At 36.8% G+C, this 576716-nt stretch overlaps 3 protein-coding genes across 6 annotated transcripts in view; 1 reads left to right on the top strand and 2 right to left on the bottom strand.

Moving 5' to 3' along the window:
* The window catches only part of LOC131663135 (zinc finger protein 236-like), a 283440-nt gene extending 97752 nt beyond the window's left edge, over positions 1-185688 (top strand). For both annotated transcript variants that reach the window (XM_058933275.1, XM_058933284.1), the window contains exons 4-7: positions 89843-89963; positions 181899-182964; positions 183042-183290; positions 183397-185688. In XM_058933275.1, the coding sequence (XP_058789258.1) occupies positions 89843-89963; positions 181899-182964; positions 183042-183290; positions 183397-183879 (1919 nt within the window). In that variant the 3' untranslated portion in view covers positions 183880-185688. The remainder of the gene's footprint in view (positions 1-89842; positions 89964-181898; positions 182965-183041; positions 183291-183396) is intronic.
* Positions 185689-229836: 44148 nt separating this feature from the next.
* On the bottom strand, positions 229837-504267 carry LOC131663355 (nuclear protein AMMECR1). Of its 2 annotated transcripts, XM_058933722.1 has the most exons (5): positions 504021-504111; positions 463708-464575; positions 398973-399083; positions 272517-272722; positions 229837-230607 (listed from the first exon to the last, which is right to left on the bottom strand). In XM_058933722.1, the coding sequence occupies exons 2-5, from the start codon at positions 463713-463715 to the stop codon at positions 230441-230443; spliced, it is 492 nt and encodes a 163-aa protein (XP_058789705.1). In that variant the 5' UTR covers positions 463716-464575; positions 504021-504111; the 3' UTR covers positions 229837-230440. The 2 variants fall into 2 exon arrangements, with proteins under 2 accessions (XP_058789705.1, XP_058789703.1); XM_058933720.1 differs by lacking the exon at positions 463708-464575 and having other exon boundaries at positions 504021-504267.
* LOC131663363 (uncharacterized) lies at positions 248003-250849 on the bottom strand. Of its 2 annotated transcripts, none has more exons than XM_058933741.1 (3): positions 250729-250849; positions 250278-250403; positions 248003-250203 (listed from the first exon to the last, which is right to left on the bottom strand). In XM_058933741.1, the coding sequence occupies exons 2-3, from the start codon at positions 250297-250299 to the stop codon at positions 249677-249679; spliced, it is 549 nt and encodes a 182-aa protein (XP_058789724.1). In that variant the 5' UTR covers positions 250300-250403; positions 250729-250849; the 3' UTR covers positions 248003-249676. The 2 variants fall into 2 exon arrangements, with proteins under 2 accessions (XP_058789724.1, XP_058789715.1); XM_058933732.1 differs by lacking the exon at positions 250729-250849 and adding an exon at positions 250532-250713.
* Positions 504268-576716: the final 72449 nt, after the last annotated feature.

The raw sequence follows: 576716 nt of genomic DNA, 5'->3' as shown, positions 1-576716 counted from the left end.
CCCCGTTCCCTCATGCTCTCCGGTTAGCAAACATGAATATTTCGATTTCGCTGCGTGCATTCTGGTACAATTGCACGTCGAGCGAAACAAAGAAATAAAACGGATTTACACCCCGTTACATGGCGCCCAACGTAAAAGAACCTACAGCGTTTGTGATTGTTTAAAATGCCGGTTCTATTAGACATTGACCTTGCGCTCAGTCAACCAGCGACCCAGGTGGCAATCAAAGTGTTGTTGTGCACACTTTGATTGTATGCCACAAAGAAAATAAAGCACACTTTAATCTAACTCGCGAAGGCCTGCCGCGGCGATAGTTTGTGAACATTCAGTGTAAGCGCGTGCGAGTATGACCGAACGACCCTTTGTGAATTGTCTCGTAATCACCAATAAGTTTTGAAAGTTGTCGAAGAATAACAGCATTGTACCCGTTGGTCCGGGGAAAATACTAACACCGGCAACATTCAAAACAAAATAAACACTACTCAAAGTTTTTCTTTCGTTGCGCCTTTGATGCAATGTAGTTATATCTTTCGAGTATTGCTAACTGTGATTATTGGTGATTGCGCAGAAATAAGCTCGCTATATTAAATTAGAAACTAACCAGCACAGACGCGCTAGCAAACAGTTAGTGCGCCTGATAGGCAGGATTATTGTATTGTGCAATAGGGAGTATAAGAGTTTTTCGGCTAGCGCAATAGTAAATAACCTTTGTTGAACCTTTCGTTGGCTAGTAAAATCTAAATTTTTGTTTACAATACGTTGATTGTAGCACTCGCACTCGCATCGTCCTTCAAGGTAGGGCATAATCCATTAATAAATAATAAAACAAAGTGCGACATAATAAATAAATCAAAATGGAAGACACTCAAAAAGAAGTTGAAAACTGGATATTGTCGTTCCAAGAAGAAGAAGTTAATGAGTATCTCGAACAACTGGAACTAAAGAAAAACGGAAGTAAGCTCTCGCGATCTGGACGATTGCTAAATTGGTTGCTAGGCGACTACTCTGCAGCAGATTTCGTCGAAGTTGGCAACTAACACAGCAACCCAGCAAGAAGGGCAGTCCTACGCTCAGAGCTGATTACGTCCATCTGCGCGCAACATACAGCATCTGAAGAGGAAGGAGAGCACCCGTTATCCCAGTTCATGCAAAGTGCAGAAGTCATATCGCGGGTACAAAAAACAGCGATAAATGTTACTGATGTATTAGACAATGGCGGAAACAGTAATAGTAATAAAAATATTACTATAACGAACCCCGTAGATGAAATCTCGCGGCCTTCGTCAGCACAATCAGTACCGGTATTAACGAATGTGCTGAGTGACGGGAGCGAAAATTTTCATAGCTATGCTAATGATGAGAACGTCGGTAAGGACCTCGGATAGTCCGAACCAAGGTGGTTCGAACGAATGATGACGTCACTTTACCATGCGAGAGCACAGTAGCTAGCGCTATGGTATGCCAAGAGCAAGGCTGTGGATCGGCGAAATCAGTTTCCGCTGGTCCGAGATTAGTTACTATCGGACTAGCCGAGGTAACAACCTCTCAACAGGCAATATTGCAGGAGACCATCAGCGAGGCCTTATCGCAGGCCCCCGTGGGATCGGGATTTGCGGCAGAAATTGAGCACGAGATTCGAGTCGGTGATACGAAATCGATTAAGCAGCGCTACTATCCAGTGTCACACAAGATTGAGCAAAAAATGCATAGATTGGTAAGGGAAATGTTAGCCCAAGGGGTGATCGAGCCGGCAAATAGCGGCTGGTCGAGCTCGGTGGTTATGATACGCAAGAAGGATGGCTCATATAGATTTTGAATAGACTTTCGAAAGGTCAATAAGGTCACCGAGTCAAACGCGTATCCCCTACCATTTCTGCAGGATATATTGAGATGTTTGCGAAACGCACGCTATATTTCCACGCTTGATCTTAGTAGCGTGTATCACCAGATACCACTCAAATCCGAGTCTCGACCCATCACTGCTTTTACCGTGCCTGGATTGGGATACTCAGTTCGTACGAATGCCATTCAGTCTCTGGTACGCCGGCGCCACCTTCCAACGACTAATAGATAGCGTGGTCGGACTTGAGCTTGGCGATTTCGCCTTCGCCTATTTGGACGAAATCATGGTAGTGTCGTCCAAATTCGAAGATCACTTGCCGCACCTTAGAACCGTGTTGGATAGGTTAAGCCGAGCCGGGCTCTCGATTAATCGAAAGAAAAGCGACTTCTGCAAGCCGGAGGCTAAATATCTAGGATTGCTGATTAACCGAGAGGGTATCAAACCCGACCTAGAAAAGGTGCGATCTATCGTGGAGTACCCCCGACCAGGAAAAGTGCGACAGCTGCGTACTTTCCTGGGGGTCGCTTCGTGGTATCGCCGCTTCTTGAGTGACTTCGCCACACACGCTCAACTGTTTACGAAATTAACGGGGGAAAAATACGAATATGTGTGGGGACCAGATCAAGAACAAGCCTTCGCCAAACTTAAAGCACTCATAATATCCGCACCGTGCCTCGGATTACCTGAACCCGACGAACTGTATGTGCTGGAAACAGACGCTAGCGCTACGGGAATCGGCGCCGTTCTGATTCAAAGAGTACGGGACGAAGACCGAATCGTCGAGTACGCTAGCAGAGTTCTTAACCCGGCGGAGCAGAACCACGCGGTCAAGGAGCGCGAATGCTTGGCGGTCGTATGGGCTATACAAAAGTTCCGCCCATATACGAGGTGTGTTCAAAAAATACCCGGAATTTTAAAATTTCGCCGGTCTGGAGAGTCCAATTGAAAAAATTTTTTTTTTATGTGTTGGTATACGAGATGTGTTCAAAAAGTAAGGTAACTTTTCAAATTTCACGGGCAACGTACTTTCGATTATCGATTTTTTTGTTTTGTTATGTTGGTACACTCTTCCCGAACATCTGTACCAAGTTTCAAGTGTATAGCATTTTTTGTTTGGTTGTGAGAGGCGTAAAGGTTATAAGTGTTTTGCGTGCTCGGCGATTTCTTGCTATCGAAAAATATGGATCAAAGGATTAGCATCAAAGTTTGTGTAAAAAATAAAATAAAGTGCTCCGAAACACTTGAAATGTTGACGGTGGCATACGGTGAAACTGTTCTGAGTAAAAAAAATGTTTACAAGTGGTACAAAGTCTTCCAAGATGGCCGGGAAGATGCCAATGACGAGCGTCGCTCCGGACGCCCAAGCACGTCAACGACTGATGAAAACGTTCAAGCAGTGAAGAAAATTGTTCTGGAAAATCGTCGAATCACTATCAGAGAAGTTGCTGAGGATGTTGGTATATCGCTTGGCTCGTGCCATGAAATTTTTTCTAACGTTTTGGGCATGAGACATGTGTCAGCGAAGTTTGTTCCGAAATTGCTAAATTTTGACCAAAAGAACCGTCGCATGAGCATCGCTCAAGAACTGTTGAATGACGTCAACGACGACCCAGATTTACTCAAAAGGGTCATAATTGGTGACGAATCATGAATATATGGTTATGATATCGAAACCAAAGTCCAATCGTCCCAATGGAAGAGCCCAGATGAGCCAAGACCGAAAAAAACACGCCAAGTTTGATCAAATTTCAAAGTTTTGCTCACTGTTTTCTTCGATTACCATGGCGTGGTGTATCAGGAGTTCTTACCATATGGACGTACGGTCAATAAACAGTATTATCTTGAAGTTATGCGCCGTTTGCGAGAAGCAATACGAAGAAAACACCCAGAATTGTGGAAAAACAATTCATGGCTTTTGCATCACGATAATGCCCCTGCTCACTCATCTTTGCTTGTGAGAGATTTTTTGGCCAAAAACAATACCACAATTATGCCTCAGCCACCATATTCACTGGATTTGGCCCCATGTGACTTTTTCTTGTTCCCAAAACTAAAGAGACCTTTGAAAGGACCGGTATTTGCAACGATTGAAGAGATAAAGACTGCATCGCTGGAAGAGCTCAAGGCTATACCGAAAAGTGCATATGAGAAGTGCTTTGAGGATTGGAAAAACCGTTGGCATAAGTGTATTGTATGTGAAGGGGATTACTTTGAAGGGGACAACATAAATATTGATAAATAAATAAATATTTTTTCTTAAAAATACAAAGTCACCTTACTTTTTGAACACACCTCGTACATGCCCCTGAAGTATGATAAAATTTTCAGCTATATCCACTATTTACTTTATCTGCGGTAGTCGCTAAGGTTTAACGTGTTTTTATGAGCTCGGCGATTTTCGTTTTTTAAAAGAAATGGATCAAAGAAATTGTATTAAATTTTGCGTAAAAAATAAAATAAAGTGTAATAAAGTGTGTGAAATGTTACAAAAAGCCTATGGTGAGTCTGCTATGAAAAAATCAAGTGTTTACGAGTGGTATAAGCGTTTCCAAGATGGCCGCAAAGACGTTGAAGATGACGAACGCTCCGGTCGACCCAGCACGTCAACAATCGATGAAAATGTGAAAAAAGTGGAAAAAATGGTTCTGAATGATCGCCGAAGCACAATTAGAGAAGTTGCTGATGAAGATGGCATATCAATTGGCTCATGTCATAACATTTTTTCAAATGTTTTGGGCATGAAACGGGTGGCAGCAAAATTCATTCCAAAACTGCTCAACTTTAACCAAAAAAACAATCGCATGAAGGTCTCTCAGGAGCTGTTAAACGACGTCAACGACGATTCAAGTTTGCTTAAAAGGGTCATAACTGGTGATGAAACATGGGTGTACGGTTATGGTGTCGAAACCAAAGCACACTCGTCCACCTGGAAGCATTCAACGTCACCAAGAGCAAAAAAAGCACGTCAAGTTCGATCAAATGTGAAGGTTTTGCTTACAGTTTTCTTTGACTGCATGGGTGTGGTGCATCATGAGATCTTATCAGAAGGTCGTACGGTTAATAAGGAGTATTACCTTGAAGTTATGCGACGTTTGCGAGAAGCAATACGAAGAAAACGCCCAGAATTATGGAAAAATAATTCATGGCTTTTGCATCACGATAATGCCCCTGCTCACTCATCTTTGCTTGTGAGAGATTTTTTGGCCAAAAACAACACCACAATCATGCCTCAGCCACCATATTCACCAGATATGGCTCCGTGTGACTTTTTCCTGTTCCCAAAGTTGAAGAGACCCATGAAAGGACGACGTTTTTCCTCGATTGAAGAAATAAAGGCCAAATCGCTGAGAGTGCTCAAGGACATACCGAAAAGTGCTTATGAGAAGTGCTTTGAGGATCGGAAAAACCGTTGGCATAAGTCTATTGTATCTGAGGGGGATTACTTTGAAGGGGACAACATAAATATTGGTAAATAAATAAATATTTTTTCTTAAAAACACAAAGTCATCTTACTTTTTGAACACACCTCGTAAATTTGGCCACCCCATCAAAAATCTATTAAACTTTTAAGTTTTGTACCTCTATAAGGAATCAACCGATCTAAAAAATTCAGAGTACGTTTTGAAGCTTGTACCAAGCCCTTCAATATATGATGAAAATATTAAAAAAAATAATGTTTAATTAATTTTTTATAAACAAATGAAAAGAAAAAATTTTCAATTTTTTTCGTCCAGTTTCAAATTGGTATAACTTTGTTAAAAATAATCGGATTAAAAAAAAAACAAAATGTATGTTAAAGCTATGGTACTCCTCTTTAAAATGCGCTATGCAGAATTTCAGTTCATTTATTTTTTAGGGAATTTTTTAATTTTATGTAAAAAAATCACATTTTTTTCAACAGCTTATAACTCAAAAACTATGAGTCAAACTAAAAAAATCATAAGAGCAAAAATTATGCGTTTTTACTCAACGAATACGAATTCAACGTAAAATATTCAAATTAAAAAAAAAAATTTTACCAGGAAAAAAATATTTTTATTTTGAATTATTTATTAAACTTTTAGTGAAATATTATATAATGACTTATACGACTTGTATACGTAGTATTGATTAAAATAAATAATGGATATTTTTGAAATCGGTATACAATCTACTTTATAATGGTATCGTACCTATGATAATAGTAGTTCGTATACAATGAATGCACGCATATATATACCTTGATATTTATTTATTTATTTATTTATTTAAGCCCAGAGTAAATATACATTAATAATATTTAATAATATACAATTACATTACATATACATGTAATCCAGCAGAGGAATTTCTTCCTGTACGCTGGTCTAGCATGTTTAATAAACTAATACTAATACTTAAAACTAATTAGTAATTTGTATAAAGAAATTCGTGATTTGTTGTTCTAATCCCATGTTCTATTTAGCATCTGTGTGGCTGTAGTGAAATATCCTGTTGTTGCATTCTTGGTTCTTCTGTAGATGACACGTTCTAAGCTTGTTAATCTTGCTGGACATGTTAGTCCTATTGCGCAAGTTTCTCTATAGTGTGGAAAAATTTCTTTGTGTTGTCTGTTCAAGACACATTTGCAAGTTGAGGTGAACACTATGTCATCGACAACTACAATGTCTAGGTGTTGTGGTTGATATTCTAGAGGTGATGCTGAGTTCTTGAAAATTTGTGCTCCTTGAATACCTCTGTCAAAATTTAACAGGGCTTTATTGTTGCCTAGATAGTTTATGTCTCCATAGGTCATTATGATACAATTTGATTGTTCTATCAGTTTTCCAGGGGCTGGCATCGGTTTTCTTGACAGTGCTCTATAGTTATTTTCATTTGCCATCTCATCAATGGCATCGAAAACTGTTTCTATGGACATTTTGTTATTACTGTTTATGTTATGTTCTTCGAGTGTGGACTTAGTGAATTTTATTCTGTTGATTTGTGTAGCTGTCGTTGTTTTCATATTATTCAAGAGGCTGTTAGCTAGCTTTGCGATCCTGTTGATTTCTTGTGTTGATCCTTTCAGCATTTTTTCATAGTTATACTGGGTGATTCTTTTGTGTGATCTTTTATGAGATAAATTGCAATTGTTATTTGCACAAATAAATGTTCTAATATCTAGTATTAATTTGTTGTGGTCTACTGCATCCTCATGGACTTCCGATGTCGGATACAGAGTACCATAGAGATCAATTAATTGTTTTATATTTTTGCAGTTTAATCTATTTGCCATATTGGGTTTCCTTTGATCCATTTTTTAAGTTTGTTTTTCCTAGTTGTCGTGTTGCTAATTGTTTTCAAGTCATTTGGTAGTTTATTGTATAACATAATTGCTCTTACATAACTGTTTTTTATGCTGATAGTTAGTGTTCTTTTTGGGTGTTGGATTGAGGCGAATCTTGTTTTTCTTTCTTTTCCAATATATTTGTCCTTAAAAGTATCGTAGTGGAATAATAGAGATTCCTATGAAAAGCATTGATCTAAGTTTAGTGGGTATTCATGTGTCACAAATTGGTTTTTATAGATTATTTTTAGTAGTCTGTTTTGCAAGTTTTGTATTACTTTAATTCGTCCTGTGACGCTCCTCCCCAAGCTATAATTCTATAAGTCATTATGCTGTGAAAGAGTGCGTAGTAGATCATTTTTAATGTACTAGTATTCATTATTTTTGATAGCTTATATAGGACAAATGTTAGATATTTTGTTTTTTGGTATAGGATTTGTAGATGTAAATCCCATTTCATATTACTGTCAAAAGTAACTCCAAGATATTTTGTGTTTTCAACTCGGTGTATTGGATGTCCTAAGATTTCAATTTTCAGATTTTTTGGCGTACTGTCATGATAATTTCCAAATTCCATGTACGTTGTCTTGTCTATATTCAAAGATAGTTTATTAAGAGCAAGCCAAATTCCCACTATTTTTAGATAACTGTTCATATTAGTTTCAGCTTCTTTCCAATTCTTACCTTTTGCTATGATTGCTGTATCGTCTGCAAAAGATAGTATGGATTTTTCTGGTAATATCGTTAGTAGATCATTTATGTATAGTAGGAAAAGTAGCGGACCTAGTATAGTTCCTTGTGGAACGCCCATTTTTACTATTTGTTTATCGCTACTTGCATTATTTACCTTCACATATTGTTTTCTATTTATTAGATAGCTTTTGATAAGGTTATAGGCACTACCCCTAATACCATAGTTGTATAATTTTTGTAACAGTATCTTGTGGTCAACTGTATCGAAGGCTTTGGCAAGATCCAGAAAAGTTATTGCTATAGGTTTACTTGCATCTAATTGTTCATAAATGTTGTTTGAAATATAATTTAGTGCATGTTTTGTGCTTCTGTTTTTTCGAAAGCCAAATTGATTTGTGGAAAGCAAATTACAGTTGTCAATGAAAGATTGAATTCTTCTATGTATTATTATTTCAAAGATTTTAGCTATGTTGGAGATTAGAGAAATAGGTCTGTAGTTATTTGCTAAATGTTTTTCTTTTGATTTGTGGATTGGTATAATATCCGCTTCTTTTAAAGCATCAGGCCAAGTTTCATTAATAATGCACTTATTTATAGCAAGTGCAAGTGGTTCAGATACGTAGTGGATTAATGATTTTAATAATAACGAATTAATTCCATCAACTCCTCCTTTTTTGTTTTTTAGTCTGCCAATTATTTTCTTTACTTCTTGTTCATTTGTAAAATTTAAAAATATTGTTTTCGGGTTTATTTTTGGGAGGTTGAGCGTTGCATTTTGCGGTTGTATTATATTATTGCTAAGTTCCGTTCCTATTTCACAAAAAAATGTATTCATTTTGTTTGCAATTTCTTCTGGATTGGTGATTCTATTATTTTTGTCCGTGATGTAATCAATAGTTTTGTTATTCTGAGTATTTCTCCCTAGTTTGTTGTTGACAACTGACCATAATTTTTTAGGATCATGTTGCACCATTTCTATGATTTTTTTATCGTAATTTTCTTTTGTTATTGTAATTATCTTATCTAAAATTTTGATAAAATTTTTATAGTTATTTTTTTTTGTTGTATCGTGAGGATTATTTTTCCATTTAATATATAGGTTTTCTTTAGTTTTACATGAGTTTATTATGCCTTTGGTGATCCATTTTTTTCTTGGCTTCAAGCTATTAATAGTTTTGTTTGTGACATTTTTCTTTTCTGCCTGTTTAAGGCAATATTGTATTTTCATGATTAAGTTATTGATAGATTGATTTGTATCATTAGTTTCACTATTTTCATTCCAGTTTATAGTTTGAGCTATATGTTGAAGTTTTCGGTAATTAATTTGTTTTTTATTATGTGAGTGATTTATGCTTTTTGTTTGGTTCTGCAACGCCATTATTAGTGGATAATGGTCATTGAACGGGGTGTTGACGTTGAAAGTTTTGTATGCGTTATTTTCCATTTTTATAAAAAAATTATCTATGCATGTTCCACTGTTGTTGTTGTCCAGCTAAGGTCTGGTAATCGTATTAAATCCTGGATGGTGTCCTTTTTCCATTAACATTTGCAAGAATTCTTGATCCCAAGGATCTTGGCTTAAAATGTCGCAGTTGAAATCGCCTATTAGTATTGAATTTTTTTTCTTTATGTGTTGAGTTATGTATGTTTTGATCGATTGTATGAATTGTGGTTTGTGTAGGTCATGTGATCTGTATATAGCTGCTAACAGTATAGTTTTTTCATTTTCTAACTGTATTGTAGTTTGTAAAATTTTTAAATTTTGTATTTGAATTATTTCTGTTGATTCAATTATGTCGTCTCTGATATAGGTCACCACGCCATCAGCCTTATCAATACTACTGTTGTTATAGTACATACTGTATCCTTCAATATTGAAGACTAGGAAATGTTGTAAATTCCATGTATCAGTACATATTATAACACTTGGTTTTTTTTGTAGGTTGTTTATAAATGTTAGAAGTTTGGTGTAATTGGCATTCAAACTTCTGATATTAACGCAGATAATAATTTCCTTTTCTGTTATTATGTTATTATAATATAAAAGTAAAGACTATAAGTTTCGCGGGATTTCTGCGCCGTAATACACTGCTATATATATGCGAAACAGTGTCTTGTGTTTACAAAAATCATCGGTTGATTCCTTATAGAGGTACAAAACATTAAAATTTAACAGATTTTTTATGGGGTGGCCAAATTTATGTGAGCGACAGTGTACTTGTCCACATTTTTAACGAATTTCATTTTAATCTCTACAATAGCTGCAAAGAACAACCAAAGAGAGTGAAAATCGATTTGAACTATACACTACCGTCCATAAAGATTTGCCATCCCCTTGCTGAAATCATCAAAACTTTAGAGTTTTAGGCTCAGTTTCTATAAGAGCTAGAAAATCCTGCGGGGTCTCATTTGAAAGATCTTGCCAACCCTATCATTGATAGAACTTCATACGTAAGTTGTATATTTACATTAGGAGTAGTGCGCAATTTAATTCATAGTAAATTATCACATAGAACTTTAAATATATCGTAAAATAGATTTTAGCGGTGGTTTTTCTATTTTGTGGGAGGTTTGAAAAATAACCTCGAACAGGTCAAATTTATTTTAGCATTCTATCCACGATAATATTTTATCATCAATACTTAGTGGCTTTATTTTTACCTATTTGTTTGTTAAAATCTTAGCTTTATTTCAGGTATAGCTAAGATTGGTATCAATTTTTATATTATCTCATTCTTTTATATTTAATTAGATCTATTATGATGTCAAAATATTCCCATTTTTTATACGCTGCTAGTCGTTGGCGCTTCATACGATTGAACTCAAGATCCTACTAAGGTACTGTATTTCTATGTTTATTTCTATAATAATCTTTCTTTTTTAGGAGTACTTTTTTCAATCGCGTTTTTCATTATTTTTATTAACAGTTCGTACGGTTCCATTTTATCATTTTGATCATTTCTTAAAAATTGGTTCTCCTATTCGTCAAGAATTTTACAAAGATTGGACTAGTTGGATTTTAAAGGTTTATTTTTCGATAACACTATCTGTCAACGTCAAAACTACTCTGATAGGAAAATGATCAAAGCCCCGCGAATCATCTAATACGTCACCACGTATATATTGTGCTATGTCCATTGTTGTAAGTTTCAGACAGGACAAAAATAGAAAAAATACAGTATTCTGCTGTCAGAATAGCACTAGAAGCAAGAAACAGCATCTCAACCAATGTGTTACTTAATGAAGCCAAATTAATCACTATACATCATCGACCTAAAGCACTATGTAAAAATATTTTATTTGAAGTTTTAAGCAATCCACGCTCCATAGCTCATAACACATTCAACAAGTATAGTTACAAAACAATTAAATGCCTAAAGGCATTTATTAAAAGTGTTTTAGGTATCCAATACCTAAATCATTCAAGCGAACTCTCAAGCACCCTGTACACTTCAATTAATGTTTACATTGAAATTAAACGTAAATTATAAAAAGCAATAATGCTAAGTTACTACGTATTTGAAGAAATGTTTAGTAATGATGACCCTATTAAAATATATACAGATGGAAGTAACGTATATAGAAGTACAACTATAGGAAGTACATGTGTATATCCTGAATCAAGTATTAACAATCATAAAAGTATAAACGTTAATACTTTTATATTCACAGCCGAATGCTTGGCAATTAGCGATGCTATGGCGTTTCTCTCAATTGCAAAAATAGCAATATCAATACCTATACAGATTTACTACACTGAGAAAAAAATTTGTTATAATTACTAAAATCTTAATTGATCCAACAAAATTATTTTATCCAATAGTATCTATAAATTAATTTATTTAAATCAATTTTTATATTACATTGATACAATGTGTAATCATAATTGATGGAGTTAAATATTATATAATTTTCGAGAAATATTACGTTGATTAAAAAAAATGCTTTAATAAATTAATTTTATGAATTATTATAACAAATATTTGATTCGTAAATTCAAGGATATTTATTTTTCAATTAACATAATACTTCATTGCTTAAGGGGGTATCCCTCAATAGATCGATGAAAAAAGTCTTTTTTTTTTTTTTTGCATAGATCGAAAGTACATCATTTCAAGAATGTGCTGTTAAAATATTGGACCGAAATTCAGAGCGGTTCAGCCGCTATAGCTATTTTCGTATAGAAACTCTGGCGCGCAGAGCAGGTAGGCAGCTGCGCGCTCGAGCGGCAAGGCGCCCCGCTGGGCGGTGCACTGCAGTTCGCTTCCTACTTATAATATACAATGGATTAGATGTTTCTCGATCTTCCTTTGTATAAACTGTACGTTCGTTTACAGGGTCAGGCTAGGTGTAGCATAGTAGGTACAAAGATTTCTGGGGAAAGGTAGGGATTCGTTTGGGAGACCGTTACTACAGTTTGCTCAGTTTTATTTCGGCTTTTGGGTAGTGAGCATCGTGTTTCTAGTTTTCACAATTTGAAAATGAGTACTAGTTATCCTAAGGGCGAAAAAGAAGAAGGCTATCGTGCCGCAAAGAGACGAAGATCTTTCCGCGGTAATCAATTCTCAACTAAAGAAGGCGAGCAAGTAGGCACCAGTGCAAGTGCAAGAAAATTGGCATCGGCGTCTCTTGAAGATGTTCCGGTAAACGCTAGTCATAGATATCGCTTAATAGAGTTTATGACGCTGTTTCTTACACTTTCACAAACTCTCTGCTGCCAAAAGTGTAAGGGGCATGTGGAGTTTGAAGAACAAATGCGGCAAACAGGCTTTGGATGAAAATTAGTACTCACGTGCAGGTGTGGCACAACGGCTATTGATACAAGCCCGTATATAAATAACGGTTACGAAGTGAATCGACGAATAGTCTTTGTTATGAGACTGCTAGGCATAGGTATGAAGGGGATAAATTTATTTGCTGGGTTGATGGAGTTTGGAATCGGTCTGAGTAAAGGCGGCTACGATCGCATTCTCGAACATATACATGATGCTTCCAGAATTTGTTTTCTCCTGAGCTGCAAAAATGCTGAGTGCATTGGCCACGTGCAAAAACGCATGGGTACAAGATTACGAAATGTGCAAAAAACCCAAAAGTTAGGCGGAAAAGGCAAATTAACGGGTAGTCTTATAAACAAATTGTCTCAGTACTACGGTTTGGCAATCAGGAGAAATGTTAACTTTGTTGAAGATATGAAGAATGCTATTATGGCGACTTATTATCATCTATGCTCGACTGACGAAAATCCGATGCACGAACGTTGCCCCGCCGGTGTAGATAGCTGGTGTGACTGGCAATCAGCACAGATTGTTGGAGCAAATGTTTATGAGCATCCAGCTCCACTACACCCAGATGTACAAAAACATTTACTCCCGATTTATCAAGATTTATCGAAAGATGATTTATTGAAAAGATGCTTAGGTGGCTACACGCAAAATGCAAACGAAAGTTTCATCTCAGTCATTTGGCGATTATCTCCGAAGCATTTACACTGTGGGCCAAAAACTGTTGAAATTGCCGCTCATACAGCTGCTGTACTCTTCAATGACGGATTCTATGGTGTACTAAGAATTATGAAATCGCTGCAGTTCAAGATCGGGCTATCCGCAGCCAACTACGCGAAGAGCGCTGACGATGAGCGCGTGAAGCGTCAAGAAATCCGCAGCCAAGAATCCACAAAAGCAGCTAGGACTGCTAAAAAACTAAAAGCTGCGAAGTCAAATCAACAGTATGATGAAGAAGAAGGTATCCTTTATGGTGCTGGTATTGCTGATTGAGTGAAAACCAATTTTATTCGATGTGAGTATGAAAAAAAATGCCGTTTTCGCCTGCCGCAAACTTTAAACGCGTTTATCTCTGAATCATTTTTTTTCGATTTGTCGATTTGGCGGGCGCTCTTACTCAGCGAATTTTCAACTTAAAAAAAAAAATACCATTTGAACGGAAATTAAATAATCTCGTCGATGTACCTATAAAATTCTGTCAAATATTGTTTGTTAACCGCTTTTTTGCATGAACAATAAAAAAAAAATATATATTTTTTTTTAAAAAAACGCCATTTTGTTAATTAATTTTTCCGAGCAATAAATTTAGGTTCATCGACGAGAAATATGTCTAATGAAACTAAAAAAATGTTTTCTGTATGTTTCAGAGTGATTGGAAAGCCAGGATTTGAACCGCAAAAAAGAAAAAAAAAAGTTTATAACTTTGAACGAGTAATGCACATTTGTTTATTACAATATTTCTCTAAAAAAAATTTTTTCTAATTTGTTAAAATTTCAATAAAACACAGTCTAAATTTCATGAAAAAATATTGAATAGTTTTCTTTTAAAAAATTCCCAAAGTTTTCGTCGATTTTCTGCGATCTATTAAGGGATACCCCCTTAAATAAGACAGTTTGTTGAATTCACGAAATATTTTATATAAAAGATTTATCAGATAGTAAAACCAATGAAATATTTAATTAATTATACTAATTATTCAATAATTTTAGGTAACCTATTCGTTGCAATACCAACATATTTGATTATATTAATCTTCCATGTATCTATCTTAACAGAATCCTTCGTTAAAAATACAAAACCGTTTATATAGATCAATTGTTATAATTTCGTAGCAATCAAACATGTCATAATATTCAAAAATTATTAAATTTAATCAGGCAAGTCATTCATAAAAATGTTGAAATATTTCTTCCATTAAACTTAAATATAACTGACTAAATATAGTATTTCATTGAAGTGACAAATTTAACTGCTTCTTATCATTGCTCTCTTGTCCAATAAATTAAATAATTCATCAAATATATAATTATTCGATTGAATAGGTTTCAGTTTCATTAATATACCGATGTATTTATTTAAATATTACTAATTATATGGCTGATTGGTGAAATCTTTAGTTGATTTAACCAAATCATGCACATAGAACGATTGTTATAATCTCAAATCTATTAAATGATTCATTGAAGTGAAAAAGTTATTTAATTCAATCAGGTATCTAGGTCATACATTTAAAAAATTATCTTTATTCCAATTTATTATTTGTTACTTATTTGTTACTTTGGATGACAACTGCTACTTTAATTGCGGCAACCTGAGTTTTCTGAAAGATAGTAATTTTATTATTGTGTTAATTTCAAATATAAATATCAAAGTGACATTTACTTACCTTATTTTTATTTTACTACAATGCATATTATATTTACAAATAATCTCCCGCTAACCGCAAATGATACACTTTTTCACTTACTTTCTACGCACGCTAATAAGTGATAAACTTTTTGGCTCTTATATACTAACTGACATCGTACTTAGAGACTTGCAGTCAAGTTCTACATATGCCATCTGGTGATCTTTTTTGAAGTATAAAAAATAATATTATTTAATTGAACGAAGGGAACAATTAATTGAATTAATTATCTATTGAGGTAATGTATATTATTTCATATTTGTAATCAATGAAAGTCAATTTACTCTGGTCATATAAGAATACTTAGGCTTGTTAAAGTATGGAACTAAAAAAACGACGAATGGTTGACACTATAACGGGGTTTTGACCCAGCGCGGGTCACTCGTTATATAAATTACGAGGGGAATAAACAGCTCGGTGTGGGCCTCGTAATAGGCTGCGCAAAGCCTAGCCCAGCGGCAACAGGAACGTCGTGGTGCAGCGTCTGTTACCTTGGCCCGCGGAGAGCGTCGTGTAGTCCTATGGGCGCTTTGGAATAATCACGAAATTTAAGTGCGAAAGCCGGACGGAACGGGATTGATTACGATAGGTAAAAGGAAGCGCAAAAGAAGGAAACAGATATACAAATAACATCGAGTTTACTACGGAGAATAATACAAAATTAATACGCAGCGTAAGCGGGAGAGAGAGCGGCGAAAAGCTAGCGAGAGAAACATGTATTCGAGAAGGTACTTACAATAACGTCTCGGCGTTAGCCCTGCAGGCGATATCCTCAGCCTCGCACGTGGCTCGCGATGACGCGCAGTGTACAGCTCGGGTGCAGTCAAGAAGCGGGCGGCCTTAAGGGCTCGCACGCGCGGTCGCAGGATCTAGCCCGCCAAAGGCACTAGGGGCAATCTCGGCACCGATATCTCACACCGAGTGGACACTCGCGTATTCGCAGGCAACCGAATGTCAGAAAAATGTCAGTCACAAGAGTTAGTCGCGAAAAGTCGAGTAACAAAAGGTCGCAAGCACAAATATAGCCGCTCGTCACACGTCCACGTGCTTCGTCGTCGCCGGTACAAGAGAGAGTCCTTATCGCGCGCCTCTCCGAACTCTTCTACTCGCGCGCGTCGCGCCGGCCTCCCGAATTCTCTCTCTCTAGCTCGCCCTCTATTAGCGCTCTCTCTGACTTACCTTTGGCTGCCATACATGTGGGATAATTATAAGACAATTATATATATAAGAATAATTATAATTATGTATGGGGAGAGAGAGACATAACGAGGGTCTGGCCGCTCGTTATAACACGTTGTATATATAATTCAAGAAAATTATTTAATATTTAAAAATAATGTTTCATTATAAGTATGGTTTAATCGAAACTAAAAATAAATTTTTTACAAAATTTTTATTGAGTATCATAAATACAAATAGAGCGTACAATGAAAATTTATTTAAACTTATAGAAACTAATTGATAACTTAAATAATTATGATAAAGATTTAAATTCTTGAGGGAACATACCTCTTACCATCACTCATTAAGTGATCACAAGAAGGTAAAAAGTCTGCTAGCTCACTATGCTTAATGATTCTGTCGAATTTGTCTCGCTGATTTCAAAAGCATTTACATGAATATTGTACGAATTATTTCGTAGTTTTTTATAAACAAATACTACATCTTTTTTATCAGTTACAACTATGTGATAAATTTTCCCTAATTTATTAATTACATTATCGTTATCTATAAAAATAATCGAACCTTGTTTATATAGTGTGCCATTTATACGAACCCACTTAACTATATCGTATTTGACACTTTGAAATAATTTTAATGTAGCACTAATATTTTTAAAATCCGATAAATCTTCTATTCGACTTACTTCTATAGACCCTAATTCTAATCGTATTTGAAAACCTGTGTTAAACAAAAATCTATATGATAGTTGAAGCTGGTGTTTCAAAGCAAGGCTAAATTCAGGATTAACCCGTGACGTAATTGCATTTGCAATGTCTTTAAATATTTTGTGCTTGCCTTCGAACCGTATAACTGAGAATTGAGTAAGAGGTCCAAGTAATTTCATTAGATACGGGTAATGAAGAAGAATATGAAACTTAAATTTTAATAATTCATCAAATAATTTCATGAATAAAATGTTATGTTTTTCTATGCAATTTTCAAGGCGCTCTAATACAATATCGTTCACAACGTGAGTATTAATCAAATTACACATTTTGTGTAGCAATAAATAAAACTTCCGAACTTTGTCAGTTTTACTGATCAAATCTCCAACTAGGATACCAAAATATTCAACTAAAAATATCATTTCACTAGCAGAACAAACAAAAATTTTTTCTTCTAAACGGTTTGCTTGTATTTCTGGTAAAATATTACGATCTTGTAAATAATTTTTATTTAAACACGCTATTCTAGAATTTATTATTTCTAACGTAAAATATTTTTTATTATTGATTAAATAACTTAAAATATGTCCCATATCATATCGACAAACGCCTTCGTAAATGTCATGCATAATATCTGCACAGCTATTATCTGTAACACGAAAGTTTGGAATTGAGTGGAAAACGCATATTTCGTTAATATCGTTTTTATGAGAGAGAGAATCTTTTTCGTAGTTAACACGATCTCGTATAAGACGAGGATGTTCTTTGCATTGCGTTTGTCTTGTCTTTTTATCGGCTGTACAAATTCTACAACAATTATTCGTTATAAATGACTTTGTAAAGCCGAGTATGGAATTGGCACCCAAATTATCATTTGGAAAACTATAAATCGAATTTTCTTGTGATCTTCGAATACAAAACTTTCTTTAACTAAATTACACAATTGTATTATACAATTCCGAAAAATTGGTTCATTTCCCATGCGTTTATGATTTAAATATTTATGTAGTTGTAGTAAAAATATATTTTCTAGCTGACTAGAATATTCGTTAGGAATGCCTAAGATACTGAAATATACTGCTCCGATTTTTCGAAAACCTTTTCGAGAACCTATTGCATTGTTGATTTCAAAATCATCGTTATATATTATGAGTGGAATAACTGTTTCATCTGGAAATGATAATTGCATTTTTTTATCCAACTCACATGTGAACAGAGAATCCAATATATTACTTTTTTTACTGTTCTCTATATTACATAATATAGAAGTAAAAACCCCGGGGAGTTGCAAAAATTTTAGTAATATTGAACGTATAGGTACGATTTGTACATATTCGTATCTTCGAACATTTTTATATTGGCCTTTCGTGGATTTACATTTAAGATTTGATGCTATCGGCACCGATTTTGGCATGTATAACGTTCCTTGATCAACAAAGTACTTCAAAACATTGTGTTCAGATTTAAATAAAGAGATTAAATAAAGGATTTAAATAAAGGATTTAAATAAGATTTAAATAAAGGATTTAAATAAGATTTAAATAAAGGATTTAAATAAGATTTAAATAAAGGATCAAAGAGAGCTCCAGAGGCAATTCTGGTACTATCGCATATTTATTTTCTAGGTATTTTAATGGGCCTTCATATATTTTCGAAAAATCATTAATTATTCCTAATATATTTTTTCTATTAATTGCGGGTTTAGCAAAATATTTGGCTACTAACAAAGTACATTCACGCAAAACCAATTTTGAAAATTGATCAATACTAATAATTGATTTTTCTGAAATGTCAATGGCCGCTAATTCTTTATAGAATACATTTAGTTCATGAAAACCGCCTGAATCAGTTATATATTAAACATCGTCAGTTTCAAAATATATTTGTTGATCAAGAGTCTTTGTAATTATACTATGCATTCGAATTGCATGCTTTTTATATGCTACACGTTACAAAATTGTTGTTTACAGTCTGCTTGTAAACACTGAACTTCACAATTCATTTTAATTCTATGCTTTCTTTTATGTGAGAAATAAATTCGGCTTCAGATTTTGATTTAAAACAAAATGGGCAATCGATCATTTTTAATATCTATAATAAAATTATAATCAATTGAATGTAAGAAAAAGCATTGAATTTTAATAAATTGTAATTACAATAAAACTTAAATCTACTTATTAAAAGAAACATTAACTTTAAACTTTTAAGTAATGTTAAATAAGCAGTTAAATTTAAACACTTTTGACATTTTATTCGTCAGTACTCGATTCGTCATTACTGTCTAGATTTTCAGTTGCTGTGTCCTTCACGACTGCATTATTCTCGTCAAATAAAATATTCCTTTGTAACGTATGGATGACGTGCTCAGTGTGAGAAAATGTTCTATCCCATACCGTTGAAATTCGGAGTAATTTTTGGATTATTAAATATATATGTTCGCTTTCAACAGGATATTTTACATTAAAAACGTGAAAGCTCTTGAAACAAACATTGAAAGCTTCTATTGCCGAATCAAAAACATACATAACTTTATCGATACAAACATAGTAGTGGTCAATCTCTTCAAGAGTTTCAGCTACTATAATGATGTACGGCTGTAAATTTTGTTTGTGGTTAATTACAAAATTTAATCTTTCTTTTCTTATTCTTGCTACATCACCGTCCATCTAAAAACATAAAAATGAATAAACTAATATAAATATATATATTTTTACAATAAATATATATATTTCAATGTTTCACACAAACTCATAAGTCCATTTATAGTCAATTGTAATTTTCAACTATTTTATTTAACCAAAATGAACATAACTCACACGTGCATGTTGAATGATGCTTCCTTTGCAGTCACCTATTGAAATTTTCCATGTCGATTTATTTATTTTCACCACAGCCGTCGGCGGGATCAAATGGGGTAGCAGTAACAACTCAAGAACAATTTTAGAGTCTAAAATGAATATTATATTAGGAATTTCGATTTTCACAATCGTAATTGATTAATGAATAATGCACTACTCACTGTCATTCAAATTGGAAGTTTCAAGTTTCCTTTTTGTTAAAAATGACTGGGATAAAAGAACGATTGAGTTTGTTTTTAAATAAAATATAATGTCATGCAAATATGTACAAAGTGGGTCTCATAGTTAGAGACACGGTCTGCCTCAAGCAACCGCTCTCTTTCGACTGTACTCATAGTTATGTACAGATATATCTCGCCGCATACTTATGCGCTTTTGCGCATGCGCTACTACATACATCTTTTACTCTTGAAATATTAATTCATATATTTTAACACTTTTTAAAGTTTTTGCGGTGACGTCTTTTTGTGAAACTGCTTTGGTACCTGAAATTATTTTGAATATTTTATGCAGAAGTACAGCATCCAAAGTAATTTTCGTCAAGTCCAAGTGACAAAAATCTTGATTTATTAGAGGAAATGCGTTGGTTTGTTTTAATATCGGGTATTTATCAAAAATTTGTGTTACGCTTTGATTTGGCTGTCGCATAATATCGTTCAAACGATAATCAGTAATATTATCCCAGTGAATTTGAGTTATTTCATTAATAGGTGAACATTGGTTGTCGTTTAACCAATTTAAACTACTCTTTACCCTTTCATCTGAAAAATAAATATTTTTGTTAAAATGGCAATTAAAATTACTACAAGAATAATACATAATAAATAAAATAAAAAAATGTATTTTTTCATACCTGTATGTGTAGTTGAATCATATATTTGCTCTTGAGCAGGTCTTTCCTGTTCGTCGTCATCGCTTTCATTGAAATTAAAATCTCTCTGTGAATTTGAATTCCTCCACTTGATAGGTAATTTGTCTTTTGAAGGAATGGATTTATTTTTTAAGCCAGAATCTTTCTTTTTAATAGGAGCCATATAGTAAGTCGATAGTATCTCTGACGGAAAAGTTACATGCTCTTCCTAATTTTTTCCAATATATTATTATCAACGCTAAAAGTAAAAAATATGTACAGAAGATAACGTAGAATATATAACAACATAAGCCTTTAAATATTAATCATTATAACAATATGTACTTTTTAGTTAAACTTCGTAGTTCATTTATGACTATGTCAACTATTTTATTTCGCGCTCTCGAAGTCAATTCCTTTTTCCTTTCATACGAATCAATGATAAGCTGTAGCTGTCCCACCTCAGATTTCTTTAAAATAGATGAGATGTCAGACATTTGATCAACAACAATATTTGTATTGGCACTACTGGAGAGTCTGTCGTTGAATGAGTCCCTCAACGGTCGCATTCGTTTAATTCTAGGAGCTAAATCAACATTCTAGAAAACCATTAATAATTAGCCATGACATTAATAAGACAAATGATATTGAATAAAAAAAAAAAACAATTTAATTTAGAAAAAGAAAAATAATTGATTCAACGAATTATTTAGTATAATAATTACATACCTCTGATTGGGTTTTCCGACATCGATTTTCGTCATTTTCGCAGCCAGTAGGAAATAGCTTTTTGTAGTTCAATTTAAATTTTATTTGATGGCCAATTATAGGAATTAATGCAGGTAAATCTTGAGCGAGATTGTGACGTGTTTTCGAGTAGACACACACGTCGTTAGTGTCCTTTTAGCAAACGAGTGACACTACAACTCGATGTGGTGAATTGCTGCATGTATGAGGCCCCGCTCACTTAACGCTCGCAAGTTAATTATTAAATATATTTTATGTATAGGTATATTTATGGGACATAAATAATAAAAAGAAATCAAATAACTAGAATATATTTATATAGAGGTCCTTCTACTACTATTGCAAATATAGGCACGATTATTTATGTATGTATAATAAAATAATTATATAGGTCGAAACTCTCATTAGTCTCGACTATAATGGTTAAAGACAAAGGTATTAAAGGTAGTAATAGGGCTGTGATTTAAACTATTGAAAAATTATTCGTAACAATAAATATACTACTAAATTTATATATATTTCCGAATTACAGGTAATAATCTATTCGTTAAGGAAATTTCTCTTGAAGCCGATTTATCGTTGATTTAATTATAATTATGTATAGTTGAAGTTAAAGCTTACTCAAGAGTTTTAGCAATTTGGAACCGAGTTCTTTTAAATATAGTCAAAATATTGCAGACGTACTATTTATCCTGTACACATGCATATCATGTTATCTGGGGACGTGCTTAATTTTTAAACACTTCGTCAGCGTAGGCTATCATACTATGTAATCGAAAAGATCATATTACGCTGGTCCGACCGGTATTTATAACAATAAATGAAAAGAGTCGTGAGAGCAAAATACCAAAGCCAAGATAGTTAAGAATTTAACAATCGCATACACATATACATATATATATGTAGTTATACACAAAATGAATACGTGGAATTTGCCAAATGATAATTATTCCAAGTATTATTATTATTATACAGAAATAGGTAAGAAGAAGACAGTTTTATAATAATGAACCTTGAGTTACTTACTTGTTAAATGTTTATTCGTTATTATTATTAATAGACTTGTCCTTGAATTTATATAGTTGTATATATATGTGTATATTGTTAGAATATTTGTCCAAGAAATATAATCTTTTATTTTAACTGGTCCTTATAATAACTATTGTCCTTGCAATAAGTAATTGTACTAGAATTTGTCTGTTCGTACGCTATATACGTATATATATATATAATAATACGTTTATTATTGCTGTTACTTTCGTCACGCGTATAATCACTGATAAAAGGAATATAAATATTCTGATTTTAGGAAATAATGATAATAAAAACTGGTTGACAAGAAAATGAGATGAAAACTGTAAGAAAAGAACCGAATAAAAAATTGTACGTAATTCTGAAGAGGATTTTAACTGTGATACGACTGGACGTGATTAACTCTGGCTCGAGACTGCTTTGTTAGGCGTGGGCGATACAGTAATGCGGTGCGAGAGTGTTACTACGCCGTCACTGCATTACTACGCGGCTGCCGAACCGCCCACGCGGGCTGAATGCGTACGACTAATACGCGCGGCGCAATTATACATAATACCAATACATATAAAAAAATTTTTTTTTTTTTACATTACATTATTACATATATCAGGATTAAGTGAATTTAAAAGTTGTCACTTAACATCCCCCCCCCCCCCCCTTAGAATGATTACCGTCTTCGGGAATTACGAGGTGTGATTAAAAAGTAAGGTGAATTTTTATTTTTCTCAAAAAATATTTATTTATTCATTAATTTTTATTTTATCTCCTTCGAAGTAATCCCCCTCGGATATAATGCACTTGTGCCAACGCTTTTTCCAATCCTCAAAGCATTTCAAAAATCATTTTTTGTGATCTTGTTTAGTTCATCCTTCGATGCCGTCTTTGACCTCCTCAATCGTGGCAAAACGCCGTCCTTTCATGGGCCTCTTCAGTTTTGGGAACAAGAAGAAGTCACAGGGGGCCAGATCTGGGGAATACGGTGCCTGTGGCATCGTTACTGTGTTGGTTTTAGCCAAAAATTCGCGCACAAGCAACGATGTGTGAGCAGGGGCGTTATCATGGTGCAAAAGCCAATTTTTATTTTTCCACAAATTCGGACGTTTCTGGCGGATTGCTTCGCGCAAATTGCGCATAACTTGCAGGTAATATTCCTTATTTACTGTTCTACCCTGTGGCAAGAACTCATGATGCACCACGCCCCTGCAGTCAAAGAAAACTGTAAGCAAAACCTTTACATTTGATCGAACTTGGCGTGCTTTTTTTGGTCTTGGTGATCCAGAATGCCTCCACTGGGACGATTGAGTCTTAGTCTCGACGTCATAACCGTATACCCATGTTTCGTCACCTGTTATAACCCTGTTGAGTAAATCTGGATCATCGTTGTTGACGTTATTCAGTAACTCTTGGGCGATACTCATGCGACGTTTCTTTTGGTCGAAATTGAGCAATTTCGGAACAAACTTCGCTGACACACGTCTCATGTCTAAAACACTCGTCAAAATTGATTGGCACGAACCAAATGAGATGCCAATATCATCAGCAATTTCTCTAATGGTAATTCGACGATTTCCCAACACTATTTTTGTCACTTCTTCAACATTCTCATCAGTTGTTGATGTGCTGGGGCGTCCAGAACGAGGTTCGTCGTCGGTGTCTTCTCGGCCTTCTTGGAAGAGTTTATGACACTTGTAAACATTTTTTTGGCTTAAAGTAGACTCACCGTATGCCACTTTCAGCATTTCAAGTGTTTTGGAACATTTGATTCCATTTTTCACACAAAATTTAATGCAAACTCTTTGATCCATGTTTTTAGACAGCAGCAAATCGTGGAGCACGCAAAACATTTCTAAACTTGATGCCTCTCACAAACAAACCAAACATACTACAAAGCTGAAATTTGGAACGTATGTTCTAGACGAGTGTACCGACATAACCAAATAAAAAAGTCGAAGATCGAACGGACGTAGCCCGCTAAATTTCAAAATTCACCTTACTTTTTGATCACACCTCGTATATGTCCAGTGAGAATGAATAAACATGAATGGTTAAGGATGGTAAGAACGGGTAATATATATGTATTATTAAAATGGTTACTATGCACATTTATTTATTTATTTATTTTTTCTTTCTTTTTTTATTATAAAGATAAGGAAAAAGAGTTACAAGGATTGAAAATCAAAGTTAAAGGTTGGTAGTGTTTATGGGCATTGCTGCCAGCTCGTCCAAAATGTTTTCCAGCATGGTGATGAATACCAGGTTTTGGCCCACAGATTCTTCGGACTGCTCTGGTTCCATCCAGTCCTTATATTGACACTGACGTAGATGGAGGTAAAAGCTTCGTTTTTCGAAGGATTTGTCGCATAGCCAATGTTTCATCCAGTCCTTACCTATTTGCATGTTACATAGGTTTTTATGGACTTCGAAATCCTTCTTCATGACAATGCTTTTGAATCTAATGCCTCTTAGAATCTAATGCCTCTTGGATCTTCAATACTCGAAGCAAGCTGATTGTTCATTATGTCCAAGAAGAATACTAGGACTGAAAAAGAAAATACAGATCCGTCCATCATGTTTCCATACATGAGATAAAGTCCGGTACTAACGGTCCCAGTTGTGTTAGTTCGTAGTTTAGGTTGTTACAGGACTTTGTTTCGGAAGCCCCGATTTTGTCTCTCGATTGGGTAAGGAGATGGGAATTTCGGACTCGGGTAACATATTAGTAAGGTCGTGTTGAGCGACGTTAGTTGTTTCCGGTGTATTGGTGAAGGTAATTATAGTAGCAGGGTTCTGTTTCATGTCCAATTCATTATTTTTCTTAGTATTGTTAGTACACGTTCCCCATTTTTTTGTTTTGCCACATTTATAAGCTAACAAGAGTGTAGCAGCTAGGAATATAATTCCATTCACTCCCAACCCTCCGTAAATTAGATTCGAATGATAAGACGTTACACGTTTATGTTCGCCCACTACTTCCATTTTGTCCATTATTTCGGTTAATGTTCTTTCTTTATTTTTCCAGGCAACCAATTGAGGTGCCCATTTTATTGTTTCTTGTCGTTTAGATGATGTTATTTGGAGGTTATTAGGGGATTCGTTTAGTATAGGATAAAGGAAAGTTACATTGAGGGTAAGGTCCGGTTTGTAGATATATTGCTCTGTAGCATTTCTATCCATTTCGGTCATTAACGTTGCATCAGTTGTGTGTACTATACACCCTGGTGCTAATTTAATAATACCAATGCCCTCCAGACGAACAGGTTCATCTTTATGACCCGGACAACTGATACGTAAGTTTTCGGGTTTTACCGCTGAAAACAACCAAGATCCGTCAGATTCGATGTAATTCCACTGCGTTATTTGTTGGGTCCTAATTACCAAGTCGCAATTATAGATTTCTTTTTGCGACGGTTGTAATAGCATTCGGACTTCAGAATCCTGGTTGAGGTTAATGTCCAGTAGCGGTGCCTTGGTCGGGCAAATGAATGCATGATGTGTACTTATACATTCTTATAGAGTGGCATAATCCAAACGCATATATTGTTTTAGATCATTGTTCAGGGCTAGATATGGGTATCTGTATCTTATGTAGGCTGAATTTCCGGTAGATGCGGATGGTTGAGGAACTAATATGGAATGCAACCTGTAAAGGTTATATGAATTTTTGTCCACTAAGGGCAGATGCAAAACTATGAATGTCCGTCCTGATTTGTGAATTGCATCTACCTTAGAAATTTTTACAATCTCTTCTATTCTTAAATATTCTAAAGGTATCGGAAAATCCAAGTCGTGATATGCGTGTTTGATGTCAGAGGTTATTTGGTGTAATACGTCGGTGGTAAGCAGGTCTGGATGTATCCTACCCTCTCTGACATTATGCAATATGTCCAATAGTCTTCTGGATTCATCAATACAATGATCTAAACGTGCTTCTAGTGCTCTTCCGTAAGAATACAAGAGCATAATGTAGTCCCGTTGTTTCCGGTCGTTCTCCATTTTATTTAGTACATCCGCAACTTGCGATTCTAGGTGTGTTATAATTTCGCTATGTTTGTCCATCATAGTATATAATTTGTCCATGTCAGTCAATATTACATGAATTTTCTTTTCTACTAGATTTGCCATAGTTTTCTGATCTGCAAATAGCCGATCTATATTTTTATTTATCTCATTAGTTTCGTCCTCTGTCACTAGTCCAAATAAGCTATGGCTTAGCATACCAATGCCTCCAAAAGGCGTTAGACGTTTAGTTCTTATATTACGTGGGCTCCTTATTTTGGGCGGAGCAATACTGTCCATTGTTTTAGAAGCATAAATGACGTCCTTGTGCAAACTATTTAAATTTTTCATTTTTAGGTCCAATCCCTGTTCTCTCAAAGTATTGGCACAGGTCGCCATATGTAGATGAATAACACATTTGTCATAAAATGAGTGGAAATCTACCGATTGTCGCGACTGTGTTATTAAATAAGCGATATCGAGAGCTATATAAACTTTCCAATCAGCTCTTTTCATTTTAACCTGACTCAATTGTTCATAATACAGTCCAGGATTATTGTTTAATTTTTCCATTGTATATGTTTCCTGTCCTTTTGTCCATAAGAAAGGTAGAAATAGCAACGACAGTAGATAGAATTGAATACACATATTGGTTAACGTGAAGGAAAAGAAAAAAAAATAGTAGGATAGTCCTGAAAATAGATGTAATCACATGTAAAGAACAAAAATACAGATTCGTCGTAGAAGGAGAAAAGTAAAAATAAATAAATAAATAGGAACAAAAAGAAGAGAAGAAAAGAATTTCAACATGTATAATAGTGCAACTAATAGTGATTAATAAATAAATAATAAAAATTAAAACAAAATATATATATACTATAGTTTTAACTTAAGCTTGTCTACATGCTTTCTAATTCTTTTACCATTTGGCAACTCCAAAATAACATTTTTGTGTCTTAGTATTTTAATAATTTTAAGGGGGTTCTTATAGTAACTATCTGCCTTGCCTACGCGGGGCTCATTTAAGACCCAGGCATAATCGCCTTTCTTACCCTTAAACATGTTTACTTTACTGTCGTATCGTTTTTTAGATCGTACTTTCGCAGTTATTTGGTTCGTACCGGCAGCTAATTTTAGTTCCGATAATCTATTAATGAGGTCTATTAAATACTGATTATAAGTACGCAGTTTTTCTTCCCGTGGTATCATCATTGGAAATCGGGCTACTCGTCCGTATACAAGTTCATGAGGCGTATAGCCCGTTGCAGCATGAACGCTGGTGTTATAAGTAAAAACCGCAAATGGAACCAACCTGTCCCAATCATCGAAGTTTTCCGAATAAGTCCTCATAAAGTCCATAAGAGGGGCATGGCTACGTTCCAATGACCCCTTCGTTTGAGGCCTATATGCGGACGTAGTGAGGTGATTTACCTTAAAGAGGTGTAACAAAGATTCAACTATATCCGACAAGAAGCTCGTGCCTCGATCTGAAAGAATAGCCCTGGGGGCTCCAAATTGACAAATCTGATGTCTAGCGAGTGCGTTGGCTATAGTAGTCGCCTTTAAATCCTTTATGGGTACGATGATTACATATTTCGTTAGGTGGTATTGCATTGTTAATAAATGACAATTACCACGAGGTGTCGTCCTCATCTTGCCTACCGTGTCTATTGAGACTTTGTCAAAGCTTCTATAGGAGTGTCGGTGACAATCATCGGTTCATGGGTTTTGTCTGTCTATTTTCTTTTCTAGACATTTCGGACATTTCCTAACATAGTCCAATACATCACTTCTCATGCCCTGCCAGTAATATCGGGCCCTTATCTTCTGATAAGTTTGGTTTACTCCCTTATGTCCTCCTATTAAGCTATCATGCAACGTTTTAACGATATTTGTTCTCTCTTCTTTGGGAGGCAAAGTCGTTTTGCCGTAACATACGGTAACTGTTATCGGACTACCTTCAAAGGCTCCGATTAATAGTTCCATTAACAGATCTGGTCCCAAATCATCTGTGTAATCACCTTTCCTAGACATGCGGAAGCTATTAGCCTTATCACGAATTAAGAGCTTCTTTAAATTGGCCAATCCGACCTTTATAGTTTCTACGCTTGTTGAGTTATAATATTTGTCTTTTACCACTATGGAATATATCTTATGTTTTTTATAATTTGTCGTTAAAATTTGTCCAATCTTAGGTTTTTTATTTTTCATATTACGTAGGTCAATAGCACCTATCTCGCTTAATAATCTGGCTATTGCCGTAGTATTATCACAATCCCGTGAAATCAAATGTACTATATTGTCTCTCTGGTAAGTCAAGCATTGTTGAGAGTTTCTCACATTATTTTGTAAAGTGAAATACCCAGGACCCAAAAGGGTTTCGCTACCTTCTGTACTTGAGGAACTAGGATTTTTATGATCGCTAGGTCTTTTATACTGATTTATGGGTCCCTTTGCACGAGACAGGATGAAGAAGAAATCATCATCTATTGGAGCCTTTGAAAAGTTCAATTCGACCGGGGACCGTGTAGTCTCGCTATTTATACTTTCTTTTTCTTCCGGTATTTCTTCGAGTCCCTTAAATTTAATACCCGTTTGTCCCTTATTTAATGGGGTACTTCGGCTTTTATATTCGCCAATTTTCACATTAGGCGTCACCGATAACTCTCGTCTCTGCAAAGGGATTAACTCATCCCTTTCGTTAGATTTTTCATGTTCACTGTCATGAACAGAGCCGTTGTCCGACGTTATTGTATCGCTCTGTGGTTCAGAATTTCTTTGTTCTATTTCGGATTCCACAGCATGTTGGGACAATTCCACTAATTCTTCTTTCCATTTCTTCGTCTGAGTTTTCGTCACTGTATGGGTCCATTTCTACTAACACATTCTGTAATTTAGGATCTACTTCGTCCCTATCAGAGAAGGGGCTGATTTCGTACGGTTCCAAATATCTATTGTCCCAATAAAACGTCACATCTTCGGCACTCCGGTGTCGTCTCAAACTCTTCTCGAACCTAGCACACGATTCTGCAAGTTCATTTTGAGTTAGGTTGGTCACGATTTCCTTTTCGGTAGAATCGTGTTTGTTCTCAAAGACGTCATCGTAATTGGTACTATCAGTGTTATCACTCGTTTGAGGACCAGTCACTTCAATATCCAATGATCCATCACTTTCGTCACTTGTGTAGCCGATTCAGCGTTTTCAGTTAATGTTTTGTCCTTTATATCTTGAACTGAATCTTCTAACCTTTCGGTTTCGGTTTTCTCCTGTTCCTTTAATCCAGTACGAGTAAAATCCGGAATCGGCGGCTCACTTTCAGAACTCCTTTGTTTACGTGTGTTAACGTCCGTTTCCTCTATACCCGTTGACGATATCATAGATCTCCGAGAAAATGTTGGGCTTTTAGCAGTGATCCTATCGGTTTCTTCACTAGATTCGTCCGTTAGAGCCTCATAAGATCCTGCAGTGGCAACCTGACTCGGGATTTCTTTTATTTTGGACGTCTTTGGAGGCGTATCTTTCCGCACTAGCGGCCACCGTGAAATGTCAGTCCTAGTTCCGCTTTCTCGGTTAGTCGAGATATTACTCGAATTTTGACTTTGCGGTACCTGCGGTCTAGTTCCCGTATCTTGTGTCGTAGGATCCTTTTTATTCGTAGGCAATCTAGTCCTTGCTTTTGGCCTTTGACCGGATGTACTAGGCTGTGGGTCGGCGGCAGTTGTCAATGGAGCAGGGTTCTTACTCCTCGTTCTCCCAGCTATCACACTATGTTCTAACTCCGGCCTTCGTTTGTTGGTTTTAGAGCCTGAAGGTCTACCTATCGGTCTAGGTTCGCCAGCAATCGTGTTTGCTCGCTTGCGCATTCTTTTCTTTTCTTCCTCTGACTTTTCTTTAGCGGGTTCTTGTTCTTTTTATTTATCTTTCCATTTCTTGAACATCATTACCTGTATATTAGGTATATTGTCATTGAGGTCCTGTTCACACTTTTCTTTTTCTTTTAAATACACATTCAGGTCCACTGGATTGCGGGAAAGTGAATCGGCATTGCAGTTCAATTTACCGGATTTAAATTTGAAGGTGTACTGAAAATCGGTGAACTTGAACATCCACCTCATCAATCTTTGTCCTGGGTCCTTGCGATTGTGCATATAATTCAATGGCTCGTGATCGGCTATTAGGGTGAATTTCTTGCACATCAGGTATGGGTGGAATTGATTCATGGCGTATAGACACGAAATGCATTCCTTTTCTGTCGTCGTATAATTTCTTTCTGATTTGTTTAATAATTTCGATAAATATGCCACCGGGCGCTCCACACCATCTACTTCCTGCGATAGGATAGCTCCTACAGCATAGTCCGAAGCATCGGTAGTCAAAGTGAAAGGTTTCTCGAAATCGGGGAACGTCAATATGGGAGCTTTACATAAGAGTTCTTTTAATGTATTGAAGGCTTCTTCTTGTTCGGATCCCCATACGTATTCTCTGTCCTTTTTAGTTAGATCACTCAGCGGTTTTGCTATTTTCGAATAATCTTTAATAAAACGTCGATAGTAGCCTGATAGTCCCAAAAAGGATCGGATACTTTTTACACCGGTTGGACGTGGGAAGTCCATGACTGCAGAGACCAATTTTGGGTCCGGTTCTACGCCTCGTTTGCTAATTATATGTCCTAAGAATTTGACTTCTCTACGCAAGAATTCTACCTTGTCCGGTTGTAGGATCAATCCTGCATTAGACAATCTTTCGAATAGTTTTCTGACCTTTCCCTCGTGGTCGTTCAGGTCCTTTGCATAAACTATTATATCATCAAGGTAAACTAACATTTCAACGTTTAACAGTCCTCTTAGTAAATGGTCCATCATTCGTTGAAACATAGCCGGGGCGTTCACCAAACCCTCGGGCATGCGTATATACTGAAAATGTCCACGTAAAGTGGAAAATGCAGTTTTAGTTCTGTCATCGGCCTTCAAAGGAATTTGTTGAAAGCCATTTGCAAGATCGAAAGTTGAGAAATAGGTACAGCCCCCTAGCTGGTCTAAGATATCTGCGATGTTAGGGAGAGGGTAAGCGTCTCCAATAGTTCTACTGTTCAATTCACGGAAGTCTATCATAATTCGCCAACGCGGTTTGCCATCGCTTCCGGCTTTCTTCGGTACAATCCATAAGGGCGAATTATAAGGAGAATTTGACTCCTCTATAATTCCATCCTTAAGTCGTTTCGTAATTTGTTCTTCTATAAACTACTTATAAGCCGGCGGGTGTCGATATTGTTTAGTGTTAATGGGCACATTGTTTTCCAGGTAAATTTCATGTTCAATAATACTAGTACATGGTAGCGGCTCAGCTGGCAGTAAAAATACATTTGGGTATTGTTTTACCAAACGCTTAATACTTCTGTATTCGTTTGGTGCCAAATGTCCTGTTCTCAATAATTTAAGTAGCCTCTTATATTTTTGTTTGAGCTGTATTTCAGCATTCTGTGGACTAGTGCATTCGCTTTCACTTTCCGAAGGCGAACTAGCCTCGGGGTTCATATGCTCGAACGGCAGTATGACCCTCGGGTCTACTTCTATCGTTACGTTCTTATCAAAATGAGTATTAACAGTCATAATTTTACAAGTTCCATTTTGATTTGTTACTACTCCTTGTCCCATGTATACTCGATCGTCTCCTACGTTGATTCGGGGGAGATAGCCTTCCACTAGATTTGTCCGTACCAAGTTTATTTGAATAACTTGGCGCGACCTTGCAGGTATCTTATATTTCACCTTGCTATTGTTGATGTTAGTATCATTCACATTACTTTCAGAAGAATCGGTCTCCCCTTCATAAGGAGGTATTTTACCTTCTTTCAGCATTTCTTGGTACTTGATGGGGTACATAGCGATAAGATCGTTCCGTAGATTGTTTATTGGAACATTCTCTGGCAGGAACGGCACTGGGTTCATCACATCGCTGTTTAACATTAAGGCATCGCTGTGATAAGATATCACAGCCCTGGTAGTTTTCAGAAATGCTCTTCCCAACATTCCATCTTCTTGAATTAGAAAATTATCCCAAACAATATGAAATTTAGTACTTCGTCCATTTATGCTTAACAGAACAGTCCCCAACGTCGGTACTGTATGAACTGTAATGCCACTAAGCGAAGTAGTTTCCCTCGGATTAAAATTCGTTGTCCACCTTAAAGTCTTAAACTTAATTATATTCACTGAAGCGCCATTGTTTACCATAAATACTGTCCATTTTTTATTATTTTCAGGTATACAAAACCTTACTCTCGTCGGCTCATGGACCTCACAATCTCCATTGCCAGATCCCCGATTCGCGGCAATGCAGACGCCTGGTCCTGCATACTGGTAGCCAGGGGTTTCTGTAACACTGTCATTACTGGTGGCGGTGGGATTCCCTCTTTCTGACTCGGCTGGTCTGCCAGTCGTGTCAGAACTGCCTTGGCTTCCTCGATCATTGCTTGTGTTGGTTTCGCAAGGCTCGTCACCTTGATGTCGGGACGAGCCGTTTGCGAGTTTAAAGGCTCAGCATTCGTCGGTTGGTTATATGGCGGATTAGGTCTTAATTCTCGCAGATATTTTCCAACTTGTTTCAACTAGCCGTTTTGTCCTTGAGGCGATCCAATTCTTGGTTGATCATAACTAATCATGCCATACCGTCTTCCTGTAGGATACAGATATGTGTCTGTATCCGGATTGTATAATCTTCCGTTATTTTGTTCATAAGAGCGGCCTTGCGAGCCTTGAAATCTCGGAATCCAATTCCCAGTCCTAGGCTTATATTGTCTCTGACCTTGAAATCTATTATTCTGAGGATTATTTCCAGAGTAACCTCCGTTATTGGAGTACTGATTATTATTGTTTTGGTAATTATTACCGTTCTCCGAATTTTGTTGAAATTACCTCTGTTGGTACTAGCTCTTTTGGATATAGAGTTGCTGAAATTCAGCAGGCAATTCTTCGAATTCAATGAGCAATTGTTCTTCTGATTCCAATCCTTGCTCTTGCACGTAAGCAACGTCCAAATTTTTTTTGAAACCAGTCCAGTTTGTTAGCTTCAAATTTAGGTTTCATATTATTTCGTGCCTCAATTCTCAAGGCTTCTTTATAAGTTTCGCTCAAAGAAGTAGGGCATTTGACATCCACTAAATCCCCTATTTCTTTAGGTAAACCATTTACGAATATCTTTACTACAGGTGACTTCAATGGTGTTAACATAATCTCATTAAATTGTGTTCCCAGTTCGTCCTTCAATGCATGTTCTGCGCAATTCAACCTTATATTTATTCGGTCGTAAAAATCCCCGAGAGTGTCGCCCTGTTTCATTCTTAACGCGTGTAATCTTGCATCATAATAAGCGAAATCCTTACACGGTGCAAATCTTTCCTTTAAAGCTTTCGTTAATTCTTCTGCAGTATTAACGGTTTTGTCATACAAACAGTCCCTAGCCGGCCCCCTTAATTTCGCTATGACGGCCTTTACTTAGTTTGATCTTTGGGCGGCAGGTACTGTGGCAGATCCATTTTTTATGTCTTGAATAAAATCTTTTAACGGAAGATTCCTTCCATCGAACTCAGGGATTCCTAACAAGGAATTTTGTAAAGCAAAACTCGCTGATGCCGATTGCAGCATAACGAGAGTTGCTTGTTGCTGCTCTTGCGCCTGCTGTTGCGCCGCTGCTACTGCAGCAGGGTCTGTCATTTTGTTCTCAAATAATGTGAGTACTATCAGTCTTACCCCTGATTTCTACACTAATCGTATAATATTATCGTTCTATTTTAACGTATTCTAAACGTTATCATAGGGATCGCTTACAGGTTTAAGGTAGATATATATAGTTAAATATATATATGGATATATATATATGATTCAGGATATATATACTTAATTAACTAAAACTTATGTTCTGAATGTAATAGTATTATTATATTAAATTAATTATTATTATATTATATTATTTATATATATTAAATTTAAACAAGAATAATTGGTCGCAAATTTACGTTCCAACAAGATAACGACCCAAAGCATATTTCAAAGTTATGTAAAAGTTATCTTGCTCAATTGGAGAAGAAAAAAAAATTAGTTGTGATGGAATGGCCACCGTACTCTCCTGATCTTAACCCTATCGAACTGTTGTGGAATGATCTAGATAGAGCTGTAAGGAAGGTAGGACTTACTTCCCAGAAGGATCTTTGGAATATCTTAGAAAATGAGTGTAAAAAAATAAGTGCAGAAACTTTAGAGAAACTTGTAGCACGAATGCCTCGAATTTGTAAAGTAGTTATAGCAAACAAAGCTGGACATTTCGATGAAAAAATCGTTTAAATAATTAGTATTGTTTCGTTTTTGTTTACAATTGAAATTGATATTCAGATTGTGATAATATATTAATTACAAGCGTTATTAGTATTATAAAAAATGAAATTATTATTGTTATGTTATTATTGAAACGTTGTAATAAATAAAGTTTGTAGAAAAATTGTAACCAAATTATGTTAATCTATTCTGAGTAAGTAATAAATTATGGTTCAATAAATGTATCTTGTTATCATTGTTTGTAAGCCCATTCAGTTATAAATATTAGTTACTTACTAATTTTATTAAATATATGTAACTTCAGTTTTTTTTCTAAAAACTTTCAATTCTAAAAAACGTGAAAAAAAAATTTTTTTTTTTTTCTATTCTGAGTGGAGCATTTGATAGCTCTTGCAAAATACTACATTTTTTCTTCTGAGAGTTTTTTCTTTAGAGTTGAAAATAAAAAAAATACAGCCCATTTTTTGAAAATCTTTGTTTTTGTATAAAACACCATATAGCTCATAAAAAATAAAGGTAAAAAAATTTTCCGGATATGGATTTTGTAGCTTTTTGAAAGCTCTATCGAATGGCTTATACAGTTTTTCCATCGTAGAATCCGTTATATAATTAAATCGGGGTCAAAGTTGATGTGTAAAAATTAAAAAAAAACAATTTGTTTATGACGTCACAAGTTGTACAAAAAACAAATAAAATCAATTAAGTTTTACAACATTTGAAAGGTCTTGGCAAGACCTTTCAAATGAGATCGCGCAGGATTTTCTAGCTCTTATTGAAACTGAGCCATAAAACTCTAAAGTTTTAATGATTTCAGCAAGGGGATGGCAAATCTTTATGGACGGTAGTGTATTTTTATATTTCACATAAAAAATATGAAAGATTTTTGGTTAGAATTATCGGTATTAATAAGTCGAACATTTTTACTTACCTTCAAATACACCGATGTAATTGTCTAATCCCCAGGACTGCAACAAATCACTCACTTTTAATTGTTCCATATTGTAATAATTATTTGTCCACTATAACTGACACTGTAAAAATCTGACGCATAACCACCGTTGTCTAATGCTTGATGCAACTGATAAACAATGAACACAAGAGCTAAACTCGCTAAAAAAGCGATGCGTAGGGTGGGGGAAAAATAAGAGAGTAACTACAATATCAGTATTACTTAAATATAAACTTAATAAATGGTAAAAGCAATCGTTTCCGCGGTCTACCAGAGCGCTTCTTGTCTTCAACACTGCCGCTACTTTTAAATTTATTTACATTGTAGTCTACGGTTCGACGAGGAATATTGAGAATACTAGCAATCTGACGATTGCTTTTACCATTTATGTGAAATCCAATAACTTGATAACGTTTACTAAAATCTCTCGGTGCCATACTTCAATAATATGTTACTATGGTAAACAATTTTTTAGAAGATTAGTACAACATTAAAAAAAAATTTTTTTAACTAATCATTAGTTATGTCAGTTTTGGTAGATTAGATTAATTTTTCTACTTAGATTTTTCGTTGATCGAGATTTGCATACAATTAAAATTTGTCTACAATTAATAGAATAGCTTCGAGTATAAATGATCTGTTTTATTATTCCAAAGTGAAATATTGAAAAAATTAGACTACTCGATATTACGACTGAAAAAAAAAATGTTTTCATATGATTATGAAATTTCGTTCACGTATTCTACTTACAAAATAGAGCATTTTCTTCCAAGAAAATTTTTTTCTACAATTCGAATTTTCCGAGATACAGAGCAATGAATATAGATGCTGTTTTTGAATGAAATGCTCATATAATCGCTGAATTTAGACGAAAATCATTTTTGAATGAGTGTTTTGGATAGTGCAGAAAAAGAGCTAAAAAATGCTATGTTTAGAATTTTTCTACGATTTTTTTTCTCGAAATGGCAAGCGGTTAAAGAAAAAGCAAAAATTTCGTAATTTAGTTTTGATATTCGTCGTCCTATCTATAAGGGAAATATCTAAACATGATTTTAATATACACCAATGAAAAGTGCTCGAAAAACCCTTTCAAATGAGCGCCCGTAGAGCTCTGTAGGTGTATTTCCAGTCGAGATATGGAGTTTCAAAGTTATAGTCGTTTTGTTCTCAGGTGGGCAAAGATTATTGGGCGGGAGTGTACGTCATTCATTCTATTGAATAACTCATAGTTGTTACAAATTCTTTGATCTTATGAAGTAATTTTTGAAAATTAATTAAATATTTCATAGACTCTATAAAACATTTAGTTGTCCAGGCAATGTATAAACAATTAAATTCATTTTATTGATCATATAATCTTGTTTTATAAAAGTGCATAAACTTTCATTAATTCAATAAATTATTTAATTCCCAATTCTTTTAATTAAATATTTACTATTCTCAATAACATTTTTACTCAATCAAAAAAGCGACTCTGTGATTTTAACTAAATAATGAAGTATAAAACCAATATTGTTGAATCAATTAAATCGTAAGTGATTCAATTAAACTTTTTCCTCAGTGTAATAAGGAAAGGTACCCAATCCGAAATCACCGATTCTGATGATTTTGATACATATTGTAGAACATAAAAAAATAAGAGACACGTATTTTTTTTATTGTCTAATTTTCACTTTTAAGGCGTAAAAACCTCCCCTAAAGTTAACCCACTAAAAGCGTTTTTTTTAATATCTCGGCTTAAAATTAATATTTTTCAGTGAAACAAATTGGAGATTATTTCTTAGAAAAGGAGCAAGTATTTCGTGGTAATTTGAAAAGCAAGGGTAGCATCCCCTATTTTTTAGGGGTTGAAAACATATATTTTTTGGCATCTTTTTATAATAAAAAAGATTAAACGGAATAAAAAAAATTGGAAAAAATATTTAAACATCCATAATAACAAAATATAGTTAACGTCTTTCGGTGTTTTGATAAATATTACCCCTAGGGGGGGTTAACCATCCCTAACAAAGAATAACTGTAAATATGTAATTCAATACATAATATTTCGTAGAAAGTTTGTATATAGAGGTTTTCGAGATCGCTGATTACAAATCTGTTACCAGCTTTTGAAAATTTAAAATGGCGGAACCAATATGGCGAACGAAAATGTCGAAAAAAAATTTTAACTTTCATAAAAACTTGTTTACAAATGTGTGATCTTTGTAGTCTGTACATGTGAACTAAAGAGCCTTAAACCCTAAATCCCTAAACAACAAATAGGCTTGATGCCTGTGCTTTTTAACCCTTTTACCAAACCACCTCAAATTCCTAAAGTTGTAAACAAGAAAATTCTGTGTGTGAAGCAGTTTTATAATTTCCGTAGAAATTGTTGTCAGAATGTTATTGAAATTCCTTTATTGTAAATTTAACTTATAATGTATTTTTGTTTATAATATTAGAGTATAATAATAATCTACAATCTTTTATCTTTTGCCATGGTACATTTTTTGCATTGAGCATAAAATATATTATTTTACAGAGTTTTTACAATAATGGTAGTCCTCATAAAAGTGTTTAAAGCGCAATGCTTTTTTGCACCAACCACATCGTACAATTGCGATGTTTGTGCACCCTTCTATTTCACAATGTGTTGCACATGACTTTCCAAAACTGAAATCTATAGGATTATCAAATTTATCTGGTTTTTCATCGACGTAACCGCTTTTATACCAGGAATATTTAAACAAATCTATATATCTCGGTGAAGACAGTTGGTTGTGAACCACTGATTGAAGTTTAATTATATTATTTCTCACGTGTAAATTCATATCATGATCCATTAACATTACATTATCAGAAAATGTTCGGACAAAGTTTTTCCAAATACGGAATCCATAGACATCAAGTGGTTGTATTTTTCCTGTGGTTCCAGTTGGAATTTTTTTTATGTTAATAATTTTATTTTGTGGCATCGTTTCTTTTATAACTTTGTCACAATGACCACTCCAAGAATCATGTAATAATATTAAGTGATGGCCTACATGGGGATAAAATATTTTTTCCAACCAGATTTTGAAATGATCTGCAATTAAACGACTTACTAATTAACTGATCAACGATATTACAATGTAAAAATTGTTATTAGTTCCCTTACTTGTTGTTAATTTTCCAGATTTCGATGCTTCCACGTACACGTTTTCTGGTCTAAATATGTTTTGTTCTACAATAGCGCCAAACTTGCCACTTGGTTCCTCTAAAACTAGAAATAGCGGTGACAACAGTTGTCCAGTAGCTGATATAAGTGGTTGTATAGTATAACTATGCGTTGTTGCTGAAATTGACTGTACCAGACATTGCACTTGCTTTTCTCCTTCTACTGCTAATGTTCTTCCAGAATGCATTTCTAGCTGAAATCTGCTCTGATCTAAATTATACAAATTTTCGAGTCCAATCCTTGATATACACGATTTAACCTCATCGATAAATGCTTCAGCTTTAGCCGTAAGTTCTGCACTACTTTCTAGCGTTTTTCTTGTTATGAAATTATTTCTTTTCCTAGAAACTATTCTGTGTGCTTGCTTAAATTTGAGTAACCAATGTTTAAAAGCTTTGTATCTAATATCATCAAAACCAATTTCTTTTTTAGCTTGTGAGCCATCGAATTATATTTTCATCATGGATAATTGAACCACTGTCGAGAGCTGCTTTAAAATTATCCAGGGTAGACTGACAAATTTGTACTACTTTTTCTCTATACGTGCCACCTTTATTAATTGAATGATCCCAATGACGTAGCTTACTAATAGATGATACTTTTTTGAATCTGTTTTGCACTGTTTTTGCTTCGTTTAGCCACCTCTCCAAAAATATACAACTCTTTTTGTATTCAAAATCTAGTTCTTCATTATCTGCTGTACATTGATTTGTTGGTACTATATCCGGATCAGGAAAAATGATGTTGCACTTCATCTTCAATTATTTCCGCATTATGGTCTTTATACTCTTCTTGAAAATCCAAAGAGTCATCTGTAACGTTTAAGTCTTTCTGGCGTTATCAAATAAATAGTTCAGACTCTTTCTACCATATTTGTAATCACGTTTCCGAGAGTAGCAAGAAGTTGACACGCATATATATTCTACAAGAAATGAGATATCAAAATTCATCGAATAGCAAACACAAAGTTTTCTATTTCGATGAATCGTTTTAAAATACGATTGAGTATGATTACATCTATTGGGGAGAAGCCCGACAGCGCCGCAACCAATACTCAATTCGATTTCTTAGCAGTTAATGAATTTAGAGAGGAGATATTCTAACGCTACTTTTTCTCATAAGAGAGAGAGTCTTATGAGTTGAGTGCTGAGATATCGTAAGGAAAAAAATTAGCAGGATAACCACTGAATAATTAAATTAGTCTCAGGAAATAGCTGAGTCTTTATTTCGATTCAATGTTCGCGCTGCTAAGCAAGGTAGAATAGTGAATCCTCTTGCCACAGTGACGAGCGAATTTATACTTGCAAAATTGGCTCCTTTCTACGCTTGGTAGCCCCTACAACGCTATTTTTTAAATGAGCATAAATTTTGCACAGGTTTTGTCGCAAAATGGCTCGATCGAAATTGAAATTTAATGATTTAAAAAATCAAGTATGAAATAACAAATTTTTTCACATAAATCGTTTCTCAAGGAAAAATCGCCTTTTAAAGTTATAAGTGATATAATTTAGATATTTAAATAACACAAAATTTACACTAAGTTTACAGAAAATTTTTACATCAAAAAATCGCTTGTAATTAGTGGAACATTATCTAAATTAAAGACGATTAATGTAGCTATCCAATTTTGAATAATAATTAAAAAACGAATTTGTAAATTTCTTTTTTAGCCATTTAAAAATCGGCAAATTAGTAACTATCATTATCATTAATTTTACAGATATATACAATTTTATCGCTATCTAACAATGCAATTTTAATTGTTTAAATAAATTATAAATTTTTTATTTATTGATAACTCAGTGAAAAATTAGTTACCAAAACGTCAAATTCTTGCTTTTCTGTTTCAATACGTTACGAACGCAATCGCATATTCGAATTAACAATATAATTATTTATTGCAAAATAACTAACAGTATTAACTTTTAAATTAAATTAAACTAATAGATACATATTTAAAAACTATAACAACATGAAATTCAAGATCAGCGCATCAAAATTGACTAATAAAATGCTTTTGTTCATTTGAAAAATTTTGCAATTGTCGATTTTGCATTGTAAACAATAAATTCCCCACGGTCGTGACGTCACGCTCCTTATATGGTCTTGTTTTCGCTGAATTACCCTAACACATTTACATATACGAGGTGTGATCAAAAAGTAAGGTAAATTTTTATTTTTCTCAAAAAATATTTATTTATTCATCAATTTTTATTTTATCTCCTTCAAAGTAATCCCCCTCGGATATAATGCACTTGTGCCAACGCTTTTTCCAATCCTCAAAGCATTTCAAAAAATCATTTTTTGTGATCTTGCTTAGTTCATCCTTCGATGCCGTCTTTATCTCCTCAATCGTGGCAAAACGCCGTCCTTTCATGGGCCTCTTCAGTTTTGGGAACAAGAAGAAGTCCCAGGGGGCCAGATCTGGGGAATACGGTGCCTGTGGCATCGTTACTGTGTTGGTTTTAGCCAAAAATTCGCGCACAAGCAACGATGTGTGAGCAGGGGCGTTATCATGGTGCAAAAGCCAATTTTTATTTTTCCACAAATTCGGACGTTTCTGGCGGATTGCTTCGCGCAAATTGCGCATAACTTGCAGGTAATATTCCTTATTTACTGTTCTACCCTGTGGCAAGAACTCATGATGCACTACGCCCCTGCAGTCAAAGAAAACTGTAAGCAAAACCTTTACATTTGATCGAACTTGGCGTGCTTTTTTTGGTCTTGGTGATCCAGAATGCCTCCACTGGGACGATTGAGTCTTAGTCTCGACGTCATAACCGTATACCCATGTTTCGTCACCTGTTATAACCCTGTTGAGTAAATCTGGATCATCGTTGTTGACGTCATTCAGTAGCTCTTGGGCGATGCTCATGCGACGTTTCTTTTGGTCGAAATTGAGCAATTTCGGAACAAACTTCGCTGACACACGTCTCATGTCTAAAACACTCGTCAAAATTGATTGGCACGAACCAAATGAGATGCCAATATCATCAGCAATTTCTCTAATGGTAATTCGACGATATCCCAACACTATTTTCTCCACTTCTTCAACATTCTCATCAGTTGTTGATGTGCTGGGGCGTCCAGAACGAGGTTCGTCGTCGGTGTCTTCTCGGCCTTCTTGGAAGAGTTTATACCACTTGTAAACATTTTTTTGGCTTAAAGTAGACTCACCGTATGCCACTTTCAGCATTTCAAGTGTTTTGGAACATTTGATTCCATTTTTCACACAAAATTTAATGCAAACTCTTTGATCCATGTTTTTAGACAGCAGCAAATCGTGGAGCACGCAAAACACTTCTAACCTTGATGCCTCTCACAAACAAACCAAACATACTACAAAGCTGAAATTTGGAACGTATATTCTAGACGAGTGTACCGACATAACCAAATAAAAAAGTCGAAGATCGAACGGACGTAGCCCGCTAAATTTCAAAATTCACCTTACTTTTTGATCACACCTCGTATGTTAGAAGAGCGCCTTCGCTCAATTACCGCTTTTCTTTAGTTTTCTCGTGCACGACGGGTAGCTATTTTGCAGAGGGAAAAAGGGACAAATTAGACTGGACCGTTACACATCAGTAATCATTTCTATATCGTTGAAATCATGTGTTGCATCTATTAAAATTTCTTTTATTTTTTCGGCCAACTCTGTTTCGTGACACTATCTGGTATGTTTAACGCTTGAAAGTATGCTAATAATAAGTTTAGAATGTTTAACGGATTAATTTTCATTTTTCAATTTGAAATAAAAACAAGCGGTAAAATTTATACAAGCTGTGTTTTTGCATGTAAGGCACGACTGCTACATTTCTACCAGAATAAAACGAATGAATGTAAATTGAATCAAATCATTAATTTATGCATTGGAAAAGAATTCTCGTTCCACTTTGTGATGTTCGGGAAACTCTATTTTTGTTTACTTTATAGGCGCCGAAAATGGTAGTATTTATTCACATGTTATAAAAAAACTCTTTGAGTTTGTTAAAAAATCTTTTTGTTGTTGAAAATATCTTTTTGCCCTGCCTCCACCGAAAGTATGCTGTTATATGCATGTAAATCGGGCAGAAAATAGCACTTTGCCGCTCAATTACATGTATGTAATAACACACTTACGGTGCAGATTAGACAAAAAATGTGGTGTGCATAATGGGTGGAAAGAAGACGATCATAATAAGTGATTGCCACTCTTACTTCGCTAGGGTGACAACTTTCACACTCATCTGTAATCGCCTTCTTTCCCCCCTCAATGCGTAACATACTAATGATGGTTTATGACTAGTTGCAAGGCGAAAAATCACGCGATTTTCGTGGATCTTTTTGAGAAATTAAAACTGTCTTTTTACTTACAGCAAATTGTTGGTTCCAAAGTAGATTTATTGAAAAACTTTCATGAATTTTAGTATTGAAAAATATTGAAATTAAGAGAATTATAGCCATGTTAAGGAAACCTGTCTTTTTTAGAGTTGTTTTTCGGTGACCAAGATATCTTGAAAATTGTAAAAGCTATTGTCTTAAAATTTTGCTTCCTCTTAGAAGAAGCTTTGTAATAGTGACATTTTCAACTTCATAAAAAAACTTCGTTTGATGTTCAAAAAACGTGTTTTTAGAAAATATCCTTATGGATGTGTGTATGTGTGTATGTACGTATACCATTTTTGAACTGTCCATCGGATATCGATAAAATTTAGTATCTACTTTTGTTTTTCTATCCCGAATGCGTGAAAAGAATCCATTTTGATTTTATCAACACGTTTTTGATTTATAGTAAATTTTTGATTTTTGAAAAACGTTTTTTCCATTCTTCAGATGAAAAAAATTAAGATATATTTATATCGTACAAATTGTTTTTGAAAAAATACAAAATACTTATGTTTTCACAAAAAGATAATTTACTTACAATTAGCTATAACCATAACTTTGTTATTCACAAAAATGGTTTTTTTTAAAACGTTATATCTTTTAAACTAAATCCGACTAGGCCCAAACATTTTCTAAAAATACGTGATTCGACCTCCAAACACCTTCAAACTTACTTCCATGAAGTTTTAACTGAAAATTTTACTATTATAAAGCTTTCTCTGGGAGGAATTAAAATGGAAAATTGAGTCTTCGAAAAACCATGTTACTTCATAAAACGGCCGCCATTTTCTTTGAAATAATTTATCGAAAAACCCTTTTTAACCAACAATTTTCTGTAATAAAATACAGTTTTTAACTTCTTTTTAAAAAATCACCGAAAATCGCGTGTTTTTTCGCTTTGAAAACAGACATGGCACCTTCAGCGAACTTATATTACTTCAAAATTTATTTCACAATTTAAATAATTATTTTTTAATTGGTTAAACTTTTTGTTCTGGTGAAAATATAAGAACAATTTGTAGGAGGCGTGCCCAAAATGAATGATAAGTAACTATTACGATAGCATTCTTACACACGAAATCGCTAAACAAGAGACTGTACTGGTCTAAACATTTTTATTTCTGAAGTAATTTTGAAAAAAAAAATTATAAATTTTTTTTCGTTACAATAAATTTCCGAAATAAAACGAAACAAAACAGTATCTTTTCTAGACGAGCCCCTTGAGCGGTATCGAGTTTAATTTGAAGAAGTAAAAATACAAAAGTTTATTTATTCATTTTATATGAAACGTAATAATTACTGAAAAGATGTTCAAAAAGTGAATAAAATACTCACGTATTTTATAATGATCACTTTTAAACTAATTATTTTTTACTTTTAAAATTTAATGTATGATAACATTCATTGAACTAATGAATGTACTCGTATATACAATTCCCTTTCAATAACAACGTGTTCTTTAATTACAAATGAAATTCGAGTATCAATATTCTTTTATGTATTTTTACCAATAACAAAAATTATCATAGTAAAATAATAATAATAATAATAATAATAATAATAATAATAATAATAAAGCCGGACTGGTCCAGTGAGTGGTAACACCTCACTGGGCAACTGCTAGCTTCCAACGTCCACGACAACAAATGACGCAAAAGATAATGGTATTCTGCCGATGTTCCCAACCATTAATCACTTACACACACCTACCCTCACACATTACACAAATACTTACATACACACGCCTCTTGGCAAACCGGGATGAATGAATGCTCGGCGACCCTATAAACGAGGCTTACCGAAAGAGCTAATGCCGGGGACCCCTATAAACGGAGCCGCCCGAAAGCGAATGAAGGGGATTCCTATAATCGGGCTCTCCCCGTGAACGAAGTCCGGTTTTGCCACTATGGGCACTCATAATCACGCACACTCTACGGGGGGAACACTGAACACACAGGGAAGAGGAGGGGGGACCTCAGGGGCCGTGCGTTGTTCTAGCGCGATTCGTGGAGTTGCGACCACGAGGGACCTTCAGCACAACGGGACAAAACCAAAAATATGAATATGCACAAAAAAACCATTGATATACCTCAAGTGGTAACTCCTTCTCAGGAGGAATCCACCCTGGGTTTCGATCGTAATTTTTAGGTAAAATTTTTAGGGGGATTTTAGGTGAAAGCCCCGGTGGCCACGGGCACCAGCACGGATTTTGAGGGCTGCACTTTGTGCACGGGAATGAGGAGAACGACACGAAAAGACGACTCGAACCTACTGAACTTACCGAGACGACAGAGGACGGACAGTGTGTCAAGCGCCGCACAGTGTTCCAAATCAGAAACGAATCTCCAAAATGAAATAAATCGCGAACCAATACCCCTAGCGAAATGAACCCAACGGCATTGTAAAGCTGAAATGATGTAGAATAAAGGAAAAATGGTCGCGTATGAATCACTTAAACTTTTGGCCTTCAAAATGAAGGTCAAAGTTCAAATTTTCTCAAGAAAAAAGAGTTTTTCGAGTTTTAAATATAGTTCAGTAATTTTTTTTTAAAAAGTAAATAGGCCATTTTGTAGCTTTTTCAATAACAAATAATAACCTGTCATTTAAAATTTTTTTTTGTTTATTTTTGAACAAAAAAAATTAGGTCAAAGTATCAACATTTTCAACGAGTCTATAATCTCAGCACACAAGACAGAAAATATCTATAACAAGCATATTATATAGATTATTTCTATGTAATTTTTCCCGCTGAACACCACTCCGTAATCAGAAGTGGCCTACCACGTTCCGTTTCCTATTCGTTAATAATAAGATTATCCTATTACTGGTTATATATTTGTTGACTTATTTGATTTTATAATTAAAGATGATTGCTTATTGCTTAAATTTTTTATTTTATTTCATTAGAAACTTTCAAGCAACAGAATCGGAAAATTCAAAGTGTACTATACGATAACTTTGGAGTTAAAGTCGATTTATGCTTACAAGGGCACGGAACGAGCAATACGGGCAATCTGGCGAGAAGATGCTTCAGTGATCCTATATTGTTTACTGATAGTTTAGAGTTGAATCATACTTTAGTTAAAAATATAGCACAAATTTTAATTTGCTTCAGGTCAAACAACCGATTAGATTTGGATAAACTCGAAAATTTCTGTTTTGAGACATATAAACTACATTATACATTATATTCGTGGAGTAGGATGAACGTTTTCACGCATAAATTATTAAGACATGGATGCGAAATTTCTCGGAAATTTTCTTTGCCTATAGCATATTACTCCGAAGATTCGTGTGAAGCATGGTACAAATTAAACAGGAGGAATATGATACATAGGACTCGCCAAGACAGTCGACAACATAGACTTTTGGATGTATTTAATCAAGCCATGTACTTATCAGATCCAAAAATATCACTCTTACATCTTGGAGAACGTTTACAGTCACGAAAGCAAACTCAATGTTTTCTAGAAAAAATTGAAAGTTTTTTTATAAGATATTTTTTTCTACGATTGTGATATTAATAAATTATTAACTTATATTATTTAAATCTATGAAATGATTTATAATTTGTAGTACTGTAACAATTCAAGATAAAGATAATATCGAGGATGGAAGCTTAAAAGATCCTTTGAATTGCACAATTGACGATGATTTCAATTTTGAAGATTCTTATAGTGATTACGATTAACGAGATAGTTATATATTCAAAATCTATGAGTCTCATGCTAGAGGTGAAATAGGTGGAACAAAAAAAAACAGATTATTTTATTTAAAAAAAATAGTTCAGTAATAAAAATTTAAGAAGTATTTAATTGATTAAGTATATTTATATATTTTGATTCGCTGAATCTGAACCTGAAGTAGAATCGCTTCGTAATGCTCCGTTCATTTTTTAATCGCGAATTAGCCGTATTTTAAGGAGTATTTCTCATTAAAAATGATAACGGAACGTGGTAGGCCACTTCTGACTACGGAGTGGTGTTCAGCGGGAAAAATTACATAGAAATAATCTATATAATATGCTTGTTATAGATATTTTCTGTCTTGTGTGCTGAGATTATAGACTCGTTGAAAATGTTGATACTTTGACCTAATTTTTTTTGTTCAAAAATAAACAAAAAAAAATTTTAAATCACAGGTTATTATTTGTTATTGTAAAAGCTATAAAATGGCCTATTTACTTTTTAACAAAAAATTACTGAACCATATTTAAAACTCGAAAAACTCTTTTTTCTTGAGAAAATTTGAACTTTGACCTTCATTTTGAAGGTCAAAACTTTAAGTGATTCATACGCAACCATTTTTCCTTTATTCTACATCATTTCAGCTTTAAAATGCCGTTGGGTTCATTTCGCTAGGGGTATTGGTTCGCGATTTATTTCATTTTGGAAATTTGTTTCTGATTTGGAACACTGCGCGGCGGCAGCCGGGTGAGCTACGACTCTGCCGCTGACAGCCAAGTATCGACGCCAGGACAAACACCCACAATAACAAACGACACATGAGACGTGAAGGAACTGCTGTGGCTCATACAGCAGACGGCGACGAAAATGGCCAAGGCAGCAAACATACAAAATAACATGAACATGACAGTGAAGACGGGAATCAAGACAATTCTCGAGACTGTGGACATCGCGCTGCACAAGCGATCGGACACAGTTTCGGGAAGACGTTCCCAAGACAACAACAATACAGACATGACAGCGGCGAATAACGAAGAAACGCCACGGACGAAACGAAAACGTTCGCCGGTCGGAACCACGCCGGAGCCCTCACAAAAGAGGCCACCGACGACGGAACCGACCAAGGACTGGCAGACAGTAACACGAAAACGATCAGACAAGACAAAAAATGAAACGGACGTAAAGAATCGGTATGACAGAGGCGGACCGACCTACCGGAAAAGGGGTCTGGCTGTCCTGATCAGGCCGGGCACGGACACGACGTACTCCGATATAGTACGGAAAATACGGACTACGATCGACTCGAAGGAGAGCCACGTGTAGATGACAACCCTGAGGAAAACGAAGAACAGCTTATGTCTTCTGAAGCTACAGGTAGACGCAGACAAGCCGGACGGACGTGAGATGTTTGGACGACAGATCCAAGATATGATCAGGGAAGCGGGCAGTGTCAGGGCCATGACCTCCAAGGTCCAATTGGAGATCATGGATCTGGACTGTGTTGCGACTCCGAAAGACGTGACGGACGCGCTCAGACGAGAAACGGGACAAGACATGGACTTCCGAGTCGACATTTTCGGTCCAACCCGCGCTGAGCAGTATATGGCGGTCTGCGAATTAGAATCGCGGGAAGCCGATGCATTGCTTCGGCGTGGTCGGATCGGAATTGGCTGGGTACATTGCCGCGTTCGGAAACGACTGACGGTGACAAAATGTTACAGATGCCTGGGCTTCGGCCATGTGAAAGCTGAATGCACAGGTAAGGACAGGACGAAATGCTGCCGCAAGTGTGGCACATCCGGACACTACGCGACGGAATGCCAAAACAAGCCGGTTTGCCCACTGCGCTCCGAGGCCGGGCACAGGGACGTCGCTCACCTCGCCGGAGGCGGCAGGTGTGCCGTGTTCCGGGCCGAGCTGGAGGAGTGAAAGGGACGGGCCAGAGGACGGACATAATAATTCAGTGAAACCTGAATCGAAGTAAGACTGCAGACATGCTCCTACCTTAGATAGCCGACGAATATGACGCCGACATCCTGATTCTGTGTGAACCATACAGGAGAAGGACGACCCAGACATACATTACAAACGAGACAGAGACCACTGCTATCTGGGTACGAGGTGGCACCAAATCTAGAGTCTCCAATCGCGGTGTAGGGGACAACTACGTCTGGGTCACAGTTGACGCTGTCACTTATATTAGCGTCTACCTGACACCCAACTGCACCGCGATGGAGTTCGAAAGAAAGGCGGCACTCCTAGAAGACGGGATCAGGGACCTTCCCGGGGATGTCATCGTTGCGGGGGATTTTAACGCGAGGGCGACCGAGTGGGGAATGATCGAAACGAATTGACGCGGACGACTACTGCTGGAAATGGCCGCAAGGCTCGATCTAGCAGTGGTAAATACGGGACATACGCCGACGTATAGACGGCTAGGTGTCGGAGACTCTATCCCCGACGTCACGATGACATCAGACAGAATCCTGCCACGGCTGAGGGGATGGCGGGTGATCGAAGACTACACAGCCAGCGAACACCAGTACATCATCTTTGAAGTGGTGGGACGGACGGAAACGAGACGAACGAGAACCCATCATCCCCCGCGGTGGAATCTACGTAAACTCGACGGACGAAAATTTTTGGAAGAGCTAATGGCAGCACCGGCTCCAAGGGAGAGAATTCCCCCGAACTGACGGGTCGGAAAAGAGCGGTAAGACTGACAAACGAGACGGCCAAATCAATAGACAGCTTATGCAGAAGCACAATGCCGAAACGTCGACAGATACAACAAAGACAACCACAATATTGGTAGACGAATGAAATAGCCGAGTTACGCAGGATATGCCTGACAAATCGGCGACGAGTGACAAGGGCAGTGGGCGAACCCGAAAGGGAAAACCTCCAAGCCATATACAAAACAGCACGGAAGATGCTGATGAAAGCAATACGGAATAACAAGACGCGATGCTGGAGGAAACTCTGCGAGGAGGTAAACGAGGATCCCTGGAGAACCGGCTACAAGATCGTGACCGGAAAACTAGGGGCCTGAGTCTTACCGGAACTTAAAGATGCATAAACAGCAGGACGGATTGTTGACGGATTGTTTCCGACGCACCCGATTAGGACAAACGTGATGGATGACGTGGACGCAAAAATGCCCCCGCCTTTACCGCTGAGGAGCTCATCAGAGCAACGAATGCGATGAAGACGGGTAAGGCACTGGGACCGGACGGAGTACCATCCGAGATCCTCCGGCTTTTGGCTCGTCTACGGTCGGAGATTCTCCTCAACCTGTACAACACGTGTTTGACGACAGGAACGTTCAGCCACCGGTGCAAAGTGGCAAGGCTCGTTCTTATCCCAAAAGGTAGAAGCGACCCTGGCACGCTTTTGGCTTACCGACCGTCGAGTTTACTTGACACGACTGGTAAACTCTTTGAACAACTACTTAGACCGAGACTGATCGATGTGATACAGACCGGAGGGGGTTTATCAGATTTACAGTTCGGTTTCAGGAGGGGTTGATCGACGATTGGAGCTATCCAAAAGGAAGTCGACTCTTTCCTGGAACTAGACAGATACTGCCACGCAGCGCGACCTATAGTGTTGCTGGCGACGCTCGACATTAGGAATGCTTTCAATTTGACCAGATGAAAGGATATCTTGGAGGCGCTGAAAAGCAACTTCGAGATCCAGCCATACCTGCTTCGGGTTGTGGAGGATTACTTAAAAAACAGATGGATAACGTACGACACGATCGATGGACAAGTAACGAGACAGGTCACCGCTGGGGTTGCACAGGAATCGATACTGGGACCTGACTTCTGGAATGGCTTATACGATAGCTTGCTTCAGCTTGGGATGCCGCTCGGAGTGACCCTCGTCGCCTACGCTGATAACGTGGCGGCGGTGATTACGGAGAGGTCTTCCGAGGTGGCGCAGCTGACGTTGAACCAGACCATGAGACGAGTCGGACGATGGATGACAGACCACGGACTACAACTCGCAACGGAAAAAACGGAACTGATGTTTCACACGAGAAGACCCATACAGACGAGACTGCACATGAAGGTGGGGACATGCGAGATGATGACCAAGAGGGAAGTCAAGTACCTTGGGGTAACCCTTGATACGAAGATGACCTTCTGGCCTCATATACAGAAAACAATCCCGAAAGCGGCAGAGAGGATAGCATCCTTGAGTCGCCTGATGGCAAATACGACGGGATCGAGATCGGGAAAATGACGACTGTTAATGGCGACAGCTCACTCAATCCTTCTATACGGCGCGGAAATATGGCAGACTCCCTGAAAAAAAGAACCACTGTAAGTCGATGATGATGGTACAGAGACAGGGCGCACTACGAATCGTTTTCTCCTACCGAACAGTTTTGGTGGTGACTGGCGTAATACCCGTGGATCTTCTGGCCTTTGAACGCAAAAGAATCTACGGGAGCAGCTCGGACATAGGACGAAAGAACGCGGCAATCGCTGAGCGTGACAGGGCAATTGTTATTTGGCAAGGCCGATGGACAGAGGAACGAGGTGGTAACTGGACAAGACGATTGATACGAGACTTGAGGCTGTGGCTCGGAAGGAAATTTGGTGATGTAAATTTCTACGCCACCCAGCTCTTGACGGGCCACGGGTACTTCCGTTTTACAATGGGAACAGACTACGAATACCTGACTGTAAGTACTGTGGACACGAACGAGACGACGCGGAACACACGTTTTTCGCGTGTGACCACGGGACAAGACTCAGGCAGGAACTGGAAGAAACGGTCGGCAGCATCACCCCCGATAACATCGTGGCTCTGATGCTGCGTGAACCCGAATGGTGGCGCTTAGTCGCTACCTATACGGAAACTATACTGAGACGTAAGAACGCGGACGGCTGTCTGACATATGACTGAGGAGACGAAGTGACGCGACGTAACGAAATACGGAGGAACGACGCGAACGGACGAACACAGACAGAACCTCCAGTCATAAGTAATATAAACATAGTTCCTGGCTAGCGGAAGGACACCAAGGAGATGGCGGTTTAGTGGGTAGGCTTATTTTCTTATTTTTTCCCACTCAACCCCTTAGTCAGAAAGACTAAGGGGAATCCGCAAAAAAGATTCCGCAACTCCTTGTAAATAAAAATAATAATAATAAGAATAAGCATAATTGCAATAGCAATAATAACAGTAATACTGATAATAGCAATAATAATGAAAAATAATAATAATAATGAGAATAATAATGTTTTTTTTTTTTTTTTTGAGGAGAGTCTGAATCCATTTACGGACAACTAACGAAAGCCCGCCAAGTATGGGACTCGGTAGCTTAGGCCACCAATACCCACCAAACATATCTCTCCTTGTTCGCACCATAACCTGCTCGGAACTATTTATCACATCACTTCAGACTGGGCAGCTGTCATTGCGTGTCCAAGCATACATTCATCCCTTTAATACTCATTCATTCCCGAGTAGGCTCTTAAATGTTTTCTCAATCATTCAATTTTCCAAGTATCCAATTCTGTCTCCAGTCTCAATCTTTGCTCGGCCCAACGGTCGCACACGAAGAACGTGTGCTCCGCGTCGTCCCAAGACCTCCTACAGTACACATAGTCTGAGGAAGTTACCTTACCCATTCTGTGTAGGTACTTTCGGAAGTATCCGTGTCCGGTCAGAAACTGGGTGAGATAGAAATCCACCTCCCCGTGTTTTCTGTCTTGCCACGGACCAACGTCTGGTATTAGTCTGTGGGTCCGTCGTCCTTGAACGTCTGTCGTCCATCTTGTCTGCCATTGTCCGCTACGGTCGCACTTCGGTCGTAAATACGTTTCCTCTCGCCTGCCAAGAGGACGATCGGGATAACGCCAGCGATCGCGAATATCGCGTTTTCCAAGACTTTCGGTATGCGCACGCGATTCTTAGCGCTCCCGTTCTTTGTACGCTCGTCATAGTCTTTGAGCGTCTTCCCACCCGTAACGAGTCAGCCCATACCTCTGTTCCGTAAAGCATGATGGAGTGGGTTACGCCCATCAACAGTCTTCGTATACTCGGTCTCGGTCCTTTCGTGTTTGCCATCAGCCTACTCAAGGCCTTGGTCCTTTCGCTGGCTCTGGCGGTCGCCTCTCGTATGTGGGGCCAAAAGTTCAGTTTCGTATCTAGAGTCACCCCCAGGTATTTTACCTCATTTTTGGTCTCCAGTCGTTCCGTACCTATGGTCATCGGTATTATCGTGTCTATTTTCTGTCTCGTCAGTATCAGTAAGCCTGTCTTAAAAAGAGCCAGGCTCAGTCCGTGGTCCGTCATCCACCCATGCAAACGCCTTATTACCGGGCTCAGATAGCTTGAGCTGAGCCAGATGTATGTCGCGGGCTGTTATTACGACTGCTATGTCGTCAGCGTAGGCGACCAGACGCGTGCCCGGGGACATGTCGAGCTTTATTAGTCCGTCGTACAGTACGTTCCAGAGGTCGGGACCCAATATAGATCCTTGTGCCACCCCCGCTGTAATTTTCCGATACTTACGTCCTTCCGTCGTTTCATACGTCAGTCTTCGGTCCTTTAAGTAATCCTTCAAGACTCTGAGAAGGTAAGCGGGCATCTGAAAGCCGTCTAGTGCTCTCAAAATATCCACCCACCTAGCAGAGTTAAAGGCGTTCTTTACGTCTAATGTTACTAGGAGTGTTATAGGTCTGGCTCCGTAGCAAATTTCGTACATTCTGTCAACTACCTGTCACACGTCTGCGATTGCTCCTATCGTTGAGCGTCCTTTCTGGAAGCCGTGTTGTTGGTCCGATAGGTCGCCAGCGGCTTGCACCGCCGCGTTCAGTCTTGGTCTCAGTAGCAGTTCGTATAATTTGCCCGTCGTGTTGAGGAGGCTCAAGGGCCTATACGAATTCGGTTTATCGGGGTCTCCCTTGCCTTTGCCAATGAGTACCAACCTCGCATTCTTCCAGAGTTTACTGAAAACACCCGCTGTCAGGCACCCACAGTACAACTACAAGAGTATGTTGGGCCGTCGAGTCACTACATACCGTAGCAGTTCACCCGGTATACCGTCTGGTCCAGGAGCCTTGTTCATCTTCAGCAAGGTTGTCGCTCGTATGAGCTCTTCCCTTGTGAAGCAAGGACATTCCATTTCTTCGTTCGTGTTCGTGTCATCAATTCTGTCAGGATGCGTTGGAAGAAGACCCTTAACTATCTTTTCCATTGTCCTAGCGTCTTTTGTCTCCGGTGGAGCTCGGACGCCTAGTTTCCGGGTCACAATTTTGTAACCCATCCTCCACGGGTCCGAGTCCACCTCGTCTGTCAGTCGTGTCCAGCATTGTCGTTTGTCGTCCGTTATAGCTTGTCTCAGCCTTTTTCTGGCAAGTTTGTATGCCTCTGAGGCTTCTTCGTCATGTCTGTTTCTTTGTCTTTGTGCCTGTCTACGTCGCCGGTGACATTCGCGTCTGATGTCTGCGATTTCTTGTGTCCACCAATACATCTGTCGCCGGTCGCGTCCGTATCGTTTTTTCGGCATCGTAGCGTCGCATAGGTGACGGAGGTATTTTTCCGCCTCCTCAGCTAACTTCTCCGCCGAGTCACGGTCCATACCACTTCGAGTGGTTTTCGAGTTGGTTAAAAGGCTCTGCATTTTGCAGTAGTCCGTCGAGTTCTTTTCTGTCCAGGTGTTTCGTGTTCCATCGTAGAGGGGGTAACACTTACCTCTACGTCTAGTCGTTTCTTCGTCCGTCACTTCAAAGATGTATTGGTGATCACTGGCTGTATATTCCTCGATCACTTTCCATCCTCTTATTCGCATCAGTAGTCTGTCTGTGGCCAAGGTCACGTCTGGTATAGATTGATCCCACCCCGGTCGTCTAAATGCCGCCGTCTTTCCCTCGTTTACCACTACTAGTTCCAGCCTCACGGCCATCTCTAGTAGTACCCGTCTGCGTCTGTTTGTCGTAGGCATACCCCACTTAATCACCCGCGCGTTAAAATCGCCCGCCACGATCGTATTTCCGGATATATTCCTCACTGCGTCTTCGATATCTGTGAGTCTGTTGGCATACTCCAACGCGGAATAGTTCGGTTACAGGGATACACTGACGATAACGACAGTGCCCATCCTCACCCAAACATAGTCCACTCCGGACCCGCTTGCCGAGACTCGCATCGCTTCGTTTCCGCGTACCCACACCGCCGTCGTGTTCGATTTACTAGCGAACCACGATGGCTCAAGTCTGTTTCTGTATTGTTCGCTTATAACAAGCACGTCTGCGTTCATCTCCATCGTAATTTGAGAAAGGACCATGTGTGTTACGCTACTCCTGTTCACATTGCATTGTAGTATCGTCAGGGTCATTTTTTCTGTTTCGTCTTCAGTTCCATCAGTGCTGCTACAGAGTATACAGATACGGCGCACCCGCCTGATCCTGGGCCAGGTTCTGTCCTTCTATCCCCTTACAGAGGAAGCAGTCAGTAGTGTTTTTACAGTCCTTGCCCACGTGACCCGTCTGTCCGCATTTCATGCAGCAGTTCTTTTTGTCCGGCCCTTTACATTTTCTCCGCGTATGTCCTTACCCGAGGCAGTTGCACTTTCCGCTCCGAGTCTGTATTTAGTTCGCGATGTCCTGTACCATCGTGACGCAGTCCAAGTAAGCAAACACCAGCGTCACCCTGGAATTTAAGTCTTTTACTGTCGCAGTCTGTCCTAATACTTTGTGAAGTGCCCTTTGGAAGTCCTGTCCTTGCGACTTTTCCAGCCGCATTAATACAGCACCGTCCTTGGTTTTTCTAATCGTCCGAACGTCTACCTTCTCTGTCTTGGGTTCTACCTTCTGTCTGATAGTCCGTAAGACATCGGCGTACAATTGTCCTTACGTCGGCTTGATCAGAATGGTCCCGCGCCTGGTTTTCAGGTTGGGACACTCCGACCCTCGGCTTCTGTGTCTGTCTGTCGTCTTTTTTACCGTCTCCGACCGATACTTATGTAAGTAAACGTGGATATATTAAGATATAGTTTATTTTATGTGATAAATATTTTTTGTTTGTTTTTCTTTCTTTTTTTATAGATAAATGACTTGTATATAAGTTAATAAAGCTTAAATTAAAAAATAATGATGGTTCGATTTTTCGGTCTCGCATGCCTTGAAAAATTTATGCCTACTAAATCTGATCGATATGGAATAAAACTCTGGAGTTAGTGTGATTTAATTGGATATATGTTAGATGTAGATTTTTACTGTGGGAAAAACTATTCAAACATTGGAATAAATTTATTGGATTGTCTACTTGAATCTATTCACTTTAATGAATTACAGTTCACGGTTATAGTTTTGCAATTATTGTAACGTATGTCTTTGAATCGAGCGTGCGAACGCCCAATCCCGCTTGTAGCGCTCATGAACCATTGTGTCCGGTCGAGCGTAATGCTTGTGAGGTCGTCGTTGTGGGTGCTGGATGCGCGTTCTTGCCGACAGTTCAGTCTGTTTCACGATTCGATCGGCGCTTGACGAGAATGTACCATCTCCACGTCCGGTACTATATTCCCCTCCTCCGAGAGATACTTTCTGGTGCACGGCATGAGTATGGAGTACCGCACTCTCCCGGGAAGCTATTCTTTTCCTGAAGAAGACCACAAGTTGCTTTGCGAACGTCTCACTGGAGTCAACCAATCCGGATCATTTTGGAGAACTCGAAGGGCGACCCCGTCGATCAAGACATCATCCATTGTATATAAACATCAGTACTATTCGTGAGAAGGAGATGATTCTGGACGATTTGACATTCTTTGCGTTGCGTAAATGATGGTGTGAGGTGAGAAAATCAGCGGAGTAGAAAATAAAGTTAATTTGTTGACTCATGCGATTGAAATTGTAACATGTATCCGTCGGATCGGATAGAAGTCGCGTATTCAAATTGAGAAAATAGAGATGTTTAGATCGTAGCGATAATGCGAAGTAAACAAACCTAGATATAATAAACTGAATATGATGACAATGTAATAGCAATAGATTTGTATTCCCTGAGTTATTTCATGTACCGTCCTTTCTATCCACTCATGCGAGATAGTATTTACATTGCAGAGCTTCCTTCAAGGTCTGCATTTGGATTTAAGAAAATATAAATTATATTCTTAATCCAATTCTCACTAGCCATTCAAAAAAAAAAAATTATCTGGTTGTCATATTTACATTGGTAATTATTTCACAAGTTTGGATTTAGTCATGCATTTGTGGATTACGAACAACGAAAACTGTTTGTCATGACAGGGTGAAAGAGAAGCATGTATTCGAGAGCAAAGCTCTAGGAGGATCGTACAAAGTCAATCAGGATCGGAATGATGGGATAAATTCTTTAATGTAATCGATTTGATATAAGTCTCAATTCTATCCACAACAGTTCATGTTCCGCTGCTGAAACCCATGAAAAAATTGTCACGAACTGAAAAGAAAAAACGGAAATTAGATTTACATGAATGATCCTATGCCAGAAAGCTCCTTCAATTATTACTTCTAAAAAATAGACGTTTAAAGTTTTTTCGTATTTTACAAAAGTGTCAATAACAAATGCTGTAATAATTTTGAATATTTGCAACAAGGATGAAAAAACGAATATGACAAACAAAAATTTATGTAAAGAAATAAATAAAAATATTTGTTACAATCCCAATAAGGCAATTTCAAATTTCACACTCATGAAACAAAAACGAGAACTTAGTGTAGTTATGAAGGACGTCGTCTAAGGACTATCACATTTTGCATCAATTGCAATGAATATCATTATGTGCAATGTTTTGAAAAACTGAACTCTGTAGAAGAGTACAATAAGTTTGAATTCTAACAATTTAACAAATTGTAATGTATTCACTAAAAAAATTTTTTTTTAATATAAAAAAAATATATAACACATAAATCTAAAAAAAACTGATATTATCTGTTCACGTCAATCTCCATATTAATAGTTGGACAATGTGAAATGTATTTACGGCTAACTGACCAGAGTTCTGTTGATACAGCTGACACTATGTTGACTTCTCTAAATTTTTTTTAAAAAATATTGAACTATCCAAGAAAATTACCAAGAATAAAAGGTAATACGTGTATTTTCTTAGAAACGTTTAAATAATAATACCAAATTATACGTGTAATTTTCTTAGAAACATTGGAGACATTTTTAAATAACCAAAAATTATTAATTTGCAATATCAAACAAGGTGCTCAAAACGTTTCAGCTAATGTAGATGTGTTTAATGGGTCATCACGGACCGAGTCCATCATCTCCTGAGCAATGTTAACGCGATGCAATTTTTGGTCGAAATTGAGCAGTTTTGGCACAAATTTCGTGACGACCCGACTCATGCCCAAATCATTGGTTAAAATCGAATGGAATGAGCCAATCGATATGTTTAGATCCTCAAAAACTTCTGTAACGGTGATTCGACGATTGGCCAATACTATTTTCTTCATTTTATCGATGTTTTATAAAGCCTTGAAATAAGTGTTGCCTTTGCCGTATGTTTCTGTTATGAATTTAGTAAAACTATTATAGTCCAGTATGATGAAAAAGCTTTTTACGAGAAAATTGTTATATCATGTATAATTTAACATTTACATCATAAACATATTAAACATTTTTATCGAATCAATTAAATTAAAATATTAAAAAATTAAGTACTTTTCCAATTAAGGACCGCAAAATAATCAATAAATTTATAAACAGATTCTTTTCCAAGAGCATTTGTTCTTCCGAGAAATTAACCAATTTCACAAAATTAGAAAATGTGACGTTATATCTTTTTAATCTATTATTCATCAGACTATACAAGAAAGTTCGTACTGTATACAAAAGCTTCAATTGTATGCCAGCTGCTAATAAGTACTGGTCAACATTTGTTGAATTTCAGTAATTTAATAACGCTGGTGAATAAAAGTCAGCATCAACTATTTTATTTTATTTAAGTCTTGTTTTAATTATCTTACAAATAATATTACAGATTCCTTTGAACATTCCTTATTTCGATTTCCCTCTCTGAATCCCTCTTAAGAAATGAGATGGCCTGGTAGGTGAAGCCAGTTTATTCGTGATATGATTGCTCCCGTGGGGATTTATGTATGTGTGTATTCTATTGGACGTGATATGCCACATGTGGCGCTAATGTCGCTAATAAAAGTGTGAAAAACGAATATGCTAATTGGGTAAAGTCTTAGAATGTCATACGTATATGCAGTAGAATAAGCCATTCCTGAGGATCTTGCTGGTTTTCTTCAACAAACGTTGATTATCATCAAGGAACATCGTGCCCCCTAATTATTATTTGTGCTTAAATACGAACAATTTTGGTAAGTTAATTCCGAGTAGTTTATTTTAAGATGAGTATTTTTATAATATTTAAAAATCAAATATTGATAATAATTGATATAAAAAATTGTACATTTGTTAGGTTAGTTGACCGCGTGATTAGAAAATAACTATTACTGTTATACAAATTTTTGTGTAACAGTATTGTTACAATTTTTAAATATATAATTGAAGTATTATCTATTATTGTTGAGTATATTTTGCAATATAATTTTATTATTTAAATTGCAATGAGGAGATCAACATTTTTTTGGTTAGTGTCGTCACGTGGTTAAATTTTATGTTGGTATAGGTATATTGGTAATTAAACAAATAAAATAGTTTCATGTTAATGGCTTATATGCTTTGAGTATTTTTTAATATATATCATATTATTTTAATTGCAATGAAGAGATAAACAATTTTTTGTTATTAATGTGGCCACACGGTTAAATTTGATTCTAGTACATAGTTATAATCAAACGAATAAATAGTTTCATGTCAGTGGCTTATAGTTAGAAATATTATTATAATTTTTAATATTTACTGGAAATTATTACTGTCATAATTGGTTACAGATCAATCATGGCAGAGTTTGGTATGCAGGTTCAGGAGAATGAAGAACTGATGTTTACTTCAGACGATGATTTCAAGGAATTGAAAGACAAGGATGAAACTACGTAAGGACAATAATAAGGTTTTTTTCCAAATTTGGCTATATATAAGTTACTTAATAAGTTACTTAAAAGTTATTATTTTACAGAACTATCCTGGCTTACGTGGATGAAATCCATGTTCCTACTATTGTAGGCACCAAAGTCAAGTACGATTTGTTTAAATTCATGCTGAATAATGGAGGAACAAAAAGAATAACATGTTTGGTGTGGGGTAAGCCGCTAATAGAACGACATGTGGACATGATCACCATTTGCAAAGTAAGTATAGTTTTGAATTAATTTTTGCCTACTGAAAATATTTATCTATAAGTTTTTTATTAAATATTGCAGAAACTTCTTATCGAAGGTGCTGTCACCAAATCTGTTTCCCAAACATTCTACAAAGAAGCCCATAATTTGGTGCCGTTTGAATTGCTGATCAAAGAAGGAACCACCGTTACTGACCTACGACAACATGAAGTCACTGAAGAAGTTCCTGGTGAGCCGCCTGTGGGGTCGCAGAATGTAACTTTTGAAAATATTGGCAAATCCCAAGGATTAATTAGTGAGTATATACATATATTTGTTATGTATTAATGAAATTCGTATATTAGTTATGTATTGATTGATGGTTTTTTTACAGGCATTGTCGGCTTTTTAAAAATGCAATTTTACACATCAGAATACAAATTTAAGCCTGAAGTATACGGTGCAGGATGTCTTACAGATGGAGCATTTAAGGTAACTATTTATGTGGCTAATTACACTGGAATAACTCTGGAAAAAGGTACTGAGGTAAAAGTGATTAGCGAAGTAGACACAACTGGTATGAATTACATACATATAATACAAAGTTATGGCTCACTATTTGGAGATTTTTTAATTTGTATCTATTTCATCATTTTCAGGATCTGGACCCATTACTATCAAGTGTAGGGTCCAGAACCGTATCTCTGTTGTCGAAAATGGGCAGAAGATGTCTCCTGTAAGACTTGCTCGTGGTGTCAAAACACCTAAAAGAGGACATGAATAATTTTATACTTCTTTTATTCTGTTTAGCTTTGATTCACCATCATTTATTTTAATTGATTTATTTTCTTCATTGGTGTGTTCCGTAACTTAATTTTAGTCATTTATAATTTATTTTACTCAATAAGATGTCATAAAATCTCAGTATTATTAAGTGCAAAGTTTGTATTCGAGTGATGTTGTATCCTAAAGTGAAAAATACTCTTATTGTTCCTATAACTTGATTAAGTTGAATTAATATGTCCTTAATTAATTTAAAATTTGTAACACGTAGAATAAATATATAATGCAATGCAAATTTATATTATTATAAAGTAAACGCAACTGTTAAAATATTAGAAAAGAAATGATAAATTTTAATAAATTTTAATAAAAATGTTAACAGACTAAATAATGTAATGTAGAGTAACTATAAAAATATATTTTTCGCAATTTAATAATCTAATCTTCTAAAATATTGAAATGTATTCTAATTTATGACGTTTAAATTAATGTTAATGTAATTTAAAAACGTAGTTTATCAAGAGTATTTTTTTCATACAGATCTACAGCGCACATTACTGAGGATTTTCATCAATATAAGCATGTCTTCGCCGTTGGTGCCTATTCATATATAACAATATAAAATTTATAAAGCTGCATGCAAATGATATGCATTCATTTTTTCAAATAAAAATGTAATAACTTTCTGAAAATAGTTGCAACTAAATCATTCATTTTCTTATCCCAAGCTTATAAAAATAATCCAACATCATTACTAAAAAATAGCTTACCTATAATTCATACAATCAACTAACATATATACAATTTCTTTTACAAAGGGAGAGACTAAATATAGGTGATCTATAAATATCGTAAATCGTATCGTAAATCTATAAGTATCGTACGTCATTCTACGTACTTTACAATTAATAATAAAAAAAAAGAGAAAAAAGGTATCATTGCAATTCAAAGCTTTACTTAAAACATTACAAAATAATAGATTTTTTTATTTTGGTGTATTTTATAATTTTCAGAATCACGGTCAATTATCATCAATTGTCTTTCTCCTTCTTCGCACGTGCCTTCCCTTCGCTGACAACTGCAGCGGTTTGGAACTTACTATCAACTGTTCTTTTGCTCGGCTGGTAAACGTGTCTAGGGAAGATCGTTGAGTTGGGGTCCGCGAATACGCGTGGACAACGACCGTAAGACAAAGTGTTTTGTTCTTCGGTCGCCCTCCTGTTAAATTCGCGTATTGACGTCAACTCGTTCCGACGCAGTTGAATCTGGATGTTTGGAAGGAGGTTGGCATGGGGCAGGTCTAATAACCTCTCCAAGGGCATTGATGGTTCCAATCTATTGACAAGAGCCACCAGGTTGGACACGTAGTTTCTAACCAATTCGTCTTTGCCCTGGAATCGGTTCTGTGCTTCCTGTAACAGCCTTTGTTACTGTTAGGTACTTGTGCCGAACCATTCCCAGGCGTCGGCGATGAATTCAGTATAACTAAGCCACTGGTACTTATTGTTATCGTACCAGGTCCTCGCGTTACCTTCGAGAATCTCTGATACGGAACAATAATATGAAAATAATATTATTGTACATCAAAGTGCTCTGAAAATGTCAGAGTTCTACCTGACATTTGGAGTTCAAACACTACCATGGCAACTTAACCCATTAACGTCCAAAATGTCAAAATTTCTTGCACGTTTTCAAAGTGATTTTTTCCTATGTAATTGGCGTTGAAAAAATTCTTGAACCGCATATTCTGATGTAAAATTGCATGCTCTTTCAGAATCCGTTGCCAGAATCATGATAAAACTCACAGGAAAAGAGATATGCTCGATTGAAACATAAAAAACACGTAAATTTTCGAAAAAAAAAATTTTTAGGATTTTTTTTCGAAGTGTTTCGGTGAAGATATCACCTTGCGACCGTGATCAAAGGTGATCATGGGATTTGAAGTTTAACAGGGAATTTTTTTGTTTACCTTGAACCATCGCTTCTTTACAAAATGGCGGAAAAAACGAATTTTTTTTTTTTCAATCTTCATCAACTTTTTTCTCAAAATCTATGGTCTTTAGAAAAAAATTCATAAAAACAAAAATGCCTTAGAATCGCTCGAGGAACATTCTCAAATTTTTTCAGAATTTTTTGAGACAATTTTTGATTTTTCGGGAAACTTGGGAAATGGAATTTTCAAAAATGTCTCCAAAAATTCTGAAAAAATTTTAGGATATTTCTCGAGTGATTCTAAGACATTTTTGTTCTTATGAATTTTTTTCTAAAGTCCATAGATTTCGAGAAAAAAATTGATAAAGTGAACATAGCGGCCGAAACGAATTTTTATTTTTTCAATGTGTGAATTGAATGACGAATGTGCTAATTGGGTATAGTGTCGCACGTATAGGGAGTGCAAGAAGCTATTCTACTGATTGAATTGTTCATCAAAGAAAGACGACAATTATCGAATAAAATCGAATGATTTTTTAATGTTTGTATTGTAATAAAAACACTTTTAGTAAGTTAATTCCTTTAAGTATTTTCCTTTAAGATTTAGTAAGTTAATTCCTTTAAGTATTTTCCTTTAAGATGCGTTTTTTTATAATATTTAAAAATCAAATATTGATAATAATTTTGATATATTAAAAATAATACATTGCTTAGGTTAGTTGACCGGGTGATTACAAAATAACTATTACTGGTATACAAATTACAAGTATCAAGTATTTTATTTTAATTTATGTATTTTTATTTATAATATTAACTGTTGAAATGGAAATTATATTGAAATAAGAAAATAATTTTAGGTAAGTTAATGTGTCCACATGTTGGATTTTTATAGATAAATGAAGTATCAAGTATTTTCCAAAAACTATGTTATGCTTTCTTTTAAGTGCAAATATATAATTACTTCTTCATTATTCATTCACATATTTAGTAGATTGTATGGGTGATGAATGTTGGTTTACTTTATGAGCTTGCAAATTAAAATTATTTTTTTTTATTTTATAAACAGAATAGTCATAATCATTTGATAATAAAATCGATAAAGGTTGATAAAAAATTCAATCACAATTTGAAATCATATACAATAATATACAATACAATATTTACTTTGTAAGCCTGGGTCACAACCATGTGATCATGGAAACTGATAATTGATAATGTATCCAATATTTCCTACTTATGCATTCTTCTTTTAATGCAAATAATTAAATAATAATGTACATGTTGAATAATTGTTCATACTACTCGACTGATGAAAAAATTTAATCATATCCTTATTTTCATATTTGGTTCCATATACAGATGGTAATTGGTTTTGAATATCTACAATCACTCAAACATTTTTCTGGGTTTTAAATTGAATTGAAATTAAAAATTTCTCTACTTATTGCAGCTACAATCTTTGTAAGTAATTTCATTTTTTAATGTAATCTTAATTAATTAAGTACACTAATTGAATTATATATTATACAATAAACAAATTGTTATAACTTGGGATACTTAGTAAGTTGAGGAGTCACAATTATGGTAAAAAACATGATGACATATTCCAATTCTTTATTTTATTTAATGAGTATTTGTAATCTCTCATCAAGTTACAAAGTATACAAATCCTTTTTATTCGATGTTTTTTATTTTGAAGAGAAAATATGTAATATTATGCTGTTTGACACATAGATCCTAAATTAGATTAGCTTTTTCAAAGTATTTTTACACGAAAGATACAGTTACCTTTTTACATCAACTATCACTGAACCTTAGAACAAAATTATTCGACTCCAAAACTTTATACTTAGAAAAACTTATTACTTATCCGGTTATGATATTTGTAATATATTTTTTTTAATACCATTACCTTTTTTCAGGTGTCTTTCAGGAAGAATTTTATAAAGTTTCTTTTAATATATAAATCTTGGTGAGTTGAACAAGTATACAATGATAATATTTGATGTTATTTGTAATATATTGTTTTTAATGTCATTAATTTTTTTCAGGTGTCTGTCAAGAAGAAGTTAATAAAGAGTTAATAAAAAGTTAATATAAGTAATCACAATATCATTAAGTTTATTTATCTTATAAGGTTATATATCTTTATGTTATAAGCCATGAATAAAATGTATTTATTGTTTTGTTAACACTAAAGTACTCATAATTTGATGCTATTTTTATATCACACCAAACTAAATCTAAACATAAACCTAAACCTACCCAAAACCAAAATTGCACCAAAACCAAAACTTAACCAAAAATAAAACTTAACTAAAACTAAAAATTAACTAAAACCGAAGTTATCTTTTTGCCAAAACTTAACCAAAATCGAAGTTGTCTTTTTCCATAGTACAATATTTTTTTTTACCCTTAATCAAGAAATTTTAATTATCAATTATAACTATTTCGTTTAATTATTAAAAGTTCAATTATTTATGTATTCGATAGATATTGTTTATATGGTGGTAATGAAATTTTTCACAACAACCATTGTCTATACTTCATAGAAATTATGGTAATTTATCAAATTATTCGGGTTATTGTAATAAGTATATAAATAAATAGCATTGACAATTATTCAATTATATCGAGCTTATTTTTCAAAGTATAATTATTGAACACGACTGTTATCTTATTCTTAGCACTCTCCATTTTTTTAAACAAAAAATTTTTTATATCCAATTTTAGAGCCGATTAGTTGTCCGATTTGAATTTTGAATATTCGAACGAATGTTATAGGATGATTTTGACAGTGTATTTTTGACTTTATTGTGATTTTTAATTTGATTGTGACTTGCGAATTGAGGTAAATGTTTTTTTAGCGTGATTATTATTTGTTTTTTGGTTTATATCTGTTATTGTAACCATTTTCTCGTTTTGTTTTTTAATAAAGATCTGATGAGGTTGGATATTCACCAACGAAACACACGTGTGTAACCTGAGATGATTGTTTGATTATTATTGTTTTCACAACGGGTTGGCTCTAAAATTGGATATAAAAAATTTTTTGAACACGACAGTACTTGAACCTATAATTAACACATCCCTGAAAATTCGCATAGACCAATCTTATTTATGCAAATTTGTTGAAGCTGGGGTCTGAAACTATTTAGCGCGCACAGTAATTATGTACTGAAAATAATACAATATTATCATCCAATTATCTTACAAATATGGGCAGGCGAAGATTAACAGACAGTGAAGCAGAGGTTTCTCATCTCAATAGACGTATACGTAATGCAGAGAATCAACGCCGTAGGCTACAAGCTAATCGTCAATCTATTATTAACAATAATCGCGCATTAGAACAAAATGCAATTGAACAGAATTACTTAGGACCTATGAATGTATTATGTCAATATTGCAAAGCTAAACATTTAAAAAAAGAAAAGGTATCAAATAAAGGATTATCCTTCAATGATTGTAGTGGGCTTGTATCAATAAAATTAGAACCACTACCAGAATTCCCACCTGAACTTAAACGCTTATTTAATGGAGAACATGTTAAATCATTGAGATTTTTTAAACGTATACGTCATTATAATAATTCGCTATCTTTTGCATCATTCAATTCCAATTTAATTAATTTTCAATCACAACGATCAGCTCCGTACTGTTTTAAAATCCAAGGACAAGTATATTATCAAATAAATACAGCACTGTACCCAAGCGAAAATGAAAACCTTTCAAACAGACAACTTTTTATAATTGATCAACATGAAGTCATGCATTATCGAATGCAACAAAATCCAGTTATAGACTATGAGTTAATGACAATACGTGATAGCATAATTCGTAATAATAACGTTTATGCTAAATCATATGAAATGATGAAAGATCAAATTCATATGCAGCAATTAATAGCACAAATGAATGGTACTTCATCACAACCTGAATTACAGTTATTATTTTCACTAAAGCCAGGTCAAGACTGCCGTAGATATAATTTTCAACGAGTAAATGAAGTTGCTGCAATATTTGTAACAAATGCTGATGGAGAAATTCCAGAGTCATACATAACCATTAGAAATAAAAATACAAAAACATTAGAATTTATAAGTTCTCTAGATCCTAATGTAGAACCATGGGTTTATCCATTATTTTACGCATACGGTACACGAGGTTGGCATATAAATATGTTTTGTATAAATCAAAACCGTAAAATAACTAGATTAGATTATACTAGACATAAAATAGCTGTCAGAGATGATTTCAATCCTATTATAAGAGGACGAAGACTATTTTAACAATGGGTAGTAGATAGTTACGTAAAAATTGAAAAAGATAGAATTCAATATTGCAAAAATCATCAGAAAGAATTACGAGCTGATACTTATCAAGGTTTACAAGATCACATTAGGAATTGTGCAAATGATGTAAATGGTCATAACGGTAAAACTATAATACTACCTTCATCGTTTAATGGTTCGCCTCGATATATGCAACAATGTTATCAGGATGCAATGGCTATTGTAAATGAAACTGGAAAACCTGACATTTTTCTCACTATGACATGCAATCCAAATTGGCCGGAAATAACGGAAAATTTGTTACAAGGACAACAAGCTGCTGACAGACCAAATTTAATATCTAGAGCTTTTGATTTAAAAAAAGATGAACTACTTGATATTGTTGTGAAAAAAAGTTTTTTTGGAAAAGTAGCATCGTAAATTTATGTCATTGAGTTTCAAAAAAGAGGATTGCCGCATATGCATTTTTTAATTACTTTAAAACAGGGGTATAAAATTATTGTTTCTGACATAGTTGATAAATTCATATCAGCTGAACTACCAATTAAAATAAGAAATCCACGTTTATTTCATATTGTTATGAGAACTATGACTCATGGTCTATGCGGTGACTGGTGTATTAAAGACGGCCAATGCTCGAAAAAATTTCCAAAACAGTTTCGAGCTGAAACAACTATGGATGAAAATGGTTATCCACAGTATCGCAGAAGAGACACTGGTGTCGAGTATGAATGTCCTAATGGACATACAATAGATAATCGATGGGTTGTTCCATATTGTTACGAATTATTAGAAATTTTCGATTGTCACATTAATGTAGAAATTGTTTCAAGTATTAAAGCTGTTAAGTATTTATACAAATATATTTATAGAGAGCACGAAGCAGCTACAGTAGTAATTGGCGAAGCAGAAAATGGAAATATTATCAAAAACGATGAATGTCGTAATTACATTGAAACCCGTTATGTTGGTCCTGTGGAAGCATGTTATAGAATCTTCAGTAAATCATTGCAAGATAAAAGCCATATAGTTGCAAGATTACCGATACATTTACCTAATGAACAAGCCGTAATAATTACGCAAGATGAAGATGAATTATCGGTTTTAGCACAGTTAAACAATTCAAGTAGTATGTTACTTGATTATTTCAATTTGAATGCAATTAATGATAAAGCAAAACAATATTACTATAATGAAATTCCTATACATTTCACATACAAAAAAGAAAAAGTTAATGGACAAATAGTTTCATCATGGAAACCCAGGAAAAAACATTTTAATTGTATCGGTCGCACGTATTCTGTAAGCCCTACACACGTTGAATTATTTCATTTAAAATTATTGTTATTACATGTCAAAGGTGCCACAAATTACAATGATTTGCGGACTGTAGATAATGTATTACATTCTTCTTTCACGGCAGCCTGCCTAGCATTAGGAATTATTGAACATGATGAGGAATGGAACAAGGCTATGAGAGAATCAGTGATCTGGATGATGCCTCAGCGCCTGAGACATTTATTCGTTCGTATATTGATTCATTGTCATCCGATTTATCCTGAAAAATTATGGGAAACAATTAAAGATTCAATGTCTGAGGATTTTTCACGTAACAATAACTTGAATATCAGTTATCAAATGGCTTATGCAGAAATAAATAATTTCTTAATTAAAGAAGGCAAAAGTTTAGTTGATTTTCCATCAATGAATCAAAATGTTGCAATATCAATAATTATCAATAATAGTTATGACGAAAATCGTCGATTAGAAATTGGCAATCGACAATATCAACAATTAAATATAGAACAGAAACAAATTGTTGATAATATTCTTGAAGCATCGCGTTCAGAGAATTATGCGGGCTTAACTTGTCTTTTTACTGATGGACAAGGGGGATCTGGAAAAACGTTTGTTTATACGACAATTTACAATATTTTAATGTCAGAGAACTTACATTGTTCTGCTATGGCATACACGGGTATTGCTGCAACATTACTACCTAACGGTAAAACCGTACATAAAACTTTTGGTTTACCAGTCACTATGTTCCATGACTCATCTTCAAATATCAAAATACAATCTAACGAAGGTACCCTTTTGAAAAATACGAAAGTATTTATTTGGGATGAAGCACCAATGGCCCCGAGATATGCTTTGGAAATTGTCAACAGAACATTGAAATATATAATGAACAATGATCTTCCATTTGGTGGAAAAATAATGATTTTGGGTGGTGATTTTAGACAGCTTCTTCCGATTAAAGTTCATGGAATACATAATGAGATATTAGATTTATCTATTAAAAACAGCTATTTATGGCCACTTTTTTCTAAATTTTAGTTGAAAACGAATATGAGGGTTTTACCTAATGCAATTGAATTTGCTCAATATTTATTGCACGTTGACAATGGAACATTAAATGATGACAATGATAATATAGAACTCCCAGAACAAAGTATACTTCCTGTAAATCAATGTATTGTTCAAAATATTTTTGGTACTTTAATTAAAGATAAAAAATATGATGATATCAGTCAGTGTGCTATTCCAGCAGATAGGAATGCAGATGTAGATGAAATGAATATAAAAGTTACTAACTTATTAGACAAAACAACTGAACACATATACACTGGTATTGACAGCACAGAAAACTGTGACAATGGTGAAATGCAAGATGTTCTTCTACCTGAATATCTTAATTCATTGAATCCACCGAACTTTCCTCCTCATAAATTGCGCTTAAGAAAATTTTGCATTGTAATGTTAATTAGAAATATAAGTATTAGCGAAGGGTTATGTCATGGGACAAGATTACAAATTATCGATTTTTCAAATCATTTATTAAATGTAAAATATTAACTGGCGATGAATGTAATAACATAATATTTCTTAATAGAATCACATTGTATTGTGAAAATCTATATCCATTCTCTTTTAAAAGACGACAGTTCCCTATTCGATTAGCTTTTGCTATAACTATTGAAAAAGCTCAAGGATAAACATTTAAAAAAATTGGAATTGACCTTCGAAGAGATGTTTTTAATCACGGCCAATTCTATGTCGCTATGTCGAGAGTAAGATCATGGGATTCGTTGAAAATTTATCTGGGAAACCAAAAACAAAGTTTAATTGTTAAAAACTACGTGTACAGAATTCTGTATACGACGTATACAGAATTATATTCCTGAAAAATTTTTTTTTTTTTTTTTTTTTATTTAACGTTGCTCTATTTATGCTCCATCAGTGCTAATCAGCGACGGAGGCTTGCAATGTGTTTGAGAACAAAGCACATGAAACTTTTTTCAGTGGTGCTTGTATCAATCAGCAGGAACTGAGTCCTGAAAAATAATTGGTGTAATGCGACCTGCTATTTATTTAGTGCTTAGTGATAAGCTAACATATTCGAATATAACGAATTGTTCAAACATATATTCTACATAATATAGGCACGCGAAGCACGCTATGTTGTTCTAGTAATTAATATTACAAATTATATTCAACTTTGTTTTCATTAATTTATTATCCATATATTTAACATTATAAACATAGTTTGTTTCGACTATTCTCTTTTTAGAATTCTGTTTATTACTATTTATTTATCTACCCTGTAACAGTCCTATCTATGAGCTAGTCTCTAAATTCACTGAATCACTGCAACCCGCTAAAGTCATGAATCTACTTACATCAATCATCATATTAAACGGCGCCTCCTCACCTATTATTTGATTTTCTTAGTACAATAGTCTAATTTCATGACCATATAAGGAGCGTGAAGTTACAGACTTATAGATATAGATATAATGGTTTTTGTTATTTGAATAAAATATGTTATTTAAAAGTAATTTTGATGAAACAAAGCATTTTTTATATAGATTTTAGTACATACATTTAGATTATAATAATTTTAATTGCGTTTTATTATTAAATGATATTTAATTTTAATATGCAAAGTTAATTTGTTTATTGCATTGTAAATATTAATTATTAGAAAATTGCGACTACTCAAAATTCAGAATGAGAATCTTAAAAATATGAGTAAGAATTGGTTTCATTAATAAGAGTTCAATTGTAACTGTTATTAATAAATAAATAATTAATAATTTATTTAAACACTAAATTGTATATAGAACGAAAACGTTAATTTTGTACGTAATAATGACAGCTTTATAATTTATAAATCTTAATTAATTAATCTAGTAATCACATTATACGATTATAGAAAAAACCGTTACAAATATAAAAATTTATTATAATTCAAATGTTATTAACTAATTTGAGTATTTCTTTATAGAAATTACTTCTAAAATTGATAAGCTATAAAGTTATGTAAAATTTTAGTATTGTTTTATTGTAAATATTGTAATATTACATTAATTAACTTTATTATTTAATAACTTTTGACGATACTATTTATGATAATTATAAATCATACTAAAACGATCAATAACTGATTTTGTAAAAATTACATGTTTTAAAACTTTAGTATTAATGTTTATTTACTTTTAAATTTAGAAAATTCATTTCTTAAAAATTGTGAATAATTCTCGAAAATTCGAAGAGAACTCTTCTGCGAAAATAGGCGGGAAAATCTGTGTACAAATACGTTGATTTTTGCACAAACTAGCATTCATTCCTGGCCTTGCAAAGTGAACGCATGAGATTGAATAAACTTGATTAATACCTAAGTTCTTTCTTTCATTGTGATTAACCCATTAACAACCAAAACCAGAGACTTTTAGACTGATTTTCGAGCCATACTTCCCAATCGGAAAATGAGATATACATCGACCAAACCTACTTTACTTTATGTTTTCGGGTCCGCTCTTTCGATTTCTGACGTCAAAATTACGTTTTTTTGCATTCCAAATCCAATATGGCGGACTTTATTAGAAAAAGTTAGGCTATTTTCAAAATTTTTTTTTTTTTTTAACTTTTTTTCTTCAATTACATAAAAAACTTCGATCTATTTCAAACTAATAAAAAATGACTTTTTTATACTCAAACTGTGTCAGTTCTATTGCCTGACCTTTATAAGTAATTTCCAACAAAATATACGTTATGCCTAATGGCGGATTCAATATGGCGACCGGAAAACTGGAAAATTAACCTGTTTTTTCCACATTTCCACTCATAAAAGTTCTAAATCCTAAGTTTACTACTGTGGGCAAAAAGTAAGGTGAATTTTCAATTTAAACTTCGTGGGCTTAACATTTCGGACTAGTTCTTTTTTTCTTGAGTTGGTAGGACTGCGAATGACATCTGGGACAAATTTCATGTCAATGTCATCATCAGTAATATATTTACGCTTGTGTTTACCAAACGACCAAGAGTGCATGTTTCGATTTTTACAATGTCTGATTTAATTGAGCAAAGAAGTACCATCAAATTTTGTTTGCGGAATGAAATTTCGGCTGCGAAAACGTTGAGGATGTTGCGGAAGGCCTTTGGTGATTCTACCATGTCGCAGAAAAATGTTTATAAGTGGTACAAAGACTTCAAAGAGGGTCGAGAACGTGTTGATGACTTGGAGCGCTCCGGACGACCATCGACGTCAACAGATGATCAACACGTCAATAAAGTGAAGGAATTAGTGCTCCAAAATCGTCGGTTGACTGTTAGAGACCTTACTGATATGATCGGAATATCAGAAGGATCTGTGAAAACAATTTTGAAAGACCATTTGGGCCTACGAAAAGTCAAATCTCGTTTGGTACCGAAAACGCTCAATTTCTTGCAAAAAAGTCGCCGCGTTGATGTGTGTGAAACAATGCTTTCTGACTATCAGGACAAGCTCAAATGCATGATTACGGGAGATGAGACTTGGATTTATGCTTACGACCCTGAAACAACCGACCAATCAAGCGAATATCGTGCTAAAGGCGAGGCCAGACCGAAAAGAGCACGTCAAAGTCGTTCAAAAATCAAGGTCATGATGACAGTTTTCTTCGATTTTCGTGGTGTGGTGCACTATGAATTCCTTCCACCCGGCCAAACTGTTAATAAGGAATATTATTTGAGCGTTATGCGTCGTTTGCGTGAAGCAATTCGTCTAAAAAGACCAGAATTATGGGCCAACAACTCTTGGTTTTTGCATCACGATAATGCACCATCTCACACTGCACTCGTTCTTCGTGACCATTTCGCCAAAAATTCGACGCATATCGTTCCGCAATCACCGTATTCGCCTGATTTGGCTCCGTGTGACTTCTGGCTATTCCCAAAACTCAAGAGACCACTCCGGGGAACGCGTTTCGAGTCGATTAAGGAGATAAGAGCTGAATCGAAGAAGGCGCTATATCGGATGGCTATATCAGATGGCTATACCGGAAAGGGACTATTTGGCATGTTTCGAGGATTGGAAAAAACGTTGGCATAAGTGTATTTTATCGGGAGGGGATTACTTCGAAGGGGATGACATTGATGTAGAAGAATAAATAAAGATTTTTCATTTTACAAACAAATTCACCTTACTTTTTGCCCACAGTAGTACATAGGTTTCTCTATGATTCGCTATATCGTAAAAGAGAATACTTTAACGGATTTTAGAAATTCAAAATGGCGGATCCAATATGGCGGACGACATAATGAAAATTTTAATATAAATGTATAAAAAAAATTGCATCATATTCTAGGTTTTATTTCGATTCAAAAATGTCTCTAGCGTTTTTTTGATTAGATGCAAACATTCTCAGGAAAAAATTTTTGAAATTTCGGAATCATTAGATACGGTCATCAGTAGTTTTCGATACTTTTGTAGACCTGCCTATGTAAAATCATATGACGTGCTTATAATTTTTATAGTTTTCATTACACTGTTAGCAAGCAATAATACCACCATTGGCCTGATTGTCTGAATTGATACTCTGCTAACATCTCAGTTATTAAATTTTGGTGTACAACTTAGAGTAAATTCTTTTTCCGCTATCTCATGCCTATATAAAAAGTTACAAAATGCCTAAACAAAAAAAATCGTTTGCTGACCAACATGAACTATACGAATCTAATGATTCTGATGATGATTGTGCTGAACTCATTGACCTTCCAAACCCAGACGATTCCGGAGACTCAGATGAGGAATCTGATAATGAGGATTTTCATAGCAGCAATCTTGATGGAAATATTGAAGATCTTCTTTCTCAATACACATATAGAAAAATTTCTAAATGCTATAGAGATGATCAAACAAAATTGGAGAATGAACACGTATATTAGTGGGTAGATGGGGAAAAAATTTACAACAATGATATATAAAATGAATTATTGCTGAGTAATACAGAAAAAGCAAAAATTTGTAGATCTAGCTATGTTGAGTTATTTGAAATGTTCTTCACAGATGACATGAAAAATTACATCATCGAAGCGACTCGTGAAAATGGCTATGATCTTTCAAAAATAGATTTGAATACTTTTTTAGGTGTAATTATTCTATCGTCATTCAATGAAAGGAAATCTCAAAGAGATTATTGGTCATCTGATCCTCTATTGTCTTGCGATATAGTTCAACAAGCCATCACACGCAATACATTTGAACAAATCAAATCTCATTTAAAATTCTCTAAGCCTGCAGATAAAAATCCCAACGATAAGGCATGGAGAGTAAGAGTTTTGATGAATAAGTTTAGAAAAAATATTCAAAGATTTGGTTATTTTCAAACAGCCTTATCCATAGATGAAATGATGGCTAAATCATACGCCAGAACATCCTTGTTACAGTTCATTCGAGGAAAACCTATACGGCGTGGTTTGAAGTTTTGGGGATGCTGCACATCTGACGGATTTTTATTAGATTTTGATTTATACTGTGGTAAAGATTCAAATGCAAATCTTCTGAATAAATGTTCTCTTGGTTCTCGAGTTGTGATGAATTTACTGGTACCATTTTTCAAGAAATTATCTAGTACAGAAATTCCTCGATTCCATCTTTATTTTGACAATTTTTTTACGAATTTTGATCTTATTTTACATTTGCAAAAGCTAGGACTATAGCACGGGAACAATAAGAGACAATCGCGTACCCAAAGAAGCCAGAAATGTGATTGATAAAAAAGCTTTAAGAGGTACATGTATTGCAAAACATGATTAGAACAGTGGAATAAACTATATAAGTATTAAGGATTCGAAACAAGTGTCAATAGCATCATCGATTGCAGGTGTTAGTCCAAAATTACCATTGTAACGGAGTTAAATAAGCCGACTATTCACTGAAGAATATTTGCTCGCGGCCGTCCGCACAATATTTATCAAAGGAGGGCTCGGGAGGCACGAATGCTCCCACGACTGAATGGCACACCGAGCGTGTGTGTCAATCGCGCGCGAATTAAAGGAAAATCGGGAAAACGAACGGGTTAACGCAATAATATATGACACAAATATATTAATATTACAAATTTATTAATACGACACAATAAGTGAAAAATAAAGAAAGACACACAAATTAATAATTAGACGGAGCACGCACACTCCGTCTCGCAAATCGGCCTAATACAAGAAAACGCTAATCCGCTTAATCGGATTATCGGCAATCGCTGCCCGATAATCCGCTCAAGCCTAAGCGCCCGCGAACTCAAAACCCGGCAACGGGGGCCGGCATCACTGCCCGACCTGCACCGTTGCACCCGCGAACACCCCGGGACATGCAAGAGAGCGAGAGAGAGAGAGAGAGAGAGAGAGAGAACCGGCACCGACCTTGCCAACGGCGACCCCAGGTGGAGATGGCCGCTCCCGGTCAACGGATGCGGCTTGCTGCTGCTGCTGCTGCTGATGTTGTTGCTGTTACTGTTGCTGCTGCTGCGGTTGCTGCTGGTCCCGTTGCTCAGCCGCTCGCCGGATTCGCTCGCCGAACACGCGCGCGCCGGCGGTACGGGCTTCGCCCTTACCCACGCACACCGGTGCTGGGCGGCAAGGCTTGGCTGGGCGCGACCCAGCCACTCACTCCTCAATCACAACAAAAAAAATGAACCACTGATGCGCGCCCACACACCGGGTGCGCATCCACAAAACAAAAGAAAACGTGGCGAAGCACCGCACCGCTTCCAAAAAAAAACCAACCGAAAATCCAAAACGGCGACGAAAACAAAACGCGCGCACGCGATCGGCCAGCCCAAACGAAACTGCCGATTTTCCCCCTCGGCCGCGCTCTCCCCATTCCGCTCGCTCCCCCGCATGACGATCCTGGCAACGGATCGCCAGCTCGTCGGCCGCATCCAGCTCCGCCAACGCCCGTTCGCCGCACCTCAAACAGAGAAAAACCAGGCATGAGAGTGCATACCAACACACTCTCAGCCCGGGCGTAGCGAACGGACGAGAGAGAGACGAAAGAGAAGTCGGCGAGCCGAAATTCTCCGTCACAGCCCCCCCGTAGCAACCGATCCTGCACCAGGATCGGGAGCTATCCCCCGCTCTCATCGTCCGTGTGTCACACCCGGGCTGGGTCCCGAGTGCAAACTCGGCCCGACGGCAATTCTGCCCGGGGAGCCTCGCATCTCGCTGACCACGAGCGAACAAGAATGGAATGGAATGGTGGGTCATCACTACGAAACGGGACAACAAAACAGAAAGAGAAAAAACGAAACCGAATCCATGCGTCATTGCGGGGTTTAGAGCGCCACTTACCTTGGGTCCCGCGTGGCCTCACCTACTGGCCACCCTCACGGGCGGGAGGCTGCGAGACCTGATCAGCCTCCTCCACAAGGCGCAGGCGATCCTCTCGGGACAGCCCGGCAAGGTAAGCCAGGACCCTCACACGAGAGGCCGGCCTCGGCGCCGACGGCACTGGTGACACCGATGGTGGTGAGGGCGTCACCGACGCCACAGGTGGTAGTGGCGTCTCCGGCGCCAAAGATGTTGATGGCGCCGCTTGTGCCGTCGGGAGCACTGGCGGCTCCGTGGTTGGTGAGCCCCGCTCGGCCCGAGCTCGGACCTCAGCCAGAAGCCGGCGTCGAGCCCGACGCCTAGCCGCCACTGAGGTGGGCGATGGCGCGCCCTGCTTGGCGGCGGCGGCTCCGGCCCTGGGCCGAGGCAGCTGACACCGGCTCGCCAGCGCGCCATCGGCGGTCTGATGGTCGACCGCGGTGCACGCCGGAGAGACCCGCTTGGCCTCAATCCCCTTCCTCGTGCGCCGCCCCCCCGCTCGGGTCACAGGGCGAAAATGGCCGTCACCGCAAAGGCGGTAGACGATACCATCATCACCCACGACCCGACGCAAAGACGACGCCGAGGCGGGGACGGACAAACCCGTCTCCAGGGTGGGTGAAGGTGTCGCGGTCGTCGCGGCTTCCGGCACCAGACCAACCTGAGCCTCGGATGGAGACGTCGACGGGACCTTCCCCACCAGTCCCGCGGGTGGAGACGAGTCCGAGTTCCCCACAGGTGGGGAACCGGCCCTCACCGTCTCCTTCTGGGGGCACCCAACCTCACCGGACGCGTCCGGCTCCGCCGACGATCGGCACTGAGGAAACTCCTCCTGTCGAGGAGCTGGCTCCTCACCGATGTAGCGGAACTCTACGTCCCTGGTGAAATCGGGCAGCCGCCCAGACCTCTTCTTACGAGACGGTTGAGGGGTCGCCTCCTCCCTGTATCCCGCGGGAGGGTAGAGGCCCCGGCCCCTGGTCGCGACAGTTGGGAGCGCCACACGCTTCGGCTGCTCCGCTTGTACCCCCGACGCCGGGAGGAAACGATACTCGAGAGGGATTTCATCCCTTCTCGAGTGGCCGCGAGATGGACGCGGCTTCTCCCGAATCGCCGGGAGCACGTTCCGGGCTCCTGGACACCGTAACTCGGTGCTCAGACCGGGGTTACGTGGCTCAACGAGAGCCTGCAGACCCCGGGTCCGTGCCGTCCGGAGCCCCATGGGCGAGCCCGCGTACAGGCGCTCCACCAGTTTTTCCTGCCGCGGCCCGCGGGCGGCCAGGTTGGCCAGCGCCCTCTGCAACGGCAGTGCCTGGCGAGCCGGGCCGGAGTTGAGACTATTGTCCCACTCCGACCTACCCCTCAGTGGAGAGGCCTCCACCGGGACCATCCTGGCCACCAAGGCCTCACTGGCCCGGCGTTCCCGCGCCAGCCGCTCAGCACGCAGCAGAGATCGGACAGCGGAAAACGGCGCCCCGGAAGGAGTCGCCAAGGGAATTGGCTCCTCCCCCAGGTACGCCGCGAGCTCCAATTGCGCGGCTCCGCTGCCGATCTCCAACGCGTCCCCAGCAGACGCGGACATGGAGGCGTCCTCCACCTCCGGACATGGCCCGCCAGACCCACGAACGGGGAAAGGCCCACTGCCCCGGGGCTCGGAGGGCATCACGGCGGCCACCGAGGCCACACTCCCTCCGAACCGCGCAGAACTCACCTCAACGACCGAGTTGGCCACCGGTCTGACTTCCGCCGCGGCATCACTGCCCGCCGCGGAGCCCTCCAATGGCTCCGGTGTCGAGGTCGGGGTCGACCCCTCACCTCCAGACCCGCTGTCCGTCCCGACGAGGGCTCCCAGTTTGCGGATCTCATCCGCCAGTGACATGCTGCTGGACCTGTAACCAACCAATCAACCCAATCTAGAGCCTACCCAATAATACTCTGTCGGGACACCACAATGACCGCATGCAACACCAACACACCATAAACAAGAGTGACGACAAAAACACTCACGATTCGCACGACTGGAAAACGCAAAACTCGACCCACCATTCGCCGACTTACAAACCATTGGCCGTTTCTACACACACGCTGTCGCTCGGTTCGAACGCGGAGGGACATATCGCTTTAACTCCTTCACGTGTACGCGGTCCACCTGCTTCTTGCTATCCGTCGTCAGAATATACAATTCTGGGGACAGCACCTCCAGCACCTTATACGGACCGATATACAAAGGGTCAAGTTTGGCGTTCCTACCTAGCGCTGCGTTGGACAAAGTGTGGGAGCGTCGCAAGACCAAATCTCCCTCTTGGAACTGGACGAACCGGCGGCCACGATCATAGTGGCGCTTCTGCCTGTCCTGCGCCTGCTCAATATGCCTGACCACCAAGCTCCTCAGAGCATTGAGGCGCTTCAGCCGGTCCGCCCACTCCTCAGGAGACAACCGAATAAAAGGGCCCCGCACCTCTACTTCCCTACGCAGGCTCTTCGCTTGACGCGGTTCCCGACCAAAATTGAGGAACGCCGGTGACACCTTTGTACTCGCCTGTACCGCCGTATTTATAGCATGCCGAAACTCGTGCAGGTGCTTGTCCCAGTCGCGATGATCATGATCTACAAAAATGGAGATCATGGTCTTCAACGTCTTGATCGCACGTTCACAAAAGTCTGCCTGTTGATGGTAGGGTGGGCAGGGCACGTGTTCAATCCCATACTCTTTGAGTACGGTCATGAAGTCCGCCCCGCAATAGTTCTTACCACTGTCGCTGACCAAATACTCCGGAACTTCCCACCGGAACAAAATAAGTTCCTCGAGCGCACATCCTAACATCTTACCGGTCGCGACTGTCAGTGGTTTGAACTCCACCCATTTCGTAAACAAGTCCTGGAAAACCACCAGGTACTTGTAACGATTTTTGCTGCGGGGCAGTTCGACAACATCCGTGGCAATCACTGCCCACGGACGCTCCACCACACGCTTGCTCATCAGACCTTGTGGCGCGCGTTGTTCTAGTTTGTACCTCTGGCAGGCCGGGCAAGACTGCACAAAACCCTGCACGTCAAACCACATGCCAGGCCAGAAGTACTCGCGCGCTATGCGATCGTACGTTTTCTCGCGTCCGAAATGTCCGGTCGACGGTTCGCAATGAGCATCCCGCATCACACGTTCTCGATGCTCACCCGGAACTACGAGTCGCCAACACTGCTCCTTATGAGTCACTGGATCTAGGAGTTCATTCGTGCCGTACTTGTACAGCATTCCGTCCTCAACCTTCCACCCGCGGTACTTAAGTGGACGCGCTTCCACGTCCTTCATCCGCTGAAGGTACCACGGGTCGTTGATGACTTCGAATGCTGCAGCCTCCACGTCGCTCCCAAACCCACGAGACAACGCATCAGGGACATGGTGAAGTGTCCCCTTGCGATACACCAGCTCGAAGTCCCATTGCTGCAACTCGAGGATCCAGCGGGCCAGACGTCCCGTCGGATCCTTCTTGTTCTTCAACCAGGTCAGAGCCGTATGATCGGTGACTGCAATAAAATGCGCGCCCTCGATGTACGGTCTGAACTTCTGGATTCCGAACAGCAGCCCTAGGCACTCGAGCTCGGACACGGTGTAATTTTTCTCGTGCTCATTAAGCATGCGACTCGCGTAACATATCGGGTGATCGTACCCTTCGTCGTCCTTTTGCATCAGGCAAGCACCCAGTGCATAAGACGACGCGTCGCAGTGCACGTAGAACGGCCGGCAAAAATCCGGTCGCACAAGCACGGGAGCTTCCGTAAGAGCTCGCTTGAGCGCATCGAACGCTCGTTGCTGCTCGGAGTCCCAGTGCCATGCTTCGCCCTTGTGCAACAGCTTCGTTAAGGGTACTTTCAGATGTGACTCATGCTCGATGAACCTGGAGTACCATCCACACATCCCCAGGAAACGACGCAGCTGTTTGATGTTCTGCGGGGCTGGAAAGTCCAGCACAGGCTGAACTCGATCAGAGTCAGGCCGCAGCCCACCCTCGTCGAGAAGATATCCCAGGAACGTGACCCTGGAGCAACCAAATTCACTCTTCTCGACGTTGATCTCCAGCCCCGCCCGGACCATGCGCTCCAGCGCCTTCTCGAGCCACACCAAGTGATCCTCGAACGTTTCCGTGACTACGATCACATCGTCGAGGTACTTGAATACATGCGGCTCGAAATCTGGTCCGAACAGTGCGTCCATCAAGCGCATGAAGGTTGCGGGAGCGTTGACCAGACCAAAAATCATCCGGTTACACTCCCAGAGCCCGCAACCCGGCGCACCAAACGCCGTGTACTTTCTACTATCTTCCTGCAAGGGCACCTGTAAATAGGCACTCTTGAGGTCGATCTTAGAAATGTACCGGGCTCCTCGCAACCTATCGAGAATCACATCTACCCCCGGCATGGGGTAAGCATCGATCCGAGTGGTCTTGTTCACCGGCCTCAGGTCGATGCACAAACGGTAGCTACCATCGTGCTTTTTCACGACCACCGGTGCACTGCACCACTCGCTCTGAGACGGACGTATCACTCCTTTCTGATACCAGTCCTGAATCTCCTGGCGAATAAACTCCGTGACCTGCGGAGAGTACCTGCGCATCGGCGTCTTAATTGGCCTGGCACCTTGCACATCAATGACGTGCTCGATAAGGTCCGTTTGCGCAGGGGACCTCTCCGGCACCACTCGCCGCACCAACGTCTCAACCTGGAGTCGTTGGGGCTCCTGCAGTGCCGAAAGTCCTCCTACCTCCGCGGTCAATTGGAGCTTTCCTGGTTGGTCGGGAAAGTACACCCGGCCATCTTGCCATTGGGCAAAATCATGCCAACTCTCCCGACCTGCGACACTCCATGCATTATGTTCGGCATCCATACGGAAACCAAACGCACGGATGAAGTCCTGTCCAAGGAGCATATCGTACTGCAATCCCTGCTCGCACGCATACGCCTCAATGGACCGGACCACAGTGTCGATCTCGATCACCAGCCTCAGTTTTCCTACCATGCTGACTGATGTACCCGAGAAACCATTTACTGCTCCCGGAGTTTTCCTCACCTGAGCCTGGAAGTCTTGCGTGACTCGGCAGCCTACCACTGACACTTGCGCTCCGGTGTCAAACAGCGCACTGTAAGGCTCGCCATTGATGAGCAATATGAGCAGAGGACGGTTCTCCGTTACCATGTCAACTGCGGGATCTCCGTTGTCAGAGGCGCCCGGGCAACCCGTTGTGTCACTCACAACGCCCACCCCCGCCGGAACCGACGAAGCCTTCAGCTCTCTCGTCGCGTTTCCCACGCACGGGGAAGCCTCTGTACCCGGCACCTCGCGTCCACGCAGTTGACCTGTCCGCTCTAAGAACCCCTGCAAGGTCTGACAACCGGGGGCAACTTGCTGCGATTGCTCGCTCGCAAGTCGCCTCACACACAGTTGCGACCTTGGGCTCCCCTGCTCACCTCGCGCTTCCTGGGACTCGCTTCCGTCAGCCACCTGCCAACGGCTCTCGAGTCGCCGGCTCAGTTGTCGCCAGTATTCATACGTCTCAGGCCCCGGATCTTCTTGGGGTCTTACGCGTATGTCCCATCCGCTGTGCTCCACGCCGGCTGCCCTCTGCGAGTTATGGCGGAGAGCGTAGGGCCACCGTTCCCCGCTGGCCTGTTTTCCGCCATCCGACGAATCGGCTCGCAGTTGATGCACGTGCGAAACGTGCAGTTGGGCGCCTGGCAGTTTTGGCACGACTCGACCGGGGCTCCAAAGGGGCAGCTGGGGGCATAATGGCCCACCCGGTTGCATCGGTAGCACACAGGTGCTCCGCGAGCCTGGTCGTTCTGGCGGCCAGTATTATGCGGACACTGTGACCGTCTATGTCCCTCCCCGTTGCAACCAAAACAACGACCTCGAAACGGGGATGGACCCTGGCCGCCTCCAGAACTTGCGCCACCTTGTCCCTGCTGCAGGACTACAGCTCGCGCTGGAGCCTGCAGGGACGGCGCTGCTCGCGGGTTCGTGCCCCCACCGGCAACCTTCCCTTGGGCCTGGGCGTTGGGATAACGCCCGGGTGCTGAGTGCATCACTGCACTCGCCATGCACCCCTCAGCCCCCGAACCGCCACACGACGAACGCCCCGAAACCGGTGCTCCCGAGGACTTGGCACCCTTGCTCTTCTTCTTCTTCTGCTTCGGCTTGCTGGCCGGCTGCTCCTTGGAGGTTTGGGAGACCTCGACGGCAATCTCTGCAACGTGGGTCTTCCTCGCCTTCCCTCGGTACGCAGCATCCTCCACCAGCAAGTTATCCTTGGCAGAAGGTGGGTGCCATCTCCTCTCGCGATCCTGGTGCCTCTCCAACCTGTCTCCATAATAACGGAGATCGCGGAGGTCGTGTACGGGTCTATCTCGGAGGTAGCGCCCATACTCCGGGTTCAACCCGGCCATCGCCAATCGCACTTGCCGTCTGTCGGACGGAGGAGGCCGCATCCGCCGCACGATACTTTGGAATGCGGTGAGGTAGTCAGCGATCGACTCATCCTCACCCTGCATCCGGCGGCTCAACTCACAGTAGAGCTCCTCACGGTCCAACGTCCGGCAGTACTGGTGGCGGAAATCAACCGCAAAATCGTGGAAGGTGCGCCACCCTCCAAGGTTGTTCGCCAACCAAACCTCCGCGCGATCGGAGAAGATCGCATCCAGGGCCGGGAGCACCTCACAATCGGGGAGGTTATATAACCTCACGCAGCGCTTCAACTTCTCCAGGAAGCGTTCCGCACCCGATCCCGCGGCGCCGTTGAACCGCACGTTCCAGGCCCTAAACGCCGAAATCGCATCGGCGGGCCTGCCATTCAAACGGCCGCGCGACCTCTCCCTGCGCGCGCCTCGATGGCCCGAATGTACGCGCCCCCGACGACACCGGTGATGGCGTCGCCGGTGGCACGCGCTCACGTCATCGCTGGAAGAACTTCCAGCGATGGAGGGCTCGGATTCGGAGGAACTCGTGGCTTCCCGGCTGTGCCGCCCTCTGCGCGGCCGTCTCCTGGGCCTCAAATGCGCCTTGCTCGCCTCACTAGGCGAGTCTGACGCTGAGGACAGCAGCAGCGGGGGCCCCGTCAGGACAGGTCGTCGCTCCTCCTCGAATCCACTCGAGGCGGCGAAGTGCTGTCGCCACTCGCGTGCGAGCTTGCGAGGGCACCTGCGTTTGGGAGAGTCCAGACCCGTTAACCTCTCCCCCCGCTGGGGGTCAGCTGCGGGGCCACCCGGGCCCATCGGGGGCCGGGGCCGCAGCGGGGAGGGCTGTACCGTCGGCATCCCGGACACCAGCGGGGCCGTACCAGCAGGCCCATAACCCAGAACCTGCAAGGCCGCCAACACCTGCTGCAAAAATAGCGGGTCAAGAGGCGGCACTGGCACCGCTGGAACCGGGATGGGTCCGGCAGCCACATCCCCCGGGCCCTCAGCCTGCTCCAGGTGGGCCCCCCGTGGCAACGCCGCAGCTACCGCAGCCTCTCTCGCGGTATCACCGGAGTCGGAGCCTGTCGAGGCGCTCCGGACTTCCTCCTCAAGCAGGGTACGGTTGCCCTGGTCCTCGCTCAAGACCGGCCCAACTCCAGGAGGGGAGTGCTTCACCTTCCCCTGGACCGTTGAGCTGAGCAAGGACACATCACCCGTTTCCGTGCGAGCGAAAAAAGGGATTCCGGGCCAGAGTATCCTCAAACCGTGCGCGCAAACTCTGGTCCGGCACTACGTCGCGCGCTTCGCTAGAGGAGGGATCGGGGATGCGCCCCGACATAAAGTCAGAGGGGAAAAGGGGCACCTCAGCTCCGGATCGCGTATTCGCTAAGAACACGCGGAAAACGCGGTCCTGAAGTATTAGGAGCCCACCCTCTGTGGTCAGCCCCTGAGTCCGCATATACCTCACCAGTTCCTCACGCGGAACCCTGGTGATGCTGGCCCTCAGGTGCTGTAACTCCGGCTGCCTAGATAATCGGCGCATAAACAAATTCGCGTCGGCTGCGGGGGGCGGCATCTTAACGGGACCGAGCGACAGACGCGACGCGATCGCTGCCCAGCGATCCTAGAAAAAAAAAAAAACGAAAACGAAACGGAAAAACTGCTGCGCGCGCACTTACCGGTGCAACGATTGTCGGTCTCACTGCAGATCCTCCGTCACCGCTACCGATTCGCGATCATCCTACTCGCGCACGCGTCGCGCCCTCCCCACAAGGGATGCCATGTAACGGAGTTAAATAAGCCGACTATTCACTGAAGAATATTTGCTCGCGGCCGTCCGCACAATATTTATCAAAGGAGGGCTCGGGAGGCACGAATGCTCCCACGACTGAATGGCACACCGAGCGTGTGTGTCAATCGCGCGCGAATTAAAGGAAAATCGGGAAAACGAACGGGTTAACGCAATAATATATGACACAAATATATTAATATTACAAATTTATTAATACGACACAATAAGTGAAAAATAAAGAAAGACACACAAATTAATAATTAGACGGAGCACGCACACTCCGTCTCGCAAATCGGCCTAATACAAGAAAACGCTAATCCGCTTAATCGGATTATCGGCAATCGCTGCCCGATAATCCGCTCAAGCCTAAGCGCCCGCGAACTCAAAACCCGGCAACGGGGGCCGGCATCACTGCCCGACCTGCACCGTTGCACCCGCGAACACCCCGGGACATGCAAGAGAGCGAGAGAGAGAGAGAGAGAGAGAGAGAACCGGCACCGACCTTGCCAACGGCGACCCCAGGTGGAGATGGCCGCTCCCGGTCAACGGATGCGGCTTGCTGCTGCTGCTGCTGCTGATGTTGTTGCTGTTACTGTTGCTGCTGCTGCGGTTGCTGCTGGTCCCGTTGCTCAGCCGCTCGCCGGATTCGCTCGCCGAACACGCGCGCGCCGGCGGTACGGGCTTCGCACACCGGTGCTGGGCGGCAAGGCTTGGCTGGGCGCGACCCAGCCACTCACTCCTCAATCACAACAAAAAAAATGAACCACTGATGCGCGCCCACACACCGGGTGCGCATCCACAAAACAAAAGAAAACGTGGCGAAGCACCGCACCGCTTCAAAAAAAAAACCAACCGAAAATCCAAAACGGCGACGAAAACAAAACGCGCGCACGCGATCGGCCAGCCCAAACGAAACTGCCGATTTTCCCCCTCGGCCGCGCTCTCCCCATTCCGCTCGCTCCCCCGCATGACGATCCTGGCAACGGATCGCCAGCTCGTCGGCCGCATCCAGCTCCGCCAACGCCCGTTCGCCGCACCTCAAACAGAGAAAAACCAGGCATGAGAGTGCATACCAACACACTCTCAGCCCGGGCGTAGCGAACGGACGAGAGAGAGACGAAAGAGAAGTCGGCGAGCCGAAATTCTCCGTCACACCATTACAAAGATATAGCGCAGAGAAGAAAGCAAGAGTTGATGTACATTTTCCATGTGCCTTTCATACTTACAAGAAATTTATGGGTGGTGTTGATTTACACGATAATCATTGCAACAATGTTCTACCATGCATACGTTCAAAAAAATGGACATGGGTAGTTTTGATAAGGCTTATTCAATCTGCAATAGTCAATGCACTGGTGCTGTATAACACTTGTAAATCAGAAGATAAAAAAGTAGGATCTAAAGATTTTACAATGAGTATTGCCAGACAATATCTTGAAAATGGTAAGAAACATAGATCAAAGAAGCATGAAGTTTCGTATAAAGAACTAAAAAAAAACTGGTCCACTGCAAAATGCCCCATCAGAACCGCAAAATTTTGCAACACATGTTCTCTATATTTCTGTAAAACATGCTTTGATGATAACCATAGAAAATAAGGTACGGATTATAGAATTCAGAAATTACAAGTAAGGATAAAAAGAATTATGCAAATGAAAAATTAAAAATGTAAATAATAATATAAATAACCATACAAAAAAAAACATAAAAATAAAAAATACAAAAAAATTTTGAATAAAAAATACAAAAAAATAGAAAATTTAAAAAGTTCGTGATTCCGAAACTTCAAGAATTTTTTCCTGAGAATGTTTGCTTCTAATAAAAAAAACGCTAAAGGCATTTTTCAATCGAAATAAAACCTAGAATATGATGCAATTTTTTTTATACATTTATATTAAAATTTTCATTATGTCGTCCGCCATATTGGATCCGCCATTTCGAATTTCTAAAATCCGTGAAAGTATTCTCTTTTACGATATAGCGAATCATAGAGAAACCTATGTAAACTTAGGATTTAGAACTTTTATGAGTGGAAATGTGGAAAAAACAGGTTAATTTTTCCAGTTTTCCGGTCGCCATATTGAATCCGCCATTAGGCATAACGTATATTTTGTTGGAAATTACTTATAAAAGTCAGGCAATAGAACTGAGACAGTTTGAGTATAAAAAAGTCATCCATTTTAAGTTCATACATGAAATAATGCGAAAATCCACTGATTTTGTAAAATTTAGGCTATTAGCTGCTATTTTCGTCATGACAAACAATTTGGCATTGTCCAAAAAATTTTTTTCCATAAACTATAGCTATTTTGTCCACCTTTGTCCATAGTTTGAAATAGATCGAAGTTTTTTATGTAATTGAAAAAAAAAGTTAAAAAAAAATTTTGAAAATAGCCTAACTTTTTCTAATAAAGTCCGCCATATTAGATTTAGAATGCAAAAAAACGTAATTTTGACGTCAGAAATCGAAAGAGCGGACCCGAAAACATAAAGTAAAGTAGGTTTGCTCGATGTATATCTCATTTTCCGATTGGGAAGTATGGCTCGAAAATCAGTCTAAAAGTCTCTGGTTTTGGGCGTTAATGGGTTAACTAAGCAAATCCTCTCCTTTCCTTTTATAATTCATGCTCGACTTATAGAACACTTCGCGCTATAAGAATCTTGGGCTGAATTATATCCTTTATAATAAAGATTTTAGCTCTGCTTATAGGACAGTTCGCACCATTAAAAACTAGGACAAGGTCTGTCTTTTCCTTAAAATTTTACTTACATGCTTATATACGAGGTGTGATCAAAAAGTAAGGTGAATTTTTATTTTTCTCAAAAAATATTTATTTATTCATCAATTTTTATTTTATCTCCTTCAAAGTAATCCCCCTCGGATATAATGCACTTGTGCCAACGCTTTTTCCAATCCTCAAAGCATTTCAAAAAATCATTTTTTGTGATCTTGTTTAGTTCATCCTTCGATGCCGTCTTTATCTCCTCAATCGTGGCAAAACGCCGTCCTTTCATGGGCCTCTTCAGTTTTGGGAACAAGAAGAAGTCACAAGGGGCCAGATCTGGGGAATACGGTGCCTGTGGCATCGTTACTGTGTTGGTTTTAGCCAAAAATTCGCGCACTAGCAATGATGTGTGAGCAGGGGCGTTATCATGGTGCAAAAGCCAATTTTTATTTTTCCACAAATTCGGACGTTTCTGGCGGATTGCTTCGCGCAAATTGTGCATAACTTGCAGGTAATATTCCTTATTTACTGTTCTACCCTGTGGCAAGAACTCATGATGCACCACGCCCCTGCAGTCAAAGAAAACTGTAAGCAAAACCTTTACATTTGATCGAACTTGGCGTACTTTTTTTGGTCTTGGTGATCCAGAATGACTCCACTGGGACGATTGAGTCTTAGTCTCGACGTCATAACCGTATACCCATGTTTCGTCACCTGTTATAACCCTGTTGAGTAAATCTGGATCATCGTTGACGTCATTCAGTAGCTCTTGGGCGATGCTCATGCGACGTTTCTTTTGGTCGAAATTGAGCAATTTCGGAACAAACTTCGCTGACACACGTCTCATGTCTAAAACACTCGTCAAAATTGATTGGCACGAACCAAATGAGATGCCAATATCATCAGCAATTTCTCTAATGGTAATTCGACGATTTCTCAACACTATTTTCTTCACTTCTTCAACATTCTCATCAGTTGTTGATGTGCTGGGGCGTCCAGAACGAGGTTCGTCGTCGGTGTCTTCTCGGCCTTCTTGGAAGAGTTTATACCACTTGTAAACATTTTTTTGGCTTAAAGTAGACTCACCGTATGCCACTTTCAGCATTTCAAGTGTTTTGGAACATTTGATTCCATTTTTCACACAAAATTTAATGCAAACTCTTTGATCCATGTTTTTAGACAGCAGCAAATCGTGGAGCACGCAAAACACTTCTAACCTTGATGCCTCTCACAAACAAACCAAACATACTACAAAGCTGAAATTTGGAACGTATGTTCTAGAGGAGTGTACCGACATAACCAAATAAAAAAGTCGAAGATCGAACGGACGTAGCCCGCTAAATTTCAAAATACACCTTACTTTTTGATCACACCTCGTACATTATTTGTTGATTGATTTCATATTAATAATTAGAGTAAATTTGAAAGAAACGAATTCTTACTCATTAACGCGACAAGACCACGAGAGTACGAACTATAAAATAAATAAGTGATACGAACATCATAACCCTTACTAATTATCATCAATTATTAACTATATAACAAGAGAAAGGCACATTTTTTATGTCTGTTTGTCCCTCTATGTGTGTGTGCGCGTGCGCGCGTGTGTGTGTTATTCGAATAATATTATATCATTTTATTGTATTATTCAATATGCTGTAACGAAGTATTACAGCCGATACCAATGAGGCCGAAGGTACAATTGTTAGAATGAGTAACTCCCAAAGCGCGAACGCTTTTCCCAATTAATCGGATTCCAACTTGTTGATTTAAAAAAATGGTAAAAAAATTGATAATTTATTTAATTTTGATCGAACCATTGGAAAGAGCGCCACTTGAGCTCTAAAAATATAACCCTTTCAATTTTTTTTTCACCGATAACATTAGTGGTGAGGTTAGGAACCGGATTTAGATTTCTAATTGTTTAATTTTTTCAGAGTAATTATCGAAAATAATTGCAGAACAATTTTTTTCCAAATTTTAGATAATATTTATCTGTATGTTTAGTTTTTATTACTTCAGTAATTAAGATAATAAGAATTTTTAAGTTATATCAATTTCTTTTGTTTATAGGTCGAGGTAGATATGTATGTGAAGAATGTGGAATTCGCTGCAAGAAACCTTCGATGCTTAAAAAACACATTAGAACTCACACCGACGTTCGTCCATATACCTGCAAATATTGTGCTTTTAGGTAATATTCTTTATTATTAACGATAAATGTATAATATATTTGAAGTTTATGGTGAAATGAAAATTTTTTCATATACTATATAATATCGTACAAGTATGATGTGAAGCACCTTGAAGTTTAAAAGTGGTATTTTAGTTAAATTTTACACTTATACTTTTTCAACCTGAAAATTTTAAAACATTGTACCATTATGGTTCATATATACTTATGAAATATTCCATGTTAAATAAATTTATGACTCGAAATAAATTTTTTATAACGACTTAAATATCAACTTCAAAGATGGCAATGAAAACAAAAAACATCCAATACAACATATTATTAATTACATATGATTCGGCAATAATATTCGGCCTCTTCACATCTTTATTCAAAAATAAAAATAACAATTATATAAAGAAATTCATAAAACATATGAAAATTCAAATCATAACATATCAATAATCTTAACAGTTCATATTAGTAATTACGGTTGTAAAAAAATTAATATCTCTAGTCACAGACACGTGTATTACTACCTTTGTCTATATATAATTGAGATGCGCTTATTAGCATCGTTATATGTAACGGAGAAATCCAGCCGTTTCCGTTCAGGTAGCTCGCGACTGTCTGTACAAAATTGTTTGATTAAAAAGGAGGAGATTCGGGAAGCAAAAGACGTTCCCATGACTGAAAAATGCGTCGAGCAAATGCACTAAACGTACGCGAATAAACTAATTTCGGATCAGGAATAATTTTGGGTAACGATATCATAACAACAAACTCTGATATAATAACAAATTTTAATGGTACAGAATCGCCACTTACTCTAAACAAAGAAAAACCACGCCGCTATACAACATAATCATCCGCACCGCGTAACGCGCAGTGGATCGGCTGCAGGGCTGCTCACCGAACCGCTGTTTATTTATTCGTCAATAATCGCGAAATATATAAAATGTACAAAAACTCAAGAAAAACAATTCTCGTCCGTAACAAAGTCACTCGTTCGACCTCGTAGCTGGCAAGGCTGCCTACCTATGCAGTGTTCACCCGGCACCTTGAACAGAGAGAGAGAGAAAGAGAGAAATCACTACACCGACCTGCTCTGTACTGTTGACATACTCTACCGTCCTTCGACTCTCCTCTCTTAGATTCCTCCTTTGTTTTATACTGTTGATTCTATTGTGACGTAATTATTTTTGTTATCTGTTATTCTCTGTTATTGTTATTAATTATTATTGTTGATGTTGTTGTTGTTAGTGTTGTTGTTGATTTTTGTGTGTATCTATTGACCTGGTATTTATTGTTACGTATGAGTGTGTGTATGTGGTGATATCAATTACTGTTTTTGAGTAGATGAATGTTCGTTAGTGTCGTAGCTCCTGTTTCTTGTGTACTGCTCACCACCAAAAGTGTCCGCACGCGCGCACAAACCGCGTCGCCTCGCCGGTTAACCCACGTGCACCGATGCCGGCTTCGTTGCTCTCGCGGTTTTTACTTCTCGATCACTCACTAACGAATATTTATTCCGCGCACCGGGCACGTATCCTTCCACTTGTTCACGGCGAGAACGCGGGAAAACTTAGCCAACAAATGTAGTGAAGACGAAAACTTTTGTGCGCGCGGTAGTCTACTTCACAGCTCTCGATTAACTGCCAATTTTTCTCCTCTCTTTCTATAGCGAGATGCGCGCGCAGGTCTGCCAGCGGCTATCTTTCTCTTCTCTTCTCTCTTCAATCTTCCGTCTCTCTCTCTCTCTCTCTCTCTCTCTCTCTCTCTCTCTCTCTCACTGCCTAGTTCGTCGGCTCCCTCCAGCAAGCCGTCGTCAACGTCGCACCTCGAAAACAAAGAATTATCTAATAAGAGTGTGCTCAACCAGCGCACACTCTCAGCTTGGCAAGGCGCCCGGGCATTGGTGAGAGCTCGACGGAGAACAGCGGCCGAGCCGTGATTCTCCGTTACAAATAAAACTATGACATAGTAATGTAAACATCTTCGTCCCTCAACTAGGATTAAACCCATTCAATAACAATTCCGGCGTAAAATACAAGATTGAGAGGTTAAAAAAGGAAACAAAAATCTTTTTAACTTGTTACGCTAGTGTAATATTGATTTGAATTAAGATTTTAATATTAAAGTATGATGGATTAAGTCAAAAAATTGTATACTATCTTCTTAACAATTAGTTAAAACTCATATATTGATGATTTAAGTATTTAATATCCTCATGTCTATCGTGTAACTAGTATTCTTTATATATTCAGAAATATTTTTCTAATAATTATTACTTTCTCTCTCCAACATTTCAACATTAATAAAATTAAAACTATGAATAAGATTATTTTATCTGAAATATATGATGTAAGACTATTTTTATACGAGGTGGATTACCTTAAATTTGTACGAGGTGTGTTCAAAAAATAACGAGAATTTTCGTTTTATGAAAAAAATATTTATTTATTCATCTACATTAATGTTGTCGCCTTCAAAGTAGTCCCCTTCGGATACAATACACTTATGCCAACGCTTTTTCCAATCCTCGAAACACTTTTGAAACTCGATCTTTGTAATAGCTTTTAGCTCTTTCAGCGATTCGCTTTTAATGTCATCTATGCTTGTAAAACGACGGCCTTTTAATGTTCTCTTTATTTTTGGAAATAGAAAAAAGTCACATGGAGCCATATCTGGCGAATATGGAGGCCGAGGCATCGTTACAGTTTCGTTTTTGGCCAAAAATTCACGAACAAGCAATGAAGTGTGAGCAGGCGCATTATCGTGGTGCAAAAGCCATGAATTGTTTTGCCACAAATCCGGGCGTTTTTTTCGGATTGCTTCACGCAAACGACGTTGAACTTGTAGGTAATACTGCTTGTTGATTGTTTGATATTGTAGCAAGAATTCATAATGCACTATGCCATTAAAATCGAAGAACACGGTGAGCATAACCTTCAGATTCGACCGCACTTGTCGAGCCTTTTTCGGTCTTGGCGATGCAGAATACCTCCACTGGGACGATTGAGCCTTAGTTTCGACATCATATCCGTAAACCCATGTTTCGTCACCTGTTATAACACGTTTTAGTAGTTCTGCATCGTTATTGACTTCATTTAGCGACTCCTGAGCAACTTCCATTCGCCGCTGTTTTTGTTCGAAATTCAACAATTTTGGAACGAATTTTGCTGCCACACGTTTCATACCCAAAACATTCGAAAAAATTTGATGGCATGAGCCAACTGATATGCCAACATCATTAGCGACTTCTCTGATTGTGATTCGGCGATCGTTCATAACCATTTCTTTCACTTTTTTCACGTTTTCATCGGTTGTTGATGTGCTTGGGCGTCCGGGTCGTTCGTCATCTTCAACGTTTTCGTGGCCATCTTGGAAACGCTTATACCACTCATAAATCCTTGCTTTACTCATAGCAGACTCACTATATGCCTTTGTTAACATTTGACAAACTTTACTACACTTTATTTCATTTTTTACGCAAAATTTAATACAAATTCTTTGATCCATTTTTTTTCACAAACGAAAATCGCCGAGCTCGAAAAACACGTCTAACGTTAGCGGCTGCCACTTAAAAAGTAAGCAATGAATATTGCTGAAAATTTTATCGTACTTCAGGGGCATGTATACCAACATAATAAAAAAAATTTTATACAAGCGGACTCTCCAAACCCGCGAAATTTAAAAATTCTCGTTACTTTTTGAACACACCTCGTATAGACTTATCAAGTATTGCCTTCTCATGTTCATCAATACATTTTTATACTTAAAAACTTATAAACGATACCTGTTTTATCCCATGTTTTCAATAAATCTTTCAATAATTATAGAATATTGGTAAGCTTATGTGTCATTAACCTGTTAACCGAGCGGGACGTATAAATACTACGTATATATACGTATATATACTATAGTACGTCAAAAGTAAACAATATCGGGTACGGCTAGGACATATGAATACGTCCTCGATATTTATATTGCACCCTGGAACGGTCGGGACATATATTTTACTACTACTATGGTAATACGTCATTCATACACGTCTTAATGGAAAAGGACGCGCCCGTTATACGAGTATGTTGCGTAATTAGAAAAGGATTTCCTCGGTTAACAGGTTAATGAAACACAACTGATGTTATACTGTTTTAATGATAATTTTGTTATATAAAAAAATTTTTTATTGAAAAGTAAAAAAATTGTGAAATTTAGTGTAACATTATTTATTGGGAATTTAATTTGTTATAAATAATTTTCCTACATCTATGATGAATTAAAAAATTAATAAACCTAATTAGATAATCATTATCAATTAATATGTTTTAAATAATTATTAAATTATAATTATGATACTATTTATCTTACAACTATGAGTGTTTATTGCTCCATTAACTTTATGTCCACCATTACATTTAAGCTGTAATATGTAATAAGAGTTGTAATTTAACATCCTGCTTGAACAACTAGGTTTCGAATATCAATTAATAAACATTCTTTTCTCCATTTTTAACAGTAATAAATTATTAACGAAACGTATGTAATCCATAATATATGCATTGTATATAGTTTTTTGTGGCTTTACTTATCATTTTTGAAGTTTATATTTTATCAATTCAATTTCTTAACTTTTTCAGTGTACTATGTAAGCCAATAGTATTGCGTCTAAAGACATACGTCTAAATAACGTTTCTTTCTGAAAAGTTAGATCTTTTATTTTTGGTACAAGTAGTTGTCTGTTTTAACAAACAACTTATATAAAAATAAGAGAATGGTAGATTGTATAGTCGATGGGTTCTGAGTTTACTAACGCACTCTAGCCGAAAAGATTCCGTTGGGCTATGGAAATACACATATATCACACGAGAGGTGAAGGGAGCAGTAAATAAATTATACGATGAATTATAGTAGAAAACATACAAAAAATCCGATACTTTATTCACGTCAATTTTACATTGAGGAATAACAACTCTCCGTATGCGATTATTATGATAGAACGGTACATTTTTATCGCGCACACGCTTCAAAGAAAGCGATCTGCACTTCTGTACGGCCGTTAACCTTGTCGCATAACCAGCAACCAAAAATCATTATTTAAATTATTTACATAACTACCATCATTATTTTAATTGCCAACCGTGTGAAAATATTTGCAAGTTAGCCGCACGAATGTTTCCTAACTTGCATCGCTGGTTCAACACCTGAACAATTCTTCGTGAAAAAGAAAAAGAGCTTACACCGTTGTCCATTGTTCTGTTGTTGTTAATTGGAGGGATGAAGACTTCGCCCCTTTGAGCGAATTGCTGCTAGTTAGAGCGGGAGTTTACAGTAGCTTTACTGATCCTGTATAAAATTCCTTCAGATATAATAGGTCTGATCTCTGGGTCTGATCTTACGTACAATTTTGTGGGCCTCTCTTATTATTTTTTCACATAATTTGGAAAGTGTAGAATACAGGTTGATGACTCTATATGACGAAACAAGCTAGAATGGTTTACCTGGTTTTGAAATAAATATGATTATTATCACCTTCCATGCAACGGAAAAAGAGGATAATTTAAATATAACATTTATCACTATAGTAATAAATCTTTATGCTTTTATAGGAAGTTCTTTAAGTAATTTTTCATTAATGTTGTCGAGTCCTAGGTTTATTAATTATTTATTTTTGTTATTGAATAAGTAATTTTTACCGTTCCTAGTGTTCTGCTATATAACATTATAAGTTCTTCTTTTGTAATGATATGTTTTTTAAATGAGGTGAGAATTTTTTAGGTTCCGTCATTTTTTTTGGTTGCTTTCCAAAGTGAATAATCGGATGACTCTATAAAAGTTAGGTTTTCTAGTTAGTTATTTATTCCCGTATTTTCATCGATAATAATTTGTTTAAGTTCTTTTACTGCAGTATTATATTTTATTATATCTGTTCTCTACTTTGTTGCTATAATTTTTTTAGTTTTTTTTTTTTTTAATTTGTTTAACAAGGGGAGGCAAGAAGGTATCTCTTTCCGAGTTTCTCGAAACTTTGCATATCAGTAGATTATTGCAAAATATTAAATACGTGTTTTTTCAGCTGGTGTGTGATGATGCGTCATCACTGAAATTATTTATTAAGCTCGCGCGAAATCCTCTCCCGACAAGAGGATGCGACCCATCAGCTGATGCCGTATAGCCCACTCGCACACATCTGAGACCTCGCAAATTAACACTTCTCAGGGTCTACCAAACTGACGCGCACGACCCTTATACTCGCGTACAACCACTCGCGTACTCATAACCCGGACCGATACTCCCCCAGGAAGCTAGACGACGAAAAATATTGCGGCTGAGATCATAGTAACTGCTACTAAGCTCGCTTTAGACCTGGCTAGACCAAGAGAGGGGCAACCGAGCGCGTGAGAGCGAGTGAGGTAACAGATACGAGAACGATCGGACGCGAGTGAGGGGCAATCGGTAGGGCTAACGCGCGCGTGTTAGAAAGAAACAACCGATAACGACGCGAAACTGACCGACGCGCACGACTTGACCAGCTAATCGGTAATGGGATAGGGGTAGATCGCCAAATGAACTAAAACGACGCTACTTAACCAACTAATCGGTAACAGGATAAGGGTGGGTTAACAAATAGGACAAAACCGACGCTATCTGACTAACAAATAGGAAAATTAAGCGACAAAAATCGACCAGTCGTAACAACAAAATTGACCAATAAGGAAAAATCCCGTGACTTTAAGGGGAAGTACGTGGAGAAGCGACGCGATGCCGCGAATTTTTTTTGTGGAAATCAATTGAGTTTTCGCGCATTGAAAAAGTGCCACCTGACATTCGCGCGACCGACGAATTCCTCGCGCGCGCTAGATTGCCGTCGAATTTCTTTGTGTGATCGCTTAAACCCTCGTGTAAACAGGAGCACCCTTTGACCTTCGCACTATCGCCGAGTTCCCCGCATATGTATTAGATTGCCGCCGATACTTTTGTTATTGTAAATACTTGCGCATCGATGGACTACCACATGACCGTCACGCAATCCCCGAAATCGTCCGCGCATTAGCCCGTGCCACCTGATCTCCGCTCGATCGCCACGAGAGCGGATCGCAATCGCGTCGCGGGGCGCCATCCGCGTTTTAAGGAAATTTAGACGAGACAGACCGCCGTAAATAGTCACTTAAAATTGAGTGTAGAAAGAAACGCGATATGACCGACCTTGATCTGACTCGGGTATAGAACGAATTTTAATTATTAATAAAAATAAATCCTAGCTTAATCTTTTGTTATCATTGACTTAACCCTGTTTGACTTTTCTATATCCCCCGTAGCTATTGCGATCGGGTGCGCGAAACTAGCTAATGCGTCGACGCCTCGACGCCGCTTCAGTCTACGTGACCGGTTAATCCGAACTTTCTACTACCCCTGGATCGTTAATGTGGCGTCCTGAGACGCCGCTCCGATTACCCGCTGCTGAGACAAGAGCCCTTGCCCCGAAATATTTACGAGCCGTTGAGTCGTAGCCGTGGGTGGTTGCGCCCCTTTAATTTTCTTCGCACGTCAAGTAGGACTTCGCTTTTCCTTTTTTTTACATCCTATAGGTAGCTAACGATGCCGGCGTGCGGAGGAAACAACGAGACCGCCCGAATCACACCGACCAGAACACAGCCGATCCACAGCGCTACCCGCCCTCCTAACGCGATGACGATAGCTGCCGCCCAACGATAATAAAAGCTGCGATTATCCACTGACTGCGCCGCTGGTGGCAGTTGAGACCGCGAAAAATCATAATAAATTATTTTTCCCCTGCCCTCTCCCGTCGCAGGTGATACGATGATTAAGAAGGTGAAAACTACCCCTAAAGTTGAGCTCTACATATCGCCTTTAAAACACCTTTACAGATATCTTCAGTTCCAATCAATATTTTTGAACGAAATAAAATTATTTTTAATAACCCAATAATCCAATAGGGGGTAAAACAACCCCTAGATTACCCCTAAAATACTTTTACAGATATTTTCACTTCTAATTAATATTTTTAAACCAAATGAAATTACTTTTATTAACATAATAACCCAATAGTAAAATCAACTTTGATTTTAAAATTATTTATCCAAAATGAGAGTTTGCTTCTCTTATTTTGGAGAGGATAAAATCATACTTTATCAAGTATATTTTCTTAATAAAAATTCAAAAATTAACTCAAATAAAAACAATTATTTTTACAATCTTTTAGAGTTTTTTTTTATTACAGGTTGACTGATGCTCCAGAAGCGCCCATCATATACTCGCATATTCGCTTCTGTCTTACGTCTTCGTGCTTATGCATCTCTTTTAGACTAGCAGAATTTAATTAAACTTTAAATCTTGTATGATTTAGTTGCTTTTTTTATGATAAATATTTTCCATCTTGTTTTATTGAAAAATATTGAATAAAACTGAAGATATTGGAAAAAATCTAATTTTGATTGTAATGTTCCGGGTGGTTTTCACTCCCTCAAAATGCATACCTCACGATAAAATAAAACATCTATGTTATTGTTGATTTTTGATGTACTACAACATATTTCAGTGTTATTGAAATTTGAGAGAGATACTTTAGGTAGTTTCCGTGTTAGTATACAAACACTGATCATCTTTGATGAGTCTGTCGTTCATTATGAAATTCATGCGCATCAGCCTTACGCCTGATAAAACTTTAATGATTATAATGGAATTTAAATATCTATTCAACATCAAGATCTATGTCTCTTGCCATTAGAAAGTAGCAAGACTTCAAGAAGACAGTAGTACTATTGTAACTGGTATAAAGTTTATAAATAATGCTTCGTGTCATTTGTTTAAAGACATTCGCTATAGAATTCACGCTATTGGAATAGATAGATATAAAAATGTTGGATTGACGAATAATATTAAAAGTTCAGTTTTGTTAAATTAGAATCTAAGTAGATTTCTTAAAAATGCTGAATAGCTTAAAACTAAAACTATCTTTACTGCTCTCAACGGTTTTGATTTTTCCTGAAGATTATTCAAAAATTCTTGTGAATGTAAAGCATAAACTTATTTTAAGACCATCGAGAGATAATTTTTATGAAATTCTACGAAATCAGGTTAAAATTAATAAGGAAGACAAATATGTGTCAGTAAGTAAACTGGGAAGGCAGGGGATAACCAAGCGATTCGACGTGCGAAATTAATATAGCTCCGATGCTGCATGAGGCGTCTTCTGGAAGGGTGCGGATTTTACCGAAGATGTGTGAAAATTTCCATTCTGTGGCATAAACAGAACATATATAATTTTTATTATATTTTACTTAAAGTTACATAATAATTCAAAAAATAAATAAAATTTTATAACAAATAATAATTAATTTATCAATTATTCATCGCCGCTTCCATTCTTAAGTAGCAGCCATATTTTTGTTTTGTGATATCGCTTCGGAGATATTAACGTGAAGTCGTTTTCTGGTGTGTGCAGCATTAATTTTCCAATCTTCAGGACACCATCGTAAGTAAACTTCTTGCTGATTGATTTGTACAGCCAGTGTTTCATGTTTGTGAAGAGATCGAATCATGTTTCACCGTGCTCTACTCAAAAAGTATTAGCCAATTAAGTTAAGTAATAAATAATTGAAATTTACCATTAAACAATACAATAAAAGAAAACAAGTAATGGCCGAACTGGCCTCTTACTCGGGTGCCACAACCTTTAGTCGTCCGTAAAACAACTTCGAAAAGTGTAAATCCAAGACATGACGCGTAAAGCATCAAAGATTTTGTTGCAGAAGTCAGCGTTATTTCTAAATAGAATGCTGCCAAAGTTTCAGCCAGATCCATCAAGTTGTTTTATTTTTGACATCGATCGAAGTGAGCAATTTTAGCTTATTGTCAACAATGAACAAAAATGAGTTCCGAGCAGTCATCAAAAATTTCTATTTAAAAGGCTTACACCGAAAGCAATCAAAGTTGCAAGATAAATTGGACATGAGAAAAATGTCGACTAAATGGGTACCGCGTTAGCTCTCAGCCATGAAAAGACTTAGCCCAATGATCGGTGCTGAGGCTTTCTTCGCGCGCATTCACCGTAATCCGGATGACTTTTTGCGTCGATTCATAATTATCGATGAAACATAAATACACCGCTACAACTCTGAAACAAAGAAATAGTCAAAACTATGGATCGTGAAAGGTTATCTAGCTCTAAAGAAGACGAAGATAGTAAAATCAATAAGCAAGGTTATGACCACTGTTTTTTGGAATACTTCTAAAATTATCTTCGTCGACTATTCAGAAAAAGAACTAACAATCACAAAAAAGTATTATGCGTTGTTATTGGACCGATTAAGAGAGAAAATAAAGAAAAAATGTCCTCATTTGAACAAAAGAAATTCTGTTTTATCAATACAATGTACGATTGCACACTTGCGCAGTTTCAATGGCCAAAATTAAAGAACTGAAGTTCGAATTATTGGACCATCTATAGTATTCATCAAATTTGGCCTCCAGTGACTTTTTATTCGCAAACGTAAAAAAGTGGTTTGCCGGACAATTCATGTCGAACGAGGTCATAACACAAATAAATAGAGGAATTGCCAAATTTATTTTATTCTGATAGCTTAAGAAAACTTAATGGACGCCTGGTCATGTGTATCGAGTTAAAAAAACGATTATGTTGAAACATAATAAAGATATTTTTCCTATCTATTTCTAAGAACTTATGATCGTAATAATGAGAATCTAACGGTCCTATCTATGAGCTAGTTTATTATATCACTGAATCACTGCAACCAGTCTAACGCATCTATCTGTTTATTCAAATCAATACATTAAGCGCCGCTACCTCACTGTTTACTCGATTGTATTCATATAAGAGTCGAATCAAAATAAATAGCGTGACGTCACAAAGTAATAAATATCGATATAATGATTTTTGTTATTAAGAAAAATATGTTAATGAGAGATAATTTTAATATAACAAAGCATTAATTATATAGATTTTAGTACATAGATTCAGAATATAATAACACAAATTGTATTTAATTATTGAATAATAATGAATATCAATATGCAAAGTTGATTTATTTATTACGCTAAAAATATGAATTATTAGAAAAATGTAAATAATCCATATGCAAAATGAATAAGTATAGAACATGAGTAAGAATTGGTTTCATTAATAACAGCTGAATAATAACTATTATTAATAAATAAACAATTAATAATTTATTTAAACAATAAATTGTATATAAAACAAAAGCATTAATTCTATACTTAATAATGATAACTTTATGAATTATGAATCTTAGATAATTAATCTAATAATTGCGTTATAAGGTTAGAAAAAAACCGTTACAAATATGAAAAATTAGTTATAATTAAAATGTTATTAACTAATTTAAATATTTCTTTTTAGAAAATACTTCCGAAATTAATCAACTATAAATTTATATAAAAATTTAATAATTTTCTATTGTAAATATTGTAATATCACGTTAATTAACTTGTAACAGGCTGCCGTTTAGTCTGAAATCACGCAAACGTACCTTTAAATGCGACTAAACGACGCCTTGCTATCTATGTGCTTAAAGCACAGTAACCTACCTTGCCTCGGAGTGCGCCTGCGCAGAGTCTCTTCGATGTTCCGAGTTGGGTTCCCCCAACTCGCCACTTGGCGGCGCTGTCGCTCGTACTAGTAGCGCTCGTGCGGCCGCCTCTGGAACCTAAGTTATCGACTCGCGTCTATCGATACTTGCACGATTCGTGCTTCGCAACCGGCGAATTCGAATCTCCTGAAAATAAACACTGCCGCGACCTCCGGACAAAGGAGTGACAAAATAACGACTAACGAACTCGAAAATAATGAGAAAGGTACACTTTATTTAACGAATTAAATTACACGGGGAAATGGCCAAGAGACTCACGCACGCACGCGTGAATGACAACACACGCTATTTGAGAGAGAGAGAAAAAACCGCGATTGCCGCGAACTACCTGCTCGCACGCGATAAACAAACTCTTCGCGCTCGCTGCGCGGATTCGCACGCCAAAATTAACACAACGCTTAACAAAGGAAGAAGGTGCACCTACCGCGAGGATGATGTGGATACAGTGGCCAACCGTATCCGGACGACGAATCGTTAGAACGCCGCTACGCTGCTCGCTACACCGCCTCTAATGCTGTTATTACTGTTGCTGCTGTCGCCTCTGATGTTGCTGCTGTTGATGCTGCTGCTGTGACTGCTATCGCAGTTGCTGCTACTGCTATTGCTGCTGCTGCTGCTGCTGCTGCTGCACACCTCACCGAAGTCCGCACTCTCACCAGGAATCAAACAGCGCACGTAATTTGAACGGCTCGGAAAAACGGAGGTTAGGCGCACGAACTGACTGAGTGACACAGTCATACTACCGGTCGGACCCTCCCCTCCCGGTCATTGCCCCTACGCTCTCTCTCTCTCTCGCGAACCGAGCGCGGCTACTCTCGTTTAGCCGCTCGCTAACCTCGCGCGAGTCTACGATTTTCGGTAATCGTTGCAAACTTTATTAGTTAATACCTTTTGACGACACTATTTGCGAAAATTGTATATTGTATAAAATCAACAAATAACAAATTCTGTAAAGTTTACATGTGTTAAAAGCTTACTATTAATGGTTATTTAGTTGTAAATTAAGAAAACTCATTTTTCAAAATTCGCGAAGGTCTCTGGAATATTCGATGACATCTTTCCTGCAAAAATAAGCGGGAAAATTTGTGTATAAATACGCCCACCTTTGCACAGGCTAGCATTCACTTCTAGCTATGCAAGGTGAGCGCATGAGTCTGAATAAACTTGGCTAATACCTAAGTTCTTTCTCTCATTGTGATTAACTGAGCAAGACTGTTCCTTCCTTATAATTCGAGCTCGACTTATAGAACATCTCGCGCTATAAGAAACTTGGGCCAAATTATATCCTATCCAAGAAAGACTTTAGCTCTGCTTATGGGACAATTCGCACCATAAGAAACTAGGGCATCGTCTGACTTTCCCTGAAACATTGTACTTATTTATATATATTTAATTTGTTTATTATTATTAGAGTACATTTGATTTATTTATTTATTTTATCGACAAGTAGAGTAAAATTATTAGAAACAAATTCTTACTCATTAGCTAGATACGAGAGTTCGAATTATTATTATTATAAGTGATACGAACATCACAAGAAGTATGCACCCTTTAGTTGATATTGAAGATTTGAAAACTGCCATAGAAAAACACAGATATAAAATATTCAGCATGCAAATTGATGGGCATCGTGTGACCGAGATACTACTACCACGGTTCATTATAAAAATAGAACATGGTTATAAAACATTGTAATCAAATTTGAACTACTATACACTGCTAATCACCTACTTTAGGCCCTCCGCCGCAAAATGAGTGAAAACTTTAAAGTTCCATGTCTCTGATAAAAATTAACGTACAGAGTCGCCCGGGAGCTTGTTTGAAAGATTTTTCTAAGAGCTTTCAGATGGTATGACTAATAGATGCCATCGATTGTTTTTTTAATTTTTTGCAAGCGGTAATTCAAATTGCAAATTCGAAAAAATCTTTGATAACTTTAAAAATATGCCAAATCTCGAAAAAAAAATTTTTACAAAAATTTGAGTTAGAGCATTTGTTAAGTTTTATCAAGCTTTTATAAACTTGTATCAAAAAATTTTTCGAATATACAATGTTGAATTATCGCTTGCAAAAATTTAAAAAACAATCAATGGCATGCATGAGATATACCATTTAAGAGCTCTTGAAAATATCTTTCAAACACGTCCCCGGACGACTCTGTATGTTGATTTTTACCAGACACATTGAACTTTAAAGATTTGACTAATTTTGCAGCGGGGGCCCATAAGGTGACCGACAGTGTATGTTAAACGAGATATCCCGCAATATCATAACTCTCAAGAACATACAAAAAATTCGGACATACAAAAAATTATTGTAACTATTATAGTTTATTTTAAATGTTCTAAGAAACACACAACCAAAAACTGTCCGATTAGAAAAAAAATTAAAGAAGTAAAGTGCACAAATTATAATAGCATCCAGAGAGCCGCGGTGGCTCAGTGGATAGAATGCAGGACTCTAACGCGGGAGGCCTGGGTTCGATTCCCGGTGCGGGCACCTCTGACTTTTTTTAAAAGAAAAATTTGTGTATGTGCCAAAAAGCAACAATACCGCGGTTCTCGCAGTGGTTCGGATTCCACTGGCTTAAGTAATGTAAATTACGGAGCATTAAACTGTAGGTCCAGTAAAGCGAGGCAGGCTGACAACTTCGCTTTACTATAGGTTTCGTCGCAACGCAAGGCGTGAGCTACTCTGGTAACAAAATCGCACGAAAGTGCACCAAAAAATTACAAAAAACACCAGAGAGCTCATGCTGAGCACCCACCGTATAAGCGAATAAATGACTATCTTTGGAAACCGCGGTAGTCCGATGCTTCTCGGGAACACCTCACGGCACACAATATGGAAGTGGTGGGTGAGGTGCCCTGAAAACCGATTATACGGTGCAGGGTACAGGAAACTAAAAACTAAAACTAAACATATAGCATCCGCACTGCAAATTAGAAAGCTTTAACAAAATTATATCCCAAATTAAAAGAAAATCATTTCTATGTTAAAAAAGTAATCATCTCCAATCCAATTTAAATACAAATACAAACACATCGATTCAAACAAAATATACACCCAAGCAACAGCAAAACAAAACAGATTAAATCAGAAGAATCAAATCAAAGTACATACGGCAAAAATGCAAATACAAATAAACTTGAACATATGATTGAACAATTAATGTTCAGAATGGACTATTCATATGTTAAACATATGAACAGTATTAGTAAATAAAAGGGCAGAATGAATAGTTTGAATTTTGTTATCTGGAACGCAAACGGACTAATGAAGAAACAACTCAAATTAAGATCATTATTAAGAGCAAGAACTATTTCAATATATCAAACTACACTATACGCAAAAGAAATCATCCGTTTACGACCTAAACGTTTTTCTTATCAATAATCATAGCTCGACAGTGGGTTAACACATGTTTCGTTCTTCGAAACCACAAATTTTCCCGGGACGTAAATCATTAGTTCTCGAGTTGCGTCCTTTCAGTACATGCTCTACAGCCGCGATTGAGCAAACTCTGATCGGTGTGGATATAACGGCCTACCTGTAACATTTGTCTTTCCTTCTCCCTCAATGATAGGACTAGAGTGAGAGAGTCGAGATGCATCGCCAGCTGAGGAGAAGACGAGAACTAGTTCAGCTTGTTGCTGTCTGCGACCCGAAGCGCAACTATTCGCTTCTACGAGGGTGTTCCCATAAGTACTTAGCCTCACCGCCCGATGGCGCCACTCTCGCAAAAGAAATATTCTATCGCGTAGTACAACCTTCTCGATGGTTACTGTCAAGATTTCAGCCGGATCGGAGTTGTAGTTTATTTTTGAGAGCGTGTGAAAACAAGTTTGTCCGTTGATTTTTGAAAAATGGAAAAAGAGCAGTATCGGTCGGTGATTCGATTCTTGTTTTTGGATTGGATGGGTATGAGAAAGCTGTCGGCGCGATGGGTGCCGCGTTTGTTCACTCCGGACAACAAGCGCAACCGTGAGATAACTTCAGAGCAATGTCTGACGCTGTTTAAGCGCAATCCGAAGGAGTTTCTGCGTCGTTTCGTGACAGTCGACGAAACATGGGTCCACTGGTATACACCAGAGACCAAGGAATAGTCGAAATAGTGGACTTTACCCGGCGAAAGTGCTCCGAAGAAGGCGAAGACTGCTCCATCAGCCGGAAAGGTGATGGTCACCGTAGTCTACATCGACTACCTGGAGTGGGGCAAAACGGTCATAGGGCTGTACTATGCCGAATTCTTGGGCCGATTTGACGTCGAATTGCAGAAAAACGGCCCCATTTGGCAAAGAAAAAAGTGCTCTCCCACCATGACAACACACCGGCTCACACCTCCGCCGTCGCCATGGCCAAATTGGTCGAATTAGGCTACGAACTGCTGCCCCATCCACCGTATTCTCCAGATTTAGCCCCGTGCGTCTTCTTTTTCAGACGGGTTAAAGAAGTTGGAGCATCGCTGGGCCAAGTGTATCGAACTCAAAGGAGACTATGTTGAAAAATAAAACGCCACTTTTCCAAAATTTTCGTTTTTCTTTTGTAGGCTAAGTACGTATCGGACCACCCTTGTAGTAAGATCAGCCATTTTAGTCGATGCGACATAGTTCCATATACGAACGTCTTTACAAGTTCAAATATTGCATAAATAGTGCAAACCAGTCATCAAGTGACTCTGTGATGCTTGCGCACTTATTGTCAACGAATTCACCGTCCAACTTGATCTGGACTGAGCCCATGTCACGCGACTGCAGTGAGTAACGTTTTCCGGGAGTCCACCATCAACGCGGCTTTAAACCTTACACACTCACGCGGTGGCAAGGGCTGCTTCCGTTCTCGAGATGTCGTTGTCCCTCACGGGGGACGTATCCTGATGGTCTCCATTACACGATTTGCGGCGATTTCATACGTTAGTAAGAGAACGCTCCACGTGCTTTGCTTGTAACTTGCATCCACGGTATTTCCATCGTAATTATTATTGTAGGCGATTGCCTTATTTCATGCCTGGACACCATCAAGTTCATGTTTTCAATTATAAAAGACGCGTAAATTGATCCTTTGATTTATTGAAATTAGAAGTAATTTATATTGATTAATTTAAGTATAGTAATTGTCATACTTTGTTCATGTTCAAACAAATAAAATAATTAAGTCTCGTTTCTCTTTCCTGTAATCGATAGTTAAGCTTATTGCACAACTCACCTCAACCCACAATCTAACTCACATCATGAACTAATTTATAGCATACAGTTATAGCTTTCGTTCTAGTTCAAGTATACTTTACATTTCATGGTGCCCCGGGTGTGGAAGATGATTTGATGCAATTAAAAATAAAAGAAATACAGTTATCAAGGATCAGTTTATGCTTAGTAAACGCGCTACGTGGTGCAGTGCCAGTCAGTCCACCAACCGCGACGAGTAAAATCTACAGTTACAGTTGATTGCAATATTATCAGTGGTAGCCTGATCATGTCCCCCATTCTACTAAGCAAATTCACAAACGTGCAAGTCAACTATCGTAAAGGATTTTGAATGATCAGCAACAACATCCGGGAGCGTCAGCAAGACTCTCTGAATCGAAGTATAGTACAAGCGCGCGTTGATGCTGTTAACAAAATTTGAGTCATAGCACGAAACATGCATGCCGACATCACTGCGCGTGTCAATGCTGACACCAACCCGTACATTACCGGCAATTAATTTCAAGCTTTGCGCGATATTTATGACGTGACGTTAGATATGTTGCTTAGATTACTTGCTGACTTTCCGATCGATAAAGAACAGCACGTGAGGCAGCAAAAGGATACACCGGACGAGTATGACAGACCAGTGAAGTTGCCTAGATTAGAATTGCCCACATTCTTAGAAGAGTACGAAAACTGGAAGAGTTTTGCATATCTTTTCAGCACTCTCGCACATGATGACTTATTTATGGCCAACACGACGAAACTCTATCACTTGAAATTATTGACTAGCGCTGCAACCAAGCTGGTCAAAGGCGTTCCGTCATTAGGGAGCAATTATGAAATCACATGCAAGGTGCTCAAAAATCGATTCAGTAATCGACGTCTTATAATCAACAAACTCTTAGATTCATTGCTGGATATACGAGATCTGTTAAAAAATATCGCGAATTTTATGTTTTCAAAAATTATTTATTTATTCATGAATATCTATTTTATCTCCTTCAAAATAATCTCCCTCAGATATGATGCACTTGTGCTAACATTTTTCCAGTCCTCGAAGCACTTAAAAAAATCATTTTTTGTGATCTTGTTCAGCTCCTCCTTCGATGCCATCTTTATCTCCTCAATCGTGGCGTCGCGTCGTCCTTTCATGGGCCTCTTCAGTTTTAGGGACAGGAAAAAGTCACAGGGGACTAGGTTTGGGGAATACGGTGGAATTACTGTGTTGTTTTTGGCCAAATATTCGCGCACAATCAGCGATGTGTGAGCAGGGGCGTTATCATGGTGCAAAAGCCAGTTTTTGTTCTTCCACAAATCAGGACGTTTCTGACGAATTGCTTCGCACAAATTGCGCATAACTTTGCAGGTAATATTCCTTATTGATCGTACTACCCTGTAGGAAGAACTAATTTATTAGAACGATGTTCACAAGATATTATATACTATAGTTATATTTTCCGGTCATACTAGAGCTCGCTCGTTTCAAACTAAATGTTTACTAAAACAGTTATATCTGTCAAAAATTATTATAATCGAATATTTGTATTATAAATTTCAAATTTTAATTCGTAATACTAAGGATTAATTCCTCGTTATTTTGGTGTATATCGAATTGAATATTAAAATTTATTATGCTTACAAAAACAGCAGTGGCAAATTAAGTAAGAGTAACAGAGCGAGCGAAGGAGCTTTTCTATAAATTAAAAATAAAAAATAAACAAATTGAGTGTTACTGCGTTTAGGTGTTCTGTAACCATCGCTGCAGTATGTATGGTGTACCATCATGCATAAATTATGAAATGATTCTGTTCTTGACGCGTCAAATGATTATTGGAAATATGAACGTCGTGAACAAAATATTATAAATGTAAGATTAAGACAAATGTTGCGACAGCTATTTTGTGGTTGCGCTGATTTGCAAAGGGCCGTCGTTGCCGAGGCCTAGCGGAGGGGAGAATGGCAATCGAGGGGAGATCATCGTCGTTTATCAGTGAACGCCTCTGTTTGGCCGAAATAATTAATTTTCATAATTCAATTTTTTGGGTAACTGTTAAAGATGGACATTTTTTGAAAACGCCATTCGATCCAGAAAACTTTTTTCTACAAGGGGTTTTCGGGAATCACAATACTTTTGAATCACCCAGTATAATCTCTGTTGTCTGATATATTTTGTATATAAATATTATTCTGATTTCGATATCTATTTAATGGCACATACAGTTGATCATGTGAAAATAATTTATCAATATATAATCAAACACCATCACATTTTCAAATTGTGCTTCATCAATCGAACTTACCGTGAAGTCGCAATTACTATTGAGGTTTAATTGGGACTATTAATTAACAGTAAAATTTAAGTAGGAGAATCACGATATCGTGCGTTCCGTTTTTCATTAATAAAAATCTTACTACTGACGCGCGTACGGGCCCAAGTGACCGTAAAGCTTGGAAACCGCCCGAGTCTGAAGCCGCTTGGCTGTTCAAAAGGTCTACGAATCACGGGGCAAATTCGCTTTACGCGAATTAGCACCTATTAACTGGTAGCAGAGCGTGGATTATTCCAGGCTTTTGTTTTTTTATTCTTTTTCTTCTCACGCTGAAAGTTGTAAATATTTATTTTTATAAAAATTATGTAAAGAAAGAAACAAGAACAAATGATCTTTCTTTTTTAATTTAATATAAATATTTATTTGTAAATTCTGAGAGAGAATACTTCAATTATTCTTTTATTATCATTATTTTTATATATATTATTATTTTGTTTGTTTGTACGATATTTACAATATTTATCTTACATAATTTTATTTCATAATTCGTATTTAATTTTAATTACGTGTTTTGCGTGAGAATATTTGGTCATTTTTTCTTCATTTTATGCGATACGGCTGAACGAGAAGTTTATCTCTAGGTGGGGTATAGTTATGGCGACGACGAACACGTTTTTTTCACGTTCGCACGTTCGAGTACATAGGAACACGGCGGAATTTCATTTTTCGGCGTCGGTTTCATAGACGTAATCGGACTCCTCACTTATCGGATCGGCTTTTATTTTTCCACGTTCCTATATTTTCTGCCTACTTGGCTGAGTGGAGTCGGCAATGTTACTTTATGCGATTTATAATTAAATAAGATCCGATGAAAATTGAATTTTATTCTACGTACGTCGCACGCATTTGAAATTTAATGTGCGCGCTTGGAAATATTCTTTCGCATGGAAATAGGAATACTTTTTGATTCCTTCCTTGTTCATTTAATTGTTAAAATAATTAAAACTCCTAATTTTCTATTTGTAATTTGGTTTAATTTTTTTTTATTTTTTATTATTACTTTTATTTATTTAATGTAAAGGTTACTGAAAGATATTTTAAAAACCCATAGAAGTATAAATAATAAAAAACTATCATAACCTAGAACGAATGTTTGCCGACTCTAAGACCTTACATTGTTGCCCGTCCCTTTTTTGCATAAATCGGGTGTACCACCAGGAAAATTGATGACGATATTGAAGAACCCGCAAGCTCTGTTGAACCATTCGTCGCAGTTACCTCGAATTGGAGACCTAGCGCAGGAAATAATCAAACCTATGCGCCGACCAGAGTAAGGTTTCGGTTACCAGAAACCAGTAAAAAATGGACTGTATTTATGATTGATAATGGATCGGCCGTGAACCTAATCAAATTCAGTGCATTAAATTGGACCACGAGGTTTGACCCTACGGAAGTCACTATCTTAAATTGCATAACGGCACATACCGTTTCAACCATAGAACAGCGATACTGACTATAAATGGAAGGGGGTTACAAAATTTCACATAGTATTGAATAATTTTCCTATTGAGAAGGATGGCATGTTTGGCAGAGATTATCTAATGGATACCAACACTGTAATTTAGTATCATCATAGTAGCTTAATAGTGAATAGTGACGTAATGAATCCGGTACCATTTTTACCAAATGATGTGCCTATCGACTGAGTACAAGACGATCTGATATAGACTATGGACGCTGATACCGCAGCGGACTTAGACCAGAAAATAGAACGACTTTCTTCTTAAGGAAACGGAAGTAGTGAGGCTAGAGACGGTGAGAAAGGACTACTGGTCGGTATGGTAAGATATACCTTAGCGCCGAGAACTCGCCAAGTCGTACAGATTAATTTGGAGAAGAGTACGCTCATGAAAGAGTATCTATCTAGGATAAATATGGCCGATGATAAAATTTTCCTTAGGGAAGACGTAGTCATCAATGACCATGAGACCTGTAAAAACATGGCTATAAACATCCATGAAGAGAAAGAAATAACGATAGAAGTGGATCCGAATGGAATCAATCATATTTGAATCCTATAAATCGGAATTTACCAGCGACACCAAATCTGACCGGAAAAGTAGCCTTCAAGGATCAGAACAATATATTGATCAATTTAAGAAACGACGTAATAAGTTGGTACAATTGATAAGAACACGACACCTTTGTCCGAGCGAACTCCAAAGTGTAAGACGCTTATTGAAAAGATATCCGAATGTGTTTTTACTTCCCGGAGAGCCCTTGCCGTGTACTAACTTCATAGAACATGAAACACATCTTAAACGGATGCTTTGAGAAGTACCTATTCTAGTTTTTTCCGATTTCAAGAAGACCTTTATCTTGACCACGGACGCTTTGGACTATGCAATAGGAGCAGTTCTATCACAAGAGGTGCATGGTGTTGAAAGGCCAGTAGCATATCTTTCAAGGTTACTGAACAAAGTAGAAATAAATTATACTACAAAAGAAAAGGGGTGCGTCGCAGTTTTATATGCGATGAATCAGTTTAGGCCTTATCTTTTATGGAAAAAGTTTATCCTGATTGCTGACCATGAGCCTTTAAATTTCATGTATAATCGTAAGGACCCTGAGCAAAGGCTCATGAGATGGACGTTTAAATTTACAAATTATCAATACATATTTAAGTATAAACTAGGAAAATTAAACTGCAACGCAGATGCGCTATCTAGGAACCCGATTAATTTACAGGAATATTTAAATGAGAAGGCTCAGAAAGAGAAAGAGCTGAATGAACATTTTCCGAAAATTCAAGTAATGATGTTAAAATACAAAATTGAAAGAAAGAGCAGATGAAAAACCAACAACAGAGAACCAATAAGACATAATAAACAGGCGTAAGAGGGCTTACACGATCTCGAATGAGCCGAGGCCGAAAGGAAGACTTGTCGGGGCTAAGACGAACCAAGAGAAGAAATTAGATCATAGCACTATGGTTGAAAGGACAAGGAGTAAGAAACCTATGGCGACAAAAAGTAAAACATTTAAACTAGCAAATGATTCCAGACCAGGGACTTCTGAACTTAGATCGGAAGTCGCCAAACAGACAGTGAAAAAGGATAAGCTTTTACCCAAACGACTGAAGGCATTACAAATGATGCACCGGACACTGCGATAGATAGCTCTGGATCGGAACCTAGTGAACCGAAGGAAGAAGGCCCATCTAAAGCTTCAAACCTCGAGAAAGGAATAGTGACTGATGAATCTACCATAGAAATTGTCGTGAAAGACACTAAAGACAGCGGATCTTTCAAAGACTCGTCTTTTGGGCAATACATACCGAGCGGGCGACACAAGCGGGTACAGAACATTTTAGATCGATTAGACAGGGGAAGCATAAGTACCAGCATTTCGGATTTGGTCAGTGAAGTTAGTACAAAACAGGAAACTTTCATTCGGCGATCCTTGTTATCTTCAGCTACAGTGGAGTATAATGAACCGGAAAACGCCCAAGACAGCACGCACGATAGACAGCCGATAGAGGACACGCGGTGTAGTGGTCTACGGAAAAGAATTGAAGAGGAATTAGGAGAAAAGTTAGGTAAAGGAATTCAGAGTGATGAATCGGACTCTGATAGTGTACCAGATGATCCTAGTACGGAACAAATAGCGAATGAAACTGATACCGAACGTATAGAACTAGTAGTTACTGGATCTCAAACTAGTGGGAGTTCAGGAAACCCGAAGATAGTGCGTTTGAAGGAAACGAAAGTGCACCAAAAGATACAAGGAACAAGTCTTGGAACAGGGAACCAGTTTATCATCAAATGAAGTTTGGAAATCGGCAGATAGATTTGAAGCCAGTCTACGGCGGCAGAAGAGCTTGGACATTACGTCATATTATTGGGATGGCATAGTGCTCGCTCGAGACAACCAAACTATTGAAATGCCCTCTTACTTCTCAGATGAAGATGATCCCTCACAACAACTACAGGAAAAACTATGGGACCTGATCCATACGATCAAATAAATGACTCCGATGAAGTAATGGCAAACAGAATAATGAAATTAGTGGAAAAATCGCAAAAATTAGTAGGGACCTACCTAGAGCACAGCAACAATCCGGACATAGACTACTTGAAACATGAAAAAAAAGGTCATTCCATAAAAGTAATTGTATGCTCTGAGAAGACAATTTTCCCGCCACCAGAACAGTGGCTGAAAATAATTAAGACTCTACACGACATCTTAGTGGGCGGTCATAAAGGTGTTAATCAAACATACCAAAAGATCATAGCACGGTATTATTTGCCGGGAATCCTATGAAGATCCTAAGGGAGGAAAAACGAAGCACTAATAACCAATATCTTCGCGACTTAATTTTTCGTCTGATGGAACTAAGAATAGCAGCGGGCGAAAAACAAATTTGCGAAAAGGAAAAATTCAGGGACCGATAAGATAAGCAAGCGTTCCGTTTTTCGTTAATAAAAATCCTACTAGTGTCGCGCGTACGTATGAAATTTACGTAAGTAGAAAAATAATAGAATAATAAAATGACTTCAGTATTTTGTAAAAATGATGTTTATGTAAAATTAATTTTACAATAAACAATTGAAAATATGTTGAACTTCTCGTAATGTTACACAAAGATTTCTTTTGCAATATTATTCTGTATGCTTTCATGTACCAATGTGTGAAAAAAAATTATTGTAATCTTGATAAACAAAAAAGTTATGAAATAAAAACTGTCAACAAGCCGCTGTCATCCAATTTTGATGTTTTTCACGGCAAGTTTTACACGCTGCGGTAGCGATAGTCGAGTTATAAGGCGCGTGTGGGTACTTGCAGGAATCTAGGCGTCGAAGTCGGCAGTTATATAATAATACTTTTATTATAAAGTGACAGAGCTCCAGAGAGATGTCTCTACAAGGCGTACAGGACTGACTGCGCTTGTCCCTCTCGGGAGCTCACAAACTTAAGATAAGTCCCTACCACTTCCTTCAGGAATAAGTATATCCTAGGAACCGAGAGAGTCATATCGCTTAATTGTTTATTTAGGTTTGCAGCTGTCTATGTTCTATTTCATTTCTGGTCTATCATGTATTTACCGCGTACAGTTTGTTTGTTTCGGCCTATCTTATGTCTTCTACTTCAGTCGGCCCGCGTGTGCAACGAATACGCGTGTATGACATATGTTCTTAGCTACAGGAGATAACTATATTATTTTATTATTAGTTCGCATGACAATCCCTTCCTTAAACTGATTCTTGTCCTCAAGAATCTCACAATATGTTCGCAACCTGTGGTGGCACTTTGTGCAACATAAAAGAGTTACAGACAATATCATTATTAATCGGATCGACAACAGCTTTAACGTTAGAGCAACGAGTGTAGGTAACTATATCTGAAGTGGATGCACGATTATGACAACAACAATGTCCTGTAAGACGTCTAAAAATATATCGTAAAAATACAGCTATGGCACTAAACAACCCTATCTTATAACTAATATAAATTGCTATAAGTGCGAGCGCAATGTATCCAGCGTAGTGCAGGTAATCTACGGCGGTAGCGATATAGGAGTGATGACGTTGTTCCCTTGATAATAATTCAAGCTCCTCCTCTATTTGTTTTAAATTTGACGCTTTTGTGTGTAAATTCTCTAAGTGATGCGTTTGTAAGGTTAATGTAGGAATCACGGATGAGGTATTTTGTGGAAGTGATGGAATGTCTATTTTTGGGTAGCTTTCAGTGTGAGTACGTACGTCATGTGTGATTTCGAGTCTGTAATCAACATTAGTAAGAAAACATCCGTCAGATAGTTGTACAACAGTTGGTTGCTCTATTTGTAAATCCTTTATATAAGAACGACAGAAGAGACTAAACTGCATCACAGCGGTAGGTAGTATGTAAAAGCTGGTGTTGTTTAATCTTTGTATGAAGGTTTGCGATAATGCAAAGTACTTTGGCGGGCATTTCGTTACATCGTCAAAGAGAAGTCTTTCACAATTATCTAGTGACTGCAGGCGTTTTGGAAAGAACTGAATTGGGCATAGTCTTCCTTGATCATTGCGTGAACATGTGTTAACGTCATCAATAGTCGTGTATTTAGTGTTATCCTTTGATACAAGTATGTATTGCTGTGTTATATCGAACAATCCAAGTACGTTTAAGCGACTTTCAAAAGGTAGTGCTCGTATCTTTAAAATTTCATAAGGATCTGCATGTGCAATGGGGTATTTAGTAACTATTGTAAGTCCTGCTTTGGATATGTATGATGAAAATGTCATGGACTGTATAATAGAGAAATAATTATTTATGTGAGGTGGTAAAAGTATGTCGATATATACATTTTGTTCATATGCTTCACGTAGACCTTGTATGAGTGTTTCTGGCTTCATAAGTGCTGGTGATAATAAGCCGTTTCGAGCAATGTTTATAGCCGTAAATAACTCTGTAATATAATTATCGTATTCTTCAATCGCTACGTCGATTTCTTCAAGTGATAGATGTATCATTGTGTTTGCCTGATAGTCTGTAAATACAGATTTCATTTTCCTACTCCAATTTAACAATTCCTGCTCGTTATTTTTGAATGTATGAAATTCTTTTGAAAATTCATTAAAAGTATCCTGCATAAATATTGTTTGATTTCTTACTGCTAGCAGGGCTTTCCCTGTATGGTTATATAGTTTGTCGATTTCTTGATTATAGTACTCTGCGTCATTTGCGTCCATTGTACCAAAAAGAAATTTGTTGACGGATCCGACAAAGTTAAATAAGCCTCTTTTTTTTCTGTTTTTGGCTTCTACAGGGTGTGGCTGAAAAAGCGATAACTTCTGCGTTAGACTGCGTAATCGGTGTTTCTGGTGTGCAATGAAATCTTTAGCTTGACACTTGTAGCCACTACACGTGGTAGTTATGAGATCTAAATGCTGTTCAATTTCTCTTCCGTTAAGTAGGAGTACAGTCAAGTTAATATGATTGACTATGGTCCAAGTATCTTCGTAAAGAAAAGCAGTGCCGAAATTCTGTCTCAGCAATGGTACAGATTGATGTGTTATACTGATTTTTCCTTGTACATTAATGAATATGTTGAGTAGCACTAAGAGTTCCCTCATCTGAAATAAAAACGTCAGGCAATGGCTTTAATTGATTGAAATGTCGTCTAAATGAAGCATTATTATATAATATCTGTGTGGTATTAGCATTTCGATTTATTGTAAGTATTGTTCCCGGCCCTTGATATTCGTTCCCTAACTTGAACATCACTTGTTGCTGTAATTCTGGTTTAAATTTTAATGCTTGTCGTGAGTCCACTAATTTTTTATTTCTCTGTTTATTTTTATCGATCTTTACTTTTGCGGTGATTTTATATCGATTGGCTTTGTGGAATCTTCCTTCGATAATATCTCGTAGCAGAGGACCGGTTATCATTTCACGTGGTGCACGGGCATAAAAGAGTTCGTAAGGTGAAAATCCTGTGCTTGGGTGTATTGTATTGTTGTAGCTCATTACTGTAGGTATGTGTGATCAGTTGTTTTCTAGCGCTCGAGTAACTTTATTTTTGAGTTTGCCAATAACTCTCTCGCAAATTCCATTCGATTGAGGGTGTAGAGGCGTAACTGGATAGTGGTTTACTCCATATTGTTCTAATAGCTTTTGAAATGACTTTGAATGAAATGTTGAGCCGTTATCGGATATTATCTTTTTAGGCGTCCCCCATTCGCAGAATAGGTTTTTAAGGGCATCTGTGGTTTCATCGAAACTATTTAGAATTATGACCTTTACATATCTTAATAGTGCTTCGATTACAAATAAATATAAATATTTCTTTGGTTGCGCATGGTCTATGTACCAGATTTCGTTGATATCTGAGGGTGCTTCAATGAGTGTGCCTGGCGCTCGGAATCGTTTCTTTATCTCCTCGTTACGACAGTGTTCACACGAATCGATCCAGTTTCTTATATCCTCTGTTTTTGTTTCCCAACAGTATTTTCTAAGTTCAATTGTCATTTTATCTTGCTTCCAGTGTGTTTCATCGTGTGCTCTACCTAGTAGTGTTTTTTGTGTAGCTTCATTATTTACGTGTTGCTGCTCTGTGCTTTTAATGTAGAGAGTTGGCCGCCTCATTTTCCTGGCCATTTCAGCAAATTTCTGAATTAATTTTTGAGATGTACTGTGATCGATTTTTCTGAATTCTAGAGTTTCATCAGCTTTGAGTTTATTAAGAATGTCTATTACTACGTGCAGTGGATTAGTTATAAGCTCTTCAGAAGGTTCCAAAATTACGTCTCCTTTACATTTGTTATTCATAATAACTTGCGACTTTATTTTTGGCCTTCCTCGCTGGCGAGGTAGTCGTTGTTTTAAAGGCAGATCTGAATCTTCAACATCATTTGTTATTGGCGATAATGGTCTTGCCGTAGTTTTAGGTTGCTCACTAGCTATATCCGGGTCAGCTAGGGGAGCAGACTTGATAGTTTTGTTTGCATCAACTGGTTTTTCATAACGATGTTTCCTTTTTATGTAGAGCCGATTAATGCCGTTTGATGTTGCTACCATTCTTAGGTGACTGATCGAATTCTCAACTTCCTGTAGGGTAAAATCTTCACTAAATTCTAACGCTTTAGTCCCCTTTTCGGTCGACTCCTTCAATAATTTTGTTGCTGGCGTCGATTGCCATTTGTCCTTTGTGATAGTGAGAGCAAGGTAACTGTCTCGTGTCCATACAATGCTGCAAAGAGTTTCAGTGCAAAATGCTCGGCTAAGTGCGTCGGCGTTCGTATTTAATCTACCCTTTTTATATTCAACCATTGGCTGAAAGTCAGCTATTTTAAGAAGTAGTTTAAATATCCTCGATCCGATTTCGGGTGACTTGGTCTTGATTAGTCCGGCCAAAGGTGCATGGTCGGTTATGAGAATAAATGGCTTTCCATATAAAAAGTGTCTAAAATGCCTTATAGCCCAGACGGCTCCGAGCAATTCTTTCTCAGTGGTCGAGTAGTTTTTCTTTGCGCTATTAAGTGCTCGTGATGCGTATGCACAAGGTAAATCTTTTCCCTTTTTGTAATCTCCTTGACGTAATATTGCTCCGAGTCCTTCGTTACTTGCATCGGTTGTGAGTATAAATAATTCTTCGAGGTTTGGGTAACGTAATATAGGCGCTGAGGTTAATTTTTCTTTCAATGTTTTGAAGGCTTCTTGGCATTTATGAGTAAATTCAAACTTTTGGTCCTTACACATGAGCTTATTTAAAGGTACGATTATTTTACCGTAGTTTTTGATGAATTTTCTATAATATCCGCATAGACCTAATAGCTGGCGTACTTCCTTTTGATTAACGGGTTGTTTGTAGTTCCTTATACAGTCTATCTTACTTGGGTTCGGTAAAACTCCTTCTTTTGTAATTAAGTGTCCAAGGTATTCTAATTCTGCCTTTACGTATTCGCATTTATCTGGTTGTAGTTTTAATTTTGTCTTCCTCAGTCGTTGAAATAAAGTTTGTAAATTTTGCAGGTGCTCTTCAAATGTTTTTGAATATACTATGATATCGTCTAGATATACAAAGCATATTGTGCCAATTAATCCTTGCAATTTTAAATTCATTATGCGCTGAAAGGTCGCGGGTGCATTTTTGAGTCCCATTGGCATCTGTTTAAATTTCCAATGTCCTTTGTGGGTGCTGAATGCTGTTCGTTCGCGGTGCTCTGGTAATACACGACCTGATAAAAACCGCTAAAAAGGTCAAACGCGCTAAAGTATCTTGTTTCTCCTAATTGATCTAAGATTTCATCTATTGAGGTTAGCGGATAGTTGACGTGGAGTGTGTATTCATTTAATTTCCGAAAGTCAATTACTACTCTATACTTCTGTACCCCTGAGGCATCCATTTTCTTAGGTACACACCATACGGGCGAAAGGAAGGGCGAATTTTACTTCACTATTACTCCTCTTTCTTCAAGGTCCGTTATTTGTTTGTCAATTTCTTTATGCAATGCCATCGGTGTCGATATAGTTTTAAACTGATAGGCTGAGCTGTAGTTAAATCTATTCGGTGATATACGTCATCGAGTGAAGGGGCGGCATCTCCTTCAAGTTGAAATATATCCGAGAAAGCTCTAACAAGTGTTAAGATAGCATTCGCTTGTTCTTGCGGCAGGTGTGAAACCCGTGTATTTTCAGTAATAAGTTTGTCCCTATCCTGCGTTGCATAGATATTACTTTCTTGATAATAGAACTGTTATAGAAGCGCTTTCCTCTGGTCGTTAGAAATGTTATTGTTTAATATTGAAATGTTTTCTTTGAATTGTTCTATGTGTAAGTCAGTGTATATATTGACTTGTTTCTCTAAATTATTTATGCAACTTAATTTCGCTTTTCCATCCTTTACGTTATAAATTGCAGGCGTCACTATGTTTTTTTGATCTGTAATGATATAATCTCCGTCCGGCTCATTAATTTTGACAGTAAGAATATTTATTCCAGGTTGAAGCGGTGTGAGTTCTCTATTAAACTTAAAACTTAATATGTTTTTGTGTTCGTCTTTGATTTCTATTATTTCGTCTATAGTATTTATTATAGCCTGATAGTTTTTGAGCCAATCTCTGCCTAAAAGTCCGTCGGCGTCAAGCGGAAATGAGTCTGCAGCTACATTGTAAATAAAGTCCTTTCCGAAAGTTTTGAGTTTGCATTGGCCGTACATTGTATGTAGTCCATTCACTATTTGAATTGTTTTTCTCTCATGCATCGGCTGTTTAATGGGATTACAAGTTTTTTTATTCAGTACTGAGTCTTTGATTATTGAGAGGCCTGCTCCGGTGTCTACTAAAAATTTTAATATTCGTCTTCTTGTGCCTGTTGGCTTAAGCCATAGATGCCAGTGTCGTCCATTTGAGGGATATATTGCGTCTGCATGTCGTTCCAAAAGCATTGTGGCGGGTCGTCCTCGGTCCATGAGGCGTTCTCTTCTTTCATCAAATGTTGACTTGAGGCTGGTCTCGGAAAATTTTTGCCTTGTGCATTTTTTAATCTATAACAATTAGATTTATCATGGCCATATACTCCATAGTGTGAGCACGTGGGCTTCGGAGGCCTATCTTGTTTCTCGAACGTAACCTTTGGAGGCGTTCTATCGCGAGATTGGTAGCGGTCTGTTGACTGTTCTCGTGAGCTACTATGATGATTATCTTCCCTTTTATCACTATAATATCTTTCCCTTGGTGCTGAGTCGTATCTATCCTTGGAGTAGTGTTTATTTGGGCGCGCATACCTGTCTTTAGGCCGACTTTCTCTTTTCTCTCGCTCTTTTCTTTGATCGGCGTATTCGTACGTAGCATCGATACGATTTTTAGCGCGTAGCCTATCATCTTCATTTCTCCGTTGTTCTTCATACATGGCTTGTTGATATGCTATAGGAAGAGTGTGCGGATTTTTTTATTGGACGGCGAGTCGTAATCCCTCTGGGTATAATCCGCGTACGAATTTTTCTATCGCTTTGTTGGACTCATAAACGCGATGCATTTCTTTATAATCGCCACCTTCTCCGTCTATGGCAACTTGTATTCGCATGTTTATATTATTATAGCGATATACATAATTTTTTACAGGCTCGCCGGATTTTTGCCTCATAGCATTTCTGATTTCAAACAGTTGATCGTATTCAAGCTCTAACTTGCCAAAGTGTGTTTCTAAGCATTCTTTCAGTTGCACGGCAATGGTTACCTGGTGTCTTTCTACTATCTGCTGGGCTCTTCCTTTTAATTTTGATGCACAAACTTTCCTAATTAGTGCAGAAATTGCTGGATCAGAGTCTAATTGCCTACTTGTTCTTATAATTTGATGTATAAATGCAGATACGTCAGTTGATCCGTCGTACTCCCTTATTTCAGTCAACAATTCACGAATAAATTGATGATCTTCCCGTCGAAGCATTCCTGTGTAAACATGTAGTCGCGTGGACGTATCTTGCCCCGTGGAAATATTATTTGAAGGCAAAGGCGGCTCAGCTGCTGAATTTCCCTGCTGTCTTCGCGCTGCCGGTATTATTACTTCATCCTTCCGTATACTTTGCATAAGCTCGTTGAGTTGTTTCGATAGATTGTCAATTTGCACCTGCTGTCGTTCATTTTTTTTACGTTGTAACAAAAGCTCCTTCCTCAGCTGTGATTCTTTATCTGATTCGGTAATATCTTCGCTGCGTGTAGGCTGATGAACGATGTCGGCTGCTTCTCTGAGAACCGCTGCACCAATCAATATCAGCCGAGAATGTGCGTTCGGACTGTCCTCTTCTCTGGGAACTGAGTGATAATCCGGAGTCGAGCGATTTCTATGCTGCCTCTTGACTAAACGGTCCGATTATACTACTGGTAGTTTTTTTCTAACCGTTTTTTCTTTATTCCACCCTTGCTGCCACCAAATATCATCCAATTTTGATGATTTTCACGGCAAGTTTTACACGCTGCGGTAGCGATAGTCGAGTTATAAGGCGCGTGTGGGTACTTGCAGGAATCTAGGCGTCGAAGTCGGCAGTTATGTAATAATACTTTTATTATAAAGCGACAGAGCTCCAGAGAGATGTCTCTACAAGGCGTACAGGACTGACTGCGCTTGTCCCTCTCGGGGGCTCACAAACTTAAGATAAGTCCCTACCACTTCCTTCAGGAATAAGTATATCCTAGGAACCGAGAGAGTCATATCGCTTAATTGTTTATTTAGGTTTGCAGCTGTCTATGTTCTATTTCATTTCTGGTCTATCATGTATTTACCGCGTACAGTTTGTTTGTTTCGGCCTATCTTATGTCTTCTACTTCAGTCGGCCCGCGTGTGCAACGAATACGCGTGTATGACATATGTTCTTAGCTACAGGAGATAACTATATTATTTTATTATTATTTCGCATGACAGCCGCCGCGTGGTACGATGTGTTCAAGCGTACACGCGCATCCAAGCGTCGAAAACAAAACGGTAGATAACATTGCCATTGAATATTAATTTCTTTCTTATGTTGCATAAATTTAAATAGATGAATGTTGTAACGGGGTGAATTAACTGATACAAATTGCGTTTGTTTAAGAACAACTCCTCGCTGCTTTTGGCTCAGTTTTTTTTTTTGTTTCCTCGCCTCTATACCAATCACGTACAAGACCAAATTAACTGTTGTTTGGCAAACGTCAAAACACAAGAAAAAATTTTTGGCAGTTTTCTGCATAACAGCTGAGGCTTAACTGAAAATTAAACTCGCACGCGCCCCTCTTTATTCTAAACGTTCGCTCTCGCACTTTGAGTATGTCGAATCGCGAACATATCGATTTATCGAATCGACTACCGTTGCAATGTGAGTATTTTAATAATTTATTAGAATTGATTGATACAATTATTTAAAAACTGAGTTTTTGTACACAAATTTTAGAATTACTCGAAAAAATTTTACATTCTATGCTATTTACATCTTTCGGTTTGAAACAATGATATGGCCTGGTTCCTTTAACCGTCTTCGCTTTGGAGAATTGCAGTTCTAATTTTTTTATTCTTTTGATATTCGTTAACCGAATAATAATCAAAATTAATTTTATTAATGAAATTTTGTGTCCATTTAAAAAATCGTTGTTGTTAGAGTATTTTGCAAGCTCGCGCGGTATGCAATACCGTCCATGTGCAGTTGCAAAGAAGTGCCATTCTGCATCTATATCAAAGTCGTTCTTATAATTCAATGAATTCACAAATTAAATTAACTTTTATACTGAGATCCTGCTCTGTCTGAGAAAAAAAAATTTTTTTCACATTAGCAGCGCCAAACTTTGTTTTTAAAAATGCACACATCTTCGAGTTGTATAAGTGGACTCTAGTTGCAGGATTCTTGATATATTCAGAGAAAACGACAAAATTAATGTACTGTAGAATATTATTGTTTTTAAAATATATAACATATACGTTTACAGTAGCTTGATCTTTCGACTAATGCTGCAACTGTACGGCATCTTGCACGTGAAATGAATAGTTTCCGGAAAAATCAATAGTTACTATAAAATCTCCATTTTCTATGGAGTATTTTAATTTTTGCAGATACAGTGCTTGGGATTTGGCAATAAACTGATATTTTTAAATAATTGGTAAGCCCTTACCAATATTCTGCGTGAAATCATGGAAGGTTCTTCGCTTGAGAAACCAGTTGGCATCTTATAAAAGAAATATTTAGTTTTTAAAATTATATATATTTTTAAAAACAAAAGATATTAAATTAGAAAAAAAATACCTGTCGGTCGTTAACCATTCATTAAACGTAATTTTTTCAAAAGCGTAATTTTGCAAAAATAATTTTAATTGATCAATAATTTGTTTCGCGCCGGGACAATCCTTACAATTACTTAAAAAACAATCTGTATTTACATCAGAACAAACCATATCATTTAAATAACCTCGAAAAGTTTTGGCAAAATAATTTTTTTTACGGAAAAATTCTTGTTTACGTCCATTCAGTTTTAGTCGGTTTTTACTGTAACGAAAGCTCGTTCGTTATCAATTTTAAGGTAGATAAGTGAGGCGCACTCGCTCATAGCAATCGCGGCGGAAAGGGGGAAAAGGTAAAAAAATGAAAGTGGTTAAGGAATTATACACACAGCAAAAATTCGTCAATTTCTAATTAACATTTTCCATTAATAACGATCGATTTATAATTTTTTGTTCCTGGCATTACGCGAATTACTTCATCTGAAAGAAAAAATCTTTAACTTTTTCAAGATTATTTGTACACATGGCACGGCTTTTTTTTATCCGGATAAGAACCAAAGCCTTTTTCATTTTGCAATTTTTTAGCGCGAGCTACCATACGTCTACTTACGTCTAATTTTGTCGTTGCTTGTCGAATGGGCCACTGAATGAGCATTGTAGTCAATAAAAAAATTTTTTCCGAACGAGTCGATGCAAGTTGCAATGATACTTCAATATCGTACATCTATTTATCGTAATCAATATCACTAAAAACATTCAAAGTTTGGTCTTGTGAAGTAGTTTCACAGTCGATTTTTTTCAAAGAAGCTTCGAGATTTAATTTCATTTCTTTATAAACACTTGGACATATATAGTTTTTATCATTTTATGAATCCACTTTCATATATAAGACATCATTTTCTTCCTTCATTTCTTCATCGTCATGTTTTATATTTAAATTTTTGCTCGCGCTATCTATTTTTCCAATTGTGATACAATTAATCTTTTCATATAGCTGTACCCTAACATAAAGAATAAACATGTGATCTGAATAAAGCACTCAACTTTTCATCACACCGTTTTGTTATTAAAACTAAATTTTTGCGAAAACATTCGTGGTTTTTTTTTAAAGGGATTGCAACACTTTAGCGGTGGAGACATGATGGCAATGAACTATTCCAACGAACTTTTTGGTAGCAACTAAATGCATCATAACACAAAAACAAACACGAAACGACAATGTTATTACTTGTTGCGACTGGCATTTCCACTGCCTTGGCTGCGCGTGTACGCTTGAACACATCATACTGCACGGCGGCTTGTTGACAGTTTTTATTCCATAACTTTTTTGTTTATCAAGATTACAATAATTTTCTTTTACGCAATTGTGGATGAAAGCATACAAAATAATATTGCTAAGGAAATCTTTATCTAACTCTACAAGAAGTTTAACATATTTTCAATTATTTATTGTAAAATAAATTTTTTAAGAACAAATTATATCGTTTTCATAAAATACGTAAGCCATTTTATTATTCTATTATTTTTCTACTTACCATATAATTTTTATTAAAAAAAAAGCTATGAAAACTTAATTTGTTTACCTAATTGATATGACATAATTATTGTACAAACCTCATTAAATGTGTTGTAAATTGTTGTGTCGTTATTAACGAGTTCTATTGCAATAGCTGTTTCTTTACGAGAGTAGTGCGATAAGTACTTAGCCTACAAAAGAAAAACGAAAATTTTGGAAAAGTGGCGTTTTATTTTTCAACATAGTCTCCTTTTAGTTCCATACACTTGGCCCAGCGATGCTCCAACTTCTTTAACCCGTCTAAAAAATACGTTTCCTCGAGGTCTGAAAAGTAGGCTTCCGTGGTAGCGATTACCTCCTCATTCGACTCAAATTTCTGCCCGGCGAGTGACTTTTTCAAGTTTGGAAACAAAAAGAAGTCGCACGGGGCTAAATCTGGAGAATCCGGTGGATGGGGCAGCAGTTCGTAGCCTAATTCGATCAATTTGGCCATGACGACGGCGGAGGTGTGAGCCGGTGCGTTGTCATGGTGGAAGAGCACTTTTTTCTTCGCCAAATGGGGCCGTTTTTTCTGCAATTCGACGTCCAATCGGCCCAATCATTCGGCATAGTACAGCCCTGTGACCGTTTTGCCCCTCTCCAGGTACTCGATGTAGATCACACCTTGTGAATCCCAGAAAACGGTGGCCATCACCTATCCGGCTGATGGGGCAATCTTCGCCTTCTTCGGAGCACTTTCGCCGGGTAAAGTCCACTGTTTCGACTGTTCCTTGGTCTCTGGTGTATACTAGTGGATCCATGTTTCGTCGACTGTCACGAAACGATGCAGAAACTACTTCAGATTGCGCTTAAACAGCGTAAGACATTGCTCTGAAGTTGTCTCACGGTTGCGCTTCTTGTCCGGAGTGAGCAAACGCGGCACCCATCGCGCTGACAGCTTTCTTATGCCCAAAATTTCATGCAGGACATGACCCACGCAGTCTTTTGAGATGCCTACGATCTTAGCTATCTCGCGCACCTTCAATCGTCGATCTGCCAATACGAGATCGTGAATTTTTGTCACGTTATCCTCCGTGGTAGCCGTTTTCGGAGCACCTGGACGTGGCTCTTGAAAAATCGACGCGCGATCACGTTGAAACTCGTTAAACCAATTTTTGACGGTCGCCATCGAAGGAGAAGAGTCACCGTACACAGCATCCAAGCGCTTTTTGATGTCGCTGCGCGATTTCTGTTCCAAAAACAAGAATCTAATCACCGACCGATACAGCTCTTTTTCCATTTTTCAAAAATCAAGGGACACACTTGCTTTCACACGCTCTCAAAAATAAACTACAACTCCGATCGGGCTGAAATCTTGACAGTAACCATCGCGAAGGTTGTACTACGTGATAGAATATTTCTTTTGCGAGAGTGGCGCCATCGGGCGGTGAGGCTAAGTACTTATCGGACCACCTTCGTATGAGCTAGCTGATTATGTTACTGAATAACTGCAACCCGTCAAACGCATGTATCTGTTTACTCAAATCAGCACATTAAACGGAACCATCTCACCGATTATTCGATTGTATTAGTACAAGAGTCTAATTTCATAACCGAAATAGTGTGACGTCACAAAGTAATAGATATAGATATAATGATTTTTGTTATTTAAGAAAAATATGTTAATTAGAGATAATTTTGATATAACAAAGCATTTCTTACATAGATTTTAATACGTAGATTTAGAATATCGTCATACGAATTGCGTTTAATTATTAAATAATAATGAATTTTAAATGCAAAGTTAATTTATTTATTACACTAAAAATATGAATTATTAGAAAAATGTAAATAGTCCATATGCAAAATGAATAAGAAAAGAATATGAGTAAGAATTGGTTTCATTAATAACAGCTTAATAAAAACTGTTATTATTAAATAAACAATTAATAATTTATTTAAACAATAAGTTGCATATAGAACGAAAGCGTTAATTTTATACTTAATATTGACAGCTTTATGATTTATAAATCTTAGATAATTAATCTAATAATTGCGTTATAAGATTAGAAAAAAAACCGTTAAAAATATGAAAATGAGGCCTGCAATGGCTCGGTCGGTAGGGCGACGGACTCGCACCCGGTAGGCCCGGGTTCGATTCCCAGTTCCTGCTGATTGATACAAGCACCACTGAAAAAAGTTTCATGTGCTTTGTTCTCAAACACATTGCAAGCCTCCGTCGCTGATTAGCACTGATGAAGCATAAATAGAGCGACGTTAAAAATAAAAAAAAAAAAAAAAAAAAAAATATGAAAATATGTTATAATTCAAATGTTATTAACTAATTTGAATATTTATTTTTAGAAAATACTTCTAAAATTAATAAACTATAAAGTTATGTAAAAATTTAATAATTTTCTATTGTAAATTTTGTAATATTACATTAATTAAGTTTATTAGTTAATAACTTTTGACCACACTATTTGCGATAATTGTAAATTACACTAAATCAACAAATAACGAACTCTGTAAAGTTCACATGTGTTAAAAGCTCATTTATAATGTTTATTTACTTGTAAATTAAGAAAACTCATTTCTCAAAATTCGCGAATGTTTCTCGAATATTCGAAAACTTCTCAAAGAAAACGTGTGGGGACACCCGCGCCTCCTTCTCTCGACGCCTCGCGGCAGCACCGTCGCAATCAGCGACTCGAGCAACGGAGTTGGCTCGCGTCTTTAGATATTGGCAAGATGGCTGCGGCGCACGGAAGCCTGTTCCTTGCCGCCAAGCTTCTCTCGTGAACTACCCCAGTACATTGCATCCGATTGAATAAATATTGTTATAGTTTGGTTACGCAAGTTGGTGTTGATCATTTCTTCCTCTCTCGATCACCACAGTAGTGACCCCGACGTGATCTAGGTGGACTATTTTTCGGCAACGTGGCCGAAGAAAAAGCCGGTTCTCAGCCCTCCACGTCGCCATTTTCTACACCTTCGTCAACCCCTACGAGAGGTCGGCGTGAAACGCTTCCCTTACTGGAACCTTCCATTTTCTTTACTAAGGGCGAAAAGGAACTGAGAAGCATGACTGGCGGAGACGACACCAGTGACGGCGGAAACAACGGCCAACCGGTCGACCCGCCGCCGCCACCGCAACAGGCGGCCCAGAGCACTGCCGCCGTGGAAACGGTGCACAATTGCAAGTTACCGCCGTTCTGGAAATCGTCACCAGACGCGTGGTTCTATCAGGTTGAGTCCGCGTTCAGCTGCAATCAGGTTCGTGCCGATGGCACGCGCTACAACCTCGTCGTGGCCGCCCTGGACAGCGAGGTCGTCGAGCAGCTACTTGACGTTTTGCGCGCCGCACCGGACACAGGCAAGTATGTGTACCTAAAAATGCACATACTATCGCGTTTTTCTGACACTCAGGAAAAGCGCCTGCGCACGCTCTTCACTAAGCTGGACGTAGGCAATCGCACTCCCTCGCAACTGCTGCGTCACATGCGAGCCCTCGCTGGAACCAACGTTGGCAACAAGGTGCTGAAAGTCAGGTGGCTTGACTACCTTCCGGTCACCACCCAAAAGATCCTGCGAGTGCTCAAGGACTCCTCGCTCAATGACCTGGCCGAAGCAGCGGACCAGATGGCGGAGGTGCCGCCCCAGGTGTCAGCCCTCGGGCCTGGTAGAGGCTCACGCGGTGCGTCGCCTCACCGTGGCGCATCGCCTCATCGAGAAGCAGCTGCCTCCGCACTGGCAACCGAGATGGCAGGCATGCTCGCCTGCATGTCCCAGCTCCTAGCAACGATGCAGCAGCTGCTGGACGTGATGAAGACTCACGACAACGACCAGCCACGGTCAGGACGGCGTCGCAGCAGAGGTCGCAGTAACACTCGTTCGAAGTCACCGACGGCTGGATCAAGCGAGTACTGTTACTATCATCACGTCCTCGACAAGAACTCCGGCTTAAATTTTCTTGTCGACTCCGGATCCGTCGTCTCTCTGCTACCACGCTCGGTAATGCGGCGACTCTTAACTAAGGAACCTCTACAACTCACAGCCGCCAACATGTCGCCGATTGCGACGTATGGCCGCTGCATGCTAACCCTCAACCTCAGGCTCAGGAGGGACTACACCTGGCCATTCATAATTGCAGACGTCCAGAGAGCTATCCTCGGAGCCGACTTTCTGGCATACGCAGGCCTCCTAGCAGACATGCAGCGCATGCAATTGGTCGACTCGACCACTACCCTCTGTGTATTGGCCCAAGTACGCGCGGTACACGTACACACCGTGCCCTGCTGAGCAGCCCTCAACAAAGCGAACTCGACCTCGGCGCCAGAAAGCAGTATGACCAGCTGCTGTCCGAGTTCGCGGACATCACTAAACCGAGGAAGGTGCGAGCCACGCTGCACGGAACGCCCGTGAACCACCGAATCCATACAAAGGGACGGCCGATCTCTGAGCGCCCTCGCAGACTGTCATCGTACGGCCCTCGTCTAGTCAGTGGGCCAGCCCGCTTCATTTGGTCCCCAAGGCAGATGGCTCTTTTCGAGCAACAGGCCACTACCGACGCCTTAACGCAAATACTCTGCCAGACCGCTACCCGGTTCCCGTCATCAAGGACATGTTGCACAACTGTCACGGTGGTAAGGTCTTCTCGACGATCGATCTGGAGCGAGCATTCTACCAGATCCCCATGGCCGAGGAAGACATTGAGAAGACGGCCATGGCCACGCCCTTCTTCGGTCTGCTGGAGTATCTGTGCTTGCCGCTGGGCTTAAGGAATGCCACCCAGACCTTCCAGCGGTTCATGGATTCCTTGTTGCGAGACTTGCCCTTCGCCCAGCCTTACATCGACGATGTAGTCGTTGTTTCCAAAGACCACGAGGAGCACTTGCAGCACTTGCACAAGCTCTTCGAGGCTCTCCGAGCAGCCGGACTCTCGATCAAACTCAGCAAGTGCGACTTCGGCAAGTCAGAGGTCAACTTCCTAGGCTACACTCTCACGCCAGAAGGGTTCCGGCCCCCAGAGCACAAGAAATCAGACATCGAGAAGTTTCTAAGGCCAAAGGACACCCCGGAGCTGCGCAGGTTCTTGGGGATGCTCAACTATTATCGACGTTGCATTCGTAACGCTGCATACTTACTGGTTCCGCTGGACAAGCTACTTCAGGGCCCGCCCAAGCGCAAGCGAGCGAAGCTGACCTGGAACGCGGAGGCTGAGAAAGCCTTCATATGAAGCAAGCAGGCCCTGCGTGACACTACTGTGTCCTTCTACCTGTCGCCGAAAGCGCCACTAGCCCTCTCAACGGATGCATCGGATGTGGCAGTATGTGCGGTCCTGGAATAGCACGTAGACTCCGTGTGGCGGTCGGTTTCATACTTCTCCAAGAAGCTCACGGAGACAGAACGCAGGTACAGCACTTACGATCGTGAGTTGCTCGCTGCGTACCTTGCCGTCAAGCATTTCCGTCGTTTCTTGGAGGGTCGCAGTTTCCTACTCAAAACGGATTATAAACCGCTCATATTCGCTGACAGTCAGGCATCAGACAAGGCCTCGCCGCGGCAACAGAGGCATCTAGATTATATTCTGCAATTTAATGTCGAGCTGCGACACGTCAAGGGCGATGACAATGTTGTCGCCGATGCCCTCTCCAGGATCTGCACCATCGAGATGCCATCCGGACTCCGAGCCTGCGACATTGAAGTCGCGCAAGAAAAAGACGAGGAGCTTCCAAACCTGCTGAGCTCCGGCGCTCTGAACCTGCAATTCCTGCACGTCGACGACGCTGACATAGCGTGCAACATCAAGCGCAGTGTGGTTAGGCCCTACTTACCCAAGTCACTTCGACGTCAAGCCTTTGATGTCCTCCACTCGCCAGCTCACCCAAGCGCTCGTACCACAATGAGGCTATTGACGGACAAGTTCGCCTGGCCTGGCATCAGGAAAGATGCGCACAAGTGGGCCCGCTCTTGTCAGAGCTGCCAACGGTCGAAGGTTAGCAGGCACAACCGTGCCGCTCTGAAATCCTTTGATGCTCTGAGCAACAGGTTCGAGCATATACACACGGACATCATCACCTTGCCGACAGTTGGTGAGCTCCGTTACTGCCTCACGGTTATAGATCGATTCACCAGATGGCCAGTGGCCATCCCTATGGCCGACATCACTGCCGACACTGTGGCCAAGGCCCTCACGAAGCACTGGACCGCGAACTTTGGCTGCCCGTTGACCATTACCTCGGACCAGGGAGGGCAGTTTGAGGCTGGGCTTTTCACGGCCCATGCTCGCATGACGGGAGCAAAGCACATACACACGACTCCACACCACCCCCACTCCAACGGATTAGTTGAGCGTCTCCACCGGACGTTGAAAGCTGCTCTCATGTGCGAATCGCAAGTTCCCTGGCCAGAGCGTCTGCCCATTACGCTTCTAGGCCTTCGTGCCTGCTTTAAAGAAGACCTGCAAGCTGAAATGCTGTTTGGTACCACTCTGCGTTTACCGGGAGAATTCTTCGTCTCCGGCTCTATTCCAGCTGAACCACGCGAATTCGTCGACAAGCTGAGGAGTCTAATGCAGACCATCCGAGCAGTTCCAGCCTCTCATCACGCCAAGTATCGTACCTTCTTCCACAAAGCCATGGAAACTTGCTCTCACGTCTTCATCAGAGTAGACAGTGTGCGCAAACCTCTCCAGCCTCCTTACACAGGCCCGCACAAAGTCTGCAGGCGCGTGAGTAATAAAGTCTACGTCATTCTCGTCAACGGCACAGAAAAGTCAGTCTCCACGGATGGCCTCAAGCCAGCCTTTCTTGACGAAGACGAAAACTCAAATTCCACTCCTGGCTCCGGAGCTCAATCGACGCAAGCAGCGGCAGGCGACCAACCAGCCGACCCACCAACAGCTTCGCAGCCAACCGACTCACCAACAGCCCCGCAGCCAGCGCGGCATGCAACGCCGTAAGAGGATCGACGAGCAACATCGTCTCGCGAGGACCAGCTGACAGTTCCAGCAGATTCACCGTACTTGGACTCGCAGAGCACCAAAACAACTCCAGCGATCCTACGCAAGCGGGTATCGTTCCCTTCGTACTCCCCGAAGGTCTCTAAAGGGGGAGTACCTGTAGGGACACCCGCGCCTCCTTCTCTCGACGCCTCGCGGCAGCACCGTCGCAAGCAGCGACTCGAGCCACGGAGTTGGCTCGCGGCTTTAGATATTGGCAAGATGGCTGCGGCGCACGGAAGCCTGTTCCTTGCCGCCAAGCTTCTCTCGTGAACTACCCCAGTACATTGCAACCGATTGAATAAATATTGTTATAGTTTGGTTACGCAAGTTGGTGTTGATCATTTCTTCCTCTCTCGATCACCACAAACGCTCCTGCGAAAATAGGCGGGAAAATTTGTGTATAAATACGCCCACTATTGCACAGGCTGGCGAATGCTAGAAGTGAATCACTTCTAGTCTTGCAAAATGAGCACATGAGTCTGAATAGACTTGGCTAATACCTAAGTTCTTTCTCTCATTGTGATTAACTGAACAAGACTTTTCCTCTCCTATAATTCGAGCTCAACTTATAGAACATCTCGCGCTATAAGAAACTTGGGCCGAATTATATCCAATCCCAAGAAGACTTTAGCTCTGCTTATGGGACAATTCGCACCATAAGAAACTAGGGCATAGTCTGACTTTCCTTAAAACCTTAGCCATATTCGCATATATTTGATTTTTCAATTTATTATTATCACCTTATATTTGATTTTTCAATTTATTTGACAAGTAGAGTAGATTTATTAGAAACGAATTCTTACTCATTAGCGCAACTAGATACGAGAGTTTGAATTATTTATAAGTGATACGAACATCATAACTCTTATGTCTCGAAGTACGTGGAGATCATCTAAATACAAAGTACCGGTATGGAAAAGATCTATACAACGTTTTTCATTTAATTCAATCATGTATTTATTCATTCCATCTTTAACAATAGACGAATGAGAATGCATACCGCAGTAGTGAATTGTTCGAGACAGTTGAAGCTTACATTGTACCACATGAACGTCTTCAAATAAATTCATTTATAGCAATTGTACAAATCTTTTGGTTGAATTGACAGGGTTCGAAGGGATATCACACGGTGCTACGTCTAGTAAAGACACCGTTGTAATATTCAGCGATCTGGCTCCACAATCGTAAGCGACAATTCCTTGTCCCTCATAGAGATATTAAAATGAATATGCTGGTGTAAATTATTGTCATTTTGATTGTTTTCATAATAATTTTTGTTTAATTCTGTAATCAAAAGAAAATATTATTATTTGTTCTCTTATCTAAAAATATAACCTTTATTTACTATTAAGATCTTTATGTGACGGATTGATATATGAGATTTTCAAGCGATCAGCATGTACGATTTTTGTGCCCTTTTTCATTTCTATTTTGATGTTATTTTTAGGTAAAATAGCAATTATTTTGAACGGTCCAGAATAATGATCACCAAGTTTACCGGGTTTACGACCAGATTTTAAAAATACATAATCTCCTAGTTTGAAGTTTTTAGGATTAATGTGTTTATCATAAAGTCTTTTTAATTTTTCTTTGGATCTTATTAAATTTGTCGTAAGACAACTTTTGAATCTCAATCAATCGAGTCACAAGATCTGTTATACAACCCTTGTATGTGGGCAACATATCTCCTAGTCTTAGTGGATTGCTTGATGGTAAACGAGCTAAACGGCCAAACACTAATTTGTATGGAGTAAGATTGTTGCTTTCATGTATACATATATTATCATTGCAAGATCGAGCCAGTGATCCCAATCATTATCAGCCTCAGTATATTGTTTAAGGAATTTGGCTAAAACATGATGTGAACGTTCTAAAGAACCATTGGACTGTGGTCTAAAAGCAGTCGTTCTTAGCTTTTTAATTTTAAATCTTTTAGCTATTCTATTCGTTAAAAAACTTAAGAAATTTTTCCCTTTATCAGTAAGAATAAGCTTAGGGCAACCAAAAATGCAGATGAATTTTTTAATAAAAGCATCAGCTATTGTAGAGGATAGTGTGTCTCTTAATTGGACAGCTAAACAGAATTTGCTTAATTGATCTTGCATAGTTAAGATATATTCATTTCCATTAGAAGTTTTCTTTACAGAACCTACAATATCAATGGCATTTTTTTCAAAAACCGTAGCACAAGTATCGGTAATTATCATGGGTTGTTTGTATCTGGTAAGCTTTTTTAATTGGCATTCTAAACATTGCTGAATTCTTCGTAGTATGTTTTCTTTTAAATTTTCACAGTAATAATTTTGACGAATTCTATAGAATGTTTTGGAAACTCCTCGGTGTCCACCAATTGGCGATTTATGTAATGAATAAAATATGGTATCTCGAAGTTCAGGAGGAACGTATTCAAGTGCGTCAGTACAAACCAAAATTTTTATTCTACCTCGAAATACTATGTCTAAAAGAGTTTTAACTTCACACCAGTTTAAATTTTCAATATTTTTACTTTTTGACACACAAAAACTAGTTTGATTCAAATGAACAAGTAAATCGCGAAGTACGTATACGTAAAGTATCTAAAATGCGACTTTTGATAATACTTATGGATTCGGAATTTTCACCACGAATGCATAAACCAAATTGATAATAGTTCTTTGATTTCTTATCTTTTGATACTTCTCCAATCCTTAAAATTTGCTTACTTAAAATTTTGCCCTGTTCGGTCAATTTTCGAGCACCTTCGTCGCAAGGTTCACCATTGGTACTAATAAAATAGATTACGTTATCTGATCTAATGTGAAGGGATTCTTTAATTTCAATCAAATTGTTTAGGTGGTTATCAAATGATTTTATTGAATTATCCGAGTCATTTCTATGGACAGTTTCATTATCGGAATTATCCCCATTATCAGAGTTATCTGATAGATTTCTCGCTGAAGGAGATTTTTCACGTTGTACGGGAGCTTTAGACATACGAGGTGTGTTCAAAAAATAACGAGAATTTTCGTTTTATGAAAAAAATATTTATTTATTCATCTACATTAATGTTGTCGCCTTCAAAGTAGTCCCCTTCGGATACAATACACTTATGCCAACGCTTTTTCCAATCCTCGAAACACTTTTGAAACTCGATCTTTGTAATAGCTTTTAGCTCTTTCAGCGATTCGCTTTTAATGTCATCTATGCTTGTAAAACGACGGCCTTTTAATGTTCTCTTTATTTTTGGAAATAGAAAAAAGTCACATGGAGCCATATCTGGCGAATATGGAGGCTGAGGCATCGTTACAGTTTCGGTTTTGGCCAAAAATTCACGAACAAGCAATGAAGTGTGAGCAGGCGCATTATCGTGGTGCAAAAGCCATGAATTGTTTTGCCACAAATCCGGGCGTTTTTTTCGGATTGCTTCACGCAAACGACGTTGAACTTGTCGGTAGTACTGCTTATTGATTGTTTGACCTTGTGGCAAGAATTCATAATGCACTATGCCATTAAAATCGAAGAACACAGTGAGCATAACCTTCACATTCGACCGCACTTGTCGAGCCTTTTTCGGTCTTGGCGATCCAGAATGCCTCCACTGGGACGATTGAGCCTTAGTTTCGACATCATATCCGTAAACCCATGTTTCGTCACCTGTTATAACACGTTTTAGTAGTTCTGCATCGTTATTGACTTCATTTAGCGACTCCTGAGCAACTTCCATTCGCCGCTGTTTTTGTTCGAAATTCAACAATTTTGGAACGAATTTTGCTGCCACACGTTTCATACCCAAAACATTTGAAAAAATTTGATGGCATGAGCCAACTGATATGCCAACATCATCAGCGACTTCTCTGATTGTGATTCGGCGATCGTTCATAACCATTTCTTTCACTTTTTTCACGTTTTCATCGGTTGTTGATGTGCTTGGGTGTCCGGGTCGTTCGTCATCTTCAACGTTTTCGTGGCCATCTTGGAAAAGCTTATACCACTCATAAATCCTTGCTTTACTCATAGCAGACTCACTATATGCCTTTGTTAACATTTGACAAACTTTACTACACTTTATTTCATTTTTTACGCAAAATTTAATACAAATTCTTTGATCCATTTTTTTTCACAAACGAAAATCGCCGAGCTCGAAAAACACATCTAACGTTAGCGGCTGCCACTAAAAAGTAAGCAATGAATATTGCTGAAAATTTTATCGTACTTCAGGGGCATGTGTACCAACATAATAAAAAAAAATTTATACAAGCGGACTCTCCAAACCCGCGAAATTTAAAAATTCTCGTTACTTTTTGAACACACCTCGTACCTTGGATTTTATCCTGAGATTCTTCAGAATCATTTTCATTGTATTTATGATTTTGTTTTCGGTTTCTCTTCGGGTATCTAGATTCATTATTAGGAAGCAAAGGTAAATCAATAGGTTGATGTGGAGGATCATGATTTGTAGGAGTAGATATCTTTTTAGGTCTACCTGGCTTACGTTTGGTGGACGGGTCAGGCATGGAATTTTCTATATTTACCGGGACTTGTTTCTTAGGTCGACCACCAGATCGTTTTTCTGGTTTATTAGTGTCTGTAACAACGGCTTGAGGTGGTTGAGTAGAACAAACAGGTTAATTAGCAAGTCGTTTTTGTTTTCTATTCATAATAAAAAGATTTTTACTTAAATTGGTTGATAACGTGTTGAATAAATCATTATCTTTAGGTAAATCATTACTAACAATTCATTTTTCTAAAAATTCATCAATATTTGTAACTGAGCGTTTAAAAGAAGTAACAAAATTATCAATCCGAATTGTTTTAGTTTTGAAATCAAGTACAGCTTTATTATCATTTAGAAAATCAATACCTAATAATCCTTCATTATTTATGGGAAAATCATTAGATACTACTTGTAATTTTATTTGTTTACCAAACAATTCCAATAAAGTCGAGCCGAGAGTTACATATGAATGATCACCGATATCTTTTAAGATTATTTTCTCTGATTCATTAATATTATTTGCAAAACATTTTTTTATAACACTTTGTTCTGAGACTATGCTGATAATAAATAATATATTACATTCAGATTTTCAATTATATGTTTCTAATAAAGGAATTATATTGTTAATAATGCGAGTATCAATCGTATACATATATCTGTTATTAGGTCTTTGACTTGTTTATTGTTTCAAAGGTGTAATTACATCGGAATGAATTAAATTCGACTTTTCAAAATCAATTCTACTTTTGGTGTCGTTCAAAAATTTTAAACCGATAATTCCATCATAAGGTAAATTATAATCATCTTCAATTATATAAAACTCGGCAACTTGGTCTAAAAGTAATAATTCAACACTACAAACTACTTCGATATTCTCCGTAAATAATCCTTGTAAAATAATGCCCTTTTCAAGATGAAACATTAGGTTTTGTGGTACTGAGCTTCTTTTAATAACATTAATATTGGAAGAGCAATCTATTAAAAACTTTATATCGACATCTGTATCTCCAAATTCAGGAGAAAAACTAGATTTATGACGGAACTTTGAGCTTTTGAGATAGAATGTAGTTCGGCAACTGTATTGGTTTCAACTGATTCTACTGGATTTCTTGATAAAGCGTCAGCTGAAGCATTAGATTTTCCTGGTATATAAACAATTTTATAGTTATATTCGGAGAGCTGGAATCTCCATTTCAATACTCGAGTGTTTAAATCTGCAGTTTTGAACCAAACCAAAAGTTGATGATCAGTTATTATTGTTATAAATTGTCCGTAAACATATGATTTGAAGGATTTAACACTGTGTATAATTGCGAGTGCTTCTTTCTCGTAGACTTCGTAACTTAGTTCAGCTCCGCGTAAAACACGTGAAGTATATGCAATTGGTCTGTCGCTTCCAATAGGACCTTGTGAGAGTATACCAGCTATAGCATAACCAGAGGCATCAGTTCGTATATTATAGCCCTTAGTTAAATCCGGAAATTGTAAAACTGGGGCTTCACACAATGCCTTTTTTAATGTATGAAAAGCTTCGTTAGCTTTTGTATTCCATTGAAAAGTTATGTCCTTTCGCAATAATTTAGTCAACGGTTTAGCGATTTTGGCAATGTCATTTATAAATCGGCGATAATATCCACATAAACCTAGAAATTGTCGGACGCTTTTGACATTTTTGGTTGAGGAAACTTTTGCACGGCTTCAACCTTTTTTGGATCAGGCTCAAGACCGTTCTCACTGATAACATGTCTAAGATAATTTACACGTCGCATTAAACATTTGCATAATTACTAATTTAACTTACTATTTAATTTAATTTAACTTACTAATTTAATCTTTCTACAAGCAATCTAAATTTTCGGTCATGCTCTTCGATGGCATTAGCATAAATAACATTGTCGTCTAAATAAACAAAAAGTTCTAGTCTCTGTAAATCTCTTAATAACATATCCATTAGTCTTTGAAAAGTAGCAGGTGCATTTTTAAGACCAAAAGGTATACGTACGAATTTATAGTGACCAAAGGGTGTGCTAAATGCAGTTTTATGAACATGATCAGGATGCATTTTAATCTGATAAAATACCATGTCTAAATCTAAAATTGTATAAAACTTGGCACCACCAACTTGATCGAAAATTTTAGTAATATTAGGAATAGGGTATGAATCAGCAAGAGTTTTCTTATTTAATTCCCGTATGTCCATAACCATGCCTCCGTTTTCATCGGTTGTTTTTGGGACTATCCGGACTGGTACATTGTAAGAAGATTTAGATTCGCGTATTATACCAGCTTTTAATAATTTGTCAATATGATGATTCAATTTAGGTTTCATCGTATGAGGAAATTAGTATTGTCTGCAATTAACAGGATGTTTATCGGTTGTATGGATCTCATGCATGACTAAATCAGTACCGGGTAATTCGTTACCGGGTAGATAAAAAACGTCTCGTACCTAGTTTATTAGCTTCATTGTGTAATTTCTTTCTTCATCATTTATGTACTCTAGATTTACATACTTTTCAATTTTTTGATTATCATAATTATCTTTATAGTCCAGGCAACAGAGACAAAAAAGGCCTGTTTTAGACAAAACTTCCGGGATGGGTTTTCTCAATGGAAATCGCTTCAGTACAATGTAAATAGAAACTCTTGATAAAATGCAACTCCTAATTTATTGACAGATTTTTTTTATGAGCGCTCAAAGTTGACGAAATATGGTTTTTTCAATCTGCAAGCCACGGTATGCATTTTAGCTGAAAAAGTTTCGTATAAAAGTTGTAGGCAATAGCAAAAGCCACAATTTGAGCTGTCGTGCAATTTTTTTCGTTTGTTAGTTATTGAAAAAAGCCCCAAAAACCCTTAAAAATGGCCATTTTTACTATATCGAATATTTATTGCAAAAAGAACTTTTTTTAATATTTATGACTCTTAAGAGAAAGCTCTTGTGATTCTAAAAAAAATGAATCGTCGCACGACTATTTATTTTTATTAGTTACTCATATATTCTAATTAGTTAATTAAGAGACGTCCAAAGTACGGGGTTGTAAATTTTTTTTGGCCGAAGATATCGAGTTGTAAAACAACTCAATCTCTTTGTTAAAACGTCAATTTTAATAAATGATTGGGAACGAATCAAAAAATTAATTTACAACCCCTAAATTTTGACTTTAAAAAAGTGCGCCTTTTTTCTTTTATAAACAATTAGAATTGCGGCTTCCCTATGCATTATAGAGATTTCTTTTTTAGAAATTCACATATCTGAGATCAAGGTGCATATTTTGAAAAAAAAAATTGTTTTTCGACCAATAGGAGCCGAGATAATTTTTTTTTTGTTTAAATCGCCATTGTTGTAATAATGAAAATTAACAAATCGGTCCAAGGGCATTCGATCGTTATTAAGTTATATTTTCTCATTACGATACAAGGCTTTACATATTTTGGCTTTTTAACAATTAAAATGACGTTTGATTTCCAGCACGAGAAAAGCCAAAGGCCGGAGGCGGTGGTGAGGGTCCTCCCTCGCACGCTTGGAAATACTGAAAGTCCGCGTTCAAATCGACGCGCTTCGCAAAAATCAGGCTTATCTCGCGAACTATTGCATCAAATTGGATCATTTTTTTTTTAATTTGGGGTAGCTTCAAAATTTATTGAGATTGGTGTAGTTGTAATTACTATATTTAGTGCCAATCGTTTATTATTAACTTAATTGAATTCATACATATCAGTGTATGTATAAATTCCAATTAATTATTACTTGCTATCCGTAAATATGGATAAGAATAAATAATAATCAATATATTTTCAATTATTAATAACAATATTTTAATTTATATGCATACGTAGGCTATAGTTTACATGATTTCTTATTTTCTAATCGTACCTAGTTCTTTTCGGCGCAGACTCATTTATTTCTTTTTCATTGCATTCTTCATTTAACATTACTTCTACAAGACTACTTAAATTATACTCTTCGTTGTCAATATCTTTTACGTTCGTTCAGCAAAATACACACAAGCGAGAACATTTGAGGCCATGTTTGCTGCACAGCCTTTTTGGAATATATATATATATGCTTATTTGCAAATACAATCGTGGCTTGGTAATGATTTGAATCCTTTGAAGTAAGGGTGGCATAAAGTCGAAAATACTTTGGAACCCACTCATTCTTCAGAGCCAATGATACCTCCCGAAGTATCAGAAAAAATATCTTGTAAATGCCAAAAAGGCTGTAAAGCTGCGTGCAGCTGCCGCAAACATGGCCTCAAATGTTCTCGCTTGTGTGGATTTTGCTACGGGGATAATTGTACGAACATAGAGAAAATACATGAATATGATCATATTGATAACGAAGAGTATAATTTAAGTAGTCTTGTAGAAGTAATATTAAATGAAGAATGCAATGAAAACGAAATAAATGAGTCTGCGCCGAAAAGAACTAGGTACAATTAGAAAATAAGAAATCATGTAAACTATAGCCTACGTATGCATATAAATTAAAATATTGTTATTAATAATTGAAAATATATTGATTATTATTTATCCTTATCCATATTTACGGATAGCAAGTAATAATTAATTGGAATTTATACATACACTGATATGTATGAATTCAATTAAGTTAATAATAAACGATTGGCACTAAATATACTAATTACAACTACACCAATCTCAATAAATTTTGAAGCTACCCCAAATTAAAAAAAAATGATCGAATTTGATGCAATAGTTCGCGAGATAAGCCTGATTTTTGCGAAGCGCGTCGATTTGAACGCGGACTTTCAGTATTCCCAAGCGCGCGAGGGAGGCCCCCCACCACCGCCTCCGGACTTTGGCTTTTCTCGTGCTGGAAATCAAACGTCATTTTAATTGTTAAAAAGCCAAAATATGTAAAGCCTTGTATCGTAATGAGAAAATATAACTTAATAACGATCGAATGCCCTTGGACCGATTTGTTAATTTTCATTATTACAACAATGGCGATTTAAACAAAAAAAAAAATTATCTCGGCTCCTATTGGTCGAAAAACAATTTTTTTTTCAAAATATGCACCTTGATCTCAGATATGTGAATTTCTAAAAAAGAAATCTCTATAATGCATAGGGAAGCCGCAATTCTAATTGTTTATAAAAGAAAAAAGGCGCACTTTTTTAAAGTCAAAATTTAGGGGTTGTAAATTAATTTTTTGATTCGTTCCCAATCATTTATTAAAATTGACGTTTTGACAAAGAGATTGAGTTGTTTTACAACTCGATATCTTCGGCCAAAAAAAATTTACAGCCCCGTACTTTGGACGTCTCTTAATTAACTAATTAGAATATATCAGTAATTAATAAAAATAAATAGTCGTGCGACGATTCATTTTTTTTAGAATCACAAGAGCGTTCTTTTAAGAGTCATAAACATTAAAAAAAGTTCTTTTTGCAATAAATATTCGATATAGTAAAAATGGCCATTTTTAAGGGTTTTTGGGGCTTTTTTCAATAACTAACAAACGAAAAAAATTGCACGACAGCTCAAATTGTGGCTTTTGCTATTGCCTACAACTTTTATACGAAACTTTTTCAGCTAAAATGCATACCGTGGCTTGCAGATTGAAAAAACCATATATCGTCAACTTTGAGCGCTTATAAAAAAAATCTGTCAATAAATTAGGAGTTGCATTTTATCAAGAGTTTCTATTTACATTGTACTGAAGCGATTTCCGTTGAGAAAACCCATCCCGGAATTTTTGTCTGAAAATTTCTCTGTTGCCTGGACTATTATTTTCTTCAACTAACAAGTCTGCAATACCTAATTTATCTTCATCTTCAATAACATTTTTCACATTAAGATCATCAAAAGTTTCATTTTACGAAATACTAAAAATATGTCTTTTTGAGAGACTAGAAGTCTCACGTTCAGCAAATGTAGTTTCAAATGCATTTAATTCAATTAGATCAGCTTTCTCTTCAAGTGAATCAACTCTTACAGAGGCAAAACTGAGTGTCAATTTATCATCGTTATTTTGTAAAATAAGTGGCATAAGATTACCATTGGCTATAAAGATTTGGTTTCTAAAATCAGTTATTGCTTTACTCTCTTCAAAAAATGATGCACCTAGTACACCTTCATTAGGTAATTCAAAATCATCAGTAACAACATGAAATACAACATCTAAGCCAAGAATAGTCATTATAGTGATACCAATCGTTGTTTGTGCATTGAGATCAATACCTTTCAATTATATTATTGTTTTTTCATCAATTTCAGCCAATGGAGATAAACTACCTTTTCTAATTAAATTACACTCAGAACCAGTATCAATAAGAAAATAATCTTTCGTTCCCGTATAAATATTATGAAACTGTACAGTTGGCAAAATTTGACTAGGACGTCTTTCGAGCGTGTTAAAATTATTGATTCTTTTTATTTTTGTTGCACAAAATTGATAATCATCAACATTTTTAAAGGCAATAGAATACCAACCAACTTTAAATTTTCTTTCATCAAAATCAATAATAGCTTTGTTTTCAGTGAAATAATTCGAACCAAGAACAGCATCAGTAGTCATCGGAAAATTACCATTAACAATTAAAAATTCTGTAGCTTTATCAACAAGTTCTAAAGTAACAGTTCCAATAGTAAGATAAGGATCTAGACCTTTACCTTTTAAAGTAAATCTTTTCTTGCGATTGATAATTGATAAATTATCGCATAAAATAGGCAACTTCAAAATATTAGCTTCAGATCCGGCATCGAGCATAATAGTGAATTTTGCATTTTCCGAAAGATTAGCACTTATAACAGGTACTCGAGCAAAAACTCTTAAGGCACTAAACGAAGAAAAGCTTCTTCTACTTCCTTCAATTGACGCTGTGTTGGATTGTTCGACCTCTGTGTCGCGCCCTGTTGAGAGGTTGAGTTCCCGTTTCCCGAATTTTTATTTTTCAATTTGTAACATTCGGATTTTAAATGTCCTTTCTTTTTGTAGCAAAAACATTCAAGGTTGCTCTTACAATTTTTTGCATTATGTCCGCAATGGTTACATATTTGGCAGATACTGTCATTATCAGGATTATCTCGTCTGTTGCGGCAATCCTTAGCCGTGTGACCAATTCGATTGCATAGTTGACAAATTGTTCCTCACCGACAATCGCGTACTATGTGACCAGAGCGATTACAAATTTGACAGGTGCTTTGATCTTTTATTTTTTTAAAACAACGATCTTCAGAATGACCACTTTTTTTGCAATAATTGCACGGTTGGTTTTGATTAGAAACTGAATTGCACATCACAGCTGTATGCCCTACAGTATCACAAATCTGACACGTATTTGCAATCTTCTTTGGGGCGACTTGAGTGATCTTTTCACTAAGGTTAGTTCTTAACTTGGATAACAATTCAAGATCTTTTTCCACTTTAATGGCATTCTTTACAGCTGTATTCGAATTCGTTTTGACCGGTAAGTTTATTTTAATTTTGGATTTTAAACCTTTCTTGAAGCATTCAAATACGTTTTCTTTTATAATATCTTTAAATTCTTTAGTAACGGCTGACATGCCGCCTTCTAATTTCTTTGCTTCAAGAATTTTAGTAGTTAACTGTCTTAAGCGATTTGAAAAAACAATAACTTTTTCATCTTCTCGCTGAAACTTGTTTCCAAGTTCACCGAGCAGTTGATTAAGTGTTGTTTGCGCAGAACCAAAAATATCCGTTAAGTGTTTTATTAATTCATCTATGGAGTCAAATGTACTAGCAATAGTTGATGCTTAAGCTTCGCCTTCCAACTTGAACTAAATCAATTTGGTGAGATGAGGCTCATTGACTCCATCTAACATAGATCTCGCTTCTCTGCAAGCTTCGGCAAATGTAAGATTTTCAGTTTTTCCATCAAATTTTGGAATTATTGATAGTACATCACGAAAAGTAGTTCTATTTATAAGACCTGCAGTTGCGACAGCTATATCATCTTCGCGGTTTTGACATTTTATTAGATAAGTCTTTAATTCGCAAATAAATATTACTTTCTGATTTATTTAAACTACTACTTTTACTATCAATAATAGTATTTTCTAAGTCAATTGAACTATTTGAACTAACGCTCTCTACTTCGGAATCTTTCTGAGTTTCTAATGGTTTGTCTTCTAAATTTATTAGCTTTAAGCCTGGATACAAAGTATCTGGTTTTTCTTTCTTAGGAGTACGTGGTAAACCGCTTCTTTTAAAGGCAGGATAGTCGTCCCACGGATTCCCAGAAATTGTACCTAGACTTCTTGTAAAAGGTCGTTTGTCATCCGACATCAATGATCGAAATTGATAGTTTAATTTACTAGATTGCTAGAGAAAAGGAAATTTATATCAAAACTTATACCAAATAAATGACAATTACTTTTGAATATTGATTTAGTATTTCGTTTGCTCTTATAGTATACCCACAATCCACTAATAGACAGAGAAAAACAACAAAAAAAGTCTCTTTAAAGCTTTTTTTTTTAAACCAAATTTTTTTATAATTTCTCAATTTTTTATTCTTTATTTCAAAGATTTCAAATATTTTTCACACTACAAAATATTCTAATCAAATGATTTTTTTTTCTTCTTCTAAATATTTTTCACTGATAGATATTACAATTAACAAGACTCTGTAGTTATGTTTAATTTTTGAATAATACAAAAATTATTCTTTTCTTTTACAATACAAAATAGGATATGAATTTTTTTTTTTTTTTTTTATCAAAAAGATTTTCAAAATTTCAAAGTAAAGCTAGTAACAAAATTCATATAATAAAAAGATTTTATACAGATAGCAGGATTTCTAAAGAGTATTTTTAACCAACAACAATCTCTCCGGGGCCTCCAATGTTACGTCTCACTTTTTCGTGAGGCGGGAATTTCTAATCCTTTTCGGGCTGTGATTTCTCACTTTAATAAGTGTAATATTTGAAATAAAACGGGTAATATTTGAAATAAAACTTACTTTTATATATTTTTTTGTAGAGTTCTTTGAAAGATAATTGTGAAGCTTGATAATTTTCAAAAATAGAATCCTTGAGCTTCTTGAGAGAGAGTGTATCCTTTGAGCGTGGCTCTTCTTGCTGCGGGTGGCGTAGCAGTGGCGAACAGTTCGTGCCTTACTTAGCACATTCCCTCGGGATGCGCTCTCTTTCAAAATAAGGTCGCAAGGGACTCTGAAGGATTTGGGCATGAAAACTTCAAAACTGATTGGTGGAAATTTTCCTGCAATAGGGAAACCTACAGTTTTTTTAAGACAGATGAAGTTACTCATGCCAAATCGCGTATAAAAGTACTATTTTTAAATTTTAACGTGCAAGGACTTAACATACTTAATTATTATCTATTATAAGTCATTGAATATATATATAAATAACAATCTGATAGCTATATTTAATTCTCAAATGTTATTTATTTACATCTTTAAATATAAAATGGAGCTTAAATAAAATGTTGCTTAAATGGTAAATCGTACGGCTTAATTTATCTAACTGCACAAACTACTCAATAGAATAAAATAATTTTCTAACTTTGGATGACTAAGCTAAATGGAAAATGAAAACTCGGTGGAAAACGCATAAGAGGGGCTTTCTCTTTTTTTTCTGCATTCCATATAGGGTTTGGGCGTCGGCAGACCATGCTGTTTGTACAAGGACATCCTAAATATATGGACGCACATAACAAAGTAGTAAAATTTTTTTATATCTATTTTCTAATCGCAAACTATTTGGTCAGCATGTCATCTCTTGGACTTTGAAGAAACCTTGAGAAAAGAAACTTTCCGACGTATTTTCGCTTCTCAAAATTGTGCAGTTTGATGCATTGGCGTCGTAATACAAAAAAAAATAAAAAATAAAATAAAATGATACTATTAATTATTGGACGTTACATTATAATCAGTAATATTGTTATGACGTTTATATAACGGATAAGGAGGAGGAGATAATAATCATTCGCATAAGACATGGGACTCTCACAAAGTTCAAATGCTTACTGTAAAATGTAGAATATGTATATAGGGCGTAACAAAAGTACCAAAACGGTCCTGTATTTTTTCAGGTAAGGTATTTTTGTTTATAGGTTTGTTTTAGGTGTTAAGTTTTATATAAAAAGGTTAAGGTCAGGTCTTTCGTAACTTTTTGCAAGGAATGCAATGGTGACCTTGGATTTTACCTTGAACCTCACCTTCAAGATTATTTCATGATCAACTTTTTTTTTCAAATGGAAACCCCTCTATTCCATATCGACAATTGAAAGAGCGAAAAATTTTACTCTCAAATACGCATCGAGATCCAAGGTCAAGGACAACCGTAGAGGTCAAATAAAGGACAAATATGTGTTGTTAATGAAACATGTGGAAATGTCGCAGGATTAGTAAAGGACATAAATGACAAATTTTTTTCAAACGAAAACATCTAGTTTTGATATCGAGGATGTGACCTTTATGATCTACAAATTACCACAGCGTAAAATATTTCATTTATGTCCTTTACTAATCCTACGACATTTTCAGATGTTTTCCTAACAACACATGTTTGACTTTTATTTGACCTCTAGGATTGTCTTTGATCTTGGACCTCCATACATAATTGAACGTGAAATTTTCCGCTCTTTTGATTGGCGCTATGAAAAAGAGGGGTTTCCATTTGAAAAAAAGTAGACCTTGAAATAACCTTGCAGGTGAGGTTCAAGGTTACGTTTAAGGCCACCAGTGAATTCCTTGCAAAAAGTTATGAAAGACCTGTCCCTAACTTTTTTCAAAAATATCTTACCTGAAAAAATGCAGGACCGTTTTGGTACTTTTGTGACGCCCTGTATAAGATAATATAATATATAAAAAATAATATTATAATCATAAATTAACACTATTTGTCTGAAATGACACCATGATTTTACAGAATTTTCAATTATATAACTATATGATACTCTCATTCAATAATTAAGTCAGTATTACCAAATTAAAAAATTCATTGACTCTCAATAGTAAAACCATTATATATATCTAACACTATTATGATGTGTTGACAACACCTAAAATTAAAATTATATGTTGTAATGAGGATTTAGACCGCTTTATTATAATATAAGGTAATAAGAGGAAAAATATGCTTTAGATTTAGCTTCCTGCGCGCTCGTGCAAAGGTCATGCGAGACTTGGTCCGGTAGTCCAAATTAACGTCAGTATTGGCGTGATATTAGCAATGGTCCGCGGAAAAAGTTATGAGTCGCGCAGCTGAATTCGCGAAAAGTAATGGAAAGCGAATGATGGAAAAGTCGGAAATACAAAAAAACTAGCCTATACGTCGTATATGTAAATGAGGCGTTTATGTAAAATAAAAGAGAATACAAGCGTGAAGCAGGATAAAGAGAAAAGTCAGCTAAGTAGAGAGAAAGAGACAAAATAATGTTAGTATTAAATACAGTTGGAGGACAGAGAGACACAACAAGTTGAAATTAAACTCGTTATATCTTCCACCTCCAAACGTTGGTAACGAAGGCAGTACCAACTCGAACCTTAAAATATAAAGAAAACTACAAAAAATATAACAAATAAATAATTTATTTTTGTTAATAATAGATAAATAGGGAAATGGAGTTGTCTCCTATCTCATTTTCTCTCTATAGGCTATAGTACAATATAACATATAATACATAATATAATATAATATAATATAATATAATATAATATAAGTAGCGTAGCTGTGCTCAAAATAAAATTGATAAAAAAAAGAGAAAGAGTGTCAATGTCATAATTAAGATTATAATTTTAAGTCGCACGCTTTGCAGTAACGTGGCGCAACGGTGTAACGAACAAAAAAAAGGGTATATATATCCAAAATTCGAAAAGCAATATAAAAAGAAACTTTCTTCTTTGACTTATTTTTAATGATCTTCACTCTTCCTAGCTTTTTTTTAAATATGTTGACCGTAAGACAGGAAAGAGAGAGGAGTCCTCTTAGACAGGTCAGTGGTAGAAGCGCTGTCCAAATCCATCGCTATAGTCGTAGCGCGGTTTCTGCCCTCGTTTAAACTTCTAATGCCAAAAGAAGTTGCGGTAATTCTAGATTCTAAATACTGCCATAAAGTAGCAGACGAAACAGAACCGGATGCCCCTCTTTTCTGGGACAAGACCGTCATATTTGCTACAAGGCCTTGTGGCTTCCTGGTTTAGGAGAGCGAAGAACTGGAGTATCAAGCCTTCATTGCCATGGCAAAAACTTCCAGGTCGCCTTTGGGCCTGCCTTGCGATCTCACGGCATTCCTCCAGTGTCAACAGACGCAGCTCCTGTCAAGCCGAATAAAGAGCCAGGAAGGATGTTGCTAACCAACGCGGTTGAGGCCCAGGCGTACTGGACATTCAGACTGGCCGGCTGACATTGAAGGTCCAGGATCTCCTGGCGCTTTTGCTCCTGGATAAAGCGCTTTCGCTTCTTCTGGATTGACTTTACTTCATCTCAGCGATCTGCAGCCTTGTAGAGGAAGGCCTGACGTTCTATCTCGTCCCTGATTTTGGACGAAGCTAGAAGATGCGATGGCTTTAATGCGGACATCGGGGTATTCCGCGAAGATCACTACTGCAGCATAGGTTTAGAGCTCCTTCTCTTGTGTCTTGATACGGTCAGAGCGACAAGATCGAGCTGCTGCCTCCACGTCGACCTATCTCACCTTGTTGATCTCGGCTGGTATTGTCCGTCGTCCTCAATGCGGGATAATCACACCAGTGGACGTCGAGGCTTAGGGCAAGGCCTTTGTATTTCGCCCTGATCTCGGGGAAACGTTATGGCCAGAAGGGAACGCTGGACCCGCTCGTCATCCTCGCGGCGTTTTGCGGCGTATTCCTCTGCCCAACGTACAAGAAGATTCTTTGTCAAGGGCATCTGATGGATGGTCTGTAGGGGGAGATCGAAATTGATATTGGCATTGGTCGTCTGCTTTGCCAGGCCTGGAGCTGGGCTAGCAGGGTCCTCGGGATCGACACCTGGACGACGTCTGGTACCTTCTGCTCCTTCTTTCCAAACATTTTCTGTAAAAGCATAAGTGGCAAGGTATAAATTATATATATATATATATATATATATATACATAATATTGAGGTACGATAAAGGCATAGCATTGAGAAGTAGCTAGAAGTCGAGCTTTTGTCACTACTCCGAGCCTATTTACAATGTGTCTCACGTATAGAGACCATAAGCAAATTTTGTTGCTATTAGACATATATCTATATAATAACCAGCAGTATACTCCAGTAAGTATACTGTCTTTGTTTTAAAGTAAGATTGAAATAATTGTGTTAATTTATTTGCGCATTCATTTATGTATGTTTTCTCATTATGGTATTGGCAATGGATGTCTTGAGTAGTTTGTTGACAAGTTTATTTGGATGATTTTGAAGTCTCGCATTATATTTTGCGTAAAATTCAATTTCTTTTTTGACTGTAGATATCTGTAAACCATTTTGGATAATTACATTCAGTTCGAACCATGGGACGATTGAAATTTTTCCAGGATTTCAATATTCGATTTAGAAGCAGCACCTCATAATTAAATGCCATATGTCCAGACTGGTTTGAGTACGGCTTTATATAGCAGCAGTTTGTTTTCAATTGACAGCTCCGATTCTGTTCCGATGAGCAGTAAATTTTTCTCCATTTTAGATCCAACTGTTTACGTTGAGTGAATATATGTTCTCTCCATGTAAGTCTTCGGTCTAGGTGAATACCTAGATATTTTACTTAATTGATTTGCGGAATATATTTGTCGTTTAATAGAAGAAGCGGACAGGTATCTACGAAATGTGAATTTGTATGTGAAGTTGTATTTATTGATTTGCTTTCATTTACTATTATTCTCCATCAGTTAAATCAATTTGTAATTTTCAAGCGATTTTTTATGTAGTTTTGTAGTTTTGGTTGTTATTGTTGCCTCTGCGTATATTGTTAAAATTGCTATGTCATCTGCATGTGTTGCTGTCAAAATAGTAATAGACTTTGGTAGGTCCGTGGTATATAACACGCTTCAATTAATAAAGTAATCGAAATTTCTTAGATATTTACCACTGATAAATTTATTCTTGTCACTTTTGATAAATCTATTCTTATGAATTACCATAAAACGGTGGTTATTATTTTTTGAACACTTTATACAGCTCCTTAAACTGATTGTAACTCATGTTCACACGATTGTCATAGATATGTTTCGCATTTACTTAATCTTGTCGAAACATAGCTAGCAAATCAACATTATTTCTCATGGCATGCTTTTGAATGCGAGCGTACGTCTCCAAGAAATAGAAATCGATACTACGATGTCTACCGATGTATTATCCTGATTTTCACAAACGATACCGTCAAAAATCATAATCAAGTTGGGCAACACTTGTCGGAATCAATAATGGCATCGCACTTATTGAATAAAAAATACTCTACTCCCTTGGTTATTGGCTTCAACATTTCTTCTAATAATTGATACTTTGGTTGATTGAAAGATTTGGAGTAAATGTAAACCTTTTCGAATCTAACGCCATTAGGGTGTGTGACTAACGCCAAAAAATTGTTGGTTTTACCGCAAGTAGACTGATTCTGAAAAGTAGCCCTAATATTGTTTGGTAATTCCGTGGTATTCCGTAGTACTTCTATTATTTATCTTCTCGCACAATTACATCAAAATTAGCTGCGAATAGTTTCATAGCTCTTTAAAATTCATGCTTGTGAGTCAACGTTCAAACAATAATTTTCCTATACTTCATTACTACTTTTTATATTACCAAATGTCGCTCATGTGATAACCATCTTAGAATGATAATTACTCTTATAAGTAAAAAAAATTGAAAAAAGAGGACGAGGATCAATCAACGGAACCATCAACACCCTCCCATTCGTGCACCATATTCCTAGTTATCAGTACTACAGTTCTGAAATAAATATGCAGAATCCATTGAGTCGCGGTTATCCAAGTATCAATCTTCTAGACACACCTTGCATAAAGCACAATATTACCTACTCGAAAAGTTGAGAAAGTACGAAGGCTAGAAATATTATAGATCGAGTTTTAACTGATAAACCTTGGAAACGACTTTTTCTCCAAAGATTCTAGTTTTGCAGAAAAAACAGCCGCTCACGCTGTAACTAATGCGATGAATTTGAAACTAATTCTCGATATGGGACTCAAGAAAGGTAGAAAAGGGAAAAAACGTTGTAGAAGATGTTTACAAAGTCAATCAACTTGAAAAATGTCATCAAAGAAGAAACTTTCAAATGATCGAAAAGTAAATTGCGCGATCAGATTAGTACGAGGGTCATTTGAAAAGTCCGTGCAAAAATAAAAACTGCTTAATTTTTTTTAATAAATTTTTTTTATTTTTCAACATAGTCTCCTTTTAGGCTTATACACTTTATCCAACGCTGCTCTAGTTTGTTAAACCCTTCCAAATAATAGGATTTGTCCAAGTCTGTAAAATAGGCATTCGTTTCTGCAATCACCTCCTCCTTTGAATAAAATCTTTTCCCCGTCAGCCATTTTTTCATATTAGGGAACAAATAGTAGTCCGACGGAGCCAAGTCTGGAGAGTAGGGGGGATGTGAAACGAGTTGGAACCCTATCTCCATCAGTTTTGCGGCCACAACTGCTGAGGCATGAGCTGGCGCGTTGTCGTGGTGGAAGAGGACTTTTTTTGTGGGCCAATCGTGGACGTTTCTCTAGGAACTCGGTTTTCAAACGATCCAATAACGATGAACAATATTCGTCTGTAATGGTTTAACCCTTTTCTAGATAGTCGATGAAGATTATTCCTTGCGAATCCCAAAAGACAGTCGCCATAACCTTCCCGACCGAAGGTATTGTCTTCGCCTTTTTCGGAGCAGATTCCCCCTTGGTAACCCATTGTTTAGACTATTCTTTGGTCTCAGGAGTGTAGTGATGTATCCATGTTTCATCTACAGTGATGAAACGACGCTTAAAGTCTTGCAGATTTTGCTGGAACAGCTGCAAACCATTCTTGCAACACTTCACACGATCTCGTTTTTGGTCAATTGTGAGCAATCACGGCACCCATTTAGCGGATAGCTTTTTCATATCCAAAAGTTGATGCAAAATATCATGTACCCATTCGCTCGAAATGCCTACAGTACTAGCAATCTCACACACCTTCACTCTTCTGTCAGACATCACCATATCATGGATTTTATTAATGATTTCTGAAGTGGTAACCTCAACAGGGCGTCCAGAACGTTCAGCGTCTTTTGTGCTCATATAGCCACTCCGAAAATTTTAAAACCACTTATTATTCTACCATTCTAATCGAAGGTGCACAATCATCATAATGTTTATCAAGCTTCTGTTTAATCTCCTGAGGCGTTTTGCCTTTGAAAAAGTAATGTTTAATCAAAACACGAAATTCTTTTTCGTCCATTTTTTTACAACCACTCGATTTCTTTGATTGAAACGAATGTAAAACGCAAAGTAATCGGCCGATCTGGCTGAAACTTGGTGTGCGTTCTTCCAAGATATGCCACTAACTGCAAATAACCTTGATACGCACTAGTAGTGCCATCTCTCTGACTTTGCACGGACTTTTCAAACGACCCTCGTATAGGTTTAAACACAGCTGTCAAAAATCTAGCAGCAAAGCCTAGGCCATAGCTCCTTGAATTCAACTTGTAGCAGTAGATGAAGCTTTACTCTTTCTCACATCACTTTTCGCTGGTTCAAGTGCTACTGGCATTCTGGTTGGCGGAGCCGCAGGTATCGTTAAATTTGTAAATGATCAAAGGTGGCAAATTAAAATTTGGAAAAAAGTAAAAGACATAATAAAACGGTGAAAAGAATTGCTTCTATATGAAACCACATAAACAGTGATTTAGGCTTTATTTCAAACTTAAATGAGTGAAAATTTAAAAAAGGAAACTGAAGTAACCTTATCTGATGGAGCCATCACTATTGTCAACCTGACAAAATACAGTTACATGCAAAAATTTCCGGCCACACATTATTTTTTAATTATGTAATATATAAAAGGTGTAAAATGAAATGATATATTTATTATCGTAAAGTACGTTTATTACGTTACTAAACTATGTAATTAGAACATTTTTAATAAATATATTTAATTGCTTCTAACAAAAGTAACAATTTTTAATTTTTGATAAATATCCGGCCAAACAAAAAGAACGCAAGATACATACAAAATCTTAAGAAAAATTAGTCAAAAGTAATAACACAAGATCAATATAACAAAAATAAATAAAATTTCTATCAATACTTTGTAGCAATACCCTTTGCAGTTATCACAGCAGCACAGCGATGAGGCATCGATTCGATAAGTTTCTGTATTTTATTTTTATAGATATTTTTCTACTCTTCTTGAACATTTCCCACAAATCAGCTTCATTTACACAGTTTTTACTTCCTATTCTTAATTTTAGCTTTTTCTATAAATGTTTTCTATAAGATTCAAGTCCGGAGATTGACTTGGCCACACAAAACTCGGACTTTTTTTTTTAAGATAAAAACTGTTGTATAAATAAAGATCGATGTTTTGGATCGCTATCCTGCTGAGAAATCCATCTTTATAGCATGTTTTTACGAGCGTAAGGCAGCATTACATCTAACATGATTTCTCTATACTTAATGGAGTCTATAGTGCCATTAATTTTAAAGATTGGACTTACGCCGTTCCACGAAAATGCACCCCATAACATGTCTCCGCCGTATTTCACAATTGGTATTTGGTATCACAAATCATCTCTGGTATCTTTTGATCGTAACATGTATCTTCTTTCGCCATTTTCAAACAAATTAATTTTAGTTCCGTTTGAAGAAAACACTTTTTTTCAATCATTTATAGTCTAGTGCTGATATTTTTTTGCAAATTCTAGTTTATCTTTCTTTTCTTTCTTATTTTTCTTACTGATAAGCGGCTTTTTAACACGAACACCTCCAAAAAGTCCCACTTCTGTTAACCTTCGTGACACAGCACTTTGACTAATGTCAGCCAAATTTTCTTCGCGTAAATCGCGTGCGATGCCTGCAGCATTCTTCTTCATATCTGATTCATTCATCCTTTTGATTATTTTATCGATACGATTAGTTGTTTTTCTAGGCCACCCAGGATTACGGTTGGCTTCTAAAGTATCTGTTGTCTTATATTTATTAATTATATCACTAACCATTGAATTCGCGATACCTAAAGTTTTTGCTATTTCACGTAAAACTTTTCCTTCATGGTGTAATTTAATTACCAGCATACCTACAGTTAAAGGCATGTGTTTCGGCATCTTGTCAAAGTATTATTGAGCGTCTAATATAGAGAAGGTAAAACACGTTTAATGTTTACATATTTTCGCGATCCATAGCGTAAATACAGCGTAGCAAATTCCATTATACCTTGATGAAATTTGGTCGGATATTTGTGATTAAGTGAACCTTAATAATTTCTGTCACAAATAATTGTTAAACGCTATTAAAAATTGTTCAATTACATATTTTAATCACGCAATAAAAGTGCTTTACATTTATATATTTGAGTTTTGATTTTCTATTACATAAAACATACTTAATCATGAAATTATGTTTGGCCGAATAATTTTACATCTAACTATATGCACGAATGTTGAAGTTTCCTTATTTCCGAGAAGTATTTGTAAGAAACAATTTAGCAAAATCTGGACCGCATTATCGCCAATTAGCTATAATCAATCTCGATAATGCGAGGACTGAGTAATGTATAAAAAAATTGGAAACGAACTGACGTATTTTAATAGTTTCGTTAATTTCAAACTATCACGGGATCTCATGATATATTTCGGCATCGCTGATATCAAGCGCAATTCAACGAGATTTAAAGATTTCGATGCTTACATCTGTGGTTATCTTTTTTTCTATGTGGAGATATATAAGTAAAGACAGTATATAAAAATCATCAGTCCAATGTGAACATTATATCAGAATCATTCATCGTCACTCAGTTGGGTACTTCCATGTGCTAGAAGCGCAATATTTTCCATCAACCGAACTCTTACCAGAGAAAAATTACGTTTTGGACTTAGAGCTTCTCACACTTAACTCGATTCCCAATATTAACGAATACAACAAATTTAAAGTAAACTATCAGTTACTTGTGGGTAGTTATGAAATAGAGGACATCGATAAATTTATTTGCAAGAATTTGGAAGAACAACAACAGGTTGCGCATTATAATTAAAAATTTTCATCCTATTAATTTTCGCTCATACAGTTCCATTGGTGGACTGTTGGTCTTTACATCACGTCAATTAGAAGAAAACGTTACTCATCACTCTAATCATCCGATAAAAATTCTCAAAGTAAATTCTCTAAGAATCGAGTGCAATATCACCACTGATACCTATATAAACAGACAGAAGGTGCATAACATTCATGAATATTTTTCACCAGTACCACTACCACAGTAGATATAAAATCATCGAACTATTTCGCAGGTAATTTATCTACCAGCCATAACGAAGCGTTTTGATTAACTACACATCATTAACCAAGATGGAAAATTAGTCAACTCATGGAGAGGGAGTATAACTGTCAGATTATATCTTAAAAGTACGTAATGGATATCATTTATAATTCTCATAGAAGCTATTAAAGTAAGAAAAGATACATTCCAACCATCAGTCGTGAACGGAAAGCGAAAGAATGAACACGTCTGAACATTCAATTTGTAAAAAGTCTAAGACTAAAATTCATTCGTGGTTAAAAGTAACTTACATTTTCTTTTGTTGTTCAAATTCAGTCACCTGTCATCTTTGACAAATCTCTGAGTCATTACGAGATTCATGCTCATCAGACCTACATTAATTTATATTTCAAGAATAGCGATAAAATTCATATTTCTATTCAATATCAACTTATACTTCTTACCATCTCGCAGCTCACTGCATATTTATATGTAGTATTTATATTAATATGTACCACGAGAAAAAAAGACTTGACAAATACATACTTTGTCAATAATGCAATCTGTCACGCATTTAACGAAATTAGATTGAAATCAGTAAATGTAAAAATGTCGGTATAAAAGTGTTATGAAAAATTATTTATCTCTCAATTCAAAACAAACTGCAATCGCTGAAAATTCTGGCTGGCTAAATATTGAAAAAAACAATAAAAAATAGTCGATGAAAACGGCTATTTTGACGTATCCATTCCTATGAACTTCACCCTTGGATTTGGCAAAGACTATTGCAAAATATTGGTAAATGTCATATATTAATTCGTTCTCATGAGATCAAGCAATGATGTGAATGCTGTTTGACAATCGATTAAATAAATTATTGATGTAGATGCATATGATTACTTCAAAATCAATTTAACACAAGTCAAATGACTCATGCCATACATGAGTACCTCTAATGCACGTAAAATTCGATTCCTTGATTTTTTGAAGATATCTAGAATTATTTCCATGAGCTTCCACAGTTATAAATTGTACAAGTATCTACTAATAGCAGCCTCATATTGACAGTATAGACAGCAAATCAGTTGGGAAATCCACGTTTCGTTATCTTAGGCGTTAAAAAACAACGAAAAAATATGAATAAATCAAACGCTAGACAGCTTGATCATTGTAACATGTCCAACGTGAAACTCTTTCTCAATTCACAGTGCTATCCGTCAGGCAATTTCAACATCGACATCAATAGAAATCGGCATGCAACTGTGTACAATACTTTCAATCAACTACAATGAAGAACCACTTATGCGACTGTTCGAACCATCCTTTCCTTGGAGGCAACTAACAGAAATTTATAAGCGAGATATCTTGAGATTGAGGTTGAGTTCTACTACGTATCATGATTTGGTATAGAAATCTAGCAATATTCTAGCAAATTTCAAATATAACGAGCACGAGTTCATCATCAAAGATGTCACAAAAAATTTTCTCTGCAATCAACTGAAAAGGAAGCGTCTATCAGACTTCGGCTCGAAAATTTTAGATTAGAACAATTGGGGCTATTTCTTGTATCAATATTTCAAATTAGTCACTGACAAGGGAACCACCCCAACCCGACCTCACCGATTTAAATGATTTTGGGATACGTTGTAGTACTTAAAAAAAAATTAGATACGTGTTTTTTTTATCGGCCCATAAGGGCTTTTAAGGGGTAAAATCCACCCTGAAACTCAACCCCTAAAATCAGTTTTTTTAATATTTCTCAGCATCAAATGAATATTTTTCAGTAAACTCACCTTTAAAAAATTTCTTATAAAAAGGCGCTTTTAAGGACATAACATTTATACCGAAGGGTTGCAACTCCCTTTTTAATAGGGGTAAATACACTATTTTTTGTACTGTTTTACGACATGTAATATAGTAAATCAGCTCAAGTGATTTAAAAATCGCACTGATAATGAGAAAATACCAAAATTAAATTAACGTGTTTTCGGATTTAAAAAAAAATATATTTAAGGGGTGTTTCACCCCCTAGAAACCACCCCCGTCAAATTATCAGCAGGTTAATCCACCTAACCCTGGGATAAACAAGTTTAGTCGTTTGTTATTTCTTGAAATAATTTAATCCTATGCATGAGCAAGCTACCTCAACTAACCAACCTGCCTCTAACCCACGAAACCCCCATAAACCACCCTTACCGAACCACATGCAGGCTAACCCCACTAATCCTGTGAAAAGCAACTTTAGTCGTTTGTTATTTCTTGAAATAATTGAATTTTACACCATAAGCGAGTTATCCCAGCTGTATAACATACCTCTTATCCACCTACCCCTAACCTATCTAACCCCCACCTTTATAAACCACCCTTACCGAACCACATGCGGGTTAACCTTATATAAATAGCGAAAAATAAAGGTATTTCTTGAATAACATTCATGCTGCATAACAATATGTCCCAAGTATTACAAATTTTATGTAATAATTATTATTTTCTTTTCATTATAAATACAAAAAAGATAAAAATAATTAATAACGGTTTATAAATATAAGATTTGAGACTAAAATAAATTATAAATAATTATTAACTATTTCGTTTTTTCGAAATTAATAATATCAGTTGTAGTATCAGTTTTTTTTTAAAATATTATTTGCATTGTATTACATATAGCTGTGTATAAAAGAGTAATAATAATAGTTATTATTTTTTAAACGTAAAGTTAATTCGTAATAACGAAAAATAACAAGTAATAACAGTTAAAAATTATTAATTTCAAAAGTGGAAGTTTAATATAGTTATTATTTCTTTTTTAATCATTTACAATTTGTCAATGAGAAAAGAAATTATAACAAATAATTGATTATATTAATAGTTATAAATAGTTATTATAGTCTCAATTCCTATACTTATAAACTGTTTACTTTTTTCAATTTTCACTTGTGGTTTAGTTTATTTTTTGTTGGTACTTTACTTTGCTGTACACTTTAACTTATTTACAATTTTGTCTTATCAATGGCTCGATGAATATAAGTTATATCAAATCTACACCCCTTACGATAACAAGACATCCGATACATATTTCATTATTCATAGTAGTTGAAGAAAAGTTAAGTATTTAAAAAGTTAGTTTTTTTATAGTGCTGGATTTATAAATAAATAAACTTATTTCTATATTTACATACAAATTTCCCGAACAAGAAAATATAGTAGATAACAAGAAGAAAAGTTTTTGTCTACTATTTAAGTATTTATGTCACTTATCATATATAATTTTATTGAAATATTTTGATTGTAAACATGTGAAATATAACTGTTAAAAACGTATGATCGAATTTCCATCTATAGACTAGGTTTTCTTTTGTCTTTTGTAAAATTATTCAATTGCAAAAAAGAGTATTTATATCTTGATTTTGTTTTAGATTAAAACATGAAGATCAATCCTTTGAACGTAGTCAATTTATTATTAGCATATTTTCAATGTTTACAAATACCAGTGTTTTGTTGAAATTTTACTACGATGCCGCAGCAAATGTGGAAGAGCGCACCACTATGGTGACCACGTAAGCCGACCTCGACGTCTCGAGGACGGGGACAGCCATCGCCGCCACGTGGAATTTGGGCACAGCGGCCGCGTGGAGGTAACGCTCTCGGGGACGCGCTAGGGCGTGACCCATTAAAGCCGCGTAGGACTCAGTCCAACGCTTCACGGGCTTATACTACACACTCGTTCTAACACTCAACGCAGTATTAAAGCACTGTCCTGATCAAAATGAACGTAGCTATGGTAAAACAAAAGAAGAGACTGAACTAACACTTAATAATGCAGGATTGCGAAGCGCCTCTCTCGCTGTCTATCAACAGACTGACTTACTGCCCCCCTGTCAGAGAACGATGACGAGTTCTCTTCCTTTGTCACCAAGAAAATTAAGGAAAAGTTTCGGTTGTTTGGGTCAGTCGAGACAAGCCAGACGTTATCGGCTTGCCATCGCAGAATGCTGCATCTGTTCGACACGTGTGGGCACCATGACTGATAATATGCGCCACACCTGTACCCCCTAGGGCCCTTTTACCGAGTGTGTCTCGTGGTTAGATTTCAGAGATTAGTGCTCGTCGACCACACAGCACTTTCTCCTTTACAAATTACCAATACAATAGGGTAAAAGAGAAACGCTGCATTTCTGAACAACCAAATAGCGAGATTAATTTCAAAGTAATTAAATTGTCAGAAATTTGAAAGAAATATTAATAGATGCCGTGTATGAGTCACCGACCAATACAGCTCTTCTTCCATTTTTCAAAAATCAACGGACACACTTGCTTTCACACGCTCTCAAAAATAAACTACAACTCCGATCGGGCTGAAATCTTGACAGTAACCATCGAGAAAGTTGTACTACGTGATAGAATATTTCTTTTGCGAGACTGGCGCCATCGGGCTGTGAGGCTAAGTACTTATCGGACCACCCTCGTACTTTTACTCGACTCTTGGAGTGGACATTACGATAAAGCTGAAAGGGAAACGATGCCGACAAACAAAATTGTTAATATAAAAAAAATTCCCACAGGAACGACAGGGAACATACAACCACTCGATGTTTATGGATTTTGTATCTGGAAAAACTTCGTTCGACATTTATCAGATCAAATAATTTTGATGGACTATGAAATGAATCTACATTTAAGAAATAACATCATAAAAATGCAGTCTCTTGTCCATAACCAGCTTTCTTCACCAAGATGTACAAATATTTTTAAATACGCTTGGTATAAAAGCGACTACATTGCTGAAAAACCAGCTAAAACAGATAACCTTGTTGATTTTAGTTTTAGAGATTCTTGCAATATACATTGCGAAGTAGAAGCATGTAAAAATGTTGCTATAAATCGATGTGGTTGGTGTAAAAGATCATTATGTTTCAAACACTTTGTCGATGATTATCATTTCTGTAAGGAATTCGTTGAATGATACATTTTAATTTACCAATAAATAAAAAAAAGAAAAAGATGAAAATTATTATGAAAAATCAAATTAGACCTCGTGTTATTCTCGTGTTTATTTTTAAGAGATATTTCTCGTCATTTTGGTACTATTAAAATAAAATGTATTACACATATTTTTATTTGTCATAAATTATGTTTGAGCTACAGATATATTTTATAAAAAAAAATGGGATACCCCGCGTACGGTGTAGAAATCAATTATTTTAAGAAAAAGCAACTGATAAACTCAATTCTCCCAAAGTTCGGTCTATTAGCCTACATTTGGTTGGGTAAGGTTGGTTTATGGGGGTTTGGTGGGTTTGAGTCACGTTGGTTAGTTGAGGTAGCTCGCTCAGGCGTAGGATTAAATTATTTCAGGAAATAACAAACGACTTAACCTGTGTTTCCCAGGGTTGGGAGGTTTAGCCTGCTTGTGTTTCAGTAAGGGTGGTTTATAAGGGTGGGGGTTAGATAGGTTAGGAGTACGTGGATAAGAGGTATGTTATACAGCTGGGATATCTCGCTTATGGTGTAAAATTCAATTATTTCAAGAAATAACAAACGACTAAAGTTGCTTTTCACAGGATTAGTGGGGTAGCCTGCATGTGGTTCGGTAAGGGTGGTTTATGGGGGTTTCGTGGGTTAGAGGCAGGTTGGTTAGTTGAGGTAGCTTGCTCATGCATAGGATTAAATTATTTCAAGAAATAACAAACGACTAAACTTGTTTATCTCAGGGTTAGGTGGATTAACCTGCTGATAATTTGACGGGGGTGGTTTCTAGGGGGTGAAACACCCCTTAAATATATTTTTTTTAAATCCGGAATCACGTCAATTTAATTTTGGTATTTTCTCATTATCAGTGCGATTCTTAAATCACTCGAGCTGATTTACTATATTACATGTCGTAAAACAGTACAAAAAATAGTGTATTTACCCCTATTAAAAAGGGGGTTGCAACCCTTCGGTATAAATGTTATTTCTTTAAAACGCCTTTTTATAAGAAATTTTTTAACGTTCAGTTTACTGAAAAATATTCATTTGATGCTGAGAAATATTAAAAAAACTGATTTTAGGAGTTGATTTTCAAGGTGGATTTCACCCTTTAAAAGCCCTTATGGGCCGATAAAAAAAAACACTTATCTAATTTTTTTTTAAGTACTACAACATATCCCAAAATCATTCAAATCGGTGAGGTCGAGTTGGGGTGATTCCCTTGTGAGTGCCTAATTCGGAATGGCAGATGCACAACTAAATGTTTACTTTAAAACGTCAAATTCATGAAGCAATTTTACATCAAAGCGCAGTCTATGAGTATACAGTGGGAAGAAACAAATGTAATTATCGAAAAATTTCAATAAATATAAAGTAAGTTTATTTGTTATCAATAAACCTAAGAAAAAAATAAATAAGAAATAAAAAAAATGATTTGTACTCATTTCTGATGGTCTAAAAAGTCTGTTGTCATATAATCCCGAAATTGTTTAGAAGAGGGGAAATTTCAAAAAAACGGATTGGAAATTAATTGCATAAAAGGTTCGTGTTACTACTGAACGGAGGACATGAATAACGTTTTTAATATATTATTATCTAATGGTTTGTAAATAAATTAATAATTTTTAAAAATTATCAAAATATACGTATAAAAAAATAATATCAGGAAGTGGCTGCACATCTATTGATCCTTCTTCTTGTCGATCTTTGACGGGAACATCGTCGGATAATGTCGAGCGTGAACGTGTCGTAGTTGAACAAGCTTGCCGTTTGACTGATAAGAGTGGAAAATAAAGTTTGTAACGAGGATACAATATATTACTTAAACCGAGATTGAGTAGTGGCTGGCACAAATGCAGCGCTTCGCGGGATTACGTTCTAATACGTAAGACCAGCCCGGTAGATCAGATCGCCAACTGGCCCGCGGAAAGCGTCCTGGGTCACGCAGCTTAAATTGCGAAAGTTGAGGGAAGCCATAGGAAGGAAAGATAATACGAAAGAAAAGCCATGCAGTTTTAATAGTACATGAATATATATTCATGTACATAAACTTTATATAAAGTTTATGTACGAGTCAGTGTACAGTGCGGTTCAGAGAGAGCGGCGAGATAGGCAAAGCAAGAGAGAGATCTAAAGAACGGTCGGTACTTACATTAATCGAAGGCCCTCAATTAAGATTGGGCATGATTACAAAATTCGCCTAACCGCGTTGTCGCTTGTCGCGAAGGAGGAGAGGTATTGCTCGCACAGTTACTCCTCACTAACTCGTCACAGTCAAAAGTCTCTCTGTTGCCACGAGGCGATTCACAAAGAAAAGCTGATATAAACGCACGCACGAATGAATGCCTTTGCACGGCTCGTGAGCTATCGGCTAATTACCGGCCCTTAGTCACGCGGCGCACGGCGCGCGGTTCGTCATACATGTCGCTAAGCCTACACGCGTACGCGGTCTCTCTCTCTCTACCGCCACTCTCCCTTACCTTCTCCACAGTCGTCATCTGCTGCTGCTAAGGAGAAATATAATTCAAGTAATATAATATTTATATATATGATATTCTTAATATTATGGTTATATAAGAAGAGATAAGAAGACATAACTTTGTTGACGTCAAACTCGTTATATCCCCCACTCCCAGACGTTGGTAACAAGGGCGGTACCAATTCGAACTTCTGGTCTCTCTTGTAAAGAAAACTACAGGGGATAGTCAAGATAAGTAATTTATAATAAAGAAAAAGAACAAGAGTTATTTTCCCTATCGCGCTCTCTCTACGACATAGGACCGTGCCAATGAAAGGAGATAAATTAAAGTGGCATTAATGCCATAATTAGGGAAATAAAAGGAGCACGGTAAAGCCTTACATTATAGACGCAACGGCGCAAAATTTGAATGTTGCGCAGGCCAAGAGGCGAAAGATCTTTAGTTTTAATTTTCGCTTTTCTCTCTTCTTTCTTCGGAGTCGAGACCTTGAGGCAGAAGACTTCCAGAGAGGTGGCCGTTCTGATGGTAGCCTAATAGTGGCGGCGCTCACCAAACTCGTCACCGTAGGTGTATCGCGGCTCCACCCCCTGTTCGATATTTCAATGTTGGAAGAAGTTGGGGCAGTTTTCGGTCTTACTGACTGCTGTCAAGATGCAGACGTAGCAGAACGGAATGCTCCACTTCTCCGAGGCTGGACCATCGTACTTGCCACATGGCCTTGTGGCATCTTGGTGCAGAAGCACAGAGTATTGAAGGGTTAAACCTTCATTTCTCCGGCAAAATCTGCCAGGCAGCCTTTGGGCCTGTCTTGCGATTTCGCAATGCTCTTCATGGGTAAGCAGGCGAGGATCCGGACGGGTTGGACCTGGCATGTGGCTCGGGGATGGACCAGGGACAGCAGTGCTTGCATTCGTGGCAAAAGCCCATGCTTACTGAACTTAGTTCAGCCAGTTGGCGTTGGAGCTCCAAAATTTCCTGCCGCTTTTTCTCTTGCTGTGCCAGAAGGCGTTCGCGCTTCTTCTGGATGGTCTTAGCCTCATCCCAGCGTTCTGCAGCTTGGGTGAGAAAGGTCTGGGGCTCTATTTCATCCCGGACCTTCTGGACAAAGCCGGGGGATGCGGCAGCTTGAACACGAGCGTCAGGGTGCTCAGTGAACGCCATGACGGCAGCATAGGCCCGTCGTTCCTCTTCTTGCGCCCTGATATGCGCAGAGCGATACGATCGTGCCGTAGCTTCTGCGTCGGCCCATCTTTCTTCGTGGGTTTGGGCCGGTGTTCGCTCTTCCTCTGTGATGTCGGTCAAGCGCACGGAGGATCGAGGCGGCTCGGAGCATGGCTGCTGCCTCTTATTTTGGTGGTCTGGAGCGGGGAGAGCCCGTTGGGCACGCAGATGTCGCTCCTCCTCTTCTCTGCGCTTGGCAGCGTTACGCTCTGTCTAGCGCAGAGCCAGCTCCTCGAACGAGGGTAACTCCGGTTTAAACTCTGGCGGGAGCGGAGCCTGCGCTCTAGCCATTTCAGAGGCAACCTCCCCGAATTAGGCCAGCAGGCTTCGGGGAATGGTCACCTGGACCACGTCTGGCTCTTCACGGGCTTTCTTGACGGGTAACATTCTCTGTAAAGGATTCATTTAAATTAATAAGAGCCAACCAAGAAAAGAAATTGAAAGCCATGAAGCGTAAGCGGAAGTAGGGCAGTAAGCGAGTCATTGGCAGAAGTGACTGTGAAATGTCTTGAAGAGTATAGCGTAGGCTTAGTGTTGTTATGGTGTCATGTAGAGTAAGCACGCTGTAATAGAGGGATGTTAAGCGTCAAGCTTGCCTCTAGGGCGTAGTCGCCAAGGCAAGGTCGTTACCAGTAGTGGTATGGCTTTCTGAGAGCAACGTGGTCAGCCTCTTTTCCGATGAGCAATGACCCTGGGTACCAGAGGAACTGGGCTTGAATTCAACTGAGTCTTTGCATCACCGTTCACCGGCACAGAAGATGCTATTACCGTTGATTCCTCCATCACTGGTGCATCTGCGCGGGCGCTTTCATCAATGGAAAGTTTCAAATCTCCCCCGTACAGGACGTCACCCTCATCCCGTGTCGCGTCCGAGGGAAATTGGTCGGCATCGAAACAGGGCTTCATGTCACAGACAGCGACTTTTTCTATATCTACTTCATTCTCGTTCAGAAGCTGATAAGAATTCATGCCAAGGCGAGATATCACAACAAATGGGCCAGCGTATTTAGGGCAGAGTTTAGCTGATATGGCTTTAGCCGCAGTAGAGTACTTGGCTCTTTACCCAAACTTTATCGCCGATGTCGTAGTTAATATCGCGATGTTTCCGGTTGTAGTACTTCTCTTGTCGCAGATGAGCAGCTTCACTCCTTTCGCGGATATCGGCTCATAATTTGTCGAGCTTTCGCATGCGAGAGTACCATTCTTCATGGGCCGTAGTTTCTAACTGCTGTAGAGCAGCGCGCTCTCCCCTGCTTCGAACGTTATATGGTGGTTCAGGATTCTGTCCGTAATTTAAGAAGGCTGGACTGGAGTGAGTAGTCTCGTGGATAGCAGTGTTGTAGGCAAAGGCGAACTCGCCAATATGCTCATCCCACTTATCATGTTTCTCCGCAATAAATGCCGCGATCATAGTGTTGACGGTGCGGTTTACTCGCTTAGTGGGGTTCGATTTGGGGGAATAAGGAGCCCATGTGCCGTGAAAGACGCCATGTGCATCTACGAAAGAGTCGACTAACGAGTTTTTAAAGGGCGTACCATTATCTGATAGAAATCTATCAGGGATTCCAAAACGTAAATAGATGCGATGATTAATCTCTCTCTTGATTGTTTTGGCATTGGCCTTGCGGATCGGAATACACTCTATCGATCTCGTGAAGATATCCATGAAGACGAGTAAGTGTTCGTTTCCTTGAGGCGATCTCGGAAAGGGGCCCATCGTTCGACTTTAATTTGCTGGCACTTTTGACAGTTAGGTACAAAGTGTGCGGTATCTTTGTAGACACTTGGCCAGTAATACCGTAGCACCACCCTCTGGTGAGTTTTATGTCGGCCTAAATGGCCAGCTGTGGGTTCGGATTCCTCATGACATTCCATGAGAACCTGCTCGCGCTGTTCTCTTGGAACAACGAGCTTCCAGGCGTCGTCGTCTCCTATGAGACCGTCGATCACAGGGTCTGGTCGATACAGATACAAACGACCGCTTACAATCTCCCAGTAAGGGTGTGCTTTTGAATTCCGTTCGACCTACAGAAACTTACGCCGGTACCACGGATCCTTTATATCTTTTTCAACCGTGAAAGACGTTAGCGAAGTTACTACGTCTTCGTCTGTCTCCTACATACGAGAAAGTGCATCGGGCACGACATTATCCTTGCCCTTGCGGTGTACGGTGTTAGAATCGGATGCCTGGAGGCGCGAAGACCATCGGCCTAACTTACTATCGGGGCTCCGCAGATTTTGGAGCCACACAAGGCTGTGGTAATCAGTCACCACTGTGAAGCGATATCCCTCAATGTATGGCCTGAATTTTTCTATAGACTATGTGACTGCATGGAATTCACGTTCAGTAACCGATAGTCGGCGGTTCATAAGCGTGAGGATACGACTAGCAAAATATAGTACACGGTCCCCTTCTTCTGTCTTTTGAAGTAAACCACTGCCAAGGCCCGTATCACTGGCATCACACTCCAGAATGAACGGCGCAGAGAAGTCAGGTCTTGCTAAGACAGGGGCCGTAGCTAGAAGTGCTTTTATCTGTGTAAAAGCAGTATGATGCTCTTCCGTCCATACGTACTTGGTGTCCTATTTTGTGAGAGACGTAAGAAGCGCAGCCAGTGTAGCAAAATCCTGCAGGAATTTGAGGTACCACGAGGCCATACCAAGAAAACGTCGCAATTGTCCTAGATTTCTTGGCGCGGGGTACTCTAAGATTAGTCGCACTCTTTGAGGGTCTGGTCAGCAGCCGTCACGATTAACTAACACGCCGAAATAACGAATTTTGGACATGCAAATCTTGGACTTTTTCCTATTGATGGTGAGGCCCGCTTCGTTAATTCTTTCCAGAATCATCGTGAGTCATTTCATGTGATCTGCGAATGTGCCAGTCGCGATGATCAGGTCATCTAAATAGGAAAAAGCGTGGGGCTCCATTTCAGGCGTGATAATTTTATCCGCCAGCATTTGAAATGTAGCCGGGTCGACCGCCAGGCCATAAGGCATACGAACGAATTCGTACAAGCCCATACCCGGGACTGTAAAAGCCATGACTGGTATTGATCTCTCCGTGAGAGGTACTACTGTGGGCAAAAAGTAAGGTGAATTTTCAATTTAAACTTCGCGGGCTTAACATTTCGGGCTATTTCTTTTTTTCTTGAGTTGGTAGGACTGCGAATGACATCTGGGACAAATTTCATGTCAATGTCATCATCAGTAATATATTTACGCTTGTGTTTACCAAACGACCAAGAGTGCATGTTTCGATTTTTACAATGTCTGATTTAATTGAGCAAAGAAGTGCCATCAAATTTTGTTTGCGGAATAAAATTTCGGCTGCGGAAACGTTGAGGATGTTGCGGAAGGCCTTTGATGATTCTACCATGTCGCAGAAAAATGTTTATAAGTGGTACAAAGACTTCAAAGAGGGTCGAGAACGTGTTGATGACTTGGAGCGCTCCGGACGACCATCGACGTCAACAGATGACCAACACGTCAATAAAGTGAAGGAATTAGAGCTCGAAAATCGTCGGTTGACTGTTAGAGACCTTACTGATATGATCGGAATATCAGAAGGATCTGTGAAAACAATTTTGAAAGACCATTTGGGCCTACGAAAAGTCAAATCTCGTTTGGTACCGAAAACGCTCAATTTCTTGCAAAAAAAGTCGCCGCGTTGATGTGTGTGAAACAATGCTTTCTGACTATCAGGACAAGCTCAAATGCATGATTACGGGAGATGAGACTTGGATTTATGCTTACGACCCTGAAACAACCGACCAATCAAGCGAATATCGTGCTAAAGGCGAGGCCAGACCGAAAAGAGCACGTCAAAGTCGTTCAAAAATCAAGGTCATGATGACAGTTTTCTTCGATTTTCGTGGTGTGGTGCACTATGAATTCCTTCCACCCGGCCAAACTGTTAATAAGGAATATTATTTGAGCGTTATGCGTCGTTTGCGTGAAGCAATTCGTCTAAAAAGACCAGAATTATGGGTCAACAACTCTTGGTTTTTGCATCACGATAATGCACCATCTCACACTGCACTTGTTCTTCGTGACCATTTCGCCAAAAATTCGACGCATATCGTTCCGCAACCACCGTATTCGCCTGATTTGGCTCCGTGTGACTTCTGGCTATTCCCAAAACTCAAGAAACCACTCCGGGGAACGCGTTTCGAGTCGATTGAGGAGATAAGAGCTGAATCGAAGAAGGCGCTGATGGCTATACCGGAAAGGGACTATTTAGCATGTTTCGAGGATTGGAAAAAACGTTGGCATAAGTGTATTTTATCGGGAGGGGATTACTTCGAAGGGGATGACATTGATGTAGAAGAATAAATAAAGATTTTTCATTTTACAAACAAATTCACCTTACTTTTTGCCCACAGTAGTATCTGCCAGAAGACTCCAGAACAATCTAGAGTACTTATATATTTGGCGTACTGAATTTTGCGCAAGATCACATCCATATAGGGCAATGGATATGCCGGAATTTTCGACACTGCATCAACTTTATAGTAGTCGACGCAAAATCGACATGTACCATCAGGTTTCAAAATCATAATTACTGGGCTTGACCATTCGCTCTGGGACTTCCGGATTATTCTCAATCGTAACATCTTACGCACTTACTCGTGCATTTCGTCCTCTATCCTCTTAGATACCGGGTAATATCTTTGTTTAATTGGACTCGGGCAGTTGAGGTCTATGTCATGTGCGATCCAACTTACGTATACAACCTATCTGTTCGCAAGAGAGATCGGAGAGCAACTCCCGCATGACTTTTTCAATTTCCTCTCTCTGCTTATCTGTGAGATCTTCTATTCCCAGAGAGGCTAGGGCCGTTGCCTCTTTAGTTTTCGCAGAGGAGTGAACTGCAGGCACGCCTTCGTCGCAGCCATCATATGTCAGCCATATGGTCAGTCATGTGGTTGCCATCAGATTTAGGATCTAACATGGCTGAAAAGGCGTGTTTGAAATTGGTACCTAAAGTGCACTCAGTGTCGACTTCAGCTAAAATCAAAGAGTTACGCGTTACCCCTTCCAAAGTAAACGGTAACTCTACGCTACCTATAATAGGTATGTAGTGGCCATCAACTGCCTTTGCCCCGGGGCCCACATACGGTCGCACGCGCTGATTTAATGCGGCGACGATGGAGATGGCGATGGGGCCGAGGATAGTACAAGAAGCTCCGGTGTTCCAAAGACCTCGAAAAATATAATCGCTGACTTCAACAGTCAGCCATCACCTGGGGAACTTATCGACTAGGGCGCTTATAATGGTACCTCCATCGCTGATAGACTGCACGTCGGAAGGGCTGACTTGGGCTAGCATTGAATCACTCACCGTGTTGTGCGGCACCTACGCTACTCCCATTACGTCGCTAATCTCAAAGGTCCTGGTGACTAGGGGAGCAGTATGGACCTGGTCTACTTGCTCCCTCTCTCTTTTTTTGAATCCTCATTTTTCTTCTGTTGGGAAGAACAATCTGAGCATGTAGCCTTTGAGTAACCAGGCCAGCTATAGTTCCAGCAGTGGAGTTGGTTGCCATCAGGGCTAGGTTCTTTATCCTGATTTGGACACAGAAGTAACCGCAATAACGTGATTGCCTCCGGGGCGTCCTCAACTTCTCCTGCCTCCACGTCCTCGTCCATTACTGCGAGGTGAGTCTCCCTTGGAACCATTAGAATTTTCCTTCGGAGTTATCTCGGTCTTCTAACTAGGACCTCCTTTCTTCTGTGGCAATATAGAGGTCTTCGAATCTTTATACTCTAAGTTTTTCTTCTCGAGGAACTACATAAGTACGTTTTCCACCTCAGAATCTTCAATTGGCTGTGTTTTCCTGCTTAGAGAGGACAAACCAGAAGGCTTAGCCTTAGTGGTTTTGGTGCGTGACTTATAGGCTGTTACAGGCCAAGCGGCATGTTCGATAGGTGTAGGTGGCTTCCACTGTCCTTCATCGTCTTCGGCCTGTCTGGCTTTGTTGAGGAGCACCTATACGTCCGTGAGGTTGTCTTTAAATGGCTTAAGTTTCTTTTGGAGCTTAGACAATATATTGTCTATAACTAGATTAATTTGGTCCTGCATACTCCAAGGCGGATCGAGCCTTTTCATAATAGTGAATAATGAGACAGCATATTCAACTACGGGCTCGTCGGGGCCTTGCTCACGCAAATGTGCCTCTATTGCCATAATTCTTTTATTCCTCCTTAATTTACTATAGGTTGCGAGAGCGGCCTCTTTGAATTCGTGGAAAGTAGTCCACGAGGGCCTTACAGTGCGATACCAAAAGAGGGCTGACTTCTCGAATAAGGGAGTCATAGAATTTAACAGCTCTTCGTCTGATATTTTATCTAACAGACGATTTTCTTCGACTCGCTCCAAAAATTCCTCAATGCTCAGCCCTTCGTCTCCGGAAAACTTTATTTTCCACTCTCTTGCCGTTTTCTTAGAGGTTTAGTCCTGGGAAAGTATCCGGAAGACGTCGTATTCAAAGTGGTTGCTTGCTGTGAGCTAGCAGTTTGGCTTCCTGTTGGTGCGCTAAGTGTTGCCTGCTGCGGTGTGACTCCTGCCGAAGTACTGGGCAGAACCCCCCTTCCCCAGCTCGAGTACACGAGGGTGAAGGAGCACACGAGGGAAGTCACGGGGCCGAGCGATAAAGAAGTACTGGATGGTGTATACTTCTCCCAATGCGAGGATACAGGAGGATACAATGCAGACAAGGATGACGTAGTCGTCGGTAGCGACAATGGCAGGGGCACTTGTTAGAGCATTGCAGAGGGCTGGGTTGTCGAATGAAACAACGGCGTTTGCGGATTGAGTGAGGATGACGTATGTGAATGCGTTGTATTACCAAATTGACTCAGTTAAGATGAGGTCGGGGGTCTACCCACTAGTGAAGGCAAGTACGAGGTGTATTCAAAAAGTAACGAGAATTTTTAAATTTCGCGGGTTTAGAGAGCCCGCTTGTATAAAATTTTTTTTTATTATGTTGGTACACATGCCCCTGAAGTACGATAACATTTTCAGCAATATTCATTGCTTACTTTTTAAGTGGCAGCCGCTAACGTTAGACGTGTTTTTCGAGCTCGGCGATTTTCGTTTGTGAAAAAAAATGGATCAAAGAATTTGTATTAAATTTTGCGTAAAAAATGAAATAGAGTGTAGTAAAGTTTGTCAAATGTTAACAAAGGCATATAGTGAGTCTGCTATGAGTAAAGCAAGGATTTATGAGTGGTATAAGCGTTTCCAAGATGGCCACGAAAACGTTGAAGATGACGAACGACCCGGACGCTCAAGCACATCAACAACCGATGAAAACGTGAAAAAAGTGAAAGAAATGGTTATGAACGATCGCCGAATCACAATCAGAGAAGTCGCTGATGATGTTGGCATATCAGTTGGCTCATGCCATCAAATTTTTTCGAATGTTTTGGGTATGAAACGTGTGGCAGCAAAATTCGCTCCAAAATTGTTGAATTTCGAACAAAAACAGCGGCGAATGAAAGTTGCTCAGGAGTCGCTAAATGAAGTCAATAACGATGCAGAACTACTAAAACGTGTTATAACAGGTGACGAAACATGGGTTTACGGATATGATGTCGAAACTAAGGCTCAATCGTCCCAGTGGAGGCATTCTGGATCGCCAAGACCGAAAAAGGCTCGACAAGTACGGTCGAATGTGAAGGTTATGCTCACTGTGTTCTTCGATTTTAATGGCATAGTGCATTATGAATTCTTGCCACAAGGTCAAACAATCAATAAGCAGTACTACCTACAAGTTCAACGTCGTTTGCGTGAAGCAATCCGAAAAAAACGCCCGAATTTGTGGCAAAACAATTCATGGCTTTTGCACCACGATAATGCGCCTGCTCACACTTCATTGCTTGTTCGTGAATTTTTGGCCAAAAACGAAACTGTAACGATGCCTCAGCCTCCATATTCGCCAGATATGGCTCCATGTGACTTTTTTCTATTTCCAAAAATAAAGAGAACATTAAAAGGCCGTCGTTTTACAAGCATAGATGACATTAAAAGCGAATCGCTGAAAGATCTAAAAGCTATTACAAAGATCGAGTTTCAAAAGTGTTTCGAGGATTGGAAAAAGCGTTGGCATAAGTGTATTGTATCCGAACGGGACTACTTTGAAGGCGACAACATTAATGTAGATGAATAAATAAATATTTTTTTCATAAAACGAAAATTCTCGTTATTTTTTGAACACACCTCGTATGTATCTACCCAGCTAGTCAAGGGAAAGTTATCCATTAACCGAGCCAATTAAGACAATTTTAAGCTTTAACCCAACCAGTTAAGGCAAGATTGGAAGGTTTACCCAGCCAGTTAAGGCAAGGTTGAGACCGTGTGTTGAGAGCACGTATTCAAAAAGATTATCAACAGTTTCTTGGCAATATGCCATGCGATCATAAAAGCTTGATGTATTATGTGCAGTTTGATAGCAGCAATTTTATCCCATATTCGTTGTTCAAGAACATCAATACTCAATGATTTTGTATAATATACTCTATCTTTTTACAACTCCCATAAAAAAAAAGTCAAGTAGGGCGAGATCAGATAATTTTGCTGGCTATTCAATCGCTCCACGTCTGTCTATTCACCTCTCTTTGAATATTACATTCAGGTAATTGCGAACACATAACACATAATGAGCTGCCTCTCTGTCTTATTAAAACCAAATCTGTTCTAATCTGACTCTTGCAACACCATGAAAAGTTAGGGATATTCTGGTTCTTTAACATTTCTTCATACTGTGGGCCATTAAGTTTTCCCTCAATAAAGAAAGATTGAATAATTGCATTGATAATAATACCTGCCCAAATGTTAACCTTTTAAGGGTATTCAGTACTTCGGCTTTCCATCATCTAATGATAGTTAATTTCGCTTCAATAAGATATGTTACGCCTATTAACATTACCATTTAGACAGAATGTAACTTTATCCAAAAATTCGATACGATACAAAAAATTCATATCAGCATCCATTCGGTTCATCATCAATTCATAAAACTAGTAGTCGTCTATTAGGATCGTCTTCATTCAAATCTTTAACTTTTTAGAAATGAAATTTCAGTTTTTTTGTTAAAATGCGTAGTATCGAACCATAAGATAAGTTATGTTGTGTTGTAATTTCTAATGAAGATCTTTCGTAATAAATAGTGTGATATTCAATTGGTTCTCTTCAGTGTACGCTGTTACTGGGTGACCCGATCTAGGAAGATTATTTACATTTCAAGTTTCATTAAATTGTATCGTTCTATAAACAGTTGATTTTTATACTGGAACTTGCCCTACTCTGAATGATTAGTCAAATACGAGGTGTGTTCAAAAAGTACCCGGAATTATCGTTTTTCCAAAAAAATATTTATTTATTCGTTTATATCAATGTGGTCTCCTTCAAAGTAATCCCCCCCAGATATAATACACTTATGCCAGCGTTTTTTCCAATCTTCGAAGCACTCTTGATATTCACTTTTTGGTATGTCCTTGGGCACTCTCAGCGATTCGGCCTTTATTTCTTCAATCGAGGAAAAACGCCATCCTTTCATGGGTCTCTTCAACTTTGGGGACAGGAAACAGTCACACGGAGCCATATCTGGTGAATATGGAGGTTGGGGCACGACTACGGTATTGTTTTTGGCCAAAAAATCACGAACAAGCAACGACGAGTGAGCAGGTGCGTTATCGTGATGCAAAAGCCATGAATTGTTTTTCCATAAATCGGGGCGTTTTTTTCGGATTGCTTCACGCAAACGTCGCATAACTTCAAGGTAATACTCCTTATTAACCGTACGACCTTGTGATAAGAACTCATGATGCACCACGCCCCTGAAGTCAAAGAAAACTGTAAGCAAAACCTTCACATTTGATCGAACTTGACGTGCTTTTTTCGCGCTTGGTGACGTTGAATGCTTCCAGGTGGATGATTGTGTTTTGGTTTCGACATCATAACCGTACACCCATGTTTCATCACCAGTTATGACCCTTTTAAGCAAACTTGGATCGTCGTTGACGTCGTTTAACAGCTCCTGTTCAGCAATTGTCAGCGAGCGATGTTCATGCAATTGTTTTTTTGGTCAAAGTTCAGCAGTTTTGGAATGAATTTTGCTGCCACCCGTTTCATGCCCAAAACATTTGAAAAAATATTATGACATGAGCCAATTGATATGCCAACTTCATCAGCAACTTCTCTAATTGTGATTCGACGATCATTCAGAACCATTTTTTCCACTTTTTTCATATTTTCATCGATTGTTGACGTGCTGGGTCGATCGGAGTGTTCGTCATCTTCAACGTCTTCGCGGCCATCTTGGAAACGCTTATACCACTCGTAAATACTTGTGACGAGAGCAAGCAGTACGCTTGCTCCTCTTCTGCCCTCCTTCTCTCTCTCCCTCTTATCGCTCGGCATGGCGACGTGGTCAGCGTTCGGCGCATATATTTATTGCGCCTAACCACTGGCCTTTATGTTTTTCCAGCCGCCGAAGATTGCCGAGCAAGGTTGAGAGCGCCCGAAGAAGCAAGAGCGCAGCGACTATGAGACAGAGAGAGAGACAGAGAGAGAGAGAAAGAGAGAGAGAGAGAGAGAGAGAGAGAGAGAGAGAGAGAGAGAGAGAGAGAGAGAGAGAGAGAGAGTTAGCGTGCATGCTAGAGTGCGCGTCTATGCACGCACTATGCAGGTTTGGGCCGGCGTGTGACGCGCGACCAATTAGCGCTTTTGTCGCAAGCCGCCTAATGAGTGAGCTTGGTAGGAGAGCCCGGCGAGAGCGCGAACGCTGACCATGCGTCAAGTCGCGTGATCTAGTTCCCGGAAGAAAGTTAAGGAGAGAAGTTGGAAGTAGCAGCGCAAAGAGAGAAGAAGAAGTACACGTGCAGGAGTGACCAGACCAGGGCGAGACGAGGCAACGTGTGGCGACAATACCTGCAGCAGGGCACTCAGTGTCGCCCTCGCCACCGTGCACGGCATGACTTCCAGTGGGTTCACCACGGGCTACGCCGAGGAAGACGTCCAGCCAGCGGCCAGGTTAACTCCCCGTTGCCGGCTCATTGCCAAGGATAAAGGTCAGGTTATCTCTCTCTCCCGGTATTTCTCTCTCTCATGACGATAGGTAGCCAGGCGATCACTTGCCGGCTACGCTCATCGTAATGCGGTAGAGAGGTTTCGACGTATTCTTTCCTTTGTAAGGAGGCAAATGGTCAAGGCGATTTAGTCGCCGGGCCATTCATCCTCCCGCGTTAGTTTAAGTTGTTCTGTACACGTGCGCGTCATGCAAACTTTATTATAACCGATTTTGTATTTGTTTGTCTGAATAGATTTAAGTTGTATGTTCTAATTAAGGAAAATTATTTATTCGTTCGACCTATCCTCTCGGTCCCCGATTGTTAAAGAGCGAAAGTGCCTCTCTTACTCTCCCCTTAATAAATTGGTGACGTCAGTGCCGAATAAGGCGCTGCCCCCGTTACACACTTGTTTTTTTTTAGCAGACTCACCATAGGCTTTTTGTAACATTTCACACACTTTGTTACACTTTATTTCATTTTTTACACAAAATTTAATACAAATTCTTTGATCCATTTCTTTTAAAAAACGAAAATCGCCGAGCTCATAAAAACACGTCAAACCTTAGCGACTACCGCAGACAAAGTAAACAGTGAATATAGCTGAAAATTTTATCATACTTCAGGGGCATGTATATCAACACAATAAAAAAAAATTTTGACAATCGGACTCTCCAGACCCGCGAAATTTAAAAATTCCGGGTATTTTTTGAACACATCTCGTAAATTTGCAATATTCTCAGATGATCCTTCATTATCACCCTACCCCCTCATTATAAGAATACTTATTCACTCTCGCTAATTTAGCGCAGCCATTGTAGTTTTATAAAATCTAGTGAAAAATTTTAATAAAATAAATAATAAAATGATAGCGTATAACAAAATTTACGAACGAAGTGAGCAGGAATAATAACACTTAGGTTGAAATCAATGAAACTTTATTAAAATAACAACAACAAAATATTCAAGTCGATAATCAAATTTGAATTATTTTAGTACACGCGTACGAGACGGTGGTCCGATAAGTACTTAGCCTCACCGCCCGATGGCGCCACTCTCGCAAAAGAAATATTCTATCACGTAGTATAACCATCTCGATGGTTACTGTCAAGATTTCAGCCTGATCGGAGTTGTAGTTTATTTTTGAGAGCGTTTGAATGAAGTGTGTCTGTTGATTTTTGAAAAATGGAAAAAGAGCTGTATCGGGCGGTGATTCGATTCTTGTTTTTGGAAGGGAAATTGCGCAGCGAAATCAAAAAGTGCTTAGATGCTGTGTACGGTGACTCTTCTCCTTCGATGGTGACCGTCAAAAATTGGTTTAACGAGTTTCAACGTGGTCGCACGTCGATTTTTCAAGAACCACGTCCAGGTGCTCCGAAAATGGCTACCACGGAGGACAACATGACAAAAATTCACGATCTCGTATTGGCAGATCGACGATCGAAGGTGCGCGAGATAGCTAAGATCGTAGGCATCTCAAAAAACCGCGTGGGTCATGTCCTGCATGATATTTTGGGCATGAGAAAGTTGTTGGCGGGATGGGTGCCGCGTTTGCTCACTCCGGACAACAAGCGCAACCGTGAGATGACTTCAGAGCAATGTCTGACGCTGTTTAAGCGCAATCCGAAGGAGTTTCTGCGTCGTTTTGTGACAGTCGACGAAACATGGGTCCACTGGTATACACCAGAGACCAAGGAACAGTCGAAACAGTGGACTTTACCAGGCGAAAGTGCTCCGAAGAAGGCGAAGACAGCCCCATTGGCCGGAAAGGTGATGGCCACCGTTTTCTGGGATTCACAAGGTGTGATCTACGTCGACTAGATGGAGAGTGGCAAAACGGTCACAGGGATGTTCTATGCCGAATTATTGGGTCGATTCGATGTCGAATTGCAGAAAAAACGGCCCCATTTGGCGAAGAAAAAAGTGCTCTTCCACCATGACAACGCACCGGCTCACACCTCCGCCGTCGCCATGGCCAAATTGGTCGAATTAGGCTACGAACTGCTGCCCCATCCACCGTATTATCCAGATTCAGCCCCGTGCGACTTCTTTTTGTTTCCAAACTTGAAAAAGTCACTCGCTGGGCAGAAATTTGAATCGAATAAGGAGGTAATCGCTGCCACGGAAGCCTACTATTCAGACCTCGAGGAAACATATTTTTCAGACGGGTTAAAGAAGTTGGAGCTTCGCTGGGCCAAGTGTATCGAACTAAAAGGAGACTATGTTAAAAAATAAAACGCCACTTTTCCAAAATTTTCGTTTTTCTTTTGTAGGCTAAGTACTTATCGGACCACCCTCGTATATCACAGAGACAACCTACTCAATCGAGTGTTGAAATCAGATTGCGGTAGCTTTTTCCGTTTCCTACCTCAACACCTTCGCTCGGCCATTCCTTCCTTTCGGCTTTTCTCCCTCTGGTGTCATGGCGTAGGCGTGGCTTCTAGAGCCCAAAGGGAAATTTCTGCGCACTTTCTTCCTCTCCTCTCTCGCTTCGCTCGTGGATTGCTTGACAGCCTCGGATTTACACGATGGCGAGTTTCGAGTTGTACGATCCTCTCTAAGAACTGATTCTCGAGTTCGTGGCAGCCTCAAGGCAATTCCTCAAGCTGCTGAGCTCATGGTCCTGACTATTTTCCTAGCCATGCTCGTCAGGACGAGCGAAGCCAATGAGGAGGATTGAGTCGATGTTAATATCTGCTATTTGCCCGTACCATCGGCTGCTCTGAATCAACCCTTGATCTAATAGTTGTCTCACTTTACACGCATTATTTACCGCATCACATAGAATTTCATCATTCACTTTCTCACGTAACAATATTTTGCTCATTCAAACCTTTCCTCGTGCGCTCATGTACACTTTGGCTGTTAGCTGTTTACATTATTTTCGGAAAAGAAATATTTCCTAACGTCTGTTTCGAGCGATCTTTATTCAATAATTGCCTAAACTCATGGATACGTTTGTCGGTCATAAACAGCGATGCCCCGGCGCGTCGTAGATTCATGAGGATATAATGGTCGAAGCGTTTATGCCGGTCGACCTATTTTTTTTACAGCATAAAGGGAGAAAAGGTAAAACTCCTTTCTTGGATATATTGGCGTTACGTTTATGGCGTTCATATTCGGCTGCACTCGGTTATAGGCTTCATCGGGAATTGACAATTTCAAAAACAAAGAACGGAAAGGAAAGAAACGGAATTTTCTTTCGTTTTCGGTATAACTACTCACCAGATGTTATCGTTTTGGCTTGTTCCCGTCTCATTTGAAATCTGTCGGTAACAACAAAAAATAGCCCTCTGAACAAAATAATTGCAATACAGTACGAAAAAGCAGAATGATGTAGCGATAAATTAGTGGACCATGATAATAAAGTTGAATGAATATTTATTGCAGATATCAAAAAATTTTTACAGTAAAACCAATTTAGTATTTATTCATTAAAATAAAATTCATCTAGTGCTTACACGATTACTAACGAAATATTATTAAATCTTACTATTACAAATTACTAAAATATGAATTTTTCTCTTTAAATAAAGGTTTCAAAAAAAGTTTTTTAGACCATTGAATGCAAAATCATAATTATGGAAAATTTTTCATATCTAAAATTCAAAATTTTTTATTTCATGGATAAAAACTATGGAGTTCCATGCTAAAAAGTAACGTTAATCTTTGAAAGTTCTTGAAGGCAATGGCCAAGGTCATACCCGAACATAATATTTTATGAAATTTTCAATTTATGCATCGAAAGTATGAGATTCCATTAAAAAAATCACTTTGACCTTTAAATGACCTGAAAAGTTATGGTCAAGGTCATGGTCAAGGTCACCATTAGATAGCGAAGAAAAAATCCTATATCTTTTATTCGAAACATGTTTCACTAATATACAGTCCTGCCGAGTGATTCCGCCGTTTCGGGATTTTTGGATCTCATTGTATAAGGACTTACATATGCGCAAATTGCACCTGTAATCTTTACCACAAGAGATCTCACAAAATAATATTATGACAGCGGACCGTATAATTAAAAAAAAAATTCTTAGTATTAAAACAGATGATGGAGTGAGAACCGTTGCCCACTAGCGAGGGGAACCAAGTTAAGCATCACAGAAAAAATGTTCCTTGATAGTCTCCAAATGGCAATAAAATCTGTACCCAGAATTCATGTAAGCGTGCGTTCTTTTTTTAGTGCGTTCTTCCGCCCAACGCGCCCTCACGTTTGCATGCAAAAGGCAGGCAGCCAGATTTTTACATAAATATAAACCAGGTTCAGTAGGCACACTTGACAATTTTTCATCACACATACCAAACCTCTATACGATTTTCTATACATATTTGGATTGACTTATCTTTAATGTGCTTATCTTTAATCTTTTACGCGATCACGCTCTATTTCTAACCCGATATATCCGTTATATATTAGCACGCTCTCGATTGCTTTTACATTTTCACTAATTAAAAGACCGTCATGTACATACAACGCTAAATAAACAAGAGAGTTTTCAATAATGCTGATGAATACGCACTGATCACTTTCAACACTTCTAAAATTCAACTTTTATAAAAAACTCACGAACTTTTTATTCCAGCAGCGCAGGGATTGCTTCAGCCCATAGAGGCTGCGGTGTAGCTTGAAAACGAGGTCCTTGTGATCTTCATTGATGTGTCCTTCTGGCTGCTGTATATATCTTTCTTCGGAGAGTTCTCCATATAAGAATTCAATATAAACTGTTTTATCAATATTGAGTGACAGCTTATTAAGGGCTAACCGTTTTCCTGCTATATCCAATTAATTGTTCATATTTGTTTCTATTTCTTCCCAATTTTCACCAGTTGAGATGACTACCGTATCATCAATAAAAGAGAGAATTATATTATCTGGCAAGTTTGTAAGATGTAATTTATATAAATTATGAAGAGCAGTGGTTCTAGGATTTTACCGTAAGGAACTCCCATCTAAACTTCCTCAGTGTTGCTGAGTATATTGTGAATTTGGCTCTTTGTTTTCGTTTGCTTGAATAGCTTTAAATTAGATTGTGGATACTTCCTCTTATACCATAATTATATCATTTATCACGTAAAATTTTATGATCAACCGTATCGAAAGCTTTGGCTAGATCGAGAAAGGTAATAACTATGGGATCACTACAGTCCAGTTGTTTATAAATCAAAATTAATATATACTGTTATGTTCGAATAGAATTTGTTATTATCTTAAGCTAATCTCCATCTGAAAATTACGCGGCGCAAAAAAAATTTAAAAGCGAAGGGGTTAGAGCAGAGTGACAAAAAACAGAGAAACATTGTCTCATTTTTCTTCCTTACCTGCAAGTCACTAGTTCTAATTGAACTAATTGCCTTTAGTCACATGCTGTTCTCCCCTCTTTACTTAACACTGTCCCCGTGTTTCCGCATTCCTCTTTTTTCTTCGCGCTCTCTATCTCTATAGCAGTCTTTTTTCAATACCGGTCCACGTTTTACGAATATCCATTCATTACAGTTGGGCAATTCTTGGCTATTTCAAACAGTTTAAAACATCAAATCACCAATTTTGTTCAAAGTTGGTAGACTTATTACCTATACAGAGGTCAACATCTGTGCAAAGTTTTAGATCAAAATATTGATAAGGGGCCGACTTATCAACTGTTGAAAAAATATTGGACTTTTTTTTATTAATTCGATTTCTCGGAGACTAGTAAAGATATGGACATGATTCTTTTTTAAAAGACGCAGAAAGTTTCACTTTTAAAATGTAAGTAATAAAATACCAAATCATTTATTCGTTAAAGGCATTTGCCGCTAGCAACGTTGGAACCGCACGAGTAAAGGACGGCCGAGCGGCTGAGCGGCTAGCGCGCGGTTCGTTTTATTTTAGTGCTGTCTTAATTCTAATAGGGGGCACTTGATTTTCTCAACGGTTTCTTATGTAAAACATGACAAGGAACACGATGGTGCAAAAATTAAAAAAAAATATATCGTTTTTTGAGATATCGTCGATTTTTTGAAAAAATTGTTTATAACAATGACATAAATAAATGATTTGGTATTTTACTACTTACATTTTAAAAGTGAAACTTTCCGCGTCTTTTAAAAAAAGAATCATGTCCATATCTTTACTAGTCTCCGAGAAATCAAATTAATAAAAAAAAGTCCAATATTTTTTTAACAGTTGATAAGTCGGCCGCTTATCAATATTTTGATCTAAAATTCTGCACAGATGTTGACCTCTGTATAGGTAACAAGTTTACCAGCTTTGAACAAGTTTGGTGATTTAATGTTTTAAACTGTTTGAAATAGCCAAGAATTGCCCAGTTGAAAATAATAGTCACCTCTACATCTTGACCATAATTAAAATATAGATCGTGAAAAAGCTTCGTAATCTATAGAAACATTTTAATTTTTATAAAAAATATAATTATAATAGTAAAAAAACTTAATAAATTTACAATATTTTGAATTTGAATTAATAATTATTACAATTGTTTCAGCTTCAAAACTAAGGGAAACTTAACAAAGCATATGAAATCGAAAGCTCACTACAAAAAATGTATAGAATTGAGAATAACGCCGGTACCAACAAGTGTATGCGACGAAAACATAGATAAAGAGGCTCTAGATAAGTTAGTATTAACTGGTGCATCGATAGATGACACATCATCTTCTGAGGATGAAAGTGAAGCTGATGCAGAAGGTGAGAGCGATGAATCTGGCAATGAAGAACATGAAGCAGCGCAAAGCTTGCTAAGATTGGCAGCGCGTCCTCGACCAAATAATTTTCTATTTGCATCAAAAAATAAAAAATTACTAGGGTTACTCTCTTCAAATCGTCCAGTTGCTTATCCATACAATAAATTACAGTTCAATGTAATAAATTGCGCTGGTGACAAAATAAAGTGTTCAATTGGTACTCAAACTGCTATTGATCTCACAACTACTAAAACGACGCAACAATTATCTGATCAACAAAGTACAGCAGAAATACTGAGTGGTCCAGTTTCAGGCTCCAAGCTTTTAAGAACACTTGTACAAAGTATGGAAAGATTACCAATTAAAAACTGTAACTGGCAAGTTTCTGAGGTCACCCAAGATCAAATGTTCAGAGCATACCTTACTGAACGCCACCTTATGAATAGTAAACTCAAACAACAATATCGTACTACAGTACCTTCCATCAAATCAGTTATTTCAGAGCTTCGGTTTAGCAGGGAGCATAAAAAAACAGAGGTTCATCACGAGAGTTATGAACTCAAATCACTTCACCAGGTTAATTTAGACTCAATTTTACCGGCTCGAAAAGTCGTAGTTAATAAAATGGGTTTCACGTCTTCTTTACCGCATAAACCAAACACTGAACTTTTTCAATCAAGTCTTGCTGAAGAAGCTAAAAATGTTTGTGGTGTTTGTAGTAAGGTTTTTAGTAAACCAAGCCAACTCAGACTTCATATTAACATCCATTATTTTGAGCGACCTTTCCGTTGCGAAAGCTGCGGCACGTCTTTTCGCACTAAAGGTCATTTAACGAAACATGAACGATCGACTTTGCATCAAAATAAGGTAACTGTTAAATTTATTTCTTTTCTTGTATAATGCAATATTAAAATGTATAATTTTCAAATGGGCATATAACATAGGTAAACATGACATCAACGTTCGGTGCTGCAACGGCTAGTAATCCTCGCCCCTTCAAATGTATTGATTGTAAGTCAGCTTTTCGAATTCATGGTCACTTAGCTAAGCATCTTCGTAGTAAAATGCATATAATGAAGCTAGAATGCTTAAGAAAATTGCCTTTTGGTACTTATGCAGAAATGGAAAAATCTGGTATAAATTTGAATGATATTGATACTACTGACTGTGATACTAGTCTTTCTAGCCTTCAAGTACGTATGTTTTATTTAAATTAACTGTTAATTGTTAATTAAAATGCTTTTTGAATGGTACTCATTTTATTCTATTATTTATATAACATATTATTTGGCATTTCAGATAATGGCACAAACGCTGTATAAAAAACAGCCCAATCAAATAAATCACTGTCAATCTAGTACAATTGTCTCGATATCAAATAATGTGTCAGAACAAACTTCAATTTTATCTGCAAAAAGTAGTGAAGCTAGTGAAAGCTCTTCTGATGAAGGAGGAAAAGACTCTACAGCATTAATTCAATCTGAAATTAATTATCCATGTTTTTTAATAAACACATGCCAGTCAAACAGGTCAAACGAAACAAGTTCACAAAATAGTAAAATAAATTATCAATGTCACATTTGCACGACATCTTTATCCAATTTGGATGATCTGAAATCACATTGTTTTGAAGAACATCGCATGAAATCAAGTATTACCTCACAACTTTTCTGTAATAATGCTCCTGAATTTTCAAAGAAACTTGAAAGTAGAATCATAAACAAAGAAAATACTCAACGACTACCAATTATTAGTGGACCTACGATAAAAAAAGATATCTAGGCTAAAAATACAATTCCTATTTAGTGCCAAATCGTATAATTTTATTGTTAATTTGTTAACATTAGTAACACTTGGCTCATTAAATTAGCAGAAAACTCAACGATTTTTAAAAACTAGAATGTTAATCTACGTGAATTTCATGAGATAAGAGATCTTTTTTATAAAACATTCTTTGATATTCTGTAGTGTTATTATGTTATTGTATAAGTTGTAAAAACGTTATTTCGAAAATGAAATTTCACATTATGTTTGGATGGTTGTTATTTGGGCTTAATTCTTTCTTTCAAGTCATTATTTCAGAACATGTATGAAATTTTATGAGATACTGAGTGACTTTTTCTAATTTAAAATTGTTTTAAATTATCTGAGAAAACAAAGAAAAATTATTAAGTGTTTTTTTAATTAAGTATTTTAAATATTTCATACCCTGATCTACACGAATTTGTACAAGAACATGTCACGATGCTCTGTTTGGAATGTATAGACATCTAAAAATAATATACTACCGATCTGAACTCTTTAAAAATTATGTATAAGTTTATATAGTAATATTTTACATAACTTTAAACATAAGTAAATCATGTTTAGAAACATGTGCAATAAGTAGAAATAAGTAAATCATCAAGTAAATGTTCATCGATCAGTGAATCGTCTATATTTGTTTAATGTTTGTATTTTTTAAATTAAAATTTCTTTCATCATCAGTTTCTTGATTGACTTGTCAAATATATCTATCCCAAATATTACAAATTTATTTTAATCTTTTAATTAATAGATTATTAATTTGAATTTTCGATTTATATAAATAATATCTTTATGATCTTGATATGCTTGCTTACATATTTCAAAAAATCTTCAATATTTTTCATATCATCATTCGTTCATGCAAGTAATTATAGAAATTGTATAAATTGTAAGAGTTTTAAAATAATGTAAATTGTAAAAAAGTTTTAGAATAACGTTATAATAAACCACCGATATCAGCGCATACATCTGTACCATGACTACACTGATTCGCTAATTATCTACAGAATTTTTTAGTAAAATTAAACATTTTTTATTCGAGAATCCAGATTTTTATTCTAATTCGATTTCATATTGCTGGAGCGCTTTCATTCATTTATTTTTATCTATTATAAAAAAACAATTATCTCATGAAATTTAATGTGGAATAAATTTAATCAATAATGATTCCTAATCAAATGAAATAATAAAAAATTAATTACATAATTATTCGAAAGCTATCGATTTTTTGTTCGTTGAATTTCTACGGGAAGGGCTACTGATACTTTTTTTATCGCATCTTTTAAAAAAAGAATCAATATAATAATATTATTTATAGTTCTTATTATAACTTAAAAAAAAATTTTAAGTCGACTTATTTTAGAGCCTGTAGATTAGTATGAAAAAATTAACATAAGTTATTTGTTTATCACAATATCCTTATTTTGATGATATAAAAAGGACAAGATCGTACTCCAAATTACCATGGTATTTTTGATTAAATTTTGTAGTACCATTTTATTGCAATTTATTATTGTACACTAACTTATATGAGTGAAAATTTAAAAAATAATTTGTGGAATACTTATTAAAAAACTGAACGATTACTATGAAGCATGAAATATATCTATTATTATTATATCTGAAGCGTTGGAAGCACAGAATGATTATACACCTTCTCATTATCGCAGTAAATGTAAATTTACCATGTTCACAAGTAAAAAATTTATAGAATTCCTACATTTTTCGAATTTATTTTTAAAACTTTATATTTTTTAAGAAAGATACTTTAACGCTTATTTTCGTAATCACTAATATATTTTTATACTATTTAATTAATCTAAATTATATTCATTTGTAAATGAAAATCAAAATAAATTAAATGTAGTATTTTACTATCAATCACATAAATTGAACTTCATTTCATTTCTAAATATATTATCACGATTTTTTGATTACATTTTAACATAGACTATCACATGGAAAGTGTATTTTTCGAATCTAATATTCACTGATTATATATTTTATTAGAATATTGTAGTATGTACTATGCATTTTCGTATCCTGAATACTATAGAACAACTACAAATTTTGTATAAGTTATAACTAAATTAATTATTGATTAAAGAAATATTTTCGAGATTAATTTAAATTGAAATAATTTATATGTATAGTTTTTTTATAAGGTCTATTAGAGAATGTTAGACTGTATGCTAATTGTGAATTAAAAATGTACATGTAAATAAAACATATTTTTATCTATTTGATTGGAACAGAACAGTCAATGGACAGATTTATAAAACCTGAGCTACAATTTCTATTGGAATTTATTGTAAAAGTTAAGGTTTTCTTAAAAGAATATAATAAAAATTTTACTTTACTTCTATTTATATTTAATTTTTTCGATAATATACACAAAGATTTTGTTGGTAAGGTTTTACATTTGTATTACTGACTTTTAGCTTAATCAAATATATTAAGCTTCAGTATTTATTATTTTATCACTATTATTATAAATTATTTTCTAAAATAAGCAAGATTGAAGTACGTAAACTATGTAGCAATATCGAATTTGTATATTTTCTCTCTTTGGTGGTTTTTTATTTTATGATAATCCATTTTAGATATACCGAGGCCAAATGTACTAGAAAATTTTGGAAAAGCTATGTATTTTTGGAAAATTTTATTTATAATTATTAGTGTTGATATTCAAATATGAGTTCTTAATCATAAAAGCGAAGGTTAATATCGCAAAGTATTATCTCTTGATTTATCAAATAAAATTATACAATTTTTCTTTTCCTTTTTATTGATCTGAGGTTGAATTTAGTTTTACTAAATCGATAGGAATAAAATTTTAGTAATTCGTCCAAGAGAGATTTAACAGTATTATTGAAACCTATACGAACTATGTTAACACTATTCAGGTGACATACTCGTATTTCTATTCTCCGTAAAAACTACTTTGGTGAAGATCAATTTTTTTGCCTAAGTAAAACTAATTGACGAATCATTACGTTGCTATTCGCCATTTTATAATTCTTCGTCTCTTTCAGTTTGAATATCTAAAAAACCTAATGTGACGAATAGATTCTAGAAACGACATTTATTTGGCCAATAACAATTACAATCCTTCATTTTGCGGATCTGTGTAATTTTTCATACCATCATATTTGAAAAATTCCACTTCTCCCGAGAAACGGCTCGTCACGGTCAAAGATCCTTTACTCTTTCATTAAGATATCATTTTAGTGGCCTATATGCTAATTTGAATAGGTGTAGTGCCCTTCGAATATCCCGGTCATTGGTCAATATGGAAATTAGGGAAGTCATAGTGCCCTCTTTTTCTCTCCTACCTCATTATTATTTTCCGTCTCATCCCCCCTTCTCCACTAAGTTAGTCAGTATTGATCGACGAGAAAGATCTGTCCCTATTCCTATTTATTTTTTGGTGCGCACACCTAGCCTGAAGCTAACTTAACTTTCATCAAAATGGTGACGCATACGGCTCACGGGGATCGATTGAGTGTTAATTATAAACAATAAATCCGTTCACACGAAAATCCTAGCTGATCCTATTTTCAAATTATGAGCAATAAACAAAAATTTTATCGAAAAATGCGAAAAATAAATAATTAATAAGTAAAGAACTAAATAAATATGTATATACACTTTTATACATCACAGAATTTATATATATATATACAGTGCCGCTCACGCACTTTTACCCCCCCACGGGCAAAATCAGTCTAACTTCAAAGTTTTATATCTCTGGTAGAAATTAACGTACAGAGACGCGCGTGGATGCGTTTGAAAGGTCTTTCGGAGAGCTTTCAAATGATATGACTCACGGTTGCCATCGATTGTTTTTTTAAATTTTGCAACAATTATGCAAAATTGAAAATTCTGAATTTTTTTTATTATTTTTGACAATTAGCCAATTTTGGAAAAAAAATCGTACGAAAATTTGAAGTACACCATTTTTCAGCTATTACCAAGCCCTATCTGAATCACTCATCAAAAATTTATTTTCGTCAAATATGACGCGCGCACGGGCATTTTTTCCTGGAAGTGACAGTTTTTTTCAACATTTTTTATCTCCGTCAAATTGTAACAATCGAAAAAAATTTATAGGAGAAAAAATGTTTGTTTTTTCACGTAGAATACTGCAATAATTTTTTTTTTGGTTTTTCGAAAAATTTTTTTTTTCGGTTTAAATTATTTTTCAAGGTCGAAAAAAAAAAAATTTTTTTTTTATGTAATTTACGATACTTGTTATGTAGTATTACCGAATGGGTGAAAAAAAATTATTGCAGTATTCTACGTGAAAAAACAAACATTTTTTCTCCTATAAATTTTTTTCGATTGTTACAATTTGACGGAGATAAAAAATGTTGAAAAAAACTGTCACTTCCAGGAAAAAATGCCCGTGCGCGCGTCATATTTGACGAAAATAAATTTTTGATGAGTGATTCAGATAGGGCTTGGTAATAGCTAAGAAATGGTGTACTTTAAATTTTCGTACGATTTTTTTTCCAAAATTGGCTAATTGTCAAAAATAATAAAAAAAATTCAGAATTTTCAATTTTGCATAATTGTTGCAAAATTTAAAAAAACAATCGATGGCAACCGTGAGTCATATCATTTGAAAGCTCTCCGAAAGACCTTTCAAACGCATCCACGCGCGTCTCTGTACGTTAATTTCTACCAGAGATATAAAACTTTGAAGTTAGACTGATTTTGCCCGTGGGGGGGTAAAAGTGCGTGAGCGGCACTGTATATATATATATATATATATGTATATATATATATATATATAATGTGATATACAGAAACGCATAAACACTATATGTAACCAACGCTTGCAATTCAAAAGAAATTCTGATAAAAAAATTGAAAAATCGAATAATGCATTTTCAAGGTATTTATCTAACGATTTATTATTAGATATTTTACCACTTTTAGCATTACCCAGGACCAACGACGAAGACGTAGTGGCTGTCTGGTCCCATATTTTTTAAATCTGATAACACTCAACTTCAAATAATTAACACTAAAGAATAATTTCATTTCAACAGTTTAACAAATTTTCCATTTAAATATGCCTTGATGAGCACTCAACAACAGCACTTTTTAATCTTAGAATGTAATTAGCACTGTTCAGATAATTTATTTTATATTTTTCCCAATACTTATTGAACTCGTGATGGATCGACTCGCCAGCTTGTTCTAACCATATACCTAATCCATCGTTATCAATAAATACAACGCATTCTTCAACATGAGTCAACAATATATGCAATTTTAATGTTTCCGAGATATTTAGTATAGCATAAAAACATTTTTTCAATTCTTCCAAGCGTAAGTGTAAATCTTCTGAAACTTTTTTTGTAGAAAAACAACCATCAACAACTTTGTTCATTGCATTAAATGCGCTGATGTAGGGCACATTTCATTTCACTTATCACAGAAAATTGTAAACTACGCAGATACAGCCACGAATGCGACTCACAGCAGAATGAACGAATTACATATATTTGACGAGCGTGCCTACCTCAGTTTTGTCTTGCGAAGAATTCAGCTCATGTTTGTAAACAACACTAAGTAGATGTGGGTAGAATAAGCAGCGATAAGAAATAGTATTTGTGTGAGTCGATATACATATTATGTATAAAACATCCTCGTCGTTAGTGCTAAAATATCAAATAATGCATCCTTAGATGCTTTTTAATTGCAAGCGGTGGTTACATATAGTACTTATGCGTAACTGTATATATATATATATATATATATATATATATATATATATACAGGGTGGCCCATTTTAAGTGATCCACTCAGATATCTAGATTGGAGTAAGTTTCATCGAAAAAAGTTTCAGACAAAAGTTACTCAACTTTGAGGGGGCCATGTTTCTATGACCTTGGATTTGACCTTGGAGGTCATGTTCAAGGTCATTTCAAGGTCAACTTTGTTTTTTTAAATAGGAACCCCCATTTTTGACCCCGGATTCGGAAAGAGCGGGAAATTTTACGTCCAAAACGGTATTTTAAAATTTTTTTTCATGGCCTAGAGAAGGTCGATTTAAGGTCAAATGCTTGAAAAACTGCCTAAAAGCGTTTTTTTAATTTTTAAGATATCGAAAAATGACCTCTACAAAGTTTGTTCAGAATAGAGTGGGCCACCCAATGCACCAAAAACCTTTGACCTTTAACCTCATTTTGAAGGTCATTTCAAGGTCGAAGTGTTTTTTGTAATGGAAACCCCTCTTTTTGTCCCCGGATTCGCACATAGCGCGAAACTCAACACAATACCTTATCCAAACGTCGGATTTCGCGCTATGTGCGTATCCGGGGTTAAAAAGAGGGATTTCCATTACAAAAAACACTTCGACCTTGAAATGACCTTCAAAATGAGGTTAAAGGTCAAAGGTTTTTGGTGCATTGGGTGGCCCACTCTGTTCTGAACAAATTTTGTAGAGGTCATTTTTCGATATCTTAAAAATTAAAAAACGCTTTTATGCAGTTTTTCAAGCATTTGACCTTAAATCGACCTTCTCAAGGCCATGAAAAAAAATTTAAAAATACCGTTTTGGACGTAAAATTTCCCGCTCTTTCCGAATCCGGGGTCAAAAATGGGGGTTCCTATTTAAAAAAACAAAGTTGACCTTGAAATGACCTTGAACATGACCTCCAAGGTCAAATCCAAGGTCATAGAAACATGGCCCCCTCAAAGTTGAGTAACTTTTGTCTGAAACTTTTTTCGATAAAACTTACTCCAATCTAGATATCTGAGTGGATCATTTAAAATGGGCCACCCTGTATATATAAATTCTGTGATGTATAAAAGTGTATATATACATATTTATTTAGTTCTTTACTTATTAATTATTCATTTTTCGCATTTTTCGATAAAATTTTTGTTTATTGCTTATAATTTGAAAATAGGATCAGCGAGGATTTTCGTGTGAACGGATTTATTGTTTATAATTAACACTCAATCGATCCCCGTGAGCCGTATGCGTCACCATTTTCATGAAAGTTAAGTTAGCTTCAGGCTAGGTGTGTGCGGACGGAAATAAAATTTTATTCTAATTCACTCATTGATCGTGACGTCACCATCGAATTTTTTCAGAGGTTCAAATTTCAGCAGTCAATTATGTTGATTTGATTTAACAGACTACTTGTCGCTTAACAGTACGCCTAGGGAATCGTAGCGGTCGCGTATATGTATTTTTTTTCAATTTTCATCATGTACTTTACACATTTTAAGTCGCATTGCTAGGTATTTTGCCATATAATATAATTGTCGTAAGTCAGTTTAATTTACGTAGCGCCCTCATAATTGAGTTTGTGTTCGAATTAATACAGTCGAACCTAACGCACTCCCTGCTCTCGAAAGTAGCCGACCCGTGCACTGCACGCCGCGCGTCAGCCAATCAGAGCGTTGGACCAGGTGCGCGTATACTCCCGCTGGTGAGCGGAGATCTGAGGGGCCCGAATAAATTTGACACCGGAAAATATTATACGCGCTATACTTTCTAGAGAAAAACAGTAAATTTGATGGTTAAAAATGTATTCCTTACTAAATAAAAGTAAATATTAATGCATATTTTCCACGTGGCTTGGGTAATTAAAAAAATGCTTCATTGATGAAAATAAATAATGTTTTTTGAGTATTGCTTTTTCGTGGTACTTAAATTTTAATGAAATATTAAGGTTAAAAATGTTTCTCATTGACAAATAAATATTTCAATAATGCTTATTGTTCAATCCCGGAAATGTTTATTTTTCAATGAAATTACATGTAGAGAAAAATAGAAAACTTGTATTTTTCCAAACCTAAATTCTAAAAGTTGTTTATAAATATTACATATTTACAGTGCACGATTTTACGTAAAAAATATTTTTGTTACAAATAAGAACCAAATTAAAAGAGATTTCAAATAATTTTTTCTCAAATGTTATGATTATTACTTCAATTTCGGTCGTAATTAAAAACAAAGCGTTTTTATTAAAATAAATAAAAAGAAATTCGTTGTAATTACTGTAATATTTTATTTAATTATACGTTGTAAAATTCAAACGAAAGGTTATATATTTTACAAAATGGATACAAAAAATTAATTACAAAAAGAGAATCAAACACAGTAAAAAAATTACTTATTTCTGTTGCGTGCTAACATATATTTTAAATTCTACAAACTTAAAATAACTTTCAAAAATATTATAGCCATGAAAACTTATTAAAAAAAATTTACTCAAAATCAAATCATTATTACTAAAAATAAATAAAAAATTACTCATTTTAATCATGAATTCGGTTAATTTTAAGCAGTCATCTGTACCGGTTTTCATTGCATGGGGTGTTAAGCACAAAAGTGTGCTTGTTTCAAGTAATTTTTTTTCTGTGAATATATAATATCTGCAATACACACAATTTTAGATTGGACTGTATATATTAAGAAGCAAATCCGAAATATCTTGAATGTTGCTGATTTATTGCTTTGATGCATCCCAAGTTTTTCCCAAGTATGATCTCACTTTGAGTGCAGCTTTGTAAGCTTCTTCAAGTGTAACTTCATCCTCTTGTACCACGTCATGGTCGTCATCTCTCTCAAATTCTGCTAATTCGTAGGAATTCTCTTCAAAACTATTACTTGGAGATATCAGTCTGAAATGATTAATAAATATATTAGTATGACAATAATTAGTAATTTCGAAATATATATTGTAACAGGCTGCCGTTCAGTCTATAATAACTCTTAAATGTACCTATATAATGACTAAACGACGCCTAGTTATCTATGTGCTCGAAGCACATCAACCTACCTTGTCTTGGAGTGCGCCTGCGCAGAGTCTCTTCGATACTCCGAGTTGGGTTCCCCCAACTCGCCGCTTGGCGGCGCTGTCGCCCTTGCTTAGTAGCGCTCGCGCGGCCGCTGCTGGAAACTATGTTGACGATTCCCGTCTACCGGTATCCGCGTGATACGTGCTACGCTACCGGCTAATTCGAATCGAATATAAACAGACGCGACCTCCAGACAAAGGAAAGACAAAATAACGATGACTAGATTAAGTAAAGACTAACGTTCACTTTATTCATGCAATTCAATTACACGGAGGTTTTGCCGAGAGACTTGCGCACGCTAGCGCGAATGACAACATACGCTGTATGAGAGAGAGAGAGAGAAAACCCGTTCGCCGCGAACTAACCGCTCGCACGCAACAAACAATTTCCTCGCGCACGCTGCGCGGATTCGCACACTGACAATGATAATAAAGGGAAGGTGCACCTACCGCGAGAACGATGAGGATACGGTGGCCAACCGTATCCGATCAACAAGCCGCTGAATAGCTGCTTCGCTGCTCGCCGCACCGCCGCGATTACTGTTGTTGCTGTTGCTGTTGCTGCTGTCGCTGCTACTGCTGTTGCTGCTATTGCTGACGCTGCTATTGCTGCTGCTATTGCTGCTGTTGCTGCACTCAGTGCACCGCACTATCGTCCTCACCTCTATCTTCGCACCACCAAACGCAAACGTAAACGGCTCGGAAAAAAGGGGTTAGCTCGACACAGGCGGACTGAGTGACACAGTCATACTGCCTGTTGAACGCTCCCCTCCCGGTCATTGCCCCTACGCGCCCTCTCTCTCTCGCGCACCGATCGCGGCTTCTCTCGTTCAGCCGCTCATTAACCTTGCGCGAGTCGAACGATTTTCGGTAATCGTTGCAATATATGTTATATATAAATAATGCATACCTATCATAAATCTCAACCACATCGCACTGTTCCCAAGCATTATCGCGAAAATCCTCCTCAATCCAGGCTGCAGCCATTGCAAAAGTACAGTTGACAAAGTATGGAGAATCTTTGAGAAGCGCTAATAACTGGTTAACCTCTGCTGTAAACACTTTTTGTTCACACAAAGACTCATCCTTTCCCAAGAGCCGATTCCAAGCGTTGCGGATATCTTTCGGAGTGATATCGTCCCAAGATGAGGCTAGTTTGTAGCAACAGTCTTTTATAGTCTGCTTTTTGACAATATCAACGATGCAGCGACTTTCTTCTTGCAACATGAGCTCTTTTACTAGCTTTTTTCGGAACATTTTCTTCAGTTTTGCGATAACCCCCTGGTCCATCGGCTGGATCAAAGACGTGGCATTGGGCGGCAGAAACATCACTCGAATCGTTTCATCGATTTGGTTGAGCTCTTCGATTGACGAGTGACATGGAGCATTGTCCAGTAGAAGTAAAACCTTCCTCTGCTCGGGATATTTTTCACAAACTTCTTTAACGAATACATTCTTGAACCAATCAAGAAATAGGTTTGTATTCATCCAAGCAGATTTACTGTTGGTGTGTGACACAGGCAACTTCTCTTTCTCGCCTTTTGAGAAATACCTAGGATTTGCGGATTTACCGATAACCAAGGGAGTAATCTTATGAGATCCTGATGCATTGGCACAGCACGACAGTTACTCTTTCCTTTATTTCTTTGAAGCCCGACGCTTGCCTCTCATCTCCGGCTGCTAAGGTTCTTTTCGGCAGCGACTTGTAATACAAAGCCGTTTCATCGGCATTGTAAACTTGATTCAAGTCGTAGCCTTCTTCTTCAAGATAAGATGTTAGCGTATTCTTGAAATTATCCAGCAGTATCAGCAGACAATTTCTCTCCCTAAGTCGCCAATTCACGGATGTTGTAACTTTTCTTGAAATTCTCCAGCCATCCATTGCTCGCTTTAAAATCAGGCGACAAACCCTTTTCTTTGTTGAGCCTCAAAGCTTCTTCCTTCATCCTTTCGCCAGATACTGGAATTCCTGCAGCGCGTTTCTTTTTGAACCACAAAAACAACGCTTTGTCGCGCACATTTTCTTTCGCGTGAATCCTTTTGCAGTTCAAACCTCGCTTCTCTTGCTCCAAAGCCACAGCCCGCTTCTTTATGATCGTTTGGGTTGCAATAATCCTTCTAATCGTCGAAATATCCACCTTGTAGAACTTCGCCAAATCTTGTGTACATTGTCCTTTCTGCCGCTTGCTAATAATTTCCATCTTCTGCTGGATCGTCAAATTAACTTGCGACTTTCGTACGCCTTGAGATTGACGGTTTGGCGACGCGTTCTCATCGTTTTCACTCGCTCTCTTGATAGTTTTCGGTGATACGCCGTACTCCTTGGAGTGTTTCGCCATTGTCTCCTTTTGAAACAATTTCTGCTTGATCTCAGCAATTTGCAAAGATGTCAAAGCCTTAGGCATGGCAATCTGAAAAAAATTAGTGTACATGTTTAAACAAATGAAAAATATTATGAATATTAGATAATCTAAAAAAAATTTCATGATTTGAAAGTATATAAGAATTGAACGGATTTTTAATATAATGTTGAATGAAAAATAATTTGTGATTCTCTCAAATTAAATAAATACATTGATATATAAGCTAAAAATATTAAACACTCACCTGTCAAATATTCACTCCAAGAAAAGCAATCACTGCGTACGCAAATAAATATACGTATATATACGTATGTATGTAAATTTAAAAAAGCAGCAAAATACAACAGCGCACCTGTCAGATGGCCAAGCTCTTAACCGTTCGCAATTTTCAGCGAGAGTGTCGATCGTTAGATCAACCCCCAGCGAGGAAGCTTCCTTTCGGAGAAAATCATAAGGGAAAGGGAAAGTCCCTCCACGATGTCTGAGAGAAAGGGTAGCTGGGACCTATGGTAATTAGTGAAAACGGGCGTGAGTTTACTCTCAGCGCGCGGCAATAAGACTTTATTGCAGTTTACCATAAAAAAGGTCGGCGTGACGGCGCGACGCGCCGGCAGTAGACATCTATCTAAATTAGCTTTTTACAAGGAGAAAGTTTGATTTACCATCTCCGAGTAGGTGTTTGAGAGAGAAAGAGAGAGAGAGAAAAAAACGTACACCACACAAATGTATACGTATATGATGGTATACGAGAAAACTACATACAGCTAATTATGCACTAAGAGGACAGAAGGTCAAAACCTATTTTCCCTTCCAATATTAAATATGTATAGTTAATAGATAGAGCAAAATTTGAAGAATAAATTGAGTTTTCAATTTCTAAAAAATATTTAATAGATCAAAAATTATTAACAGTTAAACTTGCAAAAAAAGTTAATTTTTCAATTATTAACTTCTTAAAAATGTATTTAAAAAAAAACTACAAGTGACGTTTTCATCTTAAAATGACCCAAATTATCTATAAAAAATTGTTTTGTTGAAAAAGAATTATTTGTACACGATTATTTAAACAACTGAGTTTTAAACAAAGCCTAGGGGTTTGTCGTAAAAATTATTAGTACCATTGGATTCAGCAGGTAAAAATACATAAGATTACATGGTTTTTACTTTCTGCCGTCTTAGAGTATACGGGATGATACCCGGTTCCCGGACTAGCAGTATACGGCAGTGTCTGCCGCGCAGTGCTTAGGGAGAGAGAGCGCACAGTGCACGGGAAAAGGCAGTGCGGTAGGAGGTAGTGCGTCAGGTTCGACTGTATTGTATTTAAATTCTAGTTCGCTCACTTTCATATGGTCTGTCTGACTTGTTTAGCCTGTCTCACTCGCTCGTTTTCGTCTAGTCTGTTTCGCTCGCTCCCACTTAGTCTATATCGTTCACTCCCGCTTCATCTTGGCGCTTCAAAATGGCCGCCCTAGCTCCTGCTTGTAGACTGATTGCCAGCTGCCGCTTCATCGATGATTTCCTGATCACCCCAGGTATGACAGCTCCCCCAAAGTATCTATACTAATGCCTGAATATGTAATATATCCATGGGATTCACTTGCATACATTTCTGTTGCATTTTTAGTCAAGTTTCCTGTGTTTTCTTCTAGCCGGCAACACGTGGTCGGGAGAGTGTGTGTGCGTGTGCTCTCTTTTTCTCGTCGTGCGCTCCATTTTTCACTCATCTGTCAAATCATGCGGTTTGCTTTCTTACATCATTTTTCTGGGCGTGGGTGGGCGAATTTGAATATAAAATAGGGTTTATATTAGGGCGCGAGTAGAACAATTTTATTGTGTATGTACAATACTGAGGTATTGCAAATCATGCAACACTCTGAGACAAAGTCTTGTAATGTATCGCATCATCGCATTACAAGTCAATCAAAGAAACTGAAGAATAGCTCAGGAAATATTATGGAGACTCTGATTCATCTCATGGCATGGTTCAAAAGTGATTTACTGAATTTCGTCGTAGTCGTAAGAGCACAAGTGATGCTGAGCGTCCTGGCCATCCAAAAGAGGTGACTACTTAAGACAATAGATAAATTTCATGATATTGTAATCGCCAATCGTCCTTTGAAAGTGCGTGAGATTAGTGAGGGTCATTTGAGGACCAGTGAGCAACATTTCTGTATGGTGCACATGGAACAGTTTACATGAATATTTAGGTATGAGAGAGTTGTCTGCAAGATAGGTTCTGTGCTTGCTCACAGCTAATAATAAGCGAGCTCATATGGTTGCGTCTGCACAATGTTTAAGCATGTTTCAACGTAATTCAAAGAAGTTTTTGCTACCTTATATTACTGTTGAAGAAACATGGATTCATTATTATACGCCAGGAATGAAAAATCAATCGAAAATATGCAATCTGCACCGAAAACACGAAGACGGTACGATCAGTCGGAAAAGTCACAGCTATAACTTTCTGGGACTCAAGTGGTTCACTATTAATCGATTACCTACAGAGAATACTATTACAGGAAAATATTATGCCTTATTATTAGATCTATTTGATGCCATACTGAAGGAAAGGCGGCACCATCTGGCGGAAAAATAGTTCATTTCTACCACAACAATGCACCAGCTCACAGAAGTTCCATTGCAACGGTCAAATTTTTGTTTTACGCCACGAAACACTTTCTCATCGACCTTATTCTCCAGACTTGGCCCCTTCCGATTCATTTTTTGTTTTCTGACATGAAAATTTGACTTACGGGTAAAAAATTTTCCTTGAACGAAGAGGTGATTGCTGTAACAAATAAGCTTTTTGAAGAGTTTGATAAAAATTACTTTTCAGACGATATAAAAATGTTTGAGCACCGCTATAATAAATGTATAGAGTTAAGAGGAAACTATTGAAAAATAAATTGGAGTTATTTAAATTATTAAATTAGTATCTTTTTCTTTAAAGTCACGAACTCATTGAGCGACTCTCATATAATAACATATCTGCATCCAAAGTCTGAAATCGATGCATAATATTGTTAACCAACCGTTTTAAAAAAAAATTTCATGTATTTTCATATTTTTGCTTAATATCTTTATTGCTAACAGTTGAATCGAAAAATGGTCTTATATATTTTTGTTTTTCTCGGAAATACTTACAAAAGTATATATCACCCGTTAATACATGTTAATTAGGTGAAAAGTTATATTAAATTTATTAATACAAAAATGCCAATTGTTTATTTAATAATTACCGTTAAATATTTAATCATAGAGGTTTTCCATGTACCTCAATATATTTTTTATCACATAAAGATTACGAGCTCTGAGGCTGCAAGCTCTAAATTTAATTGTAACCTATTCAGACGGTTAACAACAAATTGACTGTTTCGTTTTGTCCACGGTCCGGATCGTTATCCAGAGTGGAGCCGATTTTTTTATCTGTACTTGCTAGAGTTTGCTATCGAAAATTCCAATTCAAACAAAAAAAAACATAATTTAAGATTCTGAAATTTTTTTTTAATTTGATTTACATTTTTTAAATTGATAATTTTTTTTTAAACTGCTTAGTTGCAAAATTAAATTTACTGTATATTAAAAAGCTTTTATGATGTTTTAAAATGTATATTGTTAGATAGTCAAAAGAGCTTCAATTTAAAAAAAAACATCGAAATTTAATTATCGTTAAATAATAAAAAAGTTACAGGTTGCTAACTTTTTCGGTCTGTGCTAAATAACACAGCCCCACGGGAAAAAAAAGTGGCCTGTGCGAAAGACAAGACCATGATACCTTTACGTTTTCGAGGTCGCTGAATCTGATTCCGAGGTCCGCTTGACCAGGTTGGTTCTCGTTCAAGGTCAAATGAAGGTCAAATTCAGAGAATGCATTGCAAATAAAATATACCAGTATATTTACATGTTTTTGAGGTCGCTGAATTCGAATCCGAGGTCAGTTTAACCCGGTAAGGTCAGGGTCAAGGTCAGGTCAAGGTCAAAATGATAAAATGCATCACATTCAAAGTGAACAAGGTATCTTTACATGTTTTCGAGGTTCCTGAATCTGATTCCGGGGTCTGTTTGATCCCATTGGCCCTCGTTGAAAGTCGAATCAATGTGAAATTTAGAGAATGCATTCCAAACAAAGTAAAAGATATATTTACATGTTTCTCGATCCATACTCTCATAAAACATCTTTCTAATTTATTTTCCTTTGCTATACCGCGCTCGTTTATTAAGAAACGATCTCAAGAGTAGTTTTCTTTTGCGTTTGGCGCCCCTTTTCTCTGTTTCTCTTTTTAAGTTCCAACAGAAATCTGCCATCATATTGACATTCCATTGTTTTTGATACCGTCTTTCCATCTCTTTGATGTCTTGATGGAATCTCTCTCCTTGTTCTTCACTGTAAGCACCTAAGTTGATCGAGAAGTAGTCAATGTGAGAGTCAAGAAAATGTAATTTCAAATTCATATTGCAACCTAATGCCCCAAAATTTGTAACCATTTCGGCTACTATTTCTTTATAGTTTTCACTTTTTTTATTACTCAGGAAATTTGTTACAGTTTCTTTGAAACTATTCCATGCAGCTTTTTCTTTATCATTCATGTAGTTGTACTGTCACAGCCATACAATATAATTGTACCTATGTTCTAACACGCCTCCTTACATTTATATTGTATTCTATTTTAATTATCACATCAAATTCAGTAAGTTTCTAAACTTGCAACGGTCCTATCTATGAGCTATTCTCTTGTTTCACTGAATCACTGCAACCCGCTAAACTCATCAATCTACATCAATTAGCTTATTAAACGGCGCCACCTCACCTATTATTTGATTGTCTTAGTACAAGAGTCTAATTTCATGACCATATAAGGAGCGTGACGTCACATACTTATAGATATAGATATAATAGTTTTGTTATTTGAATAAAATATGTTAATTAAGAGTAATTTTGATAAAACAAAGCATTTTTTATATAGATTTTAGGGCATAGATTTAGATTATAATAATTTTAATTGCTGTAACAGGCTGCCACCTAGCTGCAAACCATGGGTAATAATAATCCTATTACGGCCAGACGGTGCTCTGTTAACTGTGTGCTCCTAGCACACTTACTCACTTTGTCCCGGTGTGCGCCTGCGCCGAGTTCTCTTACCGATCTAACCTGGGTTCACGATCTCTCCGCCAGGGGGCGCTGGTACGCCTGCTTTCCAGCGCTCCGTCGGCCACTACTGACAACTCGGTTGGTGGGCAGCTTCTCTCGTTGCTTACGTGATCCGTGTTGTACTACCGGCGCGTTCGAATCAAACGTAAACAACAACACCGGATCGAACAGAGGGAAGACAAAGTAAAGAGAGAATCTCTTATAGATTTCTAACCGGTTTATTAATTCAAAACCTATACAAGGGAGGGAATTGCCGAGAGACTTTCGCACGTTGTTTTCAATATGACAATTCAACCGGAGAGAGAGAGAATGAATCTCGGGGACGTCGCGGACTATTTGCACGCTCACTATCGATAAACTCACCGCGCTCGCTGCGCGGAATCGCACGCAAATATCAACAAATAGTGCAGTGCACCTACCGCGAAATCGAAGGGGATACGGGGCAACCGTATCCGTCTAACGCTGGACGACGAACTGCCGCTGCGCCTACTTCTCCACCGGAGCTGTCTCGTTGCTGTTGATGCTGATGTGGTTGCTCTCGTCGTTGCCGAGGCCGCGCACGTTGAGCAGTGCGCGCACTCGGCACTTCACTCGTAGCAGTTATTAACGGTGTCGGAGCCACACACGTTGCGCAGTGTATGTACTCGTTTCACTGCACTGATTGTCGCTGACAGTTGTTGATGCACACGTTGCGCAGTGTGCACCCACCTCCACACTCACTACAATGTACTCCCTGCACCTCACTCGCAAACAAAAGGACTCGTTGTTGCCTCTAACTCGTATGCGATGTAGCCGGACTGAAGGACACAGTCATATTGGCTAGCTAACTCTCCCCTCCCGCTCATTGCCCCTAACGCGCCCTCTCTCTCTCGCGCACCGATCGCGGCTTCTCTCGTTCAGCCGCTCATTAACCTTGCGCGAGTCTAAACGATTTTCGGCAATCGTTGCATTGCGTTTATATATTAAATGATATTGAATTTTAATATGCAAAGTTAAGTTGCTTATTATATTGTAAATATTAATTATTAGAAAAATGCGAATACTCTAAATTCATAATGAATATATTAATAATGAAAAATATGAGTAAGAATTGGTTTCATTGATAATAGTTTAATTATAACTGTTATCAATAAATAAATAATTAATAATTTATTTAAACATTAAGTTGTATATAGATCAAAAGCGTTAATTTTGTACATAATAATGACAGCTTTATAATTTATAAATCTTAATTAATTAATCTAGTAATTATATTATAAGATTATAGAAAAAACCGTTACAAATATGAAAATTTATACCTCTCTCAAATCTCGAGCTTTTGAGCTAGAAAAACGGGCGAGGTCGCATTTTTTTGTCTTTTCAAGAGCTTTCCGACAAAGTAATATAAGTTATAGATACCAGGTGTGATCAAAATGTAAGGTGAATTTTGAAATTTAGCGGGCTACGTCCGTTCGATCTTCGACTTTTTTATTTGGTTATGTCGGTACACTCGTCTAGAACATACGTTCCAAATTTCAGCTTTGTAGTATGTTTGGTTTGTTTGTGAGAGGCATCAAGGTTAGAAGTGTTTTGCGTGCTCCACGATTTGCTGCTGTCTAAAAACATGGATCAAAGAGTTTGCATTAAATTTTGTGTGAAAAATGGAATCAAATGTTCCAAAACACTTGAAATGCTGAAAGTGGCATACGGTGAGTCTACTTTAAGCCAAAAAAATGTTTACAAGTGGTATAAACTCTTCCAAGAAGGCCAAGAAGACACCGACGACGAACCTCATTCTGGACGCCCCAGCACATCGACAACTGATGAGAATGTTGAAGAAGTGAAGAAAATAGTGTTGGGAAATAGTCGAATTACCATTAGAGAAATTGCTGATGATATTGGCATCTCATTTGGTTCGTGCCAATCAATTTTGACGAGTGTTTTAGACATGAGACGTGTGTCAGCGAAGTTTGTTCCGAAATTGCTCAATTTTGACCAAAAGAAACGTCGCATGAGCATCGCCCAAGAGCTACTGAATGACGTCAACGATGATCCAGATTTACTCAACAGGGTTATAACAAGTGACGAAACATGGGTATACAGTTATGACGTCGAGACTAAGACTCAATCGTCCCAGTGGAGGCATTCTGGATCACCAAGACCAAAAAAAGCACGCCAAGTTCGATCAAATGTAAAGGTTTTGCTTACAGTTTTCTTTGACTGCAGGGGCGTGGTGCATCATGAGTTCTTGCCACAGGGTAGAACAGTAAATAAGGAATATTACCTGCAAGTTATGCGCAATTTGCGCGAAGCAATTCGCCAGAAACGTCCGAATTTGTGGAAAAATAAAAATTGGCTTTTGCACCATGATAACGCCCCTGCTCACACATCGTTGCTTGTGCGCGAATTTTTGGCTAAAACCAACACAGTAACGATGCCACAGGCACCGTATTACCCAGATCTGGCCCCCTGTGACTTCTTCTTGTTCCCAAAACTGAAGAGGCCCATGAAAGGACGGCGTTTTGCCACGATTGAGGAGATAAAGACGGCATCGAAGGATGAACTAAACAAGATCACAAAAAATGATTTTTTGAAATGCTTTGAGGATTGGAAAAAGCGTTGGCACAAGTGCATTATATCCGAGGGGGATTACTTTGAAGAAGATAAAATAAAAATTGATGAATAAATAAATATTTTTTGAGAAAAATAAAAATTCACCTTACTTTTTGATCACACCTCGTATTTTAAATACCGAACAACCTAGAGGCTTCTAACTGCAGCGTGATTTTCACGACTTTTGCTCATCTTTCAAGACCTGTAGAATTGTTTGAACTCAATATTTTATATCCTATAATTACAGATTTGGATAGCTCTTGAAAAGACAAAGAAAATGCGACCCTGCTCTTTTTTTCAGCTCAAAAAATATCGGAGTTACAGTCGGTCAAAATCTGTAAAAACACAGGCACATGGCGTTTTAGTGATTTTCAAGGTACGTACATCAAAACTTTTCGAGATGAAAAACTCTGCAAAACTTCGGAAATATGCTCAAGAATAAGACAAAAAAGGTTTGGTATTGGATATCGAGTCCTATCATATGATTTATCGTTGCCACTTTTATCGATTTTTTTCCGTATTTTACGCTTTTTCCAAATCATAGGTATTTTTTTAACTCTTTCAGTGCGTAATTTTTTTCTATTTGTTACTTCTATCCATAAAAATGAAAAGTCGTGCTCTTTGTGCGACCGAATTATAATAAAATGAATGAAATTTATGATTTTGTGAATATTTGCCGATGAAAGGTATTTGTTAAAGTATAGGAAATCTATCATGAAACTTCGCTATGGATTATTCTAGGGTTGGTTACTTATGAATATGAATGACGCATATGCATGAAAAGAAATGTAATTTTTTATTTCAAAATTGCAAGATTGATATTTAGTGTGACCGTGATTTGTATACAAACCGATCCGACTGTTCAAATAAAGGTGTCCCACCTAGTGACCAACACTGAAATCAGTGAGAGTTATACTAAACAAACACGTATAATCTACATACTACTGTACATATATCAAATAAATACCTGGAAGAAGTAAAGTTCACTCATATTTTAGAAGTTCCGATATTTTTACTACTCTCCCAATTATTTTGTTATTGTAAACTATTTCTTATTCCCTATAACATGTATAGTTATAAAAAATTTCGAACTTGCCTTTTCAGTTTGGTATAACTCTCATCCGTAATATCAGCGCCTTCTGAAGGGACTTGGACATTCGGATAGCCTGGTAGTATATAGTTTTATCATTATCAATAAAAGTTAAAGTGATGAAGCGCAAAACAAATAACCTTATTTTTTTATGTATTAATAGACGAACAAAAAAATAGGGTAAATTATATACTACTAGCTTTGTACCATCCATAGTCTACAGTTGTATATACAATATTGATAGTCTAAAATTTGTTACTTAAAAAAATAACGAAGAAAATTATCAGTTACATAGTTTTAATGCTAAATTATACAAGATTGTTCATGCTTGTTTAGATTAAGTGAAGTTGAGTAGTAGTATGTAGTAACAAAATTATTTAAAACAGTAGCATCAAATAACAATATGACAGATGCAAACAGCTGCTGCGTGAGAGATTTTGTCGGGGACGAGTGTCACTTGAATAGATACCGTGCGGATAGAGTAATTTATTAAACTGAAACTTTAGAAAAAGATGAGCTAGAACTTCTTTATTGGAGAATACCTGGCTTAAAAGATATAAAAAATAAAAGTATATGTAAATATCATTACAAAAAGTATAAAACTCATTATTCATTTTCTGAGATAAAATGTTGTGATCCGTGAAGTGACCATAATAAGTCAATGTCAACTGCTTTAAAAACTGTTAATTTAGACTTAGCAAAAAAAGTAAAGAAAGTATGTGATTTTATTATTATTCCTGGGAAAAAGGTTTGTACAAATTGTAAAACTAAGCTTTCTAAAATTATTGAAAATTATGGAGATAGTTTAAAGTATTGTATAGATACTTTTAAAAGACATAGGAACAAAGTTGATTCTGGTTTTTGGTGTGTTTAAAGCCAGAATTTAAAGATTTTTTACTGAAAGTCTACCAGTACTGTCCTGAGAGCATACATTTTGAACTAGGGAGCTGAAATTTGAGGCAATTTCTTATTTTATGATGTAGAATATACAGGGTGGACCATTTCAATCGAAGCACCCAGAAATCTTTTTCCAGGTAAGAATGCGTGAAACATGTTTCAGACAAAAGTTGCTGGACTCCGAGGGGGACATAATCGGGTGACCTTGACTCTGACCTTAAGGGTCATTTTCAAGGTCATCCGAAGGTCAACTTTGTTTTTTTAAATAGAAACCCCCATTTTTGACCTCGGATTCAGAAAGAGCGGGAAATTCTACGTTCAGATGACCTATTATACGTGGGATCTGGGTGACCACCAAGGTCGCCCCCAACATCACTTAAAGTTCAATGTTATTTTTTTCTTAATCTTTCCACCTAACTAACCTAAGATCGGTATGGTTTAGAGAAAAATGATGTAGACAAAAGTTATTGCATTTTGAGAGGGGCATCTTGTGGTAACCTTAACTTCGACCTAAGGGTCAATTTAAAGGTCATTTGAAGGTCAACTTTCTGTTTCTCGGAATAGCCTACTTTTTTATCACGGATTCGGAAACAACAAAGAATTCGACGTTCTTGAAACATAACACATGTAGTATCTAGGTGACCCTTCCTGTAAGGGTTTTTTTGTTGTAAGCTTTTTCATAAACTCGTTCGTAATTCTAACTTGAGTAACATTATTTTGAAACGACATTTTTTGTAATTATTAAGATTTCTTCACAATGCTTTGTAATTCCTGATTAATTATTAATAGAAAAGATAATAAATATGATAATTTTTTCATGATAAATAAGATCAATTTGTGTACAGTACACTTTGGTGTGATTTATTTACCCTATTCAAGACACTCCTAAAACAAGTATTGTAGAAATTACTACTACTGTTACTACTAATAGAAAAGTAGAAACAAATTTGACCTTCAAATGACCTTGAAATTGATCCTCAAGGTCGAAGTTAAGGTCACCACAAGATACCCCCCTCAAAATGCAATAACTTTTGTCTACATCATTTTTCTCTAAACCATACCGATCTTAGGTCAATTAGATGGAAAGAATAAGAAAAAAATAACATTGAACTTTACGTGATGTTGGGGGCGACCTTGGTGGTCACCCAGAAACCACGTATAATAGGTCATCTGAACGTAGAATTTCCCGCTCTTTCTGAATCCGAGGTCAAAAATGGGGGTTTCTATTTAAAAAAACAAAGTTGACCATCGGATGACCTTGCAAATGACCCTCAAGGTTAGAGTCAAGGTCACCCGACTATATCTCCCTCGAAGTCCAGCAACTTTTGTCTGAAACATTTTTCACGCATCCTTACCTGGAAAAAGATGTCCGGGTGCCTCGATGAAAATGGTCCACCCTGTATATACCAAGTTTCAGCCAAATCGGTTCCCATTATGCACACGGCTTTTTTAAAAAGTATTATTTTTACCATATATATATATATATATATATATATATATATAGAAATATCTTTGTCAAACGGAAAAAGGCTCTGCTCGAAATTCATGCTAATCGATTTTAATGATCTTCAGCTCAAAATGGTTGTTAACAAAAACCCTCTTCATGGGCTAGTGTGACCTTTTTAAAAAATTCAAAATGACGGCTCAATATGGTTTCCGGAAATAAAAAAAAATCGAGGTTTTGCAGATAAAAAACGTTAGCCAAACAAAAAAAAAAAGATGCCCAATTCAATCAGATTTAGGTGAAAAAAGTCTGTTATCAGCATGCTTAAAAAGTTGAATAGGCAAGTTATCGAAATTCACATGGCGGATTCAAGATGGCATCTAAAAACCCAAAAATCTCCAAAAATTGATATAAATCGAGATTTAAGATTTTGATATTTACACTATTTTAATTGATCTCAATTGCTGCCGTTTGGTTACTAATTTCATATTCAGGTTTTTAGAAATGGAAAATCTAAAATGGCGGCTCGAATTAACCCAAAAATTCCATTAAAACAGAGAAAAATAGTATAATTTGGGAGGAAATAGTTTCAATCGGATATATTAATGATTAACTCATCAGCAAATGTTTGTTTTTGTTCTATACCCTGATTTTCATTACATGATATTATCATGGTGAATCTTTAAGATGGCATCTTAAACTTAAAAATCTTTATGAATGAAGTAAATTAAAACTGTGACTTTAGATTTTGTTATTTATAAAGATGATTCCAATTGAAAGACAAAAACTCATGCTGTACCCAGAAGTCAACTCACGAGCTATGTGCAAGAGAGAATTTACAAATTAATCAAACTAAACTTTTTAAAAGACAGGAAAGTTATGAAATTTAAGTTACAATGCAATTAAACAAACTAATGATTGTAAATGAAAGGAAATGTACGAAATTTCATTTTTAGTTTTAAATATATTCAAATCAATGAGAAAATATTATGTTTAATAATGTCGTTAAAGGATTCAGACTTTTTTGAAGAATATTTAGTATTTTCTATCTTAAAAAGTGAGATAAAATAACTATTTAAAGTTTATTATTGTGGGTTAAATATTTATTTAAAAACCATATCTTTCATTTTCTAAAATTTTCCGTCTGGTTAGTAACTAGCTTATTTATCTAATTTATTTTTAACAAATCATCCTAATAATTCCAAATTTTTACATATTTTAAAAAAAGAACTGTGATTCTTTAGTCTCGTCAAATCATGCAATAGACGGTCAAATGAAGTTTAGACCTCAAAATGGTAGATAATTTCAGCGTATTACAAAATTTGTTAATCTATAGTAGAAGAATATAAAAATTGATAACTGACCTCAGGGAAAAATTTCTAACAGGCTGGTACTGTAGCAACTCTTCATCAAAGAAAAAACTTTTCTGGGAATACGCATACAAAATTAAATAAAATAGAATAGATATACGAAGAAATAAATTTTAATTCTACACCGTTTTAATAACATTTTGCATATTATTGGACCTGCCATTTAGAATTGTTATGAAAATCTATATGTAAAATGTGTGATAGTATTTTAGCTTTTGAGTTAAATATAAGGAATGTAAATGTCAAAATGTAAAGTCACAGTCTTGATTTACTTCATTCACAAAGATTTTTGAGTTTATGACGTCACCTTAAAGATTCACTATGATAATTTTATAAAATCAAAATCAGGGTATAGAACAAAAACAAATATTTGCTGATGAGTTCATCAGTATCATCATTAATATATTCGTCCGAGACTATTTCCCCCTAAATTTTACTATTTTTCTCTGTTCTAATGAAATTTTTGGGTCGATTCGAGCCGCCATTTTAGATTTTCCATTTCTAAAAACCTGAATATGAAATTAGTAACCAAACTGTAGCAATTGAGATCAATTTAAATGGTATAAATATCAAAATCTTAAATCACAGTCTCGATTTATATCAATTGTTGGAAATTTTGAGTTTTTAGACGCCATCTTGAATCCGCCATGTGGATTTCGTTAACTTGCCTATTCAACTTTTTAAGCATGCTAATAACAGACTTTTATCACCTAAATCCGATTAAATTCGGCATCTGTTTTTTTTGTTTAGCTAACGTTTTTTATCTGCAAAACTTTGATTTTTCCCGATTTCCGGAAGCTAGATTGAGCCGTCCTTTTGAATTTTTTACAAAGGTCATAATAGCCCATGAAGAGGGTTTATCAACAAACATTTTAAGCTCAAGATCATTAAAATCGATTAGCATGAATTTTGAGCAGAGCTTTATTTCGTTTGACAAAGATCTTCCTATATATATGTGTCTGTAATTTATAAAAAATAACGATATACAACTTGATACAATGTACGCAGTCATTTTCTTGCAGACACTTAGAAAAGCTGTCGGCTGTTGCCGGGTGACTCAAATTATCTCAGCCTTCCCATAAGACATAGGGATCAAGTGGGAAGTCCACATCTGGATGCTTGTCCACTTTATGAAACATTTATTTGCGAGATCGTGTAGTGCACACACACACACACACGCATACACACACACACACACACACACACAAGTATAAACACACACACACATGCTCAAACACACACTGCGTACATATATATATTGCGCGATCTCGCAAATAAAGACTTTATTATTCTGCAAATTTGGTAGTTTTATACGAGGGTGGTCCGATAAGTACTTAGCCTACAAAAGAAAAACGAAAATTTTGGAAAAGTAGCGTTTTATTTTTCAACATAGTCTCCTTTTAGTTCGATACACTTGGCCCAGCGATTCTCCAACTTCTTTAACCCGTCTGAAAAATACGTTTCCTCGAGGTCTGAAAAGTAGGCTTCCATGTCAGCGATTACCTCCTCATTCGACTCAAATTTCTGCCCGGCGAGTGACTTTTTCAAGTTTGGAAACAAAAAGAAGTCGCACGGGGCTAAATCTGGAAAATACCGTGGATGGGGCATCAGTTCGTAGCCTAATTCAACCAATTTGGTCATGGCGACGGCGGAGGTGTGAGCCGGTGCGTTGTCATGATGGAAGAGCACTTTTTTCTTCGCCGAATGGGGCCGTTTTTTCTGCAATTCGACGTCGAATCGGCCTAATAATTCGGCATATTATAGCCCTGTGACCGGTTTGCCCCTCTCCATGTAGTCGATGTAGATCACACCTTGTGAATCCCAGAAAACGGTGGCCATCACCTTTCCGGCCGATGGTGCAGTCTTCGCCTTCTTCGGAGCACTTTCGCCGGGTAAAGTCCACTATTTCGACTGTTCCTTGGTCTCTGGTGTATACCAGTGGATCCATGTTTCGTCGACAGTCACGAACCGACGCAGAAACTCCTTCGGATTGCGCTTAAACACCGTCAGACATTGCTCTGAAGTTATCTCACGGTTGCGCTTGTTGTCCGGAGTAAGCAAACGCGGCACCCATCCCGCCGACAACTTTCTCATGCCCAAAATTTCATGCAGGATATGACCCACGCGGTCTTTTGAGATGCCTACGATCTTAGCTATCTCGCGCACCTTCGATCGTCGATCTGCCAATACGAGATCGTGCATTTTTGTCACGTTATCCTGCGTGGTAGCCATTTTCGGAGCACCTGGACGTGGCTCTTCAAAAATCGACGTGCGACCACGTTGAAACTCGTTAAACCAATTTTTGACGATCGCCATCGAAGGAGAAGAGTCACTGTACACAGCATCCAAGCGCTTTTTGATTTTGCTGGGCGATTTCCCTTCCAAAAACAAGAATCGAATCACCGACAGAGACTGCTCTTTTTCCATTTTTCAAAAATCAACGGACACACTTGCTTTCACACTCTCTCAAAAATAAACTACAACTACGATCCGGCTTAAATCTTGACAGTAACCATCGAGAAGGTTGTACTACGTAATAGAATATTTCTTTTGCGAGAGTGGCGCCATCGGGCGGTGAGGCTAAGTACTTATCGAACCACCCTCATATATATATATATATATATATATAACTACCAAATTCGTTTTTAATAACGTTCAAGTACCATTGTAACAAAACTCGTTTGTTATTAATTTTTAAAGGTGGGCAAGTGAGTCGCACTCGCTCATAGCAATCGAGGAGGGAAGAGGGTAAAGAAATACAATTAACAAAAATCACACTTCAAATACCATAGAACAATTTACCTTATTATTATAATTACCAAACTAAAAACTTTATAAAACCTTACTCACTAATAAACACAATTAATCAAACACGCCTTAAACACTATTAAACACAACGATGTTCTTAACACATATTACGCAATAGGAGGGATGAAGAACAAATTAACTAATACTAACCGTATTTACGAAATCTAACCGACACACAGAACTTTTCGCCTGGCAGGTGACCGCCTTGACGACAAACCGACTTAGCCTATTTAAACTAAGAGAAAACCGCCCGGTGAGGGATCGCCTTGACGGTATGCCACCTTAACAAATAATGCCAACCGTAATTATAAGCAGGTAGCCGACGCGCTAACGCCTTGACACCTACCTGACCTTTACGCCTACTCGCTCTGTCATACCGCTAGAGAGATAGGAGAGAGAGAGAGATCTTAATCAAATAAAAATTATTCTCCTACAAGTAGTCTAAAATTTATTTACTTATATTAATTGTGGGATTATTTACTATTATTCGTTTATTTTAATCTTTGACGAAAATTTCAATGACCACGTGTTTACGTATTTATTTTCTAGTTATAAATTTAAACATCAAGCTACCACGACAATCAGTATAACATATCGAGCATTTGAATAAAGAGCCGGTTGAGCCACCGAAGATCAAAGCCGCTCGGAGCTAAAAAAAAGTGTCTCGTGCATTCGTGCAACTAAGACCTTCTGGCCCTTTAGGTGTATCAGTTATTAATTATTTTTATTTATATTTTATTATAAACAATTACTTACAGTAGTAGTAACATTTAAATATTTTATTAATTAATGTTCCAATTGTTTTTGAATTCAAAGTTTGAATCTTCGCGATGAAGAAGAATCATCTCTTTCTTCTCACTGCTTTAAAATATATTCTTAAGCATTTGCTTATCTTTTTCGAGAAGAGTATAAACTCTTTTGGGAAGGAACACATCGAATTCGTCACCAATCGTAATAACAATGTTAAATTGATATCTAGTTTTTGGCCGTATGACTTTGGTAATTTGGTAATTCGGTTTCCTTAACTAGTAAGGCCATCGTTTTCTTAGCAAGGAAAGATTTTGCAACTTTGTTTATTAATTCGAAATCTATTCTATAATAAAATTAAAAATAAAAGGATTAGTTGATTATTTTATTACTAGGAAATGAATGAATAAAAATTATTCAAGGGATTTACTTGTATTACAGGTTGGTAGTAGATCTACTAGAGAATACTAAAGGAGGAGTTGAGGGAGAGACAGTTGATTGAGTGAGTCCTGAATAACTATGGACACTCTTTGGACTCTGGTAGCTGTTGTTTCTTACTCTTTCTTCTTTTCTTTTTTCTTTCTTCCTTTTGTTTTCTTTTTTTTTTTTTTTCTTAGCTTCCTACTCGGTGGTTCGTTCTGTCCATTACTTATTGATCTTAAGTGACATCTATTAATGGTACAAAGAGAAGAATTCTCTAGCTTATGCTGCTCTTTCAATCTTCTTGCGTTATTGTTTTCTTCTATAACTTCTTCTAACTGTTTCTTATTTCGTAGTTTTGCAACACTTCCTTTCAGTTTTACGATTTCAAGAATTTTATAATGTCTCCTCGGAAATGTATCTGGATTATTAATGAATATGCATCATTTGTCATTATGAGGGCTTAGAGCTGTCTTTTCCTCTCTCTGTCTCTCTCTTAATCTGTCTGTCTGTCTCTCTCTCTCTCTCTTGGTTCGAATATTACACTGGTTACGTTTAATAATTTCTACTCCATTTAAGCAGTTTTGATAATTTGAATACGTAACAGTATTTTTAATGAATCTTTTTTCACTTCTTTTGTCTGTTTCATGGTTTCTTATTTGCTATTTCAACATTATATAATTTACTACGTATCCCATGGTACTCCCTCATAATATTGATATTGCATTCCTCTTTCATGACTCTGAGGACTTTCTTGCTAGCAAGAGGTATACCAAATTAATTATCAACTAGACAGATTGATGTGTTAAATTTATTAATATCTTCTTTTATAATCTTATACATATCAATGTCTTAAATTTTATATAGATAGTTCTAGTGAAAAGGCACAATGTTACCAAATTTTTTGTTAAATAATAAATTAATGCCTTTAGTTCTTTTTTTCTATAAATACCATCTAATATCGTTAAAAAAAATTTTCCTGAGTTTCGCAAAATTCTACAACATTATTATGTCTATTATGTCTATTGTTGACCATATAACCAAACTTCATCTCCCAAGCAATTTTATTACATATATTTTCTAATTTTTATTTCTTATTTACTTCGTATTCACATATTATTGCAATGAACATATTATTTTCATAAAATAAACATATAAAATTATATATTTATTTAGGTTCATAGAAGTTTTTCACTAAAGAAATTATGAAAAACAAAAAATAAATAAAATAAAAAAACTTTAAAATCAAAGATTGGTTGAAAGAAGAGAGGCTCAAAACACTTCTTTTGCATTTAAATCAGTTTCAGTACTCTTTTAAACATCCAAATTTTATAACAAAATCCATATTGAGATAATAAATTTGATTTCTAAAAAAAGACTTCGAAGATGAATTTAATATTTTATTTCAGTGTAAATATAACGTGAATATTAGAATTAACTATATCACATCAACAATATTAAAGGGTAATAAAAACTCTTTCATATCATCATATGAATGCATTTGTAATGTACATGCGCATGAAAACTATTAAGACCGGAAATGAAAATGAATTTTTGCTCGCGATACATAATTTTTATATCTAAAAAATATGTGTAAAGCATTAAAAACCATTATTATAGTTACTAATCAATAGTATTTGATCTGAGCTTTTCATTTATTCCATCAGAATTGGAATTACTATTGATTGTAATTGATTTTTACTACTTAATAGTAATGTATTTTTTGCAAAATCAGGAGATAATTACAAAGCAATGAAGAGAAATTAAGATAAAGATTAAAACTTTTGATATGTGCGTTAAGAGATAATTTAATGTATTTACTTAAAAATGGCTTTGTTGAATTTACTGAAAAAATTATTTTGAAATCATGGCAGTTTTATAAATGCTTGAAATAGTGTTGGAAACACAAAAAAAAGGCTTCGGAGATGAATAATATTTGTCCACCATCTTGAAAATATTGAAGATAATGAGTTCTCGAATTTTTTTTATATAGTAGTCATTTTTTACTAAGTATTATCGTTAGTTAGTAAGAGGAAACTCTTCTGCAGAATATATGATAGAGCGAAACTCTGATTTGTGCTTTTTCAGTAGAACTACCCAAATATGAGGCTGTCCATATAAGTATAAAGTAATTTACGTTTTCGTTAATTTCTCGCTTTTTATATCCATAGTCATAGACTAATGTTTTTGAAAAATCGAGTACAGAAAGTCTAATGTACTCGTATATAACTTTTCTAATACTAATAACTGTCCATGATAATTATACTGCTGTTAAACTTGCATGAAAGACCCAATAACTTAATTAGGTTGAGCAATTCGTGCTTATGTACCATATTGATCAGCCAGTTGATTATCTAGCTTGAGATCTTTTCGTTTTCTTCTATTCTCTATCGCTTTTCCTTATATTACATTAATTAAAAGTTTGTAAAATAATTTTTCAGTCATCTTTAGCTTTTTTCTGTATTTAAATCTACGTAAAATTCGAGCCACAATTTTTGACTGAATTCTTCTGTTTTATGTATCTTTCTAAGTTTGAGTCCATATTTAAGAGCTTGTTTTAATGCTCTATAATAAATAACGTATCGTTTTTTTATTATAAACTGTTGTCAAAAGTTTTTCTTGTTTTGAATAAGGTGGTTTAGCATGTTGTGGCGGAAAATTTCGGGGGGTTTAGGCCGCGCACACGAAATACTTCCGCTACAAGGTCTGATTGGACAGTTTCCCGTACTAGTAAACGGGCGCCAGACCGCCGTTCCTGGTTACGGCGATCGTCGGGGATAAGGTCGGAAATCGGTGCATAGATCTATCTGCCCACTGTGCAACTGCGCAGAATAGGCAAGTTATTGCTTCTCACGCCGATATCTTTTCTTTAGGTCGCTTCAACAACCAATAGTTAATTTTCTCCATCTTCTCAACGTCCTGGGAATGCCGGCAGCTCAGGAAACAACTCCAGTCCTCGTCTCCAATCAAGGGCGTATGCTACCTAGCGTTCGAAACTAGTAAGGAAAAATTTCTGCTACAGACCGTCACGGAGGAAAAAATTAACAAGGCATAAATAACAGATCGGTTGCACTTTACTTCACTTTATTCGCTAACTAAGGTACATCGTCGGTTAGAATGGCGGACGGTCAGCGCGATTCAAGGCGATTTAATTCATGTCGGCAACATATCCACACGTCTCGGCGAATCAAACACGCGACAAAATTATGCGCACAATCTCTAATTATCGACGGCGAATAACACTTCACCTAGCTATTCGAATTCTACACTTCTTACGCTCAAGTTAGTCAGGAAAATGGCGATTGGTCAGCGCGATTCGGTCGAAGCACTCTATTCCCAACGTCGACAAATCCACGCGTCACGACGAAATTAATGATAAGGCAAATCATACGTAGCAACACCTAACTCTTACTAATGAGTGGCACTTTACCTATTACAGATCTCAAATTGCAGACTCATTCGATTGCTTCCTAAATCCCTCAATTTTTTCGGCTGGTAGCAGATCTGCTTGTAGCGGAGCTCACGATCAATGGCAAAATAGACAAGAAATGGCTCTTCACGATCAAAGATCCTTTTCTTCTCTTCTTTCTAAGGAAAAAATCATTTTATTGGCCGATAAACTAATTCGGATATTGGTAGCGCCCTTCAAATATCCCCGTCATTGGTCAATATGCAAATTAGAAAAGTCACAGTGCCCTCTTTTTCTTTCCTACCTCATCGTTATTTTCCCTTTCTCACCCCCACTAAGTCGGTTAGCATAGATTGATGAGAAAGATCTACTCCTACTCCTATTTATTTTTCGGTCTGGACAGAAATCAAATTTTATTCTAATTCGCTTATTGTTCATGACGTCACCGGAGAATTTCATCAGAGGTTCAAATTTCAGCTGTCAATTATGTTGATTAATTTAATTTAACAGACTACTTGTTGCTTATGAGTACGCCTAGGGAGTTGTAGCGGTCGCGTAGATGTATTTTTTCCAGTTTTCCTCATGTTCGTTACACATTTTAAGTCTCATCACTAGATATTTTGCCATGTAATGTAATAGTCGTAGGTCGGTTTCATTTTCGTAGCGCCCTCATATCTAGTTTGCGTTCGAATTAGTATTGTACTTAAATTCTAGTTCGCTCGCTTTCATATTGTCTGTATCGCTTGCTCTTGTTTAGTCTGTCTTGCTCGATCTCACTCAGTCTATCTCGGCGCCTCAAAATGGCCGCCTTCGCTCCTGCATGTAGACCTTATGCTCTGCTGCCAGTCTTTGGAGCGCCTTCTAGAGCGCTACCCCCTTCGGTCGTTTTGTGTGTGTGCATCCGGGTGTTCGCTATTGGTCAGCAGCAGTATGTGTGGCGCTCAGGGTCTCGTCGATGGTGCGCAGCAGCCTGACACAGCTGATTGACGGCTACCATTTTATCGGCGATTTCCTGGTCGTCCCAGATGTGACAGCTTTGCCAGAGTGTCTGTGCTAGTGCTTGGATGTGTAACGTATCTGCGGGTTTCGCTCGCATTCATTTTTGTTTCATTTGTCAGTCAAGTTTCCTATGTATTTTTCTCCAGCCGGCAACACGTGGTCGAGAGTGAGTGCGTGCGTGCGTTCTCTTTTTTTTTGTCGTGCGCTCCATTTTTCGCTCATCTGTCGGATCGCGCGAATTGTCTTGTTGCATTTTCTTTTCAGGCGTGGGTGGACGAATTTGAAAATAAAGTAGGGCTTATACTAGGGGCCGAGTAGAACAATTTTATTCAGCTGGTTACGGGGCGGCAAGGGACGGGGGTGGCTCCCTTGAGGGTGTTGCAAGTAATGCAACACTCTCAGGCAATGCCTTGTAATGCACTGCATTACAATATTCAGGAGAGAGAGCAAGATCTTTATAGTCGTAATGTAACTTTTACGGATACTCAAGATCTAATTTTAAAGTGTAACCCACGTCACTGTTATCGGCAATATTGAAAAAATTTGTCTCGTTCAATTTGAAACTTATAAAAATTTCTCATATGGTAGTGATTATATAGGTTATTTACATCATAATACGTTATAATTTTACTTGTCACATCCTCATTGAATTCTTCTCTCATATATTTATTATTTGCCTTTGAAAATTTATTGCAGCATTGAATAACACTTCCGTGATTACTTGTTTGAATGAAAACGACCATATCAGTTCTATATCAGTTAACAGTTCAAATATAACATCTGTGCATTTCACCATTGGGTCCCACGTTAATCCAGGGCTAGTGCTATGTTGGGTCGAGCTTATATGCATTCTTACATGTTATTCGAAAAATTTTGACAGCTAGCAGTAGTACGTTCGTCTTCGGGTAGAGATCAGAATACGAGCCTAAATCTATCTTTATCCAAATAGTTCCAAAATTATACCAAACGTTGTGTGCATGCTCATAATTTCCAACAAACTATTTGTCGATTGGCTACGAAATTTTTCATTGGAAGGTAATCTGTTTCATTTGAATTATTCAAAATTTTGAGCATATTCACTGGAAAAATTCGATGCTTTTAAATTGGAATGGAAGGTAATCTGTTTCAGTTGAATTATTTAAAATTTTAAGCATATTCATATGGAAAAACTCCTTTCTTTTAAATAAACAAGTAAATTGATTTATTTCGCAGTACAATTATCTTTCTTGAATTCTCACTGTACAATATCTAGCTAAGGTAAGTAAAATGTTAAATTATATAGAGATGAGCGCATAAATTGAAAGGAATCGATAAAGCAAAAGTTAATCTGACTTTGCAACTTCTGTTGTGAAACATATGTAGAGCTCCTTGTTTTTAGTGAGAACAGAAATTGTTCTATTAAATTTTAGGTCATAACCTATAATGTTCTGAAATACAACTGGTATAACAGCAGCATTTTTACAATTCAAATTGCAAGGATTGTGATTTGCAACTCTGAATATTCCTGTTAAATGACAATGACCTTTTTTTTTATCGCTTTTCTTACTCTTGGAAATTTGTAATTCCGCTAGTACAGATGCCAGTAATAAATATTGAAATTCAGCGTATATAACAAATGGAACCTTCTCGTTACGTTTATAATTTTTCAATTTGAGAGTGAGGTCATTAGGTAAATTAATTTGGCACTCATTTATTTTCGAACAGTCAACTTCATGAGATTTAAAATTTTTCTTATTCGTAAAATAGTGAAAACAACATTGACAAAGATAAATTTTTCCATGAAGTATTCATTGTTTTGATTTTTAACACTGGTGTATGCTTTTTTATTATTCAAGATTATCGAAAATAGAATATATTAGTTTGGTTTAAGACGGTTATACTTATTTGTATTAATAGTGAGCCTAATGATAGTTTTTAATGAGCGACCTGAGTTTCTTTCTTGAAATTCTATATTCTTAAATATAAGATCTTTAACACTATTTTTCAACCATATATTAAGGTCGGTAGTCTTATAAATGCAAACATTTTCAGTATTAAAACACTTGATTTGAATATATTCTTCTTGCTTTTTGGTTTATGATAAATTTTGGTACCATTTCTGTTTTTATCTTCAAGCATTATAAATAACAAGAGATAGTGTTATTTAAATTTATAAGAATTTATTTGCAGTAACTAGAAATATTTTTATAACTAAGCCATGTTGATAGACTATGTATGCTGTACTAATGCGATTTTCAAATGTTGAATGAATTGGTTTCCAAATAACTCCATTTCCTTGAATGTTTTCCGAAATAGCCTGTAAAGATTCTACTTCTGCCAACTATTATAAAATTACTCAAATTGACTTCAATAGATATATTTGTCTAATTACTTTATATAAATCAGGCCGTTTCATAAATTCCTTTATAATGTGAAATTATAGCATTAATTGCTATATTTCTCTATCTAATACGATCATCTATATCTGAATCTTTCAATTAATAATAAACTTTTCACAATTTTTCATCATATCTTCAAAATAAGCAATAGAAATCATTTTGTCAGTTATCTAATTACTTGTCTTACAGAGTCACTTGGAGAAGGAAAAGGTCTCGAACATCTCTAAAATGAACTTGATCTCAATTATCAATAAATATTGATTTATTTAACTAATCTATAAGGAATTATCTTACTACTACGAATCCTTACAAATAAAGACAGGTAAGTCATGCCTAGCTCGCTAGCTATCTCGAGAATGCTCTCTTTTGCTAGACTGGGACGGTTTTATAAAGGTTAAGCGATGGCGCTGCACGTAAAATTATGGCACTGTATATTATTAAGGTATATTATGGTGAACTGGTATAATATTCTGTGATTATTATAATTATTATGATTATTATTATTTTTAAATTATGCTATACGTAACTGATTACATAATTGTAGAAATATTTATGTAAAAGGATTACAAAAGAAGCAATGGCTTCAACAAACTATCTCTGAAAAGTAGGTTTGAATAATTTACAGTAAAACGTAATCATAATTTGAATTTAATTATTTTTTTAACTACAGAAAAATTTTAGAGATAGATATTCAAATGAGATGCCCGCAATTGGAAGACTACAAAATAAGTTAAAATTAAAGTTAAACCAGCTTGCATGTATCATAGTAAAAATCAAGACAATATAGAATGCGTTATGGTAAATGCATAAAAAATATACTTTTAGATGATAGAAAGACAAAAACGAAAAGAATCAGATTTACAAATGATCATAATATGATATAATTTATAAAAATTTAACTGAATATTTTGAAATAGCTATGTTGAATACTGAATATAAGGATCATCAACAAAGTGTATTTTACTAAATGTATAATGAAAACTAATATATAACAAGTAAATAATTAAAATGTGTAGGATGAGTAGATAGGATAGGGTACTTTTCTAACATAGATCGATGGGTCTTACGAAAAGAATTTATTTGAATAATTTGCCACGAAGAAAGTACGTTTTCAAAAACTGCCACGAAAAAAGTACGTTTTCAAAAACTGCCACGAAAAAAGTACGTTTTCAAAAACTGCCACGAAAAAAGTACGTTTTCAAAAACTGCCGCGAAGAAAGTACATTTTCAAAAACTGCCACGAAAAAAGTACGTTTTCAAAAACTGCCGCGAAGAAAGTACATTTTCAAAAACTGCCACGAAGAAAGTACGTTTTCAAGAACTGCCGCGAAGAAAGTTTGGTTTCAAAAGTTTCTACGAAAAAAATTAGAACATAATAAAGGATCAATTCAAGAGAAGGTGATTTAATTTTTGTATTATTAATACAAACTAGAAATTAACTTTCATTACAGACCAATGCATTGTCACGATGTGACAGGCAGTCGCAAACCTGAAACTAAAACTATACTTGAAAAACAAAGTGCATAGAATCACCGAACTGCACGAGTAGTGCCAAATCTTAATGCAAACTTCGATACCGCTATTTTTTTCAATACAATATTTTTCATTAAAGAGATAAATTGTAGTACCTATACGAAGTTATGTGAACATTACAAATTTAATGATCGAACGCAGAAAAAAATTAAGTTATTATATAATATAAGGAAATTAACAATTTACTATGTCATTGTAATAGTCATGATATTTTTCGGGAATCCACAACTTATTAATCATTTTTTGTAAATCTTCTTTTTTTTTTGTAGCCAAAGGGATTCTTGTTTCATACGCCGATTGAAGTTCGAAGTCCGTTAATAATTTTCGGGGATCACTGTTCTTCTTAAAAATTTTTGCACTTTTCGGATTCTCCCTGAATTCATATTTTACATGCACAAGTTTTTTGTCAGCAGGATCAAATGTGATTTCTCGCACCTTAGAAATTTGCACACTTTTCCATGAAAAATTTGCAGCCAAGGGGGAAAAGTCTTTCATTTCTGGCTGTTGGATGTGCTTGACTTGATAAGACTGTTTACAGCATTTTGTCATGTGTATTCCCCACTGCTGCTGTGTAAAAATTTGTTTGTGTTTACAATATTTCTCGATTGTGGCATGCATAGAATCACCCGCACTTTGCGTATGGCCAACCTCCAAAAACCTGCAATTGATATTGGTATTTCAAAGAATTATTTAAAGATCAATGTACTGGGACATATTGCGTGTTAAAAAAATCAATGTTATTTAATTATTGAAGAGTCTTGCACAATTCTCATTATTAGTTGTAATATTTCCAACGCGTATTAAAAATACACAACAAATTTAAGAAAATTGACAGTAGAAATATTGTGATTTAAAGAACGAATAAATGTTTCGTGACTCAAAATACGCCATTTCAAAAAATCAAATAAGTATGTTATGAAAAAGTAGATAGCACATCTTACCTGTGAATAATTTTAACGTTACACAAGACGGCAACTTGCAGCATCATTGAAAAGATATTTTGGTTTTTGTTTTGTCCGCTGCAATTGTCACTTAGAGAATGGATTTCTTTTACGGAAGGATTACTTTCAATCAAATTCATCAAGTACATCATCAAAATCGATGCTATTTCATTTGATCCTCTGTGACCTACTGTTTCGTTCCATAAGAAGCAGGAACCATCGTGAGATTTCACGTTATAACAGGTGAGATTCCAAATATTGAATTTTGACATATAATACAGATTGCCGATTTCGGTTTTCGGCGTAGTCAAAATTTTCTGAAGGTCGAAATGAAACATGATAATTGATTTCGAGTTCTCCGTATCAGTTAAAACAAATTTTTTAACGAGTTTTCGCATGTATTTCTTGTTTCCCATGTGTTGTTGGTAAGATGCTTCTAATTCCAGTTTTTGTTGATCGTTTGAATTTTTGCAAATTAGAATTTATTTACTCATCATCAAATGCAACTGTGTGATAATATTATTAATTAACAAAAGAAATCAAAAATATGTAAAATTTTCGTTGAAATTACTGACATACTAATTCAACTTACACTCAAAATTCTAATCCTTTCAACATGAATGTCATCTCAATCAGAATGTGAATAAATACAAATATTTTTTTAGGGCGTAAAATTTGATATTTCGCATAAGAGCCTCTTAGTTTGCAGTACTATACGAATGAGATATGTATTTAGATATTAATGATCAAAGAGCCCATAAATTTTTTAAAGCGTAATACTGTTATTTAATAGGATATTTATTATTTAGGACGCGAAGGTGAGTTAAGTAGCATTAAAAATATATATAATATATTTTTGTACATACCTAACGTATTCAAAAACATTTTTTGACACACGATTTCTTTTTCTTGAGATTCTTTCTTTGGTAAATAATATTCAAATCTGTTTTGGTAAGTTGAAGTTCCTTTCGAGTCCGAGTCCGAGTCTGAGTCTTCATCCGTAGAAAATGGTTCATTTGTACTCTTCGTCCATTCAGTTAAACATTGCCATTTTTCACTTGCACTTGCTAAATTCCAGTATGCTTTATGGGCATGGAGGCGGTCCTCCATATCAATTCTGGTCCGGCATTTTTTTTTACATTTATTATTGCATCCACTGAGTACTTTTCTGGCTTTAATTGCTTTACCATCTCGTCCGATTCCAGTATTTCCACTGTTACGTGCTTTTTTGGCACTGACGTCGACCCACAACTCCTTATTTGTTTGCCTTTTTCGCATACGAGGTTGCAGGTTTCTCGGAGGTCTTCGCTTAGTGTTTCTTTTCAAGAAGCGAACTGTAGAGCTATTCGAGCTATCACCAATGTTGATACTGACGTGAACTGCAGATTTTTTACGTTGTGAGGAATGTTCATCTGGGTATTCCGATTCGAGATCATCGCTGTCTGTTGAGTCGTCTGATTCCTCGCTTTGTTCATGTGGCTCGTCAGCCGTTTTATTTTCTAAACTACCATCTGATTCTTCGCAAGTTTCATCATCACTTTCATCTTCAGGGATCTCAATTTTAATACTTATGAATTCATTCAATGCAGCCTCGAATTCAGGAGTTATTGGTATATCGTCTTCTATTTCTTCAGGCATATCATCATTATCGGAATCGACATTTTTTTGCCTCAAATATTTGGAGGAATTAATAATACCTCTATCAGTACCTGACATCGATGTCTATATTATTATGTTGTAAAATAAAAAATTACAGGCTACAATTAAAAATGAATTGTTTAGGAAAATATTTAATAATTCGACTTTATAATTCACTCGAATTTATACGCAGAACTAATATTTCTTTAATAGATTCTTTAATAGACTTACGTAAATACGCGCCACGACTATAAATTAATGGTATTTAAAAATGTAAAATATTTACTATTACAGATAAAATATAGAATGTTTTCTGTAATAACTGATTTCAATCGAAATAGTTGCATCTTTTTCTAATATAAACATAAAAATATTTCTTTTTTAAAATCACTAGACTAAACCATAAATAATTTTCTGTAAAACTCGTTAATCCATCGCGAATTTATTCAACGAAATTTTTTATTATTCGTGTTCTACATGTACTGTACACAAATATTTGTTTGGCAAATTTAGATGTAAGTATGAATCCAAAAATTCATTTGCAGAGCTTGATAAACATAACGCGAACGAAGCGTACCCGACGTTAAAAGGCATAATATAAAGTTATTTTTTAATTAATTTCGTTGTATTATTTCATCATGTCAGCTCACCAGCGTGATAAATAATTAAAATATAGCTCATTCATTCAAGTTGGTGTATGCATGAATTATTCTTCACTAAAAAATTGAATACGTAAAAAAATAGTTCTCGTGCACAAAAATCAAGTGCTCGATGGAATGCTCTCATTATTTGGGTTTTCAATAACTATAATTTTGTAGAATTTAACTATTGGAAAAGCGACGAACAATTAATTATGACCTTGTGTATTTCGTATGATATGATCAGATATCTTTCCACAAGAGTAACTTAAGTCTGCTTTAATTGAATGCGAAAAGTAAATTGTGTTTTATTTTTTCATAGTAATTAATAAATGTATTAAGTATTATTTTCAATGAATATTATTGATTAATTTTAAGCTTAAGAGAGTGATAGTGCATAATTAATAATTAAGTACGTCACTGCTCAAGAAATGCGCGCGATAGAGTGAGGATCAGACAGTGCCCAAAACGTTGGTATACCACAATGTCAGTGTAGTATATGACTTGACTAGTATATAATATTATATATATATATATATATATGTATATTCGATGTACATAATACTAAATTCCGAAATAAGCTGTTCACACGTGCTATCAGGAATTCGGCGTATGTTTGACGTATCGTACACCTTTAACTCTTAACTAACATTTTAACGTATTATTATAATACTTGCAATTGATTAATTAAAATTGATCAACAATAACAATCACTGTGGTTTGAAATATATTATAATGTATATTATGTTATCAAGTCAATGCAAAATTTATAAAGTTTCATTCGTTTTCAAGAGCACTATATTAAAGTAATATTAAATCAATACCGACGATTTTTGCACAGTACTTACCTACAGTACGATTGAGATGCTACCAAACAATGAATAATGAATTAAATGTCGCGTAGTAATTTTACTGGAACACTTCAACGATGCGGCACACTCGGCAGTTCACTGTTGAATGACAGCGTGTTTACTGCCGATGCCGACAGTATCTTACGACCAATACATACATGTACTATATTGTATTGTAACCTTGCTGTAACTTTGTTTAGTATTTATAGAGTTTTGAACTCTAGCATGTAAACTGATTTCCACTCGTCTCTCTTTTATTTCGGAGCCATAATAATGAAAATCTAGTTATGACACCAGTTTATTTTACCTTATTTTAAAATTGTTATGTAACAATAAACAAACTTACTTTACGTGTACTTTTATACTTTTTAAATTAAAATTTTTGTAATTTATTACAAGAAATGAAAAAGAATACCTTCTGATGTAACGTAAAGTATTGCCGGAAACAATTTAATTGTTTTTTAAATAGAATGTTTTTTTAATGTAAATCTACTCTAAATGAGAAAAAGCTACACGATTTCATCATATTGCTTCTAGTTAGCAAGTTTTACCTTCCGACAAAATCACAAAATTTAATCTATTTCACTTATAGCTAATTACGAACGTTTAACTTTGAATGCCGAAATCAATGAAACTTAAAACTATATTATAAAATATCATACGTCATTATTAGACTGCAAAAACTACGTCTTGCAAAGAAGAAGCAAATTTTTTATAAGCCAAGAATGGTTTTAGATAGAAATATGAAAACGAATTTATACAATGAAAGAATTCTTCTTTTTTAATTGTTTAAGATATGATTTGTTAATTCTGACAAAAGCCAGCACTTTCTGGAGCTTTCATATGCATATTTTTGTTAATATTTGTTGATAATCAAAGCTTTTAACAAAACGACTATCTCGAGTAAGAATAAAGTAATCGTTAACACGCTTTGATTATTAAATGCATTACTGAAAAACAACAAGAAAATCGTAAATTAACACAGCTGTAAATTTTTGTATCTTGTATATAGGGACTACAAAGATTTGTAAAGGGTGCAAACTATATCACTTCAAAACTTGTTTTCAAGCTGCTCATAGTAAAGAGTAGCACTTGTAGAATAAGTAGTGTAACGGGCCCGATTTTATTAATTAATTAAATCGGAACCCGTTGCAGCAGAAAAATATTTCAACATTACAAATAAAAAGAAAAACGAAGAATATAAAAAAAATGAAAATATCAAAACAAATGAAATTTTAAAATTTTTAAATTGTTGTTGTACAGACAAAAACAAATAATAACTATGCAAAACAAAAAACAAACATAATGTTCTTTGATTCTTCCTACTCAGTTAATTCGCAGAAATTATGTCAGAATTTTTAGTAAAATTTTTTTATTTCTTCGAAATATAGTCAAAATTCAAAAATCCAAAAATGTTCGAGACAGCTCTGTAAAAATTCACGCGCATACTTTGAGTAATTTGAATTGTTTTCTTTATAGTATTAATTTTTTTCTGTAAAGTTTATACTTTTCGATAACATGCATCACATTATTGGAATTAATTTGTATTAGCCCGCTATAAATTCAGTAACCAAGTGTCTCTTAACATTGCAAAACTTACATTCCATATTTTACTTTTTTGAAGTGCACGACCCTCCACGCATCATTTTTAATAATGTGATACACGTTTCCGCTGTTATTTTTCACGTAGAATACGGTGGTGTTAATGATTTTTTCATAAAAATTACTTACCGAACGCCCGGAGGCTTTTTTCAAGTGTTTCTTTGATAAATCAAACGACTTTCCAGTGGTTTTTCGCTTGTATCGCTTGCTATGTAATTTTTATGATAAAACAAATGACATCATCGTATTCTAGGGAAAAAAATACATCAAAAATGTTTATCGCCTCATTGAAAATTATGCTTGAAGACCCGTGTTTTCAATGAATAAAAGATCTGGAATATACGCGCTGCGCCCTTAATAAATTGGGGTCAGATTTGAAATCAACGAAAAAAATTACATCGAAATATGAATATCTAAAATTATTTTACCGTCAAGAATTATCATGAGAAAAAGGAAAAAGAAGCGACGAAAACAGAAAGCAGAAAGCAGTTTGTGAAAACGTACTTTCTTCGCGGCAGTTTTTGAAAACGTACTTTCTTCGTGGCAGTTTTTGAAAACGTACTTTCTTCGTGGCAGTTTTTGAAAACGTACTTTCTTCGTGGCAGTTTTTGAAAGCGTACTTTCTTCGTGGCAGTTTTTGAAAACGTACTTTCTTCGTGCCAGTTTTTGAAAGCGTACTTTCTTCGTGGCAAATTTGAAAACGAACTTTCTTCGTAACAGAATTACTAAGTTTTGTCTTCGTAAGACCGATCGAGATATTCAGGAAGAACATCTCAAGGAGAAAGCAGTCAACAAATACACTCGCAGTCTCCCGCTATTTATCGAAAAAGACTAGGGTAGCATGACATTCAACAGATTTAGCAGAATTTCAAATAAGTATAGCCGCCTCCGTTAAAAGAGAGACAAAATATCTCCTGTATGAAAGACAGAGGGGTCTCAAGCCACGCTGAGTCAGAACGGAAGAGAGCACGTGCTCCTCTCCTCCGCGTGCTCGGGCCCTATACCAAATGTGCAGTTAATATACACAATAAAAACTGTTCTATAGTATGACTGGTAGTACCTCGAGTAGTAAAGCGCCCGCCTCTGCATCCAGAGGACACGAATCTAATTCTAGACGTTTTCTTACATTTTTTTTAAATTAGCTTAACACGTAATACAACGTTTTTTCCATATTTAATATAATTGAACAATATAATAATTATTATTATATATAATATCGATTCAAATGAAATTTTGCCTAGAATTATTTAATTCCACTAGCTACCAAAACGAGACAGAAAGCATTACGACTCTAAAAACTACGGATAAAATAGTCGTCTTGGCCACTCTAGACCACGTGGCTGATCGAAGACAGTGACCCGAAACATACATTACTATATTCGACTGTCTATAGTATGACTATGGTGAGTCCTGCTATGGGAAAATAGCCGCCGAAATTTTACCAGCGTTGTTAAACGGCACATATGGAGTTGTTCGTGTTGAAGTCGACGGGCGAATGGGAATCACAGAAATTCGCATAAATCGGTAATGTAGCTTAAGAAATAAAAAACACAGTTATAATACGGTTTAGCTGTCCAACTCAGAATCGTTAAGTACTCGTGTGCTGTGCATGTTCTCTGGAATATACATCCCTTTCTCGCTGCGGTAGATGGCTTTTTCTTATATTTACCTTGATGCTTTAGTAGGAAGAACAACATACGTAATAATAATAATTTATTTAATAAATGAGTAATGAGAATGCAATAGAAAATAGTAAACACATAATTGTAATTAATGAATATAGATATATATTTAGAGAGAAGCAGACATAATGAGTGTGGCTTTCACTAGCTATAACGTAATGCATAACATAATAAATTATTTAGTATAAAATAATACATCTAGTAAATTTTATTATTTAATCAGTCAGTAAGTCAGTAAATTTAAATCAGTGTAGAACTTACTAACTACTGTATTAGAATTTTGTAGTCTTAATGCATAAAATCTATAAAAAAAAAAAAAATTATAGATAAAAAAAAACTACTCTTACAATATTTATCAATAGCTACTTCTGTTAGATAAGACGGTAAATTATATAAGGATGTAACTTCAATTTTTTTTGCAATAGAACATGTTCAAGCAGGTTTTTTTCCAATTTATGATTACCTAATGCCTATGTAATATTAAAAATATATTTTTATATTTTTTGATAATTTTAAAGAAATAAATTGTAAATTGAACTACAATGGTTTTATAATGACTGATTTTTCAATGAATTCATCTGAAAAAACATATTCAGGATCTATTGATATACGTTTTATTATTTTAGTGAAGTTAACACAATTTCTATCCGTTCATTTATAACGCTGCACAGTGGGAATTTTCAGCCGTTTTTGTGTCGAAATTCCTTTCGCAGGTCAATTTTCACTGAAACTGGATAATCATATACTTTGTATAATAAATAATTTTTATACTTTGTACTTTGAGAGAATGATGCTACAAATCCGAAATATTTCACCTCCCGAAAACAGCCGCTAATGATATTACACTATTTTGAGAAAATCGTTTTTCAAAATAGAGTAACTAACTGAAATCAACTTAAATCAATCAAAGTCTATCCTTGAATATATTTTATAGTTTCATAATTGAATAAAGCTCTACATTTTTTGTGACAAATCAATACATAACCTAAAATTTGGTTATAAATGTCTTTTCTACAACAAAAATAATCTAATTTTATCTGAAAATTTTTATTAATAGGAAGTAAACTAGTTAGTTTAAGCAAACTATTGTCTGAAACATACACACACAAACACAGACCATAACCTAATAACCTAATAACCAAATAACCAGATGACTTGATTACCCGGATAACTAGATAACCAGATAATAAAATAACCTATTAACCGGATAATAAGATAACTAGGTAACTGAAATCTCTATAATCTGTATTTTATAAATCAAATAAATGTAATTATAAATCTGTAAATAAATGTAATTATAAAGTAAAGTATCTGGTTGTTCGGTTATCTGGTTATCGGATTAACTAGATATCTGGTTAATTGGCTATGTGGTTATCGGGTTATCTGGTTATTTGGTTATGAGGTTCACAGGTTATTCAGTTATCTAGTTATCGGAATATGAGGTAAACTAATTATCAGGTTATCGGGTTGGGTTATCTCATTATCCGGTTATTTGGTTATCTGATTATCCGATTAACAGATTATTATGTTATCGTTTTATTTAGTTTTCCAAATATCCAGTCGATTGGTTATCGATTATCAGGTTAATTAAGTCGGATTTCAGGTGGTTACTTGATTTTTAAAAACGATTTTCTCAAAATAGCGTGATATCATCAGCGGATGATATTGGGAGGTGAATTATTTCGAATTTGTAGCACCATTCTCTTAAAGTACAAAGTATAATGAATATTTAAAAAAGAAATTACCTAATTTGAGTAAAAATTGATCTGTGGAAGAAATTTCGACAGAAAAACGGCTGAAAATTCCCACTTGGCGCTGGTTGAATTGAGCATTTTCTTGTTTGGACATTGTGCACAGGCATCTACAGCGAACTGAATGTTTGACAACATCGTTACAACATGATTACTAGATACAGTTGTTTCCGAACCATCACTAGAATGCACGTCCTTGTGGGTGATTTTTGTTTCTCATCGATAGCAGGAACCGGAGAGGGAACTAACGATGAAACTGCCCATTATAGAAGTCACTACATTAGGCTATTCTGCTCTATTATTTGAGTTACTCCGACACCTCCAACTCTCTTGCCATAAGCAAGCTATCTCTCAAGCTACTACAACGTAATCTTCAAGCCAGTGACGATCTCTGTGATTGTATCTCCATCGGATGACTGGAAAAATACTCTCTTTTTTAAGCCTCTCCAGGATACGGACTAAATCCTACACCGGTGTGCCCGACGATACCTTTTCCTTAAGAAGATCGAATAGCGTGATCTTTTCCATCAACACTAAGATATAAGCCTAACTTCACAGTGCAATAGTGTCATGCATCATTTAAATCTACCACTAGTTCACTCTATTGGATCTCCGATCAAAATTTCATGGCGTCTTGATCTTATTACAAAAGAAAAGATTTGAATAAGCTAGATTGTGATCAGTGTTAATTTAGAGTTTCTGATTATAAAATTTAAGAATAAAGAAATATCTTATACACAATTCTAGGATATGCAATGAGGATTAATATAGTAAAATGATTTTAAGTATGAAAATTAACACGAGCAATATTATGCATATTTATCAAAATAACAAATCCTAGGAAAATGTTCTTACATAAAAAAACCTTGTATCTAAAACAAACTTACTATTTTGTTACAAGGAAAATTGGCAATTTGGTTTCAAAAATAGAATATATTTTAATTAGCTTAGATTAACGGTTGTAGACTTTGGACAAAAAATTATATAATTAAATTATATAAAGTTTCAACAACTTGTTTATACGGGTAGCCAAAAACCCTATTACAGTAAAAGTACATGTTTCATAAAGGTATCTAAATGTGATTTACAGTAAACATCGATCAAAATATGAAATTTATCATATATTTTCATCCCGAAGGAACTTATATGTAAAATGTGGGAATTTTTGAAAGATAAATCAGTCAATCATTAATAGTTATAAATTCTCTAGTGGGATTAATAAATTTAGTAATTGTAAAGCATTATAGATAGTCAGTTCCGAGGAAGTTGAATATTGATCACAAAATCATTACTTCTTAACGGAATAAAACAATTATACATTTAGTTTGCATATTAAATTAAGTGACTCAAGATCAAAATGTAACTTAAAATTAACAGTGGACTCTGATGAGAGTCCTTTTTTATGTGCTAGCAACGACGATTACACCAATTAATCATATAATCTTGATAACTAACTGTGACTTGCTCACTTTGATATCTGGTTAATTTTATACTACGTCGAATATCTGGTGTTATTAGTCCTTTATATCCACCTTTGTGAAGAAGAGAGTCAATTGTCTCAGTATGATCCCAACCTGAAATAAGAAAGTAGAAAATAATACAATGTATATAAATATAAATTTGTAGAATTATGTCGACATGGCTATCTACTTCTAACAAAATATAATTGTATATTTGGAAGATTCCATTGATTGGTTAATCTAAACATTAATATAGAAAAAAGAACAAACAACCTACTAATACCACGAAAAAAGGCCTTTAGGATTGATACATGTTTAATTCCACTTATAGCAGAGAATTTTCTTTATAATTATATAATTTCAAGTTTCAAGTTACGTGTAGAATATAAGTACAAGTTAATGTACGGTAAATGTAATCTGAACTTCAAAAAATATCAAGTTTTGAGAAAGGACCTCGCATATATTATACGGGAAAAAATTATTCGGTCAAATTGGACGAAACTTTTGGAAAAGATAGATCATGAGGTCCTGAACAAAAGTTCTTATGGTCACAACCTATCAACATCAATACACCAGAAAAACGCTGTATGATTAGGCGATATATAAAATAAACCCTGATTCCCATAAAATATAGATCAGACTACGTATGAATTATATTTTCGATAACGTTAAATTCGAATCCGAAGCCATTTTAATCAGATCGGATTGAGGTCAAGGTAGTTTTAAGATTAAATAAAATAAATCTCGTTACAGAAATAATAACTTTATATATTATAGTTTATATATACTAATTATATGTATAGAAAACTTTTATTTTATATAAATAATACATTAACAGGTTTTATAATAAAAACAAACTATTCATATTAATATACGAGGTGTGATCAAAAAGTACGGTGAATTTTTATTTTTCTCAAAAAATATTTATTTATTCATCAATTTTTATTTTATCTCCTTCAAAGTAATCCCCCTCGGATATAATGCACTTGTGCCAACGCTTTTTCCAATCCTCAAAGCATTTCAAAAAATCATTTTTTGTGATCTTGTTTAGTTCATCCTTCGATGCCGTCTTTATCTCCTCAATCGTGGCAAAACGCCGTCCTTTCATGGGCCTCTTCAGTTTTGGGAACAAGAAGAAGTCACAGGGGGCCAGATCTGGGTAATACGGTGCCTGTGGTATCGTTACTGTGTTGGTTTTAGCCAAAAATTCGCGCACAAGCAACGATGTGTGAGCAGGGGCGTTATCATGGTGTAAAAGCCAATTTTTATTTTTCCACAAATTCGGACGTTTCTGGCGAATTGCTTCGCGCAAATTGCGCATAACTTGCAGGTAATATTCCTTATTTACTGTTCTACCCTGTGGCAAGAACTCATGATGCACCACGCGTCTGCAGTCAAAGAAAACTGTAAGCAAAACCTTTACATTTGATCGAACTTGGCGTGCTTTTTTTGGTCTTGGTGATCCAGAATGCCTCCACTGGGACGATTGAGTCTTAGTCTCGACGTCATAACCGTATACCCATGTTTCGTCACTTGTTATAACCCTGTTGAGTAAATCTGGATCATCGTTGACGTCATTCAGTAGCTCTTGGGCGATGCTCATGCGACGTTTCTTTTGGTCGAAATTGAGCAATTTCGGAACAAACTTCGCTGACACACGTCTCATGTCTAAAACACTCGTCAAAATTGATTGGCACGAACCAAATGAGATGCCAATATCATCAGTAATTTCTCTAATGGTAATTCGACGATTTCCCAACACTATTTTCTTCACTTCTTCAACATTCTCATCAGTTGTTGATGTGCTGGGGCGTCCAGAACGAGGTTTGTCGTCGGTGTCTTCTCGGCCTTCTTGGAAGAGTTTATACCACTTGTAAACATTTTTTTGGCTTAAAGTAGACTCACCGTATGCCACTTTCAGCATTTCAAGTGTTTTGGAACATTTGATTCCATTTTTCACACAAAATTTAATGCAAACTCTTTGATCCATGTTTTTAGACAGCAGCAAATCGTGGAGCACGCAAAACACTTCTAACCTTGATGCCTCTCACAAACAAACCAAACATACTACAAAGCAGAAATTTGGAACGTATGTTCTAGACGAGTGTACCGACATAACCAAATAAAAAAGTCGAAGATCGAACGGACGTAGCCCGCTAAATTTCAAAATTCACCTTACTTTTTGATCACACCTCGTACTGCCGATCACCTACTTTGGGCCCCCGCTTCAAAATTAGTCAAAACTTTAAAATTAACGTACAGAGTCCTCCGAAGGCGTGTTTGAAAGGTCTTTCCAAGAACTTTCAAATAGTATGATTTATGGATGCCATCGATTGTTTTTAATTTTTTGATTATTAGAGCATTTTTAGATTTTATCAAGCTCTATCTGAATCACTGGTCAAAAAATTATTTTCATCAAAACTGATGCGCGCACTGGCATTTTTTCCAGGAAGTGACAGTTTTTTTAAACATTTTTTATCTCTGTAAATTCCAAAAGTACAAAAAAATGTATAGGAGAAATAAATGTTTGTTTTTGTAAATGAAATACTGTACTATTATTTTTTTATTTTTTCGAAAAAATATTTTTGTCGATTTTAGAATTTTTTTTCACAGCTGGTACGCCAAAAAGATGAAAAACTATATCAAATTTTTTTTTACTCATTCAATATTATTCTATAATAAATATCATGAATTTTGCAAAAAAAAGAGAAAAATTTTTCTAAAACCAAAAAAAAGAGAAAATTCATTTTTTTGTGCAAAATTCATGATATTTATTGTGTGCAACGGTAGTCGATTCGAACAATCGATACGTACACGATTCGACATACTCGAAGTGCGAGAGCGAACGTTTAGAAGAGAGAGGAGGCGCGCGCGAGTTTAATTTTTCAGTATAGCCTCAGCTGTTGTTCGGAAAACCGCTGAAATTGTTATCTTGTTTTTTTTGCCGTTTGCCGATAGAAAGTTTTTCTGGTTTTAGTACGTGGGTGATATAGAGGAGTGAGGAAAAGCAACTGAATTAAGAGCTGCGAGGAATTGGACGAGCAACAGCCGATCCGGTAGCTAAGGTGAAATCGTCGCAGCATCCCCCGGGAGTAGAAATCGTTTACCAACATCAATTACGGCTGATCACCGTAATTGCACCGCAGGGTAGGTGCATCTCCTTTTTTCCGCGGGACAAAATACTTCCGAAAGTATTTTATTATACGTGATCGTTATCGCATTCATGCCGAGCGTTATATTTCGCGATAGAATTTCGAATTCTCTCTTTCTCTCTCTCTCCCCGGATAATTGTAAATATTATACGCGTACGCAAGTCTTTCGGCCCACCAAAGACTGTAACTTTTATTATTATAAAAGTTTTGATTTTCATTAATTTAACGGATCCGTCACCTGATATTTTTTTAAACCGATTTCATCTAGGGAATAGTGGAAAGAAATATTAGTCTATGTATACCTAAGTGAAAGCAAATGTCACAAGTCAGGTGACTTAAGGTGAGTTCAACTCAATTGGAAAGGAGACATTGGAGTATTGTGAATACACGTATGCTCATACGTGATTAACGGAGCGACGGTTAACTCTGCATCGTGGGAGATTGTTCTTAAATAAACTCAATTCGCATCAGTTAATCCATCCCGTTACATGTGGAATAATATTGAATGAGTGAAAAAAAAATTTGATGTAGTTTTTCATCTTTCTGGTGTACCAGTTCTAAATCAGTCAGAAATCAGAAAATCGGTTAGGATTTTCAAGATTTAAAAAGGCGGATTTGAGATTGTGGATTCTGTATTACTATTTCACAAGAACATTGAAGGGATTTTTTAGTGATGGATTTTTGAGATCAATTATAAAAAATCTAGACAATGTCAGATTTATTTCGATTATTTTTAATTATGGATCCATTGAACTAATAAAAAGAAGTTGAAGAGGCTTGAAAATGTTCTAACTTTTTCTTTAATTTTTTAACTTCTTTTATCTATTTATTTTTATTTTTTTATTTTTCTTTATTTAAATAAAATTTTTTATTTTTTTATTTTGTCTGATTATTAGCAAATAACTATTTAGATTTATTCAGCTACGATAATTGTGAAAACAATTTCTTTCAGGGGAAATGCAAAGTGGTACATACAGGTTATACATTTCCATTTGATTCTCTTCTAATCCTTTTTTGCACTGCAATGAACACATGATCTAATACTTATTTGCAAAAACAGGCATATGAGCTGCTTTAGAGTGTGTTTTCTTTAGAGATACTTGTGGTTTACCGTGTTGAAGTATATCTGACAAGAAAACCTTGTGAGGTGTCTGCCTTTGATTTTTATATGACTGTAATATGTTTTAAAACATAGAAAAATAAGAGATACGTATTTTTTTTATTGGCGGAGAAGTGTGTTTAAGGGGTGAAAGCAACCTTTCAAAATCACCGGCGGAAATGAACTTTTTTTAATATCTCTAAATAAAATTGAATATTGATATCATTCCAATGACAAATCGTTATAAAATGGCAGTTCTATGTCAATTGTTTATACCCTATAGGGTTACAACTAATTTTTTTAAGTACAAATATTTGTTTTTTACAACTTTTCGAGTACCGGTTTTTTAAAATCGCTTAAATAACATAAAAATATATATTTTTTAAAGAAAATGAAAAATTTTGGTCTAAGTGTTTCGGGAATTTTATCAAGAAATCGATATATGGTGGTTAACCCTATATTTAGAAAATTTCGAAGTGACTAAAAGATAATATTCCTTCGTGGAGTAGCTATAAAATTGAAAGATAAATGATGAATTCAAAGTGTGGAAACAATAAAATGACTGTTGTATGACGATTATTTATACACTAAAGTGTTAAAACTTTTAGACTTGAAAGGTTTCTATTTTCGTGTGTTCAATTCCTGTGATATCTCTTACTGATAAAATAAATGCAAAGAGATATTCTGAAAAAGAAAAACAACTTCTATAGGAAACTGTTCGCGACATATGCTCTCTGCATGTTTTTTATCGTCTGCTCAATCTGCAAGACCGTAAGCGCACGACACACATGTAGCGCACATTGTCTCCAACTGCTCATTTGGGGAAACTCAGAGAAAGCCGCGCCATTACAAGAGAAAACGCAGCGAAAGGTGCTAAAACTAATTTGAGACTTACACCTTAAAATCCTCCACGCTATGCTAATGGGCCAGTTCTTCGTGGGAGCAGCTATGACAACCGTCAATTTTGGGAAGTGCAGTCAATCCTAATAAGGAGTTCGTTACGTACGGTCTTCAATCGGATTAAAGAGCTCTGCGTAGAATCACTCTGTGCGCTATCGAACGATAGAATGTTTATTATTGTGTGCCGCCTGAAGATTAACTAGCTTGTGCGTAATCGGACTGTGTGTATGTGTGTATAGTTGTGTATCCACGTGTGTCTGTGTCTGTCAATTGTAACAGTTGATCAAGTACAACTACGCTAGGGGCTGAGGGCGGAAGTGCTGTCCCCTCAAGCGGAGAATACTCTATATTCTCCAGGGTGACCTCCAAACCTGTGGCCATAAGGCCTGTTGTTTAATCTCAGGCGATGGTGTGGCAAGGGCTGTACCCGTTCCTAAGACGTTGGGGCTACACCGTGCCTTTCCTCTGGAGGCGTTTTCCCCAATAGTGCTATTTTCATTTATTTAATGCCTGTGATAACTTCTACTCTTATCAATATAAGATTAGTGGAATTAAGCATGTCAACAATGAAAAACAACATCTATCATTAGCGTCTGACAATAAGTGTTCATGTTTCAGTTATATTAATTATACTTACTCCAATATTTGATAACAATGAGAATTAATCCAATGAATATAATTAATTTTCTACTAACAATATTCCAAGTTATGAATATACAAGAAAATAATGCTATGGATAACTTTAACAAAATGGAAGCTTGAGAATATAATGAACTTGAATATGAAGAATAAAAATTGTGAAGCGATGTCCGTTGAAGATAATATATAGTACAAATAGCCTACTAATTTTGATAAATGTATCATGGATGATGAAAAATTAAGTTATGAATACAAAAAGAAAGTAATTGAATACTGGAGATCTGCAAAGATAGGAAATTTACGCATTGACATTCTTAGAAATATAAAAAAGTATCATCTGAACGACAATTACGCCTTTGGGCAAATTAAATTAATTAAAACGATATGTATATGGAAAAAATAAATATAATTTTTGAATTTGTACTAAAAAATTTTGATAATTTAATAAAAGTAGGCAATAATATTCATGATCTTCATAAATGGGTATTGCAATCCAAGAATAATATGAGTTTTCACGATGTACCACTTAATGATTTAGATTCTTGAATATATAAATTTCAGAATAGTGGACAGAAAAATAAATAAATTTATTACAAAAAAGACTTTACATGATGAGTCAAAGTTATTATATTCGTCAATACAGATAAGATAATATCTATAACTCTGATCAATATGGATTTGAGTTAGAAATTCATTTTAAACAAACACTAACAGAAAAAGGCCCAAGAAAAGTTTAGTCTGTTGTTCAATCAATTTCTGCAACAACCCACAACTATACGATACAACTAACAATAAATGCTGCAGAAAAATTAATTTTGTCCTTTTTTTAGTTATGAGGGAAACAAAAAATTAGTTTGGACCGATAATACTAAAAAATTTATTTGAATCACCCGATGCTTACATGATGGAATGAAAATCTAGTCAATTAACTAAAAGTAAATGCAGTCTAAAAATATTTATTTTATAGGACTTTAGATGTTTTTGGTTTTAAAATATGGAAAAACTTTATAAGGTATTCTCCAATAGTGTGATTTTATTAAATGAAGATTTAGCATTTACACAAGCAGATCAAGCTTTATGTGAGGCACCTGGATGTATAAATGTTACTATTTTTAGATGTTCATGGTATTGAAAATCTTGATGCCTTAAACATTATTTCAAAGAATTTCATTAATGTACAAACTATGTATCAGAAATAATAATATTATACAATATGCTAAATTGTTTTTCAATTAAAATTATATCATTGGTGTACCTATTTAGAGTACTTTTTTAGAGTTAAATTTGTAATACAGGTTCAACTTCTTGTATTACATGTAAAAAGAATAGCAGACAAATTATTTTTATTTCCAAATATTTGGGATTTTTTTTAGGAAGAGTAGACTGCAAATAATTTATTTCAACTAAATTAAAATTTTCTTTTAGGTTATCATGTGAAAAAATATTTTCACAAAAAAATACATGAGCTACAACCCCTTAATTCATAAATAATCTTCATAACGCAGTCTGTATATAAAAAAAATTAGTATTACAATTATATGGATAATAAAATTAATTTTTAAAATATTCATAAAAATAAATTGCCTAAGAAATTTCGAAAAATTAGTGGTAGCAATCTTTTAGGGTATAAATAATTGTAATAAATCTGCCATTTGATAACAAACGATTTGACTTTAAAATTATATCAATATTGAATTTTTTTTCAGATAATAAGAAAAGTTCATTTTCAGAAGTAATTTTTAAGGCTTGTATTCACCCCTTAAACACGCTTCTCTGCCAAAAAAAAATATGTATCTCTTATTTTTTATATTCTACAACATATTACAGTTACATAAAAATCTGAGGCGGACACCTCGCAAGGGTTCTTTGTTAGACTCAACTTTGACGCTTTATACCTCTAACAGTTGGAATTTTAGTCTCGACTATTTGTTCTATCAAAAATGATCGAAATATTTTAAAGTTATCTCTGGGTTGAAATTCTTTTCTTTTTACAAAATATATGCAATAGTAATAGTGAGATCAAGAAAATACCAAAATAATTGATACCATCATTTGATTGATTTACGATTAATCTGATTTGTTGAAATAAGTTGATCAGCGTAGTCGACGTAATCCATATGTTTATCATAATCTGAACAGATTATTGGACTACTCACAGATCTTAGAGAACCAGTTTTTTGCCTATAATTTACGTTAGTTATCTCAGAGGGATTTTGATAATTAGATAAAAACGGAACAGGTTTCTGATCCATCCATTTGACCTAACTAAGACTTGAATTTGTTATCTTGAATTCACATTCTCTTATTTTCATATTTTTTTAGTTGATTTTTTATTTGCTAAGCTATTTGGTAATCCCAAACGATTTTGTCGTACTGTACCACAGGCAAAAATTTGATCTGGTTTCGCATACTTGGGAATGAAATTTCCGGGAATGAGCGATGCGAAGTTAAAAGAAGGAATCTTCAACGGACCACAAATTAGAACCTTATTTTCAGATCAGTACTTTGTTATGAGAATGAACGATACCGAGAATAAAACATGGAACAGCTTCAAAGCAATAGCACAACACTTCCTGGGAAATCAAAAAAGTGATCAGTATTAGATTCTAGTTTATGAATTGTTGGAGAATTACCAGAAATTGGGTTGCTCGATGAATTTGAAATTACATTTCCTGTATTCTCATCTGAACTATTTTCCCGCAAATCTCGGGGACTATAGTGAAGAACAAGATGAACGATTTCATCAGAATATACAAGAAATGGAACGTAGATACCAAGGAAGATGAGACATAAACGTGATAGCAGATTTCTGTTGGATGTTAAAGAGGGATACTGAAACCAAAAGAAAGAAGAGATAAAGAAATCCACTACACAGATCGCTTGAAGAGACGAGGGTTCGGTACAAACGAAGAAAATGACGAATTTCTGAAATAAGTTTACGGCAATTTTGATACAGAATCAGTTCATGCAGACGCAGAGTAATTTTTTGACTATCAAAATTTTTCTTACCGTTATTTTACAAAGGAAATTTTTTTTCTTTCGAATTGAAATTCCTATATTGTGTTCCGGATGAAAGGACAGTTTTTTCAGACTTAGGGAGCTTTGAGTTTCGAAAATTTCTAAATCCTGTTCTGCCTCAGAGAGTATGTAGAATTTTACTCTTTTAATTCAGCATTTGATACACTGATACCATTACCGCAGTTTTTCGTTTAGACAGGGAATTTTCTAGATAAGGGGTGGTTTTCTGCAGATTTAGGGGGTTGCGAATTTCGAAAACCTATAAAACATGCTCTGCACCTGAGTGTACGTGCAACTTTATTCTCTAAGCTTGGCACCGGATACTCCGATTATGTCAATCCCCGCAATTTTCTACCGTGACAAAAATTTTTCCGTATTAGACGTGGCTTTATACGAACTTAGGGGGTTGTACGGCTCTAACACACCGAAATACAACTTCAGTCTTTTAAAATACAGAACTGTAGTTGTAAATACGAGTATTACATCGGGGTCCAGCTTATCTATGAAAATGTATTATAAACGAAAGAATCCTAGTTTAGAAGGGATTTTCTGAATTTTAGAAGTTATTTACCCCGATTACAAGTGACGGGTTATAAGTGAAGAGCCTATTCTGACAGGGGATTCGGATTAAGCGCACCAGAAAACATAAGGGTACATAGGTGCCGTCTTTGGAACAGGTTCATGGTTTTTGCCTATTTTATATGCATATAAGCAATAAAAAAGGCCAAAGAGAGATGATTTAAAATATGATAAACTTTACAAATTAAAACCGCTATTAGATGATTTCAAAAAATGTTTCAAGTCACGTCAGTATCAATCTATTAACGAATCCGTGATAAAGTTCATAGTTAAAAGTACTATGAAGCAATATTTACCAGCCAAGTCAGTGAAGCGTGGATATAATTGTTGAATCTGTGCGTATCAGTCCAGTTTTATATGCGAATTCCAGATCTATACTGACAAAATAGAGAGTACCGAAGAACAGTTGGAAGCTCAAGTTATAGAAAACATTACAGGAGAACTTATAAATGGTAATCATTATATATACTTTGATAATTGTAATACTTCAAAGGAGCTGACTTTCTATTATCTCTCAAACAAGATCAAATTGTTGCTTGTGGTACAGTAAGTATCCCTAAAATTTGTCGAAACTTTCTGTCAATACTCTAGTATAGTAATATTTAAACTTTCATCATCTTTGATCTGCCATCTTAAAATTTTTAAATTTAACATCAGATCCGTAGTCATCGGTCCTGAAAATCTTGAAAACCTCTCTTTGTCTATTCTTCTACTGAAAATTTTCATATTGTTTTTAAAGAATAACCTTTCGGTTTTTGCCATTCAGGATCCACCATCTTAAATTTTGAAAATCTGACTATAATTTTTAATTAGCAACCCCAAAAACTCCCAACTAAATATTTTTATTGATGTTTTCATAAAGTAATGTTTTGGCTTCCGTTATATTAGATCCGCCATCTTGAATTTTAATAATCTGACATCGGATTTATAATCAGCAACCCCAAAAACCCTTTAATTAACATTTTCATGATCATAGGATCATTCAAAAAATGTATGCTTCAAAAGGTGAAAGTTACAACAAAACTGTCGTAGCCTTTGTTCTGATTTTTACCTCGCTATACACAAGAAAAATATCTAAATATAATTTTAATATACAGCATTAAAAAATGCTTGAAAAGACCTATTAGATAAGCTTCCGCACAGCTCTGTAGGTTTATTTCTAACCGAGATACGGAGCTTCAATGTTACAGTCGTTTTACACTTACAAAATGTCCAGTTATTATCTTGGATAGAATCCTCAAAAATAAATTTTTCCTAAAATAATTCATTTTTTTTTCAATTTATATATTTATAATTCTTAAATTACAAGCACTTGTGCTTATTTGACTGTATTTTAATATTTCACGATCAAAGGAACTATGAATGGCAAAAAATCAAGTATTGTAATATCTGCTGTTAATAGGGCCGACATTTATAAATAAATACATATTTAATAGAACAATAAATAAAAATAGTACATATATATATATGTACTATTTTTATTATATATACGAGTACACTACCATCCATAAAGATTTGCCATCCCCTTGCTGAAATCATTAAAACTTTAGAGTTTTATGGCTCAGTTTCTCTAAGGGCTAGAAAATCCTGCGGGGTCTCATTTGGAAGGTCTTGCCAAGACCTTTCAAATGTTGTAAAACATAATTGATTTTATTTGTTTTTTGTACAACTTGTGACGTCATAAACAAATTGTTTTTTTTTAATTTTTTCACATCAACTTCGACCCCGATTTATTTATATAACGGATTCTACGATGGAAAAACTGTATAAGCCATTCGATAGAGCTTTCAAAAAGCTACAAAATCCATATCCGGAAAATTTTTTTACCTTTATTTTTTATGAGCTATATGGTGTTTTATACAAAAACAAAGATTTTCAAAAAATGGGCTGTATTTTTTTTATTTTCAACTCTAAAGAAAAAACTCTCAGAAGAAAAAATGTAGTATTTTGCAAGAGCTATCAAATGCGCCACTCAGAATTTAAAAAAAAAATTTTTTTTACCACGTTTTTTAGAATTGAAATTTTTCTAGAAAAAAAACTGAAATTACATATATTTAATAAAATTAGTAAGTAACTAGTATTTATAACTGAATGGGCTTACAAACAATGATAACAAGTGTAACAGGCTGCCGTTTAGTCTACAATCTCTTAAACGTACCTTTATAATTACTAAACGACGCCTTGTTATCTCTGTGCTCAAAGCACATCAACCTACCTTGCCTCGGAGTGCGCCTGCGCAGAGTCTCTTCACTATTCCGAGCTGGGTTCCCCCAACTCACCGCCTGGCGGCGCTGTCGCCCTTGCTAGTAGCGCTCGTGCGGCCGCCGCTGGAACCTAAGTTGACGATTCCCGCCTACCGATATTCGTGTGATTCGTGCTACGCTACCGGCGAATTCGAATCAACTATAAACAAATATAGACGCGACCTCCGGACAAAGGAAAAACACAATAACGACTGCTTGACTTAATAAAGATTAATACTCACTTTATTTAACCGTTTCAATTACACGGGGGTTTTGCCGAGAGACTTGCGCACGCTTGCGCGGATGACAACACACGCTAAATGAGAGAGAGAGAGAGAAAACCGCGATTACCGCGAACTAACCGCTCGCACGCAACAACTAATTACCTCGCGCACGCTGCGCGGGACCGCTCGCTATAACAATAATAAAAAGGGGGAAGGTGCACCTACCGCGAGAACGATGAGGATACGGTGGCCAACCGTATCCGAATGACAAATCGCTGAAACGCCGCTTCGCTGCTCGCCGCACCGCCGCGATTACTGTTGCTGCTGTTGTTGTTGCTGCTACTGCTGTTGCTGCTATTGCTGCTGCTGCTGTTGCTGCTACTGTTGCTGCTGCTGTTGCTGCTACTATCGCTGCTGCTAGCACACCGCACGCAAGTTCGCACCTCTGACCTCGCACTTCGTACCACCAAAACGAAAAACTTGGAACGGCTCGGGAACAGAGGTTAGCTCGACACAGGTGGACTGAGTGACACAGTCATACTGCCGGTCGGAGCCTCCCCTCCCGGTCATTGCCCCTACGCGCTCTCTCTCTCTCGCGAACCGAATGCGGCTCCTCTCGTTTAGCCGCTCATTAACCTCGCGCGAGTCTCGATTTTCGAACGATTTTCGGTGATCGTTGCACAAGATACATTTATTGAACCATAATTTATTACTTACTCAGAATAGATTAACATAATTTGTTTACAATTTTTCTACAAAATTTATTTATTACAACGTTTCAATAATAACATAACAATAATAATTTCATTTTTTATAATACTAATAACGCTTGTAATTAATATATTATCACAATCTGAATATAAATTTCAGTTGTAAACAAAAACGAAACAATACTAATTATTTAAACATTTTTTTCATCGAAATGTTCACCTTTGTTTGCTATAACTACTTTACAAATTCGAGGCATTCGTGCTACAAGTTTCTCTAAAGTTTCTGCACTTATTTTTGTCCACTCATTTTCTAAGATATTCCAAAGATCCTTCTGGGAAGTAGGTCCTACCTTCCTTACAGCTCTATCTAGATCATCCCACAATAGTTCGATAGGGTTAAGATCAGGAGAGTACGGTGGCCATTCCATCACAACTAATTTTTTTTTCTTCTCCAATTGAGCAAGATAACTTTTACATAACTTTGAAGTATGCTTTGGGTCGTTATTTTGTTGGAACGTAAATTTGCGACCAATTATTCTTGTTCCGGAAGATACAACATTTTTTTCAAGAATTTTTTTGTAACCTTCTTTTTTCAACTTGCCATCAATTTTAAGAAGGTCATCAACCTTAGAACCACCAAAACAACCCCATACCATTAGTGAGCCGCCACTATGTTTAACCGAAGCACACATATTTTTCTCTAAATGTTTTTGCTTATTTTTTCTCCGCACAAAACATCTACGTTTACTACCAAAAACCTCGAATTTGCTCTCATCAGACCACAAAACTTTTTTCCAATCATCAATGGTCCAAATTTTATGTTTTCTGGCCCAAGCCAATCGTTTCTTTTTATTAATCGGTTTTAGTAAAGGCTTTTTAATTGCTATTCGACCGTATAGTCCATCTTCATGAAGTCGTCTCTTTATCGTAGTAACACTAAGTTTAACATCATAAGCTTTTTGAGTTTCAACAGCAAGTTCGGGTGCCGTGAGTCTTGGATTATGTGTACTTGTACTATAAATGTGTTTATCAGTAGCGCTCGTAGTTTTTCTAGACCTTCCTGAAATTTTTTTGTTTTTGATATTTCCTTAAGTTATGAATTTTTTAATGTTATAATCAACTGTTCTTCTTGGAATATTCAAAATTTTGGAAATATCATTATTACTTTTATTCACTTTATGCAAGGCTACTATCTCAGATCGCTCTTCAATGCTTAAGTTTCTTTTTTTCGTCATTTCTAATGAACAAAAAATACATGCGTAATTTACTGACTAGATTGGACACATTGATATTTCACTCATTAAAGCTGATAAGAGACTGAATTTCCATACGTATTCTTTGCTATATGTATACATTCATGAAAGTTAAGTAAATGAAACCACGTAAACACTCAGTGATTATCACAGTGATTATCGGTACTCTCATAAAACTAAAAGTTTTGATGATTTCAGCAAGGGGATGGCAAATCTTTATGGACGGTAGTGTATATAAGCAAATTAAATTTCTACTTTTAAGTAAACGAAGCAAATCATTATTTTACTTTTTTTTGTCTCTTATTTAATGCTTTACATAGTTTTCTATCCACTCAATCATATAAAGAGTTTAAATAATATTAAATTTTGTAGTACTTTCAATTTGTATTTTTTAGTATAAACTATTATATAGTTTGTGCTATTTTCTAATCAAAAGTATAACACTTAAACAAGTATAAAAACTGCGTTCGTGTTTTGTTTAATTGGTTATTTCATAACGTCTTGTCTGTTTTATAGAAAAACAAACTAAAAAAAGTAGTGACATTCAATTTTGGTATTTCTTTCTTTTGATAGCCAACATCACCCAATTTCGAATATTATTAATTGTTATGTTCGCTTTTGAAGGTGACTTTGCTAAAAATTTGCCACATGTATTGGGTGATGGTTCTTTACCAGTGTGACATCGGGGTCACTTTCAGGTACGTCTGAGGAAGACGTGTTTCTCAGGTTGCTCTGATTTGGCTTGCGCACAGCGCATAAGCCGGGACGAGCAATATTGTTACGAGAGAAAAACTCCTGTCAGGACTGTGATAACAAAGTGTTATCACGAACACACCAGACACTCGCTTAATGTGTTCTTTAAAAGGGTAGAGAAGTTCGCCAGACGCTCGCTTAATGAACTTCTCAAAAGGGGGAAGAGGTTCACCAGACACTTGCTTAATGAAACTCTGACTATTGGAAACGGACAGAAAAGAAAGTGAGAGACAGGAACTAAAAAGTTTAACTTACTTTTCTTTTATTTTTCCTTCTTGTTTCTTTATTTCACGGTTGAGTACCACACACACACACTGTAAGATTTGTCCGGTAGTCCCTTGACGATCCGTTGTCGGGTGTTTTGCTTCTGGAGTTATTGGCTTGCTGACTTCTACTACTGTTGTCCTCGGATAACTGGGGTGGAACTCCTCTAATTTTCACGGGGGCCTCCTTTTATGCCCTTTCGCACCAGCATCCCACTCTTAAATTTTGATCCTTTTAGGCAGGAGGAACTTAAAATTTTCCTTGCTTAATTGGCTGGAAAATTTAGGGAGTGTTCCAAGCGTGGGTGAAATTCGGGCCCTAATTGGTCGGGGGCGGAGCGTCCGGGAGTGGCCTTATTTAAGCGCTTTGGGCCCTCTTCGCATAGATGGCCCTCTATGTACTATTTTGACCTTTAATTATTTAACTAATTTTATTTAAAATCAATTGTGTGTGTGGTACTCTAATTTTACAAAAATATCTCTTAATCTATAATAAAACTAAAGTACAGAACAAAAGTCAAGAACTATATTCATCGGAAAACAACCAGTCTATTAATAGTTTTAACTATTAATTAACTATTAAAAACCTTAAGAAATGCTGAAAAATCAGAGTAAATTATTATAAATATAGTCATTAACCTTCGTTCAAACCACTCTTTTCTAAAACAAAGTTGAGCGCATTCGACAATTAATCATACAAAATTCGTAATAAACAGAGAATCCTAATAAATACGGAAAGATAATGAATTATTCCCATATTTATATTTAGGTATAAAATTAAAATATATCCGAGCAATAAACAAAAACTATTAATTAAAATAGTCCTTGTTGATTATTCGAATGTTACTTACAATAGATAAATTTCACGATTTTTTAAGAGACTTGCAAGCAACTGTGCTTCCTTTAATTTAAAAGAAATTAGTAATATTGAGAAACAATTATTTAAGATAAAATAATAGTACTATCGGCAGGATGCACATGTCCGCTGCAGATCTCTACTTTCTAAAGATGATCACAATCTGGCTACTCCGGATAACGCGAACGTAAAATCGCTCTGATTGTCCCCAGCATCCGAAAATTGCCAGATGTGCGAGCCGAAAACTGCCGTTCAAAGGAAAAATTGTCTTTATTCAGCTGTACGCAGTTTTTCATCTTAATTTACGAGCTAAGTGTGTGGTCGGTATTTTTTTGTCTTATTATTTTTTTTTTTTGAGCCGCCGTTACACCAGCATCAATATATTTTCCAAAAACTGCATAAATAAAAGATGGTATGGTATTTCTTTCTGATAAATTTTTCACTCCTTTTTTGGCTTTTATTTTCCTTTGCATGTGTATCCAACTTCTAATTTGAGCTTCTTTTCTGTTTCTCAAAATGTCATCTTTAGTCTCTGAGATGAATTTTTGTAGTTCTGCAACTGAAGGAACTGGATGATCCTCGCTGAGGTAATTAGGAAAACTTGTCAAAAGAACATTTATTTGTTTCTGTTTCCATGCAACTTTTTTTCCTGGCCTTGGTGATCCTAGAAAAAAAAATAAAAAATGAAAATCTACCTTATAATGGTAATAAAATTGTCAAACTAATCAAATTAATTTGGTACATGACTATTAAAGATAATATATTAAAATGAGTTAAAATATGTAAATATATTAATATATTAAAATAATATTAAAATCTATTTGAATTATTTTTAGTAAGAAATAGTAATTTTTTGTATTAAATTGAAAATAATATATGAAAATTTGATTTTTAAATTAGCATTTAAATTTGTCATAAAAAATAATCCAAGCTGTACATATAGTATCGAAAATAAAGTTGTCATGTCAACAAATTAATGGTTAAAGATTAAAGAAAAAAAAAACATTTTGAAATGTTGGCTATACCTAAGTCAATAGTAGAGAAATAGTCTAGCTGTATAGTTGAGTGACTGCGGTCATCTGAGATAGGTTCTTGTATCGACGTTTCTTGTTTATTAGCAATTACTCACTCGAATCATTCGTAGGTGAAGAAGATTTTTCTCCAGATTGAGATTCTTTCATAAGTCTGTTAACGAATATATCTCTTTCAAAAATAGCTTGACGATAGTTTTGGTAATGAATTTTAGGAGTATACCTCATAAAAGATGACAAATCTTCTAATCCTTTATTATCTATACCTCTACGTTCTCTATCAGTAGCTATTTGTTTGCGAAAACCAGTACCTCTTAGAGTTGAAGGCTCTGCTGCATTACATAAATTAGCAAACTTAGCCATTAGATGACTCAACTTAATACTTGTAAACTGGTTATTCACATCATGAATATTTGCAAAAACAAAAGGGTTGTCCTTTGAAATTTTAGCTTAAAATCTCCTTTTTATAAGCAGTAACAAATACTTATATTCCACTTTACTAAAAACTATTGGCACAGCCTTGGTTCTCTTTCCACGAACTGCTACTCTGCAGTAATTGCCATTACATTTAATATGCGTCATTTCACTCATTTTGAACCGTTCAATCTCACCAGCTCGCCGTACATTTATAATCTGCAAATAATATCCTAGAAGATCTCTCATATTTTCATAATTTTCATCTGTGTCTTTCTCTTTTAAATCATCATAAGCTATAACCATTTCATTTTCTAGATACTTTCGGAGACTTGATATATCTTGTTGAGAAGGTAGTTTGTCTACTTTAAGTCTTTGACTTTCTGCTATTTGTTCAGCAATTGTATTACCAATACTACTGTGCCATAGTCTGATCATTTTTTTTTCGAATGCTTGAATTTCTTGTGTTTTGACATTATTACTTTCACCAAGCATAACATCATATATACTTATTACCGCTTTAATTAAATTATACATATCAGTTCCTGTTGATGGTGCTTTAATTTCTTTGGTAACCGAATCCATTTTACACATGATTTTAACAGCTACAATGAACATATCATAATTGTCCTTGTGAAAGATATCTGCTAACTCATTTATATTTTCATTTCTCTTAAAAGTGTACCAAGTCTCCTCACTCCAGTTATAATTCTATCATGATTATGTGGTGTTTTTGCACATCGAGATGCTTCAGCATTGAGCCATAAAAATAAAACTTTATCGTATCTAATTTGGTCCAATTCATCACTTTCTCTTACATGAGAGATAATTTTAATTGCGTTCTCCGAAGCAGATTCATGGTAATCGCCCATAACAGCTCTTCAATTTGATTTTATAATATGTTTTTTAACAAATGAGATTTCTGTGCATTGCTTCACATGCTTGTGTATTGAATATAAGGAGAATTGTTTGTAACAGTGAAAACATGTCCCATAATGGACAACAGTATTACCTAGCTTTGATGGTCTTCTGCAAACTACATACTCAGATACTTTATTTGCACATAAATTATTGAGATAATTAGCTTTATTTCGTAAATAATCAAGAATCTTTATCCTTTCCCTCTGTTTTTCTAATCTTGGTTTACACTTAATGAATAGTGCTTTTTTAATTTTAACCAATAGTTTAACTAATTTTTCATTTGAATGAGCAACTTCATAGTGATCTACAAGATTTGCGTACAAAACTTTTATTTGGAGTTCTTTAGTTGAAATGCATTTTAAAACACAGTATAAACAACAATTTCTTTTAATACCATCCGAGCTTGTTGATACTAATAAATGTTTTTTATTTTTTAATACTTCTCCCACACCTTTCAAATTTACTGACAAATCTAAACTGCTATTAGCTGAGGCATTGAATTCAACTACTGGCTCTTTATTTAGTGTAGAACTTTTGACTTTTAGTTTTTCTGGTACACATTTATTTTTCTGATTTTTACTTACTTTATTTTTTGATCGAATATCTGAACTTGTACATGTTTTAAGATCATTCTCTCTAGTAGTTATTAAATTAGGCTGGATACTATCATCTATATCACCACCAATGAAATCTTCTATGGCATTATTTTGAAAATTACCATCAACTTTATCAGGCAATATTCTAATATCACTTTCAGTTACATTCAATGTTGTTTTAGAAATACATGATTTTTTATTTATCAATGCTTCATCCACACGTTTCAAATTAACTGACAAATCTATTAATTTAATCACTGGTTTTTTATGTGTTATTAATTTTATAGATTTTTTTTCAACTGAACCTGCAGCTTTTGATAATATTTGTTTTTTTGGTGCAAATTTATTTTTCTGGTTTTGCCTTACTTCATTTTTTAATATTTTAGCATTCAAACTTAATTATCTTTGGTGATCTTTGTTTTTAGCAGTTTTTAAAATAGGCAAGATGCTACCATCCATATCACTATTTATTGAATTAATTGAATTTTCCATAGAATCATTTTGAAATTGACTGAAGAAACTATATGATTTTTTATTGATTGGTTCTTCTGCATTTGAAATAATTTTCTCCGTAGAAGATAAAACTTGTTTTTTTTTCATTTATTTTTAGATTACTTAATGTATTCGTATTAAGATTTCTGAATTGTTCTACAACATTAGACTTAAGAATTTTAGATTTTACATGGTGCTTATTAGATTCTAATGAAAGGAGTGTATTGCTAGGAGAGTCTTCCATCAAAAAAGAATTAAAACTACTGCAGTTAATTTCTAAATCGCTTGAAGCATTTTTATGTGGCGATACTTCAAAAGAACTTGTGGATACAAGAGTTTCTGAATCAGATATAAGTGACTTATTTGATAATTCAAAAGAGGAAAATACTTGATCTACGTCTTTTTCAGATTCATTTATTGGCATTGGCAATTTTAAATTCAAACTGGACTCTGTTGATTTTGTATATGAGGAACAAACAGAAAATTCTGTATCACTACTGGAATCAGATGGTTGCCACTCAGAATCTGAAGTGCCTAACTCAGAAAATTCCTCAATCTCTGACTTATCTAGAATAAAATATTGATTTTATTTTTAAAAAAATCACAAAACATATATAATAAATGTTAAAAAAGCATCTTACCTCTAAGTGTTAATTTACTCATAATTATGTCTAAAATGTCTCATACGAGTACATCATAATACCCAAAAGGTTATACCCATAACATGTTAATAAATTTTAGTTTTATTCTGTAAGCTCACAATTTAGCTGGAAGTAATTATAAAGTAATATTTTAATTGTAAATATATCAGATTATTTAAATTGTAAATATATCAGGATAATTAAATTGTAAATATATCAGGTTAATTAAATTGTAAATATATCAGGTTAATTACATTGTAAATATATCAGGTTATGATTACAAAATCGAAAAATATCCATATCCATCTGATCAATTTTATTCAACTCATATATTAATTTTGCTAATGATGTATAAAAGCAATATAAAAATTATTTGTATACACAGCATTTCATTCTCTTAAAAAACTCAAGATTATCAAAATTCAAAAATATTATTACAGGTCTAACTAACATTCGTACTTAGATTGATGTAGATCAATTATATGATGGTCTACAAGTTGAAATGATGGACCTTTGTTAAGACAGTTTCAACACTCGACAAACAGCTAACATCTATAAAATTCTGTTTTAACTTAAGGTTTCGTCACTACGAAAAGCAAACATGATTGAAATGAATATAATTAAATTGAAACGCATACTCGTATATATGATAGGCAGCGCAGATTAAGACCTCTTTTGGCCTGTATAATTGATTGAAATTAAAAAATATATCAATCGATAGCTTTTCATTGGCCCAATCGAGTAACTCTCTTTAATTAATTTGCCCAAATTTAGTTTATTTGCAATAAATTAATAATGTCAAATGTTATAACAACAATTTAAAACAAACGTAGCTATGTTATTTTTCATTATATCTTAGTTCTGAAAGTATAAAAAATTACTGATTTTGACGATACTTCAAAAAATAGATTGATTTTAGTTGTTGAAAAAATAATCACGTACAAAGTGTTACCACTAGAAGTATGAAAATAAAACATACCATAAATATGAAATAAAAATCATATTATTTAAAACCTACTCAAATTTTTATGAAAATAACAATAAACGTTGTTGTAAACAGACATTATTTTGTAATAGTTATTGTATTTTTTACGACAATCACTTTCAATATAAGTACTCATTTGTAATGTTTATTTTATATATGAAATATGATTAAATATTTAATGATATTATAAAAAAATGATTCATTTATTTGGAATTTATTTGGAATTATTTTGCATTCGATCTTTTCAGAAGAACATATAACAGGGTGATAGTTATTTATTCATTGGTGATTAATCGTGTCTCGAAACAAGGCTATCCGCCGCCCTATTATCTGAGTTCAGCTTCTTAGCAAACTCACAAGTGTGCACTCGCGCCAACTTCAGTGTAATGCCCACTTTCCCAATTCGTGAACGTATGTCAAAGCGTGACCGTGTGTCAATTTCTCTTGCACTTCGTGCGACGCTTAATGCCGTCGCTTGCTAAATTAAAGAAGCCAACTCTAATATGACCTGGAAAGTGAAATAAGAAATGACCGTTTGAAATAGAAAGCCTAAATATTTAATGAAAAGGCAATTTATTTTCGCAAAAGAAATAGATCCAATGAAACGGTGGCCGAGAGGCTGACGCCCGTGTATTTTAATTACGCTAATGTAACAGGGTAGATCGAGAGAGAGAAAATTTGACACGAATCTATCCTACGTACGCAACAATCAAATCATAAATTCATCAACTTGACTATGACTGCGCAATCAAGTGTGTGCATGTGTGTTTGTTTAAATTGAGCGCTTCTAACGGAAGTTTGAAGAATGAATTCGATGCTTCTGAAATATTGTCAGCGTACGGATCAGCTTCTGCATTGTTTGTCTGATCGACGATAATAAGTTCTGTTGATAATCGATCTTAATAATGACCTTCCCCATTAAATGGTGAACGTCGGCTTCTAAATGCAAGTGTGTGAGAGCTCTCAAAATTTATAGAGTGTTCAAAATAGTGTTTGTGAACAAGAGAAGACGCTTGCAACGTTTGGTATTATCTTCTAGCTTTGTTTGGCCACAAAGCAACGTGCGTGCTGCAAAATTACATCTGAGAGTACGTTAAACATGTGTGAGCTTTAATACCTTGTTTTTTTCTTTCGTATTTCTGTAATTTTCCTATTAAACCAGAAGGGTTTTTATGCCAGTTGTCTTTTACTTTTATTTCAGTTGTTTCTTAAGTTCCTTAATCATGTAGTTTTTCAATAAGTATCTTTATATAAATATTTAGTTCTAATTATTAACAAGATTTTTCTTTATAATTAAAAAATTAAATTTTTATTAATTTCTGTAATTTAAAAAAAATTTCAAATCTACTCAATTGTGTATTCCGCGCTACAATTCACAGACTGTTTTTTTTCAATAACTTACTAAAGTGTTGGACAGCAGCTCATAAACTTAAGCGAACTATACCTCCTTTGTTTATTAACAAATTGTGTCGATTAGTTTAGAGCAAAGCTCTTCTATCCTTACAGAATTGAACGATCATTTGTAAAATGGTTTACACCTGTTTGTGCTGCTTGTTCGATGCGCGACACATTGAATATAAAAAATATAAAGAAATATAGAAATACGATCATCTAACATAAGTTGGGATAGGATCTTCGGAGTTAGTTAAAATTGAGAACCAATTAATGAAGAACCAGAATGATGGGAGCGATGGGGTCTCACGTTCATTCAGCAATTCAATGTGAATAGCAAGTATTGACAATATACAACAATTGTAGGAAAACATAAAATAGTATACGGGATAAGAATTTGTAAAGATTCGCAGATGGAGACAATATTTTGATTATTTTGATGTATGGAATAATAAGTCGTTACGTTTTCTGAGTTCATTTCATCATCATATTCATTTTGAAAGACCGCTGAGATAAACAACCGTTAAATGAGATGATCACGAGACGTTCTATTAGCATAACTATCGGATACATAACCAAGGATCCCTATAGCTACAGCGCATCCTGGATCAAGAGTAACGGCAAACGCTGAGTTAATCTGGTAACATAAAAACTCACTTTTTTCGAAAATTTGCTTCATTTATTATCTATAGGCTAAAACTAGCGCTCAACATGAATAGAATTTTTAACGCTTCATATTTACGTTTTTGAAAATTATCCTATAAAAATAAATTAGTCTGGACATGTTAAACCATTGGCAGAGTGTTGCATATGCTATTTTTTCCAAAGAAAAATATCATGTGCAACAATTACGATACTGCTCTAACAAGTAATGAGAACTCTTCAAATCACCATTTCTCTATGCTTCCTTGAAGGATATGCTGTCCTGGAAATCCGGTCAACTAATTTACCAATTTTTTTCTTGTAGAGTATCTTTTAAATATAGTTGCTATTGAGATATCATATGCAACTGGTACGATACTGCTCCAGTAATTAATCAGAACTCTTATGATCGCAATTCCTATTTGCATACTTGAAAGTTATGCGTGGCCTGGTAATCCGGTCTACCACTTTGTCAATTTTTTTCTTTTAAATATAGTTGCTATTGAGATATCATATGCAACTGGTTCGACACTGCTCTAGCAAGTAATTGAAACTCTTCAGATCGCTATTTCTCTTTATCTACTTTCAGGATATGGTGTCCTGGTGATCCGGTCTACCACTTTGTCAATTTTTTTCTTGTAAAGTATCTTTTCAAAATAGTTGCAATTCGAATATCGTATGCAACTCGTACGATACTGCTCCAGTAATTAATCAGAACTCTTATGATCACAATTACTATTGGCATACTTGAAAGTAATGCGTGTCCTGAAAATCCGGTCAACTACTTTGTCAACTTTGTTCTTGTAAAGTATCTTTTAAATATAGTTGTAATTCAGATATCATATGCAACTGGAACGATACTGTTCCAGCAATTAGTCATAACTCTTTGGATCGCAATTTTTGTTTGCCTACTTGAAGGATATGTTGTCCTGGAAATCTGGTCAACGACACTGAGCCGGAATATGCGAGCAGAGTGAGAACATCCGAGTCGAATATAAGAGAGTGAGAATGATTTCACAGGGTTTCCATTGCGTCGTTGAGAAGACCGGACGTTCGACGGGTCCTGTCTGAGTCGTAGAGCGCAGCGGATAAAGCTGAACCGTCGAATCGGGCGTGTCACTGATTCTTGACGGGCTGTCGTCTGAACCACGTTGTATCATCTCGCCGTTGAGGGAGAGTATCAGCCTGTTGCACGGATGCAGGCGTGACTGAATAGTTTCTGATGGTTGTGTTGTATCCAGCCAGTGTTTAGGCCAACGACCGGTATGAGGATTACCGCGGCAGAATCTAGCGTCTATAGCGTGCCTACTTGACGCATAACGGCTACTAGTGTGAGAAGCAGTGGTAAGGTCAGCTAAAACGTGCGCTAAAGAGAAATGTTCGCCGAAGATGGATGCGTGCTAAAGATTTACCACGGATGAGGTGATCGCGCGCAGATAATATATCTGCCCGTAGAATATACGAGTAATAACTCATGCAGAGATAGACGTGAGTAGCAGCAGGAGCATCGCATTCATCAGCAGAGTCGGTAGCAGTAGAGATTGCGGTTAGCATAGGCCACCAAGTCGCTTGTGTCGGTGTCCGAGTTTTTCTCGTGCAATCTCTTAAATATTTGGGTATCACGGTTACACGTATAAGGCTAGGCAGTTCTGTCAGCCCACGCGTGGACGAGTGTCATTGTCTGTCTCGGGTACGAGCCTGCCGCCGGGCAGTCCTGCCGGCTCTTGTGTTGATAATCGCAAGGTTAGTTGAAGGTCGCATTAAGTTTTGTGACGAGATAGGGTTACTGAGAAGATTGGCGGTACAGTTATCGTTAGTATCAAGTGAATAAGTGCAATGTACTCAGTTTGAAGCGAATTTTATATTGTATGAGAAATTGAGTGACGTCAGTGGACTCTTTATTTTGTATATACCGTTGTTATTATGAACATAAGTAATTTGTAATGGATATATTGTATTTGAATGCTATTGTATTTCAGCTGTTATAAATCCACATCGCACTGTTGGATTTGCGCACGATTAGTATAGACATCCGCTATATTAATTAGCCATCGGAGCGTTCGCGCCTCCTAAATCGATCTCTGTCAAATAATTTTTATGTACGGCCGCGGGTAGAAATTTATTTTTCTTGTCTATCGAAATTGTTCGTAATAATAAAAATTTCATTTTGCGGACTTCGAGGTTACGATGTAGTGGAGATTCAGTCGACCGCTTTGTACGTTTCATTTCTAGAACGATATCCAATAAGACGAGCTGCAATTCGGAAGAGTAACGATATCAGACGACCACTCCAAAGAAGTATGTGCCTCGGTAATCCGGTCAACTACTTTATGCATTTTTTCCTGGTAACGTATCTTTCGAAGATAGCTGTAGCTCAAATTTACAACTGGTAAGATAGTTCTTCACCTATTATTTATAAGATTTACATTAGGAATATTCAATTGCATACTTGAAAGTTATTCATGTCCTTGTCCGGTCATATACTTTATCAATTTTTTTTTCGTAAAGTATCTTTTAAAGGGTGCTGTAATTCACATATGATTTGCGTCTAGTTGAATTCTATTGCAACAATTACTAGCAATACTTTTGGTCTTAATTTAATCTTGCTTACTTGAAGGATATGGTGTCTTGATAATCTGGTCGATCGCTTTGTCCATTATATTTCTCAACCAATGTCTAACAAGACGAGTTGTAATTGATAAGTGTAACGTTATCAGACGAGCAATAATCGGTACAATAATAACAGAAATATTTCTAGTGTTCCATGAAGTCAATGTCCAGCTGCTAGGGTGACATCTGAGTCGACTGGATACCATACCCAAAGATGGGTATCTATTGCGCAGCCGCGTTGAGAAAAACGTTTAAGACGATGTCCAGACATCAGGGTGATCTTTTGTTCGACCAGTCATCATCGACGATGATGAGCACCTAGTGTGTAGTATTGTTGTATAAAAATTTTTAGACTTCCTTGGAGACGATGTTCAGGTGCCGGGTCGACCGCTGGGTCGGTCAGGGAAGGTATCTGGTCGTGGTCCAGATCGATTGTAAAAGGTCAAAATTGTCCTTGGTCATCGAGATACTATTTACGAAGCGCAACCCTTTTTCAGACTATGCTCTTGTGGGAATGTGCGGACAGACGGACAGACAGACCAACATTGGGATTCTCGGATTTAATTTCGTAGATTATAAGATGATTTATCGAATAGTAAGAATATTGACGTTATTATTTAAATATAATTTGCTATTTATAGTCACTTCAACATAAGATTTGTCGCAGGAAACATTATTTACTAATATTTATGAGATACCGCAATTAATAACGGACTTGGAACAACATTTCAATAAATAATCCCTTTGTATTATCAATCTTGACAAACTGGTCGATTATTCTACGGCAGTTTGGGCATCTTCCCAAACTGCCAAAAATCTTCCCATATTACCCAATTCGTTTAAAAAATCTTAGCAAACTGCCACGTTAACCTATATATATAATAAATATAAAATCTAATTGTACGAGCACTTCACCAGCTGAAAGATTATTCTTTTTTTCTTCAATAAACTTAGACTGTTGCTTAGCAATAAAGTAATGAGGTATCAACTTTTTCAATGCAGAAGAAAGAACTTCAATGAAATCTTGCGTTGATAGACACTGCTTTATCAGTGTACATCTGTCGGTTGCCTGCCAGGTACTGAAGATTACTTGACTAATATTATTCTCTTCTATAACATTTTCAACGTAGTCTATGAATTTTTGAATTTTCGGACAAAGATCACACTGCTCCAAATAACAGTTTTCTGTCGGATTCTTACAAAGAACATAATTTATACAGTCTTTATAATCTTTAAGAGTACCATTAGAGATATTTTCTAGATTAATAGCGTCAATCATCGCTTTGAAGTTTTCATGTATAATACACACGCATACATTATGCGTACCAGCGGATCCTGCGAGTACACACCACCTTGGTCTGAGCTCGGCAAATTTGGTAAGACCAATCGGATATTCAGGAAAATTTTTTTTAAACTCTATGTGAAGATTTTTGTTTTTTTGTCTTTTTATCATCAATACGAACAGTAACAGTATCTTTTTTATTGGACATGATTCTGCTGTTAATATCGTTTTCATAATAATCTATAACTGCTTTTATGGTTTCTGGCGGTAAAGTTCTTCTAGATTTTGCAACTGGAGACGCCAAAATCCCAGTTGATTTTTTTAACTGTTTGGATATACGTGCCTTCCTATAAGATGTATCAAATTCCTCGGCAATTCTACGTATACTCCATCTTTCAGGCAAAATAGTGAGTATACTCGTACGTAATGGGTCATTCTGTGGAAGAGAATTAAATTTGTTTTTAAGTCCAGTTAAAATGTCATTAAGATCATCAGCCGTATTTGAATCCTCCTCTGCCTCATTTGAGTCAGAAGGAGGCTCACTATCTTGTAAATCGGCATTATTACAAGAGTCCTGCTCAGAATCGAGACTCATATCGTTTGCTGAAGATGAGGTATATAGTGTATCAAAAGATTTTCTGCATACATCACAAATTACTGACCATTCTGGAAATTCAGGATGTACTTCGTGAATTTTCTTAGAGATCTTCCTGATAATTTTGCTATGTCCTCTATCAATACCGAAAGGGTTAATACATCTGTCTCCACGGAATTTTTTTTCTGGAGGAGACATTGTTCAGAAAATAGACGAACAAATTGGAAAAAAAGGGAAAATATAAATAAAACTGAGAAAATAAAAATAAAAAAACCAAAAAATGTGTGAATGCTAAAATAAAATTTAGAAAGACTGGCCTACCAATTATCCTAAAAAGAACGATTGGGAAAAAAGTTGCCTACAAGTTGGTATTAAATGTCGCTGTTGGATTCTGAAAAAGATCTTTGAAAAACTCAGATAGAAATAGTAAACATCGATAAAAATTGCTGTATTTATAATTTTGACAAAGTAAATCACTTGTGTCTAGTCATGCATCACCTAATGATGATAATTTGAAGTTTAACTATCGTATGATGACCAAAATGGAAAATTCAAATTAATTTGATTTTGCACAAGTTTGCTCTAAAAGAGTGTCAAAATTCAACGTTGTAACTCTAATTTCCTATATGGGGGTGTTTCGAATCATGAATCCAGATCTGCAAAATTTATGATGGCCAATGCAAGATAGCGGAAGAAATCTTTAAAATTTGACTGATTTACTCAAAATTTGATATACAGGCGGTTTTGGGGTAGCTGATTGTGAATTCGTGGTCAGATTTTCAAAATTCAAGATGATAAATTAAAGATGGCAGTACATATTTGCAAATTTGTTCCGCATGTTGGATCTGTCATATTTAACCCTTAATTGGCACTGTGGGTAAAAAATATCCCAAGTAATTTTTGAGCTTAAAATATACATACGTACTAAATTCGATAAAATGGATCATGTGGTGACATCTATCAGTAGTTGATATTACTAACTACAGGTACAATAGGTACACGTAGTGCAGCAGGCGTCAGTGTATGTTGGGCAGTCGCTCAAAGTAGACGCTAAAAATTGTTGGGAAATTGATTACTCTGTGTATTTTGCAAAATGAATACCTTTTTTTGGAAGCATCAATGTCGCAGTAAATTTTTTCTTAAAGTATAATATCTCAAGTATTTACCCATAAATTTATAGCTAAAAATATTAAAAATTATGCGACTTATGATTATTTAAGTGAAATTTTTTTCATGTTTTTTTGCAAACTATTTTTCAAAAATTTTTTTTACTAGATTAATTTAAATAAATGACTATGAAACCAATTAGACTTCGAAAAACATACCCTAAAGTACATTATATAATGTTTTTGAGCAAAAATATTAGATATTAGCTGAAGAAAACTTATTTTAACGCGTTGGGATATTAAATACCCCATGTGTCAGTTACGTATATTGGAACCAATAGTGCCAATTACGGGATAATTCCAAATTTGACATTCAATTTATGAATAGCAACTTTAACAACCCCATATACCGAATTTTAGGGCAATCAGTTGATTATTGAAAATTTTGTCCGCCATATTGGATCCGCCATCTTGAATTTTGTAAATCTGACCCCGGATTTGTGAACAGCGACCCTAAAAACCCCCATATATCGAATTCGGTATAAATTTGTTGATTTTTAAAAATTTGTCCGCCATAGTGAATTTCGACCGCCATATTGGAACCGCCATGTTGGATTTTTTCATCCAACCCCAACAGCTAATAAAGGGTATCCCTAAGCTACAATTTGAGCCTAAAAATGACCCGATAGGTTTCGCATTTTTCTTTCTGCAAGCTTTTTATGCCTTACACGCGGTTTTTTTCCAGCTTCCGGCCGCCATATTGTAGTCGCCATATTGAATTTTGAATTTCGCCGGTAAAATTGTGAAAATTCTTGTCCAAACATACATTTTGATACCTCAAACGTCAAGATCCATCAACACAAATTTTGGGTACGCAGGTGATTCGGTTAACGTGAAACGTCCTATATATATTGTTGGTAAGTGTCCGGTTTGCGATACCGTCTCAATAGCGTGGTTGCCCGCGTGGGTAGCACCTGCCGGCCGGGGGAAATAAAAAGTGAACTCGGTCCGAAACGGGGCGGAACGCGCACAAATAGAAAAGGACCAGTGAGAGAGTACCTCTAACATCGATAACAGTGAGTGCGTGCGAGCGTGATATCCAAAAATCAAGGAGCGTAGATACAAAATTCGTGGGTTGCCAATAGTATGTTGTTGCTGTTATCGCATTAACACAGTTAATACGCCATTGTATGTCAGTCACGAAGTTGTCGAATCAAACCGCTAGAAGCAGTAGGACGATTGTGGGGACATCGCTTTGTCTTGAGAAACGGCAACCTGAATTGCACGTCGAAAGGCTACGACGAATTACTCCCCATGATAAAGCGACGAATTGCTCAAGGTAAGCTGGCCAACTTCGCGTCATAATTACGTCGAATAGCCGCGCGTAGTATTATAAATTTTCCCTTGCAAAGCCGTGAGCGAGCGTTACTAAACCAGTAGCGAGCGAGCGAGCGAGCGAGCGAGCGAGTATTTTGAACGAGCAATTGCGAAAAAAATGGCGGTGTGCAAAGTTGTCGCACACATTGAATAAACGTTCGTGCGCGGACCAAATGCGTTGTAAAAAAATATCGGAAATGAACTAATCTGTGTGATCGAAACAATAATTCACTTTCGTCCCTTTTATTAGTCAGTTGGTTGACTGTTACCCGTTCTTCCCCGCTCCTCGATTAGTTAGAAATTGCTTATTTCGTTCTTCTCGCGGGCATTCCAGCACGACTGCACACTAGGTGAGACATAGGTATCAACACACGGAAATCATACCCCGTTACAAAATGTATTTTATGCCAGTAAATGTATACATTCACATATCCGTTTTCCTTTTATAAGAGATAGAATGGGCTTTGAACTCCATTTATCTACTGCATATGGACTATGTATTTTTTCTAAAAGGCAATAAAAACAGTCTCGTAGTTACACATTCTCTCCTTCCTGTCTCATAGCTATAATTTCAATGTACAATAGAATAATCAAAAGTTATCTCTTTGTTGTGACTAAGTTAACTTTGGTATTTAAATTTTTACATTCAACTATCTTCCAACTTTTTGAACTACGTAATAACTTATCACATCTGGAAAGAATAATTTATTACGCATTAAAGAAAGTATTAACTTCAACAAATAATGTTATACCCTGATTATACTAATCTATGTTTTGATTTGTTGATCCTAAGTAATGTCCGCGCCGTTTGCGCTTCGAAAATTTTCTTTACAATAAGAGAGAGAGAGAGAGAGAGAGAGAGAGAGAGAGAGAGAGAGAGAGAGAGAGAGATAGCTGTGCGGTAATAGGCTCTTAAATTACGGTGCATGCTCGGATCGTCTGTGCTGCATCTGTTTATGTTTGCGTTCAATTATCACTGCACATCTGTGCGTCTTATGTTCAATTCCTGCCCTGAGATACCCGAAAGGTATGGGACTCACGTGTCGTCGATGCCATGAAACAAAGAAGACACGTGTTGGACGAGCACATGTAATCAACCCGAACCATGGGGCCATTTTAGTCTTCGCAAAGAGGGGGTCCTCTAATGAGTTTTTGGCCAGGACCTTGGAGTGGGGACAAATTTTCTTATAAAGGAAATTTGGCGATGACAGTTCAGTTCCTTCAGGGAAACCAGCAGTGCCACTTCTCTCTCTCTCTATCTCGCATAGTTGTGAGTCGATACCGCGTTTTCACGATTGCCGGTGAACGGAATAAAGGGCTAAGTACGTTAGCAGAGGACGTCTTCATGACTCTAGGTGCTGCCACAACTCTTCAAGCCCATCAGATCGGGATCACAGGTTATCGCAGTATTGTGTGCCCGAGACGTCGGGGCTGCGGTGCACCGAGGCGTGTGTGTGTGAGCAATGAGCTGGTAAGCGATCACAATTTAAATCTACGTGCTCTGTACAGGTTCTGCGAGCCTTCGGGTAATAATTTTACGTAATTAGAGTTTAATGTATATGTTAAAGTTCAACTTTATACTTAGATGGCTTTTCCCCCACTTAGGACTGGGATTTTTTATGCCGGATAAGTTGTATACATGTTAGCTTTTGTTTCTTTCCTGATTAAAAGTAAAATTTCACTTAATCTCTGAGTCAGAATTATTTACTTATATTACGCACACACCTCAAACCCTAATCTAACTCAAGTACCAAATAGAAGCCTTCATCCCCAGGTGAGATTATTAATAAATTTCTCCTTTTCTTACTATTCAGTAGTAATTAAACATGGTGCCCCGGGTGAGGAGTGTGTGTTTATAGGTGATAGTCCTGGCTGCGTATAAAATTCGAGCTGTAGTATTAATTAAAAGGTCATACAATAGTAGAAAGCTGCGCGCTTACGCTATACTGTGAAAAGTGCGAGTAAGGTCCACCTGCGTTTTAGTGAATCTTTTCATTAAATTTCGATAATAATAAGTACCATGACACGTGTACCATTTAACAGGCTCGTTGCCTCCCAACAATCAAAATTAGACGAGATCGCTGCCATCGGTGCGCGCATGAGGGAGAGGCACCGGGCACCCTCAACAAAACAATCGTGCAGGTGCGTCTTAGTACCGTAGAAGAGCGTTGGGCCGCAATCCGCAAGACACACAATGATATTATGCTCCGCGCTGATGCTGCGAGGCATGCATACGTCGTTGAAAATCACTTTGATGCGATGATTCGAGTTCAAGAAGAAACAACCGATTGGCTACGTATTAAGCTCATACAATTCCCGAATGATTACGAGGATGTCGGAGAACCACGACGCTGCGAAAGTAGAAATGGCGAGACAATCCATCGATGCCGTCGGCGCGATGATGATGAGGCGGATGAGCAAATCGCGAAGTTACCGCGCTTAGATCTGCCCTCTTTTTTGGGTAACTATGAGGACTGGGAGAGCTTCGTGGATATATTTACCACACTCGTCCACGATGCCCCGCGTCTTGCCAATACGACTAAGTTACAGTATTTGAAGGCATGCTTAAAAAGTTCAGCATCCGATTTAGTAAAGGACGTGGCGATAATCGGGACAAATTACGCGTTGATATGGCAGGCGCTTAAAAATCGATTCTATAACCCACGCTTAACGATAAACAAGTTGCTCGTCTCTCTTTCGAATTTACCTTATTTGAAAAAAGAGGCTGCGCACGAGCTGCACCGTTTTGTTGATTCAACTCAACGAATCGTCCGAGCGCTCACAACCAGCGGAGCGCCTGTCGCGCAATGGGATATATGGCTGGTACACACGGTAGAAATTCGTTTAGATCCGGAATTGTGGAAAATGTGGAAATCGGAACTAATAAAGCGGAATCGTCAGTTCACTTTACTGCTACCGGACGCAGAGAATGATGCCACATCGCGATTCCCTAAATTAGTAGATTCTATCGTTAGAGACGATAAGAAGGCTCCACAACTTCTTAATCTTGATTCGGGCTCGCGTAAGGTACATCACGCGCAGACCGCAGACTCAACGAAAATTAGGACATGCGTCATATGCTCGGGCAATCATTTCATCGCGCGTTGCGCTGCTTTCTCCGCAAAGAATGTAACGGACCGTAACAGCGAAGTACGTCGGCTAAAGCTCTGCTTTAATTGCTTAGGTTCGCATAAGATGAACGACTGCAAATCTCAGCATTCGTGCAAGGTTTGCAGCGGGAAGCATTATTCATTACTCCATTACAATAATCGGAACAACAATCAGCAGGAAGCAGGCTCTAACAACAGCGCGAAGGTCAAGGCTAACGTTGCTCATGTGATCATCAAGCCAGTACTTGCATCAAACGCGTGCCGAAATGGCGAGAGCAACATTTTTCTTGCAACCGCGTTATAGAATCAGATGGCCGACATACGCGTGCCCGCGTTCTCGATCAAGGCTCTGAGGCGACGTTCATATCAGAAGCACTTGTTCAATCGCTTCGCCTACCCAAGAGTCGTGTTGAAACAAACGTAATCGGCGTGGGAGGTTGTAACGCGGGTTGTGTCAAATCGGCGACATGCTTCACGCTGCAATCACAAGTCGATCCTAGTTTCAAGCTGGAAGTTAATGCTTTCGTGTTACCGCGACTTATTTCTGCATTGCCCTGTCGAAATCTTGTCAAATTCAATTTGCAAACATTCCGACAGCTATCGCTTGCGGATCCTGAGTTTCATCGGTCCAGCCGTGTCGACATTATGATAGGAGCCGATCTTTATGGTCAGCTACTTCGCTCGGGTGTACAAAGCTTTCCCCGTACATTAGCAGTGGCTCAGAACACGGCGCTAGGTTGAATAGTTTCAGGCCCTACGTACGGCAGTACGTCACGGCGGGCGGTTCCAATTAACTATGCCATAGTCAAGGCGCTACGCTGCGAAGTGAACGACGACCTGAGCGAAATAATCCAGAAATTCTGGACCATTGAGGAAGTGCCGATCACTACCAACCTCCAAAAGCCAGCAGACCAAGAGTGTGAAAGACTCTTCGCCGACACACACACACGCGAGCGCGACGGTCATTTTAAAGTACGCCTTCCATGCATCGGCAAGCTGCCGAGTGTAGGCGCGGAAACGCGTCGTATGGCGCTTTTTGAACGATTCGAAATTAGCAAATGCATACGCCGAATTTATGGACACCTCTCTCAAACTCGGCCACATGGAACGCGTTCCGACCGCGGAGATAAATAACCCACGAGCTTGGTACTTGCCCCATCATGCGGTTATCACTCATACTCCTCGACAATCAAAAATCCGCGTGGTTTTTTATGCTTCGCGTAAAACACACGATAAGCAGTGTTTAAACGATTTTCTTATAGCCGGTCCACCACTCCAAAGCGATCTGTCACTGATCCTCTTAAATTGGCGTCGATACCGTTATGCATTCACCGCGGATATCATTAAGATGTTCAGGTAGATCCGTGTTGCGCCGGAAGATCAGGATCTTCAACGAATCATGTGGTCGCCATCGATGGAACAATCACCGGTGGATTATCGTTTGGTAACGGTTACTTACAGCACAGCATGCGCCCCTTACTTAGCGATTCGCACACTTCAGCAGCTAGCTTGTGACGAAAATTCGCGCTTTCCTCTCGGCGCTGAATGTTTGGAAGCAAACACGTATGTCGACGACACGTTCTCGGAAGCAGACGACCTCTGTACAGCTAAACGCAAACGGGACGAATTGGTAGGAATCCTCAAATCCGCGGGCATTGAATTAGATAAGTGGGCTGCTAACCATGTGGATTTGTTACCCTCACACGACCGGTCTAAGGATAGCAGCGCAATCAAAGAATTAGATAGCAATCACGACGTCAAAACGCTCGGGGTACACTGGAAGCCTTCTTCCGATGAATTCAGTTTCAGCACGCCCAGTCTCAGACATGATAAAGTAAAACTGACGAAAAGAGCACTCTACTCGGAAATCGCACGACTTTTTGATCCGTTAGGCTGGCTCTCCCCGGTTACGATTGTTGCAAAAGTCCTGATGCAGGATTTGTGGATTGAGAAGTGTGAGTGGGATGAATCTGTATCGAACGAGATTTACAATAGGTGGCATTCTTACCGGCAATCCCTCTCGGTCTTACCCACGCTTTCGATTAACCGCTGGCTCGGCTTAATGAAAAATGCGTCGCTTGAATTTCACGGCTTTTCTGATGCATCTTCCCGTGCCTACGCCGCGGTTGTGTATATTCGCATAACCTTTAATAACGGTCAGACACGAAGCGAACTTGTAGGCAGTCGAAAGAAAGTAGCTTCCGTCAAAACCGTCAGTATCCCGAATCTCGAGCTTTGTGGCGCGACTCTATTAGTATAGTACGTATGTCATTTGCGAAAATTAGAGTTCTTGAAAACCGCACCGATTCGCCTGTGGTCCGATAGTCAAATCGTTCTCACATGGTTGAATAAACATCCGTGTCACTGGAAAACGTTTGATGCCAATCGTGTGTCGCTAATACTGTTACACTCACACGTACACTCACACAAAATAATAATAATAACTTTGTTATAAAAAGAACGAGAATGTATTTATTTAAAATAACCCCAATTATATGTTTATCGTCTCAATGCAAAACATACTCTGAGAAAACAAAGCGAACAAAACAAACAAACAAAATCGCTTAGCAACGTATTTCGTTCGAAATCAGAGGAGAATACATAACAATACAAACAGAACTACCCTCTGCTGTCTGGGCCCACGTCCCTAGTAAGCAAAATCCGGCCGACTTAGCCACGCGAGGCGTTACACCTACCGAATTGATATCGAATGACATGTGGTGGCACGGGCCCGCTTGGCTCGTTTCTGAACCGCTAACTTGGCCACAAGCGCCAAAAACTGTGCAAGCACTGCATATCCAAAGGGTATTGAAAAGTAACGAACCGGCACTTCTGTTACGATATTCAAATTTCAAGCAGCTTTTACGGATAACGGCATGGATATTGCGACCACTCCTTCGACGACGACGATCTGAAGTAGGACAAGGCTCCTACGACAAGCTGCGGCTTTCAGTAGCAGAGCTCGATAGCGCGCGAGCTACGCTCACGAAACGCGCTCAAACTCACGCGTACGCTGAAGATATAGCACTCTTCTAGGCAAGTAAACCTTTACCAAAACGCAACTCGTTGTGCAAATTGCGGCTATTCCTTGATCAGGACGGGATTTTGAAGGTCGATGGTCGCTTAAACAATGCGAACTTGCCACGTTACATCCAACATCCGCCGATATTGCCCCACGACTCGGCTCTCAGTCGACTTTATATCATGGGTATATGGTTATGATATCAAAACCAAAGTCCAATCGTCCCAATGGAAGAGCCCAGATGAGCCAAGACCGAAAGAAGCACGCCAAGTTCGATCAAATGTCAAAGTTTTGCTCACTGTTTTCTTCGATTACCATGGCGTGGTGCATCAGGAGTTCTTACAATATGGATGTACGGTCAATAAACAGTATTATCTTGAAGTTATGCGTCGTTTGCGAGAAGCAATACGAAGAAAACGCCCAGAATTGTGGGAAAACAATTCATGGCTTTTACATCACGATAATGACCCTGCTCACTCATCTTTGCTTGTGAGAGATTTTTTGGCCAAAAACAACACCACAATCATGCCTCAGCCACCATATTCACCGGATTTGGCCCCATGTGACTTTTTCTTGTTCCCAAAACTAAAGAGACCTATGAAAGGACCGATATTTGCAACGATTGAAGAGATAAAGACTGCATCGCTGGAAGAGCTCAAGGCTATACCGAAAAGTGCTTATGAGAAGTGCTTTGAGGGTTGGAAAAACCGTTGGCATAAGTGTATTGTATCTGAGGGGGATTACTTTGAAGGGGACAACATAAATATTGATAAATAAATAAATATTTTTTCTTAAAAATACAAAGTCACCTTACTTTTTGAACGCACCTCGTATTTATGGACATGGTATGTAGCATATCATTAATAAAAATAATAAACAATAGTGGCCTTAATATTATGTCTTGAGGAACACCCAAACCAGCTTATTAGTGATAAATCATCTATTTTTACTTTTTGTTTTCTAATGCTTAGGTAATTTTTTACAATGATACAAGTACCTCCTCTAATTTCATAATTATAAGAAATATATAGTAGTATTTGATGATCAACTATAACAAATACATTAGATAGATCCAAAAAAAAATTATTGCTATTGATTAACTAGAGTCCAGTTGCTTATATGTATATAAAGTTACATGATAAAGAGCATCATTGGTATCTTTATTTTTTCTAAATCCAAACTTTTCGTTAGAGATCATAATATATTTATTTAAAAATAATGAATTCTTTGGTAAAGTAATACTTTGGTAAAGTAAGTTCATCTTATTTATAGTTGAATGTTGTATATCGTTATTTACTTAAATATTACTTGAATTTTATTCCTCAACGTTTACCTATATTGTACAAGTACTCATTGAAATGTTTAGTAATTTTTTGAGGATCTGTTATTTTTTATTGGAATGATATCAATATGGCTCGTGTTATTGTTGTTTTTATTAATTTTACCTGTTATATCGTAAATTAATTTTCATAGAATATATTTTTATTTGCTTTTCTATCATGATCTTTCGTTGCTTGACTTATGATCTTTTTAAGAATTTTAATTTTTAATATTGTTTTTAAATTTTTCTTTCTTAAAATCTTCTTTTTGTAGCTCAAGACGATCTTTATATCTAGTGCGTATTCACGCATTTCGAGCACACCACAAGTAATCTATTCATAACAAATCTGAGCAAAGAAACTAGCAACGGCTTTTACATCGTCTCTCGCGTTATAAATTTACCGAAAACCCTTATTTAAGTATTAAAACAATTGTACAATATTTTGATAGAATTTCTATATCTGTGCTTGAAATCAATCAACGTCAGTCTTATAAAGTAAGACTGGTTCATAAGTTATGAATGATAAGTTAAACGAAAATATTTTTCAACGTCATGTGGAATTTTGTAATAACATGATGACTAGTGTAACGTCGGTTGATGAGACAATTCTCAGGCGCACTTTTTGGTCTATCCTTTCGGACAATAACCGGGACGTGCGTTGCCACTATCGTGGGAAATTCTCTTTTCGGCGACGGAGGATTAAAGCTTTACCATACCACACGCTTGGCAATATAGTAATGCTTTGCGTTATTTTACCACACTCTTGGCAATAAAATAACGTAAAGGGAGCCTATCTAATATGCACCCGACCACACGCTTGGCAATCGAGTGTAACTATCTAAAAAAAAAAAGAAAAACCGTACGCGAAACTAGAAAAGGAAAGAATAAGGAAAGAAATGAACTAAAAATTAGAGAAAAATTAATCGAAAGTAGTTAGAGTTTAAGTTTTTTATTTAAATTCTTTTACTCACTTTTTATACTTGTTTTCCCACACACACGGAGGTCCTTTTTATAAAATATTAGGCTGAACGGGCTGAACAGACTGAACGAACTGGAAAAACTTGAACAAACTTAAACGAATTAAACAAATTCGAAAAAATTGCACGAACTGAGCGAATTGGAGAAACTAGAAAAATCTAAACGAACTGGAAAAAACAACTGCCTAATTTTCTTAAAGAGCTTCCGTTTATGCTTTTCGCAAGAGACTCCCACTCTAAAACCCTTGTCATTTTTGGGCAGGAAGAACTTAAACTTTCTTGATTTAATTGGTTGGAAAATTTGGGGAGTGTCTCAAGCGTAAGCGAAATTCGAACCCTAATTGGCCGGGGGCGGAGTGTGCGGGAGTGGCCTCACTCAAGTGTTTTGGGCTTTCACACAAATGGCCCACTATGTATTATTTTCATCTTTAATTATATAAACTAATTTTATCTAAATGCAATTGTGTGAATGGTACTCTAATTTTACAAAAATATTATTTAATCTACAATAAAACTGAAGTACAGAACAAAAGTTAAGGATCATATTTATCTGAAAACAAACAAGATTTTAATAGTCTTAACTATTAATTGATTACCAAAGAGCCCTAAGAAATACTGAAAAATCAGAGTTAATTATAATGAATATAGTCATTAACTTTCGTTCAAGCCATTCTTAAATTTTCTAACGTAAAGTTGAGTGTACGAGGTGTGATCAAAAAGTAAGGTGAATTTTTATTTTTCTCAAAAAATATTTATTTATTCATCAATTTTTATTTTATCTCTTTCAAAGTAATCCCCCTCGGATATAATGCACTTGTGCCAACGCTTTTTCCAATCCTCAAAGCATTTCAAAAAATCATTTTTTGTGATCTTGTTTAGTTCATCCTTCGATGCCGTCTTTATCTCCTCAATCGTGGCAAAACGCCGTCCTTTCATGGGCCTCTTCAGTTTTGGGAACAAGAAGAAGTCACAGGGGGCCAGATCTGGGGAATACGGTGCCTGTGGCATCGTTACTGTGTTGGTTTTAGCCAAAAATTCGCGCACAAGCAACGATGTGTGAGCAGGGGCGTTATCATGGTCCAAAAGCCAATTTTTATTTTTCCACAAATTCGGACGTTTCTGGCGGATTGCTTCGCGCAAATTGCGCATAACTTGCAGGTAATATTCCTTATTTACTGTTCTACCCTGTGGCAAGAACTCATGATGCACCACGCCCCTGCAGTCAAAGAAAACTGTAAGCAAAACCTTTACATTTGATCGAACTTGGCGTGCTTTTTTTGGTCTTGGTGATCCAGAATGCCTCCACTGGGACGATTGAGTCTTAGTCTCGACGTCATAACTGTATACCCATGTTTCGTCACTTGTTATAACCCTGTTGAGTAAATCTGGATCATCGTTGACGTCATTCAGTAGCTCTTGGGCGATGCTCATGCGACGTTTCTTTTGGTCGAAATTGAGCAATTTCGGAACAAACTTCGCTGACACACGTCTCATGTCTAAAACACTCGTCAAAATTGATTGGCACGAACCAAATGAGATGCCAATATCATCAGCAATTTCTCTAATGGTAATTCGACGATTTCCCAACACTATTTTCTTCACTTCTTCAACATTCTCATCAGTTGTTGATGTGCTGGGGCGTCCAGAACGAGGTTCGTCGTCGGTGTCTTCTCGGCCTTCTTGGAAGAGTTTATACCACTTGTAAACATTTTTTTGGCTTAAAGTAGACTCACCGTATGCCACTTTCAGCATTTCAAGTGTTTTGGAACATTTGATTCCATTTTTCACACAAAATTTAATGCAAACTCTTTGATCCATGTTTTTAGACAGCAGCAAATCGTGGAGCACGCAAAACACTTCTAACCTTGATGCCTCTCACAAACAAACCAAACATACTACAAAGCAGAAATTTGGAACGTATGTTCTAGACGAGTGTACCGACATAACCAAATAAAAAAGTCGAAGATCGAACGGACGTAGCCCGCTAAATTTCAAAATTCACCTTACTTTTTGATCACACCTCGTATTTAACGAATAAATACACAAAATTCGCAGTAAAAATCTTAATGAATTGCAACGGTAGTCGATTCAATTAATCGATCCGTTCGCGATTCTGCTTCTCGTGCGTTAGTACAAATAATTAAGAGAGAGAGAGGGGGCGCGCGATCATTTGAATAAACAATTACGCCTCAGCTGTTTACACGAGTTTACCGCCGATATTGTTTTGCACCGTGTTTCGCCGTAAAGATTTTCTGTGACAATTACTTGCGTGAGTGCAACGACGGTATTGCAGCAGCAAGTAGCAGCAGTGCAGAAACAGTATTGCAGCAGATTAAAGGCAGACTGAGGCAGCGCAGTTGATAAATAGGAGGGTAGCGGCAGTTAATATATTTCATCAACAATTACGGCTGATCACCGTAATTGCACCGAAGGGTAGGTGCACCTCCCGTCATTATTGCGTGACAAAATACATTCGGTATTTCGTCAATCGTGATAGCGATTTTTTTCTATTCGCGCCGTGCGTTAGTTCGCGGTAAATTTCGAATCTTCTCTCTCTCTCTCTCTCTCTGTCTCACCGGATAGTATTCATTGTAAAATACTGTTCGCGAGCGTTAGTCTTTCGGCCCAATAAAGATAAGTCTCGTATATTTTTAAGAGATCTGCAAGCAAATGTGCTTCCCTTAATTTAAAAGAAATTAATAAAATTGAGAATAAATTATTTGAAATAAAATAACGGTATTATGGGTAGGATGCACATGTGCGCTGCAGATTTCTATTTTACAAAGATGTTCGCAATCTGGCTACTCCGGATGGCGCGGTCGTAAACTCGCTCTGATTATTATGATGCATTTCCAAACTTCCGAAAATTGCCAGATGCGCGAGACGAAAACTGCTGTTCACGGAAAAAATTTTCTTTTCTCAGCTGTACGCAATTTTTCATCTTAATTTATGAGCTAAGTGTGTGGCCTGTTTTTTCTTGGTCTTTTTTTTATGTCGACCCGCCGCTAGACACAATAATTTTTATTTTTCGTCGATCATTGAGTTTCAGGGTGAAGTAGCATTTAAACTGAATGCTAGGAAACAGCATAGTTATTGGTATTGATCAATATTAGATATAAAACATGTTATACGATACTCTTAGAAAGTTTATACACACGCTACAATTTAAATAATAAATCAAATAAATAGCGTTAAGACATATTTTTAACGAAATGTATGTAATTATCTATAGTTACCGGCTTAGTCATCATATTTAACTCAATCGAACTATTTTTTCTAGGATTATTAAAATATAGAGTCTACAATATATGTATAATGAAAAACTATAAAATTTTATTTCGAGAAAAATATATTGAAATTTGCTTCGTACAGAATAAGTGAAAGATTCTGAACCGGAATTATTTCATTAAAAAGATTAATTTTCTAATTATTTATGGTACGACATCCTTTTATCATAATTTTTACAAAACTATAATCGTATATTAACAAAGCTGATATTACCTCAAACACAATTGATATTTAGACGATAAGTGACTATCAATACCACTGGAAATAATTGAGATAATAAGTACTTACATGATACTCTCTTAAGATAATATTTATTTAGAAAGTTTAAATGAAAGTTGCTCAGGAACGTTGCATAAAAATTAGCGTATACAGAAGTATTAATATACGTCCTCTAAAATATAATAGAAATATAATTTACAATATTAACAAATCTTTTTTTGAGGGAAAAACTTATTAATTTAAAGAAATACTGAAAAGTGGTTTATAAGTCTTATAAAAATTGAAAGCAAAGCTATATTGCATTCGTATATACCTTGTTCAGCTGCAACATCTGGTAAATATGTAGCTGTTCTTCTATTGCCTTTTTCGTTATGGAATTCAATTCTTATCCCGTGGAGGCCAATAGTCCAATCTAAATAATTTATTCCATCTTCAAAATGCCTTAATATAGATACGCTTACATGTAGCCTGGAAAATTCATCTCTCGTGATTGGATTGAAGCGCGAATCTTTAAAAGCGCTGAAAATAAAAAAAATGGATGACTAATTACATTGGAAGACAGAAATAACAGTTTGATAATACATATTTATACTTGAATCTCTTTCTATTATTAAAAAATATCACATTAGATAAAGAGTAGACAATTATTTTCGTGATAAGATATAGGTGCAAATTATAATTATTAATAGGCGTTAATGACCATAATAAATAGGTTTAGAAAATAATACATGATTCGAAAAACGTTGAAATAATTGATCACAGACAATCCACTCGTCGATTTGAGTAGAGGACGGTTTTTCAGATGGAATAAAAATAAATAAATTATTTGCAACATTTCGTTTCACACCTTTTTCTGAATTATTCGTATTCATTAACAATTTTGGATATATTTGGACTAATACTGAAATTATTATAATAACGAAATATAAATAATAAACGTCTATTCTCTATCTTTAAATAGATGTTATTTATTTGTTTTTCAATTGTTTACATGAGTGCAAACATCAAATTTTTAGGTAAATCGATTTTATAAAATCTATTGATCGAACCCTTTCGCACTCTTAAATTTAGTTGTTTGGAATATTAGCATCTTTTTCGATCCAAAGTAAAATAATTTTTATGTTTCATTTAACCAATCGATGATTTAAACATGTAAAACTTTACAATCTATTCAGCGTTTGATCATTAAGGTTAACAGACGTACCAACACTCTGCTCTACTCAGAAAGAAATTATTAGCCAATTATTAGTAACAGTTATGTTTATAATAGTATTCTCCAAACATATAATAAAAAAGTAGTAGCAGTCAACAAGGCCATTCTCATAGGCGAAAACATGACTACTTTTAATAAAAACAGCGACGAAAATAGGAAAATTGTAAGCAACAAAAGACCGCGGAGAAGGCCAGACAACTAAAACCTAAATAAAAATCAACAAGCCAGATCATTGGCTAAGAAAATTAAGAAATAAGTAGGTAAATTAGGCAGGCCACAGATCAGTGGGTCTTATATCAGAGATCTGAAGTGCATGATCTATGAGATCAGCACTCTTACAAGGGAACTACCCCAACCCGACCTCACCGATTTGAATGATTTTGGGATATGTTGTAGTACTTGAAAAAAAATTAGATACGTGTTTTTTTTTATCGGCCCATAACGGCTTTTAACGGATGAAATCTAACCTGAAAATGAACCCCTAAAATCAGTTTTTTTAATATTTCTCAGAATCAAATAAATATTTTTCAGTAAACTCAACGTTAAAAAATTTATTATAAAAGGCGCTTTTAAGGACATAACATTTATACCGAAGGGTTGCAACCCCTTTTTTAATAGGGGTAAATACGCTATTTTTTGTCCTGTTTTACGACATGTAATATCGGGAATCAGCTCGAGTGATTTAAAAATAGCACTGATAATGAGAAAATACCAAAATTAAATTGACGTGTTTCCGGATTTAAAAAAAAATATATTTAAGGGGTGTTTCACCCCCTAGAAACCACGCCCGTCAAACTATCAGCAGGTTAATCCACCTAACCCTGGGATAAACAAGTTTAGTCGTTTGTTATTTCTTGAAATAATTTAATCCTATGCATGAGCGAGCTACCTCAACTAACAAACCTGCCTCTAACCCACCAAACCCCCATAAACCACCCTTACCGAACCACATGCAGGCTAACCCCACTAATCCTGTGAAAAGCAACTTTAGTCGCTTGTTATTTCTTCAAATAATTGAATTTTACACCATAAGCGAGTTATCCCAGCTGTATAACATACCTCTTATACACCTACCCTTAACCTATCAAAACCCCCACCCTTATAAACCACCCTTACTGAAACACAAGCAGGCTAAACCTCCCAACCCTGGGAACATAGGTTAAGTCGTTTGTTATTTCCTGAAATAATTTAATCCTACGCCTGAGCGAGCTACCTCAACTAACCAACGTGCCTCAAACCCACCAAACCCCCATAAACCACCCTTACCCAACCAAATGTAGGCTAATAGACCTAACTTTGGGAGAATTGAGTTTATCAGTTGTTTTTTCTTAAAATAATTGATTTCTACACCGTACGCGGGGTATCCCATTTTTTTTTATTAAATATATCTGTAGCTCAAACATAATTCATGAAAAATAAAAATATGTGTAATACATTTTATTTTAATAGTACCAAAATGGCGAGTAATATCTCTTAAAAATAAACACGAGAATAACACGAGGTCTAATTTGATTTTTCATAATAATTTTCATCTTTTTCTTTTTTTCATTTATTGGTAAATTAAAATGTATCATTCAACGAATTCCTTACAGAAATGATAATCATCGACAAAGTGTTTGAAACATAATGATCTTTTACACCAACCACACCGTATTATAGCAACATTTTTATATGCTTCTACTTCGCAATGTATATTGCAAGAATCTCCAAAACTAAAATCAACATGGTTATCTGTTTTAGCTGGTTTCTCAGCAATGTAGTCGCTTTTATATCAAGCGTATTTAAAAATATTTGTATATCTTGGTGAAAAAAGCTGGTTATGGACAAGAGACTGCATTTTTATGATGTTATTTCTTAAATGTAGATTCATTCCATAGTCCATCAAAATTACTTGATCTGATAAACGTCGAACGATGTTTTTCCAGATACGAAATCCATAAACATCGAGTGGTTGGATGTTCCCTGTCGTTCCTGTGGGAATTTTTTTTATATTAACAATTTTGTTTGTCGGCATCTTTTCCCTTACAGCTTTGTCGTAATGTCGACATGTAATATAGTAAATCAGCTCGAGTGATTTAAAAATCGCACTGATAATGAGAAAATACCAAAATTAAATTGACGTGTTTCCGGATTTAAAAAAAAATATGTTTAAGGGGTGTTTCACCCCCTAGAAACCACCCACGTCAAACTATCAGCAGATTAATCCACCTAACCCTGGGATAAACAAGTTTAGTCGTTTGTTATTTCTTGAAATAATTTAATCCTATGCATGAGCGAGCTACCTCAACTAACCAACCTGCCTCTAACCCACCAAACCCCCATAAACCACCCTTACCGAACCACATGCAGGCTAACCCCACTAATCCTGTGAAAAGTAACTTTAGTCGCTTGTTATTTCTTCAAATAATTGAATTTTACACCATAAGCGAGTTATCCCAGCTGTATAACATACCTCTTATACACCTACCCTTAACCTATCAAAACCCCCACCCTTATAAACCACCCTTACTGAAACACATGCGGGTTAACCTTATATAAATAGCGAAAAATAAATGTATTTCTTGAATAACATTCATGCTGCATAACAATATGTCCCAAGTATTACAAATTTTATGTAATAATTATTTTTTTCTTTTCATTATAAATACAAAAAAAAAATACAAAAATATTATAAATAATTATTAACTATTTTGTTTTTTCGAAATTAATAATAACAGTTATAGTATCAGTTTTTTTTTTAAATATAAGTTGCATTGTATTACATATAGCTGTGTATAAAAGAGTAATAATAATAGTTATTATTTTTTAAACGTTAAGTTAATTCGTAATAAAGAAAAATAACAAGTTATTAATTTCAAAAGTGGAAGTTTAATACAGTTATTATTTCTTTTTTAATCATTTACAATTTGTCAATGAGAAAAGAAATTATAAAAAATAATTGATTATATTAATAGTTATAAATAGTTATTATAGTCTCAATTTCTATACTTATAAACTGTTTACTTTTTTCAATATTCACTTGTGATTTAGTTTACTTTTTGTTGGTACTTTACTTTGCTGTACACTTTATCTTATTTACAATTTTGTTTTATCAATGGCTCGAAGAAGATAAGTTATATCAAATCTACGCCCCTCACGATAATAAGACATCCGATACATATTTCATTATTCATAGTAGTTGAAGAAAAGTCAAGTATTTAAAAAGTTAAAGTTTTTTTATAGTGCTGGATTTATAAATAAACTTATTTCTATATTTACATAAAAATTTCCCGAACACAAAAATGTAGTACATAACAAGAAGAAAAGTTTTTGTCTACTACGTAAGTATTTATGTCACTTATCATATCTAATTTTATTCAAATATTTTGATTTGTAAACATGTAAAATATAACTGTTAAAAACGTATGATCAAATTCTATCTATAGACTAGGTTTTCTTTTGTCTTTTGTAAAATTATTCAACTGCATAAAGAGTATTTATATCTTGATTTTGTTTTAGATTAAAACATGAAGATCAATCCTTTGAACGTAGTGAATTTATTATTAGCATATTTTCAAAGTTTACAAATACCAGATAGCAAGATTAATTTCAAAGAAATTAAATTGTCAGAAAAGTTGAAAGAAATATTAATAGATGCCGTGTATGAGTTTAATAATATTGATATGATTGTTGAAGAGACGTTAGATTTTCATGAAGATTATAAAGATACTGATGCTAAAATAATCAAAAATGAAGTTCAATATCACTTTCCTGATCCTGATTTTGCACTAACAAATCAGTAAAATAATCGAAGATGAAGTTCAACATCACTTTCCTGATCCTGATTTTGCACCAACAAATCAGTGCACAAATGATGATGAAGAAATCACATTTGATTATAAACAAAGAGCCGTAGAATTTTGGAGGAGCGGAAAAAACAAAAACTTAAAACTGGATACTGTACAACATAGATTCAAAAAAGTTTCATCTATAAGTTAACTTAAACATTGGGCGAAAACAATTAATAAAAATGGAACTTACCGAGAAAAAAATACGCAAATTTGCCAATACACGTTTGATAATTTAAAAGCTGCTATTGCAGCTGGTACGATAGTGCATGATCGAGATATACGGAAATGGGCATTGCAAGCTCAAAAAATTGTTGGCCATGAAGATTAAGATTTAAGACTTCTCAAAATTGGTTACTAAAATTTAAAAAAGCTCATAGAATAGTATCTAGAAAAATAAATAAATTTATCACCAAAAAAACATTAGAAAGTAAAGAAGAACTACAAACTAATGCTGATGCTTTTGTAGCTGATGTTAAATCATGTATACCAGAAATCGGCATTGCAAACTTTTATAATTCAGATCAGAGTGGTTTCCAATTAGAAATGCACTCGGGAAGAACATTAGCAGTTGAACGAGAAAAGCAGGTGCAATGTCTGGTACAGTCGGTTTCATCGACAACGCACAGTTATACAATTCAGCCAACTATATCAGGAACTGGGAAACTTTTATGACCACTTTTTATAGTATTAAAAGAAAAAAGTGGTCAATTCGGTCCCATAGTGGAATCTTCATTATTTAGACCAGAAAATGTGTATGTGGAAGCATCTAAATCTGAAAAATTAACGAAAAGTTAGTATATTTTTATTTATTATAATGCAATGACATAAAAAAATTTTGAAATTGTTTTATTTTAGATCATTTTAAAATTTGGTTGAAAGAAGTTTTTTATCCAAATGTTGGATCTCAATCTGTACTTTTACTCGACTCTTGGAGTGGACAATGCGATAAAGCTGTAAGGGAAACGATGCCGACAAACGAAATTGTTAATATAAAAAAAATTCCCACGGGAACGACAGGGAACATCCAACCACTCGATGTTTACGTATTTCGTATCTGGAAAAACTTCGTTCGACGTTTATCAGATCAAGTAATTTTGATGGACTATGAAATGAATATACATTTAAGAAATACGAGGGTTGCTACTTATATTTTGAGCCTTGGCAATACTAAGTGTTTAGAGGCGCCACCTGACGTTTCCAGTGGAAAGTTTGACATTTTTAACCATAACCTTCTTCAGAACATTTTTTCATTTGAGGGCAATTTGTGTTGTTCACAGTAACTTGAAAAATTCATCTCGGGCAAAAAATAGAATTAACTCGTGAACATTTTCGTGCGATGATTTTCTACGACTTTCGACGTGGGCTATCAAGACAGGAGTGCATCGATCAACTTACTTCGACTTTTGGCGATGAAGCCCCATCCCTTGCCACTGTGAAACGCTGGTATAACGAATTTAATCGTGGCCGTAGTTCGCTCGGGGATGAAAGTCGTGAAGGTCGTCCAAAATCAGTTGTTGTGCCAGAAAACATTGATGCTGTGCACGAACTAATAAAGCAAGATCGGCATGTAACATATCGTGAGATTGAGGCATCCTTGGGCATTAGTATGACGAGCATCAATAAGATATTGCATGAACATTTAGCTGTAAAAATGATTTGTTTGCGTTGGATCCCCCATAATTTGAGAAAAGTTCAAAAAGATGCTCGCATCAATTACTGCAAAGAAATGCTCAAAAAATACAATCGCGGTGCATCAAACGCTGTGTATAACATCTACACAGGTGACGAATCTTGGATCTATGCATATGAGTCCGAAACAAAACAGCAATCCACTGTATGGGTCTTCCAAGACAAGCCGAATCCAACAAAAGTGATTCGTGCGCGAAGCACTTCGAAGCAAATGATCGCCTGTTTCTTTGGAATAACTGGACATGTGGCAACTGTACCGTTAGAGCATCGTAGAACAGTGAATTCTGAATGGTATACAACCATTTGTTTGCCAGAAGTGCTTGGTGAAATACGAAAAAAGAAGCGACAACGAAGGATCATTCTTCATCATAACAATGCAAGCTCTCACACATCAGCTAAAACAACCTCCTATTTGACTGGCCAAAACGTTGAATTGATGAGTCATCCTCCATACAGCCCTGATTTAGCACCAAATGATTTCTTTTTATTCCCGCATATCAAGAATAAATTGCGTGGACAACGTTTTTCGGCGCCTGAAGAAGCCGTTGATGCATTTAAAAACCATGTTTTGGAGTCCTCAATCAGAGTGGAAAAAGTGTTACGAGAATTGATTCGAGCGCATGCAAAAGTGCATTTATCATCATGGAGAATACTTCGAAAAACAATAAAGCCATTTTAGATAATAAATTACTGTCTTTTCATTATTAGGCTCAAAATATAAGTAGCAACCCTCGTAACATCATAAAAATGCAGTCTCTTGTCCATAACCAGCTTTCTTCACCAAGATATACAAATATTTTTAAATACGCTTGGTATAAAAGCGGCTACATTGCTGAAAAACCAGCTAAAACAGATGACCCTGTTGATTTTAGTTTTGGAGATTCTTGCAATATACTACTGTGGGCAAAAAGTAAGGTGAATTTGTTTGTAAAATGAAAAATCTTTATTTATTCTTCTACATCAATGTCATCCCCTTCGAAGTAATCCCCTCCCGATAAAATACACTTATGCCAACGTCTTTTCCAATCCTCGAAACATGCCAAATAGTCCCTTTCCGGTATAGCCATCAGCGCCTTCTTCGATTCAGCTCTTATCTCCTCAATCGACTCGAAACGCGTTCCCCGGAGTGGTCTCTTGAGTTTTGGGAATAGCCAGAAGTCACACGGAGCCAAATCAGGCGAATACGGTGGTTGCGGAACGATATGCGTCGAATTTTTGGCGAAATGGTCACGAAGAACGAGTGCAGTGTGAGATGGTGCATTATCGTGATGCAAAAACCAAGAGTTGTTGGCCCATAATTCTGGTCTTTTTAGACGAATTGCTTCACGCAAACGACGCATAACGCTCAAATAATATTCCTTATTAACAGTTTGGCCGGGTGGAAGGAATTCATAGTGCACCACACCATGAAAATCGAAGAAAACTGTCATCATGACCTTGATTTTTGAACGACTTTGACGTGCTCTTTTCGGTCTGGCCTCGCCTTTAGCACGATATTCGCTTGATTGGTCGGTTGTTTCAGGGTCGTAAGCATAAATCCAAGTCTCATCTCCCGTAATCATGCATTTGAGCTTGTCCTGATAGTCAGAAAGCATTGTTTCACACACATCAACGCGGCGACTTTTTTGCAAGAAATTGAGCGTTTTCGGTACCAAACGAGATTTGACTTTTCGTAGGCCCAAATGGTCTTTCAAAATTGTTTTCACAGATCCTTCTGATATTCCGATCATATCAGTAAGGTCTCTAACAGTCAACCGACGATTTTCGAGCACTAATTCCTTCACTTTATTGACGTGTTGGTCATCTGTTGACGTCGATGGTCGTCCGGAGCGCTCCAAGTCATCAACACGTTCTCGACCGTCTTTGAAGTCTTTGTACCACTTATAAACATTTTTCTGCGACATGGTAGAATCACCAAAGGCCTTCCGCAACATCCTCAACGTTTCCGCAGCCGAAATTTCATTCCGCAAACAAAATTTGATGGCACTTCTTTGCTCAATTAAATCAGACATTGTAAAAATCGAAACATGCACTCTTGGTCGTTTGGTAAACACAAGCGTAAATATATTACTGATGATGACATTGAGATGAAATTTGTCCCAGATGTCATTCGCAGTCCTACCAACTCAAGAAAAAAAGAACTAGCCCGAAATGTTAAGCCCGCGAAGTTTAAATTGAAAATTCACCTTACTTTTTGCCCACAGTAGTACATTGCGAAGTAGAAGCATGTAAAAATGTTGCTATAATACGGTGTGGTTGGTGTAAAAGATCATTATGTTTTAAACAAATTTTCGATGATTATCATTTCTGTAAGGAATTCGTTGACAGATACATTTTAATTTACCAATAAATGAAAAAAAGAAAAAGATGAAAATTATTATGAAAACTCAAAATATATGTAGTATCGCGTACGATGGCTCTTACGTAAATATATTTATGTATGTACATATGAATATAAATATATACGGATAGATCTATAAATGATAATTAGACTTCGTGTTTATTTTTAAGATATTTCTCGCCATTTTGGTACTATTAAAATAAAATGTATTAAACATATTTTTTTTGTCATAAATTATGTTTGAGCTACAGATATATTTTATTAAAAAAAATGGGATACCCCACGTACGGTGTAGAAATCCATAATTTTAAGAAAAAGCAACTGATAAACTCAATTCTCACAAAGTTAGGTCTATTAGCCTACATTTGGTTGGGTAAGGGTGGTTTATGGGGGTTTGGTGGGTTAGAGGCAGGTTGGTTAATTGAGGTAGCTCGCTCAGGCGTAAGATTAAATTATTCCATGAAATAACAAACGACTTAACTCGTGTTTCCCAGGGTTATGAGGTTTAGCCTGCTTGTGTTTCAGTAAGGGTGGTTTATAAGGGTGGGGGTTAGATAGGTTAGGGGTAGGTGGATAAGAGGTATGTTATACAGCTGGGATAACTCGCTTATGGTGTAAAATTCAATTATTTCAAGAAATAACAAACGACTAAAGTTGGTTTTCATAGGATTAGGTGGGTTAGCCTGCATGTGGTTTGGTAAGGGAGGTTTATGGGGGTTTGGTGCAGGTTGGTTAGTTGAGGTAGCTCGCTCATACATAGAATTAAATTATTTCAAGAAATAACAGACGACTAAACTTGTTTATCCCAGGGTTAGGTGGATTAACCTGCTGATAGTTTGACGGAGGTGGTTTCTAGGAGGTGAAACACCCCTTAAATATATTTTTTTTTATAAATTATTGTTAATTTTTTCCACTCCTGATGTTTGATAATTATATTAGTAATCTTGATCTTAGGAGTCGTCCCTATAAATAAACTAAACACTTATTTTTATTATAAACGTTTCGCAATTTTCTTTATTGCCACCTCAGTACATCTGTTGAATATATATATTATTATAAATAAATGAATTCTTTCAATATTAATATTGTATTATAATATAAACATACGTTTTGTAATGTAGATAAAATTGAATAAATTAAGAGTTCTTCCGCACATACATAGTCTGTTATAAACATTAAACAATTATGTTGTGCGTTTCCATATATTCTTAAAATGTATTTAAAAAAATTTCCCATAATTCCCCAATGGAATCCGATCTTAATTTTCAATCACAGATCGTATGATATAAATTATTGTTAATTTTTTCCACTCCTGATGTTTGATAATTATATTAGTAATCTTGATCTTAGGAGTCGTCCCTATAAATAAACTAAACACTTATTTTTATTATAAACGTTTCGCAATTTTATTTATTGCCACCTCAGTACATCTGTTTTTTAAATACATTTTAAGAATATATGGAAACGCACAACATAATTGTTTAATGTTTATAACAGACTATGTATGTGCGGAAGAACTCTTAATTTATTCAATTTTATCTACATTACAAAACGTATGTTTATATTATAATACAATATTAATATTGAAAGAATTCATTTATTTATAATAATATATATACGGCTGCTTTTAGCTCTTGATATCTCTTATTGCGTATATTATGTACACACAACCAAAAAGCGACTGGACTGCGGCGTCCCCCCGCCGCGACTTCATCCATATATGTGCACGTGTTTTAAGATCACACGTTATCGGGTGTGTGTGTGTGTGTGTGTGTGTGTGTGTGTGTGTGTGTGTGTGTGTGTGTGTGTGTGCGCGCGCGCAATACATTAATATTTACTGCAAACCCGAATGCCTGTGCTTATCCAAGAGATACACCATCGCCGTGCTCGCCTGTCTTGGTGAGTGCATTTTTATAAATTATTAATTAATTTATTATTAATTAATTTATTATTGATTTATTATTAATTTGTCGTTATTAGTTTATTATTATTTATTATTATTTTTAAGTATTATTAATTCATGAAATAGTAGAGTAGAGGGGGGGAATAGCAAATATATACATTATTTTTTTTATATAAAATTATTTTATTAATAAAAATAAATTGATAAAATTAAATTACAGAACTTATATATATATACATATATTGCAACGATTACCGAAAATCGTCAGACTCGCGCGAGGTTAATGAGCGGATAAACGAGAGGAGCCGCGTTTGGTTCGCGAGAGAGAGAGAGCGCGTAGGGGCAATGACCAGGAGGGGAGGCTCCGACCGGCAGTATGACTGTGCCACTCAGTCCGCCTGTATCGTGCAGCTAACCTGTTTTCCGAGCCCTTTTACGTTTTCGTGTGGTGGTGCGAACTTAGAGGTGCGAACTTTGGTGCGAAGTGCTGGGTGCGGTAGCAGCAGCAATAGCAGCAGTAGCAACAGCAACAACAGCAGTAGCAGTGACAGCAGCAACAACAGCAGCAGCAACAACAACAGCAGCAACAGTATTCGCGGCGATGCAGCGAGCAGCGAAGCGGCGTTCCAGCGATTTGTTGTTCGGGTACGGTTGGCCACCGTATCCTCATCGTTCTCGCGGTAGGTGCACCTTCCCCCTTTTTACCGTTGTAATTGGCGTGCGATCCCGCGCAGCGTGCGCGAGGTAATTAATTGTTGCGCGCGAGCGGTTAGTTCGCGGTAGTCGCGGTTTTCTCTCTCTCTCAATCTGCGTGTGTTGTCATTCGCGCAAGCGTGCGTAAGTCTCTCGGCCAAACCCTCGTGTAACTAAGTTGCATAAATAAAGTGCATATTAATCGTCACCTTCAAATCAAATAGTCGTTATTTAGTCTTTCCTTTGTCCGGAGGTCGCGTCAGTATTTGTTTACGTTTGATTCGAATTCGCCGGTAGCGTAGCACGAATCACGAAAATCTCCATAGGCGGGAATCTTCAACTTGGGTTCCAGCGGCGGCCGCACGAGCGCTACTAGCAAGGGCGACAGCGCCGCCAAGCGGCGAGTTGGGGGAACCCAACTCGGAATAGTAAGGAGACTCTGCGCAGGCGCACTCCGAGACAAGGTAGGTTGCTGTGCTTTGAGCACAGAGATAACAAGGCGTCGTCTAGTCGTAAATAAAGGTACGTTTACAGGATTACCGACTAAACGACAGCCTGTTACATGGCGCCCAACTAAAATTAGGACTCACATACGAGGGAATTTGCACAAAAAGAGAGAGCGACGCGCGCGAGAGAGAGACGTTTGCGCGTGTGCGTAATAAGGTGCGAGCGGGTAAAATAACGCGTGGCTCGTTCGGTACGTGCTTTGCGGTAGGGGAAAGACGCCTCTCCGACCCAATAACACCTGCTTTTGTGAGCCGAGAGCACATTAACCCCAGGGGTCGAAGAGACGTCCGGAGTCGCTCTAACGCGAATATAAGAGGTGACAAATCGCATTTTGGTTAACTTTTTGCTTTTTAAGTGTTTACATACACATTAAAGTATTTCAGTGGGGGTTAGTCACCGAGCGACAGTAGCAGCAGAGCGCGCAATTGGGGTGTGTGTAGGGTTAGACTTACTAACCCGGTGGAGCTAGCAAACAGTTAGCCTCCACCTATAGGTAGGTAGTTGCGAAGTGGAAGTTCGTACTTCCTTAGAGTACGCGACACCTGCACACACCCACAAGCCACGCGTATTGTTGCCTTGTAATTAAAGGCATATTTGGGTAGTTGGCGATAAAAATCGCAACACCCCGCTCACGCCTTGGGCGATAGGAGGCGGTAGTGGTCGACTAGGAAAATTAAACTCAACCGTCACCTACGCCCCAGCATAAGCGACATGGAGGATACCGCCGACGCGATAACCCGGTGGGCTTCGGAACTGCCTTCGACACAGCTGGACAGATACCTGACGCAACTGGAGTTGCGTACAGACGGTCCCAAGCTGATGCAGGCAGTTCGATTAGCATATTGGTTGCTAGGCGAATATATCGACCTAGACTTCCAAGGAGCGGCGTTGGATAGGGAGGCGACACAACGCAGGCGAAGGAGCCGAGAGAGGTGGCTGGAGTCCAGGCGACAAGAATTAGAAGCAGCTGATGCTGAGGATCTTGTCGCCCACCCACTCATGCTGCTATATAGAGATGAGGTGGTAGAGGCGAACCTGACGCGGACTCTCGCGGTCTACGACAACTTAGAGGAGGAGAGTCAGAGCGAGACGGGGGAGCGAGAGCCCGCAGAGGAAGGGGGGACCGGCGAGGTCACGGGGCCCACGGAGGGGGTCAGTAGTGAGCACAAGGGCTCAACCGGATCGCCGGATAGGCGAAGAGCTCGTCGTTTCGAGAACGCGGAGCTACAACCTCAAGAAGAAGAGGAAGAGCGGTGCGTGACCGAACGACTAAAGGAAGAGATCGAGCGCAACCGGGTCAGGATAAACCGCATATTAGAGATGCTGGAAAGACACGACCAGGTATGCGCGCGGTGGAGCGACCAGGTGACCGCTCTGCAGGTGGAGGTCCAGCAGTTAAGGAACAGGGACCCCACCAATCGACGAATGGTCATACCAGAGCGGCCCCGGAGGACCGTGGACTTCCAGTCCACGTATACGTGCCACTACGACCCAAGGGTACCAGGAAGTACCCCGGAACCCCAGCGACCGACCCCTGGCGAACCTCGTGAGGCTCCCCAAAGGCAGGTGCCTTCAAGGACGGCACAGCCACCAAGAAGAGGACCAAGAGACGCCGACATGGATGAAGGGCAGGCGATCCCGGAAGGATCCGCCTGGTACGACGCCAATGCGGCGTCGGGGTACTACGCGACTCGGGATGCGGGTAGGATTGTCCGAGGATGGAAGCTCCGATACTCTGGCACGGCTTCAGAGTGCGTAGACACCTTCTTGTCGAGACTGGAGGATCTACGCGCGGGCTCTGGGCTAACAGACGGCGAAATCTTGTGCTCGGTATCAGAGCTCCTCGAAGGTGTTGCGAGGACCTGGTACGAGCTTAACAAGTTCAAGTGGAGAAGTTACGCCGACTTCGTGGCAGGCGCTCGACGTTGGTTTGGGTCGAGTGAGCTGCAGCAACAAAGATTGCTGCAAGAGGCCCAAGCCCGATACCAGGAGAAGGGAGAGCTGGTGCGAGAATATGCCTGCCACCTCCTCTTCATGCTGGCCCAGTTACGCCCGCCGTTACCAGAGCAGAGGCAGTTAGATTTGTTGTATGCAAATCTCCTACCCGCCATCCGGATGCAGCTGCGGAGGAATGCGTTCTCCAACGTGGACGAATTCCACGCCCGGGCGACTGAGATCGAGACCGCCTTGCGAGACGACGAGCGCCCGAGGACCAGGCTGGAGCCAACGTCCACGTTGTACCCCGAGCACATGGGGGTGTCAGCTAAGGCACCACCGCCCCGGGCAGGACCCCGAACGGCGGCCATGTCCAACAAGCCTCGGGGTAGGGAACAGCTGCAACCCGAGTCACCGGTTAAAGCCCCGGCCAAGAGACCCGAGGACCGGCCCACAATCGCTGCAACGCAGGCGACAGACCGCATTGAGGATCTGTCGTCGCAGATTGCGACCCTGCGGCGCGATATGGACCGGTACTTTAAGGAGAGGAAGGCTAACTCTCCCAGGCGGCCGAGGGGTCGGCCGCAAGAAAAGGGGAGGAATAAAACCCCCCCAGGGTCTCCTGGCCAGCGACGAGAGGGTCAGCGGAGGAAAATAGACTACTCCCAACCGATTAAGTGCTCGTCTTGTGGCAAACTAGGCTTTACCAGAAGGTACTGCCCGGATTGCAACAAGGGAAACGGGCAGGGAAATGGAGGACGGAGGTCCCCTCCGCGTCCCCAATAAAGGTGACCTCTCGTCGCGGGTCGCTTGAACGTGGCAGGGGCCCGTCAGCGACCCCAGGGTTCAGGGAGGTCTCGACAGGGGTATCGGACCCCACGAGACCTGGCAGTGCGGTGGCGTTGGGAGCGACAGCGACCGAGCAGATGCCTGATCTGGGTAACCGGGCATTTTGTATCCTCGAAGGGTACGGAGGCCGGATCCAGGTGGTGGAGCAGGGGTTTGAATGGGTCGAAGAGGAGACCGTCAGACCCAAAAGCTCCAGGAGACCACCGGACACTCCAGGGGATGCGCCGGCGACCCAGACACCTGCGGGTGAGAGCACGTCGATGCGAGTAGCGGCTGCCCAAGGCAAGAAGAGCCGTGAAAGCCTCCCGTCCACAGAGGGGAGAGAGACGGCGAAAGCTCCCCGCAGGTATAGACCCGAGGATGAGACCAGATGGTGGCTTCAGGTGGGGATAGGTGCCTACAAGTTAAGGGCACTCTACGACACCGGGGCCTCATCGACGGTAATGGGTCAACTCGGGCTTAGGTTGGCATCAGACATGGGGTTGGGTCTGGACGTCACGCGTGCGGGAGAAGCGAAGCTCGCCGACGGTCGCCCATGTCCCATCTTGGGTCATGTGATTTTCCCCTTCACGGTAGGGGGAATCACAAAAGATGTAAGGGTCGCTATAACGCCACTGCTGTCTGATGACTGCTATGTCGGCGCGAATTTCGTAAGGGAATTCAGTGCCAACCTGAACCCTGACACGGACCAGCTGTACTTGGCGAAAGCCAAAGTGGCGGTACCGTTGGAAGTGGCAAGCGTCACTGGTACGTCGTGCCTCGCACCCGTAGGCCTGGTAGAAGCCACGGAAGCACAGCGTCAAGAAGTGGCTAGCCTCGTCGACGGATTAATTCCGGACGGAGGCGAGTGTTTAGGCTGTGCTGTGGGGGTCGAGCATGAGATAGATATCGGAGACGCTCGACCCTGTAAACAGAAATACTACCCGGTCTCCGACAGGGTGCGAGACGAAATGCACGCGCTGGTCAAGGCCATGCTGGACAATGATGTCATTGAACCAGCAACCAGCGGGTGGTCAAGTCCAGTGGTGATGGTTAAGAAGGCAGATGGCAAATACCGGTTCTGCGTAAATTACCAGAAGGTAAACGCAGTAACCAAGCCGGACGCCTATCCATTACCCTTCATGAGCGACATCCTGCGAAGGATCAGGGATGCGAAGTTCATCTCGACACTGGACTTGAGTATCGCGTACCACCAGATACCTCTTAAAAAGGAGTCGCGCCCCATTACGGCGTTCACAGTCCCCGGCCTGGGGCATTTTCAGTTCAAGAGAATGCCCTTCGGATTGTCTTACGCCGGCGCGACCTTCCAGAGGTTGATGGACAGAGTGATTGGCCCGGATTTAGATCCTTTTGCTTTTGCTTACCTCGACGACGTGATTATTATCTCGCCGTCTTTTGAGGAGCAAAAGCGACACCTGGGATTGGTTTTACAACGAATCCTGGGTGCGGGCCTCACTGTGAATAAGACCAAAAGCCACTTCTGTAAGTCGGAAGTCAAATACCTGGGGGTGCTAGTGAACCGTGAAGGGGTAAGGCCAGATCCAGAGAAGATCAAGCCAATCATGGAGTACCCAGTACCACGGACGATCAGACAGGTGAAGCAATTTATGGGGATGATGTCGTGGTATCGTCGCTTTATACCCGACTTCGCAACCATCGCTGAGCCGATAAGCCGCCTGACGAAGCAGAGCATCCCGTTTGCGTGGCAGCAGGAACAGGAGCAGGCTTTCGAACGGTTACGAGACGCAATGGTCTCGGCACCGATCTTGCAGTCACCAGATCCCAGCGCGCAGTTCGTGTTACAAACGGACGCGAGCGATAGTGGGATAGGCGCGGTGTTGACGCAAGAAATCGATGGACAGGAGCGCGTAATTGAGTACGCCAGTCGCTCCTTAAACAGTGCGGAAAGGAACTATACAGTCTCCGAACGAGAGTGCCTGGCAGTAGTATAGGCTATCGGGAAGTTCCGGCCTTATGTTGAGGGGCACCACTTCAAAGTCATCACCGATCATAGTTGCCCTAAGTGGCTCCACAGTATGAGGAATCCTACAGGAAGGCTAGCGCGTTGGGCGTTAGCACTACAAGGGCATGTGTTCGATATCGAGTATCGAAAGGGAGACCTCAACGTGGTGCCAGACGCTTTATCTAGGGCCTATGAGGAGGGGGTGGTAGAAGTGGGTGCCATGACTCATCAGCCGGAAACTGCCGATGCCTGGTACCTTCAAAAGTATAGAGAAGTATGCCAGGATCCACATTCTCAACCTACCTGGAAGGTGGTCGGAGGGAGATTGTATCACTACAATCCGACTGAGGAGAGCGAAGGGTCCATCGACAACGAGGAAGCCTGGAAGTTAGTGGTTCCTGCCGAGAAGAGGCATCAGGTACTCGAGGAGGTGCACGATGCGCCAGCAGCGGGACACCTGGGGAGAGAACGGACGTTCTCCCGGGCCAGGCACCTGTATTTCTGGCCGAAGATGTACGATCAGGTCAGAGAGTACGTGAGGAGTTGCCCGGTATGTCAGCAATGCAAGGCGGAACAAAGGCCGCCTTGCGGGCTGATGGGTCGTCGAGAGGTCTCGCGACCCTGGCAGGTGGTGGCCAGTGACATTACTGGCCCTTTCCCAAAGAGCTCGAGAGGGTTCGAATATATTTTGGTCTTTTTAGACCTGTTCACTCGGTGGGTGGAGTGTGTACCCGTACGTAAGGCCAATGGAAGGACCATTGTACGGGAATTGCACGAGAGGGTGGTAACCAGGTTTGTGGCGCCAGAAATATTTCTTTCGGACAACGGGACCGAATTTAAAAATCAAGAGGTCGATGCCTACCTGTCGAGGAACGGCATCCGGCGCGCCCTTACCCCAGTTTACCACCCACAGGCAAACCCCACAGAGCGAGTGAACAAAACCCTCAAGGCCATGCTCATATCGTACGTGGAGCGGGACCATAAGAGCTGGGATGAGCACCTGCCAGAGTTCAACTTCGCGTTGAACTCGGCAACTCACAGCGCGACAGGTTACAGCCCGGCCATGCTGGTCTTCGGTAGACAGCCCACTCCCCCCTCGACCTTTAGGAGGGCCCAGGATCAGTTGGCTCGGGAAGCTTCCGAGGGCCAAGAACTGACCGAATGGGGTGAGCACATGCGCCAGTTACCCAATTTATGGGAACGCGCTGGCTCTAAGTCCAGGGAGGAGGCGGACCGTCAGGCGGTCTACTACAATCGGAGGAGACGTCAGGCCGACTTTAGGGTTGGGGACTGGGTGTGGAAGCGGAACCGCATCTTGTCTTCCGCAGCTCAGGGCGTTTCGGCGAAGTTGGCGCCGAAGTATGCTGGTCCATACGTAATTCAGGAGGTATGTGGGACTAATACCTACCGCCTAGGTAACCAGCAGGAAGAGTTGCCCGAGCTGGTCCACGCCAAGGACCTCAAGCCCTATTTCGGTCCATTCTCGGATCAGGACAACGAGGAACCAGGAGGCGGGGACTCAACACCGTTGGAGAAAGAGGAGGGCGTAGGCGATCCGCCAGCGAAGGTCGAGGAATCCAGCGAGGATCCGATATGCGAGCGCGTCGCGATTGCAGCCCCCGCGAACGAGTGTGAGAAACCCGCGGCGGCTCCAGAAGTACCGATCGAAGCGCCGGCTAAGCGAGGCCGGGGTAGGCCGCGCAAGAACCCTGCGTGCGAACCTCAGGCACCAGGTGGAGACGACCTGGATGGAAATGCGGTAAGGGGAAGAGGCAGGCCACGTAGAACCGCTCAGCACGTGCGGAAGGTGGTCCTGCCAGCTACCCCCGCAAATGGGCCATGTTCGCGAGGAAAGCGCAGGGGACCGGGACGTCCTCGTAAGCAATAGCGCCGAGCGGACGCAGCGACGATTAGGTTAAGGGCTAAACCTGAGACATCCCTTAACTCCCCTCTTCTCTTTTACAGATGGAGAGGAAGCTGGTTGTAAGCGAAGAGGCCTTCGAGACGGCCACCCAGATGCTGCTCGACCTGAGACTGGGTCCGGACGCCGATCGGCTGATCGGTGACGTCCGAAGATTCGTCCGGACCCAGGTCGAGGTGGCCGCCAGAGAGGGCCGCTCGCGCCAGCGGGTGGACGACTTCCTCCGGGAAGCCATGAGGCCCCCGACCAGAAGGCCCGAGACCCGGGAAGCGTCCACCCAGACCGACGGTCCATCCGAAGAGGGCCGTCGGTCTAAGTCCACCACGGACCAGGGGGTGCAGACCCCAGAGTCGAGCAGGCCGGCGATGGCCGACAGCTCGACACAGTGCCCCAAGCCGAAAGAGGCCTGTGGCCAGGGGCAGTGGGTCTGCAACCACCCCCGGGTCCCCCAGCAAGTTGGGCTCGAAAATTCCTGGAGGCACGTGAGGTTGGGCCTCCAGGAATTGGAAAACGCGTGGGAGTTTGTCGGGGAACTCCAGCGCCAGGTTCATGCGCACCTGGGGGAGTTCCTCGATTTCCGCGGCGCCCAAGAAATGCTGGGGGAGTGGGCTCCTGTGGCCCGGCGGCAGCGTGCCTATGGTGAGGCCCTGCTGCGCGTCGACCGGGGACCGGAGTCCCCAGCGGCCGCGGGCCCTCCGGCGGTTTTACCACCGCCGACGCCAACGGATAGGGCCGCGGCCAGGACTCCGGCCAGGCCCCCGACGCAGACTCAGGCCAAGAGAGTCTCGGGGGCCACCGGTGCCGGACAGGAGTTTACGGTCCGTGTGGACGGGTCGGTCTCCGACCCTACCGTGGTGGTGCGTACCCAGGGGGGACGCACGTCCGCCACGGTGGGCGGCGTTACATTTATCGCCGCCCCGGCGACTTCAGCCCAGCCGCCCCATCCACCAGCGAGGAGCCAGGGCCAGGGGACGGAGCCCGGCCCCAGTAGGAGATCAGGAAAGGACTGCTACATTTGCGGCCATCCCGGGATTACCACCACGTCCAAGTGCCCCAACAAGGCGGAGCACTGGCGCTACCCTAGGCACAAGGCGCCAGGAGGCTCCGGCAGATGACGTGGGGGGGGGGAGGGTGGTGGCCCGGGATGGGCAAATAAAGTATTGTATTAAGGAGGATGGATTGTGTTAGTTTCTCTCCTTTCCCAATCCTGTCCTTAGGGTCGCGAGTCAGTGAGGTAGTTCGATCCGGTAGTTCGAAGCTAGGAGGGGGCTGCAACGATTACTGAAAATCGTCAGACTCGCGCGAGGTTAATGAGCGGCTAAACGAGAGGAGCCGCGTTCGGTTCGCGAGAGAGAGAGAGAGCGCGTAGGGGCAATGACCGGGAGGGGAGGCTCCGACCGGCAGTATGACTGTGCCACTCAGTCCGCCTGTATCGTGCAGCTAACCTGTTTTCCGAGCTCTTTTACGTTTTCGTGTGGTGGTGCGAACTTAGAGGTGCGAACTTTGGTGCGAAGTGCTGGGTGCGGTAGCAGCAGCAATAGCAGCAGTAGCAACAGCAACAACAGCAGTAGCAGTGACAGCAGCAACAACAGCAGCAGCAACAACAACAGCAGCAACAGTATTCGCGGCGGTGCAGCGAGCAGCGAAGCGGCGTTCCAGCGATTTGTTGTTCGGGTACGGTTGGCCACCGTATCCTCATCGTTCTCGCAATAGGTGCACCTTCCCCCTTTTTTCCGTTGTAATTGGCGTGCGATCCCGCGCAGCGTGCGCGAGGTAATTAATTGTTGCGCGCGAGCGGTTAGTTCGCGGTAGTCGCGGTTTTCTCTCTCTCTCAATCTGCGTGTGTTGTCATTCGCGCAAGCGTGCGTAAGTCTCTCGGCCAAACCCTCGTGTAACTAAGTTGCATAAATAAAGTGCATATTAATCGTCACCTTCAAATCAAATAGTCGTTATTTAGTCTTTCCTTTGTCCGGAGGTCGCGTCAGTATTTGTTTACGTTTGATTCGAATTCGCCGGTAGCGTAGCACGAATCACGAAAATCTCCATAGGCGGGAATCTTCAACTTGGGTTCCAGCGGCGGCCGCACGAGCGCTACTAGCAAGGGCGACAGCGCCGCCAAGCGGCGAGTTGGGGGAACCCAACTCGGAATAGTAAGGAGACTCTGCGCAGGCGCACTCCGAGACAAGGTAGGTTGCTGTGCTTTGAGCACAGAGATAACAAGGCGTCGTCTAGTCGTAAATAAAGGTACGTTTACAGGATTACCGACTAAACGACAGCCTGTTACAATATATATATATATTTATAATGAGTCTTCACCATCGTCGTCCACCAGCATCGCCGTTGTTTCATACAGCTCGCATACAATTTTCCTTCTCTTGAGGGGAGCGAACAGTGGCGATGTGCTGTTTCTTTTCGAAGGGCTGTCGTCAAACAGCCGTCTCACTATACCTGCTGGCAAAAAAAATTGAAATTAATTTCAATGAATAAATAAAAGAAAATAATTATTATATAAATACCTTGGATTAATTCTTTCCGCTTTATGCGGTAACTCCATCGACTACCGGCACATATAGGTGATTCTATCCTAAAACACCACGTGTTGAATGGTACATATATTTTTAAAATACACATAATGCACATACTAAAATGCATATACAATGATATTATTTATTATTAGATTATTATTATACATACTTTTAGTTTCATTTTTTTTATTTCAATGCGATTTTCAATACGATATTGTTTAACCTAAACTAAAAAACCACGCGTTGAATTGTGTATTATCAAAACTATACATAATGAAATATATAAACACTTTTTTTATAGATGAACGCAAACGATTGTGAGAGTATCGACGCAAACGATGGTGAGAAATTACTTCTCACCAGAGATGAAGACTTTGACGAGTTACACGATAAGGATGAAAATACGTAAGTTTTTAAGATTTACATCTTTTTTTATATAAATTCCATTTTTATATATATGTAATAATAGTTAAATTATTCTAATTTTTTAGCGAGCTGGTGGGTTTTGTGGATGAGGTCCATGTACCCACAGTTGTTAGGGTGAAAGCTAAGTACGACCCCTTTAAATTTGTACTTAGTAATGGAAGTCAGAGGAGAATCGTATGCTTGATTTGGGGCAAGAGTTTGATTCAGAAATATGCGGAGAAAATTGCCATTAGAGAGGTAAGATAAATCTTTCTACTTATATACATACACAATCATAAAACAATATAATATATACAATACAATACATACACAAAATAATATTTCATTTGATTTTATTCTTCCAGATATTACACATTGAAGGGGGATATACAAAGGCTGCTGCATTGTTATTTTACAAAGAGGCAAACAATCATGTGCCTTTCGAACTACTAATCAAGGACAGCACTACAATTTCCTATATACCTCGGGCAACGGGATGGAGAAAAAGAGAATAAATTTGATGAAGCACTTATTTAAAATGTAACTTTTGCGGACGTTGGCAAGTCTAAGGGATTAAACTGTAAGTTATGAATAATAAAAACTCCAGCTTTCTATCTTTGGCCAACATATTATGAATGTAATCAAAAGCAACGTTACAGTTAATGTACACATTTGCATTTTATCAATATATATTCTAATAATACTAATATATTTGGAAAAATATGTGCACTCAATGCAAAAAATTAAGAAAATTATTCTTTATAAAAATTTATAAAAATATGAATAGTACATCCAGCTGTTTTCATACATTTCAAATTTTTACAGGCATTGAGGGATATGTCAAAATGTAATTCAATCAAGGAGATAATAAATTCAAATCAGAATCGTATGGGTGTGGAGCGATGACAGATGGTACATTCAAAGTCGTGCATATTAAGAACTACGAGGGTGGTCCGATAAGTACTTAGTCTACTAAAGAAAAACAAAAATTTTGGAAAAGTGGTGTTTTATTTTTCAACATAGTCTCCTTTTAGTTCGATACACTTGGCGCAGCGATGCTCCAACTTCTTTAACCCGTCTAAAAAATATGTTTCCTCGAGGTCTGAAAAGTAGGCTTCCGTGGCAGCGATTATCTCCTCATTCGACTCAAATTTCTGCTCGGCGAGTGACTTTTTCAAGTTTGGAAACAAAAAGAAGTCGCACTGGGCTAAATCTGGTGAATACGGTGGATGGGGCAGAAGTTCGTAGCCTAATTCGACCAATTTGGCCATGGCGACGGCGGAGGTGTGAGCCGGTGCGTTGTCATGGTGGAAGAGCACTTTTTTCTTCGTCAAATGGGGCCGTTTTTTCTGCAATCCGACGTCGAATCGGCCCAATAATTCGGCATAGTACAGCCCTGTGACCGTTTTGCCCCTCTCCAGGTAGTCGATGTAGATCACACCTTGTGAATCCTAGAAAACGGTAGCCATCACCTTTGCGGCCGATGGGGTAGTCTTCGCCTTCTTCGGAGCACTTTCGCCGGGTAAAGTCTACTATTTCGACTGTTCCTTGGTCTCTGGTGCATACCAGTGGATCCATGTTTCGTCAACTGTCACGAAACGACGCAGAAACTCCTTCGGATTGCGCTTAAACAGCGTCAGATATTGCTCTGAAGTTGTCTCACGGTTGCGCTTGTTCTCCGGAGTGAGCAAACGCGGCACCCATCGCGCCGACAGCTTTCTCATGCCCAAAATATTATGCAGGACATGACCCACGCGGTCTTTTGAGATACCTACGATCTTAGCTATCTCGCGCACCTTCAATCGTCGATCTGCCAATACGAGATCGTGAATTTTTGTCATGTTATCCTCCGTGGTAGCCGTTTTCGGAGCACCTGGACGTGGCTCTTCAAAAAACGACGTGCGAACACGTTGAAACTCGTTAAACCAATTTTTGACGGTCGCCATCGAAGGAGAAGAGTCGCCGTACACAGCATCCAAGCGCTTTTTGATTTCGCTGCGCGATTTCCCTTCCAAAAACAAGAATCGAATCACCGACCGATACTGCTCTTTTTCTATTTTTCAAAAATCAACGGACACACTTGCTTTCACACGCTCTCAAAAATAAACCACAACTCCGATCCGGCTGAAATCTTGACAGTAACCATCGAGAAGGTTGTACTACGTGATTTCTTTCTTTTGCGAGAAGAATATTTCTTTTGCGAGAGTGGCGCCATCGGGCGGTGAGGCTAAGTACTTATCGGACCACCCTCGTATACCGAAATGAACCTGGAGAAGTTTCGGTGGAGAAGTACAACTAGGTATGAATGAATTTTAATTGTATCATATAACTTTCAAAATTATCATATTATTTGAAGAAATACGAGGTCTGTCCGGAAAGTATCGGGCCTACCTTTATACTCGTATTTTCGTGCTAGCGTTATTATTTATCATCTGGTGGCTGGCATCCTTCAAAGTAGTCCCCACTTGATTGAATAACACGGTTCCATCGATGTTTCCACTTTTCAGAACAGTCGTAGAACTCACTTTTAGGGATAGCCTTAAGTACACTCGTCGCATTGTTTTCAACCGTTGTTTTGTCATCGAATCGGTGTCCTTTGAGTGGTTTTTTTAGTTTTGGAAACAGCCAAAAGTCACAAGTGGCTATGTCGGGAGTGTATGGAGGTTGTCGGAGCAATGCGATATTGTGTTTGCTCAAAAACTGCTACACAAGATTGGATGAATGCGCTGGCGCATTATCGTGATAGAGAAGCCAGTCACCACTTTCCCAAAAGTGCGGCCGCTTTCATCTTACAGCATCACGCAAACGTTTTAAAATTTGAACGTAGGATTCTTTACTGATTGTCTGATCTGTTGGTGCATATTCGTGATATACGACACCTTCACAATCGAAAAAAACAATCAACATTGACTTAACATTGCTCCGACTTTGACGTCCTTTTTTTGGTCTTGGCGAATCAGAATGCTTCCACTGTGAAGATTGTTGTTTTGTTTCAGGATCATAACCAGAAACCCATGATTCATCACCTGTAATAACTTTTCTAAGCACATTATCATCATTATTGACAATTTCCAGATTGTCCAGAGCGATTTCTAAACGAATGTTCTTCTGCTCTGCTGTGAGCAATTTTGGGATGAATTTCGCACACACGCGTTTCATTCCTAAATTTTCGGTTAAAATTTCTCAAATGATAGTTTTTGGTATCCCAAGGTCTTCTTCTAGTTCTCGCACAGTCATACGACGATCTTATTCGATTGCAAGTCGCACCTGCTTAATATTATCTGCGGTTTTTGTCGTCGAAGGTCGGCCGGAACGAGAATCACTATCGACAGAAGTGCGACCATCCTTGAACCGTTTAACCACTCCTTTATTCGTGTTTTGCTCATACACTCGCTTCCGAAGGCCTTTTACACCATTTCAATAGTTTCCGAACTCGTTTTTCCGAGTTGAAAGCAAAATTTGATGCCAATTCGTTGATCTTGTTTTTCAGTAATTTTTGACAATATCAAAATCTGACGAACGCGAAAAAGGCACTGTAAACAAACACACGCTGCGCATGAACTATACGTTCGGCAGGTGTCAGTAAGTAACCAATACATTCGTGAGGCTTTCCTGTTGACGTTTCTGTCCGGTAGAGGTCGCTCGAACACTATGGCACGAAGATATAAACGTAGGCCCGATACTTTCCGGACAGACCTCGTATATAATATCGGGCATTTTCTGCAGACCTACTCACGTACTTCTCACAGTTTCAACACTTATGTAACGTTGGATAATTAATAATACTATTTTATTCTATTTTTTTTATTATAAATTAAATGCATCAAACTGCACAATTTCGAGAAACGAAAATACGTTGGAAAGTTTCTCTTCTCAAGGTTTCTTCAAATTTCAAGAGAATACAAGCTGACTAAATAGTTTGCGATTAGAAAATAGGTATAAAGAATTTTACGACTTTGTTATGTGCGTCCATATGCTTAGGATTTTCTTGTACAAAAAGCATGGGCTGCCAACAATGAAACCCTATACGGAATGCAGAAAAAAAGAGAAAGCTCCTCTTATGCGTTTTCCTCCGAGTTTTCACTTTTTCCGTTTAGCTTAAACATCAAAAGTTAGAAAATTATTTTATTATATTGAGTAGTTAGATAACATTAAGTCGTACGATTTACTATTTAAGCTACGTTTCATTTAAGTTTTATTATATTTTAGATATTTAAAGATGTAAATAAATAACATAACTCTCAAATTGTTATTTATATATATTAAATAACTTCTAATAGATAATAATTAAGTAATAAAAATATGTTAAATCCTTGCACGCTCAAAATTTAAACTATAGTACTTTTATACGCGATTTGGCATGAGTAACTCCATCTATCTTAAAAAAAATTGTACGCTTCCCTATTGCGGGAAAATTTCCACCAATCAGTTTTGAAGTTTCCATGCCCAAATCCTTCAGAGCCCCTTGCGGCCTTATTTTAAAAGAGAGCTCATCCCGAGGGAATGTGCTAAGTAAGGCGCGAACTATTTACCACTGCTACGCCACCCGTAGGAAGTAGTACCACGCTCGCAGGACTCACTCTCTCTCAGAAGCCCAAGGATACTTTATTTGGAAAATTAGTTTTTAGTTTCAATTTGCGAGCGTGCAAGGCTCAAATTTTACAATTAGTTGAATTATCTTTTTTTAAAGGACTTCTCCTAAAATAAACAGTAAGTTTTATTTAACCTATTTATTTTCACATTTCTTCCCCTTTCACAATTCATCATCCCAATTCCGTATCCCTCGGTCCTCTCGTTCAAAAACGAGTTGGATAGACTTGATACATTAGTTTAACGCTCAGAACTTGGATCATTAGTATCTTTATAGGTCTGAGTGGAATCTTTTATCAAGTATTCACTGAGCCTTCTGAAAGGATTTATGCTTGAATATTGGATTTTAGATTCACGGAAAATAAGTATTTATAATTAAAACAAATCTTTCCATACCCGGGTAAAGTGAGAAATCACAACCCAAAAAGGATAGAAAATTTTCCCGTCTCACAATTAGTAAGACGTAACATTGGAGACCCCGTTGGGGATTGTTGTTGGTTAAAAATACTCTTTAGAAATCCTGCTGTCTGTATAATTTCGTTTTATTATATGAATTTTGTTACTAGCCTTACTTTGAAATTTTGAAAATCTTTTTGAGAGAGAGAGAGAAAAAAAAAAGAGAAACAAATCATATATTATTTTGTGTTGTAAAAGAAAAGATTATTTTGTAGTGTGAAAAATATTTATTAAAAAGTAAAGAAAAAAAATCACTACAATTTTCTGTAGAAAAAAGCTATGTTTGTAATTGAAAAGAATTTAAAGAAATTGGAATTAGTTTTGTGTAAAAATAAAAAATGAAAATAGTTTTATTGTCGTCTGATCATGTAAGGATTTTCATCTTGATATTCAAAGTTTCAAATAAATTTCGGGAAATAATTTTTGTTTCTTTTGTTATTAACGAATAAAAGTATAGTCTTTGAAAAAAAAATTGAGAAATTACAAAGAATTTGGTTCAAAAGAAAAGCTTTAGAGTTTTTTTTTTTGTTTTTCTCTGTCTATTAGTGGATTGTGGGAATAAGAGCAAACGGAAAAATAATCCATCTCAAAGAGCACGGAGAAAGTTAAAAAAAAGGGCAGCATTCTGCCCTTTTAGAGAAAATATTGGGAGACGACCCATTGCCGCACTCAAATTGTTCTACACCTTTGCAGCCCCCATTGCCATTGCGAGAAATTTTGCCACCTTTACCCCTTACTCTTGAAGAAAAGGGAGCATTTATTACAAAAAACATTTGCGAACATGGGGGCATGCCAATGACTTGTGGTCTATGCAATTCGAAAATTTATACGAGTTTTAAAATTCCAAAAAAAACTGTGATTCACGTTGTTAAAATGAAACACCCTTTGTTACGTGACATTCCATTATGTTATAATTATATTTTACGATTAAGATTTCGCTCTCGAGAATTCCGTTCGGACATAGCAATAAAACACTATAGCTAGCAGTATTCGTGTGCGCGGCTCGGTGGGAATGAGCGGCAGAGGCTGATTCACGCTGCTGCAGTATGCTGCAGTCAGCGTGCTTAGCTAAGTAATACGAGCCGATTCGAGAAGTGTAAACGTCTAAAGCATATGTGCGAGAGAGAGACGAAATGCGAGGGACAAAGAATATATAATAAACCGGTGAAAACAACGGAGCTTGGATTAGTCAGTCAGAACTGAGCGCCAGAGCATCTAGGCCGCATTATAGAATTTATCTCGCCGACTAAAATATAAATTGAATTTGATTTGTCCGTGTTATTCGACGTCATTATTTTAATTAATTGAAAGTTTAATTGAAAGCTTCAGTTCAGATCACGTTAGCAGAGTTCTAGTGATAATAAAAAACCCAGGAAACACAACCATTATACAGCAAATTCGTTCACGCTAATAGGACTGCAGAAAATATCTTAATCCACTGGACACATAATTATAATATACATATGAGGAACCATCCGATCCACTCGAAAACAGAAAGGAGAGAGGACCAATAAATAGGAAATAATATCAATATATAAAGGACCGATTGTCAGTAACACTGTTTAAAAAAATAAGTGAGTACCATATAGTTTATAAATTATAGACAACGCGAGGCCAAGGACATGCGCCTATATTTACTTATATCTTTTTCTATTCTCGCCCTATCATTTATTCATGTACTCGAGCATTAAACAATAAATTTTATAAGTATCATTAAACGCACTCGAGGGTATCCATATGCTTCCCCATTGTTTATTCTATATATAACTGATTACGGATAAATATATACGTCCGATCGAATATCCTATTGACGTGCGAATGGGACAGGGTGCCCGAGAGCCTGATTGCCGCCCGAGTCAAAGGCCGCTCGGCTGTTGAAAGGCCTTCGCACAGGACAAACTCGCTTCGCGCGAGTTATCACCCATCAACTGGTAGCAGAGCGTGATTTCTCAGCCTTTATCTTTTTGCTTATTTTCCTTGCATTGATAAAATTTTAATAATTTATTGAATAACTTTATAAATTTATTCTATATTGATTTTTATAGGTATATTGGCTAGCACGTGTATTAAATGCAATTGGTTATAATACACTATACGTGTTGACTAGTGTGTAAAATATATATATATATTGTTACATAGTGTTAGTATATGATGACGCGTATTAATTAAATTGATACATATTAATTAATGCACCGTCATTCTCATTATTATCAATATTTTTTTTTAAATTCATATATTGTTTCCCTTTAATTTTGTATAATATTTAAGTTATATTTAATTATAATCGCGATCGGAAAAATATAACTTCTTTCCTGTACTAGTGAAATGCGATACGGGTGAATAAGACGTTCGTTTCACCGGCAGGCTAAAGGCCACGTCGGAGACGTGGAAAATTGTTTTTCACACGATCGAACGCTCCGGAATTTAGCGGAGTTTCGTTTTTGGTCGCGTGAGCGTAATAAGAGTTTTTGCTTCTAAGATCGAGTGTGTGCTTCTTCCGTTCCCACATTTTGTGTTTAGTTGACCGACTAGTATTGGCAACGTGAAATTTTAAGCGCGGCTTAGCAAAATTTCTTTAGGATATTATTTCATGAACGATCGTTCGAAATCTGATGTGCGCGTTTACGAAATATTTCCCTACTGTGAAATAGACGAATTTATTTTTTTTTATTTTGTTCTAATAGGGGATTGATACTTGACATTATACCGTACCATCCTGTTATTAAATTTCTCTTAATCATTTTACCCTTTTTATTATAGGTATATATATTAACTATTAATAATTAGTATTTTGTTAATAATTATTATTTGAATAATTTAATAGACTAATTGTTACTTTGTTAGGAATTATTATTCTTATTATTTTTTTTTATTGACAACGGAAAATTTTATTGTATTGTCGCCTTTATTTATTTTTTTTATTATTATTTTATCTTTGTTTATCTATAATATTAAAAATAAAAATAAGACCCTGGCCCATATATAATCTATAAACTACAACGGAGAAAATTTAGTGCGACCTTATATGAAAAAGAAAGCAAGATACATAGCAAGATAGCAACGTACATAGGACCATAACGAAATGGAGTCGGCTACTTTACATTTATTGACTAGTATGTCGGCCAGTTTTACCCTACAAAATATAGTACAAGGAATTACGGAGTTCGATGGAAAAAATGTGCCGCTTAAAGACTTAATCCAGGATATTCGCAATGGAAGAGCATTGATAACAGATTTACAGGAACAAAATTTTGTCCGGTTAATAATTGCTAAACTACGAGGACCCGCACGTGACTGCATTTATGGAAAATCCATTAAGGCAGTTGATGACTTAATCAGAAATTTAAAGGAACGGTTCGCACCTTGCAATGACTTCGCATACTACGATTCCAAAATCCATAGTCTGCTATGAAGCAAGGGGACGCTGTTGGAGACTTTCACGACAGGATAAACATCATTTTGAACTATGCACAGAATGCGCTGAAAGAAGAGCTCGAAGAAGAGTACACCGAGACGATGATGACTCCAATGCGCAACTCGACTATTAAGACTTTCATAAATGGATTGCCAAAAGAAATTGGAGACTTAGTGGACATTAAACATCCTAAAACCTTGGAGGATGCTTATAAAGAAGCATTGCGTATAGAAACAAGAAATAAGTCAAGGGTAAGACATGGGGAGTCGAACCCTAACAAATGGACAAATTTATTGCGCAGCCTCAATGTTAACTTCGTACAAGACCAACAAAATGATTAAGAGGAACAATTAGAGGACGAGTGGGAGGAATTACCCGCAGAAACTCAACAATTGTTCGTACAAAGAAATAACGGACAGCAGTCGTATACGAATAACCAGAATAACCAAGGACAGCAACAGAATCGATTTCAAGGACAGAGACCGTACCAAAATAGGAACTGGAAGCCTCGTTACAAAAATTATCAGGATAATGGACCGCATGCAGGACGGTTATATAACCCGGACACAGACTCGTATTACCATGCCTCTGGAAAACGTTATGGAACAATAGCTTATGACCAGCAGCAAAGAGACGAGCTTAGACCTAATCCAACGTACTAGTAACAGAATAATGCAAATAATTTAAAGTCGGATGGGGCTCGCCCAGCAGCGAATGGAACAGGCCCCTGTCAGACGTGCCGCCAGAACCAAGGCAAAATTCAACATCAACAACCGAAGGCGAAGACGATGTTAACCGACATCCAGGAAGAATCAACGTCCGAAAAATCGGGAGTACCTCCGGCAAAAGTGATGACGATACTAAGGAATCCGCAATCGTTAATGAACCAGTCATCGCAGTTGCCTTAAATTGGGGACTTGGCACAGGAAATAATCAGATCTATGCGCTAACAAGAGTAAGGTTTCGCATACCAGAGACCTGTAAAAAGTGGACCGTGTTCATGGTTGATAATGGATCAGCCTTGAACTTAATTAAGTTTAGTGCATTAAATTGGACTATGAGATTTGATCCGAGGGAGGTCACTACCTTGAGCGGTATTACGGCACACACCGTTCCGACCATAGGTATGGCAATATTAACCATTAATGGAAAATCCGCAAAATTCCACATAGTATGGAACAATTTTCCTATTGAAGAGGATGGAATGTTAGACAGAGATTATTTGATCGATACCAACGCAGTGATTTCGTATTATCATAACAGCCTAATTCGTAAATAGTGATGTAATGAACCCGATACAGTTCTTACCGAATGATGTTCCCACTGAACGACTACAAGATGATCTGATACAAACAATGAGTATTGGAGCTCGTGAGAATGAAATATCGGATATTGAAACTGGAGTGGACCTAGATAGAGGAATAGAACGACTGGCTTTTAAAGAAAGTGCGAGTAATAAGATTACAGATAGCAAAAAGAGACTGGCGGTTGGCACGGTACGATATACATTAGCACCAAGGACTCGTCAAGTTATACAGATTAATTTGCTGAAGAGTACGCTCACAGAAGCGTATCTACCTCGAAGATAGCCAAGCCTCTCGGTGATTTAACGAAAAAAGACCAAGCATATAACTGGGGACCGCCACAGGAAGAGGCTTTCGAAAAGCTGAAGCAGATGCTTTGTGAGGCTCCTATCCTAGCTTTTTCTGATTTTGAGAAAACCTTTACCTTAACCACAGATGGTTCGGATTATGCAATAGAAGCGGTTTTATCACAAGAAGTGGATGGTCATGAAAGGCCTGTAGCGTATCTTTCAAAGTTGTTGAATAAAGCGGAAAGAAACTATACTACCACGGAAAAGGAGTGTGTAAGAGTCCTTATCTCATATGCAAGAAATTTACCCTGATTGCTGATCATAAACCTTTAAACTTTATGCATAATCGTAAGGACCCAGGACAAAGGCTAATGAGGTGGATGTTTAAATTCATAGACTACCAATATACATTCAAATATAAACCCGGAAAATTAAATTACAACGCAGATGCACTCTCAAGGAACCCGATTAGCTTGCAAGAGTATTTAGACGAAAAGGTTCAGAAAGAAAAGGAGCTGAATGAAAATATCCCGAAGATTCAGGTAATGATGCTAAAGCGTAAGACTGGAGGAAAAGAAACAGATGAGAAAGAGAAAGTAGAGCCACGGAAATCGATTGGTAAACGGAAAAGGGCTCATACTATCTCAAATGAACCAAGGACAAAAGGAAAGCCTGTTGGGGCCAAGACGAATAAAGAAAAACCAAATTTAGATCACAGTACCTTTGCTGAAAGAACTCGAAGCAAGAAGTCTGTGAAAACCGCAGGAAAAACTCTCCGACTACCAAATGAACCCAGAGCCGGCACTTCTAAACTTAAATTGGAGGTTGAAAAAGGGGCCAAATTAGACAAGGATAAACCCTTACCCAAGAGGCTAAACTACATCGGATGCGGCAATAGATGATTTCGGATTCAAAACTGGTGAATCGGACAAGGAAACCTCGCCTAAAGTTACAGAGCGGGAAGGAGTAACGTCGACTGATGAATCTGCTATCGAAGTTGTCGTGAAGGAGGTTGATAGCAACGAGTTCGTTAAAGATTCGTCTATTGTACAATATCTGCTGAGTGGACGACACAAACGGGTACAGGATATTTTAGATCGATTGGAAAGGGAAAACATTAGCGCCAGTGTTTCGGATTCTGATAGCGAGATCGGATTAAAACAGGCAAGCTCCCCTCGGGGACCTTTGTTATCCTTAACTAGGATAGAGGATAAAGATCCGAAAAATGTCTAAGACAGTACGGATGACAGACCCCCGATAGAAGATCCGCGACATAGTGGGCTGAGAAAGGAAACCGAAACGGAAGGGGACAACTTAAGCGATGAAGTTCAGAGTGATAAATCGGAATTTACTGAACGAATAGAGCTAGAGGTTAGTGGACCTCAAACCAGCGGGAACTCTGGAGAAGACAATGAATTAGCAGAAAATGAAAGTTCTACTAAAAGATGCGAAGAACGAGCCCCAGCACAGAGGACTAGTTTATCGGCAACCGAAGTGTGGAAATCAGCAGAAAAATTCGAAGCCAGTTTGCAAAGACATAAAAGTTTAGATAATGAATTGTACTATTGGGACGACATGGGCCTTGCGCGAGACAACCGAACCATAGAAATGCCTTCTCATTTATCAGATGGAGACGACCCCCCCCCTCCACCCCCCAAGAACTACAAGAGACACTATGGAGCCTTGACCCATATGATGAAATAAATGATTCTGATGAGGTAATGGCGAATAGAATAACGAAGCTAGTGGAAGATTCGCAAAAATTAATGGAAACTCACCTAGAACACGACAGTGGCTCGAACACAGATCGCCCGAATGAAGATGAAAATCAACGTCTCTCGGATAGGACTAAAGAAAAAGGTCCCGAAAGAATTAAAGAAGCTGAAGGAACTTTAAGGCAGCCACGATATCAAGAGATATCAGTAACCCTAACTATTAAAACAGGAATACCGGGAGCCAGAAGTACTCCTATGGTTAAAGGACCTCGACTTATGGGAAGATTCGAAGGGCTTGAGGGCATACCCGAAGAGTCAGATCCTAGAAACAAGAGCCCTGTAGAATTACACTTTTCAAAAACACCCGTAGATGATGAATTATTCTTCTTGTTATCGCCGACAGGACCAATTAACTAATATCGAAGACCGGAAGACTATAAGAACCCAAGCTCAAGCAGTGAAACCGGGAGCGGAAATTCTTCAATAGGACCTGCAAAATATATCTTACAAAATAATGTAAGCACGAGCCAACAATGTTTAACCTATCGACGAGATAACATTGTACATTTTATATCACGAGACTGTAATGACCAAACTGCTATCTCGAAATTATTAAGTAAAATTGGGGCTATAGACCTACGCAATATGAAATCTTTGAAACCTAAGGTCGGACAAATACTAACGACCAAATATAAAAACCATAATATTTTCTCTGTAGTCATAAAAGACAGATATAATGACTCCATTACTATAGAGGCTATAAAAGTCGGACTTACAAATTTAAAGAAGATACTGATTAAAAGAAATATAGTAAGTTTCCGGATTACTAAACGAGGGGACTATACTGACGACCTTGAACCTGGATTACTAACAGAAATATTAATAAGAATTTTTGAGAAGAGTCCTATAAAAGTAATTGTTTGTTATGGGAACATGGTTTTCCCACCGGCAAACCAGTGGACAGAAATAATTAAAACACTACATGACAGTCTAGTAGGTGGCCATAAGGGTATTATTAACCAGACATACCAAAAAATTCGAGCAAGATATTATTGGCCAGGACTACGAAAGGACATATTAAATTACGTACGGAAATGTCCGAGTTGTCTTGAGAAGAAAATTGATCGTCACAAGACTAGGGAACCGATGCTGATTACGAACACACCAATCGAGGCGTTCGACAAGGTATGGATAGACACCGTAGGAAAATTACGAACCACTCCTAGTGGAAATTCTCACCTGTTGACCATGCAATGCAATCTGACCAAATACTTAATTGTAGTACCAATAAACGACCTTAGAGCAGCCACAATCGCTGACGCATTAGCCAGACACTTAATATGCCAATTCGGTGCCCCTACAGCAATATTGTCAGATCGCGGGACAAGCTTTCTTTTGGAGATTGTAGAATCACTATTACACTTATTCAAAATTCATCATTTAACAACTTCTGGATATAGACCTCAGTCTAATGGGTCTCTTGAGAGAAGCCATGCACCATTAATCGATTTCTTACGGATATATTCGGATCGTTTCGACGACTGGGATCGGTTAACCCCCTTTGCGGTTTTTACATATAATACAAGTATACATAATGGAACTGGTTACACCCCCTTTGAACTAGTTTATGGACGAATCGCTCGTTTCCCCATGAAGATACCTAGGGAGGAAAAATTAGGGACCTATAATCAATACCTAGGCGATCTAGTCTTACGTTTGACAGAACTAAAGATAGCGGCGGGTGATAATCAAATTCGTGAAAAGGAAAAATCTAAAAATCAATATGATAAACACGCTAGACCCTTTAAAGGGAAAGTCGGTGATTACGCCTGGATATTAAACGAACCTAGGGTAGGAAAAGCCGATAGTTATTATAAAAACCCCCTAAAAATCGTCGAAATTTTAAATCATAAGAACGTTTTATTAGAATTACCCAATGGAAAAACAATATGGATGAATATGGATTAACTTAAACTTCAGCCGTAGCTATATAAATTCAATTACTCACTTATCTTATCTGTTCTATATTCTTCGTCTATACTATTTACTTTGTTCTGTTTTTTCAGGTACTATTTCTTTTAATATACTTCCTTTCATTTAATATGTATCTAATCTTACTTTCCTTTCTCTCCGTATTCGCCCCGTCTATTATGGACCCCCAAGCTTATTCTATAGAAAAGTTAGACAGCAACCCCGTAATTTACTACAAAAGAATAGATCCAATGAGAATAAAGAGGGCAGATTGGAAAGTATACATATCCATCGACTTCAATTTGTTCCTGGCGAAGACCACTGCTATAATTGACCTACGGTCACTACTACAAAATTGTACTGGGCATCTCAATGAGGAAACTTGCAGTAATATAATCGGCAAGGATCACATTGATCTGAAGACAACCGCTCTTGAACAAATACGAATGAAGATTCAAGGAGCTATTGAGAACATGGGACATATTCAGCCACCCGATGTCCAAGGACCTAAAAATATCAGTCCAAAAAGACTGGTACCATTTGGAGGCATAGGATGTCTGAGTCATAGTTTATTTGGATTAGTGACCATTGACGATAAAATAGAAGCCAACATACGAGATGTGTTCAAAAAGTAAGGTGACTTTTCAAATTTCACGGGCAACGTACTTTCGATTATCGATTTTTTTGTTTTGTTATGTTGGTACACTCTTCCAAACATCTGTACCAAGTTTCAAGTGTATAGCATTTTTTGTTTGGTTGTGAGAGGGGTAAAGGTTATAAGTGTTTTGCGTGCTCGGCGGTTTCTTGCTATCGAAAAATATGGATCAAAGGATTTGCATCAAATTTTGTGTAAAAAATAAAATAAAGTGCTCCGAAACACTTGAAATGTTGACGGAGGCATACGGTGAAACTGTTCTGAGTAAAAAAAATGTTTACAAGTGGTACAAACTCTTCCAAGATAGCCGGGAAGATGCCCATGACGAGCCTCGCTCTGGACGCCCAAGCACGTCAACAACTGATGAAAACGTTCAAGCCGCGAAGAAAATTGTTCTGGAAAATCGTCGAATCACTATCAGAGAAGTTGCTGAGGATGTTGGTATATCGCTTGGCTAGTGCCATGAAATTTTTTCTAACGTTTTGGGCATGAGACGTATGTCAGCGAAGTTTGTTCCGAAATTGCTCAATTTTGACCAAAAGAACCGTCGCATGAGCATCGCTCAAGAACTGTTGAATGACGTCAACGACGACCCAGATTTACTCAAAAGGGTCATAACTGGTGACGAATCATGGGTATATGGTTATGATATCGAAACCAAAGTCCAATCGTCCCAATGGAAGAGCCCAGATGAGCCAAGACCGAAAAAAGCACGTCAAGTTCGATCAAATGTCAAAGTTTTGCTCACTGTTTTCTTCGATTACCATGGCGTGGTGCATCAGGAGTTCTTACCATATGGACGTACGGTCAATAAACAGTATTATCTTTAAGTTATGCGCCGATTGCGAGAAGCAATACGAAGAAAACGCCCAGATGTTGAAAAACAATTCATGGCTTTTGCATCACGATAATGCCCCTGCTCACTCATCTTTGCTTGTGAGAGATTTTTTGGCCAAAAACAACATCACAATCATGCCTTAGCCACCATATTCACCGGATTTGGCCCCATGTGACTTTTTCTTGTTCCCAAAACTAAAGAGACCTATGAAAGGACCGATATTTGCAACGATTGAAGAGATAAAGACTGCATCGCTGGAAGAGCTCAAGGCTATACCAAAAAGTGCTTATGAGAAGTGCTTTGAGGATTGGAAAAACCGTTGGCATAAGTGTATTGTATCTGAGGGGTATTACTTTGAAGGGGACAACATAAATATTGATAAATAAATAAATATTTTTTCTTAAAAATACAAAGTCACCTTACTTTTTGAACACACCTCGTAAATCAATTATATGCAGACCAAAAAGATATCATTAAACTCTTTAATGATAGGACCCATATAATTACCACAGGAATGGATAAACTATATAAAATGATGGACGTCCACGGGGACAGAATTTATAATTTAAACCTCCAAATGCGACAAAAATTCAGGAAATTAGAAAATGAAAATGTTCGACTGGAATCATGATTTCAGTACATTCACTTGGAAGAATGCTAGAGGCAAAATTAGACCATTTTATCAAAAGCTCGGAAAAACTTGTTGAAATTATTCATGCGTTGAAAAGGGGCAAAATACATCCGGACTTTATAGATTCTAACATGTTGCACCAGATAGCAAATGATATAAAATTTTTGATAACGGACCTCAATTTCCCAATTCCAACCGAACACCTCCGAATTGAAGAAATTATTAAAAATTCCAGCATGGACGCGATCCAGCGAGAAAGGAAGACATATATTGTCATTCATTTACCACTAGTTGACAGAAATTACTATAATCTATACCGTCTGCACTCAGTATTGATACCGCAGTCACCAAGCTCAACTGGAAAATCTGCATATATTAGACACGAATACCCATACTTGGCATTAAGTTCGGATTAAAAACAGTATATACGAGGGTGGTCCGATAAGTACTTAGCCTCACTGCCCGATGGCGCCACTCTCGCAAAAGAAATATTCTATCACGTAGTACAACCTTCTCGATGGTTACTGTCAAGATTTCAGTCGGATCGGAGTTGTAGTTTGTTTTTGAGAGCGTGTGAAAGTAAGTGTGTCCGTTGTTTTTTGAAAAATAGAAAAAGAGCAGTATCGGTCGGTGATTCGATTCTTGTTTTTGGAAGTGAAATCGCGCAGCAAAATCAAAAAGCGCTTGGATGCTGTGTACGGCGACTCTTCTCCTTCGATGGCGACCGTCAAAAATTGGTTTAACGAATTTCAACGTGTTCGCACGTCGATTTTTGAAGAGCCACGTCCAGGTGCTCCGAAAACGGCTACCACGGAGGATAACATGACAAAAATTCACGATCTCGTATTGGCAGATCGACGATTGAAGGTGCGCGAGATAGCTAAAATCATAGGTATCTCAAAAGACCGCGTGGGTCATGTCCTGCATGATATTTTAGGCATGAGAAAGCTGTCGGCGCGATGGGTGCCGCGTTTGCTAACTCCGGACAACAAGCGCAACCGTGAGACAACTTCAGAGCAATATCTGACGCTGTTTAAGCGCAATCCGAAGGAGTTTCTGCGTCGTTTCGTGACAGTTGACGAAACATGGATCCACTGGTATGCACCAGAGACCAAGGAACAGTCGAAATAGTTGACTTTACCCGGTGAAAGTGCTCCGAAGAAGGCGAAGACTACCCCATCGGCCGGAAAGGTGATAGCCACCAGTTTTTGGGATTCACAAGGTGTGATCTACATCGACTACCTGGAGAGGGGCAAAACGGTCACAGGGCTGTACTATGCCGAATTATTGGGCCGATTCGAATGTTTATCTATATCAACCAAACTTGACACTTAACCTAACGGATCTTTACCCGACACTAACCTACTTATCTGAAACAGATATTAAATTGGATAAATGGACTTTACAAGCTGAAACCTGGACCAGCCAAGAAAAAACATTAAGCGACATCATGGAAAAGACGCAAATGTGGGATAAGAAATCATAAAAAAATCACAACGCAATCAGGACTGATTTATGGAGGATTCAGTATTAATATCCCAATCATAATAATTATCAGTATAATTTATAAATGTTGCATCGTACGCACGAAAACGTTAAATAATACCATAGTACACGAATCACCTCACGTGCATACACCGGATCCTCGATACAGATCAATTCTTCATAGCCTCGGACTGATTACGAATAAACAAACGCCTGCCCGGATGTCTGAAGAACGATCTAAGAAACAAGCTCAAATTGAAATCCTTCACATTCAACCCTCGAAGAAACCGAAACCCTCCGCGACTATACCTAATCCGTTAATAAAATCTGAAAATTCTTCGGGTTTACAAATCCAGACAGCGGAGTCTGTATAAATTTTTTTTTTTAATCAATAAATTATTGATCATTTGTTTCAGTACCCAATATCGTCATGAGTGACATGTCCGAGCACTTGATAATAGACCCGACTTGCATCAAGATACGGTACTTAAAGCATAAGCCGCTGAGCGAACTCTTGACACGATTAGAGAGTATCGGACCCATAGAGGAGTTTCATTCACTACAAAATCTCGCAAACAACAGTACAAGAATTATTCCCTGCAAATTTACTAAGATTAAATATGCAGTTGAAGCAAGAAAAATAAAAAATTTGAACATAAGCGCGATAAATCGTGCCCGTATTGGAAAACCGAAACCGTTACGAACAAAACGATTCTAGGCCCATGGAGAAAACCCGACTATTTTGTCGATTTCCCTGGACAATCGAAGAGAGTTATAGGGAAATCTTATTTTTCCAACACTTCGTACAATTCGGACTATTAGTGTATCATAACGTAGTGCAAGATAACAAAGGAGCCCTTGCTATAGGCTACGCTCAGTATTACAAAGCTGCTGATGCCGCAACAGCCTTAAAAGAATGCGACCGTATTTACGGCGCTAGATATGCTGACATAAGGAAAAGAAGATGGGACCACAGCGATGAAACTAGGTACTACTGGCTTTACGACAAATGGATAGACGCATCAATCTATGAGGATCACGATACCACCTGCAGGTGGCAGCACCAAAATAAACTCAGGGAAGGAAAGATGAAAAGACAATACCCTAAATCAGAAGTGAGAAGAGTGTGTAAGGTGAATTCTACCAAAACAAGCCGACCTTACATAGGATTAGACAAAAATGAACCCTCTACAGATCTTGTTACGCTCACGGAAATTAAATTAATGGACCCCACTCCTAATCCACGGGCAACCTTACGAAAAGCCCAACAAATTGACCTAACGGAAGAAGACGTGATAACAGGAATTGACCCTGAAGATAGAAGATACTTCGAATCAGCTGTGTAAATTATAAGTCGTAGGATAAAAAAAAATTATTCAACCATTCAATTATATTATTATTATTTTACTTAACGGACCCATAACTCTTTAATCTTTGACCTATTTCTTTACTCTTGTTTATGTCTAGTCTTAAATCTTTGTACTTTTTTCTCTCTTCCCTCGACCACGCAACTAACTGGACCATATATCTACTTTAGGATGGAAGAAATTAACGGAATTCGCCTCCGAGCTGTGGCACCAGTAGATGACTCCTCCACTACAATTTGAGTCAAATTTGATGACCCTCAACAAGAAGCTGCGGTCATCAAATTATTTAGTACTGTGGGGACTATACGCTCTACTAGAACGATAGCAGCCCCATCCCCCTCACATTATGGAGAAATCATTATAGAATTCCTTCTCGAGAATGATTACCTTGCGGCGATACTAAGATTCTTCCCGTGTACCGTAGGGGAGTGGTCACCTCATACTTCAGATGCACACTCTTCGGAAGACGAAGACGAGGAAACAATGGACCCAATTGGGTTCACGCCACGATCAACTACACAAGCCTATGCGAAGGAGGATGACGCCGACCGACGACTGCATTTCCTCATACCGCACCGCAATAAACAGGGTAAACCATGGCCAGAACAGCGGATCAACGACGACTTCATGCAATTTGGACCAGTAGATTATATTAAAACATGGCAAAGCTCTTGCGGGCCTATGGGAGTAATCAAATACGTATTTAGTTGGAGTGTCACTTCGGCATTGAGCAACTTAAATAAACGTTATAAGGCGAAACATTCGCCACCTCGACATCTGACAGCCAAACTCCGGAACAGGTCCATGTACGTTTATCATGGTGCCTGCAGACACTATGTTACCAAGACAGAATTGGAAGCACATAGGACCATTTTCCAATACCAAAACAGAAATGTGCTGAGAACGCATTGGTTCTGTGGAAGAGCAGTGTATCTTTCCGATTGGGACCAACATTTGCAAGACTGTAATCTAGAGACCTACAACTACAACGGGTCCCCCTTTGATAATATAAACAAGCTGACCTTGTTTTTGCAAATTCCCTGAGCCAAACTAAAGGACCAAATTTTGTTACTCCAGGACCAAACTTCCTGTCTACAAGACTTAGAGGGGCTAGATCTAACAACCGGACAGGATAACCGCTAACTGGCGTTGCGCAAATAAAGATTGGACCAAATTGACGAGCTTTTGCCTCCTTCTATTAACTATTTTGCTTGTATATCAATAAAGAGGACCATTTATATTATTTTACTATTATTATTTATCATTATTATGTATATTATTATTTTCTTCCTGTACTATCCTAATTGGACCCAAAACGTTACCGAGGACGGCAACGATTCTAAGGGGGAGGGATGTTACGTGACGTTCCATTATGTTATAATTATATTTTACGATTAATATTTCGCTCTCAAGAATTCCGTTCGGACATAGCATCCTTCAAAAAAACATTATAGTTTCAATAACTTAGAATATGACGAGGAAAAAAGGCAAGGTATTTTAAATTTTGAAGAGAAATTTATGAAATCAATTAATAGTTATAAGCTTAGTACGAATAAAAATTTTAATAAAGCTTCATAAACATTGTTAATTTTCTTGCTTGTATGAATAATAGTGAATAAATACTGAATCTATATTCAAAAGTAATTGTCATTTATTTGGTAAAAGTTTTGATATAAATTTCCTTTTCTCTGGCAATCTAGTAAATTAAATTATCAATTGCGATCATTGATCATTAATAACAAACGACCTTTTATAAGAAGTCTAGGTACAATTTCTGGGAATCCGTGGAACGATGATCCTACCTTTAAAAAAAGTAGTTTACCACGTACTCCCAAGAAAGAAAAACCAGATACTTTGTATCCGGACTTAAAGTTATTAAATTTAGAAGACAAGCCATTAGAAACTCAGAAAGATTCCGAAGTAGAGAGCGTTAGTTCAAATAGTTCAATTGACTTAGAAAATACTATTATTGACAGTAGAAGTAGTAGTTTAAATAAATTAGAAACTAATATTTATTTGTGAATTAAAGACTTATCTAATAAAATGTCGAACCACGAAGATGATATAGCTGTCGAAACTGCAGGTCTTATAAATAGAACTACTTTTCGCGATGTGCTCTCAATAATTCCAAAATTCGATGGAAAAACTGAAAACCTTACATTTGCCGAACCTTGCAGGGTAGCGACATCCATGTTAGATGGAGTCAATGAGCCTCATCTCACCAAATTGATTAAGTTTAAGATGGAAAGCGAAGCTCAGGCTTCAACTATTGGCATTACATTTGATTCTATAAATGAATTGATAAAACACTTAACGGATATTTTTGGTTCTGTGCAAACACTTAATCAACTGCTCGGTGAGCTTGGAAACGTGTTTCAACGAGAAGATGAAAAGGTTATTGTTTTTTCCAATCGCCTAAGACAGTTGACTAGTAAAATTCTTAAAGCAAAGAAATTAGAAGGCGGCCCGTCAGCCGTTACTAATGAATTTAAAGATATTTTAATGAAAATGTATTGATTGCTTTAAGAAAGGTTTAAAATCCGAAATTAAAGTAAACTTACCGGTCGAAACGAACTCGGATACAGCTGTAAAGAATGCCATTAAAGTAGAAAAAGATCTTGAATTGTTATCCAAGTTAAGAACTAACCTTAATAAAAAGGTCACTCAAGCCGACCCAAAGAAGATTTCAAATGCGTATCAGATTTGTGATACTGAAGGGCATACAACTTTGATGTGTAATACAGTTTCTAATCAGAACCAACCGTACAATTATTGTAAAAAAACTGGTCATTCTGAAGATCGCTGCTTTAAAAAAATAAAAGATCAAAGCACCCGTCAAATTTGTAATCGCTCTGGTCACATAGTACGCGATTGTCGGTCAGGAACAATTTGTTAATTATGCGGTCGAACTGGTCACACGGCTAAGGATTGCCGCACCAGACGAGATAATCCTGATAATGACAGTATCTGCTAAATATGTAACCGTCGCGGACATAATGAAAAAATTGTAAGAGCAACCTTGAATGTTTTTATTGCAAAAAGAAAGGACATTTAAAATCTGAATGTTATAAATTGAAAAATAAAAATTCGGGAAACGGGAACTTGACCTCTCAACAGGGCGTGACACAGAGGTCGAACAATCCAACACAGCGTCAATTGGAGGAAGTAGAAGAAGCTTTTCTTCGTTTAATGCCTTAAAAGTTTTTGCAGGAGCACCTGTTATAAGTGCTAATTTTTCAGAAAATAAAAAATTTACTATTATGCTTCATTCCGGATCTGAAGCTAATATTTTCAAATTGCCTATTTTACGCGATAATTTATCAATTGTTAATTGCGAGAAAATATTTACTTCAAAAGGTATAGGTCTAGATCCTTATCTTACTATTGGAACTGTTACTTTGCAACTTTTTGATAAACCTACAGAATTTTTAATTGTTAATGGTAATTTTCCGATGACTACTGATGCTGTTCTTGGTTCGAATTACTTCACTGAAAACAAAGCTATTATTGATTTTGAAGAAAGATAATTTAAAGTTGGTCGGTATTCGATGATTATCAATTTTGTGCAACAAAAATAAAAAAAAACAATAATTTTAACACGCTCGAAAGACATCCTAGTCAAATTTTGCCAACTGTACAGTTTCATAATATTTATACGAGAACGAAAGATTACTTTCTTGTTGATACTGGTTCTGAATATAATTTAGTTAGAAAAGGTAGTTTATCTTCATTAGCTGAAATTGATGAAAAAACAATAATACAATTGAAAGGTATTGATCTCAATGCACAAACAACGATTGGTATAACTATAATGACTATTCTTGGCTCAGATGTTGTATTTCATGTTGTTACTGATGATTTTGAATTACCTAATGAAGGTGTACTGGGTGCATCATTTTTTGAAGAGTAAAGCAATAATTGATTTTAGAAACCAATATTTTATAGCCAATGGCAATCTTATGCCACTTATTTTACAAAATAACGATGATAAATTGCCACTTAGTTTTGCCTCTGTAAGAGTTGATTCTCTTGAAGAGAAAGCTAATCGAATTAAATGTATTTGAAACTACATTTGCTGAACGTGAGACTTCTAGTCTCGTAAAAAGACATGTATTTACTATTTCGCAAAATGAAACTTTTGATGATCTTAATGTGAAAAATTTTATTGAAGATGAAGATAATTTAGGTATTGCAGACTTGTTAGTTTAAGAAAATAAAGATAATTATGATAATAAAAAAATTGAAGGGTATGTAAATCTAGAGTACATAAATGATGAAGAAAGAAATTACACAATGAAGCTAATTACCCGGTACTGATTTAGTCATGCATGAGATCCATACAACCGATGAATATCCTGTTAATTGCAGACAATATCAATTTCCTCGTGCGATGAAACCTAAAATGAATCATCATATTGACAAATTATTAAAAGCTGGTATAATACGCGAATCTAAATCTTCTTACAATGATCAGTCTGGATAGTCCCAAAAACAACTGATGAAAACGGACGCATGGTTATGGACATGCGGGAATTAAATGAGAAAACTCTTGCTGATTCATACCCTATTCCTAATATCACTCAAATTTTCGACCAAGTTGGTGGTACCAAGTTTGACACAATTTTAGATTTAGCCATGGGATTTTATCAGATGAAAATGCATCCTGATCATGCTCATAAAACAGCATTTAGCATACCCTGTGATGATGCGTCATCACGCGAAAAATATACACTACCGACGCTAGCCCGCTCCGGCTAGAAAATGCGACCGAACAGCTACGGCCGCATGCACCCGCCCACGCACGTCCGGATCTCGCGATTTATGACCCCCAGAAGTCTCCCTGACCGATGCGCACGACCCTTACGCCCGCATACAACCCCTCGCGCACTCACGACCCGATCCGACACTCCCCGGGAAGATGGAAGCCCTTAAAGTTTCCAGCCGCGATCAGCTGATCGCAAGCCCCCGTTAACTGAGGCAGACTTAGCTAGACTAAAGTAGGGGCAACCAAGCGCGTGAGAGTAAGCGAGACCGCCGATATGAGACCGATCGGACGCGAGTAAGGGGAATCGGCAAGACCAACGAGCACCGGATAGACAAGGATAGACAAGCGACGCTAAATGACCAACCAATCGTTATCGGCTTAGGGGAAGCTAGACTAATGGACCGAAACCGACGCTATCTCTGTAGCCAGTAGGCAAATTAGGCGCCAACGTCCGACCAATAAACAAATTACGCGGGCTAGAAAAATCGGTATAGACGGCGCTGACACCCGGCTTAGCAACAGGCCAACCAATCAGCTAATGACTAAGGGGAGGTAATTGGAGAGAAGCGGAGCGTCGCCGAAAAACGGCGCGCCAGTACCCGCTGAACTCTGGTGTCGACCACTACCCGTTCAGCCCTGGTGCCGACTAGTGCGCCGCTGAGCCCTGGAGCCGACCAGGGAAATTCTGTGCGAGTGCCACAAGTGAGCAAGCATTAGCAAGTGAGCAAGCATTAGCAAGTGAGCAAGTATTAGCAAGTGAGCGAATATTAGCAGTGACCGAGTATTAGCAGTGAGTGAGTGGTAGCGGTGAGTTAGCATCAGAGCAGCAGCAGCAGCAACAGCATTAACAATAGCAGTAGCCCTAGTAAAACAGCAGCGACAGTATTAGCAACGGCATCAGCATCAGTAATAGCCACAACGGCAGTACCAACAACGACGATCGTAGCAGTAGCTACAGGAGCCTTAGCGGCGGTGGCCGCGACCGCAATTGCCCTAAAAAAGTGTCGGAGTAAGTACGCTTCTCTACTCTTATTTATCGCGTGATTGCCGAACGTCCGCGGCGCGGGAGTGTCGTATGACCTTCGCGCGCTCTAAGCTTCGCTATCATGCACGTTTTGTCGTTGACTTTCCGAACATTCCTCTTGTTGCGCCGTCGCATTGTCCCGTGTCCGGAAGACGAGATCGCCGCGCGATTGCCGAATGTCCGCGACGCGGGAATGTCGTATGACCTTCGCGCGGCCGTCTTCGTTATTAAGCGTGTTTTCGTCGCCGACCTTCCGAGCATTATCTTGTGCGTCGTTATACTGTCCGATGTCCGAGGAACGAGTTCTCTGAATGCGCGCGTCTATGTATCATAAATTAGTCGCCTAGCCTTACTGATTAGCAAGCGAGCTTTTCCCCGTCGTCGTGCGAAGAACGTAACGTCCGCGTGCGTATTTGTCACAACTCACTGAAACGATTTTCCCCCGCGAGTTGATTTGACGAGGCAAGGCATGACCCTCGCGCAGACCAGGAATCCACGCGCACGTCTATAAATTCCTTCTCTGAAGCCGGTTGAATACATTGCGCGAGTCGCGCCCGACCTTCGTTCGACCGGCAAAGTTTCGGGCACACATCGCTTGTCTTTGTTTCGTTACGCGATTATTGCTGTGAGGCGCTAACAACATCGCGAGCAGTGACTAACCTTCGCGCGACCGACCGAATTCTTGCGCGTGTTTACCTCGGGCGAACTGGAATCCTCGCCGCAAATAGACGACCCGACACCGCGTAACTGTGTTCGAAATCTGCGAAACTGTCTGCCCCGGCTATTATCCGCCTAAGTCGACTCTGCGTCGTGGTACGCCATTCGCGTCCCTGTTAACCTAGATCAGGCTAACCATCGCGAGGGGTTGACTACTGGGCTGACCTGGGAATGTTGGCCTAATAAATCCGAGTCTTATTAAAAATTGGTTTCATTATTGACTACACCCACTTGATTGCTTCATCCCCCGTAGCTTTCGCGACCGGTCCGAGATTGACTAACGCACATGCAAACGACTTGATTGCTGCCTAGCCGGTAGCCGTTGCCGCGGGAACCACGCTACTAGTCCACGAAGGACTGGAAGGAGCCTCTCCCCAGACTACTGATCCGTTAGTCGAGGTGCCCCTGTGATGCCTCCCTCGATATACCCGCTTCTGAGCCAAGAGTCATCGTGCCCCGAACCACACCTGACTAGCCGAACGAGCCGCAGCCGTGGGTGGCCTGTAAAAACCACCCGTTGTCCCTTCTCTCTTTCGCTCGATGTGTTTCCCTGTCTCGAACCCAACCCGAACGATCTCAGTCTAGGACTTCGCGCTCCCACTTTCATCTCCCACAGGTGATAGCCCGCGCGAGACCGACGACGACGAGGAAGGAGGCAGCGGGGAAGCCACCCGACAATCATCAGCGACCAGGACCGCCGAATCAGCTAACGTTGCAGCGCTACCTGCTCTCCTAACGCGAGAGCACGGTGACTGGCGCCCAACTCAACTAACAAATAAAGTTGCATACGTTAGTCGGCTAACTGCGCCGCTGGCGGCAGTCGAGACCGGAGAAATTTGTGTCTACCAACTCATTTATTTTTCCCTTCCCTCTCCCCCATCGCAACCCTTTGGTCACTATGAATTCATACGTATGCCTATTGGTTGTACCTGCTACTTTTCAAAGATTAATGGATATGTTGTTAAGAGGTTTACAGGAATTACAACTTTTTGTTTATTTTGACGACATTGTTTTTTATGCTAATGCCATTGAAGAGCATGATCGAAAATTTTGATTTCTTGTAGAAAGATTACGAAAATCTGGACTAAAGTTACAAATTAGTAAGTGCAAATTTTTAATGCAACGTGTAATTTATCTTGGACATGTTATCAGTGAGAACGGTCTTGACCCTGATCCAAAAAAGATTGAAGCCGTACAAAAGTTTCTTGAACCAAAACGTGTTAAAAACGTCCGACAATTATTAGGTTTATGTGGATATTATCGTCGATTTATAAAGGACTTTCCCAAAATCGCTAAACCTTTGACTAAATTATTGCGAAAGGACATAATTTTTCAGTGGAATACAAAAGCTAACGAAGCTTTTCATACATTAAAAAAGGCATTGTGTGAAGCCCCAGTTTTACAATTTCCGGATTTAACTAAGGGCTATAATATACGAACTGATGCCTCTGGTTATGCTATAGCTGGTATACTCTCACAAGGTCCTATTGGAAGCGACAGACCAATTGCATATACTTCACGTGTTTTACGCGGAGCTGAACTAAGTTATGAAATCTACGAGAAAGAAGCAATCGCAGTTATACACAGTGTTAAATCCTTTAAATCATATGATTACAGTCAATTTATAACAATAATAACTGATCATCAGCCTTTGGTTTGGTTCAAAAGTGCAGATTTGAACACTCGAGTATTGAAATCGAGATTTCAGCTCTCTGAATATGACTATAAAATTGTTTATATACCAGGAAAATCTAATGCTTCAGCTGAAGCTTTATCAAGAAATCCAGTAGAATCAGTTGAAATCAATACAGTTGCCGAACTCATTCTATCTCAAAAGCTCAAAGTTCCGTCATAAATTTAGTTTTTTCTCCTGAATTTGGCGATACAGATGACGATATAAAGTTTTTAATAGATTATTCTTCCAATATTAATGTTATTAAAAGAAGCTCAGTATCACAAAACCTAATGTTTCATCTTGAAAAGGGCATTATTTTTCAAGGATTATTTACAGAGAATATCGAAGTAGTTTATAGTGTTGAATTATTACTTTTGGACCAAGTTACCGAGTTTCATATAATTGATGATTATAATTTACCTTATGATGGAATTATCGGTTTAAAATTTTTGAACGACACCAATAGTAGAATTGATTTTGAAAAGTCGATTTTAATTCATTTTGATGTAATTAAACCTTTGAAACAATTAACAAGTCAAAGACCTAATAACAGATATATGTATACGATTGATACTCGCATTATTAACAATAGAATTCCTTTATTATAAACATAGAATTAAAAATCTGAATGTAATTTGTTATTTACTATCAGCACAGTCTCAGAACAAAGTATTATAAAAGAATGTTTTGCAAATGATATTAATGAATCAGAGAAAATAATCTTAAAAGATATGTAACTCTCGGCTCGACTTTAATGGAATTGTTTGGTAAACAAATAAAATTACAAGTAGTATTTAATGATTTTTCCATAAATAATGAAGGATTATTAAGTATTGATTTTCTTAATGATAATAAAGCTGTACATGATTTCAAAGCTAAAACAATTCAGATTGATAATTTTCTTGCTTTTAAACTTTTTTTAAACGCTCAGTTAAAAATATTAATAAATTTTTAGAAAAACGAATTGTTGGTAATGATGTACCTAAAGCTGTTATTATACGAGGGGGGTTCAATAAGTCTACAAAAAAAAGGAAAATAAAGTTTTGCGTATGTAATTTTTTTTTATTTTTCAACATAATCTCTTTGAAGGTCGATACATTTTATTAAACGGCCTTCCAGTTTTGTTATGCCATCAGAAAAATATGATTTCTGAAAACCCTCAAAATAGGTATTTGTTTCGGCAATGACTTCATTCGACGTGAATCGTTGTCCGGTATGCCATTTTTTGAGGTTAGGAAATAAGAAACAGTCAGTGGGAGCCAAAACAGGAGAATATGGTGGATGGTCAATTAATTCGAACTTTAAATCGTTAATCTTTGCCATCGAAACTGCACACGTGTGAACTCGAGCATTGTCTTGAAGAAAGAGGAATTTTTTTTTTGTTCAAGTGAGGACGTTTTTCTCTGATTTTTTCTTTCAGCTAACCTAATAATGATGCATAACATTGTCCAGTGATCGTCTGGCCCTTTTCTAGGTAGTTGATGTAGATTCCATACGCATCCCAGAAAATCGTGGCCATAATCTTGCCAGCTGACATTACTGTCTTTGCCTTCTTTGGGGCTGGTTCTCCTGCGGTAATCTATTGTTTGGACTGTTCTTTGGTTTCAGAAGTGTAGTGGTGTACCCATGTTTCATCTATAGTTACGAGTCGACGCCAAAAGTCTTCTGGATTACGACGTATGCGTGTCAAAAGAGCCTCAGAAGTGACCACACGGGTTCGTTTGTTTTCAACAGTGAGCAAACGCGGCACCCATTTTGCTGATATTTTTTTCATCTCCAATTTTTCATGCAAAATTGAAATGATTGTACCCTTTGATACTCCTGTGGCCTCAACTAATTCTCGCAATTTTAATCTTCTATCACTCAACAACATATCGTGGATTTTGTTGACCATTTCGGGCGTACTCACTTTCACGGGGCGTCCTGAACGAGGTTCATCTTTTGTTGTTGTCGGCCGCGTTTAAATTCATTTACCCAGTTATAAATAGTCTTAAACACAGGGGCAGACTTGCCATGAGTGGCGTTCAACTCAACTGTGATTTCTTTTGGTGTAAGGTCTTTCAAATGAAAATGTTTTATCACCGCTCGAAACTCTGTTTTTTCCTTTTTTCAAATAAACCAGTAACTTTTTGTTCAACCAGCGCTCACAAAAAAACGACTTAATGAATCGAGCTGAAACTCTGTACGATATCTAGTTAGTAGTATTGCTTGCCAAAAACATCATAATTTAAGCGTGACGAGCGCCATCTCTTGGATTTTGTAAAGACTTATTGACCCGGCCTCGTAGATACTAATAAACCAGAAAAACGATCTCGTGGTTGACCTAAGAAACAAGTTCCGGTAGATATTGAAAATTCCATGCCTGACCCGTCCATCAAACGTAAGCTAGTTAGACCTAAAAAGATATCTATTCCTACAAATCATGATCCTCCACATCAACCTATTGATTTACCTTTGCTTCCTAATAATGAATCTAGATACCCGAAGAGAAACCAAAAACAAAATCATAAATACGATGAAAGTGATTCTGAAGAATCTCAGGATAAAATCTAAGGTATGCCAAAAGCTCCTGTACAACGTGAAAAATCGCCGTTAGCGAGAAATTAATCAGATGACTCTCATAATGGAGATAATTCCGATAATGATATTGTCCATAGTAATGATTCGGATGATTCAATAAAATCTTTTGATAAGCACCTAAACAATTTGATTGTAATTAAAAAATCTCTTCACATGAGATCAGATAACGTAATTTATTTTATTAGTACCAATGGTGAAGCTTGCGACGAAGGTGCTCGAAAATTGATCGAAAACGGCAAAATTTTAAGTTAGCAAATTTTAAGGATTTGAGAAGTATCAAAAGATAAGAAATTAAAGAACTATTATCAGTTTGGTCTATGCATTCGTGGTGAAAATTCCGAATCCATAAGTATTAACAAAAGTCGCATTTTAGATACTTTATACGTACTCCGCGATTTACTTGTTCATTTGAATCAAAATAGTTTTTGTGTGTCAAAATGTAAAAATATCGAAAATTTAGACTGGTGTGAAGTTAAAACCCTTTTAGACATAGTATTTTGAGATAGTGAAATAAAAATTTCGGTTTGTACTAACGCTCTTTGAATACGATATTATTTACGATATACTTTTTTTTTGTTTTTCTCTTATTTATTGTGTAACGGAGAATCTCGGCTAGGCCGATTTCGTCCGTTTGGCTCTCGCAAATGTCCGTTCGCCGCGCCAAGCTGAGAGTGTGTGCATGTGGCACGCACACTCCTGCTTGGTTTCTGTTTTAAGGTGCTGTTTACGGACTGAGCTAATAGCTGGAGCGATCGAGATGGCGCGCGGAAGAAAAAAGAGAGAGAGAGAGAGGGAGAGAGAGAGAGAGAGGGAGAGAGAGAGAGAGCGCGCTATAGTTGCGGATTATCGCGGAAAATTTAAGGAGATGGTATCTGCTGGGCTTTAGAAGAGAGAAAGTCACGCAGGCGGATTTAAGCGAAGTTAACGGTTTTCCGGATTTAGCTCCGCGACCTCGTCAACGTTTTTATTTTCGGAGACACCCCCGATGCGCTGACGAGAATTAGAGTGTGATGCTGGGTCGCACCCAGCCGTGTTCCGAAGGATACCTAGCACCGGTGCGCGTGGGTACCTGGCAGGGTGCGTGGGTGCGCACGTGAGCAGTCTTCGTCGCTGCCGCAGTATCGAGCAACCGAAGGGCAGCGGAAGCAACAACGACAACAGCAATGAGCGGAACAACAGGTTGAGGCAGCAACATTGATAGAGCGAACGAAAGGGCGAGCGAGAGAACAAACAGCGACGACAATAACATCAGCGAGACGGTCAGTAAAAAGGAGCGCACCAGTGACGTTATCCTGCGAAACGTTCTAGCCGTCAGAGAGGCTGAAGGTCAAGGTCGGTGCCGTGTTTTCTCTTGTCTCTCTCTCTCTCTCTCTCTCTCTCTCTTTCTCTTGCATGTTTGGGTGCCAACTGCTGGGTGATAGTGCGGCAGATCTACTCGCTACCCCGTTGATGAAGTAACGACGGAAATTGTTTATCGGGCATTTATTGTAAGAATTAGTTTTAAACAGGGAATCGGCAGGCTGACCAGCCACCGATTCATCTTCGCGTTCGCGTTCATTATTGTGCCGCTTGTAGTATATAAGCGTAAGATCGCCGTCTTGTAGTCGATTGTTGACAATTAAAGGATTAGTGTGTTAATCCAGTATTGCATTTATTCGCTGCTGTATCACTCCTCATTCCGACTTTGAATCCGTGCGTTTAACGTGGTTGTGTTCGACGCATTATTCAGTCGTAGGGACGTCTTTTGCTTCCCGAATCCCCAAATAAATAATTTTTGCGGACGGCCGCGAGCTACCCAGACGGGAACGGTTGTAATTCTCCTTTACAATTGCATTATTTGTATTATATAATAACCAATTCAATTAATAGCAATCAGTATTATATTGGTATTAGTATTTCAATATACATTTTAACATCCTGTGTTCTCTTTTTGCCTTGTTGAAAATTCTCGTGAACATTCTTCAAATTTAATATTCTGATAATTATTTTCCGTTTTCTGCATACCTCACAGTTTACAATATAAAAAATAAAAATTTATTTTCCTTTATTTTGTTCTATTCACTTTATCGATCGTCCAATCATATTTAAAAACAATACTTTATTTCACAGATAATGATCAAATTATCGATTGGATTTAATTATTCCAGCTACTTTGAAAATATAACCATATACGTAGACAATGTTATAGAGATAACTTTATATAAAATACTTTATACGAAATACGTATAAAGTATACGAAAATTCAAAATTTCGCGTTCTCTTTTATCATAAATAATCACAATGCTGGATGTCAGCGATTCATAATTTTTTTGAAGATAAATAAGATCTAAACAGGCCGTAAATAACCGGTGAACCGTACATCATCATAACATTATGTGGTGTGTATGTATTTCTAGGTTAACTATACCATCTTTTATAATTAACGATTAATTAACGATAATAACGATAATTAACACACACACTGTAATGTGGTACATTACAAAGCTTTGCCTGAGAGTGTTACATTACTTGCAACACCCCAGAAAAACCATCCCCGTCCCTTGCCGCCCCGTAACCAGCCGTATAATGCGAATCTTGATGCGCCCTAATACAAACACTTAAGGGGGTATCCCTCAATAGATCGCAGAAAATCGACGAAAACTTTGGGAATTCTTTAAAAGAAAACTATTCAATATTTTTTCATGAAATTTAGACTGTGTTTTATTGAAATTTTAACAAATTAGAAAAAAATTTTTTTAGAGAAATATTGTAATAAACAAATGTGCATTACTCGTTCAAAGTTATAAACTTTTTTTTTTCCTTTTTAGCGGTTCAAATCCTGGCTTTCCAATCACTCTGAAACATACAGAAAACATTTTTTTAGTTTCATTAGACATATTTCTCGTCGATGAACCTAAATTTATTGCTCGGAAAAATTATTTAACAAAATGGCGGACTTTATTGTACATGCAAAAAAGCGGTTAACAAACAATATTTGACAGAATTTTATAGGTACATCGACGAGATTATTTAATTTCCGTTCAAATGGTATTTTTTTTTTTAAGTTGAAAATTCGCTGAGTAAGAGCGCCCGCCAAATCGACAAATCAAAAAAAAATGATTCGGAGATAAACGCGTTTAAAGTTTGCGGCAGGCGAAAACGGCATTTTTTTTCATACTCACATCGAATAAAATTGGTTTTCACTCAATCAGCAATACCAGCACCATAAAGGATACCTTCTTCTTCATCATACTGTTGATTTGACTTTGCAGCTTTTAGTTTTTTAGCAGTCCTAGCTGCTTTTGTGGATTCTTGGCTGCGGATTTCTTGACGCTTCACGCGCTCATCGTCAGCGCTCTTCGCGTAGTTGGCTGCGGATAGCCCGATCTTGAACTGCAGCGATTTCATAATTCTTAGTACACCATAGAATCCGTCATTGAAGAGTACAGCAGCTGTATGAGCGGCAATTTCAACAGTTTTTGGCCCACAGTGTAAATGCTTCGGAGCTAATCGCCAAATGACTGAGTTGAAACTTTCGTTTGCATTTTGCGTGTAGCCACCTAAGCATCTTTTCAATAAATCATCTTTCGATAAATCTTGATAAATCGGGAGTAAATGTTTTTGTACATCTGGGTGTAGTGGAGCTGGATGCTCATAAACATTTGCTCCAACAATCTGTGCTGATTGCCAGTCACACCAGCTATCTACACCGGCGGGGCAATTTTCGTGCATCGGATTTTCGTCAGTCGAGCATAGATGATAATAAGTCGCCATACTAGCATTCTTCATATCTTCAACAGAGTTAACATTTCTCCTGATTGCCAAACCGTAGTACTGAGACAATTTATTTATAAGACTACCCGTTAATTTGCCTTTTCCGCCTAACTTTTGGGTTTTTTGCACATTTCGTAATCTTGTACCCATGCGTTTTTGCACGTGGCCAATGCACTCAGCATTTTTGCAGCTCAGGAGAAAACAAATACTTGAAGCATCATGTATATGTTCGAGAATGCGATCGTAGCCGCCTTTACTCAGACCGATTCCAAACTCCATCAACCCAGCAAATAAATTTATCCCCTTCATACCTATGCCTAGCAGTCTCATAACAAAGACTATTCGTCGATTCACTTCGTAGCCGTTATTTATATACGGGCTTGTATCAATAGCCGTTGTGCCACACCTGCACGTGAGTACTAATTTCCATCCAAAGCCTGTTTGCCGCATTTGTTCTTCAAACTCCACATGCCCCTTACACTTTTGGCAGCAGAGAGTTTGTGAAAGTGTAAGAAACAGCGTCATAAACTCTATTAAGCGATATCTATGACTAGCGTTTACCGGAACATCTTCAAGATACGCCGATGCCAATTTTCTTGCACTTGCACTGATGCCTACTTGCTCGTCTTCTTCAGTTGAGAATTGATTACCGCGAAAAGATCTTCGTCTCTTTGCGGCACGATAGCCTTCTTCTTTTTCGCCCTTCGGATAACTAGTACTCATTTTCAAATTGTGAAAACTAGAAACACGATGCTCACTACCCAAAAGCCGAAATAAAACTGAGCAAACTGTAGTAACGGTCTCCCAAACGAATCCCTACCTTTCCCCAGAAATCTTTGTACCTACTATGCTACACCTAGCCTGACCCTGTAAACGAACGTACAGTTTATACAAAGGAAGATCGAGAAACATCTAATCCATTGTATATTGTAAGTAGGAAGCGAACTGCAGTGCACCGCCCAGCGGGGCGCCTTGCCGCTCGAGCGCGCAGCTGCCTACCTGCTCTGCGCGCCAGAGTTTCTATACGAAAATAGCTATAGCGGCTGAACCGCTCTGAATTTCGGTCCAATATTTTAACAGCACATTCTTGAAATGATGTACTTTCGATCTATGCAAAAAAAAAAAAAGACTTTTTTCATCGATCTATTGAGGGATACCCCCTTAATTCTTTTTATGTTCGTACACCAACACCGGGGAAATTAACGAAACAAATTGACGAACGCGATCCGATGGATACTCGAAAAATGGAGCGCACTACATGAAATAAGAGAGCGCACGCACATACACACTCTCGACCACGTGTTGCCGACCGGAGAGAAAACACGGAAAACTTAACTGGGAAATGCAACGGAAATGCATGTTGATGACACATGCAGGTCCGTTACACTCCCAGACACTAGCACCGACATCCGTGCAACGCTGGCATTCCTGGGGTGAGCAGAAAATCGCCGATGACGCGGCAGCCGGCAATCAGCTGTGTCAGGCTGCTGCGCACCATCGGCGACATCTTGAGCGCTACACACTCACACTGATGCTGACCACTAGTGGCACCCGGAGACACGAACACAACACTCGAACACACACACGTCACACGACCGAAAAAGGAACGCTCCAGGACCAGCACCGAAACGAGGTGCACGCGTGAGAGAGAGAGAGAGAGCGGCCATTTTGAAGCGCCAAGCTCGATCAAGCGGTAGAGCGATAAACTAAACATAGGTGGGAGCGAGATAGACTATACTGAATCGAGCAAGATAGGCTAAGCAAAGGGGAAGGAGCGCGATAGATAGATAGCGAGCAATCTTAAAAGAAATAGATAGAGGAAATAACTAAAGGCGCGCATGTAATTGACCAGCACTAATTAACTTATCGTATGCGCATGCGAATTTAATTGAAATTTATATAGAGCTACCAATAATGACAAGGCGACCTAATAATTGTTGTGAACAATAATCTATGTATGAATTTATATCGTGAATGCGCTACCAATTAATTGACACTGATGATGGTAAAACAAATAATGTATGAATATCAAACTCTTTTATGTACACTCGAAAGCGACAAGCCGCGTATTCACTAAACTTAATAGCTAGCCGACGAAATTTGAAATCCTGACGAAACTCACTGATGACGTCACGACCAATATACAAATCATTAGAATATTTGATTTCCGTCCTCATCAAAACTTATATAAGAGTAGGGATACCTGTCTTTCAGATTTAATGCTAACTGATTTAGTGGCGGGGGGGGGGGGGGGGTAAAAATCGATGCGCTAGGAGATAAGATGAGGGCGCTGTTCCTTTTTCTAATTTACATACTGACCAATGATGAAATATTCGGAGGGCGCTACCGATATCCAAATTAGCATATCGGCCAATAATAGATTTTCTTCTCGGAAAGAGGAGAGGAACAGTGATTTTTGACCGCGAAAAGCCGATTCTCGTCCATTTTGCCGTTGTCCTTCGAGCTGCAACGAATGATCTGTGCCTGACAGCTTTATATTTTTCAATTTCGTTCGCAGAATCTTCCACCGAAAAACGTAAGTAGACAAAGTGCCACTCACTATTAGTAATTGCGGAGTGCGGGCGTGAATTTCTCGGCTTAACAGGTCGCCGCGACACGTGGATCCGTCGACGCCGATCTTCTTTAGTACGTAGAGTGATTCGCGCTGACCATTCCGCCATTTCCCTGAATTGATGGGAGTAGCAAAAGGTGACCGAAGAGAAGATCAGTGATTTAGATAATTCGTGCTGACCCTTCGTTATCTCCCCGAATTAAAACGTGAATGTTATAATTAAGAGTATAGAAAATGAATGCGTGGACAATTCGCGTTGACCTTTCTCCGTTATTCTAATTGAACGCTAGTGTTAGAATTAGGCGCGAAGAAAATAAAACGTTAGTCTCGTTCGCGCTGACCTTTCGTCTTTATTCGAATTTAACGCGAGTGTTTAGATTAATCGGAAGAAAATTAGTGTTTGAGTTAGATCTCGTTGACCAATTGCTCGTTTATTAGGATGTAACCTGAGAGTTAAATCTAAACAAAAAAGATATTAGTTCTTCAAATACGTCACGCTGACCATTTCGCCATTTTCTTTTAGTTGAAGACCAAACGAAAAGAATTTTAGTCTCAATGAATTCGCGTCCGTACCATTGCGTGTAGAGTCTTGTTGAATTATGCTGACTTTTCGCTAATTAGACCATTTTTGCATATGTAGGTTGAAATAAATATAATAAAGAGTGATCAATTTTTGATAATTTTGCGCCTGGTTATCCTCCCTTCCTTGCATGCTAATTATTTTCAGCCGCGGACGGTTGTAATCGGGAAATACTGGTGCATCATTTTCAGTTCCAACGATAAGTGACATACGCGCAAATTCGAACGAATCTCCGACCCGAGGTAAAGCGTCACAACCTAAGCTGCCGATATTACAGACGAGACGATGAAAATAAAGCAAATTGTTGGACATGAAAGGCCTGAATTAGAGGAAATCGCGGGTCCACGTACGTTTGCCCACACTGCGCAGTCGCATTGTAAGCAAACAGGAATACGTCGCGATACATAGGCCGTATCCCCGACGATCGCCCTAATCACATGGCGGTCTGGCGCCCTAATAAATAATCGGAGATAAAGAGCCAATCAGGCCTTGTGGCGGAAGAGCTTCGAGAGTGCGGCTAAGATCCCCCGAAAGTCCCCGCTACAACACACAACCCAGAAAGCAATATGCGCACATTCACGCAGGCACATTTACATACACGAATACGTGTTCAGATACATGTGCTTTTGTGTCAATCATTATTGGATGTAGAATTATTATTGGATGATACTTACAGTGCTGCTAGGTTAGGGTGAAAGATCCAGTATGTTTATGATCATCTTGAAATTTGCAAAGACGTGACAGAATTAGAAAAAAATTAATTGTTTTTACAAAAATATATACGTACAAAATTATATTTTAATACTTATAGTTTACAATTATTAATTTCTCATCAAGAAAATCGATCAAATTAGAATTATTCAGCATTTACTTGGTAATGCCTTTAATGTTCCATGGCTCGCTTCTGTGAATACACTGATTATATTATATAACTCACCGGAGTGTTAAATTAGGAACCTCACCGAATTTTGGGTTGGAAAATTTATTGATAGGGAGACGTCAAAAAACAGCACGGATTCTCATCCATGTTAATTACGTGGCGCATGAGCAATTAAAAGACACGTGCGACTAATTTTTTTTAGAAGGACCATTCCTATGAACTAGCTACAGTTATAAATTGATAGTTTAAAGCTGGAATAGCAACGCTTTCCTTAAATTGATAAGCGGTTTCGTGGCTAATAGACGTGTACATATCAACAATCTCGCATAGGTGAACAAGTGCAGCATAAAAGAAAATATCAAAATAGCCATAAAATAAAATAATTCAATAGCAATAAAATCAATGATGTCAATTAAAAAACGTGATAAGTGCAAAATGAAACCAGGAAAAAAATTCTAAATATTTAAGAGAGAGAAAAATCTCATGAGAAAAGGCACAAATAACAGGGTTGGTTAATATAAAACGGAAAAGTACAAAGAATAAGAAAATACATGTAGTGTATAGAGAGTATAGAGAACAAATTTTCACTATCTCTTTTAAAAAGTGAGAGTAGAGAAGGGCATGAATAAAATCATAAATCTTCAAGAGGGTGAAAAAGTTCATATTTTACCCCCTTAACTAGCAAAACTTCTGACGTTTCGTGCCAAAACTGGCAGCCGCAATTCGTACTTCTAGATGTACATGAATATGGTTTCTAGGGGTTTTAGGACACGCTAAATCCATTCCCATAGTTATTTTTAACCAACAATGCTACGAAAGGGTTCAAAATAGGGATTAAAGAGAGTAAATTTTGATTATTTTTTTCTTGCATTTTAAGCTTTTTACGGCCAGTTATTAGTTTTTTCGTTATATCAACATTAGTTGGGATTAAAAATAAGGGTTAAAAGAAGGAGTCAAAATACATTTTTTTTAATCGTAAAGTATATATACTAAGTAAATATACTATTTATATCTGTTGCTCATGCTTCAGTATTTTACGTATTACCTATGGTGGCCGTCGTATTTATTTTGTTCTCTAAAATAATTGATCTATACAGAATGTAAGTCAAAAAGAAAATATAATATCAGTGTGTAAGTGTGTCAAGTGTAAATATTATGCAAGCGCTAAGTATGTATTTTTTGTAATTTCAATCAGTGTTAGATATATATCTCGAAATGGAAAAGCGATCAAGAAAAAGGGTCAGGTCTTTATCACCCACACATTCGACACATTCTGAGAGTGATTTATATGACACTGATGATGAGTTTTTTAAAGAAGAAGACGATGATGCATCTAGTAGATCAAAAAGTGTAGATGACAATGCCAACGAGGACATCGATTTGCCGACGAGGACAGCGCTAAGTATGTATTTTTTGTAATTTCAATCAGTGTTAGATATATATCTCGAAATGGAAAAGCGATCAAGAAAAAGGGTCAGGTCTTTATCACCCACACATTCGACATATTCTGAGAGTGATTTATATGACACTGATGATGAGTTTTTTAAAGAAGAAGACGATGATGCATCTAGTAGATCAAAAAGTGTAGATGACAATGCCAACGAGGACATCGATATTCCATTATCTCTGAGATACAATAAGATGAAAAAAAATTATTATTAATAGAAGAAAGTGAATTTATACTAAAAATATATGCTTTTTGTGATCCTTCATCAGGGTTGCAAGAATTATCGGGATTAGATGAAACAAGCTCGTGTGATCAAATTTTCAATGCCTTTGTTTCAGAAGATTTTCTACAAAATGGTAATCATCCAGATTAATCTCTACAAAGAGAACTAAGAAACAAATACAGACTCAAAAATAATTCTCAGCTGATGTCTTGCAATGACATTATTATGGATGAAATGTATACCTTCCATGCTCTGTTGATACTCATGGTGATAGTGAAAGAACCAAGAATTGAGATGTATTGGTCTAAAGATATGACTTGTAGAGGCTCAATGATGAATATAATTTTAATTTCGCTGGCCACAATACGTAGAGAATAAGCAACTACATTGTCATGGTGGACAAATAGTTATGCTTATACAAAAATGGCTTAGCTATAATGCCTTAGATAACATTCGAAATAACGACTTATATACCAAATTACTGAGAGTTAAAATCACCAATTCAGTTGAAACACTTAATATAATAGTTTGTTACAAACCTTCCGAGATCGTGCTCGCTGATAAAGATTGAGATCTATTGCTTTGTAACACTGAATCGTATGAAAAATGCTAACTCGCACAATGAGGCATGGAACTGCCGCGTAACCGACAAAAACGGTGGAAGACTGTAGGACTCTGCCAATCTATACAACTTGTACTTGCATAAGACTCACCATTTCACATGTTTCGATACTAGTTCCAGTAACAAAGGTAATATTGATCTCGTCTTCTTTACAATGGACGTAGCCCCGTATTCGAAAGTGAAAATAAATCAAAAAAACTTAGGTTCTGATCATTTTCCAATTAACATCGAACTCGACGCAGAAATATTCTATTACATAATTTATAAAGAATATTAAAAAACTTTCAAAATATAATCAAAACGAACAGATTTGAGTAAACTCCAACGTATGCTCAACGATGAATATAATAAATTTCTTTCCAACGAATATGATAACCTTACTCCCACAGATAAATATAATTTTTTTGTTAAAATTCTAACTGAAGCAGTTTGCACTAATATGCCTAAAAAAATATACAGAAATCCGGTTTCTCGGTAGGATGCAGATTGCGACCAAATAAAGAGGACACGCCAAGTTTCTTACAAAAAGTGGGAATGTGTGAGAAATATAGATAACCTCATTAAATATAAAAAAGAGCACTAGCTAAAAAAATTTTTAAATTTAAAAAAAAAATACTTCCGGAATTTCGTAGCAACGCTCAACCTGAATGCTAATTACGATATACCTGGAATAAATCTAAAATCTTAAAAAATAAATGGACGAAAATCATTCCATAATCTGTTGCAGAACACGGTCAATATAAAAACAAAATCGCTACTTCACATCTCTGTCTAACGTAATTACGAACAACATGTACCTTAATTTTCCGACGACCAATTTTTTAACCAAATTTTTATAATAATTACATCAAATTTAACTTGGCTCTTAAATCACAAAGAAATAAACTTGCTTCTGGGCCGGACGGCTTAAATTACGAATTTATACATAACATACCCCTAAAGTACCATCTAATATTACTTAACATCTTAAACGAATTATTTACAAATGATACATACCCAGTCTTTTGAAAAAATACATATATTCACTTCACTGAAAAATCCAACCGTCGCGGCCTAAGAACGCTTGATTTGACTTTGTATAATTGTAAAGTATTTGAATTAATGATATCTAATAGACTCCGTTATTAAGTCGCAAAACACAATGATATCCCCGATAGTTAATCTAGTTTTTTAAAAGGCCTCTTCGGTAAGAATAATCTAACTACGTTAAAAATAGATTTAAAACAAGCAATGAACAACAACGAACACGTACTAGCTGTCTTTCTCGATGTTAGCAATGCGTTCAACAACGTACTTAATAATATGCTAAGTACTTACATTCATAAAATTCTTGATTCATGAAAGATATATTTTCACTGAAAATAATATTAATCATTCGTATTATTGTTATAAAGACTTACTGCAAGGAGGTGCACTCAGTCCGCTTTTATCTTTACTATATGTAACGGAACTAACCAAAGATATAAAGATATTATAATAAAGAGATATTACTAAAAGTTATTTAGTTAATGAGTTATTAGTTAAATAAATTAACTATATACGGAGATAAAGATATTATAATTAGCGGATGATATCTGCTCTAAATACTTACTCACCGGCAAAAAAATTCTCGAAAACGCAATTGAACAAATGTCACTTAAACTAAAAAACTTAAATTTAGAAGTTTGTTCAGAAAAAATCGAATTCATGCATTTCAACAGAGACGGAATTGATCCGACCTATTCATATATCACTATTCACGACAACACCGTCGAAGCCGAAGAATCAGTCAAGTTATTCGATATTTATATTGACTACCAACTGTCATATAATAGACACATGCGATAAGTCTTATAAAAACTAATTAGGAGTTACACATAGAAAATTCATTTATTACGATGTGCATCCGCAAACATTCCTAACTTTTTACAAAAGTTAAGTTCGATCTATCATTGAGTTCAGTAATTCATTTATTTTCCAACGCAAAAAGGCAAAAAAATAAACTTGAAAGAATACAATATTCTGCTATCAGAATGTTTCTCTCTCTGTGGATGAGACTCCGACTAATCTATTACTTGATGAATCAAAACTAATAATACTGCAAAACAAAACTAAAATACTATGTACTAACTTTTTGTTAAGAGTCATAAGTAACAAAAACTCAGTAGCATAACAGTGCGCGCGCGCGCGCACACACATACACACACACACACCCCCATAATTAACAGCAGTATACTCAAATGAGTTTACGAGTAAGTCTTTGTTTTAGAGTATGATTGAAATCATTTTGTTAATTTATTTGTGTATTAATTAGTTTATGTTTCTTTAGTTACGTGTTACGGTGTTAGTGATGGATATTTTTAAAAATTTATTGAGAAGCTTATTTGAATGGTTTTAAAGTCTGGAGTTATATTTTGTATAGAATTTTTTAATTTTTTCTTTATCTGTAGGAATCTGTAAATCATTTCGGATAATTTCATTCGGTATAAACCAAAGGGTCCGTACTATATTGCTTAGGACTTTCGATTGAATTCGTTACAGGATTTCGATATTCGAGTTAGAAGCACTACCCCATAGTTGAATGTCATATGACCAAACTGGTCTAAGTACAGCTTTATATAGCAGTAGTTTATTTTCAATTGACAGCTACTATTTTCTTCCGATGAGCCGGTACCTTTTCCTCCATTTTAGACTCAATTGTTTACGTTCAGTAAATTATATTCTTTCCATGTAAGTCTTCGGTCTATGTGAATTCTTAGATATTTTACTTGATTGCTTTGCAGAATATATATAACGTTTAATATAATAGGAAGACAGGTATCTTTTCGATCCGTGAATGTCATATGTATCCATTTGCTTTGATTGACTATTATTGTCCAGGAGTTAAAGGGTGAAGGTGGAGTTTGAAGATGATGTTTTATGTAGATTTGTAATGTTGTGGTTGTTATTGTTACTTCTGGGTGTACTGTTAAAATTGCTATATGACCTGCGTATATTGCTATCAAGTGTGACGGTAAACGTCAAGTTAGCGCTAACTATTTAACCTTATTGCTGTCCGTGAGGGCAGCACCTCCCGGGGGGACAAAAATACGTAACGAAGGAATTCGGCACGCGAGCAGACGGAACGCACGCGGTAGAATTCGAACGAGTGAAGCATCGACTATCATAGTGTCCGCCCGCTTACGCTATCGTTTCCTCCAATTCACGTGCCCTTGTTATCTACACGCTTCGATAATTAGCAGCCAGTGATCCAGGATTGTAGCCGCCGAGGGGTTGTCCAGCTTCGAGCCAGAGGCCAGATCCAGAGAGAGTGTGTGAGGTTTTCGCCATCGAGGGCGAAATCGGTGTGTCCGCGCATTCGCGACTCGCGAACAATAAGACGACATTAAACTGTTCCGTGCTGTGCGACCCGTAATAGTTTTTCTCCGATCGCCTGCAAGTAAAAGGTAAGCTGGCCAGCTCAATTACGCGATCGGAATTGCATGACTGATAAATAACTTTCGGTATTCGATGCGTGCATGTAAGGCTCTAATAACAGAGAGCAGCGAGCGTACTGGCAAAGCGATGAGCGAGCGTGCATGTAAACAAACGCGCGGGCCGATCTTTTGTGAGTTTTGAGGGATAATAAAAGATCCGATTTACCTTACTAACAAGTGTTTTCATTGATTCTCTCATCTCACATAGCTTCCACTCAATTTAGTTTAGGTTATAAACGGTTATCGGTTGACTGACGCATATTCTCTCGTGCTCTCCCGGAATAGTAGTGAGCTTTGACGATTTACGTGTGTCCCAGTAATATAATCACGCGATATAATCATTAAACGGTCATACCCCGTTACACAAGATATTAATAGACTTTGGTAAGTCTGAGGTATATAACAGATATAGTTTGGACATAAAATACTACTCTCCGAATGGCCATTTCGGCTTTCCTTTTGGTTTAAAATTAAATTTTGAATTTAACTGTCACTCCACTTATTAGCTAATACCTTAGATTTTCGGGTAGAGCGCAGTGTTCGTAAGTCTGCACACCTCAGTGATCAAACGCTGACTGAGAAAAGTCTAACATTAGAGTATTTAGTATAATTCATAAATTTCTAAAAAAATGAGATAATAAAGTTTAAATTTATGTAATAATACAATAATTTATATTTTATACTTATATCATAATTATGTAAGTCATGTTTAAAGCATGGGCCAGCTTAATAACCTTCTAAAAAGTGTTGCAAACTCAAATAAAAAAAAGGCGTTCAATGATCTCATAAGAGATTTAGACATACCTAAAGATGGAGTTGAGTATCGAACCGTAGTATTGAAAAAAAAATTGTTGTCCAAGCCGACAACTATATATGCTTATCGAAACGTGGAACAGAAATTCAGTTGGTTCTTAGCCAAAGATACAGAAAACTCCATGACATTGTTTACTTAGGAATAATATTGGAGCAAATTAATTACGTGGCATAGCCATGGAGGGTTTGCGGTGATCTTAAAACTTCGACTCTGATTCTAGGATAACAATCACATTTTACAAATCACCCTTGTTCCTTGTGTCTGTGAGATAGTAGAAGTGGGAAAAATCATGTAAAGAAAGAGTGGCCATGGAGAATAGATATTAATCCAGAGGTAAAAAATATTCTCCGTGAACCTTTAAAAGATACTTTAAAAATTTTGCTTCCAAATTTAATATGAAGCAATCCGTCATAGCTCTGGCTAAGTATGGAGAATGTTTTGAAGACTTAGGAGAATAGTTTCTGAACATAAGTGATGCCAAGCTTAAATAAAGTATTTTCAATGGTCCTCAAATCCGCACTTTATTCAAAGATGAAAGCTATCCCAAAAATATCCTCTACAGAGTTAGGTGCATGATCAATTTTCAAAGTAGTCGCAGAGAGTTTCTTCAGAAATCAAAAAAGTGAAGATTATGAAGCTTTGGTTTCAGATTTATTGAAAAATTTGAAAGAGTTAGATTGTTTAATGGATTAAAAATCGTATTTTCTACATTCAAATTTTGATTACTTCCAAGAAAACCTCGAAGACTACAGTAAAGACCAGGATGAATGGATTTATGAAGATAGCAAAGAAATGAAACGTCGGTATCTAGGAACATGAGATATAAATATGATAGTAGATTTTTGCTGAATCTTGAAAAGAAAAACGAACCAAAAACGTAAGAAGAAGAAAAATCCGTTACATAGATCTTTCGAAGATAGAAAGATTCGTTGTAACAGAAGAAAAGTGGAAATTCTTACAATTTGTATTATCCCGAAACGTTGTTGAAACATAATCTTAGAATACCGTAATTTGCATAATAGTATTGTATGGCTGAAGTTTGTTTTATATCCCCTTTATAAAAAAGAGAATGCGCCATGTTGAAAATTTTTATTATATTTCTGATTGGTCGAAGTCGAAACAAGCGCGAGAATAAAATTTGAATTGATTTAAATTGAATTTAAATCAAATTTTAATTTCAATGTAGTTGATATATCGATTTTACTTTTCAGTTATATCAAATATCGATTTGTACTATTTTATTGCTACTTATTTGTTATATCAAATTGCTTAAAATCCCCTTTATAAAAAACATGAAATCCTTCTAAAATCGACGACAGGGCCAGTCCCCCTCCCGCAGCCCAACGTACGCTTGTCGCGAATGCGCATAACAAAAGTCATCGATGAAAGACAAAAGCTGTCATAATCAGCCATAATTGCCTCTATCGTTCAAGCTTGCAGTGTATACGTATACATCGGCAACCGCAAGCATCCGTTCAATTTGTTAAAATCTGATTCTGTACAATACCTAGGTAAGTTTTATTTAAATGTTTAAGCAAATCCCATCGTCAGTTACATTTTATTTTTTAATTTTGCTAATAAAGCGAAAAAATATAATTCATTCATATTTCCATAACCTATACTATATACACGTGTTTGTCGCTATGCAGTTTGTATTACTTTTCCGTCAATATTTTATTTCATAATCTATATACTATATATACACGTGTTAGTCGTTATGCAGTTTATATTTCTTTTCCGTCAATATTTAATTATAAAAGTTCAATAAGTAATTGATTGACACAGATTATATTTCTTTTTCGTTTTTTTTATATTCGTCTTTCATACTATTCTTTTTTTATGTATATAGGTTATTACGATTTAAAGTCAATTATGGGTGAAAATATGGATAATGAACCCATTGAGTTATCAGCAAACGATGTTTTTGAAAACCTGACTGAATTTGATAAGATTACGTAAGAACATTCGATTTTTAATAAATTCGTTTATTTTATCATGCAATCATTTTATAATTTGTATTTGTTATAGTGAAATAGTGGGTTTCATTGATATCCTTTATGCACCACGAGAAGTGGGCAAAAAGATGGAGTACAGATTATTTAAATTTGTTCTGACTAACGGAGACAAGAAACTATCATGTGTGATATGGAACGATGTAATTGCAAGATATGAGAATGACATTCGTCTTAATCGAGTGAGTATATATATATATATGCCAATTATTTATCATTCAAATATATATATTCTATTTTAATTGAATTTTTTTATAGATCCTTCATATTACTGGTGCATTAACTAAAAATCCCAAGTCATTTGTAAATCATGAGGATGGATTTGTTCCTTGGGAACTAACAATTATGGGGAGTACTAAAGTTGAGTACCATGGCTATCACAATGCTGTAGATGTCGATACCCCTGCTCCTGACCCTACTCGTGTGACCTTCGAAAGCATTGTCAATCACGACAGTTCTTTAGTCTGTAAGTAACTATTATTTTTTTAGATTCCAATAACTTAATCTTGATTCAACTTTAACCACTTATACTGTTGCAATTTCACTATTATTAAATAATTTTTGGTATGAAGCTAATAAAAATCTAAATTTTAATTTGTTGCAGTAATTGAGGGCTATTTGAAGCAAACTTTTAGAGTCATAGAAAGTCGCTATAGAAATATGAGCTATGGAAGCAGTGCCCTTACTGATGGTAACTTCAAAATCAACGTAGACATTACTAACTATATTCCATTGGACTACGAGATAGGCTCTAAACTCACAGTAATTGGAACTTTCAACTATACTGGTGAGTAAAATACATGATTATACAGACACATATGCATGCAAACTCTAAACACAAAAAATAATACACACACGAAAACAATTTGAAAAAATAAATTAATGACGTTGTTGTAAAATTATTGTATTAAATTGTTTTAAGGTGGACTGGGAACTATCAACTGTAAGAACGTACAGGGAATAATATTGGATCCCGCTGCTGCCAAGATGGAGGTACAACACTTGAGAAGAGGAAATAAATTTCCAAAACGCACAGCTCCTACCGAATAAAATAGATTTTTCTTTTTGTTTTGTAAGTTTCATCGTATGATGTAAGCAAATTTTATTTCTTTTTAAAATTTAATTACTTTTTTAATTGCACTCAAATTTTGACTTTCATTTCAATTCCACTCAAATTTTGAGAATGGATTTTTAGAAATTGTTTCATTCTTAGATTTCTCATTTGTAATATTTCGCACAACTTAACTTCTTACTCGGTATTTGATTTTCAATTTTCTTTGATTTGACTACAGTAGTTTCTAATTTATCACACATTTAATTATGTATTATATTATTCAATTACTAGCGAGAAATTTTGACTCATTATGTAAAAACTACTTTACTTAATCTATGTGATTGTCATCGATATTTAAAAATTTTATTAGACTTAACTTGATTGTGTTCTGTATCTAATACATAATATCACCCATTGTCTACTGTGTTAAGTATGAATAACATTTATATACATTAAATGTATAAAATAAATGTTTTGTGATACTAAAGTATAGAAAATTATGTATTATTGTAATTTAATATTTGAATATGACAATGTAAAGACCACGTTTTGTAAAAAAATATTTCAGTAATACATATTTATATTTCAAAGGGACTGACTAAATGTAGTGGATAATAATAAAGTATTAATAAGTTTAAGTATCTGTCATTGATAAATACGTATTACTGACATATTTTTATATTGATATGTATTTTAATTTAAAAGATGTAACCTCTAAAACAAATGTAATTCTGAAGTTTTTGAATTATAAAATAAAATGAAACCCTTCCATCTTCTTGATATAAAATAATAAATACAATTTGCTAACTAAATTTCTTCTATTTTTTGCACGGAAACGCAACAATACAATCTATGAATCTCTTTGTTCAACACTGAAAGAAAACATAATTTCCGACATGATTATTTACGTAGGTAACTCAAATGATTTATTTACTTTCATTTACTTATTTCTTATTCTTATTTAATGTGAAACCATTTTTCAAATCACGCTCAGTTCTCAAATAAGACAAATAACAAGATAAAAGGGGGTTACTCTATTCTTTGAGCTGAAATAATAATAAAATAAAATGAAAGTGTAGTGTATTGTTTTATAACATTTTTTTTCTCTTAAATTACTTAAAAAGTATGTGCACTTGACAGCTACGTCGTGATAAAATTTCAATCGAAAATGTTTGTGCATGCGTGCTGTGCAGGGGTTGCTGCTGTAATCCATGTAGCAATAATGTTCATGTATGTATAACATATATATTTATATTCACTCAAATACGGTCTCAAAATAGACGACCACGTTTTTCTTCTTTGTGCAAATTTGCAAACATCAAAAAAAGCTGTACAGAATATAATTGCTGTAAATACGATGTAACTATTGAGTAATATAAAAATAAAATAAGAATAAATGATTTAAAGATGATTCGAGAGATAAACCAAGATGCGTGCTTGAAGTCTAAGTATTTAAAGTGGCTCCTGAGGCATGGCACAAGATAGAACTTTCCTTAATTTCCGAAATGACGCGTATGCCACATTTGATTCCAATAAATATATATTTTTTTAAATGTATATTAACAGCGGACGTGACATGTAACAAATTGTACAATTTTTGGTTTACGCTACATATTCATCATACAAATTTGCTTAGAATGTGTTTCATGCTGTACGACATTTATATGAGGTTATTTTTTTCAGTTTTCATCGTTTGAAAAGTACCATCAACTTTACATTTGCATTTATAAGATTGAAAAGACTTCTTGCTTTTGCACTTTCAAGGAAATTAGGATTGTACTTTGAAGAAAATTGACATTGCACTTTAAAGAGGTATTATAACTTAATTTCAAGTCTCGGATATATATGTGTATACTGTTATTTTTACATCGGGAATATGATTTATCGAATTTTTGTTTTACGCTACATATTCATTATTCAAATTTGTTTTGGATGTGTGCTATATGACATTAATGAAAGGTTATTTTTTTCAGGTTTCATCATCCTTTGCAAGGTGCCATAATCGTTCCGTTTTCTACATATTTATGAAGAAATTCATTCATATTTTTGTTTCAATTAAAAGAAAATAATAAACGAATTGAAAGAGATATTTTCAGAAAATCATATTTTATTTACTTTTAATTGAAATAACTATACTTACGGCTAAGAGTATTGAATTTTTAGAAAGGAAAAATTGGATTCATAGCAGAAATTTGAATGTTGGAGATAATTTTTGTTTAATTATAAAGTGAAAAAAAACGAAATTATAACTAGAGCGAAATTTGAATATCAACCATCAGAAAAGATTTTACTTTACCCGAACGAACTTGAACTTTTATAGCGACATGAACAAACTAAAAGCATTTCACTTACAAAAGCATTGAAACAAAAGCATAATAATTAAAAATCGACAAGCCAACGAAACCTCAATCATCAAAAACTGAAACTAAGCATTTTACTGACAAATCACAATAACATTTTACTGTTAACTTTATACAGAAATTAATCATCTACTTCACAAACTATATTATTTCATTTCAAAAGCATCAAACTATCAACATTTGCTTTTATTACAACCAAATAGATTTACGTTTTATTTTTTATATAAATCCATCACTTTTTTATTAGACCTAAAAAAAAATGGGAAGGAGAAAAATACTACGTTCTCCAGAAGAAGAACAAAATTATCAAATTGAAAAACGTATGCGATATTCGGAAAATCAAAGAAATCGACGGCAGGCTGCGCGGAATAATTCTATAAATGATGCACAACAGAATGCTGTAAATCAAGCTACACGTAATAATTCTCTTAATAACGAGCAAAACTCCATAGTGGAAGAAAACTATTTAGGAAAAATGGATACATTGTGTACTCATTGTAACGCAAAACATTTTGATTCAGAAAGAGTGCAACGTAAAGGTTTATCTTTTAATGATTGCTGTTCCCATGGGGCCGTGGCTTTAGATAGAACACTAGATTTTCCTCAAGAACTTGCATTTTTATTTAATAGAACTCATGCAAAATCAAATAATTTCTTTGAGCACATTCGTTATTACAATAATTCACTGTCATTCGCTTCTTTTAATGCTAATTTAGTAAACTTTCAATCACGACGTCCTGGGCCGTATTGCTTCAAAATTCATGGTCAAATATATTATCAAATCAATACAGCTTTGTATCCTTCTGAAAATGAACAGCCAGCTTTTGGACAACTATTTTTTGTTGATCAAGAAGAAGCCCTCAATTGTAGATACACTCAAAATCCTCATCTTGATCAGGAAACTCTTTCCCTTTTGGATAAAACAATAAGAGAGAATAATATTTTTGCACAATCTTACGCAATGATGAAACAAGAAATAAATGATCAAAGATTATTAATGAATGAGGAGAATGAACCTGAATTACAATTATTATTTTCTTTAAAACCAGGATTTGACAGACGAAGGTTTAATTTTCAACGAACAAATGAAGTTGCTGCTATTTTCTCAACAACAGCAGACGGAGAAATTCCAGAGTCTTACGTTACTATTAGAAATAAAAATACGAAAGTTTTACATTACGTGAGTACTATGGATCCGAACGTGGAGCCATGGATTTACCCATTATTTTATCCTTACGGATCCAGAGGGTGGCATAAAAATATCGAATGTGCTAAAATTAATGAGAATGATAAAACCCGACGAGTAACTCGAATGGCTTACACCAAATATAAAATTGCTGTAAGACCAGATGAATTTAACGCTTTATTATTAGGTCGTCGATTATTTCAGCAATGGACGGTAGACTCTTACGTTAAAATCGAAAAAGACAGAATACAATGGTGTAAAGATCATCAACGAGAGATAAAAGCAGATACTTATCAAGGACTGCATGATTATTTACTAAATTCTGCTAATGATATTGATGGTCAAGTAGGAAAAACTGTTATTTTACCATCGTCTTTTATAGGGTCCCCCCGCCATATGCAACAAAATTATCAAGATGCAATGGCTTTAGTTGCTAAAACTGGTAAACCGGACATTTTTCTTACAATGACTTGCAATCCTAGATGGAAGGAAATTCAAGAAAATCTGCTACCAGGTCAACAGGCATCTGACAGACCTGATATTGTAGCTCGTGTATTTCATTTGAAAAAAAATCGTTTGCTTGATGTAGTCATAAAAAATAAGTTCTTTGGAGAAGTAGCATCTTATGTTTATGTTATTGAATTTCAAAAACGTGGTCTACCACATACGCATATATTGATAACATTGAAACATTCTTATAAAATAACCACACCCGAAATGGTTAACAAATTTATATCAGCTCAACTTCCTGTTAAAGAGCTTGATCCAATTTTATTTGACATCGTCGTAAAAAACATGACTCATGGACCTTGTGGTGACTGGTGTAAGATAAAAAACAAATGCTCAAAAAAATTTCCAAAAGATTTTCAAAATGAAACAACATTGGATGAAAACGGCTATCCTAATTATCAAAGAAAAAATGACGGTATTACTCATGAACTACCAAATGGTCATGTCATTGATAATCGATGGATTGTACCGCATTGCCCTGAATTATTAAAAATGTTTAACTGTCATATCAATGTGGAGATTGTGTCAAGTGTTCGAGCCGTTAAATATTTGTATAAATATATCTATAAAGGACATGATGCCGCTACTGTAACTATTGGACATGAAAATACTGCATCTACAAATACCATCAATCACGATGAAGCAACTAATTTTATAGAAACTCGATATGTCGGACCCGTTGAATCATGTTATCGAATTTTGAGTAAAACATTACAAGATAAGAGCCATTCTGTGGAAAGATTACCAGTTCATTTACCAAATCAACTGTGTGTTGTTATTTCTAATGATGAAAGTAACTTTATAGAAAATCTGAATCAAGCAAGCAGCAAATTACTTGATTATTTCAAATTAAACATTGAAAATGAAAATGCACGTTGTTACTTATATAGCGACATACCATCTTTTTTTACTTACAAAAAAGAGAAAATAGACGGGGTCTCGGTAACTAAATGGACAACGCGGAAGAAACATTTCAACTGCATCGGACGAATGTTTTCTGTCAGTCCTACACAAGTAGAACTCTTTCACTTACGATTATTATTATTGCACGTAAGAGGAGCTACGAGCTTTGATTCATTAAAAACAGTTAATGGTATAGTACAACCTACGTTTACAGCAGCTTGCTTAGAACTAGGACTGATAGAGGATGATCAAGAATGGGCTAAAGCAATGGAAGAAGCTACATTGTGGATGATGCCACGCAGACTTCGACAATTATTTACTCGCATTTTAATACACTGCCAACCGATACATCCACAAGAATTGTGGGAGAAATTCAAAGATGCCTTGTCTGAAGATTTTTCACGGACACATGATATGGTTGTAAGTCATCAAATAGCGTATGCTGAAATAAATAATTTGTTAAATAATGAAGGTAGAAGTTTGTCTGATTTTCCTTCTATGAATCAAACAGTAATTACACATATTTCATCAGAAAATAATGATGAATTATTACAAACAGAGCATGCAGAAATCGGTAAAAAACAGTATGATGTATTAAATGAGCAACAAAAAGAAATTGTTGATATTGTTTTAGAAAAAGCTATTGATATCGATAATCTCGATAATAATTGTATATATATTAATGGACCGGGAGGATCTGGAAAAACGTTTATATATACAACTATTTACCATTTATTGTGCTCAAAAAATATTAAAGTAACTTCAATGGCTTTTACTGGAATTGCGGCAATATTACTTCCAAAAGGGAAAACAGTACATAAGACATTTGGTCTTCCTGTCCCAATGTATAGCGATTCATCATCAAGCATTCGAGCACAATCTAAAGAAGGTCTTTTACTCAAAGAAACAAAAGTTTTCATTTGGGACGAAGCACCTATGGCTCCGAGATATGCATTAGAAATAGTAAACAGGACGCTACAAAATATTATGAACAATAATTTACCATTTGGTGGTAAAGTTGTGGTTTTGGGTGGCGATTTTAGACAACTTCTCCCTATTAAAATGAATGGAACACGAACTGAAACCTTGAATCTTTCTATTAAGTACAGCGAATCATGGCGACATTTCATAAAATACAATCTTACTACAAATATGAGAGTCTTGCCTAATGAAATAGATTTCGCTAAATTTCTATTATTAGTTGGTGACGGAACTCTAAACGATCAACAAGATAATATAACTTTGCCTGGTCACTGTATTCTTGATAAGAATGATGATATTGTTCGTCATGTATTTAAAAAATTGATTACAGAAAAGAAATTTGATGTAATAAGTAAACGTGCTATTTTGTCGGCGCGAAACCTTGATGTTGATGAATTAAATAAATTGGTTACTGATTTACTAGACATAACTACAGAACATATTTATACCAGCATTGACAGCACTGAGAACTGTGACAACGGTGAATTTGATGAAATACTTTTGCCAGAATATTTAAACTCATTAAATCCTTCCACTTTGCCTCCACATGAATTACGATTAAGAAAAAATTGTATTATTATGCTAATTAGAAATATAAGTATTCATGAAGGTTTATGCAATGGTACGCGTTTACGAGTACTAGATTTTTCCAATCATTTGTTAAAATGCGAAGTTTTAACAGGTGACAAATCAAATAATATCGTATTTTTAAATCGTATTACATTATTTTCAGCAAATGAGTATCCGTTTACTTTTAAAAGACGCCAATTTCCGGTCAAATTAGCGTTTGCAATGACTATCAATAAAGCTCAAGGTCAAACATTTGAATATATAGCTATTGATCTTCGTAGGGATGTTTTTAATCACGGTCAATTGTACGTGGCTATGTCTAGAGTACGTTCATGGGATACTCTCAAAATTTATCTAGGTAATCAGCCACGGAACAGTTATACAGTTAAAAATTATGTTTTTAAGGAGCTTTATTCATGAAAAATTGAAGACACGATAATATTTCTAATATTAAGAAGAATAATAAATAAATAAGGCGCGCGAAGCGCGCTGTGATAGTTCTAGTCTGGATAAATGTATCACGAATTATTTACATAATAAACGTAATCGGGGTATTATGGGAATCATTCTATCGCGCTGAATTCAAATTCAACGGCAATTGAAATGTACAAGAGTGACTTTTTGCACTAAAGTATATCTTTTCCGTTAGTTTGATTTTAAGCGAACCTCGATCTCAACGGGATCAATCCTGGATTCCGATTAAGCGATCCTCGAAACGTATGAAAATAGTTACCGAGTTCCATGAAGGCATATTGTTTTATTTTTGCAATCGTAATACTACTTATAAAGATATCATCATATAGTGATCTTGGAATGACATTCGAGGTCATAAAAATGAGGGTTTTTATTAAAAATATATAGTTAGCGATGATACGACCTTCAGTGACTTGCAAGATTAAAAGAAAGTTTATCATAACATGTACTCTCTAAAGTCGAATAGCTTATGTTTGAAATGTAATTAAATGTTACTCTTGTCGAGTAAATTAGGTAGAAAATAAAATTGACCTATATGTGATCTTAAGGAGACAACTGAATCTTAATTGTATTACCTCGTCTGATCGTAGAATTTCTTGCTCTTTCTGAATCTGGGGTCAAAAATAGGTGTTTATTTTTAAAAAGATAATGTTGATCTTGAAATAACTTTGAAAGTGACTGAAATATTTTTCGTTAACCGGAACCCAATCTCACTTTCCAGAAACCTGACTGGATAAGTTAAAATGGGACACCCTATATATTAAGGTCACAGCTACTTTCCAAAGTGCTTGAATACCCGCTCCCATCCTTGGGATCGGTTATTTATATCTTAAAACTACGAACCAAACAATAAAATCCTATTTATATGGTTATAAACCCGTTTCTATTTTAAAAAAACGTTTTATTTTCAAAAACTCGTAATTTTTCACCGAAATTTAGCTTTTTAACCCTTTAACTCTTACGTTTTTCTATTCAATATTTTTGTCCGAATTTTCTTACTCAAGGGTTTATGGGGTCGCTGATTACGAATCTGAAATAGGATGTTGTAAATTCTGAAATTTATAATGGCGGATCTAATATGGTGGACTTTTTTCGTATTTTAATAAAATTCGTTTTATAATAAATAAATATAGGTTTTGGGGTTACTGATTATAAATCTGAAGTCACATCTTGAAAAATCTGAAAATTCAAAATGACCTATCCAATATGGCGGACCATTAGTGTCCTTTTTCTATTATATTTATATTCTTGTATTGTTATAACGTATATGTATGGATTTTTGGGGTCGCTGATTAAAAATTTGAAGTTGATTTTCGAAAATTCTGAAAATAAAAAATGGCGCATCCAATATGACGGATCCAAATAACAGACCATTAATGTTGATTTTTAGTAGGCCCGATACTTTCCGGACAGACCTCGTATTGGTTATCATTGTTATGTATCGGATTCACCATCTTGGATTTGTATAATTTCCAATTTTTACTTTAGATTTATAATCAACGACCTAAAAAACTCCTGGAACCATAGTAGTAACCAAAAAATATACTTTTAAAAGATGTGGGTCACAAAAAATAAAAGGACACAAAGGGTTGAACTAGTAAAAATTTGATGAAAACGCACATTTTTTAGTTTTTGTTTCTTTTCAAATTTATGAATAGGTTATTATCATTTCAGATTAAAACAATTTCTACTAAGAGAAAGTAGAGTTCCAGACCTTTAATTGGATACCCCACAGAAGTTTCTAAGTGCGACTGTTACCGAGATATGATCATTCTACGATGGTCAAGAAGCGAAAAATGAAATCTGTGAACTGGTTAACCCATTGTTCAATTTTTTCCATATTATTGACTTGAGAATTAAGGAGAGAAGATGTGTGTCGGGCGCGGGACATTAAAAGTGTGAGAGAAAGTAGTCGGCTAGAGAGTGGGAAAAGAAAGAGTTGGAAAGTGAGGAATATAAACAAGAAAGGAAGCAAGAAAAAAAGGTTCGAAAAGGGGAAAAAAGGAAGGAAAATGTAGCTGAGGTTCGAAATTGAATAGGGAAAAGAGTGAGAAAAGTAAAAAAGAGATCGTGGGAGATTAAAGGCCGTGACTAAGAAGAAAGAGAACAAGAGTACGGATGGAGTAGAGCTGGAGACGGCTAAGGTAGTAGCACTGGAGATGCTCGCAACGGGAAGCGGGGAAAATAGAAAGGAGAGAGAAATAAGAGATATGAAAAATAAAGAAAAGAGTATAGGGAAAGAAGCAGAAGAAGAAAAGAAAAAAGGGGAAAGGAGGAGCGGGAGGGAAAAATGAAAAAAAGTAAAAGAGAGGAAGAAATCAGTAAAGGGAATAATTGGCCAAGGAAGAAGCGTAGAAGTGAAAGCAAAGAGAGCGGTGGGGAATCAAAGATGTCGGAAGAAATGAACGTAATAATAAGAGAAGAGAAGGCAGGGAGGAAGGAAAAAAATAAAGTAGGACAAGTGCTGATGGAAGTAATGAAGATGCTGAGAGAGGCAGAAGAAGACAGAAAGGAAATGAAGAAAACTGTGAAAGGAGTAATAGAAGTAAGAACAAAGAAAAGATAGAAAGAATTAGAGAGAAGAGATGAAAAAAATAAGAGAAAAAATAGAAAAAATAGAGGCCAAAAATAAAGAAGAGGAGAGAGAGGAGGGCTGGAAAAATAAACTGCAAAAGATGGAAGAATTGAAGAAATGAAAAACGGAATGGGCAGAGGGAAGAATGATCGAAGAGGACGGAATGCGGAAACAAGAAAAGAGGTAGAAATGTTGGCAGAAAAAATAGAAAGGGAAAGCAGGAAGAATAATATAATAATAAGGGGCGTAGGAAAAGTACAGGAATAGGTAACTAAAGGGGATGTGAAAAAGTGGCTAAAAAATAATTTAGAAATACGAGGAGAAATAGTGAGTTAGAGGCAAACAGGGAAAAAGCTACAAAGAGGGGAGTAGATAGTTAAAAGGGAAGAGGGAAAAAATGTGTCAAGTAAAATGTAGTACATGGAAACAAAGGTAGGGTATAATAAAAAGAAAGAGTTAGAGGAGAAAAAAGTCTATATAGATCCAAATTGGATGTAGAAGCAAATGAGGATAAAGGAAGAAGTGCGGAGTATGGCGAAAGAAAAAAGAAGAGGAGAAGATGTGAAAGTATGACATAACAGGCTAATGGTGGTGGGATGAAAAAAAAATTATTTTGAAAAGAGGAAGCGAGTTTAGCACATAAAGAAGTGAGAGAATGAGATAAAAAGGGTAGAAAGGGATAGGACAAGAAAAGAATTATGATGATCTTCTGGAACGTGGCGGAAATTGAATAATTGGAAGAAAATGACTAGGAATACATCAGACACCACGAGCTCGTGGGACTTATGGAAAGATGGATAAAGCAAGAAAGAGCAGCTAAAATGGTGAAAACCTAGTAAAAGGGGTATGATTAAAGTGGAAAAACTCAAGATGAGAGGGTATAAGAGGAAGAGAAATAGGAAGCTGTATACTCGTAATAGCAGTGAACGAGAAGAAAGGAGATATAAGGGTGAAATGGAAGAAAGAGAAGTCGGAAGAGATAGTGATAGGAAAAGTAGAGATAAAGAAAAAGAGAATTACTGTAACAACAGTGATTAAAAGACACAGAAGGGGAGAGAACTTATGAAATATTAAAGGTAGTTGCGGAAGAAATAAGAGACGGAATAATGATAATAGTAGGGGACTTCAAAGTGAGAACAGAAAAGGAAGATGGAAACATGAGAAAAGAATAGTTGAGGCAGAAGTAAAAGATGAAAAAATGAACCTGAAGAGGAGATGATAAGATGGCTAGGAGTGAATGGAATAACATAATGAACGGAAGAAAGGAGGGGTGCGAGAAGGGCGAGTTAATATATATCGGGGCAAGAGGAATGTTTACGATAGACAACGTAATAGGGAACAAGGAGGGAGTGAAAGAGATAAAAAAAATGAAGATAGGAGAGAGGCACAAATCAGATCATATGCCAGTAGAGGTAGAGTTGAAAAAAAGTAGACAGGAAGTGCTAAAGGAAAAAGAGGAAGAGAAGAAGATAATCGACTGGAGTGCAAAAGGGATAAAAGAATATAAAAAGTGGATAGGATTAGTAGAAGGAACGGAAACATGAAAGGATACGGAATTTAGCATAACAAATGTACAGATAATAAAAAAGATCAAAAATACAAGAGGGTCGAGGAGTTGGTGGAATGATGAGCGCAGCGTAAAAAGAAAGAATGTAATAGAAAAGCTGCAAGAGATAAGAAGAGCTGAAGGTGATAGAAAAGACTATATAAAACCGAAGAAAGAATATAGAAAAGCAATAAGGCAAGCCTAAGAATAGGAAGGAAGAAGAGTGGTAAGGGAAATAACAGACAAGACAAGAACGGTATCCTGGAAGCAAATAAACAATTAATATATGAAGTGGAAAAGGATAGACGGAAGTATAGAAAAAGAGCTGTCGATAGAATACTTTAAGAAACAATAAGTAGAGAAAGAGATGAAGGAAGAGGAAGAAGAATAAGAGCAGATACTGAAGAAAAGAAAAAAATATAGAAGAAAGAATATATAGTAGTAGAGATAATTATCAGTATGAAGCGAAAAAAAGCCCCAAGGGGAGATGGAATTCCAACTGAAGCGTGGAAGAAAGGAAAAACAAAGCTTACAAGGGATCCTGCGGTTTGTTTGAACAAGACAGGAGACAGAAAAGGATACCCAGAAAAATTGAAGAGTGGGATTATTATATAAAAAAACAAGGAAGCTGAGGATGGAACTATAATAAAGTATGGACAGATCTAATGAAAAGAGAAAGGAGTGGGCCAGGAAAAAAGACAAAAAACGGGAAAGTCTAGAAGAAAGTAAGAGATACAGAAAAAGGAAAAAAAGAGGAGAAGATAAAGAAGAATATTCGAAAGAGATAAGAGAACATCTAAAGAAAGCAGAAAAAGACAAAAATAGTTAAGAAAATAGAAGAATCAAGGTATGTAGGAGGATGAAAAAAAAATAAACGAAATGGAGAATAGTAGACTAACAAGGGAACCACCCCAACCCGACCTCACCGATTTGAATGATTTTGGGATATATTGTAGTACTTGAAAAAAAATTAGATACGTATTTTTTTATCGGCTTATAAGGGCTTTTAAGGGGTGAAATCCATCCTAAAAATCAACCCCTAAAATCAGTTTTTTAATATTTCTCAGCATCAAATGAATATTTTTCAGTAAACTCAACGTTAAAAAATTTCTTATAAAAAGGCGCTTTTAAGGACGTAACATTAATACCGAAGGGTTGCAACTCCCTTTTTAATTGGGGTAAATACACTATTTTTTGTACTATTTTACGACGTATAATATAGTAAATCAGCTCGAGTGATTTAAAAATCGCACTGATAATGAGAAAATACCAAAATTAAATTGACGTGTTTCCGGATTTAAAAAAAAAAGTTTAAGGGGTGTTTCACCCCCTAGAAACCACCCCCGTCAAACTATCAGCAGGTTAATCCACCTAACCCTGGGATAAACAAGTTTAGTCGTTTGTTATTTCTTGAAATAATTTAATCCTATGCATGAGCGAGCTACCTCGACTAACAAACCTGCCTCTAACCCACCAAACCCTCATAAACCACCCTTACCGAACCACATGTAGGCTAACCCACCTAATCCTGGGAAAAGCAACTTTAGTCGTTTGTTATTTCTTGAAATAATTGAATTTTACACCATAAGCGAGTTATCCCAACTGTATAACATACCTCTTATCCACCTACCCCTAACCTACCTAACCCCAACCCTTATAAACCACCCTTACTGAAACACAAGCAGGCTAAACCTCCTAACCCAAGGAAACACGAGTTAAGTCGTTTGTTATTTCCTGAAATAATTTAATCCTACACCTGAGCGAGTTATCCCAGCTGAATCACATACCTCTTATTCACCTATTCCTAACCTATCTAACCCTCACCCTTACCGAACCACACATGCGGGCTAACCTTATATAAATAGCGAAAAATAAATATATTTTTGGAATAACATTCATATTGCATAACAATATGTCCCAAGTATTGCAAATTTTATGTAATAATTAATAACGGCTTATAAAAATAAGATTTGAGACTAAAATAAATTATAAATAATTCTTAACTATTTTGTTTTTTCGAAATTAATAATAACAGTTATAGTATCAGATTTTTTAAAAATATTATTTGCATTGTATTACATATAGCTGTGTAGAAAAGAGTAATAGTAATAGTTATTATTTTTTTAACGTAAAGTTAATTCGTAATAAAGAAAAATGACTATAGTGGCATAATCGAGTTATACGGAAATGGGCATTGCAAGCTCAAAAAATTGTTGGCCATGAAGATATAAGATTTAAGACTTCTCAAAATTGGTTACTAAAATTTAAAAAAGCTCATAGAATAGTATCTAGAAAAATAAATAAATTTATCACCAAAAAAACATTAGAAAGTAAAGAAGAACTACAAACTAATGCTGATGCTTTTGTAGCTGATGTTAAATCATGTATACCAGAAATCGGCATTGCAAACTTTTATAATTCAGATCAGAGTGGTTTCCAATTAGAAATGTACTCGGGAAGAATATTAGCAGTTGAAGGAGAAAAGCAGATGCAGTGTCTGATACAGTCGGTTTCATCGACAATGCACAGTTATACAATTCAGCCAACTATATCAGCAACCGGGAAACTTTTATCACCACTTTTTATAGTATTAAAAGAAAAAAGTGGTCAATTCGGTCCCATAGTGGAATCTTTATTATTTAGACCATGTAATTTGAGACATTTTATTTATAAAATTTGCATGTGGATGCATCTAAATCTGAAAAATTAACGTCAAGTTAGTATATTTTTGTTTATGATAATACAATGACATAAAAAAATTTTGACATTTTTTTATTTTAGATCATTTTAAAATTTGGTTGAAAGAAGTTTTTTACCCAAATGTTGGACCTCAATCTGTACTTTTACTCGACTCTTGGAGTGGACATTGCGATAAAGCTGTAAGGGAAAAGATGCCGACAAACAAAATTGTTAATATAAAAAAAATTCCCACAGGAACGACAGGGAACATCCAGCCACTCAATGTTTATGGATTTCGTATCTGGAAAAACTTCGTTCGACGAATCAGATCAAGTAATTTTGATGGATTATGAAATGAATCTACATTTAAGAAATAACATCAAAAAATGCAGTCTCTTGTCCATAACCAGCTTTCTTCACCAAGATATATAAATATTTAAATACGCTTGGTATAAAAGCGGCTACATTACTGAAAACCCAGCTAAAACAGATAACCCTGTTGATTTTAGTTTTGGAGATTCTTGCAATATACATTGCGAAGTAGAAGCATGTAAAAAGGTTGCTATAATACGGTGTGGTTGGTGTAAAAGATTATTATGTTTCAAACACTTTTTCGATGATTATCATTTCTGTAAGGAATTCGTTGAATGATACATTTTAATTTACCAATAAATAAAAAAAAGAAAAAGATGAAAATTATTATGATAAATCAAAATATATGTAGTATCGCGTACGATGGCTCTTACGTAAATATATTTATGTATCTACATACGAATATAAATATATTCGTATAGGTATGTAATACAGTGCCGCTTACGCACTTTTACCCCCCTCCGACCAAAATTGTTGAAACTTTAAAGTTTTTCCTGTTCCGTAGAAAGTAACGTACAGAGACCAGCGGCAGCTCATTTGAAAGCTCTTTCCAAGAGCTTTCAAATGATATGCATCACAACTACAATCAAATGGTTTTTCTAATATTTTCAAACGATTTTTCATCGATAGAAATTCCGAATTTGTTAGTACTTTTTTGATCTCGTGCCATTTCGGGGGAAAACATCGTAGGAAAATTTTGAGCACAGCATTTTCTTTGCCTTTCCAAACCCTATCTAAATCACTCATTCAAAAATTATTTACTTCAAACATGACCCGCGCTCAAGTATTTTTCTCGAAAATTGACTTTCTTTTTCAAATTATCATACCTCGGTAAAATCGAATCGTAGAAAAAAGTTTATATGAAAGAAAATGTTTCTTTTTCAATGTAGAATACTGTGGAATTTTCTCAAATTTGTTTTCAAAAAAAAATTTTTTCACTTTTTTTCCTATACGGCGGGTTAAAAAAATAAATAAATAAATAAATAAAAGGTCTAAAACATGTGGATTTTTTCAGTTCTGAAATAAAAATATCTATTTACACAAAAATGATTCTATTTTATTTACAAAGAAAAATATAACCAAACTCGATAAAGGGATGAACAAATTTTTGCAAAATATTTTTCAAACTAATCGTTGTCAAAATCAACAAAAACAATAGATAAACAATATAAATCCATGTAAACAATAGATGCACTGCACAAATACAAGAACACTTGCAACAACTAGAACTTTTGTAACAAAAATTAAACTTTTTTCTCATCGAAATGTCCTCCTTTATGCTTAATTACGGCTTTGCATATCCTAGGCATTCTTGCAATTAGTTTATCCATTGTTACTTTTTGAAGTTTATTCCACTCGCTTTGCAAAATTTCCCACAGACTAGTTTTGGAACTTGGATAAGATTTTCTTACCGCTCGGTCGAGCTCTTCCCAAAGAAATTCGATGGGATTCAAATCGGGCGATTGAGCTGGCCATTGCATAATTGTCAATTTTTTTTTTTTTCTAAGTTTATAAGGTAATTTTTACATAATTTTGATGTGTGTTTAGGATCATTATCTTGTTGAAATTCAAATCCAGGTCCTACTATCCGCGTTCCTGATGTCACTGCATGCCTTTGTAAAATCTGTTTGTAACTTTCCTTTTTTAATATCCCATCTATTTTCACAAGATCGCCTACTTTTGAACCAGCAAAACATCCCCATACCATAACTGACCCACCACCATGCTTCACACTTGGAACTAAACAATCGTCAATGTATTTTTCATCAGACCGTCTTCTTACATACGCCCTTCTCTTACTTCCAAAAATTTCGAATTTCTACTCGTCTGACCAAAGAACTTTCTTCCAATCCGAAATCGACCAATTTCTATGTTTTCGAGCCCACTGTAAACGTTTTTTTTGGTTCGCACTGCGTAAAAGAGGCTTTCGCACTGCAACTCGACCAAAGAGTCCTTTTTCGCTTAAACGTATTTTCACCGTACTAACACTTATAGGTTCTTTCAAATATTTGTTTACATGAGCGGTTATTTCAGGAGCAGTGGTTTTTCGACTTCGCAAACTTACTTTATAAATGTAGTCGTCTTCTTTGGCGGAAGTTTTCCTTTTTGGCTCGCGTCGTCTGTTATCTACACTACCAGTTTCACAGTATTTTTTGATATTATAAGCAACTGTACGCCGATCTATTTTCAAATGTCTGGAAATTGCATGACGACTCATTTGAAGTTCATGAAGTCCGATAATCTTATTACGGTCCTGGATAGATAAATTCTTTGATTTAGGCATTGTCACTACACATCAAACAAACAGATGTTGACACTTCAAACGTTAATTATCAACTAGTCCGCTTATAATCAGAGAGACAGAAATATTCAAGAAGGTACTACATTTGATCCGATGAGCGTTGAAATGCCAGCTTATTTGTAAACACTTGAGTATGATTATGATTGTGAAAAGTGAAAACAGTGAAAAAAATTTTTTTCGAAAAAAAATTTGAGAAAATTTCACAGTATTCTACATTGAAAAAGGAACATTTTCTTTCATATAAACTTTTTTCTACGATTCGATTTTACCGAGGTATGATAACTTGAAAAAGAAGGTCAATTTTCGAGAAAAATGCTTAAGCGCGGGTCATGTTTGAAGTAAATAATTTTTGGATGAGTGATTTAGATAGGGTTTGGAAAGACAAAGAAAATGCTGTGCTCAAAATTTTCCTACGATGTTTTCCCCCGAAATGGCACGAGATCAAAAAAGTACTAACAAATTCGGAATTTCTATCGATGAAAAATCGTTTGAAAATATTAGAAAAACCATTTGATTGTAGTTGTGATGCATATCATTTGAAAGCTCTTGGAAACAAACTGAATTGTCTTCAGATTTCAGCTCCACAGTAGATAATTTACGTTTTATACAATCAATAGATTCAAACAGAAAAGCCTTTTTTGCCATCTGGATCATGGAATCATATAATTTTGTTAAACCACTTCTGGAAATATGAAATAGATCAGCATTTATTAACAGAAAATTATCGACTTTTTTAGCTGGTTTTGATTGAAATTTTCTTACGTCAATATAGGAATTGTATAGTTTTTGTAACTTTACATTGCAATGATCGATTTTTCGTATTTTTATCAATGACTCTTTCTATACAGGTTGATTCTGAAACATATGAAGAGTTTGGTACCATTCGATTCGTTTTGAAAAATGGAATAAGATGGCACAGTTAAAATTTTTTTTTGATAATTAGTCAATTAGATAATCGCGATTGAATGTCAGCCAATGAGCGGCTGGCTACGGCCGACGGGCCGCGCGACGGCGAGTCGCGACGGAGAAGGGAGGTCGACTCGCGCATTTTAATCAACAGGTGACAGAGGTGCTCAACTCTTGACCTGTTACTGCTAGCAGCCGTTATGTTGACGTATTTTGATATTATGAATATCAATAATAATATGGATAAAATTATTAAAAAATACGTTGCAATGTAATAATGCATTACATTGTTTTGTATTGTAAAAAACATGAATTGTACAAAATGAATAAAAACATTGATGAAATTTCGAACGAGGCATAAAAGAATAACTAAATGCCAGCAACGATAACTTCATATTGTTTATTGAACAATATTTTCAAAACAAATAAGTGTTGTGTACTACATGCGCATGCAAGAATGTTTTCGTTGGTCTTGTGGAAAAATAGTAAAGAGTGCAGTGTCGTAGCGTCCGAGAATTTGCGTCGTGTAGGAGTATTGCACGAGGCAAAATACGGGCGTAAATGGCTTGCAGTGGATTTGGTGGCAGCAAATGGTAAGTTAGTACAATTATCATATACACATTATTAACCTTTAATGTTTATTTAGATGACAGGGAATATTTAAACGAATTGGAAGTTTCGACTGATGGTAAGGTGATTCTTGGAAATGAGCGCAGTGAAGGTAATTTAAATAAAAAAATTGTTAATCTATTATATTGGGTGTACAAGTAAGTTTCCAGCGTTTGTCAAAAGAAGGCGACACCAGTGGATCTCGGGCAGAAATGTCAGACACCATGTGTTATGTTTGTAGGTTGTGCATCTGTAAACAACTATGCAGCATGACATTTGAGCATTTCTATCAGTATCGTATATTCTATCGAGCAAAACAATGGCAAGTTTCCAGCCAAATAAACGTCATTTGCGGGAAGCGCTGCTTCTATTCTTTAATATGGGGAAAAGTGCTGCTAAGGCCTTTCGTTTGCTTTCGGAAACTTATGGTACGGAATGTATTGGTGAATCAACGTGCCGCGAGTGGTTCAAACGGTTCAAAACTGGTGATTTTGAAGTTGAAGACAAGGATCGCTCCGGAAAGCCGAAAACTTTCGAAGACGAGGAATTGGACGCTTTGCTGAGTGAGGATTCGTGTCAGACTCAAAAAGAACTTTCTGCAGCATTGGGCGTCACACAACAAGCCATTTCCCTGCGCCTAAAAACATTGGGATTCATCTAAAAGGTTGGAAACTGGGTGCCCTACGAATTGAAGCCAAGGGACGTCGAACGGCGATTTTGCATGTCCGAAATGTTGCTGCAGAGGTACAAAAATAAATCATTTTTGCATCGTATTGTCACTGGCGATGAAAAATGGATTTATTACGACAATCCTAAACGGAGACATTCGTATACAAAGCCCGGCGAGCCCGCCCAACCGACGCCGAAACGAAATATTCACGTGAATAAGGTCATGCTCTGCATATGGTGGGATCAAAAGGGTGTCATATACTACGAACTGCTTCCGAGTGGTCAAACCATCAAAGGACCATTGTATCGAACCCAATTAATTCGTCTGAAGCGGGCGTTACAGGAGAAACGGCCAGAATATGAGACTAGGCATGAGTCCGTCATTTTGCAGCACGACAACGCTAGGCCACATGTTGCGACTTCGGTGAAGAACTATTTGGAGAATAGTGGATGGGAAATTCTGCCTCACCCGCCTTACAGCCCAGACCTGGCACCATCGGACTTTCACTTGTTTCGGTCGATGCAGAACGCTCTTACGGGAATACGCTTCACTTCAGCAGAGGAAATCAAAAATTGGATTGATACATTCTTGGGCTCGAAAGATGAAAAATTTTTTTGGTCCGGAATTCACAAATTGCCTGAAAGATGGGAAAAAGCTGATGGACAATATTTTGAATGAAGGATATGTAACCATATTTTCATAATAAAGCCTCAAACTTAGAAAAAAAACGCTGGAAACTTACTTGTACACCCAATATTAATAAAAATATGATTATTTTTTAGATTCGGGAGATAATGACGAGGAGGCTATTTTGAAGAGGATTTTGAGAAAGGAGTTTGCCGGACTGGAACCCCGAAATGGCAAGGTAGGGCAACTTACATACATACATACATACATTCATATACTCATACAATAAAAAACATACATACACAGCTCTTACAGACGTACAGGGTCATGCCTACTAACGCTTGCAAGCTTATAAACATACACACGCACACCCGCTGTATACAGCCAGTACTTACACACGCTTGCAAGCTCATCTACCCACACACCGATGCATGCGCATACACGTTCACATGCACATTGCATTCACGCACGTTTGCAAGCTCACAAGCCCACGCACATACAACCACGCTAGTTCGCATACGCTCACGCACTCTTGCAATCTCACACACAGGTACACACACACTACCAAGCACACTCGGACATAACGCTTAAAAAAACATACATTCATACGAACACGATACATACAACTAATATAAAAATAACAATACTTATTGTTATAGGTACGGCTTTGTGATGGTTCTTCAGTTTATGTTGTCCAAATTGAATTGGACAACATAACCGAAAAATACAAAGGGGACCCACAAAAACTGGTGACGAAGCTCATCAACATGCTGGTGATCAAAGATGAGCTTCGTCGCATGACACCTACCGGGAAAGCCGGTACGGTTGCCATTCCGCAAGCCATTTCTGAAGGCGTACTCGGTAAAATATTATCTAATAATATAATCATTGAAAAGTAATTATTCTTGTTTTTGTTTTCCAGAATTGGTTAACAAGATTTCGACGGGGGCGGAAAAAATGGCGACGGATAGATATCGGCTAGCTCTGACGCGGATATGCGACAACGCGCGTCGAATTAAAAAATAATTTTACATTTTTTATATTAATTTTTATTTGTAAAACTTATTAATAATAAACAATTTCTGAACAATAACATTTTTTTACAACAATAACTTAAACAATAATAACAATAACATAATAATAAGATAAATTAATAATAAATAATGAAAAAAAAAAATTAACAACAATAACAAAAAGTTTAACGAAATCTCCAGCCAGGACCGCTATTCGGCCAAACACTGCAAATAAATAGAAAATATTAAATTTTTTTTACTTTTTTCTTTAACCTAATAACCCAACAACTTTGCTTACGACTTTTCTACGAACCCAATAAACACAATAACCCAACAACTTTGTTTACGACTTTATTACGACTTTTTTACGACTTTTTAACGACTTTTATCTTTAACCCAATAACACAATAACCCAACAACTTTTTTTACGACTTTTTTACGACTTTTCTACGACTTCTTTTACGACTTTTCTATGAACCCAATAACCCAACAACTTTGTTTACGACTTTTCTACGACTTTTTTACGACTTTTTTCTTTAACACAATAACCCAATAACCCAACAACTTTGCTTACGACTTTTACTTTTTTCTTTAACCCAATAACCCAATAACCCAACAACTTTGTTTACGACTTTTTTACGACTTTTTTACGACTTTTTTATGACTTTTCTACGATTCCTTTTACGACTTTTCTACGACTTCTTTTACGACTTTTCTACGACTTCTTTTACGACTTTTCTACAACTTCTTTTACGACTTTTCTATGAACCCAATAACCCAACAACTTTGTTTACGACTTTTTTACGACTTTTTTCTTTAACCCAATAACCCAACAACTTTGCTTACGACTTTTCTACGACTTTTTTACGACTTTTTTACGACTTTTTTATGACTTTTCTACGATTCCTTTTACAACTTTTCTACGACTTCTTTTACGAATTTTCTACGACTTCTTTTACGACTTTTCTATGAACCCAATAACCCAACAACTTTGTTTACGACTTTTCTACGACTTTTTTACAACTTTTTTCTTTAACACAATAACCCAATAACCCAACAACTTTGCTTACGACTTTTTTACGACTTTTTTACGACTTTTTTACGACTTTTTTACGACAATTTTTACGACTTTTTTACGACTATTTTTACGACTATTTTTACGACATTTTTATGACTTTTTTCTTTAACCCAATAAGCCAATAACCGAACAACTTTGCTTACGACTTTTTTACGACTTTTTTACGACTTTTCTACGACTTTTTTTACGACTTTTCTACGACTTTTTTCTTTAACCCAATAACCCAATAACCCAACAACTTTGTTTACGACTTTTCTACGACTTTTTTACGACTTTTTTACGATTTTTTACGTCTTTTTTTACGACTTTTTTACGACTTTTCTACGACTTCTTTTACGACTTTTCTACGACTTTTCTACGACTTTTTTTTACGACTTTTCTACGACTTTTTACTTTAACCCAATAACCCAATAACCCAACAACTTTGCTTACGACTTTTCTACGACTTTTTTCTTTAACCCAATAAGCCAATAACCGAACAACTTTGCTTACGACTTTGTTACGACTTTTTTACGACTTTTTTACGACTTTTTTACGACTATTTTTACGACTTTTTTATGACTTTTCTACGATTTCTTTTACGACTTTTCTACGACTTCTTTTACGACTTTTTTCTTTAACCCAATAACCCAATAACCCAACAACTTTGTTTACGACTTTTCTACGACTTTTTTACGACTTTTTTACGATTTTTTACGTCTTTTTTTACGACTTTTTTACGACTTTTCTACGACTTCTTTTACGACTTTTCTACGACTTTTCTACGACTTTTTTTTACGACTTTTCTACGACTTTTTTACGACTTTTTTACGACTTCTTTTACGACTTTTCTACGACTTCTTTTACGACTTTTCTACGACTTCTTTTACGACTTTCTTACGACTTTTCTACGACTTTTTTTTACGACTTTTCTACGACTTTTTTACGACTTTTTTACGACTTCTTTTACGACTTTTCTACGACTTCTTTTACGACTTTTCTACGACTTCTTTTACGACTTTTCTACGACTTTTTTACGACTTTTTTACGATTTTTTACGTCTTTTTTTACGACTTTTTTACGACTTTTCTACGACTTCTTTTACGACTTTTCTACGACTTCTTTTACGACTTTTCTATGAACCCAATAACCCAACCCAACAACTTTGTTTACGACTTTTCTACGACTTTTTTACGACTTTTTTCTTTAACACAATAACCCAATAACCCAACAACTTTGTTTACGACTTTTCTACGACTTTTTTACGACTTTTTTCTTTAACACAATAACCCAATAACCCAACAACTTTGTTTACGACTTTTCTACGACTTTTTTACGACTTTTTTACGATTTTTTACGACTATTTTTACGACTATTTTTACGACTTTTTTCTTTAACCCAATAACCCAATAACCCAACAACTTTGCTTACGACTTTTTTACGACTTTTTTACGACTTTTCTACGACTTTTTTTACGACTTTTCTACGACTTTTTTCTTTAACCCAATAACCCAATAACTTTGCTTACGACTTTGTTACGACTTTTTTACGACTTTTCTACGACTTTTTTACGACTTTTTTACGATTTTTTACGTCTTTTTTTACGACTTTTTTACGACTTTTCTACGACTTCTTTTACGACTTTTCTACGACTTTTCTACGACTTTTTTTTACGACTTTTCTACGACTTTTTACTTTAACCCAATAACCCAATAACCCAACAACTTTGCTTACGACTTTTCTACGACTTTTTTCTTTAACCCAATAAGCCAATAACCGAACAACTTTGCTTACGACTTTGTTACGACTTTTTTACGACTTTTTTACGACTTTTTTACGACTATTTTTACGACTTTTTTATGACTTTTCTACGATTTCTTTTACGACTTTTCTACGACTTCTTTTACGACTTTTTTCTTTAACCCAATAACCCAATAACCCAACAACTTTGTTTACGACTTTTCTACGACTTTTTTACGACTTTTTTACGATTTTTTACGTCTTTTTTTACGACTTTTTTACGACTTTTCTACGACTTCTTTTACGACTTTTCTACGACTTTTCTACGACTTTTTTTTACGACTTTTCTACGACTTTTTTACGACTTTTTTACGACTTCTTTTACGACTTTTCTACGACTTCTTTTACGACTTTTCTACGACTTCTTTTACGACTTTTTTACGACTTTTCTACGACTTTTTTTTACGACTTTTCTACGACTTTTTTACGACTTTTTTACGACTTCTTTTACGACTTTTCTACGACTTCTTTTACGACTTTTCTACGACTTCTTTTACGACTTTTCTACGACTTTTTTACGACTTTTTTACGATTTTTTACGTCTTTTTTTACGACTTTTTTACGACTTTTCTACGACTTCTTTTACGACTTTTCTACGACTTCTTTTACGACTTTTCTATGAACCCAATAACCCAACCCAACAACTTTGTTTACGACTTTTCTACGACTTTTTTACGACTTTTTTCTTTAACACAATAACCCAATAACCCAACAACTTTGTTTACGACTTTTCTACGACTTTTTTACGACTTTTTTCTTTAACACAATAACCCAATAACCCAACAACTTTGTTTACGACTTTTCTACGACTTTTTTACGACTTTTTTACGATTTTTTACGACTATTTTTACGACTATTTTTACGACTTTTTTCTTTAACCCAATAACCCAATAACCCAACAACTTTGCTTACGACTTTTTTACGACTTTTTTACGACTTTTCTACGACTTTTTTTACGAATTTTTCTTTAACCCAATAACCCAATAACCCAACAACTTTGCTTACGACTTTGTTACGACTTTTTTACGACTTTTTTACGACTTTTCTACGACTTTTTTACGACTTTTTTACGACTTTTTTACGACTTTTTTATGACTTTTCTACGATTCCTTTTACGACTTTTCTACGACTTCTTTTACGACTTTTCTACGACTTCTTTAACGACTTTTCTATGAACCCAATAACCCAACCCAACAACTTTGTTTACGACTTTTCTACGACTTTTTTACGACTTTTTTCTTTAACACAATAACCCAATAACCCAACAACTTTGTTTACGACTTTTCTACGACTTTTTTACGACTTTTTTACGACTTTTTTACGACAATTTTTACGACTTTTTTACGACTATTTTTACGACTATTTTTACGACATTTTTATGACTTTTCTACGACTTTTTTTACGACTTTTTTACGACTTTTTTCTTTAACACAATAACCCAATAACCCAACAACTTTGCTTACGACTTTTTTACGACTTTTTTACGACTTTTTTACGACTTTTTTACGACAATTTTTACGACTTTTTTACGACTATTTTTACGACTATTTTTAAAAAATTTAAAAAATTTTTAACAAATCGTAAAAAAGTCGTAAAAACGTCGTAGAAAAGTCGTAAACAAAGTTGTTGGGTTATTGGGTTATTGTGTTAAACAAAAAAGTCGTAAAAAAGTCGTAGAAAAGTCGTAAACAAAGTTGTTGGGTTATTGGGTTATTGTGTTAAAGAAAAAAGTCGTAAAAAAGTCGTAGAAAAGTCGTAAACAAAGTTGTTGGGTTGGGTTATTGGGTTCATAGAAAAGTCGTAAAAGAAGTCGTAGAAAAGTCGTAAAAGAAGTCGTAGAAAAGTCGTAAAAAAGTCGTAAAAAAAGACGTAAAAAATCGTAAAAAAGTCGTAAAAAAGTCGTAGAAAAGTCGTAAACAAAGTTGTTGGGTTATTGGGTTATTGTGTTAAAGAAAAAAGTCGTAAAAAAGTCGTAGAAAAGTCGTAAACAAAGTTGTTGGGTTGGGTTATTGGGTTCATAGAAAAGTCGTTAAAGAAGTCGTAGAAAAGTCGTAAAAGAAGTCGTAGAAAAGTCGTAAAAGAAGTCGTAGAAAAGTCGTAAAAGAAGTCGTAAAAAAGTCGTAAAAAAGTCGTAGAAAAGTCGTAAACAAAGTTGTTGGGTTATTGGGTTATTGGGTTAAAGAAAAAAGTCGTAAAAAAGTCGTAGAAAAGTCGTAAACAAAGTTGTTGGGTTGGGTTATTGGGTTCATAGAAAAGTCGTAAAAGAAGTCGTAGAAAAGTATTAAAAGAAGTCGTAGAAAAGTCGTAAAAGAAGTCGTAGAAAAGTCGTAAAAAAGTCGTAAAAAAAGATGTAAAAAATCGTAAAAAAGTCGTAAAAAAGTCGTAGAAAAGTCGTAAACAAAGTTGTTGGGTTGGGTTATTGGGTTCATAGAAAAGTCGTTAAAGAAGTCGTAGAAAAGTCGTAAAAGAAGTCGTAGAAAAGTCGTAAAAGAAGTCGTAGAAAAGTCGTAAAAGAAGTCGTAAAAAAGTCCTAAAAAAGTCGTAGAAAAGTCGTAAAAAAAAGTCGTAGAAAAGTCGTAAAAAAGTCGTAAAAGAAGTCGTAGAAAAGTCGTAAAAGAAATCGTAGAAAAGTCATAAAAAAGTCGTAAAAATAGTCGTAAAAATAGTCGTAAAAAAGTCGTAAAAAAGTCGTAAAAAAGTCGTAACAAAGTCGTAAGCAAAGTTGTTGGGTTATTGGGTTAAAGAAAAAAGTCGTAGAAAAGTCGTAAAAAAAGTCGTAGAAAAGTCGTAAAAAAGTCGTAAGCAAAGTTGTTGGGTTATTGGCTTATTGGGTTAAAGAAAAATGTCATAAAAATGTCGTAAAAATAGTCGTAAAAAAGTCGTAAAAATTGTCGTAAAAAAGTCGTAAAAAAGTCGTAAAAAAGTCGTAAGCAAAGTTGTTGGGTTATTGGGTTATTGTGTTAAAGAAAAAAGTCGTAAAAAAGTCGTAAAAAAGTCGTAAAAAAGTCGTAAGCAAAGTTGTTGGGTTATTGGCTTATTGGGTTAAAGAAAAAAGTCATAAAAATGTCGTAAAAATAGTCGTAAAAATAGTCGTAAAAAAGTCGTAAAAATTGTCGTAAAAAAGTCGTAAAAAAGTCGTAAAAAAGTCGTAAAAAAGTCGTAGAAAAGTCGTAAACAAAGTTGTTGGGTTATTGGGTTATTGTGTTAAAGAAAAAAGTCGTAAAAAAGTTGTAGAAAAGTCGTAAACAAAGTTGTTGGGTTGGGTTATTGGGTTCATAGAAAAGTCGTTAAAGAAGTCGTAGAAAAGTCGTAAAAGAAGTCGTAGAAAAGTCGTAAAAGGAATCGTAGAAAAGTCATAAAAAAGTCGTAAAAAAGTCGTAAAAAAGTCGTAAAAAAGTCGTAGAAAAGTCGTAAAAAAGTCGTAAAAAAGTCGTAACAAAGTCGTAAGCAAAGTTGTTGGGTTATTGGGTTAAAGAAAAAAGTCGTAAAAAAAGTCGTAGAAAAGTCGTAAAAAAGTCGTAAAAAAGTCGTAAAAAAGTCGTAAAAAAGTCGTAAGCAAAGTTGTTGGGTTATTGGGTTATTGGGTTAAAGAAAAAAGTCATAAAAAAGTCGTAAAAATAGTCGTAGAAAAGTCGTAAAAGAAGTCGTAAAAAAGATTTCTTTTACGACTTTTCTATGAACCCAATAACCCAACAACTTTGTTTACGACTTTTCTACGACTTTTTTACGACTTTTTTACGACTTTTTTACGACTATTTTTACGACTATTTTTACGACTTTTTTATGACTTTTTTCTTTAACCCAATAACCCAATAACCTAACAACTTTGCTTACGACTTTTTTACGACTTTTTAACGACTTTTTTACGACTTTTCTACGACTTTTTTTACGACTTTTCTACGACTTTTTTCTTTAACCCAATAACCCAATAACCCAACAACTTTGCTTACGACTTTGTTACGACTTTGTTACGACTTCTTTTACGACTTTTTTACGACTTTTCTACGACTTTTTTTTACGACTTTTCTACGACTTTTTTACGACTTTTTTACGACTTCTTTTACGACTTTTCTACGACTTCTTTTACGACTTTTCTACGACTTCTTTTACAACTTTTCTACGACTTCTTTAACGACTTTTCTATGAACCCAATAACCCAACCCAACAACTTTGTTTACGACTTTTCTACGACTTTTTTACGACTTTTTTCTTTAACACAATAACCCAATAACCCAACAACTTTGTTTACGACTTTTCTACGACTTTTTTACGACTTTTTTACGATTTTTTACGCCTTTTTTTACGACTTTTTTACGACTTTTCTACGACTTCTTTTACGACTTTTCTACGACTTCTTTTACGACTTTTTTACGACTTTTCTACGACTTTTTTTTACGACTTTTCTACGACTTTTTTACGACTTTTTTACGACTTCTTTTACGACTTTTCTACGACTTCTTTTACGACTTTTCTATGAACCCAATAACCCAACAACTTTGTTTACGACTTTTCTACGACTTTTTTACGACTTTTTTACGACTATTTTTACGACTTTTTATGACTTTTCTACGATTTCTTTTACGACTTTTCTACGACTTCTTTTACGACTTTTTTACGACTTTTCTACGACTTTTTTTTACGACTTTTTTACGACTTCTTTTACGACTTTTCTACGACTTCTTTTACGACTTTTCTATGAACCCAATAACCCAACAACTTTGTTTACGACTTTTCTACGACTTTTTTACGACTTTTTTACGACTATTTTTACGACTTTTTATGACTTTTCTACGATTTCTTTTACGACTTTTTTACGACTTCTTTTACGACTTTTCTACGACTTCTTTTACGACTTTTCTATGAACCCAATAACCCAACAACTTTGTTTACGACTTTTCTACGACTTTTTTACGACTTTTTTTTTTAACACAATAACCCAATAACCCAACAACTTTGTTTACGACTTTTCTACGACTTTTTTACGACTTTTTTACGACTTTTCTACGACTTCTTTTACGACTTTTTTACGACTTTTCTACGACTTTTTTTTACGACTTTTCTACGACTTTTTTACGACTTTTTTACGACTTCTTTTACGACTTTTCTACGACTTCTTTTACGACTTTTCTATGAACCCAATAACCCAACAACTTTGTTTACGACTTTTCTACGACTTTTTTCTTTAACACAATAACCCAATAACCCAACAACTTTGTTTACGACTTTTCTACGACTTTTTTACGACTTTTTTACGATTTTTTACGTCTTTTTTTACGACTTTTTTACGACTTTTCTACGACTTCTTTCTTTAACACAATAACCCAATAACCCAACAACTTTGCTTACGACTTTTTTCTTTAACCCAATAACCCAATAACCCAACAACTTTGCTTACGACTTTTCTACGACTTTTTTACGACTTTTCTACGACTTTTCTACGACTTTTTTTACGACTTTTTTACGACTTTTTTACGACTTTTTTACGACTTTTTTCTTCAACCCAATAACCCAACAACTTTGCTTACGTCTTTTTTATGACTTTTACGACTTTTTTACGACTTTTTTTACGACTGTTTTACGACTTTTCTATGAACCCAATAACCCGAACCCAACAACTTTGTTTACGACTTTTCTACGACTTACCTCTTTCTATTCGTCCATCTCCCACTCTGGATCGTTATCATCTTCTGGATCCCTCTCATGCTCCTCGTCGCCTACTCCATCACCAGGATCCCCCCCTGCCTTCATGCATTGTTCAAAGTGGCCCCTATCCATTTGTATACATAGGCGAGCTCTTCGTAAAACTTGGAGCGTCGCTCTATGTATTTGATCGGGGGCCACATTTTCTGCCCACTCTTGAACAGCCTGCCAGCATCCATCTGCGTTGCCAGGTGGACCGTTAGAGTAGATGACCTCTTTGCACGTTCCCCAAACATAATAATCCAATGGATTATGATCTGGGGAACGTGCTGGCCATTCTACGGTACCACCACGGCCTATCCACTCAGGGTAAGACTGGAAAAACATAGAAATCAGTATACTTTTTTTTATAAATTAATAAAAAACAAACAGTAATCAATTACCTCGTCGAAATGGTCCCGGACAGGCTGCGCAAAGTGGGCTGAGGCTCCGTCGTCCATCAGGATGATGTTATTTTGATCTGGGAGGACGTCATCTAGAAGAGCTGGCAGATCATGTTGCAGAAAATCGAGGTTTCGCGGTAGACGGAATGGACCCACAATTCGGTCACGAATCACACCAGCCCATACATTTACGGCATATCTATGCTGCGAACGATCTAAATTATGTTGAAAAATATTGTTAAATATTTTGTTGTGCAAGCAAATACAATATTATTCTTAAATATACCTTCTCGCACCGCAAATGGATTCTCGTGGGCCCACACATGTTCATTGTGTTGGTTGAACATTCCGATTCGCCCGAAAGTGGATTCATCCGTCCATAAAATGCGATCCAAGATGTTAGGATCTTCGTCAACCGCGTCCACAAGCCAATGACAGTACCTCAATCTCTGTTGCGGATCTCCAGGTTCTAATAAATGATTAAACGGTCCATTGTCTTTAATACAAACCGAGATATAATTGATGAAATCATAAAAATAAATACTGTGTCCGTCAGCATATCAAAGTTACAACAGGATCGACCACCTGTCGTTACTATTCATTTGTTTGGAACTATTGATGTTTGACTGTTTGAGAGTTTGCATATTACAAAATATTCAAATCCTTGAACTATCGAAAATTCGATGCTTAAGTTGAGATAATTAAATAAATAGCGTTAAATCCATTACCCTATTGCAACTAATGCAGACCATTAATTAATCAATTTATTGATTGATTGATTGATTGTTTGTTTGAAAAATGTATTTCACGTATTGTATTGTATGTAGCTACAATGTAAGTAATGCCTATTGTAACTATTCGTATAGTTTAATATGCGTTTATTAAACATGCAAGTAATTGCACAATGTGCAATATTTTCGTAAAAGCGCATGTAGTACACATGTTTTTATTGATTTCATAAAATTCATGTTTTTTTACGATACAAAACAATGTAATGCATTATTACATTGCAACGTATTTTTTAGTAATTTTATCCATATTATTATTGATATTCATAATATCAAAATACGTCAACATAACGGCTGCTAGCAGTAACAGGTCAAGAGTTGAGCACCTCTGTCACCTGTTGAATAACATGCGCGAGTCGACCTCCCTTCTCCGTCGCGACTCGCCGTCGCGCGGCCCGTCGGCCGTAGCCAGCCGCTCATTGGCTGACATTCAATCGCGATTATCTAATTGACTAATTATCAAAAAAAAATTTTAACTGTGCCATCTTATTCCATTTTTCAAAACGAATCGAATGGTACCAAACTCTTCATATGTTTCAGAATCAACCTGTATACTCATAATTTCTATTACCACAGTCTTAATAACATCGACTACTTTGGAGTGCTCAATTTGGATTATAAGATTAATATCTTTTGTCTATTCAATCAAGTCATTCATTGCATCTAAAAATTGTAATTTTTCTCGTGCAGAAGTCATTTTCTAATTATAACAAAGATTGGCAAGATTTTCTGAGTTTATAATTATTAGAAATCACAGTAAAATAAATTTTCTGCAAATCAAATTATCACATAGTTTAAATAATAAAATTTCAGACAGCCGAATTTTCATTAAAAAAATCATGCGTTATTACAAGTCTTCAAAGTTTTTGTTCTTTACAAAAGCTTATGTGAAAAAATACATTCATTTATAAAATCTCACATACATAATTTATAAGATTTCTCAACTCATTAAAACCCAGACAGTTATGGTGGCAGATAGCGTCAAATCAACTATATCATTCCTAGCACTATGGAATATAAAAATACCCATGTTTATTTCTATTATTTTTACAATTGTGTAAAAATAGTTGTTCAAATTGTTACAAAAAATCTAATATAAAAAAATAACTCACTGATTTTATTGATTTTCAGAAAAATATTAAGCCAAAATCAATAATAGGCTTTTTTAAAAACTTATTTTATTAAAGAAAAAATCTTATAAACAATTGAAAATTTTATAATTTTGAAAAACGAACTAAACCAATCTATTAAACGAAAAATAAATCATGATAAAATTCTATTTTGAGGTTTTTCAGTTACATATTATATTGTTCGTGTAATATTAGATTATATTTTATAATATTATAATATTACTAGAATACACCAGCGCGCTTCGCGCGCCTATATTTAATATTAACTTCAATTTTGTTTGTCAATCAATGTACTTAATAATATAATAGGTGAAAATTAATAGTGCATTTATATGTGTTAATCGATATAGAGATGAATTAATTCATTTAATAAAAAAAAATTAAATCTAATTGAAAAATTAATATTGTACTCTACTTTTTTTTCAAAATTAGATATTGTTTTTCTATTATAAAGGGTACAACCTTGAATAAACAAAATTTCTAATAACTAATAAAAAATTAAACATTTTCATTTATATAATTCTGTATATACATAGTTTTTCATTGATAAATTGACCCTTTGATTTCCTAAATAAATTTTTATTGAATCCCATGATCGTACTCGAGACATAGCTACATAAAGTTGTCCGTGGTTAAAAACATCTCTTCTAAGATCTATACCAACTCTGTCTAAAGTTTGTCCTTGCGCTTTGTTAATGGTAATAGCAAAAGCTAATCGAATTGGAAATTGTCTTTTTTTAAAAGTAAATGGATATATATTTTGACAATATAGTGTAATTCGGTTAAGCAATATTATTTTATTGCGTTTATCACCTGTTAATATCTTACCTTTTTATAAGTGATTTGCAAAGTCTAGTACTTGCAATCTTGTGCCATTACATAATTCTTCACTAAGACTTATATTTCTAACTAACATTACTATACAAAATTTTCTTAAACGCAATCTAAAAGGAGGAAAATTTGGTGGATTTAATGAATTAATATATTCTGGTAAAAGAACATCTGTCATTTCACCATTGTCACAGTTCTCTACGCTATCAATTCCGGTATATATATGTTCAGTATTTTTGTCCAATAAATTTGTAACTCTGTTATTCGTGTCATCTACATCAGCATTCCTGGCTGAAAGAATAGCACAATGACTAATTTCGTTGAACTTTTTATCTTTGATTAATGTACCAAAAATATATTGAATAATGCATTGATCTGCAGGTAGTATGCAGTGTTTAGGCAACTGTAAATTATTATTCTGATCATTTAGTGTTCCATTACCAACATCTAATAAATATTTAGAAAATTCAATTTCGTGCGTCAAAACTCTCATGTTAGTTTTCAATTGAAATATTGAAAAGTGTGCCCATAAATTACTGTTTTTAAGAGACAAATTGATTATTTCATTATGTGTTCCATTAACTTTGATTGGAAGTAGTTGTCTAAAATCTCCCCCCCAAAATCATTATTTTGCTGTCAAATGGCAAATCGTTGTTCATAATGTATTTCAGAGTTCTATTTACAATTTCCAGAGCATATCGCGGGGCCATTGGTGCTTCATCCCAAATAAATACTTTAGTATTTTTTAACAGTAAACCTTCCTTTGATTGTATTTTAATATTTGAAGATGAATCATTGAACATCGGAACGGGTAAACCAAAAGTTTTATATACCGTTTTACCATTAGGCATCAATGTTGCAGCAATGCCCGTGAATGCCATTGTAGAGCATTTAATGTTTTCCGACATTAAAATATGATAAATCGTTGTATAAACAAAAGTTTTTCCCGAACCTCCTTGTCCATCTATGTAGAAACAAGTTGAGCCATTGTAATTATGTGAACGTGCTGTTTCAAGAATGTTATCAACTATTTGTTTTTGTTTAGTATTTAATTTTTCGTATTGTTGTTTTCCGATTTCTAATCGATGATTTTCTTGGTTGTTATTATTGTGAATTACATTAATCTCAACATTTTGATCCATTGTTGGAAAATCAGAGTTTTTAAAGGTATCCCACAATTTTTCTGGAAAAGTTGGTTGACAGTGAATCAATATACGTACAAATAACTGTCGTAGAAGTTTAGGCATCATCCAAGTCTCTGCTTCTTTCATAGCTTTATTCCATTCGTCATCATCTTCAATAATAATTCCTAATGCTAGACAGGCTGCCGTAAATGAATGATGTAAAACATTATCTACCGTTCTTAAATCGTCGAAGCTGGTAGCTCCCTTGACGTGCAATAATAATAATCTTAAATGAAATAATTCAATTTGTGTTGGACTTATAGAAAATATACGACCTATACAATTGAATTGTTTTTTTCGATTTTCCCAGGAAGAACAACTATGACCATTAACTTTTTTTTTTTTATAGGTAAAAAATTTTGGAATTTCTGAATAATAATATTGTCTTGCTGTATCATTTAGTGCATTCAACGCGAAATGATCAAGTAACATACTACTTGAATTATTTAAATTAGCCAAGAATGAAGCTTCATCTTCATTGTCTGTAATTATTACGGATTGTTCATTCGGCACATGTATCGCTAATCTTACCACAGTGTGACTTTTATTTTGTAGTGGTTTACTTAAAATTCGGTAGCATGCCTCTACGGGACCAACATAACGCGTTTCAATGAAATTACGACATTCATCATGTTCAATAGTGTTATCATTTTCTGCATGTTCAATTACTACTGTAGCAGCATCGTGTCCTTTGTAGATATATTTGTATAAATATTTTACCGCTTTAATACTTGAGACAATTTCCACATTAATATGGCAGTCGAAAATCAGTAGAAATTCAGCACAGTATGGAACAACCCACTGATTCAGGTCATTGTCATGACCTTTACGATAATGTGGATAACCATTTTCGTCCATGGTAGTTTGCTCTTGAAAATTTTTCGGAAAATTTTTAGAGCATTTGCTTTCTTTCATGCACCAATCACCACATGGACCATGAATCATATTTCTCATAACAATGTCGAATAGTCGTGAATTTCTATTTTGATCGGGTATTTCTGTTGATATGAATCTGTCAACTATATTTGCAGTAGTTATTTTATATGCTTGTTCTAATGTAATCATTAGATGCATATGTAGTAAACCTCTCTTTTGAAATTCAATTACACACACGTACGATGCAACTTTTCCAAAATAATTTTTCTTTATGATAACGTCAAGCAAATGATCTTTTTTCAAATAGAAAACTCTGGCTACCAAATCTGGTCTGTCTGTAGCTTGCTGATTTTAAAATAAATTTTCTGTTATTTCTGGCCATTTCGCGTTACATGTCATTGTAAGAAAAATATCAGGTTTTCCTGTCTCATTTACAATAGCCATAGCATCTTGATAACATTGTTGCATATATCGAGGCGAACCAGTAAATGATGAAGGTAGAATTACAGGTTTACCTACATGTCCATTTATATCATTTGCACAATTTTTCATATGGTCTTGTAAACCTCGATATGTATCAGCTTTTAATTCTTTTTGATGATCTTTACAGTACTGGATTCTATCTTTTTCAATTTTAACATAACTATCTACTACCCATTGTTAAAATAGTCTACGTCCTTTTATAATTGGATTAAATTCATTTTCTCTAATTGCTATTTTATATTTAGTGTAATCTAAACGGCTAATTCGACGATTATGATTTATACGAAACATATTGTGATGCCAACCTCTTGAACCGTGTGGATAAAATAAGGGATAAATCCATGGTTCAACATTAGGATACAAGGAATTAACAAATTGTAGTGATTTTGTACTCTTGTTCTTAATAGTAATATAAGACTCTGGTATTTCACCATCAGCAGTCGTTGAAAAAATAGCAGCCACTTCATTTACACGTTGAAAATTATATCTACGATTATCTTGACCCGGTTTTAATGAAAATAATAATTGCAATTCACATTCTGTTGAATTTCCATTTGCTTCTCTAAAAAGTTGCTGTATACGTATTTCATTTTTCATCATTTCATAAGATTTGGCATAAATATTATTATTATGAATTATGCTATCTAGAGTTGTTATCAACTCATAATCTACAACAGGATTTTGTCGAATTCGATGATCGAGTGCTTCATTCTGATCAATTATAAAAAGTTGTCCATATGAAGGACTTTCACCGTCGCTTGGATATAAGGCTGTATTTATTTGATAATATATCTGACCTTGAATTTTGAAACAATATGGACCTGGTCTGCGCATTTCCAAATTAATCAAATTTGCATTAAATGAAGCAAAAGATGAAGAATTATTATAATTCCGTATTCGTTCAAAAAATAAAGATGACTTTTCATGTTCTCCATTAAATAAAGTCGAAAGTTCGGGTGGGAAATCCGGTAATGGATCTAATTTTACAGCCCTATGACCACAACAATCATTAAAAGATAATCCTTTATTGGAAACTTTTTCGTCTTTGAAATGTTTAGCGTTACAATGTTTGCATAAAATATTCATAGGTCCTAAAGAATCATTCTCAGCTGTATGAACTAAATTACGATTATTGTCATGGATACTTTCTCGAGCTTGTTGCCGCTTAAGACGTTGGTTTTCTGTTCGCTGGATTCGTCTATTTATTTGAAAAATCGCTTTTTCTTCCTGTGTGCGTTTATTACGCCCCATAATTCAATTTGTTTAAATATAAACCGTGTATAAATAAGATAGAACTAAAGTTTTATGAAAGTTAAATTTTAATAAAAAAAATCACAATTTTCGATATTCAATATTACTTTAAGTTTAATGAGAATTTACAAATTCGTAATCAAAATAATTCTGTAATAATTCTGTAAATTGTTATCAAATAGAAATAACATATAGGGTTATAGTTTTATATAAAAAATAGTTGATTAGAACAATATTTAGTCGGTTTGGTTTGATTTGGTTTGGTTTGGTTTGGTTTGATTTAGTTTGATTTGGTTTGGTTTAATTAGTATGGTTTGGTTTGGTTTAGTTTATTTCGTTGTGTTATTGGTTGGTAGTATTATATAAATTTTAAAAGATATATTCAAATTTAAAATGAAATTCAATTTATTTAGAAGTAACAAAAATGTATATGTAAAGTTACAAAATCTTATTCTAATAAAATTGAAATTTTATTTTTTACAATACTGATATCTATTACTTCAATATTTATTTCAATAGTTTTAGTTACTGTTCTGGTAAGATCCCATATGAAAATCTGAAACAAAACCGTTAATATAATATTTTTCAACTTGTTATATAGCATGAATAATTTAAAATAAAAACAAATGAAATATGTGCAATATATAACAAATACTCACTAAGACAGGGTTTGAAAATTATGTATACTAAAAGTTGATAAGAGGACTGAATTGACAATCGCTTAAAAAGAAATATTATAAATTTAGAATGTTAGGTGGTAATTTGGTACTGCTTAAAAAGACATACCAAATAGCACACTTAGTAATGGTATGTACTGCTGAAACATAAAACATAATTCAATGTTCAATTAAAAATTATTTGGATATATTCGTAAATATAATAAAATGTATCATGAAAAAATTATAACATTACATACCAAAAGATGTTCTCAAAAGATATCAAAGGCTAGAAGTAATAAAAATATCACTATGGAATTAAGTACGCTAATTTCATGTAATAATAGATTCTCTGAAACATAAATCAAAGAATTTTTTAGAATTATTTAAAATAAGAAATAAATAATTATTTCTATTAAAGTTTATAATATTATTTATGTGAATAAACAAAGGTCTTGCAAATCATTGCATTAATTGTAATTTCACTCCTTAAACGTTCTTTTATAAAAAACTGTTTATTTATGACTTGAAGTTAAGTTGAAATGCATATAATAGATAAATATATATATAATCAATCATCACTGAATATTAAATTCAATTTGAGAATTTATATAGTGTAATGTAATACAATACTAACCTTTTTGATTGAAAATGTAATTCCTTTGGTTAAATCAGTTATTTTATAAATAGGTGACAATTCTTTCTTAATTAGTAAATACACTACATTAAAACACTTATGAATGGTCAATTGCTTTTTCATTAAACAAATGTGTTTGAGTATAATATATTTGTTAAGAATTACTCTGCCTAGTGTGCCCATTAAGCACTTTCAAGATTTACATAGACCCTGGTCTATAGTTGATATCCGCAATTTTGGACTTACAACGACCTCTTTCTTTTAACTAAGTCAATGTGATTGCAAATTATGAATTTATGGATTATTTAATTTATTTTTATTATGAATATCATAATATCTTGATTATTACCTGATTATAACCTGGGCTTGACAATTAAATCAGATAGAGGTTGTGAAAAAATAAAAATAAATATATTTCAAAAATATTTATATTTGAAAAAAACGATGCTTTTAATACATTTATATTACTTAATAAATAAATACAAACATTTTACTGGAGTGAATTAAATGAATAAATTATTAAATTAATACAAAAAGAATTAATAGTAGTAAATATGACAATAGATATTTAAGTATAGTTTGCATAATGTTTCAATGTTTTTTAACATTGTATGTTAGGTATTATCTATAGACATAATAATCCCTCCTATATATCAAAACTAGTTATACGTTAGCTACAAAGTATTACATGTTTTACATTATATCCATTAAAAGTATTTAATAAATAAATAAATATTATGAAACTATGTTTTTACATTTTTACATTCAAGAAAATAAGTTATGTTTAACTACGAAGTTTTTAGTTTATATTGAAATTTCCGTCTAATCTAAATCACATAGTTGTTTTTAGTATTAAGTAATAAATTATTGAAGTTATACATTTAAAATTGTTGTTACACAATTAGTATTCGTACATTACCTATAATAATATAATATATCTCAAGTTACGCAATTAACTTAATGAAAACTAAGTTTAATAAATATTAGTCTTTCTACTCTTGAAATACATATGTTTTTTATAAAACTATTAAATATCTTTACTTTATACTTTGTCAAAATATATATATAATACATTAAACATCTCAATACTGTAAAAACGTTTCTAATATACTACATATATCTAGCAGTCAACGAATACAAAATGTTATTTAAAAGTGAAAGCATGCTTATAAAAGATTATTCGAGTACTCTTTTTCGATTTTTAATACCAAAAGATAAATCTTGTTGGCTCATGGGATTAACATTTTTGTCTGCAATCACTGAATCGTTATTTCTGCATACAATTGTAAGCGGCCCGTCTAAAAATACGTTATGGTTTATATTTTTTATTTATAGAAAGATTTATCAAATTATGATTTAATATTAGATATAGAAAATATCTACGTACATATAGAATTACAAATTAATTACGTACCTGAATTTTAAATTTCACCAATAACTCTCACAAAGGTTCCTTTTGGTATAGTTGCATCAGTATAATTAGTGAAGTAGTATAGCAATGTATGTTCCAGCACACCTGCGGGGGGTCTCCGATGTGCTGGAACATACGTATGTTCCAGCACACCTGCGGGGGGGTCTGTAACCCTTTGACCCCACCGGGCTTAACCCTTTGGCCCCCTGGCTTAACCCTTTTATGTTAATAATAATTATTATTGTTAACAATTATTATTAACAATATTCGTGGGGGGTCCCTTGGTTTAACCCTTTGATTCCCTGGCCTCTATCCCTTCCATGTTAATTATTATTATTAATGTTAATAATTGTTTATAATTTTTGAGGAAGGTTTCTAGGGTTCCTAGTCCCTAGGGCTCCTAGTCCCTAGGGACCCTATACCTAGTGCTTTCAGTCTAATTAAATTTAAATGTTTTTTTTTTTTTTTTAAAGTTATAAATATATATTATTAACAATTTACTTGCTATATTGAGAATGAAACGAATATAGAAAATAGCGACGATTTTTTTTTGAAAAAAATGAAAAGACAGACCGGAGAATCGAACCGGAGTCCTCTGGGTTGGCAGGCTAGCGTTCTACCACTAGAGTCAATGCCACATGTACCTTAGAGGATGCATATTGTGTATATTAGCTACACACGCATACATTTGGTATAGGGCCCGAGCGTGCGGAGGAGGAGGGGAGCGCATGCTGTCTATAGTTCTGGCCTGATTGGGATGCGCTACTATAGTAGTATTAAATGTATGCTCTCTCTCTAGCTCTGACTCAGCGTGGTCCACAGTGCGAGGAGGAGGGGAGCGCATGCTGTCTATAGTTCTGGCCTGATGGGGATGCGCTACTATAGTAGTAGTAAACGTGCGCTCTCTCTCTTTCTCTCTCTCTCTCTCTCTCTCTCTCTCTCTCCTACGCTCTAGCTAAGCGTGGACCATGGTGCGCGGAGGGGAGCGTATGCTGTCTATAGTCAATACGTGCTCTCTCCACGAAGGGAACTGTTTTCGTGAGAATGCTAGAGACTACGAATGCAGTCGCTCGACTGACACCTCCTTGAGATGTTCCTCCTAAACATCTCTGCTAGGAGAGAACCTTATTCCCATCCATTCACCCTTTCTTACAATCGTTATGATTATTTTACTATTTAAATAAGCACACATTTATTATTTATTTAATATTTATTATTTTTAATTATACATTCAATAGAGTACACTTTGTCTATAATCTTTATGTTCAGTGTCTGACATAGCTATTTTTAAATATTCAGTTGAATTTTTATATGAATTATAGTCATCTGTAAATCTTTCGACTGTGACGATCCCTTTTGATTTTGCTTGTTTTTGTCTTTTCATCATCCAATCGTGTATCTTTTGTGTATTTACTGCAGCACATACTATATTCTCGCGATTTTGACTATGATATATGCATGATGGTTTAAATTTAAGACTTAAATCTTCCAATCGCGGACATCTCATTTCAGTTTCGATATCTAAAATATTTCTGTAATTAAAAAAAAAAAACTAATTAAATTCGAATTTAGAATTTTGTACTATTGTATATTATTTGAACCTACTTTTCAGGAATAATTTTTTTAAGCCATTGCTTCTTTTGTAATCCTTTCACATAAATATTTCTACAATTATGTAAATGACTACGTATAGTACAATTTAAAAAATTATATGGTAAAATACCATTTCTCCATAATATACCTATAAAATTGATTATATTAAATATTTCAAATAAAATCAATGTTAATTAACGATAATAAAAATAAATATTATGATGATGTAATTCCAACCACTTATTAACACTTTGATATTCAATAGACAGTTTGAGCCAATGATATGGAGGTTTAAAAAGTAGTACTGTAGGTGAAGTATTAGAACATACTGGTAAATAGGCAAACTCCTTACAAATAAAAGTATTATTAAGACTCTGAAAGCCTTGAATATCTAAAATATAGTCCATCTTAGAGTATAAATCCCATCATTCTCTATGATATGTGAGCTGAATCGTATCTCAAAGCAATAATGATTATATTTTTATTCTGAAGATCTATATATAAACCCTTTAATACTAAATTAATAAGTTAGATGGTGCTACAGTCGGTTCAGCCCCACTCTTTCGTTTGAGCTAACCCTTCCATATACTGCCTACAGCGCCCACACTTTGTAGGCAGCGCCCTCAGTTTGCTGGCAGCGCCCTCAGTTTGCTGACAGCGCCCTCACTTAACCTTTAAAAGCAGCTTTGGCCTAGCAAAAGAGCGCAGTCTCTCGAGACAGCTTGTGAGCTAAGCTTGCCTTACCTTACGCCATTTGCAAGTAGTTCCTCAGTAGTTAGTTGAATCCTTATTGATTTGTTAAACAAATCAATATTCATTACCAACTGAGAACAAGTTCATTTTAGAGCTGTTCACTACCTTTTTCATCCTTTCATCATAATAATCCTTTATACAACTATAGACAAGTGACTGTACAAGACAATAAAACTAGATAACTAACAACATGACTTCTATCGCCTATTTTGAAGAAACAATTAAAAATTTATGGAAAGCTTATAACCATTCGAACGATTTAGATATAGACGATTGTATTAGATGGAGAAATCTAAGAGTTAATGCTATAATTTCAATTAATGAATTTATGAAACGATCTGATTTAAGTGGAGCAATTCGACAAAGGTGTCAAACTTGTGCTTGTCATTTGAATTCTATTGAAGTCAATTTAAGTAAAATTATAAAAGTTGGTGGAAGTATACAACCATTAACAGCTATTCAGGATGAAATTCTAGGAGATGGAGTTGTTTGGAGACCAATTCATTCAGCCTTTGAAAATCGAATTAGTACAGTCTGTATAGTTAATCAACATCATTTAGATATAAAAACATTTCTAGTTGCCGCACATCAACTATTACAAATTAAAATACCTCAATTTCTTGCTATCCATAATAACTTAAAAATAAATACAGAAATGGCATCACAATTTATCATAAAGAAAAATCAAGAAGAAGATATTCAAATCAAGTATTTCAATACAGAAAATGTTTGCATTTATAAGACTACTGATCTTGATAGATGGTTTCAAAATAACGTTAAAGATATTATACTTAAACAAATCGAAGAATTTCAAGAAAGAGACTCAGGCTGGTCGTTAAAAACTATTGTCGGTCTCACTATTAATATAAATAAGTATAATCCATTTAAACCATGCTCGTATATACCATTACCGTCAAGCATAGATAATAAAAGAGCCTGTGTTAATGTTAAAAATGAAGGCAATGAATGTTTTAAATGGGCTATACTTTCATGCCTTCATCCAGTTGCAAGAAATCCAAACAGAGTAATTAAGTACAAGCCCTATGAGAATGAACTGAATTTTGATGGTATAAGCTTCCCTGTAAAAATAAAAAGTATTCCTAAATTTGAAAAGTTGAATAATATAAGTGTAAATTTATATATACTAAAAAAATATGGATCGAAATATGAAGTCTCACCGTGCTATATAACGAAATTCAAACAAACTAAACATGTGAACTTACTCTTAATACAAAACGAATATATTGATGAAAATGAGACTAATAGACCACGAATATCAATAGATGATTAAAAAGTCAAATTAGAAACTCACTACGTATGGATTAAAACTTTATCTGCTCTCCTTCGTAGACAAGTTACTCAACATACTGAAAAAATTTATCTTTGCGAACGTTGCCTTCATTATTTTACTAACAAGGAAAATTTGAAATCTCATGAAGTTGACTGTTCCAAAATAAATAAGTGTCGGATTAATTTACCTGACGATGCTACTTTAGAATTTAAAAATTTTAAACATAAAGAGGAAGTTCCATTTATTATATACGTGGATTTTGAATGTCTGTTAAAACCTATAGAAGATCCGAATAGAAATCTCAATGTTAAGAGACGTAGTTTCCAAGAACATAAAGCCTATAGCATTGGATTATATGTAAAATGCCGTTATGATGATAGTAAGTCGATATATAAGTCATATAGAAAAAAATTAAATGAAGACGAATCACCAGCATCATGGTTTATAAAGCAATTGAAGTCCCTAGTGATTGAGTTAGAAAAGATATATAATAATGCAATAAAAATGGATTTATCATTTATTAATGAACAGACATTCAAAACGGCAAGAAGATGTCATATTTGCAACCAATATTTTCAAGATAACCAAAAACGAGTTCGTGATCATTGTCATTTAACAGGAAAATTTAGAGGTACAGCTCACAATCATTGCAATTTGAATTATAAAAATGCTGCTTTCATACCAGTCGTATTTCATAACTTTACAGGCTATGACTCACATTTTATTATAACAGAAATTGCTATTAACTCAGAATTTGAAGGAAAGATCTCTGTTCTCGCTGAAAACAAGGAGCGATACATATCCTTCACAAAAGAAGTTGCAAACAGTCGAATTAGCTTTCGTTTCATTGATTCCTTTCGATTTATGCCTACATCTCTAGATAAATTAGCATATTATTTACCTCAGCTAGATATTGTACAGAGAGAATTTCAGAAAGATAATTACACTTTAGAACAGATTAATTTACTCAAAAGAAAAAGAGTTTTCCCATATGAATACATACAAAATTTAAATAGACTAACTGAGACAGAGTTACCATCTATTGAAAAATTTCATAGTCAATTGACAGATAGTGATATTCCTACTGAAGAATATAAGCATGCTCAAAACGTATGGAATATTTTCGGTAGTATTTGGAAGAAAATAGATTTAGAAATGTATTCTGATCTCTATCTGAAAACTGATGTACTTTTACTAGCTGATATTTTTGAGAATTTTCGATCAACCTGTAAGAATGCATATGATCTCGATCCTGCTCATTATTACACTACTCCTGGATTAACATGGGACGCGATGTTAAAATATACAAATATGAAGCTTGAACTATTAACAGATATAGATATGGTTTTATTCATTCAAAAAGGTATTCGTGGAGGTATTAGTCAATGCTGCAATAGATTTTCAAAAGCAAACAATAAATATATGGGTGAAGAATTCAATAAGGATGAGCCAAACAAATTTTTAATGTATTATGACGTAAACAACCTTTATGGTTGGGCTATGACTCAATCACTACCATTTGAGGGCTTCAAATGGGTTTCAAATGTGGATATGTCAAATTTTTTCAATATCTCTGATGATAGCGACGTAGGCTATATTTTAGAAGTAGATCTAGAGTATCCACAAGAGCTGCATGATGAACATAAAGACCTACCTCTTTGTCCTGAACATACTAAACCACCCGGATCAAAATAGAAAAAACTTTTGACAACGCTTTATGATAAAGAACGATACGTTATTCATTATAGAGCGTTAAAACAAGCTCTCAAATATGGACTAAAACTCAAAAAGATATATAGAGCGCTAGAATTCAAACAAAAACAATGGCTGAAACCATATGTTGATTTAAATACTGAAAAAAGAAAGCAAGCTAAAAATGAGTTTGAAAAATTATTTTACAAGCTTATGATTAATGCAGTATATGGAAAAACAATGGAAGACGAAAGAAAACGAAAAGATGTCAAACTGATCAATCAATGGGGTGGTAGATATGGCGCTGAAGCTCGAATTGCCCAACCAAATTTCCATAGTAGTTCCATCTTTCATGAAAATTTAGCTGCTATTCAATTATCGCGGACAACTATCAGTATTAAAAAACCTATATACATCGGTCTATGTGTATTAGATCTTTCAAAAACATTAGTCTATGACTTTCATTATGGTTACATGAAGCAACGTATTGGTGAAAAATGTAAATTACTTTATACTGATACTGACAGCCTCATTTATGAAATTCAAGATGTCGATATGTATGAGATCATGAAAGTAGACATTGATAAATTTGACACATCGGACTATCCTGCTGATAATCAATTTGGAATGCCTCTAGCTAACAAAAAAGTTCTTGGTGTTATGAAGGATGAGTGCAATGCTGCTATTATGAGGGAGTACATTGGGTTACGAAGTAAACTATACAGTATTGAAATAATAAATAAGGATCCCTTGAAAAAGGCAAAAGGAGTGAAAAAACATACAGTAAAAAATACAATAACTCATTCAGATTATCGAAGGTGTTTAAACGAAATGGAAATTATTAAACGTACTCAATGTAATATTCGATCTAAATTACATCAAGTATTAACAGAGAGAGAGGAAAAGACAGCACTAAGCCCTCATGATGATAAACGATGTATTTTTGATAATAATCCGGACACACTTCCATGGGGGCATTATAAAACTCTCGAAATTGCTGAAATGAAAGAAAGAGTTGAACAGCTACGAAGAAAGAGGTATAGAGAAGAAGACGAAGTGATAGAACAAAATAGTAATATGAAAAGATTCAGATTTGAAGAAAATAATTCTAGAGGGCAGCACTAGCGAAAGAATTCTACTCCTTCGACAGTTACTAGATGGCGCTGATGACTAGTAATGGAGAGGGAAAAACAATGGATATCTGAGTCTACAGAGTGGGAGAATGGTTTTAGATGAAGAATCATGAGAGAGGGGAGACTGAAAGAGAGGGAAGCGGCGACGGCGGCTTGAGCTTTAAGAGTGGGGATGCTACTTATAAAACTAAGAGCTCACTCTTGTTCGAAATAGTTGCTCAGCTCTCACTCAAGCAACAGTCTTACCTCTAATACGTTTTCCACTAACTATTGAAACAAGTAAGATATTTAAATAATTTTAGTTTATTAATACCTTAGTAATAAATAAATAAATAATTAATTCTTTGATTTTTTATTTTACAGAATGGATTTCTCAGCAATAAATAAAATTTCCAAAACGACTTTCCTTCCTCGGAAGGCGATGTCCCAACTAACATCGAACACATTATACCAAGTTACAAAAGTTAGATCATTAACAACGAAATATGGATTTAGCGTTGTTATTACAATTGACGACGAATTTGATGTGTTCCTGCCTAAAAGGGTTAACATAGTACTCGAAAAAGATGAAGAAATGTTGAACAACCTACATCAGACTAGTGAGAAGGATGAGTTATTTATTTACCATATTGTCGGTTCAAACTTCGAATTTAAACATAATTGTATTTTCAACGAATAGTAATTAAATGTATTATAATACTAATGTAAATAGCTACACTATGAATAATAAAAAAAATATATCTAATTAAATAGTCTTTTTTCCTTTATTTAACTATCCTCTTATTTCCTTTTGCGGAGAGGTAAAAAAAAAGTTCTTAATGTAGCCCTTTCCATTGAATTTCATCTCAATGTAAAGGTGACTCATGAGCGTTGATTCGAAAGGAAGTACCTCACAGGTGAGAGCGAAGGTTGGGGCTCTCACTATTCCTATAATTAACCTTAAGTTCCGATAGAGGGCAGTCATTCGAGTTCTAATATATTTATAAGAAGGATGCATAGTTTGCTTTGCCATCATTCAGTGAGAAGAAATAGCTATAGCAAGACTATCCTCTTGTGGTTCATCATGGCGCCTATTAGAAGAAACAAGAAGAGCATTCGCGCTTCGAAGTATGTATGGTTCTCAGATAATATTCAAATTCATCATCTTTGTAATGAAGACAAAGACTCGAGAAAAGGAGTGTGGGAGCAGCTTGCACGAGATCGAGAACGCTTCCAACGTCGTATTATGCAACTAAGTAGTATAATATCGCGAGCACTATTTAAAAAACGTATAATAATGATGAATCATATTCTTGAACCTATACTAAAAAATCATTGTATAGTATATACACTTAATAAACTAAAAATCTAAGTTGAGGTGGAAGAAGCAGCAAGTGGAGGTGGAAGAAGTAGCAAGTGGAGGGAGGCGGCCGTGCCGGCTAGAAAAAGTGTAGGTGGGGTAAAGGTCTTAAGAGAGAGAGAAGAGCTCGGAAAACGTCATTCTGTTAGAAGAATCATTACCAGTAGTATCCACTTCCTTCTCCACTATTCTCAAGTCTTCGATAGCAAGATGGACTTAGAAATGTTAAATAAAATAGCTATGAAGCCCTTTGATCCACTACCGGATAAAAATCATTATGAACTTGAAGAAAATCATTGTTATTTAGTAACAAACTTTAAGGAAGAAGATAACAATCGAATCATTCTCGAGCTCGATTGTGAATTCCAACTTATTTTACCAGATCGAATTTCAAAAGCCATCATGAAACATTATGATCTTTATATATTACTTTCAGATCATGTACAAAAATATTGTTTACAGATTGAATATCATAGCGCTGGTAGATTTCAATTTATTATTTAATGTAACATCAATGTATCTTTATTTCAATAAAGTATGTACAATAAATTTATTATAAAATATATTGTGGAGAGGTAAATGAGTCACAGGTGTTTCTACTAAAGCAGGTTTCGACTTGTTCTAATGGACTCACAAGTGATGATGCTCAAATGGAAGTACCTCACAGGTGAGAGAGAAGGTTGGGGCTCTTACCATTAAAATAAAACAAAAATTATTTATTATTATTGTGATATTTATTTGAATAAAATTTACTTAACACAAACGTCTTTATTCTTTCATATGTATAAAGTCTTATCTATCCATGAATTGTGCGAATTGTCGAATCCCAATCATTTAACGTATACTTGATTACCACGTTTCCTTAAAACTTTTTCAATGAGATATACATCAGGATACATAGCTTTCTGTAGTTCTTGCTCGTAAAAACCTCCAACAATTGGATTGCCTTTATAATCTCTTAAATGATAAGTGATAGGCTTTGTCTTCGCAACTCGTTGAATAGTAAAAATCTCAGTAGACCAGTTAGGAGTGTATCCTTTTTCGAAAACGTGTTTAGACTTGCTCACACGTACTTTATCGCCTACTTGAAATTTAGGGCTCTTAACGAAAAGACGTCGATCGTAAGAGAATCGTCTCAACACCTGCATTTCATTATCTTTAGTTACGTCTTTTGGCTTCATATCTATCGTACGATGTTTTCGATTATTGTAAGATTTCAATAAATCAGCTAGAATGTTTATCCATTTGTAATTTCCTTTAAGACTGAATTTTTTCCACATGACATTTTTTAGCGTGCGATTGAAACGTTCACAAATAGTTGCCTTAAGATTGCTATAGGTTGAATATAGATTTATTTTATACTTTGTCATTAGTCTTTGAAAATTTGAATTGTAGAATTCTTTGCCACAATCCACATGTAGATTTCTAGGAGTGCGTCCTTTTTTTAATATAGACTTCATTGCATAAGCAACATCTACACCAGTTTTTTGTTTCACAGGAACTGCCCAAGCGTACTTTGAAAATATATCAATGACAGTTAATAGATATCGAAAGCCTTTGTTCTCTCTCGAGTAGCCTTGCATCTCTACAAGATCAGCTTGCCATGTCTCATCTATTCCGCGTACATCAACTTTTCTACGGGGATAGTTTCGATGTGCTGGTTTATGTAACTCATCCACCACTCTTTGATGTTTCATTTTAAAGTTTTTTTTAAAATGTCAAACGGTCCAATAGTTTTTAAAATGTCAAACGGTCCAATAGTTTTTTCTTTCTCTTTATGATTACTATTATTATCTTTTTCTAACTCAGTAATAACTACTCGATGCTTTACTAATTCTAATCTTATTGTATCCAATGATTTTGAGAGATCATTTATCATACTCGTAAGCGTAGTAACGTTAGCTTCACTAGTTTTTCGCAACGTTCTTAAGTTTACAGCATCGTTACTCTCCTGAGGAACGGCTATATAACAAATTCTTTTGTCATTCGCGTCGTATTGTCCGTCTTCAGTGATATTATACCCTATACCAGGAGGACCTCTATTATCCTCCTTTTTTTTATTCAATATACGTCCAAACACATCAACACTCATTTTATTACTGAGTAATATTTAGGATTCTCTTAATATATATAGCCAGCTTCACGTAATTCTTCAATAATTGAATGAATTTCATTAACATGACTAGAATTACCGGCGGTTTGTTCGGCAATAAGCAATCTCAATCGATCAACCAGCTCGTTTGGATCATTCCAATATACATAATCAAATAACGTTCCTTTTCTAGCTGTTATATAGTTAGGAAAAAGACCTCTTCCATCAATAGTCGATTTTCGCTTCTTAGCGCTACTACTCAAAGATAAATTTGGTCCAATATACTTTTTAAATTTATTTACATGCTTATTGCGATATTCTCCATTTGTTTCGTATCTCTTTCGAAGAGCGTTAGTGATTTCGAGAATTTTTATATAATTTTGAATATCCAATGAACTGATTAATTTAGAATCAGGTTCTTTACGAAAGAGAAGTTCCATTAAACCAAGCGTCTTGCTGTATGCTTTATTATTCACAGTCACTTTATCGTTTTGGAAGGAAATTGGAGAATTGCCTATGACATATGTATTTTCATGTAAGCGAACTCCAAATGTCTTGTCTAAATTACTTTTCTGCTGAGGTTCATGCAATAGTCGAACATAGTTTCCTATAATCGAATCATCCAATAGCTGTTGCCTCTGTTCTGTAGTTACATTTGAACTACTTTTGTTCAAATTTATAGCAGTTGTATCAAGTGATGATTCATCATGATCATCATCATTATCATCAATAGAAATAGCAGACTCAAATGTAGTATCAAGCGGTTGTAATGTAGAATTTAATTCATTAGCAGTACTATTGAAATATCTAGATTTGTAGGGAGTGTCAGTTGCTACTTCTGACTTGAAAACATTATCGAACTCGATTTTCTTTTTCTTTTTCGATGGCTGTTCAGTAGTAGTAGCGTTACTTTTATCAGTAGTTGCCTCTACGAGTTTCTTTAATGGATCAACCATAGGTTTAAAAGTTTCATGCAATGTCTTTTCTAAATCAGCTTTACCACGTTTTATTAGTTGATACTTGCGTCTTATGGCATCACGAGCCATGGATAATTGCTCGAGCACCTTCTTTTCTCTTTCAAAGTCAGCCATGTTTACGCTTCTAATTTCTGAAGTTAAATTGTGACGAGAGCAGGCCGTTTGCCCGTCTCTCGTCCGCGTTTCTCCCTCCCCCACTCGGCTAAGCGTGGTGGCCAACGTTGGGCGCATTTAAGTATGCGCCTAACACTTGGTCTTTTGTTTCAGCGCTAAGGACGAGCCAGCGCAGCTGAGCGCAAGAAAAGTTGAAGAGCGCGGAGAGAGAGTGAGAGAAAGAGAGAGAGAGAAAGAGAGTATTAGGCCTATGCAGGGATTGGCAGGCGCGCAACGCGTGACCGATAAGCGACGCGTCGCGTGCCGCCTAACTAATAGGTCAAGGTAGGGAGAGGAGCGAGCGCCGCAGAGCGACTGCAAGATGCGCGCAAGAATTAGTGCGTGAGAGAGTCGCAGCCGAGCCTTACGAGAGTGAGGGAGTCTACGCTTAGGTCTTGCTAGAGTGCGGAAGTCCGAGCCCAGCAGAGAGAGCAGTTTGGGAAAGCCGGAAGGAAGGACGATTAATCCTACCGGCAACGGCTTTGCTAGCAACAACAGCCAGCCCACCTGCCAAGAGAGAGTCAACGCCACCGACGGAGACCTGGTCAGCGACAGCGGGTAGCGACGATCTGACCAGCGACGCCCGGTACGTCCTGCGGCAGCACATCGCCCAGGATTCGCGACGTTGCAAGGAACAAGAAAAAAGGTCAAGTCTTCCTTTTCTTCTTTCTCTCTACACTCTCTCTCTCTCTGTTGATGCGACGACCGGTGCGCGGTGAAAGAGATAGCCTGGCACTCACGTGCCGGCTATCTGAAGGTTCGCGCTAAGGTTAATTCGTAGTGATATAAGTTGCGACCGGTGAATTGTCCAGGCGCCCACGTGCCGGGCAATTTCCCGGTATTAGTCCGCGTAGTTTTAAGTAAGTTTGTAATAGGTTAAGTGAGCGATTTGGTATTAGTGAAATGCGAAATGTTCAGTTGCGATTATCTTAAGCAGTTTATTGTTCGATTTTTAGTTTGTTAGTCGGTAAATTTAGATTATGTTATGCGCGCGTTTGTTCAGTGTGAATAATTATTAATAATAATAGGTTGTAATTGAGATTTGATTCTTGTCTGTATATAATTTATTATCAACCTCCCCTCATTCTTCCCTCTCAATTGTCATGAGCGAAAGCGCCTCACTTACCCCGCAAAAGAATTGGTAACAAAGGATTAAGTTTTGTTACAAAATAATCTTCATCCACTCACTCATCTATATTTATAGCAAAAGAATCAAATCCCTTTCTATATCGTCCATGATTTATTGGTCTGTCTCTGTCGATAACCAAAAACCCATGATTATCGTCTCTCCAACATTTTAAACAAATTGCTTTAAACTTCTCAAAAGACATATCTGAGTTAACATGATCATTGTAAATGTGCTTAATATTCACGCCATCTTGTCGAAACAAAACAAGTAAATTCACATTATCTCGAATGAGATGCTTCGGAATGCGAGCGTACGATTGACAGAGATAGAAACTATCTACTTTTTTATGTCTACCCATACAGAAGAATGCTCTTACGTTATCTTGCTTCTCAGTGGCTATATCGTCAAAAATCATGATAGAATTTGGTCGTGTTTTATCTGGTGAAACAACTGTCTCATGCTCGCTGAAAGCATGATACTCTATATCATTAATAGGCTCTAATAAATCTTTCAAAAATGTATATTTAGGCTGATTAAGGGATTTTGAGTAGACATATACGTTTTCAAATCTAAGACCATTAGGATGAGTGATTAATGTTAATAACCCAATTAGTTTTTCCACAATTACTAGGTCCGCAGAAAACGGTACGGATACTATTAGGCAATAGTTCACCATGTCTTTTTTCTTGTTTTTCCGTCTCCACCACTCTATCGAAATTAATGACTTGAAGCTTAAGAGGTTGTTCTTGGAAATCCATGTTGTTTACTCATCATTGACACCTTAATGAATGAATAAGCAAGAATTTTTCAAAAAAAAAATATACTTTTTGAGATATTAGCAATTGTTTAAACAAAAAGTTAATAACTTTCGAAAAAAAATTTTTATTGTTTATTGTTGTAATTATTTCGAAAGTTCAAGGTATTATAAGTAATTTGGGAAAATTCCGATTCGGTATCTTTATTAGTTTTTTAGATTAAAGCTAAAGTACCTTTCGACCGTGAGTCCGCTGGAGCGCTACCGCAGCCTTACGCCGAGGCGTCTTCTTTTGATTAGGGCTACGCTTTCCGATATGTCGGGCCCTTGAATTTTATGATTGATTTCGATAGCAAAAATCCTCAGGAATACGTAGGAGCAAGAATTTTTCAAAAAAAAAATATACTTTTTGAGATATTAGCAATTGTTTAAACAAAAAGTTAATAACTTTCGAAAAAAAATTTTTATTGTTTATTGTTGTAATTATTTCGAAATTTTAAGGCATTATAAGTATTTTGAAAAAAATCCGACTTCGATATCTTTATTAGTTTTTAAAATATAGCTGTTTGAAAATTTTTTATCATTTTTCTTTAATTGTTAATAACTTTTGATATAATTAATGTATCGTCTCCAAAATTTGGGAAAAATCTCAGTTTTATGTGTACAACAATTGTGCCAAATTAAAAAAAATCCGTAACCTAAGGGTTACAAGTCAATCGAAATAGCCTAGAATTACCCATATATATATTTTAACGAAAATCTGAGATAGCCAAAAGGCTTCTTTTGACATACTCTATCATAGAAAAAATCGCCGAGAAGATCGGCTGACCCCCCTGCGCAGCCAATTTTAAAAAACTGCTGGAATCACCCATATATATATTCCATCAATTAATACAACAAATAAAATAGATTCTCAAGTTCTTTGTAATTTATCAATATTATGAATTTTCAAATGTTGCTGGTAGAAATGAGCTCATCAGTTAATGAAAATATTAAAATCCAGATAAAAAATACTAATAATGAAATTGCTCAATAAATATTGAAAGTAATTACAGCACGTTTTACAGTTACAATTTTTAACTTCGATCAATTATTGTAGCCTATAATTTTCCTATATGAATACTTGTTATATATTTCATGAGAAAATAACGATAAGAACCAGTTGATTTACATTATACATATAGGCTTATTATTTAAATATTATATAATAGATAATTACGTAGTATTATCTTGATCCTGTAGCTCATCAAAATCTTCATCTCTTGTATGTAAAGGTGGATTGATCATCTGTTCATTAGAAGGATCTTTGTTCATAACATTATTTTCTTCATTGGGCACAACGTTGCCATTTGAATCTTCTCTATTTTCATCAATAGTTAATTGATTTAATTTAGACGCCATTATAGGTGATTTCTGTAAAACAACGTTTAATTATTATATAATAATATTAGTATTGACAACTATTATTTTTTGAAGCAGATAAGAGTAGTTAATATACAATTCAATAAAAAAAAGGAATAAAAAAGACGATACATTTGCCAGATAATAATATATTGACAGTTAAATGTATTCAAGGAGTCAAATACATGCTCGTGAATTAACCTCACTAACCTTATAATTATTGAAATATAATTGATTACATACATGAAGATAAAAAAAAATACTCGAAACTTTATACAACAAAAAAAGTAATAAGAAAGACAATACTGCTAGTTAAAAGTATTCAAGAAGCCGAACACGTGCTCGTTTAATTGATTTTTTTCTCTAATAATTAATGAATTTATTTATAAGAAAAAGAAAAAGATTTTTAATATATTTGTAAATGTACTTACCATTTACTATATTGTAATTTTTCATTAACTAATAACAATTAACGATGCCACTGGATGGCACTATGGTAATCACTGCAGTCGAAATGACAAGGTTTTGTCACTACCACAAGCGGTGAGCCGAGTGACGAAATGCAACACGCACACACTACACAGACACGCATTTAACACTATGTCTCAGCCAATCACATCGCGTCTCTCAGCCAATCATATCACGAATAAACTGGCTTCACTCAACAGGCCATGACTTTTTATAGGAGGGATACGTATTATATGGTGTAATAATTATTATTTACAACATTTTTCAAGCTGAGTAATGATTCTTAATCTGTGAACGTTTAAAAGAAAAATAAGATTTTCTAAGACAATTATAAATAGGTTTCTTTCACGAAGATTTCATATATTATTATTGATAATATTATATAATAAGAACAACAAATTTATTGAATGGTATAAAAATCTTTAAAGAATATAACAAAAATCTTTTATAAATACGAGGGTGGTTCGATAAGCATTTAGCCTACAAAAGAAAAAGGAAAATTTTGGAAAAGTGGCGTTTTATTTTTCAACATAGTCTCCTTTTAGTTCGATATTCTTGGCCCAGCGATGCTCCAATTTCTTTAACCCATCTGAAAAACACGTTTCCTTGAGGTCTGAAAAGTAGGCTTCCGTGGCAGCGATTACCTCCTCATTCGACTAAAATTTCTGCCCGGCGAGTGACTTTTTCAAGTTTGGAAAGAAAAAGAAGTCGCACAGGGCTAAATCTGGAGAATACCGTGAATGGAGCAGCAGTTCGTAGCCTAATTCGACCAATTTGGCCATGGCGACGGCGGAGATGTGAGCCGGTGCGTTGTCATGGTGGAAGAGCACTTTTTTCTTCGCCAAATGGGGCCGTTTTTTCTGCAATTCGACGTCGAATCGGCCCAATAATTCGGCATAGTACAGCCCTGTGACCGTTAAAACTCTCCAGGTCGTCGACGTAGATCACACCTTGTAAATTTCAGAAAACGGTGGCCATCACCTTTCCGGCTGATGGGGCAGTCTTCGCCTTCTTCGGAGCACTTTCGTCTGGTAAAGTTCACTGTTTCGACTGTTCCTTGGTCTCTGGTGTATACCAGTGGATCCATGTTTCGTCGACTGTCACGAAACAACGCAGAAACTCCTTCGGATTGCGCTTAAACAGCGTCAGACATTGCTCTGAAGTTGTCTCACGGTTGCGCTTGTTGTCCGGAGTGAGCAAACGCGGCACCCATCGCGCCAACAGCTTTCTCATGCCCAAAATTTCATGTAGAACATGACCCACGCGGTCTTTTGAGATGCCTACGATCTTAGCTATCTCGCGCACCTTCAATCGTCGATCTGCCAATACGAGATCGTGAATTTTTGTCACGTTATCCTTCGTGGTAGCCGTTTTCGGAGCACCTGGACGTGGCTCTTCAAAAATCGACGTGCGACCACGATGAAACTCGTTAAACCAATTTTTGACGGTCGCCATGGAAGGAGAAAAGTCACCGTACACAGCATCCAAGCGCTTTTTGATTTCGCTGCGCGATTTCCCTTCCAAAAACAAGAATCGAATCACCGACCGATACTGCTCTTTTTCCATTTTTCAAAAATCAACGGACACACTTGCTTTCACACGCTATCAAAAATAAACTACAAGTCCGATCCGACTGAAATTTTGACAGTAACCATCGAGAAGGTTGTACTACGTGATAGAATATTTCTTTTGCGAAAATGGCGCCATCAGGCGGTGAGGCTAAGTACTTATCGGAACACCCTCATACATCAATTTTTCGAATTTGAATTGCCAAATACGTCGTAGTATTGTAATTTAAATCAAAATCATGAATTTATAATAATAATAATAATCATCATCAAAATAGTATTAGTAATAATAACATAAGTTTGGTTGTTATATTTATGTAAGGAAGTGTGCAGTTCAGGTTTGAATCCGCGCGGGAACGTCAGAAGTTCTCCTAAGGGACTGCGAGATCCCTTGACTCCGCTGCAATCCTCCGCACTCGCTATGTAGAAACCAAGTCGAAATTCGCGAGGAGAGAAGGCACAAGAAAACAGTGTGTTGAACAATTAGGTTTTATTTCTTAGGCACTAAGTACACGGAGGCTCTGATGCCACAGCTGTGGGCATAGTAACCAGACTGATCGCACAGAACTTATGTCGCGGCGATTCGCAGTTAGGCACTCTGCTCTGACTTGCGCTCCGGCAGACGGCTCCAAGCTGACTAACTGCTCTACTCTGCTCTCAGCACGAGCAATTACTTCCGAGGCCGCCGTAGTTGCTGGGCAGTGCTGCCAGGTGGCGGAACAGGTTGGCTGGCCGGTACGGGCGCTACATTTATACTTGCATCCAGTACATGGACAATTTATTGACTGATACTTATTTTTTAAGACTACAGTGAATTTTGATAAGTAATCATTGAAATACCTTTTAAGTTTGAAATATTTCTTAAATCATATTTATATAAAATTATGCAAAAAATTGATGTGAGGTTAATCGGACTGATTTTCATCCATTATCATATTGAAAGTAAATAATGTTAGCATTTATAATCATGCTACCGACGGTTTTCTTTTTTAAATGAGCGATTTTTGAGATGTCAATTAATACACTATACCATAGTATAAATAGCCACAAATCTTCAAAGAATTATGATAAAATATTTCATATTTAAATGTTGATAGATTTTCATGCATATCCTTTAAAAAACAGATCTCACAAACTAAAAAACACAATTATGAACTGTTTTTAACAATTTACATAATACCAGAATATATAGACAGTACTATAGAATAAGAAAATAGTTGAGAATACCTTTAAACATTCATATATTATAATGATTCATACCCGATTTATACTTATTTAGTAAACTTCAATACGTGAACAATGATATGATTTGCAGTTAAACCATGTATGCTATTACACTAATAGAAGAGGGTCTATAGAAAGAAGGCCATCAATCAACGGTAATATCCACGGGTCTGGAACTTTTTTTAACAAGGATGTTATCTGATTATGGCAATATAGACTTTCAAAAGTTACCATTAAGGCAGTGCTGCGATCAAATAGTGATGTGACTTTTTCCCGACTCACAAATTTCATTCATCGCTTTTTGACCATCTTAAAATCATCATATCTCGGTAAAAAAAGCACTTAGAAACATCTGTAGGATATTAAATTAAAGGCCTGAAACTCTACTTTCTCTTTGTCGAACTTATTTAAATCTGAAATGATAATAACTTATTCATAAGCTCGAAAAAACGCAGAAAAAGTGTTTTTGTGAAGTTTTTAGTAGTTGAAAAAGTAAAATCTCGGTTAATAAATTTTTTTTCTGTTCAAAATGACTGCCAGACACAGTATTTTTACTCAGATGAATGGATGAAATGAGTCGGACGTCCCTGAAATATTTATATGGAAAGAGCAGAACATAAAAGTGAAAAAATTTTTTTTTTAATTGAAAAAAACGTTTTTTTGGAAATTGGAACGGGTTTATAATCTTTTCTATCAAATTTTGTTGTTTGGTTCGTAGTTTTAAAATATTATTAATCGATCTCAAGGGTGGGAGCTGATATTTAAGCACTTTGGGAAATAGCTGTCACTCTATTGTATATATGTATATATATTGTAACGGGGTGTATTTCCGTATTAATTTCTTTGTCTTGCCTAACGCGCAGTCATACCGGAATGCGCGCAACGAGATCGAAATAATCAATTTTTGTTAACTAATCGAGGAGTGGAGAAAAGCAGGTATCAGTTAACCAACTTACTAATAGCAAAAGAACAGTAAATTAATGTTTCAATCATATACAAACTAGTTTATTCACTATATAATCTAGACGAATTTGGCCCGCGCATTTACGCTTATTCGATGTGTGCGACAATCTTACGCGCCGCCATTTCGTTTACAGTCACTCGTTCGAATTATTCGCCCTGCATGCTCGCTCGCTACAGATTTCCTTACGTTCGCAGACGTGACGGGAGCGCTAAAATATTACGCGCGGTCGTTCAGCAAAAATCATAACGCGAAGCTGGTCAGCTTACCTTATACGATTAGTCGCGCTGTCAGGGAGAGCAATTCAGTGTTGCCTCTTAACACATGGCTCAGGTTGCCGCTTTTCTACCACGAAAACGAGGCCTCTTCGATCGTCCTGCTGCTTTCGTCGGATCGGCTCGTTGAATTCGCCGCCGGCCTATGATGACGGATTCGCTGGGTTGACACGATAGCAACAACAAGAAACTATTGGCAGTCTAGTATTCGCGCACCTTGATACAACTGCCGCATACACAAGCTCTGCTATCGGTGCTAGAGGTACTTCTCGAACAAACGCTGGTAACGATTCTGGCGTTAATCCCCGACAACGCGCGTTGATAGCGAAGCCAGTGGTACACCTCGACTCCTGCACGCTGTTACCGGTGTCAAAGGCGCTCTCCCACTAGTCCTTTTCTCTCCGCGCGCATCCCTTCCCATTTCGGACGGAGTTCCCGTTTTCAACTTCCCTCGGTTGGTAGGTGCTGCCCTCGCAGGCAGTCACACGATCGTGACGGTAGCGCAAACCGGACGTTTACTGTCACAGTATGTATATATATAGTTTTTAGATTTGTTATTTAATAAATTTTTGCGTAAACAACTGACTTATAGCTTATGTTTTGTATATTCCATGTCATTTCACATCGAGGCTTGCCACGTACCAATCTGACTCACCGTCACCATTGTGCTGATAACGATTCATCCGACTCCTCATGGAGCTCTAAGATAAGCCAGACACATTGCCTTATTGTGAGCTACTTACTACTTTTATCCATATTTAAAGATAACATAAAATCACATATTGACTTCTACCACCAATTAAAAATACATTACTTTCTATTCCTAACTCACCTTGTGGTAGCGTATTCTCGTAAACCTGTATGTAAGTGCATAGGATTAAAGGTACCAATACAACCTCTTAGGCGCATATCTTTTCCAATTTTCCAAGTCACGAATAAAGGGCTGGAAATAAAAACATGAAAATTATTGTAACTACAAGATTAGTTTTATAAAGATATTCATTGTAACTTCTGTTTAATTAGCACAACTTCGATTGAGATTTGTTTTAAATATGGCTAATCAATATTCCTGAAATTATTACATGAAATTTACTTTCCTATTCAATAATAGATTAATCCAGTAATTTATAAAATAACCATTAAAAATTTTCAATCATTACATTTTTGTTTGCCTGTTATAACGACTAATGTTCCACCTTACGTTTTATAACACTTATAAATAGTGTCACTGAGAAAAGTTAAAAATTCATATTTATAAAATTTTTCATAAATATATATTTAAAAAAATAACAATCAATTATTCAACTGTAATAATTATCTTGAATCGTTCTGTAAATTTTTCATATAGTCGACGTGAATGATAGATTTGCAAAAGAAGTGTATCCCAAAACATTTATCCATTTTAGAAATTTAAAAATGGTAGCTAAATAAAGAATTATACGAAAACTTCGATTTCATAGAAACTTTGAAATATTTTTTAGCATCAAATTTTATGAGATACCTATTTTTAAATATGAGAAAGTTAAGGGTTATAATTTTATAAATCATGCTAAAAAAATTGTTCTAATATGTATTGTAACGGCGTGAATGCTCCGTCTTTTTATTTCGATTATTTATTCGCACAATTGTATCGAAGAGCGCGCGGTGTTATCGAAACGTTCAAATTCATGAATCGGAGAGCAGGAGGGAACGGGGGTCAGTCAACCAACTTGCTACTAGTGAGAAATAATAACAGCGAAATTATAATCAGTATCACATGCGAATTAGTTTATTTACCTCTTCTCTACAGTATACTTGGCCCGCGTGTTTATGTTTACAAAGCGTGCGCGCGCGTCAATAACATGCAGCGTCGGAGCGATCGCCGCTCTTTGTTCGCCGGGTTAGTACATTAGTCCAGGAAAAATAGGATTTGAGGCGGTTTTTCATTTCGTCAAGACGATTATTTTTTGACAGGTAGTTTGAACGGCGTACATTAAGATAACAACTATCCATAGTCTGAGAAAGTTGCGGCACATTGTTAAAATGTCCATAAACTAATAAATTTTGTGACTTTTTTCGTTCTTTTCTTTATAACTTTGTTCCGTTAACATTTACAACAAAATAGTTCAACACTTTTTTGTTCGTGAATAAATTACCTACAAAAACATAGTTTGCAAGTCAAAAAATATCCATCAGGTAAAAAGTTATTAACTATTAACTTTTGTATTTTGAAAATATTATAAACAATTTTTTTTAGCGTTGTTATAAACATTGTGTCACCGCTTCTCGTTGAATGGTGTCTTTTCGTTATGAGATGATGTGTACGAAATCGCGAATCAGTAAGTTTAATAGTTTACGAGTTATCGTCTTATAAACAAATTACATACTCGTTTATTTTTCGAAGCCCAATTGTTATCCACTAATGAAAAAAAAATTTACGTTATGTCTTTCAATGCCCTCTATCGATTTCCAAAATGATTTATCAAAAAAAATCAAAATTGCGATCGTGGGAGCAAAAAAACAAAAGCGACCTTAATTGCAAAATAGATTAATAACATTTTCAGTAACTTTTTTGTAATAATTATTTCGGGTTTGGATAGCAATTCAAATAAACTTCAATTTAAAACAACGATGGCACAGATCCGTTGATAAACAAAAAAGTTACAGGCCGGCAAAGTTTTTGGCTTATTGTTCAATAATTTATGCCACTAGTGGAAAAAAAAAAATATCGCCATTGGCGGAATACCTCTAGTTTTTAGGGATGAAAATTTCAAGTCTATGGAAAAAAGGTAAACGGCTTAAAAAAATTTGGGAAAATCAGCCCTCGGCAATAATATTCACGATCTATCGCGCGGCGGCGGAGTGGGGGAAGCCGACGAATACTCGACAGAAAAATTGAGTCTGACCCACAAAATCAGCAGCGCAATAAAATCGCTATTTTCTCGTTAACTATTCAACATATTTTCATCATTTTTTTTTAATTTGATACCCCGCGAAGAGAGAAATCTATTCCCGCTATATAAAATAAGCAAAAGTTATAAACAATGGAATAAAATTTATTTATAAAAAAATGTCATTTTTTTTTCTTCATTATTATTAACAGGAATGAATTATTATTATATAGGTAAGTAAAATTAAGCATTTTAACATTTTATTTTCAACATTTTATTGAAAAAACAAATAATCAATATAATTTACAAATAATCAATACAATTTTTTTCGGTGTAGTATACGCTCGCTTATTATAAATTTGACATTTATACGTCCGCTTATTATAAATTCTAAATATACACGCTCACTTATTAAATATTAGAAATTTATACTCTCGATTACTGTAAAATCAATTTTTTTTCTTTTTTTTCGAAGGAGGGCTGTCAGATTCGCTGATTTCATCTAACTCGCTTTCAGACTGATAATCAATGTTATCTTAATCAGCAATTGGTGGGAGATAATGCGCTGTATTATACTTCATGCTATCAATATCTTGAACGCATTAGCTAAAAATTTACTTGTAGAATATTTTTGTAATAGCAAAGCGAGTGAGACCGAACGAGAGCGAATGAAAAAAATTGAAGAAGCGTCTTTAATATGCGTTCAAGATAAATTTTTGATAAATCATTTTGGAAATCGATAGAGGGCATTGAAAGACATAACGTAAATTTTTTTTTTATTAGTGGATAACAATTGGGCTTCGAAAAATAAACGAGTATGTAATTTGTTTATAAGACGATAACTCGTTAACTATTAAACTTACAGATTCGCGATTCCGTACACATCATCTCATAACAAAAAGACACCATTCAACGAGAAGCGGTGGCACAATGTTTATAACAACGCTAAAAAAAATTGTTTATAATATTTTCAAAATACAAAAGTTAATAGTTAATAACTTTTTACCTGATGGATATTTTTTGACTTGCAACCTATGGTTTTGTAGGTAATTTATTCACGAACAAAAAAGTGTTGAACTATTTTGTTGTAAATGTTAACGGAACAAAGTTATAAAGAAAAGAACGAAAAAAGTCACAAAATTTATTAGTTTATGGACATTTTAACAATGTGCCGCAACTTTCTTAGACTATGGATAGTTGTTATCTTAATGATAACGACGTTTACACTACCTGTCAAAAAATAATCGTCCTGCCGAAATGAAAAACCGCGAAACGGCCTTTTCCGGCCTATTTTTCCTGGACTAACATGCACGCTATCGATTCTTACAAAGTGTGAGGGATTAGCAATTAGTTCCGCGCAGTTGTGAGAAAATAAAACAAAGTCGCGATATAAAGCTGGCCAGCTTACCTTCGTATCAGTCGCACTACTAGCAAGGGGAAGGGAGACGAGTTCGTTATCAGTCCTTCACAGGAACAGTCTGCTCTCGGTTTCGCCCTCGATGGCGAAACTCTGCACTCATGCTCACTCACTCACACACGCTACCACAGCGACGAAAACAGTTTTCTCGAGCTCGGAGGTGTCACTTCCACGCAACGTCCTGGAAATTCGGCTGGCTCACTTCCTATCTCTCTGGAAAGCTTTGGCGAAAACTCTCACTTTTCTTAACAGCGGCTGCATGCTCGAATAATTTATCCTCGACTGGTTCATTTATATTCGCACGCGTTCCGTCCCGTCTCGTACCAAATTCCCTTATGCCATTTTCCCCAACCAGTAGGTGCTGCCCTCGCAGGCAGACGCATGGTCGAGGCGATAGCGCTAACTAGACGTTTACCGTCACAGCCCCCTTCCAGTCTGGACTTATGGGATCCTTGACGATAGAATCGTTAGCGCCATTCCTTTCGAGGCTAGGAGGGTAAAGGTCAATTAAAAAGGTTATGCTCTACGTCTTTTATACTTTATTATGGATAATCTGGGATCGACCCTGCCCACGGGGGCAGGGACCTTTCACCAGGAGGGTCACCGGGTTACTTCCCGGCCTTCGTCGTCCAGCTTGAGGCATCCGCGTCCCTCCCAGCTCAGCCTCTCGTTGATTAGGTCGGGGTGCTGCTAGACGCGAGGACAACGGTCTGTGCGGGTCACCCTGGGGTAGTGACATACGTTGCACCTCTCCCACTGGGCGTGGCATAAGGTGCCCCAAGGGAGGCCTCGTTTCCTGGGGGTCAGCGGTAACCCGTCGCGCCGATTCGGGGCGGACCTCAACGGTCTTTCGACCGTGGGGTCCTCACCCGTGGACCCCACCACAAGGTTGATGTGGATGTGTGGGTCCAGTTGCTTGACCCCCGTTGCTGCCATTAACGTTTACCACCAGGTTCACCCCGCACGTCCGCTGGTCCGACCCCTGGATCTGATGGTCACACTTCGGTGGATGGAGGCTGGGCGGTGACATCTAGTGCGCCACCAACCGAGCCCTCGAGGGCCTGGCGGTGACGGCGTCGCACCTCTTTAAGGGCCTGCGCGAACCAGCGCCGGCGGGACACCACCTTGCTCCAATGTTCGAGGTCGTTGGGGCGGTGTCCCGCAGCCGTATACGCATCGAATTTCGCGTATACGGCCCGTTGGAGAGCGTTGAAGGTGGTCCAGCCTTGCTCGACCTCCCTCAAGCTCTCCACTATTTCTTCCCAGGTTCGTTACCAGGCGAGAATGCCTGGCTGCTGAACCTGGGACGTCAGGTCGCGCTGATGGGGGCGCCCTCTGTTTGGGTACCCGCTGATCTTTTTGGGGGCCTCATCGGGATGGCTCCCGCTGAGAGTCCGGGTAGCAGCGTGGCCTCCTTGCGCGCGATACCCGGTGTTGACGACGGGCTGGCGGTGGTCTCTTCATCTATCAGCTCCTCTATCAGCACGGATGACGAGCTCTCATGAGCTCGCACCCGTGCTCGTTCCTCTTCCTTCCTCTTTTCGCTGAGGAGGTGCAGAGCAACGTGGACCACCCTCTCGATGGCGGGGCTCAAGTCCAACCCAATGAAGGCGGCCGCCGCCCGCTCAATTTGCTTGAGCGAGATCTTCATCCTGTAACAGTTTTACGCATCAATACCGATGACCCTTTCCACGGGTATCGAAGGTGGGCGCCTGTTCGGTTGCCCAGGGCCTTCGTCGCTGAGATCGAAGGTGGGGTCCTTTGCGTCGGTCTCCGAGGTCCTTCGGGAGGGAAGATATGTGGATTTTGTCGATACGATGAGGTTCGGGTGGTTAGCCCGTTCTTGCGAGGTCTTCCTCGTGGGCGCTTTACCGCATTATTTGACGAGGTTATTATCACGGTCTTATCGAGGGGGTTAGAAGGGGCGTGACGAGGGTGCTCGTCGTGAGGCATCCTCCTGTCCATAGTAGGGTTTGAGGTCTTTGGCGTGAACTAATTCCATGACCTCTTCCTGCTGGTTGGCAAGGCGGTACGAGTTGACTCCGAGTACTTATGTGACTATGAAGGGACCCACGAATTTTGTCGCTAGCTTTGCTAAAATACCCTGCATCTCACTTGATAGTACGCGATTTCTTTTCCATATCCAGTCTTCAGAGTTCTGTTAACTTTTTCGGTAGGGTTAGCCTGTGGGGTATAGGTCGGCGTGAAGATCCGGTTTATCCCTTGGTCTCTCAGATATCCGTCTACAAGCTGGTTACGGAATTCGGCGCCATTATCGGACAGGAAGACCTTAGGTGCGCCGAAGCGCAGGATCACTCGTTCCCGGAGTTCCTTCTCGATCGTCTTACCATTGGCACTACGTATAGGTATGCACGACCCATCGCGTGTATAAGTCGATGAACACTAATACGTATTCGTGCCTTCGAGGGCTCCTTGGAAAGGGTCCGGCAATGTCGCCCGCCACCACTTGCCAAGGTGTGAACAACATCCGATCCCTCATGAGTCCGCGCGGCAGTCGTTGTTCGACCTTACACTGCTGACAAACCTGACATTTTTGGACGTAACCTTTGACGTCCGCGTACAAATGTCCAGCGGTCTCAATGTCATGGTTCTCGAGCAGGACTGCCTTTCGGTCTTCCGGTGGCACGATAAGCTTCCAAGTGTCCTCGTACCCGTATTCGTCTTGGAAGTCACCACTTGGCTTTTGGTGATACATCACTTTGCCAACTATTTTCCAGTCCAGTTAGTCTTCTGGGTTGTCCTTTACGTGTCGAAATTGTTCCGAGTACCAAGCTTTGTTCCCTCTCTTCGGCTGGTCCATTGCACTAACCTCAGCCTTCGCGGGCTCAAAAGCGCGCGATAACGCGTCGGGCAGTACGTTGTCGACCCCCTTTCGATACTCTATCTCGAAAGTATGGCCTTGGAGTTACAAAGCCCATCGGGCTAGACGTCCTATTGGGTTCTTCAGATTGTACAACCATTTCAGACTGTTATGGTCCGTTACTAGCTTGAATCGGTATGCCTCTATATACGGGCGGAACTTCTGTATAGCTCATATGACCGCCAAGCATTCGCGCTCCGTGGCAGAGTAATTTTGCTCCACCGGGTTAAGGACACTACTAGCGTACTCGATGATTCGATCTTCGTCTCTTACTCTTTGAATTATCTATTTCCAACACGTACTACCCGTCGGGTTCCGGTAACCCGAGATACGGTGCGGGTATCAGGAGTGCCTTAAGTTTGGCGAAGGCTTGTTCTTGGTCTGATCCCCACACGTATTCGCATTTTTTCCTCGTTAATTTCGTTAACGGTTGAGCGTGCGTGGCGAAGTCGTTCAAGAATCGGCGGTACCATGAAGCAACCCCCAGGAAAGTACGCAGCTGTCGCACGTTTCCTGGTCGGGGGTACTCAACGACAGAGCACACCTTTTCAGGGTCGGGCTTGATACCCTCGTGGTTAATCAACAAACCCAGATATTTGGCTTCCGGCTTGCAGAAGATTCTCTTCTCTCGATTAATCGAGAGTCCGGCTCGACATAACCTATCCAATACGGTTTTAAGATGATGTAGATGATCTTCGAATTTGGACGATAATACGATGATATCATCCAAATAGGAGAAGGCGAAATCGCCTAGCTCAGGTCCGATCACGCTATCTATTAACCGTTGGAAGGTGGCGCCGGCGTACGAGAGATCGAATGGTAATCGTACGAACTGGAAATGCCCCAATCCGGGTACGGTAAAGGCAGTGATAGGTCGAGATTCGGACGTGAGCGGTATTTGGCGATACGCGCTACTGAGGTAGAGTGCGGAGATATAGCGTGCGTTTCGTAACGCCTCAATATATCTTGCATAAATGATAGGGGATACGCGTTTGGCTCGGTGACCTTGTTGACCTTTCTAAAGTCTATACAAAATCGATACGAGCCATCCTTCTTGCGTATCATAACCACTGGGCTCGACCACCCGCTGTCCGCCGGTTCGATCATCCCTTGGTCTAATATTTCCCTTACCAATCTATGCATTTCTTACTCGACCTTGTGTGATACTGGATAGTAGTGCTGCTTGATCGGTTTCGTATCACCAACCCGAATCTCGTGTTCAATGCCTGCCGCACATCCCAGTCCCACAGGGGCCTGCGATAAGGCCTCGCCGATGGTTCTCTGCAATATCGCCTGTTGAGAGGCTGTTACCTCGGCTAGTCCGATCGTAGCTAATCTCGGACCAGCCTCTAAACTAGCTACCTCTAGCTTCAGCTTGGCTTGTGATTTCTTGAGCAGTAACGTATCATCGTCAAGGTCAAGTACCGCTCTAAATAATCTAATGAAATTCACCCCTAGAATACATTTATCGACGAGGGTTGGGAGTATAGCTACCCTCGTCGGCATCGTCATATCTCCCACGATAAAAGGTAACATGGCGTGACCAACGATTGTCAACTTACGGCCATCTGGTAGTCCTGCCGTATCCGCGTGGGTGGTATCCAAACTGATGCCTAGTACAGATGCTATCTGCAGAGGATTACTACCCATTGCTGTGGTGAAAGCTCCCGGATCATAGAGAGCCCTTATCTGGAAGTCTCCTATTTTCACCGGTAGCCACCAGCGCGTTTTCTGTTCCAGGGAATATAGCGAAACAGGTTCAGCGGCTCCACAGCCTCGCTCTTTGCATACCCTAGCGCCAGCCACTGTGCTCTTGCGTGGTAAAGTAACGTCACTTGTCGTTCGAACCACCTCGGTTCGGACTATCGAAGGTCCTATGGGAGTACACCTTGACGGTTTATCTGCCGTTACCAGCGCCCCCGAGGGCGTGGGCGATCCATTCGCCACCACTTCGGCCGGTCTATGGTCTCGGGCTTTACTAACGTCCATACTCCCTTTCTCCGCGTTCACTTTACCGCCGCTTTCATTATTGGCACAACCAGGGAAATTTTCGCTCTCGTCGCTCAACACGCTTGCTACTATTGGTACTGACTGTGTTGGCGAAGTCCACGAGACTTCGTTTACGGAGTTTGTTTCAAGGAATGAAGGAGTGGGGTCAACCCAACCTAACCACTCCTTTCCTCGTTTCCCTTGTTACATTGGGGACAGTATATTGGGGGCTGTATCCCAATAATCCGCACTCGATACACTTGTGTGGTTTGGAGAAGTCTCTCTCCCACTTTCGAGGGGCTTCTGGCTTCTTAGCGCGGTCCTTCGAGGTCAAGTTTTTCCCAACGCAGTTGTGCTTCATCCCTTATGATATTTCCTTGAGGGATATAGCACTTGGCTCAGTATATCAGTGGGTGGAGCCTTCTTCTCGCCATCAACTGCCTCGAGGCATGGACCAGGCGTCGCCCCCGGTGGCGTCGGTGTGTAGACGACCTGGTGCGTTACCTTCTCAAGCACTTTCTCCATACGATCTAACCTGTCGCTGACCTCCGGCATATCGCTGGACATCGCTGCCACTTTGCTCTTGCGGCCCTTGCTTCCATCAGCGCAAGGATGGTACGCTAACTTCGGGAATAGAGTTGACTGTGGATCAGGTATCACCCGTTCTGCTCTTCTCTGTTGCAAGCTGTTTTGTGCTGCCGTGGCTAGCCCGTTCAGGGTTCGTATGGAGCTCATCTCGGACCTACGCACGTGTAAACGTTAATGTAAACATTAACTGGTTAATCTGGGCCCTGATATCGGCTCTGGACTTCCCTCATCAGACGCTGTTGCTGTTGCACGCTAGTCCCAAATCATTCTCGTGCGTCCATCTCGAATTCGGCGTAGGAGAGCCATGCCTCCTTCATCGCCTCGTACCAGGTGAGGGCGGGACCGGCGAGTAGCTCTGATACCGTTAGGAGCATCTCGTCTTCCGTGAGTCCCGCGCCATTCCTCAAATTGTCCAGCCTAGACAGGAAGGTGTCAATACTCGCGTTGCCCTCTCCTGAAAATTTCAGTTTCCATCCTCGGATAATGCGACCAACATCCCTTGTAGTCAACCAAGGGTTTGTTGTCTGCTGAGATAACCACGTGCTCGGTGGGTGGTTATCCACTTCAGCATTAACTCCACTAAGTTAATGCTGTCCACCCTCTCCAAAAGGGAGCGTCTGGCGGGGGGTCCTGCCGACGGCCCCCGTGGGCCTCTGTCCGGGTCAAGCTGGAGTACTTTGAGGTCACCTGGTGTCGTAATGGTAGGTGAAGGTATCTTGGAATGCGACGCTCCTGCGCGTGTTTTCTTTTTGCCGCATTTCACCAGAATGGTTAGCATCATCTTGCTGTACATTCCTGTTTTCGGCATTTTCCAATGTGCTCATTCTGGCGGATAAGTCGTCCAGCTGGCTTTTGACATTACTGCAATTGTTGTATATTTTGTCTAATACCTTCGCTAGACTTGATACGTTTACTCTTAACGAGTCTAGCAGCTCGAGCTTCTTCTCATTCTCTCTGGACCGGAAAATGAGGTCTTGTATCATCACAACGAATGCACAACTTGTCCAGTACGTCTGTGACGTTTATTGCTGTTTCCTGGATCCGCGATATAACCTCTGCACTTTGCATTAGCTGGACTAACGGGTGTTCTACTTCTTCTTCAAATGCTGTGTGTTCCGCACAGATGGATGTGATAAGCTCTGAGCGTAGAGCTGCCCTTCTTGCTGGATTGCTGTGTTGGTTGTCGACTTCTACGAAATCTGCCGTAGAGTAGTCGCCTAGCAACCAATTTTGTAGTCGTCCAGCTCTCGAGAGCTGATTCCCGTTTTTCTTTAGCTCCAAGTGTTCGAGGTATTCGTTTATTTTTTCGTCTTGGAGCGTCAATACCCAGTCTTCGACTTCTTTTTGAGTGCAGTCCATTGTAATCTGTTTGATATGTCGCGATTAATTTCCTTTACAACTTTACATGCTTGTCTGACGGGTGATGCGACTGCGAGTGCTATATTCGCTGTTTATAAACAAACAAACAAAAATTTAAACTTTACCAGCCGACGAAAGGCTCAACAAAGGATATTAAATATTGCGCTAGCCGAAAGACTCTGCTCGCTATTGCGCAATTTAATAATCCTGCCTATCAGGCGCACTAACTGTCTGTTAGCGCGGCTGTGTTGGTTAGTATCTAAATTAATATAGCGAGCGTATCTATGCTTAATCACCAATAACCGCAGCTAGCAATGTTCGAAAAATATATGTACGTTGAGACAAAATTTTATAAAAGAAACTATTGATTTGAGTTTTTTTTGTTTTGAATGTTGCCCGTGTTAGTATTTCCCCGGGCCAACGGATACAATATTGTTGATCTGCGGTAACTTTCAAAACCTATTGGTGTTTACGCTGTGACTCGCTAAGAATCGTTCGGTCGCACTCGCATGCGCTTACAATGACTGTTTACATATTATCGTCGCGGCGGGCCTTCGCAAGCTAACTTTTAGAGAAGCGATGTTTACTATGTGGTTTTTACTCAAAGTGTGCACCACAACACTTTGATTGCCACCTGAGTCATTGGTTGACTGAGCGCAAGGTCAATGTTTAGAACCGGCGTTTTGAACAATCATAAACGCTGTAGGTTCTTTTACGTTGGGTGCCATGTAACGGGGTGAATGCTCCGGCTTTTTATTTCGATTATTTATTCGCGCAATTGTATCAAAGAGCGAGCGGTGTTATCGAAACGTTCAAATTCATTAATCGGAGAGCAGGAGGGAACAGGGGTCAGTCAACCAACTTGCTACTAGTGAGAAATAATAACAGCGAAATTATAATCAGTATCACATGCGAGCTAGTTTATTTATCTCTTCTCTACAGTATACTTTGCCCGCGTGTTTACGTTTACAAAGCGCGCGCGCGTCAATAACATGCAGCGTCGGAGCGATCGCAGCTCTTTGTTCGCCGAGTTAGCACATGCACGCTACCGATTCTTACAAAGTGCGAGGGATTAGCAATTAGTTCCGCGCAGTCGTGAGAAAATAAAACGAAGTCGCGATATAAAGCTGGCCAGCTTACCTTCGTATCGGTCGCACTACTAGCAAGGGGAAAGGAGACGAGTTCGTTAGCAGCCCTTCACAGGAACAGTCCGCTGTCGGTTTCGCTCTCGATGGCGAAACTCTGCACTCACGCTCACTCACTCACACACGCTACCACAGCGACGAAAACAGTTTTCTCGAGCTTGGAGGTGTCACTTCCACGCAACGTCCTGGAAATTCGGCTAACTCACTTCGTATCTCTCTGGAAAGCTTTGGCGAAAACTCTCACTTTTCTTAACAGCGGCTGGATGCTCGGATAATTTATCCTCGATTGGATCATTTATATTCGCGCGCGTTCCGTCCCGTGTCGTACCGAATTCCCTTATTCCACACATTTTCCCCAACCAGTAGGTGCTGCCCTCGCAGGTAGACGCATGGTCGAAGCGATAGCGCTAACTAGACGTTTACCATCACAGTATAGTGTAACGGGGTGGTTATCATACAAAATGAGAAATTAATTGAAGCACAAACTTCCACGATGCAGAGCTATCCGCTGCTCCGTTAAACACGTATAGTTATACGTGTATTCTTTCCAACCGAGTTGAACTCACCTTAAGTCATCTAATTCGCCTAATCCCCTAGACGAAATCGAATGAAAACTTAAGCCTTTATAGATCTATTAAGCTAATAGGAACCGAAATGACGTAAAGGGCGAATAAAATTAACAAAGTTTAATTAACAAAAACTACAATTCTTTTATGGGCCGAAAGACTAAGTCATGCGAATAGGATTTACAATTATTAATTATAATTCGGTGAGAGAGAGAGAGAGAGAGAGAGAGAGAGAATTCGAAAATTGCCACGAAATTTAACGCTCGGCGCGAATACAAAATTTTACGCTCCCGGTTGACAAAATACTTTCGAAAGTATTTTGTCGCGCAATAATAAAGGAAGGCACACCTACTCTGCGGTAAAACTACGGTGATCAGCCATAATTGTTGAAGAAATTCAACGTTCGATGCTTCTTGAATATCAGCTGCGCTGCCTTGCTCCAAAATTCTGCTGCTGCTTGCTACTGCTTCAATGCTGCTACTTTTGCTTTATTGCTGCACTCACGCACGTATGAAATACTCCCAGGAAAACTTTTAATTTATAAAAAATAACGGCAAACACAGTGCAAAACTAATCACGGCGATACTATCGTGAAAGCAGTTGAGGTTTAAATGAAATTTCAGACCCTCGCGCGCCCTCTCTCTCTCTTAGTCGTTCGAATTAACATCGCGAGTGCACGAATCGCGAACAGATCGATTAATCGAATCGACTGCCGTTGCAATAGTCATAAAACGATATTTTAAAGTACTCAAAATAAGCTAGAGAGAGAGAGAGAGAGAGAGAGAGAGAGAGAGAGAGAGAGAGAGAGAGAGAGAGAGAGAGAGAGTGAGAAACAAAGATTAACCTAACTTAAATAGGGGAAATAGCCGCCTTGTAATCAGTAGCAAGATTACTTTTATTGCAGATTCAATTTGTTGGTTAGTGCGCTGCAAGCTTCTTCCGTTCTTTCTCATATTCTGGCTTTCTTAGCTAGTCACTCACAATCACAATAATCAATCAGTATGCGAACTGGTCAATTACTTGCTGTACTCAGAGAGCCGCACCTTAGCGCGTAGCTACCTCAACTCTCTTAACTCTTTTCTAGTTCGGCCGCAGGAGGGTGGTCCCCGCAGCCACTTCGATCTCCCCTTGAATATATTGTTTGTTTTTATGTATTTTAATGCGGAGAACCGACTCGTCGAGGGTTTCAAGCCCAAAACATGTAAAATCTTTTGTTATTAACAATTTAATTGTTTCAATGTCTATAATTTTTAAGTTATCAAATTTATTGTGTATCTGCTTGGATGGGTCGATAGTAAATTATATAAGAAATATTTTGCATTTTAATTCTTGAAACAAAATTAATTAGAACGGAAGTTATACCAAAATTAGCACGTAAATAAAACTATTTATTTTCAAGAAAATACCTGTCTCTTTAAAATAGAATCTCGTAAATACAATTTCCTTTGTTTTGGAGCGATATATAGCTTGAAAGGCGAATTATTCATAAAAACATACCAAAGTCAATTATTTATAAGCTCTTCAAGCAATGAGAACCCTAAATATCGTAAAATGAACGAGCTATGATTATTTCTGATTTTACAAGTCTTCTGAGCCCCCGTCCACAAAATACATGACCAACGGTCGTTAAATTATACCCATTTTTACCTTTTTACTTAGCGGTTATTTGTGAATTGGCGATCTATGTTGCACGCTAGAGCTCCGATACTCGAAAGCTCGTGCTCGCGCTCGCGCTTGCGCGTCTGAGCTTCCAATTGAACAGCTATTATTTAGCAAGCAACAGTACCATCATGCTTTGGTCATTTGAACAAGTTAGTTCGTTGTTTTTTATTATTATTATCATTATTTTTAGTGTATTTTGTTGTTAAATTGTCTAATAATAAAAGGCAACGAACTAACTTGTTCAAATGACAAAAGCATAATGGGCTTGCTAAATGATAGCTGTTTGGTTGCAAGCTCAGACGCGCGAATACGAGCTTCTGCTGATATTGATCGCCGACTTGCATTCTGCTGCAATTAAGGATTCGTAATACGATTAGAAATAATCATAATTGATTGATTCCATGATATTTTAAGGTTCTCATTGCTTAAGGGGTTTATAAACAATTGACTTTGGTATTTTTCGATGTAAAATTCGCTTTTCAAATATTATAAAATGCTCCAAAATAAATAAAATCGTACGTATGAGGTCTTATTTTGAAGAGATAGGAATTCCCTTTAAAATAAATCTTTAAATGTCTCATTATCTCTAATATGAACCGAGATATGGTCAATCAAATGAAAAAAAGAATCATATTTGTTATATTTTCGTGCTAATTTTGGTATCACTTCCGTTCTTATTAATTTTATTTCAAAAATAAAAATGCAAAATATATCTTAGATAATTGACTATCCACCCGTCGAAGCAGATACACAATAAATTTGTTAACTTAAAAATTATAGACATTTAAACAATAAAATTGTTAATAACAAAAAAATTTACATGTTTTGTGCTTGGAACCCTCGATAAATTGATTCTCCGCATTAAAATATAGAAAATTAAACAGTGGAAAATTAAACAGTGAGTTTAACAGTAGAAAATTAAACAGTGAGACCGAAGTGACTACGGGGACTCCTCCTGTGCCCGGACTATTTTGGCACTGCTCTCGCGCTTACTTATTACGTTATTTTCTCTTTTTTTCTTTCTTCTTCGTCAGTTTCCACTACTAACATCTTAAAATAGCCAAATATCCATATCGAATGTTAAGTTATTTGACATTAACCACGGCCGGGCAATCGAATGTGGCAGAGAAAGAATCTAGACAAAACCGGTCAAATTACGGCCAATACTCTCGTCAGATTTACATATTTTCAATACCTCAATCCGATTCTTAGTTTATGAAATGCGTAAAATTTTGTAAAAAGTACGATGGTTTAAAAAAATTATGAAGAAACCTCTTTTTCGAACCGAACATTTTTTTAGAAAATATGGCATATATTAGATTAACAAATTTTTCGTAATTTTCTTTTCTAAACTACACATTTCAACAAATACAAAAATTTTCAGTTGAAATTTTCAAATTTTTCACTAACTTTCAGTGATAATTACTTTTTATTTATTCAATACTTTGCAACGGTAGTCGATTCGATCACTCGTGCACGTATCCAAAATACCAGGAAAACTTTCGATTGGAAATCGGTAAAACACAATAAAAAATAATTTGGCGGTACTCTCACGAGCAACAGCTGAGGCTTAACTGAAAGGACGTTATCCGGGACGCGACGTGGGTCACCCCGAAGAAGGCTTGCAGGGACACTTCGACCCAAACAGAGGACCAGGATGAGGTCAAGCGTCCCAAGTCCACTGTAGACCAAGGGGTGCAGACCCTTAAGTCCGGCGTACCCCAGACGTCGGACAGTGTGAGCCAGTGCCCTAGACCCAGGGAGACCTGTGGGGCTCAGCACTGGATCTACAACCACTCCCGTATCCCCGAGCAGCAGACTCTCTTCCTCGACTTCATACATATACGTTTGGGGCTCAAAGAGATGAAGAGTGTCTGGCAGTTCGTCGAAGAACTTCAGCTCAGGTTCATGAGCACTTGAGACGTTTTCTGAACCGTCAGGGGGCGGAAGAGCTGCTCGGGGCGTGGGCAGAAATAGTTCAGCGCCAGAGGGTCTATGGAGAGGCCCTGTTACCGGTGCAAAATGGACAGGAGTTCCATGCAGCGCTCCCGGCGACGACTCAAGAGAAGAGTGACCCGGGAGCTACTGGTGCTGGGCCGATGCTCACTGTCCACGTGGACGGGCGCGTGGCTCCCGACACCACGATCGAGGTTAGGTCGCAGGATGGACGTGCGACCGTCACGGTGGGAGGCGTGACGATCACCGCCTCCCAAGGAGTCAACGCCCAGCAATCTCCTCGGTCTGCGGAGCAGACCACACAGGATCGGGAGGTTGGTCAGTCCCGATCACAGCTGAGGGGCTGCTACATTTGCTGGGAGCCCGACGTGACAAACTCCCAGCGGTGCCCGAAGAAGGCTGGCGCTACCCGAAGTATAGAGCGCTAGGTGTAACCAAGAAATAGTGTAGGCCTTGGTTTGGCCTAATAGTTTTCGGTCATTTGGTTCCTTTCCTCTCTTCTTTTTCAGGTTCCTGATGACGGCAAATCACAGGTATTCGTCCTGTACGGGTAGTCAGGACTTGGAGGGAGCTGTAACGATAGTTATTTCGATCAATCGATACATTCGCAATTCGGTAGCACTCGCAATGCTAGAGTGAACGTCTAAGAGGGAGAGAGGGAGCGCGCGAGAGTTCAATTTTTCAGTTAAGCCTCAGCTGTTGCTCGTGAGTGTACCGCTAAATAATTTTCAATTGTGTTTTGCCGATTTCCAAACGAAAGTTTTCCTGATATTTTTTGCATTTTTTGCAGTTAAAGCTTTTTTCCAATGTTGATACAAAATGCCTATGGATAAATCATATAATACTAAGATTGTTTCATTAGGTACTTTTTATCTTATAACTGAACATGCTAATAATACAAATAATTATATAAATAGTGTAAAAATCATCACTGCAATATTTTAAAAATAATGGTACACGTTTCAATAGTCGCGACGATACCACTGAATAGGACAGAGTCTTCAGACCGAGTTTTCGATACTACTTGGGTCAGGCATTATAAAGCTTACAGCTATCATCCAAAATCAAGATTTGGTACTGTTTTGTGTATTATGTATGACAGTGTGTACTATGCAAGTAAATTTACAGAAAATCAATACAAGAATACCCGAAAGCATATAAATGATGTACATATAATTTGTCATAAACATGGAGAATAAAACTCAACATCTAAAATTTCATCTAATGAACTGTGTAAAGATGAAAGGAAGTTAATTAAGCAAGTAAAATTAAAACGAAAGGAAAAAACATAAAATCTTAAAAAAGAAAAAGCTGCTCGCCATGAAAAAACTATAAATAATTATAATGGTCATTACGTGGAATGTAAGAATGAAGGTTTTGTAGTTAATAGTTAATTTTTATAAAACGCATTATTAGTGCATATTCCTTGATTACCATAATCAATAGATGATCTCATTATTCCCTGAAATCCTGGAAAATAATTATATTCAAGAAGAATATGAAGAAATTCTTGTGCACTATTATCCACGTTGAGTAAATCAATGTTAAAATCTTTTATAATTAATGATATTTGGTCTTTCTATTGTTGATTGTTAGGTTCTTTATATTGATTATGATTTCCGTTATTGAAATGTTATATAATCTATCTAATGCCAAAATTAACAATTCTAAATAAGTTTTATTTTCAAGTGTAGTTTTGGAGTTTAGAATTTTGCATTTATTAATAAGAATAATTTCAGTAAATCCTATAATGTAGTCTTTGAGATAGATAACAGTACCATCTACTTTATTAATATGTCTATTATTATGCAACTGTTAACTTCGAAAGCCGGCGATACTCCCCTGAGTATGATTCTCAGCAATAGGGGACAATTAACGCCGCAGTCGATTAAATTGTAATGTTTTAGATTTAAATACTAAAGTTAATACACAATAAAGTCATTGTCTGCAGAATTTCGCTATCTAATATCATTGGCAAAACTAATGTACCTCAATGTGCCGTGAGAGAAAGAGAGGGAGAGCACATGAGAGAGCGCGAGAGAGATGTGTGTAGCATGAATATATCTATAACACGTACCACACACGAGTCCTATAGAGCTTGCGTATAGTTATAGTAGATAGTTTGGAGCGAAAAGGGAGAATATTAGTAATGTGATACTATATTAGAATTGTTAGTAGAGAGACGAGATATATATATATATATATATAGAGAAGAGAGAGATTGATTGATTGATTTAACTTTATTAGCCTTGGAGTATAATCCGTAGGTATTAAGCAAATATAAAAGAAGTACAGACAAAATAAAATAAATAAAATCATCGAAATAAACAAAGTCAACAAAAATAAAATAAATGAAGTTTCGCACGATAGCACAAGTAAAAGTAATTGATTCAAGCAGTTGAAGATATTAAAATATCAACGTTTCGCAATAAGATAGGCAATTCAGAAAAGATAAAAATTCACAAAAAATATAAGAATTAACACTAAGGAAAAGCTTATGTAACAATAATAAGTAGCCTAATATATAAATTATTTACATAAAATTTGAAAGACAGAAACGGTAAAAAGCTATATAGGAATCATAAGTATCATAAATATTGCCCTGTAAAGGAGGATGAGTAATAAATAAGACATAATTAAAAATAGCAGAAAGTTTATCAAGGAAAGAATAAAGCAGTTAATAGAGGACAAAGGACAGGTAAGAAAAAATTGATCTAGAAAGTGGAGAGAAGGATCGAGTGTAATGTAGAATCAAAAAGATAGGAAATAAGGTTTAATAGAATTTGTTAAATAGAGGAAAATTGAAGAAAAGGTAGTTACCGGAGATTTGGAGGTAATTAGAGTAGGAGGAGAAGGCTGACACATTAAAAGGAAGCGAGACTGTTGGTAGCTTCAGTAGTGCAGGCGTATTGGTTACGGACTCGGATTCAACTCTGCGTCGAAAAAGTTGTTCTTCCAGGATTATGAATAACGAAAACGACCATGTCTTGAGTTCACTATATCTGAGAATGTAAAATCAGTGATAGACAGCTGATTGAGGAGGAACATACCATATATTGACACAGAGTGAAGCCAAGCTTCCCTCGTGTTGCTGAGTAGGAAAAAGCAATAGTAGGATTGCGGGTCGATCGCTTTAAGTGGAGCTGGTTTGGGTGGCAATGATGCGTTGTAATATATTGTGGATGCAATGTACAGACTGTTTTGTATGTACGAAGGAAAAATATGATGTGTTTTAGTAATTCGAGGGAGACCCAACCTAGTTGTAATCTGTGGATGGATATGTATATATTTGAGAGAATTTAATTTATTTATTTTTTTTTTTTTTTTTAGGGTATTTGAAATGTGCATTTTTCAGTTCAGAGTAGATGAAATAATAAGGCCAAGACTTTTGACTGAGGAGAAGAAAGGAATGTAAGTGTTATCTATGATGATTTGAAGAAGTAGGACAGGATTTAGGAGAGAGATGTACTATATGATTCGCTACCGAGGATGATTGCTTTCCTTTTGGCTAGATTGAGCTGCAGGTCACCCTCTTTGGCCCAGTCTACAAACCCCTGTACATCAAGCTGAATCTTAGAGAGGCCTTCAAGGATTTTTGAGGGAAAGCAATGGTTGTAGATTTACGTATCATCAGCATAAATCATGTATCGACAGAAATGCAATACTTTAGGAAAATCATTGATGAAAATCGCAAACAAAAGGGACTAAGGACACTTCCCTGGGAAACACCCACATGAGCTGGCAAACAACGTGACACAGACCTATCCCGGTCGACCACAGCTTGTGCTCTCTTAGTTAAATAATTGAAGAACCATCGTAAAGAGGTTTCAGCCACATAGCAGGCTTTAATCCTGGAAATGAGCAAGTCGTCAGGGATGCTGTCGAAGGCTTTCGAGAAATCGAAAAGAACAAAGATGGTTACCTGACGCAACTTGACAGCATGCCTAACGTCGTCCAGGATTTGAGGTGGAGACCATAACCTTTACTATGAGGCTTCAGATAAAGACCTTTACCTATAGCAATAGCTTCTATAGTTTTATTATGTCTTTGAGCCTCTTTCAGCTCATTTTGAGCAACTTTAGCGCTGTTCAGAATTTTCGTTATTGAAGCAGCTCCTCTGGCTAGAACTCCAGTGATACTTATAGGTCGATATTCTTTATTTGATTCAAATTGAATTTTCATATAATTTTTTTTATCCAATGAGTTAATTGATTTAAAATTAGGTTTTTTATGAAAAAGAAGTTCGATTAAATTTTAAGTCATGGTATACCTTTATCATTCACCAACTTTTTATCACTTTCGAAATTTCCAATCATGTATTTATTTCCCTTTAAACAAACACCAAATATTTTATTTAGATTACTTTTCATATTAGGCTCGTGTAATAGACGAATGTAGTTTCCTGAAATTGAGTTATCATGTTGCTGTGATAAAAAACTTTTATCTATATATTTCGTTATATCTGTAGATCATTATGACTACAGATCTGTAGATTCATTATCATCAACAAACTTGTCGAACTCATTACCAATATCATCACTACCATCAGTAGCAAATTTATATGTAGTATCTAATGGTTGTACGGTAGTATCAAACGTATTAGTTTTACTATTAAAGAATATTGATCTCTTAGAACTGTCTGCCTTTCCTACTTTTGACTTAAATATTTTTTCAAACTAAATTCTATGCTTTTTAGGTAGCGTTTCAATAGCATCAGTTTTCTAAGTAGCTGTTTCGACAAGTTTCTTCAATTAATCTGTAACCGGTTTGAATGTTTCATTCACAGTCTTTTCTAAATCTTCTTTTCCACGTTTTAATATTTGATATTTACGTCTAATTGCATTACAAGCCTCAGTCGTTGAAGTGCTAACTTTCCTCGCTCAAAATCAACCATATTGTTGTTGTTGTTAGTTGTATTAATGAGAGAGAAATAACGCTCGTTCACTCTACGATATTTATAGAAAAAGAATCATATCTTTTTCTATATCTTAAATGATTTATTGGTCTATCTCTGTCGATAACTAAAAATCCGTGGTTATCATATTGAACAAATCTCCTTAAACCGTTCTAAAGGCATATCTGAGTTGACGTGATCATTGTAAGTATTATAATATTGTAATATTTTTGATATTAATCCTTAACTTGCACACCTTATTTTGGCCACGTAACTGCTCGGTGGGGTAAATCTACCCCAGCTCGAAAACATCGAATAAATCAGAGAATTTTAGATATTTTACTATGAAAATTTTTTCTAGTATATTTCAAACCTTTTACTACAAAAACAAATATTCAGGTTAACAATTTTTAATGTTAAATACACTGAAAAAAATTGTTGAAAAAAAAAAATAAATTTTATTTATTGTTAAAAATTGTCTGGGGTAAATCTACCCCACATAGCAGTTAAGGGTTAACGTCATCTTGTCGAAATAAAACCAGTAGATTTACATTATATCTTTTAAGATGCTTTGGAATGCGTATATACTTTGACATAGATACGAGTAAAAGTTATCTACTTTTTTATGACTTTTCATACAGAAAAATGTTCTAACGTCATTTTGATTCTCAGTGGTTATATCGTCAAAAATTATTATAGAATTAGGTCGTGTTTTATCTAGTAAAACAACTGTCTTATGATGGCTAACGGCGTGATACTCGATACCATTAATAAGTCTTTCAAAAATTTATACTTGGGTTTATTAAGGGATTTCGAGTAGATTTATACGTTTTCAAATCTAAGACCATTAGAGTGAGTAATTAATGTTAATAAACAATTAACTTTTCTAGTTACTGGGTCCGCAGAAAACGGCACGTACTCTTATACTGTTAGATAATAGTTCACCATGTCTTTTTTCTCGTTTTTAAGTCTCTACCACTTCATCGAAATTTATAACTTGAAGCCTAAAAGGCAGTTTTTTGAAATTCTTATTGTTTACTCGTCTCTGGTACATCAATAAATGAGCTTACTGAGTATAGAAAAATTGTTTATATATCTTTTATTTCATTAACGTAATGTATTTTGAAGAAGTATGATTACGTACTGTCAAAGAAAGACTGGTGGAGGCTTAGTGAACAAGATTATAAATAACTTATCCGATGAAGTTCGTTTATCTAGATATAAGTATTGTGATCCTAAAATAAACAAACTATTGGCACGTGGAGTTCCTGGTAAAAATCCATTAGACGCGTAAAAACTTGTAATGATCACGGTTTCGCTTATTCGTAAAATTAAGAAGATATTGTGACAAGAAATAAAGCTGACGAAATTTAACTAAAAAAGCTTGGGAAAGAGTGCTAGCTAAAGATAGAACGAGAGTAGGTCAATAAGTTCTTAGAAAAAGATAGAAAAACTTTTTTTTTTTATTTTTTAACATAATCCTCTTTTAGCTGGATGGACTTTTCCAGGCGTCCTTCAAGTTTTTTGAACCATCAGAAAAAAATAATTTTGGAAGTTCCTCAAAATAGCAATTTGTTTGTGTTATGACCTCGTTCGAGATGAATCGTTGTCCGGCAACACACTTTTTTACGTTTGGGTATAAAAAAAATCACTTGGGGCCAAATTTGGTGAATACGGTGGATGGTGTAGTAACTGGAAATTTAATTTCTTAATTTTAGTCATTGAAACTAAGCAAATGTTCACTCGTGCATTGTTTTGATGAAACAGAATTTTTTTTGTTCAAATGAGAACGTTTTTCCTTTATTTTCTCGCTTAACAGGTCCAACTACGACGCATAATACTCTCCGGTGATTGTTTATCCTTTTTCTAAATAGTCGGTGAAGATAATTTCACGTGCATCCCAAAAAATAGTGGCCATAACCTTGCCGGCTGATTTCTCTGTCTTCACTGGTTGACCTTTCACAGTCCACTGTTTTGACTGTTCCTTCGTCTCAGGAGTGTAATAGTGTATCCACGCTTCGTCTACAGTTATGAATCGACGCAAAAAACTGTCTGAATTATGGTGGATGCGTGCCAAAAGGGCCTGAGCGGCCACCACTCGACTGCATCTATTCTCAACTGAGAGCAAACACGGCACCCATCATGCCGAAAATTTTCTCATGTCCAATTTCTCATGCAAAATCGAAGTGACTATACCTTTTGAAACCCCTGCGACCTCAACTATTTCGCACAATTTTATTCTTCGGTCACTCACAAAGGAACCACCCCAACCCGAGCTCACCGATTTGAATGATTTTGGGATATGTTGTAGTACTTGAAAAAAAATTAGATACGTGTTTTTTTTTATCGGCCCATAAGGGCTTTTAAGGGGTGAAATCCACTCTGAAACTCAACCTCTAAAATCAGTTTTTTTTAATATTTCTCAACATCAATTGAATATTTTTCAGTAAACTCAACGTTAAAAAATTTCTTATAAAAAGGCGCTTTTAAGGACATAACATTTATACCGAAGGGTTGCAACCCCCTTTTTAATAGTGGTAAATATACTATTTTTTTGTACTGTTTTACGACGTGTAATATAGTAAATCAGTTCGAGTGATTTAAAAATCGTACTGATAATGAGAAAATACGAAAATTAAATTGACGTGTTTCCGGATTAAAAAAAAATATGTTTAAGGGGTGTTTCACCTCCTAGAAACCATCCCCGTCAAACTATCAGCATGATAATCCACCTAACTCTGGGATAAACAAGTTTAGTCGTTTGTTATTTCTTGAAATAATTTAATCCTATGCATGAGCGAGCTACCTCAACTAACCAACCTGCCTTTAACTCACCAAACCCCCATAAACCACCCTTACCAAACCACATGCAGGCTAACCCACCTAATCCTGGGAAAAGCAACTTTAGTCGTTTGTTATTTCTTGAAATAATTGAATTTTACACTATAAGTGAGTTATCCCAACTGAATCACATACCTCTTATCCACCTACCCCTAACCTATCTAACCTTCACCCTTATAAACCACCCTTACCGAACCACATGCGGGCTAACCTTATATAAATAGCGAAAAATAAATGTATTTTTTGAATAACATTCATGTTGCATAACAATATGTCCCAAGTATTGCAAATTTTATGTAATAATTAATAACGGCTTATAAATATAAGATTTGAGACTAAAATAAATTATAAATAATTATTAACTATTTTGTTTTTTCGAAATTAATAATAACAGTTATAGTATCAGTTTTTTTAAAATATTATTTGCATTGTATTACATATAGCTGTGTATAAAAGAGTAATAATAATAGTTATTATTTTTTAAATGGAAAGTTAATTCCTAATAAAAAAAATAACAAGTAATAACAGTTAATAATTATTAATTTCAAAAGTGGAAGTTTAATATAGTTATTATTTCATTTTTAATCATTAACAATTTGTCAATGAGAAAAGAAATTATAACAAATAATTGATTATATTAATAGTTATAAATAGTTATTATAGTCTCAATTCCTATACTTATAAACTGTTTACTTTTTTCAATTTTCACTTCTGGTTTAGTTTACTTTTTGATGATACTTTACTTTGCTGTACACTTTATCTTATTTACAATTTTGTCTTATCAATCGCTCAAAGAAGATAAGTTATATCAAATCTACACCCCTTACGATAATAAGACATCCGATACATATTTCATTATTCATAGTAGTTGAAGAAAAGTCAAGTATTTAAAAAATTAAAGTTTTTTTATAGTGCTGGATTTATAAATAAACTTATTTCTATATTTACATACTGTGACGGTAAACGTCAAATTAGCGCTGATAACCTAACCTGATTGCTGCCTGGGAGGGGGGCACCTACCGGTAGGACGAAATACGTAACGAAGGAATTCGGCGCGCGAGCAGACGGAACGCGCGCGATTGAAACCGAACCAGTGAAGCACTGGTCATCGTCACGCTCACCCGCAACTGCGACGCCGATTACTGATACGTGAGCTAGAGATCGAGTCAAGGAGTGAAGCTTTGACCACCATCACGCTCGTCCGCTTTTATTGTCTCGCTACTACCGATTTACGTACCGGCGATACCGGAAGCCTATGAGAAAAATACGTGCCAGTGATCCAGAGGAGTGACCGCTGTTGCCAAAAGTGTCGTACAACCGCACGAGGGAGAGACCTGAGCCGACGGAGGAGTGTCACCCTCCCGACGAAATCAAGAGAGCGTGTGTGAGGTTTCGCCATCGAGGGCGAAACCGCGTGTGCGCGAATTCGCGACCTGCGATAAATAAACAAAAACAGTTCCGCGCAGTGCGACTCTTTATCGTCCGCCTCGTACACCTGCGATATTAAGGTAAGCTGGCCAGCTTAATCTCGCGATCGCGGTTGCATGTCTAATAATTAATTTCTGAAATCCGAAGCGTGCATGTAACGGCTCCAATAACAAAGAGCAGCGAGCGTCCCGACAATACGTGTTGTCGATGAGCGAGCGTCGATGTAAACAAACGCGCGGGCCGACCTTATGTAGTATTTGTGTGATAATAAAAGGTTCTGTTCGTGTTACTAACAAGTGTTTTCGACTCGCTTACTTCTTATTGCTTCCACTCACTTTCTTACGGATTAATAGATTTACTGGTTGACTGACGCCTGTCTTCCCATGCTCTCCGGATTGCGTTTTGAGCATAAATGATTACATTCGCCCTTTCAAGAAAATCGCGCGAATAAAAATATAATTAAACGGTGTTACCCCGTTACAATACAAATTTCCCGAACACGAAAATATAGTAGATAACAAGAAGAAAAGTTTTTGTCTACTACGTAAGTATTTATGTCACTTATCATATATAATTTTATTCAAATATTTTAATTTGTAAATATGTGAAATATAACTGTTAAAAACGTATGATCGAATTCTTTCTATAGACTAGGTTTTCTTTTGTCTTTTGTATAATTATTCAACTACAAAAAAGAGTATTTATATCTTGATTTTGTTTTAGATTAAAACATGAAAATCAATCCTGTGAACGTAGTCAATTTATAATTAGCATATTTTCAAAGTTTACAAATACAGGTAGCGAGATTAATTTCAAAGAAATTAAATTGTCAGAAAAGTTGAAACAAATATTAATAGATGCCGTGTATGAGTTTAATGATATTGATATAATTGTCGAAGAGACGTTAGATTTTTATGAAGATTATAAAGATAGTGATGCTAAAATAATCGAAGATAAAGTTCAACATCACTTTCCTGATACTGATTTTGCACCAACAAATCAGTGCACAAATGATGATGAAGAAATCACATTTGATTATCAACAAAGAGCCGTAGAATTTTGGAAGAGCGGAAAAAACAAAAACTTAAAACTGGAGACTGTACAACATAGATTCAAAAAAGTTTCATCTATAAGTCAACTTAAACGTTGGGTGAAAACAATTAATAAAAATGGAACTTACCGAGAAAAAATTGCGCAAATTTGCCAATACACATTTGATAATTTAAAAGCCACTATTGCAGCTGGTAAAATAGTGCATGATCAAGATATACGGAAATGGGCATTGCAAACTCAAAAAATTGTTGGCCATGAAGATATAAGATTTAAGGCTTCTCAAAATTGGTTACTAAAATTTAAAAAATCTCATACTCGTAGAATAGTATATAGAAAAATAAATAAATTTATCACCAAAAAAACATTAGAAAGTAAAGAAGAACTACAAATTAATGCTGATGCTTTTGTAGCTGACGTTAAATCATGTATACCAGAAATCGACATTGCAAACTTTTATAATTCAGATCAGAGTGGTTTCCAATTAGAAATGCACTCGGGAAGAACATTAGTAGTTGAAGGAGAAAAGTAGGTGCAATGTCTGGTACGGTTGGTTTCACGTATATCAGCAACGGGGAAACTTTTATCACCACTTTTTATCGTATTAAAAGAAAAAAGTGATCAATTCGGTCCCACAGAGAAATCTTCATTATTTAGACCAGAAAATGTGCATGTGGAAGCATCTAAATCTGGAGAGTTAACAACATGTTAATATATTTTTGTTTATTATAATGCAATGACATAAAAAAATTTTGACATTTTTTTATTTTAGATCATTTTAAAATTTGGTTGAAAAAAGTTTTTTACCTAAATATTGGACCTCAATCTGTACTTTTACTCGACTCTAAGAGTGGACATTGCGATAAAGCTGTAAGGGAAACGATGCCGACAAACAAATTGCTGTAATACGGTGTGGTTGGTATAAAAGATCATTATGTTTCAAACACTTTTTCGATGATTACACAGGTCGACATAATTTAAAAAATGGAAAATCCCAGAAACCAGACAGTACGTTCCCAAACGTTTTTGGTGCGCTGAAACCGAATCTGACCTCAGAATTGCTCCATCACCCTAGGTTTTTGAGAAATCCTAACCTAAAAGTTCAAAAAACACGATTTTTCACTATATTTCGCGTAGTATTACGTCGTAAGCCAATTTTATTTTAAAAAACGAGTAATGCTATCTCAAAGTACTACTCTTACCCTTCAAAACCTTTTTTCAGATTTAAAAAATCTTTTTTTTCCATCGAGATATCGTAGATTGAATTTGAGTGATTTAGCGATTTCGTTACAGCACAAAATAGTGGCGAATTTCCGAATAAGGAGTTATAGTGTAATTATATGTTTTTTGGGTCACTGAATCCAAATTTAACGTTAGAATGACTCTATAATCTCAATTCCCTTAACCCTAGAGCCCCATAACCTGCGACGCTGTAACCCCTGACCAACATACTCCAAAGTCCTTAACTCTCGAGCCCTTTAACCTGCTGCGGTATAACCCCCCACCCTCACACCCCAATTTCCTTAACCCTCGAGCCTTTACACTGCGAAGCTATAACCCCCGGCCGTATCGAGGGTTAAAGAAATTCGGGTTTGGTGGACGGGGAATACCGCTGGGTCAATGGAACAACGATAGACCTCATTTCTGCGGTAAAAGAAGGTAGAAGAATTTGTGTCTATGATAGGAAAATTCATATCCAACTTACGTATACAAGTACAATTTACGTTTACATACAAGTGTCTATAACTTGCGAAATCGATCAGCTAGGATTTTTAATCTTACATTTTTCTGATCTACTAACGATGAAGAAAGTATCTACGTTAGCAGATATCGGATTCATTTAGGGCCTACATTTTCTTACTTGAGGATAACCGTGTATGACATTGCTCAAAAACTACAAATTTTTGTGCTTCGTTCTTCATCCGTGTTAGGGATCGTGTTTGAGCGGCAGGCTAACGGATAAGTCACTGGAATTGAATTTTTGGTATTATTTCTCGTACAACACTGCGTGCAGTACTTTCATTGATTTTTATTATAACTTCATTTTTCAGAAATTTTATCATTACCCCATTCCGGTATTAGAATAAGTTTATAATATTATTCGTGTTTTAACACTGCTCGAAAACTCCAAGTTTTTGTGTTCTACTCTTCATCCGTGTTATAGATCGTGTTTGAGTGGCAGACTAATGGAGAATTCACTGGAATTAAATACTTTCTATTATTTCTCATATAACACTGCGTGCAGTACTTTTAATGATCTTTATTATTACTTTGTCTTCTAGAAATTTAATTATATTTACCCATTTCGTTATTAGAATAAGTTTATAATATTACTCGTGATTTCCAATTAACTTATAAGTTATTAAAGATGTCGGCATGTAGAATTCCATGCAAAGGAAAAATCGATTCCTTTTGTAATATCTGCGGTAAATTTGAGGTAGCTCGACTTCGTCGATCAATCACTGATATCATTAAAGATCAGTTTGAAGAATGTTTCGAGACACCTATGAAGAATTTAGATAAACCATGGGTTCCTAAATATATTTGTGAAGACTGTCGCCGAAGTTTGAAAAACTGGAATAAAACTAAAACCGAAGTTGTTCTCCAACCAACAATATGGCGTGAACCTAAAAATCACCATGATGACTGTTACTTTTGTAAATGTGATACTTTAGGTATTAATCATAATAACAAAGCTTCTCTCCTTTATCCGAACGTTTCTAGTTAACAGCAGCTCAGTATGGAAAAATACAAAGAAAAAAAAATTCTGATTCTGAGCCAAAAAAACTTCAACCAATAGAAGTTCCGGTAACAGACAAAAGCAGCAGTAGTGATGAAGATTTTTCTGACTCAGAAAAGCCCAAACTTTTCGACCAAAATTCTTTGGATGATCTGATCCGTGATTTGAATCTTCCGAAAGATTCTTCAGAACTCTTAGCTTCAAGACTAAAAGAAAGAAATCTTTTATTACCTGAGACAAAAGTTTCTATTTACAGGAAGAGAGATATTAAATTTCGGCCATATTTTACTTGCGTGGATAACCTTGTTTACTGCAACGATATAAAGCATCTCATCGGTTTATATGGAGTGCAAGGAGGTTATAATCCAGAGAACTGGCGACTCTTCATGGATGCATCTGTACAAAGTCTCAAGGCATTACTTCTGCACAATGGGAATGAGTATGCAGCTATTACCATTGCTGATTCCACTGTGATGAAAGAGTCTCATGATAACTTTCGATTCCTTCTTGAGAAAATCAATTACAATGAACACAAATGGCTCGTTTGTAGCGATTTCAAGATGATCAATATATTAGTTGGCTTGCAATCTGGAAATACGAAGCACCCCTATTTTTTGTGTCTCTGGCACAGTCGTGCACGAGAAGAACATTGGGTTCGGAAAGAATGGACGAAAAGAATCGGAATGGTTGTTGGATCACACAATGTCGTCCATACAACCTTGTTGATACTAAACATATCTTGTTACCTCCACTCCATATAAAACTGGGCTTGATAAAGCAATTCGTCAAGGCACTAGATAAGGAAGGCGAATGTTACAAGTATCTTCAGGGCAAATTTCCTAAATTGTCTGAAGCAAAAATTAAGGAAGGCATATAGTATTTGTAGGGCCAGACATTCGAGCACTTACGAAAGATGATGAATTCCTCTTGACAATGACGACTAATGAAAGAAATGCTCAGATAAGTTTCTAAAGTGTCACCGAGAATTTTCTCGGAAACCACCGGAACCCCAAATACAAAACTATTGTGTCGATAATGCTACAGAATTTTCAAAAATTAAGGTGTTTGATGAGCCTGAAAATACACTTTTTGTTTTCACATTTGGAATACTTTCCGGACAATGTTGGGGCATTCAGTGAAGAAATGGGTGAAAGATTTCATCAAGATTTCAGAAACTAAGAGGAACATTATCAAGATAGATGGAATGAGAGCATGATGGCTGACTATTGCTGGGCTCTACACCGACACGATACATTGACAGATCATCATAGATGTAAATCTCTTAAACGTTCATTTCAAGATAAACGACAGCGTTTTCATAAAAAAAAGAAGTGAAAAACTGTAGGATTGCAGATATTCAGATGCAACACTCACAAACTGAATAAATGAGATTTAAAACGCGTAATTGAAAGCTGCGTAGAATACAAGGCTTGGATATTGAAGGGATTGAAATGTAGAAACATACGGTTATACGATAGCAGCTTGAAGTGCTGATTGAGGAAATTCTGGCAAAGGAGTCTGAGGTTGCAGACTTGCAGGGCTCGGGGGTTGAATATAATTTGGAGGCTTGAGGTATTCTGCGTAGCGAATTTCGGTCTGAGGGTTGGGGGTTATAGCGTCGCGGTAATAGGGCTCGAGGGTTGAGGAAATTGGGGTGTGAGGGTCGGGGGTTATAGCTTCGCAAGTTAAAGGCTCGAGGGTTGAGGAAATTGGGGTATGAGGGTCGGGGGTTATACCGCAGCAGGTTAAAGGGCTCGATAGTTAAGGGAATTGGGGTGTGAGGGTCGGGGGTTATACCGCAGCAGGTTAAAGGGCTCGAGGGTTAAGGAAATTGGGGTATGTCGGTCAGGGGTTACAGCCTCGCAGGTTATGGTGCTCTAGGGTTAAGGGAATTGAGATTATAGAGTCATTCTAACGTTAAATTTAGATTCAGTGACCCAAAAAACATATAATTACACTATAACTCCTTATTCGGAAATTCGCCACTATTTTGTGCTGTAACGAAATCGCTAAATCACTCAAATTCAATTTACGATATCTCGATGGAAAAAAAAGATTTTTTAAATCTGAAAAAAGGGTTTTGAAGGGTAAGAGTAGTACTTTGAGATAGTTGGCTTACGACGTAATACTACGTGAAATATAGTGAAAAATCGTGTTTTTTGAACTTTTAGGTTAGGATTTCTCGAAAACCTAGGGTGATGGAGCAATTCTGAGGTCAGATTCGGTTTCAGCGCACCAAAAACCTTTGGGAACGTACTGTCTGGTTTCTGGGTTTTTTTCCTTATCGGCTTGTGTTATCATTTCTATAAGGAATTCGTTGAATGATACATTTTAATTTACCAATAAATAAAACAAAGAAAAAGATGAAAATTATTATGAAAAATCAAAATATATGTAGTATCGCGTACGATGGCTCTTACGTAAATATATTGATGTATCTACATATGAATATAATTACACACTGCCCGTCAATCACTTTTGCCATGCTTACCTCAAAATTAGGCAAACTTGAAAGTTTTGTATCTCGGTCGGAAATCATCGTATCACAAAAAACAGCAGGACATTTTAAAGGTAATTGCAAAAGCTTCAATTTAAGATGTGTAGAGACTTAAAAATGAAAATATGTGTTTTTTAGAGTAAAAAAACTGATTAAAAAAATTTCAATTTTTTTAACCTCGACCTAAATCAATGCCAATTTAGAACCAGGCGGTGGAGGGCAAATTGACCGGAGGGGTTCGGAGGGTAATGTCTTTCGCTTTAAAATTAGTCCACGTGGGGTTCTATCCGATGTTTTTTAACCGAGTTACGGCGTTTTTTGTAAAAAAATAACCTTTTTTTTCAATCCTCAATAACTTCGACTTGCGTACGTTTTGGAAAAAAATGCAAAGGAGAAAAAAGTTTCATTTTTTGCCCAAGAATACGAAAATAAAGTCAAAATAGAGAAATAGAGAAAAAATTTTTTTTCGGTTTTTTAGCGCATTAAAAAAATAAAGGAATTCAACTTTTTTTTACGCTTCGTTTTAAAATGTCCAGGGACGTAGAAAGTCACAAAAAAACTAAAACTAAGCGTAAAAAAAAAGTTAAATTCCTTTATTTTTTTAATGCGCTAAAAAACCGAAAAAAAATTTTTTCTCTATTTCTTTTTTTTGACTTTATTTTCGTATTCTTTGGCACAAAATGAAACTTTTTTCTCCTTGGCATTTTTTTCCAAAACGTACGCAAGTCGAAGTTATTGAGGATTGAAAAAAAAGGTTATTTGCTTACAAAAAAAGCCATAACTCGGTTAAAAAACATCGGATAGAACCCCGCGGGGGCTAATTTTAAAGGGAAAGACATTACCCTTCGAACCCCTTCGGTCGATTTGCCTTCCACCGTCTGGTTCTAAATTGGCATTGATTTAAGTCGAGATTAAATAAATTGAAATTTTTTTAATCAGTTTTTTACTGTAAAAAACACATATTTTCATTTTTAAGTCTCTGCACGTCTTAAATTGAAGCTTTTGCAATTACCTTTAAAATGCCCTGCTGTTTTTTGTGATACGATGATTTCCGACCGAGATACAAAACTTTTAAGTTTGCCTAATTTTGAGGTAAGCATGGCAAAAGTGATTGACGGGCAGTGTATATGTATATATCTATAAATGATACTTAGACCTCGTGTTATTCTCGTGTTTACTTTTAAGAGATATTTCTCGCCATTTTGGTACTATTAAAATAAAATGTATTAAACATATTTTTATTTGTCATAAATTATGTTTGAGCTTCAGGTATATTTTATCAAAAAAAATGGGATACCCCACGTACAGTGTAGAAATCAATTATTTCAAGAAATAACAAACGACTAAAGTTGCTTTTCCCAGGATTAGGTGGGTTAGCCTGCATGTGGTTTGGTAAGGGTGGTTTATGGGGGTTTGGTGGGTTAGAGGCAGGTTAGTTAGTTGAGGTAGCTCGCTCAGACGTAAGATTAAATTTTTTCAAGAAATAACAGACGACTAAACTTGTTTATCCCAGGGTTAGGTGGATTAACCTGCAGATAGTTTGACGGGGGTGGTTTCTAGGAGGTGAAACACCCCTTAAACATATTTTTTTTTAAATCCGGAAACACGTCAATTTAATTTTGGTATTTTCTCATTATCAGTGCGATTTTTAAGTTGCTCGAGCTGATTCACTATATTAAACGTCGTAAAACAGTACAAAAAATAGTATATTTACCACTATTAAAAAGGGGGTTGCAACCCTTCGGTATAAATGTTATGTCCTTAAAAGCGCCTTTTTATAAGAAATTTTTTAACGTTGAGTTTACTGAAAAATATTCAATTGATGCTGAGAAATATTAAAAAAACTGATTTTAGAGGTTGAGTTTCAGAGTGGATTTCACCCCTTAAAAGCCCTTATGGGCCGATAAAAAAAACACGTATCTAATTTTTTTTCAAGTACTACAACATATCCCAAAATCATTCAAATCGGTGAGCTCGGGTTGGGGTGGTTCCTTTGTTAATATCATCATAACGGCATTTTACGTACATATAATCCAATACTATGTTCTTGGAAACTTATAATTGTATTATATCGAATCTAGTATTAGACTCTCGAAAATACAAAGATGCACACACTATATCATATGAGTGGATAGAATAGAGGAATATTTTAAAATGACTACAATTACATCATGTTATATTCATAATGTCGTTGCATTATTCAAATTGTTACATTCCATTGGTTTTCAAAATATAATAATTACAAGTTAAAAGTACGCAAAGTCAAAGTTAAATTGTTGTCGCCTCGTCAGAATTCTTAATATTCAAAACAGCTTTGTCCGGGTCATTTACATACGCGCTCTTATTTACATACTTGAACTCGCCGTTGAAATGTATTACGTGACTTAAACTTAACAATTATTTCAAAATCTCGTAATTTTAATTAGTTAGACACTTTCAATTGTTCGTTATTATTAGTTTTCTCTTTTTCCATCACTCACTATGGTAATCAAATTAATAATGTGATCGATTTCATCGATTCAAATCATCACTTACATGTTAAATGAAAGACTAAGCCGATATCGCTGCATTCTTCAAACGCACTACAGCGGTATGGATTTCAAAGAAGAATTCTCTATCCTGAAGCTCACAGTTAAAAAATTTCAAAATGTAGATTTGTCAGACGACTGCATCGATGTCATCATGGTGAAGAATTGTCGGCGTTGATTAAAAAAGAAGGGCTGCTTTCTGGACCGGGCAAAACACCTTGATACTAAGATCGTCGCACTTCCAATATTCTCCAAATGATTCGAGAAAGTCGCTCCATCCTTAGTTAGTCAACGAAGAGTCACTTGTCCAAGGAAGGTCCGTATCCAAAGAGCGCCGTTAGCAGAGTGTACAGAGCTAATTGTGTCGCCGGCAAAAGGCGCGCAACATGACTTCTCCCGCCGACCGCTCCGCGAGCGCCAGCAACTGAGCGCTCGAGTCAACGACACACATACACACGTTACAACTCTCTCCCTTTTTTAGTGGTTGAAGTCAACCGCTTAAAAACAAAGAAATCAGGGAGAAGTCTGCAATTGTCCCCAATAAATTTGAATTACCCTCCACACTATAAGCAGAGGCTGTGTCCCGCACACTCTCCGACTCATATGAATCAGAACATCCGTTACTCACGCTCATACAACACATTCATACCACATTAAAAATCACACAACCAAGCACACTCATACTCGCATTTCAAGCTTACTCGCATTTTACATGTTAATCAATTTGCAAATTTTCATACGCTTTATACATACATATATACATAGGTGCACCTTTAAACTATTCTACTTGCTTATTGCTTAATCTAATTCTTACATAACTAAGTGTATCGACACTTTACAAAGGCGCGTTTCAAATTTTGTTTAGTATCCGATTGAAGCACATCCTTCCTGAAGGATCACTCCCGTTTTTACCAATATTAAAACGCTTTAAACTAAGCCTTATTATATTTTCTTAAATTTGCGCGATTATACACGCCTTTCTCGACACTCTGATCGTTTGGATCAACTAAAACATAAGCACTTCGACCCAGGTCCCTTGCGACTTTGAAAGGTCCCTCAAACAAGTGGAAAAACTTCCTGGTAACCTTATCCAATGCATTAGACAAATGTCTTACTCTCAGAAGCACCAGGTCTCCTTCTTTTATTACTACTTTAGATGGCTTTTGACACTTGGCACGAGCCGCATGACTTTTTTCAATATTTTTCCTTGCAAAGGTTATAAGATATTTATGATTAATGGGATTTGATTGTGGAAACTTTAAAAATGTAGTTATTTTATCCTGAATTTTTTGTCCAAAATGCAATTCATTAGGTGCACAGCCTGTACTATGATGAGTCGTTATATTAAATAGTTCCTGCATTTTAGATAAATATAATGGCCAGGAGGTATGTTTATTTTCGCAATATGTTCTGAAAAATCTGCCTATTTCTTTCATTACCCGTTCAGTGGGATTGGATTGGGGATATCTAACTGAACTATATACAACCTTTATTCCTAGTTTTTCTAATTCGATTTTCCATCTATTGGACGTAAATTGACTACCGTTGTCACTCAAAATTCTCTCGAATTTTCCGCATTCCGGAATGTATTCTTCGATAAGTCTTTTAAGTGCGGCACTTGTCGTGGCTTTCCTCATGGGGTAGAGGCGAATTAATCTTGAAAACGCATCCAGGACTACGAATATGTACTCCACTCCCCCCCGACCGCGAGGGAGAGGGCCATAAAAATCAACCGTCACCAGATCTGATGGTTTATCAGCCTCGACGAGTTGATATGGCCCCTCCATCGCGATCGTGAGATATTTCACGCGCTGGCAAAGGTCGCAACTCAATATATGAGTCTTCACGTCTTTAGTCATCGTACGCCAATAATAGTACCTTTTCAAATATGACACTGTTTTAAATACTCCAGGGTGACCTAATTGAAAATGAGTGAGTTTTACTATTTCATCTTTTATTTCTTTTGGTATTACAATACGCCATGCCTCTGATTTATAGTCTTTCATGAATAATACGTTCTCATAAACCTGCAAATGTTCATGTTTACTATTTTTATTATTTAATTGTTTAAGGAAATTTTTGCAAGCTATGTCTTGATTTTGCCTTTCAGCTATATTTTTCATGATTTGTTTTAATGAGGTATCTGCATTGAACAATGCCATTATTACCAATGAAGACACTTCGTCATTCTTTATCGTTGGCAAACTGTAATCACAAAGGGATGAAATCATGAGAGTTTCCTGTGTATATTCCCTAAATTTACTTTCGGGATTACGACTCAGAAAATCAGCTACTGTGTTGTCCTTTCCTCTACAGTGTACTACAGTGTATGAGTATTGTTGCAAATACAGAGACCATCTTATCAGGCGTGAATTATGAAATACGGTCGAATTCAAAAATGTTAACGCTTTATGATCCGTTACGATCTCAAAAGTCCCGCCCACCAAAAACTCTCTGAATTTTGCAATACTATACACGATACTTAGAAGCTCTAATTCTGTCGTTGTATATTTTGTTTCAGTTTGTGTTAGACATCTACTGGCAAGAGAAATTATGCAATGTTCCTTATTTTCATCTATTTGATATAAAATACCTGCTATACCACTATTGCTTGCATCTGTTTGAATTTTGAATGGGATGTTCGGGATAACATGACTCAAACAAACAGTATTTGTAAAATTCTGTTTTAATGCGTCAAAGGCACGAGTATGTTCTTCCGTCCATAACCATTCTGAATTATCCTTTAATAAATCTCGAAACGGTGATATGAAATTGTTATGTTTTATTGCGAAACGTCGGTAGTAATTACATACTCCAAGTATGTGTTGTAATTGTTGTTTGTTTTTCGGATTTTCAAAATTAGTTATTATTGCGACACGTTCTGGGTCAGGAATTATCCCGTTATATGATACGATAAATCCTAGGAATTTTATTTTGTCTAATAAAAATTTGCATTTTTTTAAATTTATTGTAAAACCGTTTGCCATCAATTTTGAGAAAATGACTTGTAAAACCAAAATATGTTCTTCGAATGTTTGAGTACCGATTGCGCAATCATCAACATAAGTTGCTGAATATTTATTTATATTTATTTCGTTTGAAAAATTAACTTGATTGTTTTCTTTCTCTAGTTGATTTTTAAAAATGTTCATAATGGGAGCCTGGCTCGATAAGGCCATTGTAAAAGCTCGAATGAAAGCGCTACTTGCTGTACTTATACCGAAAGGTACGCGTATAAATTGATACATTCGACCCTTAAAGACGAATGCAGTAAGTGGTCGTGATTCTTTATCTAGTAAAATTTGTCAGTAGCCCATCGTCATGTCTATCTTGGAGAAATATTTAGCTTTGAAAAACACTTGTATGATATCAGTTATCATTGGTGGTGCTTCATGGTCCTCTTCCAAATATTTATTTAGATTTCTTGCATCGAGGCACACCCGTATCGCTCCGTCGCTTTTACGTACGATTCGAAGGGGATTACAGTACTGACTTATAGCTGGTTCTATGATTCCTGCTTTACACATCTTTTCTAAACACATCTCTACTTCATCACGCAATGCGTATGGTACTGGATATGATTGGTTTATTTTCGGATTTGTAGACTTTAAGCGCAGTTTATGTGTATAATTGTTGACACATCCAGGTTTGTCAGAGAATAGTCTTTTAAATTGTATGATCATCCTCATGAAAATGCTCTTTTTTTCCTCATCAATCATTGTGAGATTTCTCACGATTGAATCAAACTCCTCAGCAAAACTATTATCATTGTTGCTTTCGACTGTACATGCGTTAACTTTACTTTTATTTAGTAAATTATCAAGATCATCTATGTAATCATCTATACTTGACATTACATTACCTTCGGATATTTCTTTTCTTATATCCTCAATCGTATCAGTACTACATTTTTTGTAAGAAATTTTGTCATTATCTTCTTCTTGATTATTTTTTAATTGCGATTTATTCTTGTACGCATCAATAATGTCATTTTCGATCATGTTTCGATTTGACGTTAAAATATATATGCATGTTTTGTCTTTTGTTTCTGTTAAAACCAATCTTTCCGAAGAAGCCGGTTCAAACAATATCGATGAGGCTTTTACTATTCTGTTTTTTATTTGTATTATTCTATGCCAATAATTAATAATCAATCCAATCCTTAAGTGAAAATCATTTTCCAAAATCAATTTACTTGTTAAAGATGGCACCACCAAAAAAATAAATTCATAAGTTTCTCCGTCTATACTTATTTTTAACATGGTTTGTTTTTTTATTGTAGTTGGTTTTTTTCCGATAGCTACCGACACAACCATATTTGTGACTGGTAATTCTAGAAGACTTTGAGAATTCTTTATCTCATTATAAAATTCATCTGAAATCGCGCTTATTTGGCTACCCGTGTCAACCAGTGACCAAATCTGTTTATTATCTATAGTGCATAATAAATGAGGTGATGGGGGAATTTTTTTAAATAAATTTTTTTTAAGTTCGCGGTCCTCCTTGTCTATCTCCTTCGATAGTTCATTTACTACATCGTCGTGATATTGACGCGCTGACGGACCACAACTCAACGCGCCTATCTCTCGTTTAAATGACTTTGTTGATGCTGCGTGTTTACATCGGTGCATGTACTAACGTTACTCATCACAGGTGGGGGAAAACGTGTATCGGGCACTAATCTTGGGAACTGTTGTGAACACCGAGGGCTATTGTTTTCTAAATTGTTATGATTCTGGAAGTTTTGAGTAGATTTACCGTGTGCTATATCGCGTCTCTTAAACTTATAAAAGTTTCCTTTGCCACGATAATTTGAGGTGTGTTGTTTATTTTGAATTTTGAATTGACTAATTTGTACATTTTGTTTATCACTATGATTCCTACTTTTATAGTTTGAATTGTAATAACCGTAATTATTTGAATTTACTCTATTATAACCGTTCTCGTACTCATAAGCTTTGGACTTTTCACTGTACAGGCTGTCAAGACTAATTATTGCTTTAATTATATCGTTAGAGTTATTATAATCTATAAGGGCTAAACTCTTTCTCGCAGAAAGAGGAAATTGTTTAATTATTGTTAAATTTTTTTCATATTGTGTAATTTGAGGTCTCAAATAATTGGCTTGTTTCATTTGTTTGTAATAATATGTTTGTAAATTTTTATCCTCACTATTGTTGAACTTTCTATTTGACCATTTATCTTTGAAATTAATCTGAATCGCTAAACTATAGAATTCATTTTGAAAGTTTTCCTTGAATTGATCAAAAGTCATGAAAGGAGCCTGCAATTCGTACCAGTGTCTAGCCTTACCGTTCAAAGCTATATTCAAAATTCTCAACCTATCTTGATTCTTAATATTTTTAATCGAACAGAATCTCTCAAAGTCATCAAGAAACTGCAAAGGGTTTGACATATTTTCGTCATGGAATTCGGGCATTTTAACATCAATATGCATACTTGTAACGTTACCCATAATTGTGCAAATTTCCGCCGTATAATCCTTTTCTCGCAGCAACGTTGATTGTTGTCTATTGTTACGACCGTCGTCCTGATGAGAACTCGTAGCGTTCGCTTGAGCTTCTTCGCGCCTGCGAAATTCAGCTTCTCGAGCTTCGAGTTGTTGTCTCATCTCCCGCAGTTGTAAATCCCTTTCTTCTAGTTCTTGTCTTTGTTGTTCAGCAAGTTGTTGTAATTGTTCCATGTTGAGCGGATCGCTGCGTCGTCCACTCGGTTGTGCATCATGCTCGTCACGAGGAAAAACCATATTTTTTGTATTAGTATTACGCTTAACGGTTGTTTTCCCACGGGAGCAATTGAGGTTGATTATTTTTTGCTTCGATAATCGGCCGGACTTAGTTATATATATTCCCACTCTATCACTCATACGTGTGTGCAGGGTTCAAATAATTGAATAACAAATATTCAAATATCCACTTAGGCGCCATTTATAATTGTATTATGTCGAATCTAGTATTAGACTCTCGAAAATACAAAGATGCACACACTATATCATATGAGTGGATAGAATAGAGGAATATTTTAAAATGACTACAATTACATCATGTTATATTCATAATGTCGTTGCATTATTCAAATTGTTACATTCCATTGGTTTTCAAAATATAATAATTACAAGTTAAAAGTACGCAAAGTCAAAGTTAAATTGTTGTCGCCTCGTCAGAATTCTTAATATTCAAAACAGCTTTGTCCGGGTCATTTACATACGCGCTCTTATTTACATACTTGAACTCGCCGTTGAAATGTATTACGTGACTTAAACTTAACAATTATTTCAAAATCTCGTAATTTTAATTAGTTAGACACTTTCAATTGTTCGTTATTATTAGTTTTCTCTTTTTCCATCACTCACTATGGTAATCAAATTAATAATGTGATCGATTTCATCGATTCAAATCATCACTTACATGTTAAATGAAAGACTAAGCCGATATCGCTGCATTCTTCAAACGCACTACAGCGGTATGGATTTCAAAGAAGAATTCTCTATCCTGAAGCTCACAGTTAAAAAATTTCAAAATGTAGATTTGTCAGACGACTGCATCGATGTCATCATGGTGAAGAATTGTCGGCGTTGATTAAAAAAGAAGGGCTGCTTTCTGGACCGGGCAAAACACCTTGATACTAAGATCGTCGCACTTCCAATATTCTCCAAATGATTCGAGAAAGTCGCTCCATCCTTAGTTAGTCAACGAAGAGTCACTTGTCCAAGGAAGGTCCGTATCCAAAGAGCGCCGTTAGCAGAGTGTACAGAGCTAATTGTGTCGCCGGCAAAAGGCGCGCAACATGACTTCTCCCGCCGACCGCTCCGCGAGCGCCAGCAACTGAGCGCTCGAGTCAACGACACACATACACACGTTACAAACTATATCTCTTAACATTGAGATTTCTATTCAGATCTTCTATAGGTTTTAACAGACATTCGAAATGAACGTATATAACAAATGGAACGTCCTCTTAAGGTACTATATATAATTTTTAAATTCTAAAGTGGGTAAATTATTCCAACACTTATTTATTTTGGAACAGTCGAGATTTCAAATTTTCCTTGTTAGTAATACTGTGAATACAACGTTCACAAAGATGAATTTTTCCAGTATTTCGAGTAATTTGACTACGAAGAAAAGCAGATAAATTTTTAATCCATACGTAGTGAGTTTTTAATTTGAAATTTTCATCGTTTATTGGTATATAAGGTCAATTAGTGTCATTTCAATCAATACGAGTATATTCATTCTGCATTAAAAGTAAGTTAACATGTTTAGTTTGTTTTGAATTTGTTATATAGTATAGCATAGTGAGACTTCATATTTTAATTCATATTTTTTAAGTATGAATAAATTTATAATTATGTTATTGAACTTTCCAAATTTAGGAATACTTTTCGTTTTTACAGGGAAGCTTATACCATCAAAATTCAATTCTTTCTCATAGGGCTTGTACTTATTTACTCTATAAGAATGTCGTTCAACTTGATGATGGCATGAAAGTATAGCCCACTTAAAAAATTCATTGTCTTCATTTTTAACATTAACGCATACTTTTCTTATTATTTAAGTTCGACGGTAATGGAATATATATGAGCATGGAAGAGGATTATACTTATTTATATTAAAAGTGAGCCCAACAATAGTTTATACCAGCCTGAGTCTCTTTCTTTTCATTCTTTTATTTGCTCTAGTATAATATCTTTAACGCTATTTGAAAACCATCTATCAAGATGAGTAGTTCTTATCAATATTAATCATAATTAATCATATTATCAATAGTATTTATCAATAAAAGTCATATTATTAGTTATCTATTTATTGTTTTGTAGAGTCACTGGTTAGTAGTTGTATAAAAGATTATTATTATTATGAGAGGATAGGAAAGGTAGTGAACAGCTGTAAAATGAACTAGTTTTTAGTTGGTAACTAATATTAATTTGTTTAACAAATCATGGAAGGATTCAACTAACCACTAAGGAACTACTTGCAAATGGAGTAAGGTAGGGCAAGCTTAGCTCGCAAGCTATATCAAGAGACTGCACTCTTTTTCTAGGCTGAAGCGGCTTATGAAGGCTAAGTAAGAGCGCTGCCGGTAAAGTGATGGTGCTAGAAGCAATACTGTTAGCTCTATACGTAGGTCATGGATGAAATAGCTAAAATGAAAGAGTGGAAGTGAACCTACTGTAGAACGCTTTAACTTATTAGATTCGTATGAAGGGTTTATATAGATATGTAAAATAAAAATTTATACTCAAAGATACACTATATTTTAGATATTCAAGGATTTCAGAATCCTAAAAATATTTTTGTTTATAAAGAGTTTTATTATTTACCCGTATGTTCTAATACTTCACCTACAGTACTACTTTTTAAACCACCGTATCATTGGCTCAAACTTCCTATCGAATATCAAAGTGATAATACGATGTCTGTCCGAAAAGTATCGGGCCTACGTTTATATCTTCGCGCCATAGTGTTCGAGCGACCTCTACCGGACAGAAACGTCGACAGTAAAGCGTCACGAATCGATTGGTTACTTACTGACACTTGCCGGACCTATAGTTCATGCGCAGCGCGTCTTTGTTTACAGTGCCTTTTTCGCGTTCGTCGGATTTTGATATTGTCAAAAATGACTGAAATCAAGACCAATGAATTTGCATCAAATTTTGCTTTCAACTCGGAAAAACGAGTTCGGAAACTATTGAAATAATGCAGAAGGTCTTCGGAAGCGAATGTATGAGCAAAACACAAATAAAAGAGTGGGATAAACGGTTCAAGAATGGTCGCACTTCTGTCGATAGTGATTCTCGTTCCGGCCGACCTTCGACGACAAAAACCGCAGATAATATTGAGCGGGTGCGACTTGCAATCGAACAAGATCGTCGTATGACTGTGCGAGAACTAGAAGCAGACCTTGGGATACCAAAAAATATCATTTCAGAAATTTAGGAATGAAACGCGTGTGTGCGAAATTCATCCCAAAATTGCTCACAGCAGAGCAGAAGAACATTCGCTTAGAAATCGCTCTGGACAATCTGGAAATGGTCAATAATGATGATAATGTGCTTAGAAAAGTTATTACAGGTGATGAATCATGGGTTTCTGGTTATGATCCTGAAACAAAACAACAATCTTCACAGTGGAAGCATTCTGATTCGCCAAGACCAAAAAAAGGACGTCAAAGTCGGAGCAATGTTAAGTCAATGTTGATTGTTTTTTTCGATTGTGAAGGTGTCGTATATCACGAATATGCACCAACAGATCAGACAATCAGTAAAGAATCCTACGTTCAAATTTTAAAACGTTTGCGTGATGCTGTAAGATGAAAGCGGCCGCACTTTTGGGAAAGTGGTGACTGGCTTCTCTATCACGATAATGCGCCAGCGCATTCATCCAATCTTGTGTAGCAGTTTTTGAGCAAACACAATATCGCATTGCTCCGACAACCTCCATACACTCCCGACATAGCCACTTGTGACTTTTGGCTGTTTCCAAAACTAAAAAAACCACTCAAAGGACACCGATTCGATGACAAAACAACGGTTGAAAACAATGCGACGAGTGTACTTAAGGCTATCACTAAAAGTGAGTTCCACGACTGTTCTGAAAAGTGGAAACATCGATGGAACCGTGTTATTCAATCAAGTGGGGACTACTTTGAAGGATGCCAGCCACCAGATGATAAATAATAACGCTAGCACGAAAATACGAGTATAAAGGTAGGCCCGATACTTTCCGGATAGATCTCGTAAATGGCTGGAATTACATCATCATGGTATTTATTTTTTATTATCGTTAATTAACATTGATTTTACTTGAAATATTTAATGCATTTAATTTTATAGGTATATTATGGAAAAATGGTTAATACCATATAATATTTTAAATTGCACTATATGCAATCATTCACATATTTGTACAGATATTTATGTGAAAGGATTACAAAAGAAACAATGGCTGAACAAAATTCTTCCTAAAAAGTAGGATGAAATAATAGTAGGTAAACTAGAGAGGCCTTAGCTAAGAGGGGTATCAGCTCACTGAGCTGATGACCGTGCATCTTCAGCTCAGCACTGTCAACTCACCTCTCTTCCCCCCTTTACTAAGCAGATGCTCGTGTGTTCTATACATTTCCCCCTCCCCACTCCCCTACTGAGCTGATATGTTCTGATGACCATGCATTCTATGCACTTCGCCCCCCGTGCCCTACTGAGCTAAGGTGCTCTGATGTCCGTATGTTCTATGCACTTCCCCCTCCCCTACTAAGCTGATGTACTCTTGATGCCCGTGCGTTCTGCGTTACACGCTTTCATTTTATTGTGTGTGTGTATGTGGGTGTATGTGTGTGTGTGTTAAATTTTTAGATGTAAAACAAGGTAAATGTTATTGAAAAAAAAACAGACGGACAGGTCGGGGGATCGAACGCGCGTCCTCTGGATCCGCAGGCGGATGCTCTACCGCTAGAGCTACTGCCATTAATACTACAGGCAGTTCGTATTGTGTATATTAACTACACGATTGATATGGGGGGCCCAAGCGCTAATACATACAAATAATAATGCTATTACATATTTATTGTAATTAGTATATAATGAATTTCTATTTTTATTATATACACTAATTATAATAAATATTATATATATTCATTTTTTCATCTAAATTCTCGCAATATATGCAACCTCGAATATTTATTGAGGCAGCGCCCTTACTTAGCCTTCATAAGCCTCTTCAGCCTAAAAAAAGAGTGCAGTCTCTTGATATAGCTTGCAAGCTAAGCTTGCCTTACCTTACTCCATTTGCAAGTAGTTCCTGAGTAGTTAGTTGAATCCTTATTGATTTGATAAACAAATTAATATTAGTTACCAACTAAAAACTAGTTCATTTCACAGCTGTTCACTACCTTTCCTATCCTCTCATAATAATAATAATCCTTTATACAACTACTGACAAGTGACTCTACAAAACAATAAACTAGATAACTAATAATATGACTTTTAATGATAAATACTATTGATAATATGATTAACTTTTATCTTAAACTTTTTCAGGTAAAATACAAAATATTACCTTAAAATATTAAATTAAAATAATTTGTCATTCAACATAATAACAGTTATGGTTGGTTTCACCTGTATTGGCGATTCAACGATACCCGTCTGGTGGACAAGAAAGGAATCTGACATGAACCCGATGGTTCGATATTCAACATAAGAAAAGGTAAAAATTAATTGAAAAAAAAACAGAATATGTGGACTATGTTTGAAAGAATTGGAACAAAAATGTATTTGTTGTTTTTTAAAATTTAGAAGTTATTGAGAATTTTTTTGGCTATTGTCATATTTTAATTTGCAAAAAGAGTAGTGTAGAATTCAGTGCGGGTTTCGTTCGTGAAAGTGACAGATGGGGCTACAAAATACAATCGAAGTGTACTTTTAGATATTTTGACTTGCTTAACACAAATCTTGAGAGGAGCTTGTCAAAAAAATGGAAAGATAACTAGTTATCAACGATTTAATTGTTTAAATAACCATAAAAGCTTTATTTATACTTTAATATTTTGGAAACAGCAACAGGTTTGAAAAATATTGAATAGAACGTGAGACGGTGATTTTAATTCAATTGTTGCGTTGGCCTCTCAAGCCGTTCATCAAACACATTTTCCGATGCTTATTACGATATATATATATATATATACAGGGTGACCCATTTTAATCTATGGACCCGAATTGATTCTAAACCACGACGTCTGCAAAAAAATGTTTCAGACAAAAGTTGGTCAAGAAAAAGGGGGCCATTTGACGGTACCATTAGTTTTGACCTTGAAGTTAATTTTGAAGGTCATTTCAAGGTCAAGATGGTTTTTTCAAATGGGAACCCCTATTTCTGAGTGCGGGTTTGGGAAGAGCGGAAAATTTTAAATCAAAATTGTCTTATGCAAAAATTGTTTTTGTGACCTTGGGAAAGTCAAAAATGAAGGTCAAATGTCTGCAAAAACGATTATTCGTACTTTTTCTAAAATGACGTGGTTTTCTTGGTAATATTACCGTTTATAATGCTTGTGAAAGATCAATAAATTCTAAGGGTGTTAATTACTTTGATTAGCTTGACCTTGGCATCAATTTTCAAGGTTATTTGAAGGTTATAACGCATTTTTTATTGGTAAACCATATTTTTGACTGCAGTCCCTGTTTTATGATATTAGGTCTTAAAAGAATGTAACTTCTTACATGATGACAGAGATTTCTTAGTTTTTTAACCTAACTTTAAGAAGATCATATCAAGGTAAATTTAGGAACCTTTGTTTGATTGCTGATTCTTCTTCAGACATGAGTGGCTTTTTGTAATACAAGAAAAGCAAGTGCCCTTGCCTCTCACGTCGGGGTGCTAGATTATCGTGAGTCCCCTTGCCTCTCACGTCGGAGTGCTAGATTATCTCGATTTCCCTTTCCTCTCACGTTCAATTAGCCACGGATTAATTGTTCGAAGTTCCCTTTCGTTTTCAGAATTTTTTTCAGAGTACAGTACCTGGTCTAGCTAATTTTTGTTTCAAGTTTCTTTAAAATGCACTCGAAAATCGCTTAATCCCTAGTCTGACGCTCGTACTGCGTTCACCACTGTTAGATTTATTTTTGATATTGCTGTATCAATAAATATGTATAAGATCTAACACAGAATGGCCCTAGCTTATTGATACAATTTCTTTTTATTAATTACGAATTAAAATAATAACTGATTGAAGGATCTGACTCAAGATTTAAAACGTACTTAAAATTTTATTTTTTGTCTCTGAGATATTAAAGCTCAAAGATTGACCGATTTTCATTAGATGGCGAAATTTATCGTGGTACTATCATTTTTCAACTACTTTTCATTGTATTATTGAAAAAAATTGAGCTTATGTTAGCCATTGATTTATTTGTAATATTTTATTTATTCCTTGAAATCCACCTCGTTATTAAATCACTATTCACACTTCTTGTACTTGATCCGGAAGAAATTTCGTAATATGGCTGATTATCCACCAACACAAATTGTTGATATGATATTAATTTTAGGAGAATGTCACAATAATTTCGCCGCTGCATCAAGACTTTATGCTGTACGCTTTCCAGATAGAAGACACCCTTCTGATATGACAATAAGAACCTTAACTGAAAGAGCTCGCGAAGGGCACCTTGTTCGTCAACGCCGTCATCATGATTATGAAGATAATGATGTTCGAACCTTAACAATTCTCGCAGCTGTCCACTTAGATCCGCACATTAGTACTCGACAGATTGAAAGAGAAACGGGTATACCGCAAAGTACAGTTTCGAGAATCTTAAGATATTTAAATTATCACGCTTACCACATCACTCTAACGCAAGCCTTACAGCCGCGTCATATTTTAGCGCGAATTAATTTCTGCCAATGGGCTTTGCAAACCATACAAAATGATCCCTATTTTTTTCGATACTTACTTTTCCGACGAAGCTAAGTTTTATAGCGACGGGCAGTTGAACAGACATAACTGTCACTATTGGTCATACGAAAATCCTTACTGGTTTAGAGCTGTAGACCATCAAAATCGATGGAGTCTCATAGTCTGGTGCGGAATCGTAAACGGATATCTTATTGGACCTTACTTTTTTGATCAAAATGTTGACAGGCATAGCTATTTAGCGTTGATAAGGGACCATTTACCCGGTCTCTTGGAAAATGTTGACTTGGCAACGCGACAAAGAATGTGGCTTCAACAAGATGGTGTTGCGCCTTATTTTGCACGTATTGTACAGGACTTTTTAAATAATCGTTATGATGGCAGGTGGATTGGACGAGGAGGACCAATTGAATGGCCTGCTTCTTCGCCGGATCTCACGTCACCCGACTTTTTCTTGTGGGGGTACGTGAAAAATGTTATTTTTGCACAACGGCCAACCTCGAGGGAGGATATGATGGAACGAATCTGTACAGCTTGCGCAGCCATTCTTCGAGAAACATTGCTCAGGACTGTGGACAGTTTTGAAAGACGTGTACGCATGTGTCTTCAAGCCAACGGAGAAAACTTTGAACAATTTATCCGTGGTTAACCGCAGCCATTGTGAGAGGCAAGAAGACTCACGATAATCTAGCACCCCAACGCGAGAGGCAAGGGGACTCACGATAATCTGGCACCCCGACGTGAGAGGCAAGGGGACTCACGATAATCTAGCACCCCGACGTGAGAGGCAAGGGGGCTCACGATAAACAGAACTTACCACATCCACGTCGTTGTTGCCGGGTAATGCTAAAAGTAAGATAAAAGAACTTTTGTTTTGCTTTTCTTGTATTACAAAAAGCCACTCATGTCTGAAGAAGAATCAGCAATCAAACAAAGGTTCCTAAATTTACCTTGATATGATCTTCTTAAAGTTAGGTTAAAAAACTAAGAAATCTCTGTCATCATGTAAGAAGTTACATTCTTTTAAGACTTAATATCATAAAACAGGGACTGCAGTCAAAAATATGGTTTACCAATAAAAAATGCGTTATAACCTTCAAATAACCTTGAAAATTGATGCCAAGGTCAAGCTAATCAAAGTAATTAACACCCTTAGAATTTATTTATCTTTCACAAGCATTATAAACGGTAATATTACCAAGAAAACCACGTCATTTTAGAAAAGTACGAATAATCGTTTTTGCAGACATTTGACCTTCATTTTTGACCTTCCCAAGGTCACAAAAACAATTTTTGCATAAGACAATTTTGATTTAAAATTTTCCGCTCTTTCCAAACCCGCACTCAAAAATAGGGGTTCCCATTTGAAAAAACCATCTTGTCCTCAAATGACCTTCAAAATTAACTTCAAGGTCAAAACTAATGGTACAGTCAAATGGCCCCCTTTGTCTTGACCAACTTTTGTCTGAAACATTTTTTTGCAGATGTCGTGGTTTAGAAGCAATTCGGGTCCATAGATTAAAATAGGTCACCCTGTATATATATATCATGTTACGATGCTCATATATCAGCACATCTCGCGTTCTATTCAACATCTTTCAAATTTGAAAAAATCGATTTTCAGAATAGAAATATACATAAATTGTAAATAATTGAATTGAAATTTTATTTCTTAGTTTATCTAACGTGAAAAAACTCTCATTTTTAATGAATTGGAATAATTTACATTGTGAAGCGTAAACAACGTATTTTAACCCATTAACGCCGAAAAAGACAAAATTCTTAACTTTACTTTGCGTTTATTTTTGAAGTATTTAAACATCAAGAAAATGTCTAAAAATGACTTACTTTATGTTTTTGGGGTCGCTTTACCAGATTTTAAAGTCAAAATGATGATTAGATTTCAAGAAAAAAAAATATGGCGACTTTTTTCGAAGAAAGCACTGAAGAATTTGTCGAGAAAAATTTTAAAATCAAATTTTCTATCAAAGTAGCATGTTTTTATTTAACGAAAATGAGCAAAAGTTTGCAAAAACATTTCAAAGATTCGAAATATGACCTATAAAAATTAAAAATTCCAAAATGTACGTCTCAAAGTGGCGGCGAAGTAGAAATTTCTTTTCTAACTTCAGAAGCGTTTTTCTCGAAAACTAAAGACTTTCGCGAAAAATTTCTAGGAACAAAAAAGTCTTAAAATCAGTCAAAGAATACTATCAAATTTTTTCAGAATTTTTAGAAACATTTTTAGAAAATTGGAGTTTCCGGATTTTCCAAAAAGTCGAAAATTGTCTCAAAAAATCTGAAAAATTTGAGAGTATTTCTTGGCAAATTTTAAGACTTTTTTCTTCCTAGAAATTTTTCGCGAAAAACACTTCTGAAGTTAAAAAAGAAATTTCTACTTCGCCGTCATTTTGTGTCATCTGCTTACGGTACACTTGAGAAAGTTTTTGCACGCTGTGGTAGCGATGGTCGATATTAAGGCGCGTGCGGGTACTTGCAAGAATCCGGACCTCAATAGGGCACAAATGAATATTGAAATAAAGGTTATTATTAAAGAATCTTTATTTTAAATGCCGGAGCTCCTGAGAGACGTCACTGCACTAGTGTAGCTTATATAAGAATAACCGCTGTCTCATGGTGGGATTCCATATTTATAACAATTGCTAAATGGTTGGTTTTGTTTAAGGGCAGCTGCGTGTCAGAATGCGTATGGACTGATATTGTATACAATATTACAAATATGAGGCTAATACTATGTGCGATATCTCTACACACACACACACACACACACACACACACACACACACACACACACACACACACACACACACATACACACACACAGAGGAACGTTTTACTTACTAAGGAAAAAAGGTTCCACCTATCTTGTATTTTAGCTAGCTATTTAATATTAATAAGTGTAAGACCCATGGGAATGAGAATATTGTCTTATTCGACAATCCAGATGCTATTCATGAATATTTATATATATACAATGTATTACGTTATATCATATTAAAACACACACACACACACACCCACACATAACACATATACACATATTATAAAATGTAATGTAAATATTTCTATCAATTATTTCTTCCTTAGGGACAGTAGTACATTGTCGGAGAACTTCTGACTCATTAATGCTGCGGGAGTTGGACAGGTGCTCTTCATGAAAAAAGAACAGTGAGCCGATACTAGTTTACCTACTGAGAATCTACGGAGGCAAAACAATAGGGACTGAAAAAGCACATCTTCGACTTTTTCGCGAATTGTAGCTCAGGTAATTTCAGTCAATATAAATCCTCTCTCAAATCCTAGTGCCATGCTTTCACTCTCTTAGGAACTTGCATATAACACAGCATGAAGGAAAGAACCTTAACTTATTGATCATACAAATCCCGGAATTCGATGCCAGAGCAAAGTCTGGATGACAGACCATACTTCCGTATAAATCGAATGAAATTCAAGATCACTCAAACAGAATACAACGGACCTAAATAAATTTAAGTACAAAAAACTACGGCGTTATGAAATGGTAACGAAGGATGTTTAATTCATCCAGATTAACTTGTACCATAACAAAAGTGCTACTGTTCTCATGAGAAGTGCGTATCTGAGGCGTATACACATATAGTTTTTATCTAAGAGTCTTGGATAATGAGGAATATATTAAAAAGCCTAAACAGAATTGGATCGTATTATAAATACAAGTCAAGATATAAAATATTATAGATAAAAGTCATAAGGTCTAAAATCTGCATTCTTAAGAAAGGAATATACTACCCTACCCTTAGAACTTACAATCGGAGATCTACCGGTGGTAGCAGCAAAAATATACGGTACTAAACAGGTAGACTCATTATTGCTTCAGCAAATTTTTGCCTCATGACAATGCTGACAACCCACTTAAGGAACTTCACCGCCTGGTATATTACAGTAGTTAAAGGGGTTTACAAATATCAGTGGGGTGTGATGCCTATTCATACCACACATTATAGGGAAGCTTAGATATAAACGATAGTGGAACGAATCTAATAGAATATCTGGCCATTACAGGACTAAATATCCTAAACATCGGATCTACACTCAGATACCGAAATAAAAACAGAGAAGAGATGATCGATGTTTGTCTCTCTTCCCTAAGCATTAGCAAAACGGTCAAAAATTCGATAATTTCAGAGGAATCCTTTCATCAGTGGAACCCTGCTTAAATCAGATATGAGATCCGAGACTTAATGATCCATCAACTAAGATACAAAAGAAACCTTAGAGACACGAACTGGAAGGAGCACTCACGTAATTTGGTAGAGCTCTTGAAAGATTTGCAGAAACAGATTAAGGATAAACGCTCTAGAGGCATCATCGAACTTAGGCAGTTAAAGATAAAATAAGTCTGTTGGTGGAAAATAGCCTACAGAGGCTATGAAATCAGGTACGAAAATTTTATTTCAAAGCCAGAAAAAGTGATCGCAAGAAATTTGAAAACTCATTCAGAAAAGTGAAAGAGGAGTATAGCGATGCCATACAGACGGTCCAGGATGATTCCTAGGCTCACTTCTTTGATAGAATCAATAAGAGAATATATGCAGCCAGGTAAAACAAATTACTGCATTGTAATCTAAATACAATCTTAGACACACTAACAAGGGAAGGTCCCCAGGTTGTGACACTGATGATTAAAAATCTAACGCGTTACGGGGAATGGTAATTCCCACGAGCAATGCAAAGGCCCGTGCCCAAGCGTCGTATCATAAATTATTTTTAAAGGGGAAGGTGAAGGAGGCTCTTTCGCTCCTCTGAACGATGACGATGGGCCTCGTCACTAAATTAGCGTTTTGGATTTTGGCTTGAGAGGAAAGGAATGTAAGGCACATACAATAATCACTCGCGATAACCATTAACAATATTTATTCCCGACTTTAACAATAAAGAGCGACGACGCGAGTTCTTGCGTCGTTCTCAACGCCGCGTGCCTGCGCTCGTGCGGACAATCGCATGAGGGCACGGTACAATGATTTGAGAGAGTACAAAGGAGGGACACGATACAATTGTGGAATTCGCCGTGTTCGCGGAAGATCGCGATTACTTCGCCGACGCGTCATGCACTCGCGAATGTAGTGAGAAAGAGAGAGGGAGAGAGAGAGACGACCTGACCTGGTGAAGTCTGCTGGCAGGAACCGCCGCTGATGCCGCTGATGCCGATGCAGGAACTGTTGCTGAAGTTGCTGGCAGGAACTGTTGCTGGTAGTTGCTGGCAGGAACCGTAGCTGGTAATTGCTGGCAGAAACTGCTCCAGGAACTGTAGGCAGGAAATACTGCTGGACTGCTGGCAGGCTCGGATGTGGCTTCCACGATGCTAGCGTAGTTGGTCTCTTTCCTTGCTGTTATCTGCTTGTCGTCCTCTGCTTCTTTGTCTGATTTGTTCTCTTTCACGTGCGCACGCTCGGCCGTCAAGCGATCCATCTAACTCTGACTCTCAGCTCGAACTGTCTCCCCCAATCGTTCGCGCGTCGGCTCGAGCTATACTTTTTAGAAATAACAGAAAAAAAAATTTTGTAAAAAAAATTTTTTAATTAAAAAAATGAAAAAAATAATAGCCACTTTGTCTTTATACATCGCCATGATTGGTTTTGCGCAATACTGAAGGAGAGTCGTTTCAACATGTTTGTAAGTTTTCAAAATTCAAGCTTTGAGGAAGTGGTACTCAAAAATACCCAAAAGGTAGGACTTAGGATAAGCCAATCCTTGTTGTGGATAACATAAAGAACATTTTCCATCTAATAGCGAGCCCGTAGAGTACGTAGAGACAATCGCGAAGGTTCTGTTCTGTCTAAATGAAGCACACTTCCCCAACATTAAAAAGTAGGAAGAAAAGGAAGACGCCGATCCTCAAGATGAGGAAAATGCAGATCAGCGAAAGAAAACTCACGTGAGATTGAAGAATATTGGAACCTGACCTATGACGTTCACTCTGAGCCATGATCAGACGGGGAATTAGAACCTTCAGTCCCTTTAAAACGACGGAACCGGATGGCGTATTACCGACTCTTCTCTAGTAGACTTCTAATTTATGCAATAACTATGATGCTCTGACTTTGATACTCATATCTTTAGTCAATATTTTATCAGTTTCACTACAAATATCTTACATGACTGTGACATTAACCATGGATGATTATATAATTCGAAGAAAAACTGACCATGACCACTTTTTTAAATTTATGTTTGGTGAATCTTTTTTGCAGCTGAAATCATAAAGATCGACACCACCCATAAACTTATTATTAACTATATAAGCTGCGGAAAATTGATGTTTTACTTTAGAATGAGCCTCAAATGAATACCTTTTCACTGATAACTCTGGAGTTATAGCAGCAGCTGTAGAACAAAGACAGACCTGCTTAGAATCAATGACAATTATAACGTTGATTTCACTACTGACGTCACGATGAACTTTTAGCGAATCTCTAACACCTTTCTTTTCAAAATGCATGTACGAGGTGTGATCAAAAAGTAAGGTGTATTTTGAAATTTAGCAGGCTACGTCCGTTCGATCTTCGACTTTTTTATTTGGTTATGTCGGTACACTCGTCTAGAACATACGTTCCAAATTTCAGCTTTGTAGTATGTTTGGTTTGTTTGTGAAAAAAACTTTAGAAGATGAAGAACGGCTTATGTCTTCTGAAGCTACAGGTAGACGCAAAAAAGCCGGACAGACGTGAGATGTTTGGACGACAGATCCAAAATACGATCGGGGAAGCGGGCAGTGTCAGGGTCATGACCTCCAAAGTCCAATTGGAGATCATGAACCTGGACTGCGTTGCGACTCCGAAAGACGTGACGGACGCGCTCAGACGAGAGATGGGACGACACGTGGACTTTCGAGTCCACATTTTCGGTCCAAACCGCGCTGAGCAGTATATGGTGGTCTGCGAATTAAAATCGCGGGAAGCCGATGCATTGCTTCGGCGTGGTCGGATCGGAAATGGCTGGGTGCATTGCTGCGTTCGGAACCGACTGACGGTGACAAAATGTTACAGATGCCTGGGCTTCGGCCATGTGAAAGCTGAATGCACAAGTAAGGACAGGACGAAATGCTGCCGCAAGTGTGGCACATCCGGACACTACGCGACGGAGTGCCAAAACAAGCTGGTCTACCCACTGTGCTCCGAGACCGGACACAGAGACGTCGCCCACCTCGCCGGAGACGGCAGGTACACCGTGTTCCGGGCCGCGCTGGAGGAGTGCAGGGGACGGGCCAGAGGACGGACAGAATAATTCAGAGAAACCTGAATCGAAGTAGGATTGCAGACATGCTCCTACCTTAGATAGCCGACGAATATGACGCGGACATCCTGATTCTGAGTGAACCATACAGGAGAAGGACGACCCAGACATACATTACAAACGAGACAGAGACCACTGCTATCTGGGTACGGGGTGGCACCCAATTTAAAGTCTCCAATCGCGGTGTCGGGGACGACTACGTCTGGGTCACAGTTGGCGCTGTTACTTATCTCAGCGTCTACCTGACACCCAACTGCACCGCGATGGAGTTCGAAAGAAAGGTGGCACTCCTAAAAGACGGGATCAGGGACCTGCCCGGGGATGTCATTGTTGCGGGGGATTTTAACGCGAGGGCGACCGAGTGGGGAATGAAGAAAACGAATCGACGCGGACGACTACTGCTGGAAATAGCCACAAGGTTCGATCTAGCAGTGGTAAATACGGGACATACGCCGACGTATAGACGGCCAGGTGTCGGTGACTCTATCCCCGACGTCACGATGACATCGGATAGAATTCTGCCATGGCTGAGGGGATGGCAGGTGATCGAAGACTACACAGCCAGCGATCACCAGTACATCGTCTTTGAAGTGGTGGGACGGACGGGAACGAGACGAACGAGAACCCATCAACCATCGCGGTGGAAGCTACGTAAACTCGACGGACGAAAATTTTCGGAAGAGCTAATGGCAAAACCGGCTCCATGGGAGAGAATTCCCGCGGATCTGATGGGTCGGCAAAAAGCGGAAAGACTGACAGACGAGACGGCCAAATTAATAGACAGCTTGTGCAGAGGCACAATGCCGAAACGTCGACAGATACAACAAAGACAACCACAATATTGGTGGACGAACGAAATAGCCGAGTTACGCAGGATATGCCTGACAAATCGGTGACGAGTGACAAGGGCAGGGGGCGGACCCGAAAGGGAAAACCTCCAAGCCATATACAAAACAGCACGGAAGACGCTGACGAAAGCAATACGGGACAGCAAGACGCGATGCTGGAGGAAGCTCTGCGAGGAGGTGAACGAGGATCCCTGGGGAACTGGCTACAAGATTGTGACCGGGAAACTAGGGGCCCGAGTCTTACCGGAACTTAAAGATGCAGAAACAGCAGGACGGATTGTTGACGGATTGTTTCCGACGCACCCGATTAGGACAAACGTGATGGATCACAATATGCTGATGATCGCAATAACGCACAAATGCCCGCCACCTTTGCCGCTGAGGAGCTCATCAGAGCAACGAATGCGATGAAGACGGGTAAGGCACCGAATCCGGACGGAGTACCATCCGAGATCCTCCGGCTTGTGGCTCGTCTACGGCCGGAGATACTCCTCGACCTGTACAACACGTGTTTAACTACAGGAACGTTCAGCGACCGGTGGAAGGTGGCAAGGCTCGTTCTTATCCCAAAAGGTAGGAGCGATCCTGGTACGCCTTCGGCTTACCGACCGTTGAGTTTACTTGACACGACTGGTAAACTCTTTGAACAACTACTGAGACCGAGACTAATGGATGCGATACAGACCGGAGGAGGTTTATCAGATTTGTAGTTCGGTTTCAGGAGGGGTCGATCAACGGTTGGAGCGATCCAAAAGGTGGTCGACTCTTTCCTGGAACTAGACAGACACTGCCACGCAGCGCGACCTATAGTGTTGCTGGCGACGCTCGACATTAGGAATGCTTTCAATTCGGCTAGTTGGAAGGATATCTTAGAGGCGCTGAAAAGCAACTTCGGGATCCAGCCATACCTGCTTCGAGTTGTGGAGAATTACCTAACAAACAGACGGATAACGTACGAGACGATCGAGGGACAAGTAACGAGGCAGGTCACCACTGGCGCGGCACAGGGGTCGATACTGGGACCTGACTTCTAGAATGGCTTATACGATAGCTTGCTTCGGCTTGGGATGCCGCTCGGAGTGACCCTCGTCACCTACGCTGACGACGTGGCGGCGGTGGTTACGGAGAGGTCCCCCGAGCTGGCGCAGCTGGCGTTGAACGAGATCATGAGACGAGTCGGACGATGGATGACAGACCACGGACTACAACACGCAACGGAAAAAACAGAACTGATGTTTCTCACGAGAAGACGCGTACATACGATACTGCACATGAGGGTGGGGACTTGCGACATAGAGACCAAGAGGGAAGTCAAGTACCTTGGGGTAACCCTCGATATACGAAGATGACCTTCTGGCCTGATATACAGAAAACAACCCGGAAAGCGGCAGAGAGGATAGCATCCTTGAGTCGCCTGATGGCAAATACGACGGGACCGAGATCGGGAAAACGACGACTGTTAATGGCGACAGCTCACTAGATCTTTCTATATGGCGCGGAAATATGGGCAGACTCCCTGAAGACAAAAAAATACTGTAAGACGATGATGATGGTACAGAGACAGGGCGCACTGCGAATCGCTTGCTCCTACCGAACAGTCTCTGCGCAGGCTGTTTTGGTGGTGGCTGGGGTAATACCCGTAGATCTTCTGGCCTTTGAACGCAAAAGGATCTACGGGAGCAGCGCGGACATAGGACGAAAGAGCGCGGCAATCGCTGAGCGCGACAGGACATTGACATTTGGAAAGGCAGATGGTCAGAGGAACGAGGTGGTAACTGGACGAGACGATTGATACGGGACTTGAAGCTGTGTCTCGGAAGGAAATTTGGTGATGTAAATTTCTACGTCACCCAGCTCTTGACGGGCCACGGCTACTTCCGACGGTACCTCTACAATATGAACAGACTACAAACAACCTATTGTAAGTACTGTGGACACGAACGCGACGACGCGGAACACACGTTTTTCGCGTGTGACCGCTGGACAAGACTCAGATAGGAATTGGAAGAAACAGTCGGCAGGATCACCCCCGATAACATCGTGGCTCTTATGCTACATGAACCCGAATGGTGGCGCTTAGTCGCTACCTATACGGAAACTATACTGAGACGTAAGAACGCAGACGGCTGCCTGACAGATGAATGAGCAGACGAAGTGCCGCGACGTAACGAGATACGGAGGAACGACACGAACGGACGAACACAGACAGAACCTCCAGTCAGAAGTAATTTCAACATAGTCCCTGGTTAGGGGGAAGGGCACCAAGGAGATGGCGGTTTAGTGGGTAGGCCTTTTTTTTCGGTGAGTCCGACATAACACCTCAGTCGGAAAGACTAAGGGGAATCCGCAAAAAGGATTCCGCAACTACTTGTAAAAAAAATAATAATAATAATAATGATAATAATAACCCAATACCCAAGATAAATAAAAGTTCGATTATCAAGGTCGTTTTTGATTTAATCATTACGTGTGTTCGTACCACATTTAATAACGTGAACCAATCTAACCAATGTATGCAAAGAGGGAGTGTCCAGTCTATGTAGGCAAGGTGAGAATGCTGAGCCGATCAAGACAAGTCGTTGGTTACCCCGGCAATGAAGGTAAGGTATTAATTACCCAGGCAACTAAGGCAAGGTGAGAATACCCAGCCCATGAAGACAAGACGATGACTACAGATAGTGTTATGGTCAAGGTTGGAACACAAACATTTATCTCATAAAATATTCAAAAATACCGCCGTTCAAATTTATGCAGTGTTGAATTCTACGTTCGAAGTTTTCAACATGACGCGGAATAGCTCTACAAGCTTGTATGATGCGTTGCATCATATCTTGCCGTGTTCTTGGTTGCTGTGCATAAACAACACTTTTCAAATAGCCCCATAAAAAAAAATCTGGACTTGTTAGATCTGGTGATCTTGAACACCACTTAGTAATGTCACTACCAATGCCTATCTATCGTCTTCGGTATCGTTGGTTCAAGAAGTGACGAACTATTAGTGAGCGATAACACGGTGCACCGTCCTGTTGAAGCCATAATCGTCGTCTTGTTTCCAAGTCCACATCTCCCAATAATTCTAGTAATTTATCCTGCAGGAAATACAAAAATAAAAAAATAAAAAAATAGCGCCGCTGACATTCTCATCGAAAAAATAAGGTCCCATCAGATAACCATTTATTATATCGCACCAAGCTACGAGGTTCCATCTATGCTGTTTACACAGGACCACAAAATATTTTTGAGAGTCTACTGAGATCCTAATGGGTATACTTTACGTTTTTGGGGTTGCTGAACACGAATCCATGCACAGAATCGAGCCAGCACGTCAGGTTTTGTAGTAAAATTGAACAAGTAGTAAAAAATCGCCGATTTTCGCATACATTCATACCTAAACTTATATACCCACTCGTATACCCCTTGATCAAACTCACTCGTATACCCCCTGATCAAACCCACTCCAATACACCCTGATCAACCCCACTCGTATACCCCCTGATCAAACCCACTCGTATACACCCTGATCAACCCCACTCGTATACCCCCTGATCAACCCCACTCGTATACCCCCTGATCAATTTCACTCGTATACCCCCTGATCAGCCCCACCCCCTCCCCCCATAACCCCTTCATCACTCCAGAAAAATTCCAGAACATTTCCTCATTAACCCTAACCCTTCATTAACCCCTCAATAACCCACATATCAAAATTTGCAAAACTGCGAAAATTTCATATGTTTAAATTAAAAAATTTAGAAAGTTGCAAAAATGTGAGATATTAAAAAATGTAAGGGTTGACTTCACCCCATCAGCAATACGCTGTCGAAATCCTATGAGGGGTTAATGAGGGGTTAATAAGGAAATTTTCTGGAATTTTTTTGGAGTTATGAGGGGTTATAGTGGGAGGGGGGTGGCTAGGTTAATGAGGAAATTTTCTGGAGTTGCAAGGGGGTAATGGGGGGCGTGTTATGGGGGGTTATCTGAATGTAAAATTTCCCGCTCTTTCGATTACCGTTATCGAAAATAGGGGTTCCATTTAAATAAACAAAGTTGACCTTGAGATAACTATGAATGTCATTCTTAAGGTCGAATCCATGGTCACCTTCAGCTGGCCCTTTTTATTTGCGGGAACTTTTGTACTTAAAGTTTTTTTCTAGCATCCTTATTTTCCAAGATTTTTAAGGGTATCCATACTTGTTGGTGTGATGCTCTTTTTTAACGTTAATTCGTAAACTTCTTCGAATTTGAAGCAGTTTTTTTATATTTTTCGAGCTTCTATTTAAAGCTGTAATTTTTATTTATTTTTACTAATTTATTTTCAAATTGGGCAGACTCATAGCAACATATTCGCAATACTGATGTAAAAATTTGAAATAAGAAAGATTTATTTACTTTCCAAGATATCCACCGTTTGCAATATCATCGTTAGCGCTAAGTAATTTCTATTTTTGTCGCTAGAACTACTTAGGGCAGACATAAAACATTCTATTAATGGAAGAGTTATAATTCGAAATAGTGAATTAGTGTTCACTGTCTATATCAACATTTTTTGTGAGTAACTTGAGTATTTAACTTTGTATTACTATACTAAGTTGTTATTGAGCTAGGAGAATATATGCGTTTTACTTAACTGAAGTTGTTGTCTTATTAGTCTTTTATCTATAGTTGTATTATCTGTTTTTAAAGAAAAATCACAATGTGCATGAACAGTCCGGATGAGTTTTGTCTTGTTTGTGGAGAATTCGTATTAACAAGGAACCGTAAAATTTTTACTGATCATTACAAAAATATATACAACTGTTGCTATCCAAATACTATGACTAATTTTCAAAAGACTTGAATCCCAAAAACTTTATGCGCTTATTGTGCCACATTACTTAGTAAATGGCAAAATGGAGATAAAACAAAGAAACGCTTCAGTTCCCCTATGATCTGGCGGAAATTTAAGAATTATACAAATGATTGCTATTTTTGCTTAGTTTCTATATTAGGATTTAATGCAAAAAACAGATCAAATATTTCATATCCATCGGTCACTTCTGTTACTATGCCAATTCGAGAAAACATTTTAGAATTCTTTGTTGACAGAAGCGTAGAGGATAATAGTAATGAATACATGGAAGAAAATGAAGAAATTTTAAAACCTCGTATGTCAACAAATAATGCAGATGATCTTGAAGAAGTTGACAAAGAAAATGAAAAAAATTCTAAAATGTTTAATTAACCAGAACTTAATGATCTAATCAGAGATTTGGGACTCTCAAAAGAAAACTCTGAACTTCTCGCATCTAGGCTAAAAGAAAAAGGACTTCTTACAAAAGATGCTAAGGTATTTTTTTTTAGAAACAGAGATGAACCTTTTAGGCCTTATTTTTCTCATGAAGACTCATTAGTTTTTTGTAATAATATTGAAGGTTTAGTGTCTCAGTTTAATTGCATCAATTACAATCCTAATGATTGGCGATTGTTTCTTGATTCATCCACACAAAGTTTTAAAGCAGTTTTATTGCACAATGGAAATGTGTATGCATCTCTTCCCGTAGCATACTCTAGAAGTTTAGAGGAGCGCTATGATGGTCTTAAACTGTTGCTGACTAAACTTGAGTATGATAAACATAAGTGGCAAATATGCGGTGACCTAAAGATCATAACAATTTTACTTGGTCAACAGAGTGGATTTGTTAAGTTTCCTTGTTTTTTGTGTGAATGGGACAGTCGTAATCGTACTAACCACTACATAATAAAAGTTTGGAAAGCTCGTCAAACTTTGACTCCAGGTTCTAAGAATATATTACATGATCCATTAGTAATCACTACAAAGATACTTTTACTACCTTTGCACATTAAACTTAGGCTCACTAAGCAATTTATTAAAGCCATGAGATCAAATAATAGTTATGCCTTCAACTACCTCTTTATCAAGTTCCGAATCTATCACAAGCAAAAATTTCTAGATGGACCTCAAATAAGGGTTCTTATAAATGACAAAGAGTTTCAAAACAAAATGACAACACTTAAACTTGCTGTATGGAAAGGTTTTAAAAATGTCGTCTCAAAATTTTTGGGCAACAATAAAGATCCGAATTATAAACAATATGTTGAGCAAATGTTAACCGCCTACCAAAAATTGGGATGCTTGATGAACTCGAAAATTCATTACCTCCATTCACATCTTGATTTTTTTCCGGAGAATCTTGGCGCCTTCAGTGAGGAGCAAGGTGAAAGATTTCATCAAGACATCAAAACAATGGAACAAAGATACCAGGGTGTCTGAAATATAAATATGATGGCCGATCACTGTTGGAACCTCAAACGTGATACTGAAATATCACATAAACGAAAACCCAATCGCAGATCATTTGAAACAAAAAAAACACGTTATTCTGAAAAGAAAGGATAAGCATTGAGAAAATAATGCAAAGCAAATTTCGTGAGAGGCAAGGGGACTCACGCTAAATAAGCACCCCATCGTGAGAGGCAAGGGGACTCGTATATCCCTTGATCAACTTCACCCCCTGATTAACCCACTCGTATACCCCCTGATAAACCCCACTCGTATACTCCTGACCAACTCCACTAGTATACCCCCCTGATCCGCCTTAGGTTAATCAGAGGGTATACAAGTGGGGTTGGTCAGGGGTATACGAGTGGATATATAAGTTCAGGTATGAATATATGCGAAAATCGGCGATTTTTTACTATTTGTTCAATTTTACTACAAAACCTGACGTGCTGGCTCGATTCTGTGTATGGATTCGTGTTCAGCAACCCCAAAAACGTAAAGTATACCCATTAGGATCTCAGTAGACTCTTAAAAATATTTTGTGGTCCTGTGTTATCAACATGACATACCAAATGAGGGTTCTGAATAGACCAATAATGACTATTATGGCGATTAAGTTGCCCATGACTATGAAATGTAGCTTCGTCCAAAAACATTACGTACCTGAAAAATTCAGGATCTTCATGAATCCTTGCTTGTGCCCAATTACAGAATTTGAGTCTGCGGCAGAGATCATCTAGCATCAAAGCTTGAGTCAAAGTTATGTGATACAGATGAAATCTATGAAGCCGTAAAATTCTACTGGCTGTTGTTCTTGGGATTCCTGTACTTCTCTGAATTTCACGCAAAGAGATATGATGATCCAAATCAACCATTGCCAAAACAATGAGAATTCGTGGATCATCGTTGATCTGTCTCATAATGCGACGACGATTTCTGCGTATTCCTGGTCGACGTCTCTCTCTTCGTTCAATGATTCGGATTCTCACGTGGTTTGGGTACCGAAGCCTCTCTGGGTAATTTTGACGGTCAAGGCCGATATCGTGCTGCAGCAAGATATTACCGTCTAGTTATTGGGTTGGGGCAAGATATTACCAGCAAGTTATTGAGTTATTACAATTAATCTTACCCTTGCCCGATCATCCCTGTGTATAGATGAAGAAAATAATAAATTTGACCTCTACATGACCTTACGTGGGGGGGGGGGGGCTAACTGCACCCCACACATAATACCTTATCTGAACGTAGAATTTCTCGCTCTTTCTGAGTCTGGGATCAAAATTATAGGTTCTTATTAAAAAAATGACTTTGACCTTCAAATGACCTTGGACATAAATCTCAAGGTCAAATCCGATTTCTGGGAAAGGTATCCCTCATTGTCCCAACAACTCTTGTCTGAACAATTTTTTTTCAGAACGCCAACCGTAAAAAATTTCGGGGGGTTCCTTTGAAATGGGACACCCTGTATAACGGAGTTAGTTGGGTCAAATGGATGGATAAGAAACCTGTTCATTTCTTATCTAATTTTTATGATGCTTCTAAAATTTCTGAAGCCAACCAAAGGCAATAAGATGGACCTTTGAAACAAGTAACTTGTCCACAAATGGTGGTCATAGACTATAATGGTTTTATGGGTTGCATTGATAAAGCCGATATGCTCAAGTCATATTATGAAAGTAACAGGAAAAGTAAAAAGTGGTGACAACGCATTTTCTGGCACTTGGTGGATGTTACATTGGTGAATTCCTTTATAATTTACTCTCAACTTTTTCCAGAGAAAAACATGAAACTTAAAGACTTCCGATTGTCAGTCGTAGATTCCTTAATAAAAATTTCTAACCGTGCAAAAAGTCTAACTACCCACCAAATCTCTAATGAGCTATCAGAAGTCATTACATATTAGTGACTCCGTAAGAATGGCAAAAGTTGATCATTTACCAGTTGCATGAAAAGAACATCCTAGATATCGCCTTTGTAGTACTAAAGAGATTCAACAATTGACTCAATTCTACTATACAACTTGCAAATGTGGATTATGCATAAATGCAGATCGAAATTATTTCCAGAAATTTCATCAGCAATAACAATGAATTTAAAGATGTAATCTTATAGGATAAGCGTTGTTCTGGAAAAGAGAAAAAAATATTAGAAAATAAAAAGAAAATTTTTAGAAGTGAAAAAAAATTAAAAAAATTAAACAAGATCGCTCTCATGCCCACGTCGTTTCTTCCGGGTCACACAAAGAGAGGAAAACTGAAAAGGTTTTTTTGTGGAATCAGCAATCTTCGATCCGATTCAATTTGTGAGAATATGATCTTCAATATTGAATTCGCTATCTCAATTCCGTCATATCAAATTTGCTTCCTTGAACTGTGACATTTTAATCTCTAGATCCCTCAAAAACTTGCTGATTTGAAATGTCGTGACCACCATATTGGATCTGCCACCTTAAATTTCGGAATTTCGCCATTTTGAATATAGAAATTCTGATTTCAAATTCATGATAAGCGACCCGAAAACCTCTATATACCTATTCCCAAGTGAATTACTCAGCAAATCGCAATTCTAACCTAAAATAGATGCTATATTGGTTTCGCCATTTTGAATTTCAAAAATTGGACTCCAGATTCGTAATCAGCGACCCCGAATGCCCAAGTATACAAATTTTAATTCATATTAGTTTCAGTTTAAAAATTATGTCCGCCATATTAAATTTTGAAAATCACACTTCAGATTCGTAATCAGCGGCCCCGAAAACCTTTATGTACACTTTCTGGTTCGGGATAAGTGCAGCAGAAAAAGGTGCCTCTAAAAAAGTTAACAGTATTGCTATAACAGTAAACTTCATATGACGATATCTTGAACAAAATAGAAGATATTCTAAACTTAAAAAAAGGGTTTAGAGAGAAAGAATGCTCCTTTAAGATAGAGTACTTAGTTTTCTAAAAAAAAGATATATTCATGATGTACCTTAAAAACAGCAAAAAACAGCATTTTTTGCCCTTATAGATTAGGATAATTAAAAAACTTTATGTGATAGAGTAATTCTAAGATCAGATTTGAATTCAGTGACTTAAAATTTACCCGAAATAAGTACTCTTATCTAACGAGCAAGTTTCATGTCGGGCTGTATAATCTGTCTCACTTATTAAGATAATAAGTAAATGTTATTGCTAATAGACACACACACGCACACATACACACACACACACACACACACACACATATGTAATAAACAGCAGTATACTCCAGTAAGAGTACTGTCTTCGTTTTACAGTATGATTGAAATAATTATTTTATTTACTTGCGCATTCATTAGTTTATGTTTCTTTAGTCTGGTGTTGGTGATGGGTTCGGATGTCTTGACAAGTTTGTTTGGGTGATTTTGAAATCTAGAATTATATTTTGCGTAGAATTTTCAATTTCTTTCTTATCTATGAAAATCTGTAAATCATTTCGAGTAATTTTATTTGGTACAAACCAAGGGGCCCGTATTATACTGCGTATGACTTTCGACTGAAATCTTTTCAGGATTTCGATATTCGAGTTAGAAGCAGCACCCCATAGTTGAATACCACATGTCCAGACTAGTTTACATACAGCTTTATATAGCAGTAGTTTATTTCCAATTAACAGCTCCTATTTTGTTCCGATGAGACAGTACATTTTTCTCTATTTTTGACCCAACTATTCATATTTAGTAAATATATGTTCTTTCCATGTAAGTCTTCGGTCGAGGTAAATTTCTAGATATTCTACTTGATTTTTTTGCAGAATATATATATATCGCTTAAGATAATAGGAGGACAGGTATCTTTTTGAAGTGTGAATGTCGTATAAAAAAATTGTTGTATCATCTGCATATGTTGCTATCAAGATATTAATAGACTTTGCAAGGACCGAGGTATATAGCATATATAGTGTGGAACCCAGAACATTGCCCTGTGGTACTCCTACTTCTGTTAACTGAAGCTTTAATACGTTTTTATTTATTTTAACTTGAGACTAACAAAAATATCTCTTGAGTTTATGAAGTAACCCTTTTTGCTAAACCTTTTCAAAAGTCTGGGCAATATTCAGGAATATACCAGTGTGTTATTGTTTATCTTCGATGGCTTTCCTCGCAACAGATACTGTTCTTTATACTTCCTCAATCGTGGAATGGTTCCCACCTGAAACCGAATTGATGGTCAAGGATAAGTTTTCTGTTTATTATTATTGGGTTAATTCTTGCTTGAATTAGTTTTTCAAAGATTTTAAAAAGTGCTGATAAAAGGCTAAGTTATTTAAACAAATTACCCAAGCAGTCACTATTTTTGAAAACTAATGGCGGCAATCGATTCTACGGGAAAAATTATGAACGAAATGTATTTATCACTTTTTCATCAGACTTTAAATTGTTCGTGTAAAATAGCAATAAACAATGGCAGGCCAAACAACTAAGGTGACTACACGCTAAATCCCAAGCGAAATGTATGCTTAATAGCGACAAACTAACTACACCATTCATAGCATATCGGAAAAAAAGTTACCCGTATTTTTTCTTTTAATATTTGCAATTGTTTATAAAAAGTTATTTAAACAAGTTACCCAAGAAGTCACTATTTTTAAAAACTAATGACGGCAATCGATTCTACGGCAAAAATTATGAAAGAAATGTGTTTGAGCCGCTTATTTTGAAAGTGGCCTAACTCCATTCATCTTCAAATCGAGATATTGAAAGTTTAGGCCATTTTCAAACTACACGGCTCAGTTATTCAATTAAGAAGATCACGAACAGCAACAAATGAAGAAAAATCTATAGATGTTTTACTGTCTTATGTGGAAAATCCACATTAATCATCTCGATCAGTAGCTTTACAACAGGAGGACGATCAAAAATCTGTTCTTGAAATTTTAAAGGTAAACAAGTTTCATCCTTATAAAATGAAATTTGTGCAGGAATTGAATGAGGGTGATTCTGATCATCGAGTACAATTTAGTGAGAATGATGCAAATGATTACTGAAAATCCAATATTTTTACAAAATATTGTTTTGTCAGACGAAACGACATTTCAATTAAATGACGAAGTCAATCGTCATAACTTTAGATATTGATCCAACACAAATCCTCATTGGATGAGAGAAAGTCACACTCAATATCCTAAAAAATTAAACATGTGGGCAGGAATAGTAGGTGATACAATTATAGGTCCCTTTTTTATCGAAGGAAATTCGAACGCTGTAAATTATGAACAACTTTTGCGAAATAAAATTATTCCTGCTATCCAGGCCTTAAGAGGTGATGATTTTGAAAATACATGGTTTCAGCAAGATGGTGCTCCAGCTCATTACGGTGTAAATGTCAGACAATACCTCAATGAAACATTTTTGATAGATGGATAGGTAGAAGATGTACAGTAGAGTCGGCTCCAAGATCTCTAGATTTAAGCTCCTTGAACTATTTTTTGTAGGGGTATTTAAAAGATTGGATATACAGAAGTAATTCACAAAAGAACTCATTTTTTAGAATACAGGTGTGTGCAGAGCGCGAGGCGCAGGACATACGTCAAAGAATACGAGAGCTGGAAAACGGAATGCATGAAATGGCCAATGCAGCCCGTTCTTCACAACATGACTCGATTCAACCGTGCTCCAGACGTAATGTGAATTTTCAAGACACATTCACCTGTCACTACGATTCTGGGATTCCGGGAAGGACACCCGCTACTTCAAGACCCGTACCCAGGAGAAGGGACATCACCCCACCGGAAACCTAACAAGAAGAGGAGGTGAAGAGGATCCGGAGGAATACAGGAGATCCGCACCTGTTCGACAGAGGAGTCGAAGCGGATCGTCTAGCACCAGTCCTCAATTATCCTCAAGGCTCTCCACAACCCGTGATGTTGGAAAAATTGTCCTCGGATGGAAATTGAGGTTTGTGGGCAGTAGGGCACAGAGCGTGGACACGTTTCTGTCGAGGCTGGAAGATCTGCGCGTGGGCGCAGGGTTAACTGATGGCAAAGTACTTTGTTCCGTATCAGAGATCCTCGGAGTTAACGCGAGGACCTGGTATGATAACAATAAGTACCAGTAGCTCAGTTATGCCGAATTCGTTGCCGACGCCCGAGAATGGTTCGGCACAAGTACGCAACAGCAACAAAGGCTGTTACAGGAAGCTCAGAACCAATTCCAGGGTGTAAGTGAATTGGTGCGAGACTACGTGTCCAACCTGGTTGCTCTTGTCAATAGACTAGAACCACTAATGCCCTTAGAGAGGTTATTAGACCTGCTCCATTCAAACCTCCTTCCGAACATCCAAATTCAGCTGCGTCGGAGCGAGTTGACGTCGATACGCGAGTTTAACAGAAAGGCGACCGAAGTGCAAAACACTTTGTCTTACGGTCGTTGTCCATGCATATTCGCGGACCCCAACTCGACGATCTTGCCTCAGCACGCCTACCAGCCGAGCAAAAGAACGACGATAGTAAATCCCAAACCGCTGCAGTAGCCAACGAATGGAAGGCGCGTGCAAAGAAGGAGGGAGATCCGCAGTGCGGACAGGGCGTGAAGAACCCTGCCAGGATGCCTACCGAGCAAGCCTCGGTATCGGCTACGCAAACTTCCACTTCTGATAAGAAGATGGAGGAGCGTCTGGAGAGCATTGAACGAATCCTGCGCAAATTAGCCAAAGAAAGGCAGGACAGCCTTCCAGAACAGAGTAAAAGCGTGGGAAGACGGAAGAATTCTCCTTCTCCCAGGTCTCTCGGCGAGCGGCGAGAAAGGCAGAGGCGAAAGATTGAATTCACCAAGTCTCTCCAGTGTTCCGCTTGTGGCAAACTGGGATTTAGTCGTAAATTCTGCCCAAACTGCAACAAGGGAAACGGCAAGGAGAGCGAAGAGAAGAGGTCATCTTCGTGCCTTCAGTAAATTCGATCTCTCGCTGTGGGTCGTCGACTGGAAATAGCGAGTTGTCGACGACCCGGGCAAACAGGTCCTGGTAGGGCATAAAGAGAGCCCAGGACCTAGCGGTACATCGGAGCAGAAGGCGATCGAGCCCGATACCAGCCCTCGGCAAAATAGGGGAGTGGTCATCCTGGAAGGACTAGGTGGCCACATACAAGTTGTGGAGGGGGGAGAAGACTCGATTGTTACGAGGATAGAGCAACCCAAAGACCTGAAAGGTTCGGGCCCCTCCACACAAAAAACTTCTCTGCCGAAGGAATCCACGAATGGAAGCAAACCCATCGTCGTAGCGGCAACGGAAGGAAAGAAACTGCTGAGAAGCACGACGAATGGAGTAAAAGATGCGACTCGTCGATATAACTCAGAGGATAAGACCAGGTGGTGGTTGTGGGTAGACATAGGTGACTTTAAGATTAGAGCACTCTAAGATACCGGCGCCTAATCCACGGTCATGGGTCTGTTAGGGCTAAGATTGGCATCGGAGATGGGACTCTGATTGAATGTGACCAGGGCGGGCGATGAAAGTTTCACCGATGGGCGCCCATGCCCCATAATTGGTCACGTGATGTTCCCCTTAAAGATAGGGTGAATCGCAGGGAAAATTAGAGTCGCCATTACGCCACTGCTCACAGATAACTGCTACGTAGGCGCGAACTTTATAAGAGAGTTCCGCGCAGTTTTGGATCCCGATGAGGATGAGTTATGGCTGAAGGACGCTCAGGTAAAAGTACCGATGGAAGTGGCTGAAATTGATGGTACGGCATTTCTCTCGCCGGTAGGACTGTGGAAGGCAACGGAAACACAGCTTGAGGAAATAGAAGACCTCGTTAGAAGATTGATTCCTGACGGAGGTCAGGCTTTAGGCTGTGCCGTGGGTGATGCGCATGAAATAGATGTTGGAGGTGCTCGACCCATCAAACAGAAGTACTACCTAGTTTCTGACAGGGTGCGAGAGGAAACGTTCGCGCTGGTCAAGGATATGCTGGAAAAAGATGTAATCAAAGCAGCGACCAGCATATGGTTAATTGTGTGATAGAATACGCCAGCCGATCACTCAACAGCGCTGAGAGGAATTATCCCGTCTCCGATAAAGAGTGCTTGGCAGTGGTATGGGCCATTGGAAAGTTCCGGCCGTACATTGAAGGGCATCACTACAGGGTCATCACTGATCATAGTTGCCTCAAATAGCTCCATAGTATGAGCAATCCCACGGGAAGACTAGCGGGGTAGGTGCTAGCATTGCAAGGCAATGTCTTCGATATTGAATATCGAAGGGGAGATCTCAATGTGGTGCCGGACGCATTGTCTAGGGCCTATGAGGAGGAGGGGATTGAAGTGAGTGCCATAAATAGTCGGCCGGAGACCACTGACGCTTGGTATTTGCAACAATACCAGAAAGTATGCCAAGACCCACACTCACACCTCACTTGGAAGGTAGTGGGGGGGGGCTGTATCACTATCAGCCTGATGACGACGGTGAATGGTCCATCGACAATGATGAAGCGTGATAGCTTGCGCTGCCTAGGAAGAAAAGGCACCAGGTGCTCCAGGAGGTCCATGATGCTTCTACGGCAGGGCATCAAGGACGAGAGCGTATGTTCTCCAGGGTTAGGCGCTTGAACTACTGGCCTAAGATGTACGATCAGGTCAGGGAGAACGTAAAAAGTTGTCCGGTATGTCAGCAATGCAAGGTTGAACAAAGGACATCTTGCGGGCTGATGGGTCGTAGACAAGTGTCACGACCCAGGCAGATGATGGCCGGTGATATCACTGGTCCATTTCCCAAAAGCTCTCGTGGTTTAGAGTACGTCTTAGTCTTTATAAACTTATTTACTCGCTGGGTAGAGTGCGTTGCGATACGCAAAGCCAATGCGAGGACAATCGCAAAGCAATTGAACGAGAGGATTGTTACTAGGTTTGGCGCGCAAGAGGTATTTTTATCAGATAACGGAACCGAGTTCAAGAATCAGGAAGTCGATTCATACCTCCAGATGATCAGCATCCAGCGTGCCTTGACTCCTGTGTATCATCCCCAAGCGAATCCCACAGAGCGAGTAAATAGTACACTCAAAACCATGATCACGTCACATGTGAGCTGTGATCATAAGAGCTGGGACGAGCACCTGTGAGAGTTCAACTTCGCGTTCAACTCGGCAATTCATAGCGCCACCGGATATAATCTTGCCAGGCTCATCTTTGGGCGTCAGCCGGTACCTCCTTTGACGTTCAGAACATCCCAAGATAAGTAGGCCTTCAAGTGTTTGGAAGGTCAAACTGTGGTAGATTGGGCTTAACATATGGAGAAGCTCCCTAATTTATGGGAGTGGGCCAACTCCAAGTCAAAGGAGGAAGCTGCGCGTTAGGCAGCTTATTACGACCGGAAGCGACGGCAACCCGAGTTTAAGGTCGGAGATTGGGTATGGAAGAAAAACAGGATTCTCTCCTCGGCTGCTCAAGGCATATCAGCCAAATTGGCGCCGAAATACGCTGGTCCGTACGTGATTGAAGAAGTTTACGGTTCCAACACGTACAGACTGGGTAATCAGCTGAAGATCCTGTCGGAGCTCTTCCATGCTAAAGACCTTAAACCGAATTACGGTCCGGGGGAAGAGGAAAGCGAGGAAGCGACCGTCATCGAACTTCGCGAGCCACGCGATGAAAAGCGGTTGGAGGCGAACGAATCTGCGATAGCGTGCGATGATCCGGGCGGGGATTTGTCGAGCGAGCGGATCGAATTAGCAGCCCCCACGGGCTTAGGTAACGATCCCACTGAGACATCGGATTTACCAATATCTGTCCTAATTAAGAGAGGTCTAGGTCAATCTTGAAAGGTCCCAAAGATGGTCTCCGGTCAAGCAAGAGGCGACAACTCTCCCTTAACCCTTTAACGCTCAAATGGCCAAAATTTCAACGTCAACTTCAAGCTCGTGCCTTTCAATTATAACCCATGTGAAAAAAATATTGAGATACATAATCTTGTGTAAAAAAATCTTATTTGTCGAATGGCATCGTTAAATTTATTGAAAAATGAACGCAAACAGTTTATTTTTAACAATATACAAAAAAAAATGCAAATTTTCAAAATTTTTTTCTTTTGAGGAATTTTTTCAACTATGTTCTCGGCACTCCAATATATCCTAACCCATCAGGATACGGAACCCGAACGTTGTACTTCAAAAATATATCTTTAGATACTTCGATTTTGACTGTTATTCGATCCAAAATGGCGCCCGAATGCCCGAAATTATTGCAAAATCACAGAAATTTGCACTTTTGAAGTCGAATCTAAGTTTTAGCAGGCAAAGTGACTTTTCTGAGTTTTATGTCAAAAGATTGGATACATATTAGCAAAATTAGCTCACGCAATTGATTTTCAAGATGGCGGCCACCAAGAGTCAGCTGAAATAACGTGTTTACACGTTTTTATAGCCACTGTATAGTCTCCAATCCTCCTGTTTTAATCGTTTAGTAAACTCTCTGAATCATTAGATATAAATTCATTATTAGCTTATCAAAATTTAAAATGGCGGATCTAATATGGCGGACCGTAACCTGAAAAATAGCTATTTACGAAAAATAAAACATACCATCGTATTCTACGTAAAATTTGAAATAAAATAATTTCAGTTCATTTTCTCGCTCAGAGTCGCCATTCTCGAGTGAAAAATTCCCAAAGTATCAGAAATCGAAAATTCGCCTCCAAACTTCGCAATCACGCGTTTTCGATCGGAGTTTTCCGATTCTCACTGCAAGCAGGTAAATGCTCTTGAAGACTGTCATTCCTATATAAATTTCCTCTCAAATTCGCGAAACATCTCACGTTTGTGAATTCCGAAAATCGAAGATATCTGGTCATGAAATTATTTCAGTGTCTGTAATAACAATGTTGTTTTTATGAGTTTATTTCTAAAAAAAACTGTGTTCAAGATCGCATGTATCGCACAGTCCCTGATAGGTAATCTCATCCTAGACTCGAGAATGGGAGTTCCACAGACCCAGAAAGCATAGTCGTGATAGAATTTTTCTCCGATTTGCAATCTCTTCCACGTTTGTGAGGATCGATTCCAGAAAAATATTTGGGCATGAAATCATTTGGATTGCTTTTGATTGCATTGGATTGGATAACTACATGGATTTGCATAACTTCATTCCCTAAAAAAATTGCATCTACATTCATACATAAGGCATAATACCCAAAAGGAAATCTAAGTGTAGACGTGAGAATAGTAGTTCTGCAAATTTGGAACAATCCAGTCAACGAAACCCAGTTGCACAAGGGTCCATTGAGTATGACGAACGTCGAAAATTCATCAATCCTAATATAATACCAAATGCTGAAGATTCTGGTGAATCTGATTCAGATATTTCAATAAATGGAAATTCTGATGATTCTTCAGAAGACGATTCAGGCTCGGAGCAAGTTGATGATTCCACGACCACGTTTATTGTCAATTCTTACGATGATGTTTACAAAAGTTACAGTAGTTCACAAAAGAAATTAGAGAATGATCACCAGTACGAATGGCTCAATGTGGAGAGCATAATCATAATAGGACTTTCACAAATGAGATATTCCTCAGAAATTCGGATAAAGAAAGCATATTGAAAAGTACTCCAACAAATTTATTTGAATGCTTCTTCACTCTCGAAATGAAGGATCACATCATTAAATGCACAAAAATAAATGGCTGTGAAATGTCAAGGACTGAACTTGATGTATTCATTGGTATTATTATATTTACCACATACAATAAAAGACTATCTCAGAGAGATTACTGGTCTACGGACTCAGATTTGAGAGCTGAACCGGTAGTATCCGCAATGTCCCGTAAAAAATTTGAACAGATCAAGTCAAAAATCAAATTTCATAATCCTGAAAAGAGAAATAATACTGATAGGATCTATCGCGTCAGAAAATTGACAGATATATTTAGAAAAAATTTGATGCGTTATAGTATTTTTTCAACTGCATTGTCAATAGACGAAATGATGCTAAAGTTTTATGGAAGAACAGTTTTGAGACAATTCATAAAAGGTAAGCCCGTCAGGTTCGGAATCAAAATGTGGGTCCTCTGCTGTGCCAAGGGCTATCTTTTTGATTTTGAAATTTACTGTGAGAAAAATTCTGATACGGATGGGATATTATCAAAATGTGCTCTACGTAGTCGTGTGGTTGTCAATATACTGCAAGTAGTTTTCAGTACCGTGACTCTTTGTAACAGAGGTCGATTGCACATTTACTTCGACAATTTGTTCACTAGTCCAGATTTACTTATCCATTTGAAAAAATATGGGTTGTGTGCTATTGGTACAGTTAGAGAAAATAGAGTCTGTGTCAAAAATAATATCCAAAAGAAAGACGATCGAGGAAAATATGAGGTAAAACATGATCAGAATAGTGATTTGAATTTCTTGACCGTTATGGACTCGAAACCAGTCTCTATTTTATCAACTGCAGCTGGAGCAACACCACTAGGCCCTGTTCTACGTCGCCAAAAAGGTCAAAAAGAAAAGAGAGAACTTGACTTCCCAAGAGCTTTTTTGATTTATAATATATTCATGGATGGAGTTGATCTACATGATCAACGTTGCAATAAAATAGAATCAATAATACGATCTAAAAAATGGACGTGGATAATATTTATCCGACTTTTTCAAACTTCCATAGCTAATGCTGTGATTGTATATAATACTGCTAATCAGAGTAATGGCGTTGTTATGTCGCGACTATGTAGCCGTGACGTGTAGTTTTAGAATATGTATGATCATTCATTTATTAGAAATTATTATAGTGACAGGAACTTACCTGGGTTATTATTTCGAGTTAAATTGGCTGCTTAGCTCTATCTCGATGAAGTATATGTGAGGTCGGTCGGTAATGATGAACGAACACTCGATTCAAGTGATTATTTATTTATTCAAAGACAGAAATGATTTCTCAAAAAATAACAATAGGTAAGTTGTACGTTATTTTAATGCTATTGAGTAGTCGCGCGTCGCGAATCCGCTGCCGAAAAGTCGAGTCTCTGTTTTTATATTGACTCTTCGGACCGTATTAATGTGTTGAGTAATCAGAAAATCAAAATGTCGGGCGCCCCAAATTTTCGGACTACTTATCTTTTAATTTAGATGAGTTTGTATTTCGTAAAAATGCCGTTCGTCGTTTATACATTATTTCGTTTTTAATCGATTGCTGATGAAATCAAAATGAAGAAATATTTACGTCTCAGGACGTAACAGCGTGAAAATGAGTACAAAAAATTTTGCTATGGGAATAGGTAAGAATTACTTGAGCAGGTCTTGCAGGAAATCTGGATCATTACTCCATGAAACCAAACAACTTGAGGTCCGAAAGCTGTGCGGCAATCAGGGTTGTGGAATTCGTACACGAAAGTTTTGCACTACATGTTCTATGTATTATTGTGTTACATGCTTCAAGACGGCTCATCCCTAAATGGAAGGAAGATAAGAAACTAAAAATTAAAAAAACCTAAAAAAATGTTTGAAAAATAAAAAAAATACAAAAAAATACAAAAAATATACAAAAAAATACAAAAAAATACAAAAAATATACAAAAAATACAAAAAAATACAACAAAAATATGATTCTCGAAAGCGTTCACCTCCTCGTGGTAAGAATCGGACAACTCTAGTGATTACTGGTAAATCAGAGGCAAAGAACGCGTGATCGCCATCGTAAGGCCATTACATCGTCTTAGAAGCACGATTGCGAATTTTCGATTTCTGATACTTCGGGAATTTTCCACTCGAGAATGGCAACTCTGAGCGAGAAAATGAACTGAAGTTATTTGATCTCAAATTTTACGTAGAATACGATGGTATGTTTTATTTTCCGTAAATAGCTATTTTTCAGGTTACGGTTTGCCATATTGGATCCGCCATTTTAAATTTTGATAAGCTAATAATGAATTTAGATCTAATGATTCAGAGAGTTTACTAAACGATTAAAACAGGAGGATTGGAGACTATACAGTGGCTATAAAAACGTGTAAATACGTTATTTCAGCTGACTCTTGATGGCCGACATCTTGAAAATCAGTTGCGTGAGCTAATTTTGCTAATATGCATCCAATCTTTTGACATAAAACTCAGAAAAGTCACTTTGCCTGCTAAAACTTAGATTCGACTTCAAAAGTGCAAATTTCTGTGATTTTGCAATAATTTCGGGCATTCGGGCGCCATTTTGGATCGAATAACAGTCAAAATCGAAGTATCTAAAGATATATTTTTGAAGTACAACGTTCGGGTTCCGTATCCTGATGGGTTAGGATATATTGGAGTGCCGAGAACATAGTTGAAAAAATTCCTCAAAAGAAAAAAATTTTGAAAATTTGCATTTTTTTCTGTTTATTGTTAAAAATAAACTGTTTGCGTTCGTTTTTCAATAAATTTAACGATGTCATTCGAAAAATGAGATTTTTTTACACAAGAATATGTATCTCAATATTCTTTTTACATGGGTTATAATTGAAAGGCACGAGCTTGAAGTTGACGTTGAAATTTTGGCCATTTGAGCGTTAAAGGGTTAAAAGAATCTAGAAGGCAAGGTAGGCCTCGAAAGATCGTGTCCGTCGTGCAAAGGACGGTTGGGCTGATAAACCCGAACAGTAACCGACGAGGACCAGGGCGTTCCCGCGATAAATTACTCAGTGGGATGCGGTATTTGATAGGGCTTTTCTTCGCACAGAGAGTTTCATTCGAGATTTTTTTTGTTTTGGATGTTACAGATGGACTGAAGAAACGTCGTGGAGGGAGAGACTTTCGAGATGGTCACGCAGATGTTACTAGATCTGCAATTGGGCTCTAATGCAACACAGCTAATAAAAGATCTACGAAGCTTCGCCAGGGTCCAGTTGGAGGGGGCCACCCGAAGTGAGCGTCACAACGCATCGGTGGCGGTTGTTCCCTGGGACGCATCGTGGGTCGCACCGAAGAAGGCTTCCCGGGACGCTTGTACCTAGACGGAGGACAAGGAAGAGGACAAGCAGCCTAAGTCCACCGTGGACCAGGGAGTGCAGACCCTCAAATCCGGCGTACCCCAGACGTCGAACAGTGCGAGCCAGTGCCCAGGACCCAAGGAAACCTGTGGGGCATCGCACTGGGTCTGCAACCACCCCTGTAACCCGGAGCAGCCAACTCTCCTCCTCGACTTCAGACACGTGCGTCTGGGGATCATCGAGGTGGAGAGTGCCTGGCGGTTCGCAGCGGACCTCCAGTCTCAGGTGCAGGAGCACCTGAGACGCTTCCTAAACCGCCAAGGCGCAGAAGAACTGCTCAGGGAGTGGGCAGAGGTGGCTCAACGCCAGAGAGCCTATGGAGAGACCCTGCTGCGGGTGGAACAAGGACAGGAGTCACCCACAGTGCTCCGGCGCCGGCTCAGGAAAAGAGAGTCCCGAAAGCTACTAGTGCTGGGCCGATGCTCACGGTCCACGTGGACGGGCGTGTGGCTCCCGGCACCACAATCGTGGTTAGGTCGCAGGATAGACGTGCGACCGCCACAGTGGGAGGCGTTACCATTACCACCTCCCAGGGACTCAGCGCCCAGCAGTCCCCTCAGTCAGCTGAGCAGATCCAAAATGATCGGGAAGCTCAATCCCGATCGTAGCTGAGGGGCTATTACATATGTGGGGAGCCTGAGGTGACCAGTTTCCAGCGGTGCCCGAGGAAGGCTACACACTGGCGCTACCCGAAACATCAAGCGCCAGGTGTAGCCAAGAAATGATGTCGGCCCTGGAGGGCAAATAATAAAGTAACCCTACATAAAGAAGGGAAATTTTTAATTCATTTGATTCCTTTCCTTCTTTACTTTTTCAGGTTCCAGGCGGCGAATTGCGTGTATTCGTACTGCCCGGGTAGTCAGGACATGGAGGGGGCTTTAACGGTAGTCGATTCGGTTAATCGATCCGTTCACGATTCGTACACTCGCGATTTTAGTTCGAACGATTATGAAAGAGAGAGAGAGGGGGCGCGCGAGGGTTTAAATATTCAGTTAAGCCTCAGCTGCTTTTAGAAGAGTATCGCCGTGATTCAATTTTGCACTGTATTTCGCCGTTATTTTGTAAATCGAAAGTTTCCTGGATTTTTGGCATGCGTGAGTGATAGCAGAATCAAAGCAGCATCAAAGCAGTAGCATCACAGCAGCATCTAAGGCAGTAGCAACAAAAGTAGCAGATATTTGTGAGAGAGGCAGCGCAGCTGATTCGATGAGCATCTTTAAATTGCGCTTCAACAATTACCGCTGATCACCTTAATTGTACCCCAGAGTAGGTGCACCTCTCTATTACTGCGCAACAAAATACTTCCGACAGTATTTTGTCTATCGCAAGCGTAATTTTTTGTATTCGCGTCGAGCGTTAGATTTCACGACAATTTTCGAATTCTCTCTTTCTCTCTCACCGAATTCTAATCAATAATTGTAAATCGTATTCACGTACGTTAATCTTTCGGCCCATAAAAGACTATCGTTTTGATTAATTAAACTTTGTTAATTTTATTCGTCGTATACGTTATTTCGTTTCCTAATAGTTAATAGATCTATAAAGGCTTAAGTCTTAATCCGATTTCGTCCATATGATTAAGTTATTCATACTGAAGATCGATCGAGTGTCACAAGTCAAGTGTCTTAAGGTAAGTTCAACTCGGTTTAAAAGAAGACACTGAAACGAAAATATCAAACGTAAAGGCGAATACACGTATAACCATACGTGTTTGACAGAGCGGCGGGTAGCTCTGCATCGTGGGAGTTTGTGCGTTAATAAATTTCTCATTTTGTAAGATAATCACCCCGACACAACTTTAGGAAATGTAGGTTCATCATTTTCAATGCCTTCAACAAAAACTGTTTCATTTTTAAATTGATTACCTAATAATTCTACGTAATTACAACATTCAATCGTTTCGATATGTTCAAAATGTTTCAGCATTTAAAATCTTACACTACTCTTCTTTTATAGAGTCTAACTTGTGATAGGTATCTAATGTAGTTGGGTATTCTTTTTTACAATTTAATACTATTTAATTCAAATGCCTCTTGTTGAAGGAAGACATTTTGAGCACGTGAGATTTTTAGCAATATTTTTAAAGTCACGATTTTTACGCTCAAACATCATACACTTATCGCATAAATTAAAGGAAACAAAAAATTTTTTTTGGCAATTTTCAATAGACTGTATTTCAGTGAGAAATTGTCGCACAGGAAATAAAAAAATATAGCTTTTGAAGCCTGACGACTTTAGATTTCGAATTTTTTGGTTACAAATTTTTCGAAACGCCTGTAGCCATGCAATTCGAGGATAAAGCGCAAAAAAAAAATTTCCAAAATTTTTACCTTATTATTTTATTCTGCGGATATGAAAAAATTTTGTTGAGCTAGACCAAGGCATAGGTCGCATAGCCTGTTCCTTCAACTTCAATTTGCTTTTTGCAGGAGTCGGATACGACCATTTGTCTTTGAGATATCGAATTTTGAATGCAAAAGGATCCTTTTTCACTCAACTGCCAATATCTCTGAAACTACTGGTCGTCCAGCGAACGGGCAAGAGGTTTCGTTTTCTGCAGAAGATTACTACAAAAATATATCATGATTGATTTGAAAAAAAATTTTTTTTTTTCGTTTTCAAGACAAACAAGGTTTCTGATTGATTACTCATTTACCGCCAGCATTAGCATTATTCAAAGCATACCATATGTAAGTTGCACGGTCGGATTTATGCTTCTTTTGGGCTTACGCACGTGTGTTAGATTCTTCGGAAAAAATGAGATCCTGTGGTTTATCAGTTTCACAGTATTTAACGACTCGAAACTTATTTTCCGAAGGGTGTGTGTGTCAGGTTCGTGTAAGCAATTTTTAGAAAAAATGAGACCCCGTAGTTCGTCAGATCCACAGTATTTTACGACTCCAAACTCATTTTCTAGAGTGTATAATGTGTATGTGTTCAATATCGAGTTTTCCTACGTATACTCCTAATTACAGCTTGCAACCGTTGTCGCAGATTCGAAATGCAATTTCAGATCATCCGTTGAGGGATCTGACGCCAAACTCTAACAAGAGCGTTCTCTAATTCTGCTAAATTATTCAAATGGGGATAATTTTGACGCAATCGGCAGCCTAATTTATCCGAGACGTGCTCTATGGGATTCATACCAGGACTCATTGCAGGATGCCTGAACAATCTAATGTTGTTCCTCTAAAAAGAATTTATGGGTGATATTCGCTGTGTGAGGCCTAGCATTATCTTGCATAAAAATAAATCATCTCCTGCTTCGTGCTAACGGTAACACGTGAGGTTGCAAGATTCGGTCGATGTAACGCCTAACATTGAAAGTGTCTCGAACAATCACTAAAGGAGTACGAGAGTTCCCTACAATTGCAGCCCAAACCATCACCGATCCTCCACCGTGAGCAGCTATGGTATGAATAAAATGCTGTTGATAACGTTGTCCTGTACGACGCCAAGCTCGAAGTCTTCGGTCGTTACCATGCAAGCAAAACCGAGACTCGTTAGAAAAAAAAACGCTGTTCCAATTTCTCATTGACCAGTTTACATGGTTGTGAGCAAACTGCAAACGAGCTCTACGATGTGCAACGGTCAACATCGGTCCACGGGCAGCAGTTCGAGTACGGAGTCCAGATTCGCGAAGACGATTTCTTACCGTCAATCGAGAAATGTTTCGCGGCTGTCATTTTTGTTGTTGTCGCTGTTGTTGACGATTCGGGAAGTTTCGAGCGATGACTTTTGCTGGAGCAAAAGGGTCTTGAATAGCCTGCCGAATGATTGCTCGGTCATCTCGACGAGTCGTTGCTCGATATCGTCCTTGTCCAGCACGTCGTTGGTATCCATTTGTTTTCCGGAATCGGTTGTACGCATGAGACACAATCGAAGCACTTACACTGAGTTCTTCACTAACCTGTCCATATCTGTACTCCTCCTGAATGAAGATCACTAGTCGAGCGACTTCTGGGGCCGATAAATGTCGCCTGAGAGGCACTATTGGATAAATTGAAATTTAAAAGCTGCTGTCAGTAATTTCTTTAAAAATAATGAAAAAAACTGTTGGTTGGTTTTTATTATCAAAAGTCGAAAAGTTTTGAAACAACTGTTTTGTGTCACGTAATGGCTCTGTAGAAAACGTAAAAAATTTATCGCTCAAAATTTCGCGCAATGAGTACCATGGGCACCTTCTGGATATCGACTTTAATTCTATTCAATAAAATTTTTTTTAGGAAACAAAAGGTTTGAATGTATCCATAGCTTCAACGAGGTAAGTCAGAAATGACATCTTGATTTTTTTTAATTTTTAAAATTAAAAAATTTAATTTTCCAAAAAATAAATTAGCGGGAAGTTACAGAGACGGCCTTTAGGGTGAGCCGTTTTCCACATTTTTTGTTGTTGATTTTTTCGATATTTTATTAAGGAAATTTTATGGAAATTTTTAAGCGTGAGAAAAATTTTTTTTCAAATTTCTTTTCAATTTTCAAAAAAAATTTTTGAGAAAATTTTCGAAATTGTAGAAAAGATTTTTTTTGATTTTTTTTTCGTTTATCACTCTTTAGAAAACTCAAAATTGAGTAAGAAGTCGAATAAAATGAAATTACTGATTTTTAAAAAGATTAAGTCAAGTTTAAGGAACGAAAATCTTGTTCCTTTAATTTTTTCAAAAGTTCAATCAATCAGTCCAGAAAAACCGCTGAACCGATCGATCTAAAAATTTAGGGGGGTCTTTGGGATACGTTAGACTGTAAAATTTTTATCCAACCTAAGTTTTTCCCCCAATATTGTCGAAGATACAGTTGATTAACCAAAAAAAGGGAAATTGGCACTTTTTTGCTCTTTTTCACGTTAACGTTATAGGTGGAAAAAAATTTTTTTTCCAATCAACCATGACAGATTTTCGTAGGAAATCTTCTGCAAAAAACGAAACCCTCTGTCTGTTTGCTCGACGACTAGTAGTTTCAGAGATATCGGCATTGAGTGAAAAAGAATCCTTTTGCATTCAAAATTCGATATCTCGAAGACAAATGGTCGTATCTGACTCCAGCAAAAAGCAAATTGAAGCTAAATGAACAGGCTATGTGACCTATGCCTTGGTCTAGCTCGACAAAATTTTTTCATGCCCGCAGAGTAAAATAATAAGGTAAAAATTTTGAAAATTTTTTTTTGTGCTTTATCCTCGAATTGCATGGCTACAGGTGTTTCGAAAAATTTGTAACCAAAAAATTCGAAATCTAAAGTCTTCAAGCTGCGAAAGCTTCGAATATTTTGTTATTTCCTGTACGACAATTTATCGCTAAAATATAGCTTGCTGAAAATTGCTAGAAAAATTTTCTTTGTTCCTTTAATTTATGCGAGAAGTGTAGTCCAAAAATGTACCAAAGGCCTATTTTCTTCCATGATTCGAGGAATATGCGTAATCATGTGGTGTTTTGATTTTAAGTCACCAAATAATTTTATATTATAACGGGGTAGTTACTTGCCCGCGTTATTTCGCGAGAGAACGATTAATATATTATACAGCTCGTTGCGGGCGCACGATAACCGCACGAGACTATGCCCGGATGCTTAGTTACGCCTTAAGGCCCGCGGGAGTGTCGTAATAGTAATAACAGCTAGTCTTCGAGTTAATTTGTCGACGGGGAAGCGTGGATGGTTGTAGAGTTGGGTGTAAATAAGAGGAAGGAATACATAAGATAAACGGTATTTATATAGCATATGGGTTTACATAGAAGGCAGCGCAGCGATAAAGAGAGAGAGAATAACTAGCTAGCGAGAGAGAAACAAGGTACGCAAGAAGGTACTTACATTGGCGGACTGGGCCACGGATGAGCCTTATCAAACACTCGAATACAGTGGAACAGACGGCAGACTCGCACTTGAATAGTCCCACACACTCTCTCACAGCACTCTCTATGCACCAATTGCAATGAGAAGTTTCTCTTTCTTACTACCGCAGGGCCAAACTAAGAGCCTAAACAAAGGAAGTAGTAGTCGATCTTCGCTGCAAAAGCCGGCCGGCGGGAACACGTGTGCCTTCGAACGCAACCCACAAGCTAATATCGCGGCAGAGCTCCCCACTCTCTCTCCCCTTTTCTGTCGAACCTAAGTCGGTTCCTATCGCGCGACCGTCTCTCTCACACATCAGCACGCCTTCGGTTTGGACCTGCACGAGCTTATCCTTCCTCTCGCTAGTTCGCGTTGCATACTATGTATTCTCTCTCTCTCGTACCTCGTACTCTATTGTCTGCTGCGGCTTATAAGTATATAAGTATATAAATAAGAGTGGTCGTTTGAGAGAGAGAGAGAGAGAGAGAGACATAACGAGGGGTTTATCACACGTTATAATATATAAAGTATGATGTTCATGAAGAAACGTTTTAATTCTACTAATATAAGTCCTTGCAAACCTAGGAGAAGTAACGATTCCAACAATTTACCTCAATCTAATATATAACGTCCAATAGTTGATAAAATCATTTGAAATCGGAATCAACGTATCCAAAAAAGACCCTAAATAATGTATTAGACAAGCCATTTCAGCAGCTAATTGTTTAGCTTTAATTTTGATACTTGTTCTTAATTTTCTTTCGTCGCCCGATTTACATAATTCATTAAGTAAAAGTACCGGTTTGTTTGAGCTTTCACAGCCATAATTAAAAATTTTTATCCGAGTATTATGTTCATGCAAAGTGAATACTTTCTTGTTAAAAAAAAATTGTTAATATATATTCAATCTCATCTTGATCAACTTCTTCAAACAAGTCATGCATGAAATGAAGGCTATGATTTTCAGCAATATGAAAAGATGGTAAATCATTGAAAAAACATCTTTCTTTTACGCCTTTACTTCTAAATAACATATCGGATTCATACTATTCCCGGTAGCTGTAAAAAAACGTTCAATGTTTTAATCAATGAACTGTGTAACCCATATACCGATTTACCATTTAAATTTACACAAATTTCAAATTTTGTAGGTTCAAAAAATAAACTATATTTCTTATATTGTTTAAAACGTATGTACTCCGTTGCAAAATCTTGGATCGGATATTTGTTTGTTCATGAACTGCATGAATTTTACCGCTCATTTCAATACTTAAATTTATATCTTTTAAAATTCTAACTAATTCTTTTTTAAAATATATATTATGTGCTTCTGAGCTAAAGCCATTGATTTTGTCTATTGTAGATTGGATTTCGCTTCTAGGAACTATAGGATTTTCATACAATGATAATGTGAATTTTCTAATTTGCTCCTGAAACTGCAGTTGATTCATGTACGCTTCGTAATTGGTATTATTAAAATTCATTTTTATAACTATTCTTCCTGTTTTGGTCGAGCTCTCTAATTAAAATTGAACTGGGAAAAAGGTGACAAAAATTTTTATAATTTGAAATATAATAAATAATATTAAATAACTATAATATTAAAACCACTTTAGAGACGTGGTGGAACGGCTTCTATTTCCTGAAAATTAAATTTATAAGTAAAATAACAAATATTACGTTTATTATATTTCTGATGCTTGCATTTTTTGACGAATATTTTTAGACTAAACGAAACAGCTACTGACTAAAGTTATATTTTTCTTTTGCGTAATGTATTACGATTATTAAGTTTGCTCTATTACGTATAAACAAAAATTTATGTTCTAGATACAAATAAAACTTTTACAAAAACACCTTCTCCCTAATCTCTATTTCACTTGAGCTATATGTTCAACGTTTTCTCATACAACTTTGTATTGAATGTTATTATAGTTGAAATGTCCTATTAAATTAATTAATTTCATTAATAACTATATAATAATAACTTATTTATTATATTATAAGGTACCAGAATAAAAAGTCACTTGATCTTTGATGCTACGTTTTACAATTTAACTCAATATTATTAAAACAACTCAAAAATCCCTTAATATATTGTGTGATATTAGAAAATAGTATAGCTTTCCGTTGCATTGATAGATTTGGCTCCAACTAATTTCTCGAAACCAAAGTACTTCACTTTTAAAGTTATGACCCTGCCCCCCTTCTTAACTTTTTAAGCTGTATTTACATCATTCATTGTGTCATCATTCAGTAAGTCAGTATTATAAGATTACAATCACTAGTGAAAGCGGGCAGTCAATAAACGCATTCACAGAGTATTTTATTTATTTTGCCAAGATCAAGAAACGACCCTTAATGAGGTTCCATAGCTACATTGTTTGCCATTAGTATGATATAGCTTTAGAAGTAATAAATTTCAAAAAATAATAAGATTAATATCAGGTGCAGTTTCAATAGTAGAAATAGTACATTACTTAACGCGTGCGGGAAGTAGGTAATTCCCGCACGGGTGTCGAGCAAAACAGTACACTCATTCCCACGAGCCCTATACCTATGCATATACATATATGATAGCTTGCTATAATAAAAGATAGGCCGAACTTATTTTCCTTGCGCTTTAAGTAAACTGTTCCTACGTACATATTCAGAAACGTCGCCTAGAGTAATAGTCCCATATCTATGTAATATTTGTTCATGCGCATTCTAACATGCAGCTGCCCTTAAAGATAATGAAAACTACCGCCTAGCAACTGTTATAAATATGAGAGCTCATCATAGGACAGCGGTTATTCTTGTATAAGCTATCATAGCATAATGACGTCTCTCAGGAGCTCCGTCACTTTGAAATAAATACTTTTCAATATAACGTCTATTTCAAAAATATTCATTTGTGCCTACATCGATGCCCGGATTCATGCAAGTACCCACACGCGCTTTAACATCGACCATCGCTACCATTGCGCGTAAAATCTTGTGAAAAGTGTACGTCTACTTTAATAGATGACAAGAGCGACAACGCCCGTGTAATGATGACATACTTCACACACAAGTTACGTATACTATTTTTTCACACAGATACGGGAAGTTCAAGTGTAGTAAGTTTTAGAGATGAGCTAGAAGAGAAGGAAAGGAGGTTAAGGCTGGAGCCCTCCCTCACTCGTAAAAAATATAAAAAACTTTTAATTTATTAGTTGTAAAATGGATAACTATTTATTATTAAAATAAAAACCTTCAACATAATTTTAAAGACCACGCTTACGTGGTAAAAACAATAAAAATAAAAATAGAGTAGAGAAAAACAAAGTGAACTGCACAGTAATAACAATCATATTTCTTTGAGAAGCCCTAAGGATTTCTACGCATGCCATCCCCATGCTAATAAGGTTTTTCGACAGTCCATGCAGAAAGCAGATATTTACTGTTAAGGGTAACACCTCATAATGATCAATGGTGCTGAATCATAGCAGCTATAGACTTATGTATGTTAAAATTTACTGAACTCATGAGTGTTTAATTTCGTTAATGGCTTTCAAATTAGGAAAATTTAAATTAACGATAACTTGTCGTAAAGGATCTGCAAGCATCCTGAATTGCGCTAACATATATATATATATATATATATATATATATATATATATTGTAACGGGGGGGATAAACCTGCAAAATGAGAAATTTATTTAAGAGCAAACTCCCACGATGCAGAGCAAACCGCCGCTCCGTTAACACGTATGTTAATACGTGTATTCACCTTAACGTCAGCTGCCTTAACTTAGATGTCTTCGATCAAGCAGAGTTGAACTCACCTTAAGTCACGTGCCTTGTGACACACGATGAGTTTTAAGTGTAATCGACTTTGCTCCTAATCCACTTAATCCCCTAACTATGATCGGATTAAAACCTAAGCCTTTTTCAATTGTTTAAACTACTAGGAAAAATCATATGACGAAATCGGCGAATAAATTTAATAGATTTTATTAATAAAAACTACTACAGTCTTTGTCGGGCCGAAAGACTGACGCACGCGAATAGGATTTACAATTAAATAACTTTCGGTGAGAAAGAGAGAGAGAGAAGATACGAAAATTGGCGCGATCTAACGCTCGGCGCGAATACAAAAAATATCAACGCTAACACGGTTGAACCGAAATACTAAATGTATTTTGTCACGCAATAATTAAGGGAGGTGCACCTACCCTGCGGTGCAATTACGGTGATCAACCGTAATTGATGATATTAATAAATTATCAACTGCCTCTGGTCCTAGGTTATCAGCTGTGCTGCCTCGTACCGCCTATCAGCTGCAAATCTGCTGCTACCGTAACGCTGCAATCCGTAGATCACGTTGTTGCACTCACGCGCGTAATTATTCTGGATAAGAAACTATTAGTCGGCGAGAAAAAACAGTGCAAATAAACTTCGGCGATATCTACTCGTAACAACAGCTGAGACGTAACTGCTAATTCAAAAGATCGCGCGCCCCCTCTCTCTCTCAATACTTAGAACTAACGCGCGAAAATCAGAATCGCGAACGGTTCGATTAATTGAATCGACTACCGTTGAAATATATATATATATTTTTTTTTAATCATTTATTCATGTACTTGAGCTTTATAAAATAAATTTTATAAGTACTATTAAACGCGCTTGAGTATATCCATATGCTTCCCGGTTATTGCTTATTTTATATATAACCGATTACGGATAAATATATACGAATACGTCCGATCGAATATCTCACGATTGCGGTATCGAGAGCCCGGATTCAAATCTACGAAGACTTCATTATTGACGCGCGAACGGGACGGGGTGCCCGAGAGCCTGATTGCCGCCCGAGTCAAAGGCCGCTCGGCTGTTGAAAGGCCTTCGTACGGGACAAACTCGCCTCGTGCTAGTTGTCGCCCATCAGTCACTGTGAAAAGTGATTTTAATTGACGTCCAAAGAGATCAATGCTATAACTGTCAAAGCAAGTATCGGAGCCAATTCATGAAAATTAAAAACGTTAGACTCAGAGGACGCATAACGTCATACGTAAATAGTAGCCAATTTACATATATGTAAACAACTATAGATCTTCAGAGGATTTAAACGACATCGTGTTTTGATTTTCGTCTTTTAAATTTGTTTTGTATGTGATATAAAGCGGCGAAAGAGCGTAAACGTAGCTTAGAGTACTAAATGAGAATTTGAGCAGTTGAGAATCATTTAAATAAAATTATCAACGCCTCTAATATTTTATCAATAAAATGTATCTCGAACTAGCAAGACAGTCTATAAATTTTAACAATACTATTAATTAAAGCGAAAAAGAGAAATAATTAAAAAATTATATCTAAAGTGTAGCGTAATTACACTGAAATTTCAAAGGATAAATTATTTTCAATAAAATTAACAATTAGATTGACCTATTAATCGTAAGAAATATTAAAATTGTAGAGATAAATAGGAAATTATTAAATTATATACAAGAACTAATAATAAGCAAGGTAATATTTGAAATACTCGAAAGTTCTCGTGCGAACTGTAAAAAGTTTGTATAAAATTTGGTGGGGCGGAACCGCGAATCCTCACACATGTATAAATACGCCTGCGTTCGCCGCAAGGGGATTCTTTCCTTTACTTGCACGCGACGCGGACGGTGACTGGTAGTTTAATAAACGATTAGAGCATGCTCTAATCTACGTTTAATCATTTGTCACTACTTCGCCTAGCGACCATCCTCTCCTAACAGCATCACAAGGATAACTCGTGGGGAAATATATTTCTCTAAGAGATAGATCCTTCCGGTGTTTCCTTACAAAATTTACTTAATCATTTGATAATCTAAAGTGTCTGCATAAAAATTCTCGGCATATGTCCAGGTGCATCGCCTGACATTAGGCCGAGTCTTGTGCGGATTCTCGTAAGACATTACGAGAACGTACTCTGTTTGCCTAAACCAGAGATTATTCTCGTTAAATTAAATAAATAAGGTAGACCCTGAATCAATGTTACGGTACTACGTAGGCTTCTTTTCCTACGAGTGTTAACATTGTCTCTGGGACATACGTCCTACCATTGCTAATAGTTTCTCACGTTTATTTTAAAGCGGGTACCTATTAGCTTATCTTAGTTTATTAATTATAATTAATATCGAATATCATAAGATACTATCGATAAAAATATTATTCTTTATGTCATTATTCCTTATACGAGGTGTGATCAAAAAGTAAGGTGAATTTTGAAATTTAGCGGGCTACGTCCGTTCGATCTTCGACTTTTTCATTTGGTTATGTAGGTACACCCGTCTAGAACATACGTTCCAAATTTCAGCTTTGTAGTATGTTTGGTTTGTTTGTGAGAGGCATCAAGGTTAGAAGTGTTTTGCGTGCTCCACGATTTGCTGCTGTCTAAAAACATGGATCAAAGAGTTTGCATTAAATTTTGTGTGAAAAATGGAATCAAATGTTCCAAAACACTTGAAATGCTGAAAGTGGCATACGGTGAGTCTACTTTAAGCCAAAAAAATGTTTACAAGTGGTATAAACTCTTCCAAGAAGGCCGAGAAGACACCGACGACGAACCTCGTCCTGGACGCCCCAACACATCAACAACTGATGAGAATGTTGAAGAAGTGAAGAAAATAGTGTTGGGAAATCGTCGAATTACCATTAGAGAAATTGCTGATGATATTGGCATCTCATTTGGTTCGTGCCAATCAATTTTGACGAGTGTTTTAGACATGAAACGTGTGTCAGCGAAGTTTGTTCCGAAATTGCTCAATTTCGACCAAAAGAAACGTCGCATGAGCATCGCCCAAGAGTTACTGAATGACATCAACGATGATCCAGATTTACTCAACAGGGTTATAACAGGTGACGAAACATGGGTATACGGTTATGACGTCGAGACTAAGACTCAATCGTCCCAGTGGAGGCATTCTGGATCACCAAGACCAAAAAAAGCACGCCAAGTTCGATCAAATGTAAAGGTTTTGCTTACAGTTTTCTTTGACTGCAGGGGCGTGGTGCATCATGAGTTCTTACCACAGGGTAGAACAGTAAATAAGGAATATTACCTGCAAGTTATGCGCAATTTGCGCGAAGCAATCCGCCAGAAACGTCCGAATTTGTGGAAAAATAAAAATTGGCTTTTGCACCATGATAACGCCCCTGCTCACACATCGTTGCTTGTGCGCGAATTTTTGGCTAAAACCAACACAGTAACGATGCCACAGGCACCGTATTCCCCAGATCTGGCCCCCTGTGACTTCTTCTTGTTCCTAAAACTGAAGAGGCCCATGAAAGGACGGCGTTTTGCCACGATTGAGGAGATAAAGACGGCATCGAAGGATGAACTAAACAAGATCACAAAAAATGATTTTTTGAAATGCTTTGAGGATTGGAAAAAGCGTTGGCACAAGTGCATTATATCCGAGGGGGATTACTTTGAAGGAGATAAAATAAAAATTGATGAATAAATAAATATTTTTTGAGAAAAATAAAAATTCACCTTACTTTTTGATCACACCTCGTATAAAAGTAAATATATTAAAACGTGAAAACCCAAATTCTTACTTAACGCTATATCAATTAATATCGGGTATGAACTATTAAGAAAATGTGTAAATTGTAGCCACTTAGGTGAAACTTTACAATGCTCATGATGATAATGAACTTGAAAGCTAACTAATACTATAAATATATAATTTCAGCTTCTCTTAATTCTCCGATTATAGACTGAATTTCATTCACATAATTTTGATTGCCTGCTGATGTCTCTGCAATTAATAATTTAAGACGTTCTACAAGCTCATTGGAATCATTCCAATATATATAAGAGGCATTTCACGTCAAGTCTCCCAGCGCGGCGCGCGGGCGCTCAAATACGGCAAATTTCCTATAACTTCAACTCGTATTTCCACTACGTAAACTTATCTTTGAAAAATAGTTTATAAGCATTTTCTATGTATTTTTTCCTCAGCTTTCCGATGGTGCGGTTAGTTTTTCCATATTTTTTCATTTACACCGTTAAATTTATAATTGTTTATAGCAAATTGATATATCTCAAAAAGCATATTTTTAATATTTTTTTTTATTGTTTCAATCGAAAGCTGAGCATTTTTTACATAGAAAAACATCTTTTCCAGGAAGTGCTCAAGTTTTATGTTTGCGAAATAGAACGTGGAAGAGTCGACGCAACGCCGTGACGGCGCGCGATCCGGTACGCCCGGGCTGTTTCTTTATTGATTTCTTTTTTGGTCACTAGGTGCTGTATTCGTTAAAATTGTTTATCTGTATTTCAATTTCCACGGCAAATTCATATAAGTACGACGACTATGTATCTTATTGATATTGGAAATTTTACAAATTTCTTTCAACTACGAGAAACTTTGTAGTAGTTCAATTCGATACCTATTCGACATTTAAGTCATCTGCACCTATTTAATTGTTTTTTCATCTGCTAATTGTAACAACTATAATGGATTCAGCGTGGAAATTAAAATGCATAAATCCTTTGAATAAAATCAATCATTCCTCAAGCAAAGATTTATTTGATTTTCCAAACGCTTTAAGATGTAAATATCCCCAAGTATCAGAGCAAGCAAAAATCTGTGCCAACTGTCGACGGCAAGTGTACAGACCGCAACCGGATTTATCTCCATCTAATGCTAAAATAGCTAAAGTAGACTGTGATAATGAATATCACTTAGCAGATGTGGCAGTTCTTGAACAAATAAAGAAAAAATTTTCAGAGTCAACAATTAAACAGGACCGAATACAATTACTTACTCTTGCTCCTGAATTTTGGGGACGCGCGGATTTGATAAGAGAGTTTCGTTGTAGTGAGTGGGAAGCTCGAAGTGCGAATGAGTTAGTTGATAAGATAGGAATTTTTTCATTACCTAAGAAGAAAAGCGGTAAAGCTCTTACAGCTGAAACAGTGAATTTAGTTAAACAATTTTATGAGAAAGACGATGTTAGTCGGATTATGCCGGGTATAAAAGATTATATATCTGTCAAACAAGAGAATGGCAAAAGAGAACATGTTACGAAAAGATTACTGTTAGGTAATCTCAATGAACTTTTTGCTTTATTTCAAAAGGAAAATGAAAATGTCAAGATAGGAATTACTAAATTTACTCAATTAAGACCATTGCATTGTGTTTTAGCTGGAAGTAGTGGTACACATAACGTATGCGTATGTGTACATCATGAAAATGTTAAACTCATGCTCGCTACTTTCGATCTAGAGAATTTAACAAACAATACTAAATTTCCTCTTAAAAACTACCACGACTGCATTAAAGTACTTGTGTGTAGAAACGCAAATGAAGAATGCTATCTAACTGAATGTTTAGACTGCCCTAATATGTCTAAATTGAGAAAACATTTGTTTGAATGTTTTGAAAAAAATAATATGAATCTTGATTCCAAACTGATCGATGTACAATAGCTTCGAAAACTGTTCATGTGTATGAATTCATGGAGACACTAAGCGATAAATTAATGAAGTTAAAAACTCATGATTACTTCGCTAAGAAGCAGTCACTTTTCATGAATGACTTGAAGAAAAATCTGTTAGAGGGAGAATTTCTTGTTTGCTGTGATTTCGCAGAAAATTATGCGTTTGTAATACAAAATTCAACGCAGTCTTTCCATTGGAATAACAACCAAGCAACTATTTTTACAGTGGTGATTTATTACAATCAACGTAATGAGCTTAAGCATGTAAGCATTGCTATCATTTCCGATAATTTAAACCATGATACTGTTTCAGTTTATGAGTATCCAAAAATTATAAAAACGCATCTTAAAGCTAGTTTCTCTACAGTCAAGAAAATTTATTATTTTACAGATGGAGCAGGTCAACATTTTAAAAATAAAAAGAATTTTTACAATCTTCTTTTTCACGAGAGAGATTTTGGTATTCCAGCTGAATGGCATTTTTATGCCACCGCGCATGGTAAAGGTGCGTGCGATGGTATAGGTGCGAATATAAAAAGAGGTGCAAAACGGGCAAGTTTACAACTTTCTTCCAATAGTCGAATTTTGACTCCGGAAGACCTTAACAACTGGGCTAAAAATTATTGTAAAGAGACGAAAGTTTTTTATAGCAGTAACGAAACTTATGAACAAACTGTCTTGGACTTGAAAACAAGGCTAGATCAGGCTAAAATGATAGCAGGAACTTTACAATTTCATGCCATTATTCCAATAGATGAAACTAAATTAATGCTGAAAAATACATCTTCTAGTTCTGAATATCAAATATTTCCAAAAGAGAAAAAAAAACGAATTTCTACAGTGAAAGTATCAACTAAAGCAAAAAAAAACCAACTAACGTAAAAAAAGTGCTCGGTAAAGTAAAGTAGAAAAAAAAGCCAATTAAAGCAAAAAAAAGCCAAGCCAAGCAACAAAGAGTCAATTAAGAAAAAGTAAAAACCAAATAAGAAAATAGATAAAAATAATATAAATTAAGAGTAAAAGGTAAAAGTCGAATGTTGAATAGGTCACAAGACAGACCGGGCCAAGTCGGCGCATCGGATCGCGCGGCGTTGCGTCTACTCTTTCACGTTCTATTTCGCAAACATAAAACTTGAGCACTTCCTGGAAAAGATGTTTTTCTATGTAAAAAATGCTCAGCTTTCGATTGAAACAATAAAAAAAAATATTAAAAATATCCTTTTTGAGATATATCAATTTGCTATAAACAATTATAAATTTAACGGTGTAAATGAAAAATTATGGAAAAACTAACCGCACCATCGGAAAGCTGAGGAAAAAATACATAGAAAATGCTTATAAACTATTTTTCAAAGATAAGTTTACGTAGTGGAAATACGAGTTGAAGTTATAGGAAATTTGCCGTATTTGAGCGCCCGCGCGCCGCGCTGGGAGACTTGACGTGAAATGCCTCATAATCCAATAATAATAATTTTATAAGGTAACTTCAAAGAAAATCCTTTGTCACTAGGTGAATTATGAGGTGTAACTCTGATCAACTAAGATATAATATCTCGAAATTTTTCACTTGATTGACAGCGTATTTCCTCGTTCGATTTGTAATGCTTTTTATATGATTGACATAAGTAAAAACAATCAACATTTCTATGTCTTCCCATACAATAAAAAGCTTTCACATTATCTTGCTTCTCACATTGCGGACAAAATATTGGCTGAAAAAGCTTGGCAACGTTCATAGTTCGTGGCATAGTTCTGACGCTAACTTGAGTGAAAAAGCTGCAGCATATGCTGTTACAAACATCATGAAAGCAAAATCAGTGTTCGGAATGGAACTTAGCAAGAAGCGTTGTAAGAAAAGGAAGACTTCGTCAAAAAAAAGTTCTAAAAAAAGAAAGACTTTAACAATGAAAAAACTTATCAGCATGACAAAAAAATGTATAACTCCTAACAATGATTCGAAAATTGTTATCAAGAGTGCTTTAAACGCAGCACGAAAAACCATAAAAAAGGTTGGTGGAAAGAAAAATATTAATTTATCAAGAATACTTCCAATCCCTAAAGTTGGAGGTTTCCTACCAGCACTCGTTCCTGTTTTCGCGAGACTTAGTGCACTTGGATCTTTGGCAGGTGGTGCAGCAGGGATAGCACAAGCTGTAAATCGAGTGAACGCTGCTAAAAAACAATTAGAAGAACAGTCGAGGCATAACAAACGTGCTGAAGCTTTAGCTCTTGGTAAAGGTTTATATTTGAGACCATATCCAAAAAGGTTTTGGTGAATTTGTATTATCTTTTAAATTGTATTTTCAAATAAAATTATTAGAATAAATATAGTTTCATTTGTACCTTCCATAAACAACAATTAATAAAATTTTTAAATGCATTGTAAGAAGTAAGTCTCAGTAAGAAAAAACTAAAAATTATTAAGTATTCTATAGAAAAAGCAATAGGGAAAATATATACAAAAAAATATATTAAAAAATACAGTTATAATAATTCATTTATCTTCAGAAAATAAATTATTATAAAATTATTATAAAATTAATTTTATTTAAAAAGTATTGTTACTTATTGGTAATTCAAAGAGCATATAAATAATAAATAAATTTCAGTCAGAAATTTTCTAAGTGGAAAGAATCTTTATTCATATTAGTAAGCCCATCAGGGTGAAACTCATTTAAGATGAAACTAGGGTATTGTAATGCCCAGAATTCTCGTCTTGACGCACGCTCAGATGACAAGTTGCGTGTACACCACTTAGTAATTATACTGTGGTAATAAAAACTCGAGGTAGTATAGACCTAAAATTTACCTAGCCGATGCTAGGCGACTCCACTTGTAAGAGAAAATTTTGTCTACCTCCATTTTGCCTGCTTTTCTTTCCGTGTACATATCTTTAAGTGTTACTTCTGGGCACTTTTAGAAATATGCACTATTATTTTTGAAAAATCCTAGTTTTTTTATAAATATATCTATATATAATTGTTACAAACGATCTCTATGAGCAATCGAGGGTAATTTAACCCATTAACGCGCAAAATCGCATTTTTGTGCACACAATTTCAAGCGCCCGACTCATACAGAAAAAGATGGTTTCTTTTTCCCAAAATACCACCTAGGGGGTTTTCGAGGGTGCTCTTTCAGAATCTGATACCAGTTTTATGTGAAATTGTCAACAACCCTATTTATTTTGCGTTTTAATAAAAAAAAGACCCATTTTTTTCGTTTTTTTTTTTAAATTTTTTCTCGATTATTTTCCTGTTGCGGCATTCAAATCAATATTCTATCAACAGAAATCACGGTCCCGATGTTTGAGCTTTCAGAAACAGCCCGAGGAAATTTTTTTTTCTTTCAGCATTTTTATAAAATGGCGGTTTTTATGGCAGTGCTCTATGAAAGTTTATAATTTTTTTACTCCAAAAGTATCAACTTTACAAAAAAAGTCTTGTATGTTTCTTCAGCAGGTATAGATTATATAAGTAGATAGGATCTACGTGAATGTCATGATCTTTTACTAAAAATAAAAAATTGTAATTGCAAAAGTTTTTTTATACTCTTTTAAATATTTTCAATGGTTCACCGCTTAATAAATCAAGATCTACATCTTTTCGACCTGATTAGAGTATGCAAAATTTGGGATCGGTTTTAATATTTTTTCTCAGGATTAACCGTGAACATAGTCAAATAGTGTTGAATAACTTTGAAATTATTTTAAGCCTAATGAGAATCAAATTATCTAAGCAAATGGAATTCGAATTTCGATTTAGAAACCCCAAAAAATCTATAGACATATTGATCTAAACTGTTGAACAGCAATGGATTCTAGATTATCTGCATGCAGTACGCTGTACGAGTGTAAACATTAAATAGCCATTTAAAAGTTTAAAAATGAAACTCCGCCAAAAACAATAAGCCAACTTCGCATAGTTTAGTTTTCATGTTGAGAAGAAGACAGCATGATTGGCGGCAACTTATCGCTTATTATTTATTGTATAATCCTTACTCTGGTAAAAAATTAGAAAGATTATTCCAAAAGTATTGAATATTATAGAAGAAACAGGTTTCATTGTAAAATCAATGGAATGCGATTCAGGTACCCCCAAGCTGCCGTAAACTTTTAGGTATTGCTACCGATGAACCGTTTATCAATTATAATACTCGCAAAATTGTAAAAGTATGATGCTCCCCATCTATTAAAATGCGTTCGGAACATAATTCAAAATGGATTTACCTCTAGTATGAGTGACGATTCAATTAGTTAGACAGCAATTCAAGAGCTTTATGAATTTGAAAGGTATCAACCAGTGAAAGCTGCATACTGATAAATTGAAAGTCACATAAAACTTGGACCATGAGATAAAATGAATGTTTCTTTAACAGCTCAAATTTTAAATGATTCGGTATCAAAAGCTATGCTTTGCGGTTTTTACCAAGACCATTTAAAGAATCCACGCAGTTTGGCAACTGCTAATTTTATTAAAAATAATAATGATTTATTTGATTACTTAAATAATAGATCTCCAAACGATCCTTATCCTTTAAGAAGGCCAATGTCAGATAACAATCCCGAAGTTATTGATTGCTTGAGGCGCTCAAAAAAATTTGTTCAATCATGGAAATGGGTCAATCCTAGTCATAAACCTCCTTGCATTAACGATTATATTTTAACTACAAATAGTATATTACTCCACTAGGAGGATTTCAGGAGTATCGGGGAATTTTATTCAATAAAAACCCCCAATAAAACTTCGCGTTTTAATCAAGATTCAATAGAAAATCTTTTTGCCGTGTTGAAAGGACGATGTGGATACTGCAAAGTTTGCAATACTCAATAGTTACAAATTTATCGAAATCAAATAATTCTTTAACCAACTATCAGAGAGACAATATGATTCCTCTTTTGAGCGCGGACGTAGGTAATAATTGGACAAATGAAATGTTAGAAGCTTTACAATCGAAACACAATGTTGATATGGATTCATATCTAACGTCTAAAAATACAAAAAATAAAAACTGTTACGAATGCGATTTATACGAGGGGAGGGGGGAGGAAGGGTCAATAAGTATTTACAAAAAAAAGGAAAAAAAAGTTTTGCGTTTGTAATTTTTTTTTATTTTTCAACATAATCTCCTTGAAGGTCGATACATTCTATTAAACGGGCTTTCAATTTTTTTAAGCCATCAGAAAAATATGATTTCTGAAAACCCTCAAAATAAGCATTTGTTTCGGCGATGACTTCTTCATTCGACGTGAATCGTTGTCCGGCAAGATATTTTTTGAGGTTAGGAAACAATAAAAAGTCACTGGGAGCCAAATCAGGCGAATATGGTGGATGGTCAATTAATTCGAACGTTAAATCGTTAATTTTTGCCATCGAAACTGCACACGTGTGAACTCGAGCATTGTCTTGAAGAAAGAGGCATTTTTTTTGTTCACGGGAGGACGTTTTTCTCTTATTTTTTCTTTCAGCTAACCTAATAATGACGCATAATATTGTCCAGTGATCGTCTGGCCCTTTTCCAAGTAGTCGATGTAGATGATTCTATACGCATCCCAGAAAACCGTGGCCATAATCTTTATGCTGACTTTACTGTCTTTGCCTTCTATGGGGCTGCTTCTCCTGCGGTAATTCATTGTTTGGACTGTTCTTTGATTTCAGGAGTGTAGTGGTATACCCATGTTTCGTCTACAGTTACGAGTCGACGTCAAAATCTTCCGGATTACGACGTATGCGTGCCAAAAAAGCTTCAAAGGTGACCACGCGGGTTAGTTTATTTTCAACAGTGAGCAAACGCGGCACCCATCGTGCTGATATTTTTTTCATCCCCAATTTTTCATGCGAAATTGAAATGATTGTACCCTTTGATACCCCAGCGGCCCCAACTAATTCTCGCAATTTTAATCTTCTATCACTCAACACTATATCGTGGATTTTGTTGACCATTTCGGGCGTATTCACTTCTACGGAGCGTCCTGAACGAGGTTCCTTTTATTGTTGTACGGCCGCGCTTAAATTCATTTAACCAGGAATAAATAGTCTTAATCTCAGGGGCAGACTTGCCATGAACGGCGTTCAATGCAACTGTGATTTCTTTTGGTGTAAAGCCTTTCAAATGAAAATGTTGTATCACCGATCGAAACTCTGTTTTTCCCATTTTTCAAATAAAACAATAACTTTTTGTGCAACCAACGCTCACAAAAAAACGACTTAATAAATCGAGCTGAAACTTTGTACGATATCTAATTAGTAGTATTGCTTGCCAAAAACATCATAATTTAAGCGTGACGAGCGCCATCTCTTGGATTTTGTAAAGACTTATTGACCCCCCCCCGCCCTCGTAATATCTAATTCGTACGTTTGTACGTCAAATTGAAAGCACCACGTTTGCGTTTCAATAAAGTTCTAGTTTGTGTTATTTGCGTATTTTTATTGATTATACGTAAACGTAACATTTTGGGGGCTCGACCGTTTTGAATTTGTTCGGGTTCGTGACAGTGAACCGTTTGTGCAACATGAGTTTTCAAAAATCCGGAAAATACGTACACCATCATGGGTGCCGCTGCAGACAAAGACGAGGGCGTAGTCTTCAATGGAAGCTACGACCACTGCTGCTGCTTCGAACGACACTGCTACATCGGATATTTTCGAAGTGGAGACCACCATAGAAAATGTAAATAGATCATCCGTAGATATTTCTAATTCTACATCTGCTCAACAAACAATTTTGCCTTCGAGAACAAAATCGTAGATTGACCCCATAGGTTCCACCATCATTGCTTGGTTTTGCTCCTGCTATCTCAACTGCGACTATATAAAATTTTTATCAATCATAAAAAGCTCTTCCCGGTAACCAACATGCCCCTACTAAGAAGTTCACTGACCCCGGGTGTTGTTGGGAGTGTGGTTCCACTAATCATATCCGCGTTAATTGCTCTAAATTTACTAAGAAGAGAAATTAGAATGTGTTAAATTTTCCGGGGCGAATTTGACAAATCGCAACAAAGCCCCATTGCAACCATATAGTCCTAATTCTTTTCATTTCGGAAGCATTTCAAAGAATCCGAAAGTTTTTCATTTTTCTGGTAAAATTAATGGAACTTCATGTACATTTAGAATCGATTCCGGCTCTGATGTTTCAATTTTTAATTTTTAATTGTTTGATCCCAGTAAAGAAAGAATTCCTTGTTATTCTTCTAACCTTAAATACCCTACAGGCGAAAATGTTCCTGTATATTTTAAGACGCCTGTAAATGTAGAATTAGGAAAACACCATTTGAATTTAATTATCTATGTCGCTGACATAGGAGATGATTACATTTTAGGGTTAGATTTTCTTGATGCTGCAAGCATTACTTCCTATGTAGAAACAGGCCTTTTTGGTAATTTCCCAGTTTCTGAGCAACGAACTTGTGGTTGCATTTCTTCCTCTTCTTCTTCTTCTTCTTGCTCTGAAATTCCTGACTATTTACAAGACTTGTACGAGAGAAGTTGTATTGAATGAACATTTCTCAGAAAGAGAAATTCAAAGAATTCCTTATTCAATATAAGTCGTCTTTTACGGATGGATCAGTAAATATTGGTGCTTGTAATAAGATTGAACATAAGATAGAACGTTCTGCCCCCGTCCCATTAAACAACCTCTTCGTAGACCCCCTTTTCACTACAATGCAGAAATCCAAAAATGATTTTGGAAATGCAAAAACATGTCGCTATTAGAAATTCTAAAAGTTCTTGGTGTTCCCCTGTAGTTATAAAAAGAAAAAAAAGGATGGTACATTACGGTTTAGTGTAGACTTTAGAAAGTTGAATGCTGATACAATTAAAGATTCTTTTCCTTTGCCAAATATTTCAGAAATTCTCGATGATCTAATAGGGTATTCTTGGTTTTCAACATTAGATTTAAAGTTAAGATATTGGCAAATTAAATTCAGATCTAAGGATAAAGAAAAAACAACATTTTCTGTAGGTAATGGTCTTTGGGAGTTTGAGGTTATGGCTTTCAGTTTGTGCAATGCTCCAGCTACCTCCGAAAGGTTAATGGAGGATATTCTTCAAGATTTTATCCACAAAATTTGTCTAGTTTACCTAGACGATATTATGGTTAAGGCTAGGAGCTTCGAAGAAATGTTAGATAATTTAGGTAAGGTTTTCTCTCGTTTAGATGAGGCGAATATGAAACTTAACCCAAAAAAGTGTGAACTTTTTAAGAGGCAGACAGAATACCTAGGTCATATTATATCTCAGGAGGTTATAAGTATGAACCCCAAGAAGGTTTCTGCTGTCTTTGGAATGGCCAATTTCTAAGACAAAGAAACAGATTAGGAGCTTTATTGGATTCGCTTCATATTCAAGAAGATCCGTCCCAAAGTTTTCTGATATAGTCAAACCTCTTTATAAGTTAACTGAGAAAAACATTCCATTTGTTTGGACTTCAGAATGTTAGAAAGCTTTTGATAAGTTAAAGCAGGCTTTGACATCCCCTCCTATTTTAGCATATCCAGATAAAGATGGCGAATTTATCTTAGATACTGATGCATCAGGACATGGGATTAGTGCTGTTCTTTTACATATTCAGAATGGTGTAGAACGAACAATTGCATATTATAGTAGGGTTTTATCCAAGGCTGAGAGAAATTACTGCGGCACTAGAAGAGAACTTTTAACGGTTATAGATTCTTCTGAATATTTCTCCCATTATCTCATTGGTAAGAAATTTTCAATTCGCACAGATCATTCAGCTTTTAAATGGCTAATCTTTTTTCGGAACTTAGATGGTCAGTTAGCTAAGTGGTTAAGAAAATTAAGTAAATTTAATTTTGAGGTTATTCATAGGAAAGGATCTTCTCATAGTAATGCAGATGGACTTTCACGTCGTCCCTGCGATGAATCTTTTTGTAGATATTGCTCAAAAATTGAAAACAACTAGTAGTCGGTCGAATCTATCTTCTTGAAAATAATCCTATTGATTGGAAAATAGAACAAGAAAAAGATGAGGACATTAGTGTCCTACTTAAATTTAAAAAGGAGGATAAACGCCCTGATAGACGTATTGTTTCTTCAAAAAGTCCTTCGTTTAAATTTTATACTCTTCAATGGTATTCTTTTTTTATTCGTAATGATCTTCTTTTTAGACGTTGGGAATCACATGATTTGAAAATATGTGTGTGGCAATTAATTGTTCCAAATAGTAGGATCAATGAAGTGCTCAAAGAAGTTCACAATTCTTTTACTGGTGGCCATTTTGGTATAAACAAAACTCTGGACAACGTTCGACGTCGTTTTTAATGGGATTCCTATAAAAGAGATGTTGAAAATTGGTGTAAGAGTTGTATTCTTTGTATTGCTGAAAAGGGACCTTAGGAAGAGGTAAAAGTACTTTACAGATTTATAATGTTGGAGCTCCATTTGAAAGACTTCAAATTAACATTTTAGGCAAATTACCTCCTTCTTCATCAGGTAATAATTATTTAATGGTTATAATTGATTGTTTTACGAGATGGCTTGAAGTAATTCCTCTAAAAAATATTCGAGCCAAAACAATTGCTCGGGCATTAGTCTCCCAAGTCATTTCCCGTCATGGAGTTCCCTTAGAAATCCATATAGATCAGGGTAGGAATTTTGAGTCAAATTTGTTCAAAGAATTAACAGTTTTATTGGGTATCCATAAAGCTAGAACTACACTTTTACACCCACAATCTAATGGTCAAGTCGTGCGTCTTAATAGGACAATTCTGCAGTATTTGTTGTTGTTCGTTTCAGAAAATCAACGGAATTGAGATGAACTTATTCCGCTCTTTCTTCTAACGTTTCGTTCTTCACCAAGTGAGATAACAGGGATGACTCCTGCGGAGATGTTCCTTGGACAAGATCTTCGATTGCCCATTGACTTACTTCAAGGATGTCCACCCAACGTTATTCCCGAAACTCCCTCCAATTATGTCACAAGAATTCGTCATCAATTACACCAAATTCATGATGTTGCTCGAAGAAAAATGAATTTACAATCCAACCGTACCAAGATGACCTATGATAAGTCTTCTATTTTCAAGTCATTTGAGGTAAAAGAAAAATTTTGGTTCTTCAATCCGAAGAGAATAATTGGAAGGACCCCGAAGTTACAATTCGATTAGGAAGGTCCATATGAAGTTGTTAGAAAAATTAACGACGTTGTTTATTGTATAAGACAATCCTCTAGACATAAGAATAAAATTATACATAGTGATAGACTTGCGAAATACGTTGACCGTTGTTAATTGGAGAACTGTTCTGCTTGAGTTTTTGGTGTGGTTTTCCTCAAGCTGTGGGCAAATGCTAGAACAGGAACTTGGGTTGGACCACAGAGCGTCAACTTCTAACCAAGTTCAATCTCCTATATGTCCCCGATAATACTCCTTTCGAAATTTCCTGACGTTCAAGAAACGGGTCCTTTATTTTCTGGAATGATGATTGGCTTGGGACCTAAAGTCGTCATTGAAAGACTGCAGATCAACCTGCTTGAAGTCAAGAGAGAAGATACAAGAATCAAGAGACGGGCCCCAGTTTTCTTCTGGAATGTTGGTTAGGCTGTGCTCGAAGATTTGAGATCTTGGGCAACCTTGGATCTTTCATTGGTTGAAGACGGATTAACCCGCTTGGTTCAAAATTTTCTTATTGTCGAGGACGATAATTTTTCAAAGGAGTGGGTAGTGTTACGAATGCAATTTATAATATCTAATTGGTACATTTGTATTCACGGCAAGGTCAGAATAAATATTTTTGTTGTAGTTTAGTTAGTTGACGCCTGAGCATCAAATTGAAAGCATCACGTTTGCGTTTCAATAAAGTTCTAGTTTGTGTTATTTGCGTATTTTTATTGATTATACGTAAACGTAACAATATTTAACTAGTGGAATATTCGTAGTCAAATAATATTCGTGAAATTACTGAAAATATGCAAAATAAATAGAATCATCGGATGATTTTTCGATATTTTTGAAAGTTTATAAAGTTGATGGTGATAAATTTGGTAATCGTTTTGTTCCATCAGATGAGTTTTAGACGTAATATTCACCCCATATAAAATTTTTTTGAAAATTTTGAGTTAAATATTCATCAATGTCAATTAAAATTGATAATAAAAAATAAGCTTTTAAATGAAATATCAAAAAATCATCCAGATTTTGTAAAAAAATTCAAAACAATGTGTAATTTATACTAGGAATATTGGTTGGTTTTTTTGTGAAAGTTCACAGTTACTATGATTTAAATTGGCTCAATAAAGGTTTTAAGTCAGTCAAGAAAGAAAAGCAGAAAATAATGCTATTAATAAACCAAATAAAATAATAAATAAATAATTCTGTATGAATTAAATTGCGTAAATAAGAAAAAAAACCAAGTAAAACAATGCAAAAAGTTCAGCACAAATAAAAACTTTAATATTAAAAATCAACAATTATTTCTAAATTAATCCTTTCCCTTTTTAAAAATACATAATTTCTATCATAAAAAAAATATTCACTGTCATTTAATGTTGTGAAGGTTGATGCATAAAAAGAAACCGAAATTTTTAATTATATTATACATTGAAACAATTTTATTATAGATCTAAATATAGAAAATTTATATTTCAGTAAGACATTCAAATTATAAATAATTAACATGGATAATATCTACAAAAATAAAATAGACTAAAATGGTCGAAAATATATTTTTAGTTTCTGTAGTACTTTTTATTTTGAGAGGTATACAGCCATACAAAATTAATCATCAGAATATTGACTCATTAAATTTAAAGCATGTTTATAGGCATTTTCCTTAAGATAAAAAATAATGATATTAGATATACTATTAACACAAACATAATACTAAGGTCATTACAAACCATTAATATTGAGTATGGTTTATTAATGGTAAACCATTAATATCGAATATGATTTAGCAATGTGTAATAACATATTAGTTAAATACATTTTATCAATAGAAAAATGAATCACTAAGATAAAGTTCTAGTAAAAGATCATTGGTTATTGTAAAATGATAAGTGCAAATTCTATTTTTATTCATGAATCAATATCGATGATTGGGGTATATTTCAAACTATATAATTTATTCAAACATATAAATTACTTAGAATTTGAGAATCAGTATGTCAAAGATTCAAGTGATTTAATAAATAATATAAAAACAACAAGCAAAGTTGAATAGAAGTATGCTAAACAATGCTAGTAATTATAAAAATTAAATTATAATTACCGATATAGTTAACATAGCTGGAATATATTTAAATATACCAAGTTTATTTTAGGATTATATAGTTTCATGAATGTAATTTTTTAAAAACCTTTCAATCCTATTAACAGAAGTTTTAGTATTTTATTGCTGGACTATAGATATAAAACTAATATTAAATAAATAAAATAAGATAAATTATTCTATTATTAAGCAGTATTATTCTTTTCTGATACTTTTTCTTTTTTTTTTACTACATATCATTCTTTTTATTCGGATAAAGATGAATGCCAAAAAGTATTCAGAAGCATCTCCTCCTGGAGGTAAATATAATTAATGTATATACTATTTATATTTGAATCTGTATATCCATGAAAAATAATTACATGTTATAATACAGACAAGTATCTACATTCAAATAATTTGAATTATCAAAATATATGAATTGAATACTAATAAATTTTTAATATATAATTATTATAAAAAGACCTAAAGCAATTGTTACTTTTCAGAAAAATTGAGAGATTAGATTCTTATTTCAACTAACATTTTACTCCTCACTAACCATTACAAAGCTAACAGCAACAAACCAAAAATAATAGTTACAATTTAACTCTTTTTTTATATATGTTTTTGAATTTGAATCAAGATAGTGAAAAGATAATCAATATATACTTCAATATAAGTGGTTGAATTTGAAAATTTGACATTAAATATTTTCAATTATCTAAATATTATTATTGTACAATAAAGACTGTTCGACAAATATATCGTACTTTTCAGACTTTTTAGTTGTATACTTTAAAAATTATGAAAATAATTTATGGTAATATTGCAAAACTGCTTGGATAGTATTCACGAAAAATATGTCAGAAAATTCAGTGATTATAATACATCTTTAATTTGAACAATTTAATTTTATATATTTATATGACGGCTTTTTGATTTATTCCCACAAAAATTACTCTTTTCCATTTCTTAATATTAATCTATTAATTGTAAATTATGAAAGCTGATAAAAAACAGCTTTTGCAAGAGCATTATTTTACAATTTCCATTAGCTAGATTTACTGCCTGAATTCAAATTATCTGAAAGCTTGAAAAAACAAATGGGAGACTTTAAATTAGAATCTCTAAAAATTAGCATCCATTCTAATACAAAAACCAACTTACTAAGCTTCATTACTAAAATCTGGAGATTTTGGTGGTTCTAATTGATGCAATTGACAATATAAGACATCAAAACAATAAAAGCCCATTTCAGGTGATACAATTGAATTATTTAATTTTTGTTTTTTCGTACCACAACAAGTAGTAGCCATTTGTAATTTATATTGTTACTGAAATAAAATTACAAAATATTTTACCACTTACTACTTGCTTTGAATGATCAATCTTTTTATTGTTAATCACTATAGTCACTAATTTAACTAACTTGAACCCCCTTTACCCTAGTCGATAAAGTGTAATGGAGAGTGAAAAAAAAAATACCGTTCGAAATATTTCTAATTGATCCTTCCAAAAATGCTCATTATTTTAATTGAACCCCTTAAGTTGTCCCAAAAAAAATTAAAAACTATGATAATTTTATGCTTTTTGCAACTGCGATATCTTTAGTAATATTTTATATTTTTGCAAATAAATAAGGCGAAAAAATTGAACCCTTTCTCGTTTTAATTGCACCCCTCTTACTTTTTCAATATTATTAATATATATGTCAAAAACAACAATCTAATTTTATTGTATGTTCTTTCCAAATTGATCGGTTAACACGCGAGCGTAAATAAAATTAGATTGTTGTTTTTGACATATATATTAATAATTTTGAAAAAGTAAGAGGGGTGCAATTAAAATGAGCAAGGGATCAATTTATTTGCCTTATTTCTTTCAAAAAGTATTCAGTATTACTAAAGATATCGTAGTTACAAGAAACGATAAAATTATCATAGTTTTAAAATTTTTTTGGGATAACTGAAGGAGTACAATTAAAATAATGCGCCCCTTTAAAGGGCTCATTTAGAGATATTTCGCATGGTATTTTTTTTACTGTGTATTACACTTTGCAGGCTGAGGTAAGTGGAGTTCAGCTCCCTTACCCTAGCCCATAAAGCGTTGTGGACAGTGAAAAAAAAATACCATTCGAAATATCTCCAAAAATGAAGGTCTGTGAAGTGGACACCCGAGTATGGATGAAAATTTTTAGAAAATATTCATCAATTTGTGCAGAAGCTGCGCGTTCAGAACCCGCGATCAAATAATTTGTGCAACTTTTAATTACGCCAGTATTAATTAATTAAAGTCGGGTGCTGGCTAAACTTCGATTGCGATTTACTCGTGGAAATACTGAAAATTTCCGAATTCTGACGACTCCATTGAGTTGCGCGTAATTTGTGCATCAAGAATATGTGGTCCTAATTGAAATATAATCAAAGAGTGCGGGAAGAACGATAAAAAATATAATTGGCATTTGATCAATAATCATTGCGCGCGGCACATGCGCACAACGTCGTTCTAACTACCAGCGAGCGGCGCTGACTGTCAGTACAGCTGTTATTGCAACTGTAACTGCTCTAATTTAATGTGCTAGGAGTGTCAGGGAGACAATACGCTGATGGCTGTTGTAAATTTGCCAGAAGAATCTTTCAGAGTATGTATTCTTTTTTAATAACTTATCAATCAATTTATCATTAACTGTACACTGAAAAAAGTACATTGAAATTGCGCCAGCAAGCTATTTTGAAACTACTTCATGTACTCAGAGCATGCCTGTAATGACTTTACTTGCGTATAAATGTAATTTTTACACAACATTAGTATTGTATTAATGCTTAGTATCCAGATAAACATTATATTCACATGAGAGTGTTTGATATTTTTAGAAATGAAAAAAAAAAAAAGAAATGATACGTGTGATTTATAACCAAGAATATTAATATTTTCACTACCAACTCAAGGTTTCTGATAACTATAGTTGCAACTCATACCTAGGAATGAATACTGAATTTTTTACATCATGTTTTTAATCAACAGTTCAAGAAGATTCCACTAGGCCCGGACATCCAGCCTCAGTCAATCAGTGTACCCAACAATGAAGCAATGATTCCAGGACAATCACATTTGCTGCACTAAATCCAAGAAAAAACAGAATTTCCATAGAGCCGCTCGAGTATTGATAGATTTTTATTTAATTTACTTAGCGTACATGTAGCTACATTAACAAGATAATTAATAATAATGAAGTTGCTTATAACTATTTTCGAAATTTGCATTTGGATAAGGATACTGATTTATTTATACCAATATATGTGTCTCAATTTTCAGAATCTAAGAGTTTCTGCATCCAGAAGAACCAATCTTAATCAATCAGCGTGTACATCAAGGATCAAAGGATTCCAAGGAAATCACATCTGTTACTACGAAGCCAAAAGAAAACACGATTTCCATGGGGCTGCTCGAGTATTGATTGATATTTATTTAATTTACTTAGTGTACATGTAGGTATTAACAAGATAATTAATAGCAACCCATTGAAAATACAAACTTGAAAATTAATTTTTTATTTAGTTGATTTACTGAAATTATTTTTTCATCGACCAATATGAATTTTTTTGCGTTAGGAGAGTTTACAAACTATTGCCCGAAATATCATCTGAATAAAACATATCAATATTCATATTTTATGAAAGGATTGACTAGTTAGTTCACAGGACGAAGTTGCTTACTATATAACTATTGTCGAAATTTGCATTTGGATAAGGATACTGATTTATTTATACTGATATATTTATCTCAATTTTCAGGATCTAAGAGTTTCTGCATCCAGAAGAACCGATCTTAGTCAATCACTGCTACTAAATGCAAGCCTAATCGTAGTTATTCTCCCCAGTTGCTGCAAATGGAAATTGAATGGATCAACTCATCAGCCACTACTTGATACCTGAAAAAAGAAACCAGTATGAAATGAATTATGTAAGACAAATTTCATTCAAGAATCGCTACTCATATACTTTTTCAATTGATTTTTCGTACACCTACGCGTTCACCTTTGCGTACATAACCATTGATAGTTTGATGTTGTCAGGTAGATGAACAATGTATTTCGCTGATGTAGATAAATCATCTTTTCTGATCCATCTATTGTTTACCAGGCAGTAGGCCCTATAATGGTTCAAATCTTTGTTGATTTCTTCGATTTCTACGACACCTATTAATTTATATCTACTACGACGTATCAAAATGGTTTCAGGGCATGAACTGTTGATAGTGTGGTGTAATTCTGAGCTAGTGAAAATAAATTCGGTTTCGAGAAACAGAATGTCTCCAATATCGTAGATTAATTTTTTTGTAATTTTCTGACATTTTGGACAGGCATCTAACTCTGGTTCATCAAAAATATCGTTCAAACATTCTTGCAGATTTTGCATTCCGTCTTTCCTATTTATAATTTTTGCAGCCTCTCTAAAAGGGAACACTAATGTATTAAAGTTTTTCGGTGTATTTCGATATCCACATTCGTCACATTGTTTCGTAGATGTTATTAAAGAAGTTTCACTGTTTTTAAGTGGAATCTGAACCAAATCTATGACATTAATCTGACAGTCAATTATACTTCCATCAAAATTATGTAAATTAGGTTTGTTTCGATTATAGATTGAATTGATCACGATTGGATACAATATATTTGCTCTATTTTCATAAAAATCATTCAGCAGAGAAACATCTTTATTAAAACTTGTAAGAGCTTCTAAATATTCACATGATTCCCCTTCAGATAAGATCTTATATACACTATCGATACTTGCAGAACAAATCAAAACTTCTGAAACACTGTCGAAGGCACATGTATTTATGAATTTCCTTGTTTTGTTATCATATAAAACCGTATCATTAATTATTCCATTTAAAATAAGAAAAGAGAGTTCTTTCAATTGCCTTACATTATTTACCGAATTTTTATCCGTTTCAATTGTTTCCATTTTTATTGGCATTTGTATTTGTGCTACAATCTTGTCAGATTCAGTCGACAATTTAGTCCATTGTTAAACGACATGGTTTTAGTTTCAAGCTTTCGCCCATTAAAACTTTGTGGCTAGTATCTAAATAATTTTTGTACGGGTAATCGTTGAACGCCATGCTTGTACCATTCAACATAGCCAGAGAACCATCTGTTGAAGCTTCATCTGGCAAAGGAGCACCAAGAGAGATAGGTAGACTCAGAGCATATTGGATCGTATTGGTGTCATGTGCATCGCTCAACATCTGCCACAGTGGTGCAACTTTGGATTCGTGATCTGTAACCATCCTGTAGAGAAATATGTAACCAGATGTTTCATCTGATGCTACAATTACTTTTTTAGCATATCCACCAGATGCATCGATTGACACCCTAAGCTTCTTAACTTTTGTTAGATCTTTCCATAATTGTATTTGATCATCAGTAACAAAATTCACGACAAATGGTTTCTTACTAACTTATCTGATTTTGGAAAACCCATTTTCACTCAAATACAAGAGAGAATCAAAGACTGCACTAGGACCAGTTAGTTTTAAAGCTTCATCAATTGCTTCCTGTCTCAATTTTCTGATCGTAACTGAATTATTCAAGTAAGCTGGTTCTAAATCAGAATATTCCAATAAATCATTCGCAGCCTCAAGACGAAAAACACCAGCTGTTACATATCGTGCTTTTAGTTTAGCTTTTTTCCTTCGCGTGTTCTTGAGTTGGCGTTTCCTTTTGTGAGCAATTGTTGTACTGTCAAAGGTATGAATATCGATAGAAATACTTTCACTGTCAAGAGAAAAAGTACGAGCACATTCTCCTTCAATGTCGTTGAAACATTCCGTACACTTGCCATAAAATTTGAAAAAAGGAAAATCATTTCCAACATAAAATTGATGTTTTGTAAAAGCATAATTACAATTAATTTTTGTATCATTGCACACTTTTTCAACTACCATATCCGTCCAATCTTTCTTCAAGACTAGATATTCTCTACCATCTTTGTAAAAAACTCTGTCTGGCTTTATTTGTGCCCACTCTTTTTTATCCAAATGTATTTTCATATTTACTGGTTGGAATTTACCAGAATTGGAAATTTTTCTTGGTATATACTCCTCACCCATCATTAAGTCATCAGTTTCACTTTTTTCGCTTTCAGAAAAATCATCTTTGGGCAGTACATAATTGTAAGATTGATTTACTACTTTAATATTGCCCTGAGCTTTCAAATCATCTTTTAAATTATGCCTATTTTGTTGCACATCAATGTATATCGTATGAGCTGTTTTTTTTAAGCCTATTTTATCTGAAACTTTTTGCCACACTCCACTCTCATCATTCTCTTTTAACAATTCTCCTTTTTCGTTAAAAACGTCAACCACTTTCAAAACTTCCAATAAATCTTTCCATGGAACTGCCGGTTCCATAATATTAAATACAGCCAGACACAAAATCAAATAGAACACTGCATCCCAGCATGCACTTAACACGTTTACAAAAATCAACTGCACTCGTTTAATTCACCGATATAAATAAAAAACGGCAAAAAATCTAATTGAAAAGCTCTTGAGTTAAATTACTATTAATACTATTTTGTTAACTGAGATTTCACGTTTTCTCGGAATTATAATATTTACAACGGTATCTCGTGTGTTACAGACAGAATGCAGACTCTTTCAATTTCATTTCTGTTAAACCACAAGCAGTTATTTAATTTTTTCATTTGCCATTCCTCTATGGTATCATTTTCTCTCAATCCGTACATTTGATGTAAAATGTATTTTTTCACAGTTGCAGAAAGTTTGTCGTCAGGATTTTGCATAAACCTTTCAACGCACTGCCTTATACTTGGTAAACAGAGACATTTCCCCAGGCTCTCTTTGTAATCCAACCAGCTTTGTAGTGCAGGCGCATTAACTAAATTGGCTTGACTTTTTAACTCTTAAAAAAAAATTATGATTAATTATTTAGGCTTCAATATTGTGGAAAAAATGTAATCAATTACAAAGATAAAAGCTCATTTGGAATATCTGCTGCAACAGCTTCAAAATAGTATGCTAAAAATAATTTGACCTTATCTTGATAGGCTTTTCTTTTTCCATAAATAGGAAAAACTGCTTCGCTCCATTTGATTAATAGCTCACTAGAAATACAATGAGTGGTGGCGTCTACTGACATATTCTCCTGATCAATAACTGTAAGGAGTTTGAAATACAAATTATTTTCCTAAGCTAATCCTTGTCTTCTATTAGAATCTGTTTTAGTTCTAGTCATAATGGTAATTGTGTGTAACAATGTTCCTAAAGATACATGAAGCCGTTTAACTAAATTAATACATCTAAACCCTGTAAAAAATTAAATGACTTATTAAAATGAAAGATGAATTACATTATACTATAGACTAACACTCAAGGATTTGTCAATTGCTAACTCTAACCACAAAAATACTTACACAAAGGTACTGCAGTTTTCCTCTCTTGAGAGGAAGGAGCCTTCGTATATAACTATATAAAAATCAATTAGTATAAACTACTTTACATGGGTTAAAAGCAGCACTCATTTATATATCAAATTCAATTAAAAAATTTGGAATGAACAAAAACATAAGAACTGAAAAAAACATTACTATTATAAGTTTTTAGTGCGTGTAATAGCAGTGTATTCACTTAGATTTTGATCGTCTGCTCTTCTTGTTTGATTGGCTTTATCTGCTGTCAGGTTACCGCGTAACTTAAGCCATTATCACGTAGCAATGACGGTAGATTTGAAGTAAATAATTGGTAGTATTAATAACTTTTCTCCATATTTTTTTTTTTCGTGACCAAAATACTCTTGGAAAGGTAGAAGGAAAAGGAAAATAAAAGGAGAAAAGGGAAAAAAGGAAAAATGGAGCAGTATATAAGAGATGGGAAGAAAGGAAAGAGAAAAGACGATTGAAAAAAATGGAATAATATTTTTATCAATATTAAATATATATATATATATATATTGCAACGATTACCGAAAATCGTTAGACTCGCGCGAGGTTAACGAGCGGCTAAGCGAGAGGAGCCGCGTTCGGTTCGCGAGAGAGAGAGAGAGCGCGTAGGGGCAATGACCGGGAGGGGAGGCTCCGACCAGTAGTATGACTGTGTCAGCGTCGCGCTAACCTCCAATTTTCCCGAGTTTCTCGTTTTGCCAGTGACATTGCGAACTTGAGTGCGTGGGTGGGTGAGCAGCAGCAATAGCAGCAGCAGCAGCGGTAGCAGCAGCTATACCGGCGGCAGCTCTAGCAGCAACAACAGTAGCAGCGATAGCGGCAACAACAACAGTAGCAACAGCAAACGCGGCGGTGCAGCAAGCAGCGGATCAGCTTATTAACAACGTGTTAGTTGGATACGGTTGGCCACCGTATCCTCGTCGTTCTTGCGGTAGGTGCACCTTTTCCCCCTTTCTATTGTTATTACAATTTGCGTGCGATCCCGCGCAGCGAGCGCGAAGAATTTGTTTGTTGCGCGCGAGCGGTTAGTTCGCGGCATCCGTGGTTTTCTCTCTCTCTCATTTTCAGCGTGTCTTGTCATTCACGCGAGCGTGCGTAAGTCTCTCGGCCAAACGCTCGTGTAAATAACTTGCATGAATAAAGTGCATATTAACCGTTCCATTTAAATCAAATAGTCGTTATTTAGTCTTTCCTTTGTCCGGAGGTCGCGTCAGTGTTTATTTACGTTCGATTCGAATTCGCCGGTTGCGTAGCACGAATCGTGCGAATACCGGTAGACGCGAATCGACGACTTAGGTTCCAGCGGCGGCCGCACGAGCGCTACTAGCAAGGGGCGACAGCGCCGCCAAGCGGTGAGTTGGGGGAACCCAACTCGGAATAGCGAACAGACTCTGCGCAGGCGCACTCCGAGGCAAGGTAGGTTGCACAGAGATAACAGGGCTTCGTCTAGTTGTAATATAGGCACTTTCCAGAGATTATCGACTAAATGGCAGCCTGTTACAATATATATATATATATATATATATATATATATATATATATATATATATATATATATATATATATATATATATATATAAGAACAAGCTTTATAAAATTGAATATAATTTTACAACTTTTGATACAGGGATCTTCTAAAAGTTTTTCAACAGAGCATGGTTCAATAATTGTTGCCTTCTTAAGTCATTTTAACATAGTTTCTTTTAGTAATATAAATCATGGACAAATCCATAATATGCGATGATCGTCAGCTCATTTTGAATAAGACATCACGGCGCTAGCAATAAGCTAGTAGTTAGAATTATGAATAATCAAAATTAATGAAAGTATTAAAATGTAAGCTCAATAATTTTCACACATCTAAGACAAATTTTTGCAAAAAATAATTATTTCCCGTGTTAGAGAGAATTCAAATAAAATATCAAAATTTGAGTGTGAATGCAATTTTGATTTTCGGTAAGAGTACAAAATCTCTTGATTTTCAAAAGTCAATCTAACAAATAATTTTATATTTCGCTCGATTTAAAAAATTATAAAATAGCACTTTTTTTCAATCGAAATGTCACATAGGATTACTTGAGGCCCTTATAAAATGTCAGGAAAAATATGAATATTTTATTCTTGAACTAATCCAACAAGAATTATAGCTGAAATTAAAGAATTTTCAAGCGAAAAGTTCTCCAATTTCACATATATAAATTATTTTAGACAATTTTTGTCTAAGAAATGACTAATTTCAATCAATCCATTGTTCATTTTAGCAACCGGTTCACCCTTGAAGTCTGGAAAACTGCATGAAAGAATTCCATTTCCAAAAAATGTGTTCTAAATTAATGAGCAATCTCCAGAAAATGCTACAAAAAAATTCTTGTAGGTTTTTAGTCATTTACAAGCATCTTATGTCTTTCTTAATGACTTTCTGATTTCATGACACCCAGACCTGCCTCGACTCCGGCCTAACCACTTATGTATGGATATCTGAAAATGCGTTTACTAAACCGCTGAGAATTGTTCAATGGATTCTCGAGAACAGTTCTCATAGATTTAGTCGACAGAATAAACCGAGATTCCGCACGGCCACCGGACTAGCCACCCGTGTCGTTGGAGCTAAAGGGGAAATTCATTTTCCCGAAAAACTGACTACTAAATGTGTGAGAATTGTTCAGTGGCCTCTAAAGAACAATTCTCATTGATTTAGTTGTCGCAAAAAAATTTATTTCATTTCCTACGGAAAAGCGATAGCGCATTCTGTTTGGACACCGGCGTAGCCACCTTCGTCGGGAAAGCTGAAAATGAAATTATTGTTCGGAAAACCCGTTTACTAAATAGATGAGAATTGTTCAGTGGACTCTCGAGAACAGTTCTCATAGATTTAGTCTCGTAAAAAAGAATCTATTTTCTTTCAATGCAAGCCATAATACCGAATTCGGGCTCGACGCCGCGCCGGCTTCGCTACCTGTGTCGGGAAAACTACGAGGGAAGATCATTTTCTCGAAAAGCTTTGTACTAAATCGATGAGAACTCTTGAAAAGAATTCTCATAGATTTAGTCATCGTAAAATATTCTATTTTATTTTCTTCGCAAGCACGATTCCCCCTTCTGCCTCGACACCATATATAATAGCCTCCTGTTTCAGGAAAACTAACTACCAAGGAAAAATCAATTTCCTAAAGACTTGTGTATGTCGATGAGAATTGTTGTGTGGACTATAAATATTCTTTTTCGTGTTGCTATGGCACTGTAATACACCATGCTACCGTTCTTCCGCGCGTTCGTAGGTCGGAGGCGCCTCGCCGCGCGCCGTGAGCGTTCGCGCATGCGCGGCAAACCAAAGTTATTATAAATCTAATTATTATCGTTCCTTCCGCACCCTTTGATTTTTTTCAATTAGGACCACATATTCTTGATGCACAAATTACGCGCAACTCAATAGAGTCGTCAGAATTCGGAAATTTTCAGTATTTCCACGAGAAAATCGCAATCGAAGTTTAGCCAGCACCCGACTTTAATTAATTAATACTGGCGTAATTAAAAGTTGCACAAATTATTTGATCGCGGGTTCTGAACGCGCAGCTTCTGCACAAATTGATGAATATTTTCTAAAAATTTTCATCCATACTCGGGTGTCCACATCACAGATCCCAAAAATGATCATTATTTTAATTAAACAATAAATTGAATTAATACTTTTAAAAAAGTAAGAGGGGTTCAATTAAAATGAACAGGAGTTCATTTCTTTTGTCTTGTTATTTTGCAAAAATATTAAGTATTGCTAAAAGTACCACAGTTGTAAAAAACCAAAAAATGTACATAGTTTTTAATTTTGTTTGGGACAACTGAATGGTATTTTTTTCTTCACTGTCTACCACACTTTGTGGGCTAGGGCAGAGATTAGTTGAGAGATTGCTAACCGCAATGCTTTAGAGCGTGCCAGGTCTGGGCGACTGGTTCAGGAGCCCCGTATCGGCCAAGCGTTGAACTGGACGCACGTTCCCCTCTCAGCTGTGGAAGGGGTATACAAACGGGCATCTTTCGAGTGAGGGGAAATCAAAACGATCTAGCAGAAAAATAATAGATATCTTAAAAGAAAAAAATATCACTAATTTCATTTTAATTTGTACCACCACAAAAATGCTTTTTTGGAATATGTACACTCTAAAAATAGAGAAAAAAAAGATTTTCGTAGGGTAGATTAGCAATTCAAATTAATGTATTACTGCGCATGCGCGGAGGAAAATCTATCTTCCATCAGAGAAATATGCGATTTAAAAAAAATATATATATATGAATGCCTTCTTCTTAATTTCTACCATTCCTATTAATGCAGCTCTTATTACTTTAATATAATTTAGGGGGTATAGAAAAGAAAATTTAGATAATTTTGAATAGTCCAAATAAACATAAAGCTATTTACTTAAAATTTTTTAAGAAAATTCACCATTTTTCTGCCAGGATCACAAATTTTATTAATTCTTTGCATTTTACTGTGTTTCTATGAAAAACGCTGTATAATTCAAATTCTACAGGGGTAAAAATCATATTTTTGGACTTCGTAGATGGTACAAATTAAGAACAAGCCATTCATAATCTTTTACATTAAAATTTCACGATTTTTCCGCCGAGAAAAGAGATTTTTCGCAGTGCGGAAGACACAAAATTAGAATCGTCGAATTAGACTACGAATTAATTTTTTTCAAAATATTTTGGAGGGGTTCAAATTTCAAAATAACTATTTTTCAAATGGTACTGATTAAGGCAAGGTTGGTGGTGTATTTTTTATTTAGGAAATAAATATTTTTCCTATCAGAGTTTCCTACTTTATCATCCGAGTAATCAGCTGTTTTTGCGGATGTAGGAGTTTAAGAACACATGTTAACTTAGGACTTTATATATTAACATGACTAATTAAATTTTAGAGTGTAAAAATTGTGACGGAGAATCACGGCTCGACCGTTGCTCTCCGTCGGGCTCTCACCATTTCCCCGTGCGCTTTGACGAGCACTAGTTGAGCACACTCTGATCGCTCCGTTTCTTTCTTTGTTCTGTTCTTGAGGTGCGACGGCGACGGCAGCGAATTGGGGAGAGCGAGAGCCGACGTAGAGAGCACAGCGAAGGAGAGAGAGAGAGAGAGAGAGAGACAGAAGATAAGCGCAAGCCGGCGAGGCGTCGGCAGACTTGCGCGCGCATCTCGCTGGCTTGAGCAAGGAACGAGCAGTACCTGCTGAGCTGCCGCACGGCCCACCGCGCGCACACGTTTTTCTACTAAATTTGCCTGTGATTTGTGAGTTCCCGCGCCCTCGCCGACGATTTGCGTTTTGTTTGGAAACACGTGGCCGGTGCGCGGAAATTGTGTTCTAGAAGATCGCTTGTGGAGGCAGCTGAACCGGCACCGGTACACGTGGCGACCGGCGAGGTGACGCGGGAGTGTGCGCGCGTGTGGCCATCTTGGAAGTGAGTTCCGTTACCGGTCTGCAGCGTGAGGCGAAACGCTGGCGCACGCGGATACACATGCACGGATACATACACACGGACATACGTACACACATACACGCACACAGTCACATCCAAGGGGGCTCAACAACTCACCAACACGTCCACGCACTAACGACAACAACAGTAATAACAACGATAACAACGGTAGTGAACACAGTAACGACAACGGGAGCATAACAACGACACCATTAATAACGAAGACGGGAACAGCAACAAGTACACTATTAACAACACCAACCGGAACAGCGAGATCGGCGAGAGAGTATTCAAGGAGCTGGAGGGGACTTTCATCTAGCCGTCGTCTTTGTTTTTTCTTTCTGTTGATTTTGCTTGTGTGCGTACGCACGCGCTCAACGCCATCTGCCGTGCCTTAAGACAGGCAGTTTTACTCTTCGCGCCCATTCCTGTTCCAGCTATCGCAACGACAAGAAGCCAAGACTTTGCTTTTTCATTTAGAGTGCCTCATTAATTTAATTTGTACTTAACAATAAATTGTATTTTTGTGTTCTATTCAAAACTAGAGTTTGTGTGCTTAATTGTATATATTCCCTATCCAACAGGTTATCGGCCTCAGCTACGCTTCCACTGAGCAAAACGTGGAATTTTTTTCGAGGTATGTAAAATACAATTAATAAAATATTGCAAAATGGAGGTCACTCGCTGGAGCTACATGAGCTTGCGATAAAGGTTGAACAATGCAACAATAAATAAAAAGCATGGATAGCTGGAATCCTTTTAGAAAGTAGAGAGAGTAGAACGAATAAAGAGTGCGAGAAAATAAACAGAAAAGTGCGGTTTTTCTGTCGCGTTCGTTTTGAGAAATAAAGAGTTAAAGAAGGTTGTTAAACATATACGGTGCTTAGATTAGATTAGAGAGGTAAGCAGAATAACTATTCGGTGAGTGACAAATAGTAGTTCGCGAATTATAGGCGAAACAAGTGTCGGTGTCATGGGCGACATTTGAATAAACGGTTCGACGCCATGACACCCGGCTAGACATGTGCCGACAGGAAAGCGCGCGACAAAGGCACCACTCCGCGCACGCGCAAGATTAAGAGAGATAAAGAGATAGAGTGCGCACGCGTCAGAGCAAGAGAGATAAAGAGATAGAGTGCGCGCGAAACAGAGTAAGAGAGACAGAGAGATAGAGTGCGCGCGAATCAGACAGAGAGAGAAGTATTCGAGAACGCATGTTGCTAAGGAGTGTTCACGTTAATAAAGTGACACAACCTAAAGTCAGTACGCATAGTAACTTGACCGACACGAGGCAGTGACCCGGTATGGGAACGCCTGCGCGTTACAGCATGCACATCATAAAATGAGAATATACCGAGCATTATTGTAAACAATTTAAATAATATATGAATGCAATAATTTAATTATAATAAATATCATTATATATATGTATATATATATACTTATGTTTAGAATGTGTAAATTAAATTAAATTTCAGCAAATTAATATTAATATAATTAGGGATATTTAGAGATTAAACTCAAACAAATAGAGCTTATTATTTAGAGTATGAATAGAGCATTGATAAATATATACTGATGTATATATATAGAATATCCTCTCCTACAAAAGTCGAGATTGTTGCACTAGGTATAGTCGACATCTCTAATGACTTTGACAATCAACTAAAGGATCGGTCTGCTATTGCGAACGTGAGCGATCGCCCCTCTTAAGTAACTTGCGCTACGTATAGCCATCTGAAATGAGGGATCACGGGAACAGTATCGGTCGATCTGATAGCTGAATGTCGGTTCTCGGACTATACCTGTCGGACGTATCTGACAGATAATAGAAAGAAAACCACACTGCAGCCTTTCTAAAGGAGAAACATTCGGTAATATTTTTTAGAGAGATGGCTAACAACAGTCTACAAGCTGCAGAGGAGATGGAGGGCTTGTCCATCGACGACCAAACCACCGGTCAAATCGCCGGGGTCACTGACGAGACAGGTACACATGTTTACTAAAAGTTGTATCCTTTTTTTTGAGTCTAGAGTTAAACTATAACACAGTATTAGAGAAATAGAGTGCGGATCCGTAATTAAAACCAAATCGAGATAGTACCGAATGCTTAGTTAGAAAACTGTATTATAGCTTCAAGAGTAAAAGCGACACAACAACATCGAGTGTCGCCTCGTCAGTGCCTGAGACTGATCCGACCAGCCAAGCCCCTGAGTTTGCGACGCCTATCACAGCTGCTCAATATGTCGCCGAGACAAGAGGCAGGCGCAATCAACGCCTGATCGTCCCTCGCAGGCAAAACCTGAGACCGGCAAGCTCCCCGAGAGATGATGAAAGGGAAGCCAAGATGGATAAAATCCTGGCTACCGTAGAGAAGATGGCCGAGGTCCAGGCTAAGACCTGGCCTCAGATCGGTGAGGCTCTTAAAGAAGCCCGGACCATCATGGAGGCCTCGTTAGAGTCAAAGAGGCTCGAGATTAGACGACTAGAGGTAGGACCCAATAATAATAATAAAGATACCGACTTAAACTCGAGCGTTATAACCTCATCACCGTTAGTTAGCACTAGAGAACACCCTTTTTCAATCAATAGAATTTTAGAGGAAAATACACAAAACCTAGAGAATACTAGAGCAACAGAAAACCCATTTAGAGTCGATAGAACCAACATAGAGAGTACAAACTTTGAGAACGGTCGGAACAGCCTTACGAATGATATTAGTAACCAACTCCACCAAACTTTCTTGCGTGCTCTTGCCAAATCGATAGAAAGTACGAATTCCACATCAAAGGCATCATTCAAGAGGGATTACACCCTTACTTCAAAGGCAAATCTCAACGTATGGCTGGACCGACTGAACTCAGAGTTATCCGCGAAAGAGTTGTTAGATGTAATAGACCCTAGAGTTAAAGCCAAAAGAATTTTCGACATAGACGAGTTAGATAAAAGGAAAAGATTAGTTAGAGACGTGATCATTAACCACTTAGACGAAGACTACCACAAATTAATCCTAAATGTAAATGATCCCATAGAGATAATCACTAAAATTAGAGAGCATAGAAGGATAGAGGCTAATACGAACGACGCAATAGTGAGGGAAGAGCTGTATAGCATCAAATTAAACAAGAAGGACAAGGTTTCCGCATTTTTAGATAAGTTTGACTCGATCATAAGAGAATACGAGTTATGCGATACAGCTATTCCACTCACGGATGCTGAGAAAACGTCCGCGTTCATGAAGGCCGTAAAAGATGCATACCCGCGAATTAGAGAGATGGAGATAATAACGAAAAATACCAAAAATAGAGGAATGACATTAGAGGAAATGAAAACCTTTGTTCGACAGTTAGAGGCTGACATTAGAGGGTCCAGCGGAGCAGGAGCATCCGCAGTTTCTGCAAGCGTGGGTAGGGCCGGGTCGGCCGGGACTGGTTCCAGTGGGACCAACAAGTGCTTCCGATGTGATAAGCACAATGTGGACCACCTCTCGGACACTTGCCCACTGGTCCAGTTCGGGCTGTGGTTCTGCTACGTTTGCAGGGACTACGTCTCGCACACCGGGAGAACGTGCCCCCGCCAAAACCAAGCGAGTGGATCGCGAGGAAATGGGTATGATAATAGAAATAAAAATGTTAATAACAAAGGATTAAGAGGAAAAGGGTCAAATAGAGGTTTTAGAGGTAACGCTAATAGAGATAATTATAAAAGAGGTAGAGGTAAAAACAATAACTTTAGAGGGCAAAATAGGGGTAGAGTAGGAAAGCGAGGAGCAACTAGATATTACTATCCCAGCGGAGACAGCAACAAAAAGAAGTTGGTAAATGCAGCAGTCGCTCAAGTTGAAGGTAAGAGCAGAACAAATAATCAATGTAATAAAATAACATTTTTACTGGACTCTGGTGCAACAGAGCATATTATAAACAAAGCGTTTGTCCTGCAAAACCTTAAAAGAAGCTCGGGAACCTACATTAGAAGCGCAAACAAAAATAGTCAGCCGACATAGAAATAGACGGTAGAGGCGATCTATATATAAAAGATTTAAATAACAAAGATCACATTATTAGACTAACAAACGTTGTATCTGCCCCAAACATATCTGAAAACTTAATGTCACTTAGAAAATTCGCTGATGCAGGTTTCGGTATTTACTTAGATGACATAACCTTAAAAATCTTCGACAAAAACGATGGTTCTATATTCTTAACCGGTTATTATGAAAAACCAAATTGGCTGATTGAACTAAAAGTTACAAATAAAACTGAAAATCCTGATAATCAAACTTACGATAAGTACGTCTGTAGAGCACAAATGATTACTCTGGAAGATCTCCCCAATCAACAGTCAAACGTAGAAATAGAAATAGATAAAGCAATCGCGAATTCAGAAATTGGGAGGGAGACAGAGTTAAGAGAACTAATACCTGAGTTCAGCCAATATAGAGATTTTGAGAATTATACATTAGATGATCTGAAAAATGACGAACCCGTAGATGATTTATTTACTTCGTTCGAGTTAGAGAAAAGATATTCAGAAGAGTTAGATGAAGGGATGTTATGGCACGTTAGACTAGGACATCCTTCTTACGACTATCTATTAAAATTACAAAAAGAAAATAAAGAGCTAACTAATGTAAAATTCAATGAGAATATTAAAAATTGTGAAACTTGTGTAATGTCCAAAATGAGCAAACAGCCATTTAAAGAAGTAAGAACTAGAGCTGATCATCCTCTTCAATTAACTCACACTGATATAATAGGCCCGTTTAAAACAATCACACATCCTGGTCGTAAAAGATACATTATAGTTTTCATAGATGATTATTCAAAATTTGCCAAAACATACGCTATAGTTAATAAGTCCGAAGCAGGAGATTGCCTAGAAAATTATTTAAATACAATGAGAAATCTAGTCGGAAAGAATCTTAGAGCTTGCTATATAAGGGCTGACAATGCTAGAGAATTCACTGGAGGTAAATTTCAAGAAGTAATGAAACAAGAGAAATTAGAGTCAAACTTTTCCAATCCATATACACCTCCTCACAATGGTACTGCTGAACGATTCAACAGAACCATATTAGAAAAATTGAGATCTTTAATGATAGATTCTGGTTTACCAAAGTCACTGTGGAACCTAGCATTAGAAGTAGCTGTAGATGTTTACAATAGATCCCCTAACTCGTCCATAGATTATAAAAGCCCCTTAAATATAATATCCCCTGATAAGAAAAGTCATTTAGAGAAAATCAGACGGTTTGGTTGCATAGCCTATGCAAGGAAACCGATATCTGAAACCAAATTATCAGAAAGGGCAATTAAGGGAGTTCTAGTAGGACAAACAAGTAATGGATATGTCTTATGGCATCCACAATCGGGAAAACTAATTCTAACCAAACACGTAAAATTTAGAGAAAAGTTAACTTATAAAAACATAGATAAAAATGACGAAATTACTAGAGAATACAGTGTAAATTCAAATTCTGATTCTGATGAATGCGATATTGAAACACCGGAGAAAATCATAGATGTATTCGATACTTATAATTCAGAACAATCAAATTCATCAAGCAGTTTAGAGTCAAAGTCTAAAGATCTAGAGAAAACCAAAGGTAATAAAAGAAAATTAGCAACAAATATCGAACCAGAAAGTCAGACTAGAGTACAGCCTAAAAGAGGTAGTAAAGTAAAACGAGATTACAAAGCTATGGCTGAAGGAAAGGCTAATCTGGTAGATAACAGTTTTGCGTTTTTAACCCAATGTAACGAAATTGAAGTCGTAGGAGAAGACGAAAAAGGCTTCTGTTTAATGGCAACAATAAACTCAGATCCGACTAATTATAGAGAGGCAATGGAAACTGAGGATAAATTGAGTTGGCTAAAGGCAATAGACGATGAACTAGAGTCCATGCGAGAAAACAATGTCTGGAGTATAGTGAATAGACCTACGGTAACTTTAGAAGGAAATAGAGCTAACATTATCGATAGCAGATGGGTACTTAAGAGAAAAATAGATTCGGATGGAAAAACAACTTTTAAAGCTAGACTAGTAGTTAGAGGATTTAAAGACACTAATGAATATGAACTTAGAGTAACCTATGCACCTGTATCGAGATTAGCTATAATTCGAGCCGCGTTTGCTATTATTAACAAATTCGACCTCGAAGTTTACCAATTAGATGTGAAAACCGCTTTTCTAAACGGTGAATTAGATGAAGAAATATATATGGAAATCTCTGATGGAGTGAAAATAGATGAACAATCGAAAGTAAACAAAGTCTGTAAACTGCATAGAGCAATATACGGTTTAAAAATAAGCCCCAAGAAATGGAATCAAAGATTTTCAGTAGAGGTAGAAAAATTAGGCTTACAAAGAGATATAAATGAACCCTGTCTGTTTACGTACAGAAAAAATGGCAACATGGTATTATTGATTTTATATGTAGACGATATATTACTAGCAGGTAATGATTTAGTCAAAATGAATGCAATTAAAATTCACTTAAGCTCAGTATTCAAAATGAAAGAATTGGGAGAACCCAAAGAATATTTAAGCATTCAAATAACTAGAGACAGAAAAATTAAAGAAATATCACTAAATCAAAGTAAATACACAGAAAAGATTTTAGAGAGATTCGAAATGAAAGAGAGTAAACCGCAAAATACTCCCATGATTACCAGACAAGTTAAAACTAGAAATAATAAAAACTTAGAGAAACCAGAAAACTTTAGAAAACAGGAATATCCTTATAGAGAAGCAATTGGCTGTTTAATGTATCTTGCAAATGTCACGAGACCCGATATTTCATTTGCTGTGAATCTATTAGCCAGAAAGCAATCCAATCCTTCCCTTGAAGATTGGATAGACGTTAAAAGAATATTAAGATATCTTAGAGGAACTTCAAATCTGGGTTTAACCTATAGAGGCAATGGCGAAAATTTGGAAATATTTTCTGACGCGAGCTTTAGAGACAATATAGACTCATCCTCAACAAGTGGAATGGTTGCTCGCTTATTTGGAGATTCAGTTATGTGGAGGAGCCACAAACAAAGTGTAGTAAACCTTTCGACCTGTCACGCAGAGTACTATGCGATGAGCGAAGCCTGTCAGGAAATGATTTCTTTAGATAAGGCACTTAGAGATATGTTAGGAAAAACGATGTATCCTATAATAATTAGATGTGATAACAAATCCTCTATTAGCTACACACAAAAGGAAGGGAACCATAAACTAAAGAACTTTGATGAACAAATTGATGATATCGTTATTAATTTAGAGAATAGAGAAAGAACTGGAGTTAAAAACAAACTGTCTAAGGTGCATGGGGACTATATTAAACAATGTGTTTCTGAAGGAAAAGTAAAATTGATATGGGTATCCTCAAAGGAAAATTTAGCTGATATCTTTACAAAGCCTCTTTCTTTTGAATCCTTTCGAACACTTAGAGATGATATACTTAATATGTAAATTGTGTATGCAATTTTGTCGTTGAATTGATTTACAGAAACAGGTACCAGTAAAGACCAAGAGTGAGTAATCCATGTCTTCGAGTCGTGCGTACGCTCACAAGGGAGGGAGTGTTGATTTTGCTTGTGTGCGTGCGCACGCGCTCAACGCCATCTGCCGTGCCTTAAGACAGGCAGTCTTACTCTTCGCGCCCATTCCTGTTCCAGCTATCGCAACGACAAGAAGCCAAGACTTTGCTTTTTCATTTAGAGTGCCTCATTAATTTAATTTGTACTTAACAATAAATTGTATTTTTGTGTTCTATTCAAAACTAGAGTTTGTGTGCTTAATTGTATATATTCCCTATCCAACACTTTCCAGAGTGTCTACTTGCGGGATCTGCAGGGACGAGGACGCAACAGGAAATCTAAGTCGACCCGGGTAAGGTTGGTGCGGTGTTTCTCTTTCTCTCTCTCTCTCATCCGAGGCGCCGGACGGACACCTCGCAGTTCGGCAGCTCTGCCGATTGCGAGGTCGCGTTTATTGTGTTCGGGCGGTCGTCGCTATTACACAGCGAAGTCTTCTTTATTTTCGAATTTTCTTTAATTTGTAATTTTCTTTTATTTTGTAATTTTTCCTTATTTGTATTTCTTTTTATTTGTTTATTTTGATTAATTTGTATTTTCTTTTATTTTTTACTTCCTTATTTTGTATTTCTTTTACCGTTTGTTTATTTTATTTTACCGATCATTTGAGTTTAATTTAAGTTCCTTTGTTTGATTAGTTCCCGCGTTTGCGTTTACTTACCCTGTTTTTTTCCTTATTATAATTATTATTAAAGACTATTGTTCCACCTAGTCTCCGCCTCCGTTTTTTTTCTACCCATACAGTCACTCCTATCCCGGATACAACAGTCCGCGTACGATTAACGCACGTGCTCGGCGCGTTATTCAGCCGTGGGAACAGTTTTAGCTTCCCGAATCCCCAATTAAATAATTCGTGCGGGCAGTCGAGAGCTATCCAAGACGGACGACTGAAAATCCCCGTTACAAAATTACAATAAAACTATTTTCAGTTGGTAAAATTTAAGGTAAAGCTAGCAATATATTTTTTTCTTAAGAAATAAAATATTTTCCTGTAAAATTTGTCAGTATTACAATCGCACAAAAAACATTGTATTATTCAAATTCTACAGGAATACAAATTAGTTTTATGTATTTTTTAGATGGTACAAATTAAGAAGAAGGCATTCATATATTTTTTTTTTAAATCGCATATTTTTCTGCTGGAAGATAGATTTTCCGCCGCGCATGCGCAGTAATACGTTAATTTGAATTGCTAATCTACCCTACGAAAATCTTTTTTTTCTCTATTTTTAGAGAGGGTACAAATTCCAAAAAAGCCTTTTTCTGATGGTACAAATTAAAATGAAACTAGTGATATTTTTTTCTTTTAAGATATCTCATTTTTCTGCCAGGAGTATGAGTTTTCCGAAATATCGTTTTTTTCGCTTGTTTTTAATATTTTGGGAGGGTACAAATTTCAAAATAACAATTTTCGAGTGGTATAAATTAAGACGTAGCTAATGGTATAATTTTTTTTAAATCAATCATTTTTCTGCCAGGGTCGTCTCAATAAATAATCTTAAGTGAATTACCGTACAACTGCTAAATCAAGTTTCATATCAGATGGAAATGCATAGTGGGAAATAAACTTAAGTGAATTGCCATAAATCTGCTAAATCAAGTTTCATATCGCTGCAACTCTTGATATATAAAATAATAAACTATGTAGTTAAGGAGAAGCTGAAGTGTAATATAAATCAATGTTAATATATGGTGTATACGATAGTTTGTATCTGAACAATGACTTTTCAATCTAAGCGAATTGAACTTAAGAAGCATGATATCATTCTAATCATATTTTATTAAATTGTGTCATACACATTTCAGAACCCGTATTAGCAACACTTAGCTACGAAAAATTCTTTGACAATGCGTTCACGGTCTATGGATTATCATCAGATTAATCCATTTAACTTTTGAACACCTTGAGCACATTTTATACATTTAGATAATGAAAACTACTGTCTCTTTTTTTTACGTACTGTGACGGTAAACGTCATATTAGCGCTATCACCTCAACCATGCGGCTACCTGCGAGGGTAGCACCTACTGGTTGGGGAAAATAGAATAAGGGAAATCGGTACGAGACGGGACGGAACGCGCGCGAATATAAATGAACTAGTCGAGGATAAGTTATCTGAGCGTCCAGCCGCCTAACAACAAGCCAGAGTTTTTCGCCAAAGTTTCCGTGGGAAGTAAGAAGTGAGCCAGCCGATTTTCCACACGATAAGAAGTGACACCTCTGAGCTCGCGAGAACTGTTTTCGTCGCTATGGTAGCGAATGTGTGTGTGAGTGAGCGTGAGTGGAGTGTTTCACCATCGAGGGCGAAACCGAGAGCAGACTGTTCCTGTGAAGGACAAACGTTAACGACCCGCGTAAAAATAGAAATGATTGGCCATAGATTGCAGAGATATTGGCGAAAAGTATTGAGGATGTATTGGGAACATATTGGCAAATGCTATTGGAATACAATTGCCAACACTTGCCTTGGATACGATTAGCAGTATGTTGCCAATAGCTGCAAAGAAAAAAGAAAATTACTCGGCAATACGTTGGCAATATGTTGCTAATAGCTGCAAAGAAAACTACTCGGCATTACTTTGGCAATATGTTGCCAATAGTTGCAAAGACAACTACTCGGCAATACATTGGCAATATGTCGCCAATAGCTGCAAAGAAAACTACTCCGCAATACGTTGTCAATATGTTGCCAATAGCTGCAAAGAAATTTACTCAGCAATACGTTGACAATATGTTGCTAACAATTACAAAGAAAACTACTCGGCAATACTTTGGCAATATTTTGCCAATAGTTGCAAAGAAAACTACTCAGCAATACTTTGGTAATATGTTTCCAATAGTTGCAAAGAAAAAAAAATTACTCGGCAATACGTTCGCAATATTTTGGCAATAATTCATATATGAACATCATTCATCTATGTTCCATTAATACATTGGTTGAAACTCAATTCACATTAGAATATATTAATTAATAACTTTTTATTTTAAACTATGTAAATTAAATTTCGAAATATTTTAGTAGTAACATTCAGGTTAAAATGGAAATTATTAGAATATTATTTAGGATGACGTAACGATCCGCACATCAAATTAATCACCGTGAAAAATTGAGCTGGAGTGAGTCCTTTTTCGCATTTTTTGTTGACATAGTCTGAAATTTAAAGAATCGAATTGGAAAATAAGAAAAACAATTTTTTTAAGATGCAAACATGAATACTTACATTCGACGCAATTTGAAATATCTTCTGGAACTGCGATATGTTTAGATGAACGACCTCTCGCGCACATATTTTTTAAATTTTGAACTCCAAGCAATTTCAGCAACCGACGCGCCATTTCATTTGGCTTACTTTTCCATCTTTACACGCACGTCAAATCTGCCTTCTTAATCCAAACTTCAGGAAAATCATCACATATTAAACTTTATCAACTGCTGGTTGTCGGCATTGAATTAATGGATCTTCATCTTCCTGCGAAATTTAATATTATAATTTGTATAGTTTCGTAAAATATCGGTAGCCTATTGCAGTTAATTTACCTCGTATCGATCGTCAACTGAGTTTTCTCTGTGATAATCCCTTTCCTGTTGCTGAATTTCCCTGCGTTCCTAAAACCACAATAGAGAATACAATATAGAGAGTACGTATATTATTAAAAAAACATTAGTATCCAAAATGAATTCATTCTTCATGACTTTATTTTTATAATTTTTTTTAACTTGCCAACACTCTTTTCTCTTTCTGCACGTGATTCTCTGCACGCCCGGGGGATTGGCTACTATTACTATTTTCTGCACGGCCGGGGGATTGGCTGTTATCACTAACCTCCTCTCCATAATTTTGCGATTTCCCAAAATCGTTTGCAGTGGCACTCCTTGATTTTCCGCTATTGAGAAACTGTCTTGGTGGGCTGTCATAGAAAGATGGACTGATACACAAAAGTGTACTGTTATTTAAAGTTGGACTGTGATGCAAAGGTGTACTGCTAGTCGCAGGCGTAGTCTCATTGACCATAAGACTTGTTTTTTTATTTGCTGATGATTTGCTGCTGCTTTTCTTTGCAAAATTATCTTTTTGTTTCTGTAAAGAGATGATTATTTATACAAAATTATATACAAATTTATACAAAAACGGTCAAGTACGTTTAGGACTCTAGCCAAGCTTTTACAGAAGACTAACTATTTTATATTAAGGTGTATAGCATTTATTACCTTTTTTGTAGTCCATTCATACATGCTGTCCCAGTGCTTTTTTCTCCTTCGTTTTGATGGTAGCACCGTTTCAGCTGCGCCGGCGTCGATATCAAATGCTACGCCCTCACCATTACTTATAAATCCTTTTTCTAAATCATCTTCACTTTCTGTTGAACTATTGTTATCATATATATTCTACAATAAATAAACAATTTAAATTATATATTTTTACAAACTACAAACAGTTGTAATTAGCATCAACGCTTCTTTTTACTTACACCTGCAGATTTTTTACTTATCTTGTTTGATAAGCTTCGCTGGCTCAAATTCCTATCTAACCCTGAAGTTGCATTCGCTGCTTTCCCACCATGATCGTTAAAAATAGTCTTCGTATTTAATAAAACTTTATTAATTGTATTAATTTTACCTTCTCTTTTCTTTTTTTCCAGTTTGTCTTTTCCTTTTAAATAGTCCCTTTCTGCTTGAGCAATTTTTTTATGCGTATTTACATTTTTCATCAAAATTTCTCCATCAGTAGTTACATGTAGCATGTCTAAATACTTTTCATCGTCTATAAAATATAAAAATATAAGTTAATTATACGGTTTATTTATATATAGTGTTCAAATATGCATACAGATAAAAATCGTCCACTTCTCGATAAAGTTTGTTTACATTTTATAAAAATATTTAATTTGTTTTAAACTAATTGATTATTAATACTATACTCACCACTTTTTCTCACGATTTTGGCCTTATAGAATTTACCGTCGTAATAGCGAACCAAAGTCTCTTTGCCTTCATCTTTCTCAGGCTTCAAGTTATCGACGCTTACTACACTCTTAGTTTTATGCTTCGTCCAAACGATCAGCGCGTACATTTTGCCGTTACAATATTTTTTTCATTCAAAAACTGATAGCGCAAAATGTCATTGCTTAGTGGGTTATGTTAACTAACACCTGACAACCGCTTAGTATCGTTAATAATAAAGATAATAGAATGTTATTAGCTGAAAAATACCAATAACTTGAAATATCGTGAATAGTAAGGTTCAAGTTTGGAGTGTGAATCGATAATTGCTTTTGCTAAATACCATAACAACAAATGCCGATTCAGAGGAATTCTTTCGAAGAATACAATTCCGAAACACAATATCGCTTGGAAAAACTATTGAAAAGTGATGTCGGTGTTACGGAAAGCGAAGGAACACTCGAAGGCGAAACGACCTTACATGAAGTAATCCCCATAGATTTTGATCACTAATAAGTTTTGCAAATAAATAATAAATCAGTATACCTTTTATAGAATAATAAGAGAAACATTGTTAACATTGAAAGTTCCGATTTCAACACATATTTTGATTGTTGTGATATGGATATTAACGATGACAATGTGCCTTCGTCGAATTTGTTAAAGTTTGATTATGGTACGTATACTTGAGGCTTACACGCTGTTCTACATAAGTATACGAAAAAACGACAGCGAAATATTATAAAGAGTGAGTGATGGCAATAATTACCAATGAAGGACTCTTCAAAGTAAATTGTGATCGAGATTCTTTTTATTTGATTTTCAGGAGCGAGAATGGGTGTGGAGCGTTTTGTTTAAACTTTATACTTGCTCTTTATACTATTCAAGTCACATGAGCGCATAATAAATGATTGGAAAGCAGGAAACTTGTTGCATGATTAGTCAAGTTAAATGACAAAACTGCATTTTCATTTCTGCCCAAGCTATTTCTTAAACTAATTATTATTGTTATGCGAACTAAATGGTAGAGTGTCATTTGCGTTTTTTAATGCAGAAAACTACCAAAGTGACTTCGAGGACGATGGTGATGACTTTAGCGACACAAGTAGCTTTTCGAGTGACGACGAGACCAAACGAAATAGCCAGCAACGATGTGTTCGCGATGAAAAATTATTCCCTGGATCGCCAATTACTCTGTTAGCATTCATAACGTGCCTAGCCGCCATAAAATTACGTCATGGCTTGAGCAAAGTTTGCATTGCTGACATTTTGAAATTAGTTGCAATATGCTGTATTGCGCCCCATAACTGTCCTAATTCATATTATATGTTTGAACAATATTTTGCAGATGAACAAACACGTTTCTATAAACACCATTACTGCCAAAAATGTCAGGCTCCGGTAAATAATACTGACGATAACGTTGATAACGATGAGTCGATTGAAATTGACAAAACTATAAATATGGACGAATGTTGCGATTGTACCGATTCAGATAACAAAAATTATTTTTTAGAAATTCCTTTAGTTCCACAGTTAGAAAATTTGTATCAACGTCCAGGATTTTATAGTAGTCTGAAAAATAGCTGTACTCGTAGGAGTAACGACGAATCGTATCGAGATATTTATGATGGGAGTATTTATAAAGAACTCAGTCGACCGAACGAAATTTTGTCTCAAAAAAATTCTATATCGTTTCAATGGTATACCGACGGTGTTAAAATTTTTTATTCAAGTAAGTATAGTATTTGGGGTTTTATTTTAATCATTCTAGAGCTTCCGTATAAAATAAGATACCTTGTAGAGAATGTGCTTTTGATTGGTTTATGGTTTGGTGAAAAAAAACCAAACCCAAATTTGTTTTTAATGCCAATGAAAAAGTCTTTGCAAAGGGTCTATGAAGGTATACAAATTTACGTGAAAGATATAATGAAATTTGTTAACATTCGAGGAATAATATGTTGTGGTACTGCGGACTTACCTGCAAAGGCTCTTTTTCTTTGCATAAACCAGTATAACGGCAGATTTGGATGCAACACTTGCTTAGAACAAGGACAAACTGTTGAAAATACTCGCGTATATTCATATAGAAAACAAATGCGTTAGCAAACTGATGCAGATACAATAAAAAACGCAAAACTAGCTTTGGAAGTTAATGTACCGGTATGCGGGGTAAAAGGTCCTTCAATATTGTCAAAATTTTTTCATAATTATCTCACTTCAACAAGCATAGATGTCATACATTGTGCTTTTGAAGGAGTCATAAAACGTCTTGGTTCTCTGTTGTTTGATTCAAAATTTGCTGGTGCGAAATTTTCCTTCCATTATTTGATCGATGTCGTAGATTATAGACTATGTTCAATAAAACCACCTTGTTTTGTTGCACGTCGACCAAGACCAATTAAAACACATTTCCCATACTGGAAACATACATTATAGAACCGGTTAATAATCTTGAAAACGAATAAGTAATTTTTATATTACAAGTACCTCACTAATTATAAAATCTCAGTTGTAATTTAATATATATATATATGTATATATATATGTATGTGTGTGTGTGTGTGTGTGTGTGTGTGTGTGTGTGTGTGTGTGTGTGTGTGTGTCATAAGTTATAATATAATAAAAATCTTTTAAAATCATGGTTGTATGAAAATTCTTTATAGAGCAATTATGATATAAACTATTACCAACGTATTACCGAGTAATTTTTTTCTTTGCAACTATTGGAAACATATAGCCAAAGTATTGCGAAGTAGTTTTCTTTGCAGCTGTTAGCAACATATTGCCAACGTATTGCTGAGTAAATTTCTTTGCAGCTATTGACAACATTTTGCTAACGTATTGCCGAGTAGTTTTCTTTTTTATCTGCAACTATTGGCAACATATTGACAACGTATTGCGGAGTAGTTTTCTTTGCAGCTATTGGCAACATATTGCCAATGTATTGCCTAGTAGTTTTATTTGCAACTATTGGCAACATATTGCCAAAGTAATGCCGAGTAGTTTTCTTTGCAGCTATTAGCAACATATTGCCAACGTATTGCCGAGTAATTTTCTTTTTTCTTTGCAGCTATTGGCAACATACTGCTAATCGTATCCAAGGCAAGTGTTGGCAATTGTATTCCAATAGCAATTGTCAATATGTTCTCAATCCATCCTCAATACTTTTTGCCAATATCTCTGCAATCTATTGCCAATAATTTTTATTTTTACGCGGGGAACTTGTCTCCTTTCCCCTTGTGAGTTGTGCGACCGATACGAAGGTAAGCTGGCCAGCTTTATATCGCGACTTTGCTTTATTTTTCTCACGATTGCGCGGAACTAATTGCTAATACCTCGTACTCTGTAAGAATCGGTAGCGTGTATGTGCTAACCTGGCGAACAAAGAGCTACGATAGCTCCGACGCTGCATCCCTATCTAAAAAATCCAGCTGGAAATCCAGCTGGATTTCCACATGGATTTCCATGTGGATTCTTATGGATTCTATATGGATCTTTATGGATTTCCACGAAGTTTTTCCTCGTGGATATTATGTGAAATTTATTTTTTTAAATCCAGATGGATTATGACGAACTCCAGATGGATATTTTTATAAATTCCACATGGAATTTTCACAAATTCCAGACGCGTAGACTCATTTTTCATGTGGATATTTTAGTAAATCCACATGGAATTTTTACAAATTCCAGACGCGTAGACTCATTTTTCATGTGGATATTTTAGTAAATCCACATACAATTTTTACAAATTCCAGACGCGTATACTCATTTTCCATGTAGATATTTTAGTAAATCCACATGGAATTTTTACAAATTCCAGACGCGTATACTCATTTTCCATGTGGATATTTTATTAAATCCACATGGAATTTTTAAAAATTCTATATGCATTTATTTATTGCCATATAGGGTTTATATAGGAATAGTGGGATTGCAGTTAATAATATTTTTATGAATTATAAAATAAAATCGAAATTTATAGGAAATTTTTATGGAATACTTATGAATTCAAGGTGGATAATTTACTAGGGGATGCTTTGTAATTTCCAGTATTTATATGACATTACAGGTGGATTTGGTAGGAAGTATACATGCTCAAATTGCCGGTTAGTATTATATCGAAAAGCATTTGGTTTATTAATTTTTTTTTGCTGAACGTAAGTGCAATTTTTATTCCTATATAACATAATTAAAATGAATTTAACATTCATTTCTTCGCATATAAAAAAAATTTTATACATAACTCTGTAGCAATAGAGAAAATTATCATATGGAAATCAATTATAATTCATCAATTATAATCAATATAATTATAATAAAAAAATTATAACATGACTTGACAAGTCACCTTATCTCCAATACATATTAGGTATACTGGAAATATAATGGTTGCAATCAATGCTCAAATAAATACATATCTTATCGATATTTTGTGTGTCTGTGATTTCAATATTATGATTAATTTCTATTACTTGTTTCATGCAGTGTAACTCATCACTAATGAAATCATTTCTTGATACTAAAACCTTTTTGTATATTACATATTCTTTCCCGTCATCCATATTGACTAAAAATTGTTGAATCTGTATGTAATTTCCATTTTTTAAAGATGCAAATGAATTATCCGACCTGTATAATGATTTATAACATGTCTTAAATGGACATCCATCTTTAACAATTTTTTTATAAGCTCTTACTGTTTGTTTTGGAAGTTCGAATCGCCTTAAAATATCTTGATTAGCTACAGTTCTGCCAAAATATCTATACGAAAATTCTACACTTTTTTCAACGGCATTATTTTTTAAATACATTATGTATTCCATACACGGTGATTCTTCTTTACATTCCACATGTCTTTGTAATTTTCTTGTGCTCTCGTCGTAAGATACATAGCGACACACTTGGCTCAAAACTTCATTGGCTGCATAAATAGATGTCTTAATTCTTCCATTGCCTGATTCAAATGCATATCCGGTATGTGCATACGAGGTGTGTTCAAAAAGTAACGAGAATTTTTAAATTTCGCGGGTTTGGAGAGTCCGCTTGTATAACATTTTTTTTTATTATGTTGGTACACATGCCTCTGAAGTACGATAAAATTTTCAGCAATATTCATTGCTTACTTTTTAAGTGGCAGCCGCTAACGTTAGACGTGTTTTTCGAGCTCGGCGATTTTCGTTTGTGAAAAAAAATGGATCAACGAATTTGTATTAAATTTTGCGTAAAAAATGAAATAAAGTGTAGTAAAGTTTGTCAAATGTTAACAAAGGCATATAGTGAGTCTGCTATGAGTAAAGCAAGGATTTATGAGTGGTATAAGCGTTTCCAAGATGGCCACGAAAACGTTGAAGATGACGAACGACCCGGACGCCCAAGCACATCAACAACCGATGAAAACGTGAAAAAAGTGAAAGAAATGGTTATGAACGATCGCCGAATCACAATCAGAGAAGTCGCTGATGATGTTGGCATATCAGTTGGCTCATGCCATCAAATTTTTTCGAATGTTTTGGGTATGAAACGTGTGGCAGCAAAATTCGTTCCAAAATTGTTGAATTTCGAACAAAAACAGCGGCGAATGGAAGTTGCTCAGGAGTCGCTAAATGAAGTCAATAACGATGCAGAACTACTAAAACGTGTTATAACAGGTGACGAAACATGGGTTTACGGATATGATGTCGAAACTAAGGCTCAATCGTCCCAGTGGAGGCATTCTGGATCGCCAAGACCAGCCAAAAAGGCTCGACAAGTGCGGTCAAATGTGAAGGTTATTCTCACTGTGTTCTTCGATTTTAATGGCATAGTGCATTATGAATTCTTGCCACAAGGTCAAACAATCAATAAGCAGTACTACCTACAACTTCAACGTCGTTTGCGTGAAGCAATCCGAAAAAAACGCCCGGATTTGTGGCAAAACAATTCATGGCTTTTGCACCACGATAATGCGCCTGCTCACACTTCATTGCTTGTTCGTGAATTTTTTGCCAAAAACGAAACTGTAACGATGCCTCAGCCTCCATATTCGCCAGATATGGCTCCATGTGACTTTTTTCTATTTCCAAAAATAAAGAGAACATTAAAAGGCCGTCGTTTTACAAGCATAGATGACATTAAAAGCGAATCGCTGAAAGAGCTAAAAGCTATTACAAAGATCGAGTTTCAAAAGTGTTTCGAGGATTGGAAAAAGCGTTGGCATAAGTGTATTGTATCCGAAGGGGACTACTTTGAAGGCGACAACATTAATGTAGATGAATAAATAAATATTTTTTTCATAAAACGAAAATTCTCGTTATTTTTTGAACACACCTCGTATAATGGACCCCAGTCAGCAACACTCTGTACTATGTGTAGTAATTGATGAACGTTGTACGTCATCGCATCAACACCATACAAAAGTTCCATATCAGAAACGAACTTTTTCATAAGATAATCAGCTCTTCGTAAATCCGTCACAGTTATTTCAGTTTGCAGTAATATATAATAGGCTTCTACGATGAACGACCAATGATTTATATATATTTCAAACTCTGGAAATTCTTGAGATACTAATTTTAATGCTGGTATACTATAAAAAAGGATCCAATTTGACCACTCAACTGCTTTCCAATAAGCACGATCACTCAGACAACGTGACAACCGTGTTAATTGAGTAGGCGCTTTGATATTTTTTAAATACTCATCGATAATCTTTATTTTAGTCTTAGGAATCGCATAAGACTCTTTTGACGAACCAACCCAATAATTACAAAGCTGTTTGCCTATGCCGGAATCAATACAATGTAGTGAACTTGGAACAAATCCATCAATTATATCGAATTTGTTCAACAGTAACAGGGGACTTACGTTCTTTATACCATAAACCGGAACATTAGATTCAACTAATCTCTGCATTAGGTCAAATGTATCATTTGCCGTACGTCTTTGCGGTTGTTCATCCAATAAAGGATACTTTATAGAATAACCAGTATTATGACGGACCCGCACACCTGGATGTAAACACCAGTTACAACCATAATATCCGTTAAACTGAATAGTGCCTTGCATAGGAGCACGTGCAACAGAATCTACACAACAGCATAACACATAGACATGAAAACATTTTATTTCATTTTTAATTCTACAATAAATTCCATTCTCTGAAAGTTTATTCATCTGATCGACAAAAGGACGCAGAAAGTATGATGTTTGGTTTATTACGTCCAAACCACAGTGCGCAAGTAATTATTTTTTTATAGCGAATATTAATAGGAATCTCATTGACAACAATTTGTATGGGCCTATTGAAAATTTTGAACTTTTAAAAGTTGGACTGCCATCGCTATTAAACATAACAGTTAAGCACGACTCTTTGAGATCGACTGGCAATGACGATACAAATCGCTTATATTTTTGCCCATCGTAAATATCTTGAAAATGATCATTGGATTGTTTATTTCTTTCACAAACGACATCAGTATAGAAGTCGTAATTTGTTTCAATAAGATTTTGCAGTTCGCTTGTTACATCCATCGAGACAAAGTAATCAGTATATGTCGGATCCTTTAAGTTGATATCATCATCACATTGCTCACAAAATAACATTCGTTGTTTTTTATTAAATGTGCCAAGATATACCTTACATACTGGACATGTAGCGTGATACTCCTTATTTCCATCTGAATCGAATAGTTTATCAACCTGATAAGTATTCTCGGGAAGAATTTTGTTATTCATAAACATATTTTGCATTTTAAACATATCTACTAATCTTGCGTTTGGTACATGATATTTTTTGCAAAATTTCATTATAAATAATAGCATTTCTATTTTACTAACACATACACTCCCGCCCAATATAATCTTTGCCCACCTGAGAACAAAACGACTATAACTTTGAAACTCCATATCTCGGCTGGAAATACACCTACAGAGCTCTGCGGGGGCTCATTTGAAAGGGTTTTTCGAGCACTTTTCAATGGTGTATATTAAAATCATGCTTAGATATTTCCCTTGCAGATAGGGCGGCGAATATCAAAACAAAAATTACGAAATTTTTGCTTTTTCTTTAACCGCTTGCCATTTCAAGAAAAAAAATCGTAGAAAAATTTTAAACATAGCATGTTTTAGCTCTTTTTCTGCACTATCCAAAACACTCATTCAAAAATAATTTTCGTCTAAATTCAGCGATTATATGAGCATTTCATTCAAAAACAGCAATCGTTTCCGCGGTCTACCAGAGCGCTTCTTGTCTTCAACACTGCCGCTACTTTTAAATTTATTTACATTGTAGTCTACGGTTCGACGAGGAATATTGAGAATACTAGCAATCTGACGATTGCTTTTACCATTTATGTGAAATCCAATAACTTGATAACGTTTACTAAAATCTCTCGGTGCCATACTTCAATAATATGTTACTATAGTAAACAATTTTTTAGAAGATTAGAACAACATTAAAAAAAATTTTTTTTCACTAATTATTAGTTATGTCAGTTTTGGTAGATTAAATTAATTTTTCTACTTAGATTTTTCGTTGATCGAGATTTGCATACAATTAAAATTTGTCTACAATTAATAGAATAGCTTCGAGTATAAATGATCTGTTTTATTATTCCAAAGTGAAATATTGAAAAAATTAGACTAGATATTACGACTGAAAAAAAAATGTTTTCATATGATTATGAAATTTCGTTCACGTATTCTACTTACAAAATAGAGCATTTTCTTCCAAGAAAATTTTTTTCTACAATTCGAATTTTCCGAGATACAGAGCAATGAATATAGATGCTGTTTTTGAATGAAATGCTCATATAATCGCTGAATTTAGACGAAAATTATTTTTGAATGAGTGTTTTCGATAGTGCAGACAAAGAGCTAAAAAAAGCTATGTTTAGAATTTTTCTCGAAATGGCAAGCGGTTAAAGAAAAAGCAAAAATTTCGTAATTTTTGTTTTGATATTCGCCGGCCTATCTGCAAGGGAAATATCTAAGCATGATTTTAATATACACCATTGAAAAGTGCTGGAAAAACCCTTTCAAATGAGCCCCCGCAGAGCTCTGTAGGTGTATTTCCAGCCGAGATATGGAGTTTCAAAGTTATAGTCGTTTTGTTCTCAGGTGGGCAAAGATTATATTGGGCGGGAGTGTATCTGTGCATTGAGACATTCATGAGCTGTTTCATTTTCCAGGAGTTCATCTAATTTATGAAATTGACTTTCAGGCATCTCATATTGACTTAAATCTTCCTCGTCACTACTACTATCAGAGTAGTCATCAGCATCAAGTGGAATGTGGTCGTAGCCCTATAATAAATAAATAGATTACTATAGTATTTTATACAAATGATAATAGAATTATCTGAAAAATAAATGCTTATTTTGATAATAATGATCGATAATATATAATTAATAAATAACATAGACTTAAATGACATTCGCATATCAATCCATTCATGTCATTTATAGCATATTACTCAGTAAGGGAGTGAGTAAAGAAGCTCTATGGAATAAAATCCGACTGGAAATCCAACTTGGTTTCCAGGTAGATTTCCAGTTCGATAGACGTGGATTCCACTTGGATTCCAGCTGGATTTTGAGCTGATTTCTAGGTGGATTATTTAGATAAATCCATATGGATTTTGTACGTTCTTTTGTACTAAAAATATTTATAAAAACCTTCCCTAGTCAAAAAATCCACCTGGAAATCCAACATGGATATCCACCTGGAATCCAAGTGGAATCCAGGTTGATCCAGCTGGAAATCCAACTGGATATCTAGCTGGAAATCCAGGCTGGATAGCCTCAGGCAGTAGCGAATGTGATTAGTGAGTAAGAGATCCCTGGTTTTTGATTGATTGATTCGTATTGATGATTATATTGCAGTTACAAAAATAAAATGTAATATTTTTATCTGAATCAGTTATATTTAATAAATTAATTTAATTTGCAAATTCCTCGTCGATGCTGGAGCAGATATTACAACATTCAAGAGGATGATGAAAATCAAGCACATTGGCAGACGGCTATATGAAAATGTAATTTTAAATAAAAAAGAATTAGATAATGCAGACGAAAATCTAATTATATTTCATTTTTATAACTGCAATTCAATCATCAATGTGACTGAAAAAAATAACACTTTATTTTAATACGAGACTGGGTATAGGGTCATTATATATTTGCTTCTTTACTTTACTTTCTAGACTTAAGGTATATTAAATTCAAAACTGTTTTCTGCATATTCGAATCTAAACTGAAGTTCTAAAACTAATATTTTTAATTTTTATGTATCCTATATAGTTTATTGTTTTCTTAAATTTATTTTCAACAGAAATTATGAGTTTGAAAATACTAATTTTTAAAAATGTTATGGGGAAGAAAGATTGTTAAAAAATATTTTTAACTGTCAATCACCTGTTTCTTTCAACACAGTAATATAAACATCTATTATTGAATTATTAGTTCTGTTGACAAAATGATTTAAATAAAATAAAAGAAATGATTATTTTTGTATTTGCTATATACAATAATTCATGTTGATATATATTTTTTGTTTTTTTACACTTTTCAATGCTAACAAAGATTCTATTATTTTAAAACATCTTTGGTATATGTTGCTGGTAACCCTTATTCAGATAGTGAGGTAAACCTGGATGTAATAATCATGATTTCATAACATTAATTGTAATTGATTTTACAATTTAGTTTGATTCAACCAAAATTTGGTGGCGGAATATATTTTAATTTCATGAAGTAACCACAATATGTATTTATGGTTCATTGTAAATTAAAAAAACAACTTTTTCTTTTGTTATTTTACTCGCATCTTTTATGCTAATGTACAATTTCTGTATTAAGCATTAATAGATATATTCTAATACACAGGTAAAATTGGTCCATGTTTAGACTAACTTCAATTTATTATCCATTTTTATCATAAGTCTTAGAAGTGACTTGCAGTATAAATATAGTAGATAAGTTATTTCTGCTATTTTTTTAATATGATGAATCTACTAACAAATCCGACTGAAAACCCATATTTATTGATTTTTCAAAACACCATTTAAAGATAATTAACTGTTTTCTTATTTTTTTTCTCAATTTTGATTTATGCAATTTTTCCTTCTATTTTTCAATTTCAGTAGGTACACAATTGTACAAAAGTATTATTTTTCTCATATAATTTTAATTATCAAGAATTTACTCAAATATTTATATGATATACATTGATGTAATTTCATGATATAAACTGAATTTTTAATTTACCGTAAATGTGAATACCATATCCTATTTTTAACTTAAAAAAATGCTACATTATAAAAAAACTTATGTTTCAAGATTAACTTACAATATTTTCTGCAATAGTTTCACTTCCAGTTATGTTTAATTGAGATAAGTTATCTGGAAGTACAAACAATAGATTTAATAACAAATGAAAGGATAAGAGCATCCTTTTGATCTAGTAAATTAAATTACCTTCAGAATCTATTCTCAAATTCTCAGCAGAATTTGAAGTTGGATCCGATCTATTCAATTCATTTGAATCTTCTGAAAATTCTGAAAATGATTGACGCAATCTTCTTATGAAACTATCAGTTTGATCTGAATTTGATGAATAAATGTTACTTGCACTTGTACTTGAATTAAGTCTACGCATTTCAGATGCAATGCTTCTTTGACTACTATAACTACTAGTATTTTCCGGATCCTGTAATTAAAATAATTTTAGACTTATAAGACAATTTATATACAGTTTTGTTAATTATTTGAAAGATTGAATGTATTACTTTTCTTACCATTATAAATTTTGTAGGTAAAATGGTTTATATTTTATTTATAATACAACGTTCTATATAGCTATATAAGCGTGCGAATGCAAAACAATATATAACTGCACCAGACATTATACTTCGGGTGATTACAGAATGGTTTTGACAAAAAGACATTTTATGACTGCGCAGTCGTCGCGTTATGACAGAACACCGTGTCTTTTTGGTTGTGTCCACCTTAAGTACCGGCTTAACAATACTGTCCAGTTTGTTTAAAAACTCTTGGATTGAATCGTCTCTTTGTCTTTCCGGAATTCAAAGCCCGCCTTATTGTCCAGTTTGTTAAAAGAAGTCTCCGTACAATTCATACCTTTTTTTTTTTTTTTTATTTTTTTATAATATTTTTTTAATGAAAAACAAACAAAAAAAATTAATTCCATATGGATTATTCATGGATATCCATGACGGATTTCCATGTGGATCCTTACAGATTTCATCTATATTCCAGGTAATTTCCTGATAGATCCATATAGATGTAACTTAAATTTAGGTGGATTTCGAGGTAGATTTCAGGTGAATTTTTTCGATAAAGCTGTAGATGGATTCACTACGTTCTTTTATACTAAAAAATATTAATAAAACCGTCTCTTATGTAAATTATCAAAAATTTTAATAGACAAAAATCATCATCTTGGTTTTTAATAGCATTTTGCAACTACATAGATTATTAATCCGGTCACTTGTTACTCAAGAGAATACTTTATCGTTTAGCCTGTTATTATTTTGATTTTTTCTAAATAAAAAAATTCTTGAATTTGACTATTCGGATCCAAACTTAATGAGCTTAAGAAACAATATTTATAATTGTTTATTGTTAAAATTTGGTAAATAAATAAATAGGGTTTATGTCAAAGCAGATTTATTGGTACATTATCGGTCTCGACCAACCATGTTCCGGTTCTCTGTGAGGCGGTCGTCGTACTGAAAACTATGTCTTCCACCATACTTAGTCGTCAATCAAATGCAATTACTATAGAGTATACATAGGCAGAGGATCGGTATAACGTGTATATTTAACATTTATTCATTAACTTGTATTTATATACACTTTTAACAAAGTAAAAACTTGCATGAATCCCTGTTAAAGTCTACAATATATGGTATGATCAAGGATAATAAAACACTGATTCTAGGCGTAACTCATAAATCGTTTGTTATCAATTGTAGTTGGATAGCGTGGGAAGATATAGAAACGAACACAGCAAGTAAGCTTATAGCGACTATTCTCTAGAACTCGTAACGGCCGAATACCCGCGGTTGCCCGAGAGGCCCCGCATGAACGTTACAGACCGATGACCAGGAGAGGGGGAACCTCACCTTATCCATCCATGCATGCTCTCACACACACACAAGCACTCGTTATATCTGAGCTATATATCAATAATCCCTTTTAAATCCTCTTTTAGCAAATTATTAAATCTGTGACAAACTGTTAAAGTTAGTGTTATCAATTTATTTAGTCGAATAGGTTGGTATATTAATCAAAGATATTGATGCACCTCCTATACCATGGTTATATCGGGAAATTCACCTGGATTTTGTCACGAATGTATAGATTTTAGTTAAATCCATATGGATCTACCAAGCAATCCGCCTGGATTTTTGCTGAAATCTACATGGATCTTATCCCATTATTATTAATATTAAAGTAGTATCATCATTTCAATTTTGTATAAAATTTGACCTGTGGACAATTTTTTGAATGTGTTTTTAAGTATCATTTCATTTTCAGTTTTGAAAAATAAGAACGAACTCTTGGAGTTCGAAAAAAAGAGAGGTATTTTCACAACTTTGCACGACAGTGTAATCGAAGAGTATTACAACGCGTAAAGCGATAATGATGAGGAGGGAGAGGAGAAAAAATCACCATCTCTTCTTAAGTTAAGGGGAAAACCGTATATAAAAAAAGATCATGTGAGTATTTTTAATACAATCCTCAATTAGGCCAAGCTTAAGGTGGCTTCACCAAGACGGGCCGTATCACGATGGGGCCCTTAGGGGGTTTACGTAAAACTGCTATTTATTTAATGAAAAATGTACTTTAAATAATTAAATAAACTTATTCATCTCTTTAAAGTATATAATTGCAAGCTGAATAGACAAAAAAATTTTTTTCAGTCGCTCCTTTGAGATATACGTTGATATTCGTTGATGTGACAACGTTGCCGTTGCATCATTGTCTTTACTCAATTTCTGAATTGAATATCTTTATTATTACATGGCTAACCATTACTTTTTTTTGGGTATATCTATTCAGTATTTCTTATTTTATAACATCTTAGTTTTTTGTAACATTATAAAAACGCATTCAAAAGTTATTAGAATATTTGTGACTCTAAAAAGCTAACCTTCCATTTGGCCAATGCATAAGAATCAAACTTTGAAAATTTATTTCTTTTAATTTAGGTGGCTAACCCCTATTTTTTTTAACGGCATTTGAAAGCTCGTGAAAAATACTATGTGTATAAAAAAAATTACTCAATTCTTTTATTAATCCATTTTTGGTGAAGCTTCCTTAACTATAGGTAGCCGATGGTACTACCATACTCTACACGATAGTACAATCGGCAACCTATAAAGATTTATGTCACAAATCCCTATTAACTGTTTGCTATGATGTTTGGCCTAAATATGGTTGATAACTACAAAAAACGACTTGCAACTGAAATTATACAATAAACCTTTTTACGCAGAAACAAGATGTGCAATGTCAAAGAAGTATAGAAGCGAAGCAAAAAAAGTTGCTCGAGGCCAAAACGCTATCACTCGACCAACAATGTTCGACCTCACAATCGCATAAAATTTCGCCTCAATCAAACTTTACAAGTTAAAAAAAAAATACTAGTCATAGATACCGAGCGTATTAATTTGCAGAAAGAAAACCTCAAATTGAAAAACATGCTCGACCTGGCTAATGAAAGATTAGAAACTTTCAAGATATTGAATGAAAGATTACAAATTCAACTACTTGTAACAGATAAAGAGAAGGATGAGAAAAAGGCAAAGGATTTGAAAAGTCTTGAAGTAGAAGTTAGTATGTTTATAATTATAATTAAAGTTCTATAAATTGGAAAATATGTATTTAATTATATAGTATGTTCGTTCGAAAAATATTGACACCACGCTCGTTCATACTGTGATATAGGCTTGGCACTCTTGAGCAACACGCACGCGAACGCGTAGATTCAACATTCTTAATTCATCAAAATGTAATATCATTAAAAAGTCCAATTGAAAACCCAGTCAAATAACGATATATATTACATATGGAATCCTTATGAAATCCATATGGAATCCATATGAAATCCATATGGAATCCATATACCATATGAATTTAATATGAATTCCATATGGTATTCCATAGAAATCCATATTCCCTATGGATTCCATATTCTATATGGATTCCATATAGAATTTCATGTACAATTCTTATAGATTCAAATCCATGGTTGATATTTGAATAAATATGAGCGTTATCAATTTAAAATTCATATGATATTGTTTTTATATGTTTATATTAAATAGCCATCATCTACACAAATATATTAATTTTTATATATATTAATAGCATCTGTCTATACATGTTAATTGTTTTTTAAGAGGGAAATGGATGCTATATTTGGCACATCGACCCCGGAGAAACCAGCAAGTTTATCTAAGCCAGTTGTCTCGCCTCAGTCCCTAGAACTATTTGAATTTAGTCATGATAATTTGTCAATAACAACGGATGAGGATAATTTACATTGTTTCAAAAATATTCAAACGCCACATTCACAATATCAAGAAAAGAATGTCAAAAGTACTCAAACACCTGTTTCAAGTGTAAAAAGTGAGTACACTTACAGTAATTTTGATAAGAAAAGTTCGCATCAGCGCCTCTCGTCGTCTGAGGCTCAAACCCTAGGACTAGGCTTGTCTGCTACATTTCTCATGTAAACAGATAGGAGAGCTGTAACATTTGTAGTGCATTTAAAACAAATAACGATTTTTACTGGTAAATAAATTAGTGTCGCAATCGATTCAAATTTGATGAAACTATCTAAGTATAAAGCTTTGTAATGGATCTATTATAAAAATCCTGTAAAAAAATTTGAAAAAATTCATGATTTTTATAGTAGATCTATTCAAAACTTTATGCTTAGATACTTTAATCAAATTTGAATCGATTGCGACTCTAATTTACCAGTAAAAATTGTTATTTGATTTTGAATACACTAAATATTTTATAGCTCTCCTATCTGTTAACATGAGAAATGTAGCAGGCGAGTCTAGTCCCAGGGTTTGAGCCTCAGACCACGAGAGGCGCTGATGCGAACTTTTCCGATACTAATCGCTGGCATGATCTTGTCACGTTTTGTTTAGGGAAACTGTTTGTGCAAACTAATCTGGACGATTCCCCCAATTTAAAAATAAAAAAGGCACGGTCAGTGGAATCCGACAGTGCCGAGGACTCTGGCATTGGTTCCCAAACCCTGTCCAAAACAAAATCTGTAAAAGGCCTAGAATCATGGACAGAAACAGAATATAACTCACATTTTTTCAACTTTGGTCATAAAGAAACGATAACAGATTCAGAAAATGTTACTGTAAGTGTATATGTGTATATATATATATATATCCACACACACACACACACACACACACACACATATATTTTTTTTTTCTTTCAGACTACATTTATTTGGCTAAACAAAGAAAAGAAAATACTGTATGATGATTGCAAGAATTTATTAAAATCAAAAACAGCCAGAAAGTTTGTAAAAGGTGTCCTAAGAATTTTACACACGGACGAAGATGGATTGTTTTCAAAGAACCTAACACTTAGATGTATCTCGACGGACAGAATTTCGTATACCCCTAACGGTAAGACTCAGAGAATTCCACTCAATCGGATAGAGCATGCGACTATAGAAAGTAAGTATTTTTATTGTTAATTAGAGTGCGTATGAATAATATTGTAAACATTTATTGTAATTTAGTGAAATATTTATTTCAGAAAGTCTACGATTTTATTGTAAAAAAATACAAAAGATGAGTGACAGCGAGATTAAAAAAGTAGTTGCCGCGAAAAATCTATATTTAACAGAAGAAATCAACGTTTGCATTAAAGCACACAAAGTTACTTTAAAATAAAAATATAATGTTTCAAATTATTATTTATTAAAATTTTAAAATTCATTTCAAATTATTATTTATTTATTAATATTATATATTTTTCATACAACGATTAATAAAAAAAAGTGTATTATTTATTATTGTAACAAGTGTAAATTTTATTTTATAATTAATAAAGATATTAATAACTGCAATCCCACTATTCTTATATAAACCTTCCATGGCAATAAATAAATGCATATAGAATTTCTAAAAATTCCCGGTAGATTTACTAAAATATCCACATGGAAAATGAGTATACGCGTCTGGAATTTTTAAAAATTTCATGTGGATTTACTAAAATATCCACATGAAAAATGAGTCTATGCGTCTGGAATTTGTAAAAATTCTATGTGGAATTTATAAAAATATCCATTTGGAGTTCGTCATAATCCATCTGGATTTCAAAAAAATGAATTTCACATAATATCCACGAGGAAAAACTTCATGGAAATCCATAAAAATCCATATAGAATCCACAAGAATCTACGTGGAAATCCATGTGGAAATCCAACTGGATTTCCAGCTGGATTTTTTAGATAGGGATGTTATTGACGCGCGCGCGTTTCGTAAACATAAACACGCGGGCTAATTATACTGTAGAGAATAGGGAAATAAACTAACTCGCATGTGATACTGATCATAATTTCGCTGTTATTATTTCTCACTAGTAGCAAGTTGGTTGACTGACTCCCGTCCCCTCCTGCTCTCCAATTAACGAATATGAACGTTTCGACAGCACCGCGCGCTCTTCGATGCAATCGCGCGAATAAATAATCGAAATAAAAAGGCGGAGCAATCACCCCGTTACAGTACTTAAATTGAAAAATAATTGGTCATGTTTAAATTATATTAAACATTTATTAATAATGATTTCAGACGTCAACTACTCCGCTTTAACTTCTCAACACCTACATGTGTCATCATTTGTCCTAATATAAATAATACTATCTACTATCTGGTTTCAAGTTTTAGATTTTTGTTTCAATAAGCGATAATTATTGTGAGTACATATATTTTTAATATGATGTTCTCAACCATGAATATAATTATTAAAAATTAATAATTTTTTAATTTATATTTTCAGGTAGCAATTAAAAAAAAAATTCTATAGCATTTTATATAATAAACAGTGTGGAACTAAGCAAGACATTGGGTGAATTTCACATGTTGAATTTGTTTTTAAATTGGTTATTTTATAATTTAAAATTTATATTGATATTTTAATTATGTCAATGTACATAATTACATGTCTATAAGTTTGAAAATAAATTTGAAAATTTTTACAATTACTGCAGTATTTTATACGTTTACCCTTTAATAAAAAAGACCAAACCAAACTAAACCAAACCTAATCAAATCAAACTTAATCAAACCAAACCAAACCACATTAAATCAAAGATAATCGAACCAAACCAAATTAAACCAAACCAAATCAAATCAAACCAAATCATAACAAATAAGTCGAAACCAAATTATACCAATTAAATAATACCGAATCAAATATTACGTCATCAATATATAATATAACGGACAAACAAATAAATATATTAACATTGATGTTTTTTATTTTGCAGTACATTATTAATAAGCAGTTCAGTAAATTCATTCTTTATTTTATTATTATTATTATTATTATTATTTTTTTGTATATTTTTTTTACAAAGAGTTGCGGAATTTTTTTTGCGGATTCCCCTTAGTCTTTCTGACTGAGGGATTATGTGGGACTCCCCGAAAAAAAAATAGGCCTACCCACTAAACCGCCATCTCCTTGGTGTCCTTCCCCCTAGCCAGGGACTATGTTGATATTACTTCTGACTGGAGGTTCTGTCTGTGTTCGTCCGTTCGTGTCGTTCCTCCGTATCTCGTTACGTCGCGTCACTTCGTCTGCTCAGTCATCTGTCAGGCAGCCGTCCGAGGTCTTACGTCTCAGTATAATTTCCGTATAGGTAGCGACTAAGCGCCACCATTCGGGTTCATGCAGCATGAGAGCCACGATGTTATCGGGGGTGAGCTGCCGACCGATTCTTCCAGTTCCTGTCTGAGTTTTGTCCAGCGGTCACATGCGAAAAATGTGTGTTCCGCGTCGTCTCGTTCGTGTCCACGGTACTTACAATTGGGTGTTCGTAGTCTGTTCATATTGTAGAGGTACCGTCGGAAGTACCCGTGGCCCGTCAAGGGTTGGGTGACGTAGAAATTTACATCACCAAATTTCCTTCCGAGCCACAGCCTCAAGTCCCGTATCAATCGTCTCGTCCAATTACCACCTCGTTCCTCTGTCCATCGGCCTTGCCAAATGTCAATTGTCCTGTCGCGCTCAGTGATTGCCACGCTCTTTCGTCCTATGTCCGCGAGGCTCCCGTAGATCCTTTTGCGTTCAAAGGCCAGAAGATCCACGGGTATTACGCCAGCAACCACCAAAACAGCTTGCGCAGAGACTGTTCGGTAGGAGCAAGCGATTCGCAGTGCGCCCTGTCTCTGTACCATCATCATCGTCTTACAGTATTTTTTTGTCTTCAGGGAGTCTGCCCATATTTCCGCGCCGTATAGAAGGATCGAGTGAGCTGTCGCCATTAACAGTCGTCATTTTCCCGATCTCGGTCCCGTCATATTTGCCATCAAGCGACTCAAGGATGCAATCCTCTCTGCCGCTTTCCGGGTTGTTTTCTGTATATGAGGCCAGAAGGTCATCTTCGTATCGAGGGTTACCCCAAGGTACTTGACTTCCCTATTGGTCTCTATCTCGCATGTCCCCATCCTCATGTACAGTATCGTCTGTATGCGTCTTCTCGTGAGAAACATCAGTTCCGTTTTTTCCGTTGCGAGTTGTAGTCCGTGGTCTGTCATCCATCGTCCGACTCGTCTCATGGTCTGGTTCAATGCCAGCTGCGCCAGATCGGGGGACCTCTCCGTAACCACCGTTGCCACGTCATCAGCGTAGGCGACGAGGGTCACTCCGAGCGGCATCCCAAGCCGAAGCAAGCTATCGTATAAGCCATTCCATAAGTCAGGTCCCAGTATCGACCCCTGTGCCACCTCAGCAGTGACCTGTCTCGTTACTTGTCCTTCGATCGTCTCGTACGTTATCCATCTGTTTGTTAGGTAATCCTCCACAACCCGAAGCAGGTATGGCTGGATCCCGAAGTTGCTTTTCAGCGCCTCCAAGATATCATTCCACCTAGCCGAATTGAAAGCATTCCTAATGTCGAGCGTAGCCAGCAACACTATAGGTCACGCAGCGTGGGAGTGTCTGTCTAGTTCCAGGAAAGAATCGACCACCTTTTGGATCGCTCCAATCGTTGATCGACCCCTCCTAAAACCGAACTGCAAATCTGATAAACCTCCTCCGGTCTGTATCGCATCCATCAGTCTCGGTCTCAGTAGTTGTTTAGAAAGTTTACCAGTCGTGTCAAGTAAACTCAACGGTCGGTAAGCCGAAGGCATGCCAGGATCGCCCCTACCTTTTGGGATAAGAACGAGCCTTGCCACCTTCCACCGGTTGCTGAACGCTCCTGTCGACAAACACATATTATACAGGTCGAGGAGTATCTCCGGCCGTAGACGAGCCACAAGCCGGAGGATCTCGGATGGTACTCCGTCCGGTGCCGGTGCCTTACCCGTCTTCATCGCATTCGTTGCTCTGATGAGCTCTTCAGCGGCAAAGGTGGTGGGCATTTGTGCGTCCACGTGATCCATCACGTTTGTCCTAATCGGATGCGTCGGAAACAATCCGTCAACAATTCGTCCTGCTGTTTCGGCATCTTGAAGTTCCGGTGAGACTCGAGCCCCTAGTTTTCCGGTCACAATCTTGTAGCCGGTTCCCCAAGGATCCTCGTTCACCTCCTCGCAGAGCTTCTTCTAGCATCGTGTCTTGCTGTCCCGTATTGCTTTCGTCAGTGTCTTCCGTGCAATTTTGTATATGGCTCGGAGGTTTTCCCTTTCGGGTCCGCCCCCTGCCCTTGTCATTCGTCGCCGATTTGTCAGGCATATCCTGCGTAACTCGGCTATTTCATTCGTCCACCAATATTGTGGTTGTCTTTGTTGTATCTGTCGACGTTTCGGCATTGTGCCTCTGCACAAGCTGTCTATTAATTTGGCTGTCTCGTCTGTCAGTCTTTCCGCTCTTTGCCGGCCCGTCAGTTCTGGGGGAATTCTCTCCCCTGGAGCCGGTGCAGCCATTAGCTCTTTCGAAAATTTTCGTCCGTCGAGTTTACGTAGGTTCCACCGCGGGGGTTGATGGGTTCTCGTTCGTCTCGTTCCCGTCCGTCCCACCACTTTAAAGACGATTGGTGATCGCTGGTTGTGTAGTCTTCGATTACCCGCCATCCTCTCAGCCGTGGCAGAATTCTATCCGATGTCATCGTGACGTCGGAGATAGAGTCACCAATACCTGGCCGTCTATACGTCAGCGTATGTCCCGTATTTACCACTGCTAGATCGAGCTTTGCGGCCATTTCCAGCAGTAGTCGTCCGCGTCGATTCGTTTCGTTCTTTCCCCACTCGGTCGCCCTCGCGTTAAAATCCCCCGCAACGATGACATCCCCGGGCAGGTCCGTGATCCCGTCTTCTAGGAGTGTCACCTTTCTTTCGAACTCCATCGCGGTACAGTTGGGTGTCAGGTAGACGCTGAGATAAGTGACAGCGCCAACTGTGACCCAGACGTGATCGTCCCCGACATCGCGATAGGAGACTCTAGATTGGGTGCCGCCTCGTACCCAGATAGCAGTGGTCTCTGTCTCGTTTGTAATGTATGTCTGGGTCGTCCTTCTCCTGTATGGTTCACTCAGAATCAGGATGTCCGCGTCATATTCGTCGGCCATCTAAGGTAGGAGCATGTCTGCAGTCCTACTTGGATTCAGGTTTCCCTAAATTATTTTGTCCGTCCTCTGATCCGCCCCCTGCACTCCTCCAGCGCGGCCCGGAACACGGTACACCTGCCGCCTCCGGCGAGGTGGGCGACGTCCCCGTGCCCGGCCTCGGAGCACAGTGGGCAGACCGGCTTGTTTTGGCATTCCGTCGCGTAGTGTCCGGATGTGCCACACTTGCGGCAGCATTTCGTCCTGTCCTTCCCTGTGCATTCAGCTTTTACATGGCCGAAGCCCAGGCATTTGTAATATTTTGTGACCTTCAGTCGTTTCCGAACGCGGCAATGCACCCAGCCAATTCCGATCCGACCACGCCGAAGCAATGCATTGGCTTCCCGCAATTCTAAGTCGCAGACCGCCATATACTTCTCAGCGCGGTTTGGACCGAAAATGTGGACTCAAAAGTCCATGTCTCGTCCCGTCTCTCGTCTGAGCGCGTCCGTCACGTCTTTCGGAGTCGCAACGCAGTCCAGATCCATGATCTCCAATTGGGCCTTGGAGGTCATGGCCCTGACACTGCCCGCTTCCCCGATCGTGTCTCGGATCTGTCGTCCAAACATCTCACGTCCGTCCGGCTTGCCTGCGTCTACCTGTAGCTTCAGAAGACATAAGCCGTTCTTCGTCTTCCTCAGGGTTGTCACCTGCACGTGGCTCTCCTTCGGGTCGATCGTCGTCCGTATTTTCCGTACTATGTCAGAGTACGTCGTGTCCGTGCCCGGCCTGATCAGGACAGCCAGACCCCTGTTCCGGTCGGCCGGTCCCCCTCTGTCAGGCCGATTCTTTACGTCCGTTTTTTTTTGTCTTGTCTGATCGTTTTCGTGTTACCGTCTGCCAGTCCTTGGTCGGTTCGATCGTCAGTGGCCTCTTTTGTGAGGGCTCCGGCGTGGTTCCAACCGGCGAACGTTTTCGTTTCGTCCGTGGCGTTTCTTCGTTATTCGCCGCTGTCCTGTCTGTATTGTTGTTGTCTTGGAAACGTCTTTCTGAAACTGTGTCCGATCGCTTGTGCAGCGCGATGTCCACAGTCTCAAGAATTGTCTTAATTCCCGACTTCACTATCATGTTCATGTCCTTTTGTATGTTTGCTGCCTTGGCCATTTTCGTTGCCGTCTCTTGTATTGTTTGTTATTGTCGGTGTTCGTCCTGTCGTTGGTTCTTGGCTATCAGCGGCAGAGGCGTAGCTCACCCCGCTGCCACCGCTTGACACACTGTCCGTCCTCTGTCATCTTGGTAAGTTCAGTAGGTTCGTGTCGTTTTTTCGTGTCTTTCTCCCCATTCCCGTGCACAAAGTACGGTCCTCAAAATCCGTGCCGCTGCCCGTGGCCACCGGGGCTTTCACCCGATTGGAACCCGGGGTGGATTCCTCCTGAGAAGGAGTTATCACTTGAGGTACATTAGTGTTTTCATTGTGCAAACTTATATTTATTGTTTTGTCCCATTGTGCTGAAGGTCCCTCGTGGTCGCGACTCCACGAACCGCGCTGGGACAACGCATGGCCCCTGAGGTCCCCCCCCCTGTATGTTTACCCTGTGTGTTCAGTGTTCCCCCCTGTGGTGTGTGCGTGTATGTAAGTGCCCATAGGCAAAACCGGCCTTCGTTCACGGGGCGAGCCCATTTAGAGAGATCCCCTTTACTCGCTTTCGGGCGGCTCCGTTTATAGGAGTCCCCGACCATTCGCTTTTTGGTAAAACCCGTTTATATGGTCGCCGAGCATTCACTTCCCCGATTTGCCAGAAGGCGTGTGTGTGTGAGTGTTTGCGTAGTGTGTGTGTGTGTATGTGTATAAGTGATTAATGGTTGGACACATCGGCAGAATACCATTATCTTTTGCGTCATTTGTGAGCCATATCTTCCTCTTGGCCGTGTCCGTTATGGCGTTGCTGCTCAGAGCATTGACGCGACGGACAATGTTTCCACCGGGCACGTCGTGGACGTTGGAAGCTAGCATTTGCTCAGTGAGGTGTTACCACTCACTGGACCAGCCCGGCAGTATTATTATTATTATTATTATTAACTTTAATATATCATGGTATTATCAATTTATTAAATTACAATTTATAAAGAATGTATGGGTCTTCGAAAACTTATGGATGTAGAAAAAAAACTGCACGGGAACAAAAAAAAATTAGAGATAGAGAAGCTGTACGACGAAGACGACAAATTAATCGTCAAAATATTGCAGATCAAAATCGTATTTCAGAGGAAAATATAGTTGAGCAAGATTATCTAGGATTAATGAACATTTTATGCCATCATTGCCAAGCTAAACATTTTAAAGATGAAAAAATTTCAAATAAAGGATTGTCTTTCAATGACTGCTGTGGACATGGTTCCATAACATTGAATCAATTTCCAACTTTCCCGCCTATAATTACGACTTTATTCAATGGGGAACATGAAAAATCATCAATTTTTTTGAACGTATACGTAATTACAATAATTCTTTATCTTTCGCTTCATTCAATGCAAATTTAGTTAATTTTCAAATGCGTACATCTGGTCCATACTGTTTCAAAATTCGAGGCCAAATATATTATCAAATAAATACATATTTATATCCCAGTTCTGATAATAATCCTTCATATGGTCAACTTTCTATTATTGATCAAAACGAAGCTTTAAATTACAGAATGCAAGAAAATTCTCTTATAGATTATCAATTGATGTCAATTTTAGATACAATTATTCGCAATGAAAATATTTTTCCAAAATCTCATGAAATGATGAAAGATGAAATACGCATGCAACAACTAATAACAAATATGAAAAATGATTCATCTCCTTGTGAATTGCAATTATTATTTTCATTGAAACCTGATCAAGGTATTCGTAGATATAATGCTCAAAGAGTGAACGAAGTTGCTGCTATTTTTTCAACGACTGCAGATGGTGAAATACCTGAATCTTATATTACAATAAGAAATAAAAATATTAACCCATTAACGTCCAAAATGTCAAAATTTCTTGCACGTTTTCAAAGTGATTTTTTCCTATGTAATTGGCGTTGAAAAAATTCTTGAACCGCATATTCTGATGTAAAATTGCATGCTCTTTCAGAATCCGTTGCCAGAATCATGATAAAACTCACAGGAAAAGAGATATGCTCGATTGAAACATAAAAAATACCTAAATTTTCGAAAAAAAAAATTTTTAGGATTTTTTTTCGAAGTGTTACGGTGAAGATATCACCTTGCGGCCGTGATCAAAGGTGATCATGGGATTTGAAGTTTAACAGGGAATTTTTTTGTTTACCTTGAACCATCGCTTCTTTACAAAATGGCGGAAAAAACGAATTTTTTTTTTCAATATTCATCAATTTTTTTCTCAAAATCTATGGACTTTAGAAAAAAATTCATAAAAACAAAAATGCCTTAGAATCGCTCGAGGAACATTCTTAAATTTTTTCAGAATTTTTTGAGACATTTTTGAAAATCCCATTTCCCAAGTTTCCCGGAAAATCAAAAATTGTCTCAAAAAATTCTGAAAAAATTTGAGAATGTTCCTCGAGTGATTCTGAGACATTTTTGTTTTTATGAATTTTTCTCTAAAGTCCATAGATTTCGAGAAAAAAATTAATAAAGTCGAAAAAATAAAAATTCGTTTCGGCCGATGTTTTGAAAACCTATTGGTAAAAAAACGTTCTGTCTACGAAAACTCGGAAAAAATTTTAATATTGCTCGAATGATTCTAACTTATTTTCATTCTTTTTTCAAAGACTTATAGATTCCGACAAAAATTTCATCCTTTATTTCCATTTCATTTCGGCAGATAAGCGTAATTTTTGTTCTCATGTATTCATGAATATTCGTCTTTTTTTGTTCTCTTCTTTCATGTTTTTGTACATACGGATGAGTGATAAATAAACGTTATTAATTTCATACATTATGTCGCGGAAACGTGTAAGATCTTCTGAATATGAATCAGATTCTTCAGATAGTGATTCAGAACGCAACGTATTGATTCCAGATCCTGACTATTCAGGTTCCGATGATTCTGGTTCCGATTTTGATTCAGATTGCGAACATGAAATACCCAATATCACTTACAATAAAGCTCGTGCAAATTATTCTAAAAAACAAGATAAACTTGAAAAAGGTCATGAATTCACTTGGATTGAGGGTGAAAAGTTACACCCTGATTCTTGTGAAGATAAAGTATTATTGTCCGAATCGCAAAAAAAGAAAATACGTAGGAGCGAACCTTTTCAATTGTTTGAAACCTTTTTTTCTATTGAAATGAAAAAATATATTATTGATGCGTGTAAAGACAATGGTTATGATCTGAAATTGAAAGATCTTGATACTTTTATTGGAATAGTTATTTTTTCTACATTCAATCCCAGAAAATCACAGAGAGATTACTGGTCATCTGATCCGTATTTATCTAATGAAGTAGTTTCTTCTGCAATGTCTCGCCAACAATTTGAAATCACAAAATCTAAATTGAAGTTTTCAAAAAACAAAGACAAAGATTCAAATGATCGAGGATGGCGCGTTCGTTCTCTACTGAAACTTTTTCAAAATAACATCATGAAATTCGGAATATGGAGAACTGCTCTATCCGTTGATGAGATGATGGCCAAATCCTATTCAAAAACTGTTTTGAAACAATTTATTCGAGGAAAACCGATAAGATTTGGTTTGAAATTTTGGGGCTTGTGTACTTCGGACGGCTATCTACTGAATTTGGATCTTTATTGCGGCAAGAATTCTCAAATTGGAGATAAGTTATCTAAATGTGCTTTAGGTTCACGAGTAGTATTATATTTATTACAACCATTTTTTCAAATAATAAGTTATAACAAAATTTCTCAATTTCATCTGTACTTTGACAACTTCTTCACGAATATGGATTTGGTATTACATTTGAAGAAATTGCGTTTGAAATGCACTGGTACTATCAGAGATAATCGAGTCAAAGAAAAAAATGTGCTTGATAAGAAAGCTCCAAGAGGGATATATGTGGTGAAGCACGACGTAAACAGTGGCATAAATTTCATTACTATCATGGATTCGAAGCCCGTCTTAATAGCTTCAACTGCAGCAGGTGTCAATCCTCTATCTATTTCAAAAAGATTCAGCGCAGAGGCTAAATCTAAAATTGAAATACCTTTTCCGCAAGCTTTTCACCTATATAACAAATTCATGGGAGGTGTTGACCTGCATGACGGACATTGCAATGACATACTCCCAAGTATACGATCAAAAAAATGGACATGGGTAGTTTTTATGAGACTTATACAGGCGTCTATTACTAATTCTCTTGTAATTTTCAATGCTGCTAACGATGGAAAGAAAAAAGTTGGAATAAAAGAGTTCACTATTTCGATTGCCAAATACTACTTACAAAAAAGTAGTCGCAAAAGTAAAGCACATGAACGATCTAATAGTGACAAATTGAGGATTTGTTCGAATGGAAACTGTCCAATAAGAACAAAAATTTTCTGCAAAACATGTAATTTAAATATTTGCAATAAATGTTGGCTAAAAAAGCACAGCTAAAAGTATGAATAAGTGAGAGGCAAGGAGACTCACGGAAAACAAGCACCCCGAGACGTGAGAGGCAAGGGGGCTCACGAAAAACAAGCACCCCGAGACGTGAGAGGCAAGGGGACTCACGGAAAACAAGCTCCCCGAGACGTGAGAGGCAAGGGGACTCACGGGAAAAAAGCACCCCAAAGGAGACAGAATTTTACCACGTCCACGCCGTAGTCTCTGGGTAACGCTAAGAGTAAAAAAATGTTCCTAAAATTTGCACAGAAATCGTTTTTTACCAATAGGTTTTTAGAACATAGCGGCCGAAACGAATTTTTATTTTTTCAACTTTATCAATTTTTTTCTCGAAAGCTATGGACTTTAGAAAAAAATTCATAAGAACAAAAATGTCTTAGAATCACTCGAGAAACATCTTAAAATTTTTTCAGAATTTTTGGAGACATTTTTGAAAATTCCATTTCCCAAGTTTCCCGGAAAATCAAAAATTGTCTCAAAAAATTCTGAAAAAATTTAAGAATGTTCCTCGAGCGATTCTAAGGCATTTTTGTTTTTATGAATTTTTTTCTAAAGACCATAGATTTTGAGAAAAAAGTTGATGAAGATTGAAAAAAAAAAAATTCGTTTTGTAAAGAAGCGATGGTTCAAGGTAAACAAAAAAATTCCCTGTTAAACTTCAAATCCCATGATCACCTTTGCTCACGGTCGCAAGGTGATATCTTCACCGTAACACTTCGAAAAAAAATCCTAAACATTTTTTTTTCGAAAATTTAGGTGTTTTTTATGTTTCAATCGAGCATATCTCTTTTCATGTGAGTTTTATCATGATTCTGGCAACGGATTCTGAAAGAGCATGCAATTTTACATCAGAATATATGGATCAAGAATTTTTTCAACGCCAATTACATAGGAAAAAATCACTTTGAAAACGTGCAAGAAATTTTGACATTTTGGACGTTAATGGGTTAAGACATTAGAAATTGTTAGTTCGATGGTTCCGAATGTTGAGCCATGGGTTTATCTATTATTTTACCCATATGGAACGCGTGGTTGGCATAACAACATATTTCGTTTAAATAATACTCGAAGAATTACACATTTAGATTATACTAGGTATCAAATGGCTATTAGAGAAAATGAGTTCAATTCTATTGTAAGAGGTCGTAGGCTATTTCAGCAATCGGTAGTAGACAGTTACGTAAAAATCGAAAGAGATAGAATTAAGTATTGTAAAAACCATCAGAAAGAATTAAGAGCTGATACGTATAAAGGTTTACATGATCACATGTAAACCTTTATACATGAGAAATTGTGCAAATGATATTAATGGTCATGTTGGTAAAACTACCATTCTTCCGTCATCTTTCGCAGGATCACCAAGGTATATGGAACAGTGTTATCAAGATGCTATGGCTATTGTCAATGAAACAGGAAAACCAGATTTTTTCCTCACAATGACATGTAATCCTAATTGGCAAGAAATAATAGAAAATTTGCTTCCAGGTCTACAAACAATTGACAAGCCAGATTTAGTTGCTAGAGTTTTTGATTTGAAAAAAGGTCGTTTGCTTAATATCGTTGTAAAAAGAAGCTTTTTCGGCAAAGTTGCTTCTTACGTACACTACCGTCCATAAAGATTTGCCATCCCCTTGCTGAAATCATCAAAACTTTAGAGTTTTATGGCTCAGTTTCTATAAGAGCTAGAAAATCCTGCCGGGTCTCATTTGAAAGGTCTTGCCAAGACCTTGCAAATGTTGTAAAACATAATTGATTTTACTTGTTTTCTGTACAACTTGTAACGTCATAAACAAATTGTTTATTTTTTTATTTTTTCACATCAACTTCGACCCCGATTTATTTATATAACGGATTCTACGATGGAAAAACTGTATAAGTCATTCGATAGAGCTTTCAAAAAGCTACAAAATCGTTCGCGATTCTGAATTTCGCGCGTTAGTTCTAAGTATTGAGAGAGAGAGGGGGCGCGCGATCTTTCAAATTAGCAGTTACGCCTCAGCTGTTGATACGAGAGGATATCGCCGGAATTTTGTTTGCACTGTTTTCTCGCCGAGTGATAGTTTACCCAGAGTAATTACGCGCGCGAGTGCAACAACGTGATCGGCAGATTACAGCATCACGGTAGCAGCATATTTGCAGCTGATAGGCGGTACGAGACAGCGCAGCTGATATAACAGTTCCGGAGGCAGTTGATACATTTTATTGGCATCAACAATTACGGCTGATCACCGTAATTGCACCGCAGGGTAGGTGCACCTCCCTTAATTATCGCGAGACAAAATATATTAAGTATTTTGTTCAACCGTTTAGTGTTAAATTTTTTGTATTCGCGCCGAGCGTTAGATCGCGCCAATATTCGAATCTTCTCTCTCTCTCTTTCTCACCGGAAAATTATTTAATTGTAAATCCTATTCGCGTGCGTCAGTCTTTCGGCCCGACAAAGACTGTATAGATTTTTTATGAATAAACTTTGTTAACTTATTCGCCGATTTCGTCATATGATTTTCCTAATAGTTTAAGAAATTGAAATAGGCTTAGGTGTTAATCCTATTACGCCTAGGGGATTAAGCGGAGAAGGAGTAAAGTCGCTCACACTTCAAACTCATCGAGTGTCACGATACATGTGACTTAAGGTGAGTTCAACTCCGTTTGATAGAAGACAACAAAGAGAAATCATCTGACGTTAAAGCGAATACACGTACTTACATACGTGATTAACGGAGCGGCGGTTTGCTCTGCATCGTGGGAGTTTGCTTATAAATAAATTTCCCATTTTTGCAAGATATCCCCCCCGTTACAATATATATATATATATTTCCAAAGTTTAATTTATCTGTAAATCAATAATTCATTCGTTTATTACTCTATTCCTACATATCTTATTCACCTTGTTGACCTGCAACTTTCAAACTATGATTATGAAAGTTGCTGAAATTTAATGATATTGTTTCAGCTTTTGAAAATTCTCGATTCTTTCGGCCAAAATCTCAAATTAAATCGACAGTCTCATTGCAGCTTTTGAGAACTTATATTCTCCCAACACGGCACGGAAAGTGCGACTTTCAATTTGATTTTTCAAAGATTTCCTCAGAAAAATCGATATTTTCCCGTCACAACACGGAATAACACGCAGCCTTAAGATTAGCTTGAGCTCGTGAATTCAACGAGGCAAATCATTATTATACAACATTGCTGTCGATTAGACTAGTTTTTTAAATAATTCATTATAAACAAATAACTTTACAATAGATACGGAATACATAAATACTTAATAATAAAATTACGCATTTCTATTTTTAACAAAATCCATATTTGGAAAATTTTTTTACCTTTATTTTTTATGAGCTATGTGGTGTATTATACAAAAACAAAGATTTTCAAAAAATGGGCTGTATTTTTTTTATTTTCAACTCTAAAGAAAAAACTCTCAGAAGAAAAAATGTAGTATTTTGCAAGAGCTATCAAATGCGCTACTCAGAATTTAAAAAAAAAAATTTTATTTTTCACGTTTTTTAGAATTGAAATTTTTCTAGAAAAAAAACTGAAATTACATATATTTAATAAAATTAGTAAGTAACTAGTATTTATAACTGAATGGGCTTACAAACAATGATAACAAGATACATTTATTGTATGCGACGTTTGTAACAGAAGAATTTGCATTGTTTTCATTTTTAATGATTTTCTACAGTATTGTGCTCACCGATAATCACTGTGATAATCACTGAGTGTTTACGTGGTATGATTTACTTGACTTTCATGAATGTATACATATAGCAGAGAATACGTATGGAAATTCAGTCTCTTATCAGCTTTAATGAGTGAAATATCAATGTGTCCAATCTAGTCAGTAAATTATGCATGTATTTTTTGTTCATTAAAAATGACGAAAAAAAGAAACTTAAGCATTGAAGAGCGATCTGAGATAGTAGCCTTGCATAAAGTGAATAAAAGTAATAATGAAATTTCCAAAATTTTGAATATTTCAAGAATAACAGTTGATTATAACATTAAAAAATTCATAACTCAAGGAAATATCAAAAACAAAAAAATTTCAGGAAGGCCTAGGAAAACTACGGGCGCTACTGATAAACAAATTTGTAGTACAAGTACACATAATCCAAGACTCACGGCACCCAAACTTGCTGTTGAAACTCAAAAAGCGTATGATGTTAAACTTAGTGTTACTACGATAAAGAGACGACTTCATGAAGATGGACTATACGGTCGAATAGCAATTAAAAAGCCTTTACTAAAACCGATTAATAATAAGAAACGATTGGCTTGGGCCAGAAAACATAAAATTTGGACCATTGATGATTGGAAAAAAATTTTGTGGACTGATGAGAGCAAATTCGAGGTTTTTGGTAGTAAACGCAGATGTTTTGTGCGGAGAAAAAATAAGCAAAACCATTTAGAGAAAAATATTTGTGCTTCGGTTAAACATGGTGGTGGCTCAGTAATGGTATCGGGTTGTTTTGGTGGTTCTAAGATTGGTGACCTTTTTAAAATTGAAGGCAAGTTGAAAAAAGAAGGTTACAAAAAAATTCTTGAAAAAAATGTTGTATCTTCCGGAACAAGAATAATTGGTCGCAAATTTACGTTCCAACAAGATAACGACCCAAAGCATACTTCAAAGTTATGTAAAAGTTATCTTGCTCAATTGAAGAAGAAAAAAAAATTAGTTGTGATGGAATGGCCACCGTACTCTCCTGATCTTAACCCTATCGAACTGTTGTGGGATGATCTAGATAGAGCTGTAAGGAAGGTAGGACCTACTTCCCAGAAGGATCTTTGGAATGTCTTAGAAAATGAGTGGAAAAAAATAAGTGCAGAAACTTTAGAGAAACTTGTAGCACGAATGCCTCGAATTTGTAAAGTAGTTATAGCAAACAAAGGTGGACATTTCGATGAAAAAAACGTTTAAATAATTAGTATTGTTTCGTTTTTGTTTACAACTGAAATTTATATTCAGATTGTGATAATATATTAATTACAAGCGTTATTAGTATTATAAAAAATGAAATTATTATTGTTATGTTATTATTGAAACGTTGTAATAAATAAATTTTGTAGAAAAATTGTAACCAAATTATGTTAATCTATTCTGAGTAAGTAATAAATTATGGTTCAATAAATGTATCTTGTTATCATTGTTTGTAAGCCCATTCAGTTATAAATACTAGTTACTTACTAATTTTATTAAATATATGTAATTTCAGTTTTTTTTCTAGAAAAATTTCAATTCTAAAAAACGTGAAAAAAAAAATTTTTTTTTTTAAATTCTGAGTGGCGCAGTTGATAGCTCTTGCAAAATACTACATTTTTCCTTCTGAGAGTTTTTTCTTTAGAGTTGAAAATAAAAAAAATACAGCCCATTTTTTGAAAATCTTTGTTTTTGTATAAAACACCATATAGCTCATAAAAAATAAAGGTAAAAAAATTTTCCGGATATGGATTTTGTAGCTTTTTGAAAGCTATATCGAATGGCTTATACAGTTTTTCCATCGTAGAATCCGTTATATAAATAAATCGGGGTCGAAGTTGATGTGAAAAAATTAAAAAAAAACAATTGATTATGACGTCACAAGTTGTACAAAAAACAAATAAAATCAATTATGTTTTACAACATTTGAAATGAGACCTTTCAAATGAGAGCCCGCAGGATTTTCTAGCTCTTATAGAAACTGAGCCATAAAACGCTAAAGTTTTGATGATTTCAGCAAGGGTCTGACGTGTTTTCGAGTAGACACACACGTCGTTAGTGTCCTTTTAGCAAACGAGTGACACTACAACTCGATGTGGTGAATTGCTGCATGTATGAGGCCCCGCTCACTTAACGCTCGCAAGTTAATTATTAAATATATTTTATGTATAGGTATATTTATGGGACATAAGTATTAAAAAAAATCAAATAACTAGAATATATTTATATAGAGGTCCTTCTACTACTATTACAAATATAGGCACGATTATTTATATATGTATAATAAAATAATTATATAGGTTGAAATTCTCATTAGTCTCGACTCTACTGGTTAAAGACAAAGGTATTAACTGTAGTAATAGGGGTGCGATTTAATCTATTGAAAAATTATTCGTAACAATAAATTTATATATATTTCCGAATTACAGGTAATAATTTATTCGTTAAGGAAATTTCTCTTGAAGCCGATTTATCGTTGACTTAATTATAATTATGTATAGTTGAAGTTAAAGCTTACTCAAGAGTTTTAGCAATTTGGAACCGAGTTCTTTTAAATATAGTCAAAATATTGCAGACGTACTATTTATCCTGTACACATGTATATCATGTTATCTGGGGACGTGCTTAATTTTTAAACACTTCGTCAGCGTAGGCTATCATACTATGTAATTGAAAAGATCATATTATGCTGGTCCGACCGGTATTTATGACAATAAATGAAAAGAGTCGCGAGAGCTAAATACCAAAGCCAAGATAGTTAAGAATTTAACGATCGCATACACATCTACATATATATATGTAGTTATACACAAAATGAATACGTGGAATTTGCCCAATGGTATTTATTCCAAGTATTATTATTATTATAGAGAAATAGGTAAGAAGAAGACAGTTTTATAATAATAAATCTTGAGTTACTTACTTGTTAAATGTTTATTGGTTATTATAATTAATAGACTTGTCCTTGAATTTATATAGTTGTATATATATGTGTATATTGTTAGAATATTTGTCCAAGAAATATAATCTTTTATTTTGACTGGTCCTTATAATAACTATTGTCCTTGCAATAAGTAATTGTACTAGAATTCGTCTGATCGTACGCTATATACGTATATACGAGGTGTGTTCAAAAAATAACGAGAATTTTCGTTTTATGAAAAAAATATTTATTTATTCATCTACATTAATGTTGTCGCCTTCAAAGTAGTCCCCTTCGGATACAATACACTTATGCCAACGCTTTTTCCAATCCTCGAAACACTTTTGAAACTCGATCTTTGTAATAGCTTTTAGCTCTTTCAGCGATTCGCTTTTAATGTCATCTATGCTTGTAAAACGACGGCCTTTTAATGTTCTCTTTATTTTTGGAAATAGAAAAAAGTCACATGGAGCCATATCTGGCGAATATGGAGGCTGAGGCATCGTTACAGTTTCGTTTTTGGCAAAAAATTCACGAACAAGCAATGAAGTGTGAGCAGGCGCATTATCGTGGTGCAAAAGCCATGAATTGTTTTGCCACAAATCCGGGCGTTTTTTTCGGATTGCTTCACGCAAACGACGTTGAAGTTGTAGGTAGTACTGCTTATTGATTGTTTGACCTTGTGGCAAGAATTCATAATGCACTATGCCATTAAAATCGAAGAACACAGTGAGAATAACCTTCACATTTGACCGCACTTGTCGAGCCTTTTTGGCTGGTCTTGGCGATCCAGAATGCCTCCACTGGGACGATTGAGCCTTAGTTTCGACATCATATCCGTAAACCCATGTTTCGTCACCTGTTATAACACGTTTTAGTAGTTCTGCATCGTTATTGACTTCATTTAGCGACTCCTGAGCAACTTCCATTCGCCGCTGTTTTTGTTCGAAATTCAACAATTTTGGAACGAATTTTGCTGCCACACGTTTCATACCCAAAACATTCGAAAAAATTTGATGGCATGAGCCAACTGATATGCCAACATCATCAGCGACTTCTCTGATTGTGATTCGGCGATCGTTCATAACCATTTCTTTCACTTTTTTCACGTTTTCATCGGTTGTTGATGTGCTTGGGCGTCCGGGTCGTTCGTCATCTTCAACGTTTTCGTGGCCATCTTGGAAACGCTTATACCACTCATAAATCCTTGCTTTACTCATAGCAGACTCACTATATGCCTTTGTTAACATTTGACAAACTTTACTACACTTTATTTCATTTTTTACGCAAAATTTAATACAAATTCGTTGATCCATTTTTTTTCACAAACGAAAATCGCCGAGCTCGAAAAACACGTCTAACGTTAGCGGCTGCCACTTAAAAAGTAAGCAATGAATATTGCTGAAAATTTTATCGTACTTCAGGGGCATGTGTACCAACATAATAAAAAAAAATGTTATACAAGCGGACTCTCCAAACCCGCGAAATTTAAAAATTCTCGTTACTTTTTGAACACACCTCGTATATATATAATACGTTTATTATTGCTGTTACTTTCGTCACGCGTATACGATAATCACTGATAAAAAGAATATAAATATACTGATTTTAGGAAATAATAATAATAGAAACTGGTTGACAAGAAACTGAGATGAAAACTGTAAAAAAAAGCGAATAAAAATTGTACGTAATTCTGAAGAGGATTTGAACTGTAACACGACTGGACGTGATTAACTCTGGCTCGAGACTGCTTTGTTAGGCGTGGGCGATACAATAATGCGGCGCGAGAGTGTTACTACGCCGTCACTGCATTACTGCGCGGCCGCCGAACCGCCCACGCGCGCTGAATGCGTACTACTAATACGCGCGGCGCAATTATACATAATACTAATACATATAAAAAAAATTGAATTTAAAAGTTGTCACTTAACAATGGGGATGGCAAATCTTTATGGACGGTAGTGTATATGTTATTGAATTCCAAAAAAGGGGATTATTGCACATGCATTTATTGATTACATTGGAACAAGGGTTCAAAATTACTACCCCTGACATAGTTGATAAATTTATATCTGCAGAAATACCAATACAAGTAAGGAATCCATGATTAGACGACATCGTCATGAAAAATATGATGCATGGACCATGCGGTGACTGATGCATGAAAGATGGTAAATACTCAAAACATTTTCCAAAAGAATTTCAACAAAATACTACTATGGATGAAAATGATTTTCCACAATATCGTCGAACAGATACTGGTTTCCCTCACAAATGTTCTCATAATCGTACAGTAGATAATAGATGGGTAGTTCCATACTGTCTTGAATTACTCGAAATATTTGATTGCCATATTAACGTCCAAATTGTTTCAAGTATTTCAGCTGTTAAATATTTATACAAATATATATACAAGGGTCATGATGCTGCTAAAGTTGTGATTGGACAACCTGAAAATGGACACACAATTGAACACGATGAATGTCGTAATTTTATTGATACCCGTTATGTTGGACCAGTTGAGGCATGTTATCGCATTTTCAGTAAAACAATGCAAGATAAAAGTCACACTGTTACAAGATTACAAGTACATCTACCAAATGAACAAGCAGTCATTATTGCAGAAAATCAAGATGAAGGTGCATTATTAGCAAGTTTAAATAACTCAAGTAGTACGTTACTTGATTATTTTACTTTGAATGCTAATAATGAGAGAGCAAGACAATATTTTTATCATGAAATACCAAAACATTTCACCTACAAGAAGAAAAAAGTTAATGTTGAAATGGTATCTACAGGGAAGATCGTAAAAAACATTTCAATTGCATAGGTAGAATGTATTCAGTTAGTCCTACTCAATTAGAATTATTTAATCTAAGATTGTTATTATTCCATGTTAAAGACGCAAAAAATTACAATGATTTAAAACTAGTAGATAATGTATTGTATCTTTCTTTCACAGCAGCGTGTTGAGCATTAGGAATCATTGAAGATGATGATGAATGGAATAAAGCAATGAGAGAAGCAGTGTCTTGGATGATGCCAAAACACCTACGACATTTATTTGCTATTATATTAATACATTGCCAACCTGTTCACCTGGAAAAATTGTGGGATACATTTAAAGATGCTATGTCTGAAGATTTTTCGCGACATAACGAATTAACTAAAAGTTATGAGATGGTTTACAGTGAAATAAATAATATTTTGCTCAAAGAAGGCACAAGTATAGCTAATTTCCCAATAATGAATCAAAATATTGTAATTCATGACGTTGATAGTAATAACAACGATGTCCTACGTCATCAATTACAAATTGGTAATCAACAATATGATATAAATTAAATGCCGAGCAAAAAGAAATTGTTGATAACGTTATTATAGCGTCACGATCCGATGACTGCACCGACTCAACTTGTTTTTATATAGATGGACAGGGAGGACCTGGCAAAACTTTTGTTTATATTACATATTATATTACAATTTACAATCTTTTAATGTCAAATAATATCAAATGTTTGACAATGGCATTTACCGGCATTGCTGCTACATTGCTGCCTAGTGGAAAAACTGTTCATAAAACTTTTGGGTTGCCAGTTCCGATGTTTAATGATTCTTCTTCAAATATTAAAATATAATCTAAAGAAGGTCTGATTTAAAAAAATACTAAAGTATTTATTTGGGATGAAGTGCCAATGGCACCTAGATATGCTTTGGAAATAGTAAATAGAACGTTGAAATGTATTATGAACAATGATCTGCCATTTGGAGGAAAAATAATGATTTTAGGAGGTGATTTTAAACAATTGCTTCCTATAAAAGTTAATGGAACATGTAATGAAATATTAAATTTATCCATTAAGAACTTTGAATTATGACCACTTTTTTCAATATTTCAATTAAAAACTGACATGAGAATTTTACCTCATGAACTTGAATTTGCTAAGTACTTATTGGATGTCAGTAATGGAATAGTAAATGATCAAGATAATAACATACAGCTTCCACAGAACTATATTCTACCTACAAATGAATGTATTGTTGAAAAAATTTTTGGAAACTTAATAAAAGGCAAAAAAATTTGATGCGATTAGTCAATGTGCAATTTTATCTGCCAGAAATGCTGATGTAGATGGAATGAATAATAAAATTACAGATTTATTAGATAAAAGTAGTGAACATATATACACAAACATAGACAGTACAGCAAATTGTGATATTGGTAATATGGAAGAAGTTTTGTTACAAGAATATATATACATTAAATCCACCTAACTTTCCTCCTCATAAATTACGTTTAAGAAAGTTTTGTATAGTCATGTTAATCAGAAATATTAGTCTCAGTGAAGGATTATGTAATGGAACACGATTACAAGTACTTGATTTTTCTAATCATTTATTAAAATGCAAGATATTAACAGGAGACCAACGCAATAACATAGTATTTCTCAATAGAATTACATTATACTGCGAAAATAAATACCTTTTAAAACTACTTTTAAAAAACGACAGTTTCCAATAAGGTTGGCTTTTGCTATAACTATTAATAAATCTCAAGGTCAAACTTTAGAAAAAATTGATATCGATCCTAGACGGGATGTTTTTAATCATGGTCAACTTTACGTAGCGATGTCTAGAGTAAGATCATGAGATTCATTGAAAATTTATCTAGGAAATCAAACGCAAACTTCGATTGTTAAAAATTATGTTTATACAGAATTGTATCAATAATTATTTCTCTATACGTTTCTATAATTTTAATTATTACTTGGCCATTATCGACATTTAACATGTACTGCTGTTACGCACAGTTTGCTTCGAGCGCGCGAAGCGCGCTGTGGTGTTCTAGTAATTCTAAAATCGCGTGCGTAGCATCTCTGGAGACGCTCCAAAGCTCACTGGTGACACTTAGCGCTATTTTACGGCCTACTGAATATATCTATCTCTGACATTTTTGTAAGTCTAGGGTACTTATCCATATCGCAATACCATACAGCAATATTGACATAATTACTGAAGCTTGAAGAGCTCGTCGTTTTGGTTTTATCCCATCGATATTTGGCATTAGACGTGTTAGCGCCACTCCAATGACTGATACCTTACTGTTGCTGTGCTCGACCTGATCCTTGAAATTAAGGCATACATCTATCATTACTCATAAGTAGTGGATAGATAATTACGACTCAGTTCCCTGATCACCAACTTGCAACTTGATCATTTTACGTTACTTTCTGCTAATTTAAAGTACAGCTTGTGTCTTGTTAATAGGTTCTTGATATCCTCAAGGTATTTGCCTACAATTACGAGGTCGACATGGTTTGCAAATTCAACGGACATTACCATTCGTGGGGTTTTTCCTTGGGTCTATTGTTTGTGTCATACTGCAGGATTTTGTAAGTCAAGTAGCTGGCTGCTAACTTTTACAGATATTTAAGGTTACCGATACAATCAAGAGCTTCCATGATTCGGTCTCACCTCACAGAGTTGAACGCATTTTCCACATCCAGCGTCACTACTGCGCAATATACTTTTTACCGTTTTATCTCCATTTTATCTTCTCAAATCACGCGATCAAATGTATGTATGTATTAGTGCGTGAATGCGTGCGTTTGTGTACAGGGGCATGTGTATATGCGCGCGCGCGGTTACGTGTAGGTACGTATGTACACAAGCGTGTATGTGTCCCTGCGTGCGTATGTGCGTGTGTACATGTGTATGTTATACGTGTGACACTGGTGATTAACGCGTTTGGAGAATTGTTGTATTGCTAATTTCCACGAGCCACGATGCAATGAGCCCGTGCCACAGCGCCGTGTTACTAATTATTTTAAAGGGGAAGGTACGGGAGGCTCTTCCGCTCCACTGAAGCGGTGACGATGGGCCTCGTCACAAAGTTGGCGTGTTGTATACTGAATCGAGAGGAAGGGAATGACAGACACACAATAATCACCCTCGATAACATTTAATCATTTTTATTACTCGATACGTTTCACAATTATAAAGAGAGAAGACGCGGATTTACACGTCGTCCTCTGCGGCCGTGTGCCTATGCTTGTGCGGACGAACGCACGGGGGCACGGTACAATAAATTGAGAGGAACTCAAAGTGGGATTTCGTTTTCACTGTGCTCGCAGATGATCGCGAGCACCTCGTCGACGCGTCGCGCACTCGCGAATAAAGAGAGAGGGAGAGAGAGAGAGAGATAGACGACCTTACCTGACGAAGTCTGCTGACAGTAACTGCTGCTGGAACTGCAGACAGGTTAACGGCAGGTTGCGATGAAGGCCTTGGGCGTCACTTGAAATCTTCTCCTAGCCGCAATCTGCTCAGCGTAGTCTCGATCCTTTGTCTTCTTGCTAGACTATTCAGGTTCTTATGGTGCGCGCGCTCTCGGCCGTCACAGTCAATTTTTTCCTTTCATGATTTCGGCTTAAACTCTCTCCCCAACTACGCGTGTGCCCGCTCGAGCAACGCCGGCGGTTTTGCTCTTGCGAGCGGATCGCCGCAGGTCACTCGTGACACGTGACGCATCTATTTTTCTCTCTCCTTATTATCGCAGCCGCTCTAGCTCCCAATTGGCTTCCAATGACGATGCTCGACACAGGTATTGGCACTGAAATAAAGCGGTGCGAGCATCGGTATCGGTACTTGATTTCCACCATGCTCGCCAGGGCCACAGCGAAGGAGCGAGCGTGAGAGAGAGAGAAAGAAAGAGAGAACGAGCCAGACAGGGCTGACTATTCCGGCTAGGGTCCTGTCACAGTCCCTCCCTCCCAAGTCATCGATATCTCCCCGACGATCGACTGACGATCATCTTACTTCTTTCCGCGAGTGCCCAAAGCGAGCGCTCGCATGTGGAAAGGAAATAATAAAAAGGATTGAAAGGATTTCCCATCTCGCCAGCACGCGTCGAAGCTACGCATACTTTGGTCCACATTCAAGCCTTACATGGACACGAACACGTAAATAATCAAAACAATAAAATAAAACAAAAAGTCTAGCAAACAACACTCTACTCACAACCGCCACACTACACTCGATCCTTGGAGGGCCTTGCTTCCGGGTCGCCAGAGCTCGGGGCCAACTCGGCGGAGGGCGGATCGACCACCATCACCTGTGACTCCAACACGGGAGGGGTACGGCGACGAGCCACCTCCTCATCCTTGTTGTTACTATAATGTAACAGCAATCTGACTCCGTCTGATATTATCGTAATTTTATATATATCTTCTTCCAGAAAGCAATTTATAATTTTACGTAAAGCTAATAGCTCATGAGCTGAATCATGTTTTATATCATCGCTAATGACAACGTAACTTTTTTTCATATTACCTTTATAACATACTACTGTAAAAATTGAGATCTGTTTATTTTTCCAATGACCAATTACCTTGTACAGTATTTTTCAAAAAAACTGCCCAATTTTCAGCGAAATCTACGAAATCTCGTATGTGTATAACAAGGTGATAAGGATCAGTTTCTGCAAGCTTCTTCTCCGCTGGAATTGTATTACTTTGAATATTTTTTACGTAAAAATGTGTTAACATTTTCATACTCCATTCTGCTACTTATTTTCGAAAGTTTACAATATTTGTTACCATTTTTACCAAGTCACCATTGTTCCAAATTGCAAAAAAAATTTCTTCAGATTCATCGTAATTATCCAACCCTAATAATTTTAAAGTGATACCCTTCTCACTAGGATGAACTTTCTTTTAGAAAACATAACTGCGTGGGAGAAATACAAATAACTGCTCCAAGTAATTGAGATTGAAATTTTTTTGCATCAAAACTGCTAGTTTGCAGAAAGTTTTTCACGCCGATTGCATAAAGATTAAAATTTTCGCAGTAGTTCCATAGACACATTCCATTGGCGGGACTTTGGGAAACAAATTTTGGTAATAAACTATAAAATTTTGATCTACCAATTTTATTATTAGGGTTTTTTTGGCGAATCAGATCAAATATTTCCTTCATACTACGCGTAAGAAAACGTTTAACTTTTTAATTTTGTGGCCGTTTTCTTTTACTTTAAATCACTTTTGTTTGGACTTTGGACTATACAATTGAAGTTGTCGTTTGAAAAATACTTCATAACAATTTTTTTTGTCTCATTAGATAAGGGATGACCCTGGTATGTTTCAGGAACTACATAAACTCCTTTTTCTGCTTTTATTTTTCTCGCTTTATCGATCATATATTCTGTAACTGTGGGTAATATAGATAAAATGATGGTCTTACTTACAGAGGAAAGAATAATTGTTAGAATTCGAATCTTTTCCAATATAGATGTACAATTCTCTAGAGCATTTTTAACTTAATTCATTCACTCATCGTGACTGCAAGTTTTGTTATTTTTTTCAAATTCATTTTCATCAACATTATAAATCTTACATAACTTATTATACGTAGCTTCCGAAAATGACGAAACAACCGCTTTTCTCTTTACTGAAACATAATACTCAATAGAAATATCATTAATATTACCTTTTGATTTCGAAGGAGAAACTTGCTTTGAAAATTCAGCAAACACCGTTCTATTTAATTCTTCTATTTGCAATGGGGCATCAGGTCTGTATTCTACTTCTTGATTATCACAATGGATATCAGCACCTAACACTTTTCGATCTTCATCGGAAACAGAATCAGTATCAGAGAAACTATTTTCAGATATGGATTTTAAAGTAACGAAGCAATTTTGACACACTTCATTCTGAACGGGCAAGGGTAAGGTTAATTGTAATGTTACGTCTCGTGCATAAACTACGAATAGCGAATGTGCGAAACGTACCAATATAGTACTAGAGGCTGGTTGAGGCTCACAAGTAATGAGTAATATACGATATATGAATAGGAATGAATGTGTTTTATTATTTTGTTGTACTTACAGTCTCTAGAGTACTTTCAGTATCGTAGATCTCGGTATTTGGATAGGTTGAATAATGAAGTTGCACGTTCTCACTTTTAATGGATCGCGTATTTATTAAGATCAAATAATATAGTTTGACAGGTAATAATTGAATAGTTAGCCAAATTGTCGAACAGGCTTGCACGCGACTGTAGCGTCGATACGTAAAGTTTATTCGTCAATTGTCGAACTGACGTGTACGGAGTAACAATAAAAGATGACTAACTCTTTACAGGTGGTTCGTCTTATATACATAGATTTGTGCTCAATTAATCGCTGATGTTTCTGTGTAGTTGGGTAATTTTCCTTTTGAGTTCAATGTGTGTTGTGAAATGCTGAGTATGGTCTTTGTATTTTGCTGCCGTGTAGTTTTCTGGTGGATGTGTACATAGTTTTGATTTTACGAAATTCGGGATTGCACTTTTTAAAGAATGTAAATGAATAAAGATACGTCTTGAGACGTAACAGTAATAACCCAATAAGTCCAATACCCAATAACTCGATAACCCCAATATAACCACAATAACCCAATCACCAAGAGATATTTTGAATAAGGACCCCAATTTTTTATCCCGGATTCGAAAAGAGCGGGAAATTCTACGTTTAGATAAAGTTTTATGTTGGGGGAGCGGTTCACCCCCCCATCCCACCGGGGCAAGGGTGAGGTTAATAAGGTATTGATTACCCAGCCAATGAAGGTAAGGTATCGATTACCCAGCCAATGAAGGCAAGGTATTGATTACCCAGCCGGGTGCTGCGGGTAATACTTTGCCGCAGCCCGATATCGGCCTTGACATGCCCCGAGAGACAACAGAATATCAACATTTTCGTTTCTCGAATAATCCGTCATATTCCCTCCTTTGAAGTCGACTAAGAAAATTACACTTGAACTATCCTGAGAAGGACTGTTCGCGAATCACTATTGTCATAAACAATACTAAAAAAGTGTTATTAAACAATTTAGTTGAAACTTTGTAGGCTTGTCCGGAAACACACTAGAAAAAAGAATGGAAATAACATGTTATCCCACAAAATGGAAAATGACACTTCTCATGAAGGCTTTGAATACATGAAGTCGACTTTGAAAATCAACCTGAAGTTTAAGCTCAAGGTCACTGTTGTTTGACCCTACAATTTTCTTGGGATATTGGAGTTATTGAATTATATATATTGGGGTTATCGGGTTATTGGATTATTGGGTTATATTTGGGTTATCGAGTTATTGGGTTATTACAATTAACCTTACTCTTGCCCGATCATCCCTGTGCATAGATAAAGAAAATCATAAATTTGACCCCTACATAACCTTAGGCGAGGGGGTGGGGTTAACCGCACCCCACACATAATACATTATCTAAACGTAGAATTTTCCGCTCTTTCCGAATTCGGGATCAAAAATATGGGTTCCTATTCAAAAAATGACTTTGACCTTCAAATGATCTTGAAAATGAATCTCAAGGTCAAATCGGATTTCGCAGAAAGGTTGCCGCCATTGTCCCAAACAACTGTTGTCTGATCAATTTTTTTGTTATTGTTATTGTTATTACTTCAAGAACTACGTCCACGTGGAACGCTGCAGAGGTAAACTAAGTACCTGTGCGCATTAGTCTTGGTTCCCTATAGTCATGAATATGCAGACTCACCTTTTCTATCATTTTTTTAAATGATGTAGGAGGATAAAGTTGAACACAATCATGACTGGACCTACAGTTTAATGTGGAATCCGAACCACCGTACAACGCCAACCGTCGAAAATTTCGGGGTGGTTCCTTTAAAATGGGACACCCTGTATAGGTAAACTTGAAACTGAAAAATTTAAAAGAGAATTATATTCAATTCACGTAGTTAGAATTTTATGTTCCTTGAGTCTGGAGATTTTAATAGATGTGCTAAGGAATTCATTGATTAGTTGGGTTAGATGGCTCCGTAGTCTGGTTTTGTATTTTTTGTTGACTGTTATTATTTCTTCTTTCACGGTTGCTAGCTGGAGGTCGTTGTGGATTATTTCATTTGGTACAAACCAGGGAGCTTATACGATGTTTCTCAATACTTTTGATTGAAATCTTTCAATTATTTCAATATTTACATTTTAAGAGGCACCCCACATTTGGATGCCAGGTCGAAATTGGTTTAAGAACAATTTTATAAAGAAGCAATTTATTTTTAATAAAGTTTTGATTTTCATTCTATTAGCCAGTACAACTTCCTCAGTTTAAACTCTAGTTATTTACGTTTGGTGAATATGTGCTCTCTTCAGATAAATCGCCGATCCAAATATATTCCTAAATATTTTACATGACTATTTTGTGGAATGGTTTTGTTGTATATTGTAACTGTTGGACAAGTATTTTTCCGTAAAATAAAGGTTGTGTGAGTGGATTTACTTTTATTGGCTTTAATTCTCCATGTGTTGAGCCAGTTTTGAAGATTGTCTAAATAGTTTTCTAGGTGTTTCGATGCAGCAGATGACACCGTGTGTGACGCTAGACTAGCTGTATTCTGCGTATGTTGCTGTAGTGATATCCGAGGAGTCAGGTAAATCCACGGTGTAAATTAAATATAATGTAGGATCAAGAACACTGCCTTGAGGTACTTCTACGTTTATTTGTTGTCGATTTGATATAACTTTATTTATTTTAATATGAAATGTTCTACCTTGCACGTACGATTTCAGTAACTCTGGGATAAGTTTTTTATTAAATATTTAAAAGTTGATTTTAGCAAGGATTAGTTTTTCATAGATTTTAGACAGTATTGGTAAGAGACTGATTGGTTTGTATGATTCTACATGCTCCAATGCTTTACCGGATTTAGGTATCAATATATTTTCTGCTACTTTCTACTGTGTAGGAAAATAGCATAAACGAAAACATGCATTGAATATTTTTATCATGTATTTTATTGCTATTGGTGGTAACATTTTCATCATTTTTCCTGTAATGTTGTCGTATCCTGAAGATTTTTTGTTCTTAATATTATAAATTAATTTCATTTATTTTAACTGGTTTGATTGGTTTGCTAGCTTAGTATTTATGTCTTTTAGTAGAGTATTTTCTTCTTGTTTCGTAATTGTTCTCGGATGAGGTTTGAATAGATTTCCATATATGTTTAGCAAACGTTGGAGCTTTTCCCTTATTTGTTCTGGTCTATTTTCCACAGGGTTTTTGATTGGTGGAATGAAAGTTGTTGGATTTTTTAACTGCCTTGTAGCTTTCTATAACAAGTAGTCTGTTGCCTCTGTTGAGTCTAATCCTTTCAGATATTTCTGTATTCGAGCATTTTTTTCCTCGCGTAAAATTTTCTTCAATTCTTTTATTGCTTTATTAAGTTTAATTTTGTTTTGATATGATCTGGTAGTCTGGTATCTTTTCCTTAGTATTCACTTTTCTTTGATTGGTTTAGCTATTTTGATGGGGATATATAGTTAACTTCTGAGATTTATGCTTGTAACTGAGTAGTTTTCAACAGATTCATTTAAAAGTAGTTTAAAATTAATAATATTGTTCTTTATATCTGTATTTGATTTCAGCGGTACGTTACACTTTAAATGTTCTTTGATGTAATTTTTATATTTTTTCTAGTTAATAATTTTATGGTAATGTTTTGAGCGAGTTATATCAGCATTTAATGTTATTAAGACTGGAGAATGGTTTGATGATAATTCCAAGCAGGAGGATGCTTTGAAAAATCTTTTGTTTATGCCTTTGACAATTGCAAAATTAATTAGGTTTGGGAGCTTGCTCATATCTGATGGCCAGTATGTTGGTTCGCCTATGACATTAGAATGTAGTTGTTTTTCTGTAAGACTTCATATAATAATCTGCCTCTGTGTGTTGGAGTCGGCACTCTTAATCCCAACCATGAATATTTTGCTTTCAAATCGCCTCCTACTATGAATTGATTTTTAAAATATGTTACACATATTTCTTACGTTATTATTTTGTTTGGAAGGCAGTAAACAGTAGATACAGTTATTGGGTTATGTTTGTCTGTTATTAGGACACTAGTTGCCTGTAAGTATATTTCACTCGTGTGTATGTGTGTGTGATGATTTATTTTTGTTTTTATTATGATTGCAGTGCCTTCATGCGCTTTGTCGTGTAGATGATTTATTTTATACAATATAGTTTGATATCAGTAGATGTTTTTTATTTGTTAAATGAGTTTCAGATATTAGCATCATATTTATATTTTCTTGAATTAGAAATGTTCTTAGTTCGAGATGTCTATTTTGCTGTAGTTTAGCATTGTGTTGGTCTTGTTTTAATGCTACTTTGGCATATGATACGTTTGGTCTGACTATATTGCTATGTGTATGTTAATTCTTTTCTTGAATTTGATTTTGAATTAAATTTAACGTCTTCTTGCGTAGCGTGGGAAAAAGCCTCTGTTGCAACTATTTACGATACGGACAACCTTTGTAACTTGCAGTATGATTTCCTAGACAGTTTGAGCATACTATATCCTTTATTTTTTCTTTTATAGAACATTCTTCGGTTGAGTAATTTTTTACACATTTAACGCAAACTGAGCTTTTATAACAGTAGTTTCTTGTATGACCAAATTCTTGACAGTTTTAGCACTGCAGGATGTCTCTTTTCATATTTGGGGTTCGAATTTTATTACTGTATTCACCCGACGGTTAACTTTGTAAATACCGTGATTATTACTGCTGTGTTCAAGTTTAAGGGTAACTAGTGGAAGCGGTATTTTTGTAACTCGATCACAAATATTATGTATGCATATTACTTTCTGTTTTATTTCTTCTGCAGCTCTTTTTAGTTTATCCAAATCAACTGAGAGGTGCATGCTACGCAGAATTACTTTCAATCATTTATCTTCTTTACGCTGATATGTGTAAAATTCGTTTTTTCCTTCAGCGTATTTACAATCAGTAAATATTTTTCAGAATATAATGGCTGAATTTTTATTTTGTTTTGTTCTAGAATTTTAATGACATAACTTTCTGGTGCACATTAGCGTGCACATCGTGGCTACCATCCTCTTGCTTACTGCTTCCACCTCTTATATATTCATCGGCACTTACATCAGTTTTTCTAGTTCATCTCTGCATCTTGATGTAGCCTTCCTTTCTCTTCAGCTTCTTAATCCTCTTATCGTTATATTGTTTTTCTTTGTTATTTTCTCTTTTCTTTCATATTCTAGCTTACATGCACTCATCTTGACAGGTTTCTTTTCGTAGCTCATCGATTAATAGAACTATGTATTTGGGTCCTTTCTTTCTATCTCTTTCTTCTTCTTTTCTTCTGACCTTTGCTCTTCTATTATTAATTCATTTAGCTATTTAGTCTCCTACAGTTCCATTCTATCCTGTCCCGTTCCTCTCCTTTCCTGGTGTCATTGCGTCTGCTTCTGCTTGGTGTTCTTGCTAACAAGTACCTCTCTCCGTTAGTGCTTTTTTATACTCTTTTTCTCTCTACTGTTTGTTTATTCTCTCCTATAAATTTATAATGTTAGTTTCTTTGCTTTTTAGTTCCTTCGATACTTCTCCTATCCTTAT

This window comes from Phymastichus coffea, unplaced genomic scaffold (assembly GCF_024137745.1).
Source record: "Phymastichus coffea isolate CEN01 unplaced genomic scaffold, Cenicafe_Pcof_1.1 PCOF00002, whole genome shotgun sequence".
In the NCBI taxonomy this organism is placed as follows: Eukaryota; Metazoa; Arthropoda; class Insecta; order Hymenoptera; family Eulophidae; genus Phymastichus; species Phymastichus coffea.
The sequence above is the reverse complement of the archived record's forward strand: the minus strand, read 5'-3'. Positions and strand labels throughout refer to the sequence as shown.

What these genes read in the sequence shown, in the direction of transcription:
- LOC131663363 (XM_058933741.1), bottom strand. Translation starts at nt 250,299, where the DNA reads ATGAGTAAATTAACACTTAGAG. An exon ending in GAGTAAATTAACACTTAGAG is followed by an intron (nt 250,204 to 250,277) that starts GTAAGATGCTTT and finishes ATTTTATTCTAG; the next exon opens with ATAAGTCAGAGATTGAGGAA.
- LOC131663355 (XM_058933720.1), bottom strand. Translation starts at nt 504,169, where the DNA reads ATGGCTACTACTTGTTGTGGTACGAAAAAACAAAAATTAAATAATTCA. An exon ending in CGAGAATACGCTACCACAAG is followed by an intron (nt 272,723 to 398,972) that starts GTGAGTTAGGAA and finishes TTTTATTTTCAG; the next exon opens with CGCTTTTAAAGATTCGCGCT. An exon ending in AGATGTTGCAGCTGAACAAG is followed by an intron (nt 230,608 to 272,516) that starts GTATATACGAAT and finishes TTCTTATTTCAG; the next exon opens with GTTGGGATCATACTGAGACA.